Source organism: Protopterus annectens, chromosome 2.part2, assembly GCF_019279795.1.
Source record: "Protopterus annectens isolate FY-2018-M chromosome 2.part2, PAN1.0, whole genome shotgun sequence".
Lineage (NCBI taxonomy): Eukaryota > Metazoa > Chordata > Ceratodontiformes > Protopteridae > Protopterus > Protopterus annectens.
In genome coordinates, this window is record NC_056730.1 from 693,748,488 (window position 1) to 694,325,203 (window position 576,716).

Consider the following 576,716-nt stretch of genomic DNA (forward strand, 5'->3'; position numbering starts at 1 on the left):
TGTATGTCACTAACTACTGCGTAGTATGTGGCGATGTGACCTCTGCACCACCTGTTATTAGGTCTCAGGGCAGACAGGAGTGAGTGAAAGCATAAACTGTGTCGGCATATGTATTCCAGTATTTACATGATATACCCATTTACATGGCTGTTAAAATCCACATTGTCAGGCTTGGTCCACATGTCTTGCACTAACGGGTTCTGTGTATACATTTGGACTGACCAGAGTGTGTCAGACTGTCCACATTTATTGGTCATATCTCTGCTGTATTCCACAGGCCCATTAATGTCATATCAGTGGTACTGTACTATGATGACCTTAGGATGTCTGTCAATAACTGATGGCATACACATCAACAGCAGATGTGACTTCCCACACACAACATTTCTATTAAGACCACCCCTGTTACAGTAACGACAGTCTACATATATACCTGCAATACATACATGACATCCCCTTGCACTAACAGGTTGACACTATTGGTGCTGAGGTTTGACTCCACTCCATGTTCTGTATGTATATATATATATATATATATATATATATATATATATATATATATATATATATATACACATATACATATATATATATATATATATATATATATATATATATATATATATATATATATATATATATATATATATATATTTGAAATCCAGTAGTAGATGCCTACTACATGCAAAGTGCACTTCACACACATATATGAATATATATATATATAGGTTATTGGGTTGGGATATATATATATATATATATATATACTATCCCTTATATCTACTACCAGATTTCACCACATTAGTGACCATCTACCACCATATGCAATATATATATATATATATATATATATATATATATATATATATATATATATATATATATATATATATACAGAGATCTATCTATGGCAATATATGTGATGCAATATACTGATGTATATAAATGCATATATATGAATATATATGTGTATGTACATGCATACATATATCTCCGCACACACACTATATATATATATATATATATATATATATATATATATATATATATATATATATATATATATATATCCTTATTCCTTTTATGTGTAAACATTACTGTTGTGTATACCTTCCCAAATGTATCACATGATATTTATCTGATATGTGTATATTTAGATATAACAACATATGTGATGCAAAAGTAATATCACTAACAAGTACTACACAATTGTAGAAGTCACAACAACTGTTCAATACTATTCAATATGTGTACTGACAGATATATTGGTAAAACAACAGTTGTCTTCACAGCTGTCATGATGTAGTGGCTAACTGCTGTGACTATAGTGTACAGGGTCCTGGATTCAAGACGTGCAAAGGCTGTTTATTTTATTGCTGGGCAGAGCAAGGGCTGTTAGTTACAGAGTGGTTAAGGCAGCTTTGGGCAGCTTCAAGCCTGTTTCCATGGGTTTTATGTGAAGCTAATCGGTGCTAACGTAAGGTTAAATGTACAGGTGCTTACACCCTATAGGTTTCACTTACCAGTGCACAAATGTACTTAACCATAATACTGCAGCAATGCTGACACTTGCTAAGCATTGCTCAGCCCTGGTAACTGGTCTGATAACATAGCAGGGTAATGACATCTGTAATAAGTGTATTTAATGCCATGTACATAACATGCGTCTATGTGCTGTCATTACAGTAGCAAAGGGTGTGAGTCTACTATCTGGGACACTTGAGTATATATGGCTTGTACAACATTCTTATCCATGTGAAAGTGTTACATACATAGGTAGCATCCCAAGTTATATGCAGTCGCACTGGCATGTAGTGCATCATTACGTTTCTAGTGTTGACGGTGCTTTCCCAAGTAAGAGTAGATTGCTAATTGTAGTACTGGAAACAAACAGCCCCACATGCAAAGATGGACTCTGAGTCCTCACTGTTGTATTTCTGGTGTGTGAGCTTTGTCTCATTAAATATTTCCTACTGGATAATGATCTGACATGTGGAAAATAACTGTAGACTACTGTGTGTATAGCACATGTCAGTGAGTGCTGCTGTCATTTAATAATGGCATACCTATTGGTGTCAGACATCTATCCATCAATGCATTCATCCTAATACATAGTTAGTTGTCTAGCTGATGTATGTCAGTCCTCTGTACACATGTGCAGATGTCAGGTATCCATCTTGGATACTTACAGGCAATCTATGCTTGACTGACACTGACATATCTGCCCAGCTGTGTTATAAATGCCACAGATAGGATTCCACAACCTGTATCCACCACATGCCATGGATACCTTAACTACAGTGCCACAGTCAACAGAATATGCTTGGGTACAGGTCTCCAGGACAGACACTGACTATGTTATGTAATATATGTTGCATACATGTCAGCTGTAGCACCTCACTGGCCCTCTGCAAGAGGAACCCATATGATTGGCTGATTCATGTCACTCTCACCCTGATGCTCACCCCAGTGGTGTCTGTAGATGGCCTGCTGGCACATGGCAGGTGGCATGATACCACTGTACACACATCCCCTATACTTTCCATCTCTCCATGGACAATAGCTTGGTACACACCTATGAACATCTGCACCAATGCACCCCTGTACTGACAAATGTGTACATGTGCATTACTGAGAATATCAGTGTCTGTGTGTTTGTAGACCTGTAGCTGGGAATATCCTGAGGCCCTTCACACCCACCGCACCTCCCATTGCCATAGTTAGATATGGCTGCTGCTGTACCAGACATTACATGTACCTTGTTATGCTCTTCTCCCTAAGGGCTACCTGGGCTTTGCAGTACCAGCACAACACTGCTGTACAAATGGGTTGATAGGCATGGGATACCCACTGACTTCTGGCAAGTGTGTGTAAGTGTGCATGTGTGTATATATGTAGGGTACAGCATTCTTAGGCCACATACTCCTATTACAATACACATTGCCACACAGTATTAGAGATAGTGATGTTGTTGACCATAGGAGAAGTATGACAATGCATACCCTACTATGCCTGTGGCATGTGCATTAGATGCATATCCCTGTAGTAGCACTCTTGGGATGGACACGGGGTTGTATTGCAGTCCTGGTCAATGTGTGATGGTGGGTATGTCAGAGTGTTATCATGGGTTCCAGTGCATACAGTATCCACAGTGGGGTGTGGGTGCTGGGTATACTGTCATTACACCATGGTACCCCCGGTGCATATCGTATGTACCACTGTATGATGACCACTGTTGCTATCAATCATACAGGTAACTGATAACACTATCCAGCCCAATTATGCATGCATTGTGTGTAACCTACCTGTAACACAATGGACACATTGACAAGGTAATTAGCACTGATAGGCCTAGGTCTCTCAGATGTGTGTCTGACTGTTATGTGTTTGTCAATGTGTATATGATGGTATGTCGCACTATGTATCATCCATAAACATCCATTACATCCCGCATTACTATACTGTACATGCCTGGAGATGTTCTGCATGTAACATGTAACTGGAACACACCTCATCCTAAAAGGTCTGTGGTGCATGCAATTAAAGCCACACACATCAGTAGCACTACATACCTAGGTAGGGGTCTATCCCCAATCTTACCACGTAAGAGTGTGCGTATATGTGTAGGGATATACTTCAGTTTGCAGAATATAATTGTCCCAGGGAGTCATCTGTCTAAGAACTGCCTGGCATATGCTAACATTTCACAGGTATCATCCTGTGGACATATATTCCATCACAACTAGTGTTATATGTGTAAATGGCCTCTTCTCTATTGTATAGGTGTGCAGCGATACTGGGGTTGGTATATGTAGCTGGGTGTGGCTGTTGTGGACACAGCCAACATCATTGCAGTTACTGTTGAGTGTATCCCCCCTGCCTAGCTGGCTGTAATCCTGTACAGTTCATGTTAACAGGTTAGGTATCTGTCTATCATACTATCTGTGGTTCTACAGCACCTCTAACCCTCCAAAGGGTAGGGGTGTACCACCCACACCAGCACGCATATGTTTACCGAGTTGAGGATTGCACTACAATGGGGAAGGGGATATATACCCTGCCGGTACCATTATCAATTACATTAAACTAGCAGACTGCTTATTCCACAATGTGCTGTTGTGCATAATCTGGCTTGGTGGAATTACATAGGCTACAATGGGTTCCTTGCACAGGTACATACATCCATGTGTACAGTACTCTCTGTGTAGTGCATCAGCACCTAAAACTCTGTGTGTGTTATACACAAACGTGGTGTGCACCACCCAGTACAACTACCATTGTCCACTGTAGAAGGGCTGCTAACAGCAGTCACCATGCACTCACCTGTATACACCACCCACAGACATATCAGCAATGTGGCACAGGCAGTAACTGTTATACAGACCTGTGACATGTGTTCACCTATACCCAGGATATGACACAGCCAAGGTGTCACCACAGTGCCATACCCCTTGTGAGATATGACAGCAGACTATTCTCCTGCTGACACATGGACATCTACAACACAAACGGATAACATTATGGAGACCACAGTCACTCAGTGTTAATAACAGCTATAATGCATCATGGCTGGACAGCTACAGTTCCTGATGTATAAGCATTAAACTTTACTGCTGACAACATGTTACACAGCAATACATTGTTATACTGCAGTACAGTCACCGTGTGCATCAGAACCATATTAGCCTGTCCCTGCATCAATGTTACGAATTACAGGGATGTGGCACAGGTATCATCAAATGCACAAGGTGTGTTGTTGGTTTGCCAGAGACCTAGGCTGAGCCATACATTTGACACCATGTGCATGATTGAGGGGTTTTAATTATTGATATGGCCGTGATTATGTGGTGTGCATAGGTATAGGGTTGTCCAAGCTGTATGTGTATTGAGTGAGCATGCATGCACATTGTTCTGCCATGTGGCTACCCTATACAGGTGTTTGTTGGACAGCTGCAGACCATACCTGGCAGGGTGTGCAGTTCACCGCCTCCAGCCATGGACATGAGAACTGTGCCTGCCAGGGGCTCCATGGGCACATCCAGGTACAAGCCATGATATGGTGCTCTCCCTGGATGATTACATATGTCCGCTGGAGCCAGATTCCTCCTGGGACTGGCCAGGGCCATGTGCATGTGGCCTGCTGTGCTGTGGTGTGGACAGCACCCCCCTGCAGTGCTGGGGCTAGTACTGCCACTACGGGAGCAGCTTGGTGTCCTTGCATGTCCACATTGACCTCCAGCTGTTGGTGTTGCTGGCCTATGTCCACGTGGCCATTGCACCACTCCCACCACATGCTCGAGTACAGACAATCCACGGTCAATGAGTCGCACCATCTCACCCCACCATCTATCCATGACCTCTGTATAATAACGGAAGGCACCTGCAAGATCATGGATGTTGTCAGTTACAGCTGAAAGAGAAGCCCTCTGCAGCCTCAGACCTTGTCTGGTGTACCATTCCATACATGCCTGTGCCTCCATGACAGCCTGAAACATGTGGCACTTCTGCCAGGGGCACAATGACCAGCAGCCTTCCATCGAGCACCCCTGTACATCTGCCTAGTTGGTACCCTGCTGGACATTCAGCTATGGCTGCTGTGTCCAGACATACATGCCAGAGATACCACACTGTCCTGTGCATGCCATCAACCACCAACTGTCCCTCTGCTATGGCCACTGGTAATGGGGTATCTATAGGCACTATGACTGTGTGCAGGAGATGGGGTCGATAACAGGGGGATGTCAAACAATGATGCAGTTTAGGAGTCTGACAACCCTGCCTGTGCTTCAACACAACTATCATCATTTCCAGTGTCTGCACGGACACCAACATCAGATTGCCTGCAGGAGGTACCCTGACCCACCACGCCACTTGTGAGGGGAAAACAAGAAATGCATTTTAAGACCTGCACGTCATTGCTTAACACACACACACACACACACACACACACACACACACACACACACACTGACATTCCACCATAATACTTACCTGTCCTTGAGTTTACAGACTGTCCCAAGTGCATTCTCTTAAGTTCCCCATCCCGCATCAGACTTGAAAACTTACACTCATTAATACCAATCATTAACATATCATTCTTCTAATTGCCTAGACAAGTGATCACAAAAAATGACCTGTTACTCTATTACCTCTATGACTTGATTTGATTCGGATTTTCAAAGACACACTGCTGTCATCCAGTCTTCACCCTGGGTTTGTCCAGACATTGTGAGCATGGTCCCATATGTTAGGAGCTACTACAGTCACTCAATAATGTCACACACTGCAGTCTCATATGTAACTATTGCTCAGTAGGTGCAAGATCTGTTGCTCTATTAACTTATGTGGACTACAGTAATATTTTGGAAACACTCACTGGTGTTGTCTACTAATTCCTCAATGCATCTGTAGTGCTGCATACATGGGTATTCTTTCACCTTTCTGATGATTGCAATTTTAACAGTATACCTGGTGTCTAGTTTCCCTCCCAATGCATGTTCCATGCTACAGACCTTATTATACTATTAGCTGTCCTGAGATTACATGTCCGACATGTATTCCTGGTGTCTCATGCATCTGTCCATGTCCATGTACTGCATGATTTCAAAGGGATGTCGAGAGGTATGAACAACCCCATAATCACACATGTGCATACATGGACACACACACACACACACACACACACACACACACACACACACACACACACACACACACACACTACATACATCACCCCCCCTCCACTCCACCAGATTGCACTTACAGATAAAATAACCCCCCACCTCCCACACATGCACTTACAGGTGATGTTGCATGAAGATATTACACACAGACCTCCATTACCCATCTGTTAACATACATGACATATGGCACCCAACAACATGCAGTACAGCTATAGTCCATCCATGCTAGCAACATTATACATGTGTGTGTGATGCATGGGTTGTATTAGTAGGTGATGCCCCTTCCCCTGGAATGCACCCATGTACACAGTTTTGCTGTGCACATGTTCGGCACCGTGGCATGTACTGTGGGCCATACCTCACAGGTGTACACACCACTGATGAATGTGTATTAATGTGTCAGTTATGTCTGCCCCTTTGTGTTTGTCTGACACATACCTGGGATGATATGTGGACAGATGTCATTTATGAATGCCTGATGTCTGATTTACAGATCTTATCATCAGCAGTGCATGTATGGCCAATATGATACAATTGCACTGACAACCTTCAAACCTTACCATGGCTATGGGGAGTGTACACACCCTTACTAATATGACGCCCTCTTCCTTGATATGCTATGGGATCACATTACTGAATATGTTAACATTACATGAACCTGATATGGGACATATGACCTGTACAATCAAATGCAGTGTCAAACAAATGTGTTAGTTGTGCAGATGCTGATTGAGATGCATACACTTTGTGGGTGCATATGTGTGCACGCCCTTATCATGATAGTGTGCTGCACCTACTGTTATGTGTACTACAGCAGTCACTATTCCTGGCAGTGGTATACTAGCATGGGCCATCTACATTTGCCAATATATGGTCAGTCTGCCCTACACATGTCCCCCAACTCTGCATGATTGCAAGGTCAACTCATGTGCACTTCCCTTGGTGTTCACACACTGCCATCACTATTGCAGTGGAGTCAGGGTTATGTCTGCCAAAGTTGCTGACCCTGACTGTGTGTAGATACAGCCACTCATAGCATCCTTTGGATCCCTGCTGCAGTGCACTGTTGTGTCATGATGATACACCCTCCCCACCCTCAGCCTTTCTGAAGATGCTTGACAACTATGGCCTATACATGTGTGTTATTTTGCAGTGTCCCAAACACTGAACACCATGTGTACCAGCCTAGTCCCAGCTAATGAATGGCAAACATACAGATGTACACTGGCACCGGCAAGGTACAGATGGGGATGGTGGGTCTGAGGTAGGGTGAGGTGTTGGTTGTGCAGCACATGTATCTCACTTGATACTGTCTGTAGGCTTCCAACGTGATCTTGGTACACCAGTACACATTGCAACGCATGTCTTTTGGGGACCTTTTCTGTTATGCATAAGCTACCTGTAGAGAGGCCTGGCTGATGTTGCCTGTGGTACAATCTGTCGCATCTGATTATCCTAACCCATGGACCACATGTATGCAGAGTCCAGGCAATTCCTGACACAAGTACTGCACAGCTAGTACTTGATAGACATTCCTGCAACTCCCTCAGTGTGGTGGCATGTTATTAGGCAGCCTGCATGACCGGTTTGCTACATGTAACATCATCTGTCTTGGATGGCCATCTGTTTATTTTCTACATTAATCCTGCCCCATACATCCTTGCTACATAAATGATTGCGCTGTTTGCCATGGTATATGCAATGGTGAGGTATGGCTACGTGTCCAACTCCTGGGTGCTACCTGTTGGGTATGGGGTCCATGTCATGGCATGCAAGATGTGTGCAAGCCATGGCTGCCTCTGTTGCAGGTAAGTGGGCACATTTGATAGCCAAACATCTTAGACAGCAGACCATTTCTTGGTGTGACATTGGGGATGTGTACTTGCTGGAAGGTGCATTCTCAAGAAGAATGCATGCTGTCAGTACCTCAACAGCTGCTTCCACTATATTTTATCAGGAGTGTGTGCACACATATGTTTCCAGTGTTTGTGATGGTATGTATTCTCCATATTTGCATTCCTAAATTAAGATTCCATATCACACACTCATTGCTCATGTTAGGACCACATTGCAGGTTGTAAGGGTTGTGAACTGCAGTATTGTGATATGCCGTAGTGTAGATCTGTAACAGCTACCATTGTAATACTGGTACATACACTGCTGTAGCACTGTTTAAGGGTGATGTTTCACACATGTTCTGACTGTAGGCCATTTGTTCATCTCTGTGCACACATTTTGCAATGACAGGATGTTAGTTATATTGCAGGAGTCTGACATACCCTTCAGATACACCATCACGGTGAACACTGTGATGAAGTGCAGGTAACAGCAACAATATGTGAACATGTACAGCATGTATTATGGGTAGGTGTGTTAAATGTGTGCATGGAATATATCATGGCCATAACATGACCGGTGTATTGGCAAACCTGAACAAACACCATACTCACGAGCTAAAGGCTGCTACCCTGGAGGTATACCAAAGGGACCTACATAAGTGTGTGAGAGATGTGATGTCAGTAGCCACAGCTGTGGCACTGGTACAGGGTGAGTGAAGCAATACAGTACATCAACAGTACAAGCCCACACTACTACAGATTATGCACATCTGTTTATTACTAATACGCAGCAACAGACTATATATATTTCATCTCACATATGCATGACCTAACTGTACAGATGTGCATGGATACACAACAGTGGTCTACTGATGTGCCCTGTGTCCTTACCTGCATCCTCCTCTTCCATTGTGTGGGTAGCACCTACCTCCACTATGCTCTGCCAGGTGTTGTGTGTGCAGGTGGGCAGGTGCCCTGAGGCTGGCAAGGAACACCTCAACATGTGTGAGGAGGAGCTGGATGGCATGACCCCCCCGCACTGCAAGCTGGTCCTCCCTGATTGCAGCAGCATGCCAACAGGCATGGCAATGTAGATTGGTGCATTGATGCCGGGATTTTCATAACTGAGGTTATGCAGGCTTACATAGTTTACCCTGTGGACAAGATCGTTCCACAGGGTGGTCCGATCCTGCAGATCATGGGTTGTTCGGCCGAACAATATGTGGTAGTACTGCACCAGGTGTGTGATGATAACATCATTCTCCTCTGCTGTATAAATGGGCAACTGCTCCCTGGACATATTACCTGAAAGACATAAAGATGTAAACAGGTCTGAGGACCTCATACTGCAAGGTTATCATAGTTATTAATACACATCTCTGTCCCCCCCCCCCCACCATGTCTGCAACAACAATCTGATCACACAACTCAACAGGTATGTCTAGAGAATACCTGCCATTGGACATATATCATATTGTACAACACTTTGTGCTATGTGTTTGTAGTCATGTTCCCTGTGGGGACACTTTTCTTAGAAATGATCTTTATAAGATGTGGGGGAGGGAGTCATTTTCAACCTTAACTCCAAGGAAAGGAGGCTTATTCAGGAACTAAGAGAAGACAAAAGTGTTTATATTATGACCCCAGACAAAGGTGAGGGGAAGTATAGTTTTTTTATTCTGAAGACTATACCAATATCATGCAGGAAATTTTGTTTAATGTCGAAAATTTCTCTTAAGTTTCTAAAAACCAAATACACATTTCTTATCAACTTATTGATAGCTTTTTATATGAATATGTATTAGATCAAAGAATTTCCAAAGAGGTTTATCATTTTCTTTCTAATTCACATCCCAAAGCACCAGTTATGTTTGGGATACAAAAAGTACACAAAAGTATTGTGGCCCCTCCATTTAGGTCAATAGTGGCAGCTGGAGGTTCTAAAACAATTTAGCTGTCTATATAGACAGAATGGTAAAGCATATTGTGGAGGGGGTACCACATTTGGTTAAAGATTCATGGGACTTTCTGGGGCAATTAAAATCAGAATTATGGTCCCCAGGAGTTACTTTTTTGACCATTGATGTCCAGGATCTTTTTTCCTCTATTTCCAAACAAGAAGGTTTAGCTATATTTGAGGATGTGCGCTTTACCTGTTCTCACCTACAACATAATTAGGTTACCATGCTATGTGAAATCATGACCCTCATTCTTGAAAATAATTAAATTTTTTTTGAGGGACAATACTTTCAGCAGGTAAAAGGTGTAGCTATGGGGTCCACCTGTGTCCCCGTTTATGCTAACCTTGGTTTATTGGGTTAGGAAAGGGAATATGTTTTCAAAAGTAAACATTTCTCAGAGATTCTCTCCTGTAATAGGTTTTTGGATGATATTTTTGTTTTATGGAGAGGTAAAAAAGATTCTATACCTACTTTGATTGAGTATCTGAACAGTATCACCACTTTTTTTTAAATTTAGCTTTGAGTGCCATGATGAGGAAATAAATTATCTGGATACAAAGATAGTAAAAGGAAAAGAAGGTTTTATTTCTCGACTATATCGTAAGAAAACCTTCTGTAATAGTTATTTACATTATAACAGCCATCACTCATTGTTTCAGAAAAAAGGCATCATTAAAGGTCAGGCTATTAGGATAGCCAGGATGACTTCCCAAAAAGAGAATGTAATAAAGGAATTTGAATCTGAAGGAAATGTTTTTAGATAGGGGTTATCCTGGTGAATTTATTGATGCCATTCTGAGAGAAGTTTTGGATGAATGGGGTAAAAAATATATACCGCTTTTAGGAAGGGAGCTAACAACCCCCCCCCAGGTAGGTGTAGATGTAGATGGTGGGACAAATATTGACTTCCAACAAGCCTGTGTGATTCAATACAGTCCCCTATACAATGGGGTTAAGAATATTCTTAACAAAAACTGGAGTATTTTCAAAACCAACAATGAGGCGTATCAAGTTTTGGATGAAAAACCCACTTTTTCTACCAAAATAGGACCTAATTTAAAGTTGGTCTTAGAAAGGAAAGTTAATAATGGTGGAGCTAACAGCAGCCTAAATTGTACCAGACCCTGTGGTAGATGTTCTTATTGCCATTACATTCTACAGGGTACCTCCATTACCTTGGCTAATGAAAATGGTAATACTTTGTTTTTCAGGAAAGGAAACTGTTTTTCCAGCAAACTAGTATATCTTGTGAAATGTAATAATTGCATTTCATCTTATGTTGGAAAGACTGAGAGGCTTCTTACATCTACATGATGTAAAAAATAAACGAGAAACTAATGCCCTGTTTAGACATAGTTTACAGTGTGAAGGTTTTTCTGGGTTTAAGTTTGCCATTTTGGATAGTGTGCAAGTAGATTCAAGAGAGGGGGTTGGCAAAATGTATTGTGTAAAAACGAGCTGTTGTGGCATTTAAGATTGGCTGCAAATGTACATCCATGGTTAAATGATTATTTCACTATCCTGCCAGTATAAAAAGAAAAAGCAGGACAAGTCTAAGGGGGGGGGGGGGTTCAGTAATCCTCCGTATAAGACTAAATAAGTCTTACATGGAAATGGCCGTCTAAGACTATGACATCATTGCACCATGCATATGCATGACGGTGCACTGACTCAACTGGAAGGCTAACATGGAGCATGTAAGACTGCAGGGGGCGTGTCGGACTGCCGAGCAGTCCAAATATCCACGCCCCTGCAACCATATAAATGTGAAAATGACAAGTGCAATGAGCAAGTCCACTGAAATGTACACATAGCAAACACTATACATCGCCACACACTAAACCCCTTTGTAATTGTAAAATGTAAACTTTTTATTTTTTTTATAATTCCCGATATAGCTGCCCGTATTTGCACGTGTTTGCACAGGTGTGCCCATTGCTTAGCTACAGTTAGCAATTTAGACATCAAAGAGCATAACAAGAAATTTTTATGTAAATTAAGCCAAATAGCAATAGTGTAGTGGTAGAGCCTTCACACAAAGAGGAGGAATTCCCGGTCATAGTCCCACCACTCCCCTTTCCATTTTCATTATGAAATCTGTGCATAAAAATAATTCCTGACATTTACCTTTTAAATTCTATTAAAATGCATTTAAATGGCCTATGTAGTAGTGAACGATATGTTAAAAATATATAAGAAGGTAAAACGGTCATGCATACCAATAAATGCATAAGTAACCTATGTTAAGCAATGTGAAGCACTGTGAAGCAACATTTACCAGTATTAAGTATTAATTTAAGAATGATTGCCCATAGCTAAGCACTGCTTTAACTAGCGCAATATAATTGCCCATAGCTAAGCACCGCTTTAACTAGCACAATGGCTTTGATACAAAACATGTTTGCGCGGAGCTGTGCACCGTGCCAACTAGCGCAATGTTGGGCAATGTCGGGCAACATAGAGCAACGCAGAGCAATGTTGGGCAAAGTAGAGCAAAGTCGGCAAAACATAGCCACACCTCCTAGCTGGTCAGGCCAGTAGTAAAATAAAAAGCTATGACAGGCTTTGAACCCGGGATACTGTGCATCATAATCAAAGTACAGAACCACTAAGCCATGACAGCTTTTGCTGTTCATGCACTGTCAACATACATATACATATTAATGAAAGTTTACTCAGTGCTAAGCAGGTCTGCACTCAGCTGAGAATTTTCAAAACCGGCCAATCACAAAATAGTGCAGGAAATGAGCCATATTTAAGCCCCATATGCGGGAATAATCACCATAACTGGTTGTAGCTCCCATCTGCAGACAGAATGGCTGGTGCTGGAGAGGGCTCTCATTTTCAAGTGCAACGGTGGGGCATTGAGGAGTCAAAACTGATGGTTTGGCTCCTTGTCCATCATCATGATGCAAGACTCCTGCAGGGCCAGTTCCAAGGCACGGAGTACAAAGCGGAGGAATGGAACCGTCTAGCACATGATCTCACCAGTGCCACAGGTGTCCCTCGGACTGGTAAGCAGGTCAGACACCACCATGCAGACCTGAAGAGACAAAAGCAGGACCAACTGAACCAGTGGATACAGGAGGCCCATGGAAATGACAATGCCCCACTACTGAGTAGGTATCCATGGAATTGAGTATGTAAGCATAGCTATTGTAGTCTATATAATGGACAGGTATGTCTCAATATCCCTTCATTTACTTCACAGCTGCAGGTGTCTGTGCTGCGAATCAGCAAGCCTATGTAGATAGGCTGCTAAGGCTGCACCACCAGGCAGGTTAGTAATTATTCTGCATGTATCGTTATATAAAATAAGTGAGAGAGCCTGAAAAAAAAGTGTTGTAGCCCAATAATAAAGGCATAAAATGCCTTGAATAATTTCTCTGCATGTACTGTTATATAAAATAAGTGAGAGAGCCAGAAAAAGAGTGTTGTAACCCATTAATAAAGGTAAAATAAGTCCTGAGTAATATCTCTGCATGTACTGTTATATAAAATAAGTGAGCGAGCCTGAACAAGAGTGTTGTAACCCATTAATAAAGGTATAATACATCTTGAATAAGTCTTCTGCATGCACTGTAATATCAAATAAATGAGTGAGCCTCTAGAAAAGTATGTAATGTAATTAATAAAGGTATAATACCTGGAGTGTGTCCGTGTCACTTACTTTGAAATGTTGTTGTACTCTTGCATTATATAAATAGTACTGTTGTATTAAGCGCTGTCAACCCACAGTTGGGCAGTCCCATATAAAGTGGATGAAGGGAGTTCCAGTAGCTGTGAAGCATATATACAGTCCTCAACAGTTGGTTAATGGCTGGCATGCATAGGTAAATCTGGCACATGAGTAGCTTGTTAATGTGTTCCCCAGAAAGGTGAGTGTGCTGCTAGAAATGTAGGGGGCTGTATAAATATAACTGAACATGTCACGTGAACACATCCAGATATGTAGATATATAAATATAAATAAAATATATAAATACGTAGCAGTAACATCTGCATCCTGGACAGTTAGTATGTCAGATATAGGTCAGGTATATAATGAACTAGCCAAACCCATTACACAACCTAATGCATGTCACCTAGTGATTCATGTGCCCTGTTCAAACACCACAATCTTGGTGGTCTGTTGCCACCAATCATTCCTGCATGCTGTTGGAATGTCCACTGTCATTAAATATATGCATGTGTTATGCTTGCTGTTCAACTGTTGGAACCCTGGTGTGTTGGGTTAATGAGAATATTACTGCATGCTGTTACAACTAATTTGAAATGCTGTTGTCTATGTTGTCATTAAATACACCTAAACACAGAACGTATGGGAAGGCCAGTCCCAGCGGACCCACCTGTCCATCCTCAGCTGGCGATTGCACCTGGCACCAGCAGGTCCAGTGCCCAGCCCGGGCCCCCCTCCTCCATTGGTCCTGTGCCACCTTCAGGTGGAAGGGCTGCAGGGGTTGGGGCTCATCCCCCCATGCAAGCGTGGCTGGAGGAGGGCCACCTGTCACTCTCCAAAGGGTCCGGGCTGTGGTGCATAGGGAGACCCAGCGTTCAGTCGCTGATCCCCTACGCCAGCTTGAGGCAAGAGTGGCATGACTCATGGGTGAACCTGCCCATCCTACGCGGCCCCCAGCACAGCCACCCTCTGGGTTGTGAAGGTGCAGTGGTGACTGCCCATGGGTGGGGATCTCAGTTCCACTGTTACCATCTGTGAGCTCATGGGCTTGCAATTTCCAAACATCCTTCCCCGTCAATTGTGTTCACCCACCCCATGTGTCATATTCCACCCCTGTATGCGTCTTGTTTGTCTTGTCTGTTTACCTCCCCAACCGACCTCCCACAACATACCTACTTCCCCTACCTCACATTCCACTCTCACCTGAAAAAAAAAAAAAAAGGGCAAACTGCTCCCGCAAAAATATCATGCCCCATACATAGCTGCCCATTTTATACAAACGTCTGCCGGACACAGACACTGAAATTCAATTGGCAGTACAACATACTTCGTTGTCCTCACCCCTCTCGCAGGGGTGTACGGTTTCACAATTCCCTCCAAATTACAAGTATATGCACAGCTGTTGCTGTTAAAGAAATGGGCAGCTATGGACCTTCCCTACACCCGTCCTGCACATCCCGAGCTGTTTTCCCTACTGTCTTTCCCTCTTTGTGCCCCTTTTTCACCACTTTCCTATCTCCCCATTTTCTTTTTTTCAAAGAAATGAGGGTGGGGTTTAGCAGGAGTAAGCACTTTTAAACAGTAGTTAGCAGGTTTGCGCGAGTGTGCACTTGTGTGCGCTTAGCTAAGTATTGCTAAGCTTCACGCAAACCCACGCAAACCCGCTTACAACTGCTTAAAAGTGTCTTAGTCGCTCTGTATGTGAGGGGCTTTGTTCTGCTCAGCAGCAAAATAAAATACCTCTGTCACTCTCGAACCCCGGACATCGAACACACTAGACTGCATAACGTACCACTGAGCCATGGTAAACATACAACAAATTGGTGCTGCAATCAATATATCATGCATCAGAATGAGTGAATGTAAAGGACAAATATGAATGCCATAACACAAATCCTGTTCTGTTGATCCTTACCAGCAGTTCTTGTGGAATTGCATTACATGACTGTGAAAAGAGAACCAGCCATACTAGCATGAAATAATGTTACAGCAGCACTTAACAACCCCCACACAGTATCATAGTAGGACAAACACTAGCACATCTGATTAGGGTAGAGCCCATTCTTTGCAACTGTGACTACATTTCAGGCATGTCCCTGACTTTGAGACAGGTTTTAGCTGTGTCACTCTGAATTCCTCTGAAAGCTACTGACATTAGTCAGAAAGGTGGTGAATTACACTTAATGAATAATGACAATAAGTAAGAGTTGGACACCGCTTGTACTTCAGGAAATGTGTATTAATCCATATGCTCTGTTTCTCTCAAAGTCCCAATTTAATGTCTCTAATATTGTAAAGGTGTACCTCACTTCTACCTACTTTTATCTGAATCTGTTCAAATATGTACCTGAATGTTTGAGAGGCCTGGCAGAGGCAGAAACACACAGGCATATCAGCTATTCTGCTGTTACACACTGTGCAAATAGCTTTGGAAGGAGTTCCAGAAGCATACCCTTATGTAGGAGTACAACAGTGAAATACCAAGGGATGTAGCCATGTACTGGTAGCAACCAACTGTGACAATGCCATTGTTCCAGTGCTGAAAAGCCCAGTGTGGTGCACAGACAAAGAATAACAGGCTGACCTATGGCTACCATCTGGATATGTCCACAGGTGGGAGCTACGCAGACAGACTACTTGCCTTGATAGACTAACAGGTACACAGCAACCCTGTATGTTCAGCAAGATAAACATCACACAATAATAAATAATGCTCTCTGTACTTCTGCACCCCTACCCAAAAGAACAATATACCTGTGTATTTAGGCTCTACCAAGGATGTAGGTAGGCATACTCAGTACTGAAATGTGTCCAGTTGTCTTGAGCAGCCTGTGCTAATGTCAACACAAAAAAAAACACAAACTGTTCAGAAGTGAGTAAATTAATATTTACAGTATATTAGTTCACAAACAGTTCATGTGCCAGAAGAATACATTGTAATAACTACTTTTGTATGGCAGTTAATTGTCTAATTAGTATAGAAAGTACATACTCCCATGTATCTTGTGTTATCATTTGGAGGGGTGAGTAAAATTTTACACTGACAAGTGTGTACTAGAAGCAGCAACATTCAGGTTTGAGTACAACATGCAAATCACTGGCTACAACCCTAGCTTCAGATATAAGAAGTATACCAACCTTCTGACTGATACAAAGGTGTCCACAGCAAACAAGCATGGGCCCCACTTTGGAAAGCTGAAAAGGCTATGCCTACCTAACTTAGCATTTTATAGCAGTGGGCTGCTATGACAGTGAGTACTGCAATTACCACACAGCAGGCTGCATGCAATTACTAAATGGTGGGCACCAATTGATGCAGAGGCCATCACATGCACATGTGCAGATACCTAGAAAAACAGGCTGTACTTGCTGTCCACACATGCAATAATCTCATTGCAGCAACAGAGAGACAGAGAGTGAGAGAGAGACAGAGACACAGACAAAGAGACATAAACAGTCAGACACAGAAAAAGAAAGAGCAACATCAACAGACAGAGAAAACCCCCCAAAAAAACATTTCCTTTAAAAACAGACGAAACAGAGAAATACAAAGGAAAGGTATGTAACACATATGTATTTGCTGGCATGTAGTAGATGTTTTTGAAGAGTACTCTACATACTGTGAATCATCCATATGTAGCAGCAGTACGTATATATATATATATATATATATATATATATATATATATATATATGTATGTATCTGTACATGTGCATAGGGCAAGGGACATACAGCAACTGTTTGTGAAGGGTGGATATATATATATATATATATATATATATATATATATATATATATATGTTGTTGAAGGTTGTTATGTGCATATTTCTATGCAGGTTGTAGTGTGTGTCAAAGAAAACAGCATGCAGTGCTGGTATATGACATGTGGTGGTTAAACACTGTGGGTATGCTCTGTCAGTTTTGTAGTGTTGCAGCCAGTGAGGCCTGCTAAAGCTACATGGGCTGAGGACACCTTCAATGCATTCTGCACAACACTGTGCAATATTATTACATAACTGTATATCTCACAACTGTAACATAATTGATATTCCCACCATGAAAAGTGGACTGTATATGTGCCTATATGTACATCTATATGTACAGCAATGGATGTTTATATGTATGTGTGTATGTATGTGTATGTATGTGTATGTATGTGTATATATATATATATATATATATATATATATATATATAGAGAGAGAGAGAGAGAGAGAGAGAGACACGGGGTCATACTTACTGCGACAGGTGCCTGGTGACCAAGACATGGACTGAAGCTCAGTGTTGACACTGCAGTGCCATCCCTTCTTGCCAAAACACTGTACCCATTAACTACCGCATAGGTGGTAGTCTACCTAACACCAGAGGTGTGATAAGGGAACATGGGACACATGTGGACAGTAGCGTCCCCTTTGATAATCACAGTGCCACACTAGTCATGTAATCTGTCTATGTGGTACACGTCATCACAAAAGGTGTGTCATCTAGGGAAATATAGGTCAGTGTTCCCCTCTACTGATCACACTTAAAACCCATTGTAGAGTACAATGCCCCATGTGGTATGTACCTCACATGACAACTACAGCAACTGGAAAGGACACAGACATACCTCACAAAGAGTAATACCAGCCTCAAACAGATGCCCTATGCAGACCGACTCACAAAACCACAGCTAGACTGTGTTGCATACCGCCTACCCAGAGGTGACCTTTGCCTAACATACAGAGCTATGTGACACCCATAGCTGTTGGACATCCTCCACGTAAACATATAACAATCCCTCCAAGATACATGCTCTAGGGCCCTAAACCTTGTCAGCTCATTAAACAGCACATGCTGGAGGGATAGATTCCCATCTCAGAGACATGCCATACTCTGGAACAAACCACCTATCAATAGCAAACAAAGCTCCTCATTAGCAGTTGTCATAAATACTCCTGATGATTGGTTGGGAGATAGGAAATACACCCGAGGAATCACCTCTGTGGCTCTGGTTGACAGGGCCAAGTGAAATTAAATTACATGTGTGTCAAAGGCCAGGGTAGCGTATGGCTAGGCTGCTGTAGGCCCTAGGGCCAATAGCGTATTACCTACCTATGACACGATGCACACACACACTTGTACTTAGTGCAATAATTGCTATGTGAGGTTGACTGAGTGTGATGGTGAATGTGTTGCTGAATGTGTGCAAGGTCTGTAAAGGTGTGATAGCTTAGTGTGAAATTGTTTTTGTCATGGTAGTTTGTGTCCTAGCTGTGATCCCAGAAAAAGATGTGTATGCTATTGCTAGGCAGAAAAAGTAGTATGGCATATGGTGTGACGCAGTCCCTTGTTGTAGACTGTGATGTCCCATTGTAGGCTAAAGTAATACATGTATGCTTAGTGAGTCGTACTGCTGGTAAATCCAACTCCCATATGAACTGTAGTACTACCTGAAGCTGTAGACCTAAACAGTACAGTATGGTGTATGTTCACATTGCTTGGAAATACTGTTTTGTGTGTTCCCTGTAGTCCTCACAGATTACATACCTCAAGCATAAGGTTTTGTAAGTAGTGACACACAGTACTGTATGGTACACAGGTAAAGCTCATCTGGGTTGGCATACATTTGTGTGTTGTATGTATGTCTGATGTGTGTGTAATTATGCCTGTACCATGCCCTCAATCATATGTGTGTTACAGGGTATACGTGTGTATCTAGCAACATGTATAGTCTAGTACAGCAGTATGCCACCTATAGTAACAACTTTGCACATATGTTAGGTAGGGGTTTGGCATCAACGACTAGGGTGGTATACTGGTAATACTGTAACTGTACTTTACATTCATTGCAATGGATGACATCTTTCTTTATGCATTAGCTTGATATATACCTCCTGTGGCTAGGTGGTGCATTGTGTCACATACTGTGTGCCATGTACTGGTGTATAGTCTTACATACTGGCTTCTCTTTGCTGCTGTGCAGAACATGGTTTGATATATAGAGCATGCCAGGCACTGTCAGCCAGTTGTGGCCTGAACACTAATATGTGGTGTTGAACGTGTGTATACTCTGACAGCCAACCGGATGCTATACATGGCAGTTAATTGATATCTGTACTTTAGAATGTTAAGTGTGCCACATGACTTGCTCACACATATTGTTTAATTGTCTTCCAGGGACATGGCCCACCAACGCAACACGTGTTATACAGCTGCAGAGGAACAGGAAATACACAGCAGCCTGGTGCATCACTACACACTGCTGTTCTCTAAAACCAGCCAGGACCAGCATGAGTGGACTGCACTGTGGCAAGATCTTGTTCGTCGGGTAAATGACATAGGCATGCATAACTGGACATATGAGCAGGTATGCCATCACTGCAGTGATTTAATTAGACATGTCCGGCGGTGTGCATCTGATATCCGTAGACAACAGCTTGCCACAGGTGGTGGGGTAGCCATTCATCCCCCCCTCACTAGAGTGGAGGAGCTGCTCATAAGCATGATGGCTCCTGGCCAACAACAGGAACAGCAACATACATGTGTCATCATGGAGGCCGGAGCCACCCAGCATGTTGACATGGAGCGTGCAGGTAACATGCCCTATCTGTAGACTACTGTTACCTGTATTGGTAGATTATGCATATGTGAGATGTGTACTGTGTGTTTAGCAGTTGTGCTGCCTAGTGTTGTGCAATACTGATATGTGGAATATAATCTGTACACCTGTGACTGTCAATTGTTGTACTACTGTAGTTTAGCAAACTCACAGTAGCAATGCCACAGTTGTGGCCACTGACAAACTGTCTCATATTCTTGTAGGTCCCTCTGGTGTGACAGCAAGGCAGCCGGTCGATGCTGGTGAGTGTGTTATAAATTTAATATTGCTAATGAAATTTATATGTCATAGGTGAGGTGTAGGCCATGTACACGTAACACACCTACACATAATGCATGCTGTGCATGTTTGCTCTGAGACTATGCACATCTCAGTAATGTCAGTAGCTGCCCCAATCACATGTAATACACAGAGCATGCACACAATTGTGGCAACACCATACTGGACATTGGATAGGCATAGTTGATACACATGTACACAACATACACAACTTTGTCATACGCAGTACACCTTAACATGCTACACATGGCGTATCCAGACACCCGCTGTAAGGTCACACTTCAGTATCCCACATGTCGTCCACACAGCACACATAATATACCTGAGGGGTAGAGGCCTATCATGGGGCTGTGCGACACTCTTCAACACATAACACATTCATGTTAGGCAATGCTCCCTATTGGGCACTTTACCAACCCATGTAACAAGTGGCTGTGTAATTGTGAATGCAGCCATGGCACTGCAGTTCAGGTACAGCATGCTAGGTGGCAGTCTGGCACATATTAGTAGCCTTGAGTGACCACATGATGCATGATGATGATAGCTCATGGTACTACACCCCATCCAGTTACAGTGACCACAGTACTACACATAGCAGTAATTGCTATGCACCTCAATGTTGTGTGTGTGCAAACATATGCACCTATACACAATATGCATAGCAATCACCATTTGTACAAAGTGACACATATATGTCTTGTAATGCTATTGAGTGTATAGGTCACATGACACACATTGGGTATGTGTGATGTTCAATGTTGCAGTCATGTTGTAGCATGCCATGTCATGGCTGGCACTGGCATGTCCACAATATGTCCTACACTCACAAGAACCACTGTACAATGGCCATGTTGAGCAATGGTATTTCATCACGTATTCATGCATCACTCATCATGTGTGTATACATAGCATGCATGTGCTAAACCTGTGTCCACAATTATCTGCTACAGACACAGACACTGTAATCAGACATGGATATCTATGTGGCATACAGATACACATCGAGCCATGGTATGTATACCTGTGAGTGATGGTGCACTGGACATTGCAGACTTTTTAATACTTGCACAGCAATGTTGTGTCCATGTACACATTGCATTCCAGGGTGAGGCCAATCACTGAACAACAACACAAATGCATCAAAACCATGTATACTGTTATTAGCAAGGGCTGTCTACACTCGCACAGCATGGTCTTGAGCAACAAATTTTAAGCATGCTGACATGTGTGATATGACTGTTTGCCTTGTGATACTGTAACCCACCTTCAACCACTATTGAGCATGTTTTGGATTGCTGGTGGTGTGTGTGGGTATCTGCTGTAGTGAGGCTGCTGTAGTGAGGAGTGTATTTGTGTGCATGTGTGTATGTGTTCATGTGTGCATGTGTGCATGTGTGCATGTGTTCATGTGTTCATTTGTGCATGTGTGCATGTGTTCATGTGTTCATGCGTGCATGTGTGCATGTGTTCATGTGTGCATGTGTTCATGTGTGCATGTGTGCCGACATCATGTACAGGTCATAAAGCGTGTTTCCTGTCTTCCTCCCACAGGTGCTGTGCTAGGGCTGGTTCACTGCAGCAGGGAAACTGATGTCACTGAGCCACATAGTGATAATGAAGATAGGTGTGTTGAGGCACAGGCGTGTTTGCCAAGGTCTGTCGTTGGGCCAACAATTGACAGTACACAGCTGTCCACCCCATCCATGCATACAGTCATACTGCCAATACATCCATCACCAATGCCCATAGCTGAGGGAAAGCATACAGTTGGCATTGGCCAGGACAGTGTGGTATCCATGGCACATGCATCCCAACACAGCAGCCATACCCAGATGTCTGGAAGGGTACCACATAGGCAGATGTCCAGGGGTTCTCGAAGAAGCACTGCTGCTCATCATGCCACTGGCAGATGTGCCACAGATCTGACAATGTCACGCATGTTCCAGGCTGTCAAGGAGGCACAGGCATGTATGGAACAGTACACCAGACAGGGACTAAGGGTACAGAGGGCACATAACACTGCCGTCATTGACAGTATCCATGACCTAGCAGGTGCCATCCGTCATTACACTGAGGTCACTGATAGACATTGGGCAGAGACATTAGATATCCTCCGCAATGTCATGTCCATGTGTCAGGACAGTGCGGGACAGTTGAGACATCGATGTGGACGTATGCCAGCAACATCAGCAGCTGGCAGTCGCCGCAGATGTCCCTCAAGCCACAGCCGCTCCCGTAGTGCCAGTACCAGCCTCAGCAATGTTGGGGGTGGGCTGTCTATAGAACGTCCTAGAAGACTAAGTGCACATGGCTCTGGATATTCCCAGCAGGGACCTGTCTCCAGTGTACATCCATCCACCTCTGGGGATAGTACCCAGTCTGGCTTAGTACCTGATAGTGTCAGTAGCACCCCTGCCAGGCACAGGTACCATATCCATGGCCAGAGACTGTGATCTGTAAAGCCTCGCAGGTACAGTCTGTGGCTGTCCCACAAATACCCGTATATGGCAGACACATGGTGGAACTGTGTGCATGCAGACACACACACACATACTCCAGACACCTAGGGCTAACACATACCCACACACATTACAACAACATTGGCCCATTCCAGTATTCTTGCCCCTCCCCCCCCCCCACACACACACACACACACACATACATGTCAATTGGATGGCTCACTGTAGGCCTCTGGCAAACCAACAACACACTCTGTGCATATGATGAAACCTGTGCCGCCTCCTGTCATCTGTAACATCGATGCAGGAACAGGCTGCCATGGTGCTGATGTACAGGGTGTCTATACAGCAGTATAGAAATGTTAGCATGTTGTCAACAGTATAGTGTAATGATATGCTTGAAGGTGTAACTGAGCAGGCATGATGCATTAAAGTTATGATTGTCATTGTAGTGTTGTTTACACCAGTGTTGGTTCCAATTGTGTATTGTCCGGCCACGTGCCACTTGGCTGATGTGTGCAGTATTGGCAGCATGTGTTAGAGAGTGGACAGTATGTGTGGGATGTTTGTAGCACAGATTTGCAGGTGTACCGTTGTGAACATGGTGGAGGTGCACTGTCTGGATGTACATGCATAGTGGACACATGGCCAGGGTGACATGCTCTGTATTACACAGTAACAGTCCATAGTTTCTATTGGTGGCCAGTATGCATTGTACTACACACATTCCGGAACCTGACTACACATGTGTGTATGACATGGTTTGACACTGTGCTGTGAGTGATACTGTTACTATCTGTCATTGCTTTGCATTCTGGTAGTATACATCACTTAAACAGCCTGACCATAACCAATCATTAGATGATGTCTTGACAACCGAAACACAGATGTAGGACACACATCAACATTTGGATCCTTCAGGTACTATACAATGCCAGTAACCACTGGTATTCACCTGCACCCATTACTAAGACCACTCCTGTTTGGCATATAGCTCTCTTAGGTACAAGCAATCACAGTAGGGATATGTCCATCCACGTCTGGTAATGCATACTGTGGCCTAAAATGCATTCTCCAGATGACACACACATCCTCCACAAGGGTATCAGACAGACAGATGCCTGTTGTCAAACCCATGCTGTAAAGCTATAAGCTAAACTAAGCATAGTCATCCACATTTACGGGACATATTATCCCCACAGTACCACATAGGTAGTAGCCACCAACATGATGAACAGGTACCAATGTGTACATGCAACCAAGTGTTATGTCATCTCTCCTTTGTTAATCACATTTCCAAAGGTATTTTGGAATCCCTTGGTGGATCACATAATCAATAAGGGGTCTGCATGCATTTCCACATAGGTTGTTCTACACCTGTTATGAATAGTCATCATTGACAGACTTTGCTGAGTTTGAACAGGTCTGACATATACCTCGGCCATAGACCCTCACTCACACATTCCATTAGGAACCGTAATGACTTTGTGTGACACAGATGACCTAGGCCAGGAATCACTGCAGTGGTTGGGCTTGTCACAAGCATACAGATGTGACATAAGGTCTGGGAAACAGCAGCACAGTCTGGCAAGGATGACAGCTGTGTTCTTGGAGAATGCAGGGTTCCTACACATGCAATCATTGAGGTAACATGTACGGATATGTATTTGCCACACAGCTAGCTCACAGGTGCAATGCATACTTATATGTCATACAGTGGTAAAAGCAACACCCACAACACATTGGCCAACAGTGTTACACGCGTGTAGCACACACAGTCATCAAGTGCAGGATTAAACCCCCCACCTAACTACTTCATGATACTAGAGGAGTACGCATTAATATGACATGCTATGCACATTACTGAGAGCTCTCTTTTCCACAGGTATATTTGTAGGATGGTGACATCACCAGACTTGACAAAGGTTAGCTTACTGCTCTTGAGGTCTCTTACTACTCTCCTAAAATGTTGCTCCTTCCCAAGAAGGCCACACACAAGCACATGCACACAGTTATCCAGTTCAGGATTCAAACCCCTACCTAATTTCGTCATGATACTACAGAAGTATGCATTAACACGACGTGCTATACACATTATTGGGAGATCTCTTTTCCACAGGTATATTTGTAGGATGGTGACATCACCAGACTTGACAAATGTTAGTTTACCGCTCTTGAGGTCCCTTGCTACTCTCCTAAAAGGTTGCTCTTTCTCAAGGGGACAACACACAAACACGCAGTTGTCCAGTGCAAGATTCAAACCCGTACCTAACTATTCCATGATACTAGAAGAGTATACATTTACACAATGCGCTAGACACATTACTTGGAGTTGTGTTTTCATCAGGTATATTTGTAGGATGGTGACATCATCATACTTGACAAAGGTTAGTTTACCGCTCTTGAGGTCTCTTACTACTCTCCTAAAAGGTTGCTCCTACCCAAGGGGACAACACACAAAAACTACTCTCCTAAAAGGTTGCTCTTTCCCAAGGGGACAACACACAAAAGCACAGTTGTCCAGTGCAGGATTCAACCCCCTACTTAACGACACTAGATGAGTATGCATTAACACAACACACTATACACATTACTGGGAGCTTTCTTTTCCACAGGTATATTTGTAGGATGGTGACATCATCAGACTTGACAAAGGTTAGTTTATTGCTCTTGAGGTTTCTTACTACTCTCCTACAAGGTTGCCATTTCCCAAGGGGACAACACACACAATCACACAGTTGTCCAGTGCAGGATTCAAACCCCTACTTAATTACTTCATGATACTACAAGAGTACGTATTAACGCAACACGCTATACACATTACTGGGAATTATCCTTTCCACAGGTATATTTGTAAGATGATGACATCATCAGACTATACAAAGTGGGTTACATTAGGTGGGCTACATTGAAGGAATGTCTAAACACTTTGGGCATGTGATCATCAAAGGTGAGTTTACTATCTACCTGTGTCCCCAGGGCCATAATTACTTTCTCTGTACATGCTGGATTACCACTTATGTGGTAATTTGTGTGCACTTTGTTTTACCCAAAGGGGATGACTATGCATTCTTTGCCATTCAGCTTGAGGGCATTGTTTTGACACCAGGTATCTGTCTCTGTAAGACACTTCTGGAGGATGTCTGTGTCAGCTGTACAGTCGATTATGGACCACAGATACCATTCATCTGCAAACCTGTTCAGTCATACACCTGCTGTGCTTCCCTGTACCTCTGAGCAGTATCTACTGAACAGGTGGGGTCCCAGGACCAAGACCTGTGTGATGCCATTTGTGACTGGCTTAGAGTTGGACATGGCACCCGCAACTATGAACATGTGTGTTTGATCTGTGAGCCACTTGGCCACCCATCCTGTGACATAGCTGTTAATGTTCAAGCTGGTACACTTGTCCATGATGACAGAGTGGGGAATGGTGTAGTAAGCCCTTAGTGAGGTCCAGGTGGGCTGTGTGGACTACTTTTACCTCCATCTATGTTCATAGTAACTGTTTTAAATAACTCAGTTAGGTTTGGGAGCCAGGCTCTGCCTTTAACAAGGTGAAGTTGTGTAGAGTCCAGCGTCTGGAGATCTCCAATGTCTCAGTGTATGGGTTCCATGGCAATTGGCTCAATAGCTCTGTAGACCCGGCTGAGTAGACATATTGGGCAATGGTTTCCAGGTTCTGTTTTGGCACACCCTTTGTGGAGCTGGATGACTGTAAGTGTGTGCCATTCTTTGGATACATAGCCTGTGGTACGGTTGAGTCTGGACAGTGAATGTAGGTGAGTGTGTAGTTCCTTATGGGCATAGTGTGAGACGCAGCCTGGGACAACATACAGTCACATTGATGCTATGTTCTTAGCTTTTGTGAGGGCTGTCTTTACCTGCATGTCCATGACGTCTGGGTCTCTGCATCCTTCTGTGATGGACACAGGCCCTTTTGGGGGCGATGGGGGGAGTTTACACTGAACTTGCCCCCCTGGATGTGGGCAATGAAAGTTGGTTTGGTGTATCTCATTCCTTTTTTCAGTAGCTGACAGCATATTTGGAAGCTGACACCTACATGTCTGGTATAGCTACTGAAGGCTTTGTGCTTGTTATTCTTACATTCCTTGGCTATTTGTCTTTAGAAACCATCCTTGGAATATTTTATGAGCGATCATTGTTTCTTGTTGATAATGATCAGTGATGCCTTTCCTTTAGTGAAATTGGATCTATCATGTGTTCGTTTCCTCCTTCTCTTGTCTAGCTTATTTATGGACAACAGATACCTGCTTGTTGTCCTATTTTTGGAGGAGTGCATCTTGGTTTTATTTGTGATGTCTCATTCCATGCATCCCTGTAGATGCTCATAGGATGCACTTGTAAATGTTTCTGCAGATTGCATACCATTATCCTATAGAAAGAGGTCTTTGGAACTTTCCACTTTGGTCTTGTGAAGTGTACAGTTTGCTTTTGCAAATGTCTTCACAGTGGTTTCATTGACTGGGTGTGGGGGCGGGATGTGGATCTCCAGTGTGATTATTTCATGATCTGATATTCCCAGCGAGGGGTTTATCTCTGTTGTGGAACACTGGTACCCCATGTTGGTGATGATCATGTCCAGTATGTTGTCACCTGTAGTGGACATGCTGACCAGCTGTTCCAGGGTGTTAGAGTTTCTTAACTGTAGGACACATTGGGCAAAGGACATTGTATACGAGTAATTCACACACTCAATGTTTGGGTAGTTGTAAACTCCTCATATAATGATGTTTGATAGGACCTTTATATTTGCCATTGTTCTCTGGAATACTGAGTGAGGTTCCTGAGACAAGGTACGTGATCTGTAGCAGGCTGCAATGTGATGGGCAATGTTAATTGCACTTACATGGTCTCCAAGGCCTCCTGCTGTGCCAGTAACCTGAAGGTGTGGATATGCATAAGGTAAATGGCTACACTCCTTCCTTTTGTATTTCACTCCTGGTTTTGGGTCCAAAGGTCAGAGTGATTGTGAGTGTTTTACGTGGATCATATCCAGCAGCTCTATGCTTGAAATAACTTTGTATGTTAGGCAGTGAACACCTCTGAGTAGATGATATGCAAGGGAGTACGGATGGAGCATTTTGCAATGGTCTGTGTATGGCATGTATTTCAGGCCACTAATGCTCTTTGTGAGGTATTGCTGCTGGCTTTCCAGTTGTTGTAGTTGTCTTGTAAGGTACATAGCAACAGTGGCATTGTACTCTTATATAGTTCTAGTGAGTGGTGAGTAAAGGGGAACAATGTCCTCTTTTATTCTGCATGAGACACATTTTGTGATGAGGTGTGCCACATAAGAGGGTTTCCTGACTGCTGTGGGAATGTGCTTATCACAGTTGTATCCACTGTCCACCTGTGACCCACGGTCACTTGTCACACTTACAGTGTGAGGTATACTACCACCTATGTTGTAGTTTTTGGCTACAGAGATTTTAACAAAGGTGATGATAATGCACCTTTTGGCATTGAGCTACAGCCATTGGCTTGGACAACAGCCATCTGTCTCAGTGAGGCCCTTTTGTAGGATGTCCACATCTTTAGTGTTTACAATGATGGCTTCTAGTTTACAGTCCTCTGGAAACTTCAGTAGCCACAGACGTTCCATGTTAATATTTACTTCAAGGAAGTAGATACTACACAGCCTGGGAAGTTATCTAGTCCCATGGCTGCTGTGATACTGGCTTTGGAGAGTGTTTTTTTACCTGTGCAGCCATGATGACAGCAACTTTGCAGTCTTCCATTATAGACATGTGCTCTTTCATGGGTGAGAGGGGGGTAAAGTTAACACTGATCCTATCTGCCAGGATGTTGCCAATATCAGTTGGCTCTGTACATTTAGTGCCATTGAGATGTAACTCAGAACAGATCTGAGTGTAAACATAACATGGACCTGTCTGTTGGGCAGAGATCTCCTGCGTAGACAGTCTGCAACAGAGTACAGCTTGTGTTACATTCATTCTTGTTGCATGGGGCAACTATTTGAGGCCAGTAATCCTCTTGTTAAGGTACTTCATTGGACTTTCTAGGTGCTGAACATGCCTAGTAAGATTCATTGCAAGTGCGTTGTGGTACTCTCTGACAGGTCAGATGACTGCTGAGTAGTGGCAACCTCCTTTGACCTACATGCACAGACCTTGTCAATTTGTGTGAACACATAGCAAGATTTTCAGAACACTTTGTGAATGTGTTTCTGGAAGTAGAGATGACTATACACATTTGTCCATAGATCCCTTATTATCACATCCCTATTTAACCTAAGTGTGTGAGCATGCCCAGTATGACCTTTCAGTGTGATACTGAATGAAATCCACTACATTTGTTGGAGTGTGTGAGCACGCCCAGTATACACATTTATACTATATGTGTATGGTAAATCAAGGTATATTTTTACAGCAGGGCTCACCTTTGTGTCATAGATCAACATGGATCATGCTGTGCCTGCAGAGCTTCCATGAGACACTTTACATAGACTTATCAACATTTCTACATACAAGGGGGACAGCTATTCTTTGTACATTTCTAACCATGGGCACACTGGATTGTTACTGTGGGTGTACATAGGATGTGCGTTTCGCTTGACACTTATACACATTTGCTGTGCCTGCACTGCTATGTACAGGACACCATTACAGTCTGTACTGTTGCCTATCTTACTGGCTTGTGGCATACTACTGTACTACAGATCTTAGCATCCATTGTCACATATATTAGCTTGAGACTTCATAGCCTACACAACCCACATCACAATGCCTGGCCTGTTGTTCTCTGTCTTCATAGGCGTGTGGGTGAGGTTACCCATTTGCCTCATTAGGGGCATGATACAGCATTGCTTTGTGTTTGCATTAGTGTACAATTGTCCTGCTGTGTCTGTGCTACTGTAATGCTATCATGGGTTAGTGGTTCAGTACTGTGACTATAGTGTACAGTATCCTGGGTTCAAGCCCTGTCACTGCTTTTTATTTTCATGCTGGCCAGACCAGACTGCTTAAGGAACAGTAAAGCAGATATAAGCATGTTTAACTGACTTTGCTCAACTTTTCCCGACCTTGGCCAACATTGCATGAGCAATTTTGTTTACATATACTAGATATTGGTAAAAGCTGCTTAGCACTGCTTTATATTGCTTAAAACATGGCAATCATGCCTCAGGTGGTGCTGCAGGGCTGCCTATGTTGAATGCACATACTACACTCCCTATACATGTTTGGAAACAGGTAGTGTCAAGTTAGGCATCCATTTTATTTTATGTGCGAGTCAGAGAGAGGTATCATTTCTAAGGTTCCTACTGAGCCAGTGTATGTGCTATGCATTGCCTCTTTGCCAAGGCCAAGGCATACTGGGCACACCTCCTTCTGCCTACTTGGGCAGGCTCAGGTTGTTCCTCCTCCGAGTCACGCTGTGCTTGTGCAGGCCTTGGCAATGGTGGGGGGCTGTTTGGCCCTACCCCATGCTGTTCCTGCTGCAGCTGTTTTCACAGGATCATATTGTGTAGCATGGCACATACCATGACAATTTGGGTGCATGTAGTTGGTAAGTACTGCAAGGCTCCACCAGACGTGTCCAGGCACCAGAAACGTGTCTTGAGCATCCCAAACACACGCTCGATTACATTTCGTGTTTGTGCGTGTGCCTCATTATGGAGTTCTTGTTCAGGTGTGTGTGCATTTCTGATGGGTGTCATCAGCCATGGCTCCAGTGCATATCCAGCATCCCCCACTAGGTGACCGTCAGGGATGTCCCCATTGGCAAATGTCTGGTACAGCTGCGACAGATGCCAGATATGGGAATCGTGGTAGCTTCCAGAGCAGACAGCACACACATTCAGTATTATGCCCTGGGCACCGCACACGACGTGGAAGTTGATGGAGTGGAAGCCCTTGCAGTTGATGTAGGCCCTACCCCACTCACCAGCTGGTGCTTTGATGTGTATGTGCGTGCTGTCAAATGCACCCACTACCTCAGGGTATTTCGCTATTTGCTGGAAGAGACGCATATTGCTGGCCAACACCTCACAGGAATTGGGGAAATATATATGATCACTGACATGTGCTGACATGGCATTCAGGAACTGGTGCAGTACCCTTGATGCTGATGCCTGTGAAATCCCCATCATATCACCAGTTGGTCTCTGGAAGGTACCTGTTGCTAGTATTCTTATGCCAACACATAAATTGGTTTCCACTGGGATGGGCTCCCCTCTGTTGGTTCTGTGTGTGAGGCGTGGCCTGCTCAGCTCAACAATTTGATGCAGGAGCTCTCTGTCCACTCTATAGTGCTCTACTATCTCCAGTTCATGTAGCCCCTGGTAGGTTATCCTGGGTCTGTACACTCTTCTCCGTCTCCTCCGTGTCGGTTGCTCAGCAGCATTGGCAATGGCACCACCCTTAGCATGTTGCACATGTTGCCTTATAACAGCAATGGCAGCTCCTAACACTTTTATGTCTCATTTTAAGCTTTTTAAGTTTTCACTTCTCTTTGTTGACTGCAGTGTTGCAGTGTTTCTGAGAAAAACATGGGGGAATGTTGTTTGCAGAGTTTTAAGTGCTGGGCTGGGCTACTGTACTGCCTGTGTAATTGGCTGATTCTGATTGATTTCACCTGGCAGCTCTGCTAGTTCTCCTTGGTTAACTTCCTACTACTTCTTTTCCTTCCTTTTCCCTTTCTGTTTCCACAGGATGCAGCGCCGCATAAACAAGCGCAAACACACGCACACGAGCGCACATGTGCGCACACAGGCTTACACAAGCTTACACAGGCTTAGGCGGGTGCACATTCATATATACAAGCTTAGACGGCCTAACACAGGCTTACACGGGTGCACACCCACACACACAGGCTTAGACGGGTTTACACGTGCGCACACGCACGCACACAGAGTAAGCAGCTTTGCAAGAAACTTCAGTGATAGCCACTGCGTACACCTTCGGTTTCTGGATTTCAGTTTAGACAACTGTAGACACACCTCTTTTAGTCCTGAGTAACTCTCAGCAAACACATGCCACTCTGCTCCAATAAGCTTACAGTCTTTTTGATACATACCCCCTCATGATGTCACCCATGTTCTACTCTGTTACTCCCCTTATCCTACTCTTACACTCTAGGGACATGGTTCACATAGCAGGAAAAATTGGGATTCACTATCCTTATCCTCATTTGCATAGGATTGCCTACTAATGTTCGGTTACATCTCTCATATTGAGCTTCCCCCCTTAGCAACCTCTACTCAGTAGCCATATTGTCTTCAGCCTGCCATTCACTTGCATGGCAGATGAATATTTTGAATAAAATCCCTATTTGTGGCTTTTATTTTTTGTTTTTCTGTTTTTTAGAGCGCAGCACGTTTGTGCGGCGCTGCGCTTAAACATTGGAGATCGAGGAAAAAAATATATATTTTTTATTTTGCAATGGAAAAAAATGCCAATGGCCGTATATTTGGCCATTGGCATGCTTCCTCAACTGGATGCATCCTTTATTTGGAGCTGTCATGGCTCCATTTTGCTATTTGCAGAACGGTACTCAGTTGCCAACCGAGTACATTTCTGCAAATAACACTACTCTTGCTCGGACAGGTTAGTGTTTCCTGGATCGCAAATTTACCTCATTTGCATAGCTTTCAGCAGCAAATGAGGTAATTTGCATAAACTAACCCCATCCGTGCAAGAGTCGTTTTAGGAGCTCTCTTGCACGCCCCTGCCGGCTGTTCCTGGATCGCTCGGCAGACATGTTAGTTGCATGGAGTTTTACTCTAGTCTTAGACTTCGTGCAAGCCTTCGTGAATCCGGCCCTAATTCCCTTCATTTGTTTTATTGTTTTACTAATATGACAGTGAATAATACTGAACTAATAGTTTTTCCTACTCCGATTATTTTAAACATTAATATTCATGATTAATGCTAATTTAATGGCTTTTATTAGTTGTTTTCCTAACCAATTATGGTTGTTTAAACCTATTTGAACTGCTTTTTAAGAAAAGTCCTTTGTTCTGATGAAGTTAACGGTGTTTGATAAAAGCGCTTACTGATTTTTATACAATAAACGGACTGGAGACTGACTACCAGGGTGCTTATTTTTTGGTTTATTTGCTTTTGGTAAGCACTTTTACGCCACTTTATTGGACAAGATCATTCCACAGAGCAGTCCACTTCTGCAGATCATGGGCTGTTTGGCTGAACAACATGTGGTAGTGCTACACCAGGTGTGAGATGATGACATCATTCTCCTCCACTGTATAAATGGGCAATCACTCCCTGGACATATTGCCTGAAAGACATAAAGATGGAAACAGGTCTGAGGACCTCATGCTGCAAGATTATAATAATTGTTAATACACATCTCTGCCCCCCCCCCCCGCACCATGTCTGCAACAACAATCTGATCACAGAACTCAACAGGTATGTCTACAGGATATCTACTGTTGGGACATATATCGTATTGTACAACACTTTGTGCTATGTGTTTGTACTCATGCTCCCTGTGGGGACACTATCATTGGTGGCCTGTTATGGACAATGTCACTGGCATGCCATTGTAGGGCCATTACAGTTCCATATATGCATGTGTTCTGTTTGCTATGTGACTGCTGCACATCTGTTTTGTGTAAATGAGGATATCTATGTATGCTGTTGGACATGATCCGGGAATGTGTGGACTACTACTACCCACATATGTTCTACAACAGTGACACAATACCATGTTTAGGGAATAGTTGCCAGCAGAACCACCTCTCCCACCTCATCTGGCCATGTTACCAGGCCACATCATATGTGGGACCCAAACTGGGGCCTCCCTATCTACTGGTCCTGCACTCCCTTCACATGAAACCACCTCAAGGGATGGTGTCCCCCCCGGGAGCACACAGAGACAAGATCCTGTCACCCAAAGTTAGGTCCAGGGTCTGGTGCATAAGGAGCTCCACAGAGACTTGGGAGATGTGCTACAGCAGCTTGAGGCCCTCAGTACACACTCACAGGGTCCGCATGCTCCTCCTGCTCAGCCCCCAGCCCAGGTACTTTCAGGGCTGTGAAGCTGATGTTGGGACTGCCCGAGGGTGGGGACCTTGGTCCCATTGTTTCCATATGGGGCTCATGGGCTTCCACATCACAGATGACACTCCCCATCCGGGGTGTTTACCTACCACATGTGTCATATACCGCCCCTGAAGGCTGTCTTCTCTGTATCCCATCCCAACCTGCCTCCACAAATATACCTGCCATCCTTCCCCAAATTGCCAATCCCGCCTTCACAAACAAGGGCAATGTGTTCCCAACATGGAGTTCACACCTGACATCACCATCCATTTTGCACATACTGCTGTATAAATATGTATTGATATTTGTGATGTTCCCTCACACATATCATGCAGCACTGTCATTTAAAAGTAGGGGACATGTATTTATATACATATGTGTGTGTGCATTTGTATATATAAAGACATACACATATATATGTATAGCTCTATATATGTGTAGATATATATTATGAGTTGCATTTTATATATATATATATATATATATATATATATGTGTGTGTGTGTGGGTGTGTGTGTGTCTGGTCTGTATATCTGTAGACATACATATATGTATTATATATATATATATATATATATATATATATATATATATATATATATATATATATATATACACACATACACACCAATAGGAAAAAGAGAGTGAGGACAGTGCCAATGATCAAATGGTGGAAGTTGAAAAGGGTGATTGTGAGGTGGAGTTCAGGAAAGAGTTAAGATACACACTGAGTGGCAGTGAGGAGTTACCAAATACCTGGGTAAGTAGAGCAGAGCTAGTAAGGGAGACAGCTAGAAAACTGCTTGGTGTGACATCTGGACAGAGGAAGGAGGACAAGGAGACCTGGTGGTGGAATGAGAAAGTACAGGAGAGTATACAGAGGAAGAGGTTGGTGAAGAAGAAGTGGGATTGTCAAAGAGATGAAGAAAGTAGACAGGAGTATAAAGAGATGAGGCATATGGTGAGGCAAGAGGTGGTGAAGGATAAGGCGTATGAAGAATTGTATGAAATGTTGGACACTAAGGAGAGACAAAATGACCTGTGCCGATCGGCTAGACAGAGGGACCAAGTTGGGAAAGATGTGCAGCAGGTAAAGGTGATAAAGGATAATGGGGGAAATGCACTTAAAAGTGAGGAGTGTGCAGAGCAGATAGAAGGAATACTTTGAAGGACTGATGAATGAAGAGAATGAGAGAGAAAAAAAGGTTAGATGATGTGAGGATAGTGAATCAGGAAGTGCAATGGATTAGCAAGGAAGAAGTAAGGACAGCTATGAAGAGGATAAGAATGGAACAGCTGTTGGTCCAGATGACATACCTGTGGAAGCATGGAGGTGTTTAGGAGAGATGGCAGTGCAGTTTTTAACCAGATTGCTTAATGAAATGTTGGAAAGTGAAAGGATGCTTGAGGAGTGGAGGAGAATTTTTTTGGTACTGATTTTTAAGAATAAGGGTGATGTGCAGAGCTGTAGTAACTACAGAGGGATAACATTTATCAGTCAGCATGAAGTTATGGAATGAGTAGTGGAAGCTAGGTTAAAAATTGAGGTGATGATTAGTGAGCAGCAGTATAGTTTCTTGTTGGGAAAGTGCCCTACAGATGAGATGTTTGCTCTGAGACTGTTGATGGAGAAGTATAGAGAAGGTCAGAAGGAGTTGCATTGTGTCTTTGTGGACATAGAAAAAGCATATGACATTGTGCCTTGAGAGGAGTTGTAGTATTGTATGAGGAAGTCAGGAGTGGCAGAGAAGTATTTAAGAGTGGTATATGATATGTACAAGGGTAATGTGACAGTGGTGAGCTCTGCAGTAGGAGTGACGGATGCATTTAAGTTGGAGGTGGGATTACATCAAGGATCAGCTCTGAGCCCTTTCTTATTTGCAATGGTGATGGACAGTTTGACAGTCGAAATCAGAGAGGAGTCCCTGTGGACTATGATGTTTGCAGACGTTATTGTGATCAGTAGTTAGAGTAGGGAATAGGTTGAGGAGATCCTGGAGAGATGGAGATATGCTCTAGAGAGGAGAGGAATTAAGGTCAGCAGGACTAAGACAGAATATATGTGTGTCAATGAGAGGGAGGATAGAAGAATGGTGAGGATGCAGAGAGTAGAGCTGACGAAGGTGTATGAGTTTAAATACTTGGGATCAACACTTAAGAATAATGGTGAGTGTGGAAGAGAGGTGTAGAAGAGAGTACAGGGAGGGTGGAGTGGGTGGAGAAGGGTTTCATGAGTGATTTGTGACAGACGAGTACCAGTAAGCATGAAAGGGAATGTCTACAAGAGGGTAGTGATACCAGCTATGTTATATGGGTTGGAGACGTTGGCATTGACAAAAAGGCAGGAGTCAGAGCTGGAGATGGCAGAGTTAAAGATGTTAAGATTTGCGTTGGGTGTGACAATGATGGACAAGATTAGGAATCAGTATTTTAGAGGGTCAGCTCAGGTTGAACAGTTTGGAGGTAAAGCCAGAGAGGCAAGATTGCATTGGTGTGGACCTATGCTGTGGAGAGATGCTGGGTATATTGGGGAAAGGATGCTAAGGATGGAGCTGCCAGGTAAGAGAAAAAGAGGAAGGCCTAAGATAAGGTTTATGGATGTGGTGAGAGAGGACATGCAGGTGGTTGGTGTGACAGAGGAAGAAATGGAAATAGATGATCTGCTGTGGTGACCCCTAATGGGAACAGCCTAAAAAAAAGGAAGAATTGATATGTGGTTTTCAAAACAGAGCTCAGTGTCCATGAGTGTAATGAGGTTTTTAATGACAATATTAGTTTTCAGAGTCTGTGTCCAATGTGCTAGTTGCAGGATTGCTCTTGATTGTAAAACAGTATGTTGTGTCTTTCGGCTTTTCCCAGTTAGGGGTCGCCACAGCGGACCTCCGGTCCACTAATGATTGGCAGTAGATTTTTACATGCCAAGTTGCCGGCCCTGATGCACAACCTTCAACAAAGGTATGCCCATTCTTGCATGTCTCCACACAAAAGATGCTCTAGCTGAGAATCGAACAGGACAACGTTTTACTGTGAGGCGACAACGCTACCGCAGCACCACCACTGCAGTGTTGATTGTAAAACTGTATAACAGTACGATTTCTTAGCTCTGACCTTTAGTCCATTTTCCAGACACCATGAATTTATACATCTTGGAGGATATGGATGGCACTGGGACATTAATAACAGCTGTCAGACTGCAGGTGTCAGCATACTTGGTCAGCTAATGACCCTTGATTTTATATCCTTGATGTTAGTGAAGTCTACATTGAAGCATAATGGTTCCAGAAAGGACCCCCCCCCACAGGGTACAAAAGTGTCAATAAGTCTCTTGGAGGAAAACATGCCACCTACTCTAATAGAATAGGTCTTGCCTGTTAACTTTTTCTCTATCCTAGAATAGGTCTTGCCTGTTAACTTTTTCTCTATCCAATAATTTATATTGGGATCAATTTCTAGCTGGGTCAGTTTGTCAATGTTTCAAGAATATGGAACATTGTGAAAACCTTTAGCCAAGTCCACGTAAACAGCGTGTACCATTTTTTTCATGTAATCGCAGTGATATTTTTAAAGAAAAACAGTTTAAGTAGATAGGATCTGCTCTTTACCAAAACCAGATTAGTTACAGTCAAGGAGCTGTAAACTATAAATATTCTTGTTTATAAATTTCATAATGATACATTATGTTACCTTGCATATGAGACTGGTGAGGCTACTGGTCCAGTGTTCCGTTGGTCAGTGGTTACTCCATCCTAGTGGATGGAGACTGCCATGGCTGTTCTCCAGGCTATAGGAACATAGTCAGTGGAAAGGCTGAGGCTAAATAAGTCTACAAGACAGTCAGTGAGACAGTTTGTCATATTAAGAAGTAAAAAGACTAGTCTGTTGTTTGGACATAGTGTTATTTTTGTTTTACAGAAGACATCTAATACATGTTATGTGATGATAATAAAGGTGATGCTGCCTTGATGGTTTAGGAAGAAACACATGAAGGGGACAGAAGGGACACATATCTGCTAAATTTGTTTATAGGTATAATTTGCAATATTTTCTAGATCTGAGTGGGTGGTGACAACAGATACTTACTTGATGCATTGTTGAAATTTATTCCTGAGACATAATTGAAGAAGATATGGTTATATCTGAAGGTGGAAACAATATTAATATTTTTTCCTTACTGGTTTTGCTTTTCTGCCATAGTTGCATGTTTACTTCTTCACTCTAAGAGGTGCGGGATCTGAAGAGCTTTGTCACCATATTGTAAAGTTTGTTTATGCTGGTCCTCCATCAAATTTCTACACTTGGCATTACATTTGTGATGAATGGGGATGGGATCCTTCAGTGTAACAGTTCAGGTTGGTGTAGAAATCAATGAAAAATGCAGCCATTTTAGCTGTAGGGTCATCATGTGGTGAGAAGCTTTTTGAAACTCACAAGATGTGTGCAAAGCTCTTGAAAGTTTGCCTTGGAGCAGTCTCTGAAGATGGTGGGATGCGATGGTACCTTAGATTGGGATCTTATGGAAAATACTATGTCATGATGACCAGATATGACCAATGAGGAGACGACTATGAGTATGATGTCTACTGGTACCATATTTTCAAGAACCATATCTAGAATGTCAGAGCACCAAGGCAATAAACTTTGCATGAGTTAGGCATGACTACATTGTTGAATTAATTCCACAACTTTTGGAGGTCATACAGGGATATCAACAATAGAGGTTGCAGTTGTTAGGGCATGACTAGGTTGATACAGTAGAAGCTAATTTATACTCTAATACATGGATGCTGAGTGGAGTAAGATGATTGGAGAATATCATACAGTTTACCTTTTATAAGTCTAGCATTCCTCAAATAAAACAGACTAGTATCTCAAACAAAACGAATATCAGCATGGTGACCATACCCGAACTGAAATGGGTATCGGCATGGATACGGTACCGGAACAGAAATGGGGACCAGCATGGTTACTGTACCTGAAATTAAATGAGGATCAGCGTGGTTATGGTGACTGAGAAGAAATGGGTATCGGCATGGATACGGTACCTGAACAGAAATGGGGACCAGCATGCGAAAAAATAAAGGAGAATTCAGTGCAAAATGAGAACTATGAACAGACAAGCACTGAAATGAGAAGCCGCCAGTCCACACAGTATAGCACGCCAGTATTTATTAACTATTCAAGGACAAAACAACAACACATCTTCACTAGAGGTCATTCTACTTATTCTTACAAATTGTCCTTTGACAATACTTTTTCTGGTAAAAGGGGTGCCTACTGCTATAATGCAAAAAGAGTTAGAATATGTTTTCTTCCTGTACACTCTTGACTTAAACATACCACCCTCTTTATATAAACTCACATCCAAGTAATTCATCTCATTTACATTGGTCTCATGTGCATATCTTAAAAATTGAGTAGTGTCACAAACACATTACATTTTTCCATAGTATCATGCCAAAATATTACTATGTCATCAAGAATGCATGTATAACACCCAATATTTTCTATATTATCTGTTAAAAAATATTTTCTTTCCTAGCTAGATAAACCAAGTTTGCATATAAAGGTGCACATGTAGTGCCCATTGCTACCCCATTTATCTGATGAAAGAACTCCCCTTGAAAAAAAATATAATTATTCTTCAAAACAATTTCCATTAAAGTCAAATATGTATACAGTTCATCTTCATTCAACAAACCAGAAACCCTCAGGGCATCTTCAAACCATAAATGTCCTATGTTGTGATGTATAGAATCAAACAGGTCTACCACATCTATAGTTATAAATGGAATACCTTCATGGAACATTCCCTGTTTAATGTTTTTCAAAAGGTCCCATGAATCTTTCAAAAAGGCTCACCCACCCATCATTAATCCCTTTAATTTTACATCTACAAATCTAGCCAAAAAGGAAACCACAGACCCTTCAGCTGTCACAATAGGGCATAGATGGGGGTCTAAAACATTTTTGTAAACTTTTGGGATTCCAAAAATAGAAAGAATTTTTGGTTTAACATTATGTAAAAATTCAAACATTTGCTTGTTAAATAAATCCTTCTAAAAACAAGTCATATAAATCTAAATATATCTTTCTATAACTAATGTTTATCTCATTTTTAGAAATCCTGTTACATTTAATTTCATGTTGAAGTAAATCCAGCATTTTTGCTTCATACATAATTTTATTCATCAAAACAATCCCACTGCCTTTATCCGGTTCCGCTACCCTGAGGTTTCTATTGTTCCTCAACTCACTAAGCAACTCGTTTTCCTGTTTAGTTAAATTGGGTGCAAATCTATTTTTCTTAATTGTCTCCATTAGCTCTTTTTTGACCATATTTTCACAATTATTTAATTGTGAGTGCATTGATGGGTACCAGACACTCTTTTTCTTTAATATATCTATGTCCCCAGTAGAATTTCCCTCACTTTCAAATAATAATTCTAAATGTTTTTTTTCCGGTAAACATTTTTAAATCAATAATTAATCTACTTATATCACATTTCATTTTGGGAACAAAATTCAAACCCTTAGAAAATAAATCAAAGTAAATATCATTTACTTCTAAATCTGTATAGTTAAACATATTAAAATTGTTGTGCATTAAAATTATATGATCAGAACTAATATCCAAAAGGTCTTCCCGTACATCTTCATACCTATTTAAACCACCAAAAATCACCTCCTGCCCCTCCCCCTCCATCCATCCTGGGGATAACTCACATATTCCTTCTTTCGTATTAACTCGGACCTCCGGAGGGGGCGGATATTCTAAAGGGTCTTGTGTGTTAGGTGGACCTCCACTATTTCCTTCACCACTAGCATGTCTCATGTCATTGTGTCTAGGACCATCTACCTCTAGGTTGTTTCCAACCCAATGACTACTCATTGTCCTAGATTTAGGGTATAGGGTGTGGTTGTCATAGTCAAACCTATCCCTCTCAATTTTCCTTTTCTTCCTAGTCAAAATTCTGAAACATTTATTGTCTGCTTCCTTAAGTCTAAATACGTATTTTTTTCTTCTTTAATTGTAAACAAAAGATCATTCATTATGTTACCATTTATAGCATCATTTTGTTCCATTAAAACTTTCATCTCACTCTCATTGTCTTTAATACTTGTTCTCATCAGATCAAATCCCCAGTTATCAAACATATTTATTAAATCCTTATGATACTTACAACCCTCCTTAACATTGTTTGGAAATTTCTAAACATGCAAGCCTTTAGGCACAGTAAGCAAATTAATACATTCCTTAAGATATGAATTGTCCATATCTAAAGTTCTATATTTAACCAACAAGTCACTCAATTTTTCAATGTTTTCTGAGTAAGATAAACTGTCTCTGTCCATTTTACTATTTTATTCGTTGAAATTATTTTTTTTAATAAGCCAGTCACCTAAATTAGGTGTACTGGGTAAACAGTCACCTTTATGATTTGAAATTGGAAGAAAACATACTCTAACTCCTTTTTGCATTATAGCGGTGGGCATCCCTTTTACCAGAAGAAAAGTATTGTCAAAGGACAATTTGTAAGAATAAGTAGAATGACCTCTAGTGAAGACGTGTTGTTGTTTTGTCCTTGAAAAGTTAATAAATACTGGTGTGCTATACTGTGTGGACTGGCGGCTTCTCATTTCAGTGCTTATCTGTTCATGGGTATCAGTATGGTTACAGTACCGGAACTGAAATGGGTATCAGCATTGTTACGGTACCCGAACAGAAATGGCTATCAGCATGGTTATGATACCTGAACAGAAATGGCTATCAGCATCGATATGGCACCTGAATTGAAATGGGTATCAGCACGTTTATGGTACCTGAAATGAAATGGGTATCAGCATAGTTAAGGTACCGGAACTGAAAGTGGTATCAGCATGGTTATGGGGGTCTACAAGAACAGAATTTCACTTACATCAGTTTTTTCATCTTGGTGTTTTAAAAGTCAGATATCAAACATTCAGGTTTCTAAAAGGGACCCTGTTATGGTACCTGAACTGAAATGGGTATCAACATGGTTACTGTACCTGAACTGAAAGGGGTATCAGCATGGTTACAGAAACCTGAAATGAAATGGATATCAGCATGCTTATTCCAAATGAACTGAAATGGGGATCAGCATGGTTAGGGTACCAGAACTGAAATGGCTAGCAGCATGGTTACGGTACCTTAACTGAAATCAGCTCGGTTACGTTACCTTAACTGAAATGGGTATCAGCACGGTTACAGTACCTTAACTGAAATGGGTATCAGCATGGTTACGGTACCTGAACTGAAATGGGTAGCAGCATGGTTATGGTACCTGAACTGAAATGGGTATCAGAGCGGTTACGGTACCTTAACTGAAATGGGTATCAGTGCGGTTATGTAAATGGGTATCAGCTAGGTTATGGTACCTGAACTGAAATGGGTAGCAGCATGGTTACAGAAACCTGAAATGAAATGGGTATCAGCATGGTTATTCCAAATGAACTGAAATGGGGATCAGCATGGTTAGGGTACCAGAACTGAAATGGCTAGCAGCATGGTTACGGTACCTTAACTGAAATGGGTATTAGCTAGGTTGCAGTACCTTAACTGAAATGGGTATCAGCATGGTTATGGTACCTGAACTGAAATGGGTATCAGAGCGGTTATGTAAATGGGTATCAGCTAGGTTACGGTACCTGAACTGAAATGGGCATCAGAGCGGTTATGGTACCTGAACTGAAATGGGTAGCAGCTAGGTTACGGTACCTGAACTGAAATGGGTATCAGCTAGGTTACGGTACCTGAACTGAAATGGGTATCAGTGCGGTTATGTAAATGGGTATCAGCTCGGTTACGGTACCCGAATAAGCATGGTTACTAACCTAAAGAAAAATGCAGCCATTATTATCATTCCCGCTAAGTGCCATAACAACAGAAAATCATTTCACCAATAAAAGTCAATACCCACCTTCAAATTATATTAAAAAATGCATAACTATTCTACTTGCCCTTTGTACAAGTACAGCAGATAACTAAGCTCCTCAGCTTAAAAATATGCATCCTTCAAGTGTAGCAGAAATTAATAAATAAATTAAATTAATACTGGATGCAGTGTGGTCATGGGCATGTGAACAGGTGCGTATGTGCACAGAACATTAATAATGAGCTTTAAATGTCTGATAATTCTTAAAACATGTCACAAATATATTTCAGCACTTATAGGATATCATTCATGTCTTATATTTCTAGGTAAGTACTACACTGTCCTTGTGGGTCATTTAAAGTCCAGTCAGTTTCCTTTTTTGTGCTCAAAATACCCATCCCATTTGGTTACAGACTGACCTTACCAATCCCTTGTCCAATAATTATATATTACCCGTGATAAGAATAAGTGGGATCATACCATAGATAATTTGAAGGGATCCATGCATGGTATAAAGCATTTAGGTGTTGCCTCTGTCCATTAGTAGTACAAGAACCAGTGCTGGAGTAAACTTTCTGTTTCGCATTCATAGACCTAAGTTGTGCTTGAATATTGACAGGGCTGAACTTTGTTTTATGTGGAATGGGAGTTCTTTCCAGAGCTGTGGTATCCTCTGTGAGATATACTTGCCCCTCCAAACCATTCTGTTGATGTTGCAGAAGAGGCTTAAATTAAATGTACTGGCCAGTTTTATTTAACTTCCTGTATCTTTTTAAATAGAGCCTTCATCTGATAAAGAAAGTATAATTTAGACCTAAACCATTACTGCTCTGTAGATAGAGTCACATCTCCAGATACCTATATCAACCAAAATGGATGAAAGAATGGAATACCAACATACAAGTACATTATTTTAAAAAAGGTATTTCATTTGTTTGTTAAACAATCCCAAGGATTCAAAGAATGCCAAACTGCCCATGATATTACTCTACATGGGTTTGTCATTTAGTGCAATGGAGAGGAAATCTAGTTCAGAGATATGGCAAAGCCACAGTGAGAAACACTTTATTAATGGCTCATGACCATGTCTCTGAATTGAACACTGTGCTGTCGGACATGACCACACTTGTATTCTCCCGAGTATTCAATGCATCATGTTAGCAAAGGTACCGCAACACACACACACACACACACACACACACACACACACACACACACACACACACACACACACACACACACACACACACACATAACACACATACACACACACACACACACACACACACACACACACACACACACACACACACACACACACACACACACACACACACACACACACACACACACAAACATGGACACACAACACACACTTACACACTCACACACACACACACACACACACACACACACACACACACACACACACACACACACACACACACACACACACACACACACACACACACACACACACACACACACACACACACACACACACACACACACACACACACACACACACACACACACATACACATACACAAATGCACTCGCAAATTCCAAAATATTGCCACACAAACATACTCATCACTAATGCAAAAAACAAGCCCCCTACACAGTTGCTACACACTAAATAAAAACATTCAGTCACAAACCTGCTCATCCCATCAAACACAAACACAGCACACACTCACACACATTCATTTAATCTCATTTCTGTTCCTACAGACATGCACGCACATGCCCATACATATTTACAGACAGACACAGCCCCAACCATGACCCTATAGTACTTGCCTGCCCCACAAGTTATTCAATAGGAGTGAATGGATGAATGCCATCTTTTGATGGTGTTCATTCTTTCCTCCTGTAATAAAATTTTACTTGGACCAAGAAAACTGGAATCCACAAACATTTCTGGATGAGATTGCATGTTGAGTTAGCATTAGCCACTCACACCAGGCTACCCTATTATCATCTGGCTTCTCCCAGTAAGAGCCGCCTCTTCACAGTGGTCCCTAGGAGGGTAAAACCACAGCAGTAGAGTAGTCTGTGAGTCTAAAAGGTTTACTTCAATGTGAAAACCTTCCAAGATAGGGCTTCCAAGGTAAACCTTTCTACATTCCCCTCAATTTCATTGTAAAACAATAGTCTACATATATTTTTAATATAGTTAAAAAAAGGAGTTTACTAAAAGCATGCGTCAGTGTTACCAGATGCTTTATGAAGTTCAATATGGTATACAACTCATCTTTAACAATATGTAGTCATATCAGAGTACAGCCAAAAACTAAACAAACAAAAATACCCAATAACCCCCAAGAGCACAGCCCATAGAGCAAGCATATAGTTTACCCTGTAATGTTGTCATTGGGTACGTCTTTGTGCTACACTCAGATACCTCACTCACCAAGTTAGACAAAGAGAAGATAATGGTTAGCTGCCTATCTGGAGGGAGGATCCACAATATCATGCATGCACTCAAGTCACTGCACCCTAGTTAGCAATATGATTCTGTCATATTCCATGTGGGTGTAAATGACCTGAGATGTACCTCACTTAACTATATAAAAACAGATAGAATAGATCTATCAGAATATGTGCTACAGACAGGTACAAGCCTTGCATGCAGCAACATTCTGCCTTCATTAAAGAAGATGCCACAGTGTGAGTATAAAATAATTTATTTTAACAATTAGCTTAAGTTTTGGTGTCACTCTAGAAGGATCAAATATCTGTCAGCACGGGGGGACATGGTAAACAGACCAAGTTGCTTTGCCAAGGATGGGCTACACCAGTCCCTCCAAGGCTTTCAGATATTGGCTAAAACTTTATCCACCCCCACAGCCTTTTTTAGGGAATGCCAAAAAGACAAATCTACCAACATAGAGGAAAAATTTTCCAAGCACCCTTAAAGTGTTACTGCTCAATGCTATTAGCCTAAACACAAAACACCACACCTTTCAAGCCCTCCTCACTCTGGAGAATGTAAACATCAGTGCTGTGACCAAGACTTGATTTAAAGCAAAATAAAATACTCTGTGCATGGCTTCAGTGCCTTCCACACATTTAGATGTGGATTGCACAGTGGTGCCATGGTAGTTTTGATGCCTCACAGCAAGAGGTACTCCAGTTCGATTCTTGGCTGGAGTGCCTTCTTTGTGGAGTCTGCATGTACTGCCTGCATTCGTGTCAGTTTTTTCTGGGTACTCTGGTTTCCTCCCATGTTACAAAGACATGCATCTGGAGCATTTCTCCCTGGGCCTCCACTGAAAATCAGCTTAGTTCCAAGTCAGACTTTCCCAGTAAACAAATGTTAAACAAATAAATAGATCAACAGCAGCATAGACTGCTTTCAACAGAATCAGGGACAAGTCACGAAAAAATCAGGGACAATCAGGGACACTTTTAAAATATTAGTGCTATTAACTTGAAACATTGACAGAATCAGAGCATATGCATTAATACACATTTTCTGAAGTAAAAGAAGTCTATAACTCTTAATTATTGTCATTATTCATTAAGTGTAATTCACCACATTTCCTCCAAAAGTCACTAGTTTTAGGAGTGATTAAGAGGGACAGAGCTAAAATTTGAGTCAAAATCAGGGACGTCCCTGAAAATCAGACACAGTTGAGAGGTCTATATTAGTAACAAACATGCCTCCATGTTGGTTAAACAGGATGATACCATGCAGCTCATCCATGTGCAAGTCATCATAGATAAGGACCCCACCATATCATGGCAAACTACACATCACCATCTATGTCTCTAGAGTCTCACAACTCTTACCTAAATCTATTAGAGACACTCACCATCCAGCCAAACACCCTACTCATAGGTGAGTTTAACTCCCCCTCTATAGACGAGGAAGCTTGCACTGCCTCAAACTCACAGGTACAATGCTTCTTGGACTTTATTAACAGAAACACCCTGGAACAAATACTGCATGCTCCAAACAGTGGATCAAACATACTGGATCTGGGGCTTACATGGGAGAGTATTACACCCCCTATCACATCCTCACTAATGGGGTTGGATCACAAAACTGTCCCCTCTGAAGTAAAAATCAATCCAGAAAACCCACCTAAACCAGTAACAGCCAGTAACAATTCTAAGGCAAACCTAATCCTATTAAGTGAGTTTGTCAAAATTCAGGGCTACCCCTAAGCCCATTACCACAGCTACCTATGCAGAATTATTTAAAGAGTCACTATACAAACATCTGAATGGCTTCATAGAGGCAGCCATACAATAAAAACAAACCCCAGTGGCAGAGTCCTCACCTGAACAGGTTATATAATAAAAGAAAAAAAAAATCATAGCAAAAATCAGGAAGAGCAAATCCCTTACAGACAAGTGCTCTCTTATACAACTAAACAAGAAATTAAAAGATCTAATTAAGTCCAACAAGGCATTCTATGAGGCTAGGGTAGCCTTGCAGGCTAAGTGCAGTCACAAGACCTTCTTCAGCTATTTCTGGAACTTTAAAGATAACATAGAGTGGTATGCTAAATTGGTGGTGAACTGTACTGCCTTTCTTGATCAGGGTGACATAGCAAATATACTGGCTGATAATTTCATCTCAGACTTCATCCACCCTCCCTCCCTCCGAGAGGTGAAATCACCTACAACATACTTCCCCCAACTATTAACATGGATAAGGTGCTGGCAGCACTCACTAAAGCCAAGAACACCTCCTTTAGGAGTCCTGATAATATCACCAGTTGCCTTCTGAACAGTCTAAAACATTATCTATCAGGTCTCTTTAAGGCATTTTTGAACTGCAGCCTTGAAATAGGCTACATTCCAAGTGAGTGGAAGACCACAACAGTTATTCACCTCCACAAAAGTGGACCATCAGCTGACTCAGGAAACTACAGACCCATCATCCTAACAATCCTAATATGCAAAGCAATGGAACAAATTGTCATGAAAATGATAAACAAGGACATTGGCAACGTACAGTGGATCTATCACAATTTGCTTTTGTTAAGAGAAGATCATATCTATTAACCTTATAAATTTCTTTGACAGGATCACCAAGGCAATGGATAAGGGTAAAACAGTGTATACTGCATAGCATTACCTGACTTGAGGCATTTGATACAATACCTTACTCAAGCATTGTTGACAAGCTCTCTGAGCTGGGCACAAAGCCTTACATAACTCAATGAATTGTCAGCTGGCTCACTGATAGGACCCAAGAAGACAGACTCTTTGTGACCTCTTCCAGCAGGAGACCAGTCACTAGTAGAGTACCCCAGGGCACAGTGCTGGGCCTGATCCTGTTTGACATCTATTTCTTGGAAGTCAAGGCTAACATTCAAATCCTCTGGCTCACCAGATTTGCAGATGACTATAAACTGAGAGCTATTATAGATTTCCGCAAGACACCAACATCTTGTAGGAGAGTTTAACACAGACAGATGACTGGTGCCAGGCCATGGCCTGAAATTCAATGCCAAAAATGTATTATAATGCCCTTTGAGAAACTGTCAACCCAAGTTAATTCCTCCATCAGTAAGACACCCCTAAGAGTCGACCCATTGGGAGGGGATCTGGGAACATATGTAGACAACAATCTGGCTTTGAACAACCCATAAGTAATAAAATCATTCTATATCACCCAGCTTATAGGTAAGGATATGGTATCAAGGACTACAGAAGTTATAGTACCACTCTACTCAGTCCTTATCAGACCTATCATTGAGTACAATGCCCCCTTTTTCATGCATCTATTCAGACACTCGCAACATTTGGAATGCCCATAAAAGTTTCTCACCAGTAGAATTCAGGGTATGAATACCATGTCCTACACTGACTGACAAAAGGCTCTGTTTCTGTATTTAGTTTCTTACAGGCTGCTGAGAGAAGATCTTTGGCTGGCTTACAGGGCTTCCTCAGACCCAAGCCTGATGGATTTATTGCAAATGCAAAAAAAACAGTACCAGAAACACTAGATCCAGAGATATGAACTTCACTTGTGAGACAAACAGATCATGCTGGAGAGACAGGTATGTGTCTCAAAGATTCCCCGCACTATAGAATAGACTCTACATCCATGAAAACCAGAGATCATCCCTGACTCTATTCAAATGGGACTTTGGCAATTGGATTGGAAATCATAAATTTACCCCTGGTCTGGCCCCTATACCCCTTATGGAGAGGCGTCAATAAGAAAGGTATTATTCTAACATCCCCCCACACAAATTTCTTATTTACCTCCCTCCCTTATAGACAGTCATGATAGTCGGGATCCAAATGGATTTGGGGTGTATGGTAGGTTTGTAAGGACACTAGTGATTGTTAGTCACGTAACAACCAATGAACCTATGAGCAAACAGTTCTAAACTTAAAAACACAAATAAACCTGCCAAAAATAAAACCTTAAACTGCAAGCTAGTTCCTTAATAAAATGGAAAAACACACAAAAAAGAAAATAATAGCAATCAGTTTGGAAAGAAAATTAGTGAAAACTAATAAAAAAAACGACGACAATGTAGAATAGCAATAACTCATGTTTGTGTGTGCATAATGCAGGTTCATGGCTTACTGGAATAGTTTAAGTGAACAGTGTACTTCAGCTTTAAGTAAACTTGCATTGCCTGTACTAAAAAAAAAAGGTTTTATTGCTAAAACATAAAATTATACTTCTTTATTATTCTATAACATAAACCAACCATGATGTCTGTAATATCCTGAGAATGACTTACACAAATATGATCAGTAGGTGTTCTGAAATAAAAATATGGAGAGGTACCAAAAGATAAAAAAATGTTCATCAGTTTCTCTTTTCAGCAACTGGCAAACATTGGAAGCATCTCCCCTATAAAACAGACCCTCTCCACCTTAAAAATTACACACAAGCACACACTCACACACACACACACACACACACACACACACACACACACACACACACACACACACACACACATCTACTTCACATGACTGAAAACCCAAAATACTGAAATTCATTGTACTGAGACCACAATAACTAAATTTTAAAATACTGAAAACTCATTTGACTGAGTCTCATTATACTGAAAGCTTACAATGCTGAATTTCAAATATATAAAAGCTATATGTATGTGCAAGATAAACCACAGAATCAGAAGCAAGTATGCACACACTCAACATCATCTGGTAACTCAAACAAGAAACCATGAGCAAGGGAAAGTTTAGCAATAAACAGGTAACGAAGCATGATGGTGTACATCTCATTACTAAAATCATGGAGATGTCGAACATTACTTAGATAAAATCACGGAGATGTCGAACATTACTTAGATAAAATCACGGAGATGTCGAACATTACTTAGATAAAATCACGGAGATGTCGAACATTACTTAGATAAAATCACGGAGATGTCGAACATTACTTAGATAAAATCATGGAGATGTCGAACATTACTTAGATAAAATCATGGAGATGTCGAACATTATTTAGATAAAATCATGGAGATGTCGAACATTACTTAGATAAAATCACGGAGATGTCGAACATTACTTAGATAAAATCACGGAGATGTCGAACATTACTTAGCTAAAATCACGGAGATGTCGAACATTACTTAGATAAAATCACGGAGATGTCGAACATTACTTAGATAAAATCACGGAGATGTCGAACATTACTTAGATAAAATCATGGAGATGTCGAACATTACTTAGATAAAATTATGGAGATGTCGAACATTATTTAGATAAAATCATGGAGATGTCGAACATTACTTAGAATGTGATTCACATAAATAAACAGTCATGGGAATTGTTCATAGGTGTTTACTAGGCTAACAACCACAAGGGCCTTTTTAAGCCTAGCTATGTATCCCAAATCTCTGAAAGTATCTGGTACCCTTGATACGTGTAAGCAGGGGCTTGGGAGATGAAACATTTAGAAGCAGGGGCATGGGAGATGAAACATTTAGAAGCAGGGGCATGGGAGATGAAACATTTAGAAGCAGGGGCATGGGAGATGAAACATTTAGAAGCAGGGGCATGGGAGATGAAACATTTAGAAGCAGGGGCTTGGGAGATGAAACATTTACAGGTTGCCTCTGTCCATTAGAGATATGGGTGCCAAACCAGGGATGAATTGTCCTGTTGCCCATCCAACTGTCCAAAATGCACTTAAATTGGGTTAAGGAGGAGCTCTGCTTCACATGAATGGGGAGTCTGTTCTAGAGATGGGGTAGTCTCTGGGATACATACCTGTCTCTCCAGCGGGTTCTATTTATATCACAGACAAGGTTTGAGTTTTTAGAATGGACAATTCTGGTGCTATTTGTTTTGTGGATATGCAGGAGGTCCATAAGAGTGGGGTCTGACAATGCCCTGTATGCCAGCACTGAAAGCATGTTAGCACTGAAAGTGTTGTAAGACAATACAGCTGTGTAAGACATTTTTAACTATATACATGGGCATATCTCAAACTCTCAGTACTAGAATACTGAACAGACACACACACACACACACACACACACACACACACACACACACACACACACACACACACACATAAAATACGGAAACAAAGGCACAGCATTGGGATAACTTGTAAGTAGTGGCCCTGTACAATGCGAACGTGGGCAGAATAACAGCTGTGGCAGGAGCAAGCATGTTCTGAAGGGTATGATGTCAGACACAGAAAAGGATGTATCATTAGTAAATGCAATCCTCAAGGATATTTCAGACAATCACAAATGTCAGGAGGAGTAGCTTATGACTTTTTATGAAGCATAAAGTGGACAAGATGTGAGAATGAGTACATGGTTGTTGCGGTATATGTCATAAACCTGCACTGTGATACAACAGGACATGTCATAAACCTGTATTGTGATACAACTTCTTGTATATACCTACCAACAATGGAGTGTGAGACTTGCACCCATAATATACCATCAAGGTGGGTTAGAAATGGAAAATGATTTGTCTCAAAGTGGGTCGGTGCCACAATGCTGTCCACTTGCCAGTACATCCTCATTGTAATGTTAATGTGAGACACTGTGCAGCTCATTCAGCAAGTGGTCATAAGAACACAGTCAATGTAATTTATCACATATGCAGGCTAATTGCAATAAAACAAAACAAGTAACAGACCTCAAGGGAAGTGAACCCAGAACTACCACATGATATATTTACCATACATATACGTTAACAAGGGCTGTCAGGGAAGGAGCCACAATGCAAGTTCCCCAGAACACAACACTTATCCTTGCAGTTATACATGGATCACTTACATAGCCATTATTAATACATATCTCTAAAAAGGGCAACACAGTAGTGGCATAAGACACCAGATAAAAGAATTATGTTGAGACAAGACAGGATAGATAGCATTTGTGTGGAATGTAACACATGCAACCATTAAAAGAGATAGTATTAGTGGTGGCTCTTAACTTCTGCTGATGTCACTGACAGGTTTCAGACCATTGGAGTAACAGGGCAGGCAGTATTAGGGATAACTCTGCTCATGTCACTGACAGGTTTCAGACCACTGGTGTAGCAGATTGCAATGTGTTATTCCACTCATCTGTACTACCTATGATTGCTTCAGCAGCATGCCCTGTATACATTACAGGACAACTTCACAGGATTTTGGATAATACACCTATGGCATTAAAGTGTTGATGCCACAGAGGAAGTTATATCACAGTTGTATTGCCATGTCTTCTCAAAGATATCAGGAAAACTGCCATGACATTGGTGCCCAAATGAGATCTCACATGCAAAAGCCTATGTACAATGATGGATACCATAGAGAAATGCATCTGCAGAACACGTCAAGTAGCCTAAAATTGCTGAAATTATTATTTTTCCACTGTCCATTTTAGGTGCAAAACATGACCATATTACTTCACCATGTGTGCTGATCCGTATTTATATGCTCCACAGTGATTCCAGCTCATGCTGGTTACTGGTGATTGCTCAGTTACATTGCAATTGACATTTTCCACCTCTGCATATGCACTCAGGGATTGTTTCTAACATTCATAAGGTTAACTCTGTTGCACAGAAAAATGTAGTTACCTGCATGATATTGTTGTACCTCTGCCTTGTCCTTATGTACATTTTACATCAGAATGTGAAGATGCATTGCTGAGACATTAAAATGTTTTGTGATTGATTACATAGAGCACCTTGGAATTGAACCCATGACAAAAAGAGACATGAACTTTTGATCTGTGTGTATTAAGTATAAATCTCATGGGAGAACTGACATTGCAAGAGTATAAGGTCAGGATGAAAAATATGTAAATAACTGGGAATATGCTTACATTTTTATGTGTACCAGACATTTTACAGTGTATATATTGTACATATGTCATCATATGTATCAAGTCATATTGTTGTTGTCATGTTTGTGATGTGATTTTGTTTTACTGTTCTATACATGTAGAATGACATGATCCTTCAAATGAAGACCTGTTCTCTCTATGACAGCAGTTTTACTGCACTCTGTTCCTTTACTGGAGTAATGATTTGATATACAAATGCCTTTATGTGGAATATGTTTTCCTTGCATTAATTATGTTTATATCAAATGCCGACACATGCTGATGCCAAGCTAAGGAGCATGGCTGATGGCAAAGAATTAGTGCATGCCTAATTACTTTTTGTATTAGTGCTTGCCTAATTACCTTTTGTATTAATGCATGCTTAATTATTTTTAGTATTATTGCACGTCTAATTACTTTTTGTATTAGTGCATGCCTAATTACTTTTAATTTTAGTATTAGTGCATGCCTGATTACTTTTAGTATTAGTGCATGCCTGATTACTTTTTTTATTAGTGCATGCCTGATTACTTTTAGTGTTAGTGCATGCCTGATTACTTTTTGTGTTAGTGCATGCCTGATTACTTTTTGTATTAGTGCATGCCTAATTATTTTTGTATTAGTGCATGCCTAATTACTTTTAGGATTAGTGCATGCCTGATTACTTTTTGTATTAGTGCATGCCTAATTACTTTTGTATTAATTCATGCCCAATTACTTTTTTGTGTTAGCGCATGCCTAATTACTTTTAGTATTAGTGCATGCCTGATTACTTTTTTTATTAGTGCATGCCTGATTACTTTTAGTATTAGTGCATGCCTGATTACTTTTTGTGTTAGTGCATGCCTGATTACTTTTTGTATTAGTGCATGCCTAATTATTTTTGTATTAGTGCATGCCTAATTACTTTTAGGATTAGTGCATGCCTGATTACTTTTTGTATTAGTGCATGCCTAATTACTTTTGTATTAATTCATGCCCAATTACTTTTTTGTGTTAGCGCATGCCTAATTACTTTTGTATTAGTGCACGCCCAATTCCTTTTTCGTATTAGTGCATGCCTAGTTATTTTTTATATTTGTGCATACCTAATTACTTTTTGTATTAGTGCATGCTTAATTAGTTTTGAGTTTTTGCCATAGGACGGCAAGTGCTATTTCTCTGCAGTCATTTCTAAGCAGACATACTGCTCTCTGCTAATTGTCACATAAAGAATGCCCACAAAAATAACAGTTATCGTTTGCAGGATATTTGTTGTACAGGTGTATTATGTGCTTGTGGTTTCGCTGACATCACTATTATTTTACAGGAGGCCAAATATAGAGTAAAGGGCCATACATACTGTACATGAGGGGATGTGCACCCTAGAATGTTCCAGAAAGAATTACACATGATCAGTATCCAGATATGCTACTGAAGCAGTGTAAATGCATGTCATCCAGGCTATGTTGATGTGCTTTCCAGTTTCAGCTACCTGTACACCTTGCAAGTTATGTTTCCTCATTTTTGCACATGTACTTTTTATTCAGCTGCATGCACACAGAAGTGTGCCATTATTCTGAGGGACGTGTCCACTCTGGGAGACACATAGGAAACATTATTAGGGTTATTACCCACAGAGAAAAATTATATTTCAACATTACCATAATAAATTGGATGTCTGTGTGTGTGTAGAAGGTATATGGTTCATTAACCTGTAAAAATGAAATGATCACATGTATTATGCCACATAAAAACAAACAAGTGTGTTATCCCTTATGTGGAGTCATACCCTGCATCTACTGAGCTGTCATTCAGTGCAGACTTCATTAACACGATGGACCATTAAGCTAATTACAGATAAAGTATTTTTCAGAATTCACTAATGTCCAATATGCTAAGTGGGGCACACCACTGGCAGTCTCATCTGTGTGACCGATGGCTAACTCTATGTGCATGCATATGTATTTATTTATTTATTTATTTTTGTCATAGGACAGGAACCTGTAAAGGCAAAAGTCACACAAAGGATGAAGTAAAAAATTAAGTGTAGTGCTAAGGTGTAATTGGATTTGTCAAGTTTGTGGGTTTCAACAAGTAAAATGTGTATACCAGTTATCACAATTTGAGTTACAAGACACCTTCACATGATTTGAACAGTACACCTATGGCATTGCAATGAAACATTGAATCAGGAACATTTTGCAGCACATGAACCATTAAATATAAAGCAAGAAATGAAGTAGAAGTTCAGGTCATTGTCCTTCTGCAGTGTGCAAGTAGGTAACACTATAGTTATGCTGTCAGACATTTGTAAAAATTCACAAAATACAGGTTTGTGACTGGGATTATAAGACACCTGAGAATGATAATGGAAGGTGAGGGCACAAACACTATCTGCACAGTAGACTTACTCTTAACGTTGTGTACTATTAATTGAATCTTCTTTGTTCATGGACTGTTATAAAGTCTGGTATAAATATGTACTCCGTTGGTTTTAATGTGCATGTATGTTTTACATTTATGCCACATTACCTCTGTTGTGGCTATGTTTCAAATTGTCAAGCATCTTCACGTCATGTCTGAGATGTGTGGACAGCCACCTTATATAAAGTTGAGGTGATGTGGCCACTGGCCAATATGTGGATCAAGGTTCAGTCATATGTCAATGTGAGAATAAGTAAACACGTCTATTAAGAGTTATCTGTTTTACGCAGCCTTTCAATGTATAACTGGAATTAGCATGGCTCTTTAACACACCATTGCCCCACTGCTATTGCTAATAAGGCACACATACAAGGCATTAGCTAAGCAAAGTCTTAATCCTAATTCTTGTGTGTCTCAGGTATGTGTATGTCATCTCGTAGAAACTAACATAATTCTTATCTCCATTGCTCATTGTATAAATTGAGTAATTCAGAAAGTGCAATAAACTGAGAGCTAGTTAACATGTTTGATGTTCCCAGTGGGGTGGTTCTGCACCTTATAAGCGTGGCATGGGGTATGGAACTTCCAATGTGCTACAGAAGTTTGTTTTGTCTTTCATGTGCTTATGAACCTCGTAGTCTCAACATTTTTGCTGTAGGACAAGGGAGGACTCATTCATAAAATATTACACTCATTTTTATTTATGCTAATAAACATTTGCATTGTGCTGTCTGCCTCCAGTATTAAATTAAAATCTGTTCATGTCATCTGCAATGTAAGTTATGAGGTTAGGCAACACACATATTCCTCATATGTACAGACTTACGAATTTTTGCAGCAGGAAAAAAGTTTAGACATAGTTTCTGGAGAGGTATATCTCATGACATTTGTCACTGCAATGGTGTTTAAGTATAAACTGTGCAAAACTCTTCTCTTTGAGGGAGTTAAGTAACCTTTTCTTACATTCCCCATATTTTTCCACAGATTATGATGTTTACTTGCTTGTTAGGTGTATATTCCTAAATCTGGTTGTCTTTTGTAGTTGCAGAGGGGGGGGGGGGCATCTGGATATTACAGTGCTGGTTATATTCCTATAGGTCACAGGTATATTTAGTGTTATACTGGGGAAGCTGCATTGTTGTTTAGACTGTTGTTTGCATTTCCATTTTTAGGGTGCAGGTATACTTGTGTTACACTTAAGTATGCTGCATACTAACTGCATTTCAATACATAATTATAAAGTGTGTTTGCTACCCTGTGCATTATGTTGTGTTCTGATATCCATTTTTTATTTCATCTGAACAGATATATGGCTCCTATATCTAGTAAGTGCTTATCCTCACAGAAGCTTCCATTCCCAGATACTGAGAATGAAGTCATATTGTAGGTCCTCAGTCTTCATGGTGGATGACGTCTTGATTTGCATGCCTCTGATAAGCCCTTCCATGACTGTGTCTGGCAGCAGGCGGGTGAGGATTTCATTGCTGTTGGTGGCCAGGGGCATATATTCATAAGTGCCCAACACAGGGTCAGTGAAATGATTCATAAGGCTGAGGTCAGAGCATAGGCTTTGACATGGGAGTGGAAAGCTACATGTGTTGAGCCATCTATCAAACCACCATTTACCAAAATGGAGGAGTTCCTTTCATCAGTCAGGGATCGAGGCATCTCAGCAGAGTTTCACAAAGTGGTGCAGGATGTTGGAGCAGAGGTGGATCAGACCCAGGAGATTTCCACTAGTAATGCTCCAGCTATGACTCTCAAATATTTTTTCCTCTGCCTTTGCAGTTGATAGCCACATGTATGCTTATACTAACTCTATTAACTGTTGTGCCTAGATACATTTGGCATTGCGTTACAGTGACAACCTGCACATGGTATGGGCTTACTTACATGTAATAGTTATGTGTAGCAGTCAGTGAAATGATAACATTTGCATGTGTGGTTGAGGTATTTTGGCATAGGCCTTAGGGTTATTTTATTGTTTTTTTTTTTTTTTTCTGTACTCACAGATGAAGCATTGTATGGCACCAGCAGTGTGGACTTACCTCCATCTGATATTCTGGGCCCATTATCCTCTGCTGAAGATAGTGGGATGAACTGGCATAGCCTGGGGCTGCAGGAGGTATCTCAGATACAGGGACTGTGCCACTCACATCCCCTCCCCACAGTATGGACACAGTCAGTATGTGAATGCAATACCCATAGAACAGAATCATCTGAGAGTGGGCAGGTTGATGGGGACAATGTTGATCGGGGCAGAGTACTAACCTCTGGTGCAGATATGGTGGATTCTCCCCCTCAACATCATGAGTGGAAGTACCATACAGGGATGTGGGCAGGGGTGCTTAGAAAAGTTATGCTTATTGCCACCCCCCCTGAGGTTGGTGTGTCAGTAGCTGACACCTAATGTATGTGCAAGGCCATCATGGAGGAACAGGCAAGTTCCACCACGACCTCAGAGGTGGTCATAATACTATCGGATGTTGTGCATTCTGATGTACAAGCCTGCATGAACCATGTGTGGGACTACTAGGAAAGGACAAATGACATACCAGCCTGTGAAGTGTCTGTTTGGCTACAGTCATCATTCACAGGGTGGTCAGTTGGTATATCATCAGATGTCAGATGATGTTGCCATGGATGTGTCAGATCCCACTCCTATAGGGTTAGTACATCCACTACTACATTGGTGGTGGATGTATCTGCATCTAGGCAAGGTTGTCAGCATGGTCATGGCATTGGGCATGGTAGTGAACTCATCCAGTAGCACTCACATTCAGGTAGCTTCCCAACTTCTTGCCAGGGTCATGGAACTAGAAGTACAGCTCCTGGCAGAGGTAGTTCACATGGTCAGGGTCATCAATGACAAACTTAATCCTCTTCCATACACTGGTCATACTTGTCCAGTATACCAGGTTATAGTGTTGACAGAAGTGCTGTGGCTGCTTCCTTGCAGAAACACACACGCTACACCCCTCACACACACACACACACACACACACACACAAACATGCACACACCTCACCATGGCCTTCCTTACATTGGGACACACTGACCTTGAGAGTGAATATTTGGAATTAATACAGCTCTCACACTTACGCATTTCCCTCTGTTGAAGATGTGCCCTCCTGCAACCCCCCCCCCCGTATTATGCAAATGATGATGAAGACTGTGCCATGCCCTTTGTACAATCTGTCACTTAGGGTTGCCTATGTCTGATGCACAGAGTGGCCAGCCAATGTAGGTGTAGTCAAGGTCATGTTTTCCTGTCTATAACTAATCATTTTTAATCTGTGTTTAGTTTGCTTACATTCTGCAGCTGTAATAGTAGTAGTTGTAGTATTTGTAGTTGTAGTTGTGTCAGATATCTTGCTCACCCACTTGTGCATACGATGCTGTGAATGCCTACCTTCTGAAGGGGTGTTTGATATAGCAAAGACTGCTTATGTCTCATGCATGGAGTAGCAAGGCAATGCATGAGTAGGCAAAGTTTGCTTTGTTTGAATGCGTCATTGTTAGTGTTTGTATTTGCTGGATAAATCAGGTTTTGTTGTGATATTCCTGTGTAGGAACCATTATTTTTACTGTCTGTTTACTCTGTTTATGTATTGTAGTATCTGTTTGTTACTGTCTGTTTACTCTGTTTATGTATTGTAGTATCTGTTTGTTACTGTCTGTTTACTCTATGTATTGTAGTATCTGTTTGTTACTGTCTGTTTACTCTGTTTATGTATTATAGTATCTGTTTGTTACTGTCTGTTTACTCTGTTTATGTATTGTAGTATCTGTTTTTGACAGGTTGACACACAGCTTTACTACTGCTATTGACAGTATTCTAGCCTAGCATTGCCTGTGCCTAATGCTTATACTAGCCAGTCAGTGCATGATTAAGCAAAGTCTGGTTTGTTTGTATGCATCAGTGTTACTGTCTGTATCTGCTGATCTCTTATGTTATGTAAGTGGCAAGTGTATGTTAAATTTGCTGCTGCTTAGGCATCTGACCCCCTTATCTATGTCAGCAATGGCTGCTGCTGTTGTCTATGGTGTTGGGAACTGCAGTCTTTGGATTGGGACACCTTGCTGTAATTGTTTTCCAATTATAATATTATGTAAGATGGTATACACCATCAGTATTTTTGCAGAGGTGGCAGGCTGATATTGCAGGGCACCTGCAGATGTACCCAGACAGCAGAAGCATGACTTGAGTAGGCCAAACACACCCTCTATGATATTTCTAGTCTGTGCATGGATATTGTTATAACCTTGCTCAGTTGGGTTGTGTGAATTTTTCATAGGCATCATGAGTTAAGGTTCTAGGGCATACCCAGCATTCCCCACTAGATGCCCTTGTGGAAAGATACCTCTTGCAAGTCTTTTGTAGAGATTACAAGTGTGCCATATGGGGGAGTTGTGGAAACTGCTTGAGCATCCAGTGCACACACTGTGGATGATCCTTTGTACATTACAGATCACTTGGCAGCTGAGGGACCTTTGTGGTTCATGTACCTCCTTCACAGTTCAATGGGTGGCCTTTATTACATTGTGATGCAAGTGTTTGGGGCCCAGTACCTCAGGAAAATAGGCTATAGCATGCAAATTTTTATGGAACCATCTCTTTTCACTGTATGATGTGAAAGCCACATATCCTCCCCCAAATGTTGTAGATTTGCGTTAAGGAAATGGTGGAATATTCTTGAGACAGAAGCCTCAGAAGCCCTCACTTTGTCCGTTATAGGTGGCTGGAAAGTGCCTGTACCTGAAATACTTAAGGCTACACACACTTTAATATCCTCTGGGATAAGTTCTCAATGATTCCTATGGGGCAGTAGATGGGGCCAGCAGATGTCCATTGTTTCCTGTATGGTGTCGCTATCCATTCTGCAGTGGTCCATTATTTTGATTTCATGGAGTCCTTGGTAGGTTGAACATGGTCTGACAACCCGACACCTTTGGAAATACAACTGGTAACATCAGCAGCAGCACCTTCTACCAGAGTCTCTTGTGTACACAGGTATACAATAGCTGCAGCCATCCCTAATGTATTTTAAAGTTTGCCTGTGGCTGTATGTGTGCCTATGGCTGAATTCAATGCTAAGTCAGATACAATGTGTTTGTGTGTGTTTTATACATTTCTGAATCACTACACCATGTTTTTTTTCACTTTGTCAGCATACATCATGAATTATTATATAGTCATCAGCATAAAATCTTACTATCCCTTCTTTTCCAGCTAGCCATGAAATGTAATGCTTGTTCCTGAGTCATACTCAATGTGCTCATCAGGCAAATTGACTTACAACGATGAGCAGGCATTCCACGGCAGGACTAGCCAGCCGGCAGTGTAAACCTCAGCTCTAGATGATTGTCATCATTTTGAAGTAACACCCTGACCCCATGTGCAGAAATGGGAAACGGGGGATGTGGATGGATGGATGGATGGATGGATGGATGGATGGATGGATGGATGGATGAGTAGGTATTCATGAATACCATGCTGATACAGTGACTTTCTATTAGGAAATGGAAAATATTTATTTTTCTTTTTAAATAATGCTCTGTAAAGGAATAAAATTCCATGCACTTAAATGTCATGTCAACGATATAATTGCTTTGTAAAACATAATTAAAGTATGTAACAGTATAGTGATATGATTGAGAAACTAGATGTGCACCATAAAAATAGCAGCTATTTTCAATTATGAATACTTATAAAACAGGAAACATTAACACTAAAACAGATAAGGTTATGTTAGCATTTACAGTGAAAATAAAAATTGCTACAGTTAAAATATTGGTGTTGCAAACACAGAAAAATATGCATTAAAAAAAAAAAAAAAAAAAAAAAAAATAACGCACACACACAAATATAGGACCTCTAGTCAAATGTTTTTTGTTCTTTTTGCCCCAGCTGCCCAATGATCATCAGCCCCTTTCTGGCCAGTCAACTTGTGTTCCTTCCTTCAGAAGGGCAGGAGTTAGCTGAGAAGGGCGATCTCTAAAACATCCATCAGTCATTGGTTTGAGGATTTTGTTGTTATGTCCAAGAAACAGTTAAGAGTAGAAGAGATGCATGCAATGTGCTGCCCACGTAGGTCATTCCTTACTTTTGCAAGAGACTTAGTCAATAAGAAGGCCACCATCCCTCAAGCATAAGAAGTTGTTCTCCAATCTCCACTAGAGAAATCACACTTCCCAATATGCTCCCCAGGAGCAACCCTCCCCTCATTCCAGGAGAGACAATTGGGCTGTGTTTCTTCATGACTTTCTGTCCCTGCCTGACTCATTCAGTGCTGAGGCTGCTAATTAATCTGTGGTCACCAGTGCTGCGGTTAGGGTTTTATCGCTCTGTGCCATGGAGCCAAATGTCAAAACAATTTTTAATAAAAAACAAAGAACAAAACAGGAAAAAAAGTTGTGGGTAATAGAGGTGGGTCAATTGCTGCCTTTGCTCAGGCAGTATGGCTTTGCCCATGTGACCAAGTTACACCACTCATGAGTAAACCCTGATTACCTCACAGGAGCATGTTTTCTTTCTGAAAAAAATAGAATCTCTGTCTCCTTTACATGAAGCCAATATGAGCTGATATGTTTAGTTATCATGATTACCACTATTTTGGGTTGATGGTGTGTGAAATGTGTTCTGCAGGTCCAGCACAGCATACCCCATTCAATTAAGGACAGAAGAGTATATATATATATATATGGGTCTATATGACTTGGTCGACAGTTCATATGATCGACTGTTTATTTGGTCGACAGTTCATTTGATCGACAAGCATTTGCCCCTTTCCCCAATGTTGTGTGACCCTGGAGTTGATATATATAGTTAGGGGGGGTGTGGGGGGCAAATGAACTGTCGACCAAATCAACAGTCGATCATATGAACTGTCGACCAAGTCATATAGACCCATATATATATATATATATATATATATATATATATATATATATATATATATATATATAATCTATGCTCACCGTAAAATTTCACATAAATAGTAATTTACACTGATGACAAACTTGAAACACAAATCTTAAAAACATGTATATAAGAGACATCAATTATGTAAGAAGTAGTTGAAGATGAATAAGGAATACCTTTACAAATGACGCCGACATCGGTAGTGTGATTACAATCGGTCTTTACCCATGGGTATAATGGGCATTCGTTCACTGATAATTCATTTCCAGTACAGTTAAGATTACTTGACCAGATAGTCCCAGTTCCATTTCCAAAGAAGGAGTTTCCTGTGGTAATCCATGCTTCTCCACACTGCAGTTGCTGGCATATGACATTAGCAACTGCTGTGAGCCCTGTCTCTGCACAGACAGTGCCCCAGGTTGTATCATAATAAACTTCAATTCGCCCAGCACACTGCGTATAACCATTTACCAGTCTTACATTTGTCAGTACTGTTGCTGCTGTAAAGAAAAGATAACCAGTTATTTTCTCTTTTTTTTTTTAGTTCTATTCTCTTATTATAGTTACAGTACGCCATGTAAGGTATACCACGTTAGGAAAGCTACCAAGGTAAGCTACTATAGCTGATACTACCAGGTGTTACAATAATGATAATTCCATTTTTTTTATTGCAGAAGGATGTAACCTGAAACAAAGTGTGCAACATAGATACAGGTAAATATCTTGCAGGTAGTTGTTAAAATGTATGTTCTAGAAACAAGATGTGCAAACAGCTTTAATACATATCTAAGAAATGTCTAGCATTACAAAATAGTCATCTGGATTCTAAATGGCTACTGGGATTAGGGCTAAAATGTTTTGCTTATCGTAACTAAAATGTTAGGGCTAACCAAGCAGTATGCATTGAACAGGAATTATTAAGAGAAAATGGATTTTCCATTATAAACATGACTGCCCCAGAATACTGCTGAGCAAGTGTGCACATAAACGTAGAATTATATAGTCCTCAGGCTATACGAACAGCCAGTCGCTAAAGAAAAAAGTAAATGTATTTAAGCTGAAAATTACTGTACCTGTGATATCACACAGTCTTTTTTTTTCTTTATAACAAAATGAATTTCCTTGCTATACTAAACAATCTAATTTGGCTTCAAGTTGTACACCTAGTAATAGCTAAAAAAAATTGTAAAACTTAATTTTACTTCTTTTAAATACAGAATTCCATGGTTCCTCTTCAACGTGTTAGAGTCAGAGCCATTTCTAAGTCCAAGTCCTGGATCATTCTGCAATTACAATAACTTGCAGCAAATGACATGTAAAAACCCTTCTCCTAGCATGAAAACCATCAATATTTCACCAAACACCAGAACAGCAAATATATATAAAAAAAAGAGTAATGCCAAGCAAACATCTGGAAAAACAAGAACTAAATGGTTTGTTAAGGTTTTTCATCTTTACAGGACGTTTTTTCAGAACCAGTTCATGCTCTGCTGAAAATCCACGGAATCATTCCACTAATATAACTATTATAAGTTCAGTCTGTCAGCATTTTATTGGCTCAACATCCAAAAGTTTGTCTTTTACCCATTCGATTGACTAGTTCAATAGAAAACTCCATATCACCTATGTTAAGTTTGCTCGGAGCACAGTCAGCTGTAGAAACAGGTAATTAAAATCAAAGCTTCTTTTTACCCTACTACTGACAAGCATCCACTGATGTACTGAACAACAGAATACTTACATGGATCACATACCGATGCATTACAGACAATACCGTACATTGGATCACTTACCAATGCATTACAGACAATACCGTACATTGGATCACATACCGATGCATTACAGACAATACCGTACATTGGATCACTTACCAATGCATTACAGACAATACCGTACATTAAGAGTGCAAAACAGCAACTACTCTCATTCATAAGGTAAGTCAGATAAGTAACAAGGACAGATATAGACATTTTAAATCATTCACCTGCCTTGTCAAGATTTATTTATTTGTATTTATTAACTATGGGAGAGCAATGATCGACAATGATCTTTTTTTAGACAGGGGCACTTGTCTGGTTTAGTGATTAGCTCAGAGTTACGCAGCAAACCAACAGTGGCTGAGAAAATCCAATCCTGGACTAAATGAAACAGCTCATTAACACTTAGTTAATCCTGCGGACAAACTGCCAGTTTTGAAGTAGTAATTTTGAAAAACTAGAAAAAAAACATTCCTACTATCTTATCCATCACGAATGATTGTCAGATGTCACATCCGGTTGCTCTTCCTGTCATAGAACTGACATGGCACTGATAAACGTACGAGAGCTACTCATCCAAAAAAAATGGTTTGATGTGAAAATCTTCTTCATAAGTCCTGGACACAGTCAATCTCATATTACTGTTACATAGCTTTCCACCTTAGGTGTTAGTAACTTATCAGATCTACAACTTTTGCAGATACCAAGCAAATAAGACATCAATTAAATGGGACAACTGCATTTCCAAACCAAAAAGATAAAGAAGACAGTCAGGCACTCTTCATATGAGATACCAACAAAAAACTTCTCATCAGTCTACAGGACATCAAAGGGAGATGGATCCAGCACATTCAGCATGAAGAAAACCCCACAGAAGCTGTACAACCTCAGACATAGCCTACAGTGAGAGGAGGAGTCTTCCATAGAAGTAAGAACAGCACTAAGGAAAATTAAGTCAGGGAAAGCAGCAAGCTCAGATGAGGTCACAGCAGATACGATCAAGATATTAGGTGAGATAGGAGACAATTCGCTCTTGAGGGTACTCATAGCAGTGTGGAGAGAAAGGATGACTGTAAAATTAACATACTAGTGCCAGTGTTCAAGAACAAATGGGACATTCACAACTGTGGGCAGTACAGAGGTATCAAACTCCTATCACATTGCATGAAATTTCTGGAGAGGGTGATTGATAAATGAATACACAGTGTAGCAGAAAGCAAGACAGGAAATTAGCAGTTCAGATTCAAATCTGGATGCAGCACAGATCTTTGCATTGAGACAGATACTTGAGAAGAAGTTAGAAATTTGGAAAGAGTCCAACTGGGCATTCCTTGACTTGGAGAAAGTATATGACAAGGTCCCAAGAAAGCTGATTCAGGCAGTCCTGCAGTGGTTTGAAGTCCCAAAAATATTAGTAGAACGAGTCCAATCTATGTACAAGGACCCAATGACTCAATTATGAACAGTGTTAGGTCTTACAAAGGGGTTCCCAGTGGGAGTGGGTGTGTATCAGGGTTCAGCTCTGAGCCCGCTACTGTTCATACTGTTGATGGACTATATTAGCACACAGGTTGGAGGGGGCAAATCAACAAAACTTCTGTGTGAAGACGATATGGCATTACAAGCAGACTCTGAACTAGAACTTCAGAAAAGATAGGGGAATGGAATGCAAAACTGAAGGCATATGGGATGAAAAAGTGCAGATAAGACAGTTGTAATGTCAGAAAATCTGGGAAATCAGAAGAAGCTGAGAACTAAAATAGAAAGGAAAATACTGGAAGAGGTTAATATCTTCAAGTATCTGGATGGGGATGTTGAAAAGAAGAGAAGTCTGAATGAGCAGGTCAAAACTAGAATCAGAAGAGCCGAAGCCAACTGTCACAGTATGTCAGGGGTAGTGTATGGCAGAAGAATGCCAAAGAAGCTGAAAACTAAGGTGTACAAAGCAGTGGTGCAACCAATACTACTGTATGATACAGAAACCTGGGCAGTAAAAGCAGAACAGGTGAGGACGCTAGAAGTGATGGAAATGAAGTGCCTGAGAAAGGTGGTTGGATGCGCACTGTGGGACAGACAAAGAAATGAGGACATAAGAGTAGAAACCAAAGTAGCTCCAATTTTAGGAAAGTCAAAGAGAACAGATTATGAAGATTGGGCCATATGTGCAATAAGGCAGAAGACAATCTGGTGAAGAAGATTTGGGACAGACAAGAAGAAGTCAAGAGGAAATTAAAGCATCCAGCAAAGAGGTGGATGGACTGTGTGAGCGAAGATCTGTGACAGTCAGGCATGTGTGTTGAAGAGAGCAGGAATGTGGCATTGAATCGAGAGAGATAGTAACAGTCATCACGATACCCCAACGCCTTGTAGAAAATGGGAAAAGGGGGTGGTGGTGATGATGATGATGATACATTTCCAAACCCTTGTTCAGTCAGTTATGGAGATGCAGAAGAAGGATATTTCTACAATATTCCAGAACCATCTATATCCCTAGACTGTTTTCTCTCTTCCATCTCTAATATTCAGAATGCACTATTCCCTACTATTGAAAAAAGACAGAGGGCACATTTGCCCTTGACTTAGTCATGACCTCTTAGTGGTGATAAAGGCTCAGGACAATCCTGGAAATCTACGGACAAAAATCAAACCAGCCATCAACTACACCAAACACAGCTCTTTCTTAGAAAGAATGCTGGAATAGCAACCAACTCTATGGATGTGCAAGACAACAACAGTTAGTATCTATAAATAAACCTACATTCTTCTAGAGAGAAATAAAAGAGGTTACACCAACCATGACAAATGTCAACTCTATTACTAAAAACACTATAACTGATACCATGCTAGACTTCACCAATGGATGCAAATAATTCCTTAAGTGCTAAATTTAAAACATCACTGAATCTTTCACAACCACTAAGCCAGCTGCACTAGCAGTAGAAGAAGGCTGTTCAACTCGGAGCTGTCCATTAACTGAATGTGCACACCAGCCTTCTACTTTTCATAAATCTCCTCCAGAGAAACACAAAAACTTAAAAAAAATAAGTTTGCCTGCTGACAAATTCAGTATCCTTCATTGTAGTTTTCTCAGGAAAGCAGCAGATTTCACTGTCAGACCTCCGTCTCATATTTTTAATCTCTCTCTCTGTCTTACCTAAAGGGTTGTCACACCTCTTTTCCAGCATGCTGTTATTCTCCCACTTCCTTCAGTATTCAAGGACTATGGACACATCTTTAATCTCTGTCCTATCACAAAAAAAATATTTGAAAAGCTTCCTTACAAACAGATACTTAAACATATTCACAGCTGTGGATTACTTACAGACAAGAATGTGGATTTTACAATACCTTCAGCACCTCTAAAGCCCTGTAGTCTGACACCACTACTATCTACTGTAGCATGAATGAAGGAATGATTACAGCTGGAGCTTTACTGATATATAAATTATTGTTTCATAAGGTTCAGATTTGTCCCCAATACTATAATTTCATTTAAAAATAACTTTTGTGACAGATCCTTTCAATTTTATGCCAACAACCAATATTCCACATGTGACCTACTCAGTGATGGAACTTGACAAGGATCAATCCTGGGTCCTTTTCTATTTGTCAGTGATATCAGTGATGACCTACTACCTCTTAATCTCACTTTTTCTGCCGAAGACATATTACTCTGGGAAGGCAGTAAATCCCCAACTGACATACAACTGCAAACAAATTTCATTAAACTTTGACATTGAGCATATTCCAACAAACTGCTGCTCAATGCAAGTAAAACCACAGAAATTGCATTTATGACCCCCCCAAAAAAACGTACTTGCCATACTGCTTAAAGATACTGTGAGTAACACCATCCCCAGTGTTACAGAATGCAAATACTTACAGCTAACACCTGATAAATCTGTCTCTTTCACAACCCATACAGACAACATTACAACTGTATGGAGACTAATCACTGTAACCTACACTGATTTCTGAACATCAAAACTGACTTTCACAAAGAAGAAAAAGGTAAAAACTATACTGACACACTTCATATTTTGCCTGAATAGTGGTACTGTTAAGTAAAAGGTTTTGTGATAGATAACGTGAAGGCTGTGGTGAGGTGAAACACAGAGTTATGGTTAGGTTCAGCTTTGCACCCCCATACTACCTTACTCATGTGTGCTAACCCTAACACTACTACTGCCCCTACCCTCAGCCCTGCACATTACCTTAGCAATAACCATTTACATAACAGTACAACTGTACAAGACACAGTCTTACACGGTCTTCACATATAGTTGTGAGGACTACAGAACAGATAAGTGACCGAGCCAGGTACAGAAATAAGGCACATAAGGAAAGCTGAAAGTGGCATGCAGAAGTCTTGGAAGGGAATGCAGAAGTCTTGGAAGTTATCCAAAGAAAGGACTACAGGAAAATATGAGAAACAGAAAAGATGGAGCAGGTTAAGAAGGAATGCTGGTTGGCTAACAAACAGGCTAAGAGAAGAGTCTTAAATAGTAAAGAAAAAGTCATCAGAGGCACTGCACCAGTTTCTGGAAAGTGACTCAGCAGATGGCTCAAAGAAAGTCTATCAGGTTGCAAGGCAGACAGAAAGATAGAGGAGATAGTTATGACACCCTTCATAAGGAATACCAGCAACAATCTGCTCACCACTTCACAGGACATCAAAGGTAGATGGAAGGAGTATTTCCAGCAGCTTCTGAATGAAGGAAGCCCCACAGAAGCTGTACTGCCCCAGACACAGACCACAACTGTAAACATAATTATTATTAATTTTTTCCTCTTCAGCTGCAGCAGTAGTGTAAGGCAGGCTCAGTCAAGGATGCCAGGCAGAACCATACTGCGGGGAGGGGGGGGGGGGGGGTTGGACCCATCACTTTCCAAAGACATTGGCATTGCCCTCAGCTGACACCTGAGCTTCATAAAATAAAAGTGTATTCAACTGAAGCGAAAAAGATGCAGTGAGCTTTTACATGGAATGCTATCTGTCCTAACATGGAACAAATGAACAAAATATGAAACACTTACAGATAACTTACTAATAACTTCATTTAGGAGGTTCTTAGTATGGTCAAAATGTGTTGCTTTATACTTACAAAACGTTCTTTAAAAAATTAATATGATTAAGCAGTACATACCCTATTAGTTAAAAAAGTCTTAATAGTAATTGTGTGACAGACCCTTTTAAGGTGTAACAATGAGGGGCATGGACATTTTAAGACTCAAAATAAGAAATATTCCCTATAATGAGGTACACTTGAGAAGTACTGGTGATTTATTTTTAAGTTTGAAGGTAAAACAAGATACCATATTGATATATTTATTTGGAGATACAGAAGTTTGGTAGTAGCCCCTACTGTTTTTATGAAATGGGGCTTGAGGTACATTTCCTATTAATGACCTGGCTTTTATTACTCTTTGTTGGAGAGCGGTGTTATACATTTGGACTGAACTTTTAAAATTAGAATCTCAAATGATTTTAAAATTTGATACTCTACAGAACAGTTTTAATATGGAATTGACATTTTTTCTTTTAAATGCGTTTACGCTTTTTAAGTATTTTTGCACTTAGAAGTCCATGATTTAATTTTTATTTATTCTGAACTGTTTTCAGGAAATTGGCATATGGCCTCTTAAAGACAGCTAGCAAATTCAATATTTCTGAAGGGTTTTGTTGTCATGGCCTAGCACAACGCAGGGCACAACAGGCTGGGGACAATGAGTTATGAAATCAAATGTCAGTTAAAGGATCACCTCTGAATGATTACTACTACGGTTTGTTGGGGGGTGGTCACAGTATTTGTCAAAAAGCTACTTGTCCATTACACTTGATTTCTTCATGTCAAAGATACTGTACCCCCTCTGAAAGGGCACATTTCCACTGGGGCAGTGTATGTTCTCTACTAAAGTTCACTATTAGAAAAACCTGAATTTTTTTTTACTGTCGAACTGACATATGGCCTCTTATATAGGAAAGCCAAGATTTCTAAGGGCTTTAGATGTCATAATCCGGCACCAACTTTGGTTTCAGTCTGGGTGCTATCTAACCTCTGCACAAATGCCTGGGGAAAGTGATGTATGAAAACTGCTTGAAGATCAGCTTTGATTGATTATTGATATGGGGACACTATTTGCAAAAGAGCTATATGGCCATTATATGTATGTGATCTCTTCACAGTCAATGGTATGATACCCCCTCAAAAGGGCACATTCCATTAGGACAATGTGTGTGTATTTTTGTACCAAAGTACCTCATTAGAAGTCCCCTTTTTAATTACGAAATGTTTTTGGTTGAGCTAACTAACGTGTATGTTTTTACATAAAGCTAGGAAATACAGCATTTTAGAAGGCGCTTGTTATCAATATCTGCTACCGTGTTTTGCTTTCCACCTGAAGTCTGTTTGACCTGAAATCAAAAATGCTGGCAACAGTTAATTCATAAAATCAAATGGCTCTAATGTATGCAGTTTGTTGATAAAGCCTCTAATGAAGAACAATATAAACGTTACATTTATCTGTTGCCTTCACAGTCATAGGTAGTACATCTTCTGAAGAAAGGGCACACTCCTCTGAGACAGTATGTTTATGCCTTGTACCGAAGTACCATATTAGAAATCCCTGAACTTTTATTGTGAACTGACTTTGAGGAGCTGACATAAGGATTCTTATATACAATTGTAAAGCCAGCATTTCAGGGGCTTATGTTGCCAGAGTTGACGTTTTGCCTGGTATCCACCTGGGGAGTATCTGACCTTTGCAAAAAGGCTGGGGTAGGTGATATATGAAAGCGAATGGTAATTTCAGGATCATTTGTCACCACTGAGATGGTTTATTGGAAGGAAAATGGGAGCTATGTAAAAAGAATGTTGCCATTTATAATGATGTAATTCCTTCAGTGGACAGTTTGTGCACCATATTGTGCATGTCTTGTAGCTTGTTATGGCAGCACAGTGGTGCAGCAGATAGTGTTGTCGCCTCACAGGGAAAGGTTCCCTGGTTTGATTCTCTTCTGTGGTGCCTTCTCTGTGCAGTCTACATGTCCTCCCTGTGTTTGTGTAGGCTTTCTCCAGGTTCTTCAGTTTCCTCCCACATTCCAAAGACATGCAGTAGGTGAACTGGATGCTCCAAATAGGCCATAGGTGTGAGTGAGTTTGCCTTGTAAATGAACAGCTGTGGCAAGGCTAGCCACCTGGTGGTGTCAACCTTGGCTCTAGATGATTGTCCCTGTTGAAGTGACACCCTAACCCCAAGTGCAAAACTAGGAAAAAAGGGTTCTGGATGTATGTCTAAATATATATATATATATATATATATATATATATATATATATATATATATATATATATAGATGTATGTTGAATGTAATATGTTATGACTACAGTGCCATGTTTTCAAGTGGCTAATCCTCACTTTTGAGTTCTTTTTTACTTCGGCAGCCTGTTTATTACCTGAAAGTTCCAGAATGAAATTGAATCTAAATGGAAACGGAGATACAAGCTGTATGAAAGACAGGTCCTGATGGCTTTATTTCATGCCTTTACTACCACAGTCTGAGCTTTTGCATTATACTTTTCTCATTTGTGTTATAGTGAACTTCTTAACATGGCCATAAAAGAGAAATGTCATACACATTTAATGCCACGTCTGAGACAGGAAATTTGAATGGAAAAGTAGCTGTGACTGGAATATATAGATGAGCACTTTGTGGATGTACGTCACTTAACATGACTCATTGTGTGAATTTCTCGATCCTTTGCTTCACTTAATACTACCTGAACATGAATCCCAGTATCCTAGCAAATGTGAATTCCTAGATGCGGTTTAAATGTGAGTCACAAGGAAAGGGAGAATGACTGTTTGCTTATGCTAAATCTGTTTGAGGTGTTATTTTTTAGCCAAATAACAGTTAATGTTTTTACTGAAAAACTTTAAATAAAAAGTTTTAAATACAAATATTTGAGATAACTGTAAAAGTAAAGACTTGAGGCTCTCATCATCCTGAAGAAAGTGGACATCTGTGCAGTTACTGTGACATAATTTAGAGACACTGAGGGCACCCCAGCACTACAGAGCCACAATGTCCCCCATACATTTAGAACAGCTACAGCACAGGCAGGGATCCAAGGTGGAGGTGTCTTGGTTTATATCAACAAACTCACCTCAAGACTAAACAGACAGGATGGCATGCTTGACATTCTCTATGCCCAGATTTCCATAGACAAAGTTTCATATCATATTCTTGAAAGCTAAGGGTCACCCTCTGTGACCTAAGAAACCCATAATTTGTACTGGGACTTACTGGAGGCTCTCATCATTCATCTTAATACCATAGTCATATGTGACTTCAACTACATCACTCTAACCTGGGATTATTACATAACCCCAAACGTATAGGCCCAGAGATTCCTGGACTTTGTAAACACAAACACCTTGGACTAGATAGCCCATAGACCCATTATAGTTTCATAGTTTCATAGTATAGTACTAGGCTATCTGCCCTAGGGCATTTATAAGCCTAGGTACAAACATACTCAACCTGGAACTCACAAACATGGGAGAACAGAAACATCTCTCCTTTGTAATAAAATGCATGTCTGGGACCCCAACTAACCCCATTACTATTCTAAGGCAAACTTCCTATTACTAAGTGATAATATAATTTTAAGCCCCCCACCCAAAAAAAAAAAATAAAAACTGAGAATACAGCTGCCTATGTGGAACTGCTCACACAAACCCTGTACAAGCATGTCAAAAAACACACTGAGACAGCTGTGCCTACTAGAAATAAGCCCAGAACTATTTCAAGAAACAAGCCATTCTGGTGGAATCAAAACTTGAATAGGTTGTACAACAAAAGTTAAAAAGTCATAGCCAAGATCTGGAAGGGATACACTTAGTATGATATAAGCACTCCCATCAATCTAAACAAACAACTAAAAGGACAAATTCAGTCTAATAATGCAAATTTGAGGTAAAGATAACCTCCAAGACAAAGGACAACCACAAAGCTTTCTTTATTTATGTTCAAAATCTTAAAGGCAACACACAGCAGTGCGCGTAACTGATTGAAAATAAAGTGACCTACATAGAGTTGGACGATGTAGCAAATCTGCTAACTAACAACTTTAACTCCAATTTTACCCCTCTCACCTCCTTCAGCCACCCCTTCCCCAGAAATTCCTTCAAACAATTCTCCTCCCCATCTATCACAAGGTATCAGGTCCTATATACACTCCCTAAGACCACAAACTCTGCATCAATGGGCCTTAGTAATATTCCAGAATGCCTCCAAAGTAGCCCAAAACATGACTTGAGTCTACTGGAGTCACTATTTATCTATAACCTCCAGACAGGCTTTGTGCAATGTGAATGTAGAACTGCATTGGTCATCCCTCTGCACACGGGCAGGCTATCAGTGAACCCAGAGAACTATAGACCCATAAGTCTAACTAGTGTCATATGCAATGTCATGACAAGATATCATGAAAATGATTAATAAGGATAAAGAAAACCCCTCAAACACAGGATCCAAACCAGTTTGTTTTCATCAAGAGCAGATCATACCTACTCAACTTAGTGGACTCCTTTGAGAAGGTCAGGAAAGCGATGGAGGAGAGCAAAATGATACAAACTGCCTACCTTGACTTGGCCAAGGCATTGTAAATTAACTCATGGATATAGGCATAAACTTCTGTGTTACATGCTGGACAGCCAGCTGACTGTCAGACAGGACCCAGGAAGTTAGGCTAGGGGAGACCCCTTCCACAAACAGACCAGTCAACAGCAGAGTCCCTTAGGCATCTCTGCTGGGTCTGTTATTTTTGGCCTCTGTTTCTCATTCTTAGATATCAAAACCAGTCTCAAGGGCTTCTGGCTGACCAAATTTGCAGATGACTGAAAAGTAGGAGTAGTCATAGAACACCTACAAGACACTAACATCCTAAAGGAAGGACTAACATAGATCAAATAACTGGTACCAAAGTCACAGCTTAAAAAGTAATGTTAAGAAATACGGTATATATATATATATATATATATATATATATATATATATATTGTTCGGTATATATTTCTCGGCGGTACAGGCCAACACGGAAGGACTGTGGCTGACCAGGTTCGCAGATGACTGCAAACTGGGTGCCATAATCAACTCTCCAGCCGACACAAGCATCCTCCAAAAGGGCCTCATAGAAACAGACAACTGGTGCCAGAGCCATGGCCTCAAGCTAAACGCCAAAAAGTGTATAGTCATCCCCTTTGGCAAAAACAAAGTGCCCACAAATTACCACATAGGTGGTAATCCATTAAGTACAGAAGAAGTCATTAGGGACCTGGGGACCCAAGTTGATAGCAATCTCTCATTTGACAACCACGTGGCCAAAGTGGTTAGAAAAACATTTTATATAGCCCACCTAATCATGAAGGGATTCACATCTAGATCAGGGGAGGTCATCGTGCCTCTTTACTCATCCCTCATCAGGCCCATAATTGAGTACAATGCCTCTTTTGGGATGTACCTTACCAGACACCTGCAGCAACTGGAAAGACCCCAAAAGTACCTCACCAAGAGGATCAAAGGGCTCAAACAGATGCCATATGCTGCTCGGTTAAAGAAACTCCAGCTCTACTCAGTGGCATACTGCCTGCTCAGAGGCGATCTGTGCCTGACGTATAAAGCCATGTCCAACCCGGAATTAATGGACATGCTGCACCTCAGAAAATCCAAATCCCATCGAGCTACACGCTCGAGAGACTTGAACCTCAGCACTGAAATAAATAGGACATGCTGGAGGGACAGATTCATAACCCAGAGGTTCCCTTCACTCTGGAATAAAATCCCAGTCCAGGTTAGGCAGAGTCCCACATTGACGCTCTTCAAGAGGAATCTTGACGAGTGGATGGGAGATCATAGGTTTACCCCGGCTATCACTTCTGTGTCACTGTTAGACAGAGGCACAGTATACTAACCTCAAAAAAAGGCATAGCAAAATTAATTTAAAATGGGTGGCGAAAGCCAAACACACTCTGGCTAGGCTTATAAATGCCCTAGGGCAAATAGCCTAGTATGAACCTATGAACCTATAATAGTACCCTTAGGGAAGTCAGCCACCCTAGGAAATTACCTGATTGATACACACCTTGAAAAGTAGAATCAGTAGTCAAGGATTTGGGCACATACATAGATAGCAGTCTGGCTTTCAACCAACATGTGTTTAAGGTAGTAAGGTAATCATTCTGTATTGCTGAAAGTATAATTTAGGACATGGCATCTAGGTCCAGAGAAGTTACCGTTCCAGTGTATTCGATCTTCATCAGGCCCATCGTTGAGTACAGCAGTATCTTCAGTATGTACGTACTAGGCACATGCAACAACTGGAATGTCCAAAGTGGATCCTCACAAAAAGTATACAGGGCATACACAGTATGTCCTATACATATTGCTTCAAAGCCCTGTCTCCATACTCTAGTTTCCTAATGACTGTCAGGAGGCAATCTATGTCTGGCATAAAAAAGTCCTTGGATCTCGCTGTAATGGACCTTTTGCAAAGCAGCAAAATGTTGTTGTTGTCTTTCGGCTTAATTAAATAACATCAAATTTACTCGCTCAAGAGATTTAAACTTTGCTCAGGCTTCACCCTTGTTAGAAAAATCTACATGCTGCTTAGAAAATATATTTACATACTGCTTAGAAAATGTATTTACATGCTGCTTAGAAAATATGTTTACATACATTCTACCTAGAAAAATATATTTACAATGTGTGCTGCTTAGGAAGATGTGCATTTAATCATTCAAACATATATGAATTATGTGATCAAATATATAGAAAAATGTGTGCTTTAGTTAGGAATAAATGTACTTAAATTCATAAAAGTTAGGTAATGCATTTAATTCTGTCTTGCTAGTATAAAATAAGAAATAAACCTGCATGTTATTGCTTGAAGCACAAGCTGCAGTGTAATCAGAAATTTGACCTTGGCAGCTTGCAGATGCAGTCTGGCTCATGTCTTTCAAGTAAAGATTATTTTGGAAAGTTGGAAAATAATAAATCTGTTTGCATGTAAGTCTTCTTTCCTGCCTCCACCAGGGAAGTAGCCTTGTCGCACTATCTCTGATAGTGCGCAGCTGGGACAAGAGAAACAAAAGAAGGCTTTAAGGAAGACTTACATCTATTGTATTTGAACTAATCAGAGAACCTTGAATTGGCTACATCCTCAGGAGGTCATCGTGACTGACCAGCTGTCTGCAAGGCTGCAACTTTCTCATGGGAAAAGGACTTTTGAAAAACACGAAATCAGCAGTTTTATGAATAACTATGATGTAAAGACCCTGTCACTGACCACACCAGTAAGGTGGGCAAAACTGATAATGAAATGTATATAACCAATGTGTTTTGGTCAATAAAACAGTCAAAATTCTATACAAACTTTGTGTATGGTTTTTTGCCTCCTAATGTACATTAGCTTAGAGATGCTCTAGCTTTCCTGCATTATTGTTTGTTATTAATTGACATTGTGTTTGAATAACTCAATGATTTTTACAGTCTGACTCTAACAAATTTATTTAACATCTTGGTCCTAATCGTGGAATTCCCTTGGTAAGCTACAGGTCAGAATATATAGGTGGTATTGAAGTCTGCAGAAGAAGGAAAGACCTCCGACTGAATTGTCGTGTCCAAAGAGGCTGTCCACTTGTCTGATCTGTGGCGGCGGAAAACTGGGTCCTAAAAAGCCTATCAAACATAAGCAGGAGGCTCGGGTAAGCAGAATTCCTCTCTTTGTTTTTGTTTTAGATCGGGGACCAGGTTACACTGTGCTATTGCTAAGGTTTGTGATAGCAGGGAGAGAGGTAGTCGAAGTATTGTATCTTGAGTCATAGATCAGGAAATAAAGCAAAACAAAGTAAACAGTCATTCTAGACACTACTGTGAATACGGGGAATAGAGATACCACGTGGTACAAGAGAAAGGGTTACGTAACAGTTTTGTTGTTGTTTTTTCTCTCTCTCCCTCTCTCTCTCTCTCTCTCTCTCTCTTCTTTTTTCTTTCAGAGACATGGGAAACGAGTGCACTAAAGGGTCACGTGACCCGCCCCTAACAGAAGATGCAAAATATATGCAATTACAGAGAGCAGATAATGTGAGATATTTTGCAACATGGGTTAATAAGTATGACTTTGATGGTAAATTGGATAAAATGGCATTAATAAAACTTTTGAGACAGTTAAAATCTGGAAGGTCAGGCAAAAACAACGACAGTTGGGTGTTCCTCAAGCACACAGGTGGATTGAGGAAGCAAACCGAAGGAACAGAAAAATAAAATGCAAAGGCATTATTTTTAGACAAAGAGGATAATAATGTAGTAGTAGCATCGGTCCCTCCCTACCACGCCCACCGATGCCTTACTCAGAATATGAGCGGGGAGAAGGCTGACCCCCCTCCACGTTACCCAGAGACAACAGGGACATTAAGACAACCGTTTGTAAGAGAACCTATCGGGACTAGATCCCGAACACGCCAAACACTTGTAGATATTCAACCAAGCGGGAATTTATTAGATGAGGGTGAGGAAATCTGTCCATTAATAGAAGTACCAAACCCGCAGGCAGGACAGGAGGGCCAGGCCTCAACTCTCTTAGTGTATAGACCATGGACACCGGAAGACATCCGAAAAGCTACAGAAGGAATTCCCCATCCAAAAATTAACTTTGAGAAATTTTTACAGGATTTACAGGGTATGAGATTAAGTTACCACTTAAATGGGGAAGAGGTAGAAAGAGTAGTTAGACAAATTTTAGGTCCAGACTGGCACATGATTTGTGGCACCTGGAATGCTCGTAACACAGGCCACTCCTACATAGTGACGCAGAACTAGATACTAGATTGAAGGGTCTTACAGACCGCATCACTGAAAAATGGAAACCTAGGGCAGACTGGACTTGCATTAACCAGTGTGTACAACAAGATAATGAAACTGTGGATGCATACTATGGAAGATTGTTAGAATGTTTTAATAACCATAGTGGCATGCCTGTTCCTGAAAATCAAAAATGATAGTTCATATGAACAACAATTGAAGAATGCATTTTGAAAGGTTGTATTGCCCTGTCAATAGCTTCATCACGAAGCACATGATAGATCACCGAACAAGTAGGCTTCAAGCCTTGTTAGAATATGCTAGACACGCTGAAAAACATTTTAACAGTAAAAAGAAAAAGCAGGTCTTCACAGCTGAAGACGGTGCGGAAGTTTTTTAGTACACAAGCAGCCAAAAGGGCAAACAAAATATTCAGGGTAACAAACGCTCTGACAAAAACTCAGAAATTTATGAGAACAGAAAGAAAAAGGTGAATGCTTCAATTGCGGTAAGAAGGGACATTTGGGATTGCAGGAGCAAGGCACCAAAGGATAAGGAAGATGAGGATTGACTATATGACAGTTATGCTGCTCAGCAGTCTTCAGAAGAGACTAATGAGCAGGGGATGATGTAAATACCTTAGAAGAAGCAGATGACATGCAACTGGATGTAGAAGTTGGGGAAAGTGAAGTTTTAGATCTGGCACTACTGAGCTTAGAGCTCTATTTAGCAGGAAGTTACACTTCTGGTAGAAGGAGAGAAATCAAATTTTGTGTGATTCAGGAGCATCACGAACTTTGATACATCCTTCAAAGTTACCGAACACTCTGAGTCACCTGATTTCATATTATTGAAAGCAGCAAACGGACAGTTGTACAGGGAACCACTTTCCCATGATATAGCAATAACTGATCCAGTCTCGGGCATGACCCAGAGAAGTAAAATAGTACTTTCTGCCAAATGCCCCATGAACCTATTAGGAAGAGACCTTATGCAACTTTTGGCATAGCAGTAGTCCCTACCATGAACGGTATGGAGGCACAGAGACAAACTGACACCTTTGTAGGGAGGCTTATTATTGGTACAGCCAGGATCTGGTTACAACCGGACCAGGGGCAGTGACCGAGAGCTGATGAATGTAGCCACCAGCAAGGTGCCTCCCCTCGATACTGACCAGCAACATTTATTACATTGTACCCTATATTACTGTAGCACACCAGGACCTGATAAGAATACGAACAAAAGTTGTTCAGGAATCCTGCAAATAGACTGATATTACGGACCCTATATTGGGACACTGAGGGCAACAGTGTGGTGAGTTGTTCGTTACCTCAGGAGTTTTGGAATTGTACAAATACAATAAACTACCACATGTTAGCCTAACTAAAAGCAAGAACGTTAGGTGGGTAGACTTGGGTGACAAAGTGACAGGATGGGAGAGACTAACTGACTCAGAGTTATCGGACTTGGGAGTACAAAACAGAAACTGAATTGGTTAGCATGAACGCCCAGCTGTACACTTACAACAGAGTGAAGACAGCTGAATGGCGTTCTTGATAGAAGAAGAAGAAAAGCTTTGAGTGAAATACCAAATGTTCTTTGGTCAACAGGAAAATCAGATGTAGGACTTATTCAGCAGGGCCAGTAGTTATTACACCAAAATCAGCCTTTAGACCAAGAAAAGACAATATCCTTTGAGCAAGGATGCAGAACAGGAATCAAACCTATTATAATGGCATTACTCAAGGAAGGGATACTGGTGGAATCTTTAGATTCACCATGTAATACTCCTCTATTTCCTGTAAAAAGCAAACGGGAATGGCGGATGGTACAAGATTTACAAGCTGTAAATGATGCAGTGATACCAAGAGCACCTGCCAGACCCACATACTTTGTTAAATGATTTGAAGCCGCAACAGAAATATTTCACCGTGGTAGATATTAGCAATGCATTTTCTCAATACCTATCCACCCTGACAGCCAGCATTGGTTTGCATTTACATTTCAGGGCAAAAGGTATCGTGCACCGACTACCACAGGGATATAGTGAAAGTCCAACAATATTCGCACAAGAGATGGCTAGCAACCTGGCGGGGTTCTCTCCACCAGGGGGCAGCCAAGTACTACTTTATGTAGATGACATCTTGCTTGCAGCTCCTACCCAGCAACAGTGTAGGGAAGACACAATAGCATTACTGAAATTCTTAGCTGAGCAAGGGCATAAAGTGAATAAACATAAATTGCAACTTTGGAAAGAACAGGTTAAATACCTGGGATATGTGATATCCAAAGAAGGCAGAACATTAGATGAAGAACGAAAAACAGCTATTTTACAAGCACCCAGACCAACTACCAAGAAAGAAATGATGTCTTTCTTGGGAACGACTAATTTTGTCAAGTTGGATACCAATTATGCTTTAGAAACGGCTCCATTGGCTGATTTAATATTTAAAAAACCAATGGCAGCACAAGAAACACTACACTGGACTCCGGAAGCAGAGGCAGCCTTTTGCAGACTAAAAAAACTGATAGTTTCATCATTAGTTTTAGGGCTTCCGAATTACCATAAGAGATTTTTCCAAACTGTAGATTGTAGGCGGGATATATGACGTCAGTACTGCATAGCTTATTATTCATCACAGTTAGACCCGGTGGCACGATCATTACCACCCTGCGTACAAGCAGTAGTCGCAGCAGCTATGGCAGTGCAAGCTTCAGCCTCAGTGGTGTTGTTTCATCCTCTCACGTTGAGAGTACCTCATGCAGTTGCAATAATTTTGCTGCAGGAAAAATAGCATTTTATCCCCTGCCAGACATCTTTCTTGCATGACCATACTATTGAGTCAACCCCATATGACAATTGAACGTTGTACAACATTAAACTGTCCGTCAACGTTACTTTCAATTCCTGTGGATGGCATACCGCACAGCTGCCTACAGGAAATGGAACAAATAACCACACCCAGACAAGATCTTACTGACATACCTTTAGCTGACGCAGAGGTGACATTTTTTGTGGATGGGTCCTGTGTCCTACAGGGAAGAACCTAGTGGGCTATGCAGTAGTGACTGATGACGAAATCATAGAAGCACAACCCCTGCAACATAACCTGTCAGCTCAAGCAGCAGAATTGATAGCGCACTCTAGCGAAGGCAAATGTGTTAACATATATACTGACAGTCAGTATGCTTTCTCTACAGTGCATGTCTTTGCACAACAATGGAAAAACAGGGAATGTTAACATCTACAGCCATACCGACTAATCATGTTCAATTTATTCTGAACCTGTTAGATTCTATTCAGTTACCCTCTATAATATCTATCTGTAAATGTGCAGCCCATACAAAACAACAAGACAGAATTTCAAAGGGAATGCTCGGGCTGATGCAGCTGCGAGCAAGCTGCCTCAGACCAGAAACTGTGCTTTTAAATGAAGAACTACAACCTTCTGAGACTTTAGATTTAGAAATGTTAAAAACAATGCAGACATTAGCTACAAAAGCAGAAAAGCAAAAGTGGATAAAACGAGGAGCAATCCTTAAAGAGGGACTGTACATCTCCAAAGAGAGAAGCCCATATTACCATCTAATTTATTTAGATATGCAGCTTTGTTGAGCCATGGGCAGAGCCATGTCTCAACAGGGGGGATGGTACAGTTAGTTAACAGAACATTCCAAACATATGGATTTACGAATTATACACAAAAATTTTGTGCAACATGTCATATTTGTAGCAAACATCATGCACAGGGAGCATTTAAACCAAAGCGAGGGAGTTTTCCAACACCACCCTATCCGTTCCATACTATTTGTATGGATTTCATAGAACTGAACAAATGTGAAGGGAAAAAGTACTGTTTAGTAATCATAGATATGTTTTCAAAATGGGTAGAAGCTTTTCCAACTAGAAATCCGGATGCAGCAACAGTGGCAAAGGCCCTAGTGAAAGAAATCATTCCTAGATTTGGCATACCGGAAAGAATCTATAGTGACAATGGGACACATTTCGTTAACCAAACGATACAGCAGCTTGGGAGATTTTTTGAGATTTCTTTGAAAAACCATTGTGCTTATCACCCTCAGTCAGCAGGACTGGTGGAAAGATACAATGGAATTTTGAAAAACAAGCTGAGAAAATTGATGAGTGAGACTCAAAAGACCTGGATTTGCTGTCTGCCTTTAGCACTGCTGAGCATGAGAACTGTTCCAAATGTAAAGGGCTTGACCCCTTTTGAAATAGTGTTTGGAAGGGCATATTGTGTGCCACAATGGAAGGCCCTCATGCCTGCAGAGCTGGAGGCCGATGACTCATTAGCTAGTTATATGAAAAGTTTTAACAAATAAGACTGTTTTGCAGTTGAACTCTTTTCCAGATAAACAAGAAACGAAACCAGAAGCCGTGCTGACCCGGGTCCTGGATTTGGCTGAAAATCATAAAGAGAAAGAACTGGGCGAGTCCAAGGTGGGAAGGTCCGTACCAGGTACTGCTGGCAACACCCACCGCAGTGAAAATCGCTGAGAGATCATCTTGGGTTCATTTAACCCATTGCAAACCTGTTAAGAAATTTAGTTTAGACATACCACAGGATCAGAATGGCCAGAGGCAGAATGAGTAAAATGTGAAACAACCCCAGAGACACTGGTTCACTGGCCTACTGATCATACACTTAATAACTATGTTTGTAGTAACCTTTTGTTGTTATGGTTTTCTTGCATATAACTACAGAAGTGAAATTAATAAACGTGATGAAGGACTGGCCACAGACTGGCACCCAAACTTTAACACATACCTGGCTATGAAGCGAGTTTATGTAGAGACTATGAACATTTCAAATTGCTGGGTCTGTACTGCAATACCCACAGCATATGGAGGACTTTTGATGTCTGCTGTCCCCTTGGGAATAAATGCAACTTGGGAAAACCTGTTATTTGACACTGGTACTGTGAGATCACAAGACAAAGTGGCATTACATTTACCTGTTACTCAGAAAGGAATTGTTTGTTTTGTTAAAAATGATACACTCCAGGTTGGTTGGAGTAACTGTAACATAACTGTGTCTTACAAATGTTATATAAAACCTATAGACCAAGGTACTAGTTGCAGCACGAATTATGATTCATATTTAAGCTTGATGAAAACAACATTGAGAAATGTGCAAAAATCTCCTGAAATATATAGACAATTCTCTGTTATAGATAAGAAAATGTTTCATTCAGGGTTAACCGCATCAGTACAAAAGTAGAAAACTGTTATTTTGTTTGTGGGAAAAAGCCTATAAATGGTTACCTGAGAATTGGTCCGCAGTTGTTTTTGGGTTATCTGGTTCCAGCCATAAGACATACTGAATTGCCCCTGGGTAAAATACGTAATGTAAGAGATGTAGCTCACCGAGCTGAAAATACAGTCAGAAAACCTACTAATCCAGTGGGTAAGATCGAAGCAAGCTGGAAGGATCATTCGTCTGTGAAGGACAAAGAAAAATTGACCCATATGGACTTGAGTGACAGTGTTATATCCTGGGCTGGAATATTCCCAACCTATGGAGCAGTCAAATCGATTTGGGAATTGAGAAAATTGTCAAAACTTCTCGAAGTAATGAGCAATGCGACTTTTTCTGCTCTTGAACTTGTGACTGATGAGATGAATGCAATGAGAACAGTTGTATTACAAAACCGAATGGCTCTCGACTTCACGCTTATCAAAGAAGAATGCCAGACAACCAACATGAAATCAATGACCACCTAGAGGTAATTCAGCAAGTGTCAGCAATGACAGAACCAGGCCCAAACCCACTGTTTCCAGAATCTGTTTGGGGGTGGGGGTCGGTCCTTATGAACATTCTGATTGCAATTTGTGTGGTACTGCTCATAATTGGAGCATGTGTCTGCTGCGGGATACCCTGTGTGAAAAAATTAGTTAAGGACTTAGTTGATGTATCAGTGACTGAAACTATGTACCAGGATATAGAATTGAACTTATTGATACCGAGTGAAAGTCTATCTGAAATATAAAACAAATGACTTACTTAGCTGAAAGTCCATGAAAGGAAAAGGCTAAGAAATGAACTAACACTGTTTATGTTTCATATAGTATTAAATGCATTAAAAGGAGGGAGAATGTTAGAAAAATCTACATGCTGCTTAGAAAATATATTTACATACTGCTTAGAAAATGTATTTACATGCTGCTTAGAAAATATGTTTACATACATTCTACCTAGAAAAATATATTTACAATGTGTGCTGCTTAGGAAGATGTGCATTTAATCATTCAAACATATATGAATTATGTGATCAAATATATAGAAAAATGTGTGCTTTAGTTAGGAATAAATGTACTTAAATTCATAAAAGTTAGGTAATGCATTTAATTCTGTCTTGCTAGTATAAAATAAGAAATAAACCTGCATGTTATTGCTTGAAGCACAAGCTGCAGTGTAATCAGAAATTTGACCTTGGCAGCTTGCAGATGCAGTCTGGCTCATGTCTTTCAAGTAAAGATTATTTTGGAAAGTTGGAAAATAATAAATCTGTTTGCATGTAAGTCTTCTTTCCTGCCTCCACCAGGAAGTAACTATCTCTGATAGTGCGCAGCTGGACAAGAGAAACAAAAGAAGGCTTTAAGGAAGACTTACATCTATTGTATTTGAACTAATCAGAGAACCTTGAATTGGCTACATCCTCAGGAGGTCATCGTGACTGACCAGCTGTCTGCAAGGCTGCAACTTTCTCATGGGAAAAGGTCTTTTGAAAACACGAAATCAGCAGTTTTTATGAATAACTATGATGTAAAGACCCTGTCACTGACCACACCAGTAAGGTGGGCAAAACTGATAATGAAATGTATATAACCAATGTGTTTTGGTCAATAAAACAGTCAAAATTCTATACAAACTTTGTGTATGGTTTTTTGCCTCCTAATGTACATTAGCTTAGAGATGCTCTAGCTTTCCTGCATTATTGTTTGTTATTAATTGACATTGTGTTTGAATAACTCAATGATTTTTACAGTCTGACTCTAACAAATTTATTTAACAACCCTCATAATTAAACCACAACAACCATGGGTAAATCTTAATATACCACACTGATGTCATCAGTTATTTCCACAGTATATTTCACTTTTGTTTCACATTAAGATATTACAAATGACTTCACATAATCGAATTAGTCCTACAAAACAAAAAAGTAAATAACAAAAAACAAATAGCAGGAGGCAGCTAATCATTTTTTCCTCCAGAGAAGACAACAGCAGCAATTACACCTACTCTCTCCGTGCGTAACATTTGCCCAGTTAAGTAGTTCAACTTTCTTCCCACAAAGGCACACTAGTCCTGAAAAGCCAGATAGCAACTATTTAAACTGCTTAAACTTTCATTCATCCAACTCCAACTCCAACCCCACCCCCAGAAGACAGATCCACAATGTTTGATGGCTATTTTATGTTATTTCCCCTCCACAGACCACACAAACAAGTTACTGCATATTAAAGTATACCAATCCAAGTCGCTCCGCACAAATCACAAAGCCAGATAAATATTGTTAAAAATATCTGTGTAGTCAGAGCCAGCATTGTTGTAAAAATAATAACAGCACTTCTCACCATGCCAATCCTGTCATCTCAAGGGTCCCCATAAATCACAAAGGCAGGAATATTGCCAAAAATATCAGGGTGATCATTGTCAGTGATATTGTAAAAATAATAACACTTATTGCACCATTGCCCTCACCTCAGCTATCCTCACAAATTACAAAGCCAGAACTATTGGAAAAACATCTGGTTTATGATAGCCAGCATAGAAATAGTAGTACTAAATCACCTTGCAATTCCTTTCCTCTATATCCAACACTATGTAGAGTCACTGATTTTATCTCATTTTATATGTTTAAAAAAAGACCACTTTCAGGTGACTTTGTGCCTAAATTTGAACACTGCAAGGTCTCTGCCCCTGTGGCCTTGTAACATTTAAGATAACAAAAGATTTAAGGTAATAAAAGAAGACTTGAATATTGTCAAGTCAGCTGAAGCACCCACTCTCCACCCCTGGAACACATGTTTTGTTGTGAGCACTTTTTCTTTCATCTGGGGCAGATTCTTTCTTTATTTATTTTTTAGAGTAAAGAAATATTGTGGTGATTAACTAACTAAATAGGGGAAGAGCACCCCTAAAAGTATGGCATTCTAGGCTGTGAGATCACTGTCGGCATTAACCCATGGAATGTACCTCGTTTCAGTATAACTGGAAGCGGGGTTGTAGAAACCCACGGCCTCGGCCCTTATTTTCTTCAAAAGCTAGTCTGTTACATTGAGAGGCTGCGTGGACTGAGCACTGCTGTTCAGTAAACGTAGTAACTAACACTGTAGTGCTTTTTTGTCTGTTCAGAGCCAGCATGGTGCCTGTTTTACGTAAGCAGTCGTGTCACTATTTACTGCTGATTTTCATTTTATTTCTTGTTGATATATAATTGTCCAATAGATGGTGCCATTTGATAATTCTGTATCCGACAGTTGCCATCTTCTATTTTTATTCTTTTATTTATTCTTTTTATGTCCAAGGATTATTTTTAAATATATCACATAACACTACATCAAAAATGCTGTCCGGTAATTATAATAATTCTGTGGATCGCAATGTTTGGCAAAGTTGTCTGATGGAATGCCAATGGCACTTTTTTATTTTATGTGGTCTCTTTTACTATATAAGGGCGATTACTTTGGCATTGATTTCGATCGCACTGAAGATGCTATAGTTTGTACTTGGTAGGACTGATGCTATCCTTCATGAAGTACTGAAGTGTTATTAAAGTGAGTCTCATACATATTTATATTGTGAGTGCTGGATTCATTTCTTTTGCAGATTATACTTATGCTCTGATCTGTGCACATGTTTGGAGGGGGGCCTTCCACAAACGTTTGTATATATATATATATATGTGTGTGTGTGTGTGTGTGCGTGTGTGTAGATATATATATATATATATATATATATATATATATATATATATATGTGTGTGTGTGTGTGTGTGTGTGTGTATATATATATATATATATATACACACACACACACACACACACACACACACACACACACACACACACTACACAGACACACACACACACACGCACATACACACATACATATACACACACACACACATATATTTAGATATAGATATATAGACATAAATATGTATGTATATGTTTCTACATACAGACGTATAGATGCATACACACATACATACACACACACACACACACATATATATATATATATATATATATATATATATATATATAATATAAATTAAAAAAATATATATATATATATATATATATATATATACACACACACACACACACATATATATATATATATATATATATATATATATATATATATATATATATATATATATATATATAGACAGATCTATAGATATATAGACACATCTGTATGTGTGTGTGTGTGTGTGTGTGTGTGTGTGTCTGTGTGTCTGTGTATAATAACATTCTGGATATGTCAGGAGTTAATATAAACGCATTGCACACTAAGATTGGTGTTATTGTTATGGGAAGGCAGATTAGTAGGCGGAAATTGTAGAATGCTTCCCTAGGCAGACAGAGAAGGATCCACAGAAAATAGAGCTGAATTCAGAGTGCAAAATGGTTAGTATTAAAAGACAATCATATATTTTTGATGGAGAGTGTTAAAAGGAGTCTTCAGAGAATAAGAAGGGACTCCCTTCTACTGGATGCTATTTCTACAAACTGTAGTAAAAGCATTATCATATGTCTGAGAAGCTGCTCTCCTATTCCAAGAAAGTGAATCCCGTGTGAGAAATTCTGTTGAAAGCTGGACAGAGACAAGGAAGAATGTTCTTTCTTTATTACTGATCTATTTTTGGAAAAACAATAGAGAATATGTCAGAAAACAATAACTGCCCTGAGCTTTGAAAGTTTATAATTCAATATCTTCATTTGTTTCTTCCTGGGAAAGTTATTCACAAGATGTACGTATCTTGATTTATATTGTTCCCTAATCTGGAAAGAAGCATATTATATTTTTTCAATGTAAAGAAACCTGAGTTTTGAAATCTATAAATATGGTATTTGAACTGGTTTTCTACTGGGTGTTGAACAGTTACTAAAGTCTGTCTTGTCTGTCTATCTATCTATCTATCTATCTATCTATCTATCTATCTATCTATCTATCTATCTGTCTGTCTATGGTTACTTTTTATTTAGCTGATTTTTCTTCATCACATAGTTTTTTCTGCATGCATTATCACTGGTGGATGTGATCAAATTATGCTATAGCTGACTCACAGATTGGTGTCTACGGCATGATATCTATTGACTCACTTTGGTCATAGTTGTGCAGCCATGGAGTTAGTACATATCAGTTACAGGTGAGGTTATACTACCCCACATCTGAGATGTGTGAGAGGTGTCCCCGCAAATATAAGTGAAGGAGAGTTCCCAGTTTAGGGTAATGTTATTGCATTCAGTTTGATCACAAATGTAAACTGTACTATTTACATTTCTAATTGATATAGTTAGACACTTTATGCTTCTATATTCTACATGATTGGATGACGTAGGATAAATGAGAGTATTTCCAATATAGTAAATCAAAACCAAGAAGATCTAAAGGTGTTACTGCTTAATGCTAACGGTCTAAACAACAAACTCCACTCCCTACAGTCTCTTCCAAACCTAGACAATGCTGATGTCTGTGCAGTAACTTTGAGCACACCAGCAGTGCAAGGCTATAAAGACTTCCACACATTTAGACCAGCTGTTACATAGACATGGACTAAACGTGGATTCATCTTTATTTACTTCAGAAATAAATATACTTCCAGACTGGTCAAACTGGACAATGCACTTGAGCTTCTCCACATTCAAATCACCATAGGCAAAATCCCATACCACTTCCTAGCAAGCTATAGGTCCCCCTCTATGACCCTGAAAATGCATAATATGTATTTAAGTGCACTGAAATCACTTGTCAGCCAACACTATACCATATTCATGGATCACACTAATTACCTCACTGTTAACTGCAAATCATATACAACACCACTCGTGCGGGCACAGAGATTTCCTGGGTTTAGTAAACACAAACTCCCTGGATCAGACTGTCAATATGCTGACCAGGTGTGCAAACACACTGGGTCTTGTCCTCACTAATATGTGAGAATGCTACACACCCCGTAGTGTAATGTCTTCTCTGATAAGGTCAGATCACAAAACTGCTCCTTTGATGTAAAAATAAAACCTAGACCTGGAATGCTCAGGAACTTTTCAAACTTCCTGCTATTAAGTGATAACCTGGCAAAATTCCAAGCCCCTGTTAACCCTGGGACACTGCTGCCTATGTGGAATTTTTCACATAAACCGTATATAGGGAGTTAATAGCTGCATGTAGACAGCTTTACTGACCACGGTCAACTATAGAACTAACAAATAAAAGCACTTCCATCAAACTAAACAAATAACTCGGAGGACAAAATAAAGTCTACCAAAGCCAAATTTAAGATAAATTTGGTCTCCCAGGCCAAGGACAACCACAAGACATTCTTTAGCTACGTCTGTGACTTCAAAGGCAATACACAATTATTTGTAGAGGACATTGTTAAAGGAACCCTCTATACTGAGGCAGAAAATATAGCAAAAGTGCTGGCAGATAAATTCAGCTCTAACTTTACCTCTCTCTCTCTCTTTCTCTCTCTCTGTCTCCGTCAACCTCCTCTCAGGAAATACCATCAAGTATAACTCCCACTACTATCACTAAGAACCAGGTCCTCAATGCTAATTCTAAGACCAAGATCACTGCATCAATTGGCCCAGACAGTATCCCAGGATGCCTTTTGAATAACATTAAACATGGCCTGTCAGGCCCGCTGAAATTGCCATTTAACAGTAGCATCTAAACAGACTTTGTAACTCCTCAATGGAGAACAGCAAAAGTCATCCATCTACACAAAGTTGGGCCAACTACCGACTCATAAGTCTCACTAGTCTCATATACAAAGCCATGGAAAGAATTATCATGAAAATGATCAGTAATGATATAGGAAACCTCCAGACACTGGAACAACCCAATCTCATTTCATCAGGGCAGGTCATGCCTACTCAGCCTGATGGACTTCTTTAAGAAGGTCATAAAATCAATGAATGAGGGCAAAATGGTTAACACTGCCTACCTTGACCTGTCCAAGGCATTTGACACAATACCCTCTTGAGCCAGTTGGCTCACAGCATAATCCAGGAAGTTAGAAATGGGGTGTCCACCTCTACAGAAAGGCCAGTCACAAGCAGAGTCACTCAGGGATCAGTCCTAGGACTCCTTTTTAGTGTTTACTTCTCTCATGTCAAGGCCAATGTCAAGGGCCTCTGGCTGACCAAATCTGCAGATGATTGCCAGCTAGGAGCAGTCATAGATTCACCACCGACATTAATGTTCTATAAGAAGGGCTGGCACTAACAAATAACTTGTGTCAGAGCCATGGAAGAAAACTAAATTCCAGGAAATGCATAATAGTATCCTTCATGAAGTCAACCACTCCTGGTAACTACCATATTGAGAACACACCCTTAAGAGTTGACTCAGTAGTCAGGAACTTGGAGGGAACACATAGACAGTAATCTAGCCTTTGAACATCAAGAGTCTTCAGTGGTGAGGAAATCATTCTATGTTGTGCAACTTATAAGCAAAGATAAATCATCTATGTTCAAGAAGGTCATTGTTCCACTGTATTCAGCATTTAACAGATCTATCACTGAGTACAATGCTCCCTTTGGTATGCACCCTACCAGACATATCCAACAATTGGAATGTCCACAGAGGTTCATCACTAAAAGAACACAGAGCATAAGTAACATGACCTATGCAGACTGCCTCTACACCCTATCCTTGTATTCTGTCTTCTGCAGGCAGTTGAAGGGAGACCTACACCTGGCATACAAGGCTTTGTCAAATCCCACCCTCGTGGACCTTGTGCATATTTCCAAAACAAACAGCACCAGAATCACCCATTCTGAAGACTTAAACCTTGCCTGTGATATAAGTAGGACCTGCTAGAGAGACAAGTATGTATCTCAGAGACAGGTATGTATCTCAGAGACTACCCCTTCTCTGAAACAAGCAGAGTTCCTCCCTAACCCAATTCAAGTGTAAATTGGACAATTAGATGAGAAACAGTGAATTCATAGCAGTCTGTAAATGGTTTAACTCCCAAGCCCCTGCTTACACTTATCTAGCATGTAAGAACTTGGATATTTGTGATGCACGGCTATAATTAAAAAGGCCCTTGTGGTTGTTAGCCTAGTACAAACCTATGAACTGATGAATCTACGAACATGTGCTTTGACCAGAGCAGTTTAAGACCAATTATAATATGGTTCCATATTTATTTATTTTTATTTTGCATTTGTTGACCAGGAATAGTCTGACTGAGCTAACAATGGCCCTTTTTCAGCACAGGCCCAGAGATAAAAGCTCAGACAACATTATACAGTAATTAGAAATAAAAATTATAAATGCAAATGTTCCAAAAAACAAAAAAACAGAAGCATAATCAAAAAAGATAATATCAAATGTAAACAACATTAAACAATTATGATATATTTACAAAGTCATCCATTATATGCAGGAAATATGAGAAGAAACATAAACATACAGTCTTAAAGCATTAGTTCAATATAAAACAATGTTTGGTTTCAGGTGACAGTTTAGATCAGGTATTTAGAAAAGAGAAGAGTTTAACTAAACCATTAGACATCTAAGTTATACGAGACTGATAGGCAAAGCCAGGGGAGGTAGAAAAGTAGAAACAGAGGAGAGTAGAAGATAAAAGTTAGGAGTAATGTTTAATTAGTAGGAAGTTTAGGGATGGGGGACAATTTATGTTGGGTGGGAAGAGAGGCAGGACCAGAGAGTTTTTAAGTGTTATTTAGCAGCTGCTTTGAATTATTTTGGTTGATTTAGCAAGTAAGTGTGTTCCATGCAGTAGTAGGATGGTAGCTATAGAAATTGGATCCTGTATTAGTCCTAGGTTTACAGACAAGTAGGACTTCATCAGAGCTTCAAAGTGATATATATATATATATATATATATATATATATATATATATATATATATATATATATATATATATATATATAGCTTTTTTCATTCTTTCTTTTTTTAGTTAAGATGACACTGGAGGCAGGACATATGTGAAAAAAAGGGTTTATTCAAATTACACAATCAAAAATATTAACCAACTTGGCTTTACAGTATCAATAATAAAACAAAGTTTCTTCAGTCCAGTCACTCTTCCTAGGTTCAGACTGCCTTAAAATCAAAAATAAATTCTAGTTTGTAAGCCTTTTTCAGGTGAGATTAATAGATTAGAGATTAAGTTTACATTTACCAACTAGTAGAATAGGGTTTGAAGCCTGACTAGGGCACAGCTGGCAATGATGTAGCTAGAGGTTCTGCTGCCTGCGACTATTTTTGAGTTTGCTGCCTATCCCCTGCTCACAAAATCATGGTCAAATGGGGACCCCAAATACAAACCTCCCCCCTGCAGCCATCCCAGTGTGTGTTCCATTACTTGGATATTTGTCCCCATTTACCATAAACACTGTAATGTACATACTGTTTTATGTTTTACTTCTACAGTTATTATTTGGATTTAATTTAAAACTTTTATTTTAAATTTTATAGCACAAACACTGATAGACATCTGCTAAACAAAGCAACACAGTCTCATAATGAAAACAGGCTTAGCATTAAAACTTCTCTGCCCGTGAAACTCACATTCATTGAAACAGCATTGAAACCCACATTCAAAGGAAAATGCATCTGGCCAGCGGCAGATAAAGTTTACCTTTGAACTGTTTTCAAATCATAGGCCCATTGCACACATATTTAGGACCGTGCAAACATGCATGTGTTCTTGAATTCACCTTCCTGATTGCATTACATTATATTCCTGTATAATACAGCACACTTGTTAGAGCGTATTTTAGATTTATTGTTTTGAACATTTTTCCAGTAAGCAATGAAACAAAATGTATGAACCAATAATGATAAAACTGCCCAATTCCGAACATTTCCATCATAAAAGTCTAATCAAACTTCTGTCATCACAATCCACCATTATCAGTAAATATGCACAATCTCTGCAGAAGTAAAAGTCATCTAAATAATTCCACAGTAAAGAGATCTGTAACAAATGAAGAGGTTGCTGTTAGCAAACAACTTTATATTTCATTGCTTCACCTACAAATAAAGTGCTTGTTGACCTCGAAGAATAAATTGCCTATGTTAGATTAAAAAAGGTACTGTAAGCTGTCAATATTGCAATAGGGAATGGATGGCAAACTGATAACAGGTTCAGAGTTACTAGGTATCTCCTTCAGAGGAGGATATTCACAGGACTGCAGCATTCACTCCTTTCAAAGTACAGTATCAGCAATCTATCTACATACTGTGGGATTTGAACCCACAGCCTTCTGTATCAAAAGCATGTATACTATCCGTTGTGCTATTAACAACACATTTGAATATTTTTAGCACAATAGTGAAATCAATTGCTAACCAGCAGTTGCACTTTGCAAACAGACTTGGCATAAGTAGTACTAAATTCTTCCCCTAGTTCTTAGCTCCTTGTAAAATGCACTTGACACTCAACTATATCTCCAACTTTGCAGCACAAAGCCCAAAACCAGGGACACATTTTAAACATTGCTTGTATAATCTTAGAAAGTTGTTAGACTAAAATGTTTTATTGTACCAGACTTTTCCTGAAAGATAGGAAGACTGAAACTTAAATGGCTGACATTATTTAGGGAATTCAGTCCTCACTGATTTGCCATAAAAACACAAATTTTAAGAGGAACAGACCAAAAGTATGAACCAAGCTATACATTCTAGACAAGTGGTGGTAGGGGTAGAGAATTCAGGCTCTTGTTCCTTGTACCCAAGGAACCGGGTTTGAGCCTGAATAACACTAACCACCAGGTATCCCTAACTGGAGTATTTTACACACACACACACACACACACACACACACAAGCAAATTGAACACTTACAAATCCAGAATTGTGGGCAGAAAGGAAGAACAGGATGAAGCAAGCAAAGCAGAATGAACAATTACAAATCCAAACACAAGTAAAGCAAAACAAATTGGACACTTACAATCCAGAATAACTGGTGGAAAGGAAGAACAGTTCATCTGTATGACAATGCACACACAGATGTGATGTGACAGGTGTTGACTGTTCTTAAAGAAGAGCACCCTTAAAAGCAAAACAGTTTAAATGTGACAGTCCCAAAAGTGCTGCCTGGGGTAGACCCCCACCCCCCCTACACACCCATTCCCAGCTATGCCAGTGACAACTGGGCATTAGTAACATCTGTGTGGAAGAAAAGTCTGGCAACTTGCTTCCATAATATGCTGAGAGAACTCTGTGGGACTTACCCATGAATGAATTTTGACTCAAGGGCATTACTTACTTTTATATAAGCCTCTTTCATGCCCAGCTGTAATTGTAAAACAGGTAATTTCATAATGTATAATTTACAGGTTATACTCCACAGGTTAGCCCTGACTAGGCACCTTCATGATACCATAGTGTTGCATTAATTATATGTATAGTGTCTTCATAATAACTAAGACGTTATACTAGACAACTCGTCCGATCAGTGCTGAGTATAAGGGAACGATTACCCCCTTAGACCTTGATGATATTCCTGTGGCAATTAGCTATGTCAAAAGGAGTTCTTCAGAAACATTTTCACCTGAAGATCAAAAGATGGGCGTTATTAACCCAAGTTCCAAGGACCTTACGTGCATTTTCATTTTGTACTGTTGTGTTTTCTGTATAGGACAGGGAGTGGAGGAGGTGTCTACCAAAATTGATGATAACACCCTTTTTAACATTTAGTATGAGCCCATTTTTAGGAAATAAAGAGTTTAGACAGAGTTATTCTGTTAATTTTAGATGTCACACCATGAATTTATAGCCCCCACAGACATTAATAAACTGTTTGTGCCAATACTTGGACAATGCTCTTACCATTAATAAACTGTGTCTGGCAATAGCCAGTCAATGCTCACCATGCTAATAAACTACCTCTACCAATACTCATACAGTGCACCAAACATTAATAGACCATCTTAGCCGAAACTTATACTCTGCTTAAATTATTAATAATTATCTCTGCTGTTACTCATGCACCGTTACCGTCATTAATAAACTATCTCTGCCGTTACTCATGCATGGCTACAGTCATTAATAAACTATTGCTGTCATTGCTCATACACTACTCCAGTCACTAATAAACTGCCTATGTCATTACTCATAAACTGCACCAGTCATTAATAAGTTATCTCTGTTGTTACTCATACACTGCTCCAGTCATTAATAAATGATATCTGTCATTACTCATACACTGCTCTAGTCATTAATTATCTCTGTCATTACTCACATACTCTTACAATCATTAATAATCTATCTCTGTCAATACTCATACATTACTCTAGTTATTAGTAAACTGTTTCTTTTGTTACTCATCCACTGTTCCAGTCATTAACAAACTATATCTCTATCATTACCCACACACTGCTTAAGTCATTAATAAACTATTTCTGTCATTACTCATACACTGCTCCAGGCATTAATAAACTATCTCTATCATTACATATGCACTGTTCCAGACAGTAATCAGCTATCACTGCTGTTACTTATACACTACACCAGTCATTAATAAATTATATCTGTCGTTACTCATACACGGCAGCAGTCATTAATAAACTCTCTCTGTTGCTACTCATACACTGTTCCATTAATAAACAATCTATACAATTAGTCGAACACTGCTCCAGTCATTTAATAAACTATCTGTGCCGTTAGTTGAACACACTGCTCCAGTCATTTAATAAACTACCTCTGTCATTAGTCATACACTGCTCTAGTCATTAATAAACTATATCTGTCGTTACTCATACACTGCACCAGTCATTAATAAACTATCTGTGTCATTACTCATGCACTGTGCCAGTCATTAATAAACTATCTGTGTTATTACTCATGCACTGCACCAGTCATTAATAAACTATCTGTGTCATTACTCATGCACTGCGCCAGTCATTAATAAACTATCTGTGTCATTACTCATGCACTGCGCCGATCATTAATAAACTATCTGTGTCATTACTCATGCACTGCAATGTTTAATAAACTAGGTGCATTGTTATTCATACACTTCTGCAGCTATTAATAAACGCTCTCTGCCATTACTCATACACTGCTCCAGTCATTAATAAACTATATCATTCATTACTCATACAGTAGTGCAGCCACTAGTACACTGTCTCTGTCATTACTAATACACTGCTAATGTCATAAATAAACTGTCTGTGTCAATACTGATACAGTGCTGCAATCATTAATAAACTATCTGTGTTGTTACTTATACACTGCTCCAGTTGTTAATAAAATGTTACTATTGTTATTCCTGCACTACTCAACTGTTTCTGCCAGTACTCATGCTCTAGTCATTAATCTATTTCTATCTAATTCTAAAGGCATGCTTCTGGAGCATTTCTCCCCGGGCCTCCGCTGAAAACTGGATCTGTGGAACCTAGTCGGACATTCCCGGTCAACAAATGTTAAAATAAAATAAAAAAAATAAATAAAAATAATAACCTATCTCTGTCATTACTCATATACTGCTCCAGTCGTTAACAAACTATTTCTGTCATTACTCATACACTGTTCCAGTCAATAATAAACCATCTCTGTCATTACACATACACCCTACAGTCATTAATAAACTACCTCTGTCAATGCTCATATACTGCTCCAGTAATTAATAAACTATATATGTATTTAGTCAAACACTGCTCCAGCCATTTACTAAACTTTGTCGTTAGTCATACGCTGCTCCAATCATAGGTTCATAGGGTGATACTAAGCTATTGGCCTGGTGACCCTTGTAAGCCTAGCCAAGAATTTCATCCATGTTTCCACAAACTCAGCACCTTTTTCCTTGTCCATCAGGGAGACAGGTGGGATCCCAGGGGTATATTTTCTGTTTCCCATCCAGTCATCCAGGTTTCTCTTTAAGAGGGCTAGTAAGGTACTCTGCTTGACATGAAGAGGCAGTCTATTCCACAGATGGGTGAGTCATTGGGACACAGATCTATCCTGCCAACAAATTCTATTAACATCACAGACCAGGTTGACGTATTGTGTGTGGTTGTGCAAGTAGAGTTTGACTTACAGATATGCAGCAACTCCATCAAGGCTGAGTCTCAGATGGCCTTGTATGCCAGACGCAGGTCACCTCTGAGCAGTCTGTATGAGACTGAGTAGAGGGGACAAGGCTTTTAGCCTATCTGTGTAGGACAGGTGTTTGAGACCCCGGATTCTCCTGATCAGGAACCTCTGTGGTCTCTCCAACTGCTGCATGTACTTGGCAAGGTACAGGCCGAAGGGTGCATTATACTCAATAATGGGTACGATAAGGGAGGAGTACAGGGATGTTATGACTTCCTTGTTTCTGGATGCAATACCCTTAATTATGATGTGGGCCATGTAGAAAGTCTTCCATACAATGGAGGCAATGTGGTGGTCAAAAGTCAGGTTGCTATCAACTGGGGTGCCCAATTCCCTCACGACTGATTGCATGCTTAGTACATTATTATTAATGTAATAATTAGTGGGGATCCCATTTTCCTCAAAGGGGATAATAATGCATTTCTTGTCATTCAGTTTGAAGCCATGCTTCTGGCACCAGTCATTAGTTTGAATAAGGCCCTCTTGGAGGATATTCATATCATTAGGGAATTTATGTCATCTGCAAACTTGGTCAGCCACAGACCACTGGTTTTGGTTTGTACATCAGAAAAGTATATCCCAAACAGTAGAGGCCCCAAGACTGATCCTTGGGGTATGCCACTTGTTACGGGTCTACTACTAGAGGTGGCTTCCCCTATTTTTACTGAGTGGGTTCTATCAGTGAGCCAGTTAGCTTCATATCTGGTAACATTCAGGTTGATGCCTAGCTGGGAGAGTTTATCTATTATGTCTGAGTGGGGAATAGTGTCAAAAGCTTTGGCTAGGTCAAGGTTGGCAGTGTGCACTGTCTTCCCCTCATCCATGGCTTTGGTGACTATTTTGAAGACGGTGACCAAGTTTAACAGGCATTATCTCCCTTTGAGAAAACCAAACTGTGTGGAATCAAGGATTTGTAGGGTGCCAGTGTCCTTATTTATAATGTCCATGATAATGTGGTCCATGGCCTTGCAGATCAGGATAGTTAGGCTGATGGGTTTATATCTGCCTGGGTTGGTGGATGCTCCACCTTTGTGTAGAGAAATGACAGTGGCTGTCCTCCATTCTGCTGGGATGAAGCTGGTGCACAGGCTTTGGTTGAATAAGGTGTCTAGTGGTGTTGAGATCCCTTGCCTGAGTTCATGTAGGGCACAGCCAGGGATGTTGTCGGGTCCTATGAAGGCAGTATATTTTCCTTTGAGAGAGCATTAATGACCTGCTCTCTGGTGATGGGGGGGGGGGGTTCAGATGCTGTGGATGTCCTGGTTTACTGATGGGAAGGACAGGGGGGTGAAGTTTTCACTGAACTTGTCTGCCAGCAGGTTGGCTATATCTGTGGCATTTGTGTATGTGGTATTCCTGGCCACAAATTCAGAGCAGATTTGGGGGTTACCTTTGAGCTTGCAGACATATGCAAAGAAGGACTTGTGATTGTCCTTAGTGGATGTGGCCAATTTGGACTTGATGTTAGCCTTAGAGGATTTCACCACTGGTCTCATTTGCTTGTTCAGACAAAGGAGAGATGGCATCCAACTTGGCACTTGCTCTTTCTTGGTCCTGGGCAGTAATTGTTTTCCTTTTATTACAGAGTTTGTTTATTGCTGCTGTCCACCAGACAGGTTCACTCTTCCTTGAGGAAGATGATTTGGTCCTGTCAGGTATTGCTGAGTCCATGCAGCTATATAGGTGCTCATATAGATTTTTGGTGCAGGCTTAGACATTAGTGCTTGTTCCAACTGAAGAGATGGTGGCTGTGAAGCTGCTTATACCTGCTCTCATGAAGTTGTACTCAGCTTTGGAAAAGTTTTTTTGTTCAACCTGGTCGGGGGGGGGGGGTCTGCATTCAAAGTGATTGCTTTATGGTCAGATCTTACAAAGGAGGATGACACTGTAGGGGTGCTATTTCACCTCTTGTGGGGGAGTTGACTAGCTCATCAAATACATTGGCACTGATGAAGTTTAGAAATCTCTGGGTGTTCATGTTTGAGCTAAAATAGGTCTTTCATTCTATGGTTGGGTAGTTAAAGTCTCCCAGGATCAGGGTAGAGGGTTGAATCTTGATGGATTCAAGTAAGTCCAGATAGGTGGAATGGGCCTCCTTGGTCATGGTTGGGAGGTCTGTAGCTAGCTATGATTTGAATAGGTGTTTTGTCAACAGTTAGCTACACATGGAGTGTCTCCTGTGCGTCATACTGTTTGACCAGCCTGGAGGAGTGTATATGTTTGATAAATATTGAAACTCCATCTCCTTTGGCTTTGTAGCACTCTGTTTGAGGTCTGAAAGTATGGTAGGACAAGTAACCTGGTAAGGCTGGAATCTCTGCAGCTTTAGGTTCATAGGTTCATAGGTGTGTAGTAGGCTAATGGCCCTAGAGTCTTTACAAGCCTAGCACATAGAAGTGCCCTGGCATCGTGCCGTCCGACATTATTTCCCAGTGCCTCTATCAAGTAGTGCCACTGGAGTAATCCCCGGGGTGAACTTTCTATTTCCTATCCACTCATCATGATTTCTCTTGAAGAAAGCCAGTGAGGTGCTCTGTTTGACATATATAGGAAGTTTCTTCCAGAGCATGGGCAGTCTCTGGGTTATGAACCTGTCCCTCCAGCATGTTCTGTTGATTGTAGTAATGAGGTTGAGGTCTCTGGAGCATGTGGTGCAGAGAGATTAGGATTTCTTTAGATGTAGCATTTCTAACAGAGCTGGGTCAGCCATGGCTTTGTAAGTCAAGCAGAGATCGCCTCTTAGTAGATGATATGAGACAGAGAATAGCTGGAGTTTTTTGAGTCTGTCTGTATAGGACAGGTGTTTAAGGTCTAGGATCCTCTACATGAGGTACTTTTGTGGCCTTTCCAGCTGTTGCGTGTGTCTAGTGAGGTACATGCCAAATGGGGCATTATACTCGATGACTGGCCTGATGAGAGAAGAATAGAGAGAGATGATGACCTCTTTCTTCCTGGATGCAAAACCTTTGATAATGAGATGTGCCACATAGAAGGAATTTCTGACCACAGTGGCAATATAATGGTTGAAGGAGAGGTTGCTGTCAATCTGTGTCCCCAGATCTCTTATAAGGCCTTCAGTGTTCCATGGGCTCCCATCGATGTGGTAATTAGTGGGAACTGAGTTTTTCTCAAAGGGGATGATGATGCATTTTTTTGGCATTAAGCTTAAGGTCATGGTTTTGACACCAGTTATTGATCTCAGTGAGGCCTTTCTGTAGGATGTCTACATCACTTGGGGAATTAATAATGGCTCCCAGCTTGTAGTTGTCTGCAAACTTGGTCAGCCAGAATCCCTCCGTGTTGGCCTGGACTTCTGAGAAGTAGATGCCAAACAGGAGAGGACCCAGGACCGATCCCTGTGGGACTCCACTCGTGACTAGTTGGCAGTCTGACTTGGAGTATGCTACTTTCGCACTGTGAGTTCTATCTGTGAGCCAATTTGCAACCTACCTAGTGATATAGGGGATGATGTCTAGTTTGGTGAGTTTATCAATAATTCCTGAGTGGGAAAAGATATCAAAGGCCTTGGCCAGATCGAGGTAGGCTGTATGAACTGCCTTGCCCTCATCCACAGCTCTGGTGACTGACAGAGAAGTCATGAACATGAACCATGTTTCAGTGACTGCACAAATGTCAGCATCTTCCAGGGTGAGGAATGCTTGTAGTGATTGCAGTTTCATGTTAAGACCCCTAGCATTTAACAACATAACCTTTAAATTTCGTTTAGAAGAATTGTTCATGTTGGTAATTTTTTCCTCATGACTTTGTCTAAAAAAGGCACTACAAGGAGACAAGAGCCTTTGCCAGAACCTGAAGCCCCAGGGAGACAGATGAAGGCCATCTCTGGCAAACCATCATGGTCTGTCAGTCATGTTCTCCCAGGCTGTCAGGTACTGGATCCCCTTGGAATGACACCAGAAACTAAGCCAATTGTTAAAGTCAATAATTTTCTGTTTGTATTAAGGCATCATTCTTATTGACAGTAGGATGCTACTTAAGGCTAGGGACATACCTGCTTGGGACCATATTCAGTGAGCTCAATTATGTCTCTCTTCATATAGTCCAGAATGGTATGGCTCAGGTCATTCACACCAACATGGACTATGACAGAGCCATAACCCTACCTGTTGTTGAGAGACTTGAGTGCTTGAGTGATATGGTGGATTCTAGCACCCTACAAGGAACTTACAATGACTTTTCCCTTATCTAGCCTGGTGAGGGGCACATCTGTGTATCTCACTATACAGTCTCCTATAACTAATATGTTGGGTTTGTGGCTGGGCCTTAGAGGCTGTGAGACACAAGCACGTGTACTATGTGTGGTGCTTGGTGTGGTAGGTTGTGATGTGTGTGTGTGCTTTTGCCTCAGAGTTCTCTTTTGTTTAGGTACATTTTTGTTCAGATCCTCCACATATGTAGGAATGTTATGTACAGGTGTGGGTGGTGTTAGAGGTGTGTTGTTTGTGGTGTTTGTGCAGACAACCTTCTCAGTGCCAGATGTACTGGCTTCTAATTGAGACAGCAAAGATTCTAGGTTCTTAATGTAATTGCATCTCTCATAAATTGTATTCCTAGGTGGTAGAAGAAGAGAGTTGTCTGTGTACATGAGGCAGTTGCTACACTGTCTCAGGATGCCCATATCAACTAAACTATCAGTAGAAACCACAGGAAATTGTTCATCCATGGTTGTCAGAATCTGTGGAAAATAGTTCAAGGATGGTAGAGTGGGTACTATCAGAAAAGAGTACCTACAGGTATGAGTAGGGCTGGATAAAATTAACACAGTAGTTGGAAGGGATGGTGTCAGTTACACAGGAGTGCTGGTAGGGGAAAAATGCAACTGAGATACCTCACAATGGGTTTCAACAGTTCAGCAGCAGTGCATAACGACCAAAAAGGCATTACTTTAATAAAGTATATCTGTCATTATGCACTGCTCCATTCATTAATTAACCATCTCTGTAGTTACTCATACACTCTTCATGTCATAATATTCTCTATATCTGTCATTACTCTTTTACTGCTCCAGTCGTTAACGGACTACTTCTGTCATTACTCATACACTGTTCCAGTCATTAATAAATCATCTTGGTCATTACACAAACACTCCTACAGTCATTAATACACTACCTCTGTCAATAAACATACACTGCTGCAGTCATTAATAAACTATCTCTGTCATTACAAATGTACTGCTTCAATCACTAATAAAGTATTTTTGTCACTACTCATATACTAATACAATCATTAATATGCTATCTCTGCCAGTACTTATACATGGATCTAAACATAAAGAGAGTTATCACAATATTACTAAATTTAATTTGCCTGTGTGGTCATGTTTGCTATAATGTTGACGATGATGATGACGTATGTAATGGCATGCTTCTGCTATTGGTAACAAAACTTTTCTGGACACACTTGACTTTATTAATGCTTGGAATCAAGGATGTCATTGTATTAAACTTCTAGTGCACAGCTGTCACTTGTTACACCTTTCCTCCTATCTTTTTTTAAATTATGTTATCATCTTTTTACCTCATATGTAAGTAAGAACCTTGTGGATTATAAAACAGCTTCTTTGTTAAACAGAGTATCGTATTATATTGTATTGTATTGTATCGTATTGTATTGTATCGTATTGTATTGTATCGTATCGTATCGTATCGTATTGTATTGCATTGTATTGTATTGTATCGTATTGTATTGTATTGTATTGTATTGTACAGCATCTTATGCATGTTAATTTTGTGTTTCAGGTTGCTGTTGTAAAACACACCGTCCGATTTCCTTTTCCTAGATTTGCAACATCTTGCTGTTATATCACGATGGGCTGGCCCATAATACCCAAATATCCAAAATTACTTTACTTATGTATTAATGGCAACAACAAAAGACATCTGCATTATGGAAAGGTTTGTTGTGAATGATGTGTTGTAGGCAGTATGCCTGATTTTGAGAATTATTTGATATAATACTCAAACTATAATTTATATACTTGCCCTTCTAAGTACTGTATGTCACTTCATTCTGATTACTCATAAGACTTTACTGCTGCATGAAAATTATATCCTGGAGCCTTTTATTTAATAATTTTGTAGGTCTGTCTATAGGGAGAGACAAATTGTACAAGTGAACCTGAAACATCTCAGAACCTGTTATTTGAATAATTATGTGGTGCATGCAAAATATTAGACTATGGTTTGCAGTCTTTTACATCCCACAGAATGTAGCAACAGTTTTTTATAGCAATAAATGACGCTACAGCATAAGCATAATGGTATATTAGAAAAACAGCATCTACTGAGACAAGTATACCAGCAATTTCTGCATTTTAAATAACACTAGTGGAATTATTTTTGATACAGACGTGGCAGAAGGTAACAAAAGTCACAAATTCTTCAGGCCTCGCAGAAGATATAGAGGCCATTTATTTATTCTTTTATTACAGCTTGTTAACTAGCTAAACATGCTGGCCTTTTGACCTTTTCCAGTCATGACCCAAGTGGATTAGAAACAAACAGATGCAAATGAACCCTTAGGCATGTACTTCACCAATGACCTAAAATGCTCAGGAGACTTCAAAGTTTCCTCACTGAAAAGATGTCTGGTCTGGGTACCCTTAGTTACTCTGATAGACTAAATGCACTGTTACTCTAGTCAGTCATACAGATTCCTGAGGGGACATCTCTGAATTTCTTTCCATGCTATGAATGGCCTGGCACTCTTTGAACTCCTTCATCTAAACAGAACAAGTGTTTAAGCAAACACCAGTTCTAGAGACCTAAACCTACACTATCACAACAAGATCTGATGATATGGCAGATACCTAACTCAGCATATGCCCCATCTCTGGAATAGGATGCCCTTACCTATCAAGCAAAATACTTTGCTAGCAACATTTAAAAGTACTCATAATGACTTGAGAGATTCCAAATTTTCACCAGGAGTAAGAATAGAAAGTCTACTTAATGGGAAGGAATGCTAGTTTCCCACCATGACTGGATAATGTAGCTGAGCTCTTTTGACCACAAGCTTAGCAAGAGCCTATGAACGTATGACATGAAATGATATTACAGTTGGTTAAATTGGAAAACAATTATATAAATGGCAATATAAAAGTTAGAATATCAGGCTTGATTCTACTTATAATAGGGTATAATGAGAATTAGAAACACAAATTTTACATACAGATATATACACACGATGACAGAAATTATATATAAATATATACACAAACATTTATTGGTTCAATTAACTTTTCAGGAATTAGTTCTAAGTCATTTGTAGGAAATGCATTGCTTTAGCTTGTGCCCTTATAGCAAGTGTACTTTTCTTCTTTGAATAAATGATCACTTAGTGGGGTTTTGAAGGTTTGTAGCGTTTGATTATTTTTAGAGTCATTTGGAAGGAAGTTCCAGGTTACAGGAGTTTATCTGGAGAAGACCATCTCCTCAATGACATTTTTGAACTTGGGTGTAATTAGTGTGGGAGTGTTGTCTTGGCTATTTCATAGAGAGCAATTGTTTTCCTGTAATAGGAGTAGTCTTTTAAGTTGTATACAGTAACCCAGTAACCAGGATGAAGAATTTAGTAAATTAGAGTATCAGAAAGAAAAGTTTCCCATAAGTAATTAACAGCCATTTTACCTGCTTTAATACATCACAGTGATGGTTATTTATTTCTGCCAGGAGAACAAATCTGAAATTTTATTTTCATTGGTTTGCAGTTTATTTCTATTTTCGTTAGAGTGCGTGCAGAGTAGGGTAACCCATAAATTACAATTATAATGGTTCTTGGTGAAAACAGTTCTATCTATGTGCCGTAGTAATATAAATGGACTTTGGGAAATATGATAGCAAGCCTTACAATGACTACATTTATAAGTTCCTCATAGGAAGATGAACCCCGGTATCATCTTGTTGTAAAACAGCCTTATAAATAAATTTGGGACAACTAGTAAATAACAGAAGTGCAGAATTGCCTTTTAACACATTTCAAATACTTGTAATACTGTTCTGCATCATTTTGTCAGATGATGGAGGGATCTGGCTGTATGAGGAAGTACAATAAATCTCCCACCAGCCTAGGGCAGGTGACGGAGGGATCTGGCTGTATGAGGAAGTACAATAAATCACCCACCAGCCTAGGACAGATGACGGACGGATCTGGCTGCATGAGGAAGTACAATAAATCACCCACCAGCCTAGGACAGGTGACAGAGGGATCTGGCTGCATGAGGAAGTACAATAAATCTCCCAGCAGCCTAGCTAGAAGTTACTGCTGTAAAGCTTCTTCATTTCCTCAGTGTGGCTCTTCGCCAGTCGTTGTACATTTACCTGTCTGGGAGCAATAAAGCATCGCATTATTGTTTGTGAATCTCTCAGTTTGTGTGAGGCCCAAATGTGGTAACTGTGATGAAGATTCCTTTTGGAATGTACCTCACAAGACATTTGCAGCAGCTGGAAAAGCCACAGAAGTACCTCAAAAATAGGGTTACTGACCAAACAAATGCCCTACACTGACCGCCTCAAAAAACTCCAGCTTTACTCTGTAGCATATCGCCTACTCAGAGGTGATCTCTGCCTAACATACAAAGCTATGTGAAACCCAGAGCTGTTGGACATGCTACACCTAAAGAAATCCCAGTCCCTCCGAGCTACACGCTCTAGGGACCTAAACCTTGTCACCACAATAAACAGGACATGCTGGAGGGATAGATTCCTGTCCCAGAGACTTCCTATACTCTGGAACAAGCTACCCATCTATGTCAAGCAAAGCTCTTCATTAGCACTCTTCAAGAAAAATCTTGATGAGTGGATGGGAAATAGGAAATACACCCCGGGGATCACTTCTGTGTCTCTGCTGGACAGTGGCACAGGAAAATAACTTTCTTGGGTGGCGTAAGCTATGGACCCTTGCTGGCTAGGCTTATGTAGGCCCTTGGGCCAATAGCCTAGTACCTACCTATGAACCTATGAACCTACATGATGGAGTTGCTATCGAGCATATGTTCTCAGCAGCAGAGAGATGGAAAACTGCAATGTTTCACACCTTAATGTATGATCGGGACCATACTAATGCAGCGCCTGTGTTTTAATATATTGGCATCCATTATGCAAATGAGATTTCTTTTGGTACCCATCACTGGGCAAAGGATAGGATATGCGAGAAATGTTTTGGGTGCTGTTTCCCTTCCATTTTTTTCCTGAGTTCTTTGAAGGTGAGACAAGTATGGCTGGAGAAGGTAAAGGTAGTACTTCTTTTAGAGGCCAAAGGTGGTGTGAGGAGTGTGAAGATAGGTGAAGGCTGGCAGCCTATCAGATAGGATTTTGTAGATAATTCTGTCATTTGTAAATATTAATATAAGCCACAGGTTTGTTCTCTCAAATGGAAAAATGGTGTTAAATGTGAAACTGAAAAAATGTAACAACTGTGCACTCTGCTGTAGCAAGGCTGACAAGTCAATTCTTTGATGTCAAAACTCGGAACCAATATATCTGGATGAAGGAATTCTGCCTATTGTTTTGAGGCCAGAGTTAATGGCTAGAATTTGCATGTATAATTTCTTTTATTGCTCTGGTTCCTGACCAGCTGCAAGATCAAAGGGGCTATTAACCTCTGAGAATCTGTTAGCCTGGGAACCAGAAAGAAATTATGTAATCTGAAATGAATCAGTGGTACTGCGTTATCAATTTAAGGACAGAAAGAATGAGAGCATTAGAGCATTTGTCTTGAGAACATCCAACATCACCAGCACTGCCTGTATCTACACGAATGTAGGATCTTAGGCTTTAGTGTTTCTCTTAGAACTAGCTAGGAAATAGGAAGATTAGTCTAAGTGTTTTTCTGTGATGTCATAACTTTTCTACACTATTATTTTAAGTATTTCTCTGTGTTCTCTGAACTTTTGACTAGCACTGTGTAGTAAGAAGTATTGTCTTGTGTTTTTTATTTACTATTGAATATTTTTAAACTTTTCAACTGTGGCTGTTTTGTGTAGAGATAATTTAAGCTCTAAGAGTACATTGCATCTATATAGTCACTGCAATAAGCTTTGCTGTTCAGTGACCATTTGGATAATAATATTGCACAGTAATAATTGGACACCCTTTAATAAGGGCCTTTGAGTAGCTGATCAATATTAGTGGGTGGTGGCAGCTGGTACTACCATATAGTCTAGGAAGAAAGGGGGCACAGCTGGAAAATTTGTGCCAGCCTTTCCCAGGAGTGTCTGTGTGGTTGTATATAACTGTTATCTCAAAGTGTGTCTGTGTGTGTGTGTGTGTGTGTGTGTGTGTGTGTGTGTGTGTGTGTGTGTGTGTGTGTGTGTGTGTGTGTGTCAGCTACTTGGGCAGGGACATGAAGCACTGGTTGGACAAAGAGGGTGCTGGAGGTTTTAGCTTGCCCACTAGACTGAGATCTGGACCCTAATGCTGTGCCAGTGGGGAGTCTTATTGGGGACCTGGCGAGAAAGGGAGCAACCAGCCCCAGACTGACTGTGATATCTGTGTGCTCTTAAGGGAAATTGTACTTTACTGTGCGTGTATTTATTATCCTTTCCCTATATGGATGCCCCTCACTGGTGTTAGTGGTGAGGATTGAAGCTCCTTGATTGCTGGGCCAGTGCATGGACGTCACAAGGAGTCCAAGATTTTTCTGAGTATCCTGCATAAGCATTACAATTACAGGGTCCTGCAGGAAGGCTATACTGGGTTACAGTTTAAGGCCGATGCCTATAATAGTTTGGCTAAGGCTATCCCTCATGCTACTGGAATCCCACTCACTGGGGAACAGTGATGTCACCAGTAAAGTTACTTAAGTTGTCACACACTTGATCTTTTTGGCCAGTTAGAGGATGAAATTACTGCACAATCACTACCTCTGTAGTGTAAGTATAGCATGATTTACCTGTCCAAACACCCTGCAATGCATGATATCATAGACCTTTTTATTCTGCTCTTTCTTTATCTCCAGTCACTGCAGAGATTGAAAGGAATACAGAGATGCATGTTTACTGACTAGAACATCTAAGACTATAGCTGCTATTGCAAAAGATAAATCTGTTTGTATAGTGACAGTTGCAGCAATTAAAATTAATGGCATATAATATTTATACTGTAGGACCAAATGTGACAGTACTACCATATATTACTGGAATTAGTATAATTCTGCAACATTAGACTTTTGCTTTTGCATGTTACCCCTGTATATATGGAGAAGTGGCCATCAGGTTAAGTCTGTGTACAATCCCATAGTTAGGATGCAATGAGTTCAATTCCCTACCCTGCCAAAAATATGCTCTTTGCATGGCATGCTTTTATATGTTTAATCCCCATTGATATCATTGTGGAGAAGGTAAATGTAGCACTTTTCTTTAGAGGTCAAAGGTGCTGTGAGAATATATGTATGTTTGTATGTATGTCTAAGCCATAATTTTTACTTGGCCGGACACTTCGGAATATACTGTACACATATCTGTCCAATGTGTATAACCTGTGCTTCCACTTTTTACTGTGTGGTCACCATGTTACTCATGTATATCTGCAGTTGTATTATTGTCAAAACTGCAATGGACCCAAGCACAGCTATGTTGTATTGATAAATCACAACCTCCAGTTATCATGCTGTTTTGTCAAACTGCACATGCTGATGGCTTTTGGCATAGGCCCCTACACCAACAGATAGTTATACAGACAAAAGCTTTGAAGACATAACTATGTAGGTCCTACTGTTAAAAGCTTATTTTTATTTACTGTGTTATGAGTATGAGCAAAGATCAAAATTTGATTGCATTGTTTCTGCATGTCTCTTTCCTTACTCTCTTTGCTGTGATCCTTACGCTATTATACCTTTATCACTGTTTTTAATGTCTGTACTTTTCTCTTAATTTTATATGCAGTAGCAAAGCTGCATGGTCTGATCACTCTGAGATAGCCAGCTGTCCCCCTGCAGATGGCAGAAACAGCTGAAACAGGAGGAGCCCCACCACCACCAGAGGCACCCAGTGCACCGAGGTACCAACTTACTATATTTGCCACCACACCTCCTGCCCTTCCTGCATTACCTGCATCAGGTTGGCCTCAACTGGAGGATGGTACAGTGCTAATCACTGGCAGTAGTGCAAGTGAAGGTCACACCTTTGTCACCCATCAGTAGCTGATAGAGCTTGTGGGGGAAACACAAGACAGAACATTAGATGCCCTCATCAGCTGTATAGAAACCATGCTTCAACAATTTGTTGACTCACATCCCTGCCCAATGCTACCTCTAATTCCTGATGCAGGACCCAGTGGTGATGGCTCTGAGGGTAAGGAGTATTCTCCCTCTGTGTTGAAGCTGGCATAGATTACATCTCCAAACACCTAATTCTAGTGCTAAAACTGGTATCTCCCTCCCTTGTGTGTCGATAACCACCCCTGTATGTTATAAAGTCCTCCACTACTATTGTCTGCCCTCTTTTAATCTGCTTCCCTTATCGTGTTCCACATCTCTCATTGCATTACTCCTCACATAGTCAGTTATGTCTATCTTCCCCTGCGACCTATCATCCCTCTGTTATCCACCTCTTACTTTACTGTATATCTGCAGTTGTATTATTGTCAAAACTGCAATGGACCCAAGCACAGCTATGTTGCATTGATAAATCACAACCTCCAGTTATCATGCTGTTTTGTCAAACTGCACATGCTGATGGCTTTTGGCATAGGCCCCTACACCAACAGATAGTTATACAGACAAAAGCTTTGAAGACATAACTATGTAGGTCCTACTGTTAAAAGCTTATTTTTATTTACTGTGTTATGAGTATGAGCAAAGATCAAAATTTGATTGCATTGTTTCTGCATGTCTCTTTCCTTACTCTCTTTGCTGTGATCCTTACGCTATTATACCTTTATCACTGTTTTTAATGTCTGTACTTTTCTCTTAATTTTATATGCAGTAGCAAAGCTGCATGGTCTGATCACTCTGAGATAGCCAGCTGTCCCCCTGCAGATGGCAGAAACAGCTGAAACAGGAGGAGCCCCACCACCACCAGAGGCACCCAGTGCACCGAGGTACCAACTTACTATATTTGCCGCCACACCTCCTGCCCTTCCTGCATTACCTGCATCAGGTTGGCCTCAACTGGAGGATGGTACAGTGCTAATCACTGGCAGTAGTGCAAGTGAAGGTCACACCTTTGTCACCCATCAGTAGCTGATAGAGCTTGTGGGGGAAACACAAGACAGAACATTAGATGCCCTCATCAGCTGTATAGAAACCATGCTTCAACAATTTGTTGACTCACATCCCTGCCCAATGCTACCTCTAATTCCTGATGCAGGACCCAGTGGTGATGGCTCTGAGGGTAAGGAGTATTTTCCCTCTGTGTTGAAGCTGGCATAGATTACATCTCCAAACACCTAATTCTAGTGCTAAAACTGGTATCTCCCTCCCTTGTGTGTCGATAACCACCCCTGTATGTTATAAAGTCCTCCCCTACTATTGTCTGCCCTCTTTTAATCTGCTTCCCTTATCGTGTTCCACATCTCTCATTGCATTACTCCTCACATAGACAGTTATGTCTATCTTCCCCTGCGACCTATCATCACTCTGTCATCCACCTCTTACTTCCCTGACTTCTTTCCACAGCCTTCCCTTCACAATAGTAAAATAAAAAGGGGACCCATCTGACAAACAAATGTTAAACTTCAGACCTTTAATGAATGCACACATGATTGACTAAAATTGTTCATCATAAAAAATCTGTAGGCTTCTGAGACATCATTGAGGAATTTTGACAATAAATCAGTATGAATATTGTAATTTACACATGGTCACTGAGATAAAAAAAATGAGAGGTACAACTCTTATTCCACATACGTCATGTTCATTTCTCATTTACTCACCTGGTATTCTAACCTTTGATTGCTTCTACTTTTCATCTCTGTCCTATACTCCAATCTCCAAACTTTTATCTGGTCAAGAAATAGATGAATATGTCACACAAATGCCCAGTAAAGGCGTACAGGTTAAACTCATCTTTCTCTGGTAAGATGTTGCATGACAGTTGGCATAGAGCAGCATTGCCAGTCATCTATAAACAGAGATAAATGAAATTTCCTGTCCAATGGCAAAAAGGACGAAAAAACGTAGAACTTTCTAAGATCTTGTGATTGGCCACGCAAATGAACTTAGCTTTGGTGTGCATTGCGAAGCAATAGTAAATGCAGTAAAGTTAAAAGTTATTAATGAACATACATATGATATCAAGAAAGGGAAATGTACAAATGCACTTTTTAAACATTCCATCAATTGTTCTGAATTTAAATATGTATTCTTTGTCTTGGATCAAATTAAACCTGACATAAGAGGAGGTTTATGGGAGGAAATTTTAGAAAGCAAAGAACTTTGGTGGCAAGTTAATCTCGACGCTAGTACGAGGCCTGGTATGAATGAGTTTTTATCCATTTCTTCACTTTTAAAATTAAGAGCTAACAATATTTGACTAAATAATGTAATTCCCATATATGGACGCTAGAGGGGGTAAGCACAAGCACAAGACAAACAGAGGAGAATTTGACAAGATAAAATAAATATATGAATGTATTTGTCTCATTGTTTTTGAAAACATAACATCAATTCTAAACTTTTAATTGTTAATATAAAAATTGTCTTAGCAAGGAGGTTTTTAAGTTCATTTATTTATTTAAATTGTAATTAAATATTTGGAGGAAAACTTGAATTGTTTGTAGGGTAACATTGATTAAAGCACAAGACACTTTAAAAGGAAGGCAATAACATGTAAGAATAGGGCAACGTGATTTGTTAATTTGAATATTAAAGTCAGAAATTCATTGGTTTACTAATTAAATTAATTGTTATGGGAAGTATTTAAGCTGAATGAATTTTATGCTGTTTGTCTGATGAAGTCCTTTGGTTAGGACGAAAACGCAAGTTTTATGTGTGGTGAATAAAAGCGTTAACTAAATTCCTGGTTCCGTTGTGGATTATCTGGTCTTTTACTTTTTGGAAGGAGTTTGTTCGTGGCTGGTGGCATTTTTTCTGTTTTACTGGTTTTGAGAACTGCCTACCTTTTTGGATTTACTTAAAAGTTAAAAGTTACCCTGTGAAGGCCTTAATGGCTCAACATAGTCATTACATGACAAGTCCATTTTCAGTACACCTTGTGCAGGGTTCTAGTTCCTGTGGGTGAGATGTTGTACAGCATTGTGTTCTCATTGTATAATTGCATTCCTTTCTCCTGCAATATATGCTATTTCTTACATTTTCTTAGTAGTGCTTCAGTGGCATACTTAGCTAATTCTCTAGTGATATGAGTGACACAGCCATGGATTTAAACCCATTCTGGAGTATATATCACTTTTCTAGACACTTATGTTAACAACACTTTCCCTATGTATGCTTATGTAGCATACCTGGCTAATATTCTGTTTTGGATAAGTAAGTGACACAGGGCTTGCTTCAATTCCATGCAGGTATAATATTTTTAGATTGACAGCATGTGTTACTTTCCACTAAAATTACACATTTCTATCAGTTTGTACATTCTGTCATAGAGTTTGGCCCTTTTAACAGAATGCAAATATTAGGTCATCTAGTACTTTTGAGTTAAGAAGTTGTGAGATTTGCTTCTAACCCACCTCCATCCAGCTCTGTTCTTCTTTGCTCACTTGTGGGCTACTTTTTGTCTGCATTGCCTTTTCATCTTGGTCCTATATTCCCATATCCAACCTTCAATCTGGTCAGAAATTAAACAGACACAGTACACACATACCCACAAAGGGCATACATGTTATAGTCACCTTTCTGTGGTCATGTATTGCACAGCAGTTGGCATGAAGCAATGTCTGTGTTCATGTATAACTATGCAGTAATTATATTTTCTTATTCTATGGCAAAAATTAAGGAAAATATTTCAAGCAAGCTATAATCTCGGTATTTATCACACACCTGTTGTGAGTGTAAGTTTCTGTTATTAAGCATTACTCCTATTTCCAAAACTGAAGATGGAAACAACATTGATAGACGCCCACACATGCCCAGAAAAGGCTTATAAAAGTAAAATTCTCTGTGCACTGTTCTGACATTCCCTTGAAATGTGTGGTTTGTGACTTTTTTCACTGTAAGTTTATCCATAGCTTTGCTTATTACAGTAGTGCAATAGTCTGTAAACTGTCAGTTAGACAGGTAGGCGTTCAAATCTAGTGATGTCCACCTTATGTCAGATTGAAGCAGTGTTGACTCAGCTTGAATTTCACAATTTAAAGCTGGATAATACTAGTTATCAACTTGGAAGGAACATTAATTGATAGAAGTGTGTAAAACTAATGTGAGGAAAATGTTACTCAATGATAATTGCGAATAAGTCCTTATATAATTTGTTTTAAAATCTCCAAACTGAATAATTTGTCTATTGGGCTTATAAACTTGTCAGACTACTAAAGTATAACATTGGAGCAGGCATTTTCTATTGCACAAATCTAGTCTGCATAAGTGTATAACAACCAGAGCTAAAGTAGAGTTGTAACTAAAACATGCTGCAAAGGCAACGCTTCATTTTTAAAATAAGTATTCATTAACTGATCATGTCAGTTGCTACTTAGCTGTTATAAATAATATGGTAAGTTACTCACAGTTTTATACTGACAAATTCCACTTTCTGTGAGTTCTCCTCACTTTTACAGAGTGAGTAAAGTGGACATCAAATCAGGAAACAAGTACTTCTCCCTCTATCATGAGAACATTTAATCATCTGGCTAGAAAACTCCTGTCAAGAAACCCTATAAAAAACATAAACAAACTGTAGGTGTATATGCTAGAAATGCTTAAACAGATTCTTTGACTGAGGGAATCAACCTCCACCACCCTCAACTCTTACCTTAGACTTCTTCCATAGTAATTAGTTATACCAATACCCTTTAACAGCTACTCTCTCAGTGCTGTCTAGCTCTAGTAAAAAAAAATCTGTTTAACTTTCTTGCCCTCTTCCAGCTACTTTCTATAATGTTCATAGGTTCATAAGCTAGTTGGGTGGTGCAGTGGTGCAGCGGTTAACATTGTCACCTCACAGCAAGAGGTTCACCGGTTCAATTCTCAGCTGGGGTGCCTTCTGTGTGGAGTCTGCATGTTCTCCTGTGTTGGCTCCCGCGCCACATTCCAAAGACATGCATCTGGAGCATTTCTCCCCGGGCCTCCGCTGAAAACAGGCTGTGTGGAACCTAGTCGGACTTTCCCAGTCAACAAATGATAAATAAAAAAAATAAAAGTTGGTACTAGGCTATCAGCCCTAGGGCCTATACAAGCCAAGCCATAACAATCCCCTGGTTATTTCTTCCCACACTATTTACTATATGTTTGCCTTATCTTCATTTCACATAAATTTCTCTGGTTATGCTAATACTAGTACCACCATGCGTATCTGCTGCACAGATAGCCTTACTGTTAATTGGGCTCGGAAAACAGACAGTCTTTTCTGGCATACCATACTTCTCTCACAGACGGTGTCAGACTGCTTTGTTTGCCCTTGCTATCCCTGGGTTCACTTTGCTTCCCTACCATGCTCTTAATTCCAACCCACCCCACACTTACTGTACATTTATATTTGACTAGGCCACACCCATAGAGCATTCCAAATAATAGGACCAAATAATATCATCCATAATTCCTTCCACCCATTCCCAGAACCAATAGGCATCCTTCCACCCATTCCCAGAACCAATAGGCACCCTTTCCTTCACTTTCTAGCTCTATACTATAAAAACAGAATTGATCCTACCCTAGCTCTTTCACTTCTTCTCTTACTAACATACACCACATCTTACCAGTATTCCCTCTTCAGCCATAATATTCCACATCCAACCAAAACCTCCTATCTAAAACCTCCAAAAACCTATGCTTCACTCTTCACACCCTCTCTTTATAGTCCTAGCCCCTTGCTGTTATTTATTTCAAATGTACTATACTAACTATTAAACAAATATGGCTCTTCTTCTGGTGTCATGCCAGGATAAAATAAAACTAACTGGAGATGTCAGCATTAACCCTGGACTATTCCAAACTACTTCACCCATACTCACTACTATATGAAATCTATGTCCAAGGAGATCATTGTTCCACTGTATTCAGTACTCATCAGACCTGTCATTGAGTACAATGCCCCCTTTTGCTATGTACCTCACAAGGACATCCAATAACTGGAACATCCCCAGAGGTTCCTCACTAAAAGAAAACAGGATATAAATGATATGCCCTATGCAGACTGACTTAAAGTCCTATACCTATATTCTGTCTCCTGCAGGCAGTTGAGGGGAGGTCTATGCCTGGCATACAAGACATCTTCAGACCTCACTCTGGTGGACCTCCTGCATATCCACAAAACAAACAGCGCCAGAATTACCCATTCTAAAGACTTAAACCTTGCCTCTGATATAAATAGGTCCCACTGGAGAGACAGTTATATATTGCAGAAACTACCCCTTCTCTGGAACAGACTCCTCCTCCATGTGAATCAGAGTTCCCTCAACCTGATTCAGGTGTAACTTGGACAACTGAATAGAAATTGGAAATTCAGCTCTGGTTTGGCACCTGTATCCCAAATGGTCATAGACAGATGGTAAATGGTTTATCCCTAGTCTTCCTTGTGAATGTTTCATCTCCCAAGTCCCTGCTTACACTATCAAGGGTACCAGAAATGAGATATGGGATGCATGCCTCTGCTTAACTCTTTCACACCTAGTCTGACAGGAATTTCACACCTGCTGACACCTGAAGTGCTCCTGCCTGGATAGCCTTCATCTGGGTTAAAATCCTGAGAATGCACTTTTCACCCTAGCTATAAACAAATGTATATATCTCAAAATGATGAAAGTTATGGAAAATTTTAAAATATGAAAGTTATTCAGCACAAACTCCTTTCCACAATGGTGATATCACTATGTTATCTGGACATAATAGTATTTTTATATTAAACAAGTAGCTAGACAATATATACATTTATTTATAATTATGCAACCAAGTAGTAATATCTCTGTAATCATAGCAGACAGACCACAACTAGCAGTGGGAATTCTGCTCAGACAGTTGTGATCTTCCTTTGCCCTCAAACAAGATTTGTATATGCTACTTCGTTTTTCAGATATTTGCATAATTATGAATAGTACGCACATCTGCATATTTAATAGACAAATACATGTAAATATCTGACATGCAGTACTGGCCAGAAACCAACTAGCAGTGCAAAGTGTTTTTTGTATATACTATCATTTGATACCAGGGATTAACATGTAAACATCTTCTGATCAAAGTCATTAATATAATTATGGACATATGCCATACAGTCATAATATTTCCAGGAAAATAAATCATAATTTCTGTGTTACCAGATGCCTTGTTGGTGTAGGGGGCCATGCACAACCTCTCTGGTGACTGAACATGTGAAATATTGAATAACTATGCAACCAAATGCAGAATGCCTGTGATATACAGAAATATTATAATAATATGAATATGTATATTTTATTACCAAACAAATAGAAATATATGCTGAATGGTAGAACACAAACTGCTGTTAGTTTCAACTTTTGCAGCATTATGTAAACTTTCATTTGATATAATGAAGTACCATAAAATCACTGTCAGAGAAAAAGCAGGAACTAGGCAAAGGTCCCCTATAAGTAAAACAGCAATATTTTTCAAAAGCCCAAAGATGACCAACAACGACTTAAACTAAGACAGCTTTAATAAAACAAACAAAAAAAGGAGAGTGTTTTGATTTTGTTTTATTAAAGCTGTTTAAGTTTAAGCCGTGGTTGGTCCTCTTTGGAATTTTGAAAAATATTACCATGAAATCACCTTACGGTTCAAGTTATTAATGTAATTATGGACATATGACATACATTTATAGAATTTCTAGGAAATAAAACTTATAATTTTTGTGTTACCAAATACCACATTCATCTGAGGAGTCACTCATGATTTCTCTGGTGACTGGCCATGTGAAATAATGAATCACAATCCGTCAAAGTGCACAATGCCAGATACATGTAAAGAAATACAATTATACTAATATGCACATATTCTATTACTAAACAAGTATAAATATCTGCTGAATGGTAGTTTACAAACATCCAGTATCAGTGAAACTTTTGCAGGATAATGTAAGCTTTCATTTGATACCTTAAAGTACCATATAATCACCTTATGGTTCACGTTATTAATATAATTATTGACATATGCCATACAGCCATAATATTCCCCGAAAAATCATACTTTTTGTGTTACCTAGTACTCCATTCATCTAAGGAGCCACTTATGATGTCTCTAGTAACTAGGCATGTGAAATATTGAATCACATTCCATCCATGTACACAATTCCAGAGATGCAGTATGTATAAAAAATATGAAAACTGTGCTAATACGCATATTTTACATCTAAGCAAGTATAAATATCTGCTGAATGGTAGTACACAAGCAGCAGGGAAAATTTTTGACGGCTTTTGTAAGATTTCCATTAAATACTCTCCTTATAGTTCGAAGTATTAATATTATTGGCAATATGTCATACATTCATAATACTTCCCACTCAAAAACATTATAGCTTTGGTGTTATCAAGTACCCCTATCATCTGAGGAGCCATGCAAATAAGTAAAACAAAGGATATGTTATTTCCCAATTTATCACTGCAGACTTCCCTAACAAGTGCATAGATGACAGCATTTGGCATCTTCCAAGAAGTAACCCATTCAGACCGAAAGAGTGCCATCATGTGTCATACAGCCTACACAGTTTATTCAATTGCATGCAGAATTTTCTGGGTGTTTCCTAGGAGTTTTCCATCAGAGATCAGCAGAGCAAATGCATATGAGAACAAATAATTAATTTCTTGCATTTACCACACCAAGATTACTACCAACAGAATGAGAGGCATGCAGCAAAACAAAATAAAAAGCACCATCTCCCAGTGGCATTAATCCCTTCAGAATCCACAAAATGCTTCTTCCACTTAATAGCTTTTATCTCTTTTCTTCTCACTGGCATATGTATTAAGAAAATAAAGTCTGTGGGAGGGCAAAATAGTTTTCATGCCCTATAGTAAGGAGTACAGGCATTTCATTTTAGGTCAAATCAGAGAATCAGGATGCTGCATGTTAAAGAAAACCAACATAAATTTGTTTTCTGACATAAGATTCATCTGCCATGTGACCCTGAATATGACAACACTACAATACTTTCTAGGAGACAGGGTTTACGTGAAAACAGACCCAAAGGATACTAGGTTGCAGCTGCTGATATTTCCTCCAAAGCATGATATAATCTTAGTTGGTATAGTGCTTATAGTGGCAGCCTCCAAACCACAGGTGAGGGCTTTGTGGCCTTGTAGCTCAGAGTTTAGAAAACTGGTCTTGCAAACCAAGAGTCATGAGTTCAAATTTCATCAAGGCTTCATCTTCTACTTTATTTGTGTTAACCTCTCGGCCTAATAGGTTCTCAGATGGTTACTGGACTATACAGTCAGTCATTTTCTGATACACACATTATCCTATTCAGAGTCACATGGCAGCTGGATGTTATTTCTGCAAGCATCAGGCACAAGGAAAATTATCATTCCTGGGCAAGGCATACACATACACATATTTTGCATGCATATCTGATATGCATTTGTAGGTCAACTAGTTCCTCAATCTCCATATCTCTGAAAAACAGAAAGAAACTGGAGACTCATGAAAAATGGCAACAGTGGAAGAATATACAGACTCCACATAGTAGGCATTCCATTCAGGAACTGAACCAGACATAATCATTTTATATTTGTAAGATAAAGACTCATATAAATATATTTTTGTCAGAATAAATCCTACATAAATACAGTATTCTCTTTGCATAGGCCTTGGAATGCAGCCATATTAAAGCAGGCCTATATCTTCAGTTTGTATTTCACATTTTACAGTTTCAGTAAGTGCATTTTCAACAGTAAGGAATGTTTAATTGAGGGATGCAAATGAGCTCAATGAAATAACCTTCAGGCCAAAGCACTGATAAAGATGAGATGTGCAAACAGAATGTGCAGAACGTTTTGTTACAAAAACAGACAAGGCTTGGGAACCAATGTTACGGAGACATATTAACATGTAGGAAATTTAAAGGGCTTTAGTATTAATAGAAATACTTTGGCTGCATCCTTTCAATCTTCTGTATAACACCCTGTATATCAGCATCACATACCCTGTCTGTACAGGTACCTACTGTCAGTTGCTGTTTCTACTCCTTTCTTTTAATCCTCGAGAACACACATGACCTTCTTCTAGAAGTTTTCCTGTCTCATATCTTCTTCATTGAAGGGTATTCAGAACTGCATACTGTATTCCTAGGTGCACTTTGTTTCTCTTGCCAAGAAGCAATAGTATAACTTCTTTGTCCTTGGGGTCTATGGCAGAAAAAAAGCTCAACACTTGTGTGCAAAATTCATGAACAAAAATAAATTTCTTTGCAAGAACTTTCTGGAAATCAGTATGAGGTAAAGCAAACAATGCAGACCACTGAATTACAGGGACTGAATCAGCTGCACTCTGTTTCTTGTTGTTGTTGTTGTATCTTTTGACTTTTCCCGATTAGGGGTCGCCACAGCGGAACTCCAGTCCGCTAATGATTGGCAGTAGATATTTACATACTGAGTTGCCAGCCCTGATGCACAACCTTCAACGAAGGTACATCCATTCACATATATCTCCACACAGAAGATGCTTTAGCTGAGAATCGAACAGGACAACGTCTTACTGTGAGGTGACAACGCTACCGCAGCACCACCACCGCAGCTGAAATTTCATGAACTATACCAGTGACTGACAATTGTTAACTCTAAAGGTATGTACAGATGTTCCTGTTGTTCTGCAATATTGGCAGCATATTCAATGCGTGATAGATGCCTCTGCAACTGTTGATGACTTCAAAAATGAAATCTATTTGAAGAATATCCTTACATGAAGAACTTCTCCTTTGCCTGGACTGCAGTGACCTCTGAGATGATTGCAACCCCCCACCCCTTTCTTTGTGAATGCAGAGGTCAAAGTTCACTCAATCATAGACATTTTATCACTGTGACTACTAAATACATTAGTTAGAATTCTCCCAAGGTATTACCATGTTCCAATTATGGTTTGCACATTCCACCTTAAATCAGCAAAATAAGGCCAAATTATTCATTCTCTGATCAAATGTTATACGTCATCAATGAAATTTATGATCAAGCAACTAACTTTTCCCCCAAACTCCCCACTGTTATTTTGTATTTCCTTCCTCCATGTGGTAGGTAGCTCTAAATCATGGAATAAGCTATCAATCTCAGTACGCTCAATTAGCTGTAAACACTATTTCATAATCTGTTCAAATAAACTTGTGAAGTATGTAAAACAAATAGTTGACATAACACCCATGATGCAACCACAACTCAAATACATTTGACTGTTTTTTTTAAAAGAATACTTCTAAAAGCATGATCGACAATATAAGTAACCACACCTCATTCAAACAATATTCAGCACAGCATCAGGCTTCAACAGCAGGGGAAGCATGACATTTAGCCAGTGATGAGTTGACCATTGCAGAAATTCCCAATTCCCATTTGCTCCAACACACACTTCTGGATCGTGTTTAAAAGCCAACATTCTTCCCCTTCACAGTGAACTGTTATAGGTAAAATAACAACGACCAACTGAAATTAGACTGAAGATCTGAAGGCACACAGTTTGGTTGTGAAATACGGGTATAATAACATTACTTTTCTGATTACTCAACGCATATGTCTAGCCATGCGTAAATATCAGGCAGAGTGCCATATTACTCCTAGGGTGATTAGCTTTAACAATATTCTTCTGACTCATTAGCTGCTAATATGAAACTAAGTTCCATTTTTTCTTCTTTTACTGCAAAATATTTCCTGCCTATAAGAGTTCCAGAAACAGCAGCAAACAATGCAGAAAAAAGCAGAACTTGATTTTCGCTATTATCATTGCCTGAAGCCCCCCCCCTTTAATTCAGTCTATAGCATAATAACAGATTTCTGCAGGACATGTACCCAAAGGAAAATATTGCAGAGATCCCTGCAAGGAAAGTACTGCTGGAATTGCTGCAAGGAAAGTACTGCTGGAATTGCTGCAAGGAAAGTACTGCTGGAATTGCTGCAAGGAAAGTACTGCTGGAATTGCTGCAAGGAAAGTACTGTCACCATCTGTTCCCCAGACAGAGGCAAGGAAAACTGTGTTAGAATCCACTGGTCCTGAGAAAGAGAATGAAACCCCAGCTGCCCTGCTTTTATTTCCTGGATTGAGCAAAGGCAGTAATACACGGGAAGATATGTCCGACAATGCTAATGGCTGTGATGTCAGATGACTCTCTATACTAAACAACCTCAAGTTTTAGCTTTATTCTTGGTCTTAAAGTTTGTTGAAAGACTTCCTAGCTAAAATCTGTCTCTGCTCTTACTCAAAACCAGGATAAACGATATCCCTGAATGTGAACAAGCACCTTTTTGTTCCTTACACCTCCTTACTTTCCCTTTTTTACTTACTTCCTTACTGCTATCTAATTATCTTCCCTGACTTTCTCTCTAAATATACCATAAGCCTGTTTTCCCCTCACTTTATATTGCAATTCCTGTTTCTATTAGACTAACTTAACTTTAATTTATCTATAAGCTGTCCAAGATTTCTCGAAATATTAATCGATTGAAAGATTTCAAGCCTGCATAAGGTATAGCACTGCTAGTGATTCCCTGCTGGGTCAGAATAGTAAACCTATATGTTTTGTATGTGACTGACAGAACTGCTTTCTGTTTTCCCTGCTCCATTTTCATTTCTGTAAGTAATCTGCTTGGCCTGGTGTTTTTGTTTTATGTGAGAGATAGACACATAAATAATCTAGGCTTCACATTTCACGTTTTTCATTGGTTAAATTGTCTCTTGTGTGATGCTTAAATACACAGTGAAATTGTAGGCCTTTGTCTTTGTCTGAAAGACTTCAAGTCTGCATAAAGTAAAGCACTGATGGGGATCCCCTGCTACGTGTCTCCACCCTCACACCCATTTGTTGATCTGCTTTTTAAACCTGGTGATATTAAGCTTCCTACCAATACTGTAAATTGAGCTTAATAAGTTTCCCCCTTTCTATACTGCTGCTGATATCTGGAATTATTTATTTGCCTTTCCTTATGCTTATATTGAAACAATGTATTTTGCCTCTTATTGTCTGTTTTACTGATTTACTTCAAATGAATTCATTATCTGGCTAGCTGTTGAATAAAGTAGTGTATTATGCACTGTACCAACTACTTCTTTTCACACCAAGAGGTCGGTGGATTTTTCATCTAGTACCCTGGTAGGTAGCCTGGTCTGCTGTGAAACACTTGTTTTCTGTATGTACTTTTATTGGCTGGGGGGCTTATTAATCAGCTTATCTTGTTTTTAGTGCCTTTATAAACTCTGTACAGTTGAGTGACTCTTGGCTCATTTATAGAAGGCAAAGTACTTTTTTTGAAGAATGACACTTCTGTACTATATCTTTAAGTATGTTTGTGTTAGCATTTCACTTAGGACACTCCTTTACCATGCTTTTATATTAGGAGGACAGGGATTACTCATCTATTGGCAGTAGATGTTTACCTGGTCTATCTAAGCTGGGAAATGCACAAAAGGGCTCTAAGTGTTTCTTTTTCTTGCATTTCACTAATATACTGTGACTGTACTTCAAAAAAGAAAACTCTACTGTCTACTGCTGATTTGCACTCTATTACATTGTATCTGTTAGTTGAAGGGCTGTTGTGGTTAATTTGTATGGTCTTGTTACATTTAGGCTCCAGACCAGCTATTCTACATTAAGAAGGTGTTTTTCTGCACCCTTGTGGTGGAAGTGTGTTGATGTATATCGTCTACTAAGAGGCGATCTCTGCTTGACTTGACTTACAAAGCTATGTCTGACCCAGCTCTGTTAGAAATGCTACATCTAAAGAAATCCCTCCACACCACATGCTCCAGAGACCTCAACCTCATTACCACAATCAACAGAACATGCTGGAGGGACAGCTTCACAACCCAGAGACTGCCCATGCTATGGAATAGACATCCCATACATGTCAAGCAGAGCACATCACTGGCCCTCTTCAAGCGAAATCTTGATGAATGGATGGGAAATAGAAAGTTCACCCCGGGGATCACTCCAGTGGCTCTACTTGATAGAGGCACTGGGAACTAACGTCAAGTGGCACCATGCCAGGTTACTTCTATGGGCTAGGCTTGTAAAGGCTCCAAGGCCATCAGCCTAGTACACACCTATGAATCTATGAACCTAACCAGTCTGAGTTGGGGATTGCTGGTGAAAAGCTTATTGTGTACTTTCTGAATTGGTAGTTAGTTTAAAACTTTTCTCTTTGCTCGTGTTTAAGTTTCATGTTTGCACGGTGCTGCTCTTCCCTTAGCAGTGGTTAACAGTGTCCTGCATAGATGCAAAGGCCTAGAACCTTAGTTTTCCCTAAACAGCTGTCAGTGAAAGCCTTCCAAGCTTCTTTGCTTCTCTAGGAGAAACTCATTTGCACACTGAGCAGTGTTGCCTTATTGTTTAACCTTAGCCTATACAAAGTATAGGTCTCTCTTGTAGTCTCAGCACTCCCAGCACAGTCCTGTCAAATTAACCCATTCCCTTCCCTAATAAAACATACAGTAAGAAACTGCTATCATGGACAGGCAGTTTCCAATCGTCTCTCTCTGGCCAGCCTGATAGATAGGGGCATCTTGAGGCAATGTACCAATTGTCTCATGTATACTGGCAACCACTTACTACTAAAAATAAACAAATGCTTTATGCCAGAGATGTAGTTACACTATGAAATTGGAGTCAAGAGTCTCACATAAGAACAAATTGAATGTCAAGTAGATTCCCAACACACACACACACACACACACACACACACACACACACACACACACACACACACACACACACACACACACACACACACTTTCCACTCTAAATAACGCCATGACACATAAACTCACATATGCGGAGGTTCTCACTAGTAACTCATCAAAAGGTCAGTGGCCTCCCAAACAGCAACTTATACACGTAGCAGTACAAAAAACAGCCACAACACATAATAATACACATACCAATGTCTCAACAAATAAGCCTATAAGGCATCACACCACAAAGTTTAATATATTGGTCATAGGTTACTCCATTGTACAACACACACATGTTCTCCTCTCCAGCCTGGATAAGGAGCGGGTTATGATTTGCTGCCTGTCAGGTGCCAGGATCCATTAAGTCATTCAAGCACTCAAGTCACTCAACCACAAGTACCAGTATGACTTCGTCATATTTCATGTGGGGGGTGAATGACTTGAGATGTACCTCACTGGACTATATGAAGAAAAACATGACTGAGCTATGAGATTATGTACCACAGGCAGGTATAATCCTAGCCTTGAGCAGCATTCTACCTTCTCCAAGGATGATGCCACAAGGCAAACAAAAAATGATTGACTTTAACAAGTGGCTTAGTTTCTAGTGTCAGTCCAAGGGGATACAATATCTGTCAGCCTCTGAAGACATGGTCGACAGGCCACTCTTCCTTGAAATGGTCTTCAGCTGTCTCCTGTAGGCTTTTGGATACTGTCAAAGAAGCTTGCCCCCCCAAAGTGCCTTTTTTAGGTAATGTCAAACCAACAAGATTCTCAATGTAAAAAAAAAATCGACTTGAGACAAACTCAGGGTTATGCTGCTTAATACTAGGAGCTTAAGCAGGAATCTGCACTCCCTGGACACACTCCTCACCTTGGAATATGCTGACATCTGCGCAGTCAGTGAGATATGGTTCAAGGCCTCAGAGAACACCCTGGCCGCGCAAGGCTACAATGCCTTCCACACACTCAGACTTTAAAATGGGCATGAAAGAACCAAAGATGGAGGTGTATCCATCTTCATTAAAGCCAAATACACCTCAAGAGTTGTTAAACAGTATGACTCTCTTGAGCTAATCCACGTCCAGCTAACTATAGGTAAAATACCCTACCACATCATTGCTAGCTATAGGTCCCCCACCATGAACCAGGAGAAGCACACCACCTACCTGGACTTGCTAGGGTCATTCATTATACAGCCAAACACCTTGCTCATGGGAGATTTCAACTTTCCCACCAATGATTGGGTGACATACATAAGGACAAACATGCATGCCCTGAGGGTCCTGGACTTTGTCAGTACAAATGCTCTGGGACAGTTAGTCTGCACCCCTAAAACAGGCTAAAACGTCCTAGGCTTAGTACTCACCAACATGGGAGTTCACTGCACTATCCCCTGTGTGTTGTCCTATCTAGTAAAGTTAGACCATAAATCTGTCTCATCTGAAGTAACGATCAAAGCTAACACCCTCAAAGGAACAAAAACAACTAAAAAATGTCTCAAAAGCAAACTACAGCCTATGAAGCAATGATATAAAAAATGTCAAACCCCTTGCTAATGCAGCCAATGATGACTCCTATGCACAGGATTACAGAAATGCTCTGTATAAACACTTAAACAACTGTATAGACTCATTTGTACCTGACTACATAAAAAACATCCCCCCCAAAAAAAAAAAAAAAAAAAAAACAAGCCACCTTGATGGATCTCAAGTATAAATAGATTATATAATACAAAGAAGAAACTGATATCTAAGAACAAAAGACAATTTATTTAACAGAAGAACAATACCCTCCACAGCTTGAACAATCAAATCAGATATCTTGCAAAGTCCGCTAAAGCTAGCTATGAAGATAAATTAGCATCCCTAGCTAAAGATAATCATAAGGCATTCTTTGGCTATGTCCAAAATCTAAAAGGGAATGCCCAGCTATGTGTTGAATTTATAGCGGATGGTACTACTCATACTGAACCTGAAGAATTGACAGTCTTCTAGCTAACAGACTTGGTGTAGACTTCACCACCCCCCCCCCCCCGTCCCCAACAGCCATACTCTGAAGCATACCTGACACCATTCCTCTGCCTATTATCTTCAAAGAGCAGGTCATATCTGCGCTCTCCAAGGCCAAAAACACGGCCTCTATAGGATCAGATAACATCCTAGGCTGCTTACTAAAGAGTCTAAAGCAAGACCTAATGGAACCACTTGGCACTTTCTTTAACCAGAGCCTGACCACTAGCTTTATTTCAGGAGAGTGGAGAACAGTGACAGTAATCCTCTTGCACAAAGTGGGTGGGTCCATCAACTGACCTTGGGAACTATAGTCCCATAAGTCTAACCAGCGTTATTTGCAAGGCCATGGAAAGAATCATCATGAACCTTATCAACAAGGACAAAGGCAATGTTCAAACTCTTGATCCAAACCAGTTTGGCTTTGTTAAGCACAGATCATGCTTATTAAACCTAGTAAACTTCTTCAAGAATGTCAACAAAACCCATGATGAAGGCAAAACAGTACATACTGCCTATCTTAACTTAGCCAAGGCTGTTGACACAATCCCCCACTCAGGCATCATTGAGAAACTCTCCCAGCTGGGGATTAACCCTTACATCACTAGATAGGTAGCCAACCGGCTCACTAACAGAACACATACTGTCAAAGTTAGGGATTCCACCTCTGCCACTAGACCAGTTACCAGTGGCATACCACAAAGATCTGTGCTGGGCCCTGTACTGTTTGGAATCTGTTTTTCTGAAATGCAGGCCAAAGCAGATGGTCTGTGGCTTATCAAGTTTACTGATGATTGCAAACTGGGCACAGTCTTTGAGTCCCCAATGATGTTTGACAATAGGATGGGAGAATGCAAATTCACTCTTGGGGGTGACACCTATGTCCCCCGTGGACAGGGGTAGTCAGTGCTGATTAAAGACTTGCTATGTGACTAATGACCATCTAACCAAGGTCAGTTGTGAAGGCCCTAGGGGCATTAGCCTAGTAACCTCCTATGAACCTTTGAACCTTTGAAACCATGTAAAGATATTAGAAAAGGAGCTAAGACAGACAAATCACTGGTGCCAAAGCCACAGACCCAAACTAAAGACAAAATGTGCATTATTATCCCCTTTGGCAAAGGGGAATTCCCAGCAAATTACAATATTGACAGCACCCCCCCCCCCCCCCCAGTTCAAACCCAGTGGTGCAAGATTTAGTTAACACAGGTCGTTAGCAATCTAAACTTCTATCACCATGTGTCCAGATTGGTAAGGAAAGCCTTCTGTGTTGCATATCTCATAAGTAAGGGCATCACATCAAAGACTAAGGATGTTATAACTCCTCTGTACCTGACCCTCATCAGACCATGAATAGAGTGTAGTGCTCTCTTTTGCATGTACCTCACCAGACACCTGCAGCATTTGGGGAGACCACAGAGGTAGATCACCAAGAAAATTCAAGGCCTTCAAAACATGACATATGTGGAAAGACTGAAAGCCCTTTTACCCTACACTGTATCTTATAGGCTACTGAGAAGCAACTTGTGACTGGCCTACAGAGTAGTCACTGACCCTGCCATAATGGAAATGCTGCATATCCACAAATCAAATGAGACAAGAGTCACTCTAGCCAGGGAACTCCACCTAATCTGTGACATTAACAGAACATGCTGGAGAGAGACAGGTATATCTCCCAAAGATTGCCCCTCCCATGGAATAAACTCCTAATTCATGTGAAGCAGAGCTCCTCAATTACCCTATTCAAGTGCAACCTAGACAATTGGATGGGAGACTATAAATTCAGTCTGGGGAGGCAGCTATGTTCCTTATGGACATGGGTAGTCAGTCCCTCATGGACATGGATAGTCGGTACTGATCATAGACTCACTATGCAAATAACGACCATCTAACAAATGTCAGTATGGGAACACAAGTGTTACAAGGCCCTAGGGCAATTAGCCTAGTAATGTTCTATGAACCTAGTATGAACCTATCCTATGAACCTACATACCTTGTATCAATTCTTTACCAAAGTTTTTATATTAAGTCTAATTTGTTATAATTATTTAAACTGCAGATGTTTTTGTTTTATTTTTTAAGACTGTATAAAGATTTTCTTAAAATGTTTTGTATTAATTTGGAGCTTTTCTCAGTGGGCCTCTGCTGAAAATGGGAGTGTACCCAGTCAGACTTTCCCCATAATCAAATTTCATTAAATAATAAAATAAATAAATAGTTGAGGTCTCGAAAAATCTTGGCTAAAGCTTCTAGTAACATCTGTAGTTTAAGATTAATTTTGTGTCTTTATAATATCACATCCAGGTAGTTGTGAATGCCACTTGCCTACATGCAGTGTGCTGTGCATTTTATGTAGAAATGGACTCATTTGAAGCTCTGGCAGCCATGGTAGTTGGTCTGTTAAAAACCCACTGAAAAATAGTTTTTTTCACAGACTTTTCAAATGGGAAGGTTATATTTCCATTTTAGTTTACAGTAGCTTAATTGTGGAAATAACTTTTTTTGCGTTTAAACTTCTGAAAATTAAACTAAGCAGTTAGCAATGTCTGACAAGTGTAGAGTCACTGTTTTCACATGGCCGTTGTTAGAGTGCATTTTAAAAGTGTCAGATGCTTTGGGTGCCAATAGAGAAACCAGGTACATAGCATTATTGGAATAAGTGGGGTAAAATGACGTCAGTGGTCATTAGCTTAGCGCACATCTAACCTATGAACCTACTATGATTCCTCCCAATACTGAACCATGCACTCTATCTGGTATCAGGATAAACCATACCAACCTAAGAAATATACCCAGAACTCCATGTTTGGCTAGTAACCTACTACTCAGACATGTTACTTGCCACTGAAACCAGGCTGAAGCCAGAAATAAAAAAATGAAGACATACAACCACCAGGTTTTAACCTATTAAGATTTGACAGACCACAAAAAAAAAGCACATGGAGTAGCTATTCTCTACAAAATCTCATGATCTGAGACTACAGTCCACATCTCTATACCACATTTTCATTCAGCAGAACTATTATTAACCTTAACATAAACTCAAAAATCATAATCATAGCTGCTCTCTCTCTCTCTGTCTGCCTCTCTGCAATAGTATCTTCCCTTTAGAAAATATATAAATATTGGATCTCTTCTAACTTCAAGCAAGAAACTGTAATTCGAGGTGATAATAACATTGACTGGACCACCATTAATTCAAATAATCCAGATAATGAAATTTAACTTTATGTTTTTGCCCAACTAATCAATCCCATGGCAAGGTTCCATAAACAATCAAATAAAGAAACTGTGGTAGAATGGATTTTCATATCCCACCCTAGTTACTATATATCTCACAAACGTATCCAAGTTTAACAGTGATAATCTTATTCTTATTCTACAATTTCGCAACTGTTATGTACTTGAACAACCACCCCTAGATGAAGCTGTCACTGAATTTGACAGGACTTCTCTTAATATTCTTAACAAACTAACGGCAACTAGAACAAAAGTATTTAAGCTAAACCACCCCCTTGGCTTTCTAGGAATACTAAAAGACTTGAGTGATAGAAATAAATCATGAAGAATATGGATGCACAAAAAAACTCACACTGACTTACAACAGCTAGGGCAGCTAAAAATTAATTGAAGTGTCAGGTGCACTGTGACAAAAAATCTTATTGTACACAATTTCAAGATATATATAAAACTAGCTCAAAACATTTCTGGAAATAAAAAAAAATATCTTTTAAATTCAATAGACCAAATAAATAAAGTGCTAGAATCTCCACACAGGATGAGAGCCTAGTCCTACAATTTAACTCACGTTTTATCAACATAGTGACTTCTCTCATTTCTAACACCACCTCAAATGAATCTTAATACCATCTCAAACTCCTACAGAACACAAACCTTTCTCCTTCACCCTAGTCCCCATATCCTTCATGAAAAAGCCCTCCTAACCTAACACATACAACCTTATCTCATGGCAACCTTCCTTCAGAATATCTCATTCTTGGTATGGAAGCAGTGGCACTCCCAGTATCTATATTAATTAACTCATTACATCCTCATGACACCTCCAGGGGCATCTGCAGTTAACTCCTACTGATGTCGCTGGGTGTCAATTTTTGTTTGTTCATATTTGTATCAATAATTTTAAAACCATGCTATGCAAAATGTTTTAAAAGATTTCATCTTAAAGCTTACACAATGGCAAACTCAACTGCATTAATACTTGACCTCTGTCTAGTGCAGGTAAGTAGATATTAACTGTTGTTTTGATGATATTAATTGATATAGATATAATGTTTGCATTTTTCTAAATATCTCAACAACCAAGTAACACAGACAGAACTCCTTAGGCTCATATGAAAGCCCTCAACTAGATGAATGAAATGCTGCTGACAGTAGCTGTCCAAATGAGTGGTTGCTGAGATTTTGTAAGTTGTTTACACAATATTACAATGTTTACTGTGTTTACTGCAACATCAAATTCAGTTTAAGACCTGGAACCTAAAGAATACTCCATCCATCCATCCATCCATCCATCCATCCATCCATCCATCCATCCATCCATCCATCCATCTGTCCATCCATCCGTCCATCCATCCATCCATCCACTATAAAAATAGTTTGTGCTGAAGACTTTGCCCTTTAGACTTCTTTCATAATCCCTATGATTCCAGAGGTCTGAGCATTTATTTGAAATGTGAGGACATAATTTGATTCTGTCAAAAGATATAGCCTCCACCCATTGGAAGTTACAGTGCAAACTTCCTGAGCTCCGTTGGAGTCAATCAGTTAACAACTCTATCAAAGAAAGCTATGTCTCTCATGTTTGAAAAAAAAATGTTACATCACACCTGTGCATTCATTAAATATTATATTGACAGACATTGGCAAGATAGATCAAAAGTTACATGGGAAAACTTTAAAAATATGGCAACTAAATGTATTTCTTCACATAAATTGGTCACTAAAAATCAAAATAAAATATCTTATTTTCAGAATTACTGGGGTTATCTCTTGAATACTATTCTTAAAGATTAAAAGATGACCTCTCTTTATACTGTATCTTAATGCACCTATTTTTGTATGCATTTAAATTCTTTATCAAATAGCTTACATTATTTAGATGAAGGCCAAATTTCAAAATTCATATTCTATAAATATAAAAGTCACTTTCAACCATCTGCCTAACTTTTGCTTCTTTTTTTCTTTTTCCTCTTCTAACAGTTGTGGCATCTAGAAGTTAATAGTTGTAAATAGTTTTTGATGCATTGTTACTGTACTTCTGTCATTGGTGTACACCTAGTCACGCATTCTATACATTTACATTTAATGAAAATTCTGTGTAGATAAATCAGATTCCTGCTTAAAGAATATCATAATATGTGTACACAGTTAATATCTTATTCCTATATTTGTAAATGTTCTAAATTGTGTTGTCTTAATGGTTCTTTTTATGTATGTTATTTTTGTTCTTTATATGAAAACCAATAAATATCACATTAAAAAAAACCTCTGACATGCCATTTCATATGTCCAACTACAGGTCACTACTGCAGTCTGTTAGTAATTGATACATAAACTATTAAATGAGCTGCAGAAATACCTTTGTCCAGCAAATCTCATGCTCCCATAATCACCATATAGAACTTTAAGGTCCACTGACTGAAACCAAATTCAAAAACAAGACTGGTGATTCACTACACTCTAACTCAAACTCTGAGAAATGGAACTCTCTTCCCTTCTCCATTAGCAAATTGGAAATTAAAGCACATTCGTTAAAGACAGAACTTAGCCTACACCTAAAGCAGACGTAGGTCTACACCTGTGTTACTGTTCGCTAATCATCTAAACTTTACTATGGCACAGAATTAATAATTCATGTGTTTTAGTTCTGTTTTATTTCTGTAAATATGCAAACTTTTATCGTATTATTATTGTATAGCAAATCGATTGTTTTGTGTTTTGCTTGAAATCTTTACACTTGTTTATCTGATTTCTGGAGCTTTTCTTCCCGGGTCGCCACTAAAAAGGGATTTCATTCTTAGCTGGATTATTTCAGTCAACAAATGGAATAAATAAAAAAATAAAATAAATAAATAAATTCTGGCCAAAACTTATTATTTTGCACTCTGCTAGTAATTGATAGAAAGTTTACTACAAAAAAGTGATTTATCTCCCAGCTTTAAAAACGTTTTAAAACTGACCACTAATTTATGAAAGAAAGAAAAGTAAGTGTTTCTAAGATTACGGACCATCCATAGTAACCCAGACGTTAAGTACTCGATAAAACCAGAAACAGTGTTGGCGAAAAGTTAAGTATGTTTCTGTTACCTTACTATGAACTTATTTACACTTATTATAATTGCACCTATTTGCCTGTTCTTTCTGGCTTGTGTGCATAGATACATGATTTATAATAATTGTAATAAAAACTGTTTTCATAAAAAAAGAATATACTTATTATTGCAGTGACTTTTGCCATTGCTGACAATGGGCTAGGGTTCACCCCTTTTACCTTCTTAAAGTACGGATCCTATACACATTGTTGCAGCAGCAAGTATGAGAAGCACATCAGCCATTCTAGCTTAGTTAAATAAAACACAACCAAAGTAATCTGAAGAAGGCTTAATCCCACCACATGTTCAGTCTCTGCAGGTTCTCCTTGGATCATCATCAGTTGCTTTTTCCCCAATTTCTACGTGGGGTCATGGTTGCATGTTAACTGTCACCATCTCTTGATTCAATGTTGCACTCCTACCTTCTTTGACACTCATGCCTGACTGTCACAGATCTTCTCTCATAACATCCATCTACCTCTTTGTTGGATGTCCTCATTTCCTTTTACCTTCTTCCTGTCTGTCCTAAATCTTCTTCAGCGGATTGCTTTTTGCTTTTCTGCACGTGCCTGAACCAGCATGATCTGTTGTCTTTGATGTTTTCTGCAATTGGAGCTACTTTCACTTCTGCTCTTGTGTCCTCATTTCTTCATCTGTCCCACAGTGTACATCCTACTACCCTACTCAGGCACTGCCTTTACCACCTAAGTTTCTGTACCATACAATATTAATGGTTACGCGACAGTTTTGTACACCTTGCTTTTCAACATTTTTGGCATTCTTCTGTCATACACTACACCTGAGACTCTATGCCTTTTGGCTGCCACCATCCGAGGCTTGCAGCTAAAGATAAGGCCATTATTGCTTGCATTTATGCATTTGCTAACCGCTATCACTGTTTTTGCAGAATATTTGTCCATTTTATTGTCATTTTTGACTGCTTTTCAACCTCTACATTTAACTTGTGTTCATTCTGGGCACTTGCACTGTGTAGCATAGACTAGCCACAGATTCTGCTGTGTCTAGTTCTGCTTGTATTTGAATTGAGCAGAGCACTAATCCGCAACAAACTCTTTCCGGAGAGGGTCCTCTGCACACTTGTGGCAAGAGATATGTGGCTAGAGACCCATCCTTTGAAGCTCGTTTCACTAGGGCTGTGTTCTGAGCTTTTGATTGGCTATTTTGCCCACCAGTAAGATTTTTTTCATTTATTTTAAAAGCCCAGCATTTGAGCGGGTTTGGGCGACATGCACCACCATACACTAGCAAGCAGTTGCAATAATGGCTGATGGCTATAGCAGCATTAAGTTTTCATTAGCTGTGGTCTGTTCTCCAGTGGGACATTTTTAACAGTTATTTTTCTCTATTGGTCAACAGATCAGTACAGCCTTTGAGCTACCCTCTCTAGTTCTTACCATCTATACTAGTGGACTATCCTCTCACAGGATCCTCCACTGGTCATTTATGGTCAATTCCTGTTACCAACCACACCTTTTACCAAGCACTATGGAAGGACAATACCCCACCATTTCTCCTGCCTGCCTGGTTGAATTAGGCATCCTGAGACAATGTAGCAATAGCCTCATGTACACTGACAGCCCACTTCTTTTACAATACTCCAACTCAGCATATGAGAGTTGCATACACATACAAAACATAGAATCAAAGCTCCCTCACTCACCAGTCAGTATACCTGACCCTAAGCAGGGTTCCAGCACTCACATCTTACCATCCTCACCAACCACTCAACCAACACATAACCCCCACATATGCAGGGGCCCTCTCAAAAAAACTACCCAAAGCACAGATACCTCCCAAACACAAGCACATCACACATAGTTCACTTGCAGATAAACACAGCATGCATAAAAAAAAAACATATGACAGTGTCTCATCAAGTAAGCCATTATGGTGTAACATAAAAACCCAAAGTACTAGTCATATGTGATTCTATCATAAGACACACTGATGTGCCACTCACCAGGTTGGTTAAGGAGAAGGTCATGGTTATCTGTCTGTCTAGTGCCAGGATCCAGAACATCACACACACACTCAAGTCTCTTAGCAGCAAGTACTGTTATGACCCTGTCATAGTACAGGTTGGTGTGAATGACTTGAGACATACCTCTCTGGAATATATGAAGAGAGACATGACTAAGCTCTCTGATTATGTGTCCCAGACACGTATGTCCCTACCCTTAAGCAGCATACTACACTCACCTAGGATGATGCTGCAATATAAGCAAAAAATGATTGACTTCAACAATTGGCTTAGTTTCTGGTGTCATCCTATGGGGATTCAATTCCTGTCAGCTTGGGATGATATGGTTGATAGACCTCCATGGTTTTCCAGAGATGGTCTTCACCTGTCACCCCTAGGATTTTGGCTTCTGGCAAAGGCTTTTGCCTTCACTCAAGTGCCTTTTTTAGGGTATGTCACAAGTACAAAATTTCCAATGTAAATTATTCCTCAAAAGCCAACATCGGTGCCATGCTGCTAAACCTAAAACTGCACTCGTTGGAAGCTGCTCTCACCTTGAAGAATGCTGACATCTGTGCTGTCACAGAAACTTGGTTCAAGGCTGCAGAAAGCACCCCAGCCATACTGGGTTACAATGTCTTCCACTCACTCAGACCATCAAATGAGAGTAGGAAATCCAAATGAGGAGGAGTATCAATTTTTATTAAAGACAAATACTCCTCCAGACTGATAAGACTAAATGAGTCCCTCAAACTACTCCAAGTACAACTCTTAGTAGGTAAAACTCATCTCAAAATTATTGCCAGTTATAGGACTCCCTCCATGAACCAGGACACTTACAACTTCCACCTGGACCTCCTGGAGTCCCTCAATATACCACTAAGCACCTTTATTATGGCAGACTTCAACTACCAATCAAAAAATAAGTTTTAATTCACCTCTACCAATGTGCTCGCCCAGAGATTCTTGAACTTCATAAACTGTAATGCCCTGGACCAGTTAATGGACACCTCACTAGGGGTTCAAACATTCTGGATCTAGTAATTATGAACATGAGTGATCATTGCACCACCCTAAGTGTACAGTCATCTCTAGTGAGATCTGACCACAAGTCAGTCACACTAGAAGTTAACAATAGCGCCTGATCCCCCCCAGCTGGAACCAGACTAAAAAAATTTCGCCAAAGCAAACTATAATTTCTTACGAGATGATATTATTAGTTTCATAACTCCTACCCCTACTGATGGCAAGGATACCTATCCCGAAGTTTCTACCAAAGCCTTGTATAAACACCTTCACAGCTGCATCACTCAGCTGTACCCAACAGGATAAAAGCAAGTTCCTCATTTAAGAAGAAACCTGCTTGGTGGCCATCTGCCATAAACAGGCTATATAACAGGAGAAAGAAACTGCTGTCTAAAATCAGTAGGAGACAGTTACCAAACTCAGAGGACTCCCTCCTCAGCCTAAATAAGCAAGTAAGACACCTAGTGATAAAATCCAAAGTTGGCTATGAATTTACATTGGTCACCCTAGTCAATGGTAATCATATGGCATTCTTTGCCTATGTCTGCAACTTCAAAGGAAAATCCCAGATTTGCACAGAAATTGTTGTAAATGGCACAACATATACTGAACCTGGTGATATTGCTAACCTGCTGGCAGATGCTGGTTCTGTGAGAAAACCTCCCCCCATCTCCACCCAATATACTACAAGATATAACTCCTACTTATCCTCCCCCAGAAATCTCTAAAGAATGGGTCTTTAATGCCATTTCCAAGGCTAAAACCATGGCCTCTGTGGGACCAGACAACATCCCTGGCTGTGTCCTGAATTGCTTAAAACAAGAGTTAGCTGTACCCCTGAGTATCCTCTTTAAGCAAAGTCTAAGCACTGGGTATGTTCCTGCAGATTGGAAAACTGCCACTGTCATTCCCTCTCCACAAAGGGGGCTCCTCTGCTTACCCCAGGAATTACAGACTCATAAGTCTGACCAGCCTCATATGCTAGGCCATGGAGAGAATCAACATGGACCTTATCAACAGGGATATAGAAGACCTCCAAACACTAGGCCCATCCCAGCTTGGTGTCGTCAAAGGGAGAGAGTGCCTACTAAACTCGGTGGACTTCTTCAAGACAGTCACCAAAGCCCTGGATGAAGGCAAAACTGTGCATACTGCCTATTTAAACCTAGTGAAGGCCTTCAACACCATTTCCCACACAGTATCATTGGTAAGCTTACTGAATGGAACATAAACCTGTATATATTCAGGTTGATTGCAAACTGTCTCACCAATAGAACACACACAATTAAAGTAGGAGACTCTTCATCCACCTTCAGACCAGTAACCAGTGGAATACCACAGGGCATGGTACTGGGGCCCCTATTGTTTGGAGTTTACTTTTCAGAAGTGTAGGCCAAAACAAAGGGTATGTGGCTAACAAAGTCTGCAGAGGACTGAAAACTGGGTGCAATCATTGAATCCCCTAATGACATTGACACCCTCCAGGAAGGTCTTAGTCATACCAAAGATTGGTGCCAAAAGCATGGGCTCAAGTTAAATGCTAAAAAGTGTACCATCACATCGCTGCAAAGTACCGCATTAACAACAACAACAACTTAAGTACTCAATCTGTCGTAAGAGATCTGGGCACACAGGTTGACAGCAACCTCTCCTTTGACCATCATGTTTCCACAGTGGTAAGGAAAGCCTTCTACATTGCCCAGCTCATCAATAAGGGCATTGCCTCCAGAAAAAAAGGAGGTTATAACTCCCCTGTACTCCTCTCTTATTAGACCTATTAGAGAGTACAATGTACCCTTTGGTATGTACCTCACCAGACACTTCCAACATTTGGAGAGATCTCAGAGGTACCTTACAAAGAAAATTTCAAGGTGTCCAACACCTGTCCTATACTGACAGACTAAAATCCCAGTCACTATGCTCTGTGTCATACAGACTCCTCAGGGATGATCTCTGCCTAGCCAAGAGGGCAACCTCAGATCCTACCCTGATGGAACTGCTACACATTAGCAAGATAAATGGTACTCACTGCACCTGCTCTAGCAACCTCAACATGAGAAACGACGTTAACAGGACATGCTGGAGAGACAGGTTTTTCTCCCAGATGCTCCCCTACTCTGGAATGAGCTTCCAATCCTAGTAATACAGAGCACTTTACTGACCCTTTTCAAGCGTAATCTGGATAATTGGCTGGAGAATCGCAAATTCACCCCGGGGGTTCACCTGCATCCCTTCTGGACAGGAACAGCAGGTGCTGAGTCAGGTTTACTAACAGCATCATTAAAAGAAGGAAAAAAACTTGGCTAGGCTTCTAAGGGCCTCACGACCTTTAGTCTAGTAGCCTCCTATGACCCTCTGATTCTAGCTTTGACCTCTTCATTCAGACTGACTTTCTTCTCAACCACCCCTCTCAGAGTTGAAGCTATTAACATGTTCTACTATCTTCCCTTTTATCTTAATTTTCAGCTTTTTCTAATTTCCCCATTTGCTGCCACTACTATTGTCTTATCTGCACCCAGTTTCATCCCATGTGATTTCCGTTCTGCATTCCATTCCCCTATCCTTTGCTGAAGTTCTTACTCAGAGTGTGCCTGTAGTTTCATATCATCTGCAGACAGCAACTTTGTTGATCTGTTCCCTAAAACCTGTTTGTTAATGTTGTCAGTCATCAGTATGAACAGCTGTGGGCTATGAGCTGAACCCTCCCACTTGGAGGCCCTCTGTGAGACCAAACACTGGTTGTACTTGAGTGACTGGGTCCTTGTACAGAGTCTACACTAATTCTACCATTGTTTCTGGGACTTCAAACCACCACAGTATTGCCCATATCAACTTTCTTGGGATTTTGTCATATGCTTTATCCAACTCTAGGAGTGCCCAGTTGGACTCTTTCCTCATTTCTAGACTCTTCTCAACTATTGTCTCACTGCAAATGTGGCGTTGTGTACTTTTTTGGATACTGTTAAACAAAATGGAATCACTCATTCTATTGGTACATCTGATCATCCAGAAATGATTAATTTAGCTGAAATACTTGTCCAAATGTTGAAGACAGCAATGAAGAACTTATTGAAGACTATGCAGGTGGCCACTGTATACTGAATAGTTTGTCTGTCTGACATTGTTACCCTTTGGTTTACTATAAAAATCAAAATGTCAACATTTTTCAGCTATACACCGTGTTTCTTTCTTCAGTAACAATATTTTAGGTAAATAATAAGCTGTGACTTGTGCTTAAATGAATAATATGGGACTGATCTTTAGTCATATGAGAAACTTCTGGCTACTCCAGATATGCAGCACCACATTCGCAAATACATTATTTATAAATGCTGGAGCAAAATCCATGTGTAATCCTTTTTAACATCTACCTGGACATTGGAAAGGACATGATGCATGCCAGGGCATTTCCTTTTCCATCTCTCAGGACCTACATTCTTTACATGCATTAAAATTATTTCATGTAGATTTGACCACTAGACAAATTTAGTGGTTTGTGCTTTCACTTTAACAATGTGAGCATGATCTGTAGGACATTCTTCTATCACAACCCTTCTCAGTTGTTATGGTAGGATTACTCAAGTTCCCATAAAGAAGGAAGTACCTTTTTAATGAAGATTTGAATTTCTTTGTTTGGAGCATGTTGTGACTCGTATTTCCTTCTACAGGTCAATGCTCCACCATGGAACTCACTAGTCACGTCATTCCACACTATTATTTCTAATACCATATGCTGTCAAATTAGTTGTATTTATTTCTCTATGTTGACCTGCAAATTCTGACTGGGCAAGAATCCATTTTCAGTGGTAGCCTGGGGAGAAAAGTACTACAATAAAACTACATGTAATACATAAGATAACAATTATTTTTCCTATACACGATATGCAAATAAATAAATAAACAGATTTACATATGTTTATTAAAACACAGATATTAAAAATAAGGAGAAAATCTTATAAGCTAAATACACTAAGGATAATAGGGAGATGTAAAAAGGGAAGCATTAGTGGAGTGTTGTATTAGATAGATAGATCACATGGACAGAAATAGTAATAGTGATAATGCTGAAAGTATGAATTGGAAGAGAGTTAATACCTTATGTTTATAGACAGTGGTGTGAATAGTCAGTGCAGAGAGAAGTGAAAGAGTGAAATGTATAAATCTGGTTAGTAAGATATATAAATGGAGGCAGATATACTAAAATGGATAAAAGCTATGTGGAACTTGAAGTTACTGGGAAGAATGACTTGCGTAAGAGACCATCCAGGAGGGGAAGAAGACCAGAGCCAGGTTTGTAAAGGTGCTCGATAAAGTAGAGGTTTGAATGTGTTTAGATTTTCTCTCAGCTTTAAGTAGTGGGGATTAAATTCTGGAATTTTGAGACATAGTGGGAGCAATGTTAATCTGCAGGAGCGTTGTATGACTTACTGATTATGTCAGTCATTTGTTGGTAGAGCAGAGGTGTCTAGTTGGATGACAGTACTATAGTTTTAACAAGAATGCCTCAGAAGTATTTGTTAACTAAAGTACTCATACACTCTACAATTTCTTCTGCAGCTTTATCTGAAATTTTAGGTAGCAACTATGGTGAGTCCCTCAGCATTATCACTTTGGTTTTATGTTCAGAAGTGCCACATTTCTTAGCTCTGTTTGCACTTGAGCTGTACTTTGCTATGTTATCCAACCATATTACAAATCCCTTTTCCATCTGTGATATGACTACATGCTGATCTGGATAACTGGGACTTGTTTTTCATAAAATACTTTGATTTTCTATTGCTTATTTGCCCCTGTTTAGAGGAAGCGGTAGTTTTTCCATCTTTTTTTTGCTGTGGACCATTCTCCACTGGGGTTGCTGATCAGCTGGTTGTTTAAACTTTGTGGCTTGAAACTGGGGAACAGTCCATGGCTTGGTATCTTTTTTGCTCAGATACACTTTTCTACACTACACAACACCTGAGAAAGGAGGATACAGGTAGTTCTATGAAGGCCCCCTTTTCCAAATGTGAAGAATGACCAGCGCTGTTCACACTGACACACTTTTTTTTTTTGTATAATATGATTTTTATTATAATTTTCAGTATACAATACAAATACAGGTAAAAGAAGAACAAACAATGGAAGAAAGAACTTTACATTCACCTACAATATTTGTTTGTTGTCAGGTACATTCAATAATAGACTTCAGGAAATATAATTAACATTTACTAAGTATGATGCTTACAATTAAACATAAGATCATAAAAGGAAGTATTAGCAATTACACAAACTGAATTATCCCGTAAGATAATATGTACCCGTATATCTAAATCTATTCTAATTAACTATATATATATATATATATATATATATATATATATATATATATATATATATATATATATATATATATACACACACACACACACACACACACAGTTGTCATTGATAAAAGATAATTAACATAAAGAAATTGAGTATTACTACTACCATTAGGGGTATAGGGTATGATAATAAGTGCATATTATATCCCTTTATAGAATGACTGGAGGTTAACATCCGCATCTGGTAAGGTTGAAAAACATAAAGTAGAGCATTTTAAGAGGAAGATTATTTAAGTGAGGAAAAGAGTGAGGGAAAAAACAAAGGAAAAGAAAGAAAAGGAATTTAAAATAAATGAGGGTCTAGTTAAGAGCTTTTATACTGTTACTCCAGTATTTCTGGAAGTACTTTATTTTCTTTTTGCTTATTCTACTTAGTTTGCTCGCCATAACATATTTGGTAGCCATTGATTTAAACTCTTTCCAAGAGGTTTTAGATCTATCTAGCCAGTTGAGTGTAATATAGGTTTTGAGTAACGCACAAAGTGTAACAATAATATGTTTTGACTCGGAGTTGTAGGATCTAGGAAATAGGTTCAAAATTGCCACTTCCCACGAAAGGGTGGACTTCATGTATCCCATTTTCTCGAGTTGTGCTCTCAAAGAGCACCAGAGCTTGTAGACATTTTTACAGGACCAAAATATATGTAAAGCATCAGCTACTGAGTTGGGACAGGTAGGGCCATAGAGGTGAGAAGTTTGAATTGATTTTACTCAGAAATAGAGGCGTATGATAGGCATTGTTGTTTATCATAAAATGAGTATAGATTAATTTTTTGAAGGGAGTTAGTTTTAGTGTTATATCAATCGCCTCAAGCTTTTGGTTCAGAGTTATTTCTTTGTTTTGGTTCTCCCAGTACCTGGAAAATAAAATTTTGTCATGGTGTTTTATTTTTGTTATTAGTCTGTAAGTGTTTGAAAGCATTTTAGGTCTTAACAGACGCTGTGTTATTAATTGCTGATAGAGTTGGAATTCTAATGGCGTTACTTCGATCTTGTCTGTAACTAGGGATACTAGGTATATTATTTGTTTGACGATTATATAATATCTTTTATTGACTGCCAAGAATGCTATAATAGATTCAAGTCTTTGATTTTATAAAAGTCCCAGACTATACAATTCTTAATGAGAGAAAATTTGTCTAGATTTAGCATGTTGTTGTTTAGTTTGAAGTTAGGATTTAAGTGTATTGGTTGGGCCATCATTAAGGAATTTTTTAGGTCTAGAGATGTTATAAGCTTTTGGAACCCAATATTTTTTATTAGTGTAGGGTGAATGTTAAAGTCTTTAAGAGTTTTGGTATTTAGGAAAATGGTTGCCCTAGGATTAAGCTTGAATGCCATTAGGTGTGAATGGTAGATATTTAACCATAGGGGATTCCAAGCTTTATTTAAAGGATCGTAGTTAACTACTTGTATAATATGGCTAGCATTTATTATATAATAGTATGTTAGAAAATCCAGGAGGAACATGCCTCCCTTTTCTTTGAGAAGGGTTAGTTTAGAATAGCTGATCCTAGTATTCTTGGGGTACCATATCAATTTCCCTACTATAGTTTCCATTTTCGAGAAAAAGCTGTTTGAGTGCATAGAAATGAAAAAGAATTTTGGGGAGGATATTCATTTTTATAATAGGTGTCTTGAAAAGAAGAGGGAGATTCAATTTTTTCCATCTTGAGAGATCATCCAGGATTTTAGACCACGTTTTATAGAGATTATTTTTAATTAGTTCCTGTTGGGGGTGGGTGAAGGTTATGCCCAGATATTTGAGTGAATAGTTAACTTTGATCTTTGTTTCAGGTATGAAGAATTCTTTGTGTCCAATGGGGTTTAGCAGGTAAATTTTTGATTTATTTGGGTTGATTGCATAATTTGAAATTCTTGAAAACTTGTCGATGGCACTTAAGATTTTTTCTAGATCAGTCGAGGGAAATTCAAAGTAGATATTTAAATCACATGCAAAGGCAGTATACTTCGCTGGAACTTTGGAGATGTAAACGGAGTGATGAAATATTTTTTGACTTAATTTCAACAAAAAAACTTCAAGATAGAGGTTAAATAAGTAAGGTGAGAGTGGGCACCCCTGCCTTATACCATTAATTATTTGAATTGGGTTTGAATTATTTTTGTTTATATTTAGTGTGGTGGATGCTTTGTTATAGAGAGTTGTGACCATGTTGATATATTCATCAGGAAAGGCAAAATGCTTCATAGTCTTGAAAAGAAAGTGTAAGTTTACCCTATCGAATGCTTTTTGAGCATCCACTGAGAGTGCATACTTGGGTGATTTTTCATTCACTGTCATATTGGTTATGGCTTCTATGGTCAAAGTATTGTCCCACACAAGTCTATTATTCATGAATCCTTATTAGTCATGGGATATGATATGTGGTAGTACATCTTTTAATCTATATCCCAGAATTGATGACAGAATTTTCATGTCTAGATTGATTAAAGCAATTGGACGGTAGTCGTTTGGGCTGAATTTAGAGTCATTAGATTTTTGTATAAAAATAGTCTTGGAATTATTTATGTATAAATTGGAGATGCCAAATTGGATTATATAATTGTAAACTTTAAGTAAAAGGGGAGCTAAGAGATGCTTGAAGGCTTTATAAAATTCTGCAACATAGCCATCAGGACCCGGGGCTTTTCCTGGTTTCAGTTTGTTGATGACTAGAAGGATTTCATCAACAGATATAGGAGCCTTGAGAGATTGCCTGAGGGTATCATTTATAATTGGAAATAGTAAGTCATCCAAGAAAAGGTCAGTGAAGACCTCCCCATCAAGTAATTGAGGTCCATACACTTCTTTATACTCCTCCTCAAAAACCTGAATTATTTCATTGGCTGTAAAAAAGGACTTGCCATTATGGTCAATTTGTTTTATTCTAGTAGGTGGGGGTTTAATATTTATTATCCTGTCCAGAAACCTTGAAGGGGTTTGGGCCCATTCAGCGTATCTATGTAGGAGTCTTAGTTCCATGAGAAAGTATTGTTTTAGGTGTACTTCATGAAGTTGTTTTTGCAGGGATATCATCTGCTTTTTTACATCAATAGAGAATTTAGTTTGCAGTTCTGTCTCTAGTCTTATTAGTTTGGCTTCTAATGACAATACATGTGATTTAACCTATTTTTTGATTAAAGATGCTTTTTGAATCAGGATACCTCTGAGCGTGGCTTTAGCTGGAGCCCAATGGGTGTCAAGGGGAATATCTGAATTGTAAAAGGCATTTGTTGTAAGGGGTAAGAATTCCTGGATTTCTTGACAGAGAGTCTTATTATTTAAATGATTTGAGTTAAAGGACCAGTTAGATGGGATTTGTTCGTCCGAGTTTGGTCTGGAATTAATTATGCTAAGATTAATTTTGGCATGATCAGAAAGAGCTCTAGGTTCACAACTGTAAGTTATTTTATAAACTGAGAAAAATGTTAAGATTAGAAAAAAGTTTATCCTAGACCAGGATTTATGATAAGCTGAGAAAATGTATATTTACTAACTGAGGTGTCCTTTCTGAAAGACACAAATGGCTCATACAGGTTAAAATCATCTATTATTTTGCCTAGAAGGTTAGTAAGTGCTGCAGGTTGTTTATTAGCTTTATATGTCCTGTCAAGCTCAGGTCTGTTAATCATGTTCCAATCTCCACCCAGGATCATTACATGGTTATGAACGTTTTCAAGGAGTTAGTAAATTTCATATAAGAAAGAGGACTGGTATAAGCAGGGTCCATAAACATTTAATACAAGGATTTCTTTATTGCAGAAGGGAATAGAGCATGTTATGTAGCACCATCTTCCATTAGGATCCCACCCACTTGATATTAATGAGCCTTTACAAGAGTTTTTAACAATTATGGATACTCCTTTAGAATCCGTATGGTTCCCAGCAGCTATTATTTGTTTAATCCATTTCTTTTTGACATCTTTTTCCCATTGTTCTTTTGTCATGTGGGTTTCTTGAATAAGAGTTATCTCAAAGGTAGATTTGTATATTATATGTAACACTAGGTTCTTTTTCTTATTATTTTGTAACCTCCTGACATTCCATGATTCCAACGATATCACTGGGGAGTACCTTTGGTGATCCAACAGTTTATACTAAAGTTAGACATAGTGAAAGAAAAAGGATGACTGAATTATAAAGGAAAATGTAACCAAGGTAGTAGTAGTTAAAAGCATTTTTAGATAGGTCAAATATAAAGTGATAGTAAGAGACAGTGACAACCCACCCTTTCAGACCTTCCCAGGGCTCATCCACATCCTACTATTATCTGAAAGAGATAAATAAAAACTATTTACAAAACTAACTATTGTACAAAACATTTCAATCATTCCAAGACCCATCTGACTACACCAACTAAAACTTCCTGCTCTATGTTGACTTTAATTAAAGTAGAATGTAAACATTCACATGTACTAGCTCAATAAATGGAGGTAACAAAATCCTCTATAATGACAATTTAAAAATTTTAAAGAAAGTTTTAAAAGCAGTCATATTTCATAGTAGAATTTTACTTTTTCCAGTACCCAGTGGATGACATCTTCCTTTAGAGCATATGGTAAACAAGTGCAGTATTAAGGTTCCTGATTTTATATATATATATATATATATATATATATATATAGATAGATAGATATATATATATATATAAATAGCTAACTTGTATTAGTTGTTAGACACCATTACAAACTGAATAGCCTTAAATATCAGTAGCTATACAGTGAAGGTCGAACTGTAAATTGAACACAGATTAATAGAGTATTAAACAAGTTTTGGAACAGCTTATGGTTTGCAGCAGTCCTATGGCCTATCCATAGAGAGAAATTTTTGTAACATGACCTAGTTATGGATTCTGGGGATGAGGAAGACAAGAGGGGGATCCTAGGATGGTTGTACAACTTCCAGCCACACTTCTTACGCAACACTTTGTGAGCTGCACAGTTTACAATTTGGCATTACTTATGTACTGAGCAACATATAGACAGTATATTATCACATGAAGGAAAAGGATAGCCCATTTTTACTACAGTTTCATGTATCTGCCCTTATGATTTAATTGGAAGTTTAGATAAACAGAGCTATATACAATAATCCCCTTATGGATGTGATTAAGCATGCGTATGTATGAGCATTACCATTTGCGTTTGAGTATAACTATATGAGCGCATTTGTGCGTGTGTGTAAATAAGCGCCTGTATGTATATATGTAATTATGTATATATGTAAACATCTAGTTATAAAACCGCACCTAAAACATACACATCTATACCCACATAATTAAAACAACACAAATGTGTAGGTAAGATGAGATGAAGGGGGACAGCAGACAGGCCACTGCTACATGTGGTATTGGCATAGAATAGCCAAGGATATTACACAATAAGTCTTGGAACTATAACTGTGGCAAACCAAACAATATTGAATGGATAAGGCAGGTAACTTACTGCAGACAAAAACTTGAGCAGTTACAACTAAAGAAAAGGCTATCACATCCCACTGTTTGTATATGTACACTACATGGTTCAAATAGTCTGTCTGATTTAGTGTTAAGCTGGTCAATAGATAATCTTGTTGTTCGGTCAAGTATGAGGGTCAACTAATAAGCAATGTAAACAGTGAGCATAATTGTCTTATTTATATATAAATAAGATGGGCTGAACATGAAAATGGTTCAGGGCTGTAATGTGTTGCAACAATGAGAGAAATGTATTTCTTTAGACAACTTTGTACACATATCAAGAAGAAGTCTGCTGTCATAGGAAGAGTACCTCACATGGTAACTCCAGACCCTTATGGCAGGGTACATGAAATGAGATACCTTAAGCTTATTATAAGGAGCAGTTTTAGGTTAGCGCTACTTGTAATTAATTATTAAATTAAGTGCACCTCTCAGCAAAATCTGTCAACCCCAAAATAAATTACAAGCATAAACCATAGTATAAATACACTGCAACAGCTTAGATACAATAAGAAAAAAATGTGAATATAAGATCTACAGACAAAATGTAAATATAAGAGGTAAAGGCTTTTTCTCTTTTTTTCTTTCATCATTCCTTTCTCCTTTCCCCATTTCATTTTTCTTAACTTCCACTTTCTCCTTTTCTAGTTTCAGATGTTCACATTGCATGTAAAAATTAGGCAAAAAGCAAATAGAGATACAATACTATATATTAGTAGCTTAAAGATCTGCGAAACAATGCAGAACTGGGGAGGGATACCATGCATTACCAAAAATAAAATGCCAAGAACATAAGAATTTTATAAAATCAGTTATTTGCAATATTATTGAGATAGTCAATTCATAGCCAGACAACCTTTTAAAGCTAACCATTAAAGAAATCTTCTGCAAGCTAGAACTCATGAGAATGGAGTACAGGGCAGCCGTTGATTTCTACTTACAGTAGTTCTTTAGGCACTAAAGTTCAGATAAATAGCTGATGCTGCAGATAACTTCCTCTGTCCGTGCTTGTGCTGAGTATGAAGATGATGCAATGTCATCCGGGAATTAAAAGAGAAGCTCCTTTAAGGCATCCATCACTTTTCCTCGTCTTTTCTTCCTCCCACATTTCTTTTTTTTCATCTAGTTGCTTGAAGCTCTCCACAGAACTGCTCAAGACGATCCGGAGATAAGGCGGTTTCAGCCTTGCAGGACGTAACACGCAGAGCGTGCTTTTGCACTCTAACCTCTATAAGCAGAGGTTCTTCCTGTAAGGAAGACCGGAAGATGATTTTTGCAGGTCAGGGGGCACTAAATGGTGGCATAGTTAGGCTTTTGGGCCTGCATATAGAACACTGAGATGGAGAAAAGACAGAAATGGGCCTTACTGAAGCAGAATTTGTGGCTGAAAAAGTTAGAGGTAAAAAAAAGATTCCACCTAAACCGCAAGGCTGCAGGAGAGTCACCATCACTATTTTACATCCATTTGGAATTATATTCATTTCTGGAGCTTAAAAAAAACCATGTGAGCACATCATTATGTTAAGATATTTGTTTTTGTTTAGAATCAGGTCTGATTTTAGTACTGTGTGTATCATTTTGTTTTTTGTTTACCCCGAGGTCGTCGGCACTTCACCAAATGCTTTGTGAAAGAGAGATTTAGCTTCTTGAAGGTTTTTGATTAAATATGTGGCACTTTTGTATTGAAAAGATAGTGTCCCTGGGTATTTCATCTGGAATTTAATGTTTTTGTTTATCAGGAACTTGGAGAAGGGTGAGAGAATTTGTCTGGACTGCTTTATGGGAAATGTTAAATCTTGGGCAATTGTGATTTTATGTCCTTTCCATGTTATAAACTTCTTTTTTTTTTTGCAGACAGAAATATTACTTGAGCGTGGGAAGCATTTAATAATCTTGTGTAGACTTGTCTTGGTGCATCTGGAGACTGTGATTTTCTCAAAGCCTGATGTGTTCTCTCAATTGTAAATGACTGTGCTAGCTCTTTATTTTCTGTGAAAAGTTCAAAGATTTCCTTTGCAATGCTGGAGAGTTATGGCTGTTCAAACTTCTTTGGTATACCTCTGATCAACACATTGTTGCATCTCGCTCTTGCTTCAAGATCTGTTATTTTTTGTTGCATGTCTTTTATGAACGTTTCATTTGTGGAGATGGCTTTTTATAGTGCCTGTATTTTTATCTCATTTCCTATAATTTTTGCTTCATTTTGGTCCAATCTAGAAATAATTTGATCCAAATTGTTTCCAAAAGTGGTTAGTTTTGAAGAGAAGGCTTGGATTTCAGACTGAAGTGAAGTTAATGCTGCTTTGAGTTCCTCCATAAGAAACGGTTGTTCAGATTTATTTTTCAGGGATTGCTTAGAAGCTTCCGATTGTATTTTGGATGTTTTTGTCTTTTCATACATAGTTCTTTCTCTGGAGATGATATTAATGACAACCAAGTCTTTGAGGATTGTGACTCCATTTGTTCCATCTTGACAGGATTTTTTGTTTATTTGCTTATGTAGGATCCTTGCAATGATGTAGGCCTGAGCACATGTGGCTGGATAACCCACTACACCTCTGATGGAGAAAGGGATCAGCTAACCTTTCAGTGCTTTAAATCCAAAAAAAAATCAACGGGTAAGTGTGATTTAGTTAGCTCTGTCTTGTAAGATTTTTTTTGTAGGTTTGGATGCAGCAGTAGCAGGTGATTTAAGCAGATTAATTGATGGTGATATGAGCTTACAGGAGTTAGTGTTTCCTAGTTAGCGGCCATCTTGGAATCCCCCCACACTGACGCACTTAACAAACAAGGCCATGATATAATATAGCTTTCCTACTATTTCTTGGCTGTCTTACGAGGTACGCTTGTACTGTCCATTTCATAAAGGAGAAGGTTAAGTTTACAGGTTCATATGTGTTTATAAGGCTAATGACCATTAGAGCCTTTTTAAGCCTAACCATGTATCCCAAATCTCTGACAAGTTCTGGTACCCTTGATAAGTGTATTCAGGGGCTTGTAAGGGGAAATATTTACAAACAGCATCCTGGAAGATGAACCATTTGCAGGCAGCCTGTGTCCATTAGAGACATATGTGTCAAACCAGGGCCGAATTTCCTGTTCTCCATCCAACTGTCCAAGTTACACTTGAATTGGGTTAGGGAGACACTCTGCTTCACATGGATGGGAAACCTGTTTCAAAGAAGGGGTAGTCTCTGGGATATATACCTGTCTGTCTACTAGGTACTATTTATATGAAAGGCAAGGTTTACATCTTTAGAACAGGTAAATATGCTGCTGTTTGTTTTGCAGATATAAGAGAGATCCATTAGAGTGGGGTCTGACAATGCCTTCTATGCCAGGCATAGATCTCCCCTCATCAGGCTGTAAGAGACAGAATACAGGGATAGAGTCTTGAGGTGGTCTGCGTAGGACATGTTACTTATGTCCTGTATTCTTATAGTGAGGAATTGCTATGGACGTTCCAACTGTTGGATATGCCAGGCTAAGTACATGCTCTATGATAGTTCTGATGAATGATGTATACAGTGGAATGATGACTTCCTTGGACTTAGATGTGATACCTTTGTTTATAGGTTGTACAACAAAGAATGATTTCCTCACTACTGTAGACACATAATGGTCAAAGGCTAGATTACTGTTTATGTGTGTCTCCAAGTCCCTGACTACTGAGTCAACTCTTAGTGGTATGTTGTCGATATGATACTACCTCCTAGCTCCCCTGGTCCTGAAAGTAGCACCCCTAGAAACCTATTCACGTTCAGCTTCCAACCAGTCGCCACTTCACTTATCTGTACCTTGATCAAAAAATTAAAACCCACTACACTTTCTGCTGATCAACTCCCTGCCGAGTACCTACAAAAATCAGCTGATGCTATTGCTTACCCCGTCTCAATACTAATCAATCAAACCATAGTAGAAGCTAAAATTCCCACCATCTGGAAAATATCCTATGTAATCCCACTTCACAAAAAAGGCAGCTCTACTGAATTCTCCAATTATAGGCCAATAGCTATACTCTCTCCACTTGCAAAGATTATGGAAAAATGTATTCATAGACAACTCATGCACCACCTAATCCAAAATTGCCTTATGGCAGACACTCAGCATGGCTTCCGTCCTCATCACAGCACTACTTCAGCCCTCCTAGCCTTTACTAACACCATAAACCATAATTGCAACAATAATTATATATCCTCAGCCCTCTTTTTGGATCTTTCCAAGGCATTCAATATGGTTGATCACCAACTTTTAATCCACACCCTGCAAACATTCTGTCTAGATACTGGAGCCCTCCAATGGTTTCAATCCTACCTGAATGGTCGACAGCAGGCTGTCCTCTGGCAGAACAAACTCTCTAACCTTCTACCTAACTCCCTTGGAGTACCATAAGGCTCTATACTAGGGCCCTTGCTGTTCTCCATCTTCATTAACGACCTTTATACTGTCATCCCAAAAGTCAGCTGTATCCAATATGCTGATGACTCTACTCTGATTTGCTCAGCCACATCTCCAGTAGAATTATGGTCAGCTACTCAGACCACCTTTAATACAATAGAAAACTGGCTTTCTGAGCATCGTCTGATCCTAAATCCCAAAAAAACTAAAATGCTGATATTTTCACCAACACGTAGGTCTACCGCTTTCACCTTTACCATAAAATCAAATGATGGCACAATAATCTCCCCTGACCCATCTACAAAACTATTAGGTGTCATCACAGACAAAAATCTGAAATTTGACCTACATGTTAACCAAACTATCAAAACCATCAATAAAAAAGTAGGGTCACTTTACAGAATAAAAGCCTTCCTAACCCCTCCAGCTAAAATTGCCATAACTCGCTCTCACCTTCTTTCAACCCTTCTGTATGCATCCCCTCTACTCTCGAATTTAAACAAGACTGTCCTTAACAAACTCTCAATTTGCTACAACCACATTGCCAGGTTTGCCACTGGGCTGCCTTTTAGGACACATCATTGCATCAATCTAAATCAGCTTGGGTGGCTTGAACTACCCAGCCTAATCCAGTATAACCAACTGATTATGGCCTATAAAATCCTCTATAATCCGGACAATACTCCTGCACTTAAAAATATTATCACCTCCTATAACAATCCTAGACCGCTTCGATCATCTAACAAACTACTAATTCAGACTAGCAAAATTAATAACACAGCCGGTGATTCTCTCTTTGCAAACTCTGTAAGTAGATCCTGGAACTCTCTTTCAGCTGATATTACCTTACTTTCCACCTTAGGTCAATTTAAAACTAGACTCAAACAACATTTGTCACTTAACCGGCTATGTCAATGTATCAAGCCTGGCTAACTCTCTCTAGAATGTGTAAAAATCTGTTAACCAGTTTACTGTGTAATTTAATTTAATCCTGACTTGTGCTCAGGATGAACTGTAACCTGTGGAACTTGTTTGACTTGCTTACTTATGTAATCTCTGTAAAGTCTGTTTGTAATATGTAATGCTGGTATTATGTAATGCTGTATCTCCTTACCCTTGGAGCTTTTCTCCCCGGGCCTCCACTGAAAATGGACATGCATCCAGTCGTACTATCCCGGTCAACAAATGTAAAATAAAAAATAAGTAAATAAAAATGATAGTTGTCAGGTTTGGATGATTTCCCGAAGGACAATATTATGTATTTTCTGGCATTTAGTTTTAGTCCATGGTTCTGACACCAGTTGTTTGAATGTGTCATCCCTTCCTGGAGAACATTTGTGTTAGTGGATGATTTAATGGCAGATCCTAATTAGCAGTCAGCTGCAAATTTAGTCAATCAGAGGCCGCTGACATTGGCCTTGACTTCAGAGAAGTAAATGCCAAAAAAGAGCGGTCCCTGAAGCAATCCCTGAGGGACTCCAGTTGTGACTGGCCTTTTTTTAGAGGTTGACTTCCCAGTTCTAACTTCCAAGGTCCTGCTTGTGAGCCAGCTGGCTATCCACCAGGTGACATAAGGGTTTGTACCTAACCTCCTGAATTTGTTAACGATGCTTGAGTGGGGGTATTATGTCAAGGTAGGCAGTTTGAACCATTTTGCCCTCATCCATTGCTTTGTTGACTTTCTCAAAGAAGTCCACCAGGTTGAGTAGGCATGCCCTTGATGAAACCATTTGGGTTGGGTCCAGTGTCTGGATGTTTTCTATGTCATTATTGATCATTTCCATGATAATTATATCCATGGATTTGTTGTAGTCTTTACTTCCTTCTGAACTATCAGATGGTACTAGGTCACATTGTGGTTATCCCCGTGTTACTACTTTTTACTGTACATATTTGTGTTTGATTGCACCCTTAAAGCGCTAAACGTTACAGCACTCAGCTTTGACTGTTATTAATGGATATTTCTTTTTTTATTTTATTTATTTATTTATTTATTTATTTTCCTTTTTATTGACTTTTGATCATATCATCACATAACATATCACACGCATGTCTCTACACTAAATTAACTATATACAAAACCCATCTATGCAGAGCATCCAAAAAGAGGTTTAAATGCTGTGAATTTATGCTAGTATAAACTCATATACCATTTTCCATGTATCTCTCTGTGTAGGATTTAGCCTCATGGAATACCACAAATATTTGTGAGCATAAATATGTTTCCCAGCTATCTGTTTGAATCCTTCCCATGAAAGAGCTGATCTATCCTTCCAATTTAAGGTGATATAGTATTTTATCAGCATAAAAGATGTTATTAGAAAATGTATATTCTTAATGTCCTTGCCTACCGGGGGGATATGAAGAAGTGCAAATTGCCAAGAGATAGATTTTTCATAGCATTTTTCCAGTTTGACTCTGAGGGCACACCAAAGTCTATATGAGCATTAGCAACTCCAGAAGATATGGATGATATCTGCTTCCATCTGAGGGCAGAATTGACAAAAAGGTGGGAATTCCTTGTACATCTTGTTTAGTAAAGCTGGGGTGTAGTATGCATTATTTGTTATCATAAGTTGGGTATATCTGAATTTTGATAGGGAATAGCTTTAGAAATTTACAGATGGCTTGGGCAATGGACTTAGAAGAGATCGAGGGTCTTGCTTTATCCAAACATCAGAATGGATAGCTTCTTCGAGCATCTGAGTGTAGAAATTAGTTTATAAGTGTGAGAAACCATTTTCTAGTTAATAGGTTCCATATTACCCTCTATTCAGGATTCAGGAATGTCAATATCCATCCAGAATCTATTACAGATGTCTTTAATTTGTCTAATCATAATGGTGTACTTGGTCGGAAGCTTAAGTTTATTTCTGATGGAAGAAATAGTCTCCATCTTGAGTGAAAAGAAGTCTAAAACAGTTCTACTTTTGATCAGTGGGAATGGAGTCAAATTAATCATGTTTTAATGTTAGGGTTAAGGTGTAAGGGTTGAAGAAGGTGAAAAGCTAAATGTAGATTTAGTGATTTAAATGATGGAAAGAGTTTTGATATAATTGTGATATAGCTTGACCCAAGCTGGGCACCAGGCATTTTACTTCTTTGAAGGTGGCAATATTAATTATTCTACTGCTTCTATTAATTTCATACAAAAGCCTAAAATCAGGAAGACCTAGTCCACCTTTATCTTTAGGGTAAACAAGTTTTTTATAACTTATCCTAATAGGTCTTGGTTTCCATATAAATTTCGAAAGAGATGAGTGTATATTATTAAAAATTTTATTAGGTATCAGGGTGTTGGTGGCATTTAGAACATAAAGTAGTCTCGGTAGAATATTCATTTTGATAATGGCTACTCTTGAGAGAACCGGGAGTTTTAGTTGGGTCCATCTTTCCAAGTCTTTTTGCATCAAGCTCCAACATCTAGAAAAACCCTCTTGTTGGTGTATGTTTCCATCTGTCTTGAAGGATATACCCAGGTATTGGAGGTGATCACTGATTTTTATACTAGGTAAAGGTCTTTCAGTAGGTAATTGTGAGTAAATGTTAATTGGGAAGATCGTTGTCTTATCTAAATTCACCTTATAGTTCGAGAATTTGGAGAAAGTTTGTAAAGCATTATTAATTTTGCTAAAATCAGAGTTGGGAAGGGAGTAGTAAATATTTAAATCGCCGATAGAGGTATTTCAGTATTAAATAACCTTGGAATATAGTGGAATGTTCTCTGTTTAATTAGTAAAAGCAGAGGCTCTATATAGAGGTTAAATAAGAGTGGTGATAAAGGACATCCCTGCCTAATACCATTATTAATCGCTATCCTTTTCGAGTTATGATTGTTTATTTGTAAAGTAGTATATGCATTTTTATAAAGGGTGTCAAGAATGTGGATAAATTGTGTAGGAAATTTAAATCCAAGCAGAACCGAGATCAAGAATTTTTTGTTTATTCTGTCGAATGCTTTGGATGCATCAACAGCAAGGGCGTAAATAGGTATATTTAATCAGTGATAAAGAAGACATATAGCATAGGGGGTGGTCTCTGATGAAAGTTTGTCTCTGATTAATAAATCCTGATTGTTCAGGGGACGTGATATTATTAATCACAGTTTTCTGAATGTTTACTTTGGTGGAATCCTTGCTGTGGTATATTCTAATGTATTAGGTAATGAATGCTAAGATAATTTGTACCCTGAGTTATTGCAGTTTTACTGTGAATTTCTGTGCCAGATTATTTTCTGTGCTTAAATCCTTCTGTGTCAAACTTTCTTGTGGTTTCAGTGCCAGATTATTTTCTGTGCTTAAATCCTTCTGTATCAAACTTTCTTGTGCTTTCTGTGCCAGATTATTTTCTGTGCATAAATCCTTCGGTGTCAAACTTTCCTGTGCTCAGCATTTTTACTGGTGACAAATTAGCACTGCCATCAATACTTGCATCATAAAAAAGGAATAAGTCTAAGTCTGAGGGCCAAAATGACATTGCTACAACAAAACTGTAGCAGGTGAAAGGTATTTTGAATTGTAGAAGTCTAATTCAGCTTTCCTTATAGTTTTACAAATTCTGACTGTCATAATATAACAAGAAAGAATGTCCTACTTTAGTTGGTAAAACCTATCATCTTCTTCCATGCAAGAACTTATAACTAATGTATTTTAGACACTATTCTGGGTTAAAATTGAGCACACATTTAATTATACAGTAGGATTATACCTGTATAACACTTCTAATTGCCCTGCATTTACTAATCCAGCAGGCCACACAGCTTTATACAGCGAACCATGCCAGTTCCGGTAACTACTGTAATTTTCGTCTTCATTGGTCTGTATGATATGGCATCCTGCTCTTGCACCTTTTATGATCTGCTTGCCTGCATTTGTCACCTTCAGACTGTATAACAACTGTTCCATGTGAAGTAATACCTCTTAGCTGTTCAGATTTTCAAAGAATGTCCAGATTTTTGCCTCAAATTTTGGTGTATTCCCCATAAAATTAATGCTGAGACCAGCATTAGTAGTAGGCTGGCAGTTGCCATTCATGTGACTCCCCTCTTTTCATTATTCTTGACAATCTAAGTCTTTATTTTTCAGTAAGTACTGCTTGATTTCTTTCTAACTTTAGAATATCTGCCTAAATACTTCATCCTTAAATTTTCAGGGTTTACATATTAGTTTCACCTCAAGTGTTTGGCAATGCTCTCTACAGACTCAGACACCTTGAGGGACATTTTTCTTATAAAAGGATTATATAAGGAAACAGCTCCAGTACTTAGTAATAATGACCATCCCTCCTGGCATGTCTAAAGATCAGTTCCCTGTGCTTTCTCTTATTAACCTGGTGAACATGTACATTCTGAGGCAGTGTAGCAACTGCCTCATGTACACAGACAACCCTATCCTCTTACCTTCCGACACTCAGACCTGTGAGAGATGCACTTATATATCCAAAGTGGAAGCCATGCACTCTCAAGCCAATACTGGAATAGCTGGTCAAGAGGAGAAGGTCAACACCTGCACCACACCACATGCAACAGATAGCCCACCAGAACACCCACCATCACAGCTCTCACATAAAAACACAAACCATACAACCACCTTTGCAGAGGCTGTCAATAAAAATCTACCCAAACAGCATAGACCTCCAAGGCAGAAAAGCACTCGACCACTACAACACAGCACAAACCACAAGACACGTAGCTCACCTACACAGTGTGCCCCTCAGCCCGAGCTCCTAAGGCAAAACAGCTTACCCAATGCACTAATCATAGGTGACTTCATAGTGAGGCACACTGATGTCCCACTCACTAGGTTGAATAAGGAGAAGGTAACAGTAAGCTGTCTGTCAGGTGCTAGAATCCGACACATAACACACACACTCAGGTCACTCCACAACAAGTACAAGTATGACTCTGTCACTGTCGATGTGGGTGTGAATGACCTGAGATGCACCTCCCTGGACTACATGAAAAGAGACATGGAGGAGCTCTTGGATTATGTGTCCCAGGCAGGTATGACCCTAGCCCAGAGCAGCATCCTACTGTCGCCCAGAATGATACAGCAGTAAAAGCAGAAAATGATTGAATTCAATAATTGGCTAAATTTCTGGTGCCATTCTAAGGGGATCCAGTATCTCTCTGCTTGGGGTGACATGACTGATAGATCTCGATGTTATGCGAGAGCTGGCCTGCAACTGTCACCCCTGGGTTTCCGGATACTGGCTAAGGCTCTTGCCACCCCTATAGTGCCTTTTTAGGCAATGTTCCAAAGACCAAATTACCAGGGTAACGGCTATAAATAAATGCAATCTGAGGGTCATGCTGCTCAGTGCTAGAAATCTAAATCTCAGGATGCACTTGCTCGAAGCACTCCTCAAAATGCAGAACACTGACATTTGTGCTGTAATGGAGACTTAGTTTAAAACAGCAGAAAGCACCCCTGCACTACTAGGCTATAACTCATTCCACACCTTTCGGCCCCAGAACATGGACAGAAGCTCCAAAGGTGGTGGTGTCTCCATATTAAAGGATATGCACACCTCCAGACTAGTAGCCCAGCATAACACATCTGAGATACTTCAGGTGCAGCTAACATTGGGTAAGACAGCAATTCAGGTCGTAGCCTGCTATACGTCCCTAAGCATGTCCCAAGACTTTCACTACACGTTCCTAAGCAACCTGGAAACTATTAGGGCCCAACCCAACACTCTCATACTAGGTGACTTCAACTACCCCTCCATCAAATGGGAAAACTGCTCATGCATCAATACACTGGCCCAACGCTTCCTGGAATTCATCAGTTCCAATGCTCTGGACCAGCTTATTCTTACCCCCACTAGAGGAAGCAACATCCTTGACCCAGTTATTACAAACATGGGCAACCATTGCTCTACACCAATAGTCAGTTCCTCCCTCATTAGATCTGACCACAAACTAATCACCATGGAAGTCCACATCTCACCCACACTCCTCCCCTGCAAAGGTAACCAGCATGCAAAACTTCTCCAAAGCTGACTTTGGGGTCCTAAAAACAGAGGTGGATAACTTCCTGGCACTCATGTCAATGGAAAATAGTTGTATGACTGGCAAAACATACACCAATGCATTGTACGGACACATACATAAATGCATATAACTAGCCATACCCAACAGAACCAAGACTCTCTCCTCCAAAAAAATGAAGCCAATCTGGTGGTTCCTTGCCATTAATAAACTCTACAACAGAAGGAAGAAACTGTTGCAGAAAAAGGTGAAGTCCCAGGACTGGAAAAACTCCCTTATTAGCCTCAACAAAAAGTTGAGATCCCTCAGCAAAATGTCTAAAGCCAGCTATGAAGGCAGAATTGCGGCAGATACTAAAAACAACCACAAAGCCTTCTATAGTTATATCAAGAATCTCCACTGTGCAATAGTATCTCCTATACTGAGCCAACAGATATTGCCAAAACACTGGCCAACAGATTCAGTGCCAACTTTACCCCCCCCCCCAAGGGACCAATTACAATACGAGAGGAATGACAGGACACCCAGCATTTCTGCAGCACAGGTTAAAGCCGCATTGTCCAAGGCCAAGAATACAACTTCCATGGGACTCAACAATATCCTGGATGTGTTCTACATGAACTGCAAAGTGAACTGGCACCACATCTGTGTGCCCTGTTCACTCACAGCCTCACCTTGGGATTTGTCCATACCGAATGGTGCACTGCTACAGTCATCCCTCCTCATAAAGGGGGAGTGACTACAGACCCTGGGAATTATCACCCCATTAGCCTGATGAGTCTGATATGTAAGGCTATGGAATGCATCATCATGGACCTAATTAATAAGCATATAGGCAATCTCCAAACTCTAGACCCCACACAATTTGGTTTTGTGAAAAGTAGATCATGCCTGCTCAACATGGTTAACTTGTTTGAGTCAGTCACCAGAGTTGTGGATCAGGGTAAGGCAGTTCACACAGCCTACCTCAATCTGGCCAAGGCCTTTGATGCCATTCTCTACTCGGGAATTATTGATAAACTAACCAAACTGGGCATCAACCCCTATATCACTAGGTGGGTTGCAAACTGGCTCACAGATAGAACCCACAGTGCGAAAGTAGTGGACTCCAAGTCAGACTGCCGACCAGTCATGAGTGGACTCCCACAGGCATTGGTTCTGTGTCTTCTTCTGTTTGGCATCTACTTCTCAGAAGTCCAGGCCAATACTAAGGGACTCTGGCTGACCATGTTGACAGACGACTGCAAGCTGGGAGCCATTATTAACTCCCCAAGTGATGTAGACATCCTATAGAAAGGCCTCACTGAGACTAATGACTGGTGTCGAAACCATGGCCTTAAGCTTAATGCCAAAAATATGCATTGTCACCCTCTTTGGGAAAAACTCAGTTACCACTAATTACCACATCGATGGGAGCCCACTGAACACTGAAGGCATGATAAGACATCTGGGAACACAGCTTGACAGCAAGCTCTCCTTCGACCACCACATTGCCACTGTGGTCAGAAAGTCCTTCTATGTGGCACATCTCATTACCAAGGGTTTTGTATCCAGGAAGCAAGAGGTCATCATCTCTCTCTACTCTTCCCTTATTAGGCCAATCATCGAGTTTAATGCCCAATTTGGCATGTACCTCACTAGACACATGGAACACCTGGAGAGGCTACAAAGTACTTCACGAAGAGGATCCTAGGCCTTAAACACATGCCCTACATGGACAGACTCAAAAAATCCAGCTATTCTCTGTCTCATATCATCTACTAAGAGGTGATATCTGCTTGACTTACAAAGCCATGTCTGACCCAGGTCTGTTAGAAATGCTACATCTAAAGAAATCCCAATCCCTCTGCACCACATGCTTCAGAGACCTCATCTTCATTATCACAATCAACAGAACATTTTGGAGGGACAGGTTCATAACCCAGAGACTGCCCATGCTGTGGAATAGACTTCCAATACATGGCAGGCAGAGCACCTCACTGGCACTCTTCAAGAGAAATCTTGATGAATGGATGGGAAATAGAAAGTTCACCCCGGGGATCACTCCAGTCGCTCTACTTGATAGAGGCACTGGGAACAAACATCGGGCTGCACAATGCCAGGGCACTTCTAAGGGCTAGGCTTGTAAAGGCTCCAGGGCCATTAGCCTAGTACACACCTATGAAACTATGAACCTATGAATTTCTTCCAAATCAGTGAGAACTGAATTCACTAAATAATGACAGGCTTTGGGTTTCAGACTTCATATCCTTCAGAAAATGCATGGTAATACAAAGCCTTTTATTGAAGCAACTATCTGTCTTTATAAGAGCAATATTTAAAATTTGTCCCTATTCTTGGGCTTTTGCCCCCAGTTATTTTTGGCTTTGTCCATATTTTCTTGTGCTAAGAGGTTGAGATGCACATGCTGGCTAATAGCCATGCCTTTCTATGCTACAAGCAGAAAATCTGTGAGAGACACAAGTCCTTATTCATACTGGATGCAAATCTGTCCTATAGTCAGCATTTGATAAGCAGGACATTGTTCTAGCATACAATGTCATCATTCCCCTAACATACTCTGAGGTAGTCAAGACATATGGACCCATGCCTCAGAATAACCACACTAAGAAACATTAGCCACTAGGCCACATTTCAACACCCCCCCATCCACTACTACATTATATCATACCTTCACCAGGAGCCACCATGGGTTGCAAACCTAAGCCCCTAATTCCAACAAAGTCCCCACTCACTTATAGTAATCTTTTGACAAAGGTAACTTTATATGTAGGCACAGAGACACCACCTTTACCTGACTAGACAAAAATAGAGCAGCTGTAAGATATCTTTCTGAAGCTAGAATCCATTAAGACTGCTTTTAGGTTCCTCCATTTCAGTAAATATGAGAATGGCATAGTGATTGTTCATATGAAGAATATGAATGATTGTAATAGATCCAACCAGAGGGAGATCTAGAGGGACATAATAGAGCTTTCCATGCATGTATCCAAGGCAAGGAAAATACTACTTTTTAGTAATATCCTACCATCACCGAGAATAATACCTCGGTTCAAAGTACCATCACCGAGAATAATACCTCGGTTCAAAGATAAATTAGTTACATTTAACAACTGGCTGATTAGTCTGTGTCATTCGAAGGAGATCCACCATGAATCATTGTGGAAGGATAATCTCAACATGCCTTCCTGCTTCAGCATGGATGGCTTGTATCTCTCTTGGAATAATTTTCATAACTTAACTAAAGCTATTGGTTACTCCCATAGTGACTGTTTTGGGCAATTTCCATCTCCTGGACATTCCAACATAAAAAGAAAATCAGATTATATCACGGTATCTACTCAATACCATAAGTCTTACAAATAAGCCTGAGTGCATGTATAAGTGCGTAATTAGAGAGAATGTTTATCTGTAGTAAGAGCACTCTCTATATGTGAGTGCAGTGCCTATCATGGGTTCAGGTTCACTGGTAATTACGGAAGAGAATCTGTGTTTACCAGGGATGTAGTTATCACATGGAGAATCTCTCATGATTTCAACCTAGAACTTTTAGAGTTCCTAGTTGTACTAAAATCTGACTATCCTATCTTTCCTAGTGACAGGTCTCCCGTCATGCCTTCTGCTGACAATAAAAATTACCTAAATGAATTACTGAACTCACTACTTAGTCTAATGTTATTTTGCTATACTTCTAGGTGACCTCAACTACCCCACCTTCAAAGGACAAGTCTATATAAGCAGTAATAGCTATTTCATCCATTATGTTAGGAAGCTAGAAACAGTAATCAACAGTACTCTGAACTTGTCTACAATAACAACACTTCAACTCATATCCCAAGAAACAGATAGTATTCTAGCAGATAAATTAACTTTAACTTTACACTGCCCACCAATGCATTTGTTCCCTTATCCTCAAGCTCCATGTCCCTAAAATTACTACTGACCAAGTTCTATCACCCTTTTCAAAGCTAGGAACATTACTTTCATGGACCCTGATATCCCGTATTGTCACTTTTTTCTAGTCCAGTCAATTATTTTCCTCTGCTTTATACCAAGAGTAAGTTATTATCCTATCCTGTTTTGTTATAGCCCTCTGTCTGCACTGGCAAATAAGGAATCTCAGTCAGTGTTTGTCCCTTCTGTAGCCAGCCTAATAACACAAGGTATTTGGGTCAGTATAGTAACACCCTCATTCTTACTGAAACTCTTTATTGCTACCTCCCAATACTTTAATATGTGATAGGTGTGAGTATTTAAATAACTTGGAGGCTACTTTCTCACGTCAGAACACATTCAGCAAGCATGGCACACATAAACACACAGCACAGGGCACTTCCACTAAACCAGTTTATACTGAGGTTGTTAAGATGATACTGCCTAAGATTCCCGGGATAAAGACTAGGAAAATCTCACACATTAGTTCACACGGCAACATACACATATTTGTCCTTCACACCTTGGCCTGTATACATACCTCTAAGAGTCACAAAGATGCAGACTCCAACCCCTCAAGGCTGACTGAGACTGTATCTGACCAGGGTAAGATTTTAGTAATAGGTGTCCATATTGTCAGGCATGTGGATCTGACCAGGGTAAGATTTTAGTAATAGGTGTCTATATTGTCAGGCATGTAGATCTGACCAGGGTAAGATTTTAGTAATAGGTGTCCATATTGTCAGGCATGTGTATCTGACCAGGATAAGATTTTAGTAATAGGTGTCCATATTGTCAGGCATGTGGATCTGACCAGGGTAAGATTTTAGTAATAGGTGTCCATATTGTCAGGCATGTGGATCTGACCAGGGTAAGATTTTAGTAATAGGTGTCCATATTGTCAGGCATGTGGATCTGACCAGGGCAAGATTTCAGTAATAGGTGTCCATATTGTCAGGCATGTGGATCTGACCAGGGTAAGATTTTAGTAATAGGTGTCCATATTGTCAGGCATGTGAACATTGCCTTCATCAGGTTGGATAAGAATAACGTGCATGACGTCTTTCTGGATCCAGGATCCAGGATATAACAAGAGATCTTAAATCTCTATCCTGACAAATATGATTATGACCTGATAGTGGTCCACATTGGGGTGAATGACCTTAGGCTCTTTACCCAGAGAAACATACAAAAAATTCAACTTGTTATGAATATGTTTGAGACAGGAAAGACACTGGTCTTCAGTGATATTTTGCCAATACCCAAAATAATGCCAAGATTCAAAGACAAGACAATTGGCTTCATTAATAATTGGCTATCTAGATGGTGTCATTCTAGGAGGATCTAGTGTTTTTCAGCTTAGGATGAGATGGTCTGCACCTCTCTTACCAAGACTTTTAGATTCTAGTAAAGCCTTTGCTATCCCATAATGCCTTTCTTGAGCAGAGTCCACCTACTAGACATTGCAGCCTAGTAGCCTCTAATGTGGAACTCATTAATGTGGCATACTCCATCTCAGGAGCCTTAAAAAGGCCCAAACCTGAGGATCTCATGAAACGTGAACACATTACTTTTTGTGAATTTACTGAAGCATAGCTTCAAAGCAATAAAAGCCCTCCAACTGTTTATGGGTATAGTTCCTATCACGTCTTCAGGCCTACTAGCAATTGTAGGGGAGTAGTAATATTTGTTAACGATATCATCACCTGATGACAGATTTCTCAGGACACCAAATATGAACTCCTAGATGTCCAGAAAAGGTGCAAGAGCACAATGTCATATCATGCAGACCAATGAAGATGGAAATGACAGTAGTTACTGGAAATGGCATGGATCGCTGAATAAAGAGGTGTGGCCTGCTGGATTAGTAAATACAGGGCAACTCCCAGTGGGCATGGCTTGACCGTTTAAAAAAGGATTATTGCCTTGCAGTTGAAATAAATATTTGTATCTCTAGAACCATAAGCATTACAGGAAGACTGTAAATAAACTGTTAGGTACAAAATAACTTTTCAAGTGGTTGCATTCAGTCATTTTTAGTATTTAAACTGTATTTTATAAGCCACAGTAACTACAGTAAATATAAATGTTGTTATGTTGTGACAGCTTACTATAGCTCATGAACCAGTCAAGCAATGTACATACTGCCAGCAGCATTTTTTTAATATGACTGTCAGCTTTCATATGAGTTTATGCAGTTCTGTCACTTGATCATTGAGGTATTTTTAGAAATATGAAAATGATTGCAATACAAGTAAATAGTATATAAATGATATTCAATATCTCTTTATCTGCACTAGACAGAATTCAAATGTTGTTGTGTCTTTCGGCTTTTCCCGGTTAGGGGTCGCCACAGCGGAACTCCGGTCCGCTAATGATTGGCAGTAGATTTTTACATACCGAGTTGCCGGCTCTGATGCACAACCTTCAACGAAGGTACACCCATTCACGCATGTCTCCAAACAGAAGATGCTTTAGCTAGACAGAATTCAAATGTCAACACATTTGTTTTTGCCATTGTGTAAACTTTAAGAGAAAATCTTCTAAAACCTTGTATGTAGCTTGGTTTTGGAATTATTGATTTAAATATGAACAAGTGGTATTTGCCTCCTAGAGAAGTTACTAGGATGTTACTGCAGAAATGCCTGGAGGTGTCACTAGTCTGAAAGCCCCATTAAACACATCAATCTTGTATTGGGTGATGCTATCCATCAATAAACTTGGTGATCTAGATGATGCTAACTGCTGGCATGCCCAACTCTGCCTTAACATTACAAATGATGACTCTCTTTTGCAAATAGTTAACCATCTTACTTGGGTGACCATGTCCTCAAAGGTATAGTGACTTCTTACACAATGTCATATATATTGCCCTCCTTGTTAAATCAAGCCATAAATTAGTCACATCTTCCTTTAAAACTGGTGGTACTTTCCCTGTAAATACATCTGTGTTTAGAGACTTCTCAAAAGCAAATCTTCGTCAATTACATGATGACCTAAGTACATTCTGCTGTTGTCCTCCACCACTGTATCCCATTGCTAAATCTGCTGCCTATGCCTCAGACTTTTATTACAACTTAATAAAGTTGCATTGATAAGGCAGTCATACCTCTCAACCTCTTAGTGCTAGAAATCTGGACAAAGCCTGACAAAATGTGTAGACAAAGGTCCAAAAATAGGGACAGATTTTAAATATTACTTTTATAAACTTAGAATGTTGCTAGAACAACAGAGTTTGTGTTAGCATGCATTTTCTGAAGGATGTGAAGTCTGAAACTCAAATGTGTGTCATTATTAATGACTTCAATCACCAGATCACCACAGTAATTTGCAAGAAAATCACAAATTTTATGATGGACAGAACAAAAGTGTGAGGCAAAAATCTGTGTATTCTGCGAAAATATGGACAGTTGAGAGGTATGAAGGCAGTCCTTAGCTTATTGAAATATAATGCGAAATTTAAAAATCACACCCCTATGACGCAGTACTCATATAAATAAATTATATAACTACAGACATAAATTGCTTAATGCTTGAAAGGGGCCTCATTCTACCAGTTATAAAATTACACTTTAGCAAACAGATAAAGAGCTTAAAAGAATCATTAAGAAATTGAAAGCTGAGTATGAACTTAAAATTGTCACTATACTGAAAATAACTAGTCATTTTCCTTTAACTATGCAAGGAAGTTAAGAACTCACACTCTTAAATGTTCAGTGATAGTCCACAATAATGCTGCACACTCTGAACCACGGGAAATAGCTATTATACCATGAACCCCCCCATTAATATTCCAAAACGTGCACGCTGATTGGTCAGCGTGCACGTTGTAAATCGGCTTATACTAATGGAAAAAGGTCCGGTCGCCCGGACTTTTTCCATTACTATAAGTCTTTTTTAAAACACTGTCTCGCTATGTTAAAGGAGTTTAACATAGCGACACAGGTTTAAAAAAAAGCAACAGAGATCCCCGTTGCTTTTTTTAAAGCTGTCTCGCTATGTTAAACTCCTTTAACATAGCGACACAGTGTGTAAAAAGCAACTGAAATCTTGCTTTCTCTGTTGCTTTTTTTTTAAACCTGTCTCGTTATGTTAAATGGGTTTAACATAGCGAGAAAGCTTTAAAATAAGCAACAGAGATCTCCGTTGCTTTTTTTAAAGCTGTCTCGCTATGTTAAACACATTTAACATAGCGAAACAGTAAAAAGCAACGGTGATCTTGCTTTCTCCATTGCTTTTGCCCACAGCTCTGATGTACTGCGTAAGCATGCGCAGTACATCAGAACTTCCACGGAATACCAGACAGCAGCGGAAGGGCAGCAAGGAGGCATTATACAGTGCCATTATTTAGGAAAAGTATTTTTTTTTCCTTAAATAATGTCATTGTATAATAGCAATAACCCACGCCTGGGTGTGGGTAATGCTGATTACCCACGGTTGGCTTTGTTTGGTCCCTGGCTTGCCTCGGGACCAAACCACGCCAACCGTGGGTAAATCCAGCATTACCCACACCCATGCGTGGGTTATTGCTATAATAATTTAGCTGACAAATTTAGTTCAAATGTTACATCACCCACAGTTATATCTATTCCTCAGACTCCACAGTCTGAGTCACCTTTTCACTACTGTGGGTCACATTATGCCAGGCCTCTTAAAAGCTACTAACACCTTAACTATGGGAACTAACAACATACCAGGTTGCCTGATTATCAGTGCCAAATATGACCTTTCTGAACCCTTAGTTAACCTTTTTGATCTAAGTCTCTTCACTGGTTACATTCCTGAAGCCAAGAAAACAACCACTGCAATGCCATTAGACAAGGGTGGCCTGACCACAGACCCTCTTAATTATTATCAAAGTTTGCTGAACCTCATATATAAAGCTATGGAACATATTATCTCACACAGCTCGTTAATGTGGACATTGAAAATCTCTTACACCTGGACTCTCATCAATCTGGCTTTCTCAAAGGAAAGTTCTCCCTCTTTAACCTCATTATTTTTTTTAAATGAAGGTGTGGATAGCAGTTATGCAGTACATACAGTATATCAGGTAATGGCCAAGGCCTTTGACGCTATTCATCATGCAGGCATTATTGACAGACTTGCAGATTTGAATATAAATCCTTATGTTGTGCAGTAGTAGATAGCTATGTAGGTCTCTAACAGAACACATTCCAACACTCCTAGACTATGGTTATTAAAGTTTGATGGCAACTATTAATAGAGTTTTGTTATCCAATCTTCCATTGACTTACAACTGCTCCAACATAGGTTTTGTTATCTAATCTTCCATTGACTCAGAAATGCTCCAACATAGGTTAGACCATGTTAAAAGTTGATGCAAGGACAATGGTCTCACATTAAATGTGAAAAACATGCAGTTAAGTTCATTTTGGTAAATAATAAAAAAAAAAAAAAATCTCACACCATATAGGTGACATCCCTACAATCAGACATTATCATAAGGGATCTAGGTGCCCTTATTGATAATTCCTTTTTATTTCACCATCATGTCTCCTCAGTAATTCAGAAACCTTTCTATTTAGATCATCTAATTTCCAAAGGCATCCCCACTAGATCTAAACTAGTCTTAATTCATAGGATCATAGGAAGTTACTAGGCTAATGCCCTAGGGCCCTTACAAGCCTAGCCACGTTCTGCCCTTGTTTCCATGATCAGCACCTTTTGCCCCTATCCAAGGGAGAGAGAGACACAGATGGAACCCATGGGGTGAATTTACAGTTACCCATCCAACTTGAAGAGGGCCAAAGAGGTGCTCTGCTTCACATGAATTGGGAGTCTGTTCCACAGGTGGGGTTACCTCTGGGAGACAAATGTGTCCCTCCAGTAAGTTCTATTAATGTCACATACCAGGCTAAGGTCTTTAGCATGAATAATCCATGAGTCATTGGACTTATGGATAAGCAGCATTTCCAATAAAGCAGAGTCAGAGATTGCATTATACGCAAGACAGAAATCATCTCTGAGTAGTCTGTATGAAATGGAGTAAAGTGACAGTGATTTCAGTTGATATGCATAGGACAGATACTGAATACCTTGAATTCTCCTTGTGTGAAACGTTTGCTGACTCTAAAACTGCTGCAAGTGCCTGCAAAGGTATATACCAAAATGGGCGTTGTACTCAAGTATTAGCCTGTTGAGGGAAGAGTACAGGGAGGTTATAACTTCTTTTTTTCCTAGAGGCAATGCCCTTACTTATGAGATGAGCAATACAGAATGCCCTTCTTAACACTTTGGAGAAATGGTGATCAAAGATAAGGTTGTTGTCAACCTGTGTGCCCAGGTATCTCACCACTGAGTGTGTGTTTAGGGTGTTTCTATTGATGTGGTAGTTAGCAGGAACATCGCTCTTACTGCAAGGGATGATAATACATTTTTTTCTATTGAGTTTAAGACTGTGACTTTGGCACCAATCATTTGTTTGTGTAAAACCCTCTTGTAGGATATTGACATTGTTTGGGGATTCTATGACTTCTCTCAGTTTGCAGTCATCAGCAAACTTTGTCATCCCCAGATCTTTAGTTTTTGCTTGTACGTAGGAGAAATGGATTCTGAACAATAAAGGTCCCAGTACTGATCTCTGTGGAACATGGTTACGGGTCTGCTGTTGGAAGTGTATTCCCCTATTTTGACTTTATGAGTTCTATCAGTGAGCCAGTTATGACCCACCAAATGATATAAGGGTTGATACCTAACTGGGTGAGTTTGTCAATAATGCCTGGGTGAGGGATAGTGTCAAAAGCCTTGGCCACATCCAGGTAGGCTGTACACATGGTTTGCCCATCGTCTAGGGCTCTGGTGACTGTCTCGAAGAAGTCCACCAGGTTTAACAGGCATGATCTCCCTTTGATAAATCCAAACTGAGGAGGGTCAAGCGTTTGGAGATTACGTATATCTTTGTTGATAAGGTCCATGGTGATTCACTCCATGGCCTTGCAGATAAGGCTAGTTAGACTAATAGGTCTATAGTTCCCCGGGGTTAATGGAAGCCCCACCCTTGTGCAAGGGGATAACAGTGGTGAGTTTACATTCACCTGGGATGAAGCCAGTGCCCAGACTATGATTGAAAAGAGTAAATAAAGGTTTTGATAATTCTTGTTGGAGCCCATGTAAGATGCAGCCTGGGATGTTATCAGGTCCCATTGATGCTGTGTTTCTGACCTTAGAGACAGCATTTACAATCTGCTATCTAGAGATACAAGGTGGGGACAGGTGGAAGGAATGTCATGGGGTATGTGCGGCGAGGACAGGGGAGTAAAGTTTTCACAGAAGCTGTCAGCTAACAGGTTTGCTATGTCCACAGGCTCAATTTATGTGGTATCATTAACTACCAGTTCAGTGCAAATCTGGGTCTTACCTTTTAGGCTACGGATGTAACTACGGAATGCCTTATGATTGTCCTTAGTTGAGGATGCTAATTTGGATTCGAAGTTTGCTTTGGAGGATTTCACAAGAAGTCCTATTTGCATGTTTAAGCTGGGGAGGGAGTGTTTCCAGTTTAGGCCACACTCACTCTTTCTTTTGGGCAACAATTTCTACCTTTTATTGTAAAGCCTGCTAATTTCAGTTGACCTGCAGGCATGCTTGATCTTCCTTGAAGAGCTTGTTTTGGTTCTTTCAGGTAAGGCCTTGTCAATGCAATTACACAGGTGTTTGTAAAAATAATTGATGTAGGACTCAGCATAGTTGCCAGTTCCATCTGAGTGGAGAGGTTACTGAAGCTATTTATACCATACCTTAGATGCATATAAGCTGTTTTGGGGAATTTTTTTTTTTAGCTGCTGCTGGGGGGGGGGGGGGTCCGGTGTCACAGTTACTTTGAATGAGACTGATTTGTGGTCAGATCTTATAAGGGAAGACCTCACAGTGGAGGTGCTACAGTGGTCCCACATATTGGTAAGCACCAGATCTAATATGTTGGTTCTAGTTGGGGTGGCCACAAGCTGGTGCAGGTGTTTGGGTTATAAACTTGAGGAACCTTTAGGTAAGTGAGTCTGAGCATGAGTAATTTACTCAATTATTGGATTTTTAATTAAAATCATCCAGAACCATGGTGTTCAGATGTATCTTGATAGAGTCCTGTAGATCCGAGTAGACAGAGTGGGTGTCTTGATTCATGGAGGGGGTCCTGTAGCTGGCAATAACTTAAATAGGTGTCCCACCTACAGTTAATTGCACCTGAAGTGTCTTCAGGGAATCATACTGTTTAACCAATCTGCAGGTGTATTTATCTTTAATGAATATTGATACACCACCTCCTTTAGTTTTCACACCTTCCATTCATGGTCTGAGCATATGGTAGGAGGTGTAACCCGGTATGGCAGGGGTGGTCTCCACTGCTTTGAACCAGGTCTATTTGACTGCATAGATGTCAGTGTCTTCCAAGGTGAGGACTGCTTCCAGTGAATGCAGTTTCATGCTAAGACTCGTAGCATTTAGCAACATAACCTTCAGGTTATTTTTTGATTAATTTTTTTATGTTGGGAATTTTGTCCTTGTAATTGCCTAAAAAAGGCACTATGGGGGTGGCAAGAGCTTTCTCCACTAGATGAAATCCCAGGAGTGACAGCTGAAGACCATCTCTGGCAAAGCATCAAGGTTTATCAATCATGTCCTCCCAAGCTGGCAGAAACTGGATGTCTTCACAATGACACCACAAACTAAACCAATTATTGAAGTCAATGATTTTATTTTATATTGTGGTATCATCCTAGGTGAGGATAATATGCTGCTCAAAGGTAGGGACATACCTGCCTATGACACATAATCCAGAGCTCATCGTATCACCCTTCATGTAGTCCAGGGAGGTACATCTTAAGTCGTTCACGCCAACATGTACTATGACCAAACCATAATGGTGCTTGTTGTTGAGATACCTGAGTGCCTGCATGATCTGATGAATCCTGCCACCAGTAAACAGACAACCACTATTTTCTTCTTCAGCCTGGTGAGGGGGGCATCTGTATGTTTCACTTCAGAGTCTCCTATGACTAAGATATTTGGAGTGGATGTGCATTGCCTTATAGGCTTTGATGATGAGACACTTGTGTTTGTGTCATTATGTGTGTTGTGTGGTTTGGGTGTTATGGTTGGTTTAGTATGTATATGTTTTGGAGGTCTCTGGGGTTTACGTAGATTTTTGTTAGTATATTCTAATATGTTGGTCTATGTGTATGCTGTGTGCCATGAGTAGGAGTTGTGGAAGGTGGGATGACAGCCCACTCTGTATTGTTTTCTACTGTGCCAGAGAGCTGTGATTCCAGATTCATAATGTAGGTGCATCTCTCACAAATGGTACAGGAATGATTTAGAAGTAGGGGGTTGTCAGTGTACATGAGGCAGTTGCTACACTGCCTCAGTAGACTCATGTCAACCAGGCTGGTAAGAGAAAAGGAAGGAAACTGACAGGTCATGGTCTCAGAAATAATCTTGGTTCAACTATAACAGTTGAAGGGGGAATACAGCAGGGGCAGGTATTAGTAGTTTTAGGCATGAAGAGCTCTGGATTAGATAATATGTGCAAGGCTAGAGAGCAGGCATCTGTAACTAGCAATCCCTCTGCTCAGTAGTGCACAATGTGCAAACAGGCGCAAACAAGCACAAACTGGTTTAAACACAGACTTTTTAAAGCAGAAAATCAAGAAAGAGCCAATGTTCAAATTATCCAATCAAAATGCCCTAAACAGAGCCCTACAACAGTAACTCTAGCTAGATCAGTCCAAACTGTACCTTTCCCCCATGAAGGCATGGGGGGGTGGAATCTTCAGACAAAAGATTAACTGTTTTACAAGCTCCAAAGGTCACAAATGATACAAGACTCAGCAAAAACCTTAACTTAGTCTATGCTAGTGTTTTTCAAGTGCAGCAAACAATTAAAATGAACAAAACAAGCAGATGAACAGTAATTATGGTTGTAAGAGGAATTCATTTAGCAGACAATCTAAAAAAATGCTGTGAAATACAGTTGCACAGTTTAAACAAACAGATATGCAGAAAATATTGTTTTAGTTAATCAGAAAGTGCAGAAAACAGTTGAAAAAAGTTCCTTGAGTATTCTTATTTATTTATTTATTTTATTTTATTTTACATTTGTTGACGATGGTCCCCTGACTGATATCATTTTTTTTTCAGGAGGCCCGGAAAAAAAAGCCAAAAATAAAAAAAAAAATCAAAACTAGTACAGTTCAAGGACTTTTAAAGTACTTATTTAGATTCCAGTTCATTTGTTTATCTAGCTCTGAGGGTTACAGTTGAGTAGGATTAATAGTCAATAGTCTTATTTCATCAGACTCATTATTGAATATTTTATTTTATTTTATTTTACATTTGTTAACCGGGGGTGTCTGACTGAGCTGAAAAGGCCCTTTTTCAGCAGAGGCCCGGGGAGAAAAGCTCCACAAAGAAAAATTACAGACACATTTAGTTATTTAGACATAATCAGTATACACACAAATTACAAGAGACATGTTTTTACAGTGGTATGCGGCACAAACAGTTACAGTGGAGAGAACAATCAAAAAATATTAATTTTAAAAATAAAGGTAAGTAATAGATTTGTGGTGTACGTCTGAACTTTGGAATGTAGGTAGAATACATACATAGTACACAGGTACAGTACATACATTGTAGATTAGCCAGTGTTTGTGAGTAAGATTGAAAAACTATTATCTATTGCTCTAGATTTTGTATGTATATGTTATCCGCTTTCACTAGCCTGGGGAGCAATCATGGCACTGCCAACTTTGCTTGAGATGTTGCCTGATGAGGTCTTTAAAGGAGGCTTTGGATGATGTGTTTTGAATGCTAGTAGGGAAAGAGTTCCATTTTTTAGCCACCGAACTACTATATAGTGCATCTCCAAAGCTATTGTAGCTGTTGGTGACTTCTAGTAGTAGTTTGCTTGATGATCTAAGAGGCCTTTTGGCTGAGTGATGTTGTACTAGGTGTTTGAGGGCAGGACACTTATTGGGGAGGTAATAGATAGAATGACAGAGGCAGAGCTGATTGTAGGTTAGGAGGTTGGGCAGTTCAAGCCAGTGGAGCTGTCTCAAAGCAGTACAGTGATGAGTTGTATATGAGCAATTTGCAGCAAAGTGGGCAATTCTGTTATAGCAAGCTTCCATTTTGCTTAGTTCAGTTTTGTTGAGATTAGTCAGAATGGGAGATGCATAGAGTAGGGTGGATAGAAGTTGGGAACGAGTAATGGCTGATCTTGTGTTGTTGGTAAGAAATGGTTTGATACGGTAGAGTGACCCCAGTTTGGCATGTACTTTTTTAATAGTTAAGTTCAGATGACTATCAAATTTTAGGTGGGAGTCTATGGTTATTCCCAATAGCTTAGCCTGTGCCACTGGAGCAATTGGAGTAAAATTTGTGGAGTAGATAGTGAATTGACTGTTAGTGTTTTTGTTAGAACTGGTTATAATCATAAGCTGAGTTTTCTTTGGATTGAGGATAAGTTGGGCTTTGGTAAGGTAGTTTTCAACATCAGACAATGCTAGTTGAGCTGTTTGCAGGAGGGTGGGAATGTTTTGTGTAGCACAGATTAAGGTAGTGTCATCTGCATACTGAATTATAGATGCATGCTGTGTGGAGGTGTGGAGGTCATTTGTGAAGACTGTGAATAGTAGTGGTCCTAAGATAGAACCCTGTGGGACTCCTATAGTTATGGGCAGCTGAGGAGAGAGAGAATTTTCCCATTTCACAGCTTGGTACCTGTCAGTTAAGTAGCTTTGGAACCAGGTAAGAGTGGAATTAGATAGATGATATTGGTTTAGTTTGTTTAGCAGGATTTGGTGTGAGACTGTGTCAAATGCTTTGGACATATCCAAAAAAAGAGTTGACACTTGCAGGCCTTCATTTTTGAGACGGTTTACTGTGTCTGTGAAGCAGAGGAGAGCTGTAGTGGTACTATGGGCAGGTCTGAAACCATGCTGAGTAGGTGACAGGATGTTGCTGTCTAGGAGATAGTTTAGCAACTGGGTATGGATGCATTTTTCTAGGATTTTGGCCAGGGGGGAGAGTAAAGCAATGGGTCTGTAGTTATTAAGTTCAGTGGAGGTCCCGCCTTTATGTATGGGTGTAACATAGGATATTTTCCAGAGTTTGAGCACATAGTTTTCAACAATTGATCTGTTTATGAGAGTGGAGACTGGGATAGCAATAGCATCTGCTGTGAGTTTCAAGAAATAGCTGGGGAGTAGGTCGGCTGCTGTTGATGAGGTGTTTAGTTTGGAGAGCATGCTTTTGATTGAAGTGGTGGAAACTGTTTTGAGGGTAAAGCTTGTATTAGTGTTATTTGTGTTGTGGGGGATAGTGAGGAAGGAACTGTCCTGTGATACTAAGGATAGAATTGAGTTCACAAAGTTGGAGTTGAATTGTGTTTCAATGGAACTTTAGTGTCAGGGGTGGTTGGTTTGGGGGTAGCCTTTTGGGTGGATTTTAGTAGCTGGTTTACATTTTTCCAAAATTTTTGCGGGTTGTGTTGGTATTTAGTTTGTAATGTTGTGTAGTAGGATTTTTTGTCCAGCCTAATGCATTTTTTGCACAGTTGCGCAGTTCTTGGTACTTAGTTAAGCTTTGTGCTTCTTTGTTTTTTTGATAGTAAAGCCAGGCAGTGTCTCTGGACTTGAGGATTTGTTGAGCCAGGGGTTTGTAGAAGTTCTAACCTTGATTTTGTGCAATGGAGCGACAGTGTCTAGGTGTTGTAGAAATGTTTTGTTGAAATATGCTACAGCCTGGTCAAGTGGGAGGGTTTTTAGGGGGGGTCCAGTCACAGTTACACAGTAAAGTGTTGAGAACCTCAGGAGAGAATTTTTTTGTGTTTCTAGTGGATATATAGTTAGTGGTTTTGCATATGCTTGTTCTACTATGTATAAAGTATATTATGTTGTGGTCACTTAAGGTGTCTGGGAGACTGCCTGTGTGAGGGTACAATGTGGGGTTGCTAGTTAGGACCCAGTCAAGGATGGATTCCCTTTAGATTTTTATCACACCTAGTTGGAATTTGGACTAGCTGCTGGTAGCCATGGAGATTTATTAGATTACTTGGTGGTTCTGATATACAGGTGAACCAATCTAGGTTGAAGTCCCCCAGCATAAGGGTTTCTTGTGAGTATGTGGAAGAACACCAGGATAAGAAGTCTTCAAGGCTAGCAGGTGTATTACCAGGTGGAATATAGATCACAATTGTAGTGATGACTTTTTAGGGTGAAGTTGAAGTTGTGAGATAAGTATGTCCCAATTATTGGCCGAGGGGTAGGAGTTTGGTAATTGATGGACAGTTAAGTTGGACTTGTAGAGTAAGGCAGTTCCACCCCCTTTACGAAGTGGTCTGTCTTGTCTAATGATATTGTAGCTGGTAGGGAGAACTTCTGAGTTAGCTATGTTTTTATTTAGCCAGGTTTCTGTTAAAGCAACTATGTCTGGGGAGTAGTGTGCTATTGTGGCCTGGAGTTCAGGTATTTTATTTTTGATACTTCTAATATTAATATTTAGCATTAAAAGATGGTTGGTTTTGCTGCTGTTGTTGAGTTGCCCAGGGATGAAGAAAGTGGGGGTGTTATGTTCTGACATTTGTGTTGGAGCAGTTTGTGTTGGACAGGATGGATTTGGGCCTGGGTTGGGGTGGATATCCCCACTTATGGTGAGCCTGGAGTTAAAATGGTTATACAGATGTTGGAGTTTGGTGAGGAGTGTGAGAAAGTATTGTGTTTTTATGGAGTAGGAATGAGAGCATATGTGTTTAGTTCTGAATTGGTCCGTTATGTAGTTCTTGAATAAGTGTGGGCAGATATTATTATAATGTGTGGTGTCTGTGTATGAGAGTGCATAATGCAGTGTTGTGCTACTAAGTTTAGGGATATTGCTAGAGTGATAACTTGTGGTGTTGTAAAGAATTCTGAGAAGACAGACTAGATTTAGTTGTGTGATAGTCGTGGTTATAAAGTTTATGTTGTTTCTAGGTGGGGGGTCTGAACAGGAATTATAGGGTTGCACTATATGTGGATGGGGAAGTAGTGTGGATGATGCAAAAAATGCCTAGTGGGAATGAGAGTGATTGGGAGTATTTTGTGTGGAGCAAGTTGGTGTGGTTTAATGTGATATGACTTGAGGAGCTGTGATTGGTGGAAGTGATGTGAGGGTGAGCTGTGGGTGTGGCTATGATTACTATAAATGTAGAGGTAGTGGGGGCGGGAGGGAATAGGGGGCAGGGCAGGGGAGCGGAGAGAGCCCGAGCATTAGCGAGGGCGAACAGAGCGGGGCAAAGCCAGAGCCAGAGCCAACCAAGGCAAGAGAAAAAAGTAAGTATTACTTTACAAATCTGAACACTTTTAAAACAAATTCCTGAGGTCTAATGGCTTACCGGCTAGCAGAATGTAATTGCTGAAGAGCACTTGTGTCCTGGTGGGAGACTAGAAATTTAAAGATGGCTCCATGCTCAGCAGGATTCTAATATAGACTTTGTATTGGGGAGGGAGATAGCACAAGGGGTGTAAACCAGGTGGAATGCAAAGAAACCAGAGAGGCAATCAGTGGAAATCAGTGAAGGCCTCAGAGAGGGTAAGTAATAATTCAAACTACCTGTAAAGTGAAGGAGAGAAGAGACAGCAAAGTTTATTAAGGTTGGGAGTGTGTCTTCACATTGACTTGCTGATTAGTAACCAGTTTGTGCACAGATTAGAGTAGGGAGATACATTAGCAATAATATCGATGCAAATAAACAGGTGATCCTCCAAGTGATACAAACTAAGGCAGAAAGAACTGAGAGGGCTGCTTGATGGTTAATTTAATTTAGTCACAGGGATGTGAATTAAATCTATACTCTCTATTGGACAGTTAGAATTACTGTACTATCGGGGGGGGGGGCACAAGGCTACAACAGTCAGTTTTATTAGCAAGCTGAGAACTACTAAGAAATACTGCTAATGTAATAGCTTCACTCTCATAAAACATACAAGTAGAATGCACGTTTTGACAAGTATTTATATAAACTTAACATTCAACATAAGAAACCAGAGATTCATAACTAAAAGATCAGGGGCCTCAAAAATCTTAGTTATTAAGACAGACTGCCTGCCTAATCTCTGTACTCAGTCTCTTACAGACCAATCAGCTTAATACTGGGGGATGCCATCTATACATCAATAAACTGGTTGATCTACAGTGTCAACTGTTGGCATGCCTAATGCTGCCTTGACATTAGAAATGCTGACTCTCTTTTCAATAATAGTTACCCATCCTAATTGGAGTTCCAGTATTCTTGATCTACCCCTTACAAATATGGTCACTTCTTGCACAACTTTATATGTATCACCTTCCTTGTTAAATCTAGTCATAAATTAGTCACCTCTTCCTTTAAAACTGGTGGTACTTCCCCTGTAAATAATCTGTGTTTACAAACTTCTCAAAAGCAAAGCTTCATCAATTACATGATGACCTCAATAGATTCTGCTGTCATCCTCCACTAGTGTATCCCATTGTTAAATCAGCTGCCTATGCCTCAGACTTTTACTACCACTTAAAAAAGTTATATTGATAAGGCAGTCCTTATCTTATCGAAATATAATGAGAAATTTAAAATCAGACAACTATGGCAGAATACTCATATAAATAAATTACATAACAAGAAACATGACTTGCATAATGCTTATAAGAGGTCTCATTCTACCTACCTTAAAAGCACACAAGTAAACTGATAAAGAGATTACCAGCAAAAAAGTAAAAATGATGCCTGAAGAAAGTAAACTACTGAAACGCAAACAATAGATATGTGCAAACCAAAATCACTTCCAAGTAGTCCACAGCAGATGAATAAAACATTGAATTTAATATCAAAATAACATACAGATAAGCACTTACGCAATAAGCTTCATCAGATCTAAAATACATTTTCAAACTCATCATTATAAAATACAAAGAACTACTCAGATAGCCAACCAAAGTGCTTCTAATGACATTAATTACCATAGTAACTTCATAAATCAATCTTAAATCTGCAAACAGTATATAAAACAGTATAAAAATATATAACAAAATGTATAGTGTATATGATAACAAATCAATCATTAAATAAAAAATAAAATCAAGATATAAACACTATATGTGTTTTATTTATTTTTCAGAGGTCTAGCTCTTAAGGTAGGTTGTATAGCTATACTGTCATTCAGCAAAGGATAGCAATGTGCTCTTAATAAAAAGATCCACCTAAGCTCTGCTTGGTATGTTCTGTTTGTAAGATCACCCTTATTGATGTTCTCATGAATTAATTCCAGTACCAAACATCTAAAAGTATGTTCCATGTCAGTACTAATCATATGTTTAGCTATTGCACTATAACTCATGCCCCTATGTGCACAATAAAGATGGTCACAAATGCACTCACATAGGAGTCTATTTGTGTTGCCTGCATAAAATGAGCAACATCCATTGCACAGTGCTAGATATACTAAGTCCTTGGAGTTACAGTCTGCTTGTGGTAGATATGAGAACTTCTTACTATCAGTGGGATGTACAAAAAATCCAGATACATCAATGCACGTTTCAAAGGAACAGCTATTACACATCCTTATCCTATAATCAGATGAGATTCTACTTAATTGATTGGTCTTCTTGGGATAACATAACTTTTGTTTCAGTGACTTTTTGTTTTTATAGCCAAAAAATGGTCTGTCACCAACAAGCCTATGTATATCCTGGTCTGTACATAATAATGACCAGCGTTTATAAATGCCGTCTCTCATCTTTCTATTATCACTGGAAAATGTTAACCCAAAAAAGACAGTTTTCCTATTGTCACTATTATTCTTACTTATTCCTATTTGATTGCTCACTACAGATGAGGAAAAATAAGGTTTCCCAATAGTTGTCCTACAAAGTTTAACGCTGTCATGGATGTTATCAATCTCTTTCACATTATAACCCCTAGAAATGAAATCAGTCTTCATTTTCAGAAGTCCATTTTCAAAGTCTTCATTCATACTGTGTAGATGACTGGTCCGCAAACCTTGACCTTTTAATGTATTTCTAAATATATGTTGTGTATGCATACTCCTACAATGTCCATAAGAAGGCCTATAGCAATCTTTCCTATATAAATGGGTATGAAAAGTGTCATCTTTATTCATATGCAATCTAATATCCAAAAAAATCAATAAATGTATTGGGAAATACATAAGAAAGCTTAAGAAATTTGGTACTTGAAGTCAACTCATGAACATATTGTTGTAATTCAGTGGTCGTACCTCTCCAATACAGGAAGAGGTCATTGAAAAAATGGCAATAAAAGGACACATGTCTCATATGTGAATCCAGTTTATACATGACATCCTCTTCCCAAGCCACCATGACCAAACTGGCATGACTATTGGCACATGAAGTGCCCATAGCTATGCCAGAGGTCTGTAGATATTAATGATCATTGAATGTAAAAACATTAAATTCAAGCACCATCTCCAATAATAAACACAAAAAAATCTATGTGCTCAACATCATACATACCTCTCTTAAGAAGTACCTGCTTAACCACATGATCATTACTATCAACCTAGAGACTATTTATCTAGACACATCATTTATAAACACTGGTCATTATCTTTGTGAACTCATACAAGACAAAAAGAGTCACAAAGGCTGACTTCTCTTTAGCACTGGGAGTCAAGGGCACCTGCCAGTAACCCTTGGTAAGATCAATGGTTGTAAGATACCTAGCCCTACCCAGCTGCTCTAAGGCCTCATCTGTCCTAGGCATGGGATAAGCATCTGACTCTGTGTGACTACTTTAATTTCCTGTAGTCCACAAAGAACCTGGTGCTGCCATCCGTCTTTTGCACCAGCACCAATGGGGAGGCCCATGGACTTTTGGACCCTTGAATTACCCCCAGTTCCAACACTTCCTGTGTCTCCTCCCTCAGAGTCTGTTTGATTCTCTCAGGCACCCTATAAAGGGCCTGCCTAATAGGCCTTTGGGGTCCTGTATCCACCTGGTGCTGCACCAGGTGGGTGCACTAAGGTTTCCCAGTGAACATGTCCCCAAACTCCTGTAACACTGCTCACATTTCTCGAACTTGGTTAGGAGATAGCTGCTGGAACATTTCTACCCCTTCCACTGAGGTGTCTGTCTGAGCCTCACTGAGGAGATCATTTAACAGATCTCCTTCAGACTCCTCCTGCAAGCCACTGCAAATACTCAGCACAAGGGCCTCCCTATCATGGTAAGGTTTCATCATGTTAACATGGTACAATTTGGGCACCTGCCTCCTGTCTAGCTGTCCCACCATGTAGTTAACATCACTTACCTTTCTTACCAACTTGAAGGGTCCCTCCAAAGCTCCTTGCAGCTTGTTGTGTCTAGCAGGAATGAGAACCATTATCTGCTGCCCTACAGCTTACTCTCTAGCTCAAGCATTCCTGTCATACCATACCTTTTTCTGTTGTTGGGCTTCTGCCACTGTCTCATGGGCCAAACCCATGAGTTCCCTGAGCCTTCTCCTGAGGTTTAGGACATAGGCCACAACAGACTTCTTGTGAGGTTCACACTCACCTTCCCACTCATCAGCAATTAAGTCTAGAGGTCCCCTCACCCTATGCCCATACAACAACTCAAAGGGTGAAACACCTACGGATTTCTGGGCAACATCTCTGTAAGCAAACAAGAGATGGGGCAAATATTTGTCCCACTCCCTCTTAAACTGGTCTGCAAATGCTCGTAGCATGGAGTGTAGGGTTTAACCTTTCAACAATACCATTAGTCTGGAGATGGTAGTAGGTGGTCTTCGGGTGCTTCGCCCCACTGTACTTCCACAAACAAGCCAGCAGGTCTGACATGAAATTGGCACCCCTGTCAGTCAGTATTTCTTTTTGGAAACCTACCCTGCTAAAAATCTCTAACAAAGAATTTGCCACCTTTTCTGTCTCAATAGAGAACAAAGCCACTGCCTCAGGATATCTTGTAGTATAATGTACTACCACTAGGATATACTTTTTCCCTATGGAACTTGGGGTACTCAGAGGCTCCACAATATCCATAGCTACCCTCTGAAATGGCTGCTCAATCATAGGCAAAGGCATCAAAGTGCTCTCACCTTGTCTCCTGCCTTGCCTACCTTTGGCACTGGTCACAGATTTTCCAGTACTTGGTTACATCTCTGGAAATTCCAGGCCAATAGAAGTTCTGCATAATATGTCTCTTGAACGTTTTATGCCCATATGACCTGCAAAGGGAATATCATGGGCTATGGCTAGAAGTGCCAGATGGTAGGCTCTAGGCACTACCAGCTGCTGTATTCTCTCACTTTCTAGCACTAGTTTAGGGGTCCACTCTCTATACAGTAATCCTTTGTCCCAGTATACAGATTCTTCCTTCCCTTGAGAATCAGGTCCCTCACTATCTACCTCTCACAGACCTTGCAATGTAGGATCTGAGAGCTGAGTCTGTCTCAACTCTCTCTTTGTAACCCTCCCCAGCCCCCCTTCCAAAGGAAGTATGATATCTTCTGACAGTGCCTCACTGTCAGCCTGGGTACTACTACTCACCTCTACCCTCGCAGTCCCTCTGTCTAAGGGAACATCAGTACCCACAAGCAGCTCTGGCTCACCTTCAGTCTCACTTCTACAGGGTAACTCCCTCCCTGAAGTAACCACCTTACCAGTCCTGGCTCCAAGTATGCAGTCTGTCTGAGTCTTCCCCAGGCTATCAGACTCACCTGCTTGTCTCCAAGTCTGACTGCGGGTAACTGTACAAGCAAATGGTACTGCACTATCAAAATCATTCCCTATCAGGACATCTGCAGGGATATCCTCAAACACACCTACTTGCTGGCTTCCTTTTCCACCCTCCCAGTCAAGGTGAACCCTAGCCAAAGGTGTTTGGAATGGGATCCCTCCTAAAGCTCTAACTGGAGTAGATCACCCAGGCAAGTAATGATCCAATGTAACAATTGCAGGCTTCACAATGGTTATGTCAGAGGCTGTGTCTGTCTTAGCAATGGTTTCTTTGCCATTCACTGTGATAGGATATAACCTCTTCTGGTAGTTGGGTACCCTTGTTGTCTCAAGACAACCTACTGTTGGCATTTTGTCTTTCCCAGTTGCTGGCTCCCTCACCTTTTGTTGGCTCCCTCACGTTTTGTTCCCCACCTTGCCTCCCTGGACATCTGTATGCCTCATGGCCCCACTGGTTGTATTCAAAACATTTTACCCTAGGTCCTGGATGTGTACCTGGACTAGTGGCTTCCACTGCTACTGGCAGATTCTGTTGGGGCAGTCTGAGCTGCCCACTATTGGCTCCTTTATATTCATGAGCAGTACTTGGGGTCCATTTCCTGTGTCTCCCTTCTTCCCCAAATCACATTGTCTATCAGCTAACCAGATCCTCATGTCGTCAGCCAAAGTGCTAAGGGCTTGTTCCCTCACCAAAAGGTCTGCAAGCCCTTCACAAGTGGTGACTTGACATCTACTCACCCACCTATGAAAATAAGTGCTCAGTTCAGCAACATATTCACACACATTTTCATCTGCCTTGCGTCTATGCTCATCAAACTATTTCCTATAAGTTTCGGGTGTTAGCTTAAAAACTTCTAACAGACAATTCTTAACAGCATTATAGTTAAAACAGTCAATGTCAGACATTTTGGACAAAATAGTTACAGCTTTAACATGGAGTAAGGGGGTCAGGAACCATACCCTGAGAGCTTTTGATCAACATCATACTGTTTACATACCCTCTCAAACATGTGAATGAAACTATCAAAATTATCCCCCTCTGTAAACTGCGGAAGAAATTGACTGACCTTTTGAGCTGCTGGGGTCAAGTTACTCCCTTCTCCATTACCTCCATGACTCTGGCAAAGATTCAGCATCTTCTTTTCATGCTGCCTCTACTGCCCCTTTTCCACAGCTTCCATTTCCAAATGCCTGGCCTCCAACTCCAGTCTCTTTAGCTCCAGATGGATTTTTAAGTCCTCTGCACAAAGGTTGAGCTGTCCATTCTCTGAGTGCTGTACATCTCCACAGTCAGTCTGATTGTCCTCCTGATTGCTGTTTTCTGATGCAGCTGTGACCAAAGCTGCAATCATGTCTGCCTTAGTCAGGTTTCCCTGCACCAGTTCTTTAGCCTGGCACATCTCAGCCAACTGGCTTCTTGTCAGCTTGCCATACTCCTCTGCTGACATGCTTGCCTGCTCTCCCTGACTAACTAAGCTAACAAAAGAAATAATTGTGATCTCAACTCTGAATATTCACTGCATGGCTGATTTAGAGTACAAAAGCACCTTCAGTAATTACTGTACACAAGCTACAGTAATTGACCATCCACACCACTACAAGCCAATTAGTATGTGCCAACCAATTAATATGTGGATTTTATATCCCATCACTGCCAAACAATTAATAGTGAAACCCGTGTACTGGCCTAGCAATCAAGGAGCCTCAATCCTCACCACTAACACCAGTGACAGAATTATCTATAAAATCATATCTAGCTAGGCTGGCATCCTTCACAGTAAGGCTCTAAAAGGCTAGTGCACTTGAGTGTGCAGCCTGTAACAGTAAATACAGTTGAAAAAATGATGTAATAAAGTGCAGTAGGCAAAATCAGCAGAGAACAGTTAAATTAAATACCAAAGCTTGTAAAACGGCTATAATAAAGTGCAACAAGCAAAATCAAGTTAAAGAAAGCATAAACAGGTACTTATAATCAAGTCTCTCTCTCTCTTCTTTCTGCTGCTGTAGAACCCTACAGGATGGCCAAAAAGGATCCGTTGAGGTAAAACTCATTCTCACCCCTACCAAAGGTAGAACCATTCTCGACTTGGTCATTACAAACATGGGGGACTGCTGCTCTACACCAGTAATCAACACCTCCCTGGTTAGATCTGACCGCAAGTTAATCACAGTCGATATCGAAATACCACCCTCACCCCCCATGAAGGAAAGCACACTGAAAAACTTCTCCAAAGCCAATTTTGAGCTTCTAAAGATAGAAGTGTCAAACTTCACATCATCCATGCAAATGGGGAAAGGATGTATGGCCGCTGAATCATACAACAAGCCACTGTATGAGCATCTATACAAGTGCATGGATCAGGCCATACCAAACAGAACCAAGATCTTGTCTTCCAAAAAAAGGAAGCCAATCTGGTGGTCCCCTGCCATTAACAAACTCTACAAGAGAAGGAAAAAAACTGTTGCAGAAAAGGGCAAAGTCCCAAGACTGGAAAATTCCCTTGTAAGTCTCAGCAAAAAACTGAGATCCTTCATCAAATCCTCCAAAGCTAGTTATGAAAACAAAATTGCAACAGATGCTAAAGATAACCTCAAGGCATTCTTTAGTTATGTCACAAATCTGCATAACAATATGCAGAGGTGCTTTGAGCTACTGCACAATGGCACCACTTATACTGAACCAACAGATATTGCCAATATCTTGGCTAACAAGTTTAATGTAAACTTTACCCCCCTCACCCCCTAAAGAGCCCATCCCAATACCCGAGGAATGCCAAATCCCTAATATCACAGCTGCTCAGGTAGAAGCTGCACTATCCAAAGCCAAAAATACAGCTTCCATGGGACCTGATAATATACCTTACTGTGTTCTATATGAATTACAAAGGGCACTGGCTCCACACCAGAGTGCCCTGTTCAACCACAGCCTCACTTCAACCTTTATTCCCACCGAATAGCACACTGTTACAGTCATTAAACTCCAAAAAGGGGAGTGACTACTGACCCAGTAAACTATCGCCCCATCAGCCTGACGAGCCTGATCTGTAAGGCTATTGAGCACATCATTATGGACCTCATAAATTAAGGATATAGGGAACCTTCAAACCCTGGACCCATCACAGTTTGGGTTTGTGAAGGGCAGATCACGTCTGCTCAACCTGATAGGCTTCTTCAAATCTGTGACCAGAGCAGTCAATGAAGACAAGTTAGTCCATACTGCCTACCTCGATCTGGCCAAGGCCTTTGACACCATCCCCCACTCAGGGATTATTGACAGACTCATTAACCTAGACATTGACCCCTACATCATAAGATGGGTTGCCAACTGGCTCATGGACAGAATCAACATGGTGAAAGTAGTGAACTCCAGGTCCAACTACTGGACAGTTACAACTGCAGTCCCACAGGGATTTGTCCTGAATCCTCTCCTGTTTGGTATCTACTTCTCTGAAGTTCAGGCCAACACCAAAGGACTCTGTTTGACCATGTTTGCAAATGACTGCAAACTGGGAGCTGTTATTGATTCTCAAGCTGACATAGACATCCTACAAAAAGGCCTCACAGACAGCAATGACTGGTGCCAGAACCATGATCTTAAGCTCAATGCTAAAAAGTGCATTGTCATTCCCTTCACGAAAAACATGGTGCCCATTAACTACCACATTGATTGTAGTCCTCTCAACTCCCAAGGTGTGATAAGAGATCTAGGGACACAAGTAGATAGCAGCCTCTCCTTCGACAACCATGTTGCCACTGTAGTTAGAAAGTCCTTCTATGTGGCACACCTCATTACAAAAGATTTCTCATCCAGGAAGTAAGAAGTCATAATCCCACTCTTCTCATCCCTTATTAGACCCATTATAGAGCACAATACCCCATTTGGCATGTACCTCACTAGACACCTGCAACAACTGGAGAGGCCACAAAAATTCCTCACAAAGAGGATCCTAGGACTCAAACACATGGCTGAAACAGACAGACTCAAAAACTCCAGCTATACTCTGTCTCATATTGCCTACTTAGAGGCAAGCTCTGCTTGGCATACAAAGCCATGTCTGACCCAGTGTTGCTAGACATGCTTAATCTGAAAAAGTCTCAATCCCTCTGCACCACATGCTCCAAAGACCTTAACCTTGTCACCACAATAAACAGAACCTGCTGGAGGGACAGGTTCCTAACCCAGAGACTTCCTATACTCTGGAATAACCTCCTCATTCATGTCAAGCAGAGCACTTTACTAGCCCTCTTCAAGAAAAATCTTGACGAGTGGATGGGTAACAGGAAATTTACCCCGGGTATCACTTCAACAGCCTTGCTTGATAGGGGCACAAAGAACTAATGTCCGGCAACAGGATGAGTGGGAATATTCTTGGGCTAGGCTTGTGTTGGCTCCACGGACATTAGCCTAGTACATACCTAAACATCCTATGAACCTATGAGTATACTGGAAGTGAAGAGATTAATCTCAGTCCAGCCAACTTTAAAATATATCTGAAATTAAATTACTTTATGGGTTAAGCCATAAAGATGTTATCCCACAGTTTTGAATGGTATCAGAGATGCAGTGTTGGTAATAGAGAATAGTTTGAAGCTCCTGTAGGAAGAGTTGAATGTTTTATGACCTCTAGATGCTTTAAAACTTAGCTAAAGGTCTAGTATTGTAGCACATAGGTGCTAAACAGTGGCAGCTTATAGTGATGGGGGATAGTGTGGAAAACAGAGTCAGAAGACCAGATGTGTGTATAAGCCAGAAATAATACTTAGATATTAGTAGGAGATTGATAACAGTATTCTGTATTCTGTCTTGGATCTGACAACAAGGACCACTCACCCACTTCATCTTGCCTTGTGCTAGTAAGTGACCAGGGATAGTGAGTCTCTAAATCAATTAGGAAAATATAGTGAGAATAGTTACTGTAAGTATTGTTTTTCTGTAACTATGTAAATCTTTCCAGCTGTGTTATTTTTAATGTTTCCTGTGATTGAAACTCTAGTGTTTAATATACATAGATATTTAATATTTTCTTGTTGTTTTATTATTTATTATTAAATATATTTAAACTTTTCATTGTGGCTGGTCCTTTTAAGAAAATATTTAAGTTTTGAGAGTATTTGCATATATTTATTTGGTGAGAACTATGGCCACTCCTGAAAGCCTTGCTGTTTGGTCAACATTACTATTTGTATTAATATTAATTTCACTCAGTATAGTTGTGTAACCTTGCAAGAGCTTTTGGCAGCTGGCTTTATAGTGTCTGGTACAATGATAATTACCTTATAGTCCGGACAGAAAAAGGCATAGCTAGTAAACCTGTGCCAGCCTTTCCCAGGTGTGTGTGTTTGTGTGTGTGTGTGTGTGTGTGTGTGTGTGTGTGTGTGTGTGTGTGTGTGTGTGTGTGTGTGTGTGTGTGTGTGTGTGAGCTACTTGGAGCAGGGACACAGAGCACTGGTTTCACAGAGAGAGTGGTGAAGGACTTGGCTTGGGCACTTGGCTGAAGACTTAACCAGTAGGCAGTCTTACTGGGGCCCTGGAGAGAGACAGATATAGAGAACTCCGAACCCTGGGCTGACTGTGTTCCCTGTTTGCTCTTAAGGGAAATTGTGCTTGATGCAGAGAGGTCTTCATCTGGAAATACTGAGTGTATGCATTTGTATTCCAAATGATTGTCCCTCTCCAGTGTCAGTGGTGAGGATTCAAGTTCCTTCATTACTGGCCCAGAGTGGGGACGTCACATACTGATGAGCAGTGGTGTGGATATTGAACTTCATAGCCTGTGAGCAGTTGTCACTAAAGGTGTGTATTCTCTCAGCAGCCACAAGGTAGACTTTCAGAGTTTCATTTCACAACAGTTCTATTTTTTTTTAATTTTTTATTAGTTTAGTTTAGTCAGGGAAAGCAGGCAAATATTTCATCAGAGGATTACAGCAAGCTAACAAAGAACCAGGTGGCCAAGGTGCATGAAGCCAAAGGACTGGTGTATGCCAACCTGACTAAAGAGCAAATAATTTCAGCTTCAGTTGCAGCTCAGACCTGCAACCAGGAGGACAACCAGTTTGGTGATGGGGATTTGCAGCCCTCAGAAACAGGAGAGTTCACCTTTTCCTCAGTGGAATTAAACATTCTTCTGGAGTTGAAGAGTCTTGAAATGGAAGCCAAACATTTGGAATTAGAATCAGCAGAGACTGTGGGCTTTGGAGGCTGAAAAAAAGGAGAAAGAGATGGCATTAGAATCAGGAGAGAGATTGAGGCATTTGCAGGCTGAATAAAATGAAAAGCAGTGTCAACATGAGAGAGAGAGATGCTGACTCTTTGCCAGGGTCATAGAGGTAATGGGGAAGGGAATAACTGAACCCCAGAAGTGACGACGGTCGGTAAATTCCTTCCATAATTTACAGAGGGTGATCATTTTGATAGTTTTATTCATATATTTGAAACAGTAAGTAAACAATATAATGCTGACCAAGGGCTCTGAGTATAGTTCCTGCCCCCTCTTACTGCATGGTAAATCTGTAACTGCTGTTTCTAAATTGTCTGATATTTATTGTTTAAACTATGAAAAGGTAAACATACGTTTACTTAAATGTTTTAAGTTAACACCTGAAGCTTACAGAAAAAAAGTTTTGTGAACATAGATTCAAGGCAGATTAAAGTGTGTGTGATTATATTGCTGATCTAAGCACATATTTTCATAGGTGGGTGAGTGGATGTCAGGTCAGCACATTTGAAGGGCTGGTGGACCTTTTGGTGAGGGAACGAGCCCTTAGCACTTTGGCTGAGGACATGAGAATCTGGTTGTCCGACTGAGAATGTAACTCTGCAGATAAGCTGTGGAAGAAAGGGGGTCACTACTCGGCAAGCAGGGCATCACAGCACAGGAAGGGGATACCCAGTGCTGCACATGAATATAAGGGAACCCACAGTGGGAAGATTAAACCATCACAAAAGTGTCCTCCAGTAACAGGGGAAGCCACTAGTATAGGTACATGGCCAGGATCAAGGGTTAAATGTTTTAAATTTAACCAGTGGGGCCATCTATCATATAGATGTGTATGCAGGCAAGGCAGGGAACAAAAGGTGGGGGAACCAGCAAGTGGGAATAACAGTATGCCAGTGATAAGTTGTCTGGAGACAACAGGGGTACCAAACTATCACAAGAGGTTATATCCTATCTTAGTGGATGGAAAACAGGCCACTGGTAAGAGAGACACAGCCCCTGACATAACCACTGTGAAGCCTGCAGTGGTTAAAGAGGACCAGTACTTGCTTGGGCAGTCCAGTACACTCAGAGCTGTAGGAGGGACCCCATTCCATATGCCTTTTAGCCAGGGTTCACCTTGACTGGGAGGGTAGAAAATGAAGCAAGCAAGCAGGTGTTTTTAAGGATATCCCTGTAGATGCCCTGATGGGGAATTATTTTAATAATACAGTGCCTTGTGTGCATGCAGTTATACTCAGTCAGGCCTGGAGATAGGCATGTGGGTCTGGTAGCTTGGGGGAGACCCAGACAGACAACACACCTGAAGCTAGAGCTGGTGGTGTGGCTGTTTCAGGGAGGCAGCTACATTGTATCAGTGAGCATGAAGGTGAGCCACAGTTGCTGGTAAGTACTGATGTTCCCTTGGACAGTGACTGCAAGGGCAGAAGTGAGTGGTAGTACCCAGGCTGACAGTGAGGCACCCCTGTCAGTGGATACCAGACTTTCTGTGGAAGGGGAGCTGGGAGGAATCACAAATGTAGAGCTGAGACAGACTCAGCTCTCAGACCCTGCATTACAAGGCTTGGGGGGAAGGTAGCTAAGGAGGTACCTGATTCTCAAGGAAAGGGCCAATCTGTATACTGGAACAAAGGGTTACTGTATAGACAGTGGACCCCTGAGGGAGGGCTAGATGGTGAGGTAATACAGCAGTTGGTAATTCCTAGGGCCTACCATCTGGTATTTCTAGCCATACCCCATGACATTCCCTTTGCAGATCATATGAGCATAAAGTGTACAAAGAGATGTGTTATGCAGAACTTTCATTGTCTTGGGATTGCAAGGGATGTAACAGGGTACTGCAGGACCTGTGAGCAGTTCCAGAACATAGGCCAGGCTGGAGACAAGATCAAGGCTCCTATGACGGCTTTGCCTATGATTGATGAGCCATTTCAGAGAGCAGCTATGGATATTGTTGGGACTCTGAGTACCCCAAGTTCCACAGTGAAGAAGTAGGTCCTAGTGGTAGTTGAATATGCTACCAGATACCCTAAGGCAGTGGCTCTGTCCTCCATTGAGGCAAAGAAGGTAGCAAATGCTTTTCTAGATAATTTCAGCAGGGTAGGTTTCCCAAGCGAAATACTGACTGAGAGAGTTGTCAATTTCATATCAGACCTGCTGGCATGTCTGTGGGAGCACTGTGAGTTGAAGCACCAAAAGACCACCCCTCATCATCCCCAGACTAATGGTCTTGTGGAGAGATTAAACTCTACACTAAAAAACATGCTATGGGCATTTGCAGACCAGTTTAAGAGAGAGTGGGACAAATGTTTGCCCCATTTGCTGTTTGCATACAGAGAGGTACCCCAGGAATCCACATTTTTTCACCCTTTGAGCTGCTGTATGGACATAGGGTGAGGGGGCATTTAGATTTGATTCATAATGAGTGTGAGGGAAGAGTGTAAAGTCCACATGTAGTCTGTTGCAGCATATGTCATAAACCTCAGGACAAGGCTTAGGGAGCTCATGGGCTTAGCCCAGGAGAACCTCGCAGGAGCCCAACATGAGAAAAATATCTGGTATGACAGGAGTTTGCTATGGGATAGCAGGTTATGAAGCTCAATTCTGTCAGATAAAATAAGATGCATGCAGCTTGGGAGGGACCCTACATAGTGGTAAGGAAGGTCAGTGATGTGAACTATATGGTAGAAATGCTAGGCAGAAGGCAGGGCCACAAATTGTACCATGTTAACATGATGAAACCTTACCATGAAAGGGAGGCTTTTGTGCTGAGTATTTGCATTGGGTGGTAGGAGGAGTCTGAGCGGGATCTGGAGACTGATGTCCAAAGTGAAGCTCGGACTGACACCTGAGTGGACGACGTAGCTATGTCCCAGCTGCTATCCTCTACCCAGATTCAAAAATCCAAGCAGTGTTACAGGAGTTTGAGGACATTTTCACTGGTAAACCTGGGTGCACCCACCTTGTGCAGTAACATGTGGATACAGGACCCCAAAGACCTATCAAGCAGGCCCCTTATAAAATGCCTGATAGAGTCAGACAAACTCTTAGGAAGGAGATACAGGAAATGTTGGAACTGGGGGTTGTCTAGTAGTCCCTTGGCCTCCCCAGTGATGCTGGTACCAAAGAAAGATGGCAGCACCATGTTCTGTGTGGATTACAGGAAACTAAACAGTCACACAGAGTCAAATGCTTACCTCTTCCCTAGGACAGATGAAGCCTTAGAGCAGCTGGGTGGGGCTAAGTATCTGACCATTATTGATCTGATCAAGGTTTACTGGCAGGTGCCCTTGGCTCCTACAGCTAGAGAGAGGTCAGGGTTTGCTACTCCTTTCAGATTATACAGGTTTACAAAGATGCTTTCTGGATGAAAAATATCCCCAGTGACCTTCCAGAGGCTGGTCGATCATGTCCTAGCATGAGCAGGTGATTATGCTCTTGCTTACCTGGACAATATTGCTATCTACAGCCATTCTTGGCAAGAGCATCTTCAACATGTCAAGGAGGTCTTGATTAGACTACAAAGGGCAGGGTTGACCATTAAGCCCAGTAAGTGTCAGGGGGTCTATGTTAGAAGCACTAAAAGGCTTCTGAGAGAATACGGAAACAGTAACACATATTCATCGAATCGCATTTAAGCAATTTGATGAATATGTCATAGGGCAAGGAGATAGTTGGCCAACTTCACGGAGTTGCCCTTTCCTTTCCTATAGTGCAATCTCGGAGTTGGTATATTTAGTTAGGGGGGTGTGGGGGGTAGAGCCCCCCATGTTGGGGGGTGTGGAGGGCAAAGTCCCCCATCTGTTTATGGTGTTAAATAATTTTTTTTTTTAGTGAATGGCCGCATATGTTTTTTCCTTAGGGAAAAATACTATTATGTGGCCGTTCGCTATTTTCAGGTTTCATGCATTATGTGTCGACTTTTATGTAGTCACACATATGCACTTTTGGTGTTTTAATATAGACCCAGTGTGAGGTGGGTATGGCAGAGGTCTAGATTAGGAAGTGGTAAGACTGGGCCAGAACCTGCCAAAGTGGAAGGTATTCAAGCTTGGCCTGCCCCAGTTACCAAAAAATAGGTGAGGTCATTCTTGGTGACAGCAGGGTAGTATAGAAAGTGCATTCCCAATTATAGTACAATAGCTGCTCCCCTCACAGACCTGATGAGGACAAACAGGCCAGACAAGGTAGTGTGGATCCCAGTCTGTGAACAGGCATTCCAAATGCTTAATAGGGCTTTGGAAGAACCCCCTGTGTTAGCCAGTCCAGCTTACATCAAATAATTTGTTTTGCAGGTAGATGCTTTGTACCAGGGGATGGGGACTTTACTCAACCAGGTTTCCTCAGAGGGAGAAGAGCATCCAGTGGTATATCTCAGCCATAGACTCCAACCTAGAGAGGAGTTGAAAAAGAATGTTTAGCCTAGGGTTGAAGCCATATAATCCGACAATGCAGCACCATAGTGGATTAGCAATGCCAGTGCAGATGGACTCTCAAGACAGGATATGGGGTAATGTATTCCCAGATCGACTCATTCCTCTCAAGCAAAGTTTCTCAAGGGGCAATTAAAAAACTAGCTTGAGTCTTCAAAGGGGGAGAGATGTGATGATAGGAGGTAGTATGAGTTATGCCAGAAGACGTGGGGCAATGGATGTGTAACATATGTCAGCGCAACTAGATGGAATTTAGTAAAGAATTATATGTCATTTGTGTATCAAATTGATTTGTACAGATGTGTGTGTTTAAAAATGTATTTGTAAAGTTGCATTTGTTAAAAATGTATCAACAGTGTGCCCTGCTGGAAACAAAAGAAATGTACATGTATTATTGTAACTGTTGAAGTATATATGTTTTAACAGAAAATACTGGAAGAGAATGGGTTAATCTCAGTCCAACCAACTTTAAAATATATATGAAATTAAATTTCTTTATGGGTTAAGCCATAAAGATGTTATCTGTCATTTTTGAATGGAGCCAGAGATACAATGTCTGTGCTAGAGAATGGTTTGTAGCTCCTGTAGGAAGAGTAGAATGGTTGTATTGTTTTATGGCTTCCAGATGCTTTAATAAAATTTAGCTAAAGGTCTAGTGTATAGTGTAGCACGGTTTACTATTATAAAGTTGGCATAGCATTGCACACCTATGAACTATTCGAACTACAGATGTTCGAATAGTTCCTATGTGCACCGGCCACATAATCGAATGGAATATTTGTGAATGGTCTGTACATTCACAAATATAACGTTCGATTATGTACAGGGTTCATGGTACAGTGCGGTAAGGGAAATACATCCCTTTCCTCACTGTAGTGCGATCTCAGAGTTGGAATATATAGTTAGGGTGTGTGGGGGGCACAGTGAGGGCTTGCCCCCCTGCATAAATGGGATGGTAGGTTTCTTAGTTAGGGAGTTACGGGAAGGGTGGGATTGCTGTTAAGTGCTGAAAATGTCATGTTCAACATTTTCGGCATTAACAGCTGTTTTTCGACATTAGGGCTGTTAGGTGATGTGCACTTTCGATGAAACACTTCGCTCATAAGTACCTGTTTTTTTAACTTTTGAGATTTTAATAGTAAACTGTGTAGCATATAAGTGGTAAACACTGGCAGCTTATAGTGATGGGGATAATGCGAGAAACAGAGCTAAATAACCAGATGTATGTGACATCATTCTGTAAGCTAGAAATAATATATAGATATTAGTAGGACATTGCTGTCAATATTCTGCATTCTGTGCTGGATCTGACAACAAGGATCACTCACCCACTTCATCTTGCCTTGCATTAATAAGTGACTAGGAGAGTAATTCTCTAAATCGGTTAGGAAAATATAGTGAGAATAGTTAAGTATTTTTTTTTTGTAACTATGTGAATCTTTTCAGCTGTGTTATTTTTAATATTTCCTGTGATTGAAACTCTGGGGTTTACCGTAAATAGATATTTAGCATTTTCTTGTTATTTTATTATTATTTATTAGTAAGTATATTTAAACTGTTCATTGTGGCTGGTCCTTTTTAGAAACTATTTAAATTTTGAAAGTATTTGCATATATTTATTTGGTGATAAATGTGGCCACTCTTGAAAGCCTTGCTGTTTGGTCAACATTATCATTTGTATGAATATTAATTTCACTTAGTATAATTGGATACCTTTGCAAGAGCTTTGGGTAGCTGGCTTTGTAGTGTCTGGTGGCAGTGATAACTACCTTATAGTCTGGGCAGAAGGGGTTATAGCTAGTAAATCTGTGCCAGCCTTTCCAAGGTGTGTGTGTGTGTGTGTGTGTGTGTGTGTGTGTGTGTGTGTGTGTGTGTGTGTGTGTGTGTGTGTGTGTGTGTGTGTGTGTGTGTGTGTGTGTGTGTGTGTGTGTGTGTGTGTGTGTGTGTGTGTAAATCAAATCTCAAAGTGTATGCCTGTGTGTGTGTGTGTGTGTGTGTGTGTGTGTGTGTGTGCCAGCTACTTAGAGCAGGGATACAAAGCACTGGTTTACAGAGAGGGTGCTTGAGGACTTGGCTTTGGCACTTGGCTGAGGACTTAACTCTGAAGCTGTGCCAGGGGAGTCTTATTGGGGACATGGAGAGAGACAAATATAGAGAAATCCAGACCCCAAGCTGACTGTGTTCCCTCTATGCTCTTAAGAGAAACTGTGCTTGGTGCAGAGAGGCTTGCATCTGAAATACTGAGTGTATCCATTTGTATTCCAAGTGAGCATCCCTATCCAGTGTCAGTGGTGAGGATTGAGGTTCCTTGATTACTGTGCCAGAGTGGGGCTGTCTTAGCATGTGTGATTCGATGTTCCCCTGACTCACAACTGCTACAACATAGGTTAGACCTTGATAAAGATTGGTGCAAGTACAATGGTCTCACATTAAATGTGGAAAACATGTAGCTTAGTTTAGTAAACAAAACATTTTATCATACCATATAGGTGACACACCTCTACAACCAGACACTGTCACAAGGGATCTAGGTTATCTTGTTGATAATTCCTTATTGTTTGACCATCATGCTCCTCAGTAATTCAGAAAACTTTCTATGCGGTTCATGTAAATTCCAAAGGCATCCCTTCTAGATCTAAAGTAATCTAAGTTCCCTATTTATTTATTATTATTTCATCAGACCTATTGCTGAATATAATGCCTCTTTTGACAAGTCTTTGTATAAACCTGTCATTTAGCTTAAGAGACTATCTGTGTTTAGCCTAACAAGCCATGAATGAGCCAACCCTCTTTAACTTCCTATTCCTTCAAAAAACAAATGGATCTTGAAATACCCAGTTAAAGGAACTAAACCTTCATCAACATATAAATAAGGCATGTTGGTATGATAGATTCATATCCCAATGCATCACTCACCTCTGGAACTAACTTTCACTACACGTCAAGCAGAGTAGCAGCCTTGCCACCTTCAAATTAAATGCAGGTAATTGGACTGGCAGACTCAAACTCTTTACCAGTCTATCTTCTCTTGTCTTTTTTGAGGTTGAAGGGAAGTTTTGAACTTTTGAAAATGGGTTTTTAGTAATACTTCTAATGGTCTGCATAGTAATTGCCTAGTATTTATGTATGACACTATGTATTGGGTTGTCTAATTATTAGCACTAAGTAAAACTCAGCTGAATCCCTCCATAACATTTTAATGTTAGACTCTCCCCAGGAAAGTTATCTGATATTTGCAGAGCTATCTTTGTGATGCCATTGCACAAAGACCCCCTTACCACTGAACCAGTCAGTTATAGACCCTAGACCCATTAGTCTTGCTGGTCCTTTATGCAAGGCTGTACAGCATAGCACACATACACTCATTAATATAGGCATAAGAAACCATCTGGCACCTGATGCAAAACAATTTGGCTTTGTCAGTGTTAGATCTAAATGTCTTTAGCCTTACAAACTTCTTTGAAAAGGCTTCTGAAACCATGGTAAGGATCAGTTCATACATAATGGATCTAATCAAAGCCTGTGATACCATTTGCTGTGAAAGTATTGTTGATAGTGTGGAGGAATAAATAAATAATACACTTGCAAAATTTAATATAAATACATATGTTGTCCCTTGGATAGCCAGCTGGCTAACTAATACAACCAGTGCAGAAAAAAAAATTCAGAAGCTTCATCTGACCAAAGAATGTTTCCTGTGGAGGTCACAGGGCTCAGTTTTGGGAACCCCACCTTTTCAGTATCTGTTTCTCTGATATCTGTGCACAAAGCTGTTAGGGGGCATACTTTGCACTGCAGAAGTGATTCCAAACAGTGTCTGCAGTCAGTTTATGCAATTATTTAAGGAGCCATGAATGAGATCACGGCTGCTTAAATGATAGTCAGTGTTTGGCTTGCTGTAAGGGTACATGAGTGTAATAGTTAGAAATCTGTCCTTGAATTGCAAATTCCTTAGCAGTTTAATTTCCAATACTGTTTGCATATGTGAAACTCAAGGACTGACCAGCAATTCTTTCACAGTGCTAATCTCACCCTGGTCATTGTTTCTTGTCCAGGTGTGTGCGTGTGTGTGTGTGTGTGTGTGTGTGTGTGTGTGTGTGTGTGTGTGTGTGTGTGTGTGTGTGTGTGTGTGTAATAGATAGCAAAGCATGAATATGCAGATATGTAGATATTTGATATTTACAGTATTTCTTTTTCTAACAAAAAGCTGAAGATCTTTTTTTTTGGTCCTCGATTCTGGAGGACATTTTTGGGGGGTCTAGATGGGGAGCACCTAATGGGGTACTTTGCTAGACCTTGCAGTTCATCTGACTACAGCTGTGTCCAAGGTTGTGCCCCAGGCTTGTGGTTATCTAAGTTTGCTTAGGCAGACTGTGCACAACTGAAAGCTCACCTTATCATGCACAGCTATTCCAGTGAGGGCTTGACTATTTCAACACTTGTTCTGACAAAAAAGTATAAAAAATGTGCAGCATGCTTTAACATGGAAAAAAAGACCTTCCCATCTTGTGTTATATAAATGAAGTACCTCTCAAAGCAGAGTTTCATCATGGACTTCATATCTCTATAGTAGTTAGGAAATCCATCTATATTTGCTCAATTAATTTCCAAATACATTTTTTTTAAGCTAAAGATATCATAGCCCCATGTACACCTGCTTTATTAGGTAGGTCACTGAATATAATGTCCTGTTTGGCATACTCCCTTTTAAGTGCATGTCTCAAAATGAGAGGACACATAGATTCTTAACTAAAAAAAATCATCCCTTTGAGTCCTTTAATTACCCACATAGACTAATAGTCCTTTCTTTCTACGCAGTCTTCTATTGACTCCTTCATGGTGGCTTTTGTCTTAACTTTTGTGTCAAGAAGTATTTGCCCTATTCAATGTCCTGTACTTCTGTAGAAGGAGCAGCCCATCAAATACCAACTCCAAGGATGTTAATCTGCATGTGTAAGATAATCAGACTCATTGGCCTGATACATAGTAACCTGATGCATTCCTTACCTATGGAATAAACTTCCCATACATGTCAAATAAAGGGTGCTCTAGCAACGTTCAAAGTTAATCTTGATACATGGATGAGCAACTACTCATTGTCTATTGAACTGTCCTCTGTAGCCCATGAGCACTACTGAATTATATAGTAACTCCAAGGGCCTATTTGACTGGGCATTAGTGAGTGGTTTAGATGAACTACAGCAGCAGGGCTAGTTACCGGCAGTGTAACTTTGTCTCAAGATGATTGTCACCCTGACCCCGTGTCCAAAAATGGGAAAAGGGGGTGAGGATGGATGGATGGATTTGACCGGTTATGTAATGGTCTTAATGACTGCTTGTCTATTATTAATTTGCGAAGTTAAGAACAAAAAAATCTTGGCAACTCTCTATGCTATATGATTGTCATTGTAACTAAACTCTTATTCTTGAAAAAAGCAATGTTGGTAATTGTTTAAGGTCAATAATTAAACTGATGCTTCTACTCAAAAATACTGGTTAAATTTCTTTGCTTCTAAAAATCAAAGCAAGAACTTCATCAGTTTGAGAATACTTTCCATAAGCAGAAGAAAAGGTTATTGATGTGTATACAGTTACTCTTTAATCTCCTGTAGGAACAGTATTGATTTGACATCACAAGCAAATAAGGGTCTATATTAGAACACCGAACATTTGAAATGTCGAGCGTTCTAATATCGACCCGTTTTCAGCCAACGCAGAAAATATCGAAGTAACAGAAAACCGAATTCTTTCCTAGGGAAATAATTCGGTTGTCCGTTTCTGTTGCTTCGGTATTTTAAGAACTCTGGTGGAAAGTTACGGGTCAGATTCAGGTAAGTGTGTGGTTGTGTGGATGTGTGGGTTAGGGCGGGTTAGGTGAGTTAGGGTTAGGGTGCGGGTCAGGTAAGTGTACGATTGTGTGGACGTGAAGGTTAGGGCGAGGTAAGTGAGTTAGGGTTAGGGCACGGGTAAGGTGACTGTGCGATAGTGACTGACTTTCGGGTTAGGGTTTGGGTTAAGGTAAGTGGATAGTTAGTGGTGAATGTATAGTTTAGTCTAGGGTTAGGTGTAAGAATTTAGGTGTATGTGTGTGGATTGCTGTTTGTTTGGTGTGCTTGTGTTGTGTGTATGTGTTTTGGAACAGCAAATTTTTTCCCTAGGAAAAAATTCGCTGTTTTGAATGTTCCATGTTTTGTATTTTTGATTGCTAGGGTTCGATATTAGAACACTCAACATTTTGAATGTTCGGTGTTCTAACATAGACCCGCAAATAATGCTGGTGACTGTTGGCCATAGTCAACCAACACATTATTACAAATTTATATATTTTTTATATTTTGTAAGAGTATCTTTTGTAAGTTCCAAAAAACACACTAATAAGAGCAAATATAGAAAACACAAATAGCCAGCACTAAACCAGCACTTTCTTTTATTCACAGCGATCATGAAGGCGAATTGCCGAGGTACCAGATTGCTGTGAATAAGAGAAAGTGCTGGTTTAGTGCGGGCTATTTGTGTTTTCTATATCTTTTGTAAGTTGTTTACACTGCTTTTACATGTTTTGTTTTAGCTTTTTAGAGTACAGTGCTAACACAATACTTTGGTCAGAATGAACTTTCCATAATAATAAAAACAATAAATGAATGTAATAGTTTCACGCACACACACACACACACACACACACACACACACACACACACACATACACACACACGCACACACACACACACACACACACACACACACACACACACACACACACACACACACACATGTCCGCGCATGCACACACACACACACACACACACACACACACACACACACACACACACACACACACACACACACACACACACACACACACACACACACACACACACACACACGCACACACACACACACACACACACACACACACACACACACACACACACACACACACACACACACACACACACACACACACACACACACGTGCACTCGCACCCACACACCCACACACACACACACACACACACACACACACACACACACTCACACACACACACACACGCACACACACGCACACACGCACACACACACACACACACACACACACACACACACACACACACACACACACACACACCCAAGGCTTATCTATGAGTTTTGCTTTCCCTAAAGAAGGATGTATCCCTCTTCTGTCCCTCTTCTGACCAAAACATGCCCCATAGAATCAGTCCCTGATTTACCAAAGTCATATTTTGATCTTTTAACTGTCAGTCCATAATGTTGAAATCTGTGTAGGACTTCATGTAAGTTACTGAGGTGGTCACTTTTTTCGTATATTTGTCAAGTAAGCCAAGCACAGAAGTGCTTTCACATCCTTAAATAAATTTCCTGTTATTGTTTGAGAAATATATGGTGCTGAAATCACACTGAACATTTTTCAGGTTATACATAAGTTGATTTGTTATTTCATACATTCTAAAGTAATCGTAAAGGAATAGTTGCTGATTAGTAGTGGTCAGATTTATTTTAGAATGCATATTTTCTCCACTCATCATGGAAGTCAGCTTCCACTCCTGGTAGAAAATAGTTATCATTAGTTACAGTCTGATTCACTGTTGGTTTATAATCATCACAAATACATTTGACATTCTCACCTTTTCTACAGAGACAATGTCAGCTGTTCATTTACTGTACTTCACTTGTATAACGACATGCTCACTTTCAACCCTTTCAGGTTCTATATCTGCATTCTTTCATTGTAACTGATAGTTGTCCAGTTTTGCAAAACATAGTCTGCTGGACTATGTTGTTGTTGTTTGTCTTTCAGCTTTTCCTTGTAAGAGGTCACCACAGCAGAACTCCAGTCCGCTAATGATTGGCAGTAGATTTTTACGAAACACTGAGGTGCCAGCTCGACGCCTAACCTTCAACTAAGGTGCGCCCATTTATGCATGCATGTCTTTCAAACGCTACCCAACCACGGGGAGGACATGCACACTCCACACTGAAGGCACTCCCAAGCCCAGGAAGAATCGAACGGGAGAACCTCTTGCTGTGAGGTAACAATGCTACCGCCATACTACCGCGGCATCTGCTGGACTTTGATTTGTCTAAATAACATTTAACATCATATAGTGTTCACAGCTCCCCATAAAACAATTCCTTCTGCACTTTAAGCACACATTGCACTAGTTTAATCTTGTGTGACACACTCTTTGACTCATAAACTTAATTTGCTTCCAGTTTCAGGACTAGCTACTTGACAGTGTAAAAAAATTAGCTGTAGGTGATTCGGTCGTGTTGACTGATGTCACCAAATGGGCATAGGTATTTTCCCATGATAAGTTGTTTGAGGACCCAGCCTAGAGATCCATGCTAATGGTGGGAGGGGTGTATGTGTTCCTATTTACCAATGTATGCCCACCATACAGCCAGGTCCTGGATCAGTATATGATAATGCCCAGCTAGTGTCCAGTTGCCCAGCTTGGGTTACCTGAGATAGCTCAGGTGAATGAAAGCTGTACATAAAAAGAATCAAAATGCAACACATGAACTAAGATTTGCTTCAGTCAATATAGGTTCAATGACAGGATGTAGCATGGAAGTGGATGACATGAAGGTAAGGAGGAAGCTGGACATCTTATGTATCCAGGAGACAAGATGGAAGGGCACTGCAAAGACACTTGGCTTGGCATCCAGAGTCTACTACACAGGAAGAGGACAAGCCTGAAATGGTGTGGGAATTGTAGTGAGGTTGAGGCTTCAGAAGATTGTGAGGGATGTCATCAGAATTAGTGATAGACTCATAGAAATTAGACTCCAGTGTAAGGATAGAGCACTATTCATAACCTATGCCCCAGAGCAGAGGTGTAATAGGGGGGTAAACAGTGCCTTTATACAGTATTAGCAGGACTTTCTACATCATGCAGGACAACATGAATTGGTGTCAGCAATGGGTAACCTGAATGCACATATCAGGACTGACACAGCTGAATATGAGGACTGGCTGATGCCACATGAGTGGGACAATAGGAATAAAGAAGGAGAGGCCATTCTAGATTTCTGTCTGGCAAATATCTTGATGGTGGCCAGTACATGGATCAGCAAGAGAAACAGTCACAAGATTGCATATAAGAGTGACCAACATGGAACTCAGGTAGACTTCCTCCTAATAAAAAAGGGGGCACTGGGGTAGAACCAGTAATCACAAAGCCATCCCCAGTGAAATAGTCAGCCCACGGCATAAACTGCTGGTTGCAAAATCAGCTGCAAATGGTGTTCACAAGTCAACAGAGACTATGCTGAAGACCTAGAAGTTGACTGAAGAAAAAGCACAAGAGTTGAAGGAATTACTCAAGGCTCTAACACCTCAGTAGAGGAGAAAATAGCTATAGTTTAAGAAGAATGACAGCACCTCAAAACAGCATGTGTAAGGCTTACAGAACAAATATGTGGCCAAGCCAGGTATGTAAATAAGGTACATATGACATTTTTGCCTTTTCTACAGGGACAATTAAAGCTGCTCATTTCCTGTACTTCACAGGTATGATGGTACCTTGATTACTAATGCATGCAGTGTATGGCATAGAGATGTGCAGGTAAAGAGGCAATGTCTAGTCCAAATCTATGGAATATGACATTCATGCTAGTGTTTTCCTTCTTGGAAAAAATACATAGAATATAATTTATGAATGCAGTCACCACTGTGTGCTATTCTATGTGGTACATGGTCTACTACCACTGTTTATCTGACATTTCCACTCATGTTTAAATCTTTGGACCAAGATGCCATGCCCTTACTTATAAGTTGTGCAACATAAAAAGATTTCCTCACCACTGTGACCATGTAATAGTCGAAGGTAAGGCTACTGTCTATGAGCGTACCCATATTCCTGACCACTGGGTTGGCTCTCAGGAGCGCATTATTAACATGGTAATTAGCCAGGATAGTTGACTTCTCATAGGGTACAGCTATGCATTTCTTAATTAAATATTTCAGCTGACTTAATGTTGTCTCTTAATGTACTGCACATCATACTATTTCATTTTGACATATACAATAAATTTGTAAACTCAAGAGATTAAAAAATAATTATCATTCTGTAGTGGTAAGGGTGAAGTGGCATCATAGGTTCATAGGTAGGTACTAGGCTATCGGCCCAAGGGCCTAAGTAAGCCTAGCCAATAAAGTTCCCTGGCTTACGCCAACCCAAGAAAGTTAATTTCCTGTGCCCCTGTCGAGCAGAGCCAAAGAAGTGATCCCCAGGGTGTATTTCCTATTTCCCATCCACTCATCAAGATTTTTCTTGTAGAGTGTTAATAAGGAACTTTGCTTTACGTAGATGGGTAGCCTGTTCCAGAGTATGGGAAGTCTCTGGGACAGGACTCTATCCCACCAGCATGTCCTGTTTATTGTGGTGACAAGGTTTAGGTCCCTAGTGCGTGTAGCTCAGAGGGATTGGGATTTCTTTAGGTGTAGCATGTCCAACAGCTCTGGCTTTGACATAGCTTTATATGTTAGGCAGAGATCACCTCGGTGTAGGCGATATGCTACAGAGTAAAGCTGGAGTTTTTTGAGATGATCAGTGTAGGTAATCTGTTTGAGGCCAGTCATTTTATTTGTGAGGTACTTCTGTGGCCTTTCCAGCTGCTGCAGATGTCTTGTCAGGTACATTCCAAAAGGGGCGTTGTCCTCTATAATGGGTCTAGTGAGTGTCGAGTAGAGGGGAACAATAACCTCTTTTTTCCTGGATGAGAACCCTTTTGTGATGAGGTGTGCTATGTAGAAGGATTTCCTGACTACTGTGGCAATGTGATTATCAAAGGAGAGATTACTGTCCACCTGGGTCCCAAGGTCTCATCACACATTTGGTGTTAAGAAGACTGCCGCCTATGTGGTAGTTCATGGGTACAGAGTTTTTACCAAAGGGGATAACAATGCTCTTTTTGACATAGAGCTTGAGGCCATGGTTCTGACACCAGGCATCTGTCTCAGTGAGGCCCTTCTGTAGGATGTCCACATCATTTGGGGGCTTGACTATAGCTCCTAGTTTGCAGTCATCTGTGAACTTCATTAGCCAGAGGCCTTCTGTGTTAGCCTGTACTTCAGAGAAGTAGATACCAAACAGGGGAGGACCTAGGACTGAACCCTGTGGTACTCCATTTATCACTGGTTTGAAGTCAGATTTGGAGTCTGCAACTTTTACAGTGTGAGTTCTGTCAGTGAGCCAGTTAGCAACCCATCTTGTGACGTAGGGATTTATACCTAGTTTAGTGAGTTTAGGTATAATTCCAGAATGAGGGATGGTGTTGAAAGCCTTGGTGAGGTCAAGATAGGCTGTGTGAACCACCTTACCCTCATCTACGGCTTTGGTGACTGCTTCAAAGAAGTCAATCAGGTTTAGGAGGCATGATCTGCCTTTTACAAACCTGAACTGGGTGGGGTCCAGAGTTTGGAGGTTACCAATGTCTTTGCTTATGAGTTCCATGATGATATGTTCCATGGCCTTACAGACCAAGCTCATCAGGCTAATAGGGTGATAGTTCCTGGTATCAGTGGTGGCTCCCCCTTTGTGGAGAGGGATAACTGTTGTTGTGCACCATTCAGTGGGCACAAAGCCTGACATGAGGCTATGATTGAACATGGTGCTTACGTGGGGAGCCAGTTCGTTTTGAAGTTCTTATAAAACGCAGCCTGGGATGTTGTCCGGTCCCATGGATGCTGTGTTTTTGGCTTTAGAGAATGCAGCTTTTACCTGCGTAGTTGTGATTACAGAGACTCTGCATTCTTCTTGTATAGATCTGGGCCGTTTAGGGGGTGAGAGGGGGGGTAAAGTTAGCACTGAACCCATCTGCCAGAATGTTGGCAGTATCAGTTGGTTCTGTAATTTTTGTGCCATTGTGCTGTAACTCAGAGCAGATCTGGGTGTTGCCATTGAGATCCCTGACATGCTATAGAATAGGTCTGGGTGCTGCCATTGAAATCCCTGACATGCTATAGAATAGCTCTGGGTGCTGCCATTGAGATCCCTGACATGCTATAGAATAGCTCTGGGTGCTGCCATTGAGATCCCTGACATGCTATAGAATAGCTCTGGGTGCTGCCATTGAGATCCCTGACATGCTATAGAATAGCTCTGGTGCTGCCATTGAGATCCCTGACATGCTATAGAATAGCTCTGGGTGCTGCCATTGAGATCCCTGACATGCTATAGAATAGCTCTGGGTGCTGCCATTGAGATCCCTGACATGCTATAGAATAGGTCTGGGTGCTGCCATTGAGATCCCTGACATGCTATAGAATAGGTCTGGGTGCTGCCATTGAGATTCCTGACATGCTATAGAATAGCTCTGGGTGCTGCCATTGAGATTCCTGACATGCTATAGAATAGCTCTGGGTGCTGCCATTCAGATCCCTGACATGCTATAGAATAGGTCTGGGTGTTGCCATTGAGATCCCTGACATGCTATAGAATAGCTCTGGGTGCTGCCATTGAGATTCCTGACATGCTATAGAACAGCTCTGGGTGCTGCCATTGAGATCCCTGACATGCTATAGAATAGCTCTGGGTGCTGCCATTGAGATTCCTGACATACTATAGAATAGCTCTGGGTGCTGCCATTGAGATTCCTGACATGCTATAGAATAGCTCTGGGTGTTGCCATTGAGATCCCTGACATGCTATAGAATAGCTCTGGGTGCTGCCATTGAGATCCCTGACATGCTATAGAATAGCTCTGGGTGTTGCCATTGAGATCCCTGACATGCTATAGAATAGCTCTGGGTGCTGCCATTGAGATCCCTGACATACTATAGAATAGCTCTGGGTGCTGCCATTGAGATCCCCGACATGCTATAGAATAGCTCTGGGTGCTGCCATTGAGATCCCTGACATGCTATAGAATAGCTCTGGGTGCTGCCATTGAGATCCCTGACATGCTATAGAATAGCTCTGGGTGCTGCCATTGAGATCCCTGACATGCTATAGAATAGCTCTGGGTGTTGCCATTGAGATCCCTGACATGCTATAGAATAGCTCTGGGTGCTGCCATTGAGATCCCTGACATGCTATAGAATAGCTCTGGGTGTTGCCATTGAGATCCCTGACATGCTATAGAATAGCTCTGGGTGCTGCCATTGAGATTCCTGACATGCTATAGAATAGCTCTGGGTGCTGCCATTGAGATCCCTGACATGCTATAGAATAGCTCTGGGTGCTGCCATTGAGATCCCTGACATGCTATAGAATAGCTCTGGGTGCTGCCATTGAGATCCCTGACATGCTATAGAATAGCTCTGGGTGCTGCCATTGAGATTCCTGACATGCTATAGAATAGCTCTGGGTGCTGCCATTGAGATCCCTGACATGCTATAGAATAGCTCTGGGTGCTGCCATTGAGATCCCTGACATGCTATAGAATAGCTCTGGGTGCTGCCATTGAGATCCCTGACATGCTATAGAATAGCTCTGGGTGCTGCCATTGAGATCCCTGACATGCTATAGAATAGCTCTGGGTGCTGCCATTGAGATCCCTGACATGCTATAGAATAGCTCTGGGTGCTGCCATTGAGATCCCTGACATGCTATAGAATAGCTCTGGGTGCTGCCATTGAGATCCCTGACATGCTATAGAATAGCTCTGGGTGCTGCCATTGAGATCCCTGACATGCTATAGAATAGCTCTGGGTGCTGCCATTGAGATCCCTGACATGCTATAGAATAGCTCTGGGTGCTGCCATTGAGATCCCTGACATGCTATAGAATAGCTCTGGGTGCTGCCATTGAGATCCCTGACATGCTATAGAATAGCTCTGGGTGCTGCCATTGAGATCCCTGACATGCTATAGAATAGCTCTGGGTGCTGCCATTGAGATCCCTGACATGCTATAGAATAGCTCTGGGTGCTGCCATTGAGATTCCTGACATACTATAGAATAGCTCTGGGTGCTGCCATTGAGATCCCTGACATGCTATAGAATAGCTCTGGGTGCTGCCATTGAGATTCCTGACATGCTATAGAATAGCTCTGGGTGCTGCCATTGAGATCCCTGACATGCTATAGAATAGCTCTGGGTGCTGCCATTGAGATCCCTGACATGCTATAGAATAGCTCTGGGTGCTGCCATTGAGATCCCTGACATGCTATAGAATAGCTCTGGGTGCTGCCATTGAGATCCCTGACATGCTATAGAATAGCTCTGGGTGCTGCCATTGAGATCCCTGACATGCTATAGAATAGCTCTGGGTGCTGCCATTGAGATCCCTGACATGCTATAGAATAGCTCTGGGTGCTGCCATTGAGATCCCTGACATGCTATAGAATAGCTCTGGGTGCTGCCATTGAGATCCCTGACATGCTATAGAATAGCTCTGGGTGCTGCCATTGAGATCCCTGACATGCTATAGAATAGCTCTGGGTGCTGCCATTGAGATCCCTGACATGCTATAGAATAGCTCTGGGTGCTGCCATTGAGATCCCTGACATGCTATAGAATAGCTCTGGGTGCTGCCATTGAGATCCCTGACATGCTATAGAATAGCTCTGGGTGCTGCCATTGAGATCCCTGACATGCTATAGAATAGCTCTGGGTGCTGCCATTGAGATCCCTGACATGCTATAGAATAGCTCTGGGTGCTGCCATTGAGATCCCTGACATGCTATAGAATAGCTCTGGGTGCTGCCATTGAGATTCCTGACATGCTATAGAATAGCTCTGGGTGCTGCCATTGAGATTCCTGACATGCTATAGAATAGCTCTGGGTGCTGCCATTGAGATCCCTGACATGCTATAGAATAGCTCTGGGTGCTGCCATTGAGATCCCTGACATGCTATAGAATAGCTCTGGGTGCTGCCATTGAGATCCCTGACATGCTATAGAATAGCTCTGGGTGCTGCCATTGAGATCCCTGACATGCTATAGAATAGCTCTGGGTGCTGCCATTGAGATCCCTGACATGCTATAGAATAGCTCTGGGTGCTGCCATTGAGATCCCTGACATGCTATAGAATAGCTCTGGGTGCTGCCATTGAGATCCCTGACATGCTATAGAATAGCTCTGGGTGCTGCCATTGAGATCCCTGACATACTATAGAATAGCTCTGGGTGCTGCCATTGAGATCCCTGACATGCTATAGAATAGCTCTGGGTGCTGCCATTGAGATCCCTGACATACTATAGAATAGCTCTGGGTGCTGCCATTGAGATCCCTGACATGCTATAGAATAGCTCTGGGTGCTGCCATTGAGATCCCTGACATACTATAGAATAGCTCTGGGTGCTGCCATTGAGATCCTGACATGCTATAGAATAGCTCTGGGTGCTGCCATTGAGATCCCTGACATACTATAGAATAGCTCTGGGTGCTGCCATTGAGATTCCTGACATGCTATAGAATAGCTCTGGGTGCTGCCATTGAGATCCCTGACATGCTATAGAATAGCTCTGGGTGCTGCCATTGAGATTCCTGACATGCTATAGAATAGCTCTGGGTGCTGCCATTGAGATTCCTGACATACTATAGAATAGCTCTGGGTGCTGCCATTGAGATTCCTGACATGCTATAGAATAGCTCTGGGTGCTGCCATTGAGATTCCTGACATGCTATAGAATAGCTCTGGGTGCTGCCATTGAGATCCCTGACATGCTATAGAATAGCTCTGGGTGCTGCCATTGAGATCCCTGACATGCTATAGAATAGCTCTGGGTGCTGCCATTGAGATCCCTGACATGCTATAGAATAGCTCTGGGTGCTGCCATTGAGATCCCTGACATGCTATAGAATAGCTCTGGGTGCTGCCATTGAGATCCCTGACATGCTATAGAATAGCTCTGGGTGCTGCCATTGAGATCCCTGACATGCTATAGAATAGGTCTGGGTGCTGCCATTGAGATCCCTGACATGCTATAGAATAGCTCTGGGTGCTGCCATTGAGATTCCTGACATGCTATAGAATAGCTCTGGGTGCTGCCATTGAGATCCCTGACATACTATAGAATAGCTCTGGGTGCTGCCATTGAGATCCCTGACATGCTATAGAATAGTTCTGGGTGCTGCCATTGAGATCCCTGACATGCTATAGAATAGCTCTGGGTGCTGCCATTGAGATTCCTGACATGCTATAGAATAGCTCTGGGTGCTGCCATTGAGATCCCTGACATGCTATAGAATAGCTCTGGGTGCTGCCATTGAGATCCCTGACATGCTATAGAATAGCTCTGGGTGCTGCCATTGAGATCCCTGACATGCTATAGAATAGCTCTGGGTGCTGCCATTGAGATCCTTGACATGCTATAGAATAGCTCTGGGTGCTGCCATTGAGATCCCTGACATGCTATAGAATAGCTCTGGGTGTTGCCATTGTGATCCCTGACATGCTATAGAATAGCTCTGGGTGCTACCATTGAGATCCCTGACATGCTATAGAATAGCTCTGGGTGTTGCTATTGTGATCCCTGACATGCTATAGAATAGCTCTGGGTGCTACCATTGAGATCCCTGACATGCTATAGAATAGCTCTGGGTGCTGCCATTGAGATTCCTGACATGCTATAGAATAGCTCTGGGTGCTGCCATTGAGATCCCTGACATACTATAGAATAGCTCTGGGTGCTGCCATTGAGATCCCTGACATGCTATAGAATAGCTCTGGGTGTTGCCATTGAGATCCCTGACATGCTATAGAATAGCTCTGGGTGTTGCCATTGAGATCCCTGACATGCTATAGAATGCTTTGTGGTTGTCCTTAGAATCAGTGGCGATTTTGTTTTCATAACAAGCTTTGGAGGATATTATAAGGGATCTCAGCTTCTTACTGAGGCTGACCAAGGAGCTCCTCCACTCATGGGATTTTACTCTCTTTTGCAACAATTTCTTCCTTCTGTTGTACAGTTTGTTTATGGCAGGGGACCATCAGACTGGCTTCCTTTTTTGGAGGATAGCGTCTTGGTTCTGTTTGGGATAGCACGATCCATGCACTCGTGTAAGTGCTTATAGAGTGCATTTGTGTAGGATTCAGACTCAATGTTTATTTGCATGGCAGGATACTCATTTTATTCTTTACTTCTTCTGTTGGTGTTTTCTTGAATAGTTGTGTATTACTACTTGTAAGCTTTAGGCACCTACAGTTGTAACAATGATAATGCCCAGAGCATTAATGATGTTAATCACTGCAACCTTATGTTATGACATACAGCTTTCTTTCCACAGTTCCATGAGGTTTTAAGCAGTAGCATTAAAAGAATGAAATGCATTCAGCTGAAAACAGTCAATATTTTCACTTTTCTGTTTTTTTTTGTTTTTTTTTACTTTATTTAATAACTTATTTTACTTCAAGATAAACATTGACGTGTTTGTGAAGGCCAGATTGTAAGTGATGAGTGAATCAAAGTAGGACAAGCTCAAATGTGTCATACACATCTCCTAAGGATAGGCTAGGTGATGGTGCAAGACATTTTGAAGAGGGGCTGCCATGAGAATTTGAGGTGATTTGGTCTGATGTCAATGCCAACATGATGCAGTTAATCCTGCAGACACAGATTTCACCATGATCATGACCTCCAATGAGAGGACTAACTAGGTGTAAATGAACACTGACATGGACTGCAGGAAATCTGGTGTTCTTGTTCTCTCCCTACTAATTACAGTACTTTCTCAAGAAGCACGTGTAGTCTCATGTGATCTGCCCACATGTCTGGATAGTACCCCATACCCTTCCAAGACTGACTCTTACTTGAGTCTAGTAAGTCCTAACTAGTATAAGAATGGAGGCAGTCATAGATACGAGATGTGCCACCATACTATGCATCAGTGTGATTATGGCATTATCCCTACTCACTGCTGTTTCCGAGTAGTGCTGGAAACCCTCAAGTATACCCTGGAGGACTCTGACCATTTTTGGCCAATTCTTTGTTGCAGTGGTCTGACCCTAACAATGGGTTGGTACATTTGCTGCCGTACCAGTGTTTTCTATGTTTTCTGGGGTAGCAGTGAAAAACTCCTGTGGGTCGTAACCCTTTGTAAAGGTGTCACTGTGCACACTGATACCTCTGAAGTTTAGCATTCATCCTGAAAGTATTTGTCTGGGTTTGTAGATACTGGTATAGAGGTGCAGAGGTATTCCTCTGGTGTTGGAGAAACTGGCATAGAGGGGCAGGGGTGGCCCTCTAGGTTTGGAGATGCTAGTGTAGAGGTGCTTTCTTCCTGTACAAGCTTGAGTGTAATGTTAGCATGTGCTTCACTCTGTGATGTAGTGTCACTTCCTGCAGAGTTACTAACATATTGGGTGTGTGATTCTGCAGAGTTACCAACCTGTTGGGTGTGTGATCCTGCCATTTAACTTGGGGGCTACATGCTACACAAATATAACTATGTTATCATCATAATCACATTCAACAGCTGTTCTGTTGCTAATATCTCACACATTTATTGGTATAGTTTAACTGTTTGTTTCCACTGTTATCCTTGTAAAAAAATGAATTGAATATATTAATAAAGAAGGATCATACACTTCTGTATCCCAAGTAAGGACATGTGGAGGACAGTTAGCACACACAATGCCTTCATCTTCATCATATGCAGAAGTGTAGGGTTCACCTGTTAATAGTAATTGTTGTCTGATAAGTCTAAACATTCCATGTTAAAATTGAATTACCTATATAAATATACGTTACTGTTTTAAAACAAACTTTCTGAGCAGATATGCACTGTTCCTTCAGATGTTGGTAATAGCCAGTATCCACCCCACTTCTGACTATTCCTGTCTCATCTCCTTCTGTGTCACAGTCAACTCTATGAATGTAGAGGAAGTATACATCATTTGGTGTAAAAGGGATACGAGTAGGTGGTCTCCCTCTCCCCCATAATGGTATGGAAAATTGCAATCTGCTACACCTTGGCTCTAGCAAGTCCTACCACATCATTTGCCCTTTTCTTCCATTCTGTTAATGTGCGGATCCTTCCACTGACAACATTTATATCCAAGTAAGGTTGTGCTGAGCTAATGTTTGCTCCATCATGAATACATTCAAAACAGTAAGGCACACAGTTTGTTAACAGATCTGTCTTTCACCTCTCATTTTCTTGTATTCATAAAATTGTCATTTTTCATTTATCAGTGAATCTCCCAATAAAGACATGTGCTTTGCACCAACACAGCATCCTTGACACTTCAGTACTTTACAAGTAAATCGCTGCATTTCTACCATGTGTGGACAATTACTAAATGTCAGCAAAATAAACTTATCTTTCTCAGTGATCACTATGAATTTTCACATCTGCAAGTGACAATTTTACAGTAATCACTTGTCATCCTAATCTGTCATCATATCAGTAAAGCAAACATTTATTTAACTAAACTCAGTAATATAACATCATTTTGAACTGTTTCAAGTTGATCTACAATATTTTTATTAGTTATGGCTTACTTTTAAAAAGTCCACAGTTTCTTAAGCCATTTGCTGCCTAACTTAAGCAACTGCAAGTAAATATGTTGGTGTTAAAATTATTTGAAAAAGTTCATGGTCATTTCATGTGTTTTGTATGGTTTACCTTTGAAATGTTGAAAATCAACTTTTCGAACAGCCAGTTGGGTGAACCATAAAGCCGATTCCAGATTGTCAATCATCTCTGAAGTTCGAAACTCAGCAAATTGAACAGCAGATTCACTGAGTTTCGAACTCAGATGTCGAACACACAATGTAATGCAGGGGGGCAAGCCCCCTCTGCACCCCCCATGCCCCCACTGCTTTAATATTCTAACTCCAAGGTTGCATTACAAAGGGGAAGTGGTCCATTTCCCGATCCCCACTATAGTGCACTCCACACCCAAAATGCCGAATCTGCAATGAGCGAATGTCAAAGTGCATTCGCTCATTGTACATTCGATGCATTTTTTTCGGCTATCCAAAAACTTGAAAACTTACTTCCGCACAACTGTCTTATGACAATGTGTGTTCAACGTTTCAAAGGTAAACCGTTCTTCCCTTCTACTCTTATCTCTATGGATCACAGTAATATGTGAATGTGGAAGGCAACTTATCTGTGTAACCAGATCTTGCGTAGTCATGAATGTGGCATTGAGGATAGAAGCAAAGTTAGCAGCAGTTTCCAGCAATTCCCAGAAGGGAACCAGTGGATAACCTCACTTATTCTCTAAGTTGACAATGTTTAGAAAAGGCAAAATGGAGTCATATGCATAAGAGTTTGCACAGCTGTGAAGCATAATCCCTGCTCATCCAACATCATGCAGCTCACCTTATCACCTCAGATTACTCAACAGTTGCTAAAAGTTATGACACACACAGAAAGATTTATTTCTGCAGAAATAAACAAAATCATATATATATATATATATATATATATATATATATATATATATATAATACTGATGCGATACTGTTGAAGGAATGCATAAAGTAATTATTCCTTCCTGACATGCAGGCATACGTCTCAACTGTACTGAATCACTCAGCTGTTTCTGGATTTTGAGGTCCAAATAATGGGAGGGGCCACAATTCCCAAGTAGCACCCTTCATTTCTGAATTTCCCGGCTTTTGTTTTTTTAAATTTTTTTTTTTGTATTTTTAGGGCTGATGTCATCACGCGGAGGCCTGCGCGGTAACATCAGCATTGTGAGCAGCCTGCCAGCTTGTTGGAATTCGGCTGAGAGCTGCTCTGGGCTGAGATGTGATGTGAGTGATTGAGCTTGCTATGAAAACATTCATGGGCAGTTAGGATATATGGGAATGAATGGGTTCAACCTCACAAACTTCATATCCTGACAACATGCTCCCCCCAGTGTCAAATCATGTTCTTGGTTTTGCTGCCAGTTGTTATCTTTGACTTTATTTCGGTGAGTAGTACTACTGCAGTTTAAATTGTGAATGATTTATGAGAAAGTTATTGTGCATTTAAGTTTACCGTCTGGTTAATACATTTACCTGCTTGTATATACATGGCTGAGTTGACAGCAGGGATTTAATGTGCAGCGCATTTCAGGCCTTGCAGAGTTTTTCTCTGTTTTTTCAAGTAGAAAATGAATCCGAGAAATATGTTAACAGACACTCTGGTAGTTTAATTGCTTACATTTTGTCCATTACTTTGGGTTTTCTGTACTCTCTATCCCAGCAATAAAATCCTTTAAAAATCATGGCAGTCAGCCAGAAAAAAAAGAGCACTGTTATTTTTCAGGAATAGAAGGTCTTTGATTATTGGATGCCAAGCTTTTAGTAATAACGAATCTTTAAGCTGGGTTAATCCCTTTATTTAATAAAATATGTACAGTTAAACTATTATAACTGAAAAATAAATTAATTGGGATAAAGGCAGGCTAAATCTAAGGATAAATATCATAGTGCTATGCCTAAGTTATTGAAACAAGCACCTGCGAGGTAAGCGTGCACAATACATTGCAAATAAGCTTCCTCGCTGCAGGGAATGCAAGGGTAGAAGGGGTCATACCTCTCAGATTTTTGCAAAATGCCCAGATTCTTGCCTCATATTTTTGAACTGTTCCTTATAAAATATTGCTTTCCTGACAAATTATTAGCAAATTATTAAGGATTAAAGTCAGAAAGTAATGACAGACATTTGAGTTTCTGCAGAAAATTCATGTAAATGCAAGACCTGTTATTCTATCAACTTTCTCTAAATTTGTAAGGGCACTATTTAAAAATTGCCCCTATTTTTGAGCCTTTGTCCCCAATGATTTTTGACTTTGTCCAGACTTCTTGCTCTAAGGGGTTGAAAGGTAGGCACAGGAGCTCTAGATCATGTGCATAACACTTTTGGTAAGAAGGGCAACGCAGCACTGGGGAGAAGGGCAATACATTCATTACTAACATTAGTTGTAAAAGTGACTAACGGGGTAGAAGGTGTAATGACATTTTTGTACACGGATGTCACTGGACATCAACAAGCTGAAGTGGACAGCAGACAATGGGAAAGGGGCACATGCTATGTCCTTAGCTGCACATATCATTTTATTTTATGTTCTTTAAAGAATGAGCATATCAACTGCCAAACAGGAAATGCACATCCTCCCAATTTATTATACGTTATGGAGAGGAAAACGCTTACTTGATGAATGCGGTGAGTGTTAAGACAGGAGAGGGAAGGCACTGTTCCATGTATGTTATGATGTTTATAATTTATTTATTAAAATCATAGTAATACCTCTCAAATGTACTTCATTATGAGGAACCTTACACATTTTGAGCCTTACAAAGTCAATGTTCCACATTGAAACTGTTGGTCACACATTCATTGTAAAGAATTTTTCAACTGATATTCACGATAAATAATACTGAATCATATTAATTCACCAAAATAACTGTTTATAAGTTGAACATAATGCAATTTAACCATCCTGGGAGCTTCCCAGCTGAATTTGATAGAAATTGTTAAAACATTTTGTGTTTCATGCTTTGGAACAGGGTCTGGGGCCTTATTTTGGTTCTGTTCTTCAGTTTGTGTTTGAAAGTTTGTATCCCACAATTCCATCGGAGTGGGTGGGGTTAAATAATTATGTATGCACATTTTACGTTAATCAGTGTACAGATTTGTACCTATTTCTCATGGGCCTTTGTCCAGATTTTTGATATTTCCAGGTTGAGAGGTATGTATGCAGGTATAATTCTCCAAAAAGGGGGCGATAGCAAGGTACAGCAGTAACAGTAGCAGGTGTACATTAGATCGCAACTGATGATGTTAATGACTTTTATACACCATATAAATAAAATGTGAATGTATTCCTTTAAAAACATGAAGGTGACAAAGCATTTTTGGTGAAACCAAACTTGCCAATAGTAATGGTACTGAGTCTAATGCCCCTGCTTATTAACTGGGTTGTGTTTGGGTGATGTCACTCCCCAGAGGGAGTGGTTCTAAACCCATCAACAACAGCTGTGCTCATACCTTTTTCATTCTAGTTCTGGCACTTCTAATGATGACAGCATGTGTAAAGGCACGAGGTTGCACTCAGATCTGGTCTGACAAAGAAATTAAAATTATGCTCTACCTTCTGAGTGATTCATACCTAGATAAGATCCATTGTGCATACAAGGTTCACACTGGAAAAAGATTGACTTCTGGTAGGAGCTGTGTCAGCAACTGTGAACCCTGATAGGGTCACCCACTCTGGCCCGCAGTGCCAACACAGGTATGATGACCTGAATAAGTGGGTAGATCAGGTGACAGAGAAAAGGCTAGAGTGCTATAGTAAGTATTTATATTAATTATATCAAACATAGGCTTTAAAAACAAAGTATAACACAGTTGCATAAATGACAGTATATGCTACCAGAAATATCTACAAATGCAAATATGGCTATATATGAAATCATAATGCATACAGAATTACAAACATATACATATGCAGAACTGCATCTGCATACAGATATGGAGTATGCATCTGAGGACATACTTTTGTTTATAAATACAAAATAAATATATGTAAGTATGCATTTAAATGGCTGTAAAACACAGATGTGCATCTGCATGAGTACATTTACAGTTATTTTTTATTTATATAAATGTATGTATTTACACAAAAACAATAACAAAAAATGCCACATAATTTCATGTAGAATAAATATTATCTTAGTACTTGAAATACATCCATGCAGTTTTTGCAAGAAAGGATTTTGTTTATGTTGGCTAGAACATATTTATTATTGAGATAATTGTATAAGATGGTCTTTTCTACCACAATATTAACTGGGCATACATGATGGCTGACATCACATCCTAGCCAGAGCGGAGGTTCAGGGACAGGGAGTGGGAGAAGTTTGCAATGTCAAGTGAACAATCAGCATATAGTTTAGTGAGAGGTGACCAGTTATATTGCTTTAGCATACATTTTCAGACATTCCCCATATATGTTTACACTTTTTAAACAGAAAATTGTGAAAGCATGCATTATTGTCAGGAAACATATATACTGCATCCATATGTACCAGTGAAATATGTTTTGTTTAATGAACTTTCAATTTTTATGCATGTACAGCTACTGCCTGTACCTGTAGAAAATCAACAAGGTATTACTTAAAACTGCAACTTAGATATGCAAACCACAGTAGTCGAAAGGAGAACCTACACTAAAAGTGCATGGTACGATACCAGGCAGCACCCCTTCCCCAAACAGACAAACTGTACACATTTAAAACATGTAACAATTTAAAGGAAGATACACTCCTGCCATTTCAAATTGCATTAAAGGAAATATTAGCACAGTATGGCAATCTGTGTTTTATATCTCAGTTATGAATAAATGTCTGAAGTAATAAGCACTGCTGTACAGTAACTGTAATACCTTGCAAAGTAGTGCTAGCAATCATGTCAGAAATATTAAAGAAAAAAGTCAAAGACAGGTAAACTGTTATGCTATTATGTGTTCTGTATGTAGCGGAAGAGGGGATTGAAAATAACTCCAGTCAACAACCTGGGACGGAAGATTAATTTGCTGAAACTCAAATCCTATACCATGTTACAGGTGATAAAAACCTAAATCTTCTACAAGTACTAGGTAACTCAAATTAAAAGTATGAGTTTTGGTGCATTTTCAAGGAATTATGAGTTTCAGTGCATCTTCAAAGAATTGTGAATTTCAGTGCTTTTTTCAAGGAATTGTGAGCTTTGAGGGAAGAAAATTCTGTTTTGTTTTGGAAATAGTCATCACTGTTTATGGTAAAGAAGTCAAAAGTAGTGTTACTAGCACAGCAGGTAACATGCTTTCTTTTGATGCAGAAGGCTGTGTGTTATACATCCACATCATGTAGATAAATTGCTGATATGGTATTGTACTTTAAGGGGGGGGTGGGGTGTTGCAGTCTTGAACGTGTCCCCCTTTGGATGAGATGTTCAGTAACTATGGACCTGTTATTGGTTTGCCACCTATTCCCTATTGCAATATTACCAGCTTACCAATTTTTTTAAATGTAACATAGACAATTTATTCTTCAAGGGCAGCAGGCACTGAATTTGTAGATGAAATAGTGAAATATAAAGTTGTTTGTCAGCAACAACCTCTTCATTAGTTACATATTTCTTTAATGTGGAATTATTCAGATGATTTTTACTTCTGCAGAGATTGTGCATTTTGAGTGATATTTGTGGATTGTAATGACAGAAGTCTGATGGGTCTTTTATGGGTGAAATGTTCTGAAATGGGCAGCTTTGTCATTATCGGTTCATACATTATGTTTCATTGCTCACTGGCAAAATATTCAAAACTATTGATTTAAAGCACACTCTAACGTGGTGTTGTATTATAAAAGGAATATAATTTAATACAATCAGGAAGGTGAATCAAAGAAAACACTCATGTATGCCTTCTAGGTGTTTGCTTCTCTACGGGGCACTACTAACCACTGTTGCATGTTTAGCAGGTCTGTGCAATTGTGCTGAATTTATACGACAACCAAAAAAATAAAAAACTGACTACTGAGCCCTCTGGCCAATAAAACCACTACACTTTGAACCCTTTTGTGTGTTTCTCAATTCAAACAGACCAAGCAAACATCTCCTGCCACAAGATGAATAATCTCAGTCCTCCTACTATAAAAACACAGTAAAAAGAATCCCACAAGTGCAATGTACTACAAACAGGTAGCAAGAAATCCCAAGGCAAACAGTCTAACAGCAGCAGCTGGGATAGCAAAACAATTTTTAATAAAAATATCAGTGAAATGCACACATAAAGAAAGGAAACACCAGCAATTACTTAAAATAAGTTATACAGGTGTGATTTATCATTCCAAAGTACTAAGTTTTGCCTGGATGGGACTGTATGCAAATAAAACACTTCTGTTGGCAATTGTGTATATGCTCCTTCACATGGTGCTGCATAATCTCATTGGACCGGTGTATGATACATGATGTTGCTATATGTAAAATTCATAGAATGTCTCCTGGAAGTCAATGAAAGATTCTTGTAGTTAAGATATTAAGAACTGCACATACCTTAGTGTCCACTGGGATTGACTGTCTACACATCTGCCTTGATTCTGAATATGGACAAAACAATTGGACAGCTCTCTTGTGGTAGCCCTATCCACAAAGAAGTGGTCCATAATTTGGTGCTCATCTTATGTAGGTCAGGCAATGACAGTATGATCTGCATTGGCATGGAGGAATGCAGATTGCAATGCAGCAGGCACTGGATTTGGCACTGGCCACTAACATATGTTGCTTTACTCTAGCCAGTGCTATCACAAACATTGTAGTGCAGTGTACACCAGCAATTCCTGCTGTTCAGAATAAGTAAATGCCATGGCACAGCTCATTTGCTTTGTCTGTTTCTGAACTGCCTTGCCATGTTTCATGCGTCATTTACATAACTGCTGTCCCTCATTTTAATGCAAATAATTTCTATACCATTATGAGGTCATTTGCACATGATAAAAAGAGAAAACCATAGTATCCCTCGAAGTGGCAGGAAAACCCAGTATGCAATTTATACTGGGTCCAAACAAACCAAGAAGAAACTTGAAAGTGTGGAGGGTGTGATGTTCACTTCCGGAATTATGTTATGCACTTAGTTCATGTAATAAAAATCGAACTGTAAAATAAAACTGTAAAACGTGCTACAAAATAATTAAATAGAAAATAGTAAATAGTTGGTAGTCCACAACTGAGTTAAATATGCAATATCCTTTATTGAAATGCATAGACTAGAACCCCGTCTGTAACTCCTCCTTTGCTCCAAACAACCTGATTATATATAAATAATGAATGTTTCTGATGCTTTTCATTACACTCAACTAGGATCGCGTGTTTGCGTGCTTCAATAACAGATATTCCATTTTTAACTCAGCTGCGGACTGCTTACCATTTACTGTTTCCTATTTGATTATTTTGTAGCACGTATTTTGCAGTTATATTTTGCAGTTCTATTTTTAATACGTGAACTAAGTGCATAACCTGATTCAGGAAGTAAACATCACACCCTCCACACTGCAAAGTTTCTTCTTGGTTTGGTTCATTTGCACATGATACATACCACTGCATTTTTACCCTAATGTAACCAAGCTTTATGTGTCTCTGAATCATCTTTGACCAGTGCCGGATGAGTAGCTAAGTTGAGTTGAAGGGGGCAGACACCTTGGGTGCAAGGTTTTAAGGGGCATTGACTGACAGATGCGGATCCACCAGTAGTGCAGTTATGGCATTCAGAAATGAATGCTGATCCTGCTTTAGCCTTAGATGCAAGGTTTTAGGGGGCACGACTGGCAGATTTCGATCCATCAGTAGTGCAGCTATGGCATTACAAAATTAATGCTGATCATGCATTAGCCTTTGGTGCAAGGTATTAGGGGGCATGATTGACAGATTTTGATCCATCAGTAGTGCAGCTAGGGCATTCTGATCCTGCATTTGCAGTCCAGACTAAATCACTTCAGTGCTTCAGTTGAATTATAAACTGTAGCAGATACTTGCTACAGTTTTCAGAGAGGAAAGAACACCTTTTTGCTGTCCACAGGTATAAAACAACCTTCTTTTTGGTCCACAACAGTGCTCCTCATATTAAAGTTTAAGGGGTGCCAGATCAGGGCTCAGCAGAGGGCCTTGGGATAGCTAGGTATGGCTTTGTCCTATGCATCATTACTTTCCTTGTACTTTATGCAAGGCTCTGTACTAAATGTTTATTAATTCTCCTTAGATCCTACAGCCAAATACTAACCTGTTTTCTGACAGAGTTGCGTATCCTACTTAGAATTCTTTGAAATTGCTATTCAGTTAAAATCTTCAGTTCAAACCTGTTCAATACTGCAGTTTAATAATGAAAGGCAAGTGGGTTACACTTTATAACATGGTTTGACTCCAGTGTGTCTAGAGTTAAAATTCAGTTATTACGAAGTAGATTTCTTACCTTCAGTTGGTGCTCTGATGACCAACAAACAAAGTGAGGGAAGGTACAAGTCCATCATTTCACCACTGAGGCAGACAAAAGAATATTCCTGTTTAATTTGGCTGTTTGACCAGGCCTGATTTTATTAGCTTCACCAGTGTAAGGATCTGCAAAGCTAAGAGAACCATGAGATTAAATGGCTGACTGAACGCAGAGAGAAAAAATATCCACAAATAAAAATATTAGCTTAGGTAGCATTCACACTTTCTTATATAATATGTACATGCTTAGAATTAATGCTTAGATGGAAAGATAGAGATATACGGTTACACTGCTTCTTTTACTTTATGCATTTCTTCACGAGGTAAAACCACTGGACAAAAGTGCCCCTTTTTAGTAGAGACTCAGGAGCGCTCCCTGAGTAGGTCTACATTTTAAGTAGAAATTAAGAGAACTGACCAGAGGGCAGAGCTCAATACTTGCTTGCATCTGTAGCGCTCTAAACCACCAGACCAGAATTTGTTGAACACAAAGTGCCACACTGGAAACATGTACAAACATGAAATTCATAAAAGCGTTATGTTGAATCTTAAACTACTACAGATAAATAATTCACTAAACTAAATAAAGCTGAGCACTTATAAGAAAGATATATTAGCAAAAGGGAAAAAAAGATGAAAATGTTGCTCTGCACTGTACAACTTATCTTATTCCTTTGTCAGATTACCTAGGAGTAAGGACAAAAGGGGCCACCTAGGAGAAAGGGCAGAATCACTTAAATATGTAATGCTCCCAGATCACCCCAAAGCTTGTGTCCAGTGAGTTTATTAAATGGTCAACTTTCACCTTTATTGCTTTGTCAAGAGCACCGTTCACAGCCTTCATATCAGAAGTTGTTCCTTATCGCAAGTAGAAGTCCTGCGTTATGTGTAATGTTTCAACGTTTTATTCTTACAGCTTCTCAGTTATGAGTGCACGAGACATCCAATTACTTTTGTGTACATACAATACCCCACAAATGTGTTTGGCCTGCACCTCTACACCAGACTAATTATATATTCTAGTTCAATGTCATACCACATAACATATGTAGTACAGATGAGGTCAAACAATGCCGAAACATGGCATGTCTATAGCTTATGGTGTTTGGCTCGATTGGCCTAAATGCACCAGCAAAGACTTAAAAAGTAAAAAGTGGTGGGCTTTCAGAAGCCATTTAACTGAAACCCTGATATGCTGTTAAGTGGTCATTTGCATATATCACACTGGCTTCCACTACAAGAGGTTTAATTTATTACACAATGAAGGCTTTTGCTTGCTGAGCTTTTCTAGCAGTTGTTAGTGAATGGGCTATCTGTGATATCTTTTTATACTTTGCTTTGGTTGCTAGATAAAAGGATGGGAGATGTACTGTGTTGGTTATATAAAATATTCCCTTGTTCTTGGGCCATGCACACAGAACCATTTTTCAGATCATTATGAAGGTTTGGATTCTTTACAGCCCGATTTCTCCCAGTATATATATCTTCTTCTTCTGGCTTTTCCCGGTTAGGGGTCGCCACAGTGGATCATTTGTCTGCTCATGATTGGCAGTGAAGTTTTACAGTGTCGAGTTGCCAGCCCAGCACCCAACCCTCCACAGAAGGCACACACATGCACACACTCACACCTAGGGCCAATTTAGAGTGTTCAATCCACCCACTGCAAGTCTTTGGGATGTGGGAGGAAACCGGAGCACTCGGAGAAAACCCACGCGACCACAGGGAGGACATGCAGACTCCACACAGAAGGCACCCCAGCTGAGAATTGAACCAAAGAACCTGTTGCTGTGAGGCAGCAAGGCTAACCGCTGCACCACCTTTTACGATGGCACAAGTATGCTTATTGTCCAGTCATCTGGGATACAACTTTCTCTCCATGTTGCTTTGAGTACCCTGAGAAGTCATTTGTCCCCTTTCTCACTCAACATCTGGATTGTGTCTTCTGTGACCTCATCAAATGGTACTGCTTTCCCTGTCTTCATTCTCCTAAGTGCTATTCTTACTTCTTCTAGCATGGTATCCTAATCTTCTTTCTTCAGAGGCTATGCTTGATGCAGTGCAGCTTCTATGGGATTTTCTTCATTCTGAAGGTGCTGAAAGTACTCCTTCCATCTGCATTTGATGTCTTGTGGACCAGTGAGCAGGTTGTTGCTGGGATCCCTTATGAAGGGTGTCTGACTACCTTCTTTAGCTTCCTGTATTTGTCTTGTAACCTGATAGAGTTTTCTTGAGCCATCTTATCGAGTTACTTTCCAGAAGCTGGTAGAGGGCCTCTGATGCCTTGTTCTTTGCTACTGAAACTCTTTCTAGCCTATTTGTTAGCCAGTCAGTATTCATTCCTAGCCTGGTCAGTCTTTTCTGTCTCCCCCTTTTGCCTGAGCTACTTCTTTCCTCTTTTCATTACTTCCCGGATTTCTGCATTTCACCACCAGCTTTTAGGTTCATAGGTTCATAGGTTCATACTAGGCTATCTGCCCTAGAGCATTTAAAAGCCTAGCCAGAGTGTATTTGGCTTTCGCCACCCATTTTAAATTAATTTTGCTATGCCCTTTTTCGAGGTTAGTATACTGTGCCTCTGTCTAACAGTGACACAGAAGTGATACCCGGGGTAAACCTACGATCTCCCATCCACTCTTCAAGATTCCTCTTGAAGAGAGTCAATGAGGGACTCTGCCTAACCTGGACTGGGATTTTATTCCAGAGTGAAGGGAGCCTCTGGGTTATGAATCTGTCCCTCCAGCATGTCCTATTTATTTCAGTGCTGAGGTTCAAGTCTCGAGTGCGTAGCTCCATGGGATTTGGATTTTCTGAGGTGCAGCATGTCCATTAATTCCAGGTTGGACATGGCTTTATACGTCAGGCACAGATCGCCTCCGAGCAGGCGGTATGCCACTGAGTAGAGCTGGAGTTTCTTTAACCGGGCAGCATATGGCATCTGTTTGAGCCCTTTGATCCTCTTGGTGAGGTACTTTTGGGGTCTTTCCAGATGCTGCAGATGTCTGGTAAGGTACATCCCAAAAGGGGCATTGTACTCACTTATGGGCCTGATGAGGGATGAGTAAAGAGGCACGATGACCTCCCCTGATCTAGATGTGAATCCCTTCATGATTAGGTGGGCTATATAAAATGTTTTTCTAACCACTTTGGCCATGTGGTTGTCAAATGAGAGATTGCTATCAACTTGGGTCCCCAGGTCCCTAATTACTTCTTCTGTACTTAATGAATTACCACCTATGTGGTAATATGTGGGCACTTTGTTTTTGCCTAAGGGGATGACTATACACTTTTTGGCATTTGGCTTGAGGCCATGGCTCTGGCACCAGTTGTCTGTTTCTATGAGGCCCTTTTTGAGGATGCTTGTGTCGGCTGGAGAGTCAATTATGGTGCCCAGTTTGCAGTCATCTGCGAACTTGGTCAGCCACAGTCCTTCCATGTTGGCCTGTACCTCCGAGAAATATATACCGAACAAGAGAGGTCCCAGGACTGAGCCTTGTGGGATGCCACTTGTAACTGGTTTGGAGTCTGACATGGCTCCAGCAATTCTAACCATGTTGGTTCTGCCTTGACCCAGTTTGCAGCCCATCTAGTGACATAGGGGTTTATATTTAAGCTGGTGAACTTATCTATAATGCCCGAGTGGGGTATTGTATCGAAGGCTTTTGCAAGGTCCAGGTAGGCTGTGTGGGCCACCTTCCCCTCCTCAATGGCCTTGGTGACTGTTTCAAAGAAATCGACCAGGTTTAAAATGCAGGATCTGCCCTTAACAAAGCCAGACTGGTAGGATCCAGTGTCTGTAGGTCCCCAATATCTTTATTTATGAGGTCCATGATGATCCTTTCCATAGCTTTGCAGACCAAGATAGTCAGGCTTATGGGGTGATAGTTTCCAGGATCCGTTGAGGCACCACCTTTGTGGAGAGGGACCACTGCTGCTGTACGCCACTCTTTGGGTACATATCCTGTAGTCAGGCTGAGACTGAACAGTAGTTTTATGTTTGGGTTTAGTTCTTCTTGGAGTTCATGTAGGACGCAGCCCGGGACACCGTCTGGTCCCATTGATGCTGTGTTTTTTACTTTGGAGAGAGCGGCTCTTACCTGAGCATCTGAGATGTCAGGGGGGCAGCACTCTGCTGGGATAGATATTTGCCCTTTTGGTGGGGAGGGGGGGGAGAAGTTTGCGCTGAACCTGTCAGCTAGGATGTTGGCAATGTCTGTGGGTTAGGTGTATTTTTTTGTCATTTTGGACTAATTCTGAGCATATCTGGGAATTACCACCCAGGTTCCTAACATAACTAAAGAAAGCCTTGTGATTATCCTTAGTGTCCTGTGCAATTTTTCTCTCGAAGCTGGCCTTAGACGATTTTATGAGTGCCCGTAGTTTTTTGCTAATACTGATCAGAAATGCCTTCCCTTTTTGGGATTTTGCTCTATCATGTAGTAGCTTCCTCCTTCTATTGTATAGTTTGTTTATGGCTGGGGTCCACCAGACAGGACATCTGCCTTTGGAGGATTGGGTCTTGGTTTTATTTGGGATTGCATGATCCATGCATTCCTGAAGGTGTTCATAGAATGTGTTTATAAAGGATTCTGCGGTCTGGGCCATATTTTCCACAGGCCCGGGGCTTTGTAGGATTCCACCTCGGTTTTGAGGAGTGTGAAATTTGCTTTAGAGAAGTTTTTCACTGTGGTTTTCTGGGCAGGGGGTGGGGTCGGGATGTGAATATCCAGTGAGATTAGTTTATGGTCTGATCTTACCAGTGAGGGATACACTTCTGGTCTGGAGCATAGAGTCCCCATGTTGGTGATGATCAGGTCCAGTATGTTTTCCCCTCTTGTGGGAGTGGTAACAAGTTGTTCCATAGCATTTGAGTTTATAAATTCTAGGAACCTGTGGGCTAGGGTGTTGGAGCTAGAGTAATGCTCCCAGTCTATGTTTGGGTAGTTGAAGTCGCCCAATATAATGGTGTTTGGAGAGACCTTCATATTTTCCATTGTTCTCAGGAAGGCCGAGTGGGGTTCCTGGGTTTGGGAGGGTGGTCTGTAGCAGAATATAAACTGTAAGGCAGTTTTACCCACTGTTAGTTGCACATGGATAGTCCCTGATGCTTCGTGCTGTACCACCAACCTGGAGGTGTGGGTATCTTTGACGAATATTGATACTCCCCCTCCTTTTGTGGTTCGGTCCAAGTTTTGGAGCAGAAAAGCATGGTATGAGGTATAACCTGGTAGTGCTGGGGTGCTCTTGGGAGCCTTGAACCAGGTTTCTGTTACTGCACAGATATCGATGTTCTCCATGCTAAGGAGAGTTTTGAGTGCATGCATCTTGAGGTTTAGACTTCTGGCGTTGAGTAGCATTACTCTTAGTTTCTTATCCCTTGTAATACCTATGGAGGTGGGTTTGTCTTTTGAGCCTTGCCTAAAAAAGGCACTATGGGGGTAGCAAGAGCCTTTGCCAATATCCGAAAGCCCAGGGGTGACAGGTGCAAGCCGTCCCTAATGAAGCATCGTGGCTTGTCGAGCATGTCATCCCAGGCTGACAGGCATTGGATCCCCTTTGAATGACACCAATACTTAAGCCAATTGTTGAAATTGATCATCTTGTCTTCATATTGTGGCATCATTCTTGGTGAGGGTAAGATGCTACTCAAGGTCAGGGTCATACCGGCCTGGGCTACATGCTGAGAGTGCTCCTCTATGTCTCTTTTCATGTTCATAGGTTCATAGGTTCATACTAGGCTATCTGCCCTGGGGCATTTACAAGCCTAGCCCGAGTGTGTTTGGCTTTCGCCACCCTTACTTAGAATTGAGTTTGCTATGCCCTTTTTAAGGTTAGTTTACTGAGCCTCTGTCTAGCAGAGACACATAAGTAATCCCCGGGGTGAATCTACGATCTCCCATCCACTCATCAAGATTCCTGTTGAAGAGAGTCAGTGAGGTGCTCTGCCTAACATGGATCGGTATTCTGTTCCAAAGTGAAGATAGCCTCTGTGTTATGAATCTGTCCCTCTAGCACGTTCTATTTAGCTCTGTGCTGAGGTTCAAATCCCTCGAGCGCGTGGTTCTAAGGGATTTGGATTTTCTGAGGTGGAGCATGTCCATTAATTATGGGTTAGACATAGCTTTGTATGTCAGGCATAGATCGCCTCGAAGTAGGCGGTATGCGACTGAGTAAAGTTAGAGTTTCTTTAACCTGGCAGCATATGGCATCTTCTTGAGACCCTTGATCCTCTTTGTGAGGTACTTTTGGGGTCTTTCCAGCTGCTGCAGGTGGCGGGTAAGGTACATCCCAAAAGGGGCATTGTATTCTATGATGGGTCTGATGAGGGATGAATAGAGGGGCACTATTACCTCCCCTGATCTGGATGTGAATCCTTTCGTGATAAGGTGGGCTATGTAGAAGGTCTTTCTAACCACTTTGGCAACGTGGTTGTCAAAAGAGAGATTGCTATCAACTTGTGTCCCCAGATCCCTAATTACATATTCTGTATTTAATGGGTTTCCACCTATATGGTAGTTTGTGGGCACTTTATTTTTGCCAAAGGGTATGACTATACACTTCTTGGCATTCGGCTTTAGGCCATGGCTCTGGCATCAGTTATCCGTCTCTGTGAGACCTTTTTGAAGGATGTTCGTGTCAGCTGGAGAGTCAATAATGGCTCCCAGCTTGCAGTCATCTGCAAATTTAGTCAGCCATAGTCCTCCCGTGCTGGCCTGTACCTCATTTCCTTACCTGGCTCAGCCACATATCTTCTATAGTCCTCACACATGCTGTTTTGAGGAGCTGCCATTCTTCTTGAACTGTACCCATTTCCTCTTCTTCCTCAGGTGCTTGTGTGTAAAGCGGGGTTGGGCATATACCACAGCTGGAATCAATAATCCTAACTTAAGTCTTATCACATTCCATAAGAATTTCCATTTGCAACATGCAAGTGAGATTTTACGCTGCGTACATGGGTATTCTTCCCAGCATTATTCTTATGATTGTAGCTAGCTGACCTTTCCCTCTACATTTCAAGCAAGTTAAGTTATTACTAGGCACATTATGTTTCGCAGAAGGCTTTTGTTTTTTTACTGTAAATGTAAATCTTTAAGTGGCTAATTCAATGTTAAACAATATGGCATTAACTAGTAAGTGATTTACCTAACAAATAAATTGTCAGCATTCATGGGATTACTTTGCAACAGCCTTTTTTCTCATGCTACTAGTAAATGCTCTTTAAATCTGTCCATTGCCAACTTTTATACCATCTTCATTTTATTAGCATTACACTCTAACCATAGTTTTATAGTGTATTTTAAGCTGAACATCTGAGCTCTTACTAGTTTTTCAGCATGAACGTCCATCCGTGACATTTATCAAGTTGTACTTCAGAAGTTATTCCAGCCATTGCTAGATCTTCCTTTTTAAGTTTTCATAGTCCATGTAGTCAGTCTGCTGCACATCCATACAGGTTTTAAATGTTTCCTGTGTCATTTGGAAATAAATAATTTGGTTCCATTTTGGCTTGCCCCAGGTCTCTTGGTTGACATGTATTCTCAAGATTAAGACAAAGGACTCTAATATTATTATTAAGTGTCTTAAGGGCAAGTATAGTTCCAGTGGTAGAAATTTCATTAGCTAGGCCTACAAATTACTGTTTCAGCTGTACAATCTTCTGATTAGAATCCACTTTAGAATTAATTAAAGCCTTCACTATTGTCTCCATAGTTGCAAGGATAATCAGGAAAACAGCCGGGAAATAAACATCAGTTACGTCCAAATTAAGGCACAACAGTAAACCTGTCTCTGGCTTCACATTGTAAACAGGAAAATTAGCTGAAACAGTCTAATTACTTGGCAGTAGAAGAAAGATGAGGAATAAATTACTTTTAGGCCACATTCATAAAAGGCATCAACTGGACTGTCTAAATTCAGAATCCACAAATCTTCAGGAAGAGCCCTTGCTTTACTCCATGATAATCTTCCTGAATGAAGAACTAACCTCCTGTTTTGTCAGCTTTCCTTATACACAAAAGGCTGCCCCCATATTTTATTTCACTAATACAGTTAGTTGCCTTATTAAATTGCTATGAAAATTTACATACAAAAGCTATGATCTGCACACATTTAAATGCATAATCTGCATTTCAACAACAAATATGTCACAATAAGTATATCTATGTTTTAAATGACTTGTCAACAGATGCACATTTTGGTGAAGTAAGGGACACTACCTTCAACGTACCTTTCTCCATGGTCATCACCATGCTCTGGTGGTAATTGTTCTGTTTGCTTCATGTTAAGCAGATTGTGTGTATTGCAACCATGTTACACATAAATAAGGAGCTGGATTTCTTTTATTTTTTTTAATTTATTTTTTAACTGAGTAGATAAACTTTCTCATTGTGGGCTTTTTGTAGTCTTGAATCAAGCTGGGAGGGTAAGGATGAATTCACTACCTATATCTATATATGTGTCTGTATCTCTCTATAGATAAACATAAAATGAAGAAGCAAAGGAATCGGTCTAGTTCCAACCTCAACACCACGAGTATTGAGAAAAAAAGTAAAAAGTAAAAAAACAATAAAAAAAAACAAACTAGTGGTCTTAAAACTTTGTCGATAATAATTTTCAAAAATCTTTGTTGATAATAATGTTTCAAAAATCATGCAACCCAGGTAGTGTTCCAATGCAACAAGCCTTTATTCATCACAGACAAGCGTGTACATATTGTTTAATTTTAAACCAGCCTATTCAAGGCAAACAGTATAAACAGGGCCGCAAAATTGCATTTTAGAACAAAAAGTACCCACCCCACACATACCAAACTGATTAGATCAAACTAAATCCTAGTTAAGGAAAACACTACCTATCTATTTGCAACCCACATTCCAAAATCAGGTATTAAGAAAAGCATAAAATACACATAAAAAACTTTTAACTAAAATCGCTTTCAGCTACTTAATGCAGTAAAGCCATCATCAGGTCTGTGACAGAACAAAATTCAAGAAAAAACATATACAGTAGGAGTCATTAAACTCGGTGTAGGCTCCATGTATATGGCCACAATGTGCTCTCAGTAATGTGCAATACAGTGGATATAAAAAGTGTACACACCCCTGTTAAAATGCCAGGTTATTGTGATATAAAAAATGAGACCACAATAAATCATTTAAAAACTTTTCCCACCTTTATTGTGACCAATAACCTGTACAATTCAATTGAAAAACAAACAACTCTGTTGGGGGGGGGGGTGTAAAAAATAAAAACTTTACAATACGCTAGTTGCATAAGTCTGCAAACCCTTAAACTAATAATTTGTTGTGTATGCACACCCTTAAACTAATACTTTGTTGTGTGTGCACACCCTTAAACTAATACTTTGTTGTGTATGCACACCCTTAAACTAATACTTTGTTGTGTATGCACACCCTTAAACTAATACTTTGTTGAAGCACCTTTTGCTTTAATTACAGTATTCAGTCTTCTTGGGTTGAAGTCTATCAGCATGGCACATCTTAACTTGGCAATATTTGCCTACTCTTCCTAGCAAAAGTGCTCCAAATCTGTCAGATTGGGAGGGCATCTCTTGTGCACAGTCCTGTTCAAGTCACCCCACAGATTTTCTGTTGGATTTAGGTCTAGGCTCTGGCTGGGTCATTCCAAAAGTTTAATTTTCTTTTGGTGAAGCCATTCTATTGTTGATTTGGATGTGTGCTTGGGGTCATTGTCATGTTGAAAGATGAAATTCCTCTTCATGTTCGGCTTTCTAGCAGAAGCCTGAAGGTTTTGGGCCAAAAGTGACTGGTATTTGGAACTGTTCATAATTCCCTCCACCTTGACTAAAGCCCCAGTTCCAGCTGAAGAAAAGCAACCCCAAAGCATGATACTGCCACCACCATGCTTCACTGTGGGGATGGTGTTCTTTTGGTGATGCAAAGTGTTGTTTTTGGGCTAAACGTACCTTTTGTAATTGTGGTAAAAAAGTTCAACCTTGGTCTCATCAGACCATAACACATTTTCCTATATGCTTTTGAGAGACTTGATGTATTGTTTTGTAAATTTTAGCTGGGCCTGGATGTTTTTCTGTGTAAGAAAAGGCTTCTGTTTTGCAACATTACCCCATAGTCCAGACATATGGAGAATACGGGAGATTGTTTTCACATGTAGTACACAACCAGTACTTGCCAGAAATTCCTGCAGCTCCTTCAGTGTTGCTGTAGGTCTCTTGGCAGCCTCCCTCACCAGTTTTCATCTTGTCTTTTCATCAATTTTGGAGGGATATCCAGTTCTTTGCAACATCACTGTTGTTCCATATTTTCTCCACTTTTTGATGACGGTCTTCACTGTGTTCCATGATATATCCAATGCTGTGGAAATTTTTTTGTACCCTTCCTCTGACTGATACCTTTCAACAATGAGATCCCTTTGATGATTTGTAAGCTCTCTGTGAACCATGGCTTTTGCTGTAGCAGGCAACTGAGTAAATGTCAGGAAAATCCTACTAGGACAATTGAACTTTATCTGGGGTTAATCAGAGTCTCTTTAACTGATGGCAGGTCTGTACCCAAGAATACTGGATGCTGTAATTGAATGAAAAGGTGCTTCAACAAAGAATTAGTTTAAGGGTGTGCACACTTATGAAACCAGTGTATTGTATGGTTTTTATTTTTTATATTTGTTCCCTCTAACAGATTTGTTTGTTTTTCAATTGAATTGTACAAGTTATAAGTCACATTAAAGGTGGGAAAAGTTTTGAAATGATTTATTGTGGTCTTATTTTTTTATGTCACAAACTCCTGGCATTTTAATAGGCATGTGTACACTTTTATATCCACTGCACATATTAATGTTGTGCAACCCACATAAGTAGGGTTTCTCAGTGCGCCCTGTAGTTTTGGCCATGAAATCTTGTAGAACAACACGGATAATGAGTCCGTGTACAAGAGATCACCAACGTCCCACCTCCATACCTTCAACCTCTTAGGCCTAAACAACAACATATGTTAATATTTAATGCCGTCCATCCCGAATGATTCTTACAAAACCACAGATTTTATGAGGAATACTGCTAAAATACAAACCAAACCCCATAGCTAAATTATTTGATTTTTTTCCTAATTTTTTTTTTATGTATGCCATATTTGCACAGTGCACCACAGCATTTGACAATGCTTACCTCACTTGTGCAGTGGAACCACCCATGTATCAGACTTGACCCACAAATCCAAAAGTAGAAGCCATCAAATTAGCAGTACATAGTAAAATGCAAATTACAGGTCACAAATCCTGTGGTGATATGTGAAGACTGTTGAAGTACAATGCAGATGATCCTGGATTCCATTCCAGGGTATGTAAACTTTATTTATACTGTTGTGACATTAAAACTTACACAAATAAAGTGTTAGTGTAGCGAAATAACCATGGAATAGCAATGGCTGTGAGTTATTTTTGTATACAGTTGCAAAAGGTGAGTGCTGCTTAGCATTGCATAAAGCAATACACTTTGTTTGCTGTGTTTGCTCAATGGCGCAGCCTCTTTAAATGTTTCAAAATGTAAACAGTGCATACTCTCAGTGAGTGCAATTTGTGGGAAAACATACTATTTAAAGGTGAACAGGGAGAATTGTACCATAAACATTTTGAGCTCGACCTTGTGCAGCAATGGAAGGCGTTGATGAGGGAGTGAATTTCAGAGTATAGTTCTGAGGTGTCCAGGAGTCCATGTTTTTTATTGGGCTACTTGTTAAGGACCATGGGCCCTGGCTGTTGCAGGAAAACTATACCAGCTCCCAATATAAATCAGAAGACTGGGATAGTTTGGCCAGGGACCTTACCATTCTGACTGGCATTGTTCCCCACACTGGGGAACAATGCCATCACCACTATGATGACCTGCACCACAGAAAAGGAATACCCTTGATCGCTAGATCAGGAAGTGTTGGGCAGACCACACCCCAGAGATGTGTATGTATGCTTTACATGTAGTATTTGTAAATATTCAAGCTTCAATCCTTTCTCTTTTTCCCTTTTTCCACAGTTGCAGAAGAAAGGGCCAAAATTGTGAGGTCCCATGTGAGGCGATTGGCCAGGATGCAACAAGCACATAGTAAGTAGGCATAACTCTATAAAACACTATTACTGCTGCATTAGCAGTGATAGATGGATTAATTGTTAAATTATACAGTTGTATGAACTTGGGAATGCATGTCTGAACTGTAAAATCAGGTATGCATGTTTTACTCTGTAGCATAACTTTCAACCGTACTTATTTCTGCTGAATACCCACATTTAGGATTCACTGTTGTGGTCTGTTCACTGTAGGATTCATGGTTTTCTGATAAGTAATTCATAAAGAATGGGTATCAAAATGTATTTTAACACAAATCCTGTACAACTATTCATATGTGTAAGAGTAGTAACTGAACATGTTCCTAGTTATGGGTCATTGTACACCCATTATTTTATGATATGTCAGGATATCCTGCTCAAAAAGGTGGAGAGGTATGGCCTGTAATACAAAGCAACAGTTGCACATTCTCAGATAACAGTAAATATGAGTCTATAAATTGTAAAAGGAAAGAGTGCTTGCATTATGTTGTATTCCAAAGAAAAAGGACAGTATTACAGTAGTCACTGCTTGTGGGTTCTAATATCGCGCTCACCAAATGTAAAGCTCAGCTGACTATAATATTGTTTTAGCCTGTCTTAATAAAACATGCATAGTACTGTTAAGTGATCATCATTATAGAATTTGAATGGCATACATTTAGAGCTGTGTCTTGACTTGAATGGCCTGCTGTCAAGTGTAATCACTGTACGTGTATTCCAAGTAATAAAGAAAATGTATGCTAACATAAATCCTGTGCAACTATCTCTATGTGTAAAAGCAATATTTGAAATATGTTCCTAGTTATGGATAATTGCATACCCATTAATTTATGATATGTAAAGATATTCTGCTCTCAAAGGTGAAGAGGTATGGTCTGTGGAACAAAGCAACCATTGCACATTCTCAGATAATAGTAAACATAAGTATATAAAGTGTAACAGGAAAGAGTGCTTGCATTATGTTGTATTCCAAAGGAAAAGTACAGTAGTACAGTAGTTACTGCTTGTGGGTTCTAATACCACACTCCCCAAATGTAAAGCTCAGCTGATTACAATACTGTTTTAGCCTGTCATCAATAAAAAAAAATACAGTACTGTTAACTCATTCACTCCAATGGAGCTCAGGAAGTTTGCACTGTAACTTTCAATGGGTGGAGCCTAAGCCTTTTGTCTTGGTGGTGCAGCGGTTAGCATTGCTGCCTCACTCCCTGTGGTAGCGTGGGTTTCCTCCAGGTGCTCTGGTTTCCTTCCACATCCCAAAGACATGCTGTAGGTAGATTGGACACTATAAATTGGCCGTAGGCCTGAGTGCATACATGTGTGTGCCTTCTGTGGAAGGTTGGGCACTGGGCTGACAACTCAACATCATAAAACTCCACTGCCAATCATGAGGGGACAGGTGGTCCTCTGTAGCAACCCCTAACCGGGAAAAGCCGAAAGAAAAAGAAGGAGTCTAAGCCTTTTGAAAGAATCAAATTATGTCCTCACATTTCAAACAAATGTTCATATTCCAGGAACCATAGGTGTTATGAAAGAAGTATAAATGGCAAACTCTTGAGAACAAACTATTTTTATAGTGGTCATATTCTTTAGGTTCTAGGTCCTAAACTGAATTTTATAAGTCACAGTAAACACAGTAACTATTACGTTTGTAATATTTTTAAACAACTTACAATATCTCAGCAACCACTCAAGTTACACACATACTGTCAGTAGCATTTTATCCATCTAGCTGAGAGATTTCATATGAGGCTAGGGAGTTCTGTCTGACTTATTTGGTTGTTGAGATGTTTAGAAAAATGTGAACATCATATCTATATAAATTAATATCATAAAAACAACAGTTAATATTGCTTTACCTGGACTAGACAGTGGTCAAATATTAATACAGCTGAGTTTGCCAATGTGTAAGCTTTAAGATGATTTTTTTTAAAATGATGCACATAGCATGGTTTTGGAATTATTGATGAAAATATGAACAAGCAATATTTGACATCTAGAGACGAAAGTAGGAGTTAACTGCAGATGCATCTGGAAGAGTCACTCGGATGTAATGAGTTAAGTAATCATCATTATAGAATTTGAAGGGCATATCGCTAGAGCTGTGCCTTGAATGGGCTGCTTCAAGTGTAATCATTGCACATGCATTCCAAGTGATAAGGAAAGTTCTTAGCAGTTGGTATTGTTAACAGTAGAATGCAACAGAAGGAAATACCTTAATTACAAAAACATTCCCCCGGATTCACTAATCTTCTGTGCAGGACTAGCTTAGTCCTGCACGGAAGAGCCCATTTAGGAGCAGGACAGCAGTGCACCATGCATATTAATGAAGGCGCGCTGCCCGAGCTGCCAGGCTTACACGGAGCGTGTACAAGTGCAGGGGGCATGTCTGAGAGCAGAGCTCTCAGAATAAACATGCCCCTGCAATGTAGAAAAGCAGAAAGTGTTAAGAGATGAGCGAGATCTCTCATAGATGTCCGCATATCCTCACCAACAGTTCCCCATGTGTACAACAGCAACAGTACTGGAAAAGTAAATAAAGAAACCCTTTTATTTTTTTTTTAAACTCTGATTAAAGCTAACTGTTGGTGCTCAGGTGTGCCCATCACTTAGCCATGGTTAAAGCAGCTTAAAAGGCTTGAAAAGAATAACAAGGAAGATATATGCAAATGAGGCAGCACAGCATTAGTGAAGTGGGCAGAGCATCCGCCTAACAAACAGGCATTCCCAGTTCGAGTCCCACTACAGCATATTCCATTTTCCATGTGAAATCTGTATATGAACTGTTTTTTGCTGTATAACCTACTAAATAACATTTAAATGTGAACTGGAGTACTGCAGTAAATGCATATGTGAAGTGTCAGGGTCATAATGAATAAGACACTAGTAAACAGGTCTAAGCACAATTAAGCAGTAGTAAGCATATATAAGCACCAGTAAGCATGTACGTAGTAATTGTAAGTAAGTAAGTACGTTTACAGGGTGGGGTAAGCATTGCCTACACAGATTAAGCAAAGTAAAAGCTACCTGAGTGTAAGAAACTGTAACCGGAGGTTAGCATTGCTTAGCTCCATGCAAACCCGCGCACACCTGCTTACAAATGCTTTAAAGTGCCTTAAGCACTCTGTACCCAGTGGGTTGTGTTTTGCCCAGCAACAAAATAAACAGCTTCTGCAGGGCTCAGACTCAGGACTCTGTACACTGCAGTCATAGTAGTTAACCACTAGGCCATCATAGCAATACATAAGAGTGAGGTTTCAACAAACAAATCCTCACCATAGGAAAATCAAACTGAACATTTGAACTGAATCTATGTACAGTGTGATGCATAACCTGCTACACAACATAAATATGTGAACTGAATATCTGCAGTAAGGCCAGATTTGAGGCATTATGTTAATAAAGTGTTGAAGTCCCCAGGACCCCATACAGTGTACGTACACATAAATCACAGATACCAGACACATATATAACATGTAACAAATTATAAATCAATGTCAAAAGGACAATATAATGCTAATTAGATAATAAGCAATGCTAAGTATTGCACAGGTCAGCTTATGTGGTTTAAGCAATGTGTAGGCCGGCTAATTCAATCTGCCCAGTGGTATGCCCCTTTAAGCAATGCCAACATTAGGCAAGCAGGTGTGCCCATAGCTTAGCCTTTTCAAAACCATCCAATCATGAGAAAGTGTGGGAAATCGAGTCTATTTAAACCCCACAGGTGGCAATAATCCCCATAACTAGTTACAGCTCCCTACTGTAGACAGAATGGCTGGAGTAGGGGAAGGCACTTGATTCAGAGAGCAGTGCAGGGGCATTAATGAGTCAAAATACATGGTGTGGCTCCTGGTCAAACACCATGAGCAGAGATTCCTGCTGGGCCATTACCAGGGCTCCCAGTATAAAGCGGAGGCCTGGGACAGTCTCACCCATGACCTCACTAGTGCCACAGGTATACCCCGGACTGGTGAGCAGGTCAGGCATCACCATGCTGACCTGAAGCAGTGTAGGGGGGAATCTACTGGATCAGTGGATCCAGGAGTCCAGATGGCTGATGCCCCAGTACTGAATACGTACCCATTCTACTAGGTTTATAATCACTGACTAGCTTGTGTATACTGTGGATAGGTATGGCTAAATGTCACTGTATTTCTCTGACAGCTGCAGATGAGTGGGCTGTGAACCAGCAAGCCCATGCCGCTAGGCTGCAAAGGCTGCGTCATGAGGCAGGTTAGTAATAATCTTGCATGAACTGTCATATCCTGTGAATAAAGGTATAACCCCTGAAGTGCTTGTGTATACTCTGAATTAATATGTTGTGGTTTTGCATGCTATAAATAGTACTGTAGTATTAAGCAGTGTTACCCACACTTTGGTATGCAGATAAAATGTGAAGGAAGTTCTGTATAACAAGAGGTTAGTCATATTGTACAACTGAGGGAGACTTAGAGAGAAAACATGGGAAAGCTTTGCATCAATTCTCTGAAAGGACAGTGTACTGTGATGTTAACTGTTAAATTTTTACCACACACAGCAGGGGTTTGAATCCCAGGAGAGATAGTAAGATGTATGCATAATCATAACCCACAGATGTACAGAATTTGTGAGAATGTTCAGATAGAAAGCTGTATGCATAATTAGACCCAGCAACCGTACAGAGTTTGCTAGAATGTTCAGATAGTAAGCTGTATGCATAATCATAACCATCAACTGTACAGACTGCATCAGAATGGTCAGATAATAAGCTGTATGCACAGTCATACCCTTCAACTGTTCCTATCTGCCCAGCATGTCCAGATAAATGGCCCAAATCTGCTGCCTGATACTCTGTTCCCTGAAGAAATCAGTGGGAGGATCCAAGAAGTGTAGGCAGCCTGTGATGACATATAACCGATAGTCAAACCTGTACATAGTCAAAGAATGTATATGAAAACAAACCTGTCATTGTAGCATCACACCCAAAGTTTCCTTCTTGTGTCTTTCGGCTTTTCCCGGTTATGGGTCGCCACAGCAGAACTCCGGTCCGCTAATGATTGGCAGTAGATTTTTATGTGCTGGCTTGCCAGGCCTAACACACAACCTTCAACAAAGGAACGCCCATTCATGCATGTCTCCACACAGAAGATGCTCTAACTGAGAATTGAACGGGCAACATCTAACTGTGAGGCGATAATGCTACCGCAGCACCACCACCGCAGAGAAATTCTCATAAAATGCTGCATTAACACCTGCATCCAGTCAAGCCTCAACCAGAGTGTGTACAATAATGGATTGAGGGGTACATCAACATGGAATCTAGGAGTATGTGTAGAAATTGTCAGGTAGTGTTAACAAAGATCTTCTCAACAGCTATAACAGGTAAAACGTGTAGGCTATATGCTAGACACAAGTCCACGTATATATTAATCTACAAAAATACCATTGTACAAAGTAAGGCCAATGGGTAGTGTAATAATACATGTAAGGAACAGATCACTGCAGTGCCTAAGAAAGTTGTGAAAACTACAGGGATATATCAGTTGTTAACTGAACTCTCTCTCTTGCTCCCATCATATGTGCAACAATAACCCAAATATACACCTCAATGGGTATGTTTACTCTCCAAACTTATGTTGGGACATATGTCCTATTGGTTCATAAATATCCACATTTGGTTCTATGCATGTGCCATGTTAAAATACACCCATATTGGTGGCCTGTTGCCATCAATAAAACCTGCATGCTATAGTAATGGCCACTGCTGTTCCCTATATGCATGTGTTATGCTCACTATGCAATTGGTTTAAATATGGTGTCTTGGGTTAATGGGTATATCTATGCATGCTGTTATAACTAATCCTGGATGCTGTTGACTATTACTAACCCATATCTGTCTGTAAACTGCAACACCATAGCTTGTATGGGAAGGCCGGTCCCAGCGGACCCACCTCTTCCACCTCAGCAGGCCATAGCACCAGGCATCAGCACATCTGGGGCCCAGCCTGGGAACTCCTCCTCCATAGGTGCTGCACCACCTTCGGGTGGAGCCACCACAGGGGATGGGGCTCGGACCCCCCCCAGAAGCAGGGGCGGAGATGAATCTGTCACCTATCGTCAGGTCAGGGCCACGGTGTGTAGGGAGATTGATAGGGCATTTTGAGATCAGCTACACGAGCTTGAGGGCTGAGTGGTACAATTAGAGGGTGAGCCTGCCCCTCCTACCCAGCCCCCAGCACGGCCACCTTTGGGGCCGTGAAGGTGCAGTGGTGACTGGCCATGGATAGGGACCTCAGTCCCACTATTTTCATTTGGGAGCTCATGGGCTTGCGACTTTCAAACACCCTTCCCCATCCAAGGTGTTAACCCCCCACATGTGTCATATACCACCTCTGTATGCATCTTGTTTGTCTTGTCTGTTAACCTACCGAGCCTACCTCCCCAAATATACTTACTACTCCTCCCCAGCATCCCACTCTCACCTGAATAAAAAAGGGCAATCTGTTCCCACAAAAAAATCTCGCCCCATACATAGCTGTCCATTTCACACACATGTCCACTGGACACATGTAATCTGGTCTAATTGGCATCACAACAAATTATTGTTGTCCTCACCCCTTTCTCAGGGGTTTCACTGCCCAAATCTATATCCAAATTCAAAGCATATGCACAGCTGTTGCTATAGAAGAAATGGGCAGCTATGGACCTTCCCTACACCCTTCCTGTACATCCCAGCCTAGTTTACCTACTGTATTTCCCTCTTTGTGCCCCTTTTTTCACCACTTTCCTATTAACCCCATTTTCTTTTCTTTTAAAGAAATTAGCATGGGGGAAAGTGGGAGTAAGCACTTTTAAGCAGCAGTAAGAAGATTTAAGCCTGTTTGCGTGGGGGTAAGCAATGCCTACACAGGTTAAGCAATGCAGGAGCTGAGTATAAGAAACAGTAACCGGAACTTAGCAGTGCTTACCATCTCGCAAACCCACTTATAACTGCCTAAAAGTGCCTTAACCACTCTGTATCCAATGGCCCTAGTTCTGCTTAGCAACAAAATAAACAGCATCTTCTCATCTCGAACCCAGGACCATGCACACCATAGCCGAAGTGACTTAGCACTAAGCCATGTCAGATATACATAACCCTGATGTATTCAAAACATATCAACCAGCCCAGTTATTCAACAGTACAGAGAATGTATACCAGCATGTAGATGTATGTGTGTGAGTAAATATATTAATGTCTAAACAGATACAACATATTGATATGAATATATACATATATAAATATGTATGAACGGGTCCACTACAGAATCCTGAAAGCTCATAATACCGAAGCCCATAATCCTGAGCCCAAAATCCCGAAAGTTCAAAATCCCGAAAGCCCAAAATCCTGAAACTCAAAATCCTGAAAACACAAATAATGCTAATATGTCAATATAAAGACACTAAGATCTACCAACTGACCCTGACCCTAACCCTAACCCTAAGGTCCATCACTATCGCACACTCACCTGACCCACCTAACCCTAACTCACTTAAACCGCCCCCAACCCCAATATTTGTCACTATTGCATACATGCCTAACCTGCGCCCTAACCCTAACTCACTTAAACCGCCCCTAACCCTAACATAAAACCAACCGCACACTTACCTGAACCCAACGCATGACCTAACACCACAGGGCTAACAATAGCAAAGCCACAATGACGTCCGTATGTCCATTTTGTGTTTTCAAGATTTTGAGTTTCAGGATTTTGGGCTTTCGGGATTTTGAACTTTCGGGATTTTGGGCTCAGGATTATGGGCTTCGGTATTATGAGCTTTCAAGATTCTGTAGTGGACCCGTATGAACAGATATACATGCAAATGCCTACATCTATAGATATATATGTCTACATCTACATGTCTAAATATATACGGCAGGTTATATATATGTAAGACGATATGTTTATATATATATATATATATATATATATATACATACATATATATATATATATATATATATATATATATATATATATATATGTAGGTATATACGGACATACATCTGTAGATAATGGGGAAATAACAAAAACATATATGTCTACATGCAACGTTAATAGGGTTGAGAGGCTCCAACAATATACATCTTGTACGAATAGGTATACCCCCCCACAGCCAAACACGTCCCTTCTGCAATACACTACCAAGTGTTGCAGATCCCATAACCAGGACCAGACATGACATGGCCATCTCTAGGATACATATACACAGACACATATATGCAGATACAGATATATATATATATATATATATATATATATATATATATATATATATATATATATATATATACATATATATATATATATATATATATATATAGATATATATATACATACATATATATACATGTAACTACACATACACACACAGAGATATGTACAGTAATATACATATGTATCACGTGTACATAATATGGAGCAACCAGTATTCCTGCAGTTACCACCTTACCAACTGGAGACTGTATGAGCCACCCATACGAATGACATTCATTGCCTGTAACATATACCCACAGACATATCAAAGGATATAACACCACACACAGGTGTGCATAAATGGGAAAGTTTTATTTGTGTACTATGACAGTTGTATATGCCATGTCAAATAGCTGTTTAGACACTGACATCCATATGAACAGAGTAATGCAACTGTGAAACAGTTATACTAATACAGTAGTCTGGAAAGGTTGACATATGTTGCTGTCCAGACCGAGGCCTTCAAGTATTAAAATAGTAAAGATAGACTGGGCCACAGCATACCAAACAATCAACAGTACGTAATGCAGATGTATAGTTCAGCAGCCTCTATCTATACTCTATACACAATCCTTAGGGGATAAAGACCCCAACTGACACAATGGGATGTATCTGTTACATAACAAGGCATAACTGACGCCATCACAATCACACTGACAAACAGAACATTCTGTATGGCAGGAGGCAGTAGGCCTGCATTTACCCAAGGTGGATTGTATGGCAATGTACATCCAGATACCTTAAGGCAGCTCACCCCTGATACCCACACATGTTGTAACACCCTATGTTAGTCATGGTGCACCCTCCCTAGACTCAATAATACTGGTCCATATACCACTGTTAAATACACTGGCCTCTGGAGTGCATTAGGGCACACATGTATTGTGTAGGTGAAGCCCACACAAAAATGGCCCCAACCCCCCAGTATGTGTGGGGGACACAACAGCAGTTGAGTGATGGCAGGAATGACAGCATGACATACACACAGGACACTACATAACAACCCCTGACAGCATGCCATATGTGCAAAGCCTGGTATGTAGGTGGAGGACAGAGGCTGAAACACAGGCACATATGTGTGAAACTGTTATCATACACTAAGCAAGATATGTATATGTGTATATATCTGTATGGATATATGTATAATTATATATACATATATGTCCACCATATGTCCTGAACATGGAGTGGAGCCCTACCTCATCCCCAATAGTCCCACCTCTCAGTGCAAGGGGATGCCAGGTATGTATTGCAGGTATATTTGTAGACTATTGCCACTGTAATAGGGATCATTTCCTCAGAAATGGTGTGTATGGGAAGCCACATCTGCTGTTAACATGTGCATTATTGGCTACTGACAGACATCCTAAGGCCATCATAGTACAGTACCACTGCTAGCACAGTAATGCCCCTGTGGACTACAGCTGAGATATGGCTAATATATGTGGACAGTCTGACACACTCTGGTCAGTCCAGGGGTATACACAGAACCCCTTCATGCAAGGCATGTGGTCCAAGCCTGAGAATGTGGATGATAACAGCCATGTAGATGGGTATATCACATAAATACTGGTATACATTTGCCCCCCTAGGTTATGCATTCATACACCCCTGTCTGTCCTGACACATAATAACCACTGTACAGAGGTGTCATGGCCACATACTACCCACTAGTTAGTGACTACATCTGTACAGCATCCCACTGCTTTGCCTGACATGCATGACTGTTATGGTGGCCCAGCAGCAGTACAACAGGCAAGTATCTGGACATGACATCTCACTGGGTAAGTACAGTAAGCTGCTAGGCATGTAACAAAGCACAGTGCAGCCTGCAGGCAGAGTGACTCAACACTGGCATACATCTCCTATGTGGGAATACACATGTATCTGCATAGATAGCAGGGTCTACAGGCATGTCACATCACAGAGTAACAGACACCTGTGTGAAAGTGCATAACCACAACCAATGTGAACACAGCCACAGCCGCATATGGTAAGCTAGCATAATATTACAGTATATGGACTATCAGATCAACATCATCCCCATATGTGCCACTCACACAACAACCCTACATATACTGGGCCACTACACAGTGTGGTCCGATGCCTGTCTGTGGTATGGGACATGTGTGTGTTTGCCCCTACAAACATGTAAGCTGATAAGGTGACATACAGTGGAGCAGCATGTAACATCAGATAAAACAGGACCATGGACAATGACATCTACCACAGTCTCTACACAGGCCAAGGTACATATTCACTATACACACACTGTTGACAATTAGCAGAATTACACATCCCTTAATACTGTACACACAACCACCGAATGCTTAGGCTGTGTCCTCAAATATAACACCTACTATACATAACATGTGTAGCAGTCTGATATCTCACTGGCTTGTTATCAGATATGCTGTCAATGAATATGGTGTACAGAACATATGCACCCCCTACTGCATGACATCTGTACAAAGACTGACAGAGTTGTTGCTGGAGGCACAAACACAGGGTCAATGTTGACATGTTGCTGTGATAACCTCATACATTTACTGTCATAACAGGGTTTGTTGCAACATATGTCCTATGAGGGATATGAAGTCAGTAACTCTCCCGGCTGTCACCATCTACTGACTGCATTCCTCACACTACCTTCTGCAGTTGACAGATAAGTGCTCTGTGGGTAACACATGGAACACAAGGCACCACACACTGCCCAGTCTGCAGATGACCCTACAGATGGGATTCCCTTATAAACATAGCACTGACATGACAAGTATTAAAACATGTAGGACAGCCATATCCACACACGGAAATAGTGAAATTTCAAAACGGTGACTAGTAAAACCAAGAAGCGATATCCTGGGTAATCCAGTAGCGTTTATTGCACACACTTGGTGAAAAAATAATAAAAGATAAAAGACCAACAATAAAAAGTAATCAATACGTTTCGTGTACTGAGCGCTTTCACCCACAATTAAGGTAGGGTTTCTTCAGAGTACAAATGTATAGTCTCAGCTGTAGCAATTTATAGGTTACATAATTGATTAATAAAAGCAACGCCTACTAATTAACTTTTGGTAGTCAGTTTGCTCCATAATGTTAAAATAATAGTGTTAATACTGATGCCTGTAATAATAATGATGTTAATGGACTTTCACTGTAATTCAATGCAAATAAGTATACTGCTATGTTGTTTGTTGTGTATTTAAAAAAAGCAACATGTATTAAATGTTGTAGAATAACAGTGCACATGAGACCAATGTAGCAATATACGCTGAATAGTGCATTTAAAAGGACATGTGTTTTAGACTTTTTATGATATTTTGGACAAAAAAAGTGATTGTACTTGCAATGTTACTACAAAAATGCATAAAGCGTTTTCTTATTTTATTTTTTTCTCTCTAAAAAATTTTTATAAATATGTATACATAAATAAATAAATAAATATATATTTATGTTTGTTATATTAGTGTAAGAATAGATATATAAATATATGAATATAAATATAAATGTAAATATAAATGTGATTGTGAATATAAATATAAATGTGAATATAACTATGAGTATAAAAATTATTCTACCTGTTAAAATATCGTAGTTGACTATTAAAATTCTTTAAAAATTCTGTAAAAACTGCATGCCATATAGATTGTAGTAAAAATACTTAAAATACATTTTTATATATACAGACATGATTAAATGCAGATAGATTTGTATTTCAAAACACTGGCAATACTAATGTGTCCGTTTAGCCCTGGTGTTACACTGGCATTAAGTCTCAGTTGCCACAAACACTCCTTTGTTAATAATAAATTGTCAAGATCACCTTCCTTTTCCCAAGGGTTGTAAATTCTGTCTATAATGAAAAATATGAATCTTTTGAAATTGGTACATGAAGTGCTGTGAACATAAAGAGCATTTGTTTCTTTTTTGTGTTTGATGTCCCTAATATGTTCCATAATCCGTTCTCTTAATTTTCTCTTAGTTTTGCCAACATAAAATCCGGGACATGATGTACAATTGGCTAAGTAAATAACCATTTTTGTGTTACAGTTACAATGCCCCGGACATTGTAATGTTCTCCCATATCCATGTACCATAGTGTATGGTCCATCATTGATGAATTTACAACTTTTGCATAACCCACATTTTGTCATTTTTGATGTATTGTATCTATGAATATTACTGCTGCTTTCAAAAATTTCTTTTAAATTAGTCCCCCTACTATATGTAATCATAGGGTATGGACCTAGTATGTCTTTGAATTCTTTTTTGTTGTTGAAAACACAGTTCCATGTGTCATTTAGAATTCTGACTATTGCCCTTGAATTTTCATTGTAAGGTATAATAAATGCTTCTCTGTTGGTTGTGGAATTCATTTCAATTGATTGTTTATTCAAACCATGGTGAATGATTGGTTTGAATTTAGTGTCCCTTTTATTCACCACCTCTTTGTGTACATTGTCTAGTTCTTTCTGTGGGTAACCCCTTTCTAAAAACATTTCTTTAATAATTCTTATCTCTTCCAAAAAGTTGTTGTCATCACTAATGATTCGTGAAAGTCTAACCATCTGTCCTTTAACAAGGTTTTTCTTTTGAAAATGTGGATGGGTACTTTCGTAGTGCAAGTATGTGTTGGAATATGTTTTTTACGAAATATATTAGACTCTATTTTGCCATTCTTGATGTACATCCTTATGTCCAGGTAGTCACAGTGGTTGTTGTGTGTTTGGAATGTGAATTTTAAAAAAGAAGTACTAGTGTCTAGGTAATGTACAAAATCAATAATGTCTTTTTCTTCACCTTTCCAAAAAAATTAGGATATCATCTAAAAATCTTACATAGAAGGATATTTTGTTCCAGAAACTAGATGTAAATACTTTTTCTGTTTCCCATTGTGCTAGGACTAAGTTAAACCAGCATTAGCCCAACTGCAATATAGCAGCAAATACAGTCTGTAGTCAAGACAGGCACACCCCCTCCTGTGTGGTGGCTTGCTTCCACAGTGTATGTTGTCAGAAGTAAGTCCCCAAACCATCTGTGATGCTGACTGACAAACAACAGATCTAGTTCCTGCTCACAGTGAATAAAAAGGCCCAACACCAACATGATGTTCCTAGATATTGGAGTGTGTTTCCATGCAATTGGCTATGGGAATGTTACCACAGCTATTTCACATGCAATCAGCTAGAGGAGGGCTGCAATTCATGCAGAGACCATCAGCTGATCATGAGCATCACTTACAATACACATGCTGCTACCTAAGCAAAGCAGGTGTAAGTCTTCACTTCAACTGGAGAGGGAGTGAGAGAGGCAGACAGAGGCAAAGATGAGTCAGGGAGAGTTGGGAGAATAAAACTTAAGCATGTTTGTGTCACACACCTGTCAATCCAGGGTATCAAAACTCTGACTGACTATGTACTGACTGACTATGTACTGCTATCGCATCTGTTATCCCTGTATGGTGGATATTGTGATATATACTAGGGGCACCATATAAGAATTTTGCAAAACCCACCCAACATTGAGTCCAGTTGTTACACAGTCACCACCACCTCCATACAGGAGACGCATGACAAACCTGGATACACGCACACAACTGTCATGTCTAGGATTAGAATTCTTACCTAACTAGTTGTTACACTACAGCACTACGTAATTAAAGGACACACCACAGAGATTACTGGAGTACTCCTTCCCCAAATGTGTATTTCACAGTGAGAGACATCAGCAGGATTGCCAAAGTAGGGGAATTGAATTGTATTGAGTGCAACTAGCCAAACATGCATTGCTCCCTACACAGACACAAAAGCAGCCACAACTTCCACGTGTGGGAATAGAACCACTACCAGAATTCTATATCACACTACAGCATTACGCTGTTATAGAGTGCACAACAGAGATTCCTGGAAGACTTATTCCCCAAAGATGTACTTCACAGTGAATGACATCAGCAGGATTGCCAAAGTAGGGCATTTGAATTGTATTGGGTGTGACTAACCTAGAATGCCCTAATTAGTCTGTATGTGTCAACTGCTGTTCTGGCTGGAACAAAAATAACCTGCCTTTGCAGGTCATGAACCCACGACCCTGTACACTACAGTCACTGTAGTTAACCACTAAGCCATCACAACAGTACATAAGAGGGAGGTTACACTAAAGTAATCCCAGCATAGGGAAATCAAACTGAATATGTGACAGGAATGTATATACAGCTGTCTGTAAAAGACCTCTCCAAAGCCAACTTCATGCTACTCAAGACAGATGTAAGAATGTTTGTGACACCCATGGAGACAGGAGCTGAAAGTTCAACTGATGAATCCTACACTAAGGCACTGTATGAGCACATCTGCTTGTGCATGATTCCTGACATCGCACATAGAACCAAGACACTCTCCTCCAAAAATGCAAGCCAGTCTGGTAGTCCCTTGCCATAAACAGACTATACAAGAGAAGGTAGAAACTGTTGAAGAAAAAAGGATAATCCAAGGATGCAAACAACTCCCTTACCAGCCTCAGTGAGAAGCTGAGATCCCTCATGGAATCCTCCAAAGATGGTTACGTAACTAAAATTGCCACAGATTCCAAAGACAACCACAAGGCATTCTATTGTTATGTCCAGAATCTAAATGGCAATGCTCAGAAGTCCTCTGAGCTACAACAGAATGGCATTAAAAAGACTGCTCCCAAGGATTTTGCCAATATCCTGGCAGATTGATTTAGTGCCACATTCACCCCCTATCACACCCAAAAGGGTCCATGTCAATACGAAATGATTCCCAATTTCCAGTAATCATGACCACACAGGAAGAAATCGCACTATCCACAGCTAAGATTACCACATCCATGGGACCAGATAACATCCTGTGCTGTGTACTACATGAACTACAAAGAGAAATGGCAACTTGCCAAACTGTCCTGTGTAATCATAGCCTCACATCAGGCCTGGTGCTCACTGAGTGGCGCACAGCTGCAGTTATCCCACTCCACAAGGGGGAATCCACCTTGGATCCCGGGAACTACTGTCACATCAGTCTGACGAGCCTGATCTGCAAGGCCATGGAATGCATTATCATGGAATTTCAGAACATAGACATTGGCAACCCTCAAACACTGGACCCACACAGATTGGGCTCATGGAGGGCCAATCTTGTCACCTGAAACTGATTGACAGCTTTGAATCAGTCTGCAGAGCTGTTGAAGAGGGTAAGGCAGTCCACACAGTCTATGTAGACCTTGCCAAGCCCTTCAACACCATCCCCCAGTCTGGAAACATAGATTAACGTACTAAGCTGGACATACAGCCCTATGCCACTCGATGGTCTGCCACATGGCTTACTGACAGAACCCAAACTGTAGACGTAGGTGACTCCAAATCCAGCTCCAGAAAAGTGACAAGTGGAGTACCTCAGGGTTCAGTCCTGTGTCCACTGTTGTTGCCATCTACATCTCTAAAGTAAAGACCAACAGTATGGGACTCTGGCCAACAAAGTTAACAGATGACAGCAAACTGGGGAGTCATTATGAGTCTGACTGTACTGCATGATATGTTACTGATACCAGCCTGACATCATACAGGTGGGATGGAGTACTGTTAACATCTCATGCCATTGTCGTGTAAGGTCCTGGTTATGGGATCTGCAACAGCTGGTACTGCTTAGACTAAGCACCTCATTGGTTCTTTTGAGATTTCTTTCTTAAAAGCTGTCTCAGGTTTCAACTTTCTGTTACCTAAGAAACTCAGTTGTGAGTGTTCTGCCATTTCACACTCAGCTAATCGAAGGAAGGGCACTCAGCAAACTTGGAGCTATAATATATAACATTAAGTATCCTGTTTTTTGTTTATTTTGTTCTTTATTTCTTTGTTATTTATAGCAATTTGTGTACTGTGCATTTTTCTAGCTAGTTTCACTGTGTGTGAGGTATTAACTGGAAATTGTCCACTTTTATTAAGCATCTGTTGGGTTGTTTGTTTCTGATAACTTGTTGCAGTTAAACTCTTTTTTTCTAGAGGCTCCTTTAGCTGTTTAAAACTTTAATTTAAAGGCTCACTGCTGCTTTTCAGCTGTGAGAAACATTTCTGCAGTTGTTTCCCACCCTCCCTCTCTGTTGGTATAGTGCTTTTATAGTTGATGGCTTTGCAGTTGCCCTCCCCTAGTGTAAATTTGATCTGGGACCCTCCTCCCAGTCTAGTGTCATTACCTCATTCTACCCAGTACAGGGAGAACATTTGAGAAGGACAATCAGCTTAGTTTCTGCTACTCCTTTCTCTCTTTCCACGAGAAAAAAAAAATCTGCTTTTACTGTATTTGTGTTTTTTCCTACTTTATTTTGCTTTTACGTCATCTTAAAAGTACTTAATCGTATTTATTACTGCTTGGTATAACTCATTCTAAGCCTTTTAGTTTAAGCACTTGGGGTTCTGACCAGTTGTTTTACATTAAGAAGGTTTGAAGTCTGCACTGTAGTGGCAGAACAGGTAGCTTACATCCTTCTAAGTTGGGAACTGCTGATTGAGGGCTCAATGTCTGTTATTCTAAAAGTGTATTAATTCTGGTTTAAGCACTTGGGCTTCAGGCCAGTTATTTTACATTCAGAGGGTTCATGGTTTGCACTCTTATGGGAGGAGAGTCTGGATGCTGCCCTTCTGAGCTGGGAATTTCTGGTTAAAGTCTTATAGTGCCTGCACATTTGAACTGCTTCTTACTAAAATCGGTACACCTTGTTTGCTGTAACATAGACTAGATCCAGGCCTGCTGAATCTAGCTTTGTTTGGATAACTTGAGCACTAATCAGGCATTCTTTAAAGTATTCAATTGTATTTATTACTGCTTGATAGTAACTTGATGAAAGTGTAGCTATCATTCTAAGTCTTTCGGATTAAGCACTTGGGCTTCAGATGAGTTGTTTTACATAAAGAAGGTTTGTGGCCTGCACTGTGGTGGCAGGACAGGTAGCTTACATCCTTCTAAGTTGGGAACTGCTGATTGAGGGCTCAGTGTCTGTTATTCTAAAGGTGTATTAGTTCTGGTTTAAGCACTTGGGCTTCAGGCCAGTTATTTTACATTAAGAAGGTTCGTGGTCTGCACTCTTGTGTGAGGAGAGGCTGGACTCAGCCCTTCTGAGCTGGAAATTTCTGGTTAGAGGCTTATAGTGCCTGCATATTTGAACTGTTTCTTACTGAAATTGGTACACCTTGTTTGCTGTAGCATAGACTAGATCCAGGCCTGCTGAATCTAGCTGTGTTTGTATGCTTGTTATTTCCCTGAAACACTAATTCCAACTAAAACACAGCTTTTCAGCGCTTCTGTGGATCCCTAGTGATATCTGCATTGCTTACTGTACTTATTTCCTTGTTTCACTTGAAAGAAAGTTACTGTTTGTCGTTTTTGCATTTAAGTTACTTGTAACATATTGCATTTAAGTTACCTGGCACTTGCTCACTAAAGCAATTATATAAGTCAACACTAAAAAATTAAAAGCACTGCACCCTCACAAACTCCCCTTGAGTACCTTGTTCCCCATTGGCCCTTTTTTTCAATTATAAAGGAATTCCCAATACTATTCTAGCATGTACAAAGGTCAGTTGTCGATCTCCTCTCTGGTCCAGCTGGTGAATCTGGGAATCTTGAGGCAATCCTCTCCTCCTCCCAACAAATTCCAACACATGTGAAAGATGCAACCATATAGCCAAACTGGAGGCTAAGCTCTCTCAACTCAGTACTGGCTTAACCAGTCAGGAGGAGAAGGAAACCACACTCACTACAATTCCAGTCTAACATAGACATACCACGACAGCAAACCAAACACATAAACACACAAAAACATACTCAGAGTCTCTAAATAAAAATCTGCCTAAGCAGCAGAGACCTCAAAAGCAGTCACCCAAGCAACCGTTACCCCAAAACAAAACACGTGCAAAACATAGCTCACAAAGCCAGTGTGCCAAACAGTCACAGCCCTTAAGGCTAAACAACACACATGATACACTTGTAATAGGTGACTCTATCGTCAGGCACACTGACGTCCCGCTCACCAGGCTGAACAAGGAGAAGGTCACGGTGAGCTGTCTGTCGGGTGCTAGGATCCGCCACATAACACAAGAACTCAGGTCACTCCAAGGCAAGTACAAATATGACTCAGTCATTGTCCATGCTGGTGTGAATGACCTGAGATGTACCTCCCTGGACTACAAGAAAAGAGACATAGAGGAGCTCTCTGAGCATATAGCCCAGGCCGGTATGACCCTGACCTTGAGTAGCATCTTACCCTCACCAAGAATGATGCCACAATATGAAGACAAGATGATCAATTTCAACAATTGGCTTAAGTATTGGTGTCATTCAAAGGGGATCCAATGTCTGTCAGCCTGGGATGACATGCTCGACAAGCCATGATGCTTCACTAGGGACGGCTTGCACCTGTCACCCCTGGGCTTTCAGATATTGGCAAAGGCTCTTGCTACCCCCAAAGTGCCTTTTTGGGCAAGGCTCAAAAGACAAACCCACCTCCATAGGTATCACAAGGGATAAGAAACTAAGAGTAATGCTATTCAATGCCAGAAGTCTAAACCTCAAGATGCACGCACTCGAAACTCTCCTTAGCATGGAGAACATCGATATATGTGCAGTAACTGAAACCTGGTTCAAGGCTCCCGAGAGCACCCCAGCACTACCAGGTTATACCTCAAACCATGCTTTTCGGCCCCACAACTTGGACAGAACCACAAAAGAAGGGGGGGTATCAATATTCGCCAAAGATACCCACACCTCCAGGTTGGTGGCACAGCACGAAGCTTCAGAGACTATCCATATGCAACTAACAGTGGGTAAAACTGCCTTCCAGTTTATTGCCTGCTACAGACCACCCTGCCAAACCCAGGAACCCCCCTCAGCCCTCCTGAGAACACTGGAAAATATGAAGGTCTCTCCAAACACCATTATATTGGGAGACTTCAACTACCCAAACATAGACTGGGAGCATTACTCTAGCTCCAGCACCCTAGCCCACAGGTTCCTAGAATTTATAAACTCAAATGCTATGGAACAACTTGTTACCACTCCCACAAGAGGGGAAAACATACTGGACCTGATCATCACCAGCATGGGGACTCTATGCTCCAGAACAGAAGTGTATCCCTCACTGGTAAGATCAGATCATAAACTAATCTCACTGGATATTCACATCCTGACCCCACCTCCTGCCCAGAAAACCACAGTGGAAAACTTCTCTAAAGCAAATTTCACACTCCTCAAAACCGCCCAGACCACAGAATCCTTTATAAACGCATTCTATGAACACCTTCAAGAATGCATGGATCATGCAATCCCAAATAAAACCAAGACCCAATCCTCCAAAGGCAGATGTCCTGTCTGGTGGACTGCATGGATCATGCAATCCCAAATAAAACCAAGACCCAATCCTCCAAAGGCAGATGCCCTGTCTGGTGGACCCCAGCCATAAACAAACTATACAATAGAAGGAGGAAGCTACTACATGATAGAGCAAATTCCCAAAAAGGGAAGGCATCTCTGATCAGTATTAGCAAAAAACTACGGGCACTCATAAAATCGTCTAAGGCCAGCTTCGAGAAAAAAATTGAACAGGACACTAAGGATAATCACAAGGCTTTCTTTAGTTATATTAGGAACCTGGGTGGGAATTCCCAGATATGCTCAGAATTAGTCCAAAATGACAAAAATACACGAACCCACAGACATTGCCAACATCCTAGCTGACAGGTTCAGCAAACTCCCCTCCCACCAAAAGGGCAAATATCTATTCCAGCAGAGTGCTGCCCCCCTGATATCTCAGATGTTCAGGTTAGAGCCGCCCTCTCCAAAGCAAAAAACACAGCATCAGTGGGACCAGACGGTCTCCCGGGCTGCATCCTACATGAACTCCAAGAAGAGCTAAACCCAAACATAAAACTACTGACAAGGGGAAGGTGGTCCACACAGCTGACCTGGACCTCGCAAAAGCCTTCGATACAATACACCACTTGGGGATTATAGATAAGTTCACCAGCTTAAATATAAACCCCTATGTCACTAGATGGGTTGCAAACTGGCTCAAGGACAGAACCCACATGGTTAGAATTGCTGGAGCCATGTCAGACTCCAAACCAGTTACAAGTGGCGTCCCACAAGGCTCAGTCCTGGGACCTCTCTTGTTTGGTATATATTTCTCGGAGGTACAGGCCAACATGGAAGGACTGTGGCTGACCAAGTTCGCAGATGACTGCAAACTGGGTGCCATAATCAACTCTCCAGCCGATACAAGCATCCTCCAAAAGGGCCTCATAGAAACAGGCAACTGGTGCCAGAGCCATGGCCTCAAGCTAAATGCCAAAAAGTGTATAGTCATCCCCTTTGACAAAAACAAAGTGCCCACAAGTTACCACATAGGTGGTAATCCATTAAGTATGGAAGAAGTAATTAGGGACCTGGGGACCCAAGTTGATAGCAATCTCTCATTTGACAACCACATGGCCAAAGTGGTTAGAAAAACATTTTATATAGCCCACCTAATCATGAAGGGATTCACATCTAGATCAGGGGAGGTCATCGTGCCTCTTTACTCATCCCTCATCAGGCCCATAATTGAGTACAATGCCCCTTTTGGGATGTACCTTACCAGACACCTGCAGCAACTGGAAAGACCCCAAAAGTACCTCACCAAGAGGATCAAAGGGCTCAAACAGATGCCATATGCTGCCCGGTTAAAGAAACTCCAGCTCTATTTAGTGGCATACCGCCTGCTCAAAGACAATCTGTGCCTGACGTATAAAGCCATGTCCAACCCGGAATTAATGGACATGCTGCACCTCAGAAAATCCAAATCCCATCGAGCTACGTGCTCAAGAGACTTGAACGTCAGCACTGAAATAAATAGGACATGCTGGAGGGACAGATTCATAACCCAGAGGCTCCCTTCACTCTGGAATAAAATCCCAGTCCAGGTTAGGCAGAGTCCCTCACTGACTCTCTTCAAGAGGAATCTTTATGAGTGGATGGGAGATCATAGGTTTACCCCGGGTATCACTTCTGTGTCACTGTTAGACAGAGGCACAGTATACTAACCTCAAAAAAGGCATAGCAAAATTAATTTAAAATGGGTGGCGAAAGCCAAATACACTCTGGCTAGGCTTATAAATGCCCTAGGGCAGATAGCCTACTATGAACCTATGCACCTATGTATAGCAGGGCAGACATGTGTAGCTGTGGGGGGTGGGAATACCTATTCATGCCAGACGTATTTTGTTTGTGCCTGTCAACCCCATTGATATTGCATGTGGACATATGTTTTTGCTATGTTTCCAAGTTATCTACAGATGTAAGTCCGTATATGCCTATATATATATATATATATATATATATATATATATATATATATATATATATATATTGTTGTCTTTCGGCTTTTCCCGGTTAGGGGTCGCCACAGCAGAACTCCGGTCCGCTAATGATTGGCAGTGGATTTTCATGGTGCCGAGTTGCCAGCTCGATGCCCAACCTTCACGCCCATTCATGTATGTCTTTCAGAATGCCACTTGACCCACGGGGAGGACATGCAGACTCCACACAGAAGGCACTCTCCGCACACTAGCTGAGAATCGAATGGGAGAACTTTTTGCTGTGATGCAACAATGCTACTGCTGCACCACCGCGTATATTGCTGTATAAATGTACACATATGGATGTAGACATATATATCTATAGATGTATGCATATGTATGTATATATATGTTTATTTATATATATATATATATATATATATATATATATATATACATATATAGATATGTTATATCCATTTAGATATTAAGATATATATATATATATATATATATATATATATATATATATATATATATATATATATATATATATATATATATACACACACACACACACACACACACACACACACACACACACACACACACACACACACACACACACATCTACATGTTGGAATACATTCCCTGTACTGTTGAATGACTGTGCTCGATGATATGTTTGTGAAAATGGCATGGTTAGGTGTATCTGACATGGCTTAGTGGTAAATCACATTGGCCATGGTGTACAGGGTCCTGGGTTTGAGCCTAGCAAAGGCTGTTTATGTTGTTGCTCTGCAGAATTAGGGCCATTGGATACAGAGTGATTAAGGTACTTTAAAACAGTTGTAAGCGAGTTTGTGCGATGGTAAGCACTGCTAAGTTCCAGTTACTCTTTCTTATACTCAGTTAGCTCCTGCATTGCTTAACCTGTGTAGGCATTGCTTACCCACATACAAACAGGCTTAAACCCATTAAACTTCAACTTAAACATAGTGAAGGTGCACTGTCTTCAGTTATGTGCCTATTGTACTGATGGACAGGGTGCCATGCCCTCTGTAGCCCACTGCAATCAAACCATGCTTGCTATCTGTGAACAGTATGCAGGGTACTACCAACGTAGTGGCAGTTGTCTTGGCAAGTGTGTTTGTGTATGAGACACAGGTTCATAGTGTACTCTATGTTATACTAGAGTTGATTAGTTTGTTCACTAGGCCTTGTATCACATGTTGGGGTGTGGATTGGCACACCAGAATCTCTGCTGATTGACATCTGTCATCCTTGTAAGGTGCACATTGTGACATATAATATGGCCACCATATTGGAAAACTACAAAACCAGTGGGTCCAGGTGTTACACAGTCAAAGCCACCTCCACACAGGTTATGAATTGCAAACACACACACACACACACACACACACACACACACACACACACACACACACACACACACACACACACACACACATCATGGATGCGATTAGAACTCCTACCTAACTAGTTTATCACACTACAGCATTACGCAGTTATAGCATGCGCCACAGAGATTACTGGGATATATTTCATCAAAGGTGTCTTTAACAGTTGATGATGTCGGCAGACTTGCCAAAGTAGGGCATTGGAGGTTGTAGTGCCTGTGACTGGCCTCTAAAACATTGCTCCTTACACTGACAAAGGAACACAAATCCCAAACCCAGGACCTGACACAACATGGGCACAGGATGTTAACAGTACTCCATCCCACCTGTATGATGTCAGGCTGATATCGGTAACATATCATGCAGTACAGTGTGGCTACCATGGAGGATGTACAATGAGGACCCACTCAACATTCCTAGGATTACTATACACAGACAAATATATGCAGATACATATATATATATATATATATATATATATATATATATATATATATATATATATATATATATATGTTTGTGTGTGTGTGTGTGTGTGTGTGTGTGTCTATATATAGATATATATGTAACTACACATACACACACAGACATATGTATAAGGAGGTACATATGTAGAGGGTGCACACAATACGGTACAGCCACTATGTCTACAGTCACCAGCATACCACAGGGACACTGTATGAGCCAAACATACAAGTGACACCTGTTGCCTGCAACATATACCAACAGACAGGTCATGGGATATAACACCACACACAGGTTTGCAGATATGGGGAAGCTTTATATGTGTACTACTACAGTACTGTATGCCATGTCATATAGCTGTGTAGACTCTGAAATATGTTTAGACAGAGTAATGCAACTGTCTAACAGATAAAAGTATACAGTATTCTGGAAAGCAGTACATATGTTGCTGTCCAGGCCAAGGCCTTCAAGTAGTACAACAGTAGACACAGACTGGGCCACAGGATGACAAGCAATCAACTGTAATTAATGCAGATATATAGTCTGGCAGCCTCCATCTACAGTCTGTACACAATCCCTAGGGGGTACATACTGAAGTAGACACAATGGGATGTATCTGTAATATAAAAAGGCATGAATGAAACCATCACAATCGCATTGACAAGCAGAGCAGTATGTATGGCAGGAAGTAGTAGGCCTGCATTTACCCAAGGTGAATTGAATGTTAATGTACACCCAGATAGCTTAATGCAGCTTAGCCCTGTTACCCCCACAGTATTCGCTGGTATCAGTGGCATCTGCTCATACAGGGCATGTGTATACAGCATGGCCTTTGTTGGTGACATGTGCTGGCTTGCCAGTTGTAGCAGGTGTCCATTGTGAAACATAGCGATGGAGCACTGTATGCAATGCATTGCCTATTGTAGGGATGGGAGAGGGTGCATGTCCTCTGTAGTCCATTGCAATCACACCATGGTTACCGTCTAAGGGCAATATACAGGGAGCTACCAACTTCATGGTTGTTGCCTGGCCAAGTGTGTTTGTGTCTGAGACATGGGTGGAGAGTGCTCTCTGGGTAATACAGGTGTTGCCTATATTGTTCTCCATGCCATGATGTCACATGTGGGGGTATAGATTGTGTACCCCAGCGACTGTGATGATTGACATCTGTTATGCTTGTAAGGTGGACATTATGACATTTAATAGGCCCAACATATCGGAAAAGTGCAACACCCACTTCACATTGCTTTGTGCTTCACACAGGATACTTATGACAAATGCACACATGCGTACACACATCAAAAGTCTCACAGTTGCCATGCCTGGGATTAGAACACCTACCTAGCTACTACAGCACTACACAGTTACAGCATGCACCATGGAGGTTAATGGGAGTTTTCTTTGCCAGAGGTGTATTTCACACGGAATGACATCAGCAGGCTTGTCAATGAAAGGCAATTAAAGGTGTACTGACTGTCCTCAAAAGCATTGGGCCCTACACATAAACTCACAGTTGCCATAAATGGGATTAGAACACCTACAACACACTAGAGCATTATGCAGTTACAAAATGCGCCATGATGACTACTGGAATCTTCATTCACCAAAGATGTTTTTTTCACAGGGAATGACATCAGTAGTCTTGTCAAAGAAAGGGAATGAAAAGTGTACTGACTGTCCTGAAAAGCTTGGGCCATACCCATAAACACAGACTCACAGTTTCCATGAATGGGACTAGACCACCTACCAAACTATTACAGCACATTAGGGCATTATGCAGCTGCAGAAAGCGCCACAGAGATTACTGGGATACTCCTTCACCAAAGCTGTATTTCACAGGGAATGACATCAGCAAGCTTGTCAAAGAAAGGCAATGAAAGGTGTACTCATTGGCTGGATACCAGGGGCAGTTGTGTACAGTGATGGACATTTGCACATCATATGTTTTTGCAAACTGGGAGTGTGCTATGTGGGACAGGCCTCATGAGAGGGGAGCTGTCTGTCACTGTCTTCCCACATCTATTATGTGTACATCTAAGCTGTTATAGTGTGCTGTTCTTGGATATATGTGCATATTCTCATCCGTTGTGTGGGCAGAACATGACTGGTGTGTAGTGTGAAGTGTTTGAACAGACATCTGTGCCTGACTGCTTTGTATAGTCTACAGTTTTTTTCAGATATGGCCTTCATTTCTCAAAGTGTGTGAGCATGCCCAGTATGACCCTTCTGTAATTTGTTTTGTGACATGGCCTTCGCTTCTCTAAGTGTGTGAACATGCCCGGTATGAATGTCTGTATTGCATGCATGACTCCATTCCAGGTAGGTTGTACTCCATTGCAGGTATTTGTGCTCTACACCTACAGCTAGTAACCTACTTCTGCAGAATATCTGTAGATTGCTTGACAATGTGGGTCGACATTGGACAAAGGCTAGTGAGATTTTTGCTAATTGTGTCTGTGGTGCTTCTGCTACATGGTTTTGGTGTTGGCAGGAATAGTCACTGATATGTGGTGGTTTATCTTCTGATGTTTTATGTCATCAATTACTGACAGGTATACATCTTTGCTGGCAGTCGGTTCCTGGGGATTACAAGTTGAATGCAACTTTGTCCAGTATTGTGGTGTGCAACCTATATATTCTTGCACACTCATGTCATTCTGGCATGGAAACTGCAGACACTTGCTGATGGGTCTGTGTATATGGTCCAGCACCTTGGTGGTGTTGTGGCTGTGGGTCCCATGCCTGTACAATTATCACCATGATAGGATGGCCATATCGTGCTGTGGCCATACCTCGCAGGTATTCAGACTCATTGAGATTATCCAGAGGTGCAGGGCTCATTATTTTGTTCATTAGCCCTTCACAATTTGGTTTGTTACCACCCATCCCAGTGTTTGCAGCCATGATAAGTATGTGCACATATCAGGGTTTCACCCTTCACACACTCCATGGTGGCAATGCTACCCTCCCCCTGTTAATCTGTCCTCTTCCTACCATTATGCACACGATATCTGATAGGTATGCCTATAGTTGCTACTCCATCCCAGCAGTATGTACAGGTTGGTCCACAGTTCATGCATTGGAACATGATGGACATACTACTGGGATTTGTCAACATGTCCATGCATTTGTGTTCTGTGGACTGTGATTTGTCATTATGTGGGAGTCCATGGGTAACATATAGTGGCAGTAAAGGTGTGCCACAGACCTGTGACAGAGGACAGAGGGGCATTGGGTGCTGATGCAGGATATCTGTAGCAGGCCAGTGCATTCTGTCAGTTGTACAGACCCAGGATGCTTGGCAATGCATTTCCCTGGAGTGACAGGATAGATGTGCAAGGTGTTGATGGCAATTTTTTCTGTCCTTATCAATCTATTGGTGTGGATGCTGGCAGGGTGCATCGTATAGCTATGGACACACCTGCATGGGACACCTCTTCAGCATGCTGCATTCTGTGAGTATTCACATAGTGATGTGGGGATCATAGTGTATTCATTCACAGCAGCAGGGAGGTGGCCTGTGTGGTACCTGAGGTTGATGTTCGGCCAGACTGGCAGCATGTGTGCTAGGGTAGCTACTTGCAACTGCCTCACAGGTATACATGGCCCTTTCCCCTGCTGGTGGCTAGTGGGTGGACACCAACAGCTTCTACATATATCATAACTCTGTCTTTTGTGGTCTGCCAGTGTTTGCCCACAGTACATTTTAGTTTCCCATACTACACAACAAACTGATGTGTTGTGAACCTGTATGTACAAACAGAAGGTGTCTCCATTTCACTGTGAAATTTTAAACCATCTCTCTCTACAGTACTTCCACTTGTGTACTGTGTGTATGTCTGGGCCAACATACTGTGTCCATCTTCCAGATGGTGACAGTTATGAAATCTGTACAACTCATATGGACTACTGCTGCAACATGTCTTGCTGGGATACCAGTCTGTTTGGCACTGCAGTTGTGTGGACTTGGCCCGATCATCAGCAGTACTGACCATTGGACATCAGGACACACCATCTAGGGCTATTTGCTGAACATTTTCACACAGCATACCACTCAGAAAATACCTAACACAGAGAGCTCTGCCTATTGTAGACATGCAACTATCCATCTTGCTAATTTGCCCAGGGCAGGTACTCGGTGCTCACTGTTATTACCTCCACACATGGCTGGTAATACATTTCTACATAGGGTTGGTGGGGGCACACATCACAACTGTGGACATTTCCTACAACAACCTGATATGTCAGGTACTCTGCTGGCTTCCACACAACAACCTGTCACTCAGAGCTCTGCATATTGTACACATGCAACATTCCTTCATTATAATTGGGGCAGCTCAGGTACTCTGTGCTCTGCTGCTGTGATACCCACACATAGATGCTACTGCTATACTACATAGGGTTGGAGGGGGCACACTTGATGACTGTAGACCCCACACATCAACCTGACACTCAGAGCTTTCTATACATGGTAAATCACAGGTAGTGTCATTTTTGGCATGTCTTTTACTGTATGTACGAGTCGGAGAGAGTTTCCATTTCCTGGGTTCCTACTGTGTCAGTGTATGTGCTATGCATTGCCTCTTTGCCAAAGCCATGGCATACTGTGCATGTCTCCTTCTGCCTACAGGTACAGGCTCAGGTATTTCCTCCTCCAAGTCACTCTGTGCCTGTGCTGGCCTTGGCAATGATGGGGGGCTGTGTGGCCCTGCCCTATGCTGTTCCTGCTGCAGCTGCTTCTCTGGATCATGTTGTGTAGCAAGGCACATACCATGACAATTTGGGTACATGTAGCTGGAGAGTATTGCAAGGCTCCACCAGATGTGTCCAGGCACTGGAACCATGACTTGAACATCCCAAACACATGCTCTATTTTGATTCTTGTTTGTGTGTATGCCTCATTATGGAGCTCTTGTTCGAGTGTGTGTGCATTTCTGATGGGTGTCATCAGCCACGGCTCCAGTACATAACCAGCATCCCCCACTAGGTTGCTGTATGGGATGTCTCCACTAGCAAATCTCTGGAACAGCTGCATCAGATGTCAGGTTTGGGAATCGTGATAGCTCCCAGGGCTTCCAGCACACACATTCATTATAATGCCCTGGGCATTGCACATGACCTGGCAGTTGATGGAGAGGAATCCCTTGCTGTTTATGTAGACCCTGCCCTGCTCATGGGGTGGTACTTTTATGTGTATGCGCGTGCAGTCTATAGCACCCACTACTTCAGGGTATTCTGCTATTTGGTGGAAGAGACGCATATTGCTGGCCAATACCTCACAGGTATTGGGGAAATATATGTGCTCACCGGCATGTGCTCACATGGCATCCAGGAACTGGTGGAGTATCCTGGATGCTGATGCCTGTGAGATCCCCATGATACCCCAGTTGGCCTTTGGAAGGTACCTGTGGATAGTATTCTTAAGCCTACACATACCTTGGTTTCCACTGAGATGGGTTCCCCTCTGTTGGTTCTGTGTCTGAGGTGTGGCCGGCACAGCTCAATGATATATGAGGTCCCTGTCCACCCTATAGTGCTCCACTATCTCCAGCTCATGTAGCCCCTGGTTGGTTTCCCTGGGTCTGTACACTCTTCTCCTCCTCCTCACTGTGGGTTGGTCATCAGCATTCACATCCTCACCACCCTCAGCCTCTTGCACATGCTGGTTTATGATAGCAAAACCAGCCCCTAACATTTTTTTTCTTGCTTTCATTTTGTAACATTTCCCCATTCGTATACACTGATGGTGCAGAGTGTTTGGGAAAAAACAAGAGGGAAGGGTCTTTGCATAATTTACAGTGGTGTGCTGGGCTGCAGCCTATATAATTGGCTGGTTCTGATACATTTCACCTGCCAGCTATGCTAGTTCACCTTGATTACCTTCCTACTGCTCTTTCCCTTCTTATTGCCTTCCTGTTTAAGTCCCGAGGTGTGCCGCGCAAACAGAGTGCTCAGATGTCACCAAAGCTGCTATTTCCTGGTTTAACCTTTTTTTCTCTTATTTAAAATCCGGTGTGCACTGTGCACACCTGTTTAGGCAGAGGAAAGACTGCTTGGCAGTTTTGACACACCCCATTCCTTAGCTGTGCCAACCTGCGGGCAAACCCAGGCCAAGGAGCTCCAATAAGCTTACAGCATGCCTGACACACCCGCTTATGATGTCAGTTGACTCTAAGGCTTACACCATGGATTTCATATTCCTACACGGTTGGGTACTGCCTAGCATTAAGGGGATAGCTGTGATTCAATATCATTACCCTCATTTGCATAGGATTGCCTGCTAATGGGTAGTTACATGTCTGACACTGAGCCTTCCCTCTTAGTAACCACTGTTTACTGGCCATGTTGTCTTCTGTCTGCCATTGACTATGATGGCAATATTGTGATTTTGCCCAGAAAGCTTATTTCAGGTTTTTTTTTTTTATTTTCATGATGACCCCATTTGCGCGCCGCTGCCCTGCGCTTAAACACTAAACTTAGTAAGCTGGGCATTAATCCCTATGTCACCCAATGGGTTGCTAACTGGCTTACTGATAGAACCCACACTGTAAAAGTAGCCAACTCCAAATCCAGCTCCAGACAAGTGACAAGTGGAGTACCTCAGGGTTCAGTCCTGGGATCGCTCTTGTTTGGCATCTACTTCTCTGAAGTACAGGCCAACACTAAGGGACTCTGGCTGACAAAGTTCACAGATGACTGCAAACTGGGAGCCATTATAGAATCTCCAAATGATGTGGATACTCTACAAAAGGGCCTTACAGAAACAGATGCTTGGTGCCAGAGCCATGGGCTCAAGCTCAATGCCAAGAAATGTATAGTTATCCCCTTTGGGAAAAAACATGTATCCGTGAATTACCATATAGGTGGCAGTACACTAAACACCAAAAGTGTGATAAGAGACTTAGGGACACAGGTGGACAGTGGTCTTACCTTCGATAACCACATTGCAACAACAGTCAGGAAATCCTTCTATGTGGCACACTTCATCACTAAGGGCTTTTCACCCAGAAAAAAGGAGGTCATTGTCCCACTGTACTCATCCCTCATTAGATCCATTATAGAATACAATGCTCCATTTGGTATGTACCTCTCAAGACATCTGCAACAACTGGAAAGGCCGCAGAAATACCTCACTAAAAGAATCACAGGCCTAAAGCAGATGCCCTATGCTGACAGCCTTAAATAACTCCAGCTATACTCTGTCGCTTATCGTCTACTCAGAGGCGATCTCTGCTTAACATACAAGGCCATGTCAAACCCAGAGCTGTTGGACATGCTACACTTAAAGAAATCCCAATCCCTCAGAGCCACACGCTCCAGGGATCTAAACCTTGTCATCGCAATAAACAAAACATGCTGAAGGGATAGGTTACTGACCCAGATACTCCCCAGACTCTGGAACAGATTGCCCATACATGTCAAGCAGAGTGCCTCTTTGGCCCTTTTCAAAAGGAACCTTGACGACTGGATGGGAGAAAGGAAATTCACCCCGGGGATCATATCAGTCGCCCTGTTACACAGGGGTCCAGGGAAGTAAATAGTGTGGGAAGAAATAGCCAGGGAATTGTTATGGCTAGGCTTGTATAGGCCCTAGGGCTGATAGCCTAGTACCAACCTATGAACCTATGAACCTATAAACGTCCGAAATCGGCCAAAAAAAAAAAAGTTTATTTTTATTATTTTTACATTTCTTCATGCCTATGGCCATATATTTGGCCTTTGGCATGTCTAACCTTTTAATACATGCATTTCTATGAGCTGACATGCCTCTGTTTTGCAGTTTGCAGAAATGTACCCGGTTACTAACTGAGTACATTTCTGCACACTACACTAGTCCTGCACGGACTCATGCCTGCCTCCTGGATCACTAAATCACCTCATTTGCATGTTTTTTACCAGAAAAGGAGGTGATTTGCATACATGGGCTCTGTCTGTGCAGGAACAGTGCAGGAGCACTCGTGCACGTCCCATGAGCTTGTTCCTGGATCACTCGGCAGACATATTGCATGCTGGTGCTCCTGCACTACTGCTGCATGCTGTGCAGGGCTTCCTGAATCCAGGGGGATTGTATATTATCTGCAAGGCTACTAATGTTCCTCTTTTTTCACTCACCCCACCCCTTCTCTTCTTTTACTTGTTAATGGATTTCATTTTTTTGTTTTATTATTATTGTATTATTTAAATAATAAATATATTATTTGTTTTTAATCCCTTATTTTTGGTTTGTTATGTATAATTTCATAATTCTTTGTTGTAAAATACATTTTCATTTTTTTTATTTTTCATTTTGTTTGCAATTATATTATTTGAAACTTATTATAATGCTTTATAATTTTTTTATAAATTTCAGTAATTTGTTTTATGTTTTATTTACTTTTTGGGTTGAATTTTATGTATGGTATTACTACAGCACAGCAGTGTAGGCAATTTCTCTGTAATCTGCCTACACTCACTCCACTGGCTGAAGCACCAAGGCCCAACATTTCTGGTCTGCAGTCTGGTGGCACCCCTCCTGCTGCCCCTGCCCTACCTGGACCCTAAAGTAGTTCTGCCCCAGGGGCTAGGCCTGTGATCCCATCTGTGAACAGAGGCAAAGGGGGTGCATACAGCACCCATGTGGAGTTGCCAGCCATGGAGCCTTCTTTCCATCCTGGTATGGCAGACCAGTCATAAGCACAGATGTCAGCCATTGCAGCCAGCGGTTTAGTGATGGTACAGTGCTAACAGTCCAATGGTTGAGGACTTCAGTCACACTGTCACAGTGCTGACATCCATGGGACCTCGAACCCCCTACTCCCACCTCAACCAAGGTGTTCACTCTCCGCTTATGTCCTTTACTGACCCTGTCCCTTGTATTGTCTAACTTGTCTGTCTATAAATGCTTCCTCAGCTTCCCAACTTGCCTTCCCCAGACTTGCCTATGTCCCTTCCCCAACATTCCACTCTCTCTCTTTAAAAAAGGGGGGGGACTTTATTTATTTTTATTTATTTACATTTGTTAACCGGGTTAGTCCAGTAGCCCATTATCAGTTTAGACCTGAGGAGAAAAGCTCCAGTTACAAAAACAATTTACAGTATAATACAAATTCACACTCCAAGATAATACAATTACCAATACAGGTAAACAAAGATAAAAGAGAGAAACATGCAGAATAAAAACAAATAAGTAGCATTGCACATAAATAGCAAAGTCAGCAGGAAAATTTGAAAATTGTCCCGAAAAAAAATTTTTTCGTCCCATACATAGCTCTCCATTGTGCACATGTGTCTACTTGACACACTTAATTTGGTCCAATTGGCTTCACAACACATTTATGTTGTTGTCACATCTCTCTGTGGAGGTGGCAATCCAAATTCAACTAATAAACTGTAGCTGCGCCCATACGTTGTTGTTGAAGATGCACACCTCCTGGACATTCCTGCCTTCCTTTCACTGTGTTTTTTTCCTCTGCTTGCTCCCCATTGCACTACTTCCTTTCTTTTATATTCTTCCCCATTTCTTTTCTTTAAAGATTCATTGGGCAATGGTGTGCTATGCGCAGCATTACTAAGCAATGCTAAGTGGAAGTAGGAGCATTAAAATTTATGCCAACTCTCTATTTTGAACCCAGTACCATCTGACTTTATCAGCAATGCATTAACATGTCCAGCCACAGAGTCAGACAATTAGCAGGTGTATTTTAAACTATCAATACTAATTGTCACATATTCTCAATAAAGCATGTTTTCACTATGCTGTGCATCACTCAGACACGCTGATAAAATATTAAATGATTATGAGGAACATATCTGTCTGCTTGGTAGAGCAAAAAAAATATCTGGACAAAGCCATACACAATGGGGGGCAATGGGTCATCACTAAAGGGACATGTTGTAAATATTGCTCTTACAAACTTAGCAACCTAATAGAATAAGAGGTCTTTCATTACTTTTCATTGGTTTACTTCAATAGCAGGTCTATGCAGCAGCATTTATTGTGCAATTATCAATACACTCTGTAAAATACACCAACTACTCAACTGACTATATAGCACTATCTGTTAAATGCATTGTGGGTGTATTCTTTTTGGTTCAGATGGTACTGGGTTCTATCATTTCAAATACTTGTATGTGTACCTCAGGATTATAAAATGTGATATTTATGAATCTGAGTCATCAGCTGTGTATGCACTCAATGCAGTAATGATGAAATGTCTGTTGCTAGATGGTACTGGTATCCAATATAAGTTAATAAAATCATTTTCCCATTGTTGAGTGATGCTGTGCATTGTGTACCATCACACAAATGATTCTTTAAAGAAAATAAATGGGGAAGATAGGAAAGTTGTGAAGTGGGGAGCAAGCAGGAGGAAAACCAAAGTGAAAGGAAGGAATGTGCAGGAAGGGTGAAGGAAAGAACCATAGCAATCCTTTTCTTCAATAGTAACAAATGGACACGTACAGCTTATTAGGTCAATTTGGACTGTCACCTCCATAGAAAGTGGTGACAACATAATTGCTTTGTGAAGCCAGTTGGTCCAAATTAAGCGTGTCAAGTAGACATGTGTGCAAAATGGGGAGTTATGTATGGTACAATTTTTTTTTCTTTTTTTTTTGGGGGGGGGGGACATGTGCTCCCCCTTTTTTTTTAAGAGAGAGTGGAATGTCGGGGAAGGTACATAGACAAGTCTGGGGAAGGCAAGTTGGGAAGTGAGGAAGCATTTGCAGATAGACAAGATAGACAAGACAAGAGGCAGGGTTGTTGAAGGACACAAGAGGGGGTGAACACCTTGGTTGTGGTGGGAGTGGGGGCATCATGGACCTAGGATCGTTATGTTTAGTGACAGTGAGAATCAAGTCCTCACCCACTTGACTGTCATCACTGACACCTCATTGTGCCGATGACCACAGTGTTTGATGTCTGTGTGTCTTTGTATTATTCAGGACAATGATGGAAAGCAGTGTCTCCATTCAGTGTAGCCATACACCAATTATGTGGCACACAATCCTATGCACCAGACCTGGCAGTTCAGCTCAGGTGACAAAATTACCCCCTCTGCCTCTGATCCCAGAGGGAACCAGAGGCCTATTATCTAGGGCAGAACTACCCAAGGGTCCAAGTAAGACAGAGGCAGTGGGGTGGGGGGGGTTCCACCAGGCTGCAGCCCAGAAGTTCTAGACCTCGATGCTGTAGCCAGTGGAAGGAGTGTAGGTGGAGCACAGGGAACTGGCCTACTCCTGTCCTACCCTGCCATGCTGTAGTAATAACATACATAAAATTAAAATTCCATAATGAAATAAAACATAACACAAAATAAGGGACAGAATAACATTAAATAAAATGTAAGCATTTATTAATAAAGTAATATGAACATAATATATAATAGAATTACAAACACAATGAAAAATAATGAAAAGGTATGTATCAAAAAAGCAATAGAAAATTGTACATAATAAAAAAAACATAGGTAATAAAAAAGAATTATGATAATGAAAAATAAGATTATATACATAATATAATAATAATAATAATAATAACACAAATAAAAAATATGAATAACATAAAAAAACAAATGAAGAGTAGGGGTGGGGAGAGAGAAAAATAGCATTAGTAACCACATAGATAATATACAAAAATATCTACAAATAATGTACAATATTCGGATATATTTTATTTACAATAATATAAAATGCTAATAAATACCTTTACTACATTGATTACTACCCTGTTGCTAACACATACACGCTATGGTGCAGATTATATTGCATCCAACAATCATTCTTGGGGCAAATATTGCCCAAATGCATGTTCCATGCACACTGATTGCATCTGACAGCAGGCCATATGAGCCACAATTATAGAGGTCTGCACTTCTAATGCTATCATTATTAATGCATAACACTACTGCACTTTTATTGATGATAACCTAAAACAGTATTCTAAAGAGCTGGTTTTAAATATGGGGAGCATGATATTCAAACTCACATACAGTGTTTATTGTAACATTGTACCTTTCCTTTGTAATACAGCATAATGCAAGCACGCTTTCCTTTTACACTTTATAGATACAGATTCAATGTTATAATGATAATCTGCAAGCATGATCTTGGTGTCCCTGGTATATAGGTCATACTTTACATTGCAATATTTATGTCCACTTAAACAAGTACTGTATACTTTGGATGTGTGGTTTAGTAAGTTACCACCCCAGTCTACTCTGTGATATTGGACTGTTGTTCTCAGTAACATACTAATGAATGCATGTTTTTGCTTTACAATTGAAATATGCATACTCAATGCCATATAAGTTTTTACTACAATAAGTGTATTTACTCCTAATGCTAAAATAACAGTATTGTTAGTAAGCATACATACTACTTGCATCTCTCATGCCTCTTATTCTTTCTTCATAGGGCCACACATTTCTTCATAGGTCCACAACAGAATACCATTAAGATCACCAATAACAAACATATGCAGCTGCTACTTCCTGCAAGCAGTGCCTGTAAGTGATACTTACACATCTGCGGAGTGCCATCATTCCTGCATTCCTTGAGCCAACCATTGACAGTATCCCTCTTCCTCATCCTGAGGTCTCGATAGTGATTTTACAATGTTCGCTAGTGTGGGAGATACCAGTAACAATGGACAGACACTTGGACAAACTATTCCATGCATCCGATTTGTAATCTGATCCATAGTGGTGCTCCTGCAACAGCCAAGGACCATAATCATTCACTAGGACTCCAGAAAACACTTTGGACTCCTTCACACCCCACCTTGGAGACCAATATCTCAGAACCTCTCCCTGAATGCCAGCCATGTCCAATGCAGATGAACACCAATGTATAATGACTTTTTCTGCCAATTCTAGTTATGACAGATACTGAGAAAGCACACTGCTGGACTTCGCAACATTTGAAAATGGTGAGTACTGCTTAGCATCGCACAAACATGTTGCCCCCATTTTTGAAATGGGAAACAATAAAATGAAGTTCCTTAATATAGATATTATCATATCATTACACAACTGATAACATTAATGTGTCATGCGTCAAGAAACCATTTAGGATATGAGAAATACTAGACAACTGCTATAACTCAGGGTGACTATAATGTGAGGTGGGACACCACTGAAAAATAGAGATGTCTGCTGTAGTAGAACCATGGGCCTTATATATGGTAGTCCTACACTCACAGATTTTGCCAGTAGAAGGACTAAAGAATGCATGTGTATGTTTAATTACATTGCTCTGCAATGCAAGGAAAACTTGGTTGCAATCCTTGTATTAGAGTTCAGGACCATGTGAACTTCAGGCCAACACTTAAAACTGCAGCCTCAGGGGAGTTTACATGAAAAGCTAGTACATTAATATTGATCCTGAGGTTTGCACTGTTACATGCAGCACAACAGCACTTAGCAGGTTTGTGCTATGCAGACTGACATTACGAAAATACATCTGAGGTCTGTTTTAGAGGTCTGGGCCCCATCTGCTACCTGGGTGGTCCACTTCTCCAGTTTTCGCACTGCTTCTGTGCATGCAAACTAGATACGCATAGCATTTATGCTAAGTGTGGCAATGTGCAAACAGTGGGTGGCTTCAAATATTAAGATAAAAACAAGTGATAATAGGCAGCATATGAAATCAGTGTATCACACACACTATTTGACTATGTACTGTAACTATGCAAGAAATGTCCCTACCTACTTCTAAAATCCAACTCCCCATCCGATGCACATACCAAAGACAGCATGGGTGCCTTAAGCCTGTACTTCAAACATACAACTTTGCAGCAAGCAGCAACAGGAATTCAGCGCCATACTTCTCAACGTCTTAGAGCAAGAAATCTGGACAAAGGCACAAATAATGGGTAGACAAAGGCATAAAGATAGAGACACTCTTTAAATATTGCTCATATATACTTAAGAAGTGGCTAGAATAACAGGTTATGCATTAACATGACTTTTCTGAAGGATATGAAGTCTGAAGTTCAAATGTGTGCCATTATTTCCTGATTTCAGTTCTAAATGATTTGCAAGTGATGTTACAGAAAACAAAAATTGTGTCAGAAACAGACCAGATATATGAGTCTAACATCAGGACATTCTGCAAAAATCTGTACAGTTGGGAGGGATGTTCAGCACACAATCAAAATGAAAATAATGTACAGTTATAATAAAATATTACGTTACCTGTACATCTAGTGAAATGTTTCACTTTTAAAATACTGCACTTAATGTTTACACACCTCATTATGATGTTTTCTTGCACATATACATCAATAATTTACATGTCTGTGTTTCTTGGCCATTCATCAGTTATCTGTCCAGTTGTCTGGGACCTACAGTGTGCACACCATTCTATATAATTGCATTTACAATGTCAAAGGATATTAACTGGAAATAATATGATGTGCAGCTGCCATCTAAGGAAAGGGAGGTTGGAAGTCACAAACAAGCATTGACTGTCCTTTTGGGGGCGGGGGAGCAAAGATATGTGTCTGCTATGACACTAACAAGACTGTGTTGGGCTGGTTACCCTACATGTCTGGTATCCTGCCTGTTGTATGATTTAGTTATGGTTGAGAACTGTTATTATCTCTAATGCATCCCTAGTATAGACGTATAGTGATGTTGGAGGATGGTTTTATCCTCCTAGGTGTTGAGTCAATGTGCTATGGTTTGTCTCATAGCCAATGCAAGGAGTTACAGAGCATGGCTATGTCTGCCTACAACCACACCTGCTGCTGGTTTATCCTCTGAATCATCATCGACCTGCGGCTGTGGTGACTTTGGCATCGTCAGTAGGATGTGTTCCCCATCCCTTTGATGATCCTGCTGCAGCTGTTTCCACTATGATAACTTGGGTAGCATATCACATACTATGAGCATTGAGGGACATGTTGGTAGATTGTAATGGTGCCCTCAGCCAGAGGTATGTAGGCACTGGCACAATGAGTGCAGTTGCTGAAAAACATGCTCTATGAGAATACTGTTTGGACTGTGGTCCTCATTACATTGTTTCTGTGTGTGTGTGTGTGTGTGTGTGTGTGTGTGTGTGTGTGTGTGTGTGTGTGTGTGTGTGTGCATTTCCAATGGGTTTCCTCAGACATGACTCCAGTGCATAGCATGCATCCATACCTAAGTTAGCCTTGGAGATGTGTCCCATTGCACACATCTGGTGCAGTTGGGGAATGTGGCACATGTGCAAGATGTGCTAACTGCAAGGGTTGCCAGCACAGATGTTCCACATGATTCCCATTACATTACACATGACTTGGCAGTTGTTCAAATGGTAGACCTTACTGTTAATGTAGACCCAGCTGTGTGTTTCTCTTGTGCACTTGACTGCAATATATGGCACACATTACTGGAGAGTAGTGCAATATATGTTACAATTGTAGCAGACATATGATCCTCTCCTCAGAACGTATGTTAAAATATATGTGCTCTTTGCCATGTCGTAGCATAGCATGCAAGAATGTTCAGAAGATACTGGATGCTGATGCCTAGGAAACACTGAGCATGTCCGCCGATAGTCTGTTAAGAGTACCTGTGGTTAACATACTAACTGCAACACATGCCTTATATACCAATGGGATGGGTTCCCTGTGTTTGGCTCTGTATGTGACTCAAGGTTCCCAGAGTTTCCACATTTCCTCTACTGTGTTCTTGGCCTGAAAAGTCCACATCCTGTCTGTCTATGGCTATTGGCAGCAGCAGAAGCATTGCCTTTAGCCTGTAGCACACACAAATGTATGTAAATTGTAGCTGCTACTAACAATCTGTCAGTGCTTACATTGTATCTGTACTCCACTATTCCCTCACTGCACATATAAGAAAGGGCATGGTGTCTATACACTGATACCTCATATCTTGTTGAGTAGCTGGGCATGGTGTCTACATTAAAGCTTCATATTTTGTTGAGTAGCGGAATTGGTTAATTAGCATGCAATGCAGCAGTGCATGCTGCAGTTAGCATCTCAAGCATGACTAGGTCAGATGAAATCAATTAGTAATGTACACTATTATAAAAAGGCAAATGTGTATCTAGGCACACCAGTGTGGAAGAGAGTTGTAGCATATTTCAATCTTAGTGCACATTTATATTGGAACAGTATATTTCAACAGAGGAGTATTGCACTCTGTCAGGTATGTATCCAGCTTGTTACCTAAATAATGCATATTTTGGAATGTTTAAAGTAAATCAGTATGCATTTGTTAAAACTGCACTCATGACATGGCCTTGTTTACCAGCCATCCGAGATGTATAGAGGATATAGAGTAGGCTGATGGTCTAATGCCATGTGACAACTGCACACATGTTTCATGGATAGGTCCTTTGAGAGCTCTTTGGAGGTTGTACTGCTCTTTGTTTAGCACATTTTTTCCTAAGCCTGTTATATTTTTTTTGGTGGGGGTGAGTCCCTGATAAGGCACAAACTAGAATGGACTGCTGTTTTGGGTGTGTGAGCATAAGTGACTATCTTTTATGGCACATACAAGGCTATGTTCATCATGCTACTCTCCTTGTTTTGTAGCCCCCCCCATGTTATTTGCTGACCACTGTGGAATCTTTAAATTGTAATCAAGTGGCGAATACTGAGGGCTTTCCTGTACTGCCTTATCTGTACACAGTTTATTTCTACTTATGTCATCCTTATATGTGTTATCGTTATTTTGTCTTTCAGTAAACAATACGCCCGCTCGGCATAGGCCACCTTTTTCAGAGGCAGAGAAAAACCTCATAATTGAAGCTTTCAGGCAACATCATGCGGTCTTTATGTACAAGGGGTGGGTCAATATGTCACAGTGTGTGGCCCTTTGAGATGAATTGGTCCAAAATGTAAACGCAGCTGGTCAGCAAAACTGCAGCTATGAGCAGGTGCGACACAGAGCCATGGTCATAATTCATACTACAAGGAGGTGTGCTGCTGAAGTGACACATGATCATCAGGCCACAGGTGCTGGGCCTGCAGCAGAACAACCACTCACTGCCACCATGGAATTCCTGGCAAATACTGCCACTCAGGAAAGATTTCAGCAGTCCATCAGCCAGTGTGTTCTGGAACTGGGTGCCACTCCTGCATCTCAGAAGGAGCTTCCAGGTAGGCTTTGTTAGACAATGAGTAGAATACTGTTTCATTCATTGTGTAATAGTGTGTATAGTTTTAATGTGTGGCAGATTGCTGTTTTGGTGGGTGTATTTAAGGTAGCTGCAGTTTTCAGGTAATTTAGAGATTGTCGACATGTTCTTGTTAACATTGCAGTTACTGTAGATATAGATTATTGAAAGTATTACCCCCTGTTATACTGTCAAATGTGGTGATATTGCCATCCCTTTTCCCTTTACTTTTTCTAGGGCCATCAGGAATCCAGAGATCTAGGCCTCCTGCAGTTGGTAAGCAGATTACATTTATGTCAGTAATGCAGAAATATTCCAACATATCTGATAAAATGTCATCTCAGGCCTGCTATATGGATTGCTGTACTATCTGCATACTTGTCAACTGCACATATATTTTCAGAATGTCCAGATGTGTGATTCATATCTCTAGTCCATACTTAAGATCATAGTGATTGAGTTGCAAACTATTGACAGGTCATTATAAAGCACGGACATAAAATAATGACAGATCTCACATTAAAAATACATACCACTCATTAATGTCATGGTGATGCAATACCTGTTATTCTATCACCTTTCTAGGTTTGTAAGAGAAATATGTCACAATGATGCCAATTCATGGGCTTTTGTACACCCGTTATTCATGGCTTTTTCTACATTCCTTGCCCTAAGAAGTTGAGACCTATGAATGTCAATAATAATGACAGCAGTCTAAATTGCTTAACATATATTACAGTATAATAGTGCAGGCATTAGTGTATTCCTGTTTTCCTTCCTTTTATCACAGGTGAACATGGAAGTGGTTCTGTGCCCCCTACACCTCCTGATGTCAGTGTCTCATCAGACTCTAATGATGATGATGGTGGCTAAAGTGAAGCACAGCCAGGGGTTGCAGAGGCTGAGTCTGACACAGCAACCCCCCCTCATTATCACCAGACACAGCTAGTATGTCTATATATGGATTCACTTTATAATCCCGAAATCCTGAAATACCAAATTTCAGAATCCCGAGATTATAAAGCTGAAAGTTTACAATACCGAATCCCCAGAAGCGCGAATTTTGAAATCCCGAATATTACGTACACAATTGCACATACACACAACTCCCCCCACACACAAACACATGAAACTACACTACAGACTCCCTGCGCCCCCACACCCCCCTACTTAAATATTCTAACTCCAATGTCACACTACACAGACACGCACAAAAACACCACCATGCAAGCTACATTCCCCTTGCACACACACACATCATTGTAACAAAACACACTGACACACTCTAAATCCCCTAAACAAAACCCTTAAACATAAATACTTACCTGAATCTCCACCTATCCATTCATACAGCGCAACACCAGAAGCAATAATTCAAAATCTCCGAACTTCGGGATTTTTGTATTTCGTGCTTCTGGTGTTTCGGTATTGTCAGCCTTCGGCTTTATGATTTCGAGATTCTGAAATTCAGTATTTCAGAATTTTGGGATTATAAAGTGTTCCCCTACACATACCCAGTCCACCAAGGCCATAAATATTGGGCAGTTGGAGGATTAGGACATTGACCAGGGAAGTGTGGCTACTACTGCAGCTTCAGTTACTGTTGACACTGGCCATAACCAAACTGTTGGCAGGATGCCACACAGGCGGATTGATAGGGATGTTTAGAGGAGGCCTGCTGTCCCTCCCCAACCTGTTGCAGTTGTCTTGCCACATGTCACTCAATGTATGTTTAGGTCCGTCATGGAGGCACGGGCTCATTCAGAAAGGAACTCTGGAGAATGCTCAGGGTTATAGATGCAGCACAGTCTGACATCTGTGACTGCCTCCACCATGCTGTTGATTCCCTGGAAAATTTGAATGTCACATTGGAATAGGATGTGTCTGTGAGGGAGGGCAGTGAATCTGTCATGGAACGCACATTGTCTCTGATGGAATGTCTGCTGGGAGGGGAGCATCAGCTTAATGGGTGTAGGTCAGCAACTACATCTGCTGAGAGCCAACATGGCCATGCCCGATCACACTCCTAGAGTGTGAGTACATCCACTGCTCCAGCAGGGCGTGTGCTGTCCACACCCAGATGTAGCAGGTCATGGGGTCATGGTCCTGGGTGTACCCATGAAGGCAGCACATCCAGCAGACATTGGTTTCCTTCAGGCAGTAACACAGCATCTGTCTCTTGGCGGGTAGGTGCCATTGCAACTCCTGGAAGAGTCAGTTCTCTTGTTTGGTGGTGGAGAAGATGAACTGTCAGCTCTACCATGCATGGCTCACAGCTGTCCAACATACAGATACATAGGGTTAGCACTGAGCTTGGCTGTGTTCATGCAGACACTCATACACTAATGTCACATTGAAGGCACCTACAGGCACACATGCAACATTTACATGGTCCATCTTGCCTGCTTTCCTTGCTTATTCATGCAAACAATTGCCAACCTTTTGTGTCAGCCTAGGCCTCCTGCCCCCCCCCCCCACAACACCCTGTGTAAGTGATGATAACTGTGCCACAGCCCTGTCATCTATCTTTTGGATACAGGGATATTAAAGCTATATGTCTGATGCACAGGGTGACAATCTATATTAATATGATGTTATTACCTTCATTTGTGCTGTTGAACTGATAATTGTACATGTCATTTAGATTATACATAGCCATTTAAACAGTTGCTAGCATAATAATTTATCTACTTTATAGTCGATGCTTTTGTAAGGATGGTGAAATCAGACAATTAAATGTGTGTCATTAATACATCTAACTTTCTCTTGAAGGATTGTTTAGTGCACACGTTTGGGTGCACATCCAAAGTAAACCCATGAGATTCATATATCCGGATTGTTTGTCAGCACTGAAGAAAAATTTGATCAGAATGGTAATACAGTATAATGCTCCTGTTTGCATGTACATCACCGTATGTTCTGAGGTTCATAGGATGTGACTAGGGTATTGACTTGATGGTGTTCAGAAGCATAGCTGTTACATCACAATATAATATTAACAGTTAGATATAATGCATGGCCAATTTTTGTCTAGCAAGGACCACCCATGTCCAGGAGAGAAGCAGCAGTGATCCTTGACAGATAACATTTTCACAGTTAGGAACCTAAACAGTTTACACCTTCACTAAAAAGTGCAGCACTTGTTCCAAATAGCTTTTTCCTCTCAAAAAGCTCAGCACTTGTCTTATAAGCATATCCCTTGTCTTATAAGCATTCTCTTTGCAGGTCAAGCACTCCTATATTATACAAATCTCTCACTAGCAAAACCCCCCAGGAGTGCCCACTTCCCTGCTAAGCCCACTACTTTTCTGTCTCATACCAACTCATAATTCTTTCTAGCATGTCGAAGGGTCAGATGCTGGCATCCTCTCCTGCCCAGTTGGTGAATCTGGGAATTCTGAGACAATGTTACAATTGCCTCATGTACACGGACAACCCTCTCCTCCTCCCATGTAACACTAACACTTGTGAGAGATGCAGCTATTTAGCCAGACTGGAGGCTGAGCTCTCTCAACTCAGGACTGGCAAGACCAAGCAGGAGGAGAAGGCAACTACACACACCACAATACCAGTCTCACATAACTCAACCACACCACTGAATCAAACACATAAACACACTAAGACATACTCGAGGCTCTGAGTAAAATTTACCTAAACAGCAGAGGCCTCCAAAGCAGACACCCAAGCAACTGCAAACTCAATACACCACACAAACAACACATAAACAACAAAATCAGTGTGCAAAGCAGTCACTGCCCTTAAGGCCAAATACAACACCAAACATACTTGTCATAGGTGACTCCATAGTCAGACACACTGGCGTCCTGCTCACCAGACTGAGTAAGGAGAAGGTCACAGTAAGCTGCCTGTCGGGCTAGAAACCGCAACATAATGCAAGCACTCAGGACTCACAACAGCAGGTACAAGTATGACGCAGTCATTGTCCACGCTGGTGTCAGCGACCTGAGACGTACCTCCTTGGACTACATGAAAAGAGACATTGAGGAGCTCTCTGATTATGTAGCCCAGGCAGGTATGACCCTGACCTTGAGCAGTATCCTACCTTCACCTAGAATGATGCCACAATACAGTGATAAGATGATCAGCTTTAATAATTGGCTTAAATTCTGGTGTCATTCAAAGCGGATCCAATGTCTGTCTGCCTGGGATGACATGCTGGACAAGCCACGCTGCCATGAGGGACAGCTTGCACCTGTCACCCCTAGGCTTCCGGATATTGGCAAAGGATCTTGCCACCCCCATAGTGCCTTTTTTAGGCAAGGCTCAAATTCTAAACCTACCACCCTAGAACACAAAAAAGGAAAAAAACTAAGGGTAATGCTGCTCAATGCCAGAAGTCTCAATCTCAAGATGCACTTTTCGAGGCCCTTCTCAGTATGGAGAACATCGATGTCTGTGCTGTGACAGAAACCTGGTTCAAGGCTCCTGAGAGCACCCCAGCACTATCAAGTTTCACCTCATATCATGCATTCCGGCCCCAAAATCCGGACAACACCAAGAAAGGAGGGGGGTGTCCATATTCATAAAGGACACCCACACCTCAAGGTTGGTGGCAAAGCATGATGCATCGGAGACCATCCAGGTGCAATTAACCATAGGCAAGACTGCTCTGCAATTTGTAGCATGTTACAGGCCACCCTCTCAAACTCAGGAACCTCACATGGCCTTCCTGAAAACATTGGAGGGGATAAATGTATCTCCAAACACCATCATACTAGGTGACTTCAACTACCCTAATATAGACTGGGAACACTACTCAAGCCCAAACACTCTAGCCCAAAGGTTCCTGGAGTTCATAAACTCAAATGCCATGGAACAACTAGTCACCATCCCCACAAGAGGAGAAAACATACTTGATCTCATCATCACGAACATGGGATCACAATGTTCAACACCGAAGTATACCCTCACTGGTGAGATCAGATCATAAACTAATCTCGCTGGAGGTCCTCATCCCGCCCCCACCTGAAATAAAAAAGACCACAGTGAAAAACTTCTCAAAAGCCGACTTCACACTTCTAAAAACTAGTGTGGTCTCCTTTAAGGCCCCTGAGCCAGTGGTAAACATTACTCAAACTGCTGAATCACTTACAAATGCCTTCTACCAGCACCTACAGGACTGCATGGATCAGGCAATCCCAAACAAAACTAAGACTCTTTGTACCAAAGGCAAGCACCCCAGCCATAAACAAGCTCTACAACAAAAGGAGGAAGCTACTACAAGATAGAGCAAAATCCTTGAAAGGTAAGACACCTTTGATCATTATAAGTAAAAAACTAAGAGCTCTCATAAAATCATCCAAGGCAAATTTTGAGAGAAAAATCGCTAAGGACTCAAAAGACAATTATAAGGCCTTCTTTAGCTATGTTAGAAACCTAGGAGGAAACTCCCAGATATGCTCAGAATTAGTTCAAAATGATGTGAAGATTACTGAACCTACACACATTGCCAACATACTGGCTGACAGGTTCAGTGCAAACTCCCCCCTCCCCAAAGGAGAGATATCTATACCAGAGGATTGTAGCCCCCAAACATCTCCAATGCCCAGGTGAGAACTGCTCTCTCAAGGCAAAAACACAGCATCCATGGGACCGGATGGTGTCCCCGGCTGTGTGCTCCACGAACTCAATGAAGAATTAAACCCGCAGTTAGGACAGCTGTTTAATCTTAGCCTCACCTCAGAATACATACCCAAGGAGTGGCGCACGGTGACTGTGGTCCCACTTCACAAGGGCGGTGCCTCCACCGACCCTGGAAATTACCGTCCCATTAGCTTGACAAGCCTTATCTGCAAAGCCATGGAGAGGATCATAATGGAACTCATAAATAAAGACATAGGGAACTTACAGACTTTGGATCCAACCCAGTTTGGCTTTGTCAAAGGCAGATCATGCCTTTTAAACTTGGTTGACTTTTGAGACAGTCACCAAGGCCATTGATGAGAGAAAGGCAGTCCATACAGCCTACCTCGACCTGGCAAAGGCCTTCAACACAATACCCCACTCAGGTATCATCGAAAAACTCATCAGCTTGAATGTAAACCCATACATCACAAGATGGGTTGCAAACTGGCTAAGTGACAGAACCCACAGGGTCAGAGTTGCTGGAGCCATGTCAGACTCAAAGCCTGTCACAAGTGGTGTCCCACAGGGCTCAGTCCTGGGTCCACTCTTGTTCGGCATCTACTTTTCTGAAGTATAAGCAAACACAGGAGGGTTATGGCTGACAAAGTTTGCAGATGACTGCAAACTGGGCGCCATAGTCGAAAACACATCTGACACAGATATCCTTCAGAAGGGCCTCACAGAAATGGATAACTGGTGCCAGAGCCATGGCCTAAAGTTAAACTCCAAGAAATGCATAGTCATACCCTTCGGAAAAACAAGGTTACCCCTAGCTACCATATAGGTGGCAATCCACTGAGCACAGAAGAAGTCATCAGGGATCTGGGGACCCAGTTTGACAGTAGCCTTTCGTTTGACACTCATGTTGCTAAAGTAGTTAGGAAAACCTTCTACATTGCCCACCTGATCATGAAGGGATTCACATATAGATCAAGGGAGGTCATCGTCCCCCTGTACTCATCACTCATTAGACCTATGATTGAGTACAATGCCCCATTCGGAATGTATCTGACCCGACACCTGCAGCAGCTGGAAAGGCCCCAAAAATTCCTCACCAAAAGGATAAAGGGTCTCAAAAATATGTCTTATGCTGCCAGACTGAAAGAACTCCAGCTCTATTCAGTCTCATACCGCTTGCTCAGAGGTGACCTGTGCCTGACATATAAGGCCATGTCAAACCCAGATTTGATGAATATGCTTCACCTCAAAAAATCTAGATCCCTCAGAACCACAAGGGCGGGAGACTTAAACCTTGACACGGTTATTAATAGAACGTGCTGGAGGGACAGATTCATCACCCAGAGACTCCCTGTGCTGTGGAACAAAATCCCGGTACATGTGAGGCAGAGCACCTTGCTGGCCTTGTTCAAGAGGAATCTTGACCAATGGATGGGAGATCGCAGATATACCCAGGGATTACTTCAGTGTCACTGCTTGACAGAGGCACAGCAAAATAATAGGCATAGTTTTATTCAAACTAAAGGGGTGGCGAAAGCCACATAACTATGGGCTAGGCTTATAAATGCCCTTGGGCAGATAGCCTAGTATGAACCTATGAACCTATGAACCTATGAAGTCATCCAGCCTGTGCTTAAACAGGGCAATGGAGGTGCTCTCCTTGACATAGATTTAAAGCCTACGGCCTATGTGTGCCACTGTGTTCATTGAGGTCCCTGAAATGGGTAACTTGAATCCCACATTACTTATACACAAGGTAGCTCAGGAACTTGATTTAGCTGAAGTGGTTCTTTTTGTAAATGTAGTTTAGTACTATTACATACTGAATAAGAAGTAAGTACTTTATCAATGTTGTTTTCTAGAGAAGGCCAAAATACTAGTCCTTTCACCCTTTTTTTGGTAGATGCAGAGCCTGGGTGACCATGATGCAATATCTGGATATATTCAACAACAATTTTAGGACCTTTGAAAATAATGCCGTCTTCCATCAACATCTCATCTCTGTTAGTAAAGTAGGTTTGCACTTCATGTGGTGCAATAGATTGATCTGATGGCCATCCAACATTGATGTAGTATTTGATCTTTTGCAAAATTGGATCTCTCAGCTCATCAAGACTTGTGGTAGAAAAATTGTGGACTTCCATGATGTCAAAGTCAAAGTCAAAATTCTCTGCATGAAGCTGTTCCGTTGTATTTCTGGGCAATCTGGATAAGGCATCAGCCAGATAAAGAAGTTTGCCTTTTGTAAAGACCATTTTGAAGTTGTACTTTTGCAATTTGAGCATCATTCTTTGCAATCTCACTGAAGCTGAATGCATAGGCTTCTTTAGAATAGTAACTAGAGGTTGGTGATCAGTTTCAATCACAATAGCTCAACCATAGATATAATAATGAAACTTTGAACATGCAAATACTTTTGCCAAAAGATCTTTCTCAGTTTGAGCATATGCATTTCAGTTTGGGTATGAGTTTTTGATGTATAGGCTACTGGCCTGCCTTCTTGGAGAATAACTGCACCAAGACCAAATCTTGAAGCATCACAGGAAAGGATTACTGGTTGGTTAACATCATAGTATCTTAATGTAGGTGGGGTGGCAATGTTCTGCTTAAGGTCTTCCAATGCTTTCTTGTGCTGTTCCAACCAAGACAGTGTAACATTTTTTCCATGTCAGCTCTCTCAAAGGTGCTTTCAACTCACTGAAGCCTGGTATAAACTTTCCTAAATATTTGACCATACCAAGAAAATGTAGAGCTTGAACATTATCTGGTGCTGGTATCTCAAGAATGGCTGCTTGTTTGGAGGGGTCTATTTGCAAGCCAGTGCTAGTAAGTAAAGGACCTACATATGTATCTTCTGGTAGTCTGAATTTGCACTTCAGAGGATTGAGCTTTAAGTTCACTTCACATGGTCTGACTAGAACTCAGTTAAGGTTTTTGTCATGCTTTGCTTCACTATTGCCTCCAACTAATAAATCATCTACTATTATGGCACAAGGATAACCAGAAACATTTTGCTCCATTGCATGCTGAAAGACATCAGTTACAGAATTTATTCCAAACAGCATCCTTAGGAATCTATATCTGCCAAATGGTGTGCTAAAAGTAGTCAGTAATGAGGATTTGTGATCAAGCATCACTTGCCAAAATGAACTTTTTGCATCTAAGACAGAAAAAAACAGTGGCTTTTTGTATTAGGGCTGTGACTTCTTTGACTGTATGCATTGGATGATGCAGCCTCTTTAATGCTTTGTTTATCTCTTGGGTCAATACACATCAATTTTTTCTGAGCCTTTTTTGTGGACTGCTGCCATGGACGACACCCATTCAATTGGTTCTGTAACTGGACAAATTACACCTTGCTGCACCATTTTATCCAACTGAGCTTTGACTCCATCCTGCATGGATATCAGAAATTTTCTTGCTGGTCTGATCAGTGGACTAACCTCTGGGTCTAATTTCATAGAATGCACAACTGGAGGTTTGCCCAACTTGTCATCAAAAACTTCAGCATACTCTGAAAAAATGGCTTCAGTAAAATTGGAACTAGGAGATATGCTTATATGATGAACGTCTTTGGCAAAAGAAAGCAGATTCATTCTCAAACTGTCTCTGAAACCCAATAATGACTGCACAGATCTTCAGACTACACAGAACAACAAGCTGTAGCAGTTCTCAGCCAAATAACATGAAAGTACTACTCAGCCTTTGTTTGAATTTCTTCACCTCCATAAAGAACACGTTTCGCACAACTAACCACGTTGAGTTGTTTGTTAGCTCTCACTTTAGCAAAAGTGTCTGCTGACATAACATTACACTTTGAACCAGTGTCTACTTTGAGTTTGGTGGATTTACCATTGGGGGGACAGTACAAAACACTTCATTTTTTGTCAACACCTACTGATACACCATCTACATAGAAAGTAGACTGCCGCAATTCTACTTGATCAATTTGTTTTTTTGAGTGACCTTTCTTTATAACTACATGAGGATTACTTGATTTGCAAAACTTTTGAAAATTATTCCATTTTTTACACTTGTGGTGTTGCTGACCATACAATGAGTATTTCTCTCTTTTAGACTCATGATTGGCACCACAGTTGTGACAGTTAACAATAAAGGTGGATTTGGGTTTTGCTGACTCACGTTTGTACTGCACTGAGCAAGTTCCTTTCTTAGCAAGTGCTGGAATACTACATAGTTCCCTGGTGAACCAGCAGGGGCTGTGGCTGTCATGTGCTTAGGCCTGCTTCTGTTTGCCACGTGTTGCATACTATCTACATTTGCTCTGGAGCCTGCTAAAACCATACTCTTATCACTTACAAGCATACTTGTGTGCCTTTCTGTAACTTCTTGGATTTGGCAAATCTGTATATTTGCTCAGCATTAAATCACTGTCACAAAGCAAAGGGCAGGATTCCCGAAGCCTCCGTGTAAGAGTAACAAGTCTTACATGGAGGCTGCAGTTAAACGGAGTGATGTCAGCATGTCATGCATATTCATGAGAGCATGCTGACTCACACCTAAGGCGAACACGGTCCGTGTAAGAAAGAAGGGGGCGTGTCCACAGGGCGAGACATGCAAACAAACACGCACCCAGAAGAGTCACAGTCCCAAAAGTAAACACCCACGAGCGAGTCCATGTAAATGTCAACAAACACAACACAACACATGCCCCCACAGACTATGAACATAAAATATATAAATGAACATGTTATATATTTTTTTAAATTGTAAAGATGTTTGCTCGTGAGTGCACTCGTTTGCGCGGGCATGCCCATAGCTTAGCCACAGTTAGCAGTCAGTGGAAAAGCATATAATAACTACATATGCAAAGCAAGACAAAAAGCAATAGCGTAGCGGTAGAGATGTCGGCTGAAGAGCAGGCAGTCATGGTTCGAGTCCCCACAACATCAATTTTTATTTTCAGTGAAATAAGCACGAAACAAGTCCCTGACATATATGTACACATATAAAATTATATTTTATGTAAAATGTAATGCAATGGGCCAGTTATTTTGAAGAAATGTGAGATAACAAAAGAATAAAAAATGCCAGCTGTGCCTATATCTGAGCTACAGTTTAACAAGTTGAGTGCATCTGCCCATAGGTGAGCAGTGGTTTAACAGGTGTAAAATGAGTGCCCGAAGGTGTGCAGCAGTTTAACATGCTGAAACTGTGTACCCCTAGCTGAGCTGAGTGTAATATGCGTGCTGATAGCCAAATGAGGCGTAAACCAGCGTACCCCGTTTGCGCGGAGCTGTGCACTGCGCCAAAATCTAACCAACGGGCAACGTTGAGCAAGCCGTATCAAAACTGCTTTTACACAGACACACCCCTCAGCCTGTCTAGACAGTCATAAAAAAAGCAGTGGCCAGGTTCAAACCCAGGATACTATGCACCATAGTCAAGGTACTGAACCACTAAGCCATGTTAGCAATACCTATAAATGCAGTAATAGCAAATATATAGGAATGAATACAAAGTGGAGCATGACAAAACAGGTTTTGTGAAGTTGATACAATTCCAAAATGGCCAATCACAGATATGTGTGGGAAAAATGGCATATATAAGCCCCATAGGTGGGAATACACAGCATAAACAATTGTAGAACTGACTTGCAGCCAGAATGACAGGAGTAGGTGAGGGTAGTTGCTTTCGAGCACAGAGGTGGGGCATTGAGGAGTCCAGATACATGGTCTGGCTCCTAGTCCACAATCATGAGGCCCAACTCATGCAGGGCCAGGTCCTGTGGGAAGCATATAGGGCTGAGGCATGGGACTGGTTGGTTCATGATCTCACCAGTGCCACAGGGATTCCAAGGACTGGTGAGCAGGTCCATCACCACCATGCGGACCTGAAGAGACGCAAGCAGGACCAATTGAACCTTTGGATCCAGGAGGCCCGGCAAATGCCCAGCGCCCCACTACTGAGTAAGTTACATGTAATTATGTATGTAAGAAATTAAACTAGCTGATATTATGGAGATGTGTATTCCAATATTACTTCATTTATATTACAGCTGCAGGTGTCCATTCTGTGAACCACAGAGCCTATGGCGATAGGCTGGTGCAGTTGTTTTACCAGGCAGGTCAGTAATCCTCTCCCAGTAACTGTAAAGAAATATAAAAGTATGACAGCAAAAGAGTGCAGTGTAGTCACTAAGTAATAGAATGTGCAAGTAACAGTGTAAGAGTGTTTGCAAGTATTGCTTGATTACAAAAGTGTGTTGCAGTCTGTAATCCAAACAGAAAAATGAAAATGTCTGAAATAAAGATGCCCCACCTGTAATATAATAGTACACAACCTGCAGCAGGCTGAAAAGTACAGCTGCAGAAGATGAGCAAATCACATGTGTGAAATATACCCCTGTTGAAATACTGAAACATGACAGAAGTGAGACTGCTGGAAAGGATTGTAATAACTACAGATAAAACATGTCAATAAAGCCTAGAAGTAAGTACCATCCTGAATAGTAAAATGAAAACAAGTGAGAGAGTGTGAGAAAGTGTTATGAATCCACCAATAAAGTAGTAATAACCCGTGAATAAAGTATACTGCAGTCAGTACAGAATGAAATGCATGTGAGAAGCAAAACCAAACAGCAAAATCTGTTCAAAGTGTTGCTGCAGCTGGAATGTGTATCCCAAAATCTGAATATGTTGCTCTCAGTCTGCAATATGCAGATAGTAGGATTGTCTGACATACCAAACATCCACAGTTGTCTATAGCTATATAAAGCAAATGTAGCAGGATGATGTAGCTGAACAAAGCCAGATATGAATGTGTATGAAGAACAATAAAATGTATATTGATGTAGCAGTAACAGTCCTATCACCAAATTGAAGTAGTTATCATATAGGAAACTGTAGGTAGAACAGTAGTGTGTATATATGTGCAGCTATTGGAAATGTACAGCATATGTATTGGTATTCAAAGGTGTTAATATTATTTTCTTCACCCCACCCTATAACCACATATAACCCATTCCACGTGAAAATGGTATGTGCAATCACAATTAACACTCCTGGACATTTGTCCTGTTGGGTCATAAATATTTGCATGTCCGTTGATGCATCTGCCCTGTTCATACATCCAAACCTGATGGCCTGTTGCCATCAATCAACCCTGCATGTTGTTGGACTGTGTATATTGCTTTTCAAATTATGCATGTGTTATGCTCGCTGTTCAATGGTGTGAATATCTGGGTGTTTGATTAATGGGAATACTAATGCATGCTGTTACAACTAATTGCGAATGGTATTATATGTTACTAACCCAAACTGTCAAGACATAATGCAAAACATAGGACGACAGGGAAGGCGGGTTCCAGCGGACCCACCTCTCTCACCTCAGCTGGCGAGTGCACCTGTCACTAGTGTCCAGTCTGGACCCTCCTCCGGTGGCCCTGTGCCAACTGCGGGTGGAAGCGCTTGCAGAGGATGGGGCTTGTCCCCCCTCTGCAAGTGTGGCCGTAAGAGAACCACCACTCACCCTCTGTAGCGTCCGGACTGTGGTGCGTAGGGAGATCCAGGACTCTGTTCTTGGGCCCCTATGCCAGCTTGAGGCACAGGTGGCACAACTTACGGGCATGCCTGTTGCCCGGCCTACACAGCCCCCAGCACAGCCCCATCCTGGGCAGTGAAGGAACAGTGGCAACTGCCCATGGATGGGGATATCAGTTCCACTGTTGCCATCTGTGGGCTCATGGGCTCTGGATATCCAAACATCCGTCCCCGTCAATTGTGTAACCCCCCACACATGTCATACACTGCCCCTGTATGCGTCTTGTTTGTCTTGTCTGTTGACCTACCCAACCTACCTCCCCAGCTATACCGACTTCCTTCACCTGACATACCACTCTCACCTGAAATAAAAAAAAAAAAAAAACGGGCACTCTGTACCCACAAAAAAATTATGCCCCATACATAGCTTCCCATTCCACACACATGTCTGCTGGACATGGAAACTATCAATTACAATTGGCTGTACAACAAGTATTATTGTTGTCTTGACACCTCTATCAGGGGTGGAAGGTTTCAAATGTCACACCAAATTACATACATATGCACAGCTGTTGCTGATGAAGAAATGGGCAGCTATGGGCCTTACCTACATCCCTCCTGCAAATCCCAAGCTTGTTTCCCTACTGTCTTACTCTCTTTGTGACCCCTTTTTCACCACTTTTCTGTCTCCCCATTTTCATTTCTTTCAAAGAAAATAGTGCAGGTGTGCGCCAGAGTAAGCACTGTTAACCGGTTGTAAGCAGGTGTGCGCGTGTGTGTGCAGAGCTAAACGCCAGTGCACATGCGTGAGCTCCACGCAAACCAGCACTAACCCAGTTACAACTGCTTAAAAGTGCCTTAGTCACTGTGATTGACAGGTCCTGTAGTCAGTTCAAAAGCAAAATAAAATCCCCCTGTCAGTCCCGAACCCAGGACCTTGGAAACAGTAGTCTACATGACCAACCACTAAGCCATGACTCTTATACAAGAATATTGTGCTAAAATAAATATATCATGTAATAGTAGGAATGAATGTAAAGGGAATATAGGATGTGTAGTACACAAAGCATGTCATTTAGAATTACTGTCAAAACTAGTGGGTTTCCATAATAATAGTGTGTGAACAGAAACAGCCATGCTAGTTGGTAGCTAGTAGGTAATAATGTCAGTTAATGTACATACATAAATGTATGTATATTTACATGTGTGTATATATATATATATATATATATATATATATATATATATATATATAGTTGTAGGTGTCATTTTGCATACACACTTTCTACAGGGAACAGGAGAGAGGAATGGAGAAATGTGAAACTACAACACAGCCTGAATCATGAGAGAGATACTAACCTTTACACTCACAGAACAGTGTCCACAGCACAGCATACCAGCATGGTCCCCGCCCTTACAATCTGAAAGGGCAACGCCTATCTCACATACCCTTTTATAGCACTGTCCTGAAATCACAGTGAGAACTGCAATCAGTATACAACTGGCTGCATGCAATTAGCAAAATGCTAGCTTACAATTGGTGCAGAGGCCATCACATGGACTTATGCAGATACCTACAAAAGCATCCTGTACTAACACTCCACACATGCAATACGTTCATTGCACTGTCTGGAGGCAGACAGAGGGAGAGAGACAGACAGAGACAGAGAGTGAGAGAAAAACAAAACAAAACAAAAAAAACACGGTACACACACTGAGTCTAAGCTGTCAGCAATGACAGTAGCAAGCCGTGCCAGCAGCAGCAGGAAGCAGAAGTAGTGGTAACGCAACCAGCTGCGACAAACACAGGTAATGTAAAGTAGCAGGTTAATAGTCTGCATACTGTGAACCCTCCAAATGTGTCATAGGTCTGTAACTATAGGTATGTCCATGTGATATGTTGTGTGCACGTAGTTCCACCAAAAGGGGATGACTATACATTACATGTCAGTCAGTGTTAGGCCATGATCCTGGCAGCAGTTTTCTGTTGCAGTCAGGCCCGTCTGTAGGATGTGTGTGTCAGCTGGTGTAACGACTATGGCGCTTAGTTAGCAGTCATCTGGGAACTTTGTCACCCACAAGCCGCACATGTTCGCATCTACATCTGAGAAATAAATGCCAAACAAGAGGGGTCCTAGGACAGAGGCCTGTGGGATACCACATGTGACTGGCATTGAGTCTGACATGGCTCCTACAATATCAATATTATGGATCCTGTCTGTCAACCAGTGTGCAACCCATCATGTGACATATGTAGTAACATGTAAGCTAATGAGCTTGTCTATGATGCCTGAGTGGAGTACTGTGTTGAAGGCCTTAGGCAAGTCCAGGTAGGCTGTAGGGATTGCGTTGCCCTCCTCAATGGCTGTAGTGACTGTTTTGAAAGGTCAGCCAGGTTCAAAAGGCAGGATCAGCCCATCACAAAGGCAAACTGGCCGGGAACAAATGTCTGCAGGTACCCAATATCGCTGTATATGTGTCCCATACTGAATAATTCCATAGCTTAGCAGACCAGGCCAGTTATGCTTATGGTGCAGTAGTTCCCAGGGTCAGTAGAGGTGCCTCCTTAGTGGTGTGGGACCACTGTTGCTGTATGCCAGTGTTCAGGTACATATCCTGTAGCACGGCCAAGGTTAAATATCAGTCTTATATGCGGTTGTATGTCCTCTTGGAGTGCACGTAGCACACATCCAGGGATACCATCAGGTCACAGTGATGCTGTGTGTTCTGCTTTGCTGAGGGTGGCCCTCACCTGGACATGTGAGATGATAGGGAGGTTACCTTCAGCTGTGATAAGTATTTCTACTTGTGGGGGAGAAGGAGGGGGGAATACGTGCACCGAACCTGTCTGCAAGAATGTTGCCAATATCTGTGTGTTCGGTGAATGTTAAGTAGGTGTGTATTAACTCAGAGCATATCTGAGGCATTTGGTCCATATGTGTAACATAACTGAAAAAGGCCTTGTAGTTATCTATAGTGTTTGTGGCCATTTCCCTCCCAGAGTAGGCCGTGGCTGTTGTTATGAGAGACCATAGCATATTACCAGTGCTGACCACAGATGCCTTCCCTTAATGTGAATCTGCTCTGTCCTGCAGTAGCCTCCTGCTATTGTTATACAATCTGCCTCTGGCTGGGGTCCACCGGACAGGATACCTAACCTTTGTGCATAGGGTCTGGGTTAGAAATGTGTGTGCAAGTTCCATGCAATCTGTGGGATGTCCATGGTAAGCATTCGCAAAGGGGTCAGCAGTGTGGGTTGTGGCTTCCACTGGCCCAGTGGGCTGCATGGATACCATCTCAGTCCTAACAAGTGAATAACTGTCTAATCACATACATATCAAAGTAGTCTACTGTGCTGGTGGTGGTGGTGGGATATGTATATCCAGGCCGAGTAACTTGTGTCCAGATCACACTACTGGATGGCGTTCCACATACAGTACCATGGTATGAACCCCCAGAGTGAGGTTGTGCATTGGACCTGTCGCAGTGTGCTGACCGATGGGGCATGCTACTATGTTGTATGGAATGTGGCAGGTATTGTTGCACAGGTGTTGGCTGAGCACTGATATCTGGCCATGTACTTGTGTATCCACCACGAGACACACACATGCAACATATGGGAGTAGTATTATACCACTACAGTTGAGTATCATGTATAGTATGTGTGCCATATATTGCTGACATAGTCTGCTGATATCCTGTTTGTGTTCTCTTCCAGGGAGATGGCGCATCAGCGTAATCCCGCCTACTTTGCAGCGGAAGATGAGGAGATCCACCAGTGCCTGGTGCGGGATTATGACATACTGTTTTCCCGCACCAGCCAGAATCAGCAGGAGAGGGCTGCACTGTGGCAAGACCTTGTCCGTAGGGTAAATGACATTGGCACGCATAATAGGGCATATGAGCAGGTACGACATCACTGCAGTGATTTAATCAGAAATGTCCATCAGCGTGCGTTGTATATCCACAGGCAACTGGTTGCCACAGGAGGTGGGGTGGCCACACATCCCCCCCTCACCAGACTGGAGGGGCTACTCCTACGTGTTGTGGCTCCAGCCCCGGAACAGCAACAGCAATACACCTGCATCATGATGGAGGCTGGATCCACACAGCAGCACGACATGGAGCATGCAGGTAATATGCCATGTGTACACTTGACTGTTCTGTACACTGTTAGTTTATGCATGTGTAAGGTGTGTCCATGGTATGTAGCTGTCAACATAGTATGTAATTGTGCAGGTGTGATATTGACAATATCAGCAGCTGACGTGTGAAAGGCAACTGGTGTACTACTGCACTGTATCATATGCAGTATCAATAGCACAGTTGTGCCCACTGACATTAATCTCCTCATTTCTGCAGGTCCCTCCGGTGTTACAGCAAGGCAGGCCATCCATGCTGGTGAGTGTGTTTAACAATACCTATAATAGTCCTGATAGTGCTAGTAATACTAGTGTAACTCAGTAGTGCTCTGTGTGTATACTGCGGGGTGTGCATGTGTGCATGTGTGCAGGTGTGCCTGTGTCCATGTGTGCATGTGTGCATGTGTACCTGTGTCCACGTGTGCATGTGTGCATGTGTGCATGTGTGCCTGTGCCCACGTGTGTATGTGTGCATGTGTCCACGTGCATGTGTGCATGTGAACACGTGTCCACGTGTGCATGTGTGCATGTGTCCACGTGTCCACATGTGCATGTGTGCATGTGTGCATGTGTGCCTGTGTGCATGTGTGCATGTGTCCACATGTGCATGTGTGCATGTGTGCATAAGTGCATCACTGGTAACATTGTGTGGACACTGTAAACTGTGTTTCCTGTCTTCCTCCCACAGGTTCTAGTGCTGCTCTGGTGTCCTGCAGCAGGGAACCTGAATCTGGTGCCACAGGTACTGGTAATGATGATATCTGTGTAATGGCACAGGAAGGTGTGTCAGGGTCCACCATTGGTCAGCCAATTGACAGTACACAGCTGTCAACCCCATCATTGCACACAGTCATCCTGCCAGTACATCCTTTGTCACGATTGTCCCTAGGTGATGGACAGAATACAGTGGGCATTGACCAGGGTAATGTGGTATCTGTGGCACATGCTTCCCCACACAGCAGCCATGGGCAGGGTCCTGCGATGGTACCACACAGACAGTTGCCCATGGGTTCTTGTGGGAGCATCCATGGGCATACTGCCTCTGGCAGACGTGCCCAAAGAGGTCTGTCAACCTCAGCTATGTTTCGGGCTGTCATGCAGGCACAGTCGCGTATGGAAAGGTACACCAGACAGGGTCTGAGGGAGCTGAAAGCATGTCGCACAGCCATGACTGACAGTATGCGTGACATCGCGGATGCTATCCGTAATTTCACCGATGTCATAGACAGATGTTGTGGGGACATATTACAGCAGTTCCACAACCAAATGTCCATGAGCCAGGGCAATGGTGTGCGGCTGCAGCGTCGACATGGCTGTATGCCAGCAACTATAATAGAATTTACAATGAATAAATGTGATGAAAATACACCTAGGATGAAATAATACAAAAATATAAACGTATACAAATGAGTATAGCAGCATTCATAAAAATGTATGACAGAACATCAATTTACGCTATACACGTATATTATATGACACTTCATGCGGAAAAAGGGGGAACTGATGTATCACCATGATGTGAAAAATATATGTAAATTAAGACCCTGTGTCATTGTAAATTCTATTATAGTTGTCTGTGGGTTCAGATTGAAATTTGTCATGCATTTTGCATTCATGAAGGTTATAATATGAACATGGGTTCATGATTTTGTTTAGCGCTATATGGTCTAGATGCGATTTCAATGCAGTCTTGCACTTTAACTGCATGAACATTTATAAGTTGATTGTATTATTACACTAAGCAATTTTAATTAGTTATTTGGTTTTAATTGTTTGATTGGATTAATTATGCTAATTGAGCTCTGTATATAAGGACATCAGTTATTCACAATGTTAGATCTGAAGAAGCGTGCAGGTGGCACGTGAAAGCGCTCATCATTTATTTTTTCATGGTTTTATGGTTCAATAAAAGTTTGGTTATCTCAGCATTGACTCCTGTCTGCTTCGTGGAGGTATCAGCAGTTTACATTTCTACTTGGTATTCCTTCGTTTTGGCTGTTGATTCCTTGGGAGGTTCAAGATACTTTTTTTTCACTAGCAATTAGAGATACGCAATGATGGACATGTACAGTAATGGTGGCAAGTTGCCCACAACGACTATGCAATGTGGATGTTTGCGCATGTTGATATGTATGCAGTACCAATGTAATCCAAGTCACAATTAACTATGACATAATATCAGTTCTACCATGGGCATCTGCACTGTGCATTCCTGGGTACATGTTGATAGTGCCCACATATTTGCACTGCAACCTACTGTTAGTGTTACCCCTTCTTTGTTGTACAATGGACTACTTCCAGCCTTTCTTACTGTAGCTTTGTTTGCATGCATGTTCGCTTGGGGTTCCCTGCAACACTGCTTCCACCTGCAATGCAGAGTTACAGTGCTTCTGTGGACTGCTAGTGACATCTGCATAGCATACGATACGTATGTCAAGTTTACACATGACAGAATGTCACTGTCTGTCCTGTTCACATGTACGTTGCCTGTGACACATTGCACATGTCTTACCTGGCATTTACCCATGTGTGCAGTCATATATGCCAGTGCTATGAAACAGTAGCAGTACACCCACACATACACACCTTCAGTGTGTTGTTCCCCATTGGCCCTATGAGTTGGTAATCACCATGGCAATCACACTACTAGGGTAGCATGTGCAAAGGTAACCTGTGAATCACCTCTATGGTCCAGTTGTGGCTGATGTGAGTCATGTGGCAATGTCACAGCTGCCACATGTATGCAGTCAACCGTCACCCTTGGCCAGGAACATACAACACATGTGTGGGATGCCACCACACAGCCAATCTGGGGACTGAGCACTCTGAACCCAGTAATGCCATACCCTGTCAGGTGGCATGTCATACTACAGTGACTACAATACCAGTCAGACATAGGAACGCACTGACAGCAATCTGAACACACTGGGGCATACTTGGAGACTCAGAATAACATCCTGCCTGAGCATTACACACCTCCACAGCTGGCACACAGGCATACATTACGTCGGGACAGAGCACATGCCACGCATGGCACACACATCCCATGTGCCACACACTCACAGCCTGTAGGGCTACAAAACACACCTGCTACAGATGTGTCAGGTACCTCTCGTGGCCGCTGCAGAGGGGTCCCGCTCAACAGGCTGTACATGGTGAAGGTCACAGTGATATGCCACTGGGGCACTATGGTCCACCACAAAACACATGCATACAGGTCATTCAGAGGCATGGACACATAAGACTCAGTCATTGACCATGCCACTATGGATGACCTGAGACATACCTCCCTGGACTACATGATAGGGAACATAGAAGGGATCTCTCAGCATGTGGCACGGGCCAGTATGAGCCTGATCCTGGTTGCCATCATACCCTCACCAGGTATGCTACCACTATATGCCGGAAGGGTGTTCTATGTCTACATTCTGCTCAATCTCCAATGTAATTCATAGGGTATCCACTGGCTGGCAATGTGTGCTTACATGCTAGGGAAGCCACAATGAATTGCGAGGGGCAGCTTGCATGTGACACCCATGGCCCAATGTATATTGGCGAAGCCCCTTGATACCCACATACTGCCTTATGCTGCAGGACATGGATTACATAGCCACCTCCACGGGTATCACACAGGATAGGACACTAACAGTGATGCTACACAACACCAGCAGTGTACACCACAAGATGCATGCACTGGACACTGTCCTCAGCATGGTGAACTGCAATGTCTGTGCAGTACCAGAGTCCTGATTCATGGCTCACAGGTGCAACCCATCACTGCCAGGTTATACCTCATACCATGCCTGTCGTCCCCTACACAGGTAGCACACATGGACAGGGGGTGGTATCCCAAGGCACCACAGATACACACACCTCCAGGTTGTTGGCACAGCACAAAGCATCAGGGCCTATTCATGTGCAGCTAGCAGTGTGTCAGACTGCCGTCTGGTTCATAACCTGGCACACACAACCCTCCCATACACAGGAAACCCACCTATCCTCCATAACAACACTGGCAATATGACAGTTTCAAGAACTGTCTTTATATGGCTGGACTGCATCCAGCCAAACATTGTGCGTGAGCATTACTGTAGCTACAACACACTAGTTGAAGGGTTCCCAGCATGTGGTCACTGAATTGCAGTGGAATGACATGTTACCACTCCCACAACAGGTGGGAACATGCAGCACCTGTACATCAACTACATGTAGACTATATGGCCCAGACCAGATGTGTATCCCCTGCTGTAGGTATTTTACCATATACACCCACACTGTATAGACACATACCGCGTGCGGCCTGCACAGTAAGACACAGTCATATTGTTATGCATTGCAAATACCATTTATCCACTCAAGGCACGTGTCAGACATGGTAACTACTGCAGGTCACAGGTATTTATGTGTATGTGTCACACACATACATCATGTGTGCATTGCCATTGCTGGTTTAGGCAATGGCATGCATTGTTATGCACAAAGACCCACACAAGGTCATAATGTGTGACACAACCACACGTGGCAGTTGTGGGTTACCAAAACATACCTATCTGTACTCTGACAATGGTAATAGAACCAGTAGCAGAGCGCACTATTGGCATTACTGGCCAACTAGCCCTGTTTGGCTGTGCTGATAGTGTGGTGACATCCCCTGTGTTTACTGGGGGAATATGCAGCATCTGGTGTATTGTAGTATTTGCCATAAGGATCTGTTCTCTCACACTTGCATTTACACACACCCTACTACCCCCCCACACACACTTGCTGGATTCATACCCCTACCTAACTATGTCACGACACGTGAGAGAGACACATTAGCGAAGCACACTATTCGGATTACTAGGAGGTTCCTCTTCTCTGGCTGTACTTATAGGGTGCTGACATCATCAGTGTTTGGAAAGGGTAATGTGCATCAGGTAGTGTGATCTCCTGATTGCCAAAACTAACATGTTTTTCATACAGAATTGCACACACACAAACTCCCCACATCCAAACACACACACACTTGCAGGTTTCAAACCCCTACTTAACTATGTTATGACACTTATAAGCGACGCTGTAGCAGACGGCGCTATTCGGATTACTGGGAGGTGTCTCTTCTCCAGCTGTACTTATAGGGTGCTGACATCATCAGTGTTTGGATAGGGTAATGTGCATCATGTAGTGTGATCTCCTGATTGCAAAAAAGCACATGTGTTTCATACAGAATTGCACACACACAAACTCCCCACATCCAAACACACACACTTGCCATTTGAAGGTTTCAAACTCCTACCTAACTATGTTATGACACTCGTGACAGACGCATTAGCAGAGCGCGCTATTCGAATTACTGGGAGGTTTTCCTTCTCCTGCTGTACTTATAGGGTGCTGACATCATCCGTGCAGAATGTGCATCCTTTAGAGTGCTTTCACAGTTGCCAAAAGGGACATCTTCCTCACACAGACTTGCACACACACTAACCTCCCGCCACGCACACTGGGCAGTTACAGGATTCAAATCCCTACCTAGCTACGTTATGACACTCATGACAGATGCATTAGCAGAGCATGCTATTTGAATTACTGGGAGGTTTCCCTTCTCCTGCTGTACTTATAGGGTGCTGACATCATCCGTGCTTAGATAGTGGAATGTGCATCCTGTAGAGTGCTTTCACAGTTGCCAAAAGGGACATCTCCATCACACAGACTTGCACAAACACTAACCCCTCTCCACACACACTGGGCAGTTGCAGGATTCAAACCCCTACCTAACTATGTTATGACACTCATGACAGACGCATTAGCAGAGCGCGCTATTCGAATTACTGGGAGGTTTTCCTTCTCCTGCTGTACTTATAGGGTGCTGACATCATCCATGCTTAGATAGGGGAATGTGCATCCTGTAGAGTGCTTTCACAGTTGCCAAAAGGGACATCTTCCTCACACAGACTTGCACACACATCGACCCCGCTCACCCCCACACACACACACACACACACACTGAGCAATTGCATGGTTCGAACTCCTACCTACCTATATTATGACGCTTGAGGGAGATGCATTAGCAGAGCATGCTAACCAAATTAGTGGGCATCTGGTCTGCACCTGCAGTATTTATAGGGTGCTGACATCTTTATTTCTACAGAGGTATGTACATCTAGTACTACCTGTCAGGTGGGGGATAGCATATATATGCATTTGCACCCACCTACGTCAGGGTCAGATATGCACATCGCACTGGCAGGTAATGTTCTATACCATGCTTCATGACCACAGGACCTGTAACACACAACACAACCAGTCCAGAACACCACACCCACATCCAGGACACACACTTAGCTTCCCTGGGAACAGTGCCGGGATATACAGGTGTTCACATACACCATTCCAGTTGTTAACATCAGGTACAGGCATATTGTGTGTGAGAACTACTCAGGCCTCTACCACTTTACCCTACAGCCACTACAATTTGTGGGTCCATGTGCTATGGCAGAACCACACACCACAGCCATATGGGGGAATAAATATTGCACCTGTCCATCTGCAACATGGGTACTCACTGTTCCACACCAGAGGTAGACCACAATTGTTGATATCTGACCATACCCACCTTTCCCTGGACATCGATATCCCATCCCCACCCCCAGGCAAGGTTGTCACTACACACAAACTATTTAGCACAAGCAGACTCTACACTTGTGAAGACTGGGGTGGATGACTTCAAAGGACCCATGCTCGGGGTCTATACTGGCCACTCAGCATAATCCTTGACAATTGCATTCTATGAGCATGTGTATGGTTTGCATTGATCATGCTATCCCACATATACCCATGACTGCTCCACAACAAGACACCTGTCAGGTATACACCAGCCATATATGAGCCATCCAACACACAGAGTGAGCTAATACATTGCAGAGCTGTAGCCCACAGAGGAGGACATCTGTGAACAGTTCCGGCATGACACTTCATTTCCACATAATCATCACAACACAGTGTTGACAGTGGAATTGTCCAGACAATGCAGATAGGGCTCCCCTCAGTCTGTTATTGACGGCCACTTACTGTTAGAGATCCTCAGTAACCCTCTTCCAGCACACACCAGCCACAAGGCTGTGGCTTAGCACATTCAAACCCTGGGATCTTCACTGTGCCCCTGCTTGACAGAGGCACAGCTCACTAGCCTCACACGTTGCCTTATGTGACCTACTTTACAGTGGAACAGTAGCCTACTGTACTGGGGATGCAGATGCCAAGCACAATCTGGCTGAGCTGTCATTCCCTAGCCTAGTATTGACCTCTACACCCATATGTTCAATTGTCAGATGCACAAAATTTGTTGTGCTGTTCTACTGTTTGCAGGTCTTTATTGCCATAGCATTCCCTGTTCCTATGACCAACTTGTGTATCTGTGGAAGATGTTTGCATATGATGGCGATCCATGATATCACTTATGTCTCTGTAGTCATTTACTGTGTGCACTGGGCAGATTGCTGTGTTGTGGTTGGTTCCTGGAATGACACATACAAATACCAGATATGTGTGGCCAACTGCTAAATGGAGATATGGCCTAAGTGTGTGAGTATGCCCAGTTCAGCCTTTCCATGGCATGTTGTCTGACATATGCCTCATTTATCAAAGTGTGTGAGCATGCCCAGTGTGAGCTTTCCATATGTTGCACTCTGAAGTCCACCACATATTTGTGTGTGTGTGAGCTTCAGCAATATCTCAAGTTTATGGTTGTGTGGTGGGTGTCATGTTGTGTACTAACTGGCCAACTGCTTCATGTCTGCCACAACAGGGATTATACTGTGCCTGCAGGGATTGCATGGGATACTTTGCAGACAGTTGTCAACATACTTTCATAATGACCTAACACTGTAGTACCGTATAGTGTACTGGTTCAGTACTTTCACTGTGGTTGACAGTATCCTGGGCTTTAGTCCTATCACTGCTTGACATCTTCATAGTGAGCACAACAGACTGTGTAGGGGCCAGTTGTGCACATATGACCATGTTGCATTATGTTCAGATATGGACTACCTACACCAGGCTCGTCCAACATTGATAGTGTATTCAACAACATAGGTGGACATTGGCAAACACTAGCGATGTTCCCTAGCCCATTTCTGATGCCAGTCACAGGGTGTGTTTGTCCTTCGACACACATTGTAACTGGAGTTTGCCATGACATATGTCATGGTTAGCATACTGTGCCTCCGTCTACCTCTGACATAACAGTGATACCCAGGGTTAAACTACCATCTCCCATCCACTCATCGGGATTCCTCTTGAGGGGTGTTGATAGGTGACTCTCTGGCTAACCTGTACTGGGAGTTTACTCAAGAGTGGGGGTGCCTTCTGTGTTATGGATCATTCTGTACAGCTTGTCCTATGTATGTCAGTGCTGGGGTTCAGGTATCTCATATGCATAGCTCACTGCCATTCAGATTGTACAAGGTGCAGCATGTTCATTGATTCTAGCTTGGACATGGCTTCATACATCAGGCACAGCTTTCCCGTAGCTGGGCAGTATGGCAGTGTGTGGAGCTGCAGTTTGTTTACTCAGGCAACACATGGCATCTGTTCATGCTCTTTGCTACTCCTGGTGGGGTACTGTTGTGGACTTTACAGTTGATGGAGGTGTCTACTGAGGTATATCCCACAGGGGCTATTGTAGTCAATTGTGATGCTGATGAAGTATGGCTGCAGAGCCACAGTGACCTCCCGTTATCTACATCTGACAACCTTCATGATTGGGTGGGTATATGGTATGTTTCTGCGAACACTACAGCCACATGTTTGTCCAGTGCAGGATATCTATCACCTTGTGTCCCCAGGTCTCTCATTACATGTTAGGTACGTAATGGGTTAACACCTGTGTGGTAATTTGTGGGCACTTACTGTATATCCACGGTGGTTGTCTATACACAGTTCTGCAATTAGCTTGCTGACATGGCTATGGCTCCAGTTGTCTGTTTGTAGGTGGCCCTTTTGTGAGTTGCTTGTGTTGGCTGGGGGTCAGATATGGTGGGCTGTTTGTACTCCTCTGCATACATGTTCAGTCACAGTCCTTCCATGTTGGTCTATACCTATGAAACATATATACAGAACGGGGGGGGGGTCCCAGGACCAAGCCTTGTGGGATGCCACTCATATCTGCTAGTAGTCTGACATGGATGCAGAATGTCTGACCATGTCAGTTCTGTCCTTGGTCTGGTTTGCAACCCCTCTACTAACATAGGGGTATATATTTAAGCTGGTGAACATATCCATACTGAACTCGTAGGGTATTGTCTAGAAGCATATGCACAGTCCAGCTACGCTGTGTGGACCACATTGCCCTCATCAATGACCTTAATGGATGTTTCAAATGGGTCAAACATGTTTAGGGGCAGGATCTGCAGTTACGACAGCCCCACTGTGTAGGGTCTGGTATCAGTAGGTCCACAATAGCTTTATGTCTGCGGTACATACTGATCCTTTCCATAGCTGTGCAGACCAACCTTGTCAGGATCCTGGGGTGGTAGTTTGCAGTATCCATTCAGGCAACACCTTTGTTGTGAAGGACCACTGTTGTTGTGCACTGCTCTTTGGGTACATATCCTGTGGTAAGGCTGACATTGGGCAGTAGTGTGACTTGGCATTCCATTATTCTTGGAGTCCATGTTGGCCTCAGCCCAGGACACCATCACATACCTTTGCTGCTGTGTGTTTTGCTTTGCAGATGATGGCTGTTACCTCAGCATCTGCAATGTCAGGGGACCAGCGGTCTGCTGGGATAGATATTTTGCATTCTGGGGGGGGGGGGGTTTGCACTGCACCTGTCAGGTTGTATGTTAGCAATATGTGTGTGTGTTTGGTATGTTGTTTGTAATATCTGTGTGATTCGGAGCATATCTGTGGATTCCCAACATGGTTCCTACCATCAGTTAAGTAAGCCTTGTGATTATCCTTAGTGTCCTGTACAATTTGTATCTTCATAGGTTCATGGGTTCATACTAGACTATCCACCCTAGGGCATTAGTAAGCCAAGCCAGAGTGTGTGTGTCTTTCACCGCCCTTTGCTATGTGACTATTATGGCCATTTATGATTTTCTTTACTGTGCCTCTGTCTGGTCGTGACACAGTGAAGACCCCCAGTATACATGTACGATCATCCATCCACTTGGCAATATTCCTGTTGAGGGGTGTCAGTGAGGGGCTCTGCCTAACATGGATTGGGATCCTGTTTCTGGGTGTGGGGAGCCTCTGGGTTATGTATCTGTCCCTCTAGCACATCCTATTTCATTATGTGTTGAGGCTGACATCTGTCACTCTCACAGCTCCAATGGCTTTGATTTCCTGTGGTGGAGCATGTCCATTACTCCTGTGTTGGACATGGCCTTGTACAACAGACATACAATGCCTCTGTGTAGGCAATATCTGACTGCATTCAGCTGGGGTGTCTACAGCCAGGCAGCATATGACATATATTTGACACCCTTTATCCTCTTGGTGGGGTACCTTTGAGGTCTTCCGAACCGCTGCAGGTGTCACGTACGGTACATCCCATATGAGTCATTGCACTAGATTATGGGTCTGATAAGGGAACAGTACAGGGGCACAGTGACCTCTGTTGATGTAGATGTGAATCCTTTCATGATACGGTGTCCAATATCGACAATCTTCCTAGCCACATTGGCATTGTGAGTGTCACATGACAGATTACTGTCGACTTGTGTCCCTAGGTCCCTGATTACTCCTTGCATACATAATGGTTTACCACCTATGTGGTAATTTGTGAGTACCTTGTCTGGTATTTGGTGGGACATTCATACTGTCCAGTGTCTTCAGGATGCCTGGGTGAAGTTCTTGTGTGTGAGAGTGTGGTCTGTCGCATGCTACGGACTGTACAGCAGTTTTGACTACACTTAGGTGCACATGGGTGGTCTCTGCTGCTTTGTGCTTTGTCAGTTACCTGGCCGTATGGGTGTCTGTGCTGCATATGGATACTCCCCCTCCTTTGATGTTTTGGTCCAGGTGTTGGGGCCATAATGCATGATATGTGGTATAACCTGTTTGTGCTGGTGTGCTATCACTAGGCTTGCAGCAGGCTTCTGTCACTGCACAGACATCGATGTTCTCCATACTGGGAAGTGCCTCAGGAGCATGCATATTGCAGTTTACACATCTGGCATTGGTCAGCATTACCCTTATGTTTCTTACCACTTATGTTTTCTAGGGTGGTGGGTAGTCTTTTTGGCCTTGCCTACATACGGTTCTACTGAGGTGGCAAAGGCCTTATCCAGTATCCAGACTCCCAGGGGTAACAGGTGCAAGCCATCCCTGGAACAACAGCATGGCTTGTCATGCATGACATCTCAAGCAGACAGACATTAGACCCTCTTGGACTGACAGCTGTAACTGTGCCACCTGTTAAAGATGATCATTCTATGTTTGTACTGTGGCATCATTCTTGGTGAGGGTTGGATGCTGCACACGGCAAGTGTCATATCGGCCTGGGGTACATACTCAGAGAGCTCATCCATGTCTCTTTTCATGTAGTCCAGGGAGGTACATCTCAGGTCATTCACACCAGCATGGACATTGCGTGCATCATATTTCTGCTTGCTTTGGGGAGACCTGCGTACTTGTGTTATGTGCCATATTGTGGTAGCCTACAGGCAGCTTACTGTACCCTTTCCCTTGTTCAGTCTGGTGAGTGGGACAGCAGTGTGTCTGCCTATACAGACACCTATTACAACTGTATCAGGCATGTTATTTCTCCTTCTGGCCTGTGACTGTTTGGCACACCAGCTTTGTGTACTATGTGTTGCATGTGCTATGTTTGGAGGTTGTGGTTGCTTGGGATCTGCTTTGGAGGCTTCTGTTGGTGTGGTGTGTTTGTAATTAGGGCCTCTGGGAATGTTTTTCTGTGTTTATGTGTTTGGTTTACAGTTGTGGTAGGTCTATGTGGGACTGGGTTTGTGGTGTATATGGTTACCTACTCCTCCTGACTAGTTTGGACAGTACTGAGTTGGGGGAGCTCAGCCTCCGGTTTGGATACATGGTTGCATCTATCGCATATATTTGTATTTATTGGGGTGTGTTGTGGGTTGTCTGTGTACTTGGGCCAGGTGTCACATTGCCTCTGGATTCACAGATTCTACTTGTTGTGGCTGGCCTTAGTGGATTGTATGTGTGGACATATGTTATTGCCATACTACTGATCAGTGATTACTTCCCTTTTTATGTTTTCTCTATCATGTAGTAGCTTCCTCATTCTCTTGCATGGTTTGATAATGGCTGGAGTCCAGCATGCCAGATGCCTGCGTGTATGGCATTTTGTCTTGTTGTTATTTGTGATTGCATACTCCAAGCATTCCTGGCTGTGTTCATGGAATGCCTGTATAACATGTTCTGCGGTGTATCCCATATTCTGCACTTGCACAGGGCCTTTCGTGGATTCCACATCAGTTTGGAGGGGTGCAACCTATGCTTTACACATGTTTTTCACTGTGGTATTCTGGCCAGGGACTGGGGTCGGGATGTGTATATCCAGTGTGATTACTCTATGGTCTGGTCTTACCAGTGAGGGATACACTTCTCATCTTGCCATCCAGTACCCATGTTGCTGATTATCACATCCAGTATGCTTACCCCTCTTGTGGGAGTGGTACGTTGTTCCTGGGCATTTTGGTTTATGAATTCTGGGAACTTTTCTCCGACCGTGTTGGTGCTAGTATAATGCTCCCTGTGTATGTCTGGGTATTTTCAGTCAAGCAATATAATGTAGTTTGGGGGGCTTGATATATTCATGTATTCCAACATAGGCCAGGTGCAGTTCCTGGTATTAGGGCAGTAGTCTGCAGCAGGCTATATACTGGGAGGCGGTTTTAGCCATTGGGATTTGACCATGGCTAATCCATGCTGCTTCTTGTTGTGGTACCAACATGGGGGTGTGGTTATCCTTGACATTTATTGCTAGTCACCCTCCTTTTGTAGCTTGTTCCATGTTTTGCAGCTGTACAGCACAGTATGAGGTGTGACCTGGTAGTGTTAGGGTGCTGATGTGAGCCTTGACCCAGTTTTCTATTACAGGACTGATATCTACATTCTCCATACTGTGTGCGTTTACACTGCACACATCTTGCTGTTTAGACATCTGGCATTGGGTAGCATTACATCTAGGTTCCTATCCCTTGTGGTACCTATGAAGGTGGGTTTGTGTTTTGAGACTTACCTATTCAGGGCATGCTGTGGGTACTGACAGCCTTTGCCAGTATCCATGGGGCATGGACTGATAGGTGCACACCACCCCTAGCAGGTGGTGCATCATGTAATGCTCCGCATGTCTTCCCAGCCTGAAACACATTGGCTCCCCTTTGACTAACTACATTACTTCAGCCAGTTATTCCACTTGATCATCCCATCGTCATTTTGTGGCTTCATGCTTGGTGAGGGTGGATGTTAGTCAGGGTCCTCAGGTGTGCATATAGTACATGGTGTTACATTACTTAACACATGGCATTCATGCCTCAGGTGGTGCTGCAGGGCTGCCTCTGTTGGATGCGCATATTACACTCCCTGTACATGTTTGTGAGCAGGTCATGTCATTTTAGGCATCCCTGTTATTATTTGAGTGAGTCAGAGGGGTATCATTCCCAGGGTTCCTACTGAGCCAGTGTATGTGCTATGCGTTGCCTCTTTGCCAAGGCCAGGGCATACTGGGCACGCCTCCTTCTGCCTACTGGGGCAGGCTCAGGTTGTTCCTCCTCCGAGTCACGCTCTGCCTGTGATGGCCTTGGCAATGGTGGGGGGCTGTTTGGCCCAGCCCTATGCTGGTCCTGCTGCAGCTGTTTTCAAGATCATATTATGTAGCATAGCACATACCATGACAATTTGGGTACATATAGTTGGTGAGTACTGCAAGGCTCCACCAGATGTGTCCAGACACCGGAACCGTGACTTGAGCAGCCCAAACACACGCTCTATTACATTACGTGTTTGTGCATGTGCCTCATTATGGCATTCCTGTTCAGGTGTGTGTGCGTTTCTGATGGGTGTCATCAGCCATGGCTCCAGCCAAGATAACCTGCATCCCACATTAGGTGTCTGTGTGGGATGTCTGGCAAATGTCTGGTACAGCTGCATCAAATGCCAGATGTGAGAATCATGGTAGCTCCCAGGGCAGCCAGCACACACATTCATTATTATGCCCTGGGCATCACACATGACCTGGTAGTTGATGGAGGGGAAGCCCTTGCGGTTAATGTAGGCTCTACCCCGCTGACCGGCTGGTGCTTTGATGCGTATGTGCGTACAGTCTATTGCACCCACTACCTTAGGGTATTCCGCTATTTGATGGAAGAGACGCATATTGCTGGCCAATACCTCACAGGCATTGGGGAAATATATATGATCACCGACATGTGCTGACATGGCATCCAGGAACTGGTGCAGTACCCTGGAGGCTGATGCCTGTGATATCCCCATCATATCACCAGTTGGTCTTTGGAAGGTACCTGTTGCTAGTATTCTTAGGCCAACACATACCTTGGTTTCCACTGGGATGGGTTCCCCTCTGTTGGTTCTGTGTGTGAGGCGTTTCCTGCACAGCTCTACTATTTGCTGCAGGAGCTCTCTGTCCACTCTATAGCACTCTACTATCTCCAGCTCATGTGACCCATGGTAGGTGACCCTGGGCCTGTACACTCTTCTCCGTCTCCTCACTGTGGGTTGTCTGGCACCATCTGCATTGACACCACTCTCAGCAAGTCACCTATTTCTCATTATGACAGCTATGGCAGCCCCTAACATTTCTGCTCTGAGTTCAGCTTTTTCAGTTTTCACTTCTAATAGCTTACTCCTGTCTTGCAGTGTCTCTTGAGAGAAACATCCTGCACTGCTGTTTGCAGAGTTTTAAGTGCTGGGCTGGGCTACTATTCTGCCTGTGTAATTGCCTGCTTCTAATTGTTTTCACCTGCTAGCTCCAGCAGTATTCCCTGCTAGCTTCCTACTAATTCTGTTGCTTCCTTTTTCCTTTCTGTTTCCTCAGGGGGGAGCAGCATGCATACCAGCAGAAACACGCTCACAGTGGCTTACACGCATGCACACATGCTTACTGCAATCGTCTTATCCGGGTTAAAATGCGCGCACACCAGCACAAACAGTGTTAAACATCTACCAACACGCTCCCACATGCTCAGTCTGCCTTACACACGCGCACACTGCCCTAGTCGCGCTTCATGGCACGCACACGTGCGCATGCATGCCCAGCAAGAAACTTTAGTGTAAGTAACAGTGTACACCTTCCATTTCTTGACTTTCCCATGTTTATCTTGGGGCACTCCTCTTTCCCTGATCTGTGTCTGTCATCTGTCATGTTACACTGACCTCCAATGAACTGCATTTCTTTCTACCATTCCCCCCTGTGATGTCACCTATCTCCTACTCTATTCCTCCCCCTTATGTATCTCTTACACTACTCAGACTGTGCTCATTTGCTGTGTGACTGTGGGATTCAGTATCCTAACCCTCATTTACATGAGATTGCCTACTAATGCTTAGTTACATGTCTTAGACTCAGCTTCCCCCCTTAGCAACCACTACACGGTGGCCTTGTTGTTTTTGGTCTGCTGGTCCCTGCATTGTCATTCCATGTATTGCATAAAACCAACATTTGTGGGTTTATAACCTTTATTTTTATGTTTTATACAGCGCAGCCCGTTTGCACGGGGCTGCGCTGCGTTTAAACATCGGCGATTGCCGAAAAAAAAAATTATATTTTTGCATCGGGTTACCTTGCCAATGGCCACATATTTGGCCATTGGCATGCTGCCTGACACATATGCACCCTTTATTTGGAGCTGATATGGCTCCATTTGATTTTTGCAGAAACGTACTCAGTTGTCAACTGAGTACATTTTTGCAGCTAAAACGTCTCTTACATGGGCTGGTTTCTGCTTCGTGGATCACTAATATACCTCATTTGCATACCTTTCGGCTGCAAGTGAGGTATTTAGCATGTCCACGCCCAGTCCTTGTAAGAGACGTTTTAGCTGGTCTCTTACATGGAGTTTAGGGCTGTTCCTGGATTGCGAGGCTTGCATGGAGTGTTACACGTCTCTTACACTCTGTTCAAGCATTCGTGAATCCTGCCCATAGTCTTTCTCACAGCAGCACTATTAATACCACACACAAGCCTGTCCTTTATTAACTCATATTTTAAGTCACCAAATTGACATATTTTAGCTTTGTTCAAGACAGTTATGAAAGCTGCAAACATTTTCCCTGGCTTCTGATTTCTTGTGTAAAGCAAATATCTCTTTAATGTAATATTTGTCTAGGGGTTACACATTTCCCTGAATTTGTACATCAAACACTCGGGGTCTTCCCTTGATTCAGCCTGTACAACAATATGACAGTTTTCACCTTATCCTTCATATACAGATGGTGCATGCACAAATGAACACTGTCTTTCAATGGCCACTAACCCAGTTAGGTTTAGCAAAATGAATGCCCTAGTGCATGCATCTTTGTCAGAATAAGCTGCTTGTATAAAAATATCATATTCTTGCCGAAATATTCTCCAGTTCTCTGTAATATTCTTATCAAATACAAGTGGTGAAGGCTTTCGAAATCCATCTGCCATATTAACACATACCAGTGAAGGTTTTTGCAAATATGCACAAACATACATACATATGCATATGCCACAAATTTATGCCAGTACATGTAACTATGCCTAATAGCACAACAAGCCTCTGAATAACTGAACTTAGTGAAATAAATCTCCCAGGCACTGTAATACTCTTGAAATCACTGCACTGTAAGAAGTCACCTCTTATCAGTGAAAGAAACATCTCAAAATAACTGCACTGTGCGAATGAACTGGGCAGAAAAATCTCGGAGTAAGAAACATTTTAAACAACTGGACTTTGTGAATAAACAGTATACAGCACAATGAAACTTCCCAAAAATGGCAATGCTTTGCTAAATAACTCTTTATAGTGCAAGAAAGAGTCTATAATGGCAGAACTTTGCAAATAGACACCCAGCACAAGAAACTTTTGAAAATGGCTGTATTTCGACTGCACTTTGCAAAATAGTTGCACTTAGGTTCATAGATGTGTACTAGGCTAATGGCCCTGGAGCCTTTACAAGGCTAGCCCATAGGATTACCTTGGCATCATGCCACACAACCTTAGTTCCCAGTGCCTTAAAACAACAGTCCCAAGTGTCAAACCCATGATCTTGAACACGATAGTAAGAGGAATGCACCACTACACCATCAGAGCTCTATAATAAACAGCCCTTGAACCCAGGAACCTGTACACAATAGTCACAGCACTTAACCACTAAGCCATCTTTGCACACAAACAAACTCTTTGGAATAAATGCACAGCAATAAGCACATACAGTAAGCACTTTTACACACTTTGAATAACTCTAGTTATGCCCTGAATACAATACAAAATAGTAGCTATGCCAGAACACAGCATTTTGACGAAAACATGCAGTCATCTAGCTTTATTTATGCTTAATGTGTCCTTTTTGGCCTTATTATATTTGTTTTGCTCGTTTAATCTCTTTTCATGCCAGTTGTACTTTTCTTGTGCTTGTTTTTCTGAAAACATGCCCGTTGTGCTTTAAACACACTCGTTTTGCTTTTCCAAGGTAATTTCTGACCCTTTATGTGCTTTTCTGACAATTGTTTTATCAAATATCTTAATCTTAAACATTTAGTTTAATCAGTAAACCTTTTGTACCCCTCACTTGTTTAATAATGTGGTTTGTGCCCTTGTTATGCTCAGGTGTATTTTTTTTTATAAAACAAACTGTTTGTGCAAGTTTTCACTAACTTTGGTTCTTTTCTGTCTCTTTTTGTGCTCATTTCTCTTAGCTTACCTTCACTATCATCTCTGGACCCCGTAGCTCTGGATATCAGTCTCGGGAATCCCATTTTTGACACCATGTCACTCGTCTAGTCAGGATACAATAAACAAGACTGTGGGTTCTGTTCAAGCAGCTATTATGTGCAAACACATCAGGATTGAGGCTTAATAACTTTAACTTCGTTAAACTTATAAACAAACTAGCTATTACACTCACACAAACTCACTCTGTGGCTGCGTTTTCAAAATAGAAGCTAGCATGTGCTGACTATTTATATGCATGTTCAGTCTTTGACATGCTTCTTAAAGATACAGCAAACATACTCTATTCTACAGTCACTGATCTCACTTGAAAACCAACTGATAACATAGGATTTCATACTCAGCTTGGTTATTTTCTCAATGACAACAAATGTTGGATTGTGTTGAATGCTGTTACAATTGGATATGTGCACATCTTTGTCCTTGTGTATGTCTCTGGGCACAGCATTGACTCACACAAGTTTTGAAGCCACAAGATACCCTTGAGCTCACCTAACTGGAACACATCTAGTGTTTGGCGGTCACCTATTTCCTTGTGTAGGAGATGCATGCAAACTCTATCCATTGCCTTACGTCAGAGGTTGCATAAATTTATATTTCTTAATTACACTTGTATTTTGCCAGTCATCTCTTATGTGGTTGGAGAATGGTGACTGTATTCCATTCAATGTGGACAATAGCAATATTCAGACTGTAGTTGAATATGGTGCATAGGGGAGTAGCTCACTGTTGAAGCACATGAAGAACATAGACTGGAATTCCATTCGGTCCCATGGAGACTGTGCTTATAGTCTTTGAGAGGGCAGTGATACCTTCCTCACTGAAGATATTACAGCTCAGAGGTGATGTGTCACACATGGTTGGTACTAAGTGTGGTGGTGGCAGGAGGCATTCTTTTCAGCAAAACGTGTCTGCTAGTAGTTTTGGAAGTTGCACTGGGTCAATGTGTGCTTTGTCATACACAATTTGATTCAACTACAGTTATATCAGTTTGCAGATGTACATGAAGAAAGCCCTCTAGTTATCCCTGAATATGTTGCTGTGTAAATGCTTTGCATTGTTGCTCTGTTTAGGTTTTTGAAGGTGTCTTATTTGCATGTTTATGTTGGTGAGAATGGCCTTCCACCCCTGGTTTCTCAGTGTTGTATTTTTAAACAGCAGCTTCTTTCCACTTACTATATAATGTAGTTATGACAGACATACACCAGCATGGTTTGCAGTTTCCAGAGCATCTTTATTTGAGCCTATCAGGCATGCACTGTGTCTTGGAAGTATATTAGACCACCCCTTAGGAGTGTGTAGTTACCTTGGATGATGATTGTGAACCTGACTCCCCCTTTAAGGAGTTCAGTAGCTATATCTACTTCAAAATGTAGCACATTATGGTTGGATTAACAGTGCAAGCACTAGATGTGTGCCATTACATTGTACACTCATATTGTTGAGGTACAAGATTGGAATATGAGATAACCTTATAGAGTATTGCACTCTTTTTTCCATGGCATTTCAGTTCACAAACTGCAGGTAATATTGTGCAGGTGAGTTTGTTGTCCTATAATCACCCTGATCAGTGGACATATCACTCCTGCCTGGGTTGTTTTTCCTCTACTTTAATTGTACCATGTAGTAATATATAGGCTATGTGGCCTTCTGTATTTTGGACATAGAATAACTCCATCTAGTTATCAGTTATCTTCTCTAAATAGTCTTGAAGTGTACTAATCTTCAATCTAAATACATACGACGATATCTGTGGCATGCACAACTTCCATTTGCTGTGTGGATGTTTAGGAGGCATTGTAGCTGTGCATGGGCAAAGTGCATACAGTTGCCTTGAACTCGGCTTCTGTGATTGCACAGAAATCAACATCACTGCAAAGAATGCTTACAGAGTGTGAGGTTTCAGATGTGAACTCCTAGGGTTTAACAGCATTGCTCTCACTTTGTTGGAGGCGTACATTTTCACTTTGGTTATTCTGTGTTTGTGACCTTGCCTAACAAAGAAATTATGGTGCACTCAAGAGACTTATGTCTGGCAAAGTAGCATGCTCTATCCACCATGTTATTCCACCCTGACAGGTTCTGTATCTCCATACTATGACACCAGAAACCTAGGTAGGTTCAGTGAATCTGTTGTTCTTTATATAGTGGTATCATCCTAGGTATGGTGCTAAGCAAAGAAATGCAGAAGGTCAGATGGTAGTGGATTTTGTGAAAAGAATGGACATGACTGTGGTGAATATGTATTTTAACAAGAGGGAGGAACATAGGGTGACATACAAGAGTGGAGGAAGATGCACACAGGTGGATTATATCTTATGTAGGAGGGCCAGTTTGAATGCGACTGGAGACTGTAAAGTGGTGACCGGAGAAAGTGTAGTTAGGTAGCAAAGGATGGTAGTTTGTAGGATGACGTTGGTGATCAAGAAGAGGAGGAGGAGTGTGAGGGCAGCACCAAGGATCAAATGGTGGAAATTGAAAAAGGGTAATTGTGAGGAGGAGTTCAGGGAATAGTTAAGACAGGCACTGGGTGGCAGTGAAGAGTTACCAAATAGCTGGATAACTACAGCATAGCTAGTAAGGGAGATGGCTAGAAAGGTGCTTGGTATGATATCTGGACAGAGAAAGGATGACAAGGAGACATGGTGGTGGAATGAGGAAGTACAGGAGAGTATACAGAGAATGAGGGTGGCAAAGAAGAAGTGAGATTGTCAGAGAGATGAAGAAAGTAGACAGCAGTATAAGGAGATGAGGTGTATGGCAAAGAGAGAGGTGGCGAAGGCTAAGGATAAGGCATATGAAGACTTGTATGAAAGGTTGGACACTAAGGAGGGAGAAAATGACCTGTACCAATTGGCTAGACAGAGGGACCGAGCAGGTAAAGGTGATAAAGGATAATGAGGAAAACATACTTACAAGAGGAAAGTGTGTTGAACAGATGGAAAGAGTACTTTGAGGGGTTGATGAATGAAGAGCATGAGAGGGAGAGAAGGTTGGATGATGTGGGGATAGTGAATCATGAAGTGCAATGGATTAGTAAGGCGGAAGTAAGGATATCTATGAAGAGGATGAAGAATGGAAAGGCTGTTTGTCTAGATGACATACCTGTGGAAGCATGGAGGTGTTTAGGTGAAATGGCAGTGGAGTTTCTAACCAGATTGTTTAATGAAATCTTGGAAAGTGAGAGCATGCCTGAGAAAAAGTGTTTTGGTACCAATTTATAAGAATAAGGGTGATGTGCAGAGCTGTAGTAACTACAGAGGGGATTAAATTGATCAGTCACAGCATGAAGTTATGGGAAAAAGTAGTGGAAGCTAGGTTAAGTAGGGACATGATGATTAGTGATCAGCAGTATGGTTTCATGCCGGGAAAGAGCACTACAGATGTGATATTTGCTCTGAGAGTGTTGATGGAGAAGTACAGAGAACGTCAGAAGGAGTTGCATTGTGTTTTTGTAGACTTAGAGAAAGCATATGACAGGGTTCCTAGAGAGGAGTTGTGATATTGTATGAGGAAGTCGGGAGTGTCAGAGAAGTATGCAAGAGTGGTACAGGATATGTACAAGGGTAGTGTGACAACGGTGAGGTCTGCGGTGGGAGTGATGGATGCGTTTAAGATGGAGGTGGGATTACATCAAGGATCAGCTCTGAGCCCTTTCTTATTTGCAATGGTGATGGACAGGTTGACAGATGAGATCAGACAAGAGTTCCCATGGACTATGATGTTTGCAGATGACATTGTGATCTGTAGTAAGAGTAGGGTCCAGGTGGAGGAGACCATGGAGAGATGGAGATATGCTCTAGAGAGAAGAGGAATGAAGGTCAGCAGGACTAAGACAGAATATATGTGTGTGAATGAGAGGGAGGATAGAGGAATGGTGAGGATGCAAGGAGTAGAGGTGGTGAAGGTGGATGAGTTTAAATACTTGGGATCAATAGTTCAGAGTAATGGCGAGTGTGGAAGAGAGATGAAGAAGAGAGTACAGGTGGGATGGAGTGGGTGGAGAAAAGTGTCAGGAGTGATTTGTGACAGACGAGTATAAGTAAGAGTGGAAGGGAAGGTCTACATGAGGGTAGTGAGACCAGCTATGTTATATGGGTTGGAGACAGTGGTATTGACAAGAAATCAGGAATCAGAACTGGATGGGGCAGAGTTAAAGATGTTAAGATTTGCACTGAGTGTTAAGAGGGTGGACAGGATTAGGAGTAAGTATATTAGAGGGTCAGCCCAGGTTGGAAGGTTTGGAGACAAAGACAGAGAGGCAAGATTATGTTGATTTGAACATGTGCTGAGGAGGGATGCTGAGTATGTTGGGAAAAAGATGCTAAGGATGAAGCTACCAGGTAACAGGAAAAGAGGAAAGCCTAAAATAAGGTTTATGGATGTGGTGAGAGAGGACATGCAGGTGGTTCATGTGACAGAGCAAGATGCACAGGACAGAAAGAAATGGAAACAGATGATCCACTGTGGCGACTCCTAATGGGAACAGCTGAAAGAAGATGATGATGATGATCCTGGACGAGGGTATAATGCTGCTCAAACATATAGATATAGAGAGCGTAATCATGTCTGTGTTCATATATTTCATATAGTCACATCTCAAGTTGTGCATATCAAGATGAAGTATGCTGGGATAAGAGTGGGAACTTGTTGTTGAGAGACTTAATTGCATATGTGCTTTGATGACTGTGTCTGCCACACAGCTGACACTAAACATATGCTTGTGTACACTGTTGAGTGGGGTATCTGTACATCTCAATATACAGACAACTATTATGAAAACCCTTGGGATACATGCCCATTGTCTTGAACACTTATATGATGAGACAGTGGTGATGATATGTCTGTTGTGTATTTTCTGATTGTAGCCTGAATGTGTTTAGGATGTGTCTGATGTTTAGTTCGGTTTGTGAGGAGTACCTCTGCACATGATGGTTTGTGTTGGGTGCATATTATCAGTAGGAGTCAAGGTGTGTGAGCAGACAACCTTTCTAATGTTACTCATCTGCAAGCTAGAGAGCACTGATTCCATATCCCTACTATATGTGGATCTCTTGAAATTTGTAATTCAGTGTAGGGGATGCAGGCTATTCAGTGCATATGAGGCATTATCTGCACTGAGTCAGGAATTCATGTTAACTATGCTATCAGGGGAAACAGAGGGGAAATTATAGTTGCTAATGGGAGGTTTGAACCTGGTATCTGCATAGAGAATGCAAACAGTAGGGGTATATGTGAATTGACTATCATTATCTGGTCACTAATCTATGGAATGTACATTATGACGTCCTAGGTGGATCAATACCTCTGTTATTGGTAGGTAAATGGGTAAATTGCTGCTTGTTATGCACCAGTGGTTCTGACAGCTAGATCTGTTTTTCTACATAGCAGCAGCCAATTGTATTTAAAAGCAAGTTTATTGACATTTCTGCACATATGGGGGCAATGTGTTACAACATCTGCACACAATCCAGAGCAGGTAATGCAAAGACACACTATTAAAGCCCAAACTGAGTCCAGATACAGTAACCATTAGTTAGATGCTATTACAGTACATTTATGCCACAAGTGTACAGATGAGGTTTCTTCAAATAGTGATGTCATCTTCTTCTACCTATTCTTTTGGACAGTACCACTAGGACTTGCCACAGCATATGTTCTGCTTCCATTTTTAACTGTCCCCTGCATCTTGCTCTGTCACACCAACCACCTGCATGTCCTCTGCCACCACATCCATACACCTTATCTTAGGACTTACTATATTTTTCTTACCTTGCAGCTCCACCCTTAGCATCCTCCCCCCAATATATGCAGCATAACTCCTCAGCACATATCCAAACCAACACAATCCTACCACTCTGTCCTCATCTCCAAACTGTACAACCTGAGCTGACACTGTAATATATGGATACTGCTCCTATCCATCCTTGTCCCACACAATGCATAGCATCTGGTACTCTGCAAACACTTGTTATGACTCCTGCCTTTTTTGTCTGTGGCACAGTCTGTGAACCATGACATAGCTGATCTCACTACCATCTTGTAGATCCTACATGTCAGCGTTATTGGCACCCATTTATCAAAAATCACTCCTGACACTCTTCTCCACACACTCCAAAATGCATACTTTCTCTTCTACATCTGTCTTCCAGGCTCACCATTACTCTGAACTGTTGGTCCACAGCATTTAGCATCATATGCCTTCACCAACTGTACTTCCTGGATTCTTACATTGCATTGGCCGGGAATCACACCCAGATCAACTGCTTGGAAGGCAGCTATGCTCAACACTGTACCACCAATGGTAAACATTCCTCTATCCTCCCTCTTATTCACATACATATATTCTGTCTTAGTCCTGCTAACCTTCATTCCTCACCTCTGTAAAGCATATTTCCACCTCCCCATGGTCTCTACATCTATACCCTAATTTCAATGCAGACCACAATATCATCTACAAAAATACATAATCCATGTGGACTCTTATGTGATCTAATTTGTCAACTTGTCCATCACCATTGCAAATAGATGATGTCTGTACATACAATAACAGGAATGTCAATGTTGTCTATCTTATATAGGATGAGGTGACATCTCTCCATCTGTCAGGCCAGAGTGTGACCATGGCCTGTCATGACGTATACATATCCAATAATCTGATATAGTTGATGACATCAGCAGTATCTGTTAAACACAAAAGGACAGTGTCCCTTAGGCTGCTGTAAAATGTTCTATGTAACATCCACCAACATCTGACACACATACAAACACAGTTGACTGCAATAAGAATAGAACCCCTCCCAATGTACATTTATAAAGTACAGATCAAAATCCTTACCACCACAGCATAAGTCTGAGTTAAATAGGACTGCAGGTGATCTTATGGTAGATGGCATCAGCAGACCATGGATTGGCAATTTATATACATATACTTACACTGTGCCCTCAGTTTGCACTGTTTCCACATGTAATCTTAGAGGAGACATGATTTGTGAGGATGATAGGGCACCATACCTCTCAACTGTCCAGATTTTCACATAATGTCCAAATGTCTGACTCATATTTGTAGTCTGTTTCACACAAAATTGTGGTTTTCTGGAAAATCAATGACAAATAATTGAGAAATGAGGTCAGTAAATAATAGCAGACATCTGAATTTCACACGTCATATTCTTCAGTAAATTTGCCAGTGGAATATTTAAAAAGTGTCTTTATTTTTGGACCTTTGTCCTCCCATTATTTGTTGCTTTTATGTAGGGCACTATGGACATTTTATACATATATATGCATACAGATATAGCTATATATATATATATATATATATATATATATATATATATATATATATATATATATATATATATATATTTATAGACAGAGTGAATGAGTGGGAGAGAGAGTGCTATAGCATGGGAAGCATCGGATTTGTGCTATGGATATGCACAGATGTGCCTTTGCCTTTTTTATACTGTTTGCACATCGGTAAGCTGTGCACAAACACAAGGCGCATTGCTCACACCTGAGTTTTACTAGTATGTAATATATACCTGCTATGACAGCCCACTTCTATACTTAATCCAGGCTAGGATTTCACAATTACTAATGGCATTGATTGAATGTATCTGTGTCTGTGGTTGGTGGTCAGACATGAATCTTATTTTCTCTTTCACTGTTTCTGCACTGCCATGCTCTGCACAAACAGGCTAAGCCTTATCAAAAAGGTTTTAACCATGTGGCGCAGCATGAAAATATGTTATTAAAACAAGACAAACTTGATAGCAGTATGGGACACAGGGTCACAGTCTGTAAAACACAACCTATTACTAGTACACATCCAAAACCTCTACTTATATCAGGATTCAAACCATCAACAGCATTACAGCTTGATCAGAAAGGATGGCTGCTTTCATCCTTTTAGTCAAAGAAGCAGCATGTCAGAACAGGGATCATTCATCATGCAACCAACTGCATAACAATATACACTGCTATATATGAGTTTCCTAACACATACCATGTATGATCAAATCTACAGTATTCTCCTGGAAATCTGGGGAATAATAATACTGAAAAAACCCATTTACTATGTGTTTTGGGGGAAGCATAGATGAGTTACTATTATGGCAGTTGCAAGAGGATACCCCTGTTTTGTGGGGTGGGGAACAAACCACTTCTGCTGTTAGAAAATAGACAAGTCTGAAGTCAGAATCTGCAATTTGTAGTCTAACTTTCTAGCTTCTCTCTTGAATGATGTACCAGTAATCTGCTGCAGTAGGACTCGATGAAGATTTCATGCATGAGGACTACAATTACAAGTGTACACGTACTAGTAATATAGTGTCAATAGTCACATGTTACTTAATTTTCTGTATGGATTCTCCACAGTTTACTTGCATACTGTACCAAGTTCATAGATACAAACGATATGTCACAATACCACACAAGACTACAGTGTAGGTTAAGAGCCTACCTTGCAAATGCAGTCATTGACACAATTGTAGTCAGGGCTGACTCTGTCTGATACAAGCAGCACACAGCCAATACATGAACAGGTACAGGTTATGTGAGTTGTCTGGCATAATTTTTAATGTATGTATGTATGTGAGTAGGAGAAAGGTATTAGTCCCTAGGTCCCTAAGTGGTCAGTGAATATGCTATGCATTGTCTCCTAGGTAAAGCAAGGACATACTGAGCATGCCTACATCTGCCTACAGAGACGGCAGCTGGGGGTATCCCCTCTGAGTCCTCCTGTGACTGTGATTCTGGTGACCTTGGCAATGGTGGGGGGATGTGTGCCTCTTCCCTGGCTGATCCTGCTGCAGCTGTTTCTGCAGGATCACACTGTGAAGCATAGCACATACTGTAAATATTTGTATACATGTGCGTGGAGTATACTGCAAGGCTCCACTGAATATATCTAGGCAATGGAACCATGACTTCAGAAGCCCAATCACATGCTTTATATGTTCCTACTTTGTGCGTGTGCCTCTTTATGGGCATTCTTCTGTGGGTGTGTGTGCATTTCTCATGGGTGTCATCATCCACGTTTCCAGGGCATAGCCAGCATTCCCTAGTAACTGGCCCTGTGAGATGCCCCCCCACCAGCACACATCTGGAACAGCTGTGATGTGTGCCAGATATGGTAGTCATAATAACTGTCAGGGTTGCCAGCACACACATTCAAGATAATCCCTTGGGCATTGCACATGACTTGGCAGTTGATGGAGTGGTATCCCTTGAGGTTAATGTAGATTCTACCCTGCTCACCAGGTGGCATCTTAATGTGTATATAAGTCCAATCTATGGCAACCAGTACTTCAGGGTAGTGTTCTACATGGTAGAACCATTGCATATTGCTGGTCCTCTCCTCAGAGGTAAGGGGAAATGAAATGTGCTCACTGACATGTAGGAGCATAGCATTCAGGAACTGGCAGAGTATCTTGGATGCTGGTGCCTGTGAGACCCTCATCATGTCCACAGTTGGTCTTTGAAAAGCACCTGTAGCTAATATCCTAAGGGCTACACATACCTTAGTTTCCACTAGGATGGGTTATTCTTGGTTGGCTCTGGCTCTGAGTAAAAATGAAATGTGCTCACTGGCATGTAGGAGCATATCATTCAGGAAATGGCAGAGTATCTTGGATGCTGGTGCCTGTGAGACCCTCATCATGTCCCCAGTTAGTCTTTGAAAATCACCTGTAGCTAGTATCCTAAGGGCTACACATTCCTTTGTTTCTACTGGGATGGGTTCCCCTCTGTTGGCCCTGGCGCTGAGTTGAGGGTGGCAGAGCTCAGTGAGTTCTTGTAGTATGTCCTTGTCCATCTTGTAGCGCTGCACAATCTCCAGCTCATGTAGCTCCTGGAAGGCTACTCTGGGCCTGAACACTCTTCTCCTTCTCAGTCTAGACCTATTGTCAGCAGCACCAGCAGCACTGACTTCAGCCTCTAACACATGCAGATGTAGAATAGCTGCAGCAGCCAATGGCATTATGTCAGTTAAAATTTCCAAGTTTCTACTGCAATGGTGTTGAAGTATCGAGGGAAAATCAGAATGTAGGCTGTATGCATACTTTATACATTTCTTGAGTAGGTCCACCATGTGGGATTGGCTAATTAAGATGGAATTCACCTGTTTAGGATATAATTAACATGATTTAAAGGTTCTGCTTCAGTGCACAGTAGTGTGCTTTGGGCATCAGCGAGCACCATAGTGCAGCTGTGCATAATTAAATTAAGCCATGTAAAAATGTTATATTTTCATCCCTCTTGTCATGAAACGTGCAAAAAATGCTAATTACACTTCATTTTTATAATGTGCAATGTCAGAACAGTATGAGAAAAGTTGCCGTATCCTGTACTTGAACCCAGGACAATCTGCGCTCCAGTCTAATATCTAACACCTGTCACCATAGGAATAGTTATGCAAAGTCCTGTAACTGAAGGAAATGAGCAGATCATAGCCCCACTTACCAAGTTTGCATAATTCCTAGCAGTGGTCAGCAATATTCATTGATCCAGTCTCTATTTTTTGGATGTCTAGTTCAAGTCTGATATGTGGGTGGTCTGCTTGTTCAAACAAGGAATGCATCGCCATAACTGTTTGTGCAAAACAGTGCACTGTGTAAACACACACAAAACACAAAATAAACAACAAAGTTGCCTGACAAACCCCCCTTGATATCATCAACACCCATGGAAAACATAAACACCATGTAGAAGCTTACACAAAGTGAACAGCCATACACAGCTCCTGCTTTTTGTTATTCAACAAATCCACTGCTTTTTCACCCATTTGCATAATAACAGTGCTGACAGCCTGGAATTTACATGATTAGTAGCCACGTAAGCTGAGCAACAGCATGAGAGCATGAATTTAAAGACACAAGACAGGGTATTAATGTACTTGTGACACTACGTTATACTCCTCTTTTCAATGAAGTTTCTGTTATTCATATTTAAACCCTTTTATCGCAAGCAGCACACTGCACAAAAATGTGGAAAAAATATTTTAAGTATATACAAATCTGACACCCCCCGATGCCTTTGGACATCCACAGTGTATAAATCGTCCATTATATGTGTTTTGTATCTTTTCATGGGCATCCATATTTCTCAACTTTTACATGCACTTATGTGAAGATATCAGGTATTGTTATCTGTGCTAGCATGTCTGGCTGCAGTTTTTTAAATACTTGTAAATAATTACACTGCCACTCTGCTATTCTCTGTCTCTTCAATTATCCCTCACTCTTCACTCCACTCCACTTACTATTCTTCTGTTTTGTTCCACCAACTCTACCTCTATCATTTTGTTGTTGTACATGCACAAAATGCATACTTTTAATGATTTCTACAAGGCATTAATGTTGTGACACATATCTCTTTATCGTGCCCTTTTTAATGTTCTTAAACTTGAAATGCAATTTGGTTTTGTTATGATATATGTGAATTATTTTTGGCATAATTTTTTTATTATGTGTTTGTGGAGCTTTTCTCCCCAGGTCTCCACTGAAAATGGGCTCCCATCCCAGTGGACTAACCTGGTTAACAAACGGCAAATAAATAAAATAAATAATAAATAATTATAAATTACCCTGTGTTATATATGCTAGAATGACTAGCTATAGTTTTGTAAGTACGTTTATGTTTTTTGATTACTACTTTGGTTTAAGGTCGAGTGGCGTTCGAAAGACATGCGTGAATGAGCGTGCCTTTGTTGAAGGTTGGGCATCGGGCTGGCAACTTGGCACCATAAACAAAATCTACTGCCAGTCATTAGCAGACCGGAGTTCCGCTGTGGCGACCCCTAACCGGGAACAGCCGAAAAGTCAAACAACAACTAATGCTGCTAGACTATAATTTATACTTTTATATCTTTATATCCTGCTTGGTGTGTTTGCATTTGTTTAGTATGTTCAACATGCTATGTGATCTACAATGTTTGTGCTACACTTAAATATTTTGGCTGGCTTTTTCACTATTCTTGTTTGTGATTGTTTTTCTTGGGGGTAGTGTTATTTAAAACTTTTTAATGAGTCACATTAGTGAGTCTCTGTTTCTTTAATTCATTCATGATTCTGAAGATGTCTTTTACAGATGGAAGTGCTTAACTGTGGTCTGTCTTAATAAAAAAGAGTTTCCGAGTCTTAACTCCCTAGGAGGGTTTGGTTCTGTGTATATATTATACACATATACATACACATATGTTTGTGGGGGGCATGCTAGAACAGCAAGGCTAACCACAGTGATTTTTTTCTCCCTCCCAACACAGCATCTTTCTAGCTAGGAGATGAGAACAAACTAAGTACCAGGAAAAAATAAAAGACACAGAGAATATAGTGGAAGTTTTCAGCCTTTATTCTCAAGTTTGTAAAACAAGCCAACAATCTTCTGGCCTTCCAAAAGCTTAACAGTTGCTCTCCCATATTAGAATTTAGAGGTTCACTTTTAAACATTAATTTTGTTTCTAAATGTAAAGTGAGGCCTGTTCTGTGTTATGGTCAGGGAAAGATTATAGGTTCATGGATTAGTACTAGGTTAACTGCTGTCATGGATCCATTTTAAGCCTAGCCAATTACCCCATGTGAGAATCAAACCCTGCATGTTGTGCTTCTAAGGCAAACACCTTAACCATTATACCAACTTCCCACCCTCCTTCCTACATTATTACAGAAATGAAGGAATTCCTGGGTGGCGAAACTGACAAACTACTACTGTTAATAATCATTTTAATACTGAAATGAGTTGTGTAGGTATACCTCAGCATTCATGCATTCTGCACATACAGTTCTGAAATAGCAAAAGGTTATTCAAAGTCCAGAATGGAGGCACATTTCACCACTGAAGAGGTGGTAAGATACTGAGAAGAAGAAGTTGGTATTTTTAAATAACTAACTCTGTATCTGAGGCCATACATCTTCTTGGTAAGGAAACCTTGAGCATTTTTCTAGTTGGACAAGGTGCTTGTTTAGGGAGACTGCAGAATGGAGACTATGTTCTGTAACTGGGTGGATTGGAGAAGAATATATATTATATCTATCTATCTATCTATATATATATATATATATATATATATATATATATACACATATATATATTTTATATATATATATATATATATATATATATATATATATATATATTTATATATATATATATATATATATATATATATATATGTGTGTGTCGGGTAATAGCACCCTCCTTTCAGTGGCATTCTATCTCGCTGAGTAGCAGGTGCTAAATGTGTTACCCATAGGCTGTGGGGATTACTGTGGTAAAGTTGACTGAAGCTAATGTTGTTATCAGACATTCTTCATGGTCTTTAAAAACTTGATATATTTTAGTCCTCAACCCTCATTGTTAACTGGGAACACATTCTTAAAAAAGAACACAGTGATACACTTTGTAATATTAAATTGTCTAGACAAGCGAGATCGTTGTTCAAATACTTCTGTAGGGAAGAGTTGTTTTTCTTTCTTTGTTTTTTTTTTGTTTTATTTTTTCAGCTCCACACAGATGGATGCCAGAGGTCAGGAATGAAACTTGTAGCAATGAGGAAATACCTTAGCCAGAAAAAAAATGTAGTGTCAAATCCATAATATCTTAGTGCATAGAGGCATTGACTGTAGCTCAGAAATCTGAGCCAATAGCAATACTTAACTTGTTTGAAAGGACTAAATTGTCTAACCACAATTAATCCTGAAAAAAACTTGGGTTGTTATTGAGACAGCATTGTTTGTTACTGAAAGAGATCCCTGAGGCAGAGAAAAATATGTCCTCAAAAAGAATGTTTTCCAGAAGTGGAAGGTTTTATTCTTCTGGTGTTTCCTGGCAGGATTGCATATTTTTACACCCTCTAACAATCTATACAGATAACAATGGTGTATATTTTTCTTTTCAATACCAAAGAACAATGCTTAGCCTAATATATCAAGAATGGCCATAATTATAAAAGTAAAACATAAAGGAAAAAATGAACACAGAAAATTCATAAAAGAAAGTTGTTGTGTCTTTCGGCTTTTCCCAGTTAGGGGTCGCCACAGCGGAACTCCGATCCGCTAATGATTGACAGTAGATTTTTATGTGCCGAGTTGCCAGCCCTGATGCACAACCATCAACGAAGGTACGCCCATTCACGCATGTCTCCACACAGAAGAAAATTCATAAAAGAAAGTCTAAGTTAAAATTCTTGCATCTATACGTATGTCCATGACCACCACAGAGTTTCACATATACATTCTGGGCAGTGCTCTACAAACTCAAAGAAATTCACCCATGACAAAAGGAAGAGATGCAGGTCTGCTTCCCAAAATCCATTCCATCTCTCATTTCCCTAGTGTGTAACAGAATTTTAGGATATATATGTCATATGTCTCATAGACTATAGTCACTCCTGCTATGTGACTATAAAATACATCAATAGATGCCAAAGTGACCAAATGTTTTTTCATCTATTTTTCAAAAAACCAAAGTGTATCCAGTACCACAGACATGCTTATTCCTTTCAACTCACATAGCAATTGCCATGAACATATGCTAGGTGAGATAACAACTGCTGCTGTAATCTCTACTGTCAAAATTTACTGCTCTGAGTTAATGACAGTTGGGGTCATATAACTTTTGTGGCCAGGGTAATAAATATTAAGCTGTAGTGAATTTTGCAGCATCATTGTGTTCCCTGGGGAAAGCGTTGTCACCTCACAGTAAGAGGTCACCCAGTTTGATTCTAGGCCGGGGCTCCTTTGTGAAGTCCGACTGTCCTCCATGGGTTTGTGTGGGTTTCCTCCAGGTGCTCTGATTTTTTTCCACATTCCAGGGACATGCAGTAGTTGGATTGAACACTCCAGACTGGCCATAGGTGTGGGTGTGCATGCTAGTGTATGGTATGGAACAGTTATCACAGCAGGGCTGATGATTCAACAGTGTAAACCTTAGTTCTAGATAATTGTCACTCTTGTGCAAAACAGGAAAAAAGGAGTTGTGGATAGATGGATGGATAGATTGTATTCCCTGTAGATAACGTAATCTTATCTCAGCATTCTGAACTTTGTTATACTGAATTGTTGATTATCTCTATAGATAGTTTATCACAAAAGGTATGTAAGAGCATCTGAAAGGCTTATTGCATGTAATTGGTATACTAATCATGGACTGGATTGTAATTATAGTTAGGTGTTAGATACACTCCATATTTACGGTAACTGCAATACAATAATTAATGTTAATTTATGTTGCAATCCTAAATAAAACCAAGACCCAATCCTCCAAAGGCAGACATCATGTCTGGTGGACCCCAGCCATAAACAAACTATACAATAGAAGGAGGAAGCTACTACATGATAGAGCAAAATCCCAAAAAAGGAAGGCATCTCTGATCAGTATTAGCAAAAAACTACGGGCACTCATAAAATCGTCTAAGGCCAGCTTTGAGAGAAAGATTGCACAGGACACTAAGGATAATCACAAGGCTTTCTTTAGTTATGTTAGGAACCTGGGTGGGAATTCCCAGATATGCTCAGAATTAGTCCAAAATGACAAAAAATACACCGAACCCACAGACATTGCCAACATCCTAGCTGACAGGTTCAGCGCAAACTTCTCCCCTCCCCACCAAAGGGCTAATATCTATCCCAGCAGAGTGCTGCCCCCCTGACATCTCAGATGCTCAGGTAAGAGCTGCCCTCTCCAAAGCAAGAAACACAGCATCAATGGGACCAGACGGTATCCCGGGCTGCGTCCTACATGAACTCCAAGAAGAGCTAAACCCAAACCTAAAACTACTGTTCAATCTCAGCCTTACTACAGGATATGGACCCAAAGAGTGGCGTACAGCAACAGTGGTCCCTTTCCACAAAGGTGGTGCCTCAATGGATCCTGGAAACTATCGCCTCATAAGTCTCACTAGCTTGGTCTGCAAAGCTATGGAAAGGATCATCATGGACCTTATAAATAAAGATATTGAGGACCTACAGACACTGGATCCTACCCAGTTCGGCTTTGTTAAGGGCAGATCCTGCCTCTTAAACCTGGTCGATTTCTTTGAAACAGTCACCAAGGCCATTGACAAGGGGAAGGTGGTCCACACAGCCTACCTGGACCTCGCAAAAGCCTTCGATACAATACCCCACTCAGGCATTATAGATAAGCTCACCAGCTTAAATATAAACCCCTATGTCACTAGATGGGTTGCAAACTGGCTCAAGGACAGAACCCACATGGTTAGAATAGCTGGAGCCATGTCAGACTACAAACCAGTTACAAGTGGCATCCCACAAGGCTCAGTCCTGGGACCTCTCTTGTTCGGTATATATTTCTCGGAGGTACAGGCCAACATGGAAGGACTGTGGCTGACCAAGTAAGCAGATGACTGCAAACTGGGCGCCATAACAGACTCTCCAGCCAACACAAGCATCCTCCAAAAGGGCCTCATAGAAACAGACAACTGGTGCCAGAGCCATGGCCTCAAGCTAAACGCCAAAAAGTGTATAGTCATCCCCTTTGGCAAAAACAAAGTGCCCACAAATTACCACATAGGTGGTAATCCTTTAAGTACAGAAGAAGTAATTAGGGACCTGGGGACCCAAGTTGATAGCAATCTCTCATTTGACAACCACGTGGCCAAAGTGGTTAGAAAAACATTTTATATAGCCCACCTAATCATGAAGGGATTCACATCTAGATCAGGGGAGGTCATCGTGCCTCTTTACTCATCCCTCATCAGGCCCATAATTGAGTACAATGCCCCTTTTGGGATGTACCTTACCAGACACCTGCAGCAACTGGAAAGACCCCAAAAGTACCTCACCAAGAGGATCAAGGGGCACAAACAGATGCCATATGCTGCCCGGTTAAAGAAACTCCAGCTCTACTCAGTGGCATACCGCCTGCTCAGAGGCGATCTGTGCCTGACGTATAAAGCCATGTCCAACTCGGAATTAATGGACATGCTGCACCTCAGAAAATCCAAATCCCATCGAGCTACGCTCGAGGGACTTGAACCTCAGCACTGAAATAAATAGGACATGCTGGAGGGACAGATTCATAACCCAGAGGCTCCCTTCACTCTGGAATAAAATCCCAGTCCAGGTTAGGCAGAGTCCCTCATTGACTGTCTTCAAGAGGAATCTTGATGAGTGGATGGGAGATCGTAGGTTTACCCCGGGTATCACTTCTGTGTCACTGTTAGACAGAGGCACAGTATACTAACCTTGAAAAAGGGCATAGCAAAATTAATTTAAAATGGGTGGTGAAAGCCATACACACTCTGGCTAGGCTTATAAATGCCCTAGGGCAGATAGCCTAGTATGAACCTATGAACCTATGTCTACATAGCAAAACGTATAGAAACTCCCCATCAAGTTAGGTGTCAGCGTAACCTCCACAAGTTTTAGAAGTGTGCAAACATTTGCTGGATTATTTAATTGCAGACCAGGTAAGGTAAGGTATGGTGAAACTCCTTGTAAATTATAGTGAATCCAAATAACATATCATTTTGAGTGAAAGTTTGTGTATGAAGATAACGCAATCTACTTTGTTAAGAGAAACTTGCAAACTTGTGGAGAGACTCTATTTGCTATATTCAGTTGTGAAAGTAGAAGGCTAAGAAATAATGGAAATAAATTCATATAGTAATTTTCATATTGCTTTTTTTATTGCATTATATTTAACTTCAGATAAATTTAGATGAAAATGCATCACAGGGTGATGTGTAAAAAAAGTGCAGCCTGACATAACTCAAAGAACTGAATGCTACATGCGTAAAATGGTTAACACTGTAATTATTCTGTCATGCGCAACCATAACTAAAATCTGTGGATAAACATTGTCAGTGATGATTTTGTCAATCAAACTGAGAAAAGCAAAGACCTATTATGACAATAAGTCTCATGTACATAGATTCCTCTTACTTTAGGAAAAGAAAAAGCCATTATAACACAGATATATTCTTAAGGCTGGACCTTCCATCAAGAAACTCACAAACTAGCTTACAGAGCTCTTCACTGGTACTATGTCTGCTTCAGAACTCTTAGTACCAAGTTGTTATCAGTACCACTTCTCAGAACACTTGATGAGGAGGGTGTTAAAGATGATGTCTATTATCCTGACAAAAGCCTAAACAACATACTTAAGAATAACAAGACTGGGACTTCAGTGAGACTTTGAATATGGTTTTGACTTTTGGATTGCATCGTTGAGAAAAACATGGCAGAAAAGATAAGCTCTAATGGCATTCATCCCATAAACAGATGTGCGGAGCACATCTTGCTTATATTAAAGATAATATTCCAACTGTACTGTAATCATGAGATTACTTTGATACAACTTTAACAGAAGCACTAGTAGGTAATTCAGTGATTATGTAATTGTCAAAGCCTGCAGGAACATAGGATCAAATGTACATGTTCTGACCCAGGCTGAACAATCCAACTCAATTACCTAGCAACCTAACTAAACCTAACTCAACTTACCCAGCTACTCTTAGTGGGTTCTGTCAGCACTGTCTTCCATCAGCTAATTCGTATTAGTCTTACTTTATATATATTTACTAATGCTACTTTTATTTAGTGTCAACCCACTACCAGTACTCGTAACTTATGTAGTTTACTCTTACCCCCCTCTAATACCTCACTGTCTCTGCCAACATATTTTTTTTTCATTATTATTTCTTATAATATTTCTTGTATTATTTTTTTGTTATATTGCTTGTAATGTTTTTATTATTTCGGAGCTTTTCTCCCTGGGCCTCCGCTGAAAATGGGCTACTGGTTCAGTAGGGCTTTCCTGGTAAACAAATGTAAAATAAATAAATGACTAATCTACCATAATTGCTTTACTTCCATGGAATTTCACATGTATGTAGATATATATGATAATTATCTTTGAAAAATGTAATCATGTCAGTTTTGTTTACTATTCTTTATATATATATATATATATATATATATATATATATATATATATATATATATATATTCATGTGTATTCTGGGTTCCTACTCTGCTATTTATTATAGAAAAGTTATTTTCTGCTCTCTCATTATTGTTTTGTATGCTATTATTCATTATGTAAAAGTGATTTTTTGTTTCTCCTTGTATTGGAGATTTTCTCCCTGGGCCTCCACTGAAAATGGATTTCTTACCCAGTCGGACTTTCCCAATAACCAAATGTCAAATAAATAAATAAATATGAACATACTGCACAAAAATATCATGGGGAACAGCAGATGCCTATGTACGCCATTAAGATGCCTAGTCATGTACACCTTTATGCAGACAAACTTAAAAGTTCTTGCCACCCTTTTCTAACACTTAATACTGCTTGCATCTCATACATGATAACAGTGGTGTAAATTTGTTTCGATCCATCTATTAATCAATACTAGACTTAAAGATAGCCAAAGTAGTGCTTTGTTTGACCTGTAGTGGTAATGTATTCCACAGATGAGGGATACATTGAGTTGGGAACCTGTTTCTCTAGTAAGTCTTGTTTATTTATTGGTGCAAATTTAAGACAGCATGGGTGTTTGCAGAGTGACTGATTGTGTGATGAAATAGAAGGTCAGATATGAATGGGTCTTTAATGGCTCAAAAAGTGAGACTAAAGGTTACGTTGCCACAATCTGTAGGATACCAAGTAAAAGGAGAGTCATGATAATCTATTGGGGTAGCTGTAGTATTTAAGACCTTTAATTTTTTTGGTTAGAAATCTTTAGGGTTTCTCTAGTCAAGTGACATGCTTGGATTTGTACATCCCAAAGGACTCATTGTATTCACTGATGGGTCTGATAAGGGACGAGTACAGCGGTAAGATGACTTCTTTGGATCTTGTAGATATTCCCTTGTAAATTAACTGGGCCATGACTGTAGCTGAAATGTGATGATCAAATGAGAGAAAGCTGTCCTCATATGTGCCTAAGTTTCTTATGGCTGTATCTGTCTGAAGAGGAGTATCATTTATAACATATGAGGTGGGAACAACTTTTCTGCCAAACGCTACTATGCTGCACTTTTTTCATTTAGTTTGACACTAGTTTTGCTACACAAATATATGTAAATATTCTAGTCCTTGCTTGAACTGTTTTGTATCAGTGGTTGAGCGGATAACAGTATCCAGTTTGCAGTGATTAGAAAATTTGGTGAACCACACATCTGGGATATAGGACTGAATGTCTACAAAATAAATGCTAATCAGGAAAGGACACAGAACTGTTTCATGTGACACCCACTAGGTACACATTTATATTCAGAGTGGGATTCAGCAAGTTTCTCAACTTGGGATCTGTTGGATAGCTAATTTGTAATCCAGTCAACAATGCAGAGGGTTCACATTAAGTATATCTAACTTTTCAATAATACCAGTATTGGGGATAGTGTCATGGGTCTTGACCAGGTCAAGATAAGTGGTGGGCACAGAATGACCACTGTCCTCAGCCCCTGGAACCTTTTCAGAGAAGCTTGCTAGATTCAGGAGACAGGATCTGCACTTCACAAAATTGAACTGATAAGGAACCAGATCACTTAAGTTGTCTATGTCTGCATTCATGAGTTCTGCTATGGTAAGTTCCCTGGCTTTGCACATAAGGCTGGTGAAGCTGATTGGTCTGTAATTACCTGGGTCTGTAGAGAGGCCATCCATGTACAGGGGAGTCACAGTGGCTGTTCTCTAGGCATCAGGAGCAATCTCTGTAAATAGGTTGAGGTCGAACAGCTTCAACAGAGGCTCAGATAGTACATTCTTGGCACCGATAATAATTGCATCTTGTTATGTTGTCTAGTCTTGGGAAATATTATTTTTAAATTCACAGGGATAGTGAAGCAGCAATGTGGGTAAAAAGGGTATAATTCACACTTAATCTGCCTATTGATATATTAGCTATATCCTGAGGGTCAAAAATGGGTGATATTATTATGATTAAGCTCAATGTATTGTTGGGATATTTTCCTGACATAACTGAAGAAAGATATGCAGTTTGCTTTAGATTCTTTAGCAGTATTAAGTCCATACTCTGATTTAAATGTTCTAATAATGGTTTTATGTTCTTTGCTGGCAATTTTCAATGTCATTTTGAGATAGGAAGATGGGGATTTCTTTCAAATTTTCATTACCGTGTTTCTTTTTTATACAGTTATAATACAGGTGTGTCACCAGAGAATGTTTTCCTGAAATTACAATTACATTTAGAGCAGATGGAAACTGACTTTTCTAACTAACTGTTCAGGTGCTGTTAAAAGTCAGAGGTGAATGCAGCAGTCCTCTCAGGTTAATTTGTGAGGGATTATTGGTAATTTTGCACAGGTCTTCTACAATCTGTTGTAGGTTTACATTGGAGAAGTCCTTAATGATAGTCTCATTAGTGGTGGGGTGATGCCACTAGACCTGCCATAGAAGATGTTTATTTGTGGTCAGACTTAACCAGGGATGAGAAGATGCAGGATGGGGTGCATGGAGGCAGGGGCTAGGCTAGTAACAAACAGGTCAAGGATATTAGATTTTCTAGTGGGTAGCTTTAAAATTTACTCCAGTGCATTGGTATTAATGAAGTCTAGGAAATGTTGAGCATAACTATTTTAAAGGTTTTAGCTGCCAGTCAGTGATTGGAGCAATTGAAATCCCTTAGTATAAGGTTCTTGTTTGATATTTAATGTCTCAATGGTGTTGAGGTAATCTCTGTGATCTTTGTGCGACACTGATGGGAATATATAGATAACAATGATGTAATAGTGGGATTTGATAAGAGTGATTTGGATCTCCATGAGCTCTAGGTTAGGGCTCTGGGTAATTTGATGTGAAGTGATGGTGTTTCTAACAAATAAAGATACTCCCCCACAGTTTCTCAAGGTTCTGAAGGCATGATAGGTGTTGAACCCTGGTATAGACGGAGTGCTGTCATTGCATTGAAACCATGTCTCAGTAACTATACAAATATGAATGTTTTCAAATGGCAGAAGGGCCTCAATTTCTGGCAACTTTCTGTTTAGACCCTTAGTATTGATCAGTGCCACACTGATGTCCAAATTTGAGTTTGAAATTTCTGTGTTAGAATATTCAGTAGGAGGACCCTGCCTAAAAAATGGCACTCTGGGGACAGCAAAGGTTTTAGTCATTCTGAGGAAACCCTGGTATGACAGGTATAAGCCATCCTTGGTGAAAAAATAAGTTTTATTTACCATGTCATCCCAGGCTGGCAAATACTTGAGCCTGACATAACAACACCAACTGTCTAGCCAATTGTTAAAGCCAATGTTCTTGTCTTTATATCTGTCCATCATTCTTGGTGAAGGTAAGATACTACTCAAGGCCAGCATCTTTTCTGCCACTAACACATGCATAATAAGTTCCATCATGTCTCTGTGCATGGCCCTCTGGGTGGAGTGTCTCAGGTCATTCACTACCACTAGATCGCAGTCTCAGTTGTCTGGCTTAAAGATCCTTATGGCCTTTGTAACTTAAAAAATCCAAGCAGTAAACAAGCATCTTACAGTCACCCTGTTCTTATCCAGTCTGGTGATTGTGAAGTCTGTATGCCTAACTATAGAGTCACCAATGACTAAAACACTTCCATGTGTGAAAGCAGACTTAGTAGGCCTTATGGATGTAGGCCTGCTTTCCCGATGACTCCTGGGTGAGTTTTGTGGATTTGCAATATGTGTGGGCAGAAGGAGGTGGTGTTGCCTTGTGTGTTTACAGTGGGTTCTAGGAGACTTTGGTATTGTTTTCCCTACAGTCTCAGCATATTTTATAGGTCTAGTAATGTGTTGTGACCAATATGTTTCTATGGTGGTATAATGCTTACCGATAGTGGTCTGATGCCAGAGGACTGCATTCATGTTTCTTAATATTTGCATCTCTTGCAGGTTGTAACATTAACTGGTAGAAGAAGTGAACAGTTAGTAAGCATAATAACATTGTTAAACGTCTGTCATTTTATAGCATTTTTGCAAGGGCAAGCCCACCAGTATGCATTGACTTTGGGGGTTTACAGCACCGCACTCCTGTAACATATATGCTATCATCAAGATCACTGTACTCCCTAGAAGGGATAATACTCTGAGATATTCCAAATCCAGACTTAAATATTTCTCTTGATTTGGTAGAATATCCTAAAAGGGTCATTTGCATATACTCCATGGGTCCCCACTGCAGGAGGTTTAAGGTATTACACAGTGAAGTCTAGTTTGGCAGGGTCTTTCTTGCAGTTCTTACTGAATGGTTTGTCTGTGTGACCTTTCTCCCCTTTATTTTGGATGTAATTTGGGATAATTTTGTAAAGTATAGCCAAACAATCCATTTATATGTTGTAATGAAACCAGAAAAAGACCAAAGCGTGGCGTGTCAAAAATTAGTGGGGTGTGGATTTATTTGCTTGAATGTACCCATAAAGACTTAGAGACATAAAACATTATGGACATTCAGAAGCCATGCCGATGAAGCACTGATATGTTCATAAAGGGTAATTTGCATATATCATATAGGTATACACTACAGGAGGTTTAAGATAATGCAAAAAGAAGACTCTAGCAGTGTTTTTTGTAGGTTTACTAAATCGTTTGGTTGTATGACCTTTTTACTTATGGGTTTTCATGCTATATTATGCCATATAATATGTGTTACATTTTCTGTCTCAAGGTTGGCTTCACTTTAAGAAAGGGGAGATCATTTTATAGTTGTGGAATGATGTCATCTGATTGGGTTATCTAAAACTTTTACCTTTTATAAGGTTAGGTATATAATGGGAAATTGATGGTTTTGAGAAAGGGGAGTTAGAGATTGAAAACACTGGGCTGTTTTCTTTATACTTATTCTGTTTAATGTAGATACTGCTAGAAAGCAATAAACAATACATTTATAAAAGTGGCTGCACTTGTTATCACTTTTAATTACCAGAAAAATACCACAGGCAGCCAAAGGTCAATCTTGCACAAATAAAACCAATGAAATAAAAATCAAGGTGACCGCCACAGCTAAAATCATGTACTTTAATCCAATAAATAAATAAATAAAGACATGCAATGTGGTCTAAAATAAAAGAATAGTACTTTCAAACAGTAAGTGCTTCTTCAGAGCTACCTTCAAGAAGATCAACCTAATTTAAAGACACCAGCAGCCAACAGGGCAGTGAAATTAACTAACTCTGATAAGAAAGCCTGTGAGCTTTTAAAGCAGGCATTAAAAGCACAACCCCATTTAAACTGGGGTCTTTATCAGCCTGGAATTTGGCAATCCACTTCATTTCCGCCACTTCAGTACCTTTTAATCGTTCTTCTGCTACTTTCAATACCATGAAGGTGAAATAATGCCGTGGTTATTAAACATATGTTTATATAAGGCATTAGGAATCTTCCCGTTCCTAGTGACTTTCATATGTGGCAAAATGTGTTCTTTCAAAAGCCTATTGTTTTTTCCTATCTAGCACCCATTGCATACCTTGCAATTAGTCAGACCAAATCTTAGTTTTGCAATCAGCATAAGTTTTTAAGCTATATATAGTGTGTGTTAAAGGATGTACGAATGAATGAGGTGGAGCTCATACCCCATTTAAACCACTTTTCCTTGTAGAGCTTTATAGGCTGTACAAGGAAAAGTACCTACCCTACTGAATAAACATTTCTTCCTTATCCTAGGTCCATAGCAAATCTGTCATTTCAAAGATGGATAGTTCTTAAAGCCAAAAAAGGGTCTATCACTAACAATGTTTTTGATATTATCATCTGACAGCAAGATAGGCCTAGTTCTCCTAACAATATCACAGACCTTCCCACAATCACTGCTATACAGTATGTCAGCATTAATCTAATGGCAGAAGTGCCATTATAGACAGTATCAAATGTTAAAATAAAAGTATTATTCAAACAGAAATAAGTGATATAAAAAACAAAATGAGCAAATGAAGACTCACCAAAGAAACATTTCAGATATTCTAAGCCAGATCTGTGAGAAATATTACTATACAAATTGTCAGCTTCAGCACTATTCAAAGCATATCATGTAACATATTATACTTTGGCTTAAAACTTTATGACTGAGTCATTCAAAAACATGTTATAGTAAAAAATCCCTCTATACAAGCCAATAAAAATATTGTGATCACTAAAAGAGTTATCTAAGAGTCAGTTAGTATGAAATTAACAAATAAGGAAAGAACAATCACTGATAAAGTCAAAACTGAAAAAAATTAATTCTAAGCCTAAACTCATATACTGCCGGAGACTCAAACTGCATAAATGAGATATAGAGAAACATACAAAAAAATTCTTGACCAAAAGAGTTTGAACTGTAGCAGTCAGCTCATTTGCCTTCAAACTGTACAACAATAAAAAAAAAATCAGAAAGGCCATATTCTTTGTATAGCACACATTTCTAAAACAATTGAAAGGATGAAAGGAAATAACAACATTTATAACAAATGGATGGAAAGTATGCCAATACACAATTAAAGGAAGGACCATGATATTTCGTGGCATCCCTACACATGCTTGAGATGAAACTGTTTGAGCAACATTCACTTGGAGAGAGAAATAAAAAAACAGTATAACAATGAACACTTTTTTCTGTAGGAAATTTTTGCCAGTGTGATTGCTAATTCTTCACCAGTAATGATTCACTTTTAAGAGAAATGTCTCCCTTATTCACGTTAGTGTGATTGTGGAGTTGGTATACATAATTTTGGGTGTGTGGGGGGAACATGGGGCGTGTCCCCCTGAAAATAAAAGAAAAAGAAGTTTTTAACTCTTTTTTTTTTTTATATTTATTTTTTATTCTTTTGGAACATCATCTTTTCATGAAATTAGTGTTTCATAGTAAAACCATATTTCATTGATAAAAAGTGTGTGCATGCTCCGTGAGGGTGGGTAGAGTCAGACAAAGCTGACGGAGAATGTCAGACTGCTCAGTTTGATGATAATATAGTGTTGGGGAAGCTTAAGTCTTGCGTGATGTCAGCATTTCTCCTGGTGGTAAATGTTGCTAGGGTAAATAAGTGGAATATTATTTACACCATCCTGTGTAAGCTGTTTACTTCATAGATTAGGCTATATTTACGTTTTAACTTCCAGAAACCAACCTTGTTTAATGACATCTCATCTACTTTTTGTGGATGATTTAAAATTGCAATGCTCATCAGATGAAGATCTTAAAACATCTACAAATGGTTAAAACCTTCTTAGGTGATATATGAATGACAACTGGTCCTGATAAAGGAGCAAAAGCAACATTATAAAAGAAAAGCTGTAGCAGCAAAAAAATATCAACCTGAGACAGGAATAAAGGGAACTCGGGTGAGGGGGGGTGTATAAACATTTGTGAATAGATGAAGGTTGGCAGTAAATCATAAAATAACGAGAACAAAGCTTAGTAAGGATTATTTCAGAAAGCTAAAATTAATATGAAAAACTAAATAAACTATAAGCGATAAAGCAATTCACTCTTCCTATTCTAAGTTAATGCTTTGGTGAGACTGACTGGCCCCAAATATCATTGAATCAGCTGGACACGAAAAAAAGAAAAATGCTTCCAACTATCAAATAATATACAAAAAACAGTGCATACCAAGATTGTATATTCCTTGCTCTGAGGAAGACACTGGGCCTCCTCAAAACTGACTACATGTATAGGTCTGCAGTTGTTGTGCTGTATACATATTTGCTGATCCCATGATATCCCAACATAGTGATAGTTCTAAGGCAAGAAGAGAAGAAGTTTAAGATAAATTCTTTGCTTAGTTTAGCCAAAGCATTTCAGAAAGGATTGGGAATGGAATTTAAAGCAGAAGCAGACATGAATAAGACAGCACCTGAAAGTGCCAAACAACAAAAGAAAGAATATAAAGAAAAGAACCAGAAAAAAAGGAAGAGAAAAACAGAAAGTCCACAGGTATGATGGGAAATGTAGACAACTTTTAGAACAAGCACTTTGACTATAATTTGATGCAGGAATGGTTAAAGAGAGATGGAATGAAACCAAGAGATAAAAAGCTAATAATGGCAACCCAAAATAGTGGGCTGCATACACATTGATTTGCAAAGTCTAGAAAGCAAGTGGGAGGAATAGACAAATGCAGGTTCTGTAAAACAGAACATGAAACATTTGTATATTTGTTGCTGGGTGTGATATATTCATGGCTGAGTATATGTATATTGAAAGGAACAATAATATGGCAAGACTTTAACCTAGGGATTGTGCATAGACTAAAACAGAGACGTAGCTGTTAACCACAAAGCACTATCAACAGTGATGATGTTTATATAACACGGGATTGCCCAATATAAGGAGTTCAAAAAATAGATGCAAAAAACCCCAAATTGTAGTACTCAAAGAAAAAGACAAACATAGCATTTACCATTGTCATCAATACACCCACTGATTATAGTTTTTATGTACAGAGAGACACAATGTCATAAAAAGCAGGATTTACAAGCAGAAATGAGAGCAACGAGGAAGAATGATTCCTAAAGAACTCCAATCATAGCAATGACGAGAGTATTAAAAATAATTTACTATCGTACTTAAATATGCTACCAGTACATGTAACCCCATATCTTAAATATGCTACCAGTACATGTAACCCCATATAAACTACAAAAGGTGGCAGTTATATTGCAGATACTGACAATAAGACTGTTAGCTAACATCAACGATTGAAACAATACAAATTTCATGAACTTTAATCGTACACTTAGTAATGTGGTCCTTTCCCATCGCAGTTTACAAATGGAAAACATTTGGAGAAATTAAAAAAAAATGACACAACTTTTTGTTTTATAGTGTTTCCTTTGAATTACTTAATATGGATTAATAGAATGTGATTTTGGTGATGTTTCTCTATGTTACTCTGTGTGTCGGCTTACTTTTAGTCGTACTACTCTGTGCATAGCAGTTGTAGCTGCAATGACTGGTCACATGTTTCTGTGCATATCCCTTGCTTGCCACCCTACCAAAAGTTTATTTTAACTATGATACAATGTGATTAGTGCTGGTTATGGGATTCATGGAGTCCTGAGATGAAACATGTAACATCCTCACAGTCCATAAACCAAGAATTCAGTGAAAACCCTGAAACTTGTACTTAAAAAAAAGAACAAATGACCAGGAAGCCACAATTCAACTACCACACTGTTTAATATGCTAAAACAATACAGTTAAGTACTTTTGTCTTCATGGCTTCTTCAGACTAATGCTTAATTGTTCAAAAGTATGAATAGTGTGGGGATGATACAGTTTGCTTTAGTGGTTACCCAATAATATGCATTTTTTCATATAAGAAATTACAAAGTACTCCATTAGTTTAGTCATACAGGTAACGTATTCCCCATGGAACTGAAAACAAAAATACCACCAAAACCAGACTGATGAACAACTTCCTTTGTCAGCATGTGGATTACAGGGTTTACTTTTAAAACCATGAATCACAGTGGTTCGAGTGCTCATATGAGTGACTCAAAACCATGAAAGTGAAAATGTCGACAAACTTTCATGTTCGAACAACAGCAAATCAAACAGCAGATTCACTGGTTTTCGAACATGAATATCGAAGAAAAAAACAAAGTGTAAAGCAGGGGGCAAGCCCCCCTGCACCCTCGATGTGGGGGGCTGCACCCCCCACACCACCCTACTTTATTATTCTAACTCCGAGATTGCACTACAGTGGGAAAAGGAACCATTTCCTGATCCCCACTATAGTGCAATCCCTGAATGTCAAATGTTCAATGAAGGAATCTCACTGTCCATTCCATTCGGCGTTTGCAAACCTTGCAGACTGCCTTTCGGAAATGTTCTTTTCGCCCTTCTGCAATACGCGGTTTTAAAGGTAAAGCGATTATAGTCTGCATTCCTTTAGTGAGAGACCTACAGCAAGTCTCACACAACATTGCCAGTCTTCTTTTTTTTTTCACTCCTCAAAACATGCCTGCACGCTACGGTTGCCAGCCTTTAAAATGCCCAGAGTGGGACATTTTTCGTAAAAATGTGAAATTTTGCAGGACAAAACATACCCAACGCCAGTGCAAAGGACAGAATTTTACTTTTTTGCCAAAATAAAAGCTTATTTTTGTAGCATTTGAGTGCTTATGCTATTTCATATAATATTTATGTGTTTCAGACATAAAATAACTGTTTTATGCAACTATTAAAGAAAACTTAAGAAATAAATTTTGTCTTAAAATCTCACATTTGACATTTTTTCGTTTTTTTCGCAGGACACAACTGTCCAAAGTGGGACTGTCCCTTGCAAAGAGGGACAGGTGGTAACCCAATTGCACGCGCGCGCACACACACACACACACACACACACACACACACACACACACACACACATTAATAAACAATAACAGTGCCCCATTCCTTCAGTACAAACTGTTTTCTAATGAATGGCCACTTAGCCACTGTATCTTTCCTAACTTAAGGAAGACAACTTCTTTGTGAGAAACCAAAAATGCAACATCATTTTATCTTTTTATTGCATTGCAATAAGCTTGTTATGTATTGAGCCACCAAGAACACATTTATACTAGAGTTGTTCAGTCCACAGTCTATTCAATGTCATCTTCTTCATTTGAATCACATCGGGTTGCCTCATCTGATGCTCTCCTCTACCTCAGGAAAAAGAAAACAATCTTCTCAGAAAAGCAATGACAGCATGCACCATTTACTTTTTCCCTACCCCATTCTCATGGGTATCAAATTGAACTCCATTTTTTGTATCCTCATCTTGTCTTGGCAGTTGCAATATATCACCTCAAAACTATGAACAGCAATTTCATTCCGGGCAGCAGTCCTAAGTCATTGTTGTTGTTGTGTCTTTCGGCTTTTCCTGGTTAGGGGTCGCCACAGCGGAACTCCGGCCCGCTAATAATTGGCAGTAGATTTTTACGTACCGAGTTGCCAGCCCTGACACACAACCTTCAACGAAAGTATGCCCATTCAAGCATGTCTCCACACAGAAGATGCTCTAGCTGAGAATCGAACAGGACAACATCTTACTGTGAGGTGACAATGCTACTGCAGCACCACCATCGCAGTCCTAAATCATTAACTTTCCATTTTCAGCACCCAGGCAATACCTATTTGCCAGTGTGTAATATTGAAAAGAAGCCATCTGTTTTTTTCTGAAATAAAGAAGTTTTTTTCTGAAATACATGAAAAGAGACATAAAGGAGCTCTCTGAGCATGTAGCCCAGGCTGGTATGACCCTGACCTTGAGTAGCATCTTACCCTCACCAAGAATGATGCCACAATATGAAGACAAGATGATAAATTTCAACAATTGGCTTAAGTACTGGTGTCATTCAAAGGGGATCCAATGCCTGTCAGCTTGGGATGATATGCTCGACAAGTCACGATGCTTCGCTAGGGACGGCTTGCACCTGCCACCCCTGGGCTTTCAGATATTGGCAAAGGCTCTTGCTACCCCCATAGTGCCTTTTTTAGGCAAGGCTCAAAAGACAAACTCACCTCCACAGGTATCACAAGGGATAAGAAACTAAGAGTAATGCTACTCAACGCCAGAAGTCTAAACCTCAAGATGCACGCACTCGAAACTCTCCTTAGCATGGAGAACATCGATATCTGTGCAGTAACAGAAACCTGGTTCAGGGCTCCCGAGAGCACCCCAGCACTGCCAGGTTATACCTCATACCATGCTTTTCGGCCCGAAAACTTGGACCGAACCACAAACGGAGGGGGAGTATCGATATTCATCAAAGATACCCACACCTCCAGGTTGGTGGCAAAGCACGAAGCATCAGAGACTATCCATGTGCAACTAACAGTGGGTAAAACTGCCTTCCAGTTTATAGCCTGCTACAGACCACCCTCCCAAACCCAGGAACCCCACTCGGCCTTTCTGAGAACACTGGAAAATATGAAGGTCTCTCCAAACACCATTATATTGGGCGACTTCAACTACCCAAACATAGACTGGGAGCATTACTCTAGCTCCAACACCCTAGCCCAAAGGTTCCTAGAATTTATAAACTCAAATGCTATGGAACAACTTGTTACCACTCCCACAAGAGGAGAAAACATACTGGACCTGATCATCACCAAAATGGGGACTCTATGCTCCAGACCAGAAGAGTATCCCTCACTGGTAAGATCAGACCATAAACTAATCTCACTGGATATTCACATCCCGACCCCACCCCCTTCCCAGAAAACCACAGTGAAAAACTTCTCTAAAGCAAATTTCACACTCCTCAAAACCGAGGTGGAATCCTTCAAAGCCCCGGCCTGTGGAAAATACGGCCCAGACCGCAGAATCCTTTATAAAGCATTCTATGAACACCTTCAGGAATGCATGGATCATCGATCCCAAATAAAACCAAGACCCAATCCTCCAAAGGCAGATGTCCTGTCTGGTGGACCCCAGCCATAAACAAACTATACAATAGAAGGAGGAAGCTACTAAATGATAGAGCAAAATCCCAAAAGGGGAAGGCATCACTGATCAGTATTAGCAAAACTACGGGCACTCATAAAATTGTCTAAGGCCAGCTTTGAGAGAAAAATTGCACAGGACACTAAGGATAATCACAAGGCTTTCTTTAGTTATGTTAGGAACCTGGGTGGTAATTCCCAGATATGCTCAGAATTAGTCCAAAATGACAAAAAATACACTGAACCCACAGACATTGCCAACATCCTAGCTGACAGGTTCAGCGCAAACTTCTCCCCCCCCCAACCAAAAGGGCAAATATCTATCCCAGCAGAGTGCTGCCCCCCTGACATCTCAGATGCTCAGGTAAGAGCCGCCCTCTCCAAAGCAAAAAACACAGCATCAATGGGACCAGACGGTGTCCCGGGCTGCATCCTACATGAACTCTAAGAAGAGCTAAACCCAAACATAAAACTACTGTTCAATCTCAGCTTTACTACAGGATGTGTGCCCAAAGAGTGGCGTACAGCAGTAGTGGTCCCTCTCCATAAAGGTGGTGCCTCAATGGATCCTGGAAACTATCGCCCCATAAGCCTGACTAGCTTGGTCTGCAAAGCTATGGAAAGGATCATCATGGACCTCATAAATAAAGATATTGGGGACCTACAGACACTGGATCCTACCCAGTTCGGCTTTGTTAAGGGCAGATCCTGCCTCTTAAACCTGGTTGATTTCTTTGAAACAGTCACCAAGGCCATTGATGAGGGGAAGGTGGTCCACACAGCCTACCTGGACCTCGCAAAAGCCTTCGATACAATACCCCACTCGGGCATTATAGATAAGCTCACCAGCTTAAATATAAACCCCTATGTCATTAGATGGATTGCAAATTGGCTCAAGGACAGAACCCACATGGTTAGAATTACTGGAGCCATGTCCGACTCCAAACCAGTTACAAGTGGTGTCCCACAAGGCTCAGTCCTGGGACCTCTCTTGTTCGGTATATATTTCTCGGAGGTACAGGCCAACACGGAAGGACTGTGGCTGACCAAGTTCGCAGGTGACTGCAAACTGGGCGCCATATTAGACTCTCCAGCCGACACAAGCATCCTCCAAAAGGGCCTCATAGAAACAGACAACTGGTGCCAGAGCCATGGCCTCAAGCTAAATGCCAAAAGTGTATAGTCATCCCCTTTGGCAAAACAAAGTGCCACAAATTACCACATAGGTGGTAATCCATTAAGTACAGAAGAAGTAATTAGGGACCTGGGGACCCAAGTTGATAGCAATCTCTCATTTGAAAACCACGTGGCCAAAGTGGTTAGAAAAACATTTTATATAGCCCACCTAATCATGAAGGGATTCACATCTGGATCAGGGGAGGTCATCGTGCCTCTTTACTCATCCCTCATCAGGCCCATAATTGAGTACAATGCCCCTTTTGGGATGTACCTTACCAGACACCTGCAGCAACTGGAAAGACCCCAAAAGTACCTCACCAAGAGGATCAAAGGGCTCAAACAGATGCCATATGCTGCCCGGTTAAAGAAACTCCAGCTCTACTCAGTGGCATACCGCCTGTTCAGAGGCGATCTGTGCCTGACGTATAAAGCCATGTCCAACCCGGAATTAATGGACATGCTGCACCTCAGAAAATCGATATCCCATCGTGCTACGCGCTCGAGAGACTTGAACCTCAGCACTGAAATAAATAAGACATGCTGGAGGGACAGATTCATAACCCAGAGGCTCCCTTCACTCTGGAATAAAATCCCAGCCCAGGTTAGGCAGAGTCCCTCATTGACTCTCTTCAAGAGGAATCTTGATGAGTGGATGGGAGATCGTAGGTTTACCCCGGGTATCACTTCTGTGTCACTGTTAGACAGAGGCACAGTATACTAATCTCGAAAAAGGGCATAGCAAAATAAATTTAAAATGGGTGGCGAAAGCCAAACACATTCTGGCTAGGCTTATAAATGCCCTAGGGCAGATAGCCTAGTATGAACCTATGAACCTATGAACCTATCACAGTCCTTGTTTCTTGCAGCCTCCAACCAATCATCCCACTTCAAAATCACTGCAACCTCACCAGTCACTCATGGTAATACAAGTATTAATTGATATAAACTATTTTTCTGCAATATTACACATTTTCACTTGTGTCGCTATAATCATTAACCGATGGAAACAATTATACTGTATAGCATGAACATTTCGTATAAACTCTAGGTCATGCTTCAGCATTCTAGACAGGAATCCCTACTGTATGAAGTACATCACTAGTGATACATGGTTCTATTCTGAGATATGAAGCTCTTCTTCAGGAGACACTTGTCCAATGGTAATGTTGTAATGTATTAGATAATGATCTAAAATATACCACGTGTACATTATTGTGAAGGATTGCTCTGATAGTATTTATAACTGCCTTTTTAAGCAATGTTACCTCACTCACATGTTCAAATCCTACCTGAAGTTTCAAAGTAGAAGATAATGTGATGGAGCCTATATCCATATCTGTATTAGTTTCCTAGAATGAGTACCGCATGTGTACCAGCAATATACTCAGATGACAGACAGCCGTTCTAATAAGTGCTAACCTCTGTGTAGGTAGCAGAGATGAGAGTATCATTCTATGTATGAATAGTCATACACACAAAACACTGGCTCCGCAGCTGACTTTGCATATATTCATAGACAAGCCAGAGGCAAAGTCAGCTCGACATTCATAACTTTAATGATTATTAAAAATAGCTTATACTCTTCAGAAAGGTTGTGTAATGATTGCCCCACAGCCATGTTTGCCTTCAAAGAAAAACATTGCAATGTTTCCCTATGTGACTGTTCATGTTTTTCTTAGGCTCACATTTTTGTGACAAGCTGTCCATTACAATCAAGAGCAAATAGTCACTTTTCTTAAAGATTTTATGACAGTGAGGGAGATTAGACAGTTTTCTAAATGTGTAAATTAATAGTTGCTCTAAGAACACAAATCAGAGTAATTCAAGCAAAAAAAATGTATATATAAATGAAATTAGGTTCTAGAAACTATTCTATTTACATGGAATGAAAAAGATGGTTTCCTTATGTTAAGCATGACTGATATAAAAAACAGCTTGAAGTTTATTCTGGGGAAAATATCTCCGAGATCACCTTACAGCAGCAGGTCCACTTGAAATAATAGTAATAACTATAACCACTTCTTGGTTCTGATGCATTAAAATAGTCATAGTGCAAAGACATGATCAAATAAATGAGATACAGTTGCAAGCATAAATAAAATATGTTCAGTTTCAAATCTCATCCAAGGAAAACAGCACTGAGAAAACCAAAACTGTACCAAGTGAATGCAGTAACATGAACTTCCTAGGACTCTGTTTCTGGTTTGGAGTAATAACAATAACTGAGATGAATTTAGATTTGAATATATGGGGCTAGCATCAAACCTCTCAACTTATTTGGTCAAGAAGTCTGGGCAAACCCAAAACTAATGGGTGATAAAACCAGGGACAATTTTAAATATTACTCTAATTAATTAAAAAACAACAACTTTTGCATCAATATGCATTTTTTGATGAATATGAAGTACAAAACTCTAATGACTGGCATTACTGACCGACTGCAATCACTAGTGATTTACCAGAAAATCAAAACTGTTATGAGGGACAGGGCAAATATCAGAAGCAAAATTAGGCACATTCTGCAAAAATAAGGACAGCTGAGAGGTATGGGTAATAAATCAATATGGAATGTCTGGTCACAAAAAGCCATTCCAGGATTTGAATGCATATTTGGATATGTGAGAGTTTAAATAATGCAGTTATAATTTTTTGAATGTTATAACTGTTTATGAACAATTCTCAGCAGATTACTTTAAGAGTTTGTAGTTTTAATGACTGAGATAATTAAAACTACATTTCTTTAAACTCTTTAGATGAGTCTTCTTCATTTTCAGACAGTTTAGTATGGTTTGACATTAACATAATATCCACAACACCAGTAAGCAGAAGAATGAAAGAAACCAGAGCCATAGTCAATTTAGCTTGAAAATATGTAACACAATACTACCTGTCGTAAAGTGGAACAAATGGGTAAAAGGTGGACTATTTACTAACTACTGGGGAAGGAGTCACAGCAAGGTTACAACGTTACTTTTTCACCACATACCCAGTTCTTCAACTATTAGAGACTCTGGGGAAAAACAAATCAAGCTGCAAAATTTAATAGTCCCATATGGGTAAGCCAAACAGCACCCTCCCCTGCCCATCCAAAGGAAAAAAAAACAATCAGCTAAAGTCAGCATCAAGCAATCAAGTAACACAGGTAAGAGCAGGTGTGCAACATCATGAAAACCATACCATCCATAACATAAACAAACAAAAGAATTGGAAGTTTCTAGAAGGCCAGTGCTTGCTTGGGCTAAAGGGAAGTCTCTGTGTTCACCAGTGGGAGTGGTTAACACTGAACAGCCTGCCTGTCCCTGGAGGAGTGGTTACTACCTAGAAGCTGTAGTTTATTGGCCATTTTGGGTCAATTCTAAACTCCTTGATCTCTCTCTCTTAAAACCCTATAACTCTTTGCGTGGTTTTGCGCACTGAGCAGCATCGGGCAGCGCCATCTAAACAGGTTTAAACTATTCCAGGCTCCACAAAGTCTGCTCTTCACTTTTTCCCTTAGAACTGTTCAAACTCTCAAAGTAATCACTCTGTTCTCTTTCTAAAGCCCTGCACTTGCTCAGCTCTTATAAGGAAACACTAACTAACTAAAGCACTACACCCTCCTTGACTTCTCATAAGTATTAGGCTCCCAATTGGTCCTTCCTGATCAAGTGAAAAATCAGTTCCTTCCCTAATCTGATCAGTAAAAAACAGTTCCCTATACTAATCTGGTATGTCCAAGGGTCAGTTTCAAGGTTACTCTCCAGTCCAGCTGGTGAATCTGGGAATTTTGAGGCAATGTTACAATTGCCTTATGTACACAGACAACCCTCTCCACCTTCCAACAAACTCTAATACATGTGAGAGATGCAGTTACACAGCCAAACTGGAGGCAGAGCTCTCTCAACCCAAGACTGGCACAGTCAGTCAGGAGGAAAAGGTAACCACCCACACCACAAATCCAGTCTCATACAGACCTATTGCATCTGCATACCCAACACATAAACACACAAAAACATACTCAGAGGCTCTAAATAAAAATCTGCCTAAACAGCAAAGACCTCCTAAGCAGATATCCAAGCAACAGCCACCCCTCAACAATACCCATGAATCACATATCTCACAAAATCACTGTGCCTCACAGTCACAGCCCTTAAGGCCAAACAACACACCAAATACACTTGTTATAGGGGACTCTATTGTCCGACACACTGACGTCCCGCTCACCAGACTGAACAAGGAGAAGGTCACTGTAAGCTGCCTGTTGGGTGCCATGATCCGCCACATAATGCAATCACTCAGGTCATGCCAAACAAGTACAAGTATGACTCCGTCATTGTCCATGCTGGTGTGAATGACCTGAAATCTACCTCCCTGGACTACATGAAAAGAGACATAGAGGAGCTCTCTGACCATGTAGCCCAGGCTGGTATGACCCTGACCTTGAGTAGCATCTTGCCCTCACCAAGAATGATGCCACAGTATAAAGACAAAATGATCAGTTTCAACAATTGGCTAAAGTATTGGTGTCATTCAAAGGGGATCCAGTGTCTGTCAGCCTGGGATGACATGCTCGACAAGCCATGTTGCTTTGCTAGGGACGGCTTGCACCTGTCACCCTTAGGCTTTCGTTTACTGGCCAAGGCTCTTGCCACCCCCATAGTACCTTTTTTAGGCAAGGCTCAAAGGACAAACCCACCTCCATAGACAACCCAAGGATAAAAAAACTAAAGGTAATGCTACTCAATGCCAGAAGTCTAAACCTTAAGATGCACGCACTCGAGGCTCTCCTCAGTATGGAGAAAATCGATGTCTGTGCAGTAACAGAAATCTGGTTCAAGGCTCCTGAGAGCACCCCAGCACTACCAGGTTATAACTCATACCATGCGTTTCAGCACCAAAACTCGGACGGAAGCACAAAAGGAGGGGGAGTATCTATATTCATCAAAGATACCTGCACCTCCAGGTTAGTGGCACTGCACGAAGCATCGGAAACCATCCATGTGCAACTAACAGCTGGCAAAACTGCCTTTCAGTTTGTAGCATGCTACAGAACACCCTCCCTATTACAGGAACTCCCCTTGGCATTCCTGAGAACAGGGGAGAATATGAAGGTCTCTCCAAACACTATGTTATTGGGTGACTTCAACTACCCAAGCGTTGACTGGGAAAACTACTCAAGCCCAAACACCCTCACACAATGGTTCCTTGAATTTATAAACTCTAACGCAATGGAACAACTGGTCACCACTCCCACAAGAGGGAACAACATATTGGACCTGGTCATCACCAACATGGGGACTCTATGTTCCACACCAGAGGTAAACCCCTCATTGGTAAGATCAGACCATAAACAAATTTCCCTGGACATCCATATCCGTCCCACCCTAGCCAAGGAAATCACTGTAAAGAATTTCTCAAAAGCCAACTTTGCACTTCTCAAGACTGAGGTGCAATCCTTCAAAGCCCCTGGGCCAGAGGATAATACAGCCCAATCCGCAGAATCCTTTACAAATGCATTCTATGAGCACCTGCAGGAATGCATGGATCGTGCTATCCCAAATAAAACCAAGACTCACTCCTCCAAAAACAGGAGACCGGTCTGTTGGACCCCGGCCATAAATAAGCTATACAACAGAAGGAGGAAGCTACTACATGACAGAGCAAAATCCCAAAAAGGGAAGGCATCGCTGATCAGTATTAGCAAGAAACTTTGATCCCTCATAAAATCATCAAAGGCCAGCTTCGAAAGAAAAATTGCCCTAAACACTAAAGATAATCACAAGGCCTTCTTTAGTTATTTCAGGAACATGGGTGGAAACTCCCAGATATGCTCTGAATTGTTGCATAACGGTACAAAATATACCAAACCTACAGACATAGCCAACATCCTGGCAGACAGATTCAGTGCAAACCCCCCCCTTCCCCCCAAAAGGAGCAAATGCCTATCCCAACTGAATGTAACCTCCCTGACATCACAGATGCACAGGTGAAACCTGCCCTCTCCAAAGCAAAAAACACAGCATCTATGGGACCGGACGGTGTCCCAGGTTGTGTCTTACATGAGCTCCAAGAAGAACTGAACCCTCACATTAAGTCACTGTTCAAACTTAGCCTTACTACAGGATATGTACCCAAAGAATGGCGTACAGATACAGTGGTCCCACTCCACAAAGGTGGTGCCACAACGGACCCCGGAAACTATCACCCCATAAGCCTGACTAGTCTGGTCTGTAAAGCTATGGAGCGTATTATCATGGAACTCATAAAAAAAGACATTGGGAGCCTCCAGACACTGGACCCTACCCAATTCAGCTTTGTTAAGGGCAGATCTTGCCTCTTAAACCTAGTTGATATCTTTGAAACAATTACCAAAGCCATAGATGAGGGCAAGGTAGTCCACACAGCCTACCTGGACCTCACAAAAGCCTTTGACACAATACCCCACTCAGGCATCATAAATAAGCTTACCAGCTTAAATATCAACCCCTATATCACAAGATGGGTTGCAAACTGGCTCAGAGATAGAACCCACATGGTCAGAATCGCAGGTGCCATGTCCGAATCCAAACCAGTTACAAGTGGCATCCCACAGGGCTCAGTTCTGGGACCTCTCTTGTTCGGTATATACTTCTCTGAGGTTCAGGCTAACACGGGGGGATTATGGCTGACAAAGTTCGCAGATGACTGCAAACTGGGGGCCATAATCGAATCTCCAGCTGACACAAGCATCCTCCAAAAGGGTCTCACAGAGACAGATGCTTGGTGCCAGAGCCACGGCCTCAAGCTAAATGCTAAAAAGTGCATAGTCATCCCCTTTGGGAAAAACAAGGTGCCCACAAATTACCACATAGGTGGTAATCCATTAAGTACGGAAGAAGTAATTAGAGATTTGGGGACCAACGTAGATAGTAATCTCTCCTTTGATAATTACGTTGCCAAAGTGGTTAGAAAGACCTTCTATATAGCCCACCTTATCATGAAAGGGTTCACATCTAGATCAAGACAGGTCATTGTGCCCGTCTACTCGTCACTCATCAGGCCCATAATTGAATACAATGCCCCTTTTGGGATGTACCTTACCCGATACCTGCAGCAACTGGAGAGACCCCAAAAGTACCTCACCAAGAGGATCATGGGCTACAAACAGATGTCCTATGCAGCTCGACTAAAGAAACTCCAGCTCTACTCAGTTGCTTACCGCCTACTCAGAGGCGATCTATGCCTGACATGCAAAGCCATGTCAAACCCAGAATTAATGGACATGCTCCACCTCAAAAAATCCAAGTCCCTTAGAGCTAAACGCTCCAGGGACCTAAACCTCAGCACAAAAATAAATAGGACATGCTGGAGGGACAGATTCATTTCCCAGAGGCTCCCCTCACTCTGGAATAGAATCCCAATTCATGTTAGACATAGCCCCTCGCTGACCCTCTTCAAGCGAAATCTGGACGCGTGGATGGGAAATCGCAAATTCACCCCTGAGATTTCTTCTGTGTCCCTGCTAGACAGAGGCACAGAAAACTAATCTTAAAAGGGTACCTTCTGTGACCTACTTTACAGAGGCACAGTAGGTTAATCTAATAGGGAGGCAGAAGCCAAATACACTCTGGCTAGGCTTATAAATGCCCTAGGGCAGATAGCCTAGTATCTACCTATGAACCTATGAACCTATGAAGAAGCTATATCCATAGTCAGCCTTCCATCTTCAAAATGCAGGATACAGCACTATCTTGTACATGTGGAAAAGATGGATGACATGTGACACATCTACATTCCAACTATGAAGGAAGCTCACAGCGTGGTTACAATGCTACTTTATACTTCTTAGGCACCTTCAGTCTGTCTTTGGTTGCCTGAACAATCACTTGGATACAATATAAAATTTTCCTTTCACACTATTTATAAGACAAAAAGTTGTACAGCAGTTGTTATATATTGCATTCTACCACACTCCCATTTCTTCAAACATTAGAGACTTGAGAATTAGTTGCAAAAGTACGGCACCCCCAACACACAAAACTAAGCAAAATATTTTCTTACTCTCTCTTGGCAACTGTAGTTGGAAATTCTCCACGGCAAACAAACAAACCTTGACTTTCTCCCCATCTCAGTTATTATTACTTCATTATATTTACTATTTTGCTAATACTTTGTTCTTTGATGTGGATGATTTTCTACCAACATCTCATCTCTCATTGGCTATGCCCTTGCACCATCCTCAATTCCTCAGTCACCTGATTACTAACCTGACTCATCGCTCAGATACCCACACTCTTCTTCACTCTCCCTATTGTGCACTCACCCTTAATCACAGCACAGTGTGCCTCACCCTGCCAAACATGGTATGTAAAAATTGTGTAAGTGCAGATTATCATTATCAGTCTGATCTATTGAATACCTGCCAAGCACCCGAGTCTTCCACAAAATGTTGCTATACGTTGCTTATGTTACTTTGTCACTTCTGACTCCTATATTATTCTATTGTGTATTGTTAAATGCTGTTATTACTCTTGTATATTGTTAAACACTGTTATTAACTTTCTAAATAATCTCTTAATTATGTACATTGTTTTTTTTTTTTTGTTTTTTTTTTTGGAGCTTTTCTCCCAGGGTCACTGAAAATGTGCTTATTTCAGCCCAGTGGACTTTCCTGGTTAACAAAAACAAATAAATAAATAAATGCTTGATGTACATTTGTACACTCATAGACACACACACACACACACACACACACACACACACACACACACACACACACACCCACGCACGCACGCACACACACACACACACACACACACACACACACACGCACACACAGACACACAGACACACACACACATTATGTATGCACACACACCAATTACAGACAGTTGTATGACAGCACCCTTAGATATTTTCTTGATATCATGTGAATGAATAAACACATAAATAATGGCCCAGAAATGTATCTCAGCTCTATGATATCAGAACTATAAAGTGCAACTTCCCTCTGCCCTTTCAACTCCCTAGCTCAAGAATCAGAAAACAAAAGATTCAAAATCAGGAACAGCTTTTAAGTATTTTCTTATATCCTGAGAAAATTGATAGAACAGCCAACTTTGCATTATCAAGTATTTTCTCTAAGTGGCAAAAGCTGAAACTTATATCTGTCATTATTTAGTGACCATGTTCCACAACAATTTGCCAAAAGCAGCAAATTTTACAAGGAAAGAACCATACTACATTTCAATTTCTTTCACTAAGAATTCTGGACAAAGCCATATATGATGGGGAACAAAAATGGGTAAAATTTTAAATATTAATTTAAGTATTTGTTAACCATGTAAATCCAATGGGCAAAATGTCCTTTTAAGGGGTGACTCATGCACTGTCTGGTTAAGTGACTTGCTCAAAGTGATAAAGTAGGCAAACTGATGTGAAAATATTCAAAGCATTTACCTTTAGATGAAGCAGGTCATTATCATAAGTGGTAAATAACTCCAAATCACTTAAAATGTTAACAGAACAGTAAGTGCTGCATGGACATTCATTCTCTGAACATTAAAATCTGTGAAACTGTAATGACTGGCATTACTGACTGGCAGTAATCCTCGGTGATTTACTAGAAGAAAGACATTAATGAGGGGCAGGGATAAATATGAGACAAAATCACGTCTGTAAAATTGGAGACAAATAATAAGCAGACTACTCTAATTCACTTACAAAGTTACCAGAACAAATGGTTTTACATCAATAAGTATTTTATAAACATGCGAAAAACCAAGTCTGTGAAACTCCAAATACTGGTATTACTGACTGACTATAAACCTTACTGATTTTAACCATCAGTGCTTTATCAGAAATGAAGACATGAGAAGGGCTGGCAATTAGCAAAGAGTATTAAGGGTCTAAGTTCTTAGTGAGTGTCTTGTCTTCCTATAAATATCTTATATGGTTTAATTGTTTCTTATTACCTTTATTTTCTTACTGTATGACTTTGAGCAAGTCTTTTAACCAGACAGTACTCCCATTTTGCCCATTTCCTATTATAAAAATTAGAAAAACAATAGGGCATATGTATGAGACTAAATACCCATTGCAGTTTCTGAAGAAGAACAGCAGAGCAGGATCTTGGTCAAATGGGGCGTAGGCAGACTAATTGACCAGACCTACCCCCCAGCCATACCAATATCCCATGACTTGGCTGTCTCCCCAAACCTGTTATTGTATGTATTGTTTTCTTCTTTACTTTTACAATGAACACAGAGGTTTCAATTTAATTTAAAACCTTTCTTTCACATTTGACAACAAAAACAATAGCACAATTTAATGAATAAAACAAAATAAAACACCCTCACATTGAAACCTGACAGCATGAGTAACAGTAGACTTCTGTTCCCTTTAAATCTGTCTATTGAAAATGCATCTGGCAATCTATTATACTACAACAGATGTGCAAGGATTCAAAGTAAAATATCATATACTGTAACACTAATTAGGGCCTAGCTGAAGGGTGCAAAAATTCAAAAGACAAATGTGTAATGAATTTGATAACAGCTTGGGACAGCCTACTGGACACAAATTACTTTTTTTCAGGGACAGTCCAGGAGCAGTGTCTGTTAAAATGACTAGTTTGGACTCACAGTAGACAAACAAAACCTGAGAGAATCAAATGCTGCATTACATGAAGCTGCTGATTAACAGCTCATAGCCTTAACTTACTTGCGCTAAGTATCAGACAAACTGTTGGAGCCCAGTACAATGCATTTCACATCCATGTGTCTACAAAAAGAAAAGTTAAAAATGCATTCACAGTTAATATTTTAAATTTAAATGTTAATTTCATGCTGTACAGTTTGTTCACAGCCAAAAAAATGCACTGTCAACAATCAACGATACAAGGGAACCAATGATCATACCCAAAGATACATGGCTAAAATGATGAAGCTCCTGTTTACTATAAATTATTCTTTCCTTTACACCATAACTACTCACAGATGCAAGAAACACACACACACACACACACACACACACACACACACACACACACTGATGATACCATCAATGCCCCTTTTATGACTGCGTCCATTCAGATGTTTGCTTGTGAGAAAATTAATGTATATATGCATAAAAATTGACAGGGAAGTGTATTTCAGCTCCTTACTCTGAATCCTGTTGCATCCCTATGCCCTCTCAATCTCTTAGCTGAAAAATCAGTGACAAAGACCCAACAATTAGGAACATATTTTATATCTTTCTCTTACATGCCTAGTGATTTACATTAGCAAGCATCTACTGAAGAACACAAAGTCTGCAACTCAAATGCCCGCCATTATTTAGTCACTGTATTTCACAACAATTTGACAAAAAGCCACAAAGGTCATAGGGAACAGACCAAAACAATTTTCAATGCCTTTGCTCAAGAATTCTAGACAAAGACAAAAATAATGGTGGGGATGGGGAGGGCAAATTTTGCATACTATTTTTATACTATTTTTATTAATTTGATAATCCAGAAAACCCACTGGAGAAAGTGCCCCTGTTCTGGAGTGACACAGGAATACTGTCTGAGTGAGTTGCTCATTGTCACACATTAGGGAGATGGAGGTGAGGAGATTCAAACACTTCATTTTTGTCTACAGGAAGCAATTTGTTAACAGCTCAGAGCCTTATGTGCCATACAACTCTAATTCACTTCAAAGGTTAACAGAGCAATAACAAATATTGCACAGTCATTCATTTACTGAACAAAGAGAACTAAGAAACTCAGACATTGATTGACTGTAGTCCTCAGTAATTTACCTAAAAAAAGAAGTTAATGGAGGTTTGACAGTTGGTGTGGGGTAATAAGGCTCCAAGCTCTTAAAAATCTGCCTCTTGTAATTAAGGGTTGAGGGCCTGATTCTTTCTACCTCCATTTGTCTACTGTCAACATATGTACTCTTCTAGGTAAAAAAAATAACTGTAACTGGGACATTTCAGACATATGCAGACACACATACACGCACACATGCATGCGTGCACGCACAGACAGACAGACAGACACACACACACACACACACACACACACACACACATATTCTTACTGATGTCTCAAAAATGATGTCTGTGATCTGCTTCTCCATTTGATCATCTGCATGCTCTCCAATGTGTTTCAAAAAAGGTGAATTTCCAATAAGCCATCAGTTGGTCCAAGTTGCACTTAAATAGTGATAGGGAGAAACTCTGCTTTACATGGATGGTAAGCCTGTTCCAGTGAATGGGAATTCCCTGAGAAATATATCTGTCTTTCCAACATGTCCTGTTTATGTTCCAAGCAAAATCTGGGTCTTTTAATCTAGTAGTTCTGATGCTCTTTGTTTTGTAGATGTGCAAAAGATTCATCAAACCAGGGTGTGATGATGTGAGGTATTGTCAGCTATACCTCCAAAAAAGCTAGCAAGTATTACTGGTGCACGGCATAACCAAACTATTAAATTAATCAAAAAAGAAAAAGCCAGCACTCAGAGGCAATTAAAGTTTTATTCCTTTCCTTTCAGACCGGTTTCGGTAACAAACCTTCTTCAGTGATAAAACATACATAATGCAGGGACAGTTTTTATACACAATGTGCATCCCCAATTGTGACATCACTTCCCCCATTAATCCATTCCAGCCTCAAAACACATATTGTCAGTTATGTCAGGAGAAGTAGAGCAGTGGATGTGTAACATATGCCAGCATAGTTAGCTAGAGTTTTGTAAGGAATTATTAATGTCATTTGTATATCAAACCAATTTGTACAGGTACTTGTGTTGAAAATGCATTTGTAAAGTTGCTTGTGTTAAAAAATGTACCAACCGTGGGTCTTTCTGGACAGAAAAAGAAATACACCTGTATATCAGACTGTATTGTAACTGTTGAAATTAATATTGTAACAGAGGATACCAGAAGAGAAGAGTTTAATCTCAGTTCAGTTAAGTTTGAAAAATAGTCTGAAATTAAATTATCTGGTAGGCCATAAAGATTGCATCTTACAGTTCTTATTGCAGCCAGAGATGAAGTGTATGTGAAGACCAGGACTAGGAATCCTACTGAATTCTATTTAGCAGTGAATTAATTGTTACTCTGGAAGGGTAGAAGTGTTAAATTGGTTTTATGGCTTCTAGATGCTGTAATACATCTTAGCAAAGCCCAGTCTATGTGAATGGTAACATATATGTGCAGGATTCTTAGTTTCTAGTAAAGGTGGCTAGTATGGGAACCAGAAGTCAGATGACCAGGTGTATGTGATACCATTCTGTAATCCAGCACTGAAATGATGTTTTTCATACTAGATGAGACATAAGTCTCAGAGCAGTCTGTCTTTGAAACCTGACATAAAAGGATCACTCACCTGATTCATCTTGCTTTGCTTTAGTAAGTAACCAGGGAATAATAATTCTTTATATCAGTCAGGAAAATATAGTGGAATTAGTTAAGTACTGTTCCTCTTTATCTGTGTTAATCTATTCATCTGTATTATTTTTAATATTTCCTGTGAGTGAAACTCTGGTGTTTATTATAAATAGGTATTTAGTATTTTCATGTTCTTTTATTATTTATTATTTAATATATTTAAACTTCTCATTGTGGCTGGTCCTTTAGAGAATACTTTAACCTCTGAGAGTGCTTGTATTTATTTGGTGACAGTGGGTTCACTCCTTCAAGCCTTAATGTATTGGTCAAACACTACCATTTGTATTAGTATTAATTTTACTCAGTATAATTGGGTGCCCTTGTAAGAGCCGTAAAGTAGCTAGCTTTGGAGTGTCCTAGTGGCAGTATCTACCTTATAGTCTGGGCAGAGGGGAATAGCTAGTAAGTCAGTGTTAGCCTTTCCCAGATGTGTGTTTGTGTGTGTGTGTGTGTGTGTGTGTGTGTGTGTGTGTGTGTGTGTGTGTGTGAAAATCAAATCTCAAAGAGTGTGTGTGGCAACTACTTGGAAAAGAGACACAGAGCAATGGTTTCAAAGATAGGGTCATGAAGGAATTGGCCTGGGACACTTGGCTGAGGACTCAACTCTATATATGTACCAGTGGGGAGTCTTAGTGGGGGCCTGGACAGAGAGAGATGGAAACCCAGACCCTGAACTGAGTGCATTCCCTCTGTGCTCTTAATGGAAATTGTGCTTGGTGCAGCCAGCTATATCTGGAAACAAATAGCGTGCACCTATCTTTATTCCAAGTGAATGTCCCTCAGTGGTGTCAGTGGTGAAGATTCAGGCTCCTTGATTTTTGGCCCAGAGGAAGGGACACCATACAGAGTCCTGAGAAACCTTGTATTGTTCTGGGTTTATTCTGGTAGGTACAGCAGCCTATATGCAGCCACTAATATGGTTGTGCAGAGTTTCTGAGAGCAATTCACCACAGGCTATCGTGTTCTTGGGTTTTGGAGGGGAATTCAATTTTGACAAGCCATCATATTTCCTAACTGTTGCTGGTTTAATGGGATTATGGAGTTAATTTTGATTTCTAAGGAGAGACCTTTATGGTCGGACTTTACCAGGGAGGATGAGACATTGGAGGGGGGTGCAACATTCTCCAATATATATGAGCACAAAGTCCAGTTTCTTGGAGCTTCTAGTGGTTGTATTCACTATTTAGTCAATGGTGTTTATATTTAATAAGACCAGAAATCTCTCTGCCTATAGATGTGAGGATGTGTAGGATTCCCATTCTACAGAGGAATAATTAAAGTCTCCCATGAGTTGGATATTAAGTTGGATGGTGTCTCCAGTAGGTCCATGAATGTACTGTGAGCTCTCTGGGATATGGATGGTGAATTATAACTGGCTAGGATATGATACAGATTTTGTCTGTGATGACCTGCATTTGGAGGAACTTCATTCATCCTGTATGACCACCCTAGAGGTATGCTTGTTATTGATGCATATTGAGACACCTTCAGCTTTAGTCTTCATCTGTGTAGCTATTAGGCTAAAAGTGTGGAAGGTACTGAAATCTTGCAGCACTCGGGTACTCTTAGCTGCTTTAAACCATGTCTCGGTAACTGCACAGATTTAGGGGAATGCCCACGCTTAAGTGAGCTATTTTTATGGTGTGACATTTTGTGAACTGCTCCCATGATTTGACATTGAGGGAAAGCTTAAAGAGTCACAGGTAAGCAACTGTGCTTGATTGATTGTATAAGGATTCTTTAAAATGCTTAGTATTCTTGGGGACTGGGGTACTCAGGCAGACATGCAAGTTCTAAAGCAGAGGCACATGCCCTTCTATGTCCTCATGTAGCATTGTCCATAGATGGGCAGTAAAAACCCATTTGTCTCCTTACTAGACCAAGAGCAAGAACATCTGCTGCCCTGAGCAGTTCCTTAAACTCACAATCCAAACTTGAGGTGAGTTAAAGTGTCTTTCTGAGGGTGATGGTGTCATAAATGAATGCCATTACTGCAGTTACAGCCCCAGCACGTCCCTGAAAAGCATGCACCCATGAAAGCCACCCCCTTTTTCCTGCTCTATTTATGGATCTGCTTTGGGGTACGAGCATTTGGCTCATGACTTTTGTGGTGCTATTCAACATGAAACTCATTTGTAGAATTACACAAATTATATGCATATAAGAACAGCAAATTGCACCTGAAGGAGTAAACTCCACACACCAAGCACAAAATAAAATCGTAACGACAACAGCAAACAGTTCCTTGATGTGTGCTACCATGCAAATGGATTCAAAGCTAGTTCCTTTTGTTATAAAACAGATTTAATATCTGCACAGGTTAGCGCTTTCACAACAGCTTCTTCAGACCATCAAGCACATCACTAAAACACTCACATTTAAATACTCAATGCAATTATGACATAACTTAATTGTTAAAGGCATATCTTAACCTTAATTCTCTATAAAATACTTAGTATTTCACCTTTGTCTATTTCCATCTCTCTATATCCACGATTAGAAAGTCTATCTCTAGAATTGAAAAATTTCATATCAGAAATGAATAATATGACAAGCTACTTGAAATTTACATATAATTATTCCAATGTATATATAGAATATCTAGATTTATATTTACAAAGAGTAATGGAAAGATATATTAACACAGGAGTATATAGGAAACAATGCCAAAGAAATAATTTATTGCATAGACGAAGCATGTACCCTCAATACATATTTAGAAATATCATAAGAGGACAAGCTGCGCGTATATCACGCTTAAATGCCACAGATACAGATTTTCATGATGCTATAGATGTTTTTAGAGATAGACTTTCTAATCATGGTTATAGAGAGATGGAAATAGACAAAGGTCTTTCTGATAGTATAGGTTTAAGTGAAGCTTTTTCATTGAGACCATGATTTCTATCCGCTCTAAGTTTCAAAATCCATTATATTTCTCTTTTTTTCTGTATTATTTCTTATATTACCTTGTCTAATAATAGGTTTAATAATGTCTATAGCTGCAAATGTGAATGTGTGACTACTGTTGTGCATATCTACATGTTTAGCTAAGGCATTATTATAGCAATAACCCATGCCTGGGTGTGGGTAATGCTGGATTTACCCACGGTTGGCGTGGTTTGGTCCCGAGGGACCAAACAAAGACAACCGTGGGTAAATCCAGCATTACCCACACCCAGAAGTGGGTTATTGCTATTATACAATGCCATTATTTAAGAAAATAAATAATTACTTTTCTTAAATAATGGCATTGTATAATGCCTCTTTGCTGCCCTTCCGCACCTGTCTGGTGTTCCGCGGCAGTTCTGATGTACTGCGCATGCCTACGCAGTACATCAGAGTTGTGGGCAAAAGCAACGGAGAACGCAAGTTCTCCGTTGCTTTTTACTGTCTCGCTATGTTAAATGGGTTTAACATAGCGAGACAGCTTTAAAATAAGCAACGGAGATCTCCGTTGCTTATTTTAAAGCTGTCTCGCCATGTTAAACTCATTTAACATAGCGAGACAGGTTTAAAAACAACGGAGATCGCAAGATCTCCGTTGCTTTACTATTAAGCTATGTTAAAGGAGTTTAACATAGCGAGACAGCTTTAAAAAAAGCAACGGAGATGTCCGTTGCTTTTTAAATCTGTGTCGCTATGTTAAACTCTTTTAACATAGCGACAGTTTTATACTAATGGAAAAAGTCCGGGCGACGGACCTTTTCCGTTAGTATATTGAAGGATTTACCGGCACGCGCTGGTTGGGCTGGCCAATCAGCGTGCACGTTTTTAGGGTAGGCATTGTATAATTAAATATTGGGTTCTGATGGCATATAAATGTTCTCTAATTCTAATTCTAAAAGCTCTGTTATTCTTTCCTATGTAGAATGAACTACAGGCTTCACATTGAGCTAAATAGACAATATTTTCTGTATCACATGTAGCATTTATTCTAAAGCTGTAACTTTGTCCTGTGTCTGGATGAATAAATTCACTATTTGTGTTGATATATCTGCAAAAATTGCAGTGCCCACAAGGTTTAGTGTTACTGAATCTACTTAATACATCTTTATCTGAATGATAACATAATAATCCCTTTAAATTTGGTTTATTTTTAAATCTGAAGTGTGGTTTATCACCAACTATATTTCTAATTTCATTATCACTCATGAGTATTTTCCAATTATCATTAATAATATTATATATAGCATTATTATCATTAGTGTAGAACATAGGTATTTTAATGTTCTTATTTAAAAGTCTTTCAGATTTAGGTAAAACTGTTCTAGTGGAAAAATATGGTGCTGCTCTATCTTGTGTACATTCATTTATATCAGAAAGACCTTTGTCTATTCCATCTCTCTATAGCCATGATTAGAAAGTCTATCTCTAAAAACATCTATAGTTTCATGAAAATCTGTATCTGTGGCATTTAAGCGTGATATATGCATAGCTTGTCCTCTTATGATATTTCTAAATATGTATTGAGGGTGCATGCTTCGTCTATGCAATAAATTATTTCTTTGGCATTGTTTCCTATATACTCCTGTGTTAATATATCTTTCCATTACTCTTTCTAAATATAAATCTAGATATTCTATATATACATTGGAATAATTATATGTAAATTTCAAGTAGCTTGTCATATTATTAATTTCTGATATGGAATTTTTCAGTTCTAGAGATAGACTTTCTAATCGTGGATATAGAGAGATGGAAATAGACAAAGGTGAAATACTAAGTATTTTATAGAGAGTTAAGGTTAAGATATGCCTTTAACAATTAAGTTACATCATAATTGCATTGAGTATTTGAATGTGAGTGTTTTAGTGATGTGCTTGATGGTCTGAAGAAGCTATTGTGAAAGCGCTAACCTGTGCACATATTAAATCTGTTTTATAACAAAAGGAACTATCTAGTGCTTTGAATCCGTTTGCATGGTCGCACACATCAAGGAACTGTTTGCTGTTGTCATTACGATATATATATATATATATATATATATATATATATATATATATATATATATATATATATATATATGTGTGTGTGTGTGTGTGTGTGTGTATGGATCTTTTTTGAAAGGTCAAAATTCCAAAACTTTGAAATTCAGTCTGCAGAGACCAGAATATAGAAGTCCTGGAAATTTGAAAGTTCTTAACGGAGATCGCCATTTTTTACCATTTTCCTCACTGAAGTGTGATCTCGGAGTTGGAATATTTATTAAGCAGGGTGTGTGGAGGTGTGGGGGTGTCCCCCTGCAGAAATGATAATTTTCTTTTTTCTTTTTTCTTTTATTAAAGTTTCAAGGTTTCAAAACTTCAATATTTTGGTCTCTGCAGACTGAATTTCAAAATTGTGAAATTTCGACCTGTCAAAGTAGGTCTATATATATATATATATATATATATATATATATATATATATGAAATTAAACTAGGAGTTATTGAGAAATCCAATCCTACAGTGAATGGAAATATGACTGTCTTTGTCCCTAACCTAGATGATTCCATAACATTTTACAATGATTTCTAGCGAATGAATAAGGTATTTAAGTTATACACCTATTCAGTGCCCAGAGTGGATGAGCTTATAATGATTATAGTAAATCAGGGTTTTTATTAGATTTAACCAAATAGTACTAGCAGATAATCAGTTCCTCCTGAAGCCAAAGAAAAGTTATCATTCTAGTTCCACACAAGTCATTTACATTATTTTCTGTCCTCTGGGCTTCACAAGAGTTCCTCAAACGTTTCAAAGGTCTGTGGGTGAAGTTCTGAAACCTCATGCCAGATACCCAGTGTTCTGAAGCCTCATGCCAGATACCCAGCTACCTATCTTGATGGCATGATAATCTATTCAGGGCACTGAGAGTCACTTTTAGCCCCAGTACAGCTGTCATAGAATCCTTAAGACAATGTAGGACTTGCTTATATTTCCTAGGAGCTTACAAACAATTGGCTTCCACGTCTGAGATTTCTTAGAGTTCTGCTGCAATCCTGTTCCAACCTTGGCAGATAAGTACATTTACTTGTTTAAATTTTACTTTTTGACAATTCCTAACTGAGCCAGTGTTACATTTTTATATTATCTGCTGTGTCCTTACACTTGAAATTGACATAAAGTGCCTTTAATTCGCAGTATGTGTTTGTTGGTTTCTATAATTTGTGAGCACTCCCTGTGATTGGATTAGCTGGCTAATACTGCTTACTTTTGCTCTTTCTGTCTCTCATGGTGATTTCACATTAAGATGGTTTTAGACTTAGCTTTTGTCACAGTAGAGAACAGCCTGATCTCATTCTGAGTTGGAAATCCCTTCAGATGGCACTAACTCTAATTTCCTGATTGGACAGGAGGCCATTTTGTTTGCTTGGTCATTTTTTCTGTTTGCATACAGTCTTGGCATTTGCACAATGCTTCTCATCACAGAGTGGCAGATAATGCTACATTGTATAGGTACAAGCATTTAGAATTGACATTTTTCCCTATAAAACTACTTCTCAGAATTCCTTAAGTCTTAGTTGCACACAGAGCAACTATTCTGCATGTTGAGAAGCACTGCCCCATGCATTTATTCTTAGATAGTCTTGATAGAATTCAATGCTTATACAGCACCCAAGATAGCCAACTGTAATCCCCCCATGTACCATTCCCTAGTGATCATGAAATAGGAATGTAGAGCTATTGATATGCACTTTTATACTATCTCTGCAGCCAGGTTGGAGGATATGGGCATCCTAAGGCAATGTAACAATTGTCTCTGTTTACTGACAACTATCTAATTGTTAAACAAATTGATATAGTATGTATGAGATGTAGTTACATGCTGCCATTTAAGACAAAGCTGTCACATGCAAGCACTTATATTATGAAACAGGATGCCAAAAACACACATACTACACCTGTGACATATACATTGTGCCTGACACATAGACCCACATATGCCGAGACTCTTAAATGTAATCTTCCTTAACCCCAAAGGCCTCTGAGATATTGCACCCAATATAAATATCCAATGCAACCTCAGAAGTACTCTACCAAAACAACACCCACCAATACACATACAGCCACATCTCATAGCATCTCAACCTCTAAGTCCATAAGGAAAAACAACCATCCACACATTTAGATTACTTACTGCACATGAAGGGACAAAAGATGGAGGTGTCTCATTTTACATCAAAAGCATAAATACCTAAATGTCAGTCAATCAGTACAATATTCTTGAACTTCTACACTTCCAAATTACAGTACAGAAATTTCCATATCATATCCTTGCAGGAAAAAGGTCCTACTCCGTGACTCAGGAGATCCATAACATATACTTAAATTTATTGGAGACACTCCCCATTCAACCAAAAAATCATTTTCTTGGGCAACATTATCTATCCTCCATAGCATGGGAATCATACTCAACCTATAATATGCATGCCAAGAGATTACTGGGCTTTGCAGACACCAATACCTTGGTCCAGCTAATCTGAACACCCACTGGAGTGTAAACATCCTTGACCTGGTCCTCAGAAACATGAGAGAACATTGCACTATCCATTGTGTATTGTCGTCACTGGACAGGCCAGACCATGAATATCTCTTCTTTGAAATAAAAATAAAATATGGAACTCCAAATAACCCTAAAACTTTCAGGATTTATGCTTTGGCAAACTTCCTACTTTTAAGTGATGCCCTGATAAAATTCCAAGCCCCCAAAGCCTGAGAACACCCACTGCCTTTAAGGAATTGTTCATGGAAACCCTGCATAATTATAATAAACAGCTGAATAAAGACAGTAATATCCACCTATAACAAGTGCAGGACTAACACAAAAATCAAGTCACCTGGTGAAATTGAAATATCAATACATTGTACAATAAAAGGAAGAAAAATCATGGTAAAATTAGAAAGTGCAATGCCCAGCAAGGTACAGTTTCTGGGGTCTATATTAGAAGTTCAAACGCATAGGTGTCCGAACGCCATAACATCAAACTGGGAAGTCTGAAATGTCGAAATAGTGAAGTCGCAGAACACCAAATTTTTTCCCAGGGAAAAAATTCAGTGGGCTGTTTCCGTGGCTTTGCTATTTCCTCCACTGTAGTGTGATCTTGGAGTTGGTATATTTAAGTAGGGGGTGTGTGGGGTGAAGTCCCCCATATTAGGAACATTTTATAGTGTATGTGTGTCTTTTTGTTTTGTACCGGAACAGCAATTTTTTTCCCTGAGAAAAAAAATCGCTGTTCTGTGTGTTCGAAGTTATTGCATTTCAAACTTATTGCAGTTCGACTGTGTGATCTAGACCCCAAATTCTGTCATCTGTCTAAACAAGCAACCTAGTGGGGTGCTTGTCAAGTGTACCAGAGCCATGTCTGATGTAAAACATAGTCTCACAGGCCAAGGACAGTAACAAAGCTTTCTTCAGCTATATCCACTACCTCAAAGGCACTACTCAACAGTGTAATTAATTAGTTGTAAATGGAGCCACCTGTACTGAACTGGAAGATGTAGCAAATCTAGTGGCAACAAATTTATCTCCAAATTAAACCCCTCTCCCCTGAAGACATCCCTCAGAAAATATCCACAAGCATAACTCCCCAAACTACCTCTAGTGAACAGGTCCTCAAGACGCTCCTGAAGGCCAAGAATGCTGCATCAATGGGCCCCGATAATATCTTGGGATGCCTTCTTAATAGCATGACCCATGAGCTATTTGGCCCACGAGTATTAATATTTAACCACACCTTCCAAACAAGTTTCATGCCAAATGAATGTAGGGCTGCAATGGTCATCCCACTACACAAGGGTGGGTCATCCATAAACCCACGGAAATATCGATTCATAGGTTGGAGTAGTTAAATATGTAAATTCATGGAAAGAATAATCATTGGTATGTTAATTGTCAACATAGGAAACCTATAAACACTACATCCAATTTAGTTTGGTTTCATCAAGGGCAGTCCATGCCTACTCAACTGGTTGTCTTTCTTTGAGAAGGCAAGATAGTGCACCTTGCCTTCCTTGACCTGGCCAACATATTTGAAACAATGCCTCACTTGGTCATTGTAAATAAGCTCATAGAATTAGGTAGTAACTCCTACTTCACCTGCTGGCAAGCCAAGTGGTTCATAGACAGGTTCCAGAAAGTTAGGATAGAGGAGTCTACCTCCACAAAAAGGCTGGTCGCTAGTGAAGTGCCTCAGGGCTCAGTGACTGTACTGCTTCTGTTTAGCATCTACTTCTCTGAAGTCAAGGCTAATATCAAAGACGTCTTGCTGACTAACTTTTCAGACAATCACAAATTACGTGCAGTCATTGAATTCCACAAGACAAAAGTACCCTCCAACAGGTCCTCACATAGACTAATAACTGATGCCAGAGTCACAGTCTTAAACTCAGTGCCAAAAAGTGCATAACAGTTTCTTTGGTAAGACAGTCATACCCACAAGTTACTACATTAATAATGCACCCCTAAGAGTAGACCCAGTAGTCAGGGATTCAGGAATGCATGTAGACAGTGACTTGGCCTTTAACCATGATATATCTACAGTAGTAAGAAAATATTTCCATGTTGCATAACTTATAGCAAGGGCATGACATCCAGGTCCATAGATGTCATCATCCTGTAATACTCTACCCTAATGACCTCAGTCACTGAGTGCAATGCTCAACTCAGCATTTACTTGACGAGACATATGCAGCAACAGGCCAAGCAACTACAGGAGCATCCATATAAGTTCTTCACAAAAAGAATACATGGCTTAGAAAACAATTCCTATGCAGATTGCCTCAAAGCCTTGTCCTTATGCTCTGTTTCCTGCAGGCTGCTGAGAGGTTACCTCTACCTGGCTTATAAATCATCATCTGATTCAGGTTTAGTGCACCTGTTACACATCTGCAAAACAAATAGTATCAGAAACACCCAATCCAGGTACCTAAACCTTGCATGCAACATAAATAGGACATGCTTCACTTTCCAAATATTGACAGTTACAGAGGCCCCTGTAGAAATACAGGCTAAACACACAGCCTCACAGATGTATCTGAAATGTACACCATCTCTCAAGTGTACATATGCATCATAGAGGGTGATGAGGCACTGCCATGACTTTAGGGTTTTCCTTGATATGGCTATAAGACTTGGCATTAACCAGCAGATATGTAAGTCAGTGCACAAGGTAATAATTAGTAGATATGCTGAGCGTGTTCAGTAGCTTACAGGTCAATACGCACCTATGACACAAAGTGTATAGTGATAGGGATCACACAATGCTACTGAGGTCACTGATGTCACATGTTGCCTCAGTAGATGTCGCCTTTATATGCACTGCAACCACAATTCAGTCTTCTTCTATACTTTCTATAGTCATGGGAGGTTCAGATGTGGGGAGCTCTACAACAGATTGTCCCAGCTCAGACTACACAGTTCATTGGTGAAATTACATCACTATTACCTGTTGGTAAAAAGCCAGCCATGCCCTATTATCAGTATTGTACAGGTCTTGAGCAATGGCACTCTTCTGAAATGACATCTGGGAAATCTAATAAGATTGCACTCACATATTCTGTTTACTCTACCATTCTCTGTCATGTCTGAGCACACTGACTGCCACTTTTTCCTGGGCATTGATCAAATCATTTTCAACAGCACTTATCAGGATCAACACATGGTATGCTCCATCATGGTAGGTTCTCATGTTATTTACTTCTAAACTTTTCCTGACGCAGACCGGATTGAGCCCTGGCACTGCAAGCCAACACAGTGGACACCAACAATCATGTCATGGTAGCTTTGCTCCACCACTGGATAATGTGAGCTGTAACTCTACACAAAATAATAAAGTATGTGATGGAAATGTAAGAAAAATATATGCACTGCACAGCTGAAAGATAAGTAAAACGTTTAATAAATAGATAAGCGCTTTTGCATAACTTCTAGCATCTATGACTAGATGCTTCCTCAGATCATAACAAACACAGGAAAGCTAAAAACATTTAACATTAACCGTGGTACAGCAGTTAACATTGTCACATCACAGCACAAGGATCTCCAGTAGAATTCTTGGCTGGGGTGCCTTCTGTGTGGAGTCTGCATGTCCTCCCTGCATTCACATGGGTTTCCTCTGGGTACTCCAGTTTCCTATCACATTCCAAAGATGTGCATCTGGAGCATTTCTCCTTGGGCCTCCATTGAAAATAGGCTCTGTCCTAGTCAGACTTTCCTGGTCAACAAATGTTAGATGAATAAATAATTACCCTTGATATAAAGTATCCAATGCTCTCAATTAACAAAACCACATGATCTTAGATACGGTTTCAGAGGAACTGCTTCATTTTGCCCATCCCCTTTGTGAGATTGTAACATAATTATCCACCTGAGTTCTAACCCTATTAGGTTCATAGGTTCATAGGTTTGTACTAGGCTATCTGCCCTAGGGCATTTATAAGCCTAGCCAGAGTGTGTGTGGCTTTCACCACCCCTTAGGATGAGAATACTGCACCCTTTTAGGGTTTAGTTTACTGTGCCTCTGTCTAGTAGTGACACAGAGATGACCCCCGGGATAAACCTACGATCTCCCATCCACTCGTCAAGATTTCTCTTGAATAGAGTTAGTGAGGGGCTCTGCCTAACATGGATAGGGATTCTGTTCCAGAGTGTAGGGAGCCTCTGGGTTATGAATCTGTCCCTCCAGCACGTCCTATTTATTTCTCTGTTGAGGTTTAAGTCTCTTGCTCTCGTGGCTCTGATGGATTTGGATTTTCTGAGGTGGAGCATGTCCATTAATTCCGGATTGGACATGGCCTTGTACATCAGGCACAGATCATCTCTGAGTAGGTGGTATGCGACTGAATAGAGCTGGAGTTTTTTCAGTCGGGCAGCATATGACATATGTTTAAGACCCTTTATCCTCTTGGTGAGGAACTTTTGGGGTCTTTCCAACTGCTGCAGGTGTCGGGTGAGATACATCCCAAATGGGGCATTGTACTCAATCATTGGCCTGATAAGAGAAGAGTACAGGGGCACAATGACCTCTCTTGATCTAGATGTGAAACCCTTCATGATAAGGTGGGCAATATAGAAGGTCTTCCTAACCACTTTGGCAATGTGAGTGTCAAATGAGAGGTTACTGTCAACCTGGGTCCCTAGGTCCCTGATTATCTCTTCTGTACTTAATGGATTACCACCTATGTTTTAATTTGTGGGTACCTTGTTTTTCCCAAATGGTATGACTATACATTTTTTGGCGTTCAGCTTAAGGCCATGGCTCTGGCACCAATTATCCGTTTCCATGAGGCCTCTCTGAAGGATGTTTGTGTCCGCTGGAGTATCAATTATGGCGCCCAGTTTGCAGTCATCTGCAAACTTTGTCAGCCACAATCCTCCTATGTTTGCCTGTACCTCGGAAAAATAAATGCCGAACAAGAGAGGTCCCAGGACTGAGCCCTGTGGGACACCGCTTGTGACTGGCTTAGAGTCTGACATAGCTCCAGCAACTCTGACCCTGTGGGTTCTGTCCTTGAGCCAGTTTGCAACCCATCTTGTGACATATGGGTTTACATTTAAGCTGGTGAGTTTGTCTATGATGCCCGAGTGGGGTATTGTGTCAATGGCTTTTGCAAGGTCAAGGTAGGCTGTGTGAACTGCCTTACCCTCATCAATGGCCTTAGTGACTGTTTCAAAAAAGTCGACCAAGTTCAAAAGGCAGGATCTGCCCTTGACAAAGCCAAATTGGGTAGGATCCAATGTCTGTAGGTCCCCAATGTCTTTGTTTGTGAGTTCCATAATGATCATTTAGTTACTGATATCTCCCACCCTGAGGTCATCATTCACAACCTGTATCACCATGAATGTAAAATAAGTGTCATACTGATTATCATGTCTCGCTAAAGCATTCCTCTTGTCAGATCTCCTAATAGGTTCATAGGTGTGTACTGGGCTAATGGCCCGGGAGCCTATATAAGCCTAGCCCAAGAAGATTCCCTGGCATCATGCCACCCAAAGTTAGTTCCCAGTACCCCTGTCAAGCAAGGCCACTGAAGTGATATTATAGATGTGTTCTCACACCCACTCTCTAAATGAATGATTAGTCTTGACTGAATAAAATGAATTGCATGCTCTACACTTAGCTAGATAAACTAATTGTCAGGTGTTACAATCAGCATAAACATTAAACCTAAATTCTTTCCTGGTGGTGGGGTTGTTAGAAAAATATGTATTAATGTATATGTTTAGTGCTTATTAGAAGCTAAAAGGGTTAACACATTTCATTCTATTTTATGTACTGCTTAGTTTTGTATGAAACTACAAGATGCTTTTCAGACTGCAATATGCTTTCTGAAACTGCAAGATGCTCTCTGACCTAGTATTTGCTAGCACAGCAAAATTCATGTTTATGCCTTTTGGAAATTTACTGAGAAGCAGGTGATTATCTGCTAGGTCAGGAAAATAATGAATAGAACAATACTGTTTTCTATAATGTTATTGAACTTGAACAATCAGCTCTGTTCGTGTTATGAGAACATGCACAGCTGCAGAAAAGATAGATATAGTTGCACAAAGACTGCTTGAAGAAATGAACTATAATCTGTACTTGCTTTGTGCTCGAATTAGCCATAGTACCTTGAATGGTAACATTGCATAGTGAGAAGTTGTATCTGACCGGTGGTCTCCAAGGCCACGTTGTTTTTCTTAGGAAATTTTTTTGTAAACTTGATGTGCCAGCAGAAAATCATGGATAAACAGCTGCTATGAAATAATATTGAAAGAACTTGTGATTTATTATGCCAGCTTAGTAGGCAATGTCTTGTAAGAAATGTATAAGAATGGCTTCACTTCCTGATTCTAGTTAGACAAACTCTGTATTAGCACGTTTTTGTCTCCTTGCTGCAAGATTAAAGTGCCTTAACCTGAACCTGCTGTGTGTTGATCTTTTTGAAGTTGTTTTTCCTTTGACAGATTGGTCCTTCGGACCAGAAACTCTCACTTTGCCTCAGGTCAGATGGGCCAGGTGGCATGAAACCGTACGAGGAAGAGACCACATTGGTTCTTCTGCTCTGAAAGACCTCCAACTGAATTGTCGTTCAAAAGAGGCCAGCCACTTTTCTGATCTGCGACTGGAGGATGAGTTAACGGTTTTCCATCGAACCAGACGATCAATCACTGAGGCTCAGGTAAGGTGAGCTTTACCTTTATTCTGTTTTAGATCAGGGACTTCATTTGTATCTCTGTCAGGAGATTTGTCTTGTACAAGTCAGGTACAGGAAGATTGCAGTCTTGTCATAGATCAGGGAGACAGAATAGGTAAGGCAGTTATTCTAGATAAACTGTGAAAAAGAGAAATTGTGGTACCACGTGAAAATAAGAAGGGTTATGTAACATTTTAACAGTCAGAACAAAATGGGAAATAAGTGCACAAAAAGTTCCCAAGATCCACCGTTAACTGAAGATGCAAAATATATGCAATTACAGCATGCCGACAATGTTAGGTACTATACAAAATGGGTTAATAAATATGAATTTGATGGAAAATTATAAAAATCCTCACTTATTAAACTCATCAAACAGCTTAAAACCAACGCAAAAGGTCAGGTAAAAAAGCAACGTCAATTAGGCATTCCTCAGGCACACAGGTGAATTGAGGAAGCAAACCGTAGGGAACAAAAAAGTAATAATTCAAAAGCTATGTTTCTAGAAAAGAGGACAATAATTTGGCAATAGCATCAGCCCCTCTGCCTCCTCTGCTTCCCTTACCAGAATATGTAGCGAGTGGACAAGCTGGTCCACCTCCGCTATACCCGGCTGTCTCCGCGAAGCCAAGACCGTTTGTCAGAGATCCCATGGAGACTAGGTCTCGAACATGTAACTTAAGAGGGGATATTGAGTTATATCAAATGAACAAAAATTCACAAGCTATGAGTGAAGAAGAGATATGTCCGCTCATAGAAGTACCAAATCCTCAGGCAGGACAGGAAGGGCAGGACCCAACTCTCCCGGTATATAGACCGTGGACACCGGAAGACATCCGGAAAGCCACAGAGGGAATTCCCCATCAAAAAGTTAATTTTAGAAAATTCTTAGAAGACTTGCAGGGTATGAGATTAAGCTATCATTTAAATGGAGAAGAAGTAGAGAAAGTAGTCAGACAAATCGTAGGTCCAGACTGGCACATGATCAGTGGCAACTGGAATCCCTGTGACGCAGAACACAGGCCACTCCCACATTGCAACGCAGAACTGGATAACAGAGTGAAAGGTCTAACAGACCGAATCTCTGAGAAATGGAAGCCTAGAGCAGACTGGACTTGCATTAATCAATGCATCCAACAAGAAGGTGAAACTGTTGACAGATATTATGCTAGATTATTAGAGTGTTTTAATAACCATTGTGGAATGCAGGTACCTGAAGACCAAACACATGATTCCCCGTATGAGCAGCAACTAAAGAATGCATTTTTAAAAGGCAGTATTTTGCCTATAAGCAGCTTTATTACAAAGCACGTGGTAGATCATCATACAAGTAGATTACAGTCACTACTTGAATATGCTAGACATGCTGAAAGGCATTTTAACAGTAAAAAGAAAAAGAAAGCCCAAGTATTTTCTGTAGAAGATGGAGCAGAGGTTTATGTAGTACAGTCCGGGAAAAAGGGCAAGAAAAATACCCAAGGAAACAAACAATCTGATAAGCAATCAGAGGAGTTTGAAGAGAGAAAAAAAAGGGGTGAATGTTTTAAGTGCGGAAAAAAGGGACATTTAGCAAGGGATTGCAAGAAAAACAAGAAGGTAGCCATGGAAGATAAGGAGGGTGAGGACTGACTATATGATAGTCAGGAATCACTAGAAAGGAATAACCAAGAAAAGACAAATGCGAATGTGATAGAGGGAGTAGAGAATGTGATAGAAGAACTAGAGGAAGTGCAAGAAATAACGGATAGTGAAGAAAGTGAAATTTTGGACTTAGCATTATTGAGCCTAGAGCTCTATTTAGCAGACACGAAACCGGAAGTTACACTTCTGGTAGAGGGGAGGGAAGTTACATTTTTGTGTGACTCAGGGGCATCACGGACCCTGATACATCCTTCCAAACTACCAGAAAATTCAGAATCATTTGATTACATATTAGTGAAAGCAGCTAATGGACAGCTGTATCGGGAGCCACTCTCCCATGACATAGCAATAACTGACCCTGTTTCAGGGATGACCCAGAAAAGCAAAATTGTTGTTTCTGCGAAATGCCCGGTAAACCTTTTTGGCAGAGATTGTATGCAGATATTTGGCATAGCAGTAGTTCCAAATATGCAGGGTATGTTAGCACAGCGACAAATGGATACATTTGTGGTGTGACCGGAGGGCGAAACATTTTATTGGTACAGCTAGGACTTGGTACGACTGGTCCAGGGGCAGTAACCGAAGAACTGATGAATGTAGCCATCAGTAAGTCCCCCTCCCTTGACACTGATAAACAGCATTTGTTGCACTGTACTCTGTATTATTGTAGCACACCAGGACCTGATAAGGAATATGAGCAAGAATTGTTTAGAAACCATGCAAACAGATTAGTATTACGTAATCTGTACTGGGACACAGAAGGGAACAGTGTAGTTAGTTGTTCATTGCCCAGGAATTCTTTGCACTCTATAAATCTAATCGATTACCACATGTTAGTTTGACTAAGGACAAGAATGTGAAATGGGCAGACCTAGGAGAAAAAGTCACAAAGTGGGAAAAACAGACGGAGTTAGAATTGTCAGAACAGGGAGTAGAGAAGCAGAAGTTAAATTGGATAACACAGACACACCCAGCTGTACACTTGCAGTCTAGCAAGGACAGCTGATTAGCACTCTTACTAGAAGAGGAAGAAAATGCCTTACGGAGCATACCAGAAACTATCTGGTCAACAGGGAAATCAGATGTAGGACTAATTCGTACAGCAGGACCAGTTACTATCACACCAAAATCAGCATTTAGACCACAAAAGAGACAGTGTCCCTTAAGGAAAGATGCAGAAGTAGGAATCAAACCTATAATAGCAGCTTTACTTAAGGAAGGAGTACTGGTAGAATCTCCCGAGTCACCATATAACACACCCTTATTTCCTGTCAGGAAAGCAAATGGAGAATGGCGTATGGTCCAAGATTTACAAGCTGTAAATGATTCAGTAATACATAGAGCACCTACGGTGCCAGACCCACACACCCTATTGACTGATTTGAAGCCTCAACAGAAGTATTTTTCTGTGGTAGATATTAGCAATGCGTTCTTTTTGATACCGATACACCCTGACAGCCAACATTGGTTTGCATTTACATTTCAGGGGAAAAGGTATACATACACGCGACTACCACAGGGATATTGTGAAAGTCCAACAATATTCTCCCAAGAGATGGCGAGAAACTTGGCGGGAATTAGCCCACCAAGAGGCAGTCAGATTTTACTTTATGTAGATGACATCCTGCTGGCAGCCCCCACCCAGCAAGAATGCAGAGAAGATACCATAGCATTATTACATTTTTTATCCACTCAAGGACATAAAGTAAACAAAAACAAGTTACAGCTTTGGAGAAAGCAGATTAAATACCTGGGATATGTAATATCCAAAGAAGGCAGAACATTAGATGAAGATAGGAAAATAGCAATTTTACAAGCACCCAAACTGACTACCAAGAAGGAAATGATGTCCTTCCTGGGTACGACTAATTTCTGTCTGAGTTGGATTCCAAACTATGCCTTGGAGTCTGCTCCACTGACCAACTTGATATACAAGAAGCCTATGGCAGCACAAGATTTATTACAATGGACACCAGAAGCAGAATCAGCTTTCAGCAAACTAAAACAATTGATAGCATCATCATTAGTTTTAGGATTACCAAACTATCATAAACGATTTTTCCAAACTGTAGATTGTAAGCAAGGTTATATGACATCAGTGTTAACACAGCAACATGGGGACAAACAACGCCCCATAGCTTACTATTCATCACAGCTGGACCCAGTGGCGTGATCCCTGCCCCACTGTGTACAAGCAGTAGTCGCAGCTGCAATGGCAGTGCAGGCTTCAGCCTCAGTAGTGTTATTCCACCCTCTCACATTGAGAGTGCCTCATGCAGTCGCGATTATTTTACTGCAAGAAAAAGTAGCATATCTTTCTCCTGCTAGACATCTTTCCTGTATGACTATACTGTTGAGCCAACCTCATATGACAATTGAACGATGTACAACTTTGAATCCGTCTACCTTGCTCCCGACCCCTGCGGATGGCACACCACACAGCTGCCTGCAGGAGATTGAGCAAAAGACACTGCCTAGAAAAGATCTAATGGATGTTCCCTTGGATGATGCCGAGGTGACATATTACGTGGACGGCTCATGCAGAAGGGGTCCTACAGTGCAGAACCTAGTGGGGAATGCAGTAGTTTCTGATACTGAGATTTTAGAAGCAAAGTCTTTACCACACAACTTATCTGCACAAGCAACAGAATTGATTGCCTTGACAAGGGCATGTACCTTGGTAAAGGGTAAAGGTGTGAACATTTTTACTGACAGCCAGTATGCTTTTTCTACTGTACATGTTTTTGCGCAACAGTGGAAGAATAGAGGAATGATAACATCTACTGGTAAACCGATTAATCATGCACAGTTTATTTTAGATTTGTTAGAATCTATTCAGTTACCTCAGAAAGTAGCTATTTGTAAATGTGTAGCTCATACCAAGCAACAAGATAGGATTTCAAAAGGTAATGCGACAGCTGATACAGCTGCAAAGCAGGCAGCTTCAGCTTCAGAATTTCTTTTGAGTGAGGAATTACAACCTTCTGAAATTTTAGATTTAGAAATGTTGAAAACAATGCAGACACTTACTACGAAAGTAGAAAAACAAAAATGGATAAGACGAGGAGCAATTCTTGAGAAAGGGCTGTACATCTCCGAAGAAGGAAAACCGATTTTGCCGTCTAACTTGTTTAGATATGCAGCTTTGTTGAGCCATGGGCAGTGCCATGTCTCAACAGCGGGATGGTACAGTTAGTGAATCGAGTGTTCACAGCATATGGATTTACAAACTACACAAAAAATGTTTGTGTAGCATGCCATGTTTGTAATAAACATCATGCACAAGGGGCATTGAAGCCTAAGCAAGGGAGTTTCCCTGTACCACCGTACCCATTCCATACTATCTGTATGGATTTCATAGAACTGAACAAATGCGAAAATAAGAAGTATTGTCTTGTCATTGTCGATATGTTTTCCAAATGGGTGGAAGCTTTTCCGACCAAAAATTCAGATGCAGCTACTGTTGCAAAAGTCCTTGTTAAAGAAATTATTCCTAGATTTGGCATAGTGGAAAAGATCTACAGTGACAACGGCACACACTTTGTAAATCAAACTATACAACAGTTGAGCCGATATTTCGGAATTTCCTTAAAGAACCATTGTGCATATCATCCACAATCCACAGGACTAGTACAGAGGCATAACGAGGTTTTGAAAAATAGACTTAGGAAGTTAATTAGTGAGACACAAAAGAATTGGGTGTACTGCCTGCCTCTGGCACTGTTGAGCATGAGAAATGTTCCGAATGCAAAGGGGTTGACTTCTTTTGAAAAATTATTTGGGAGGGCATACTATATACCTCAGTGGAAACCTCTCATGCCTGCAGACCAGGAGGCCGACAGTTCACTCACAGAATATATGAGATGACTTTTAAGTAATAAACAACTTTTGCAGTTAAATTCTGTTTCAGATAAAGAACAAACCAGACCATCGGAAGCAGCAGTAATCCCAGGCACGTGGGTCTGGGTGAAAGTCATCAAGAGAAAAAATTGGACATCACCGAAGTGGGAAGGGCCATACCAAGTGCTACTGTCAACACCCACTGCAGTCAAGATCGCAGAGCGAGCGTCCTGGATTCATCTGACACACTGTAAATTGGTTAAAAACTTTGAACTGTACAAAAAACTTGTTACTGTTACACAAGAACAAAATGACCAGATATGGAGAAAATAGGAATACAGAACAACCTCAGAAGTAATGCATGATTATTCTGATAACTATACTGATAACATTAATCTTTTTGTTGTGGCCTTTTCTCTTTCCAGCCACACAAGCTGAACTGAATAAATGAAATGTGTTACTCATAGAGTGGCATCCGAACTTTAACACTTGCCAAGCAATTAAATATGTGTATGCTGAGACTTTTAATGTTTCAAATTGTTGGGTTTGTACAGCTATACTAACAGCATACAGGGGACTGTTAATGACTGCTGTCCCCCAGGGGTCAATGAGACCTGGGAAAATTTCATTTTTGATACTATGACTGTGAAATCACAAGACAAAATAGCATTGTACCTGCCTGTTACACAAAAGGGAATTGTATGTTTTTACAAAAATTATACTGTTCAGGTGGGTTGGAGCGATTGTAATGTGACTGTTCCTTACAAGTGTTATACCAAAGCTAATAATGCAGGTTATATTTGTGATACAAACTATGACTCATATTTCGAATCAATGCACAAAACCGTTGATGAAGTACAACATAATCCTGTTCTTTTTAAACAACTATCTATCATTGATAAGAAAATGTTTCATGCAGGGCAAGTATATATTAATCCTAAAGTAGAGAATTGTTATTTTGTGTGTGGGAAAAAGGCATACAAATGGTTACCTGAGAATTGGTCTGGCAGTTGTTTTTTGGGTTAACTGGTTCCGGCCATACGACACACTGCAGTTTTGCCTCAGGGAGGAATTCAAAATGTCAGAGAGGTCACCAAGAAACCTGGAAATTCGATCAAGAGACCTGAGAGTCCAGTGGGATGAATTGAAGCAGGCTGGAGAAACCATAACTCCATAAAAAACAAAGATAAACTGACACACATGGACTTGAGTGACACTATTATATCGTGGGCAGGTATAGCCCCTGCATATGGCACAGTAAAATCGATTTGGGAGCTGAGAAAACTGTCCAAACTTCTCGAAGTAATGAGCAATGCAACTTTTTCTGCTCTCAAATTAGTAACTGATGAACTGAACGCTATGAGAACTGAGGTGCTTCAAAAACGCATGGCTCTTGACTTCATCCTAGCGGCAAAAGGTGGTACGTGCACTTTAATAAAAGAGGAGTGCTGTTCATATATTCCTGACAACCAGCATAAGATAAATGACCATCTTGAGGTGATTTAGCAAGTGTCGGCTATGACCAAACCAGGCCCAAACCCACTGATGGATTTTTTCCAGAATTTGTTTGGGGGGTGGGGTAGCATCCTAATGCACATCTTGATTGCCATTTGTGTGGGATTACTCCTATTAGGAGTGTGTGTTTGTTGTGGTATTCCCTGCATGAAAAGATTAATTAAAGATTTTATAGACATGTCAGTTTCTGAGACTTTGTATCAAAGTACTGAATTTGAAGAACTGTTGAAAGATGAAACACTTTCATAAGTTTAAACTGAATGGCTCTCTTAACTGCAAATTCTGAACGAAAGGGGTTAGGAGAAGAAGCAAACTGTTTATGCTTTTGAAAATAGAATAAAAAGTATTAACAGGGGGGAAATGTTAGAAAAATATGTATTAATGTGTATGTTTAGTGCTTATTAGAAGCTAAAAGGGTTAACATATTTCATTCTATTTTATGTACTGCTTAGTTTTGTATGAAACTACAAGATGCTTTTCAAACTGCAATATGCTTTCTGAAACTGCAAGATGCTTTCTGACCTAGTATTTGCTAGCACAGCAAAATTCATGTTTATGCCTTTTGGAAATTTACTGAGAAGCAGATGATTATCTTCTAGGTCAGGAAAATAATGAATAGAACAATACTGTTTTCTATAATGTTATTGAACTTGAACAATCAGCTCTGTTCGTGCTATGAGAACATGCACAGCTGCAGAAAAGATAGATACAGTTGAACAAAGACTGCTTGAAGAAATTAACTATAATCTGTACTTGCTTTGTGCTCGAATTATCCATAGTACCTTGAATGGTAACATTGCATAGTGAGAAGTTGTATCTGACCGGTGGTCTCCAAGGCCACGTTGTTTTTCTTAGGAAGTTTTTTTGTAAACTTGATATGCCAGCAGAAAATCATGGACAAACAGCTGCTATGAAATAATATTGAAAGAACTTGTGATTTATTACGTCAGCTTAGTAGGCAATGTCTTGTAAGAAATGTATAAGAATGGCTTCACTTCCTGATTCTAGTTAGACAAACTCTGTATTAGCATGTTTTTGTCTCCTTGCTGCAAGATTAAAGTGCCTTAACCTGAACCTGCCGTGTGTTGATCTTTTTGAAGTTGTTTTTCCTTTGACAGAGGTGAATGAAGATTACTTCATAACTTATAACAAGGGCATGACATCCAGGTCCATAGATGCCATCATCTTGTAATTATCTACCCTAATGAACCCAGTCACTGAGTACAATGCTCCACTCAGCATTTACTTGACCAGGCATATGCAGCAACAGGCCAAGCAACTAATGGAACATCCATATAGGTTCTTCACAAAAAGAATAAATGGCTTAGAAAACAAGTCCTATGCAGACTGCCTCAAAGCCTTGTCCTTATGCTCTATTTCCTACAGGCTGCTGAGAGGTAACTTATACCTGGCTTACAAAACATCATCTGATTCAGCTTTAGTGGACCTGTAACACATCTGCAAAACAAACAGAGCCAGAAACACCCAATCAATATTGGGACAATATTGGAACAAATGACACCTTTACCACAACTATATATATACCTGGTTGTTGTGTGTAACTGATCTTACTAGTCCCATGTTTATTCCACTTATAGTATAACATGCACATCAGGGATTTTTTATTCCTAAACAGAAATCTTGGATGATGGCCAACAATCTAATTTCTTTATCTGTAGTTAGAATGGATGAATTCTTACTGAACACATCACATATCAGACTAACATCAGATGAATAAGGTATGGTTACACCAAACTACTATGTGGTGGCTCTATCATTGGTGCCTGCATGAGTGAGCAACCTATTAGAAAAGTAGGGCTTTCCTCTGCCCAATCAATCCACCTTATCAGGCTGCAAACACAGATTCACTTCCTGGTCAGAGTAACTGTGGGCTAATCGCTTCTGAATTCATCTAGGCCAAACAATGTCTTTTGGCTTCTCCCGTTAGGGGTCACCACAGAGGATCACCAGTCCACAGATTGATTGGCAGTGGGGGTTTTATGCTGTTGAGTTGCCAGCCCAATGCCCGACCTTCACAGAAGGCACACACACATGTGCACCTACTGCATGGCTTTAAAACTCAATTGACCGCAGGGAGGACATGCAGACTCTCCACAGAAGGCACTCTGGCTAAAAATCAAACTGAAGAACCTCTTGCTGTAAGGCCACATCACTAACCACTGCACTACCATGGCCAACATTTTAAACTCATCTACAGATTCACCACAATCATCACTATAATTCAACATAGAAAGTCCCATTCCTTGCCTTTAATAATATTGCAATATATGTGGTTGAGGTGCATACTCTTTCTGTGTAGGAAGTTATTCTTGTTGCACAATTTCTTAAATAACTTAGATCTAAACTGCTTGTCCTGCTTCCTAATGATGGTCACATCGAAAAAAATCGATACTGTTTTTAGAGCAATGTATAGTGAAATGCAGGAGATCATTACAAGTATTCAAAAACTCAACAAACTCCAAAATTTCAAAGTGTTGCCCACACCATAAGACAAACACATCATCAACAAATTGCTTGTAGTATATGATGGTCTCAGAGAAGTGATTCCCTTCCAAATAATAGGCAGTTTCCCAAAAAGCTAAAACCATATTGACGTAGTTATGGGCACATGGAGTGCCCATAGCTATGCCAGATCTCTGCCAATAATAACATTCATCAAACAAAAATATATTATTGTCCAAGATCAGTTCCACAAACATGCAAATCAAAGGAATACTACCTTCAGAAACATCACTGTACATATGTAAAAAACTCTTCACATGTTCCAAGCTCTCATTGTTCGGTATTACCACAAAAAGTGATGTAACATCTAAGGTTATCATCCACCCAACCTGTTCAGTGGACAAACATTGAGTAACCTCAAAAAGAGATGGTAAAAAATGTTTAGTATCCTTAAGGACAGTGGGCACTGCCTCCAAGAATGGTTTGACAGTCATTTTAAAATAAATAAACATAGACTCTGTCAGCCACCCTCTACCTGAAGCAATCAGTCTCATTCGTAGTTCAACAAAATCCTTGTGGACTTTGGGCAGTTCATATATAACTGGGACAAATGGGGGCTCAATATAGAGATAGTCATACAAATCACATGCATCACTTTTCACAGTTATATATATTGGGGATTGTGTCAAAGACCTTGGCCAGGTCAAGGTAAGCTGTATGTACTGACTTCCCTCATCCAGGGCCCTGGTGACAGCCTCAAAGAAGTCAGTCGGGTTCAACAGGCAAATTCTGCCCTTGACGAATCTGAACTGGGTGGGGTCAAATGCTTGGAGATTGCCTATGTCTTTGTTTATGAGATCTATAATAATGCGCTCCATGGCTTTATAAATCAGACTTGTCAAGCTAATGGAGCGATAGTTTCCATGGTCAGTAGTGGCACCACCTTTGTGCAAGGGGATGACATTGGTAGTTCTCCGCTCCGCTAGAATGAAGTCTGCACTTAGGCTGTGGTTGAATAGGGTGCTCAGTGGAGAAGCTAGTTCTTGCTAGAGATGGTGCAGAATACAGCCTGGGATACAATCACATCCCACGAAAGTTGTGTTCTTTGCCTTGTATAGGGCCTTTAACACTTGTTCTATGGAGATGTGAGGTGCGAGACAAGTATCAGGGATGTCAAAAGGTTGGCTAAATCAACAAGATCAGTGTAAGTGATACTGTTAAGTATTAATTTGCAACATACCCGGGCTTCAAAGTTTGATGGTGCCTTTCAAAAGATCAGCATAGGTAATTTATGACAGTATATAAATAGGGAGAGTGGAGATTAATGGGATTAGTTCTCATGAAGTCCAAGATAATATTTGTTTGGACAATGCTTTTAACTTTTATTTTCTGCATTAATTTTATATTAAACAGTGTTTTCTACATACTTCTGAGTTTGCTTCTTCCATAATGCACCACATTTTTGGTTATCAGTTATTTGCATGGTATATGACACTTATGTTTGTTTTATTTGCAAAAAGACAGAATAGCTTATCCTGCCCTTTATGTTTTTGTTAAACTAAAGTGTTTACACTATTTGAGATTACTGCTAGTTATTTGAGATTTATTTTACTCTACAGCTAACCATGTCAAAATAGAAAGTAATGAAGTGTAAATGGTGTGTACATGATAAAGTAATGAAGTGTAAATGGTGTGTACATGATGATAGTGACATGCAAACTTATTTATTTATTTACTGACATTTGATTATCGGGAAAGTCTGACTGGGTAAGTGCCCATTTACAGCCAAGGCATGGGGAGAAAAGCTCCAAAAAATTGCAAAAACATTTTAAGAACAATAATTTTACAGTCTTCAAAAATAATACAAAAACATCTACATTTTAATAATTATACCAAATTCAACATAATGTGAAAACATTGGTTGAGAATCGATACAACTTTATGACAATGATTTAATATTTAACCAGTTTAGAAAAATTCATGTTAAATTAGTTTAATGCAAACAGGAATTGCAATATGAAGTCAGAGAGAGAAAAACAGGGTTAAGGCATATTTAAAAAGAGAGTAATGGGAGAAAAAATGATTGAAGTATGGAAGTGAGTGAAGAGGGCAGAGTAAGGAGGTGTAAGATATGAACAGGTACTCGTTCGGGTTAGAGCATCGAACAATCAAAATATCTAGTGTTCTAATATCGAACCCTAGCAATCAAAAAAAAAAAACATCAAGCATTCAGAACAGCAAATTTTTTCCTAGGGAAAAAATTTGCTGTTCCAAAACACATACACACAACACAAGCACACCAAACAAACAGCAATCCACACACCTAAACTCTAATACCTAATCCTACACTAAACTATACAAACACCACTAACTATCCACTTACCTTAACCCAAATCCTAACCCTAAGGTCCGTCACTATTGCACAGTCACCTCACCCATGCCCTAACCCTAACTCATCCAACCCACCCTAACCCACACATCCACACAGTCGCACACTTACCTGACCCGCACCCTAACCCTAACTGACCTAACCCGCCCTAACCCACACGTCCACACAATCACACACTTACCTGAACCCGACCCATAACTTTCCACCAGAGCGCTGAAAATACGGAAGCAACAGAAATGGACAACCAAATTCTTTCCCTAGGAAAGAATTTGGTTTCCTGTTACTTCGATATTTTCAGCGTTAGCTGAAAATGGGTCAATATTAGAACACCCAACATTTCAAATGTTCGGTGTTCTAATATAGACCCACTCATTCATATTAAGGGATATATGTTACAATGGGGTTGAGTAAGAACAGAGACACATTTTGGCTAGGAAGTCTTTCAGGATGGTTTTAAAGGACTGGAGAAAAGTTATTGACCTGATGGATACAGGTAAGGAGTTCCAGGCCTTAGCAACATGGTATGAGTATAGACCATGCTGGTTTGTGGACACAGACTATTTTTTCGTACTTTGATCTTAATGGCAGAGTGGGAACATAGCTGTGTAGAATGGTATTTAGTGCTACATAAGCAGATGGAAGCTGGATCATTTTATAGATGGTAAGAAGGTCTGTTAGTTGATTGGGTAGTTCTAACCAGTTTTGGATTTTTAGTGCTATGCAGTGGTGGTTTTCCCAAAGGGTATTTGCTGTAAATTTACCCATTTTATTATGGTGTTTTTCATATTTTGCATTTTGCGATTCCTGGAGGTTAGTAAGGATGACAGTGCCATAAATCAGCTAGAGTAGGTGGCAAATAGTACCAAGTTTAGTTTTAGTTGTATTGATAAGAACGTTTTTGACTCTGTAAAGCATATGTGATTTTTGCTGATTTTGTGTATGCAATTTTGTACATGCAAATCAAATTTAACGTTATCATCTACTGTTATCCCTAATAATTTGCTATGGGAAGTGACTTCAATGATTGTAATATTAAGTGGCACATCTCAAAAAAAAATCCAAAGAAGGATTAAATGTTGTTTTCTCACTAGAGAATGGTTTGTGGAAAAAAGTAGTTTGCTTTTTTGGGGTGGGGGGGCAGCTTGAGCATGACTTGTGAGTTACAAAGCTATGTTTCAGTGGCTGATTACTTTTTTTAGATGTGCCTTGTTTGCTGTGTATATGATGTATGTGCATATTTACTCATCCCTCATCAGGCCCATAAATGAGTACAATGCCCCTTTTGGGATGTACCTTACCAGACACCTGCAGCAATTGGAAAGACCCCAAAAGTACCTCACCAAGAGGATCAAAGGGCTCAAACAGATGCCATATGCTGCCCGGTTAAAGAAACTCCAGCTCTACTCAGTGGCATACCGCCTGCTCAGAGGCGATCTGTGCCTGATGTATAAAGCCATGTCGAACCCGGAATTAATGGACATGCTGCACCTCAGAAAATCCAAATCCCATCGAGCTACTCTCGAGAGAGACTTGAACCTCAGCACTGAAATAAATAGGACATGCTGGAGGGACAGATTCATAACCCAGAGGCTCCCTTCACTCTGGAATAAAATCCCAGCCCAGGTTAGGCAGAGTCCCTCATTGACTCTCTTCAAGAGGAATCTTGATGAGTGGATGGGAGATTGTAGGTTTACCCCGGGTATCACTTCTGTGTCACTGTTAGACAGAGGCAGAGTATACTAACCTCGAAAAAGGGCATAGCAAAATTAATTTAAAATGGGTGGTGAAAGCCAAACACAGTCTGTCTGGGCTTATAAATGCCCTAGGGCAGATAGCCTAGTATGAACCTATGAACCTATGAACCTATGAGTGTGGAGTCATCTGCTATCTAACAGGAAAACTATGGGTGCATATATGGAGTGTGTACTTAAGAAACTTTGATGAAAGCATGTCCAGATAAGTTATCTGCACTATCTATACATAAATGAGGTGAATTACATTCAGGCACTCATGGTTAAATCAGATGGACTCTCTGATCCATAAATGGCTTTGGGTATTTCAAGGTAGAAGGAGAAAATGTGGAATGTCCTTTACTGGTCAAAAATGTCAAAGCAGTCAGAAAGGGTTGCTCGATGCTTAGAAGACTGCAGTGTATGTCATAGTCAGAACTCTTGGGAAGAATAGATTTCTCATGAAATATTAAAACTTCTGTTAAGCAAAGCAAAAGTGATTAGCTTTAGTTTACAGATGACCATGTATGTGAGCTATTTCCCTAAATTTCCTTTAGACTACAGATAAAATGAGCAAAAGTGAAAGTATTGTACTAAATAATATATATATATATATATATATATATATATATATATATATATATATATATATATATATATATCATCATCCCCCTTTTTCCCATTTACATGGGGTCAGGGTATCGTATTAACTGTTGCCAACTCTCTCGGTTCAGTGCCACTCTCCTGCCTTCTTCAACACTCATGCCTGACTGTCGCAGATCTTCTTTCACACAATCCATCCACCTCTTTGCTGGATGCCCTCGCTTCCTCTTACATTCTTCCTGTCTGTCCCAAATCTCCCTCACCAGATTATCTTCTGCTTTTCTACACATGTGCCCATACCATCGTAATCTGTTCTCTTTGATCTTTTCTGCAATTGGAGCTACTTTGGCTTCTGCTCTTATGTCCTCATTTCTTCGCCTGTCCCGCAGTGTGCATCCTACCACCTTTCTCAGGCACTTCATTTCCATCACCTCTAGCTTCTTCAACTGTTCTGCCTTTACTGCCCAGGTTTCTGTACCATATAGTAGTACTGGTCGCACCACTGTCTTGTACACCTTACTTTTCAGCTTCTTTGGCATTCTTCTGTCATAGACTACACCTGATACTCTATGCCAGTTGGCTGCAGCCCCTCTGATTCTAGCTTTGACCTCTTCATTCAGACTACCCTTTTCCTCAACCACCCCTCCAAGATACTTGAAGCTGTTTACCTGTTCCACTATCTTCCCATCTATCTCTATTCTCAGATTCTTCTGATTTCCCCAATCTGCTGCCATTACCACTGTCTTATCTGTGATTAGTTTCATCCCATGTGCCTTCAGATTTGCATTCCATTCTCCTATCCTTTGCTGAAGTTCTAGCTCAGAGTCTGCTTGTACTGCCACATCGTCTGCATACAGCAGCTTTGTTGCTCTGACCCCTCCAACCTGTTTGCTGATGTAGTCCATTAGCAGTATGAACAGCAGTGGGCTCAGAGCTGAACCCTATATATATATATATATATATATATATATATATATATATATATATATATATATATATATGTTTATTAGATATGGAATACAAGAAAGTTTGATCTCTGAGAGAGCACCTCAGTTAAGCAGTCAATAATTCTATAATTCCAAAGGTCTGAAAGCCAATAAGAGTCTAAGCTTGTTACAACCAATCTAAGGTATACGGTTCATCCCCAGAGCAATGGACAAGTAAAGAGGGTGAGTAAAACAATGAAGAGCTTCATGTTGAAATGCAGATGCACTGAAAAGCTGATTGCTGTCTAGATGTCTGTCTGTACTAGACCACTGTAATATGCTTCCACAAGGAACAGGACAAGCACTTGCCCCAGCTCATTTGCTAGTGAGTAGAAGGCTCACTTCTTTACTGCTAATACCTGAAGGTAAAAGCACTGGCATACAGTCTTTGAAAAGGTATCAAAGTAAAACAGACAGCATTACTGTGATTTCTGTGACAGAAATGTCATATTGGTTTCTAATCTTTAGACATAGGATAATGAGCAAGTATGGAACAAGCAGTAGTGAATTAATAAGTACAATACGTCTTAGGGAAGGCACAGTGACCAAGGGGACAGGATTACCCCATGTACAGACACAACAAGCGATATCGGTATATGAAACAGCTAGCACTGAATGCAGTAAAATTAATTGGATAGAAAGAATCTGCTAAGCATACCACACTCTCAAAGAGAAATGAATCTTGAGGTTGCTAATGACTCCAATGAGTCTACAAATGCAGACAAGTCTAAAATCATTTCTGAATAAGGAGTGTCATGTTCTGCAAGTCTAGAGAAAAATCTTCCTGACTGATGAGTTATAAAATTGCTGAGTATTCGAGAAGTACAAAAGCCTGATGAAAAAAAAAGGAACTATACAAATATTCATATTTGGAAGAATAATATGTAAAACAATATGTTGCAGTGATTGCATTTACTTGTTTAAGGATGAGAATAACAAAATAAAAAGGATGTTTTGCAGTCATGATTTTGCAAAAAGTATACGTATCACCCTGTAACATGCTAATATATACTTGAGCACTTCTTTCAGGATATGTATACATTAAAACTTCATTATGATTTATTTAGTGCAATGTTGCTTGTAGCTTTGCAAAAATAGGACTGTAATATGTAGAAGTGTATAATGCTATAAAAGGGATATCTATGCCTTGTACACAGACTCATCTTGCAAGGTTCAGAAAAATACTGAAGAGTTAAAATCTAAATTACCTCTGCATAATTACTTTGCCATTTCTACTATAAGTTTAGAAGTGTCTCAGACCATGCTTACCTATGGTCTCAGGTTTGGGTTGATACTGAATGGATGAAGATGACAGACACAAGTGACAGAAATTATATTCCTTCTCAAGGTGGCAAGGATAAATCTGATGGAGTGAGGAACTTGGTAGCCTGGGAGAATCCTGGAGTTGAATGACTGCTCCTGCAGGCTGAGGGAAGTCATTTCAGGTGGTTTCATTTCTAGCGATTTTGTCTTTGGGTGTCTCCCATATAAATGATTGAGGTGTGACCTCTAGTGAAAAGGCCTTGCAAAATGCCCAGGACATACTGGAAAGATTATGTATCTTAGCCTTTCTTAAAATGTAATGATCCCAAAAAAATAAGGTGTCTGCATTTGGTGAAGATAGGTAAATCTGATCTATCCTCCCTATCATACTGCCATTGAAACCCTTACTAGGCTGTTTAGAAAATGGATGGGTCGGATTGTTAGTAATGTATCCAGCCCCACTATGGCGGGAATTGAAGCACTGTAAAATAAATGTAAAAAAATTAAAAGAATTTTAAATTAAAATATATTTTTAATATAATCATGAGTTCCCCCTGCACTCCATATTGTAGGGACTCTGCCCCCCCCCCATCTGTAATCATACCACTCCTGACTTCCCAGTATACTACTTCTAAGCTCACACTAGGGCATACAAATGAAAGAAATCTTAAGCAAGCACATAATTCCCTTCAGCACAATAAGCTGACCTCACTGAGGCACAAATTACTTCAAAGACTGATTTTTTTCCACAGCCAATGCAATGCAATGCAATTCTGGCATTTCAAAAGATTTGTTTAAACCTGCAAACCTATATGACATTTTAACTGATAAAAAAAGACACCACAGGACTCAATAAAATCTGTGCAGGTTCTGCATATCCATGTACACAGCCATGGTACCCCCTCAGCACCGTGCCATGCATATTAATCATGGCCCACTGCCAATGGAGATCATAGTAACACAGATATTGAATCTTTGTAGGCAGTAGTGTAGAGGCTGTCCTGTGGTTGTGGATTGTCCAGAGAATTCCTGGAGAGGTGCTATGTACAGGATAAGAATCCCTGTAATGTATCCTGCTAGTGTAGAAATATCTGTGAGTTATAATAGTTTTTTTAAGCTCGTTTGCATGGCACAGTGCAGAGTGCACTTACATATGGACAGCTGCCACCCGCCATACATCTAAAAATAGAAACTGGACATAATTAATTATAGTTGTCTACATTTTTTTATTTTATTTTATTTTTTTTGGAATGGCCGTTTGTGAGGTGTGGTGTGGTGCTTAGCAATGCTATTGGGTAGCTTAGCAGTATATATGAAGGCATGCTAGCTTTCACACTATCCAAGTAGCTAAATAGGTAGAAGCATGACCTAAAGTGTAGTAGGTCCTGGGTTCGAGTCCCCAGCAATCACACCTTTTTATATTTAGTGCTGTGGCAATGTGTGAGGTGACCTAAAGGGTAGTTTAATTTAAAAACAAAATTTTTAATATTTGGAAAAGCTGCATGGTGCTATGCACTGCTTAAACATGGTCAGTGGCTACTACTGTTAGTGCATTGCTAAGCTTTGCTAAAACACAGTTGTGTGTTTTTTGCGATGCTAAGCAACACAGTGCCTTTTTGATTGTTACAGTAGGAGGTGTAAGGGCAGCAAAACAGCCTATACTAAGGCCAGTAGGTGAGAGTCCTGCGGTATTTGTTGGAGTCTTACTAACTTATTGCTGTGCCTGGCTGTATTGGTGAAGGAGCATGATTTAGGGTGAAAAGGTGGGGGTGTTCAGAAGTCCAGAGTGTTTTTTGCCTCCTGGTCTGGAACTATGAACTCTGGCTGTTGCAGGGCATTTAAAAGGGCTCAGAATATAAAGCAGAAGCTTGGGATTGGTTGGCCAGGGACCTTACAAGTGCTACTGGTATCTCCTGCACTGGTGAGCAGTGTCATCACCACTATGATGACCTGAAGTGAAGGAAGAAGGGAACCTTGGTCACCTGGGTCAAACAAGCTAGGGCTGGGCATGCCCCACAGATATGTAAGTATGTCTGTTAATACTTTACTAAAATACAAGCTGAATCCATGCAAACCTGGTATGCATAATGGTGTACTTCTCTTCCAACAGCTGCAGCTAAATGGGCTTGCAATGTCCAGTCTCATGATGGGTGCCTAGCCAGGATGCACCATGAGTGTGGTAAGTACGGACATTTTCTGATAACTTTAGTGCAATAAACAATAAACAATTCCAATAAAAATAACAATAAGGTTTAAAGGATTGTGGTTTGATAACTAATGTGTGCAAATAACTGTAGTAGGGTTGTATTCACTGCATGTGTGTTTCAATGCCACTGCAGTCAACTGAAAAAAATTAAATAAATAAAGAATGCAAAAGTAATTGCCTGATAAATGTATTGCACAACCCACAGTATGGTTCAGGGCTGTCTTCAGGCACTTTCAGTCAAATAATGCTCTCTATTCCTCCCACTCCAGGTGCAAAGTATATAGTTAAGGTAGCCCACATTCTGGGCAGATATAATGTGTAAACGTCACAGATTTTAAAGGGTAATAACAAAGTGTAAGGCAGGATTGTGGTTTGATAAGTAATGTGCTCAAATAAGTGCAGTAGAGCTATCTTCATTGCATGTGTGCTCTAATGTCACTGCAGTCAATTGTTAAATTATGTACACATGTCCCCTGGAGTCACAGCTTTTCGGTTGTACTCCTATGCCTACCAACTAAGACTCTACTTCATGTACACAAACATACCTCTCAACTGTCACTATTTTCTATAATGTAATGACAACTGTCCCATCTGTCTGGTCCATGATTAGCAGGTAAATGATTACCTGGAATGCAATGTATTTGCAAATTTGTTTACAGAACATCTTGGTAATTATGTACATGCACGTTATATGAAACAGTTCCGTGTAGCTGTGTACCTGCATTTGTTAGTGCTTGGCTCATACTGTCCCATGCCAACAGTTTGAGAGGTTTGTACATGCTACATCATCTATAGAGGAATTTGAGTCACTGTACTCACAACTGACACTGCACACCTGTAGAAGTATGTATTTGTCTGTGTATTAATATCATCTGCAAATTCACTAATGATATGTGTTTCTCTCTCTCTCTCTCTCCACCCCTTATCTTCTTTAATTTATTAATGTTATTTATTATTATGATTTAATATTAATATATTCTGTTAAACTAAATGTTATGTTGGTCTTATGGCTTATTTAATACTGATTTGCTGTTAACATACTTACTGTTATTTATTATTGTGTTCCACATCATATACCTTAATATGTATTTGGATTAATCAATATTATGTTCTATTATGTTAATACTAACATTCGGTTGGTTATTACTAACCTAAACGTATTGTTATACTTAATTTACTACAGCACGACAAGGTAGGCCAGTTCCAGGTGATCCACCTAACTTGGCTCCTCAAGCTGTGACACCGGAGCCCAGCATGTCTGGGTTGCATCCTGGTTGTGCCCCTTCTGCTGCCCCTCTACTACCTGTGGCATTAGGTAGTTCTGCCCCACAGGCCGGGGCTGGGCCCCCCTCTGGGAGTGGTGGTGGAGGGGGTGGTGTCACCCATGACAACCTACCAGAATTGGTGCACAGAATAGTGTTCTGAGGTTTTGGATGCCACCTGCACAGGATACAGGACATGTTCACCAACCTGGTGCAGCAGCTTCGTCCTGGAGTCCCACCTCCACCACTCCCATCCCAGGGGCAGTGAAGGAGCAGTACCGAAAGTCCCATAGGTGGGGACTTGAGTCATCCTACTACCTTGAGGAGGCACGTGAGACTGAGATTCCACAACACCCTCCCCATCCGAGGTGTTCATCCCCCTCTTGTGTTATGCACCACCCCTGTCAACTGTCTTGTCTGTTGTCTGTCTGCAAAAGCTTCCTCACCTTTCCAACTTACCTCCCCCACACATACCTATGTCCCTTCCCCAACATTCCACTCTCACTTTAAAGAAAAAAAATAGGTACCTGTCCCAAAAAACATATCATCCCATACATAGCTCTCCATTTCACACACGTCCATCAAACACACATAATTTGGTCCAATTGGCTTGATAATGCAGTTATGTTGTCACCACCAGTCTCTCTGGGGTGACAGTCCAAATTAATCTACAGAGTCTGTCATAGTACACAGTTGTTGCTGATGAAGAAATGAATAGCTGTGATTCTTACCTACACCCTTCCTGCACATCCCTACCTGCCTTTTACTTTGTTTCCCCCCTGCTTGCATCCTTTTTCACCACTGTCCTATCTCCCCGTTTTTCTTTCCTTTAAAGATTTTTTTGTGGGACACGGCACATTACACAGTGTCACTAAGCTCAGCCTAATGGAGCTGTATTGATATATGTGTTTTAAATATTAGTAAACTCATGCAAAATAAACATCTGCTCCCTATCTCAAACCCAAGACCATTGCACCTGAAGAATACTGTATTAACCTACCATGCCACACAGCTGGTTTAGGCAAAACATAGTAATTGCAAGTTACTGTCATTAAGAGTGTTTAAGCACAGCTGCGCATTGCACTGTGTCAAGCAAACTTCCTGAAAGAGTAATGGAAAAACTGGGAGTGTAACTTGGAGGATGTTACAGGACTAAACCACTAGAAAGCCAGGCACAGAATAATGGCTGCAAGTGACATGTCTAATGGCAGGTAAATGTGCACTTTTATTAGCAACATGTAGAAGTACACCTGGTAAAATATTAATGACAAAATACATGTTCAGCTGGGACTCTGGTGGAAAAATGCATCCCTATAAAGCCAGGCATATAATAATGGATACAGTGGGGTATGTCACAGCCTGTATATGTGCACTTATATCTTTATAAATACATATGCTGTAACAGTGACCTAGTAGCTCAGTCTGTTAAATGCTTTGCAAACAGTAACTTTTGGCACACATGTTCCTGGGTTAAAATCCAGTGGTGTGTAGCATTTAAATTACATTATTGTGAAGCCATCAATGAATGACTGAGCCATGCACTCTTTATCCACACAGTAAATTCCAAATGCAATGTCTACTTTCAGTGATGGAAAGGCCTGCAGATAGGAACACACATGACATATCCCTATAGCAACACTTCAAAGTGCATAAAGTGTCAGGTCATGCATTAATATGCATTCATAGATGTGTTTAACTAGGTAAAACAGATGAGGACAACTAATATCAGAGTGCAGCATACAATCATTTCATAATGATATTACAGATTAGCACAGCTGCGCAACAACATACACATATGGAGGTACTGTAACTGACAAGGACTGCCAGTACACACATTCTGAATGACCACCATTATGTAGCACATGGCTTGGCAGTTGGACAAATGGTTGACATAATGGTATATTTACCCCTTATGTTGCTCAAGGACAGAACAAACATGTTGCCTAGTACTTTGTTAGTGATATAGTTGCCTAACATACTTACCTTATACACATACCTTAATTTTCAGTGGAATGGGTACCCTCAATCTGGCTCTGCCTGTAAAACAAGGCTGCACCATTCCCATAGTTACACTTACAGCTTGTTGTCCTCCAAAGTGTTCATGCTTTCTGCCTATGCCTATTGCCTGCAGCATCAGCTGCAGCCTGTAGCACACACATATCTGTATGTAAAAGTAGCTGCTACACATGTACACTCTGTGATGACATAATATCTTGACCCCAGTAATGTCCAACACCACATATCTGAAAGGGCTGCTAATCTACATGAAGGCCTTATATCTTATTCAGTGGTTGCGTGTCATTGGCTGATTATACTGCAAATCAGCTATGTTGGCTGCAATTTGCAATTCAGAACCACAAATTGGTTAAGAACCAATCACATGGTAATGAGAACCATGTTAACTCATTAGATCCGAGTGATGCCTCCAGGTGCATCTGCAGTTAACTCCTACTGACTCCTCTAGGCATCAAATATTGCTTGTTCATATTTGCATCAATAAATTCAAACACATGCTATGTACAAGGTTTTAAAAAATTCATCTTAAAGCTTACACAATGGCAAACTCAACTGCATTAATATTTGACCTCTGTCTACTGCAGGTAAATAGATATTAACTGTTGTTTTTATGATATTAATTTATATAGATATCATTTTCACATTTTTCTAAATATCTTGGCAACCAAGTAACACAGACAGAACTTCTTAGCCTCCTATAAAAGCTCTCAGATAGACAAATAAAATTCTGCTGACAGTATGTGAGTGACTTGAGTGGTTCTTGAGATACTGAAAGTCGCTTACAAAATATTACAAACGTAATAGTTACAGTACTTACTTTGACTTATAAAATTCAGTTTAAGACCTAGAACATAAAGAATATTACCACTATAAAAATAGCATGTGCTGAAGGGGTTGCCATTTATACTTCTTTCATAACCCCTATTGTTTCAGAGATATGAACGTCTGTTTGAATGTGAGGACATAATTTGATTCTGTCAAAAGGCTTAGGCTCCGCCCATTGGAAGTTACAGTGCAAACTTCCTGAGCTGCATTAGAGTGAATGAGTTAAAAAGGCAAACATCTGGCTAGGGGAACCAGTCTGTATGGGATTTTCTTCACACAGTAAACGCGCTGACAAAAACTTTATATATCTGCACATATCAATAGAGGAGTATTGTACTCCATCAGATACATAACCTTTTTGTTTACAATATGATGCATATGTGTGAATATACTTAGGGGAAATGGGGATTACAGCATTAAGTCTTTCTGAGACCTGTAATGATGAAATATCATTGATCTCCAGATTTGATGCACCTACAGAGGAAGTACAATACGTTAAGGGTGGAATGTTTTTAGTCAATGTGGCACACTGGTCTCATGGAAATGTCCCTTTATAGTGGTTGTCATAGCACACTGCTATTTGGCACTTTTGTTTTGACATATTATCAGGAGGGTTGCCCCTAGTGGACACACTATAATGGACTCCTGTGTTGGGTGTGTTGGGTGTGTGATCATACAGCAGTATCTGTCATGGCACAAACAGGAATAGCTGACTATTGCAGGTATCTTAGTTGTATCTGCATGCTTAGTATGTTTGCACACTGTGGAATATGGCATGTGTGATCAAGCAGTGGATACTGCCAGCCATTTTGTTCTTGCTGTATCTCTATATAGTATACTCCCACGTATGTGATCCTGACATATGTTCCCATTTTGTTGTCTTTCAGGAAACATGTATGCAAGATGTCGTGCCCCTTTTATGGATGCTGAGAATGATATAATCCTGGAAGGCCTCTGTCAATACCATGAACTCCAAATGTCCGGGGGAGGCAAAACAGGGAACAGCAGGCAGCACTGTGGAATGACCTTGTCTGTGATGTTAATGCCATAGATCACCAGAGCAGAACATATGAACAGGTTTGACATGGTGTGACAGATATGATAAATACTGCATGCAAAAGAGAAGCAGATGTGACCAGGGATCATGGTGCCACTGGTGTAGGGCCTGCAGTGGAATAACCACTCTAAGCTACTGAGGAATTCCTGGTGAACCTAGGAACACATGACAGCTCCCAGGCATCCATCACACTGTATATCATGGATGTGGATGCCACAGTTTCTACACCAGATGAGCATCCAGGTAGGCTTAGTTTGATCAGCACTGGAATACTGTAGCATTCATGTGTCAGGTTGTACATACTTTTATGTGGGTGTCAGGTGTTTGCTTTTTTGGGGGGTTAACTGCAGTTTGAATCTCATGCTCAGATTTTGACCAACATAACAAGTGCAAAGTATCTACTGTGAATGTGAGATACATGGGCATATTAACCTGCTGTGGTGCAACATGTGGTGGTGTTTACATTATCTCTCTCTCAACTTTTCTCAAGTCCATCAGGAATCAGACAAGGCTGCGGTCCTGCTCCTGGTAAGCACAGCACTGTTTTGTTACAGATGTAGATTTACTGCAATGTTTATGGTTCTGTTTCAGGCATCTGTAGGGGACACCTATGGCTACACAGTGGCAATATACCCGTAGATGTCACAGCACAGGATAGAATATCAGCACAGAAGAAATATGTCTTCAGCAAGGTACAACTCTATAGGTGTGTGACACCCCGGCACTGGCCCAGTAATCAAGGAGCCTCAATTGCCACATTAATTCTAAACATTCTAACTTCAAATTAAAAGGACCACCCCTTAAATCAAATGTAATTTGATCTATGACCCTGAACTTAAAAGTGAACATATTAGTAATCAACATTCTAAGAACGCAGTGTGGAATGAGTAATCTTCCACTTAACCCCCCCTTTTTACTTTCCTACTCCCAGGGAAATATCTCTGTATTTTGATCTTTGTATACTCATTCGGCAATTAGCAAAACTCTACCATCTGTATACAGACTAACTATCTTTTTACTATGAGTATAACATTCTGTTTTAAATGCATATACACAAACTCTCTTGTGCATTAAGTTATACTTTAAGACTATACCTGAATTCACTTTTTAAATCTGTGCCTTCATTCCTAACATAGAGTATGTTGAATATCATACCCTTTACCATGTAAATAGTACTATATTGCTGTATTAAACTCTGTACTCACTAATGTCATACCCTTTACTATGTAAATAGGACTGTATTTCTGTGTTAGACTTTGTATCGATAGTACTGTACTGCTGTGCTAATACTCTGTACTCTCTTTCTCTATAGTACTGTACTCCTGTCATAAACTGTACTCACTTCTCTCAATATTAAATGCACAAATCCAAAACTCAGAGCTGCTGTTAGTTGAGGTAGGATACTCACGCTAAAACACTAGTAAAACTCAGTCCAAAAAGATGCGTGACTTTCCAATGAGCAATAAAATGAAAGTAGAAATTCAAACAAATAAATCCATGTAAGTTAGCAAATTGTTTATTCCAAACGAGTAAGCGCTTTCGCCAAAGGCTTCTTCAGACTCTTTACACAAACTAAAACTTTGAACATCACTTTTAAAACCAACAAAAGCTTGTGATAGGATCTCTATAATCACATGTTTCCTTCATTTAAAAATACAGTAACCCATTAAAGTCAGTTCCATGAATGTTACCTTGTTCAGCTAAGAAAAATACTGGTATATTAAAAGTAAGAACTGAATAGTTCAAAATAAACATACATAAAAACATACATAAAAACATACATAAAAATGCATCGGTGCCCAAACATACATTATATTATATTAAACAATTGAGTATATCTCAGAGCCTTGTCATATTTACTTATCATCTCATGGTGCTTTAGGAAAATCTCGTACTGAACTTTCAGGCAGTATATATCAAAAAGCCATTTCAGACTTGGTTAGCATAACCCAAACTGCTTGTAATGCACATATTTACAAAGTGTGACTTTAGATATTTCCGTGTTTTACTGGAAGTTCATACTATCCAGAGTAGACTCGTAAAACAGTCAACAATTACAGGTGGTTAAAACTTGTATCACATTAGTTAGGCTATTCTCGTATAAATCAAAAGTTAAAAACATTTTTCAAAATTACTTATTTTCTGCAGACTCTGAAACGCTTTTAAAAATCACAGCACAACAAAGTATTCCTTGGCGTATGTGCCTGGTTAATTCTTGAATGCAAAACAAAGAACGCTATTGTGCGTACTTACCATAGCGTTCATAAAATAAACATTGTGTCTATTTAAAAAGCCGATTAGGCTTACGACAGGCATAAGTACATGACGAGCTTTTCAATAGCTGTCCATTAGTTCATGCCTTAGTCTCTTCAATCTCCGTTAATAAACAGGGACATTTGACATTTCAGGATGTGAACGTAACTTACAAAAATGTGGGTGGAAGAATGCTTCAACAATAAACGAAGCAACAAAACGTCTATATGGAAACAGAGCAATATCTTAATAATTAACTTGACTCTCGTACAGATCCACAATGGTGGGAATAAGCACACTGACTTAAGCAACCATTAATTGCACTTTATAACTGTTACATCCTTGATACCCAAATTTAAATATAGACATTGTGAAATGTTAAAACTCTTATGTGGTGAAGCGGAAAATATAGGGAAGGAATACATGAGGGGGAAAGGGGAAAATGGGAAGTATTTTGGCACATATATTCTGTTAATCCCGAATGGCATCCTGAGGTGTCTTACATTAGTTTTTATAAACAGTACTTTTCAATACTAAATATATGTGTTCAAAGATTCATTTCTTATGACAAATGTTGAAAGTATATGAAATGCCTACAATATGTCTGAGTATATAGATAGGTCATCTACACCAAGGTCATAATGTTGTGAGGAAAATGTACCTAACTAATGTGGAATTTAGAACAGTTAGTGGGAGATCTCTTTACCTGCGTAATCTTCTACTTTTCAAAAATGGCTTTATTTGGATTTTATCGTTAAGGCCTGGTGGTTTATCGGACCTTAATCTTATGATCCATCTTGTTTCTTGTTCTAAAGTTCTGTTAATTAGATCACCACCTCTGAATCCTTCATACACACATTGAATGGCACAGAACTTAAAGGAATGACTGGTACCAGTTGAACTTTTATGTCTAGCCAATGCATTGGTTTCTGTACCTACTCTAAGGTGGTGCGTGTGTTCCCTAATCCTCTCCTTAAATGATCTATTTGTTTTCCTATGTAGTAACTATTACATCCTAAACATTTAGCCATATATATGACATTTTACTTTCACAGTTGGTGTTAGTGTTAAAATTGTAAATCGTCCTGTAGTAGGGTGCTCAAAACTAGTTTCTTTATTAATATAAATACATTGATTGCAATGACCACAGGGTACTGTGTTTCTATTCACTGTCAACCTGTTAACTAGTGGATGTCTTGGTCTATATAGGATACTCTTCAGATTGGGAAGGTTTTATAAGCTATACGAGGTGTGGGGCCAGCAATCTCACTAACTTCTATATCTGAATTCAAAATACCCCAGTGTTTCTTCATAATGCTTTTCACTTGCAGGCTCATTTTACTAAAAGTAAGGTTAGCTCTAACTTCATTCCTAGGGGAACCTGAGCTAGTGGTCATTGCTTCATGTGCCATAAAATATGGTTTAGCAGTACTTGTTCTTAAGGTCTCCACTATGTTAATAGTGTCTAATATTTCTTTTCTTTGTAACCTCTCTCCAGAAATCTCTCCTTCATGTCCTCTATTCCTGAAACATAAGTTTCTTGTTGTGGATTCAATCTAGATACCCTCATAAATTGTCCTTTAAGGACGTTTTGAAATACATGGCGGGGATGCATACTTTGTCTATGTAATATATTGTTTCTTTGGCAATCTTTCCTATAAATAGTTGTGTTGATCATACCATTGGTCATTCTAAATACTTCCACATCCAAAAATGGAAGATTGCTAACTGAGAAGTTTGCAGTAAATTTTAAGAAGTCCGTGGTATTGTCCAAGTAAGAAACAAAATTTAATAGGGAGGGTTCATCTCCAAGCCATATAAAAAAGAGGTCGTCCACAAAACGACAGTACATTGCAGCATGTTCTATAAATGATAGATTATTGAAGAGAAAAATATCTTCCCATCTGGCCATGACTAGGTTGGCGTAGCTATTTGCACATGATGTGCCCATAGCCACGCCATCCTTCTGTAAGTAAATGACTTCTTCAAATGCAAAGACATTATTAGTTAATACAGTCTCTAATAGCAGGGTCACAAGGTCAATCTTTCTATCAGTGAAGTCTGAATGTGCTTTCAAATATTCAGTGATCAGTCTTATTCCTACGTCATTGGGAATCACTGTGAATAAGCTAACCACATCAAGTGTCACAAAGAAAAAATGTTGGTTCGTATCCAATGAGTGAGTTTGAGAATATAGGTCTAAAAGAAATTGCTTACTATCTTTCAGGATCTTCTTATTACCATTAACTAACGGTCTAAGTACACTCTCTAGATAAATAGATAGGGTTCTGTTACCCACCCTTGACCTGCAACAATAGGTCTAAATGGTGGGTCTCTGCTGTTCTTATGGACTTTAGGAAGTCCCTGTATGATCGGTATAGTGGGATTGTTCACCTTTAGGTATCCATACAGCTCTTGTGTTATGTCATGCGATAGTACCAGGTCATCTAGGGTATTGTAAACACTAAAGACCATGTTATTTAAATTAGCCTTAGTTACTTTTGTATATGTAGTTGTATCTTCAAGCATCTGAAACATTTTATTTGCATAGTAAGTATAGTCCATAACGACAACCGGTCCTCCTTTATCTGCTGGTCTTATTACAATAGACCTGTCATTTCTCAATGAATTCAAAGCTTGCCTTTGTTTATAGTTTAAATTACGTCCATGTTTGGATGGTTTATTCTCTTGATGACTTCTATATATTTCATCTTCCACTACATTCCCAAATACCTCTATAGTCGGGTTCAGTTGTGGAACATATGTACTATTTGGACGATGCTTACTCATAACTTGGCTACTATCTGAGTTGCCAAAATCCAACCTTAATTGTAAATTCCGAACATACATTTTGTTTCTATAATAGTATCTACTAGATCGTTAGGTTTTGTAGGAATAAAACCTAGGCCTTTACTTAAGACCTGTATTTCATATTCATTCAGTGCCCTACCAGATAAATTCATGATTAACGATTTTGTCTCCCCACATTTTCTTGATTGTGGGGCCTAGTTGTTCCTGTTCGTCTATTGAGCCTTTCCTTTTCTGTCTCCCCTGCTTGTGGACCTTCTTTTGTCCAAAAATGGTTCTGGGCTATGGGGAGGGGCGGACATCTGTTTGAATTGAAAATGGCACTGTTTGCTTTTGGTCTAACTACTGCTGCACCTGATCTCTGTCGTCTGTGATGCAACCTGTCAAACTCTCACCTAACTCACCTTGGTTCTCTCTCCCATTACTTAGTATCTGTGAGGGCTGTGAGTCTCTGTCTCTATATGATTAGATTCTGTCAACTGTGGATCAGGTCCTGTGCTGTTTCCAATAATTGGAACTTCAGGACCATCACTCTGTTTATTACGTGGGGTGAGTTTGTTGGACAATCTATTTTCTGTGTTAATATTTTGTTGATAACTATCTGGTTTGTTAACAGGTGTGGTTAAGGTAGTATTCCTGAAACTTTTACCTGTTACACCTGATGGTCTCTGAGATCCATTTAAATCAGAATTGAAGTGTGAGTTCGGTGTCATTTCCCTGGGCCAAGTGAAAACATTATTATTTCTAAAATCTCGTAAATCCCTGGTAATTTTACTTTTTCTGGTCTAACATCCGTTTCTCTAAAAATAACACATCTTCTATAACTTTTCTTAGTTTACTCATACATATTTCATTATTACTATATTTGCATTCAAAATCTTTAAACAAATTGTTAACAACCAATCTCAATCTCTCCTCTTCAGGTAGGTGAAATTCAATCAAAAGTTTCATATAGCTAAAACTCAACTCAAGGTTGAGTTGCTGCCAACGATATAGAAGATCTGGCAGTGAAGTACCAGAGGTGGGCATTTTAGTACTCTTAGCCCACGAGGTATGATTTGCTTATTTAAACATACTTCAAAATAATGTCTCTGAACTTGTAGTTTGATTAATTTAGTAAACACAGTCTCTAATTCATGTAAGTCTTTGGAAACATCCAAGTTAGTCATACCTAACTGAGTATCAGTTCCTCCATCTACGACTGGATTAAAGTCCATGAGTAGGTTTGTACTCCCAGAGACACAAGTCTTAAATCTGTCCAGGACACTTGAAGTAGGTTCTAACACTCTCGGTACATAAGGCAGTTCAATATTCACATTACTTTCATTCGCCATCCTCACTTTCTGCAGCTCTGACAAAAGTAAAAAGTAAATGCACAAATCCAAAACTCAGAGCTGCTGTTAGTTGAGGTAGGATACTCACGCTAAAACACTAGTAAAACTCAGTCCAAAAGATGTGACTTTCCAATGAGCAATAAAATGAAAGTAGAAATTCAAACAAATAAATCCATGTAAGTTAGCAAATTGTTTATTCCAAGCGAGTAGCTTTGCCAAAGGCTTCTTCAGACTCTTTACACAAACTAAAACTTTGAACATCACTTTTAAAACCAACAAAAGCTTGTGATAGGATCTCTATAATCACATGTTTCCTTCATTTAAAAATACAGTAACCCATTAAAGTCAGTTCCATGAATGTTACCTTGTTCAGCTAAGAAAATACTGGTATATTAAAAGTAAGAACTGAATAGTTCAAAATAAACATACATAAAAAACATACATAAAAACATACATAAAAATGCATCGTGCCCAAACATACATTATATTATATTAAACAATTGAGTATATCTCAGAGCCTTGTCATATTTACTTATCATCTCATGGTGCTTTAGGAAAATCTCGTACTGAACTTTCAGGCAGTATATATCAAAAAAGCCATTTCAGACTTGGTTAGCATAACCCAAACTGCTTGTAATGCACATATTTACAAAGTGTGACTTTAGATATTTCCGTGTTTTACTGGAAGTTCATACTATCCAGAGTAGACTCGTAAAACAGTCAACAATTACAGGTGGTTAAAAACTTGTATCACATTAGTTAGGCTATTCTCGTATAAATCAAAAGTTAAAAACAGTTTTTCAAAATTACTTATTTTCTGCAGACTCTGAAAGCGCTTTTAAAATCACAGCACAACAAAGTATTCCTTGCGTATGTGCCTGGTTAATTCTTGAATGCAAAACAAAGAACGCTATTGTGCGTACTTACGTACCATAGCATTCATAAAAATAAACATTGTGTCTATTTAAAAAAGCCGATTAGGCTTACGACAGGCATAAGTACATGACGAGCTTTTCAATAGCTGTCCATTAGTTCATGCCTTAGTCTCTTCAATCTCCGTTAATAAACAGGGACATTTGACATTTCAGGATGTGAACGTAACTTACAAAAATGTGGGTGGAAGAATGCTTCAACAATAAACGAAGCAACAAAACGTCTATATGGAAACAGAGCAATATCTTAATAATTAACTTGACTCTCGTACAGATCCACAATGGTGGGAATAAGCACACTGACTTAAGCAACCAGAAACTTATGTTTCAGGAATAGAGGACATGAAGGAGAGATTTCTGGAGAGAGGTTACAAAGAAAAAGAAATATTAGACACTATTAACATAGTGGAGACCTTAAGAACAAGTACTGCGAAACCATATTAAATGGCACATGAAGCAATGACCACTAGCTCAGGTTCCCCTAGGAATGAAGTTAGAGCTAACCTTACTTTTAGTAAAATGAGCCTGCAAGTGAAAAGCATTATGAAGATACACTGGGGTATTTTGAATTCAGATATAGAAGTTAGTGAGATTGCTGGCCCCACACCTCGTATAGCTTATAAAAACCTTCCCAATCTGAAGAGTATCCTATGTAGACCAAGACATCCACTAGTTAACAGGTTGACAGTGAATAGAAACACAGTACCCTGTGGTCATTGCAATCAATGTATTTATATTAATAAAGAAACTAGTTTTGAGCACCCTACTACAGGACGCATTTACAATTTTAACACTAACACCAACTGTGAAAGTAAAAATGTCATATATATGGCTAAATGTTTAGGATGTAATAGTTACTACATAGGGAAAACAAATAGATCATTTAAGGAGAGGATTAGGGAACACGTACCACCTTAGAGTAGGTACAGAAACCAATGCATTGGCTAGACATAAAAGTTCAACTGGTACCAGTCATTCCTTTAAGTTCTGTGCCATTCAATGTGTGTATGAAGGATTCAGAGGTGGTGATCTAATTAACAGAACTTTAGAACAAGAAACAAGATGGATCATAAGATTAAGGTCCGATAAACCACCAGGCCTTAACGATAAAATCCAAATAAAGCCATTTTGAAAAGTAGAAGATTACGCAGGTAAAGAGATCTCCCACTAACTGTTCTAAATTCCACATTAGTTAGGTACATTTTCCTCACAACATTATGACCTTGGTGTAGATGACCTATCTATATACTCAGACATATTGTAGGCATTTCATATACTTTCAACATTTGTCATAAGAAATGAATCTTTGAACACATATATTTAGTATTGAAAAGTACTGTTTATAAAAACTAATGTAAGACACCTCAGGATGCCATTCGGGATTAACAGAATATATGTGCCAAAATACTTCCCATTTTTCCCTTTCCCCCTCATGTATTCCTTCCCTATATTTTCCGCTTCACCACATAAGAGTTTTAACATTTCACAATGTCTATATTTAAATTTGGGTATCAAGGATGTAACAGTTATAAAGTGCAATTAATGGTTGCTTAAGTCAGTGTGCTTATTCCCACCATTGTGGATCTGTACGAGAGTCAAGTTAATTATTAAGATATTGCTCTGTTTCCATATAGATGTTGAAGCATTCTTCCACCCACATTTTTGTAAGTTACGTTCACATCCTGAAATGTCAAATGTCCCTGTTTATTAACGGAGATTGAAGAGACTAAGGCATGAACTAATGGACAGCTATTGAAAAGCTCGTCATGTACTTATGCCTGTCGTAAGCCTAATCGGCTTTTTTTTTAAATAGACACAATGTTTATTTTTATGAACGCTATGGTACGTAAGTACGCACAATAGCGTTCTTTGTTTTGCATTCAAGAATTAACCAGGCACATACGCAAGGAATACTTTGTTGTGCTGTGATTTTTAAAAGCGTTTCAGAGTCTGCAGAAAATAAGTAATTTTGAAAAACTGTTTTTAACTTTTGATTTATACGAGAATAGCCTAACTAATGTGATACAAGTTTTAACCACCTGTAATTGTTGACTGTTTTACGAGTCTACTCTGGATAGTATGAACTTCCAGTAAAACACGGAAATATCTAAAGTCACACTTTGTAAATATGTGCATTACAAGCAGTTTGGGTTATGCTAACCAAGTCTGAAATGGCTTTTTTGATATATACTGCCTGAAAGTTCAGTACGAGATTTTCCTAAAGCACCATGAGATGATAAGTAAATATGACAAGGCTCTGAGATATACTCAATTGTTTAATATAATATAATGTATGTTTGGGCACCGATGCATTTTTATGTATGTTTTTATGTATGTTTTTTATGTATGTTTATTTTGAACTATTCAGTTCTTACTTTTAATATACCAGTATTTTTCTTAGCTGAACAAGGTAACATTCATGGAACTGACTTTAATGGGTTACTGTATTTTTAAATGAAGGAAACATGTGATTATAGAGATCCTATCACAAGCTTTTGTTGGTTTTAAAAGTGATGTTCAAAGTTTTAGTTTGTGTAAAGAGTCTGAAGAAGCCTTTGGCGAAAGCGCTTACTCGTTTGGAATAAACAATTTGCTAACTTACATGGATTTATTTGTTTGAATTTCTACTTTCATTTTATTGCTCATTGGAAAGTCACATCTTTTTGGACTGAGTTTTACTAGTGTTTTAGCGTGAGTATCCTACCTCAACTAACAGCAGCTCTGAGTTTTGGATTTGTGCATTTACTTTTACTTTTGTCAGAGCTGCAGAAAGTGAGGATGGCGAATGAAAGTAATGTGAATATTGAACTGCCTTATGTACCGAGAGTGTTAGAACCTACTTCAAGTGTCCTGGACAGATTTAAGACTTGTGTCTCTGGGAGTACAAACCTACTCATGGACTTTAATCCAGTCGTAGATGGAGGAACTGATACTCAGTTAGGTATGACTAACTTGGATGTTTCCAAAGACTTACATGAATTAGAGACTGTGTTTACTAAATTAATCAAACTACAAGTTCAGAGACATTATTTTGAAGTATGTTTAAATAAGCAAATCATACCTCGTGGGCTAAGAGTACTAAAATGCCCACCTCTGGTACTTCACTGCCAGATCTTCTATATCGTTGGCAGCAACTCAACCTTGAGTTGAGTTTTAGCTATATGAAACTTTTGATTGAATTTCACCTACCTGAAGAGGAGAGATTGAGATTGGTTGTTAACAATTTGTTTAAAGATTTTGAATGCAAATATAGTAATAATGAAATATGTATGAGTAAACTAAGAAAAGTTATAGAAGATGTGTTATTTTTAGAGAAACGGATGTTAGACCAGAAAAAGTAAAATTACCAGGGATTTACGAGATTTTAGAAATAATAATGTTTTCACTTGGCCCAGGGAAATGACACCGAACTCACACTTCAATTCTGATTTAAATGGATCTCAGAGACCATCAGGTGTAACAGGTAAAAGTTTCAGGAATACTACCTTAACCACACCTGTTAACAAACCAGATAGTTATCAACAAAATATTAACACAGAAAATAGATTGTCCAACAAACTCACCCCACGTAATAAACAGAGTGATGGTCCTGAAGTTCCAATTATTGGAAACAGCACAGGACCTGATCCACAGTTGACAGAATCTAATCATATAGAGACAGAGACTCACAGCCCCTCACAGATACTAAGTAATGGGAGAGAGAACCAAGGTGAGTTAGGTGAGAGTTTGACAGGTTGCATCACAGACGGACAGAGATCAGGTGAAGCAGTAGTTAGACCAAAAGCAAACAGTGCCATTTTCAATTCAAACAGATGTCCGCCCCTCCCCATAGCGCAGAACAATTTTTTGGACAAAAGAAGGTCCACAAGCAGGGGGAGACAGAAAAGGAAAGGCTCAATAGACGAACAGGAACAACTAGGCCCCACAATCAAGAAAATGTGGGGGAGACAAAATCGTTAATCATGAATTTATCTGGTAGGGCACTGAATGAATATGAAATACAGGTCTTAAGTAAAGGCCTAGGTTTTATTCCTACAAAACCTAACGATCTAGTAGATACTATTATAGAAACAAAATGTATGTTCGAATTTACAATTAAGGTTGGATTTTGGCAACTCAGATAGTAGCCAAGTTATGAGTAAGCATCGTCCAAATAGTACATATGTTCCACAACTGAACCCGACTATAGAGGTATTTGGGAATGTAGTGGAAGATGAAATATATAGAAGTCATCAAGAGAATAAACCATCCAAACATGGACGTAATTTAAACTATAAACAAAGGCAAGCTTTGAATTCATTGAGAAATGACAGGTCTATTGTAATAAGACCAGCAGATAAAGGAGGACCGGTTGTCGTTATGGACTATACTTACTATGCAAATAAAATGTTTCAGATGCTTGAAGATACAACTACATATACAAAAGTAACTAAGGCTAATTTAAATAACATGGTCTTTAGTGTTTACAATACCCTAGATGACCTGGTACTATCGCATGACATAACACAAGAGCTGTATGGATACCTAAAGGTGAACAATCCCACTATACCGATCATACAGGGACTTCCTAAAGTCCATAAGAACAGCAGAGACCCACCATTTAGACCTATTGTTGCAAGTCAAGGGTGGGTAACAGAACCCCTATCTATTTATCTAGAGAGTGTACTTAGACCGTTAGTTAATGGTAATAAGAAGATCCTGAAAGATAGTAAGCAATTTCTTTTAGACCTATATTCTCAAACTCACTCATTGGATACGAACCAACATTTTTTCTTTGTGACACTTGATGTGGTTAGCTTATTCACAGTGATTCCCAATGACGTAGGAATAAGACTGATCACTGAATATTTGAAAGCACATTCAGACTTCACTGATAGAAAGATTGACCTTGTGACCCTGCTATTAGAGACTGTATTAACTAATAATGTCTTTGCATTTGAAGAAGTCATTTACTTACAGAAGGATGGCGTGGCTATGGGCACATCATGTGCAAATAGCTACGCCAACCTAGTCATGGCCAGATGGGAAGATATTTTTCTCTTCAATAATCTATCATTTATAGAACATGCTGCAATGTACTGTCGTTTTGTGGACGACCTCTTTTTATATGGCTTGGAGATGAACCCTCCCTATTAAATTTTGTTTCTTACTTGGACAATACCACGGACTTCTTAAAATTTACTGCAAACTTCTCAGTTAGCAATCTTCCATTTTTGGATGTGGAAGTATTTAGAATGACCAATGGTATGATCAACACAACTATTTATAGGAAAGATTGCCAAAGAAACAATATATTACATAGACAAAGTATGCATCCCGCCATGTATTTCAAAACGTCCTTAAAGGACAATTTATGAGGGTATCTAGATTGAATCCACAACAAGAAACTTATGTTTCAGGAATAGAGGACATGAAGGAGAGATTTCTGGAGAGAGGTTACAAAGAAAAGAAATATTAGACACTATTAACATAGTGGAGACCTTAAGAACAAGTACTGCGAAACCATATTTTATGGCACATGAAGCAATGACCACTAGCTCAGGTTCCCCTAGGAATGAAGTTAGAGCTAACCTTACTTTTAGTAAAATGAGCCTGCAAGTGAAAAGCATTATGAAGAAACACTGGGGTATTTTGAATTCAGATATAGAAGTTAGTGAGATTGCTGGCCCCACACCTCGTATAGCTTATAAAACCTTCCCAATCTGAAGAGTATCCTATGTAGACCAAGACATCCACTAGTTAACAGGTTGACAGTGAATAGAAACACAGTACCCTGTGGTCATTGCAATCAATGTATTTATATTAATAAAGAAACTAGTTTTGAGCACCCTACTACAGGACGCATTTACAATTTTAACACTAACACCAACTGTGAAAGTAAAATGTCATATATATGGCTAAATGTTTAGGATGTAATAGTTACTACATAGGGAAAACAAATAGATCATTTAAGGAGAGGATTATGGAACACACGTACCACCTTAGAGTAGGTACAGAAACCAATGCATTGGCTAGACATAAAAGTTCAACTGGTACCAGTCATTCCTTTAAGTTCTGTGCCATTCAATGTGTGTATGAAGGATTCAGAGGTGGTGATCTAATTAACAGAACTTTAGAACAAGAAACAAGATGGATCATAAGATTAAGGTCCGATAAACCACCAGGCCTTAACGATAAAATCCAAATAAAGCCATTTTTGAAAAGTAGAAGATTACGAGGTAAAGAGATCTCCCACTAACTGTTCTAAATTCCACATTAGTTAGGTACATTTTCCTCACAACATTATGACCTTGGTGTAGATGACCTATCTATATACTCAGACATATTGTAGGCATTTCATATACTTTCAACATTTGTCATAAGAAATGAATCTTTGAACACATATATTTAGTATTGAAAAGTACTGTTTATAAAAACTAATGTAAGACACCTCAGGATGCCATTCGGGATTAACAGAATATATGTGCCAAAATACTTCCCATTTTCCCCTTTCCCCCTCATGTATTCCTTCCTATATTTTCCGCTTCACCACATAAGAGTTTTAACATTTCACAATGTCTATATTTAAATTTGGGTATCAAGGATGTAACAGTTATAAAGTGCAATTAATGGTTGCTTAAGTCAGTGTGCTTATTCCCACCATTGTGGATCTGTACGAGAGTCAAGTTAATTATTAAGATATTGCTCTGTTTCCATATAGACGTTTTGTTGCTTCGTTTATTGTTGAAGCATTCTTCCACCCACATTTTTGTAAGTTACGTTCACATCCTGAAATGTCAAATGTCCCTGTTTATTAACGGAGATTGAAGAGACTAAGGCATGAACTAATGGACAGCTATTGAAAAGCTCGTCATGTACTTATGCCTGTCGTAAGCCTAATCGGCTTTTTTAAATAGACACAATGTTTATTTTTATGAATGCTATGGTACATAAGTACGCAATAGCGTTCTTTGTTTTGCATTCAAGAATTAACCAGGCACATACGCAAGGAATACTTTGTTGTGCTGTGATTTTTAAAAGCGTTTCAGAGTCTGCAGAAAATAAGTAATTTTGAAAAACTGTTTTAACTTTTGATTTATACGAGAATAGCCTAACTAATGTGATACAAGTTTTTAACCACCTGTAATTGTTGACTGTTTTACGAGTCTACTCTGGATAGTATGAACTTCCAGTAAAACACGGAAATATCTAAAGTCACACTTTGTAAATATGTGCATTACAAGCAGTTTGGGTTATGCTAACCAAGTCTGAAATGGCTTTGTGATATATACTGCCTGAAAGTTCAGTACGAGATTTTCCTAAAGCACCATGAGATGATAAGTAAATATGACAAGGCTCTGAGATATACTCAATTGTTTAATATAATATAATGTATGTTTGGGCACCGATGCATTTTTATGTATGTTTTTTATGTATGTTTTTATGTATGTTTATTTTGAACTATTCAGTTCTTACTTTTAATATACCAGTATTTTTCTTAGCTGAACAAGGTAACATTCATGGAACTGACTTTAATGGGTTACTGTATTTTTAAATGAAGGAAACATGTGATTATAGAGATCCTATCACAAGCTTTTGTTGGTTTTAAAAGTGATGTTCAAAGTTTTAGTTTGTGTAAAGAGTCTGAAGAAGCCTTTGGCGAAAGCGCTTACTCGTTTGGAATAAACAATTTGCTAACTTACATGGATTTATTTGTTTGAATTTCTACTTTCATTTTATTGCTCATTGGAAAGTCACGCATCTTTTTGGACTGAGTTTCTCTCAATATTAAGTTCTTATTTGAAAATTCTTCTTTTTTTCTTTTATGCTGATCTGTATTATTTACTTAATGTGGAGCTTATCTCCCCGGGCCTCTACTAAAAATGGACATGTATCCAGTTGGACTAGCCCGGTTAACAAATGTAAAATAAAAATAAATAAATAATGAAAACAATTCCAATAACACAAGTAACAATGGAAATTTTCAAGTTTATCGACCGAACCAAGCCAAACACAATGCCCGGAATCAAACGCATCAGAAACAAAGCCGGAGAAACAAGAGGAGGAGGTAAATGTACATATAGACTATTGTAGTGTGATTAATAACAATGAAGGGGACTTTAATATTTTTAATTTTAGTTCCATTGATATTGAGCCTGTGTTGGTTAGTCGTTTTGCTTGTGGTCTCACTTTTGTCCCTACAAGAATGCTTAATTTAGCCATACTTTGGTTGATTTAAAACTTTTTACCAGAAAACTTAATTTAGCTGTAATGTTCCATAACGACTGGGAGGAGGTGCCTGAATTCAGAGTACCTAGTACATATAACCCTCCCTTACAGCCGGCAGTTTCCTTATTTGAACAAGCTTGTGAGAATGAACTACGGACATGGTATAAGAATAAACCGTTTGTTGAATATAATTTTTCTGTTGAACAGATACAAGCTTTGGAACTGTTAAGAAAAAGCAATATTAGGGTTATGAAGCCCGATAAGGGAGGTGGCCTGGTCTTTATGGGTAAATGTATGTATGATGATAAAATGTATAAAATTTTAAATACAGATACTTACATTAGATGTTCTTTGAGTGAGGTCAATACAGCTCAACACCACATTCAGAGTTATATAAATGATCTTTTTATTGAATCTAGGATAGACAGTAATATTTTCAATTATCACAGTATGCTATGTCCCATTACACCCAAGATCTTTGGAATACCAAAGATTCATAAGGACCTAAGTAATCCACATTTTAGGCCTATAGTAGATGGGACCAATTCTGCAAAATATGAATGTGCTAAGTTTGTGGATAGTCATCTTAAGAAAGTTTTGAGCAATGAAAAACAAATTGGCAAGGATTCCTGGTCCTTTGTAGCCAGCATAAATGCTATCCCCTTTCAGGGGGATAAGAATTTTTTAACAGTAGACTTGAAGGATCTTTATACAAGTACCCCTCATGACACTGGTATAAAATGGGTGTCCTTATTCTTGGAACATAAAGGTGTTCCAAGAGCAAATATTAGTTTGATTTCAGAATTGTTGGATATTATTTTCTCTAACAACTACTTGATGTTCAACAAAGAATTTTTTTCTGCATAAAGTCGGTGTAGCAATGGGATCCCCCTGTGGGGCGAGCTTTGCAAAAGTAGTTATGGCCTATTGGGAACATGAATTTATTTTCACTAAAACTTCAGTTAGTGAGCATATAGTGTTTTACACATGTTGTTTAGATGACATCTTTATGATATTAGAAGGTGATGAATCAAGTGCTAACCAATTATTGGCATATTTAAATAATACTACTGATTTCCTTAAATTTCCGTCTTGTTTCCATACTAAAGCCATAACTTATTTGGATATTGAATTGAGTAAGGATTTTTAAAACAGTAGATGTACTTATAAAATCTACAGAAAGAAAACTTACTCAGATTCATTCCTTCATTTTTCTAAGCTCGCACCCATACCATCAAACACGCTTTGTAGTAAAAGGGCAATTAGTGCATGCTACTAGGATCATTACTGTCAATGAAGAATTTGAATTAGAATGTGAGAATTTAAGACAAATGTTTTTGAGGAGGGGTTACCCTAACTCTTTACTGCAATCCCTAATACAGGAGGTCAAAAACAAAAGGTATGCGGGTACCTATTTGCCCATTTTGGGAGGTAACAACGCAACACAAGTTGTTGTTGTCTTTCGGCTTTTCCCGGTTAGGGGTCGCCACAGCGAAACTCTGGTCCGCTAATGATTGGCAGTAGATTTTCATGGTGCTGAGTTGCCAGCTCGACACCAAACCTTCAACGAAGGCATGCCCATTCACGCATGTCTTTCGGAACGCCACTCGACCTGCAACACTAGAAAAGATGGGAAGTAATTTTGGCTTCAGGAAAGGATACGCCCTTCGTTTTCTTACACCCTTCTCAGTGGACACTAGTGATTTAAGGAGAATTGTCATAAAAAACGGGCATTGGTTAGAGGATGATAGTAGAGTTTGTAGAATTTGACTTGTCCCTAGCTTTGTTTTCAAAAAAGGAATAACACTTAAATCTTTAGTGGAGAAAATGAACATTGAAGTAAAAAACCCTGGAATGGTTAGATGTGAATCCTGTTCTTAATGTAAACATATAGAAATTGGTAAAAAATATTTTGTCAGCAATCTGACTTTTTACACCAGGGGGTAAATTCTCATGTAATTCTAAAATGCTTATTTATTTAGCTAAATGCCAAGTTTGTCCTTCCTTCTATATAGGTAAAACTGAGCGTAGGTTACGCAAAAGAATATACGAACATTTATATTGTATTAACAGAAGGAAGGAAGAAAATGCCTTGGCTAAACATATAGATTTGAATAGTAGGCACTTGTTTAAGTTCAGGGTCATAGATCAAATTACATTTGACTTAAGGGGTGGTCCTTTTAATTTGAAGTTGGAATGTTTGGAATTAATGTGGCAATTTAAGCTAGATGCTTTTAAGCCTCTGGGGTTAAATGATATGTGTTCTATTACACCTTTTTTGAAAATGTTTAGTTTGAATAGATAATTTTATTACCCAGAGGCATTTTTGTATAGGTATACATATTTTATATATGTTAAATAATTTTCTCATATATTTGTTATATGTGTACAAAAATATTTTATGCAGATTTATATTTGCATTTGTACTTGTATTTTATGTTTTGTTTATATTTCAACATTGATTTTAGTGGATGACACAGGTAATGACATCGTTAATTGTGTAATTAATGAGTCATTAAGCTAAGTATTTAAATTGCTTTATGAGGTTTGATGGTTTTATCTGAAAAAGTTTGTATACTATCACTGACGAAAAGCACTTAATAAATTGTTTGGACCTGTACTACCATTGACATCTTTTTTATTTGTTTCTTTGTGCTTTGTGCATTTTGGGGACATATGTCACCAGACTGTAGGCAGACACATGACTGAGCTTCGACACTCTGTGTCTGTCATTGGTATGCCCATAGTTTTCAGCTGCATTTAACCCTCACCCAGGATGATGGCTCAGTACACAAGCAAATGATGGATGTCAATAATTGCCTTAATGTGTGGTGTCATTGTAAGGGGATCCACTACATGTCCACCTTGGATGACTTGCTCAACAGACATCAAAGTTTTGCCAGAGATGGTCTTCATCTCTCACCCTTGGCATGTTGAGTACAGGCCCAAGGCTGCTGACACCCCAACAGTGCATCATATAGGCACCACCAGGAGGAAAAACTTTCCAATGAGAATGCCATCTTCATACATCATCACAGTTATGCTGCTACATGCTGGGAATGGCAACACTAAACTCTACTCTGTGGAAGGTGTCCCCACTTTGGAATATGCAGACATTTGTGCAGTCAAAGGCACCTGGTTCAAGGCAGTGGATGGCACCACAGCCATACCAGACGATACATCCTTTCACATGTTCAGACCTCAAAGTGACAGTGTGCGAGGTAATGCAGGTGGTGTATACATATTCATTAAGGATAGCTACACATCCAGATTTGGTAAAACATTGTACTTTCCCAGAGACACTGCAGGTGCTATTCACTGCTGTAAGGGCACCTAATCAAGCCATTGCCAGCTACAGGAGCAGCTACATGGATCCAGACACCCACTGTGCTTATTTGAATATGCTTGTGTCTGTCAAGATATATCAGTACACCATGGTTTGGGGTAACATTAAGTAACCACCAACTGTGTTGCTTAGTCATGCTGAAGCTCACTTTCCCAATGGTTAGTCCACATCCTTAACTACAATGCCCTGGACCAGTGGTGTGACATCTCCACAAGAGGAGTCAACATACTGCATCATGTGTTTACCAATATGGGTGACCACTGCAGCCCCCCACTGTGAGGTCCTCCCTGGTGAGATCTGACCACAGATCAGTCTCATTAAAACTATCAGACCTAACCCCCCTGGCAGAAAATACAGAAATATACTTCAATAAAGCAATGTATTACCTCCTATGGGATGGCTTAAATAGACTGACTGCACCTCTCCCCTCAGATGGGACAGGCAACTATGCAGAGCTCTATACCCATGCTTTATGTAAGCAGCAGTACAACTGGATAGACTTGACTGTACCTAACAGGAGGAAAATGACCACCTCATGACACAGCAAACCTGCCTGGTGGACAACTGCCATTAGCGGGCTGTACAATAAGAGGTGGACATTTCTGTGTGACAGTTGGAGTGAAGGTGCCCCCCCCTAAAGTAGAGGCACAACCTCCTAAGCTAAAACAAGCACATAGTGTTCTTGTGACATTGTTCAGACGCATTATGTGATAAAATTAGACTTCCTCACAAATCTGATCCACAATGCACAGTGTAGTTCATATGTAACCTCAGAAGAAAGGCCCAGATTGTCAGTGAACCTTTACTTAATGATACCACATGTGAAGATATGTGAAGGCTGCCAGCCTAGCCAGATAGAATTTTGTAGATAATTCTGTCATTTGTAAATATTAATATAAGCCACAGGCTTGATCTCTTAAATGGAAGAAAATGGTGTTAAATGTTGAACTTCAAAAATGTAACCACATTGTACTCTGCTGGAAGAAAGCTGATAAGTCAAGCATTGTATAATTGTTTGATCTCATAACTTGGAGCCGAGATATCTGAAATAAGAAATTATTTCTATTACTTTGAGACAAGAGTTAATTGCTAGCTTTTACATATATAATGTCTTTAATTGTTGTAGCTTACTGACCAGGTGCAAGCTTACTAAGAAATGTTAATGTAGATTTCTGTTAGTTTGGGAAACCAGAGAATTGTTAAGAGTGATGTAATCTAAAATGAGTCAGCAGGATGTATTATCAATTTAAAAGACTTTCTCAGAGACAGAGAGAGAGATTTTTGGTTTTGTTTTGAGAATATCCGTCTCACCAGCACTTTGCCTGTGTCTGTTTGTAAGTAGGATCTTAGACTTTAGTGTCTCTCTTAGCAATAGCTAGGAAACAGGAAGATTAGACTAGTTGTTTTCTTCACTGATGTCAGAACTATTCTACTGATTATTTTAAGCATTTCTCTGTAGTCTCTGAACTCTTGACTAGGACTGTGTAGTAAGAAGCATTGTCTTGTATTCTTATTATTTATTATTAAATAGTATTAAACCTTTCAATGGTGCCTGTTTTATGTAGAGATAATTTAAGCTCTAGAGTACATTGCATGTATATTGTGATACTGTCCAAGCCACCCCAATTAAGCCTTGCTGTTCATCACACTTACCATTTGGATAATAATATTGCACAGTAATAATTGGACACCCTTTGATAAGGGCCTTATTTGTAGTGGATATTAGTGGTTGGTGGCAAGTGGTACTACATTACAGTCTGGGCAGAAGGGGCATAGTTGGAGAACCTGTGCCAGCCTTCCCCACAAGTGTCTGTGTGTTTGTATATAACTCATATCTCAAAGTGTGTGTGTGTGTGTGTGTGTGTGTGTGTCAGCTACTTGAGTATGGACATGAAGCACTGGTTGGACAGAAAGGGTGCTGCAGGTTTTAGCTTGACCACTAGGCTGAGATCTGGACCCTATAGCTGTGCCAGTGGGGTGTCTTATTGGGGATCTGGAGAGAAAGGGAGAAACCAGCCCCAGACTGGCTGTGATCTCTGTGTGGTCTTAAGGGAATTTGTACTTTACTGTGTGTGTATTTGTTATCCTTCCCAATGTAGGTGGCCCTCACTGGTGTTAGTGGTGAGGACTGAGGCTCCTTGATTGCTGGGCAAGTGCACAGGCATCACACCACATATAATGGGTCTGTACTCATAGCTAACCTGTTGCTTCACAAGCTCTGCATCAACTTCTCTCACCTGTCCCCACCACATGCCACATGGCATTCCTACAGCCTGTCTCACACCGTCTATATCTACAAAGCAGGTCATAACTGGCCTGTCTATGGGGGATACACAGCATACAATGGGCATGCTAACATCCCAGACTGCATCCTAAATGGGATACAACAAGGATTACTAACACCATTGGAAACTCCTTGCAGTCATACTGTAACCACTGGCTACATCCCAGCTGACTGGACAATGGTAACTGTTATCCCCTTGCAAGAAGTGGCACATCCACCAACCACCAGAACTATGGATCTATTTGCCTGAGTAGCCATATATGTACACCCAAGGGGCAAATCATCATGGACCTGATCAACAAACTTATATGTAATCTACAAACAGTTGACTGTACACAGTTTGGATTTCTGACAGGGAGATCATGGCTGTTAAACCTGGTGGACATGTCTGAGGCAGTCACCGGCGACCTGGGTGAGGGTACATCAGGGCATACAACCCCTGGGACTTAGCCAAGCTGTGTGACTCTATCCCCCATTCAGGCATGATTGACAAAAGCACCCACTTAGGCATCCATGGTAATATTACTATAGGGGGTCACTAAGTGGCTCACTGATGGCACACATACTCAAAATAGGGAAATACTCCTCCAATAGCCAATCTGTAAGCAGCAGTGTTCAACAGGGCTCAGTCCTGAGTCCTCTACTGCTTGGAATCTATTTAACCATGATACAAGTGAAAACTGAATGTCTGTGGCTGACAACAATGGCTGATGCCTACAAACTGTGAGTGGTCATAGAATTTGTGAGTTGTATTAATATCCTACAAGAGGGTAGTGATGAACAAATGCATGTTGACATATTAATGGCCATAAACTGCATGCAAATATATATGTAGTATCATTTCCATCAGTAACACCTATGTACCTGGTAAGTAGCACATCAGTAGCAACACCTGATGTACATACTCAGGGGTGATAGACCTGGGAACACAGGCCTGGCCACACAGGTTTACACCTACTTTAACATAGATCACCATGTCTCCCTAGTGGTAAGATGGGAATCATATGTCATAACTGAGGGCACAGTCACCCAAAACTGACATACCCATAGCCTCAATGTACTCTTCCCTCACCACACCAATATTTGAATGCAATGACCATTTGGTAATGTACCGTTCTAAGCACTACTGGAAATTGCAGTTTTTGATTGGTTTTAGAGTTTGTACTGTTACTTGTTGCTTAGATCTCTGTTGAAACTGTTTTGTCCTACCCACCCTCTCTATTTCTGGGTTGTAGTTTAAATTTGGTGGCTTTTGCAGTTGCCCGCCCCACTGTAGATTTGATCAGGGACACCCCCCCCCAGTCCCATCTCTTTACTACATTCTACCTAATAAACTCTTTCTGTACTTGCTTTTAGTCCTTTTTAATTTAATTGCATTTTTTAAACTGTGTTTGGTCTAATATTGTTACATGCTCAAGCGTGCTAGCTTGCACTGCATGTGAATTGTTTTTACTACTATTTTTGCTACTTTTCTGTAAAAAAAAAAAAAAAAAAATCTGTAAGCCTGTTTCCTACCTTTCCTGTAACTAGTGTTCCAGATACAGATTTGCTGTATCCAGGACTGTATGTAAGATTCTGAGCCCCCCAAGCCTTTCTGTGTTGGAGGGAAGCCTTCTAGCTTATCAGTGGGAGTGGTAGGCACCAGGTAAGCTGTCTATCACATAAGGAGTGGTTCTGGCCCAGAAATTGTAGTTATTGGCCATTTGGGCAATCTCTTCCATCTATTTCAACTTTCGGATTTGAAAGCCTGCATTTGCACTTCTTTCTGTCCTGTAACTCATCTAGTGCAGATACAGATTCTTAGTTTTAGCACTTACATTTTCTTATTCGTGCTCAGCACTTGTTCAGAACTTGTAAGCACTAAATAAGCTACTAATTACTATAGCACTCAACCTTCCTCATTACCTAGAGGAAAACAATTTTTTGTACTTTCTTTTCTCACTTGCTTAGAGAAAAACAGCTCTTGTACTCACTTTCCTAACTTATCTAGAGGAAAATAGTTTTTTATTCAGGCATGTCCAAAGGTCAGCTCCCAGTGTTCTCTCCTGTCTGTCTGATGAATCTGGGCATCTTGGGACAATGTAGAAATTGCTTCATGTACACAAACAAACCTCTCCTCCTACCACCCAAAATTACAACGTGTGAGAGATGCACTTATCTAACCAAACTGGAGGTAAAGCTCTCTCCAACCAAGACTGAACTTGACAGTCATGAGGAGAAGATAAACATTTGCATCACACCACACTCATCACATAGTCTCACTAAATCTACACCACCAAAATCCACACATAGTAACACAAAAACATTCGCAGAAGCTCTCAATAATAATCTGTCTAAGCAACAGAGACCTCCAAAGCAGAAAAGCAAGCAACCTCCATCCCCCAACACAACCCAAATGACACATAGCCCACAGACTCAGTCTATCACTCAACCACAGCCAATAAGGCAAAACAATGTACCCAACACACTAGTCATAGGTGACTCTATAGTCAGGCACACTGATGTCCCACTCACCAGGCTAAACAAGGAGAAGGTTACTGTCAGCTGCCTGTCGGGTGCCAGGATCCACCACATAACCCACGCACTCAGGTCACTCCATAACAAGTACAAATATGACTCTGTCATTGTCCATGTTGGTGTGAATGACCTGAGATGTACCTCCCTGGACTACATGAAAAGAGACATGGAAGAGCTCTCCGATCTTGTAGCCCAGGCAGGTATGACCATAGCCCTGATTAGCATTCTGCCATCGCCCAGAATGATACCGCAGTACAAGGACAAAATGATTGACTTCAACAATTGGCTAAACTTCTAGTGTCATTCTAAGGGGATCCAGTATCTGTCTGCTTGGGAAGACATGGTCGACAGACCATGATGCTTTGCCACAGATGGCCCGCACCTGTCGCCCCTGGGATTCCGGATACTGGCTAAGGCTCTTGCTGCCCCTGTAGTGTATTTTTTAGGCAAGGTTCAAATGACAAATTCACCACCATAGCAGGAACAGGTAAGCAAAAACTGAGGGTAATGCTACTCAGTGCTAGAAGTCTAAATTTCAAAATGCACTCACTCGAGGCACTCCTTAAAATGGAGAACATCGATATCTGTGCAGTGACTGAGACTTGGTTCAGGGCTCCAGAGAGCACCCCTGCACTACCAGGCTATAACTTATACCACACTTTTCGGCCCTGTAACCCAGACTGAAACAGCAAAGGCGGAGGTGTGTCCATATTCATTAAGGATATCCACACCTCCAGGCTAGATGCTCAGCATAATGCATCTGAGGTTATCCAAGTGCAACTAACTCTGGCAAAACTGCAATCCAAATTGTAGCTTGCTAGAGATCCTCCACCATGCCCCAGGATTCCCACTCCTCTTTTCTTGATGTACTAGAAAATATTAGGGTTCAACAAAACACCCTAATAATGGACGACTTCAACTACCCCACTATTAACTGGGAAAACTACTCGTGTACCAACTCCTTAGCTCAACACTTTCTGGAATTCATAAACTCCAATGCCCTGGATCAACTTATCCACCCCTCCACCAGGGGCAACAATATCCTAGACCTAGTCATTACCAACATGAGTGACCGGTATTCCACACCTGAAGTCAGCTCCTCGTTGGTCCGATCTGACCATAAGCTAATCACCCTTGATATCCACATCCTGCCCCCAACCCCCATTAAGGAAACCATGGTAAAAAATTTCTCCAAAGCCAACTTCACGCTTCTTAAGACAGAAGTGGTGAACTTCATGACACCCATGCAGATGGACAATGCAGTTATGAATGGTGAATCCTACACAAATGCACTCTATAAGCACTTACACTAGTGCATGGATCATGCTATCCCAAACAGAACCAAGATGCTATCCTCCAAAAAAAGGAAGCCAATCTGGTGGTACCCTGCTATAAACAAACTGTACAACAGAAGGAAGAAACTGTTGAAAAAAAGAGAGTAAAATCCCATGAGTGGAGGAGCTCCCTGGTCAGCCTCAGTAAGAAGCTGAGATCCCTTATAAGATCCTCCAAAGCTAGCTAGGAAAACAAAATTGCCACTAATTCTAAGGACAACCACAAAGCATTCTATAGCTATGTCAAGAATCTCAATGGCAACACCCAGATCCACTCTGAGTTACAGTACAACTGCACGAAAATTACAGAACCAACTGATATTGCCAACATCCTGGCAGATAGGTTCAGTGCTAACTTTACCCCCCCTCACCTCATAAAGGGCCCATATCTGTACAGGAAGAATGCAGAGTCCCTGTAATTACAACTACGCAGGTAAAAGCTGCAGTCTCTAAAGCCAAAAACACAGCATCCATGGGACCGGACAACATCCCAGGCTGCATTTTACACAAACTTCAGAACGAACTGGCTCCCCACTTAAGCACCATGTTCAATGATAGCCTTGCATCAGGCTCTTTGCCCACTGAATGGCGCACAGCAACAGTTATCCCACTCCACAAAGGGGGAGCCACCACTGATCCTGGGAACTATCAACCTATTAGCCTGATGAGCCTGGTCTGCAAGGCTATGGAACGTGTCATCATGGAACTCATTAACAAAGACATTGGTAACCTATAAACTCTGGATCCCACCCAGTTCGGGTTTGTAAAAGGCAGATCATGCCTCCTGAACCTGACTGACTTCTTTGAGGCAGTCACCAAAGCCGTAGATGAGGGAAAGATGGTTCACACAGCCTATCTTGACCCCGCCAAGGCTTTCGGCACCATCCCCCATTCTTGAATTATAGCTAAACTCACTAAACTAGGTATAAATGCCTATATCACAAGATGGGTTGCCAACTGGCTCATTGACAGAACCCACACTGTAAAAGTTGCAGACTTCAAATCTGACCTCAAAGCAGTGACAAGTGGAGTACCACAGGGTTCCATCCTGGGACCTCTCCTGTTTGGTATCTACTTCTCTGAAGTATAGGCTAACATAGAAGACCTCTGGCTAATGAAGTTTGCAGATGACTGCAAACTAGGAGCCATAGTCAAGTCCCCAAATGATGTGGACATCCTACAGAAGGGCCTCGCTGAGAGAGATGCCTGGTGTCAGAGCCATGGCCTCAAGCTCAATGCCAAAAAGTGCAATGTCATCCCCTTTAGTAAAAACTCTGTACCCATGAACTACCACATAGGCAGCAATCTACTTAACACCGAATGTGTGATAAGAGACCTTGGGACCCAGGTGGACAGTAGTCTCTCCTTTGATAGTCACATCGCCACACTAGTCAGAAAGTCCTTCTACGTGGCACACCTCATCATGAAAGGGTTCACATCCAAGGAAAAAAAAGGTCATTGTTTCACTCTACTTGACACTCATTAGACCCATTATACAGTACAATGCCCCTTTTGGAATGTACTAAGGGTAATGCTGCTCAATACCAGAAGTCTCAATCTCAAGATGCACGCACTTGAGGCCCTTCTCAGTATGGAGAACATCGATGTCTGTGCTGTGACAGAAACCTGGTTCAAGGCTCCTGAGAGCACCCCAGCACTATCAGGTTTCACCTCATATCATGCGTTCCGGCCCCAAAATCCGGACAACACCAAAAAAGGAGGGGGGGTGTCCATATTCATAAGGGACACCCACACCTCAAGGTTGGTGGCAACGCACGATGCATTGGAGACCATCCAGGTGCAATTAACCATAGGCAAGACTGCTCTGCAATTTGTAGCATGTTACAGGCCACCCTCTCAAACTCAGGAACCTCACATGGCCTTCCTGAAAACACTGGAGGGGATAAATGTATCTCCAAACACCATAATACTAGGTGACTTCAACTACCCTAATATAGACTGGGAACACAACTCAAGCCCAAACACCCTTGCCCAAAGGTTCCTGGAGTTCATAAACTCAAATGCCATGGAACAACTAGTCACCATCCCCACAAGAGGAGAAAACATACTTGACCTCAACATCACGAACATGGGATCACAATGTTCAACACCGGAAGTATACCCCTCACTGGTGAGATCAGATCATAAACTAATCTCGCTGGAGGTCCTCATCCCGCCCCCACCTGAAATAAAAAAGACCACAGTGAAAAACTTCTCAAAAGCTGACTTCACACTCCTAAAAACTAGTGTGGTCTCCTTTAAGGCCCCTGAGCCAGTGGTAAACATTACTCAAACCGCTGAATCACTTACAAATGCCTTCTACCAGCACCTACAGGACTGCATGGATCAGGCAATCCCAAACAAAACTAAAACTCTTTGTACCAAAGGCAAGCGTCCAGTCTGGTGGACCCCAGCCATAAACAAGCTCTACAACAAAAGGAGGAAGCTACTACAAGATAGAGCAAAATCCTTGAAAGGTAAGACACCTTTGATCATTATAAGTAAAAAGCTAAGAGCTCTCATAAAATCATCCAAGGCAAATTTTGAGAGAAAAATCGCCAAGGACACAAAAGACAATCATAAGGCCTTCTTTAGCTATGTTAGAAACCTAGGAGGAAACTCCCAGATATGCTCAGAAATAGTTAAAAATGAGGTGAAGATTACTGAACCTACACACATTGCCAACATACTGGCTGACAGGTCCAGTGCAAACTTCTCCCCCCCTTCCCCCCCAAAAGGAGAGATATCTATACCAGAGGATTGTAGCCCCCCAAACATCTCCAACGCCCAGGTGAGAACTGCTCTCTCCAAGGCAAAAAACACAGCATCCATGGGACCGGATGGTGTTCCCGGCTGTGTGCTCCACGAACTCAATGATGAATTAAACCCGCAGTTAGGACAGCTGTTTAATCTTAGCATCACCTCAGGATACGTACCAAAGGAGTGGTGCACGGCGACTGTGGTACCACTTCACAAGGGCGGTGCCTCCACCGACCCTGGAAATTACCGTCCCATTAGCTTGACAAGCCTTATCTGCAAAGCCATGGAGAGGATCATAATGGAACTCATAAATAAAGACATAGGGAACTTGCAGACTTTGGATCCAACCTAGTTTGGCTTTGTCAAAGGCAGATCATGCCTTTTGAACTTGGTTGACTTTTTCGAAACAGTCACCAAGGCCATTGATGAGGGAAAGGCAGTCCATACAGCCTACCTTGACCTGGCAAAGGCCTTCGACACAATACCCCATTCAGGTATCATCAAAAAACTCATCAGCTTGAATGTAAACCCATACATCACAAGATGGGTTGCAAACTGGCTAAGTGACAGAACCCACAGGGTCAGAGTTGCTGGAGCCATGTCAGACTCAAAGCCTGTCACAAGTGGTGTCCCACAGGGCTCAGTCCTGGGTCCACTCTTGTTCAGCATCTACTTTTCTGAAGTACAAGCAAACACAGGAGGGTTATGGCTGACAAAGTTTGCAGATGACTGCAAACTGGGCACCATAGTCGAAAACACTTCTGACACAGATATCCTTCAGAAGGGCCTCACAGAAATGGATAACTGGTGCCAGAGCCACGGCCTAAAGTTAAACACCAAGAAATGCATAGTCATACCCTTCGGGAAAAATAAGGTTACCCCAAGCTACCATATAGGTGGCAATCCACTGAGCACAGAAGAAGTCATCAGGGACCTGGGGACCCAGGTTGACACTAGCCTTTTGTTTGACACTCATGTTGCTAAAGTAGTCAGGAAAACCTTCTACATTGCCCACCTGATCATGAAGGGATTCACATCTAGATCAAGGGAGGTCATCGTCTCCCTGTACTCATCACTCATTAGACCTATGATTGAGTACAATGCCCCCTTCGGAATGTATCTGACCCGACACCTGCAGAAGCTGGAAAGGCCCCAAAAGTTCCTCACCAAAAGGATAAAGGGTCTCAAAAATATGTCTTATGCTGCCCGACTGAAAGAACTCCAGCTCTATTCAGTCTCATACCACTTGCTCAGAGGTGACCTGTGCCTGACATATAAGGCCATGTCAAACCCAGATTTGATGAATATGCTTCACCTCAAAAAATCTAGATCCCTCAGAACAACAAGGGCGGGAGACTTAAACCTTGACACGGTTATTAATAGAACGTGCTGGAGAGACAGATTCATCACCCAGAGACTCCCTATGCTGTGGAACAAAATCCCGGTACATGTGAGGCAGAGCACTTCGCTGGCCTTGTTCAAGAGGAATCTTGACCAATGGATGGGAGATCGCAGATATACCCCAGGGATTACTTCAGTGTCACTGCTTGACAGAGGCATAGCAAAATAATAGGCATAGTTTTATTCAAACTAAAGGGGTGGCGAAAGCCACATAACTATGGGCTAGGCTTATAAATGCCCTTGGGCAGATAGCCTAGTATGAACCTATGAACCTATGAACCTTACAAGACATCTGCAGTCACAAAGAGGATTACTGGCCTCAAACCAATGCACTACACTGACCATCTCAAAAAACTCCAGCTTTACTCCATAGCACATCATCTACTCCGAGGTAATCTCTACCTAGCATATAAAGCTATGTCAAACCCAGAGCTGTTGGACATGTTACACCTAAAGATATCCCAATCCCTCCTAGCTACACGCTCTAGGGACCTAAACCTTGCCACCACAATAAACAGGACATGCTGGAGGGATAGATTCCTGTCCTAGAGACTTCCCATACTCTGGAACAGGCTACCCATCTATGTCAAGTAAAGTTCTTCATTAGCACTCTTCAAGAAAAATATTGATGAGTGGATTGGAAATAGGAAATACACCCCGGGGCAAGCCCCCCTGCACCCCCCACAACCCCCATACTTAAATATACCAACTCCAAGACCGCACTTCAGTGCAGAAAAGGGAAATTCTCCCATTCTGCACCATACGGCGCCGTTGAAGTCAACCTTTAAACTCCAAATAAATCTCCTCAGTTCTAATTGTAAATGTAATAAATTCAATATGCAGCTCAAATGACAATAAAACACTCAATATTTATTAAAGCAAAAAACAACCGGTAAGCACTTTCATTCACAAAGAACTTCTTCAGACCTGGTTGTCACACATACAAAATTCACATTTATAGTTTGCTCAAGTCACATGACCCAAAATATTAGCAGTGTTTTAACCTTTCTTACATAACACTGCTTTAAAGTTTTCCATATCATTCATACCTGGATCTGCACCTGTGTTTAGCCTCACTTGCCAAGCATATTCTTTCCAGTTTAAATCCACTTCTGCATCCCATCTCTTGTCTGCATTTAAAACTTGGTCAATAACAATAAAACTAAAACCCACTTTAACTCAGTTATGACAGTTAACAACGTCTTGCTAGGGTATTAGTTACATCCAGGTTTTCAACTGCCCTCAGGTGCTCATTAATTCTGCGATGGAAGCTACGTATAGTTCTTCCTACGTAAAATCCATCGCAAGAATTACATAATACTAGATACACAATGAATTTAGACTTACAATTGTAATTCCCCTTGATATTAATAGTAGAGTCCCGAGCCTTTACTACTATTTTGTTCCCCAGTACCAAAAACTTACAATAATTGCAGTCTTCACATCTTGGCATCCCATTATAAGCAACAGGAGTATTACATTTTTTGGTTTCTAAAAAATCCTTAAGACTTTTCCCTCTTTTTGTGACAAAAGTAGGACTCTCATATAAAAAAGCACCTAACTCTTGGAAAGTCTTCAAAAATTTCCAATAATATTGTGATTGGTCCGCTTGATAGAATAAATAGACTCAATGACGAAGATGACTATTTTTTGGAAGAATGTGAGCTATTAAGAAAAAAACTTTTAATCAGGGGTTACCCTATTGGGGTAATAGATGAAGCAATAGATAACATTAAAGTAGTACTGTAGTGCGATCTTGGTATATTTAAGTTGCGGGAGTGGGGGGATACATTCCCCCAGAATACACATGTTTTAGTGCGCTGGGTGGTGTTTTGGGAAGTCATAATTTTGAGAGTCCAAGATTATATATATATATATACATATATATATTTAACTCAGCCACTGGGGATGCACAAGCCAGTGCATTTCTTTGTCCCGGTTCCAAGCCCGGATAAATGGGGAGGGTTGCATCAGGAAGGACATCAAGCGTAAAACATTTGCCAAATGAGATATACGGAAAACAATACAGATTTACATACCGTATTGGTAGAGGCCCGGGTTAACAATGACCACCACCAGTACTGTTAGCCGACTTGGTGCTGGTGGAAATTGGGCTACTGTTGGCCAAAGGAGGAGAAGGAGAAAAAGAGGGGGTAGGCATGCCCGAAGGCAGGAAGAGAGGACAAAGGTTAGGAGTGCGGTAGTGAGGGTAGGAAATTTAAATGTTGGCAGCATGACTGGTATAGGGAGAGAGCTAGCTGATATGATGGACAGAAGGAAGGTTGATATATTGTGTGTGCAAGAGACCAGATGGAAGGGGAGTAAGGCCAGTTGTATTGGAGGTGGGTTCAAATGTTTCTATCATGGTGTGGATGGGAGGAGAAATGGGTAGGGGTTATCCTATAGGAACAGTATGCCAAGAGTGTTTTGGAGGTGAAAAGAGTGTCAGATAGAGTGATGTTTATGAAGCTAGAAATTGATGGTGTAATGATGAATGCTGTTAGTGCATATACTCCGCAAGTTGGGTGTGCGATGGATGAGAAAGAAAAAATTTGGAGTCAGTTGAATGAAGTGGTGATGACTGTACCCATGGGTGAGAAAGTGATGATTGGAGCAGATTTCAAATGGCATGTCGGTGAAGGGAACAGAGAGGATGAGGAAGTGATGGGTAGGTATGGTGTTAAAGAAAGGAATGCAGAAGGTCAGATGGTAGTGGATTTTGCAAAATGGATGGGCATGGCTTTGGTGAATACATATTTTAACAAGAGGGAGGAACATATGGTGAAATACAAGAGTGGAGGGAGATGCACACAGGTAGACTATGTCCTATGCAGGATGGCCAGTTTGAAGGAGACTGGCAACTGTAAAGTGGTGACGGGGGAAAGTGTAGTTAAGCAGCATAGAATGGTGGCCTGTAGAATGATGTTGGTGGGCAAGAATAGGAGGAGGAGTGGGAGAGCAGCACCAAGGATCAAATGGTGGAAATTGAAAAAGGGTGATTGTGAGGTGGAGGTCAGAGACGAGTTAAGACAGACACTGGGTGACAGTGAAGAGTTACCGAACAGCTGGGAAACTACAGCAGAGCAATAAGGGAGACTGCTAGAAAGGTGCTTGTTGTGACATCTGGACAGAGGAAGGAGGACAAGGAGACCTGGTGGTGGGATAAGGAAGTGCAGGTGAGTATACAGAGAAAGAAGTTAGCAAAGAAGAAGTGGGATTGTCAGAGAGATGAAGAAAGTAGACAGGAGTATAAGGAGATGAGGTGCATGGCAAAGAGACAGGTGGCAAAGGCTAAGGATAAGGCGTATGGAGAGTTGTATGAAAGGCTGGACACTAAGGAGGGAGTAATGGACATCTTCCGATTGGCTAAACAGAGGGACCGAGATAGGAAAGATGTGCAGCAGGTAAGGGTGATAAAGGATAATGAGGGAAACATACTCAAAAGCGAGGAGAGTGTGTTGAACAGATGGAAAGAGTACTTTGAAGGGCTGATGAATGAAGAGAATGAGAGAGAGAGAAAGTTGAATGATGTGGGGATAGTGAATCAGGAAGTGCTACGGATTAGCAAGGAGGAAGTAAGGATAGCTATGAAGAGGATGAAGAATGGAAAGCCTGTTGGTCCAGATGGCATACCTGTGGAAGCTTGGTAGTGTTTAGGAGAAATGGCAGTAGAATTTTTAACCAGATTGTTTAATGAAATCTTGGAAAGTGAGAGCATGCCTGAGGAGTGGAGAAAAAATGTTTTGATACCGATTTTTAAGAATAAGGGTGATTTGTAGAACTGTATTAACTACAGAGGAATAAAATTGATCAGTCACAGCATGAAGTTATGGGAAAGAGTAGTAGAAGCTAGGTTAAGAAGGGAGGTGATGATTAGTGATCAGCAGTGTGGTTTCATGCCGGGAAAGAGCACTACAGATGTGATGTTTTCTCTGAGAGTGTTGATGGAGAAGTACAGAGAAGGTCAGAAGGAGTTGCATTGTGTCTTTGTGGACTTAGAGAAAGCATGTGACAGGGTGCCTAGAGAGGAGTTGTATTTTATGAGGAAGTCGGGAGTGGTAGAGAAGTATGTAAGAGTGGTACAGGATGTGTACAAGGGTAGTATGACAGTGGTGAGATCTGCAGTGGGAGTGACAGATGCACTTAAGGTAGAGGTGGGATTACATCAAGGATCAGCTCTGAGCCCTTTCCTATTTGCAGTGGTGATGGAAAGGTTGACAGATGAGAAAAGACAGGTGTCCCCGTGGACTATGATGTTTGCAGATGACATTATGATCTGTAGTGAGATTAGGGAACAGGTGGAGGAGACCCTGGAAAGATGGAGATATGCTCTAGAGAGGAGAGGAATGAAGGTCAGCAGGACTAAGATAGAATATATGTGTGTGAATGAGGGGGAGGATAGAGGAATGGTGAGGATGTAGAGAGTAGAGCAGGCGAAGGTGGATGAGTTTAAATCATTCGGATCAACATCTCAGAGTAATGGCGAGTGTGGAAGAGAGATGAAGAAGAGAGTACAGGCAGGGTGGAGTGGGTGGAGGAGAGTGTCAGGAGTGATTTATGACAGACGAGTACCAGTAAGAGTGAAAGGGAAGGTCCACAAGAGGGTAGTGAGACCAGCTATGTTATATGGGTTGAAGACAGTGGCATTGACAAAAAGGTAGGAGTCAGAGCTGGATGTGGCAGAGTTAAAGATGTTAAGATTTGCACTGGGTGTGACGATGGTAGACAGGATTAGGAATAAGTATATTAGAGGGTCAGCCTAGGTTTGGCAGTTTGGAGACGAAGCCAGTGAGATTGCATTGGTTTGGACATGTGCTGAGGAGGGATGCTGGGTATATTGGGAAAAGGATGCTAATGATGAAGCTGCCAGGGAAGAGGAAAAGAGGAAGGCCTAAGATAAGTTTTATGGATGTGAGGAGAGAGGACATGGAGGTGGCTGGTGTGACACAGCAAGATGCAGAGGACTGGAAGAAATGGAAACAGATGATCCACTGTGGCAAACCCTAATGGGAACAACCAAAAGAAGAATATATATATATATATATATATATATATATATATATATATATATATATATATATATATATATATATATATATATATATATATATATATATATATATATATATATATATATATATATATATATATATATATATATATATATATTATACACATATCTATACATAACAGGTCATTTTGAGCAAGGAGCAACATAATTGCATTCTGTTTAACTAAAGTTTAGGAGCATGCCCAGTGGGATTGTCAGTACTTATAAACTGACTCCAGCCCACTCCTACCTGTACTCCAGTCCAGGATTTATTGTGTTACAGACAATGACATTTGTCCCTGTTCCTGCAGTACTGCACTTCACTCAAATTGTCCACAACATTCTTCAGCTGTCTGATGTAATTAATATGTGATATACATTAATAATGTTACACCACACAGACTGACAGTCTGTAAAAGAAGAACATAATAATACCTCACATCTAAAAGATGTGGACACTTCCAGATTAGAACCATCAATGCTATCACGCATTCTAATTTCCCTAGTCCACTGAGCCACACAAACTGCCTGACAGAGAGTAGTCATTCATCACGCAATCAACAGCATATATATGAATGTTATTATTGCTGCATTAAGTGAGACATACAGTGTATGATCAATTTTTATGTTTCTGCCCTGAGATTGCCTGGACTGCTGATGTACCATTGATGACTTACTGTAAAAGCAGTTATATGGGAACACTGCTGTGTAGGGGTGGGGGACAACACCACATGTTCTGCTGGGATACACAGTAGTTCGAATATCATGTAAACCCACTGTGTAACATCTCTCTCGACTTATGTAGTGAATATTCCATGCATGAGGCCTAGTGAATATTAAAGGACAATTGATATTGGATGGGTATCTATAGTCCCATGTGGATGTTACTTCTGTCCAAATAGTCCACTATATTTACTTACATAAATGTAGCAGATTCATACATGCAATGCCATATCATAATAATCGTTACTAGTACTGTGTAGGTTACAGACTTACCTTATGAATGAAGCAGTTGACAGGACTGTAGTTCAGGGCTGACTCTGTCCGAGGCAAGCAGTACACAACCCGTACATGGATAGGTATAGGTTGTGTGGGTTGCCTGGCATCAATTTTAATATATGTGTGTTAGTAGGAGTAAGATGTCAGTCCCAAGGTCCCTAGGTTGTCAGTGAATGTGCTATGCATTGTCTCTTAGCCAAAGCCAGGGTGTACTGAGTATGCCTACGTCTGCCTACAGGGAAATTATCAGGGGGGTTCATCCTCTGAGTCCTTTTGTGACTGTGGTGACCTAGGCACTGGTGGGGGGCTATTTATCCCTTCCCTTTGCTGATCCTGCTGCAGCTGTTTCCACAAGATCAGATTGTGCAACATAGCACATACTGTGAACATATGTGCACATATGGCTGGAGTGCACTGCAAGGCTCCACCAGATATATCTAGGCACTGGAACCAGAACATCAGAAGCCCAAATACAAACTCTGTGATATTCCTAGTTTGTGTGAGTGCCTCATTGCCTCATTATGGCATTCTTCCATGGGTGTATGTGCATTTTTGATGGGTGTCATCATCCACTGTTCCAGGGCGTAGCCAGCATCTCCCAGTAAATGGCCATGTGGGATGTCCCCCCCAGCAAACATCTGGTACAGCTGTGATGCATGCCAGATATAGGAGTTTTGATAACTGCCAGGGCTGCCAGCAGACACATTCAGGATAATCCCCTGGGCATTGAACATGACCTGGCAGTTGATGGAATGGTACCCCTTATGGTTGACATAGATTCTACCCTCTTCATCAGGTGGTGCCTTGATGTTTACATGAGTGCAATCTATGGCACCCAGTACTTCAGGGTAGTGTTCTACATGACAGAAGTGTTGCATATTGCTGGCCCTCACCTCACGAGTGAGGGAAAAAAATATGTCCCCACTGGCATGTGGCAGCATGGAATCCAGGAATTGGTGGAGTATCCTGTATGCAGATGCCTGTGAAACCCCCATCATGTCCCTGATTGGTCTTTGGAAAATACCTGTAGCTAGTATCCTAAGGGCTGCACATACCTTTGTTTCCATTGGGATGGGTTCCCCTTTGTTGACTCTGGGTCTGCGATGAGGGTGGCAGAGCTCAGTGAGTTCTTGTAATATGTCCATGTCCACCCTGTAGCTCTCTACAATCTCCAGCTCATGTAGCTCCTAGAAGGTTACCTTGGGACTGAACACTCTTCTCCTTCTCTGCCTAGGCCTATTGTCAGCAGAACCAGCAGCACTGACTTCAGCATCTGGCACATACATATGTAGCAGACCTGCAGCAGACCCTAGCATTATTTCAGTTAAAATTCCAAAGTCTGTATTCCAGTGGTCCAAAGTACTGGAGAAAATCAGAATGTAGGGTGTATGTATACTTTATACAGCTCTGCTGTAGGTCCAGAATGTGTAACTGGCTAACTATGATGCATTCCACCTGCCTACAATATAATTAACATAATTTAATGGCCCTATTTCAGTGTGTGATGCCACGCACAGAATACAAAGATGTTGTTTGTCTTTTCGGCTTTTTCCCGGTAAGGGGACGCTACAGCAGAACTCCGGTCTGCTAATCATTGGCAGTAGATTTTTATGAAACACCGAGGTGCCAGCTCAATGTCCAACCTTCAATAAAGGCACGCCCATTTATGCATGCATGTCTTTCGAACGCTACCCTACCATGGGGAGGACATGCAGACTCCACACAGAAGGCACTCCCAAGCCATGTCGAGAAGCGAACGAGAGAACCTCTTGCTGTGAGGTAACAATGCTACCGCCGTACCACCGTGGCATTATACAGCATACAAAGATCAAAATGAATAATTGAATACATCCAGTTTTAAGCACACGTTCAGCTAGGCAGCGCACTTAGCAAACACGTGCAACTAAGCTTAAAAGAGCTTAGAATTGACAGGACAGACCCCCTCCCTATGTCAGCCACATCCTGTGTAAACATCATCATGGTCTAAGAGCCTACACAAAGGGGATATGTGGGCACGATTACTCCTTTCTGCAGTTCAGTAAATCCACCTCATTTGCATACATATCCATGCTGACAGCCTGGAAGCTACACACTTCATATCCCTATCACCTTAGCAACAGCAGCAATGTACCATTGTGGGGGGTCCTATGTAAGCCCTGTAATGTATTTCTGTCACATATTATTAAATTATTTTTTTTTCATATTTTTTTTTTCAATTATGCATGTTTGTCCCCTATGGCGCATAGTGCAAACATGCCTAGATTATTAAAAAAATATATTAATTTAACATATTCCTGTAATCTTTCTGAGATCCAGAATAATAGTTTTGCTAATATGGGTATGTGGTATAACATTTTCAGGGGGTTATGTCCACATTTCTACAGTTTTACACCCACTTTTTTCTGTCTAGACTCCTGTATGTGGAATTTTTCCACATACATTATGGATACTTAAACGGGGTCTGCACAGATGCCTTTCTGCATGTTGGATTGCTCTACCTGCCTCATTTGCATAAGATTCACCTGCTTATGAGGTGATTTGCATGTTAAGGAATTTTCCATGTTTGTACATGTGTGCGAGCTGCTCAACAGCACTTACTGAATCTTAATATGTTCATGTCCATGTAAGCATTGTGGCACAATACCTACATGAAAAAAGTGTAGGCTTTCTTGAATTCCTCCCATATTCAACTGCACTGTTCTTGGATGAATGGCTACTTACTAATTATCATTTAAAATATAGGATTTATATGCATTATTAGAAAAGGAAATAAATCTTATAAATATTTTCTTAATTTATGCCATCAACTGCTGTGGTGGTGCTGCGGTAGTGTTGTCACCTCACAGTAAGAAGTCCTGTTCGATTCTCAGCTAGAGCGTCTTCTGTGTGGAGACATGCATGAATGGGCGTACCTTCGTTGAAGGTTGTGCATCAGAGCCGGCAACTCGGCACGTAAAAATCTACTGCCAATCATTAGCAGACCGGAGTTCTGCTGTGGTGACCCCTAACCGGGAAAAGCCGAAAGACACAACAACAACATACAGCATACATTAAGTATTTGTTTTCTTTCTCTATAGCAACTCTTATTTAGTCCAACATTATGTAAATTGCTAAATTACTGCCTCCTCTTCAACCTCACTTATCCTGAACATTGTTTTGCACATATTGTTCTCACAAATTTAATTTATTTGTATATAATCTGCTCTTTCTCTTTCCTGAAGATCTCGTTCACAGCTCTGTTATCTATTTTACAATATTCAATACTTCAAATACAGTTGGTTTAGATTTTAACTTCTCTTTCCTTCTGTGACATCTCTCCTCTGGACCAGTGATCAAAGACCTCAATCCTCACCACTGGTGGTGAATGTTTGCTGAGAAAAAAATATACAGGCACAGTATTCTCAGATCCAGCTTTCTGCATAAAGTGCAACAACTCTTAAGAGCACACAGGGAATGCACACTCCAGTCCTGGGGCCAGACTTTCTATTCAAACCCCAAATAAAAACTCCATACTGACTACCTTGGAGTTGAGGCCTCAGCCAGGTGTTCCAAGCCAAGTCTTCCAACAACCTCTGTGTGAAATCAGTGCTCTGTGTCCCTGTTCAAAATAGCTTACACACACTCTTTGAGATTTGATTTTCACACACACACACACACACACACACACACACACACACACACACACACACACACACACACACACACACACACACACACACACACACACACGAAAGGCTAGCACACACACATGAAAGGCTAGCACAGATTTACTTGCTATGCCACTTCCACCCAGACTATAAGGTAGATACTGCCATGAGAACACCCCAAGGCTAGCTGCTGTAAGGCTCCTACAAGGGTACCCAATTACTTTTAGTGAAATTCACACTTAAACAAATGGGGATGTTCAACCAAGCAGCAAGACTTTCAGGAGTGTGCAGCCACAGTGCCACTGAATAAAAGCAAGTATTCTCAAAGGTTAAAATATTTTCTAAAAGACCAGCCACAATGAAAGGTTTAGCTATATTTAATAATAAATATAAAACAAACATGAAAATACTGAAGATCTATTTACAATAAACAGCAGCGTTTCAAGCACAGGAAATATAAAACCAGCACAGACAGAAAAATTCAGACAGAAAAACAGCATTTAACTAATCTCACTATATTTTCCTAACTGACTGAAGAATTACTGTTCCCTAGTTAAGTTACTTACTAAAGCAAGGCAAGATGAAGTGGGTGAGTGGTCTTGTCAGTTACAAAACAAAGTGCTGAGTGCCTCTATGACATCTCTTACAAGTATCTAAAAACAATTTCATTGCTGGCTAAAGAATGACATCATATCTGGTCACCTGACTCTGTGGTTCCCATACTAAACCCTCACCAGCATCTGAGCCAGGATTTGCCACAGGTGTGTCACAATACACACATAGAAATTTGCTAATGCTTAATACAGCATCTGGAAGCTATAAAACAATTCCATCACTTCTACCTTCCCTGCAGAAAGGCTTTTCATAGACATTGTATCTCTGACTGCATTTAGACCTGTGAGATAGAATCCTTATGACCTAAACCAAGTCATTTTATTTCATGGTATTTTTCTTAAGGTTAGCTGGGCTGAGCTTAACACCTTTCCTTCCAGTATCCTCTGTTAAAATATATACATTTCAGCAGTTACAACAATACAGCCTGACATACATGTATATTTATTTTCTGTCCAGCATGACTCACTGTTGATACATTTTTAATACAAGCAGCTTTACAAATAAATGTTTAATCAAGCATCTGTACAAATCAGTTTGATATTCAAATGACATGCAATTCTTTACAAAAGTACAGCTAAATATACTGGCATATGTTACACATGCACTGCCTACTCCCCCTAACACAGCTGGCACTACCTCACACCATGCCATCTCTCCCACCTTTGAAGACTCAAACTAGTTTTTCAACTGACCCTGGAGAAATGTTGTTTGAGAGAAAGGAGCCTGTCTGGGAGTACATTAGCCCATACTCTGTCTTGAGAGCACATCTGCATTAGTATTACTAACTTCTTCCACTGAGGTATTATTCTGATGATCACTGAGGAGATCAGTCACCAGACCCCCCTCAGACTTCTCCTGCTGCCTACTGCAAATTTTCAGTAAAATGGCCTCCCTATCATGGTAAGGCTTCATCATGTTAACATGGTACAGTGTGTGCTCCTGCCTCCTGCTTAACAGTTTTACCATGTAGTTAACATCACTGACCTTCCTTACCACTTTAAAGGGTCCTTCCCAAGCTGCCTGCAGCTTATTGTGTCTGACAGGAATAAACACCATAACCTGCTGTCTCACAGCATGCTGTCGGGCTCACCCGCCAAATCATCACAAATCAAATCCAAGGGACCCCTTACCCTATGCCCATACAGCAACTCAAAGGGTGACAAACCTGTGGATTCCTATTGTACCTCTTTGTAAGAAAATAGCAGATGGGGCAAATATTTGTCCCAGTCTCTCTTAAACTGGTCTTCAAATGCCATTATCATGGACTTTAGTGTAGAGCTTAACCCCTCCAAAAGACCATTAGTCTGGAGGTGGTAGGGGGGAGTCTTTTTAGGTGCTTCACCCCACAGCACTCCCACAGACAAGCCAGCAGGCCTGACATGAAATTGGCACCTCTGTCAGTCAGTATTTCTCATGGGAAACCTATCCTGCTAAAAATATCTAACAAAGCATTTCCCATCTTCTCTGCCTTGATGGAGGACAGAACCACCATGTCAGGGTATTTAGTAGCATGATCTGTTACCACTAGGATATATTTTTCCCTGTGGAACTTGGGATTCTCAGAGGACCCACATTATCAATAGCTACCCCCTGAAAAGTCTCCTCAATCATAGGCAAAGGTGTCAAAGGACCTTTGACCTTATCCCCTGCCTTGCCTACTTTTTGACACTGCTCACAGGTTCTGCAGTACCTTGTATCCATTGCAAACCCAGACCAATAAATGTTCTGCATAATATGTCTCTCGGAATGCTTTATGCCCATATGACCTGCAAAAGGAATGCCATAGGCTATGGCTAAAAGTGCCAGATGGTAGTCTCAGGTCACTATCAACTGCTGTATTACCTCACCCTCTAGCCCTCCCACAGGGGTTCACTCTCTTTACAGTAATCCTTTGTTCCAGTATACAGATTCCCCTTTTCCTTGAGAATCAGCTGCCTCCTTAGCTACCTCCCTCAGTCCTCATAATGTAGGGTCTGAGAGATGAGTCTGTCTCAGCTCTACCTTTGTGACCCTTCCCAGATCCCCTTCCACAGGAAATCTGATATCTTCTGACAGCTGTGCCTCATTGTCAGCCTGGGTAATACCACTCCACCTCTGCTCTTGCAGTAACCTTGTGCAAGGGAACATCAGTACCTATCAGCAGCTGTGGCTCACATTCAGGCTCACTGCTACAGGGTAGCTCCCTCCCTGAAATTGACACATCACCAGCACCGGCTTCAGGTGTGGAATGTGTTTGGGTCTCTCCAGGCTGTCAGACCCACATACCTGTCTCCAAGTCTGACTGCATGTAACTGCATGCACACAAGGTACTGCATTATCAGAATCATTCCTTGTGAAGGCATCTGCAGAGATATCCTCAAACACACCTACCTGCTTGCTTCCTTTTCAACCCTCCCAGTCAGGGTGAACCTTCACCAAAGGTATTTAAAATGCGGGCTCTTCAAAAGCTTAGATTGGAGTAGACTGCCTAAGCAAGTACTGCTCCTCTTTAACCATTGAGGCTTCAAAATGATTATGTCAGAAGCTGTCTTTCTTAACAGTGGCCTGTTTTTCATCCACTAAGATAGGATATAAACTTCAGGGATAGTTTGGTGCCCCTGTTGTCTCCAGACAACTTACCACTGGCATACTGTTAATCCCACTTGCTGGCTCCCTCACCTTTTGTTCCTCACCTTACTTCAGTGGACATCTGTATGCTGCATGGCCCCTCTGGTTACATTTAAAACATATAAGCATTGATCTTGGCTGTGTACCTGAACTACTGACTTCCCCTGTTAATGATGGACTCTGTTGGCGTGGTTTAGGCTGCCCACCATGGGTTCCTTTATATCCATGTGCAGCAAAGGGTATTCCCTTCTTTTGCAGTTGTGCCCTGCTTGATAAGTATAGATACCCTTTTTTCCCAGCTCATCTACAGAGTTACGCTCTTGGTCTGCCAACCAGATTATCATGTTATCAGGCAAAGTGCTAAGGACTTGTTCCCTCACCAAAATGTCTGTCAGCCTTTCAGAAGTGGTGACATGACACCCACTCACCCACCTATGAAAATAAGTGCTTAGCTCAGCAGTATAATCGCATACACTTTAATCTGCCTTATGTCTATGCTCACAAATTTTTTTTCTGAAAATTTCTGGTGTTAAAACATTTCATAAACATTGGTTCAAATCCCACAGCAGCTGTTTGTCTCCCCTGGCATGTAATCCTCCTCATGTGAGTTCTTGCAATCAAGGTATGCTGTACATTGTGGCTTAATACCTAATTCTTTAATACAACGGCTTATACTATCTGTTTATGTTGTTTTTAACACTGCAGGATGCCTTTAAATATTATAGCAATAACCCACGCCTGGGTGTGGGTAATGCTAACCCACTGTTGGTATGGTTTGTTTGGTGAGGGCGAGCAAAAACAACAAAAAACCGTAAATTAGCATTACCAACGTACCAGAAAAGATTACAGTTATTGCTATTAATTATTATTAATAAAAAAAGAAACTTTGCTAAAAAATGGCATATAATAATATGCCTGTTTACTGGCTTCCGCGGCCTGTTGTTTATCCGGCCGCGTTCTGATGTACTGCGGTCTGCGCGATACATCAGACGCGCAGGCAAAAGCAGCGAGACTTAGCGGATCTCCGTTTTTAGTGTGTGTTTAAAGTTTTTATAATTAATTTAACATTGACATTAACAAACAAATAAGCAAGTTTACGATGCCTCCGCTGTTTGTAATGTTTAAATTATCTTTAAACTCATTTTTATGTATATTCTTTTTTAAAAATAAACAACTGGCTTAGCAACGGAGATCTTTATGACCTTTTTAAAATTTAACATTACCATTTATACAAATGGGTTTTGAGCGCTCCGTTTGCGTATTTAAAATTATATCTCCGCTGTGTATTGCTTAAACTCGCTCCATTTAACCAGAAGTACATAGACAATCAAAAATTAAAATATACTAATGGAAAAGGTCAAAGTCCATTCCATGACATAGTAATCAGAGTATATGAGCTATTCTGCTTAATGAACTGCTGTCACATATGCACCTCGATACATTATGTTTCTTTGTTTACTTTTATAGAGCCAGAAGGGTAATTTCACGTATTGCATTGAAGTGCTCTAACTGCATTGACTAGCATTTAAAACATGTTGAAAGTTATCTTGCTTTAATGTAGTAGAGAACTGCTTTATGTATTATTTACACTTTATTTTTGTATGTTGTCAAAAGAAAAAGTTTATCAGGTGCTGAAACAATCTTTACCATTACCTGATGATTTTGTTATTGATTACTGTTAAACCAAGACCAATCTTTAACAGCTTAATTTTTCCCAATTGTCACAATTGCACACGAGTTTCATTTCTGTAGCTCTCGCCTTATGTATTATGTAATTTAAAGAAGTGACCACTGTAGCCAAAAATATGTTAAGCCCTTTCATTTGTTTATTAACACGAACTTCCTCAGAGCTCAGGACATTGAACAACAGTACTGCACTTATATACAGAACATATATTAATTACCTAATCAATAAATGACCAATGCCAATTAAATATTTAAATGAAGTCATAAAGTTAAATAAATCAATAAAATATTTCAATAAAAAAGCAAATAAAGGCGCAAACAAATTTTCCAATAAATAAGCATATTTTTCAACAAAAACATAGTGTTTATAGTCCCACTTAATCCTGGGGCACAACCTGCATTAAGAAACACTTGCCATTTTAGTTTTTTGATCTCTAAGGCAGTGTTAAAATCAGTTACATAAGGCCCTGGGTCTATAAAATTCAAAATAAAAAAAATTAATTTTCTAAAATTAATGCAATCATTAGCATGTTTGGCCAAAGTGTTAGCAAAATCCCTTCTCTTAATTGCCAATCAATGTCCATAACTCCTCTTACACAAAGCTCTAGTAGTTTTTCCCTATATAAAACCTTTCACAGTTTGTGCAGGAAGCTAAATAGACCATGCCAGTGCTTTTGCAACAAATCTCTTACTATATCTAGTTTTATTTAAGTGTTTAAAATAAACTCCCTGGGAAGAATTAATGAATCTGCACTGCTTACAATTATGGCAGGGATATGTTCACACAGGGTCCCTAACCATTGCATATTGTGAAGGTTCACCAAACTTTAACATGGATTTAATGTTAGTTACATTTTTGTAAATAAATAATGGGTGATCTCCTAAAACTCTCACCAAATTGCTGTTCCCTAAAATTACCTTCCAGTTATTGACCAAGATATTTTAACATCTTCTGAGTCAATACAAATGGGATAAGGGAATGCACTAACCATGGATGTAGAGCCTAAAATATGTTGTTCTTCTTTAAGTGTAAATACACTTAATACAATCAGAGAAAACTTATTCAACCTAGCTTTCATAATTTAGTTTTTGATGTGTAATAGTTTTAAAAGTGGGTAACCCCTTTTCACAAACATAGATATCATTTTTTGTTTCACTGCTAAAAACCTCATTGTCAGAGATCAATCTGGTCAAACAAATAATTTGTCCTTGTACCAAATTTATTTTCATAAACATGGGGTGCATACTCTGAAAATGTAAAAAAAATATTGGTGTAAGTCTCTTTGCAAAAAATGGTGCTTGAAAAAACTTTTTAGCAATATCCATAGAAATACTAACATTGAAAAAGTTAACTCTGACATAAGCAATATTCAACACAAATTTCAACCCTGCACTGTTGGAGTTAATGGGCAGGATTCATGAAGGCTTGCACGGAGACTAAGAGTAGTGTAAGACTCCATGCAGCCTTCGTGATCCAGGAACAGCCCTAAATTCCGTGTAAGAGACCAGCTAAAACGTCTCTTACACGGAGTGGGCGTGGATATGCTAACACCTCACTTGCAGCCCAAAGGCATGCAAATGAGGTAGATTAGCAATCCAGGAAGCCCAAAGCAGCCCATGTAAGAGCCGTTTTAGCTGCAGAAATATACTCAGTTGACAACTGAGTACGTTTCTGCAAAAAACACAATGGAGCCATGTCAGCTACAAATAAAGGGTGCATATGTGTCAGGCAGCATGCCAATGGCGAAATATGTGGCCATTGGCAAGGTACCCTGATGCAAATATGAAAAATAAATATGTTTAAACGCAGTACAGCCCCGCACAAACGGGCTGCACTATATAAAACATAAAAATGAAGGTTATAAACCCACAAATGTGGGTTTTATGCAATACATGGATTTACAATGCAGGGACCAGCAGACCAAAAACAACATGGCCACCGTTTAGTGGTTGCTAAGGGGGGAAGCTGAGTCTAAGACATGTAACTAAGCATTAGTAGGCAATCTGATGTAAATGAGTGTTAGGATACTGAATTCCACTGTCACATAGCAAATGATCACATTCTGAGTAGTGTAAGAGATACATAAGGGGGAGGAATAGAGTAGGAGAAAGGTGACATCACAGGGGAATGGTAGAAAGAAATGCAGTTCATTGGAGGTCACTGTTACATGACAGATGTCAGACACATATCATGGAAAGAGGAGTGCCACAACATAAGCATGGGAAAGTCAAGAAATGGAAGGTGTACACTGTTGCTTACACCAAAGTTTCTTGCTGGGCGTGCATGCGCACGTGTGCGCGCCATGAAGCGCGAGTAGGGCAGTGTGCGCGCGTGTATGGCAGACTGACCTTGTGGGAGCCTGTTGGCAGACTTGTAACACTGTTTGCACTGGTGTGCATGCATTTTAACCCGAATAAGCAGATTTTGAACCGTGTAAGCCTGTGTGCACGCGTGTAAGCCACTGTGAGCGTGTTTCTGTTGGTATGCAGGTTGCTCCCCCCTGAGGAAACAGAAAGGAAAAAGGAAGCAACAGAATTAGTAGGAAGCTAGCAGGGAATACTGCTGGATCTAGCAGGTGAAAACAATTAGAAGCAGGCAATTACACAGGCAGAATAGTAGCTCAGCCAAGCACTTAAAACTCTGCAAACAGCAGTGCAGGATGTTTCTCTCAAGAGACACTGCAAGACAGGAGTAAGCTATTAGAAGTGAAAACTGAAAAAGCTGAACTCAGAGCAGAAATGCTAGGGGCTGCCATAGCTGTCATAAGGAGACATAGGCTACTTGCTGAGGATGATGACAATGCAGATGGTGCCAGACAACCCACAGTGAGGAGACGGAGAAGAGTGTACAGGCTCAGGGTCACCTACCACGGGTTATATGAGCTGGAGATAGTAGAGCGCTATAGAGTGGACAGAGACCTCCTGCAGCAAATTGTCAAGCTGTGCAGGCCACGCCTCACACACAGAACCAACAGAGGGGAACCCATCCCAGTGGAAACCAAGGTATGTGTTGGCATAAGAATACTAGCAACAGGTACCTTCCAGAGACCAACTGGTGATATGATGGTGATATCACAGGCATCAGCCTCCAGGGTACTGCACAAGTTCCTGGATGCCATGTCAGCACATGTCGGTGATCATGTATATTTCCCCAATGCCCGTGAGGTATTGGCCAGCAATATGCGTCTCTTCCAGCAAATAGCAGAATATCCTGAGGTAGTGGGTGCAATAGACTGCACGCACATACGCATCAAAGCACCAGCCGGTGAGCGGGGTAGGGCCTACATTAACCGCAAGGGCTTCCCCTCCATCAACTGCCAGGTCGTGTGTGATGCCCAGGGCATAATAATGAATGTGTGTGCTGGCTGCCCTGGGAGCTACCATGATTCCCATATCTGGTATTTGACGCAGCTGTACCAGACATTTGCCAATGGGGACATCCCACATGGACACCTAGTGGGGGATGCAGGTTATGCACTGGAGCCATGGCTGATGACACCCATCAGAAATGCACACACACCTGAACAGGAACGCCATAATGAGGCACACGCACAAACACGTAATGTAATAGAGCGTGTGTTTGGGCTGCTCAAGTCACAGTTCCGGTGTCTGGACACATCTGGTGGAGCCTTGCAGTACTCACCAACTACATGTACCCAAATTGTCATGGTATGTGCTATGCAACATAATATGATCTTGCGAAAACAGCTGCAGAAGGACCAGCATAGGGCCAAGCCAAACAGGCCCCCACCATTGCCAAGGCCATCACAGGCAGAGCGTGACTCGGAGGAGGAACAACCTGAGCCTGCCTCAGTAGGCAGAAGGAGGCATGTCCAGTATGCCCTGGCCTTGGCAAAGAGGCAACGCATAGCACATACACTGGCTCAGTAGAAACCCTGGGAATGATACCCCTCTCTGACTCACTCATATAATAACTGGGATGCCTAAAATGACATAACCTGCTCTCAAACATGTACAGGGAGTGTAGTATGTGCATCTGACAGAGGCAGCCCTGCAGCACCACCTGAGACATGATTGCCATGTGTTAAGCAATATAACACCATGTAGTATATGCACACTTGATGACCCTGACTAACATCCTACCCTCACCAAGCATGATGCCACAATATGACAATGAGATGATCAAGTGCAATAATTGGCTGAACTATTGCAGTTAGTCAAAGGGGATCCAATGTGTGCCAGCCTGGGATGACATGCTGGGCATGACGTGATTCTCCACCTGCTAGGGGTGGCGTGCACCTATCAGTCCAGTCCTTATGGATACTGGCAAAGGCTGCTGTTACCCACAGCATGCCCTGAATAGGTAAGGCTCAAAACACAAACCCACCTCCATAGGTATCACAAGGGATAAGAACCTAGATGTAATGCTACACAATGCCAGAAGTCTAAACAGCAAGATGCATGCAGGCTAAACTCCCCCAGTATGGAGAATGTTGATATCTGTCCTGGAATAGAAAACTAGGTCAAGGCTCACAACAGCACCCTAACACTACCAGGTTACACTTCATACTGTGCTGTACAGCCTCAAAACATGCAACAAGCTACAAAAGGAGGGTGACTAGCAATAATTGTCAAGGATAACCACACCCCCATATTGGTACCACAACAAGAAGCAGCATGGACTAGCCATGGTCAAGTAACAGTGGCTAAAACTGCCTCCCAGTTTATAGCCTGCTACAGACTACCATCCTAACACCAGGAACTGTACCTGGCCTATGTTGGAATACATGAATATATCAAGCCCTCCAAACCACATTATATTGTGTGACTGAAAATACCCAGACATAGACTGGGAGAATTATACTAGCTCCAACACTGTAGGACAAAAGTTCCTAGAATCCATATACCAAAATGCCCAGGAACAACATACCACTCCCACAAGTGGGGTATAGCATACTGGATGTGATAATCAGCAACATGGGTACTGGATGGCAAGATGAGAAGTGTATCCCTCATTGGTAAGACCAGACCATAGAGTAATCACACTGGATATACACATCCTGACCACAGTCCCTGGCCAGAAAACCACAGTGAAAAACATGTGTAAAGCAAAAGTTGCACTCCTCCAAACTGATGTGGAATCCATTAAAGGCCCTGTGCAGGTGCAAAATATGGGCCACACCTCAAAACCTGTTATACAGGCATTCCATGAACACTGCCAGGAATGCTTGGATTATGCAATCCCAAATAAAACCAAGACACAATGCCATACACGCAGGCATCTGGCATGGTGGACTCCAGCCATTACCAAACCATGCAAGAGAATGAGGAAGCTACTACATGATACAGCAAACATAAAAAGGGAAGTAATCACTGATCAGTAGTATGGCAATAAAATATGTCCACACATACAATTCACTAAGGCCAGCTACAACAAGTTGAATGTGTGAATCTTGAGGCAATGTTACACCTGCCCCAAGTACACAGACAACCCTGAACTCACCTCAAGAAATACAAATATATGTGAGAGATGCAACCATTTATCCAAACCAGAGGCTGAGCTCCCTCAACTCAGTACTGTCAAAACTAGTCAGGAGGAGAAGGTAACCACACACAACAGAAACCCAGTCCCACATAGACCTATCAAAACTGCAAACCAAAGACAAACACAGAAAAAACATTCCCAGAGGCCCTAATTACAAACACACCACACCAACAGAGGCCTCCAAAGCAGACACCCAAGCAATCACAACCTCCAAACATAGCACATGCAACACATAGTACACAAAGCTGGTGTGCCAAACAGTCACAGGCCAGAAGGAGAAACAACATGCCTGATACAGTTGTAATAGGTGACTCCATAGACAGACACACTGCTGTCCCGCTCACCAGACTGAACAAGGGAAAGGGTACAGTAAGCTGCCTGTAGGCTGCTACAATACGCCACATAACACAAGTACGCAGGTCACCCCAAAGCAAGTAGAAATATGGTGCAGTCATTGTTCATGCTGGCGTGAATGACCTGAGATGTACCTCCCTGGACTACATGAAAAGAGACATAGATGAGCTCTCTGATCATGTGGTCCAGGCCAGTATGACACTGACCGTTTGCAGCATCCTACCCTCACCAAGAATGATGCCACAGTACAAACACAGAATGATCAGCTTTAACAAGTGGCACAAGTACTGGTGTCATTCCAAGGGGATCCAATGTCTGTCTGCTTGGGATGTCATGCTTGACAAGCCACACTGCTGTTCCAGGGATGGCTTGCACCTGTTACCCCTGGGCATCTGGATATTGGATAAGGATTTTGCCACCTCCATAGAGCCTTTCATAGGCAAGGCTGAAAAGACTAACCCACCACCCTAGAAAACATAAGTGGAAAGAAACAGAAGGGTAATGCTGACCAATGCCAGACTTGTAAACCTCAATATGCATGCTCCTGAGGCCCTCCCCAGTATGGAGAACATTGATGTCCGTGCAGTGACAGAAACCTGCAGCAAGCCTCCTGACAGCACACCAGCACTACCAGGTTATACCTCATATCATGCGTTATGGCCCCAAAACCTGGACCAAAACATTAAAGGAGGGGGAGTATCCATATTCAGCACAGACACCCATACATCCAGGTAACTGACAATGCATGAAGCATCGGAGACCACCCATGTGCAACTAACCATAGGCAAAACTACTGTACAGTCTGTAGCATGCTACAGACCACACTCTCACACACATGAACCCCACCCAGCCGCCCTGAAGACACTGGACAGTATGAATGTCCCACCAAATACCAAACAAGGTACTCACAAATTACCACATAAGTTGTAAACCATTATATATGGAAGGAGTAATCAGGGACCTAGGGACACATGTGGACAGTAAACTGTTATGTGACATCACTGTTATGTCATGGGAACACGGAGGCACAGTATACTAACCATGACATATGTCATGGCAAACTCCACTTACAATGTGTGACAAAGGACAAACACACTCTCCGACTAGCATTACAAATGGCCTAGGGCACATCGCTAGTGTTTGCAATGTACACCTATGTTGTGGAATACACTACCAATGTTGGACAAGCCTGGTTTAAGTAGTTCATATCTGAATATAATGCAACATGGTCAGATGTGCACAACTGGCCCCTAACCAGGCTGTTGTGCTCACTATGAAAATGTAAAGCAGTGATAGGACTAAAGCCCAGGATACTGTCCACCACAGTGAAAGTACTGAACCAGTACACTATACGGTACTACAGTGTTAGGTCAGTATGAAAGGATGTTGACAACTGTATGCAAAGTATCCCATGCAAACTCTGCAGGCACAGTATAATCCCTGTTGTGTTCAGACACAAAGCAGTTGGACAGTAACTACACAACATGACACACAACACACAACCATAAGATATTGTTGAAGTTCACACTCATCCACAAATGTGGTGGTCTGCAGAGTTCAACATATGGAAAGCTCACACTGGGCATGCTCGCACACTTTGATAAATGAGACATATGTCAGACAACATGCCATGGAAAGCCTGAACTAGGCATGCTCACACACTTAGGCCAAATCTCAGTTTAGCAGTTGGCCACACATATCTGGTATTTGTACGTGTTATGCCAGGAACCAACCACATTACAGCAATCTGCCCAGTGTACACAGTTAAATGACTACAGAGACATACGTGATATAGTGGATCCCTCTCATATTCAAACATCTTCCACAGATACACAAGTTGTTCATAGACACAGGGAATGCTATGGCAATAAAGACCTGCAAACAGTCTATCAGCAACAAATATTGTGCATCTGACAATTAAACATATGGGTGTAGAGGCCAACACTAGGCTGTTTTCCCTAGGGAATTACAGCTTAGCCAGAGTGTGCTTGGCGTCTGCCTCCCCAGTACAGTAGGCTACTGTGCCACTGTAAAGTAGGTCACATAAGGCACCGTGTGACGCTAGTGTGCTGTGCCTCTGTCAAGCAGGGACACAGTGGAGATCCCAGGGTTTGAATGTGCTAAGCCACATCCATGTTGTTGGTGTGTCTGGAAGAGGGTTGCTGAGGACCTCTAACAGTAAGTGGGCATCAATAACAGACTGAGGGGAGCCTTATCTGCATTGTCTGGACAATTTCACTGTCAACACTTTGTCGTGATGATTATGAGGGATTGAAGTGTCGTGCCAGTACTGTTCAGAGATGTCATCCCTCTGCGGGCTACTGCTCTGCAATGTATTAGCTCACTCTGTCTGTTGGTCAGCCCATATATGGCTGGTGTACACCTGACAGGTGCCCTGTTGTGGAGCAGTCATGGGTATATTTGGGATAGCATGATCAATGCAAACCTTCCACATGCTCATAGAATGCAATTGTCAAGGATTATGCAGAGTGTCCTGTGTACTCCCCCAGCATGGGTCCTTTGAAGTCTTCCACCCCAGTCTTCACAAGGGTAAAGTCTGCTTTTGATAAATACACTTTGTTTGCAGTGACAACCTTGCCTGGGGGTTGAGATGGGATATGGATGTCCAGGGAAAGGTGGGTATGGTCAGATATCAACAATGGTGGTCTACCTCTGGTGTGGAACAGTGAGTACCCATGTTGCAGATGGTCAGGTGCACTATGTATTCCCCCTTGTGGCTGTGGTGAGTGGTTGTGCCATAGTACATGGACTCACAAATGGTAGTGGCTGTAGGGTAATGTAGTAGAGGCCTGAGTAGTTCCCACACACAATATACCTGTATCTGACGTTAACAACTGGAATGGTGTATGTGAACACCTGCATACCTTGGCACTGTTCCCAGGGAAGTAAAGTGTGTGTCCTGGATGTGGGAGGGGTGGTCCGAACTGGTTGTGTTGTGTGTTACAGGTCCTGTGGTCACGAAGCATGGTATAGAACATAACCTGCCAGTGCGATGTGCATATCTGACCCTGAAGTAGGTGGCTGCAAATGCATATATATGCTATCCCCCACCTGACAGGTAGTACTAGATGTACATACCTCTGTAGAAATAATGATGTCAGCACCCTATAAATACTGCGGGTGCAGAACAGATGCCCAGTAATTCGGAGAGTGCGCTCTGCTAATGTGTCTTCCTCAAGTGTCATAATATAGTTAGGTAGGGGTTTGAATCCTGCAAATGCTCAGTGTGTGTGTGTGTGTGTGTGTGGGTGAGTGGGGTTGGTGTGTGTGCAAGTCTGTGTGAAGAAATGTCCCTTTTGGCAACTGGGAGAACACACTACAGGATGCACATTCCCCTTTCTAAACACTGATGATGTCAGCACCCTATAAGTACAACAGGAGAAAAGAAACTTCTCAGTAATGCGAATAGCGTTCTCCGCTAATGCGTCCATCTTGAGTGTCATAACATAGTTAGGTAGGGGTTTGAATCCTGCAAGTTTGGGTGAGGGGGCTTAGGGTCTGTGTGAGGGAAATGTCCCTTTTGGCAACTAGGAGAACACACTACAGGATGCACATTCCTCTTTCTAAACACTGATGATGTCAGCACCCTATAAGTACAGCAGGAGAAGAGAAACCTCCCAGTAATGCGAATAGCGCGCTCCGCTAATGCGTCCATCTTGAGTGTCATAACATAGTTAGGTAGGTGTTTGAATCCTGCAAATGGCAAGTGTGTGTGTTTGGGTGAGGGGGCTTAGTGTGTGTGCAAGTCTGTGTGAGGGAAATGTCCCTTTTGGCAACTAAGAGAACACACTACAGGATGCACATTCCCTTTTCTAAACACTGATGATGTAAGCACCCTATAAGTAAAGCAGGAGAAGAGAAACCTTCCAGTAATGCGAATAGCGCACTCCGCAAATGCGTCCGTCTTGAGTATCATAACCTAGTTAGGTGGGGGTTTGAATCCTGCAAGTGTGTGTGTTTGGGTGAGGGGGTTTAGTGTGTGTGCAAGTCTGTGTGAGGGAAATGTCCCTTTGACAACTCGGAGAACACACTACAGGGTGCACATTCCCCTTTCTAAACACTGATGATGGCAGCACCCTATAAGTACAGCAGGAGAAGAGAAACCTCCCAGTAATGCGAATAGCACGCTCTGCTAATGTGTCAGTATTGAGTGTCATAACATAGTTAGGTAGGGGTTTGAATCCTGTCTGGGGAGGTGGAAGTAGGATCTGTAAAAGAACTGACCCTTTTGCCAACCAGTACAACATACCAGCTGCTGCATATTCCAATCTCTACACAGAGATGATGTCAGCACCCTACAAGTACAGCGGAAGAGGGCAAATCCCCCAGTAATGCAAATAGCACACTTTGCTACTGTGTCTCTCACTACTGTCATAGCACAGTTAGTTATGGCTTTGAATTCCACACATGCCACTTGTGTTTTTGTCACACAGAATGCCCATGTGTGTGGGTTGTTGTTCACAATAATGCATGACTGAGTCATATGTGTCCATGCCTCTGACTGACCTGTATGCTTGTGTTATGTGGTAGACCATAGTGCCCCACAGGCATATCACTGTGACTTTCACCTTGTCCAGCCTGGTGAGCGGGACCTCACTGTACCGGACAATAAAGGTACCTAACGCAACTGTAGCAGGTGTGTTGTCTAGCCATACAGGCTGTGACTGTTTGGCACACAGGATTTGTGTGCTATGTGTTGCACGTGCTGTGTTCCGGCTTAACGTATGCCTGTGTGCCAGCTGCAGAGGTGTCTGCTGATCAGGCAAGATGCTATTCTGAGGCTCCACAAATGGCCCAGTGTGTTCACATGTTTGTTTTGCTGTCAGTGTAGGTCTACATCAGACTGGTATTGTAGTCACTGTAGTATGTCATGCCACCTGACAGGTTATGCCAGTACTGGGTTCAGAGTGCTTAGTCCCCAGTTTGGCTATGTGGTAGCATCTCATACATGCGTTGTACTTCCATGTGTAGGGGAGAGGGTTGACTGTGTGCATGTGGCAGCTGTGACATAGCCACATGACCCACATATTCAACAACTGTACCATAGAGGTGACTGACAAGTGACATTTGTACATGCTACCATAGTATTGTGATTGCCATGGTGATTAACAGCACATAGGGCCAATGGAGAACAAGGTACATAGGTTCATAGGTTTATAGGTTCATACTAGGCTATCTGGCCTAGGGCATTTATAAGCCTAGCCAGAATGTGTTTGGCTTTCGCCACCCATTTTACATTTATTTTGCTATGCCCTTTTTCGAGGATAGTATACTGTGCCTCTGTCAAACAGTGACACAGAAGTGATACCTGGGGTAAACCTACAATCTCCCATCCACTCATCAAGATTCCTCTTGAAGAGAGTCAATGAGGGACTCTGCCTAACCTGGACTGGGATTTTATTCCAGAGTGAAGGGAGCCTCTGGGTTATGAATCTGTCCCTCCAGCATGTCCTATTTATTTCAGTGCTGAGGTTCAAGTCTCTTGAGCACTTAGCTCAATGGGATTTGGATTTTCTGAGGTGCAGCATGTCCATTAATTCTGGGTTGGACCTGGCTTTATACGTCAGGCACACATCGCCTCTGAACAGGTGGTATGCCACTGAGTAGAGCTGGAGTGTCTTTAACCGGGCAGCATATGGCATCTGTTTGAGCCCTTTGATCCTCTTGGTGAGGTACTTTTGGGGTCTTTCCAGTTGCTGCAGGTGTCTGGTAAGGTACATCCCAAAAGGGGCATTGTACTCAATTATGGGCCTGATGAGGGATGAGTAAAGAGGCACGATGACCTCCCCTGATCTAGATGTGAATCCCTTCATGATTAGGTGGGCTATATAAAATGTTTTTCTAACCACTTTGGCCACGTGGTTGTCAAATGAGAGATTGCTATCAACTTGGGTCCCCAGGTCCCTAATTACTTCTTCTGTACTTAATGGAGTACCACCTATGTGGTAATTTGTGGGCACTTTGTTTTTGCCAAAAAGGATGACTATACACTTTTTGGCATTTAGCTTGAGGCCATGGCTCTGGCACCAGTTGTCTGTTTCTATGAGGCCCTTTTGGAGGATGCTTTTGTCGGCTGGAGAGTCGAATATGGCACCCAATTTTCAGTCATCTGCAAACTTGGTCAGCCACAGTCCTTCCATGTTGGCCTGTACCTCCGAGAAATATATACCAAACAAGAGAGGTCCCAGGACTGAGCCTTGTGGGACACCACGTGTAACTGGTTTGGAGTCTGACATGGCTCCAGCAATTCTAACCATGTGGGTTCTGTCCTTGAGCCAGTTTGCAATCCATCTAGTGACATAGGGGTTTATATTTAAGCTGGTGAGCTTATCTATAATGCCCGAGTGGGGTATTGTATCGAAGGCTTTTGCAAGGTCCAGGTAGGCTGTGTGGACCACCTTTCCCTCGTCAATGGCCTTGGTGACTGTTTCAATGAAATCAACCAGGTTTAAGAGGCAGGATCTGCCCTTAACAAAGCCGAACTGGGTAGGATCCAGTGTCTGTAGGTCCCCAATATCATTATTTATGAGGTCCATGATGATCCTTTCCATAGCTTTGCAGACCAAGCTAGTCAGGCTTATGTGGCGATAGTTTCCAGGATCCGTTGAGGCACCACCTTTATGGACAGGGACCACTGTTGCTATACGCCACTCTTTGGGCACATATCCTGTAGTAAGGCTGAGATTGAACAGTAGTGTTATGTGTGGGTTTAGCTCTTCTTGGAGTTCATGTAGGACACAGCCCGGGACACCGTCTGGTCCCATTGATGCTGTGTCTTCTGCTTTGGAGAAGGCGGCTCTTACCTGAGCATCTGAGATGTCAGGGGGGCAGCACTCTGCTGGGATAGATATTTGCCCTTTTGGTGTGGAGTGGGGGGGAGAAGTTTGCACTGAACCTGTCAGCTAGGATGTTGGCAATGTCTGTGGGTTCGGTGTATTTTTTGTCATTTTGGACTAATTCTGAGCATATCTAGGAATTGCCACCCAGGTTCCTAACATAACTAAAGAAAGCATTGTGATTATCCTTAGTGTCCTGTGCAATATTTCTCTCGAAGCTGGCCTTAGACAATTTTATGAGTGCCCGTAGTTTTCTGCTAATACTGATCAGTGATGCCTTCCCTTTTTGGGATTTTTCTCTGTCATTTAGTAACTTCCTCCTTCTATTGTATAGTTTGTTTATGGCTGGGGTCCACCAGACAGGACATCTGCCTTTGGAGGATTGGGTCCTGGTTTTATTTGGGATCGCATGATCCATGCATTCCTGAAGGTGTTCATAGAATGCGTTTATAAAGGATTCTATGGTCTGGGCCGTATTTTCCACAGGCCCAGGGGCTTTGAAGGATTCCACCTCAGTTTTGAGGAGTGTGAAATTTGCTTTAGAGAAGTTTTTCACTGTGGTTTTCTGGGCAGGGGGTGGGGTCAGGATGTGAATATCCAGTGAGATTAGTTTATGGTCTGATCTTACCAGTGAGGGATACACTTCTGGTCTGGAGCATAAAGTCCCCTTGTTGGTGATGATCAGGTCCAGTATGTATTCCCCTCTTGTGGGAGTGGTAACAAGTTGTTCCATAACATTTGAGTTTATAAATTCTAGGAACCTTTGGGCTAGGGTGTTGGAGTTAGAGTAATGCTCCCGGTCTATGTTTGTGTAGTTGAAGTCGCCCAATATAATGGTGTTTGGAAAGACCTTCATATTTTCCAGTGTTCTCAGGAAGGCCGTGTGGGGTTCCTGGGTTTGGGAGGGTGGTCTGTAGCAGGCTATAAACTGGAAGGCAGTTTTACCCACTGTTAGTTGCACATGGATAGTCTCTGATGCTTCATGCTTTGCCACCAACCTGGAGGTGTGGGTGTCTTTGATGAATATCGATGCTCACCCTCCTTTTGTGGTTCGGTCCACGTTTTGGGGCCAAAAAGCATGGTTGAGGTATAACCTGGTAGTGCTGGTGTGCTCTCGGGAGCCTTGAACCGGGTCTCTGTTACTGCACAGATATCGATGTTCTCCATGCTAAGGAGAGTTTAGAGTGCGTGCATCTTGAGGTTTAGACTTCTGGCGTTGAGTAGCATTACTCTTAGTTTCTTATCCCTTGTGATACCTATGGAGGTGGGTTTGTCTTTTGAGCCTTGCCTAAAAAAGGCACTATGGGGGTAGCAAGAGCCTTTGCCAATATCCGAAAGCCCAGAGGTGACAGGTGCAAGCCGTCTCTAGCGAAGCAGGTGGTTCATCAGAAGGTGAGTATGTGAGGGTGTAGTGCCTGTGATTAGTTTGCACTGACATATATGACTGCTCACGTGGACAAATGCCAGGTAAGTCATATGCAATGTGTCACAGACAACGTACATGTGAACAGGACAAACTGTGACATTCTGTCAAGTGAGACATGGACATACATATAGTAAGCTATGCAGATGTCACTAGGAGTCCACAGAAGCTCTGTAACTCTGCATTGCAGGTGGGATCAGTGTTCCAGGGTAACTGCAAGCAAACATGCATGCAGACAAAGCTACAGTAAGCAGGGCTGCATGTAGTCCATTGTACAACAAACAAGCTGTACCACTTCCAGTAGGTAACAGTGCAAATATGCAGGCACTATACACATGTACATGGAAATACACAAGTCAGATGGCTAGGGTCCAGTCTCACCGCACACAAGTGTACAGACCATGTACCGTCAGGATGTACAATAACTGGATGGAAACCCAGGTGCTCATACCTGCAGTAATACACATGTCAAATAACAGACACTGAGCCTTCACTCAGTGGTTCCATACTTAGTAGGATGTATGCTACCTGGCCTGCCACCACAGTATCCCTGACATGTATGGGGACTCTCCCTCCTGTGACAGTTAGTTTTGTGTGTTGGGGCTGTCTAGCATGGTGTGAGATGTGAGCTTGCAGTGCTAGGGTGCTCCTGTGTGTCCTCTACCAGTCGTGTAGTACTGCACACATATCAACATCCTCAAACATCCGCATTGCAGAGTCCAATGTGGGCAACATGCCACTTTCAGTTTACATGTCCATCATTGCGTATCAATACTTTCATAACCTTATCCCCTGTGCTACCTATGTATGTAGCCTTCTGTTGACATCCTTACCACCAGTATGCCAACATGTGCAGATGATACACTATGGTACTTACCATGGGTGTAGACAACAGTACAAGACAATCATACCCTTACTGCATCAGGCATGCTGGGATATACCCACAATTATATCAGCACACAGTACTGTTAACAACATGATACTATTACTACACATCTATGTACTCACCCTGTGCATCAGCAACATGTTAACCTGTACCTGCACTGATGTTACAGATTGCAGGAGGTGGCACAGTTTCATCATATGCACAGGGTGTGAACTTGGTATGCCTGAGTCAGCCACCGATACCACCAATTGACATGTATGTGTATGTGTGTTGGTGAGGGACAGCAGTACAAGGTGGGGCAATGTTGATGCAGTGTGTGCGTGTATGCGGTAGCCCTAGGTGTTGTCAATTCACATGTGTGTATGGATGCACACAGTTCCACCTCATGGCTGTCATATACTGGTGTTTGTGGCCAGCCACAGACTGTACCTGCCAGGTCATACAGATCAGTGTCTGTGGCCACAGACACGGTACCTGTTCCTTGCAGGGGTGCTATGGACCATATCCGGTACCAATCCAGACTGGGTACTGTCATCAGAAGCAGGTGTTCATTGACTGGACACAGATCCCTGTCGGGCCTGTCCAGAGCCACATGCATGTGGTCTCCTGGGGCGGTCTGATGACAGCACAGACCCAGCATTGCTGGGGCTGCTGCTGGCACTATGGGGGTGGCCACGGCCCTGTTGTCATCCGCGATGACTGCCAGCTGCTGCTGTTGCTGGCATACGCCCACGTCGACGCCTCAGCCATCCACCATTGCCCTGGCTCATGGACATGTAGTTGTGGAAATGGTCTAATATGTCCTCACAATGTCTGTCTATGACATCAGTGAAATTACGGATGGCAGCCGCAATGTCACGCATACTGTCAGTCATGGCTGTGCGACATGCTGTCAGCTCCCTCAGACCCTGTCTGGTGTACCGTTCCATACGTGACTGTGCCTGCATGACAGCCCAAAACATAGCTGAGGTTGTAAGACCTCTGTGGGCACGTCTGACAGAGGCAGTATGCCCATGGATGCTCCCACGAGAAGCCCTGGACATCTGTCTGTGTGGTACCATCTCAGGGCCATGCCCATGGCTGCTGTGTGGGGAAGCATGTGCCACAGATACCACATTACCCTGGTCAATGCCCACTGTATCCTGTCCATCACCTAGGGACATTGGTGACAAAGGGTGTATTGGCAGGATAACTGTGCACATTGATGGGGTTGACAGCTGTGTACTGTCAATTGGCTGACCAATGATGGACTCTGGCATACCTTCATGTGCCATTACACAGATGTCATCATTATCAGTATCCATGGCACCTGATTCAGGTTCTCTGCTGCATGACACCAGAGCAGCACCAGAACCTGTGGGGGGGAAACAGGAAACACATTTTACAATGTCTACACAATGTTACCAGTGATGCACACATGCACACATGCACAGGTGCACACATCCACACATGCACACATGCACACATGCACAGGTGCACACATGCACACAGTTGCACACAGTTGCACACAGTTGCACACTTGCACACTACTCAGTATGCGAGATATCAACATACAGACACAGACACACCTGCATGCATACACAGAGCATTACTCAGTGAGCCTAATATTACTATTACTATCAAGACTATTAAAGGTATTGTTAATACACACTCACCAGCATGGATAGGCTGCATTGCTGTTACACCGGAGGGGCCTGCAGAAGTGAGGAAATTAATGTCAGTGGACACAACTGTGCCATTGTTACTGAGTATGATACAGGTCAGTAGTGCAACAGTCACCTTTCACAGGTCAGCTGCTGATATTGAGAATATCACACTTGCACATTAAATACTATGATGACAGCTACAAACCAAGGACACACCTCACACATGCATTAACTACCAGTGTACACAACAGTCAACTATACATATGGCATATTACCTGCACACTCGTAGTCTTGCTGCTGCGTGGCTCCAGCCTCCATCATAATGCAGGTCTGCTGCTGTTGTTGTTGGCGGGCTGGAGCCACAACACTTATGAGTAGTCCCTCTAGTCTGGTGAGTGGGGGATGTGTAGCCACCCCACCACCTGTGGCAACCTGTTGCCTGTGGATATCCGACGCACGCTGATGGACATTTCTGATTAAATCACTGCAGTGATGTTGTACCTGCTCATGTGTCCTATTATGTGTGCCTATATCATTTACCCGATGGACCAGGTCTTTCCACAGTGCAGCCCTCTCCTGCTGATTCTGGCTGGTGCGGGAAAAGAGTATTGCATAATCCCGCACCAGGCTCTGGTGTATCTCCTCATCCTCAGCTGCAGAGTAAGCTGGATTGCGCTGGTGAGCCATGGTCCTGAAAAAGGAAATAACATGATATCAGCAAAATATGTCAGCAGAATTTGGCACACATACTACACATTCTACTCGACTGTTGTGATACAACATATCTCACATATATAGCATCTGTCTGTCTATTGGTGGATACACATGTAAATGGCCAGGTATCAGTGCTCAGCCAACAACTGTGCAACAGTACCTGGCACACTCCATATGACATACTACCAAACCCCAGCAGTCAGAACATTGATTCAGGTCCAAAGCACCTCCTCATGCTGGGGGTTTGTATCGAGGTACTGTATGGGGTACATCATCAACTACTGTGAGCTGACCACAAACGAATTGCCCTGGATATACATATCCCACCTCCACCACCAGCACAAACGACTACAGTGAATAACATTTCAAATACAAACTTTACACTTTGTAACAGTGACATGTTATCCTTTCAGCCCACTGGGCCAGTGGAAGACACAACCCACAATGCTGACCCTTCACAAATTATTTCTAGGACATCTCAGAGAATGCATGGATCATACAATCCCATATAAGACCAAGACACTCTCCACAAAGGGACAGCATCCTGTCTGGTGGACCCTAGCCATAGACAGATTGTATAACAAAAGATGGAAGCTACTGCAAGACAGAGCATAATTCCATAAAGGGAAGGCATGTCTGATCAGCACTAGTAAGGAGCTATTTTCTCTCATACAAACATCCATGGGCAACTTTGAGAGGGAAATCAACAGGGACACTACAGATAACCACAAGGCCTTCTTCAGTTATGTTAGCAACCTGGTCAGAAACCCTCCACTATGCTCATAGTTAGTACACAACAACAAATAATTCACTGAACCCACAGATATTGGCAACATTGTGGCAGACAGGTTCAGTGCAGGTTTCCCCCCTCCCTCTCCCCCAAAATAAGACATACTTATCCCAGCTGTCTGTAACCTCCCTGTCATCACAGATGTCAAGGTGAGAGCCGCCCTCAGAAAAGCAGAATACACAACATGAATGGGACCTGATGGTTTCCCCGGTTGCATGCTACATGAACTCCAAGAGGAGCTAAACACACATATAGAAGTGCTATGTAACACTAGCCTGACTACAGGATATGTACCTGTACACTGGCGCACAACAGCAGTGGTTCCACTCCACGAAGGGGGCACCTCTACATACCAATACAATACAACACATTACAATACATTAAAATACAATACAATACAATATGCTATTGCCCCTGGGACTACAGCAGCATACTGTTCTGCTACCCTGACCATTTTGACACATGTGATGTGATGGTACCTGCTCCTGTCAAACAGTTACACAGGGTGACTCATATGGCATATTACCTATCTGATTAACATTCAGCAGGGGTATGTGTGACATGTACTCATGGGGAGTCTTGCTTCTTAACGCTGTATGGTTTATTGCAGGGTATGTCTTATCTGTGGGTAGGAACCTGTACCTCCACCATGTGCTCTCTATTGCAGTGTCACGGATGACACCCAGCAGTCATTTAGGTTGTGGATGGTGTGAGGTGTTACTATGGTTGTTGGACATCTGTCATGGGTGTGACTTAAGTATGTAAATCCAGGAGTGGTAACCTCTATGTGGGTAGTATGTGTGTACTCTGTGGTGCTGTCAGTCACTGTGCATTGGTAATGTGTTTGAGTGCATTGTCACAGTGTTGTACATGTCACTGTGTCCTTCTCCATATCTGTAGCTCTCATGTGAGGTACATACCATGGCAGCCATTGTGTGGTGTGAAGGGGTACACTGACCTACATGTCCATAGCTGACACACCATGTCTGCTGACACATACCATGTGCAGGTATTCCAGGAATAGTGTGCCACTGTGAATATATTGTACACATTTATGACCCTGTTCACCCCTGACACATGCAGTGGTGGGCAGCCAATCACATGACTGGTTGTTACTGGTGTAGGTGATTTGAAATGTGGTATGGTACTCCAGTTTTGACACTGGTGTTCACTCCATGCCTTTGTCACCAGGCACCTGTTGCAATACATCTGTACACATGTGCCTCACTCAGAATATATATACATCTCTCTCTCTATATATATATATAGATATATATGTATACATATATATATATATATATATATATATATATATATATATATATATATGTGTGTGTGTATAGATATATCTATATGTATGTATATATATATATATATATATATATATATATATATATATATATGTCTGTATACATATACACATATAGATATTGATGTACATATATTGCTATAGCTATGGAGAGAGGAGGGTGTGACAGAGAGGGGGTGAGAGTGACAGAGGGGGTGGGACAGGGGGAGTGTGAGATTGTCATATACAGTCATACCTGTAGATAGTCAGATCTGTCTGTCTATGTATATGTATCTACATATATCTATATCTGTATGTGTGTATTACATATATATGTTTGTACATATTCTATCTATCTACATCTGTCTATGTATTCCTACATCCCTCTCTATGTATGTATACATATATGCATATTATATATATATATATATATATATATATATATATATATATATATATACATACATACATACATATATTAACATACATACGTATCCATATGATAGATAGGTATATCAACATGTTTGTTTACAAAACTGTATACACACACTAACATACTGCTAAACATACATAACTGTGAAACCTACTTTGTACATTGCACTACAACCTACATTCAACCTACATTGATATGTGCACATAGCTGCCCTCACATACATATGTATGTACAGCCTTTACTGATAGTTGCTGTATGTCCCCTGCCCTTTGCACATCTTCATATACATATGGATACAGACCAATGACACATATGGAGGGTTCACAGTATGTAGACTTTTATAGTATTACTTTACATTACCTGTGTTTGTCTCAGCTGCTTGTGTTGCCGTCTGATTTCGTGTCCTGCTGCTCCACTTGCCAGTTTTCAACTTTCAAGTGGTTGTTGCTGACCGGTTTTGTTTGTGTATGTTTATTTATTTATTTTTTTCTCTCTCTCTCTCTCTCTCTCTCTCTCTGTCTCTCCCTACCTCCACAGGGTGCAATGAAAGTATTGCATGTGTGGACTGGGAGCACCGCATGCTTTTGTATGTATCTGCATATGTCCATGTGATGGCCTCTGCACCAGTTGTTAGCCAGCATTTGCTGATTGCATGCAGCCAGTTGTGTACTGATTGCAGTTCTCACTGTGATTTCAGGACAGTGCTATAAAAAGGTATGTGAGATAGGCTTAGCCCTTTCAGATTTTAAGGGCAGGGACCATGCTGGTATGCTGTGGACACTGTTCTGTGAGTGTAAAGGTTAGTATCTCTCTCATATTTCCGGCTATGTTGTAGATTAACATTTCTCCATTAATTTCTCCAGTTTCCTGTACTAAGTGTGTATGTACACTGACACCTAAGACTACTACTACTGTTAATATGGGTGTGTGTGCTTTCCTGTGGGACATGTGGTGTAACTGGTGTATAGCAGTGGCTCTTGCACTTTGTTGCTATGGCTTCAATATTTACCCTTTACATTCACTACTTGAATGCCTGCTAGGTGTCTTGACTGTAGTGTGTTGCTGGGGCTTTCCTATTTTCCATGTACATTCACACCTTGGAATGCTTGCTATATCTGCTAGGGTGTCACTGCATGCAGTGTGGTCTGGCCATGGTGTGGGCCTTGACATCTATTAGGGTATTTGAGTATGCTGCTGAGCAGGCCCCAGAGACTCTCAGGTGCATCTTTTATCTGCCTCATGGAATGGTACATATCAGTGGGGTACACCCATTAAATTGCCTGGTATTCTGCAGTTGTGACTGTGGGATAGCATGAGCATATGTATTACTACACTATTTCTGCCGTGCAAGTGGTGCATACTTTCAGGACTTCATAGTTACCATTGCATGTGTTGTAAGACCTTTCTGCCTACTGTGTGTACATTTCACAGGGAGTCTGTGGGGCATCCCTGTAACTCAGTCACTGCTGCTATGTCTAGGCTCTTAACTATTCAAATATGGCAGTGTCAGACCTCTCAAGTGTACAGATATTTGCAGGTTGTCCACATTTTTGCGTCATATTTTGGTCAATATCTCATGAACAGCTCTTTCTGGCAAATCACTCTGGGTTCAAGTCAGACTATAGTGACAAACATTTAAGTTTCAGACTTCATACCCTTCCAAACATCCAATAAAATGCAGAAACTGTTACTCTCTGAACTGTCTAAGTTTGTTGTAGCATTATTTGGAATGTGTCCCTGTTTTTGGCCCTTTGCTCCGCATTTTTTATCACTTGGTCCGGATGTTTTCCTGTAAGAGGTTGTGGGGTATGGGCACTGATTATCCTGCTGTGAGTATGTGTGTGGCTTGCAAGGTGCTACAGTGACATTATTTCCTACTAGCTACCAACTAGCATGGCTGTTTCTGTTCACACACTACGATTATAGAAATCCACTAGATTTGACAGTAAATATACATGACATGCTTTGTGTACTACACATCCTATATGCCCTTTACATTCATTCCTACTATTACATGATATATTTATTGTAGCACAAGATTCTTATATAACAGTCATGGCATAGTGGTAAGTCATGCAGACTACTGTTTCCAAGGTCCTGGGTTCGGGACTGACAGTGGGATTTTATTTTGCTTTTGAGCAGACTATAGGACTTGTCATTCAGAGTGACTAAGGCACTTTAAGCAGTTGTAACCGGGTTAGCACTGGTTACCGTGGAGCTCCCACATGCGCACTGGCATTCAGCTCCACGCACACCCGCTTACAACCGCTTAAAAGTGCTTACTCTTGCGCACACCTGCGCATTTTTCTTTGAAAGAAATGAAAATGGGTGGACAGGAAAGTGGTGAAAAAGGGGTCACAAAGAGGGTAAGACAGTAGGGAAACAAGCTGGGGTTTTGCAGGAGGGATGTAGGTAAGGCCCATAGCTGCCCATTTCTTCATCAGCAACAGCTGTGAATATGTTTGTAATTTGGTGTGACATTTGAAACCTTCCACCCCTGAGAGAGGTGTGAGGACAACAATAATACTTGTTGTACAGCCAATTGTAATTGACAGTTTCCATGTCCAGCAGACATGTGTGCAAAATGGGCAGCTATGTACGGGGCGTAATTTTTTTGTGGGTACAGAGTTCCCTTTTTTTTTTTTTTTTTCAGGTGAGAGTGGTATGTCAGGTAAAGGAAGTCGGTGTAGCTGGGGAGGTAGGTTGGGTAGATCAACAAACAAGACAAACAAGACACATACAGGGGCGGTGTATGACACATGTGGGGGGTTACACAATTAATGGGGACAGATGTTTGGAAATCTAGAGCCCATGAGCCCACAGATGGCAACAGTGGAACTGATATCCCCACGCATGGGCAGTTGCCACTGTGCCTTCACTGCCCAGGACAGGGCTGTGCTGGGGGCTGTGTAGGCCAGGCAGCAGGCATGCCTGTTAGTTGTGCCACCTGTGCCTTAAGCTGGCGTAGGGGCCCAAGAACAGCTTCCTGGATCTCCCTACGCACCACAGTCCGGACGCTACGGAGGGTGAGTGGTTGTTCTCCTCCAGCCACACTTGCAGAGGGGGGGACGAGCCCCATCCCCTGCAGCGCTTCCACCCGCAGTCGGCACAGGGCCACTGGAGGAGGGTCCAGACTGGGCACTATTGCCAGGTGCACTCGCCAGCTGAGGTGGGAGAGGTGGGTCCGCTGGAACCTGCCTTCTCTGTCGTCCTATGTTTTGCATTATGTCATGACAGTTTGGGTTAGTAACATACAATACCATTCACAATTAGTTGTAACAGCATGCATTAGTATTCCCATTTACCAAACACCCAGATATTCAAACCATTGAACAGCAAGCATAACACATGCATAATATGAACAGCAATACACAGTCCAACAACATGCAGGATTGATTGATGGCAACAGGCCATCAGGTTTGGATGTATGAACAGGGCAGATGCATCAATGTACATGCAAATATGTATGACCCAACAGGACAAATGTCCAGGGGTGTTAATTGTGATTGCACATACCAATTTTACGTGGAATGGATTATATGTGGTTATAGGGTAGGGTGAAGAAAATTTAATTAACACCTTCAAATACCAATACATATGCTGTACATTTCTAATAGCTGCAGATATATACACACTACAGTTCTACCTACAGTTTCCTATATGATAACTACTTCAAGTTGGTGATAGGAATGTTACTGCTACATCAATATAAATTTTCATTTTTATTCATACACATTCATATCTGGCTCTGTTTGGCTACATCATCCTGCTACATTTGCTTTATATAGCTATAGACAACTGTGGATGTTTGGTATTTCACACAACCATACTATCTGCATATTGCAGACTGAGAGCAACATATCCAGATTTTGGGATACACATTCCAGCTGCAGGAACATTTTGAACACATTTCACAGTTTGGTTCTGCTTGTCACATTCATTTCATTCTGTACTGACTGCAGTATACTTTATTCAGGAGTTATTACTACTTTATTGGTGGATTCATAACTCTTTCTCACACTCTCTCACTTGTTTTATTTTTACAATTCAGGATGGTACTTAATTCTAGGCTTTATTGACATGTTTTACCTGTAATTATTACAATCCTTTCCAACAGTCTCACTTCTGTCATGTTTCTGTATTTCAACAGGGATATATTTCACACATGTTTTACTCAGCTTCTGCAGCTGTACTTTTCAGCCTGCTGCAGGTTTTGTACTATTATATTACAGGTGGGACATCTTTATTTCAGACTTTATTTCAGACTTTTTCATTTCTTTGTTTGGATTACAGACTGCATCACACTTTTGCAATCAAGCAATACTTGCAAACCCTCTTACACTGTTACTTGCATATTTTATTACTTAGTGACTACACTGCACTCTTTTGCTAACTGTCATACTTTTATATTTATTTACAGTTACAGGGAGAGGATTACTGACCTGCCTGGTGGCGCAACCGCACCAGCCTAATGCCATAGGCTCTACGGTTCGCAGAACGGACACCTGCAGCTGTAATATAAATAAAGTAATATTGGAATACACATCTCCATAATATCAGCTAGGTTAATTTCTTACATAAATAATTAGATGTAACTTACTCAGTAGTGGGGCGTTGGGCATTTGCCGGGCCTCCTGGAGCCAACGGTTCAGTTGGTCCTGCTTCTGTCTCTTCAGGTCCGCATGGTGGTGACGGACCTGCTCACCAGTCCTTGGTATCCCTGTGGCACTGGTAAGATCATGAGCCAACCGGTCCCATGCCTCAGCCCTATATGCTCCCCACAGGACCTGGCCCTGCATGAGTTGGGCCTCATGATTGTGGACAAGGAGCCAAACCATATATTTGGACTCCTCAATGCCCCACCTCTGTGCTCGAAATCAACTACCCTCACCTACACCTGACATTCTGGCTGCAAGTTGGTTCTACAATCGGTTATGCTGTGTATTCTCGCCTATGGGGCTTATATATACCGTTTTTCCTGCACTTATCTGTGACTGGCCATTTTGGAATTGTATCAGCTTCACAAAACCTGCTTTGTCATGCTCCTCTTTCTATTCATTCCTATATATTGGCTATTACTGCATTTCTAAGTACAGCTGTCATGGCTTAGTGGTTCAGTACCTTGACTATGGTGCATGGTATCCTGGGTTCGAACCTGGCCATTGCTTTTTATGACTGTCTACACAGGCTAGGAGGTGTGTTTGTGTAAAGGCAGTTTTGTTACAGCTTGCTCAACATTGCCCGTCGGTTAGCTTGTTGGCACGGTGCGCAGCTCTGCGCAAATGGGTTACGCTGGTTTACACTTCATTTGGCTGTCAGCATGCATATTATGCTCAGCTCAGCTAGGGGCACACAGTTTCAGCGTGTTAAACCACTGCTCTCCTTCGGGAACTCATTTTGCACCTGTTTAACCACTGCTCTCCTTCGGGAACTCATTTTACACCTGTTAAACCACTGCTCACCTACGAGCAGATGCACTCAACTTGTTAAACTGTAGCTCAGCTATAGGCACAGCTGGCATTTTTTATTATTTTGTTATCTCACATTTCTTCAAAATAAATGGCCCATTTCATTACATTTTACATAAAATATAATTTTATATGTGTACATATATGTCAGGGACTTGTTTGGTGCTTATTTCACTAAAAATAAAAAATGATGTTGTGGGGGCTCGAACCATGACTGCCTGCTCTTCAACCGACATCTCTACTGCTACGCTATTGCTTTTTGGCTTACTTTGCATATTTAGTTCTTATATGCTTTTCCACTTACTGCTAACTGTGGCTAAGCACCGGGCACGCCCGCGCAAACATCTTTATAATTTAAGAAAAAAATATAACATGTTCATTTATATATTTTATGTTCATAGTCTGTGGGGGCATGTGTTGTGTTGTGTTTATTCACATTTCCATGGACTCTGTTGTGGGGGTTTACTTTCGGGACTTTTACTCTTCTGGGGGCGTGTCCATTTGCAGGGCTCGGCCTACGGACACGCCCCCTACTGTCTTCCACGGACCGTGTAAGCCTTAAGTGTGTTTCAGCATGCCCTCATGCATATGCATGACATGCTGACGTCACACCGTTTTACTGCAGCCTCCGTATAAGCCTTGTAACTCTTACATGGAGGCTTCATGAATCCTGCCCAACATCTCTGCAAAATGACTTCAAATGTTCCTTAGAATCATTCCAAATAAAAAGAAAATCATCAATGTATCTCCCATAAAAGGAGACATATTTGAAACCTTCCACTTTAGTCAAAACTGATGATTCCCATAAATCCTATAAATTTTGTTTGTTGAAAAATAGGCTTATTTACTGAGCTAATATTTTTATGCCTTTAATTGCTTTTTTCTTGAAAATTGTATTTGTTTATTTAACTTTATGACTTCATTTAAATATTTAATTGATATTGGTTAGGCAATTAATAGATGTTCTGTATATAAGTGCAATACTGTTGTTCAATGGCATGTGTTCTAAGGAAGTTTGTGTTAATAAATGAATTAAAGTGCTTAACATAATTTTTGGCTGTAGTAGTCTTTGTAGTCCTTCCAGCACTTCTTTATTTTATTTAGTCAGTTACAGTGTTTCGGTTTGTTGTAGGGTTGCCAACTTTTTAAAATCCCAAAGTGGGACATTTTTGATACAAACATCAGATTTTTCAGTGTGAAACATACCCACAGCCACTACAATGGACAGAACTTCACTTTTTTTGCCTAAATAAAAGTGTATTCCTGTAGCATTTTAGTTGCTTATTCTGTTTCTTATAACATTTAGGTGTTTCGGTACAGAATAACTGTTTTATGTAACTATTACATGAAATATAGGAAATAATTTTGTCCTAAAACCTCAGGACATTTGCCATTTTTTCAATTTTTTTGCAGGACACAGCTGCCCAAGGAGGGACTGTCCCTCACAAAGTGGGACAGGTAGTAAACTTAGTTTGGTGGTTTCATTTTTTCATTTGTGTTTTGTATTTTTGCCACCAGTTGGACTTTTAATAGCTGCTATAGCCTCATTTAGTGGATTTACTGGTTATCCAGATTACAACTTAAATTTGAGCATTCACAGTGTTCCCAGTGACCTGGCTTCTATTTTGCAAAGCCTTACATCGGCTATTGATAAGGCACAAGCCTTACTAAACAAGATTTATGGGTCTTCAGGGGTTAGTGGAATTTCTGTTGTGCAAGAAGGATTGACTTGGCAGACACTGGAGCATTCTTCCTATAGTTCCACATTCGACAGTCATTGTGGATGCTGGATTTAGGAATGGCGAGAATTTTGTGCACGTTCATCCAGCAAATCCTTTCACTTCAGTTACAACTTACAGAGACAACTTTTCTTTAATGGGACACAACAGATCATGGTGTCTCATTCTAATTGTATGTCTAGGATTTTTGAACTAGAAAAGAAATTATGTAAGCTGCATTTGTTAGAATATGACATTTTTTATTTACAGACTTGTGATAAATGCCAGCAAGTTCCATTGGGACTTAGATGTTTTTGTTTTCCCAATGGTATTACAACTTTAGATTGAATTTTCTTAGAACTGACTAAATTATATAATAATAAGAGGATTGAAGTTCTAAAACTGTTAATTAAACACAATGAATGAAACGTGGAACTTTTAAAGAGTGAGCTTGCTGAAATTAATAACTCAATATAAAATGATGATGAATTTGGTTCCTATAAGGCACTGTGCGATAATATTGGTCCGAAGTTGCAGAGACACGTATCTACTTTGATTCAAATAGTGAGGCTGCAGCATATGGTCACAATGTAGCTTTATTTTTTTAAGGATAATAACAATTCTGAGTTGCAGCCAGTACGGAACAATTATAGTAATCATAGTGACAACAACAGTGCATCCAGTGAAGTTACTGTTATTCAGAATGGCAATGCTGATGCGGTTTGTAAAGCTACAAACACTTTTGTTGGTGAGGCTAGTGCTGCTAGAGGAATTTCATCTTCTTCTCAGTTGAGACCACCAGCGGAGAACAAGGCTGGGGGGGAAAGGCAAAGTGAGATGGAATCCAGGACCAAAGAAATGGAAGAGTCACAAGAGGTAGTCACTATAAGTAGGGTCTGCAGTCTTAGTGACTTATATCTTACTATTGAACAAATTAAAGTTTTGGAGAAAGGATTTTGTTTTGGGCCTTCGATCAGAGCACCTATTACTGATACAGTGATTAATTTGAAATTATATGTTAGAGATTTGAACCTTAAATATGCTTTTGATGGCATTGAAAAAACTTTAGGTACAACTTGTAGAAAACCTAACTGTATCAATTGTAGATTAATTTCTACATTAGATGTATTTTGTTAATTGTGTGAAAAAGATATAAGACAACTATGGAACACAAAAAAGAAAAAGAAAGTTTATAACTTAAGTCCTAGTGAGATTACAGCTCTGAATTCCCTTAGAAATGTAAAAATTATTGGTTTAAGAAGGACAATAAGGGAATGGAATGGTTGTTATGAGTATTTCTGATTATAATAGATCTATAAGCAAATTGTTGAATGACAAAAACAAATACCATGCAGTTAGTAAGGATGTTGTTAAAAAATGTTTTGCCAAAATAGATAATTTGATGAATTTATTAAATCAAAGCTGTATTGATTTATCCACTGTTGAATTTATTTTTACGGAGGAGCCATTATTAGGTATTTTGTTTGGAATACCTAAAATCCATAAAGATTTGCAAAATCCACATTTTAGGCCAATAGTTTTGGCCAAAAAAGGCAAGACGGTGACACTGTAACATTATTTAGATAGTCTGTTGAACTATCTCACTTGAAATGCAGAATATTTTTTGAAAGATTTGTGGCAATTTTTAGACTTATTAAAAAGTTACATGTTCACAGGAACTGAAACTATGTTATTTACTGTTGGCATTGTTTCATTAGGTATGTCTATTGATCAGAAAGTGGGCATCCAGGTTCTCAAAAATTTTTTGACTCATAACACCAGATTTGTGCATGTTAAGATTAATACCAGTTGTTTACTATTAGACCTTGCACTAAAAAATATTATATTTGATCATAAAATCTATCAATAGAAGTGTGATGTGGCAATGGGTGCCTAGATGGTACCAGCTTTTGCCATTTTAGTGCTAAGCTTGTGGGAATCGTCAGTTTTTACTAAATTGGAAGGTTTCAAATATGTTTCTTTTTATAGGAGATACATCAATGATATCTTTTTATTTGGAATGCTTCTAAGGCACATGGGTTCATTTTTGAGAGACATTAACTCCAACAGTGCAGGGTTGAAATTTGTGTTGAATAGTGTTGATGTCAGAGTTAACTTTTTCAGTGTTAGTATTTCTATGGATATTGCTTAAAAAAAGTTTTTTTCAGGCACTATTTTTTTGCAAAGAGACTTACACCAATATTTTGTTTTACATTTTCAGCGCATGCACCCTATGTTTATGAAAATAAATTTGGTATGAAGACAAATTATCCATTTCAGCAGATTGATCGCTGACAATGAGGTTTTTAGCAGTCAAACAAAAAAATTGATATCTATGTTTGTGCAAAGGGGTTATGCACTGTCAAAAGTATTACACATCAAAAATGAAATTATGAAAGGTAGGTTGAATATGTTTTCTCTGATTTTATTAAGCGGATTTGCATTTACAGAAGAACAACACAGTTTAGGCTCTACATCCATGGGTAGTGCATTCCCTGTTCCCATTTGTATTGACTCACAAGATGTTAAAAATATCTTGGTCAATAACTGGAAGGTAATTTTAGGGAACAGCAATTTGGTGATAATTTTAGGAGATCACCCATTATTTATTTACAAAAAAGTAACTAACATTAAAACCATGTTAGAATTTGATGAACCTTCTCATTATGCAGGGTTAGGGGCCCTATGGGGACATACCACTTTCATAATCATAAGCAGTGCAGATTCATTAATTCTTCACAAGGTGTTTCTTTTAAACACTTAAATAAAAGTAAATATAGTAAAAGGAGATTTAGTGTAAAAGCACTGGAGTGATCTGTTTTGCTTCCTGCACAGACTGGAAATGTTTTTATATAGGGAAAACTACTAGAGCTTTGTATAAGAGGACTTATGAACATCAATTGCCTATTAACAGAAGGATTTTTCTAAAACTTTGGTCAAACATGCTAATGATTGTATTCATTTTATAAAATTCACTTTTTCATTATGGATTTTATAGACCCAGAGCCTTATGTAGCCAATTTTAACACTGCTTCAGAGATCAAAGAACTAAAGTGGCAAGTTTCTCTTAATGCAGATTGTGCCACAGATTAAATTGGGCTATAAGCATGAAGTGTTTGTTGAAAAATAGGCGTATTTATTGAAAAATATTTGTATGCCTTTATTTGCTTTTTTATTGAAATATTTTATTGATTTATTTAACTTTATGACTTCATTTAAACATTTAATTGGCATTTGTGATTCATTGGTTAGGTAATTAATAGATGTTCTGCATATAAGTGCAGTACTGTTGTTTAATGTCATGTGTTCTGAGGAAGTTCATGTTAATAAATGAATGAAAGTGCTTAACATATTTTTGGCTTCAGTGGTATTTGTATTCCTTCCAGCACTTCTTTATTTTTTTAGCTTAGTTGCACTGTTTTGGTTTAGTGGTATACTTTTCTCATATTATGTAACTTATTTTACTATGCTATAACCTGTCTTGATACTGTGTGCTCTTCACCTGACTCTTGCAGCTTTACCAGAGCTATTACTTACTATTCATAGCACTACCATTGCTGGCGACTGGTCACATAGCACTTACTGACTTAACCTAATGCTCTCTAACATGTTTTTCTTTTTCTTTCAGTAAACCAAGCCACTCCTCAGGTCAAGCAGGTCTCTGCCCCCATAACAAGAAGTAGAAACCTCAGAAATACCTCACTTGCACACTAGGTACCTACGGACACTGTCCTGTAACTAAAGATACTTAAAACTAATGTAGGTTCCTAACTTCCATGTGTCTAGACAGCAAAACGCCTTAACTGCACTAAATTAAACAAGTGTTAGCGAGTGTGTTAGTACATTCTGCTGTATAGTTTCTTACACAAACCACTATACTGATAAGCTCATTGCCAGGAAGTAACAGCTGCATAACCCTCTCCAGGATGTGTCTCCTCCAAACAATAGTATATTTTCTTTTGAGGAAAACTTAAATCTATAAAATAGCATAGCATTAGCTATCCTTTTCATTTGTACCCAACCCCAGCTTTAATATTATATCCTTTTAAGAAATTCAGGGTAAAATTAGATAATGTCCACACTTGAATTAATTTAACAGTATAAAGTAGAGTGACTGTGCAAGGTTACATACCTTTTCTTAAGGTTCACTGACTGGTTTCTAATCCTCTTGCACTTCAAAAACAGTGTCACAAACATTTTAAATGTGTATTAAACTTAAAACTAACCAATTAATTTTAGCAAGTGCTTTCAGCCGATAACATTGCTCTGCATCTACAGATAATCTGATTCAAGTCACCAGCAGTATTTTTCTTATTGCACAGTTGACTATCCATGGTCACCAAACAGCCATGCAGTAAGCACTGCTGTTTTTGTGCTCACTCCATATAAGTTATTTTCACTGTTAAAGACAGTCCACTCAGTTATAAAACCCTTCTTTTAAGTACCGTATCCTCTTGCATTTTCCCTGGTTTTAATACCTTACTGATTGTTTTTTAAGATGGCTGCAAAGAGGGTCCAGGTTGGACCCGCTCCATTCGCCCTTGCTACACTTGGGCTCACTCCGCTCCCCTACCCTATCCCCATTCCCACTTACCCCACATATACTTACAATTATACTGTAGCTATACAGGCCCCACCCACATTCATCTTTCAACAAAATACACCACTTACCACCAAGCTAACAACATATCTGTAATCTATCCACTAACCAAACACCTCAGTTACACTCATCCTATACTCTACCACCAACCAACACCAGCTATGTCCAACACCCCACATAAGATACTACTAATATTCTCCATTTTATTTATAATATTAATACTACTTAGCTTAGCCACATTACTGATAAATAAAGCAGTTATACCAACCTACATCACTACAACATCCTTCACCAACATATCCCAACAACTAAAGGATTACTCAAATATGTGTCCACAACTATTCTACTATCCTTCCCCCCTGCAACCCCAGCAGCAAAGTAAAAGCCCACAATATCACCAAACCCCTTCTTCCTATACTAAATCCATACCTTAAAATTCAATGCAACCCACTGCAAATGTACCTAATACTGAAATTAATACAAAGTGGTGATGTACACACAAACCCTGGGCCAAATGTATAACTTAACTCAAAGTCCCTAAATCTATTTACTATAAACCTAAGAAATGTATGCAATAAAATAACTACCCTGCATGCTTGGATAGAAGAATACAACCCAGACATCTTAGCCTTAACAGAAACCTGGTTATACCCTACAATAAAAGATACTGAAATTATACCCCCTAACTACACCATCATTAGACTAAATAAGAAGGTTGCAGGGATAGCACTCCTGTATCTATCCAGACTCAATATAACTACTTACCTACACAAACCACCCAAATTCCTTACTGTCAAAGTACTAACAAATACCTTAAATCTTAACAACTGTAAAAAAAATCTGTCTCATAACTGTCTATATTCCTCCAGGAAACAATGTACCAACCTTAGAAGACATACTGTCATGGACAACTGAAAACATCAAGCTAGAAACTGTAATCTTAGGAGATATGAATATTAACTGGCAAGCTATCACTGTAAACTCCTCAAACACAAATATAAACCTCTGCAGGTTTAAACAACTAATCACTGAACCTAGAAGGTACAACAAAGACTTCACTAATCACTCTACCCTTGATTTGATCCTTGTATCCCACCCAACCAATTTCTCCTCCTCAGGTACACTACCACATTCTTTAAGTGGCCATCCTCCAGCCTTTGCCATCAGAGCAACCTCCCACCTCCCAAAAGATCATACAGTAAAACAGTTAGAAATATCACTAGACTCAATCAAGAAACACTAAACAACCAACTAAATGGAATAAACTGGTCATTCTAAAATAACTACCAGTAAATTATACTGTTCAATACTTCAGTACTACTTTCTTAAAAATAATTAATAGTCTGGCCCCCGTACAAATAAAGAGAGTAAAAAAAATAAAAAACTCTATGGTTACCAGCCAACTATATTGACCTCAAGTATCAAAGAGACATAGCATGGAACAATTGGAAACTTAACAGAACCTAACAAAATCTCCAAGCTTATAAAGCATTATGCAATAAAGTAATCAAAATAGTCAACAAATGTAAACAATCATACTACTCCAATTTCCAGCTTCAACACAAATACAACCCCCAAACATTTTGGCACTCTATAACTACCCTCCTCAATCCAGCCTCAAATGAAGACCACTCCCCCTCACATAATGCCCCTCCAGCACAAATTCCTGAAGAATTTAACAAACATTTCATAAAACCCATAGTAGACCTACTCATCTCTGCAAACTCAAGTAACTTGCAACTAAACCTACACACCAACAATAATTCCTTAACACCCCCCACAAAAGATCAATCCCATGACCATACCACTAACAAAACAGTTCCAACAATACTTTCACTTTCCATCCCATAACCATCTTTCAAATAACTACTATTCAAGCTCAAACCTTACTTCACATCAGCAGACAATCTCCCGCCCCAATACCTAAACTCACCACCTACTCAATTGTATATCCAGTCAGCATCCTAATACATAGGTCATTATCTGAAGCCACAGTCCCTACAATATGGAAACTATATTATATAACACCTATTCATAAAGGAGGACAATCTACAGAAATCTCTAATTTCCGCCCAATATCAATACTATCCTGCCTGTCCAACGTCATGGAAAGGTGTATTCACCAACAAATCATGAAATATTTACTCCAAAACAACCTGCTCTCTCAAACTCAACATGGCTTTAGGCCAAATCAAAGCATATCCACAGCACTACTGTCCTTTACAAATGCCATTAACAAAGCCAGAGACAAAAGTCACCTAGTAACAGCAATATTCCTACACCCCTCAAAAGCATTCAGTACTGTTCACACACTTTACTACTTAACAGAGTATCCGACCTAGGTTGTTCCTCCTCCACACTCCAGTGGTTCCAAAGTTACCTCCATGATAAGAAATAAGCAGTTAAATGGTCAAACCAATTCTCCCTCTTCCTACCAAACCCCAAAGGAGTACCCCAAGGCTCTATCTTAGGACCCTTACTATTTAACATATTCACCAATAACCTATACACCTCTTCTTCCACAGGAACATTAATACAGTATGCCTGAGCATCCAACTGCTCCAGATTATGTGGAACAATCTGCATTTAATGATGAGCAAAGCCACTGTTCTACTGTTCTGCATAGATCAGCTGTGGCTGCGCTACATAGATTCTGATTGGTTTGTATACTGCAGTTACTGCCAATTGGCATTGCGGCATAAAACCAATGCATAGCACTGCTGTCCTTCCACATTAGGCAGTGTTGGCTGTGTTCCGCAGTTTTTGCTTGGCTTGTAGACCCATTTACAGCCAATCGGGAATGCAGTCTATGAGCCAATCAAGTAAAGCTTCTCAGGAGGATAGGAGCCAATTAGAGCTCCCCAATACAGGTCAATCAAATTCTGGGAAGCCTTTTGGGACCAAAATAATGGCTTGAAAAAGGCTTCCAGGAATCAGGGATTGTACTTTCTGTGAAAACAACTTGTTTAGAAAAAGACCCGGGAAGGAAGGAGCGAGCAGCTGTGGTTTGGGGACAACTCAGGACTTAGAAGCCAGCCTTCCAGGAGAGGAGTCAATGAGCTGAAGGGCTTTGGTGGATCATTGGTCAGAAGGCTGAGCTGGACAACTGGGATCATCAGTTTCATCTGCTTATCATAGATTTTTGCTACTGCTGTGCTGTGGAATCTGAGTTTTTGGATTGCATTGAGGTGAGCTGCTGGTGCTGTTTACATAGGCAGAGCTAAGTGTTTTAGCTGCAATGGTTACCTCTGCTTGAGAACTGGTATGCTAGCACAGATCCTGTTATTGTAGCAACTTTCTACATTTATAAGAACAATATTTAGTGTCTCTGTTTGGGCTGCTTGTCCCACTAGTACATCTCAGAAAGATTCTGTTATTGTAGCAACTTTCTAAGTTTATAAGAGCAATACTTAAAGTGTCTCTGTGTTTGTGCTGCTTGTCCCCCTAGTATGTCTCTAAATGTAATTGCCATTTTTCAGCAAAACTGTATGCCAAGTCAGGTCCTGTTATTCTAGCAACTTTCTAAGAACAATATCTAAAGTACGTCTGTTTGTGCTGCTTGTCCCCCTAGTATGTTTCTGAAAGTAATTGCCATTTTTTAGAGAAACTGTATGCCAAGTCAGGTACTGTTATTCTAGCAACTTTCTAAGATTATAACAGCAATATTTAGTGTCTCTGTGTTTCGGCTACTTGTCCCCCTTGTACTTCTCTGAAAGTAATTGCTCTTTTTTTGCAGAAACTGCATGCCAAGACAGGTCTTGTTGTTCTAGCAATAGCAACTTTCTAAGTTTATTTATTTTATTTATTTTATTATTTTATTTTACATTTGTTAACCGGGCTGGTCTATCTGGATACATATCCGTTTTCAGTAGAGGCCCGAGGAGAAAAGCTCCAATACAGAATAGAAGTACATATTTAAATTGCAAGATTCAAAGTATTGTTACAACAAGATAATACAGCTTACATATGCAGGAATGAAAATTTACATAGATGTTATATAAGACTAAAGGACAGACAGGAAATTATACACAAAACATTGATTTTGTTAAAGATACTGAGAAATAAACTGAAATCAGAGATTTTCCTTATTACTAAAAGGAAAGAGAAATTTTAGAGATCTGCAATTAGGGAAATGGGCTAGGGAAGTGGAGTTAGAAGTAATGAGATATGTAGTTAGTCAGGTTCTCGACATGGGCATGTCCATTGTGTGGAGAGATATTCTTTAAGGTTAGCTTTGAAATGATTGAGCGAAGAAGTAAGTCTAAGGTTGTTTGGCAGGAGTTCCACTGCTTGCCAATGGAATTTGCATAAAGGGCATCCCCACCTGAGTTTTTTGCTTTGATGGTTAGGATCTGGATGCTGTTTGATGATCGGAGACTGTTGAGGTTAGTATATGGAGTTAGAATTTTGCACAGTGAGGGAGTTCTATCAGGATGGTTGATTATTTTATAAGCTTCAGTTGGCTAAGTTTGAGGAGATTTGGCAGTTCCAACCAGCCAAGTCTTCGTGAGATTAAGGCAATGATGGGTTCGATAAGGGGAACCTGTAATAAATCTGACAATGTGGTTATAGGCAAGAGAGAGCATGTTAAGTTCACGTTTATTAAGAAAAGAGAGGATCGGGAAGCATAGAGGAGGGAAGAGAGGAGATGGGTGCGAGCAATAGTTAATTTGGTAGTGGGAGTTAGGAAGTTTTAATTCTGTACATAGATCCTAGTTTTTTGTTAACAGACTTTACTGTTTGGGTAATGTGTATGTCAAATTTGAGCTTATGATCAATAGTGACACCTAGCAGTTTGGTACTGGTGACAGGGGTTATGAGGGTCCCATTATTGGATTTAATATGAAAGGTTGTGTTGTTAGTGTTTGGGAGTTCTTTACCTAGAGGTGAGAAGACGTTGGGGAAGAAAAGTAATAGTTTGGTTTTAGCTGGGTTAAGTAGAAGTTTTAAGTCAGTGAACCATTTTTCAACTAGTGAAAACAACGTTGTGTGGTCATTTGGAGATTCGAGAGGGAGACGCCGAGCAGATTAAGGTGGAGTCGTCGGCGTATTGTATGCAGGTGGATTTAGGGATGACTGATTGAAGGTCATTTATGAAGATGGAAAACAGAAGTGGGCCCATTATCGAGCCCTGAGGAACGCCTATGGTATTCGGGAGCAATCCTGATATCCTGTTTTGCCATAGGACAGCTTGTTGCCTACCAGTGAGGTAGGCGTTGAACCAGTTTAGTGCTGGAGTGTCCAGACGTAGGGTTTCAAGGATGTTGAGAAGGAATTGATGATTGACCATATCAAATGCTTTTGATAGGTCCAGAAAGAGGGCAGATGATATGAGTTTGTTATTACATTGTTGTTGATTGAGTCAATAAAGGAAAGGAGGGCAGTAGTTGTACTATGGTGCGAAAACCATGCTGGGCATTGGACAAGAGATTATTAGAGGTCAGATAGTGAAGAAGTTGTTTGTGGATGCATCTTTCCATGATTTTCGCTATGGGGGACAGGATGGCTATTGGTCTATAATTTGACATTTCCAGGGAGGTACCTCCTTTGTGAAGTGGAATGATATAGGAAGTCTTCCAGATTGAGGGAATGTTCATCTCAGTTATAGATCTGTTTATTAGGATTGATATGGTGTAGGCTATTTCATCAGATGCAATTTGTAAGAATTCCGCAGGAAGGTGGTCAGCCGCTAGGGTAGTTGGTTTGAGTTTTTTACATAAGTTTATAAGAGCAATACTTAAAGTGTCTCTGTGTTTATGCTACTTGTCCCCCTAGTACATCTCTGAAAGTAATTGCCAATTTTTTTGCAGAAACTATATGCCAAGAGTTTATAAGAGCATTATTTCTAAGTTTATCAGAGAAATATTTAAAGTGTCTCTGTTTTTGTGCTGCTTGTCCCACTAGAACCCTGGGCAGGGCTTTGATCAGATTTCTTGCACTAAGAGGTTGAGAGGTATGTCAGGATGGATGTCAAAAGTGAGTTATTTATAGTAATGAGATGCTTTAAAGTATCCGGTTTTGTTTTCTGGTAGAACTTTTAGACTGTAACTTGATTTTGCATTCTTGCATTCTTTGGTCATGACTGTTCCAAGGCATGAGGTCTTAAATAGCACATTCTTGTAAAAGTACAGAGGGCCCTGGTTTTAAGTACCCTTTTTAGGCAACTTTGCCAGGCCCAGAACTGGCTGTAGGACAGGAGTAGAACAGATCTAACGTGATGAATGTAAAATGCAAGACGTATTGTCATGTGTGTGTGTGTGTGTGTGTGTGTGTGTGTGTGTGTGGTGTTGCAAGTGCATTTCTTAAGCTGGATGTGATTATCCTTAGCATGGATTTTGAGATATAATCAAGGATGCTTTGAGAGTACTGAAAGTCATGAAAGTCACTCCTCCCTTTTGCAACACTGGTCAGGTGGGCAAGTGAGCACCAGAGGAGTGAGTTTCATTGTCAAAGCGAGGAAGTAAACAATCTGATCATGCAGGCCTTCAAAGTAAACAATAAGAGCAGAGATGAGCAAGAGAAGAGGGTGCAAAGTCAGGAAACTTCCAGTAATATGGGTAGGTTATGGCCCTATTGTCTCATATTTGCTTTTGAGGAGATTTTCTAATTTTCCTTTCTGCACTATAGCCCCATTTGTTTGTCATTGTTTAACACCACTGTTTTACAAACCTGCTAGGTACAGACTGTCCAGATTACAATGAGGACAGGGATGTAGATACAGATCGCACCCCAAAGAAGAGAAGATGCACAGTTTTTCAGCCAAGTTGGGCAAGTGCCTTTGACTGGCTTTCTATGAGTAGGTGTGGAGTGAAACATGCCTTCTGCAAGACTTGTAACACGGATCTCACAATCCATCACAGGGGCAGACATGATCTGCAATGGCATGCCAACAGTGAGAAACACAGGCAGAATTGCAAGCATGCAGCTGGAAGATCTATAGTGGATTTCTTTGGACCTCAGAGTTTAGCAAGTGCAAAGGTGGTCGAGGCAAAGGCTGGTTTTCTGTCTCTCCTTGCTAAATGCAACTTATCATTTGCAGCAGGAGAACACATCCTAAAATGTATGAAATGTGGAGACAATCAAGATGTTCTCTGGAACATGACATGTGGAGCAACAAAGGCAGCATGCATTACACATGATGTTCTGGGGCCTCATCACCAGAATGATGCTGCAGCAGCCTGCCAGAAATCACCATTCTGTGTGTATATGGACCAAAGCACAGACATGGGAGTTGACAAACTGTTAGTGATCCTTGTTGGTTAGCTTGATGAAAAGGTAAGCAAAAATGTGATAAGGTTCCTTTATATGCCAGAATGTGTGTCAGGAACTGGACAGGCAATGTTTGATGCTTTAATGTCCACTCTGACAAAATTTAACATTCCAGTTTCCAGCATTGTAGGCTTTCTTCAGACAATGCTGCCTCAATGATTTGAAAACACAATTCTGTGCTGTCTTGTTTGAAGGAGGTGAAGCCCACAATTATAAATATGGGGTGTCTCTACCACTTGGCAGATCTCTGCAGTAAGGCTGCTGTAAAAGCATTACATTCACCAGTTGAAGAACTTAAATCAGATGTGTACTGCCATTTCAGTTCCAGTTCACAAAGACAACAAAAACTGCAAGAATTTGCTTTGTTCACAGATACTGACCCCCTCAAGATCACAAGACATGCACCTACTAGATGGCTCACTCTTGATAAGGTAATTAACAAAACCCTGGACATGTGGCCAACTCTAAATTCGTATTTTCTGTCTGCAGAGCCAAGGTTTGCTAAAATTGACTTAATTTCTAAAAACCTGCGGAGTCACAAAGTGCATATGATTTTTCTGTTTCTTAAGTATGCACTGGAACCCTTATTGGAGTTCAACATCCGGCTTCAGAGCAGAGAAAGCCAGCTGCTGACACTGCATGCCATTATGCATAAACTCCTGCAGCAGTATGTTGGCATACTCCTCAGACCTGCAGCTGCTGTCAGACTAATTAAACACAGTGATGTGTCAGTGTTGGCTGACAGTAGCTCTGTTCTACCAAACAGTGAACTGTGTATTGGCTATGAAGTCAAGCAGTACATGAACAGCCATGAGGAAGATATTGCCGGCAAAGTCATTGAATTCAACTTTTATAAAAAAAAAAGTTACAGCTTTTTATGGTGCAGTGTTACAGAAAATGCTGAAAAAGTTTCCCATGCAGGATCACTTACTGAAAGCTGCTGCATTAGTTATTAATCGGGCCAAAAAATGGACATTTTTCAGGACTTGTCAGGGATGTTGGTCTGTCTGGGTGTGTGTGAAAATGACATTGAGGCTGAAAAATTAATCAATGAGTTTACCCAATATCAGATCGAGGACACAGGGAATTTGACAGGCCTAGTAAATGGGCCACACTCATGTGTGTCAAAGTACTGGGCACACCTTCTGAGGGACCTTTGCACTGAAGGGAAACTGACACTTTAAGTTGCTAATGATGAGTCTGCTTTGCTTGCTACACTCAAATGCACAAGCTGAAAGAACATTTAGCATGGTGCGGAAAGTGAAAAATGAACGACTTCAGTCTCTGAGTGTAAAAGCATTGAACTCTTTGTTGGCAGTTAAAGTGAACAAAGAACTGGACTGCTGTGATGTTAAGCTGGCAAAACATGTATTAGAGGCTGCCAAGAAAGCCACAGCAGCATACAATGTCGACATTTGACATATGACAGGATGCTAATTAACTTGGTCTAACTAAAATCATGTGTGTGACTTGTAATGTCTGTTTAGGAAATGAAGTAAATGTGATTTTTAGTTTTCTAAAGTGCTGGTTCACTTACTTATGGTGTGGTTATGGTATTGCAGATTATAAAAATAAAGGTTTTGGATCTGAGAAGTGTATCTTATTAAATTTTACAGATTTTCTACCATGTTCCATGGTGATGGCATGTTTCATGCAATGCGAAAATAGGGTGTTCCATATTTTGACCATTTGTCACACATTGTTAGGGTCTGTGTTCCACATTGGCCTCTTAAGAGGTTGAGACCTATGGAGTATGCAGATGACTCATCCTTAATCTGCACCTCCAGTACCCTCTCTGAACTGCTAATCAAAACCCAACAATCTTTCTCAGGTATTGAATGATGGCGTACAGTGTCCCAACTCTTTCTAAATCGCAAAAAAAAAAAGAAAACATGATATTCCACCCCACAAATACCACCATCAACCCAGGCCAACTAAATATTTATGCAGCTGATAATAACATATTTGACATCATTCAAGAAACAAAACTACATGGTGTTATAATTGATGATAAACTCAACTTTGACCCTAATATTCAACAAAATATAAAAAAAAAAACAAAAAAACCCCCCAAAAAACTAGGAATCATCATCTTCTTTCGGCTGTTCCCATTAGGGGTCACCAAAGCGGATCACCTGTTTTCATTTCTTCCTGTCCTCTGCATCTTGTTCTGTCACACCAACCACCTGCATGTCCTCTCTCACCACATCCATAAACCTTAACTTAGGTCTTCCTCTTTTCCTGTTACCTGGTAGCTTCATCCTTAGCATCTTTTTCCCAATATACTCCACATCCCTTCTCAGCACATGTCCAAACCAATGTAATCTTGCCTCTCTGGCTTTGTCTCCAAACCTTCCAACCTGGGCTGACCCTCTAATATACTTATTCCTAATCCTGTCCACCCTCGCCACACCCAGTGCAAATCTTAACATCTTTAACTCTGCCACATCCAGCTCAAACTCCTGCCTTTTTGTCAGTGCCACTGTCTCCAACCCGTATAACATAGTTGGTCTCACTACCCTCTTGTAGACCTTCCCTTTCACTCTTACAGGTACTCGTCTTTCACAAATCACTCCTGACACTCTTCTCCACCCACTCCATCCTGCCTGTACTCTCTTCTTCACCTCTCTTCCACACTCACCGTTACTCTGAACTATTGACCCCAAGTATTTAAACTCATCCACCTTCGCCACCTCTACTCCTTGCATCCTCACCATTCCTCTATCCTCCCTCTCATTCACCCACATATATTCTGTCTTAGTCCTGCTGACCTTCATTCCTCTTCTCTCTAGAGCATATCTCCATCTCTCCAGGGTCTACTCCACCTGTTCCCTACTCTCACTACATATCACAATGTCATCTGCAAGCATCATAGTCCATGGGGACTCCTGTCTGATCTCGTCTGCCAACCTGTCCATCACCATTGCAAATAAGAAAGGGCTCAGAGCTGATCCTTGATGTAACCCCACCTCCACCTTAAATGCATCTGTCACTCACACCGCAGACCTCACCGCTGTCACACTTCCCTCATACATATCATGTACCACTCTTACATACTTCTCTGACGTAATTCCTTACCACTACAACCAAAACTCCCCTGACTAAAACCTTCCTGCTCCCATCACTTCTCTACAGTTCCTGTATACTAACCAATCTGCAGAACACTGCCAGAACTAAATTAGAGCAATGATACAACAAAGTTGCAACATTTGCACCCAACTCCAACTACCATACACATCACTGTACATCACTCAAAGAATTAAACTGGTTAGAATTTATACAACAGCTTTCATATACACCTAATTACAACACACAACCTATTTTATACGCCCACTGCCTGTCCAGCTGTAGAAGACCTAATACAACATTACAAACCAAACAGAACCCTCAGATCTGAAGATAAAAACCTTGAAATCTGCAAACCTTCTAGAGACCCAGGAAAATCTCTATACTCTATACTTTTGCTAAATCTTGGAACACCTTCATTCCCAACATTAGGCTAATTCCTAGCCTACCTCTCTTTAAAGCCTTCCTAAAAGAACACCTAAATATATCATGGGGCTAATACACAATCTGCCCTCCCACACCTCATTCAATTATGTTAACATGTCCACTGTTATTAAGCACTGTCAAGACTGGACAAATGTACCATACTACTCCACTCTTTCTATCTCCTTATGAACTAATCTAAACAGCACGAGTATTCTTCAATTCACACATGAGGAATGGTATTGTGCAGTGACACTGTACCATGTTAAAATCTTGTCAAATTTATAATTTTGTGTAAAGTGTTATCAAATGTGTAATGTATTCATAGGATTATAAGAGGTTACTAGGCTAATGGCCCTGGGTCCTGTCTATTTCACTGTAATAATTGTATGTATATATTTATGTCTTACTAATTTTGCTAAGTCTTTGTGTGTAAAGTATTATCACAGTACACTAGCAATGTCACTGTATACTTACATATTATAGTTTTGCTTGTAAGTTTGTTTTTTTTTTGGAGCTAGACTTCTCCTGGAAGCCTCCATCCATGGGTGTTGTTGTTGAGCCAGATCCAGATCAGTCAAAATTCAAAAGAATAAATAAGTAATAATTGTTTAAATAATTGTTTATTTAAGTAATCATTTAAGTAATCATTATCAAGAGCAGCTTTAGCTTTTAATATGAAGAGTAAGAGTTCAGTAAAGGTTCAGGAAGCATACCCAGAGGTTTTATATACTGTTTACACACTTTCAAAAACTATAATATAAACTGAAAAAAAATAATAACCTTCTTTGTACTGAAGAAAATCTCCTGACTTTTTTGCTTCCCGGTTATTACCTTCCTTCGATTTCCTGCTTCCCCTGTTCTGTGAGGCATGGTCTTGTCATGTTTGTTGACACATCCTCTTTTCCCTTTCTTCAGCCTCCAAATGCTGTGCTGCAGGCACTCTGCGTTTTTATCACCATCATTTCAATTCCTTTCACCTTTTTCCACTCCTGGTCCCTGGTGAAAGGTGCACTGTATCCTGTTTCTTGAGGACTGCTGTCCTGCTCACCCCAGGTCTGTGTCTCTCTGGTTTGCTGGTCTGTGCTAAGGCTGCTATTAAGGTAAGGTTGAAATAATTTGAGTTTAGGCACCACCAAATAGGGTTCAGTGGCACCTTTACCAACTGGTTCACTGTCATCATGCTGCCTTCCTGATTATTACCTATGCCTGCTTGCCTGCTTGAAACCAAACCAACAAAACTAAACTTAAAAAAACAAACTTTGTGAAAAAACCTTGTGAAAAATGAGTGACACACACACTAGTGCACACTTAGTACATTAATACACACACTAGAGCTCATTACTAATACTCTCACTCACTCAATCAAGTGAGTGACTCAACTCTGGTCAGTCCTCACAGAGTCCCTCTCCTCACACACCTGTGGTGATGGTGAACGTTCACTAAGAAAAAAACACACAGACACCTAGCCTGAGAAGCAGCTTGTACACTTCCCTTAAGAGCATAGTCCTACATGTATACCAAGTCTCCAAGCCCCAATAGACGAGTCTCAAAGCCAACCCCAAGTAGACCACACCCCCCAGTTCTCAGAGTTGAATCCTGAACCCAAGTGTTCTTCTAACAACCTCTGTGTGAAAACAGGCACTTGCGGCACCTTCAAAAATAGCTAACACACACACTCACTGAGACACACACACACACACACACACACACAACACACACACACACACACACACACACACACACACACACACACACACACACACACACACACACACACACACACACTGAGAAGGCACACACACATCCACAAGCACCTCACTATAAGTTCCTTACTATAACTGCTATACCCCCACAATCAAATATCCTAAATACACTCTATAGCTCTCAAACTAAGAGAACCTTCACTTATAGTGCAATACCATGTGCCACAAATACAACAAACCAGCAAGAAGGAAACAGTTTGCACAAAGTGCACACAAAATAGAAGTAGTACTCAAAGTATGCAAAATAAGGTTAAAAGAACATTCACAATGAAAGGTATAGTAGATATGCTTATATAAAAAAAAATTAATAATAAATATTATGACAACATGTTACAATATTAAATTGTTTATTTGTGTTTACCGAAATGTGGTTAAATCCCAATATTAATGATAGCACAGTAAATGTAGAGGCAATGACTTTATTTAGAGCTAATAGAATTCAATAACTCTGTGACAAATCTCATGGAGGTCGAGTATGTATGTATGTGAATAACCGTGTAGCAAATGTAAAGTGATTACGTAATTTTGCATGGAGAATATTGAATTCCTGTCTGTAAAACGCAGGCCATACTCCTTATCTAAAGAGTTTAATGCAGTATGCATTACAGCAGTCTACATTCCGCCCAGTGCAAACACCACTGAAGCACTGTCTACTCTTTATCAGTGCATAAGTGATCTCCAAAACAGGAACCCAGAGTCTGCGCAAATAATTGCAGGTGACTTTAACCAGACCAACCTAAGGTTGGCACTACCCCACTACCATCAACATGTGAATTTTGCCACGAGGGGAGTGAATACACTGGATAAAGTATACACTAACATAAAGCAGGTGTATAAGCAGCACCTTATCAACATCTTGAAAGCTCTGATCATCCTGTCATCATGCTGGTTCCTGCATATAAGCCACTGATAAAATCTGGCAAACCACAAAGGAAACAAATAAGGCTATGGCCTCAGGAAGCTGTCTCAGCACTGCAGAAATGCTTTGAGTGCACCGACTGGTCAGTGTTTAAGGAGGCAGCCTTGTCAAGCAATCAAACTGACCTGGAAGCATATACAGAGTTGGTTATAGTTTACATCTCAAAAATGTGTAGATGATGCAACTATAACCAAGTGCATCACCTTATGGGCAAACCAAAAGGCTTGCTTAACCAGTGAGGTTTATGAGCTCATAAAAGCATGAACTGCAGCATTCATATCCAAGGACAAGGAAGACATAAAAGTAACCAGAGGTAAACTGAGCAAAGGTATAAAATAAGCAAAGAGAACTTATGGCAGAAAGATCCAGGGTCACTTTAATGTTCAAAACGATACCAGATGTCTATGGAAGGGCATACAAACCATAACGAACTCCAAACCTGCATCAGCCTCTTGTGATGACCGCACTGAATTCTTGAATGAGCTGAATAACTTCTTCAGCAGGTTTGAATGGATAACAAAATGGTGGCAAACAAACTCCCTCTCAGTAAGGTTGAAGCAGTGTTGTGCCTAAACACAATAGATGTCCTAAGAACCTTGAGACATGTCAACCCAAGAAAAGTAGCTGGCCCTGATAATATTATGGGCAGGGTACTGAAAGACTGTGCATTAGAATTAGAATCAGTGCTCATGAACATTTTCAACACTTTGCTGCAACTAGCCAGTGTATCGAGGTGCTTTAAGAAGATGACCATCATTCTGTTACCCAAGAAACCACAGCCAAAATGTCTAAATGACTACTGACCAGTTGCTCTGACTTCAACAGTGATGAAGTGTTTCAAAAGGCTGACTAAAAACTACATAACATCAAGCATGCTAACAACTTTGGACACACTGCAGTTGTATATGGGCTGAACCACTGCACAACAGATTCCATCTCTCTAGCACTTCATGAAACCTTAACCCACTTGGAAGGTAAGTACTGCTATGGGAGAATGCTATCCCATCAACATCCATTCTGCCTTCAACACTTTTATCCCCAGAATCTAATAAACAATTTAGTACAGCCGGGCATCAACATGTCGTATTGCAATTGGATACTAAGTTTCCTCATGGACAAGCCTGAAAAGGTTTGTGTGGGCGACAACAGTTCTGGAAGCATATTTCTGAACACAGGGGTAGTGTATGGATGTGTCTTGAGTCCCTTATTATTCACCATGCTGACACACGATTGTGTGGCCAGACAGGAGTGGAACAGAATCATCAAATTTGCAGATGACACCACAGTCATAGGTATGGTCAAGAATGGAGAGGAAACAGTCTAAAGAAGCAAGATGGAGCATCTGATAGGCTGGTGTGATAGTAACAACTTAGCATTGAAAGTCAGCAACTAATTGTGGACTTCAGAAGGGCTGAAGAATCACATAAACCTCTAATGATAAAACGGGTGTCAGTGGAGAGGGTCAAGGGCATGACATTTCTGGGAATACACATTTCAGAGGACTTGCCCTGGACAGAGCACACAAATTACACTGTCAAAAAAGCACAGCAACAATTGTACTTTTTAAGGAAACTGAGAAAAGCAAACTTGTCGCAGTCCATCTTCCAAGCATTATAGGGTCTATATTATGTGATTGAAAGACATGTTTATTGAGCACTTTTTCACCAACATATAAACAGCGAAAACACTAATCACAGAGTGGCCACTTCAGTGAATTTTTTTTTGAGGGGAAAAATTGCTTGGCCAAAGAAAAACAAAACAAACTTTCAAACCCTACCTCCCTAACTAAATATACCAACTCAGAGACTGCACTACAATGGGGAAAAAGGCAAATCACTGACAATGGCCAAGCAATTTTTTATGTATTGATGAAAATATGTTCAATGAACATGTCTTTCGATCACATAATATAGACTCGCATTATACGGGAGCACATTGAAAGTATCCTAACCAACATCATAGTCTGGTATGGGAATTGCAATGCCTCCAACCATAAGGCTCTCAGGCGAGTAGTAAGGGCAGTGGAAAAAATCATTGGTTCTTCACTTACACCCTTGGAAGACTTGCCCAAAACTCGCTGCATAAGAAGAGCCAGAAAGATAACCAATGACCTTACCCATCCTGCAAATGGCATGTTTTTCTTCCTCCACACAGACAGAAAATACAGAAGCATGCACTGCAAGACTTCCAGGCTGAACAACAGATTTTCCCCTTATCCATTAGACTGTTGAACTATGTTGACAGGTGAACCAGAAGAAAGTCAGCTCCTTCATTCCTTCCAGTCACCTAAGCTTGTATATATTTGATCAGGAATAGTACACATTACAATCTCATCACATTCTACTAATTTTACTAATTTTACTCAGTGCATATGAATGCGATATAGATAGTCAATGTCCATATTTGAATGTGCAATTCTAACTGTCCATGTGAAGTAGAGTTCCTCCCTAACCAAATTCAAGTGTAACTTGGACAATTGGATTGGAAACAGGAAAGTCATCCCTGGTTTGGCACCTATGTCTCCAATGGACACAGGTAACCTGTAAATGCTTCATCTCTCAGGCCCATGTTTACACTTATCACGGGTAGCAGAACTTGTCAGAGAATTGGGATGCATGGCTAGACTTAAAATGGCCCTTGTGGTCATTAGCCTAGTAAACACCTATGAACCTATGTTCTTCAGCTGTACCCTTATACGTGAAACTCAAAAGAGTGCAATATACACTGTGCAACATTTATATGTTTTTCTGTCTATTTCTAGTTATATGTTATATTTTTGTGATTTCAAAGTACTTTTAATTATAATATTTTTCTGTATGTATGTCATTGCACTGGGAATGAAGCAATGCTATTTTGTTCAGCTTCACTGTGGTGAAGACATGAATGACAATAAAGCTTACTTGGACTTTGACTTTGACAATAAACACCAGAGTTTCAGGTTTCAGTCACAGGAAATATAAAAAGCAATACAGATAGAAAGATTCAGACAAATATAGAAAAACAGTATTTAACTAACATATTTTCCTAACTGACTGAAGAATTAATGTTCCCTAATTAGGTTACTTACTAAAGCAAGGCAAGTCAAAGTGAGTGGGCAGTCTCGTCAGTTCCAAAACAGAGTGCTGAGTGCCTCTATCACATCTCTCACTGGTATCTGAAAACAATTACAGTGCTGGCTACAGAATGACATTGCATCTGGTCATGACTCTATGTTTCCTACATTACCCTCTCACTAGCAGCTGAGCCAGGATTTGGCACAAATGTGTCACAAAATACACACATAGAACTTTGCTAAAGCTTAACACAGCATCTGGAAGCTATATAACAATTTCAACACTTCCACCCTTCCAGCAGAAAGGCTTTTCATAGGCATTGCATCTCTGGCTGCAATGTGAGATAGAATCTATATGACTTAAACCAAGCTATTGAATTTCAGGCTATATTTGTAAGGTTAGTTGGGCTGAGCTTAACTCCTTCCTTTTTTAGTATCCTCTGTTAAATAAATATACATTTCGGCAGTTGCAACGATACAGCCTGTCATACATGTATATTTCTTTTCTGTCTAGCAGAACCCACTTTTGATATATTTTTAGCACAAGCATCTGTACAGATCAGTTTGATATTCAAATGACATATAATTCTTTACAAAATTCCAGCTAGTTGTGCTGGCATACATTATACATGCACTGCCCTGCTCCATCTGCCATACCTGCCACTACCTAACATCATCACACCCACTAATTACTTTTTTGGCAGCCAATACAATTAAACTTAATAAGGACTTTATATGTCTGGGCAATTCAGATCCTGTATCCTAGATCAAAAGAAAAATGTTTATATTTACAATTCGATAGAAGTCCATTTTTGGGGGGAGAACAGAGAATCACCATCAGGTTATGCCTTTCTGTGATTTTTACAATTTACAAGTACAGATTAAATTAATGAAGCTTGAGAATATAGTATGAAGTATTTTCATACATTAATTGCCTTAAACCTTTGCATTAACATAACAAAAGAGCAGTGTGGAATAATAAATTAAACTTTCATATAATAATAAAAGACAGAACATTTTTGTTAAAAACTTCCACGGAGAAAACAAAAAAAATGTATTCACTTACCTGCTCAGGATACAGAACAGCTCTAACCAGTTATGCTAAGGAAAACAAAATTACTGGGCTGCACTTTGAAAACAAACATGCGGTAGTAATTTTCTAGATTTATTCCTGATAACTGAAGACCATGGAAACCAAAGGAGTTTTCACAATGTGAGTTGCAGCGAAGTAATTTTTCTATATATTACAGACATGAGGGCATGTTTCATCTAAATAAATTAAGGTGACAAGCAGTACAGATCTTCAGAATCATGCAGTTTTCTGAGACTCCATAGAGCATACAAATAAAACACAAATAATTCATAACAGCAAGTAAGCCAAATGAAAGCAGAATTATAAGCACCTGTGATGATTAAAATAAATATTAAAATTACCAACATATAGGGTTTACAGTGACATGACAACATTATAAACCACAGTGGCCTCAGGTTATGTAAATGTATGTTATGGATGCTGAGACTTTTACATAGTTTAGCTTATTTGAACTACAGGACCTTAATTGATTTACATGTACATTTGTGTATAAGCCATTTTAAGTATGTTGTTGTTGCTACTTTTTACATATTGGCTACAGCTGCATTCAGTGGTTAGATTTTCATAGCTACCTTATTGTTGGGCCTAATATTTTGATCCCTTATGACTCTGATGGTTAAATTAATTTGCCTAGATTTTCAAGATTTCAACATTGTGAAGTCTACTATGTCAAATTTGTATGCTGACTAGTATCAAATAACAACTTTTTTTTGAATGAATCAATTTATGATGATTTATCAGTGTATCCCTTAATTCCAAGCTACTTATTGCATATGTAGATATATCTATAGATTCATAGATTCATAGACTGTTACTAGGCTAATGACCCAGTGGGGGGGGCTTTCTAAGCCAAGCCAAGTTTTTCCAAAAAAATAATGATGCCCTGTGTACAAATAGGACATTGAGGGCCAGCCATTTATAAGCTACCTCTGTACATAAGGGACATAGGTGCCGGTCTGGTGTAAATTTCCTATTCCCAATCCACTGATCTACGTTACACTTAAACTGGATAATAGACAAACTCAGCTTCACATGAATGGAAAGCCTGTTCCATAGGAGGGGCCATCTCTGGGACACATATTTGTCTCTGCAGCATGTTCTATTTATATCACAGGCAAAATTCAGGTCTCTAGACTTTGTATTTCTGGTACTCTTTTACTTATGAATATGTAAGAGATTCATAAGTGTGGGGTTGACAGATGCCTTGTAAGCCATGCATACGGCACCCTTTAGCAATCTATAGTAGACTGAATAGAGGGAAAGGGCTTTAAGACACTCTGCATAAGGCAGGTGTGTTATGCCTTGTATTCTTAAGGAACCTCTGAGATTGCCTGATTAGATACATACCAAAGGGAAAATTGCACTCTATGACTGGTCTGATAAGAGCAGAGTGCAGTGGGATAATGACTTCTTTGGATCTAGATGCCATCCCTTTACTTATAAGGTGTGCAACACAAGAAAAGACTTCCTCCCACATGCATCTGGAGTGTTTCTACCTTGGCCTCCACTGAAAATGGGCTCTGTTCCAGTCAGACTTTCCCTGTAAACAAATGGTAAATAAAAAAAATAAAAATAAAAGCCTTGGCTAGGTCAAGGTAAGCTGTGTTCACAGTCATACCTTCATCCAATGTTTTGGTGACGTTCTCAAAAAGTCCACCAATTTTATAGGCATGACCTTCGTTTAACAAAGTCGACCTATGATAGGTCCAGCATTTGTAGGTTACCTATGTCCTCATTTATCACATGTATAATTCTTTCCATGGCCTTACGTAGGAGGCTGGTAAGACTTATGGACCTGTAGTTACCCAGATCAATAGTTAGACCTCCTCTGTGCAGGGGAATGACTTTAGCCATCTTCCATTCCTTGGGCAGAAAGCCTGACTGAAAGGTGAAATGTGATTCAAATGGACCAGAGAGGTTGTGTTCCTTGCTGTTTATTAAACATCCCAGGATGTTATTGTGCCCAATCAATGCAGTGTCTTTGCCCTTGGAAAGTGCATTGATGACCTGTTCCATAGTAATTGTTGGAGGGTTGTGTTATGTGGTATTTCCTTTGGAATATCAGGAAGAAACATGTAGATATATATATACAGATAGATAGATATAGATTGATAGATATAGATATAGAGACATATCTATATCTCTCTATATATTTATATCAATATCTATCTATCTATCTCTCTATATATAGATATATGATTACATTTTACTACATTGCTAACCCACTAAATTGGCGTACATTATATCAACTGCAAATGGTTGAATCCCAATATATTGACACTCTAATATGCATGTGTCAAGCATGAACCTGTATGCATGTAAACCTAAAATAAAATAAAAAAATATAAGCAGGTGTACTAGATATATATTTCTTTATGTTTGCTTTATGAAAATTATAGCTTAAAACTTCTGCAGTGTTTTTACATATTCCTTTCTCATACAAAGATCAGCTTGACTTTTGTTAAAGAGTTCATTAGAGCTTAGCAAGCAAGTGGTAAATGTTTTATTTAATTATACCACCTTGAAAGAAATGTATGTATCCTGTACAGTATGGAACATGTACTTGCAAAGCTGGAAATAAGCTTGTTGAAAGTGAACACAAACCATGTCAAGATAATAACATTAGAAGCTGTCCTCCCATCTGCATCTGTTTACTCTTTTTAGCTTGAAAATGTGTGTATGACTTTTATCACATTTATGAAAGCTTTGAGCCTTGTATAGTTGTTTTCTATTTTAGAAAATATAAAAGGGCTTGTATCTGTATATATAGCTGAATCTCTGTCTATATATTGATATATTCTATATAGCATTCTAATAAAAAAATGTTTGCATCCAGAATATTTGACATTCTGTGTATTGAACTTAATAGTTGTATGATTGTTACAAAATCTTCCATTTTAGTTGGTGCCATAACTCTCAGTCATATTCAAGGTTTATTTGCTTGGATAATATCAGTGAAGCCTCTGGCAGAGACCTGTTTGACAAACAACGAGTGCCATTCTCAGTAAGAGCTTTTAACTTACATTTTTGTCTTGGAGTTCCTGTGAGTTTCAATTATGCTAATGTAGCTTTAGCTTGTGTGCACATTATTTGTTGCACTAGTTGATGCATTCTATGTTTAGGTTTATTTTCAGAATTGCAGTGCTTCTTTATAGCATATACTAAATGCCTTGACTGGGAGGGGTCTGGTACTTAGACTGAATTGGATTTCAGGCATCAATGAATAGCAGGGAGGGTCCCTGCAAGTAATGGTTGTCTGACAATTGGTATAAATGTGTATGTATGACTAAGTGCATTCTGTAGTACTAGACACAAAAGTTAAAATATAAAACAGTGTAGTGTGTTATACTATGGGTAAATCAAGTAGTAAAATCAACAAACCATTTGTAGGTTCTCTAGACCATTATATGAACTGCAAATATGGGGCAACATCTTGCCATAGTACATAGCATACAAGAGTAAACTAAACCAAACTTAGATTTATGCTTTCCTGACAGTGGATTTTTTGATAAAGCTAAAATACTGCATTTATGAACAAAATTTGAACACAACAGTAATACAGTAAAAACTGATCAGTGAAATAATTATAATGATTGGTATACTGACACTTTTAAAAGACACAAGGAATTCACTGTCAGTGGGTTAAAATATACAAATAAATTCTTACAACATATTAAGGACCTCAAAAGTGCAGTAAAAGCATGTAATTCCATACCATCAGGTTGGACAAAGTGAAAGTCATAATCAGCTGCCTGTCCAGTGCCAGGATTCATCAGATCATGTATGCACTCAGGTCTCTCGGTTGTGACTCTGTCATAGTTCATGGTGTAAATGACCTGGGATGTACTTCACTGGACTATATGAAGAGCGACATGGTTGAACTCCCTGAGTATGTGTCCCAAGCAGGCATGTCTCTAGCCTTGAACAGCATATTACCCTCACCTACAATGCTGCCACAGTAAACAAACAAAAAAAGATTGATTTCAATAATTGGCTTAGTTTTTGGTATCATTCAAAGGGGATCCAGTGCCATGGTTGACATACCTTGCTGATTTGAAAGAGACGGTTTGCACCTGGTACCTCTAGGCTTTCAGCTGCTGGCAAAGGCTCTTGCCTCCCCCATGGTGTCTTTTTAGGCAGGGTCTTGAAAACATTACTGATGTGAAATTAGCCAATCAGAACAAAATAAGGGTCATGCTGGCAAATGCTAGGAGCTTAAACCAAGAACTGCATTCCCTGGAAGCACTTCTGTCACTAGAAGATGTAGATGTCTGCAGAGTAACTGAAACCTAGTTCAAGGCCTCAGAGAGTGCCCCAGTTCTGTGAGGCTACAATGCCTTCCACACCTTTAGACTGCAAAATGAAAGCAAGAAAAACAAAGGAGGTGGTGTTTCAATCCATATTACAGATAAATTCACCTCCCATCTAGTTAGACTGGACAACTCCATGGAGTTACTCCACGTCTGGGTTACAGTGGGTAAGACCCCCATTCAAATCAAAGCCAGGTATAGATCCTGCTCCATGGGTCACGATGCTCATGAAGCCTACTTGACCAAACTGGAGACAATATATATTTTACTGAACACATTGGTTATGGAGGATTTCAATTATCCAACCATCAAGTGGGAAACCTACACTAGCCCTAACTCACTAGTGCAAAGGTTCCTTGACTTTGTGAATTCAAATGCCCTGGAACAAATTATTTATATCCTGACAAGAGGAACAAACATTCCAGATCTGGCCCTCACCAACATGTCAAACAGAAGCAGTGCTTCAACTGTCAGACTCTCATTAATTAAAACTGAGTCAGTCACCTTCAAGCTGGCACTAAGGCCAGAACTCACAAAGGATGAAATCAGACTAAAAAAACATTACCACGGCAAACTATATCCTCCTAGGTGAAAGTATAAATGAATTTCAAGTCCCACACCAAGATGGAAATGGTAACTACCCCAAAGCTTACACTAAAGCCCTGTTGTATCACTTGCATAAGTGTATAAACTTGGATGTACCGGAAAGAATCAAAGCCAGAGCCCCAAGTAAAAACAAGCTGCCATGGTAGATATCCAGCTTCAACAAACTTTACAATAAACCCAAAAAGTTGCTGTCCCAGAAAACAAAGGCAAGCCCCAACAATGGAAGAGCACCCTCTTCAGCCTCAACAGGCAAATAAAACAACTTGTCAAATCCTCTAAAGGCTCCTTTGAGAGAAACTAAACATAAGGCCTTTTACAGCTATGTACATAGCCTAAAAGAAAGGACCCAGAAATGTGACCAATGGTATCACACACACTGACCCCAAAGAGATAGCAAACCTGCTATCCCTTATCCCCCTCCTAACTTATCACAAATCTTCCCCCAAACATATTCTAGGAGCAGGTCATCAAAGCCTTATCCAGGGCAAAGACACAGTATCTATGGGACCAGACAACATCCCAGACAGTCCTCTAAACAGGCTAAAACATGAACTAACATCACCATTAAGTACCCTTTTCAATCATAGCTTAACCACAGGCTTTGTTCTTGCAGAATGGAGAAGAGCAACAGTTATTCACTTCCACAAAGGTGGCCTAGTAACAGACCCAGGGAATTACAGACCAGTAAGACTGACCAGCCTCATCTGTACGGCCATGGAATGTATCATTTTAAACCTTATAAATAAAGCTATAGGTGACCTCCAAACCCTGGATCCTATCCAATTCAGCCTGTTAAATCTGGCGGATTTCTTTGAAAATGTAACCAAAGCCATTGATGAGGGCAAATCTGTGCACACAGCACACCTCGACTTGGCAAAGGTTTCTGACACAATCCCACATTCAGCCGTTACTGATAAACTTAACAAACTGAATGCAAACCCCTTCTTTGTAAGATGGGTTGCGAACTGGCTCACAAACCAGATACACACTATCAAAGTGGGTGACTCCACACCAACCAGCAGACCTGTTACCAGTGGGTTACCACAGGGATCAGTGCTGGGCCCCCTACTGTTTGGTATATACTTCACAGACATTCAGGTCAAAAATAAGGAGTTGCGGCTGACCAAGTTTGCAGATGACTGCAAACTAGGTACAATCATTGAATCCACAAATGATATCAGTATACTCCAGGAGGCTCTCAAGCAGACTAACGACTGGTGTATTTGTCACAGTCTCAATATGAATGCAAAGAAATGCATCAACATTCCTTCTGGCAGAAATAATGTCCCTTCACAATTAAATCAACAACAATACCCTAAGTACCCAAGACGTGGTAAAAGGACCTGGGATCACAAGATGACTGCAACCTTAACTTCGACCACCATGTGTCTACTGAAGTAAGGAAAGTTTTCTACATAATACACCTGATTAGTAAAGGCATCACCTTGACAGAAAAAGGGGTTATAACCCCTTTATACTCGGCACTTATCTGGCCCATAATTGAATATAACAACCCATTCAGCATGCACCGTGTAAAGCACCTGCAGCAATTGAAGAGACCTCAGAGGTTTCTAACAGAGAAGTTGAAGGGGCTCCAGTATGTTCCTTACACAGACCAACTAAAGTCCCTGTCACTATACACCGTATCATATAGACTTCTTAGGGGAGAATTATGCCTGGTCTACAGAGAAATCCAAGACAAAAACCTAATGAATGTGCTGCATATCTGTAAATCAAACGGGACTAGGGCTACCCATTCCAGGGATCCAAATATGGCCCGTGACTTAAACAGGACATGCTAGAGAGAGATACTTATCTCTCAGTGATTGCAATGTCTTAGGAACAGGCTACCAATTCATGTGAAACAGAAAACCTCTATGACACTGTTCAAGAGGAACCTAGGTGAATGATGGGACACTGTAAATTCTTACCAGGGATAATGCCCACAACCCTTCTGGACATGGGCAGTCATCATTAAATGCAATCTTGGGTACTGACTGGCATTTTTATGGTATTATATTGGGATGAAACTGCTAGGCTTAAAATTACCTCTGGGTCGATAGCCTAGTAATCTCCTATGATTCTATGATACTATGATACCAAGTCATCTTTTGTATCCATCTATTCCAAGTAACTATACTGCAGTTTGGGGGGAATCTACCAGGGAAGATGATCAGCTTCATGTCTTCCCTCATCACAGAAATGAACAGATCCCACACTTATCCCAGCAAGACAGAGGTCAGTCTACAACCCCAAGGGAAAGTGTATCTGTAAATGTCACTCCTTTTACACCTATACCCTTAGTATCAACCCACCCCAACCCAAATAAAGGTCAGGCTACAACCACAAGGAAAAGTGTAGCTATATATGTCACTCCTTCTGCACCAACACCATTAGCATCATCCTCACCCACACCTGAACATTCTAGTACTGTCCACTCCAAAACCTTGTCCTGGGACTCAGAAGGTGATGGCAGCATTGCACAACAAGATGACATAGAATATATATATATATATATATATATATATATATATATATATATATATATATATATATATATATATTTATATATATATGTAAAAAGTGCATTTTACTCACCAAAATGCAAGGCAAGCTACAAAGCAGGAAGAACAGCTTGATAATTCTCTATATCTCTGAGAGACATACCATATCCAAATGGTACTATGGCATTTGTCCACAGACCTTGGACACTTATTAATTTACATACTATACGTAAAACTTTTCCTAACATCAGGAAAGACCTACAAAATATTTAAGGCTGAATTAAGCATTGTTATTCAAATATATGAACCCACCTTGACAAATTTAAGGCATTTGTTAAAGTTGTAGTCCTGCCTGATATATATGACAAATTAAAAGACAAAGTTGGATTGACCCCAGAGGGGACTCAAGTTACTCAACTGCTGAAGAGAACATGGCATTAATGGAAGTCAGAGGTAAGGTCTTACAAGAAACTCTTGCAGTCTGTCCTGTTAAACGAAATTGGGATAAAATTACTGCATGTAAGCAAAGTAAGGTAGAAACACCACCTGATTACTTTAGAAGATTTAGGGCCATACCTCTCAACTGTACAGATTTTCACGTAATGTCTAGATTTTTGACTAATATTTGTGTTCCATTTTTCATAAAATTGTGGTTTTCTGGCAAATTAGTGGCAAATCATTAAAGATTGAAGATAGAAAATAAAGACAGACATTTGAGTTTCATACTTCATACCCTTCAGAAAATTCATGCTAATGCAAAACCTGTCGTTCTATCAACTTTATAAGATTGTAAGAACAATATTTAAGGATTGTCCCTATTTCTGGGCCTTTGCCTCACTTTTATTTATGGCTTTGTCAAGATTTCTTGCTCTAAGAGGTTGAGAGGTATGTAGGAAAGTATTTTCAGCACATTCTGGTATTGCAGATACGCTGGCAAATGCTAAAGCAGCTTTTAATTCTGCTTTTGTGCATGGACTCTTACCTAATGTGCAGACACTAGTAAAACAAAACCAGCTAACTTGGCATGAGGAGGAATTAGATAAGTTCATAAAATTTGCAGAGCACTACATGGACCAAGTAGGTGAACAGAGAAGTGATACAGGAGATAAACTCATCCAATTACAAATACAGCGTTTTGAAAGAAGAGGTAGAGGCAAGGGCAGAGACGGGTAAAGGCAGGGGCAGAGGTAGGGCTAGAGGCAGAAGCAGAGGTAGGTAAGGGGGTAGCGGCAGCAGAGGTAGACAAGGTAGACAGGGTAGGGTAAGAGCAATGAATCTTCAGCAAAAATCAAGCTAGGAGTGGGACATGTCACAACTGAGGAGAATGCCCTATTCCACAACAACATCAGCAAATGCAAAAATGGCAAAAGGAATATACTGACTCACTTGGGGAAAGAATGAGGTAAACATAAGAGCATTAATGCAAGTAGATCAAGAAGAAACTTTTGGTTAGTTAAACGTAGAACAAAAGGATGTTCCATTTTTGAGTGATACTGGTGCAACTCAATCTGTGTTGAAAATAAGTGGTCAAGACAAAATTCCATTATCATCTGAAAAAGTGTCAGTAGTAGGTGTCATTAACACTCAAACTGTATTTCCTGTATCTAAACCTATCCTGAACTCTTTAAGATCAAGTGAAAATAAACATGACTTTCTATTAAGTAATCCAGCTCCTGCCAACTAAGGATCTGTTTTGTCAGACTGGATGTTCTACCTTTTTTACAGCAGGTGGTGTTTACTTAGATATACTGGCTGAATCTGAAAAAGAAGAAGACGTGATTGTCATACTTAGTGTTACAGAATCAGGAACAGAAGAGCCATGTTCAAGTGCAGAAAACAGACTGTTATAGCAGCTTCCTGACCTTTTGTGGGCAAGATGTTATAATGATGTAGGTCTGCTAAAATCTGCCATATCTGTAAAAGATTGTGTGTGAATACAACAAAGCCACTTCCTTCCATAGCACAGTATTGTTTAAAGCCAGAGGCAGAATAGGGAACCAGACCTGTAATTGAATCTCTGCTTCAGCAGGGAATTATACCAAAAACACATAGTTGCTGTAATCCTCCCATTTTCACAGTTAAAAAGCCAGGCAGAGGTACATATAGGTTTATACAGGACTTAGAACAGTCAGTCAAGTTGTCATCCCTTTATACCCTGTAGTGCCAAATCCAGCATCCACACTGAGTTGCATGCCACCGGGGGCAACTTCATTTTATGTAACAGATTTATGTTCAGCTTTCTTTTCCATCTCTATTCATCCAGATGCCCAGTATTCATTTGCTTTCACATATGAGGGAATTCAACATACGTGACTATGACTGCCACATGGTTTTCTTGATAGTCCCTCAATGTTTTCACAGATTTTAAATCAGGGTCTTGAAGAAATCCAGTTTCCATGCAAATCTGTATTGGCACAAAATGTAGATGATTTACTTATAGCCTCAGATACACTAACTCATTGTCAGCAGGTCACCATACTGTACATTTACTGACTGAATTAGCAAAAAAAGGACAGAAAGTATCAAAGGAAAAACATCAGTTGTGGTGAATTCAGAAGCAGCTGTGAGCTTTCCTAGGTTGGGCTGGATACTGTAATGGGTACAAATTATGTATAAATTGCTAGACCTTTGATATGCTCAAGCTAGATACACCAGAGCCATTGGCCTGGAAAGAAAATGAGAACAGTGCTTCTACTTTCTTAAAACAAACCCTTGCTACATCCCCTGCCTTAGGACTCTCAAATTATAAAAATCTTTCACTTGTTCTGTCATTAAAAGTGGGGATATGAAAGATGGGTGCTAGTTCATAAACATGGTGAACATTGAGCCTTATTGCATATTACAGTCCATTGTTAGACCTGGTGTCTATAGGCTTATTGGGTTGGCTGCAGGCAGTAGCGGCAGCTGCACTGATGGTAGAATGATCCACAGTATTAGTCCTAAGACACAAGCTTACAGTTGCAGTTTCCCATGTAGTTATAGTACTATTGCTAAAATCTTAGCTGTAGCATCTTTCTCCTGACAGATTAACTAAACATGAATTTTTGCTTATTTCTAACCCTTAAATCACCATTGGGCAATGCCAGGAATTGAACCTGGCATCCGTCCTGCCTATGACAAGAGATGATGAACCACATGATTGTATAATTGTGACTAACCATGTGCTTTCTCCTAGACCCAGTTTGAGAGATACTCCAATGGACAATACCAAGATGGAATTGTTCATGGATGGATCATGTGGATGAAACAGAAATAGAACCTTACTGCAGGCATTGATGGTTTACCTTTATAACGCCAATCTCAATATGGTCGACCTCGCTTCCACGAACACTGAAGTGCGAATGTCCCAGATGACGAAAACCACATATGCGAATGGCTGAATCTCGCCCCCTTTTTGACCCATGGTAGAACTGTGGAGGTGTGGTGCGGCCGGGAATGTCGTAAGTCGACATTATTCGACCTTTTAAAAGTTTTGTGGTTCTGAGTTCACGGAAACTGTACGACGATGTGGTCAGTCGATCATATGTAATCGATGATATAAAGGTAAACTGGCATTGATATATGGACAGAAAATACAGTACTCTGTCAAGAAAGACTGAAAGAGTTTACTTCTGCACAACTTGCTGAATTTATTGCATTCATCAAAGCCTGTAAAATAGCTAAAGATAAAGTTGTGACTATTTATACTGCTAGTAGTTATGGGTTTGAGGTAGCCTATGACTTTGGAGAATTGTGGAGACAGAGAGGATTTTTAACATCAGCAGGTATGGAAATAAAAAATGTAAAGTTCATAAAAGACTTGTTAGATGCTTTGTTGTTACAAAGGCTTTAGCTGTAGTTAAAGTACAAGTCATATAAAAGGAACTACTGTCACTGCGAGATGTAACTGGCTAGCAGCCAAGCAAGCTGGTTTAGATATCAGTGTCATGAAAAATTTTGTTTTGCAGGAAGCATCTACAAAAACTGACAATCCTTGTAATTTTAATGATTTGATTACTTTACAGAATGAAGCTTCAGAGACTGAGAAAAAGACTTGGATAAATGTGGGTTGTAAAAAAGTATGCAGATTTATTATGTAGATACCCTGATGGCAAGATAGCAGCACCTTTGGCCTTATTACCCTGTTTGTTAAGGGCATGCCTCTTACCGACTCATGTTGGTAAGCTTGGACTTCGTAATCTTGTTCACTGGTATTGGTTTCACCTCTTTCTCATTTTCTAGTTAGTCATTATGTAAATAATTGTGAGATCTGTTTGTTGCATAATATTGTACCTCCTTTACACACTACACCTTCTGCTTTGTCCCAACACTGGGGGCTTTTTTAAATGTACCGATTGATTTTATCCAGATGAGGAACTGTGCTGTTTTCATATATTTTGGTTGTTGTCTGTTTTTTTCCTGCATAGGTGAAAGTTTAGCCATGTGCTTAGTATGATGCTGAAACAGTAGTGAATAAATTATTAAAAGAATTTATTTCTAGGTCTGGTGAACCTCATACTATTAATTCAGGTAGAGGTGCTCATTTTACTGCTGAAATTGTTAAGAAATTGTGTTCTGTGTTAAAAATTCCACCATTACAGTTACATAGTCCCCATCATGTACAGTCATCAGGTATTGTCGAAGGTCTAAACAGACTCTTAAAATTAGAATTAGCAAAGTTTACAGTGAAACTGGACTAAAATGGCAAGATGCATCGCCTCTGGCTCTGATGAGTACGCGAGGAACTGCAAACACTACTCGTAAATTAAGTTTTCACAAATTCTTATGGGTCATCCCATAAAAATGACACTTTCCCCACCAGTGAGAAACTGTGAACTGGTATTTACTGATAAAACTTTGCTGAACTATTGTTCAAAACTTGTTTCTATCTTACAGACTTTTCACAAACACAACATGGATGTCCTTCCATCACCAGCAACAGTACCCTGTCCTGACTTTTGGCCAGGTGATCGGGTCTCTGTGAATCTGTTCTAACGTAAATCTTCATTGGAGCTGCATTGGAAGGGACCTCATCTTATTTTCCTAGCTACTCATACTGCAGTAAAGTATGCCAAAATACTAAAATCTGTCCATCTTTGCATTGCAAGAAAACCTGCTCTCGACGACTCTTGAGTTGACTGAAACATTGCACCACACCTCCTTTACTGCTTCTGATTGACAATTGAGAAAACTTGTTTCTTTGAATGCTACATCAATTTGCCTTGGATGCAAATATGTCCAGCTGCTGGGTGTGTGGCTTTCCTCCCCATAATGCCAAAGGGGTGTTCAATTCTATCTGTCCCTGTTCAACAGACTCATTTAGAAATGCAAATTGCAGTAGAAAATCAAACTTGGCATAGCATTATGGACAGGAATAAGAAAATATATTGCCATTTGGCTGCATTGACACAGGGTGTTACTTTTTATGCCAGAGAAGGAACTGTGTGAGTAGATTACAGCAGTTGCAATAACACCCATGATTTGACTATATTGGTAGAGCTTGGATTGAAGATATATGATTGAGGAAAGGACATGAGAATATTGGACAATCATTACAACATCTGTGGAAACTGTGCCTAACCCTGGTTACCCAGAAACTAGTCTGATTGTTGCGATGTGGGACAGATGATCCCAGCTATTTTTCATTCTTTCTCTACACCTTCAAGAAGGCTGGTCAATAAGGCATTTATATCACGTTATCGAAAGATGAAAATAGCGAATGTTATTTCATCCGCCCCAAAATATTTAAACATGAAAATATCGAACATTCAGAACAGCAACTTTTTTCCCATGGAAAAAATTTGCTGCTCTGAAACACATACACACAACACAAGCACATCAAACAAACAGCAACCACACACATACACTTAACTAAACATACACTACTATCTACCCACTTACCTTAACCCAAACCCTAACCCTAAAGTCCGTCACTATCGCACACTCACCTAACCCATGTCCTAACCCTAACACACTTAAACCGCGCCTAACCCTAAAGTCTGTCACTATCGCACACATGCCTAACCCGCGCACTAACCCACTTAACCTGCCCCTAACCCTAACGTACAAACAATCGCACACTTACCTGAACCCAACCCGTAACTTTCCACCACAGTGCTAAGAATATCAAAGCCACAGAAACGGCCAACCGAATTCTTTCCCGAGGAAATAATTCACTGTTCTGCAGATTCGCTATTCTTAGCATTCGCTGAATAGTGTTCTATATCAGAACATTCAAAGTTTTAATACTTCGATGTTCTGATATAGATCCTCAATAAGAGGGTCATACACCCTGCTGAGTAAGCAAGCAGAGGCTTTCTTTTCTCCATAGTACAGCATATTGCTAACTGCATGAAGTAAATCAGTTCTCCCTTATATTAGTTGAAATGGCCAATAAGACATCAGAACATATTCACACGGCAAATAGAGAGCTGAGAGAAGTCTGAACCACGCCTTACAAAACCAAATAGCTCTTAGGTTCATAAGGGTTTACTAGGCTAACAACCACAAGGGCCTTTTTAAGCCTAGTTATGCAACCCATTTCTCATACCATTGATACGTTTAACCAGAAGCTTGGGAGGTAAAACATTTGTAAGCAGGGGCCTGGGAGATGAACCATTTACCGGCTGTCTGTAACCATTAGAGACAAAGATTCCAAACCAGGGATGAATTTCCTGCTCCCCATCCAACTGTCCAAGTTGCACTTGAATTGGGCTAGGGAGGAACTCTGCTTCACATGAATGGGGAGCATGTTCCAGAGAAGGGGTAGTTTCTGGGATGGATACCTGTCTCTCCAAAAGGCCATATTTATATCAGAGGTAAAGTGTAAGTTTTTAGAATGGGGGAATTCTGATGTTCCTTTTTTGTGTATATGCAGGAGGTCCATCAGAGTTGGGTCTGACAATACCTTGTATGCCATGGATAGATATCCCCTCAACAGTCTGCAGGTGACGGAATACAGGGATAGGGCCTTGAGGTGGTCTGCACAGGACATATTACACCCTGTATTCTTTAAGTGAGGAACATCTGTGGACATTCCAGTTGTTGGATATGTCTGGTTAGGTATATACCAAAGGGGCATTGTACTCAATGATAGGTCTGATGAATGACAGACACAGTGGAACTATGTCCTTGGACCTAGATGCCATACCTTTGTTTAAAAGTTGCATAACATGGAATGATTTTCTCAGTACTGTAGACAAGTGATGGTCAAAGGCTAGATTACTGGCTATATTTGCCCCCAAATCCCTGAATACTGGGTCAACTCTTAGGAGTGTGTTATCAATATGATAGTTACCAGGGGTGAATTACTTCCTGAAGGATACTATTATGCATGTCTTTACATTTAACTTTAGTCCATGTTTTGATTATGTACTGGCCTCAAAGGGTGGAGTTTGCCATCTGATCAGAAAATGGTGCTGTACTTATGTTTCAGACTTTCATGATGAACAAGAAAAGGTGGCTGATTTTATGGAACAGTTGGCCATTAATATGAATAAAACGGAGTATGGCTGAACCTTTATTGGGTAGTTGGGTAATATATTTGGAAATTTTTGTACCAGTATAATGCAGAGTTGAATTACTTTTGTTCTAATCATACTTTTATAGCTCTTGTATATTCTGTTATTAAAAATTTGCCAATATGCTGTCTTGTGAGAAAAAGTACACATGCAATGACTGCGATACTTGAACAAAAATAACCTAGAGCTTACACATTTGACAATGATGCAATTTAAAATAATCTTGGATTGTGATGCTTTATAGCATCAAAGGGGGGGGGGGGTATTTGTCTTAGGATCATAGCAGGTTACTAGGCTAATGGCCCCAGGAGCCTTACAAGCCAAGCCAAGTTCAACCTGCATTCCCAATGGTGTCTGGTTCAAGCAGACACTAAAATCAGCACCTATTGCCCCTGTCCAAGAGGGGCATAGGTGGAACCCCTGGGGTGAATTTCTGGTTACCCATCCAATTGTCCAAATTATGCTTAAATAGGGCTGATAACAAGTTTGTTTAACATGAATAAGAAGCTTGTTCTAAAGGTGGGGCAATGTCTGTGAGACAAATCTGTCTCTCCAGCATGTTCTGTTGATGTCACATACCAGGTTAAGGTAAATTGAGTGAGTGACCCATGTGCCATTTGACTTGCGAATGTGCAGCATTTCCATTTGCTCTATATGCAAGGCACAGGTCACCTCTGAGTAGTCTGTATGACACAGAGTAAAGTGACAATGATTTCAGTCTGTCCACATAAGATAGATCTTGAAGACCCTGAATTTTTTTTTGTAAGGAACCTTTGTGGTCTCTCCAATTGCTGAAAGTGTTTGGAAAGGAACATACCAAAGGGAGCATCATACTATGATGAGCGATGAGTACAGGAGGATTATAACCTCTTTTTTCTGGAGGCAATGTCCTTACTTATGAGTTGAGTTAGATAAAATGCCCTTCTTACCACTGTGAAGACATGGTGATTGAAGTTAAGGTTGCTGTTGACCTGTGTGCCCAGATCTCTCACAACTGACTGTGTGCTTAGGGTACTGATATTGATGTGGTAGTTTGCAGGAACATCACCCTTGCTGAAGGGCATGATAATGCATTTTTTTGCATTAAGTTTAAGACCGTGACTTTGGCAGCAGTCATTAGTCTGAGTAAGACATTCTTACAGGATGTTTACATCCCTAGTGGTTTCAATGATCACCCCAGTTTGCAGTAATCAGCAAACTTTGTCAACCACAGTCCTTTAGTTTTAGCCTGTACTTTGGAGAAGTAGATTCCGAACAGTAATGGTCCCAGAACCTTTCACTGTGGAACACCACTGGTTATGGGTCTGCTGGAGGAGGTGGAGTCCCATAATTTGACTGCATGAGTTCTATCGGTGAGTGGATATATATTTCTTTAATGCTTGTATTATGAACCTTCTAACTTAAAACTGCTGCAGTGTTTTTACATATTCCTTTCTCATACAAAGAACAGCTTGACTTTTGTTAGAGTTCATTAGACCTTAACAATGAGTCGGCAAATGCTTCTTTTAATCATGCAACCTTGAAAGAAATGCATGTATCTTGAACTTTATGGAACATGTGCTTACATGGAACATAGTTGGAGGTAAGCTTGTTGAATGTGAACATGTAAACCATGTCATGATACATTAGCATGAGAAATGTTTTAAGTTATCCTCCCATCTGCATCTATTTACTACTGTTTCTTTGAAAATATGTGTAGGGCTTTTATCACAGTTATGAAAGCTTTGAACGTTGTATAATTTTTCTATTTTAGAAAATATAAGACAGTTTGTATCTGTGCATATAGTTGAATCTCTCTCTATATATTGAGATATTCCATATCATAATACTGTTATAATAAATAATCCCTATGATTTAATAAAGTCCATGTAGGCACAGTGTACAGCCTACACAAAATGTATCTGTGTACACAGCCATGGCTCCCCCTCAGCAGCATGCCATGCATATTAATGATGGCATGCTGCTGAGGGAGAGCCAAGGAACATGGATATTGAATCAGTGTAGGTACAGGGGTAGTGGCTACCCATGGCTGCAGATGAGTGTGAGGCTTCCTGTAATGCTCTCCACCACTGTTGTAATGTTGTGAAGTGCATCAGCTGTATAGTATGTCATTTTTATTATGTGTTATGATTTTTGTAATTATTTTTTTACTGCATGTTTGTGCAGCACAAAGTGCAGCAATGCCAAACTGTGCTCACATATTGACAGCTGACACCTGGCAGACATCTAAAATAGAAACCGGATGTAATTAATTTAATTATAGTTATGTTTAAGCATGTTTGAGTGGCACAGCGAGGTGCTCAGCAACACTAATGGGTAGCCTAGTAGTATATGTAAAGATATACTAGTTTTCAAAACATCGAACTAATTACATGGGTAGAGTTACAGTCTTATGGGTAGTAGTTCCTAGGTTTGAGTCCATAACATGCAGAATATGTCTGTAAATGAATGTACTAGTTTCTTTAATTTCATTAAACTATTGTGAATTTTGGTATTGCTGTGCTTTGCTAAGCACTGCTCATTCATCCTAAGCAGTGCATAAACATTCTAACGACTACCAATGTTTGCACGGTGCTAAGCCTTGCTAAAACCATGGTTCTGCTAGTTTTCATGCTGCTTTGCTTCTCTTAGCTGGTTTGCGCTTTGCTAAGTGATGCAGCACTTTTTTGAATGTTTTTCAAGGATGTGTAAGGGCAGGAAACAGCCTATATTAAGCCCAATAGGCAGGAATTCTGCAACAATCATTGGAGTGCAATCAACTGTTGGTATGGCTGGCGGAGCTGGCGAAGGTGTGCACTTTCTGGCACAGAGGTGGGGCATTCAGGAGTCCAGGGTCATTATCAGGCTTCTTGTTAAAAACCATGAACCCTGACTGATGCAGGGTAGATTCCAGGGCTCAAAGTGTAAGGCGAAGGCCTTGGACCGTTTGGCCAGGGAACTCACCAGTGTTACTGGTATCCCCAGCACAGGTGAACTGTGTTGTCACCATTTTGATGACTTGAAAAGGAGAAAGAGGGGAATCCTGGATACCTGGGGCCAAGAAGCTCAAGATGGGAATGCCCTACAAGTATGTAAGTATGTCTTCCTCTTTCTAACCAAAATGCAAGCTGAATGTCTGCAAAACTGGTATGCATAATGGTGAGCTTCTCTCCCAACAGCTGCAGCTGAGAGCGCTTACACTGCTGAGTCCCATGCTGGTCACCTGGTCAAGTTAAACCATGAGTGTCAGAAGTACGGATTTAGTATGCATTTATTATGCTATTATGTAATAAGCAAGAGAGAGTAAAGCATTTACTGCAAAATATTATACACAAGAAAAACTGTAGTGCAATAAACGGGCATGTAGAACTGTTGCACAATACATTGGCACGTAAAGTTGTAGAGCTGTAGTGCAATAAATGAACAAGAACTTTATTTCAATAAAATAATAACAATACCAATAACAGTAAGCAAAATGTTGTTCAGCAGGATTGTGTTGTCAAAACCATTGCAGTAGAGCTGAATGCACTGATTTTCTGTGGTAAGGTTGCTGCAGTCAAGTGTAACACTGTAATAGCTGCAGCCAGCAAATCTAATTGCCTGCAAACTCTATTGCTTAACTCATAGTACTGTCCAAGGCTGTCTCCAGGCCAGTATCAGTCATTAAATGCTCTGTCTGGCTTCGTCAGACATCAGGTAATAAAGGTATATAAATGAGGTAGCCCAGTCCATGGGCAGATATTGTGTGTGGACTTTACAGATATTTCAAACCAATAGCAATAAAATGTTTTCACTAGCATTGTTGATTCTAAACTACAGCATTTTTCATATATGCAGTATGGTTGTATTCTATGCATGTGTGTTCTACTGACACTGCAGTCTATAATAACACTGTAATAGCACTAGAATGCCAGATATGAATGTCCTGTAACTTGCATTGCTCAATTTATAGTATAATTCCAGGTGATCTCCAGACAAGTATCAGTCGCTCAATAGTCAGCAGTGACTTTTGCCGCACACAGTCCTGGGTTAGAATCCAGTGGTATGCAGCACTAAATGTTCAGTATCGATCATGTAATGCTCAAATTTTCTCTCTCTCTCCAGGAACACAACCAATATATGGGTGAGGTAGACCATATTATGAGCAGATACTGTGTTTAGATTTCACAGAATGTTAACATCAATACCATGAATGTGTTTATCAGCATTGTTGATTCAGAAATAAAGCTGTATAATCATAGTATGACTGTATCCCTTGCATGTCAGTACTAAGTTTCTGCAGTCAATTATTAGATTATTTGCAGATGTCCCCTGCAGTCACAGCTATTGGGTTCTACTCCCATGCCTGCCAACTAAGGCATGACAGCTGTCTAGTTTACTTACTGTGGATAAACATGCATCTCAAGTGCCACAGTTTTGAGTAATGTAATTAAAACTGCTTAATCTGTCTGCCACATGATTAGCAGATAAATTATGTGGAATGCAATGGATTACCAAATCCATTTACAGAACACATATAAGTCCACATTATGTGAAACTGTTCTGTGTAGTGGTGTACCTGCATTTGTTACTGCTTGGCCCATACTGACCCATGCTAATGGCTTGAGAAGTATGTATGTGCTACATCAGTTATAGGTGAATTGTAGTCACTGTACTCAAAATCTGACACAACACACCTCTGGAGTATGTATATTTCAGTGTTTTCAAGAATATAATCTGCAATGTCAGTAATGGAATGTTTTTCTCTCTCTATCCCCACCCCTTATATTCATTTATTTATTACTATTATTTATTATTATGATTTAATATTAACATATTTTGTTAAACTAACAATATTTTGGAAAAATGTGTTTCATTATTGTTATGTTTTATTATGATTTAATAATAACATAATTTGTTACTCGAACCAAAAAACAAACAGAATCGGACAAAAGTACTTAGAACAGTAAATCCACAGAAGGAGGAACATAATTTGTTAACCTAACTTTTGTTTGAAAATGTGGTTGATTATAGTTATATTTTATTATTATGCAATAATAACATATTTGTTACACTAATTGTTTTGTCGGCTCTATGATTTACTTTGTACTGGCACGCTGTTACCTTGACTGTCATTTACTTAATGTTGTGTTGCACATAATATACATTAATATGTATTTGGATGAATACATATGTTTGTTTCTGTTAATGCTAACATTGGTTTGGTTATTACTAACCATAACTTATTGCTATACCTCATTTATCACATCACATCAAGGTAGGATGATACTAGCTGATCCCCCTGCTTTGCCTCAACTGACCATGGCAGCTGGTCCCAGCACATCTGGAACCAGACCGGTGGTGCCCCTTCTGCTGCCCCTGCACTACCTGTGGCATTGGGTAGTACCCCTCAGGGAATGGCACCCAGCCTCCCTCTGGGAGCAGTGGCAGAAGGGGTCTTGTCACCCATGTGGAGATGATGGCCATAGTGCGCAGGATAGTCCACCATGGCTATGACTGCTACCCTGGTGGGGCAGCTCACCCCGGTGCCCATCTTCCAGCACAGCCACCCTCTGGGCAGTGATGAAACAGTGTCAACAGTCCCATGGGTGGGGACATGAGTCACACTGCTGCCATCTGGAGGCACATGGGACTCAGATTCCACAACACCCTGTCTATCCAAGGTGTCGATCTCCCTCATGTGTCACACAACACCCCTGTCTGCTGTCTTGTCTGTCTTATCTGTTTGCAAATGCATCCTCACCTGCCCAACTTACCTCCCCCAAACGTACCTAGGGCCCTTCCACTCTCATGTTAAAAAAAATGGGCTCCTTTCCCAAAAAAACATATTGTCCCATACATAGCTCTTCAATTCACACATTTGTCCACTGGACACACATAATTTGGTCCAATTGTCTTGACAATGCAGTTATGTTGTCCTCACCCCTCTCTCTGGGGGTTGAGAATCCAAATTCATCTACAAATCTGTCAAAGTGCACAGTTGTTGCAGTACAAAAAATGGATAGCTATGCTTCTTTCCTCCACCCTTCCTGTACATCCCTCCTTGCCTTTCACTATGTTTTTCCCCCTATTTGCCCCCATTTCACCACTTTCCTATCTCCCTTTTTTTCTTTCTTTATATTTTTTTAGCTTGGTGCTGTGCACCGCACCTCGTCACATAGCTTTGCTAAGCTCAGCTAAATAGAGATATAATGACTATACGTGTTTCTAACATTGTAAGACACATGTACAAAATAAACACCTCTGCCATGTGTCAAACCGAAGCCTATCACACCTGCAGCACACGGCATTAAGCCACCACACCACACAGCTCTTAATTAGAACAGGTGGTTTGAACAAAACATAGTAATTGCCAATTAAAGTCATTAAGCATGTTTCAGTAGAGCTGCATGCCAAACAGCACCATGCAAACTAGAATAAAAAGTAATGGAATACATGGGAGTGTACCTTTGAGTCTGGTGCAATAGTGCACCACTAGACATCCAAAGACATGCCAATGGATGTAACTGAGGCCTGTGCGAGGAGGTAAATGTGCCCTTTTGTCAGCAACATGTAGAAAGTCACCTACTAAGGCATTCATGGCAAAATACATATTCAACTGGGACTCTGGTGCAGAAATATATACATATAAAGTAATGCACATACTGATGCATGTAGACAATGTATGCCACAGCTTGTATGTGTGCACATATATCTTGCAAATACACCCATTGCAACAGTAGCTCAGCCTTGCATACAGTACATTTTGCCACACTCAGTCCTGGGTTCAAATCCAGTGTTGTGTTGCATTTCAGTTGCATTATTGTGAAGACAGCGATTAATGAATGACTCATGCGCTCATTATCCACACAAAGCATTACAAATTAAATAACTGCTTTTCACTGCCGGAAGTCACATGCTTGCAGGTAGGAACACACATCTATCCACATAGCATTACTATATGTCACCTAGTACTCTGTTAGTGACACAGTTGCCTACATACGTACCTTAAACACATGCCATAATTGGAGTGTAAAGGGTACTCTCACCCTGGCTCTGCCTCTACAACAAAGCTGGCACAGCTGACACAGACACGCCTACAGCTTGTTGCCCTCCAAATTGTCCACACTCATGGTCTAAGCCTATTACCTGAGCAGCAGCTGCAGCCTTTGGTAAATAGACTTCTATGTAAAGGTTTCTGAAACACACCTACCCTCTACAAGGATGTGGTCTCCTCACCCCAGTAATGTCCATCTCAACAGCTAAGAAAGGGGCCCTGTTCTACATAAAGGCCTTACATATTGCACAGTGGTTGCATGTCATGGGCTAATGATAGTGCAGCTCAGCTATTATGGTTGCAATTAGCATATCAGAGTCACAGATTGGTTTAGAGGCAATTAGCTGCTAATGAGAAGCATGTTAAAATTCAAGCAGCTGGCTATGGGCCAACATTCTGTATGAGATTTTTCTGACACAGAACACACATTTGCAAAACAGTACTAATAGCACATTTCAACAGAGGAGTACTGCACTCCACCAGGTATGTAATTGTCTTTTTGTGTATAGCAGGATGCAGATGGGAGCATAGAGGTATGGGGAATAGGGAATACAGCATTAAACCTGTCTTAGACCTGTGGTAATGACATGTCATTGATACCCTGCTGTCTTACACATACAGGGGACTACAACACATCAAGGTTGCAGTGTCTCTTTTCATTTTGGCACACTGGTGTTGTTGGATTTTCCCACTATAGTGGCTGTAATAGCACATTGCTATTTGTCTGGCACTGGTCTTATGACATATTATTGGGTGGCTGGCCTTAGGGGACACACCACAGTGGTGTGTGCAAGTGTTGGGTGTATGATCATACAGTAGAATCTGTCATGGCACATTAGTGATATAATTATACTATCTCGGTTGTATCCACACATGTATTATGTTGTCACACTGTGGGGTATGACATGTGTGAGCAAGCAGCAGATAGTGCCAGCCATTTTTTTCTTGCTGTATCTGTACATAGTGGACATCTATGCATTTGATCCTGTAATGTGTTTCCCTTTTGGTGTGATTAAGGACTAATGTATCACAGGCAACATGCCCCCTTCTCAGATGTGGAGAATGAACTTGATAAACTAATACTTCAAGGACTACTGCAGCATCATCACATACTCCTATCCAGGGGAAGCATAACAGGGAACACTGTACTACATTGTGGGCAGACTTTGTCTGGGATGTAAATGACGCTGAACACCAGGACAGGACATATGTGTAGGTTCAACACCATGCTACAGACATAGTGAATGCTGCACAACAATGGGCAGCTGATGTAGTCAGGGATCATGCCATCACTGGTGGTGGAGGGCGTGCAATAGAACAACCACTCACAGTCACTGAGGAATTCCTGGTGAACCTAGAGACACACCACAGCTCCCAGGCATCCATCATACCATACATTGTGAAGGTGGGTGCCATAGTATCCACAGCAGAAGAGTGCACAGGTAAGCTTACTGTGATCACCATTGTAATACCGTAGCAGCCATTTTGTCAGGCTGTACATACCTTTATGTGAGTGTCAGGTCTATGTGCTGTGGGGGGGTTAGCTCAGTTGTACATTCATACTCAGAATGTCAGCAATACATCAAGTAACACAGTAGCTACTGTACATGTGAGATATATGCTGGTGTTAACTTGTTGTGCTGCAATAGTTATTTATTTATTTATTTTATTTAACATTTGTTTACTGGGAAATTTCGACTTGGAACAAAGCCAATTTTCAATGGAGGCCTGCAGAGAAACCTTCCAGATGCATGTCTTTGTGATGTGGGAGGAGTGTAGTTAAATGAGCAGAAACACTTTTGCAGTTATAGTTCAGAACAAATAAGCCTGCTGGTGGACATTAGGCAATTAACCCAACATGCCTTGTACATACCAAAAGGTCGATGGTACATACCTTAGGCACTGAAATTTGTATTGTTATATATTTGTTAAGATAGGTGTACTAGGTTTTACGTGTTGTTTTATCAGGTATAGTGTCATATTGCACACCTAAAAGGTACATTGTACTGGCCAAGTGTCATGTGATTTACCTGATGTGCTTGTTATAAAGGCCTTGATTCGAATGTGTATTTTGCTGTAAGGAAGTCTGTTGTGCCTGAAAGAAGTGCAGATGAGAAGATGTGAAAGTGGTAATGTAGTTGTGGATCTTCATTATTATGACTGTTTGTGGATTTTCCATGCATAATAGTGCTGGTAGTAATGTACTGCTTTTGTCTTAGTTTCCACAGGTGACCATGGGGGGTTGGATCTCTTCCTCACACAACCTGATGTCAGTGTCTCTTCAGACTCTGATGGTGATGATGATGGCCACAGTGAGGCACAGGTAGGGTTGTCAGGGGCTGAATCTGTCCCAGAGGTTGACATCCCTCTTCTGCCCCCATTGTTGCTGCACACAGTCAGTATACCCACACATACCTAGTCCCCACAGGCCTCAAATATGTTACAGTTATAGGGTGGAGACATTGAACAAGCCAGTGTGGCAACTATGGCTTCAGTGAGTGTAGACACTGACCATAGCCAGAGAACTGGTGAGGTCCCATACAGGCGGATTGACAGGGGTGCTCATAGGAGTACTGCTGTCTATCCACCACCTGTTGCAGGCGTCACATCACAGGTCACTCGGCACAAGTTTCAGGCCATCATGGAGGCACAGGCACATTCTGAGTGGGACACCAGATGTATGATTAGGGTTATGGATGTAGCATAGCCTGACATCTGTGACTACCTCCACTGCACTGGGGACACCCTGGATCAGTTCACTGATGCAGTGGACAGACAGTGGGCTGGGACAGTGCCTGTCTTAGACAGCACATTGTGCTTGAACTTGTGGTTGGAGTTGGGCTTTGGACCCATGGACATAGGTCAGTAACACCATCTGCTGACAGTCCACACGGCTGTGCATAATTACACTCCCATAGAGCAGTACATTCAGCACTACACAGGGGAGTGTGCTGTCCATGCCACAATGTGGCAGACCATGGGCACATGGTTCTGGGCAGTTCAGTGTGGGACACAGATAGGAGTCACCATCAGGTACTCTCACTGTGTCTGACTTTAGGCATGATGATGCCAGTGCAATTTCTGGCAGAGACAGTTGCTGTGTTCAGGGCCAGAGACAGTGAACTGTCAACTCTACCATGTACAGTCTACAGCTGTGCAACATACACACATGTAGGGCTAGCACTGACATTGACTATGTACATGGACAAACTCACACACCACTGTCATATGCAGGTCACCTATAGACACACATGGCACATCTATCCCGGTCCCCTTCCTGACTCACACACATGCTGTCAACCGTTTGGGCCAGCCTAGGCCTCCAGCACCCCCACATATCACCCTTTACAAGTGATAATACCTGTGCCACCTCCCTGTCATCTTTCTCATCAATGCAGGGAAATTAAACTATGTGTCTGATGTACAGGGTGACTATATTACTTGACATGTACTTATGTAATGCAGTATTATTTTGACATGCCACTTGTAGTGGTCGCCTACATACGCTCTATGCTGGCATGTGTCATGAGTATGCAACATATTTTTGTGGACCTTATGTTGTATGATGTACTGGTGGTATTGTTACACAGTGACATGTATGTCACAGACATGTGTATGTTTCTGTTCTAGGAGTCTAAGGAGATAACCTATGGACACACGGCAGCAGTGAAGCAGCATGGCATGGCAGCACAGCAGAAATATGACTTCAGCAAGGTACAGCAGTATAAGTGAATGGCTCCATAGGTTAACATCTGTATGACAGTCTATCAAGGACAATGGCAGTAGTCAGAGTACTCATGCATTCATAACTCGTGATAAGGTCTGCTACAGGGCAAGGTGTGACCTTGCTGGAGTGCATATGCTGCCTATCTGTAGGGACCATAGTAGATGGATGACTCACTGTAAGGACATTAGCCTACTATGTGACATTAGTACTAAATGCCTTTGGGACATTTGTCTAACAGACATAAACACACCCTTGAAACAGACCCTGGCTAATGGTACACAGAGCACCTCAGTGCACCTCAACACATGCTATCTGTTTGATTACCTGGGCGGCCATCATCTCAACATATTGCATCTGCCTGTGTCCCTCTTGGACTGGCGCAATATATGCTGGCCCTGTACCAGATGTCTCTGATTGTGAGGGTTGTATGGCCATTATGCTAGTTAAGTTCACACATCCTATGGCTCCATAACTAGATGTATATTGCTGTTAAAGCCTCACACACAAACATAGCCACCTTAAGGGTAGCACCACTTTCACTCACTGCATACAGGACATACCAAGGCACACATGTACTGCCAGTTGGCTGTATGTAGATTTGAACACTTACCTATGTACTGGTACACACTACAGATCACAGTACCAGATTCAAACAACACAACTCATGTCTGCTAGTACTATCAGTTTAGAACATATAATGCTTGTTGATATCAGCAAGCCTTGTTGTGGTCAGTCATTTGGGAGGCCACACCTGCTACAAATACAATTATGCAAAGCCCTAACTATGTCTATTTTACAAAGGTCATCATGCATAAGCCATATGGATATACACATGCACCATGTTGGGTAGAGTGAGATTAAAGCCCCATACCTATCTAAGTTTATGCACTATAGATCACAGTACTTATTGCACCCGCCATGGCTTAAGTCTTGCTACTACACTTTCAGCTGGTAGTCTTAAGGTGGCTGACATAACCAGGCCCAAAACAGGGCACTGTGGAAGCCAGCAGCAAGTTACAGGGCCAAAAAGTGCATAAGCATTGCAGGTGGCAAGAGGATAGCCCATGAGTGGATGACAATTTTACTGGGGTACATACACACACACACACACACACACACACACACACACACACACACACACACACACACACATATGCACGCACCAAGTAGCCTGGAGTAAGATTAGAACACTTTCCTGTCTTATTACACACTATAGATCACAGCATTTATTGCACACACCACGGCTTATGTATTGCTACAACACTTTCAGCTGGTAGTCTTAAGTTGGCTGACATTTTCAGGCCATGTAGAATAGGGCAGTGTGGAAGCCAATAGCAAGTTACACGGCCAGAAAGTGCATAACCATTGTATTGGTGGAATGAGAGTGAGGGAGAATAGAGCAATATAGAATGGAGGTGCGTGGGAGACTGGAGGGGTGAATTATGATTGAGAGACAGAGATACAAGTTGAGAAGCTATGTTAAAAACTAGTGCACATACATTCACTGGTAGAGGACAGGCTGCAGGCAAAGGGGTCCAATCTTCAACTGAAAGGCTAGGGTTTCAGGGACCAGACTCTCCTTGGGGTTCACAGTATTCACTAGTGTGTGGGAAGAGCAAAAATTATGGGAGTAACACAATAGCATTTGAAGGTCTCTAAGTCCAGAACAGTAAACGTACATTACCCTGGGGCATTCAAGATGGCTAGAGGATGGGAACAGTGGAAAAGGGATAATGGTGTCAATGCACATATGGATAGGGCACATTGCTCATGACCACAGTGTTGACTATCTTACTACAAGCAGCCACATATGGCCATACTGGTAACTGCAAACACATAGTTAGGATAACATCTGTTATTTCACGCTAGAATACTAGATACAGATAACAGTATGAACCAATATCACACTGCAAGCCACAAATGCTGTTCAACAAAAACCTAGTTTATGTAATGCACAAGTACTGTGTCTGCAATCACATATACAACAGACTTAACCCCATAGATCTCCAGCTATTCAAACATCTCTGCAATCAAGTAAAGTGCCTAGCTATTAAAGACAAAAAACAATGCTATCTCCATCTCCAAAATGACTGCAACCACAACCCAAAAAAGATTCTGGAATTAGGTGTCTACTCTACTAAACCCTGGCCCGGCACCAAAAGCAACCACTGCCCAAACCCTGACAAAACCCCAGCTGAATTAGCTTCCCTCTTCAATTCCTACTTTATAGAAACTATACCCAAACTTGCTTCTACCTTTCCTCAAACTACTTATAACAGCAACCCTATAACAACACACCACTCCTCAGCAAACCTTTCTCTCCAGACTTGCCCTTTCTCTACTATTCCTGCTTTCACTATTAGTAAACCCCTGCTAAAACTTAAACCTGGTAGCACTGCCCCAGACAGTTTACCCCTGAATACCCACAGATTTAAGCCAAATCCATCAGCTACCCCATAAGCATTCTCATAAATAGATATATCCTAGAATTCTATGTACCATCCATCTGGAAGAAAGCGTACATCATACCCTTATAGAAAGGTGGCAATAATTCAGAAACTTCAAGTTTCCGCCCCATAGCCATACTATCCCCTATCTTTAAAATAATAGAAAAATGTATTCAAATTCAATTTATGAATTATCTATTCCAAAACCAGCTATTCTTCTCAACTCAGCATGGCTATTGTCCTGGCCACAGCACAATAACTGCTCTCCTATCCTTTCTAGACACTGTTAACCATAATCACAATGATGTTAAACTTGTTTCTTCACTTTTCCTTGATCCCTCTAAGGCTTTTGACGCTATATCTCATTCTCTCCTTCTTTCCATGCTCTCACACCTATGCTTGTCTACTCCCATCCTTAACTGGTTTACCAGTTACCTCACAAACAGACAGCAATCTACCAAATGGTTACACTCCTTCTCACCATTTCTCATCCCTTCCACCGGAGTTCCCCAAGGATCCCCTTTAAGACCCCCTTCTCTTCAGTGTTTTCATTAACAACTTTCACTCTGCTCTCACTCACAGATCTGTAGTTCAATATGCTGATGACTCGACTATTATCTTGCCCGGTACCTCTGAAACTGAACATCTGGCCACCACCCAAAACACTTAATCTATTACCAAAACCTGGATGCCAAATAACCACCTTGCCCTTAACCTAAATAAAACCAAACTCTTGCTCTTTATGCCTAAAAAAACTACCATTATTAATAAATCAGAATTAATCATTTATTCCTGTAACAAGACTGCCTTAGAGGTAATTTTCTATACCAAGTTACTTGGTGTTACCATAGATGACAGCTTAACATTTGACCAACACATCCACAACAACATAAAAAACTCACCAAAAACTTGGTACCCTTTACCGACATAAACACTTTCTAAACTACTTTACTAGAAAAAAACACTTGCCCTAATATTTGTCCTATCTTCTTTCCTCTATGGTGTCCCCATTCTAACAAACATACACTCCTCATTACAAACTAAAATGGATAGCTGCTATAACAAAATTACTAAATTTGTGACTAGTGCAAAATATTCTTCCCATCACTGCCACTCATTACTATCCCTGAACTGGCTAGAACTTCCACAGCACCTCACATACATACAGCTATCTACAGCACACAAACTTATCTGTAAACCCCTCAATGCCCAGCCCTTGGCTCACGTCTGACTCATTATCAACCAAACTGACCACTAAGATATGAAAATGAATCTCTTCTCCAAGTAAAGAGACCAAAACTCCCTGCAGGCCATTACTTCTACTCTTTCACTGAAGCTAAACTCTGGAATGCCCTTCCACTTCTTCTCTGGACCATTAATAGTGCCCCCTTATTCAAAAAAATCACTTCACCAATATTTCTCTTCTCAATGGCTCTGCCCATGCACCATCCCCAATTCCTCCATAACCTGATTTCCTGGCTCAACCCTCCAATACCCATACTCTTCCTCACTCTTCCTAATTATGAGTCACCCTTGAAAAGCACAGTGCTCCTCTTCTTGCTTCACATGGTATAAGAAAATTGTATGTAGTTATCCCCTCCTAGCTTATGAATATTCTATAGTTAATTACATTGACTACTATGTACAACAAAACTGTGCATGTGTAAATTATTTCCCGTCTGTTAAACTCTGTATATACTGAATACCTTGCTATGTATCAAAGTTTGCTTTTCTAACTTAAACAATTGTTCAGTGTTACTTCTGATTCTTATGTTGTTATTCCTGTAAATTGTTACATGCTGTAAATAACTTTCCAAACAAATTCTATTATCATGCATATTGTTTTGGAACTTTTATCCCCAGACCACTGAAAATGGGCTCACACCAGCCCAGTGGACTTTCCTGGTTAACAAAAGCAAATAAATAAAGAAATAATATACATTACACCACCTGCTCACCTGTATCTGTCTACATGGTGACATCCAGCAGGCATGGGGGTCTGTAGATAAGTGGATTGTATACTGTTGCATCCTTAGTTTGGATACTTTGAGCAACATTATGACTGTGTGATAGTGCAGTTTATTCACCATTATTAGGACATGTCAGACAATGCAGACATCCACACACATATTTCTGTATATAACAGGAATGTATATATAAATGTAGCTGTGTGTGTGTGTGTGATATGTATATGTGTTCTGTAGATATATGCTGGAGTCTATGTATCATTTTAATATATATTGCTATATATATATGTATATATATATATATATATATATATATATATATATATATATATATATTTGACACTACATATCGATGGGTATACTATGCACATGAGAGAGAGATACTGACAGATGGATATGTATATATTTATTTATTTATTTAACATTTGTTAACCAAGAAAGTCCAACTTGGAATGAAGTCAATTTTCAGTGGAGGTCCTGGGAGAAATGCTCCAGGCGCATGTCTTTGTAATGTGGGAGGTAACCAGAGCACCCGGAGGAAACGCACATGAATGCAAGAAGGACATGCAGACTCCACACAGAAGGCACTCTAGCCAAGAATCTAACAGGAGAACCTCTTGCTGTGAGTTGACAATGCTACCGCTGCACCACTGTGCCATCCAAATGTCTATATATCATGTTATATCTATATATATATATATATATATATATATATATATATATATATATATATATATATATATATATATATATATATATATATATATATATATATATATATATATATCAGATGTATATGTCTGTATGTATAGACATTTATACATAATAGGTAATTTCAATGAAGGGCCAACAGAATTGTGCTCATTTTTATGAAGTGTATGAGCATGACCAGTGGGACTGTCAGTACTTATAATGTGACTCCAGGCCACACCTATCTTATGGCTGTAACATAGATAATGCTCACACATTGCCTCTCTTCACGGAGAATAACAATGTACATATGTATGCTGTTGATTGTGTGATGGATTACCCCTCTCTATCTAGCAACTTGTGTGGCTCAGTGGATTAGGGAAGCTAGCATGGGTAATGTTATTGATGGTTCTAATCTGGAATTATTCATTTTTGCATGTGAGGTAGTAGCATGTGAGCTTTTGTATGTTACAGACCTTAACATCCACCCCCGTTTCTGCAGTACTGCACTTCACTCAAAATGTCCACAGCATTCCCCAGCTGTGTGCTATACATAATATGTGACTGAGGTTGGTAATGTTACATCACCAATAGACTGACAGTCTGCATACCTCTCAACTATCCTGATTTCCACAGAATGTCCAGAGTTTTGCCTCATATGTTTGGTCCGTTGCTCACACATTTGTGGTCTTCTGGTGCTTTATTGAAAGTTAACATCAACGCATTCTAGTAACTACAGACAGCATGTGTGTGTCAGACTTTATATCCATCAGACAATATGTACTTCTGCAACATCTTTACTTCTAGCAATTGTCCAGGTTTATGTGACCAATATTGAAACTCTGTTCCTGTGTTTGGGCATTTACCCCCCCCCCAGTCCCCCCCCCCAGTCTTTCTGGCTTTGTCCAGATTTCATGCACTAAGAGGTTGGGAGGTATGACATTCTATGAAAACACTAACATACTACTACTTCACATGCAAAAGTAACTCCAGATTAGAACCATCAATAACATCACCCATGTTAGCTTCCCTAATCCACTGAGCCACACAGTTCGCTAGAACAGAGAGGGGTCATCCATCACACAATCAACAGCACACATATGTACATTGTTATCCTGCATGAAGAGAGGCATACAATGTGTGAGCGCTATGTTACAGCCCTGAGATTGCCTGGTCCACTGATATACTATAGCTGATTCTCTGTTAACGTGGTTATATGGGTACACTGCTGTGTTGGGGGTGGGGGAACAACAGCACACGTTCAGCTTTGGTAGAGAGTAGTCCAAATATCATCTGCGCCCACTGTTTAACATCTCCCTTGCCTGATGTCATGAATATTCCAACCATGAGGCATAGTGAAAATTGAGTAACACATACTATTGGACTGGGAATCAGTTATCCCATGTGGATGTTAACTCTGACCAAAGAGCCCACTATATTTTCTTGCATAACAGCAACAGATCCATACATAGGATAAACAATAAAACACAAACAAATGCAAAAAAAACTTAGTAAGGAATACTTCAGAAGACTTAAATTAATCCTGAAAACAGTACTGACATCAAGGAACAAAATCCAAACTATAAACCAATTTGCTCTTCCTGTCCTAACTTACAGTTTTGGAGTAATTGACTGGCCCCAAAATATGTTGGATAGATTAGATAGGAAAATAAGAAGGATGCTTCGAGCTCAACAAATGATTTATAAAAATCATTGCATACTAAGATTATATATTCACCGTTCCGAAGGAGGGATGGACCTCCTTGAAATTGATTATATGTATAGATCTGCAATCATGGGAATCCACACATATCTGCTTACCTCACAAGACCCAAATTTAGTAAAAGTTTTGAAACATGAGGAGAATAAATCTAAGATGACTTCTCTGCTTAATCAAGCAGGAATGGAAATCAAACCAGAAGTGGATAAAAATCAGTCATCAACTGAATGTGCCAAAAAACAAAAGAAAGAATATAAGGTGAAGAATCAGATGAGTAGGCAAGAAATGTGGAAGAAGCCTAAATATAGTTGCAAGTATAGAAAACTTGTGGAAGAACCTCATGTTGATCAAGAATGGCTAATGGGAGGTGAATTCAAACCAAGAGATGAAAGATTAATATTGGCGGCCCAAGATATTGGGCTAAGTACACGTTGGTTTATAAAATCCATTGAACATGTGTGAGAAACAGACAAATGTGGGTTTTGTAAAACTAAATTGGAAACAGTTGCATACCTCATTGCTGGTTGCTACATACTAACGGCAGAAGGACTGTATACTGAAAGGCATAATAATGTGGCAAGACTGTTGCACTGGGGATTGTGCAAACATTATGGTATTGAAGTGGCTGAAAAACACTGGGAACATGAGCCACAGAGCATCATAGAAAATGAAGAAGTCTACATCACATGGGATCATCCATTACCAACAGTTCAAAAGATAGTTGCTAGAAAACTGGATATAGTGGTCCAAGAAAAGAAGATAAGAGTAGCATTAATTATTGAAATTGCCACACCTAATGACTGCAGTGTCTTTTGTACAGAGAGACAAAAGTCATAAAATATCAGGATCTGCAGGCAGAAATGAGAGCAATGTGGAAGAAAGATACCCAGACAGTTCCAGTACTAGTAGGAGCAATGAGTCTTATAAAAAAAGAATTTACAATCTTATTTAGATATGTGACCAATACATGTAACTCCACATGAACTGCAGGAGTCATTACTGGGCACATTGCGGGTGCTGCAAAGGGCACTATTGGCTGACATCAAAGATTGAAACAATGCTAATTTCATGAACTTTAATCACATTTTGACTTAGGAATGGGGTCCATTCCTGTCATGGTATTAGAAACCCAAAAGACTTGGAGAAATTAAAATAAACTGATACCTTATTATAGTAATCCTTACGATTAGTGTGTAGGTTAGAGACTTACCTTGAGAATGCAGCAGTTGACAGAACTGTAGTTCAGGGCTGACTCAGTGTGATGCAAGTGTTACGCAGTCAATACATGGATAGGTACACATTGTGTGGATTGCCTGGCATTAGCTCTTTTAATATATGTATATGAGTAGGAGTAAGGTGCCAGTCCCTGGGGCCCTAGATTGTCAGTGAATGTGCTATGCGTCTGCCTACAGGGACATCATCAGGAGGCTCCTCCTCTGAGTCCTCCTGTGAGTGTGGCTGTGGTGACCCAGGCACTGGTGGGGGGAGCTGTGTATCCCTTCCCTATGCTGATCCTACTGCAGCTGCTTCCACAGGATCATACTGTGCAGCATGGCACATACTGTGAACATATGTGTACATGTGGCTGGACAGTACTACAGGGCTCCACCAGGTATATCGAGGCATGAGAACCGAGACTTCAGCAACCCAAACACATGCTGTATGATGCTCCTAGTTTGTGCATGTGCCTCATTATGGCATTCTTTCATGGGTGTGTGTGCATTTATGATTGGTTTCATTATCCACAGTTCTAATGTGTAGCCAGCATCCCCCACTAAATGGCCATGTGGGATGTCCCCCCTAGCAAACATCTGGGACAGCTGTGATGTATGCCAGATATGGGAGTCGCGATAGCTGCCAGAGCTGCCAGCACCTGCATTCATGCTAATGCCCTGGGCATTGCACATGACCTGACAGTTGATGGAGTGGTACCCCTTGCAGTTGACGTAGATTCAACCCTTCCCACCATGTGGTGCTTTGATGTGTACATGAGTGCAATCTATGGCACCCAGTAACTCAGAGTAGTGTGCTCCATGGTAGAAGTGTTGTATATTGCTGGCTCTCACCTCAGGGGTGAGGGGAAAATATATGTGCTCACTGGCATGTGGTAGCATGGCATCCAGGAACTTGTAGATTACCCTGGATGTTGATGCCTGTGAAACCCCCATCATGTCCGCAGTTGGTCTTTGGAAGGTACCTGCAGCTATTATCCTAACGACTATACATACCTTTGTTTCCACTGGGATGGGTTCCCCTCTGTTGGCTCTGGGTCTGAGTTGAAGGCAGCAGAACTCAGTGAGTTCTTATAGTATGTCCATGTCCACCCTGTAGTGCTCTACAGTCTCCAGCTCATGCAATTCCTGGAAGGTTATCCTGGGCCTGAACACTCTTCTCCTCTACCTAGGCCTATTGTCAGCAGAAGCAGCACTGACTTCAGCATCTAACACATTAAAATGTAGAAGACCTGTAGCATCCCCTAGCATTCTTTCAGTTAAAATTCCCAAGTCTGTACTCCAATAGTGCAAAGAATTGGTGGAAAAATCAGATTGTAGGGTGTATGCATACTTTATGGTGCTTTACTGTAGGTGCTGCCTGCATGATTGGCTACCTATGATGCATTGCACCTGCCTAGTTTATCATTAACATCATTTAATGGCCCTAGTTTAATTTAAGCAAGGATCAACACTAATTAACGCATCATTGGCCTTTTAGCTACTGTGAGCACTGTGGCGTACCATGAAAACGTGTGCCCTATAGATAAACAATGCTTAGCGGTCAGTGCACACTCCTGTTAGACTTGCACATTCAGCATAGCAGTGCACTGCACAAACAGGAACAGCTATGCTCCAATCAGCTGAGAAGTTAGTAGATACACCCTCTGCTGATGTCAGCTACCTCCTTTGTTGACACCAACATGGTTCTCTGCCTACACGAAGGAGATCTGCAGACTATTCCCGTATTATGCTAATCAGTAACTTCACCTCATTTGCATACGGATCCGTGCTCAAAACCTGTATCCTAGATACTACACTCTTCCAAATATCACCAATGCACCATTGCAGATACTGCACACAGAGTCCTGTAATACATTTCTGTCTCATGATATTAATATTTGATTTTTCCACTTTTTCTTTTTTTTAATAAGGCATGTTTGTCCACTTTGGCATGCCGTTCAAACATAGCTTCATAGGTAGGTACTAAGCTATCAGCCCTGGGGCCTATATAAGCCTAGCCAAAAAGGTTCCCAGGCTTTCGCCACCCAAGAAAATGATTTTCCTGTGCCCCTGTCAAGCAGTGCCGCAGAAATGATCCCCAGGTTGAATTTTCTATTTCCATCCAGTCGTCACGATTTTTCTTAAAGAGGGCCAATCAGGAGCTTTGCTTGACATGAATGGGTAGTTTGTTCCAGAGTATGGGAAGTCTCTGGGACAGGACTCTATCCCTCTATCATGTTATGTTTATTGTGGTGACAAGGTTTATGTCCCTGGAGCATGTGGTTCAGAGAGATTGTGATTTCTTTAAGTGTAACATGCCCAACAGCTCTGAGTTTGACATAGCTTTGTATGTTAGGCAGAGACTGCCTCTGAGTAGGCGATATGTGATGGAGTAGAGCTGACGTTTTTTGAGACGGTCTGCATATAGCATCTGTTTGAGGCTGGTAAAATCCTCATAGTGAGGTATTTCTGTGGCCTGTCCAATTGTTGTAGGTGTCTTGTGAGATACATGCCAAATGGGGCATTGTATTCTATAATGGATCTGAAGAGGGATGAGTAGAGAGGAACAATGACCTCCTTTTTTCCAGAGGACAACCCTTTTGTGTTGAGGTGTGCCATGTAGAAGGATTTCCTGACTACTTTGGTGATGTGGTTATCAAAGGAGAGACTACTGTCCATCTGTGTCCCAAGGTTTCTTACCACACTTTTGGTGTATAGTGAGCTACCGCCTATATGGTAGTTCATGGGTACTGTGTTTTTCACAAAGGAGATGACAATGCACTTCTTGACATTGAGCTTGAGGCCATGATTTTGACACCAATCATCTGTCTCTGTGAGGCCCTTTTGTAAAATGTCTACGTCATTAGGTGATTTTATTATGGCTCCCAGTTTGCAGTCTTCTGCAAACTTTGTTAGCCAAAGACCTTCTGTGTTGGCCTGCACTTCAGAGAAATAGATGCCGAACAGGAGAAGACCCAGGACCGAACCCTGTGGTACTCCACTCATCACTGGTCTGAAGTCGGACTTGGAATCAGCTACTTTTACTGTGTGGGTTCTGTCAGTGAGCTAGTTCGCCACCCATCTTGTGACATCAGAATTTATGCTCAGTTTAGTGAGTTTATCTATAATTCCAGAGTTGGGGATGGTATTGAAAGCCTTAGCAAGGTCATAATAGGCTGTGAGCACACCCTTGCCCTCATCTATGGCTCTGGTGACTGCTTCAAATAAATCAATCAGGTTTAGTAGACATAATCTACCTTTTACAAACCCAAACTGGGGTCCACGGTTTGGAGGTTACCTATGTCTTTGTTTATAAGCTCCAAGATGATACATTCTATGGCCTTGCAGACCAGGCTCATCAGGCTAATGGGGCAGTAGTTTCCACGGTCCATGGCGGAACCCCCTTTGTGGAGTGGGATGCCGTGCAATGCCAGCACAGATGGGGGTCTCAAGACAGGGAATGGGGTAAGGTATTCTCAGATAGGCTCATCCCTCTCAAGCAAGGGTCACTTGAAAAACTAGCTTGAGTCTTCAAGGGGTAAGAAGTATCATGAAGGAGATACTGCCAGCCTGGCTATCTGGACATTTGTAAACAATCATATGTCATTTGTGAATATCAACATGATTCATATAAGATACTTATGTTACAACTCTATTAGAACTGTATGTCATGTGTATATCAAGCTGGTTTATACAGACGTGTGTTGAAAAAGGTTTTTGCAAAGTCCTTGAAATGTAACTACAGCATGCCCTATTGGCAAAGAACAGAAATGTACATGCACTGTTGTAACTGCTTAAATATATATTTTAAAAGTGGAAACTGGAATACAGGATGTTAACTTTAGAAAAATAGTTGAAATTAAATTGCTTAATGGCAGCAAGGAGACACAGTGTCTGTGCTGAGAAGTTTTCTGTATTGCCTTGGAAGTGTTTTATTATTTTATAACTTCCACCGTTTGCCAAAGATCTGAGGAAAACTCTTGTGTATGTGTTTTTACAGGTAGATGCTAAATTCTACCAGCTGCCATCAATGGTTGCTTTGGGGCCTAGGAACTAGGAGTCAGATGACAAGCAGTGATGTCACTCTGCAAGTTATCCCAGCAATAATATTTGAGATATTAATTTAAGAAGTCTCTGGGAGAGAGAGCATTCTGTATTCTGTCTTGGAATTGCCAACAACAAGATCCATTCATCATACCTCTGCCTTGCTCTGCAGTAAGTAAGTTTAGGGAACATTATAATTCTCTTACACATAATCAGGAATATAGCAACACTTAGTTTAGATATTTGTCTTTATTAATTTGAGACTGTCTTCAATGTTGTTTTAAATATATCCTGTGATTTTGAACTCTGATGTCACTGTTCTTTTATTATTTATTATTAAATATATTTAAACATTTCATTGTGGCTGATCTGTCTAGAGATATCTAAGTTCTGAGAGTACTTGCATATTTATTTTGTGACACTGTGGGCCACTCCTAATAACCCTGCTCTTGGACAAACTACCACTTGTATTAATAGTAACATTAACCAGTAAGGTTGGACACTCTTTGTTAAGGGCCTTAAAGTATCAGATAAGGAGCGACTGGTGACAGTGGAAACTATCTTATAGTCTGGGCAGAAGGGGCATAGCTAGTAAACCTGTGCCAGCCTTTCTCATGTGTGTGTGTGTGTGTGTGTGTGTGTGTGTGTGTGTGTGTGTGTGTGTGTGTGTGTGCGTGCACGTGTGTGTGTATATCAAACCTGAAAGATGGTATGTGTCTGCTACGTGGGCAGGGACATGAAGCACTGGTTGGACAGGGAAGGTGCTGGAGGTTTTGGCTTGGTCACTCAGCTGAGATCTCAACTCTATAGCTGTGCCAGTGAGGAGTCTTATTGGGGATATGGAGAAAGAGGGAGAACCCCGCTCCGGACTGGCTGTGGTCTGTGTGCTGTTAAGGGAAATTGCACTTGATGCAGAGAGCTGCATCTGGAAATACTGTGTGTGTACCTGTAATCCTCTTAATGTACATCCCCACTGCTGCTAGTGGTAAGCACTTAGACTCCTTGATTACTGTTGCCAGTTGTGGAGCGTCACACTTACGACAAAGATTTATTTGGAAACTCCTCCTATTCTCATTGAATCTGCATGCAGTAGTAAGTAACAGAAGATCGGACTAGGAAAGCCCTTGGTATCTCTGACTGCTAAAGCTTGAATGATCCTTTTTTCCCATTTTCCTACCTACATAGTGCTGATATTTCTCGAAGTGTTGACCATTTTTTTCAATTTTCCTTTTAAACTCTGCAACATCTGAGATAAGGCTGTCAATTACTAGCGAGATTGCAATCTGATTCACATCAATTATCTTGAGATTAGTGCTTCTGATTTGTTCTTGGTGAGACAAAGACCAAAGGGAAATTAATTCTTAAAATTCCTAGATGTCGGCAATGATTGGAAAGCCTGATAACGACTTCCTAGGACCCAGTTTAGGATTAGTGTTACTCGTATTCTCCTGGTGGGAGAACGTGTAGAGGGTTATTGATTCCTGACTGTCTCTGAGTGAGCAGTGTTAGTGACACTTCTGTTTTAAACCTAAATGGTTGTGCAACTTGTCTGGCTTATGTGCTGAGCTGCTGAACATGTTAGCTGGATTATCTACCCGGATAAGGCTACAACAAGGCTACAGACCCCCTGAGACATCAGGGACAAGACGATTGATCATTAAGTACCCTGCGACCCACATCTCAGGAACAGACTTGAGCATAGTGCCACCTCTGTGCATCTGGTGAGAGAAGTTGCAGAAATATATTGATTCCTAACTGTTTGAACCTGTTGTGAGACTAGGGTTGCCAGCTGTCCGTTTTTTGACCGAACTGTCCGGTTTTCAGACAAATTGTCCAGTTAAAAAATTTAAACTCATGAAGTCCGTTTTTTTTTTGTGCCGCCAGAGGAGAGGAGAAAGTAAATGTATCCAGCTCGAACGGGAGCGGTACGATACACTACTAGCTACCACACAACAATGAAATGCTTTTAACTTCAGTATTCCTGGTAGCTACATAGTTTAGACAGTACATACATTAACTTAAGTGGCAGTGATGCAATACAAATGGACAAATTTTATTTTCTGCTATACGGATTGTAGAGATATCACTGGAAGGCAGTACTCCACGGTGGGAAAACGGTATTTTTTTAGCTATCATTATCCTACCAACTACCAAGCAGTGACAAAAGAAATCTTATAGCAAGATTTAAAATGCTTAAGCACTCTGCCAACATTGCCCAGTGTTGCATTGTAGTACACGCAGACTGATTTTAGAACTTCACCATGCAGTGTAATACTGCTAGCAATTAACACGCCCTGATTTGTATTATCCTCATCTACTATGTTGAACCGAATTCCATGAAACAAATTGTGCATCTTGCTTTTTGGGCACTTGCAGTTACCCAACATTATTTGCTTTTACTTGATTCTGTCGCAAGGGACCACATTGAAAAATAAAACTATCTCTTTGCCATGTTCAGAAAATGGCAAGTGTGCTAGCTGCATGTGATTTCTTTTCCTACGTGCATCTTTCTTAGATCTAGAGGCTTGAGTCATCTTTCATTCAGTCTTATTGCCATTTTACAACTGCATAGCGGCGGTCCAGTCTGCATCTTCGTAAACTTGTATTAGAGCGCATTGTTGTAGGAAGTTACCTGTTTTAACCCACACCTTTGGCGTGATATAGAAAAACATTAATGAAACTCTTTAAAGTATGTGTGCTTTTCTGAGATTATGACGTATACTTTGAAAGTTACATAAAACATGTCACCTGTTAGAAATCCATTCATCCACAACCCCTTTATCCCATTTTTTGCATATGTGACATGTAAAAAAAAAGAGTGGGAGGTCAGTCGGACCCAGTACAAGATCTTAAGTACTAGCATCTGAAATATCACACTAGGGGCAGTAACACTTAGCTCAATTGACCCCCACCCAATACAGGCGCAGCCAAGGACTGAAACTTCCTAATCCGAAGTACGAAACGGAAAATATGTTACATCTTAACAACTGAGTACCTGTCCCACGCCCCAGTACAAACAGTATTTGACAGAACTTTCAAAATGCAAGGGAATGTTAAGATCATCATTTCTGAATGAGCAGTAAAGTGATGTTATTGACTTAAACGATCTTATGGGGTAAATCAAAACTTACAATTTTTTAATAGCAAAGATAACTGCTTACATTTTTTTTGGATTTTTTTAATCAGATTTACCACCATGCTGCTAGCTGCTAGCTCTTGACCTTTTATCTCCATGGATCATTCATAATTAGGTTTAGGAACATAGAAAATAAATAACTGGAGAAAAATGCACTATATTGACACTTTTCATTAATACTGGTACTTACATCTGCAGCAGCCTAGCAGTGCAATTAGTGCCGCCTGTGTTCTTTTCTCCCCTTTAAGTACAGCTTAAGTCATCAAAGTGGGTGGTCCCATCAGCTGATGTCACTGTGGTGTCACAAAATAGGTGGGGCATGGGCGGGAGAGGGGGTGGGAATGGGTGGAGTTATGTGTGATGCGAGGGGCGTGACTTTAGTCCAGTTTTAGCCACAAAGAAACCTGGCAACCCTATGTGAGACCAGAACTAGTAATAAAGAAAAATACCAATAGGTAAGTTCAGTTGTTTCACTAAGGAATAATTGATTATCTGCACTGTAAAATTCACTTTAGAGTATTACCCTAAATAATTCATCCATAATTCTTTAAGGTCTACACAAGCAGATTCTATCTCTAGCCCCCAAGTGCTTTTTAAATCCTGTACCTTTAACCTCTGGCAACATAACTCAACACGTTGCTCTCATCCCATCTGTGGCCAGTCTGATTGCATTAGGTATGCTATCAGACTCACTGAATCTGCACATAACTGCTTTATGTCTATCCAATGTTGTCTGTTGCTACTGATTGACAGTATAACCTGTAAGTGATGCAAATATTTAAAAAACATAGCTTTAAATGTCTTGCATCAAATTACTATTGCTAAGCTTATCTTTATGACATCACCTCAATCACAGCACACTACTAGACCCACAACTATGCAACTCCTGTACTAGTTCAGCTGTGGCATAGTCCAGTTCCAGGTTTGTTGTTTCCGGGTCTGTTTTGTAACTTCCAAGCATCAAATTCATGCCATCTGTTTTTGGAGAAGGTCCTTCTACACCCTTGTGTGAGGAGAGTGCTGTCTGGGTCCCATCTAATTTAGAGTGATTGGACCAGAGCTCAGTGATAGTATTCTTATTGACTAGTTTGAGTTAAAATGGTTATTTTTTGTTTTACTTAAGCCCCACATTTGTGTTACTTTGTGCATAGTGCACCATCATGCACTGCAACATAGAGATGGTTACCACTGATGATTATAGATGCAAATATTTTGCTTGTTAAATTTTCCCTTAGCTCTTTACCTAAGGTTTTCCAGAGGTTTTTCTTGGCCCTGCTATACTGTCAGGTTGAACAATGAGTCTAGCCTGGAGGTACCAACACAACTCTCACCCACTAGCCATTCCTAAGTGCGACCTCTTTCCTGACCTTACCTAACACTATGGACGTTCAATTTCACACAGTTTCTCCAGCTAGCTTGGTTGACATTGCCATCCTGAGACTGTGTAGCAACTGCTTCATGTTCACCAACAACAATCTACTCATAGTCCACACAAACTCAACATATGAGAGATGCAACTATATTAAGAACCTTGAATCCATGCACTCTCACACACCAGTCACCATGTAACAATGAGTGAGTTGTCAGCATGCACACTTCACCTCCTACTCCACCCAAACCCAAATCACACATACCTACATATGCAGAGGTCCTCACCAGAAACATACCTAAACACTAGAGACCTCTTATGCACAAACACAAGCACACTACAGATAATGCTTCCTCTGCAGAACATAATATACATAATAGCTCATGCACCAGTGTCTCTCCTGTGAAGCCCTTAAGGCAAAACACAATACCAAACACATTACTCATAGGTGATTTAATTGCAAGACACACAGATGTTCCTCTCACCAGGCTATATAAGTAAAAAGGTCATGGTCAGCTGTCTGTCAGGTGCCCGGATCTGCCATATCACACATGCATTCAAGTCTCTCAACAACAGGAACTGCTATGACTCTGTCATATTCCACCTATAGTTCACTCTGAGGATCACTTCAGTGGCCTTGCTTGACAGGGGCACTGGGAACTAACTTTGGGCGGCATGATGCCAGAGAATCTTCTTGGGCTAGGCTTATAGAGGCTCCAGGGCTGTTAGCCTAGTACACACCTATGAACCTATGAACCTATGAATGACTTGAGACATAACTCTATGGACTATATGAAGACAGACATGACTGAGCTCTCAGACTATATATCTCAGGCCGGTATGTCCCTAGACATAAGTAGCATTTTACCTTTACATAGGATGATACCTCAATACAAACAGCACCTCCAAAACCAAACCCGAACTACTCACACACACTCAGTAAGCATTCTCTTTCATTGAAAACTGGATGACTAATAACCATCTTGCACTCAACCCAAATAAAACCAAACTTCTTTGCTTCACTCCTAAAAAAAACATCACTATAAACAAACCTGACTTTAACATTTACTCACGTAACAAAACTGACTTAGAAGTCATCTCACATACAAAACTGTTAGGAGGTGTCACCATTGATGAAAGTTGATCCTTCGACCAGCATATTCACAGCAACATTAAAAAATAACACCGAAATATAGGAACTCTATACAGACATAAACACTCCCTCAGCTCCACCAGCAAACAAACGCTGGACTCTACTTTCCTACTACCAACCTAACTATATGGTGCCCCCTTACTCACAAATATTCGCACATGTCTAAAAACCAAAATGGAAACCTGTTATAACAAAATTGCAAGATTTGCAACTAATGCCACCTACTCCTCCCACCACTGTTCCTCACTTCACACAATAAAGTGGCTTGAATTACCACAATACTTCATCTATAAACAGCTTACCATAGCCCACAAAATAATCTATAAACCTCTCAATTGTCCAGACCTTTCCTCAACTCTCACTCAATACCACCCAGCAGACCCCTCAGATCAAACAATGGGACCTTGCTACTCATTCAAAAACCTATACTCACCGCTAGTCAGGCTCTCTATTCTTTCTGCGTTGCCAAACTCTGGAACTCACTCCCATCAGCACTCAGCGCTACCAATGATGTTATCTCCTTCAAAAACTCCTTACATCTTTATCTAACTACCCATTGGCAATGCTCCTGTTCCGCACCACATATAACCTGATCCTCCACTACTGTCACTCTCTCACTCATTTCACAATCCATCCATCTATCATCCTCCACTGCTGTTACTCTCTCACTCAGTTCACAATCCAGCTCTCATACCATCGACACAATAATCCTCCTCTAGTCTTTTCTACACTCTAACTTATCTCTCAAACACCATCTTGCCACCACTTGTTAACACTATTCTACTATACATTGCCCTCTGAAATACCCATAGTCATCAATCACTTCTCCCTTCCTTATAGTTCATACAACGTTATGATATATTTAAGATTGCTAAATGTCTTCATCATATAGATAAGTAATATTAACTTTCTGTAGCTAATAGTAGTTTTACTCCAATTTGTAACTTAGTTGTATGTTGTATTAATGTCAATTTTACTGTATGTTGTACTTATGTCTCCTTGGAGCTTTTCTCTGCAGGTCTCCACTGAAAACAGGCTCATTCTGGCCCAGTGGACACTCCTGGTAAACAAATGTAAAAATAAAAAAAAAATAATAAATAAATAAAATGATTGACTTCAATAATTGGCTTAGTTTCTTTTGTCATTCTAAGGGGATCCAGTGTCTGTCAGCTTGAGATGACATGATCAACAGACCTCAATGCTTTGCCAAAGATGGTCTTCATCTGTCACCCCCAGGATTTTGGCTACTGACAAATGATCTTGCCACCCTATAATGCCTTTTTTAGGGTCTATATTAGATCAGCGAATGCTTAAAAAAGTGAATGCTGATTAATCGACCTTATGTAAGTGAAAGCTTACAATCTCGAACTGTCAGATCAGTGATTTTTTTCCTAGGGACAAAAATCGCTGATCCAAAACACATACACACAACACAAGCACACCAAACAAACAGAAATCCACAAACATACACCTAAAATCTGACACCTAACCCTACACTAAACTATGCATACACCACTAACTATCCACTTACCTTAACCTAAACCCTAACCCTAAGGTCTGTCACTATCGCACACTGACCTTACCCGCTCCCTAACCCTAACTCACTTAAATCTGCCCTAACCCTCATGTCCACACAATCGCACACATACCTAACCCGAGCCCTAACCCTAACTCACCTAACCCACCCTAACACTCACATCCACACAATCGCACACTTACCTGAATCTGACCCGTAACTTTCCACCATAGCACTGAAAATACCGAAGAAACAGAAACGCACAACAAAATTCTTTCCCCTAGGAAAAAATTAGAGTTTCTGTTGCTTCAATATTTCTAACTTTCTCTAAATTAAGGTCGATCAATCAGCGTTCACTTGTTTAAGCGTTCGCTGATCTAATATAGACCCCTTTTTTAGACAGTGTCTCAAGGACAAAATTCCCGATGTCAAAACTCCATTCTAGCTTATACTGCTAAATAAATGGTAAATGAGTCTTATTTATTTATTTCACATTTGTTAACCGGGTTGGTCCAGCTGGGTAAGAATTTACCCTTTTTCAGTGGAGACCCGAGGGGAAAAGCCCAAAACAGACATACATATACATACAAATAGAGACAAATTAACAATATTAAAGAGCAAAACTATCTTATGGATACAATGGATAAGAAGAACACAATGTACTCAATGGAATAATACATTGCTATATATACAAAAAGTGCAGTAATAGGTTGTAACAGGAGAAACAACAATAATAAATCCAGCAGGTAAGCAGGAAGGAAGTTAAGGTTGTAGGTAATATAATGAAAAGAAACAAGGTACAATTAGATTAGTGGCTAGAAGAAGAAACTTGTAAATGCAGGGGCTTCAGAATTGAGGGTAAGTAGAGTGAGAGTAAAAAGTAGAGAGGGGTGACTGCACAAGGGGCCATAGGTCAGAAGAGTGAATGGTGCAAAAGAAGATAGTAGTAGAGGAGGGATGTAGTGAACTAGAGGGGGCTACAGAAAGAAGAGCAGTTGGATAAAGTAAGTTATAGAAACAGGAAAAAGGTCTTATAGATCAGACTTAGTGGTGAAGTGGGTATGTGGAGAGGGAGGGGTTAAGTAGGATGATAACAGGTACATAAGGGGTGGTTATGGAGGTACAATATCAGGTCATGTTTGAAGTTAGGAAGGGAGGTATGACTTCTAATATGGAGTGGAAGATTGTTCCAGGTAAAGGAGATGGAATGTTTATAGAGTATTTTACCCATGTTCTTGTTGGATTTATAGACTTGTAGTAAGAGTTTAACAGAGCTGCACAGGGATCGGGGAGGGATGTACCAGGAGATCAGGTTGGACAGAGATGGACAGTCAGAGTTTGAATTAAGAATTCTGAAAGCTTGGATCAGCTAACATTTGGTTAGAATGTGTGGGAATTCGAGCCAGTGTAATTTTATGAGAGCGGAGCAGTGATGGGATTTATAGGGGCTGCTAGTGACAAATCTAGCAATTTTGTTATAGGTTTGGTCTAGTTTTGTCAGCAGGTTATTTTGTAGATTGGAAAATAGAGGGGAGCCATAGAGGAGGGTGGGGAGGAGATAGGACTGGGCTAGCAGTAGTTTTGAGTTGGGGGTCAGGAATTTGCTGTTTCTGTATAGCATGCCCAGTTTTTGGTGTGTTTTCTTTACAGAATGAAGTATGTGGAGGTCTAGTTTGAACTGGGCATCTATGATGACACCTAGGAGTTTAGTGTGTAAGTCTGGTGTTATGATGGTGCCATTTAGAAAGGATATGCGAAAGGTAGATTTGTGGTGGGCTAGAGTTTTAGGTAGGAATAGTAAGAGCTTAGTTTTAGAGGGGTACAGGATAAGTTGATTATTGGAGAGCCACTTCTCAATAGAGTGAAATGAAGATTGGGTGATATGGTGGAGGTTATTGATAGAGTCAGAAATGGAGATCAGAGTTGAATCATCTGCATACTGTATGATAGAGGAGAGGTTGCTGAAAGTGTGTAGGTCATTGGTGAAGAGGTTTAAAAGGAGGGGACCAAGAATTGAACCTTGAGGAACACCGGTCTGAACTGGCAGAAAGGGTGAGAAGGAATTTTGCCATTTAACTGCTTGTAGGTAACTGGACAGGTAACTTGAGAACCAATTTAGAGTGGGGATGGAAATGTCCAGCTGGGAAAGTTTATGAAGTAGAAAGTTGTGAGAGACAGTATCAAAAGCCTTTGAGAGATCTAAGAAGAGGCAGGACACAAGTTTATTATTGTCTCTGGCCTTGGCTGCAGTATGAGAGAAGTATAAGAGTGCAGTGTTAGTACTGTGTTTGGGCCTGAAACCGTGCTGGGTGTTGGTTAAAAGATTGTTTTGAGTAAGGTGGGAAAGCAGTTGAGAATGGATGCACTTTTCAAGAATTTTGGAGAGGGGAGAACAAATAGCAATGGGACGGAAGTTAAATGTTTCTATGGAGTTACCTCCTTTATGTAGTGGGATAGTGAAGTATTCCTTTCAAATAGAGGGGGCAGTGCATTCCTGGATTGAGCAGTTGATTAGAGTGGTGATAGGAAGGGCAATAGAGTTAGCAGCAAGTTTAAGGAATTGGGGAGGTAGGTTATCAGGGTAGGGGAACAAGGTTTTAGTTTACTGAGGAGAGTTTTAATATAACTAACAGAGACAGGTTTGAGCATGAAGGGGTCTGAGAGATTAGTGGAGTCAGATTGGAAATGTGAAAAAGGTGTGGGTCAGGTAACTGAAGTGACAGAACTAGAAGTGGAATTAGAGGTGGGGTTGGGATTATTAGAGGTGTTGGGTACTAGTTTAGAAATGGTATCAGTGAAGTAGTGATTTAAATGGATGGCGGTATCTGAGGGAGATTGATTGGGAAAAGGGTTGGGGGTTGTGGGTGAGCCAGGGTTAAGAAGAGTTTTTATGGTTGACCAGAACTTCTGGGGGTTAGTAGTTTGCAGAGATTGGTCAGACAGGTAAAACTTTCTTTTGTCCTGGTTGACTATTTTTTTTTTTGTAAGGTTTCTAAGTTCCCTATAAGATTGTAGGAGGGCAGGAGATTTGCTTTTCTGATATTGTTTCCAAGTGGCATCTCTTTTGTGCATAAGGTGGAAGGTTTCTTTGGATAGCCAGGGGGCATGTTTAGCTTTGATGTTTATTTTCCTGATGGGGGCAAGAGAGCTGAGTATGTTTAAGAATGTCTGGTTGAAGTAGCAAACTGCATCATTTAAAGGTAGAGAGTATAGGGAGGACCAGTTAATATTTGAGAGAATTTTGTTGAAGGAAGTGGTATTAAATTTTCTTTGGTTGCGGATGTAGTTTAAGAAGTAAGTACTAGTGAGGTTGGGTGAGTACCTAGTAATGTGGATAGGTAGGTGGTCACTGATGTTGTCAGATAGTGTACCTGGCTGGTGGTACAAATTAGGAGAGTTTACAAGAATCCAGTCTAGGATAGAATTGGAGTGTTTTTTGCCAAGGTGGGTAGGGGAGGAGACAAGCTGAGTAAAACCATGTAGGTTGAGACTATGAGATGGTGTAGTAGAGTTAACTGAGTTCCAGTCTATATTTACATACCCAAGTATGATAGTTTCAAAGGGGATGTGAAGAAAACACCAAGATAAGATGTCTTCAAGGATGGTGATATTATTCCCTGATGGGATATAGATTGAGGCTATGACCATTTTTTTGTAGTTGTTAAGATGACAGGTTACTATGAGTAGCTCTGCAGGGTGGAAGGTGGGAGTGGTAATTATAAGTGGTAAGATACTGAGAGAGTCAAAAAAGAGAATGGAGACACCACCTCCCTTTTTGCTAGGTCTATCCAGTCTGTAGATATTGAAACCAGGGGGGCAGATCTCAGATTTGAGGAAGTGGGGTTTTAGCCAAGTTTCAGAGAGAGTTAAGATGTGGGGGATATAGTGTTGTATGAGTGCGTGGAGCTCAGGCACTTTGTTGCAGATGCTCTGGATGTTAAGGGAGAAGAATTTTAGTCTTTTGGTTCTGTGTGTAGAAGAGAGAGTGGACGAGGAGGTACTAGCGAGAGTGTGATTGCTAGAGGTGTGGGGGGAAGAAGTAGTAGTGATAGTAGATGGAGTGGAGGAGTTGGAAGATAAGAGTTGGTTATTAGGACCAGGGTTGGGGTGTATATCGCCTGAAAGGAGGAGTGTTATCAGGATAGAGAGTAAAGAGTTAGGTTGAGGGAGAGTATACAGGAATTTGAATTTAAGCTTGGGGTTTGTTTTGATGAGGGGAGTGATTTAGTTTTAAAGAAAAAATAGTGTGGTAGAGTGCAGTGAGTGTGGGCATAAAGGAGCGTGGTAGGACCTGGATAGATTTTGGGAGGGATGTAAGTTCCGGGTAGGGAGTAAGGAGAGAATTGCAGGGGGGTGATAAGATGTGACGTATGTCAGTGTAAATAGCAAAGGGGAGAGGAAAAGAAGTGGCAACATCTTTAGTGTTAGGTGTAGGCAATGGTTACAACAATGTGGTATGTAAAGCAGTTTGAAATGTGACAGGCAATCTCTTGAAAAAATAAAGAGATAATAAAATACACCAAAAAATATATATTCTTTATAAACAAAATATACTTGAAAATTTAGCAACCACAAAAGGTCCCAGCAGTAAGACTACAAACAAAGTTTGTCTTAATTGTAATACAAAGCACAGTCTCCTTAATTAGCAGACTGCAATCATCTGACCACTGAAAAACAAACTGAGACATATAAGTAAATGCAGACAGATTAATAGAATGCAGATAATCTGCTAAACTGGATATAGCAGTGCATAGAGGGGCTACTTTTTCTTACAGTTTGTGATGACATGAGAGTACACTCCCTCCAAATCTGAGAGTCTTAAACAGCAGAACTGACGTCTCTGACTCCAAAAATGGCAAGGGCACCATCTAAGGATGGAGGCAATAAGAGAAAAAATGCTGACAGGATGCATCCGAGGTTATCACCCCTATAAATTACATTTAGAATATACACATTGTACAGCACTGGACTGCACACTGCTGTAGCCATTCTAAAGGCTTAGAGGGTCCATCCATTGTAAACAGTCATGTAAAAAAAATAGTCACCACACATAGACTGACAGCAGTAAGCAGAAGTATGGATTCCCAAAAAGGACAGTGGATCCAGTTTTGACTATAATAAGCTTTATAGCCACCGGTATCTATAGCCTCAACTCCTCATCCAGTTGCTAGGACATGTTCCGGGTACCACAGTACACACCAAGAGCCAAAAAAGAAGCCCTTGGCCACAGCGAGTCAAACACACCCCGAGAATCCAAATGCCTTAAAGATACAGCCTGGCCACGTACAAGGCAGGCCAAGCTAAAAGTGCTTCCACTGTGATCGACAGAAGACTAAAATTCAGACATCACATTAACCAGTAAGCTCTGCATGACTAACGGTTCCTCAGCAGCAGCCATGTGCATAGACAGGTACAGTATCCTCCTCCAGAATAAGAGACTGTTCTCTGCAGTGACCTCCTGAGCGATTGTGTAGAAAAACAGCCGACTGTACTCACTGGAAGCAGTCCTCACCTTGGAAGACATTGACATTTCTGCAGTCACAGAGACCTGGTTCAAGGCTGTGGAAAGCACTCCAGCCATACTGGGTTATATCTCCTTCCTCACGTTCAGACCACAAATTGAAGGTGTGAAAACTAAAGGAGATTGTGTATCAATATTCATTAAAGATAAATACTCAAATGCCCAGGTGAGAGCTGCTCTCTCTAAAGCTAAAAACACAACATCAATGGGACCGGATGGTGTCTCCGGCTGTGTGCTACACAAACTCAATGAGGAACTAAACCCACACATAAGGCTGCTGTTTAATCTTAGCCTTACCACAGGATACATACCCAAAGAGTGGCGTATGACAACTGTGGTCCCACTCCACAAAGGCGGTGCTTCTATGGACCCTGGTAATTACCGCCCCATAAGCTTAACAATCCTGGTCTGCAAAGCTATGGAGAGGATCATAATGGAACTCATAAATAAAGACATAGGGGACCTACAGACATTGGATCCTACCCAATTCGGCTTTGTCAAGGGCAGATCATGCCTCTTGAACTTGGTCGACTTTTTTGAAACAGTCACCAAGGCCATTGATGAGGGTAAGGCAGTTCACACAGCCTACCTTAACCTTGCAAAAGCTTTCGACACAATACCCCAATCGGGTATCATAGAAAAGCTTACCAGCTTAAATGTAAACCCATATGTCACAAGATGGTTTGCAAACTGGCTCAAGGACAGAACCCACAGGGTTAGAGTTGCTGGTGCCATGTCAGACTCCAAGCCGGTCACAAGCGGTGTTCCACAGGGCTCAGTCCTGGGCCCCCTCTTGTTCGGCATCTACTTTTCAGAAGTGCAGGCAAACATAGGAGGATTGTGGCTGACAAAGTTTGCAGATGACTGCAAACTGGGCGCCATAGTTGAAAATCCATCAGACACAGATATCCTTCAGAGAGGTCTCATAGAAACGGATAACTGGTGCCAGAGCCATGGCCTTAAGCTAAACGCCAAAAAATGTATAGTCATACCCTTTGGTAAAAACAAGGTAACCCCAAGTTACCACATAGGTGGCAATCCATTAAGCACAGAAGAGGTTATCAGGGACCTGGGGACCCAAGTTGACAGTAACCTTTCTTTTGACACTCGCATTGCAAAAGTGGTTAGGAGGACCTTCTACATTGCCCACCTGATTATGAAGGGATTCACATCCAGATCAAGGGAGGTCATTGTTCCCCTGTACTCTTCACTTATCAGACCAATGATTGAGTACAATGCCCCATTCGGAATGTATCTTACCCGACACCTGCAGCAATTGGAAAGACCCCAAAAGTTCCTCACCAAAAGGATAAAGGGGCTCAAAAATATGCCATATGCTGCCCGACCGAAGAAACTCCAGCTCTATTCAGTTGCATACCGTCTGCTCAGAGGTGACCTGTGCCTGACATACAAGGCCATGTCCAACCCGGAATTAATGGACATGCTCCACCTCAAAAAATCCAAATCCACCAGAGCCACAAGAGCAAGAGCCTTAAACCTCAACACGGATATAAATAGGACATGCTGGAGGGACAGATTCATCAGCCAGAGACTCCCTATGCTGTGGAACAGAATCCCGGTCCATGTGAGACAGAGCACCTTGCTGGCTCTGTTCAAGAGGAATCTTGACCAGTGGATGGGAGATCGTAGGTTTACCCCGGGGATCACCTCTGTATCACTGCTAGACAGAGGCACGGCAAACTAATGGGTATAGTATTCTTCAACCTAAGGGGTGGTGAAAGCCACACAACTCTGGCTAGGCTTATAAATGCCCTAGGGCAGATAGCCTAGTATGAACCTATGAACCTATACACCTCCAGATTGGTTAAAAAGTATGATTCCCTGGAGATACTGCAGTTGCAAATAACTCTCGGTAGGATACCTTTTCAAGTCATTGCCAGCTCCAAGACCCCGCCCATGAATCAGGACACCCACTCTGCCAATTTGGATCAAGAAGCATCTGATCCCCATGGTTTTGGGTGACTTTAACTACCCATCCATTGAATGGGTAAATTACTCATGCTCAAACTCACTTGCTCAAAGTTTCTTCGACTTCATTAACTCCAATGCCCTGGACTAGCTGGTTGACACCCATACAAGGGGTGTCAACATTCTGGATCTGGTGATTACCAATATGGGAGTCCACTGTTGTACCCCCCACTGTGAGGTCTTCCTTGGTGAGATCTGACCACAAATTAAAGTGTCTGTCACACCTGACCCCCCCCCCCCCCCCCCAGCAGCAACTAAACTTCAAAACTTCTCCAAAGCAGATTAAATCGTCTTATGGGATGGGATGGTATAAATAGCTTTGCTGCACCTCCCCCTTCAGATGGAACTGGCAGCTATGCAAAGTTCTTCACCAGTTCTTTATACAAATACCTGCATAAACTGCATTGGCTCAGCCATACCTGATAGGACCAAAACAAGCTCATTAAGGAAGAGCAAACCTGCCTTGTGAACAGCGGCCATTAACAAGCTTTACAATAAGAGGAAGACATTGCTGTCTAAGAGTAAGAGTGAGTAAGCACTAAACTGGAAACACTCACTCCTCAGCTTAAACAAGCAAATAAGACTTCTAGTGAAGTCTTCCAAAACAAACTACAAATCCGAATTAGCTTCCTCAACTAAGGGCAACCATAAGACATTCTTTAGTTACATCTGTAACCTAAAAAGAATGGCTCAGATTTGTGCCAAACTGGTAGTTAATGATACCACATATACTGAGACTGTGGACATAGCTAACCTGTTATCTGACAGGTTCTGTGAAAACTTCACTTCCCTGTCCCCACCACACATACCCCATGACATCCCTACCATCTATCCCCTACCTTGTATCTTTAAAGAGCAGGCCATAAATGTATTCTCTAAGGTCAAACGCACAGCATCTATGGGACTTGATAACATCCCAGGCTGTGTCCTACATGGGCTCCAACAGGAATTAGCAACACCACTGGGTACTCTTTTCAGTCATAGTGTAAGCACTGACTTCATCTCAGTTGAATGGAAAACAGCCACCATTATCCCCTTGCACAAAAACAGAAATAATATTTGCCTTATTTTCCTTCAATGAGTTAGCCATTCCTAATTCCTGGTCTGAAAACCCTGTTGCCAACTCTGGGACCTCTCTTGATTTGACCCCCCCCCCTCTCGGGGTGCGGGCCTGTACTGGCAATCAATTAACTTTGTAAGTCACATGATTTTATTTCATGTATTTATTTGTTGCTATGGACTGTTGTAGTTGTTCTGATGAAGTCACATTTTTAGGGATGAAAGCGTTTAACCTTTGTGTAATTAAAATATTTTTTTTCATACAAAATTGGTTTTCTGCATTTTTGGCCTGTATCATTCAGCTTTCCACATTCCAAGTTACTTCTCTTTACTGGAGTTTAGTTTACTTGGTTTGCACTTCTTTTACTTTATATGTCTCCACAGTGGTTAGAAGGGAATTCTATATTGCTCACCTCATAAGTAAGGGCATTGCCTCCAGAAAAGAATAAGGTATAACCTCCCTGTACTCTTCCACCATCAGGTGAATAATTGAGTAGAATGCCCCTTTTGGTATGTACCTTTCCAAGCACCTGCAGCAATTGGAGAGACAACAAAGGTTCTTCACAAGGAAAATTCAAGGTCTTCAGCATCTGTCCTATGTGGATCATTTGAAATCACTGTCACTTTATTTTTCTTCATGCAGACTACTCATAGGCAAGCTCTGCCTTGCATATAAGACAATCTCTGACCCTTCTTTATTGGAAATGCTGCATATCCACAAGTAAAATGGTACATGGGTTACTCACTCTAAAGACCTTAACCTGGTATGTGACATTAATAGAACTTGCTGGAGGGACAAATATATCTCCCAGAGGTTACCACACCTTTGGATCAGACTCCCACTTCCTGTCAAACAGAATACCTTATTGGACCTCTTCAAACACAGTCTGGAAGATTGGATGGGTAATCATAAAGCCACCCTAGGGGTTCCACCTGTGTCCCTCTTGGACAGGGGCAATATGTGTTGATCATGGACATAAGGGTAGAATTTGCTAGGCTTGTAAGGGTCCTAAGGCCATTAGCATAGTAACTTCCCATGATCTTTATGCTGAGGCTGTAAAGACAAATTTGCCAAAATCTCTAGAAACGCACTCTAAGATATCGCTGCCTCCAGCACACAAGACACCTATGACTTCTCTTCTCACATATACTGTAACTCCACAGAGCTTATCCAAGACTCATCAGGTAAGCAGGTTTAAGCCCATAAGGCCCATTAAGTCTGCTTCTACACAAGGAAATGTTTTAGTCATAGATGATTCTACAGTTAGGCAACAGACTCCACACTCACTAGGCTAGAATATAGCATATAAACTGCTTACCTGGTTCCAGGATCTGTGATGTTACAAGGTTGACAAATATAATTATGACCTAGTGGTGGCCCATGTGGAACTGAATATCATGTGGTCCTCCACTGAGCAGAAAATGCAGAAAGACATGATACAACTTACTATGCACATGTTAGAGGCAGGAATGACAATAGCATCTTGCTTTCACCAAGAATTATACCTAGATACTAAGACAAAATAACTGGATTTAACAATTGATTATGCTAATGGTGTCATTCTAAGGGAGATCCAGTATGTGTCAGTCTGGAATGAGATGGCAGATATCTCACATGCCAGGGCTTTTGTATTCATGCTAAACCCTTTGCTGCCCTCATAGTACTTTTTTATTTTATTTTTATTTTGTTTTTAGGCAGCATTTGCCTACTGGACATTCCTTCATAACAGACTCAAACTCAAATTCAGACAAAATTATGATGGAACTTCTCAGTGCTAGGAGACTAAATAGAATGATGCCAGAACTTGAATCTCTCCTGCAACTCAAGGGCATTCATGTCTGTCTAGTTACTGAAACATGGTTCAGTGCAATGACAGTACTTCTGTATATCAGAATTTAGCACTTATTGCACCCTCAGACCCTTAAGTAATGGATGGGGAGTATCTGTATTTGTTATAAATAGTGTTTCCTCATATCTAATTACCCATGACTCTAACTTGGAGGTCCTTGATACCCAGATCATCCTAAGAAATCCAGCTCTTACTTCACTGCAATCTATAGATCCCCATCAATATCCACCAAAGATCACTGGAATTACCTTAACATCACTGAGGCATCAAATATTAAACCAAATGTCTTCTTGTTATGGGACTTCAATTACCAAAGCATTGACTGGCACACTTACACCTCAAATAAATCATTATGCTCAGCCTTTCCTAGACTTTATTATTACCAATACATGAGCAAATTATAGAACTACCTATTAAAAGTTCTAACATCCTTGACCTGGCCCTTATCAGCCTAACATCTATCCCTACCTCATCCCTCATTTCCTCATCCCTGGTTAAATTTGACTACAAATTGATCATATCTCTGTCGGACCTAGCTATACTAACCAACAAATGAGATAATTATTATGTATATCAAATACCCATACCTGTGAATAGATATAGCCCCAGGATGTAATAACATCCATGCTGGCACAGTATAGAGCCTACATGGAATGTTACCCTGTCCGTCTACACAGTTTCCTCTCAGCAGCTCGCCATGCATATTAATCATGGTGCTTTGCCAAGGGAGAGCTGAGGAACATGGTTATTGGATCAGCATAAGGAGTGTAGTGCTCCTGTGTCCACAGATGAGTAAGACACTCCCTGCACTGTCTATTTGTATTATTCCAATGTAATATTCTTTTAAAAAAAAAGCTATGTTTGGGTGGTAAGCGGCATGGTGCTCAGCACTGCTTATACGTAGCTCATACGTATATGTAAAGGTATGGAAGGTTTCAACATAACCATGTAGCTAAATGGGTAGAGTTATGACCTCCTGTGCAGTAGGTCTAGGGTATGAATATACTTTAGGGAAAGTGAGCATTAATTTTTAAAATATAAATTATAGCAATTAATTTAAATTATGGTTCTGCTGCACTCAGCTAAGCTCTGCTAAGCTCTGCTAAGACCTGCTAAGCACCGCATAAACATGATAAGGGCTGGGCAGGTTTATGCACTGTTCAGCTTTGCATAGGTGGTTTTCACACAGCTCAGCTGCACTGGTTTGCGCGGTATTAGGAGATGCACCACATTTTTAAATGTTGCTTAATGGGATTTAAGGGTGGCAAAACAGGCTATATCAAGTGGAATAGGCTGGAATTTAGCATAATATGTTGGAGTTCTGATTCTGAAGGACACAATGGCAGGCACTAGAGGGCGTTCGCACTTTTGTTCACAGAGTTGGGGCATTCAGGAGTCCAGGGTCATGGTTGGAAGCACATATAAATACATAAAAATACTTCTATCCTTTTCCCTTATATTCTTAAATAAAGTCTCATACAGATGATATTCCCCATACAAACACTATAATCTACATACATCCCAACACATTACCTATCATTACGATGGCCTATCTATCTGTATGATAGGTTAAATAAAATTTCTACATTTTATGAAGCAATTCCAAAATTCCTAAATCAATGTGTAACAAATTACAATAAATATCTTAGAAAAACTTCAAAAAGGAACAATGATGTCTAAGTTCATACCCCTAGGATGTAATGTATGATAATTGAGTATCATTATGTATTCCAGGTTGTCCAATTCCTTTTTAAAGTTGCCTAAAGAACTTCTTGGTTGTGCCAACACACTAAATATAAACCTCTCTATTCTGCCATTGTGCACGAACATAAAATGAGAAGCCAATGGGCTATCTATGTTATTCCTCCTAATATCCCCTAGATGCTCTAGGATACGGACTTTCACTTTTCTCGTGGTCTGACCTATGTACCATAGTGGCCTAACACAGTCACAACCGATAACATAGATCACCCCTTGTGAATGACAAACCTTTCAAAAGCAAAATAACTTTTGCCATTGATCTTAACCCCATGCAAATTTCTAACTCTATTACACACAAAATAGTGCCCACATCTGTGCATGCCAACATTCCCTCCTTCCTTAGGGCAATCTAATTTCTTAATGAGAAGCTTCTTTAAAATTACTGTACCTGCTGTATGAAAAAGTGATGTGCCTGGGAAATAATTTATCAACCAGAACATCATCAACCACTATATGCCAGAACTGCCACACAATTTCTTTCTAACAACCCTGAAACATTAGAAAACTTGGTTACAAAAAATAACCTGTCAGTCTCATCTTGATTCTGACATGCCCTATTAAATCTATTCCAGCTAACATGGCCTTTCCCACATAACTTACGCTTAATCCTACAGAATATCCCTCTAGAAGATAACCTTTCCTGCACTTCATTCAAAAATGTTTCACAAAACTTGGGTTCAGAGTATTTCTAAGAATTCTTCTGAATTCACCCTCTGGCAATGCCCTAATTAAATGAGGAGGCTGCATACTAGTGGCATGCAAAAAATTATTCACAGAGGTAGGATTTCTGAAAGGTCTATGTTGCACTTCACCCTGCTCTCCAGTGTAGAACTCTACATCCAAAAATGGTATCTTCTTAGATTGACATTCCCAAGTAAATTTTAGCCCATGTGCATTCCCATTGAGATCCTGCATAAACTTCAAAAATAATGATTGACTGCCCCTACAGATGAAAATGAGATCAAGATATCATTTATAAAAAACGTCATTATTGATGCAAAATGGGTTATGGAACATGAATTCCTTTTTGAATTCTCCCATATAGATGATGGCATAAGAAGAAGCAAAAGCTGCCCCCATTGCAGTCCCCTTAACTTGCAAATAAAAATCTCTCTTCCATCTAAAATAGTTATGTGTTAAACTAAATTCAAGAAGATATAGCAAAAAGGTAGTGCAGGGGCCTTCTCCCATCATCTTTTTCATAGCTTCCAAACCCCAACATTTATCAATGTTGGTGTACAAAGATGTTACATCAACTGAGGCCCAGAAAAATTCTATGTCCCACTTCATACCATGCAATGCCTTGCAAACATCATTGGTGTTCTTAATATGAGATGACACCTTAACCAAGTATTTCTTAAAGTGAAAATCTAAGAATTTGTTAACTCTTTCTATATATGATCCCACACCAGAAATGATGGGTCTCCATGTGGATTATTTAAACATTTGTGAATTTTGGGGATTGCATATATATAAGGATGCTTAGGTTCATTCGCCATGAGTTTTTAACATCACTGGCTTTCAAAAATCTAAGCCTCTCCCCTTTCTTCAATAATTCACAAAGTTCATCACAAAAACACTTCAACTGGTTATTTGACAGCTTCTTATAAACATCTTTCTGTAACAAATCCTGAACAATGCTATCATATTGTTCCATATCCATGATAACCCAATTCCCACCTTTGTCCACTGGTCTCACAGTTATTTTATCCAAGAGGGTTAACTCCTTCAGAGCTAACCGCTCATTTTTCTTAAGATTGTAATTCATCTTATCTTTATAAAATCTAAGAAATTCCTGCTCAACTCTAACGCAAACTGTATGTTCAAACACATTAATAGCTGTGGAATGTTTAGGTGGCATAAAGGTACTATTAGCAGGAAAATGTGGTACAGTCATATATCAATAACCCGCCCCAAACCCTTCACCATTTATTGCATTCTCTTCGCTGATGTGGTTTTCAAAATTAAACTCATGAAAATCATCAAAAACATCATAAATACTCAAATTTAACAAATCATCACTATCAGAAATACTTGATGTTTCTAAGTTCAAATATCTTTCATGTTCAGAAAAATTCACTTTCAAATTTAACTTACGAACAAACTTTTTAACATCAACAATGCTGTCTGCTATCATAGGAAGCGTAGTGGGTATCAATTTAGTTCCTTTGAACAACACATTGCGCATGTCCTCAGACAATGATATACTAGATAAATTAATCACATTTAAATAATTTTCGCATGAGGAACAACATGCTATAACATTACCTTACCTCTCATTTTCAACATGCGATGCATTGTCCAAAATCGTATAATCATTGTCCAACACATTGTCCAGCACATTGACAGACCTGAAAGGGGCAAAACAAATTGCTGTCCTTACTTCTGTTTCTTGTCGCTGTAAAATTTCCCTTGATTCTTCCGAGATCGAGTCTGCACCTACGAGCTCACCTTGCTGAACCCTTGGGCATTTTTTGTTGATTCCACCCTCTCCCGTGAACTCTCCACACCAATTTCTTGAAAGGACACACTCTTTCTGCTTCTGCTAGTTTCCATTGATGAACAAGAAGATTCATCTTCATTCCTGGACATGCACACCCTGGATTTTTGCCAATAACGACACCCCTTACATTGCCAAGTATACACATCATCTTTGTCAAAAATCCCTGACATCCCTATTTAATTTACACTTTTTTCGACCAAGAACTTTCACTTCCACCTTATAGATCTTCCCATTGATATTCTTAAAAGCACTTTGAAAAACAGTATGGGGTGTTTTCTCCATTAAGTTCTTTTGCAATTCAAAAATTTCCCCCCACAGTTTTTCAAAATTCTAAGCCAGTTCAAAGTGCATTCCAGTGCAACTTGCCTCCACTCAAGAAGCAAATCATTTTCATCATCTGCAAAACCCCCAGCAGACAGCCTATCAATATGTAAGCCCCTAGGAGTAATGCCCAAAAAGACATACTTCTCCTAAAGTTTTAAATCATAGAAAACCATTACCTCCTTGGACATAATTTAAGAATATAAGTGAAAAGGATAGAAGTATTTTTATGTATTTATATGTGTTTCTTCTCACAGTCAGCTATATTTATACAGACTATTTCACTAATATAATGTAATGGCACTTTAAGAAAGTGTTTTTTTTACCATATTGATTGATTAATTGAGTAATGATATGGTATATTGGATATATAAGGAGATGGTATTCTGTTTTTGAATGGTTCCACTGAAGGCGAATTGCCAAGGTACCAGAACATGTCTAATACATGGATTTATTATCTTATCATCTTGATTTTGTCAGTGTTGACTCTCAGATTTTGGCTGTGTTTTGTTTTTCTACTGCCATACCTGCCTGGCCCACATAATCTGATAGCTCCACCATGTCTCATTTCATATAGACCATGGATGTGCATCTCAGGTCATACACACACACATGGACAATGACAGAGTGATACTTGTAGTTGCTCTGGTGTGACCTGACTGGGTGTGTTATGTGCTGGAGTCTGGCATCTGATAAAAAGCTGACTGTTACCTCCTCCATGTTCAAATCAGTGAATGTCACATCTGGTTGCCTCACAACTGAGTCACCTATGATGACTGTATGAGGCAAGGTGTTTAGCCATTGGGGCTTAGGTTGAGGGGCACACTGTGTATGTGAGATGTGTGTCCTGTGGTTTGTGCTGTGTTGTGGTGGTCTAGTGTGTGTCTGTCTTGCTGGTCCCCACTGTTTGAGTAAATATCTATTGAGTGCCACTGTGAAGGTGAGTCTGTGTTTTTTGTTTGTATGTCAGAGCTGTGATACAGTGTGTCCTGGATGGGGTATGTGTTCCATGTGGTGTGTTGCAGGTGTTGACTCTTCTCCTCTTGACCAGCTAGTGCAGTCTTCACTGGAGATTGCATATCTTCCAATATAGTGATATAGGGGTATCTCTCACAGGTCTGATTGTTTCGAGGTTAAAGGAGAGGGTTGTCTGTGTACAAATGGCAGTTTCAACAGTACTTCAGAATGCCCAAGTGCACCAGATTAATTGGCAAAAGCCCAGGGAACTGCACTGTAATCATGCCAGGAGGGGTGATAACTACTAAGTACTGAAGCTAATTCTGTGAGGAACGGCGGCTGCTGATGGTTCTCATGTGCGCTAGAATACCTGATAAATCAACCTGTTGAAGTGCAAAGCTATTAGGCTATTTGAAGCACAGGAAAGAAACAATTAGCAGGGTCTAAGGGAAAGACTGAAAGCAGTTATCAGCACCTTTGGTCAGTTGTCAACCTAGTAAGCTCAGTAGTGCATGCGATAACTGCGTAACACTATAGTATGAGTAACTGCATAGGTAGGAGTTCTAATCTCAGTACTGGCAACTGTGTGTGTGTGTGTGTGTGTGTGTGTGTGTGTGTGTGTGTGTGTGTGTGTGTGTGTGTGTGTGTGTGTGTGTGTGTGTGTGTGTGTGTGTGTGTGTGTGTGTGCGTGTGACAGTTGTGTGTGCAAGACTGAGGGAGTTGTTTTTTGTAGGTGAAACAGTTTTATGCCATTCCCACACACACTTTCCACTCCCCCACCATTATCAGTTGAGATGATGTCATTCCCTTTATCAGCAACATTGGCCAGGTCTCAGCCCAGTAAGCTCAATAGTGCATGTGATAAATGTGTAACACTATAGTACAAAGAACTAGTTAGACTAGGGTTCTACTCTGCTATCCAGCAAATATGGGTGTAAATGTGTATGCTTGTAGGCTGATGAGTGTTCCAAACACTGCCCTACTTTATCAGTCCTGCTGATGTCATACCCCATATCAGTACCTCTGGCCAACTGTCAGTTCAGTAAGCTCTGAAGCGAGTGTGATAACTGCATACCAATATAGTACAAATGACAAGTTAGGTAGGGGTGCACTCTCATGCCTGGCAATTGTGTGTGTGTGTGTGTGTGTGTGTGTAATTGTGTCTGTTTGTAGGACAAAGTATTTTGATAAGTTAATACCCACTGTCCTACTTTAGCAGTCCTGCTTATGTTACTCCCCTTATCAGTACCTTTGGCCAACTGTCAGCCCAGTAAGACTTGTAGCATGTGTGAGAACTGTGTAACACTATCGTATAAAAAACAACTTTGACAGGGATTGAACTCTTCTATCTGTCGAATGTGTGTGTATCACACAAAATCGCATAAGCTTCTGGTTCCTGCGTGGCAGTGTAGTCCAGATAACAACAGTTATTTCAAAGTCACTAGGAAAAGCAAAAACTCTTTCCAGAGGTATAAAAATACAAGTCCTTTTATTCCTTTAACCACAACAAGTAAGCGCTTTCGCCCAGAGGCTTCTTCAGACTAATACAAGCATCAATACTCTCTCAACATTTAAATAGTCAAGCTTGTAATTTCATTGGTTCATTGCACAATTCATACTGTGTCACAGTGCAACTAAATTAGTACATTCAAAGACTCTCCTTAGACTACTCGCTAAAATACATAAATTTAAATCTTATTAAAACATATAATAAAAATATATATACATAGTTTAAAATATAAAAATATATATATATATATATATATATATATAAATTCATTGGTTTAATATAGAATATATAAAAAATATATAAAATATATAGAAGATATATAAACAATACATTAAAAATTCCATCTTATATGTCTAGATAATGTTGGGTGAACTATAAGAAAATATCATGTTATAAAATCTCTGTTTACCTTTTTAATTTCCTATTTCTTAAAATGGGCCTAATTTGTGTTTTATCATTCAATCCAGGTGCTTGATCAGCTTTGCACCTGATAATCCATTTTAATTCACATTCTAAGGTGAAATTGATGACATCTCCTCCTCTTGGATTGACATAAATCTTTTGGATAACACAGAACCTAAAATTGTGTGTGGGACCTAAACCTTTAAAATGTTTCGCTAGTGCATTAAAATCTGACCCTATTCTGATGTGGTAAATGTGTTCTCTAACACGTTCCCTCAGTGACCTGTTAGTTTTTCCGATATAAAATGCAGGACATGCTTCACAGCTAGCTAAATAAACCACATCTTTACTACTACAATTTGTATTGGTGTTAAATTCAAATACTTGTTGCGTTATAGGGTGCAAAAAAGTTGTACTTTCATTGATGTACATGCATTGATTGCATTTTCCACATTGTATTGTATTTAAATTACCCCTATTCATATCTTCCATTCTCTTAGCATTCTTCGGATTACATAATAGTCGCTTAAGGTTGGATTTATTTTTATGATATATCCTAGGTTTAGGACCTACAACCTGCTTAATATTTTCATCTAACATTGAAATTTCCCAATTTCTAGCCATAAGATCTCTTAACTGTGCTGCATCTTTAGTATAGAACATAGGAGCCCTAAGTTCTCGAGTGGTCGATACTTGACTAGTGTCTGATGTTACATATGCTTCAGAGTAGTACGGTTTAGCTATATTACTTCTGAGACCATTGACTTCTATAATCCTCTCTTCCACTATCTCCCTGTTATACCCCCTCTTAGTAAATTTATCTCGGAGACCATCTAGCTCATTCAGATATCCATCATTAGAAGGGTTGAGTCTAGATGCTCTCACAATCTGTCCTTTTACCACGTTATCAAATATATAACAGGGGTGCATGCTACTCCTATGTAGGAGTGTGTTCCTATAACACAATTTTCTATGGACATATGTGTTGAGCATCCCATTACTCAGTCTGTTGATGCCTACATCTAGGTAGGATATATTGTCTCTCGAGAAATTTAAAGTAAATTTGAGGAATGTCGTAGAATTATTCATATGTTCAACTAGTTCTAACAGGGAATCTGTATCACCTAGCCACACCAGAAAAAGGTCGTCTACAAACCTTCTATATAAGCCTGCATATCTTAGAAACAAATCAAACTTATAAAGGAAGCTTTCTTCCCACCAGGCCATGACCAGGTTGGCGTAGCTATTGGCACAGGAGGTGCCCATAGCCACGCCATCCTTCTGTATGTAAACTTCGTTATCAAACATGAAAATGTTATTCATAAGGATAGTTTCAAGGAAGAGAGATATCAAGTCAATTTTCTCATCCGAGAACTCTGAATGGTTTCTCAGATATTTTTGTACATATTGAATGCCCAGGTCATTTGGGATTACAGTAAACAAACTGACCACATCCAGGGTAACTAACAGGAAGGGGAGGGTGTCATCCTGACTGCTCATGTATGAATAAAGGTCAATCAGAAATTGTTTACTATCTCTCAATATATGACTATTAGCATCTACCAACGGTCTTAGATGGTGCTCTGTGAAGATAGACAGTGGTTCAGTGATCCAACCTTGGCCTGCCACAATCGGTCTCATTGGTGGCCTAACTTGCGACTTATGAACCTTTGGCAGGCCTTGGATCAAAGGTATTAAAGGATTCTTAACCTTTAAATATTCATACAGTTCCTTCGTAATCAATAGGGACATATGTAAGTCATCCAACATAAACATTGTTTGAAACACCTTTTCTGAAACTATAGTAAAATCTATTCTATCATAATAATTAGTATCACTTAACAATTCTAACATAATAGAGGTATATTCATCTGTGTCCATAAGGACAATAGGGCCACCCTTATCTGCTGGTCTAATAGTTAAAGTCTGGTCATCCCTAAGGTCTCTTAGGGCTTGCCCCTGTGCATATGTTAGATTATTCTTATATCTAGTACTTTTACTCTGTTGAAAGTAGTTATGAATATCACTTTCTAATTTTCTAGAGAAAACATCCAACGTAGGATGTAGTTGGGGGATGTAGGTGCTATTTGGACGAAAACTAGGTCCATTTACAATATCATTTGAACTTCCAAAATCTAATTTTAATTGCACATTCCTTGCAAAAATTCTAGCATCTATAACTGAGTCAACAACATTGCTTCTTTTCGTAGGGATAAGGCTAAGTCCCTTATTCAGGACCTGCATCTCATGAATAGTAAGACATCTACTAGATAAATTGACTACTAATGATTCGTTTTCCCCCACATTTTCTTCAGTGTGGGGCCCTGATATTCCTCGTATGATCCTTTTCTCATGTGCGCTAGAATACCTGATAAATCAACCTGTTGAAGTGCAAAGCTATTAGGCTATTTGAAGCACAGGAAAGAAACAATTAGCAGGGTCTAAGGGAAAGACTGAAAGCAGTTATCAGCACCTTTGGTCAGTTGTCAACCTAGTAAGCTCAGTAGTGCATGCGATAACTGCGTAACACTATAGTATGAGTAACTGCATAGGTAGGAGTTCTAATCTCAGTACTGGCAACTGTGTGTGTGTGTGTGTGTGTGTGTGTGTGTGTGTGTGTGTGTGTGCATGTGACAGTTGTGTGTGCAAGACTGAGGGAGTTGTTTTTTGTAGGTGAAACAGTTTTATGCCATTCCCACACACACTTTCCACTCCCCCACCATTATCAGTTGAGATGATGTCATTCCCTTTATCAGCAACATTGGCCAGGTCTCAGCCCAGTAAGCTCAATAGTGCATGTGATAAATGTGTAACACTATAGTACAAAGAACTAGTTAGACTAGGGTTCTACTCTGCTATCCAGCAAATATGGGTGTAAATGTGTATGCTTGTAGGCTGATGAGTGTTCCAAACACTGCCCTACTTTATCAGTCCTGCTGATGTCATACCCCATATCAGTACCTCTGGCCAACTGTCAGTTCAGTAAGCTCTGAAGCGAGTGTGATAACTGCATACCAATATAGTACAAATAACAAGTTAGGTAGGGGTGCACTCTCATGCCTGGCAATTGTGTGTGTGTGTGTGTGTGTGTAATTGTGTCTGTTTGTAGGACAAAGTATTTTGATAAGTTAATACCCACTGTCCTACTTTAGCAGTCCTGCTTATGTCACTCCCCTTATCAGTACCTTTGGCCAACTGTCAGCCCAGTAAGACTTGTAGCATGTGTGAGAACTGTGTAACACTATCGTATAAAAAAACAACTTTGACAGGGATTGAACTCTTCTATCTGTCGAATGTGTGTGTATGTTTTTAGACAGAAGTATTTTGATACGTTTACCACCCACTGCCCCATGTTATCAGTCCTGATGTCAACTACAAACTGTGTAGTAGGCTAATAGCACAGGAGCCTTAACAAGCCTAGCCCATAGAAGGGCCCTGCCATTGTGCCACCCAATGTTACTTCCAAGTGCTTGTATCAGGTAGACAACTGCAGTGATCCTTGGGGTGAACTGTCTATTACTCATCCACTCATCCAGATGTCCGTGAAACATAGTCAGCTAGGTGCTCTGTATGACATGTATGGGAAGTCTTTTCTGGGGCATGTGCAGTCTCTTGTTGAGGGTCCTGTTCCACCAGCATGTTGTGTCAATTGTAGTAATAAGGTAGAAGTCTCTGTAGTGTGTGGTGAGGAGGGAGTGGGATGTCCTCATATGTAGCATGTCTAACAGAGCTGGGTCAGGCATGGCTTTGTAAGTCAAGCACAGATAACCTCCAATTTGGTGGTATGACACAAAGAATAGTTGGAGTCTTCTAAGTCTGTCTGTGTAGGACATGAGTTTAATGCCTAGGAAACTCTTTATGAGGTACGTCTCTGGCCACCCAGCTGTTGCAAGTGTCTACTGAGGAACAAGTGAAATGGGCCATAATACTTGATGAGTGGTCTAATGAGAGAAGGTAGACAGAGATGATTACCTCTGTCTTCCTTGATGCAAAACACTTGGTGATGTGATGTGCCATGTAGAAGGACGCCCTGACCACACTAGCAATGTGGTGGATGAAGTGGAAGTTGCTGTCAACATCTGTCCCCACATCTCTTATAACACCTACAATGGTAATTGGACTTCCATCATTCTGGTATGTAGTGGAAACTGTGCATATTAACAAAGAGGATGATGATGCATTTTGTGCTGTTAAGCTTCTGGCCATGGTTTCCACACCACTCATTGGTCTCAGTGAGGCTTCCCTGTAGGATGTCTGTATCACTTGTGGAGTTGATGATGTCTCCCACCTTGCAGTCCTGTGTGAACTTGATCAGCCAGCATTCCTCTGTGTTGGGGTGGACCCCTGAGAAGTAGATGCTGGACAGGAGACTACCCAGTACTGATACCTGTGGGACTCCACTCATGACTGCTACTCAATCTGACCTGGGGTTTGCCATGTCACACTGTGTATTCTGTGAACCAATTTACAAACCACCTACTGATATATGGTGTGATGCCTACTGTTGTCAGTTTATCAATACTTCACGACTGAGGAATGGTATTGAAAAACTTGGCAAGATCAAGGTAGGCTGTATGAACCACTTTGCTGTCGTCTACAGCTCTAGTGACTGACTCAAAGAAGTCAACCAGGTTGAGCAGGCATGATCTACCCTTCAAAAAAACAAACTCTGTGGGATCCAGAGTTTGGAGAGTCCCCATATCCTCATTTATTTGGTCCATGATGATGCGTAATAATTCAATCATAATAAATAATAATAAAAAGTATTATAATACTATAGTAGTGACTCACTCATGATTACTGTATTGGGCAAGGTGGTTAGCCTTAGGGACTTAGGTTGAGGGGCACACTGTGTAGGTGACATATGTCTCCTGTGTTGTGGTGGGTGAGGGGGTGTCTGTCTTGCTGGTCTGTGTTGTTTGGGTAAGTGTCCATTGAGTGCCTCTGTGAAGGTGTGTGTATAGTTTGTGAGTGTATGTCAGGGCTGTCATAGTCGGTGTTGTGACTAGCTATGTGTTCCATATGGTGTGGTGCAGGTGTTGACCTTATCCTCCTGACCTGCTAGGCCAGTCTTCATTGGAGAGTGCATATTTTCAAATATGTTCATATAGAGATACCTATCACATGTCTGAGTGTATGGAGGTTACAGCAGAGGGTTGTCTGTGTACATTAGACAGTAGCAATAGTGCCTCAGAATAGCCAAGTACACCAGGTTAATGGTCAACAACACAGAAAACTGCACTTCAATCATGCCAGGAGGGGTGGTCATTATTACTATCTACTGTGGCTAATTTTGTGAGGAATGACTACTGTTGATGGCTCCCATGTGTGCTACACATATTGATACAATAACCTCTTGAAGTCCAAAGCTAGTATACTATTTGAAGTGCAAGAGGGAAAGAACTAGCAAGATCTAGGGGAACACTGAAGACAGACTTCCTGCCACCTGAAATAGTTTACCTTAGCTGTGCAGTTAGCAGCATCTTTGGCCAATTGTTAGTCCAGTAAGATCTGTGGCATGTCTGATAACTGCGTAACACAATAGTAGAAATAACTAGATAATCTCAGTAATGACAAATGTGTGTGAATCATGTACTGTCTGGGTTATACCATTTTGATTTGTGTACCACCCTGCAATTGGACCATCACCCTACTTTACTAGGCCTGCTGATGTCATTCACCTTAGAAGTTAATTGGGACTAGGAGAATTCATGTAAGCTCTGTGGTGCATCTGATAACTGCATAAGACTGTAGTAGAAAAAATATATAGGCAGGAGTTCTAATCTCAGTACTGGCAACTGTGTGTGAGTGAGTGAATAATGTGCTGCATGGGTTATACCATTTTGATTTGTGTACCAGCCTGTAATAGTCCTATCACCCTACTTCACTAGGCCTGCTATCGTCATTCACCTTAGAAGTTACCTGGGACTAAGAAAACTCATAAGCTGTGTGGCACATCTAATAACTGTGTAACACTGTAGTAAAAATAACCTAGATAGTTAAGAGTTTGAATCTCAGTACTGGCAACTGTTTGTGCTTATGAGTGTGAGAATCATGTACTGTCTGGATTATACAATTTTGATTTGTGTACCACCCTGTAATTATCCCATAAATCTACTTTACTAGACCTGCTGATGGCATTCAACTTAGAAGTTACTTGGGATGAGGAGAATTCATGTAACCTCTGTGGTGCATCTGATAACTGTGTTACATTGTAGTAAAAATAACTAGATAGGCAGGAGTACTAATCTTAGTACCTGCAACTGTATGTGTGAGTGTGAGAATCATGGTCTGTCTGGGTTATACCTTTTTGATTTGTGCACCAACCTGCAATTTCCCATCACCATACTTTAATAGGCCTGCCGATGTCATTCAACTTAGATGTTACTTGGAAAGAGGAGAAGTCATGTAAGCTCTGTGGGGTGAATGATAACTGTGTAACACTGTAGTAAAAATAACTAGTTAGGTAGGGGTTCTAATCTCAGCACTGACAATGAATGTGTGAGAGTGAGAATGATATACTGTGTTAGTTATATCATTATGATTTGTGCATTACCCTGTAAATGTCCCATCAGCCTTTTGGACCAAAGCTCTAAAGGTAGTGATGTTCCCATTTACATAAAGGATGTGCACACCTACAGACTGGTAGCCCAACATAACACATTTGAGATACTTCAGGTGCAGCTAATAGTGGGTAAGACAGGGATTCAGGTTGAAGCCTGCTATAGGTCCCAAACCATGTCCCAAGACTCAGACTCCACATTCCTAAGCACTCTGGAGAATGTCAGGGTCCAAACTAACTGTCTCATACTGGGCGACTTCAACTACCCCTCCATTAACTGGGAAAGCTACTCATGTACCAATACACTTGCCCAACGGTACCTGCAATTCATGAATTCCAATGACCTGGACCAGCTCATTCTTACCCCCACTACAGGTAGCAATATCCTTGACCTGGTCATTACTAACATGGGTGACTGTTGTTCTACAGCAATAGTCAACTCCTCCATGGTTAGCTCCAACCACAAGATAATCACCTTCGAAAACCACATCCCTCCCACCCCCCTTGCAAAGCAGACCACCATGACAAACTTCTCCAAGGCTAACTTTGGCCTACTAAAAACAGACGAGGCTAATGTCACAGCACCCATGCAAATGGAGAATAGTTGCATGACCACCAAATTAAACACCAATGCACTGTACGAATGTATGCACAAATGCATGGATATCGCCATACCCAATAGAACCAAGATGCAATCCTCCAAAAAAAGGAAGCCAAACTAGTGGTCTCCTGCCATAAACAAGCTGTATAACAGAGGGAGGAAACTAATGCAGAATAAGGTGTAGCCCTAAGACTGGGAATATTCCCTTTACAGCCTCAACAGAAGGGTGAGATTCCTCATCAAATCCTCAAAAATAGCTATGAAAACAGTATTGCAGCTGATAAAAAAGAAGATCACAAGGCCTTCCATAGCAATGTAAGGAATCTCCATGGCAATACCCAGATGTGCTTCAAGCTACTGCACAACGGTACCTCCTATACCAAGCCAACAGATATTGCCAATATACTGGCAAACAGATTCAGTGCCACCTTCAGCTCTCTGTCCACCCAAAGGACCAATCACAATACCAATAGATTGCCAGGCATCCAGTATTACCACTGGATATGTTAATACAGCACTGTCCAAGGCCAAGAATACAGCATCTATGGGACTTGACAATATCCCTGGCTGTGCTCCACATGAACTACAGAGTGAACTGGTGCCTCACCTTATTGCCCTATTCAGTCACAGCCTCACCTCAGGCTTTGTCCCTACCAGATGGTGTACTGATATGGTCATCCCTCTCCACAAAGGAGGAGCAACTACAGACCCTAGGAACTATTGCCCCTTTAGCCTGATGAGTCTAAAATGCAAAGCTATGTAACGCATCATCATGGACCTCAAAAACAAGGATATAGGTAATCTCCAAACTCTGGATCCCAGACAGTTTGTTTTCATAAGGGGTAGATCATGCCTGCTTAACGTGGTCAACGTCTTTGAGGCAGTTGCCAGAGCTGGTGATGAAGGAAAGTTGGTTCATACAGCCTACCTTGATCTGGCCAAGGCCCTTGATACCATTCCCCACTCAGGAATCATAGACAAACTCAACCCCTAGATCACTCAGTGGGATGCAAACTGACTCACAGATAGAACCCACAGTGTGAATGTAGCTGACTCCAAATCAGACTGCCAACCAGTCAAGAGTGGAAACCCACAGGATTCAGTCCTGTGTCCACTACTGTTTGGTATCTACTTATCTGAAGCCCAGGCCAACACAAAGCGACTCTGGCTGACAAAGTTCCCAGACAATTGCAGTTTGGGAGCTATTATTAACTCCACAAGTGCTGTTGACATCATACAGAAAGGTCTCACTGACACCGACTGGTGTCAGAACCATGGCCTTAACCTCAATGCAAAAAATGTGTCATCATCCCCTTTGGGAAAAACCCAGTTCCCATGAATTATCACAGCGATGGTAGTCCACTGAACACAGAACGTGTTATAACAGATCTGGGAACATAGGTTGATAGCAACCTCTCTTTTGACCACCACATTGCCACTGTGGTCAGAAATCTTCTATGTGCCACATCTCATTACTAAGGGTTTTGCATCCAGGGAGAAATAGGTCATTGTTCCCCTCTACTCTTCTCTCATTAGGCCAGTCATCGAGTACAATGCCCTATTTGGCATATATCTCACTAGACACCTGCAAAAACTGGAGAGGATGCAAAAGTACCTCACAAAGAGGATCCTAGGGCTTAAACACTTGTCCTATATGGACAGACTAAAAAAACTCCAACTATTCTCTTTCTCATATTGCCTACTTAGAGGCACTCTCTGCCTGACTTACAAAGCCATGTCTGACCCAGCTCTGTTAGAAATGCTACATCTAAAGGAATCCAAATCCCTCTGCACCACACGCTCCAGAGACCTCAACCTCATTACCACAATCAACAGAACATGCTGGAGAGACAGGTTCATAACCCAGAGACTGGCCATGCTATGGAATAGACTTCTCATGCATGTCAAGCAAAGCACCTCACTGGCCCTCTTCAAGAGAAATCTTGATGTGAGGACGAGAAATAGAGAATTCACCCCGGGGATTACTCCAGTGGCTCTACTCAACAAAGGCACTGGGAAATGAGGTCAGGTGGCACGATGCCATGGTAAACCTATGGTCTAGGTTTGTAAGGGCTCCAGAGCCATTAGCCTAGTACACAGCAATGCACCTATGAACCCTACTTTACTAGGCCTGCTGATGTCATTCACCTTAGAAGTACATTGGGACTAAATTACATCATATATGCTCTGTGGTGCATCTGATAAGTGTGTAACACTGTAGTAGAAATAACTATATAGGTAGGGGTTCTTATCGCAGTACTGGCAAAAGTGTGTGAGCGTAAGAGTCATATACTGTATGGGCTATACCATTTTGATTTGTGTACCACCCTGTAAATGTCCCATCACCCTACTTTACTAGGCCTGCTGATGTCAGTCACATAAGAATGATTTTGAGATGAAGGGAACTCATGTAAGCTCTGTGGTGCATCTGATAACTCCGTAACACTATAGAAGATATAGCTAGATAGGTAGAGGATCTATACTCAATAGTGGTGTGTATGTGTCTCTTTGGGCAAATATCATATCCTGTTTGGTGATAGGATTTCGATTGATGTGCCATCCATGGCTGTTTACCACTTCCTGATGGCATTATCTTATATAGCATGGTAATGGCATCTGCCTCACATGCAGCATGTTAAACCATTGTGTAGGACATTCCAGTCCTCTATACATATGTCTATGGGATATCCAGATGTTTAGGTCCATAGGTTCATAGGTGTGTACTAGGCTAATGGCCCTGGAGCCTTTACAAGCCTAGCCAGAGGATTACCCTGGCATTGTGCCACCTGAAATTATTTCCCATTGCCTCTGTGGAGTAGCAGCACTGCAGTGATCCTCAGGGTGAATTCTATATTTACTATCCATTCATCAATATTCTCTTGAAGAGGGCCAGTAAGATGTTCCATTTGACATGTATGTGACATCTAGTCCATAGCATGGGCAGTCTCTGGGTTATGCACCCCTCCCACTGACATATTCTGGTGATTGTGGTAATGAGATTGAGATCTCTGGAGCATGTATTGTGGAGGGATTGGGATATCTTTCGATATAGCATTTGTAACAGAACTGGGTCAGACATGGTTTTGTAAGTCAAGCAGAGATCATCTCTAAGTAAGCGAGATGAGACACACAATAGGACAACTGTTTAAGGTCTAGAATCATCTTTGTGAGGTATGTTTGTGGCCCCTCCAGTTGTTGCAGGTGACCAGTTAGGTACATGCCAAATGACGCATTGTACTCGATGATTGGCCTAATGAGGGGAGAGTACAGGGTGACAATGACCCCCTACTTCCTGGATGAAAAACCATTAATAATCATATGTGCCACATGGAAGGATTGTCTTCCCACAGTAGCAATGTGGCAGTCAAAAGACAGGTTGCTGTCAATCTGTGTTCACAGATCTTTTATAATGCCTTCTGTGTTCAGTGGACTACCATCGGTGTGGTACTTTATGGGAATTGGGTTTTTCCCAAAGGTGATGCTGACACATATTTGGCTATTGAGATTCAGGCCTTGCTTCTGACAGCATAAGTTGGTCTCAGTGAGGCCTTTCTGCTGGATGTCAATGTCACCTGGGTAGTTAATAATAGCTCCCAACATGCAATCATCTGCGAACTTTGTCAACCTGAGTACCTTTGTGATGACCTGGACTTCAGATCCGTAGATACCAAAGAGGAGAAGACCCAGGACTGAACACTGTGGGACCCCTCTTGTGACTGGTTGGCAGTCAGACTTGGAGTCAGCTACTTTCACACCATGGGTTCTTTCTGTGAGCCAGTTTGCAAACTACCTAGTGATATAGGTATTGATGCCTACCTTAGTGTGTTTTTTGTGATTCCAGAGTGTGGAATGGTATATATATATATATATATATATAGGTATATAGGTTCATACTAGGCTAACTGCCCTTGCGAGCCATTTTAAGCCTAGCCAATTATTCCCTGTGAGATTCAAACCCTGTACCTTGTGTTTGTAAGGTAAACACCTTAACCATTAGGCCACTCTCCCAACCCCTGAGTCTTGACCAGATCACAGTAGGCTGTATGACCACCTTGATATCATCCACAGCTCTGGTGACTGACTCAAAGAAGTTGACCAGGTTGAGCAGGCATGATCTACCCAACACAAAACCAAACTTTGTGAGAGCCACAGTTTGGAGATTCCCTATATCCTTGTTTATTAGGTCCGTGATGATGTGTCCCATAGCTTTGCATATCAGACTCATCGGAATAATGGAGTGATAGTTCCCAGGGTCTGTAGTTACTCCTCCTTTGTGAAGAGGGATGATTGTAGCAGTGTGCCATTTGGTAGGGACAATGCCAGAGGTGAGGCTGTGATTGAACAGGGCACACAGGTGTGGTGCCAGGTCACTCAGTAGTTCATGTAGAACACAGCCAGGGATATTGTCAGGTCCCATAGCAGATGTATTCCTGGCCTTGGACAGTGCTATTTTAACCTTTGAAACAGTATTACTAGGTGTCTGGCAATCTACTGGTATTGTGATTGTTCCTATGGGGGTGAGGGGGTAAGGTTGGCACTGATAGTTCCTTTGGGGGGGTGAGGGGGTAAGGTTGGCACTGAATCTGTCAGACAGTATATTGGCAATATCTGTTGGCTCGGTATAGGACGTACCATCGTGCAGTAGCTCAGAGCACATCTGGGTATTGGCGTGGAGATTATTTACATAACTACTGAAGGCCTTGTGTTTTCTTTACTATCAGCTGAAATTCGGTTGTCATAGCTAGCTTTAGGGGATTTGATGAGTTATCTCAACCTTCTGTTGAGGCCGATAAGGGGGTTGTTCCAGGCTTGGGACTTCACCTAATTCCAGATCAGTTTATTTGTTCTGTTGTTGAGTTTGTGTATGGCAGGGAACCACCACAGTGACTTCCTGTTTTGGAGGACAGTGTCTTGTTTCTATTGGGTATAGCGAGATCCATGCATATGTGTATGTGTTTGTACAGTGCATTGGTGTATGATCTGGTGATCATGCAACCATTCTATATTTGCATGGATGCCTTGAACATCTCCACCTCTGTTTTAAGGAGCCCAAGGTTAGCTTTGGAGAAGTTTGTCATGGTGGTTACCTTTGCGGGGGGTGGGGTGAGAGTGATGTGGATTCCCAAGATGATTAGTTTGTGGTTGTATCTCACTGGGGAAGATTTGACTATTGGTGTAGAGCAACAGTTGACCATGTTAGCAATGACTGGGTCAAGGATGTTGCCGCCTGTAGTTGGAGTATGAATGAGATGGTCCAGGGCATTTTAATTAATGAATTCCAGGAAACATTGGCCAAGTGTATTGGCACATGAGTACTTTTTTCAGTTAATGGAGGAGTAGTTGTAGTCACCCAGTATGAGAATGTTAGGTTGGACCCTAATATTCTCCTGGGTGCTTAGGAATGAGTAATGTGAGTCTTGGGACATGGTCAGGGACCTATAGCAGGCTATGACCTGAATCACTGTATTACCCAATGTTAGCTGCACCTGAAGTATCACTGATGCATTATATTGGGCTACCAGTGTGGGGTTGTGCATATCCTTTATGAGTATGGAAACACCACTGCCTTGGGAGCTTCTGTCCAAGTTCTGGGGCTGAAGGGTGTGGAATGAGGTATAGCCTGGTAGTGCAGGGCTGCTTTCCGCTGCTTTGAACCAAGTTTTTGTTAAAGCACTAACGTTGATGTTTGCCATTTTAAGGAGTGCTTTGAGTGAGTTCATTTTGAGAGTTACACTTATAGCATTGAGCAGCGTGACCCTCAGATTGCAGTTGATTGTAGCTGTTATGGTGGTAATGTGGTGTTTGGTACACAGTCAAAACAGGGCACTATAGAGGTGGCAAGAGTGTTGGCCAGTATCCAGAAGGCCAGGGTTGACAGATGCAGGCCATCTCTGGAAAGCATCAAGGTCTGTCAATCATGTCATCCCAGGCAGATGGACACTGGACTCCCTTGGAATGACACCAGAAATATAGCCAATTGTTGAAACCAAGTATCTTCTCCTTGTACTGTGGTATCATTCTGGGTGATGGTAGGATGCTGCTCAGGGCTTGGGTCATACTTGGCTGGGCTACATAATCCAGAAGCACCTCCATGTTTCACTTCCTGTAGTCCAGGGAGAGACATCTCAGATCATTCACACCCACATGTATAATGACAGAGTTATATTTGTACCTGTTGTTGAGAGACCTGAGTGCGTGCGTTATGTGGTGGATCCTGGCACCTGACAGGCAGCTGACTGTTACTTTCCCCTTATTCATCCTAATGAGTGGGACATCAGTGTGGCTCACTATCAAGTCACCTATGAGTACTGTGTTGTGTATGCTGTTTTTCCTTAGGGGCTTTGGTTGAGTAGCACACTTTTTAGGGGAGTTATGTGCATCGTGGTTGGTGTTGTGTTGTGGTGGTTGACTGTGTTTCTCCTTTGGAGGCTTCTGCTTTTTAGGTAGATTTGTAATGAGAACCTCCATGAAGGTGGGTGTGTGTGTTGTTATGTCCAGGAAGTGCTGGTGTGTGTTTTGGAGGACTATGTGTTCCATGTGGTGTGATGCATGTGTTGACCTTCTCCTCTTGACCAGCTATTCTGGTCTTGGCTGGACAGTGTGTCGCTTCCAATTTGCGTATTTGAGTGCATCTCTTGCAAGTCTGAGTGTTGGGTGGTAAGAGGAGAAGGTTGTCAGTGTAAATGAGGCAGTTGCTACATTGCCTCATGATGCCCAAGTGCACCAGGTTAATAGGAGACAGCACAGGGAAATGATCTTTACACATGCCCAGAGGGGTGGGCATTAATAATAAGTACTTGAGCTGTTTCCTTGTAGAATGCTTAGTGCTGGTAGCACGTATGTGTGCTACAATAATTGCTACAAGACATTTGGTAAAGTGCTAGAGTAATAAACTATTGAAGGTGCAGAAGAGGAGAGAACTAGCAGATGTAAGGGAACAATTGAAGAGCAGACCTGTTGGCACCACTCAGAGGCTTACAAACAGGCCCAGTTACAGCAAAGCTGTATGAGGACTAGACTAGTTAAAGGAAAGGCAGGAAACAAGTGTAGACCTTTCATGGTTGTCAAAGGAAAAAACTTCAAAGACCAATTCACGTAAGGTTCAGATATGGCATTTAATTACTTGTTGCAAGGAGACAAAAACATGCAAGTACAGGATTTTGCCTGACTACTAACAGGAAGTATGCTCTTTTTATACTGTTCTACAAAACGTTGCTTTCTATAGTTGACGTAATTAAACACAACTTTCTGTATTGTTCTACAGCAGATGTTACTCAGATTTTCTGCTGACATGACTGGATTTATGAAAAACATTTGAGAAAAACAACCTGACCTTGGGGGCTTTAGCCTGCTACAAGCTTCTATTATGTAGTTCTAATACATGTGTTACATTTCAAGGTACTTTTCTAGCTTAGACATAAATAAACGCTGATTGCAGTTCATATTTTCAAGTAGTCTTTGTTCTTATTATCAATAGCTTCTGCAACTGTGTATTTTCTCACAGCATAAGCGGAACTCCTCGTCTAAATCTCATAACATTAATACTAGTGATACATCTATTTATTATTTTACTGACACAAGCAGACATTATCTGCTTCCCTGTAAATTTCCAGAGCATAAGCAAATATTATAACTGCGCATATTTCATGACAATACAAGATTGGAAAGCTTCTGCAGTTTATACAGATTTGTGCAGTGTGAAATAGAATAAATGTGTTAACCCTTTTCAAACCTTAAATGCACTAAGCATATTACTGATACATACACTAATACATATTTTTCTAACATTTCCCCCCTTTTAATACTTTATTCTACTTTCAAAATAAGCATAAACAATTTTTCTTCCCCTAATCTCTTCCTACTCAGGATTTGTAGTTAAGAGAGTAATTCAGTTTAAACTTATGAAAGCATTTTCAATTTTTTAACAGTTCTTCAAACTCAGCACCTTGATATAAGGTTTCTGAAACTGACATGTCTATAAGGTCTTTGATCAGTCTTTTCATGCAGGGGATGCCACAGCAAGCACATACTCCCAGTAGGATCATTCTTACACAAATGGCAATCAGGATGTTCATTAGGATAGTACTCCACCCCTCAAACCATTTCTGGAAAAAGTCCATCAGTGGGTTTGGTCTTGGTTTGGTCATGTCCGACACTTGCTGAATTACCTCAAGGTGATTGTCTATCTCGTGTTTATGGTCAGGAATATACGAACAGCACTCCTCCTGGATTAAAGTGCAAGTACCACCTCTCGCCGCTAGGGTGAAGTCAAGAGCCATGCGGTTTTGAAGCACTACAGTTCTCATGGCATTCAGTTCATCAGTCACCAATTCTAGAGTGGAAAAAATTGCATTGCTCATTACTTCGAGAAGTTTAGACAGTTTTCTCAGCTCCCAGGTCGATTTCACTGCTCCATATGCTGGTAATATGCCTGCCCACGATATAACAGAATCAAGTCCATGTGTGTCAGTCCCCATCACCTATAAAATGATGGTTTTTCCAGCACGCATCGATTTGCCCCACTGGATTTACAGGTTTCTTGATGGGTTTCTTGACGACTTTTCGGACATTCTGAATTTTTCCTCGAGGTAAGACTGCCGTGTGTCATATGGCTGGAACCAGGTAGCCCAAAAAACAACTGCCGGACCAATTCTCAGGTAACCACTTGTATGCTTTCCTACCACATACAAAATAACAATCCTTTACTTTAGTAGTAACTTTACTATGAATATACACTTGCCCTGCATGAAATATTTTTCTATCGATTGTAGACAGTTGTTTATAAAGAACAGAATCATGTTTTACTTCATCAACTGTTTTGTGCATCAATTCAAAAAATGAATCATAGTTTGTATTACAAAAAGAACCTGTGTTATTAGCTTTAGTGTAGCATCTATAAGGAACAGTCACATTGCAATTGCTCCAACCCACCTGAACAGTATCATTTTTATAAAAACACACAGTCCCTTTTTGTGGAACAGACAAGTCCAATGCTATTTTATCTTGTGATATAACAGTTGATGTATCATAAATCAAGTTTTCCCAGGTCTCGTTGACTCCTAGGGGGACTGAAGTCATTAATAACGCCCCCCGTATGCTGTCGGCAAAGCTGTGCAAATCAAGCAATTCGAAACATTGAAAGTCTCAGCATACACATATTTGATGGCCTGGTAAGTGTTGAAGTTTGGGGGCCAGTCTATGAGCAATGCTTCACATTTATTCAGTTCAGTTTGTGTGGCTGGAAAAAGGAATAGCCATAACAAAAAGATTATTGTCATTAGTACAGTTAACAGGATGATTATGCAATACTTCTGAGGAAATGGTTGTTCTGCATTCCTGTTTTCTCCAACTCTTCCGAGTAGTTTTATTTGGATTTTTCTGGATTCTATCATTTTTGCTCTTGACATGTGACAAGATTTTTGTCCAGTTCAAAGTTCTTAACTAGTTTGCAGTGTGTCAGGTAGATCCACGAGGCCGGCTCTGCGATTTTGACTGCAGTAGGTGTCGACAGGAGCACCTGATATGGACCTTCCCACTTTGGTATCATCCAGTTTCTCTTTTTGATTGTTTTCACCCAGATCCACTCCCCAGGGGCCACTGCCACTTCCGATGTCTCGGTTTATTCTTTATCTGAAACAGAATTTGACTGCAACAGATGTTTTAAATTCAACAAATTTTTCATATACTCTGCTAGTGTACAGTCGGCTTCCTGGTCTGCGGGCATGAAAGGTTTCCACTGAGGTATATAATAAGCTCTTCCAAATAGTTTTTCAAAAGGAGTCAATCCTTTTGCATTCAGAACAGTTCTCATGTACAACAGTGCCAGGGGCAGACAGTACACCCAATTCTTTTCTGTTTCTGCTATTAATTTTCTTAGTTTATTCTTTAAAATCCCATTATGCCTCTCAACTAGCCCTGCAGATTGCGGATGGTATGCACAATGATTCTTTAAAGAAATACCAAAATGTTTACTTAACTGTTGTATGGTTTGGTTTACAAAGAGTGTACCGTTGTCACTGTAGATCCTTTCCGGAATGCCGAATCTAGGGATGATTTCTTTAACAAGGATTTTCGCTACTGTAGCCGGGTCTGGATTTTTTGTCGGAAAGGCTTCCACCCATTTGGAAAACATATCTACAATGACAAGACAATACTTTTTATTTTCACATTTGTTCAATTCTATAAAATCCATACAGATAGTTTGAAATGGATACGGTGGTGTAGGGAAACTCCCTTGCTTGGGCTTTAACGCCCCTTGTGCATGATGTTTGTTACAAATGTGGCACATCAAACAAGATTTTTTAGAATACTTGGTGAATCCATATGCCATGAACACTCGGTTCACCAGCTGTACCATCCCCCCTGTTGAGACATGGCATTGCCCATGGCTCAACAAAGCTGCATATCTAAGCAAATTAGATGGTAATATCGGTTTCCCTTCTTCAGAGATGTACAGCCCCTTTTGGAGAATTGCTCCTCATTTTACCCATCTTTGTTTCTCAATGTGCATAGTGAGTGACTGCATTGTCTTTAACATTTCCAAGTCTAAAATCTCAGAGGGTTGTAGTTCCTCATTCAAAAGAAATACTTCTGAAGCTGCCTGCTTTGCAGCTGTACCAGCTCTCGCATTACCCTTTGAAATCCTATCCTGTTGCTTGGTATGAGCTGTGCATTTACAAATAGCTACTTTCTGAGGTAACTGAATAGATTCTAAGAGATTTAGAATAGGTTTGCCAGTAGATGTTATCATTCCTTGCTTTTTCCACTGTTGCACAAAAACATGTACAGTAGAAAAAGCATACTGGCTGTCAGTAAAAATGTTCACACATTTACCCTTTGCTAAGTTACATGCCCGTGTCAAGGCAATCAATTCTGAGGCCTGTGCAGATAAGTTGTGTGGTAAAGGTTTTGCTTCTATAATCTCAGTATCAGAAACTACTGCATATCCTACTAGGTTCTGTCCTGCAGGACCCCTTTTGCACGTGCCATCCATGTAGTATGTCACCGTGGCATCATCCAAGGGGACATCCGTGAGCTCTTTTCTAGTCAGTGTCTTTTGCTCAATCACCTGCAGGCAGCAGTGTGGTGTGCCATCTGCAGGGGTTGGGAGCAAGGTAGAAGGGTTCAAAGTCGTGCATCGTTCAATTGTCATATGAGGTTGGCTCAACAATATAGTCATACAGGAAAGATGCCTAGCAGGGGAAAGATATGCCACCTTCTCTTGCAGTAAAATAATTGCGACTGCATGAGGCAATCTCAATGTGAGAGGGTGGAACAAAACTACCGAGGCTGAAGCCTGTACTGCCATTGCAGCTGCAACTACTGCTTGTACATAGTGAGGTAAAGACTGTGCCACTGGGTCTAGTTGTGATGAATAATAAGCAATGGGGCATTGCTTGTCCCCGTGCTGTTGTGTTAGCACTGATGTCATATAACCTTGCTTACAATCTACAGTTTGGAAAAAATGTTTATGATAGTTTGGTAATCCCAGAACTAATGAGGACGCTATTAACTGTTTCAGTTTGCAGAAAGCAGATTCTACTTCTGGTGTCCATTGTAACAAGTCTTGTGTTGCCATAGGTTTTTATATATCAGGTCAGTCAGTGGTGCAGATTCCAAGGCATAGTTTGGAATTCAGCTCCGGCAAAAATTAGTCGTACCCAGGAAGGACATCATTTCCTTCTTGGTAGTGGGTTTTGGTGCTTGTAAAATTGCTACTTTTCTGTCCTCATCTTATGTTCTACCCTCTTTGGATATTACATATCCTAGGTATTTAACTTGTTTTTTCCAAAGCTGCAATTTATTTTTGTTTACCTTATGTCCTTCAGTGGCTAAAAATTGTAATAGCGCTATGGTATCTTCTTTGCAATCTTGCTGGGTGGGGGCCGCCAGCAGGATATCATCAACATAAAGTAAAATCTGACTGCCTCTCTGTGGGGTAAATCCCACCAAGTTGCTTGCCACTTCTTGTGATAATATTGTCGGACTTTCACAATATCCCTGTGGTAGTCACGTATATGTATACCTTTTCCCCTGAAATGTGAATGCAAACCAATACTGGCTGTGAGGGTGTATCGGTATCAAAAAGAACACATTGCTGATATCTACCACAGAAAAATATTTCTGTTGAGGTTTTAAATCATTCACCAGGGTGTGTGGGTCTGGCACTGTAGGTGCCCTTGGTATCATTGCGTCATTTACAGCTTGTAAATCTTGGACCATACACCATTCTCCAGTTGCTTTCTTAACAGGAAATAAGGGTGTGTTGCATGGTGAATTGGGAGATTCCACCAGTACCCTTTCCTTAAGTAAAGCTGCTATAATAGGTTTGATTCCTACCTCTGCATCTTTTCTTAAGGGATACTGTCTTTTCTGTGGTCTAAATGCTGACTTTGGCATGATAGTAACTGGTCCCGCTGTACGAATACGTCCTACATCTGACTTTCCTGTTGACCAGAGAGTTTCTGGTATATTCTGTAAGGCATTCTCTTCCTCCTTTAATAGGAGTGCTAATCAGCTGTCCTTGCTAGACTGCAAGTGCATGGCTGGGTGGGTCTGAGTTATCCAATTCAGCCTCTGTATTTGTATTCCTTGTTCTGACAGTTCTAATTCTGTCCACCTTTCCCATCTCGTAACTTTTTCTCCTAAGTCTGCCCATTCTATGTTTCTGTCCTTGGTTAAGCTAACATGTGGTAATCGATTATATTTATAAAGTGCAAAGAACTCCTGGGGCAATGAACAGCTGGCTACACTGTTCCCTTCCATGTCCCAGTACAGATTACGTAATATCAATCTGTTTGCATGATTTTTAAACAATTCTTGCTCATATTCTTTATCAGGTCCTGGTGTGTTACAGTAATACAGAGTACAGTGCAACAGGTGCTGTTTGTCAATGTCAAGGGAGGAATGTCAAGGGAGGGGAACTTACTGATGGCTATATTCATTAATTCTTCGGTCACAGTCCCTGGACCAGTCGTAACCAAGTCCTGACTGTACCAGTAAAACTCTTCACCCTCCGAATGCACTGCAAAGGTATCAATTTGTCGCTGTGCTTCCATACCCTGCATGGTCGGAACTACTGCTATACCAAATAGCTGCATAAGGTCTCTGCTCAAGAGGTTTACTGGGTATTTTGCAGAAACAACAATTTTGCTTTGCTGGGTCAGTCCTGAAACAGGATCATTATTGCGATGCCACGGGAGAGAGGCTCCCGGTACAGCTGTCCATTAGCTGCTTTTACTAGTATATAGTCAGGTGACTCTGAATTTTTTGGCAGTTTGGAGGGATGTATCAGGGTTCATGATGCCCCTGAGTCACACAAGAATTTGACTTCCCTTCCTTCTACCAAGAGTGTAACTTCTGGTTTTGTGTCTGCTAAATAGAGCTCTAAGCTCAATAAAGCTAGGTTTAATATTTCATTTTCTTCACTGTCCATAACTTCCTGCACTTCCTCTATCTCTTCTGTCACGTCCTCTACTCCTTCTATCACATTCACATTTGTCCTTTCTCTGCTATTCCCTTCTAGTGATTCCTGACTATCATATAGTCAGTCCTCACCCTCCCTGTCTTCCGTGGTTGCCTTCTTGTTTTTCTTGCAATCCCTTGCCAAGTGTCCCTTTTTACTGCATTTAAAACATTCACCCCTTTTCTTTCACCCTTCAAAGTCTTCTGATCGCTGATCAGATTGCTGGTTTCCCTGGGCATTTCTCTTGCCCTTTTTCCCAGACTGTACTACATATACTTCTGCTCCATCTTCTACAGAAAATACTTGGGATTTCTTTTTCTTTTTCTATTAAAATGCCTTTCGGCATGCCTAGCATATTCAAGTAATGACTGTAACCTGCTTGTACAATGATCTACCATGTGTTTTGTAATAAAACTGCTTATGGTTGCAATACTGCCTTTCAAAAATGCATTCTTTAACTGCTGTTCATATGGGGAATTTTGTGTCTGATCTTCAGGAACCTGCATTCCACAGTGGTTATTAAAACATTCTAATAGTCTGGCATAATATCTGTCAACAGTTTCACCTTCTTGTTGGATGCATTGATTAATGCAAGTCCAGTCTGCCCTAGGCTTCCATTTCTCAGAGATGTGGTCTGTAAGACCTTTTACTCTGTTGTCTAGCTCTGCGCTGCTATGTGGGAGGGGTCTGTGTGCAGCATCACGGGGATTCCGTTTGCCAATAATCATGTGTCAATTTGGTCCCACAATTTGTCTAACTACTTTTTCTACCTCTTCTCCATTTAAATTATAACTTAGCTTCATTCCTTGTAAATCTTCTGAGAACTTTCTAAAATTAACTTTTGGATGGGGAATTCCCTCAGTGGCTTTCCGGATATCTTCCGGAGTCCAGGATCTATACACTAGAATAGCTGGATCCTGACCTTCTTGCCCTGCCTGAGGATTAGGTACTTCTATAAGTGGGCATATTTCTTCTTCATTCATAGATCGTGAATTCCTAACCATTTGATATAACTCAATATCTCCTTTTGAGTTACTTGCCCGTGTTCGAGACCTGGTCTCGATGGGATCTCTAATAAACGGTTTTGCTCTTGTAATGTCTCTATTTTCAGTGACAACAGGAGATCGTGGGGGTGGACTAACCTGTTCACTTGTTTCGTATTCTGGTAAGGGAGGCGGATGGGCCAACGCTATTACTAAGTTATTGTCCTCCTTATCTAAAAACATCGCTTTTGAATTATTATTTTTTTGTTCCCTATGGTTTACCTCCTCAATCCACCTGTGTGCCAGAGGAATTCCTAATTGGCGTTGCTTTTTTACCCGACCTTTGAAATCAGTTTTGAGCTGTTTGACAAGTTTGACAAGCGAGGATTTTTCTAATTTACCATTGAATTCATACTTATTAACCCATTTTGAATAGTATTTAATATTATCAGCGCGCTGCGACTGCATGTATTTTGCGTCTTCTGTTAACGGCGGAATTTGGGGTCTTTTTGTGCAATTATTACCCATTTTGTTCTACCCTCTTTAATCTATACGTAACCTCTCTTATTTTTAACATGGTACCACAGATTTTGTTATAGTCTCTTCAGAATGATTGCTTACCTACTCTGTTTTCCCTGAGCTATGACAAGACAGTAATCTTTTCTGTCCCTGACTTGTAAAAATACAGTCTTGACAAAAACAATGCAAATCTAGTCCCTGATCTAAAACAGAAAAAAGTAGATTCACCTTACCTGAGCCTTCGTGGTTGATCACCTGGTTCGTGAAAACCCGTCCTTCAGTCACAGATCAGAAAGTGTCTGGCCTCTTTTGTACGACAATTCAGTCGGAGGGATTTTCAAATAAGAATAACCAATGTGGTTTCTTCCCTGTATGGTTTCAAGCCACCTGGCCCACCTGATCCGAGGCGAAGTGAGGGTTTCTGGCCCGAAGGACCAATCTGTCAAAGGAAAAAACTTCAAAGACTAATTCATGTAAGGTTCAGATATGGCATTTAATTACTTGCTGCAAGTAGACAAAAACATGCAAATACAGGATTTTGCCTGACTACTAATAGGAAGTATGCTCTTCTTATACTGTTCTACAAAATGTTGCTTTCTATAGTTGACGTAATTAAACACAACTTTCTGTATTGTTCTACAGCAGATGTTACTCAGATTTTTTGCTGACATGACTGGATTTATGAAAAACATTTGAGAAAAACAACCTGACCTTCGGGGCTTTAGCCCGCTACAAGCTTCTATTGTGTAGTTCTAATACATGTGTTACATTTCAAGGTACTTTTCTAGCTTAGACACAAGTAAACGCTGATTGCAGTTCATATTTTCAAGCAGTCTTTGTTTTTATTATCAATAGCTTCTGCAGCTGTGTATTTTCTCACAGCATAAGCGGAACTCCTCATCTAAATCTCATAACATTAATACAAGTGATACATCTATTTATTATTTTTCTGACACAAGCAGAAATTATCTGCTTCCCTGTAAATTTCCAGGGCATAAGCAAAGATTATAACTGAGCATATTTCATGACAATACAAGATTGGAAAGCTTCTGCAGTTTATACAGATTTATGCAGTGTGAAATAGAATAAACATGTTAACCCTTTTCAAACCTTAATTGTACTAAGCATATTACTAATATATACACTAATACATATTTTTCTAACAATGGTATTCTATTAGTTAAGCAAACTATATGTGGTCTGTGCCCTTAACAATGCCCATGTATGTGATATTGTTAGTGACACATATGTCAGCATCATGCATCATACCTGCCTGAAACATCATGCTGATACAATATCTGATACACTATTTCTTGTCCAGGCCTGTAGGAACAATACATGACTCCACATCCTATGTGTGGTAGGTCATCTCACCCTCCACGTAGGCATTCAGAACATTACACATTGTAAGAGGTAGTGTGTTATGTCCCATGCATACAATCTATGTAGGGCATGTAATGTGTATGTAGTAGTACAGTACATAATGGTGGAAATGTAGGTTTACTAATCTGTGTATTGTCAACTGTGTTGATGATACTGTGTGCACATCCCATGTGTCAGTCCTTACTGTGTGTATGCTAAGGATATACCATTTTATCTCACTGTTTCACCTGGTGGATTCAGGTATACATACCACAGACCTGTCATACACAGTATCATGCATGCCCTCATCAGCTGCACCATGGTTGAGTGTATGTTAAAGACATGGCTGGGAAACAGGTGTTGACAGGTGAATCTGTTGCAGTCAATGTAATGGCTATGCATGTGAGGGACCTGCTGACAGTACTGCAGTAACCTGTTTTGTATGTATGAGCCTGGAGTAGTACACAACACTCAGCTGACATGTCTGAGGGCTACCTGTCTGTGACAAGTGGTATGTATGCAAGGTGACACTGTCTGACAACAGTGTCCGTCACACACTGTGGCATGCATACCCACATGGTACATGTACATATGAAGCTATATCTTGCATATGACATAGTGCATTACAAGTCTGACATACTGTATCACGGAAATGTCTGCAAGGCCATAGCCTGTAGACACACAGAAACCTGGGACACAAAAAGAATGCATTATGTCAGACTACATTCAGTCAGTGGTACTAACAGCAATAATGCATCCTGGCTAATAAGGTACATACACCAGTATGTGTACTCATAATAAATGCAAGCAGACAGCAATTTACATGGGATTACATACCTACACTGTACTATATTCACCCTGTGCATCCGACCAATATTAGTATGTCCCTGCATCGATGGTATGGATGACAGGGATGTGGCACAGGTACCATCATGTGCTCAGGGTATTGTGTGGGTTTGCCAGAGACCTAGGCTGGGTCATGCAGTTGACATCATGTGTGTGTGTTTGGAGAGGTCTCCAGTAAATGGACTGTGCAGAGAAGCTGTGTGTACCTGGAGGTGACCTGCCTGTGCTACAGATATGTGTGTGCATGTATGCACACAGTCACACCATGTGGCAGGCCTACACAGGAGTATGTTGAACAGCTGTGGACTGTACATGGCAGTGTGTTCTGTTCACCGTCTCTAGACACAGACATGGCGACTAGTCCTGCCAGGGGCATCACTGGCACTATGAGGCCCAAGGCTAGATGCAATACTCCTTCCTGATGGTGACTGCTGTACACTGGATCTGAGCCCCTGACAGGACTGGACAGGACCATGTGGACATGGCCTGCTCTGGTGTGATGTGGAGGGCGACCCCCCCTTTGGTAGTGCTGGTGTCACTGCCACTAAGGAAGTGGGAAGGTGCACAGCCCCATGCACTCTTGGCTGTTGTTGGTGATGACCTACATCCACATGGCTGATGCCCATCTTCCACCACATGATCTAGCACAGACATGCCACAGTCAGGGATTGCCAAGGTCTCACTCCACCATCTGTTAATGACTACAGTATTTTGATGTGTGGAGCCAACAAGGTCATGTATGTCACCACGTACATCAGGGTGAGCTGCATCCACCACCCTGAGTGCTTGTCTGTTGTGGCATTCACTATGTGCCTGTGCATTCATGACAGCCTGGAACATGCATCTGATGACTCCTTCTGTGGCACTTGCAACAGTGGCCCAAATGAGCAGCATTCCTCCTGCTAGCACTCCTATCCATCTGCCTGTGTGGGACTTTGCCTGGACTCTGGCTATGGCCTGTGTCTACACGCACACCTGCCATAGTCACCACACTAGGCTGTTCAATGCCACCACCTGCCAACCGTCCATCAACTGTGACCACTGGTGATGGGGTATGTGTGGGCATTGTCACTGCGTGCACTGGTGGTGTGCACAAGAGTGGGATGCCAACTAATGGCACAGAGTCAGCCCCTGACAACCCCACCAGTACCTCAGTATTCCTATCATCATTGTCAGAGTCTGCAGAGATAATGACATTGTTTTCCAAAAGGGGGGGGGCAACCAAACCACATTGCCACCTGCGAGAGGATGACAACATATGTACATTATTACCTGCAGTTTGATGTTGGCTGGTACACACACACACACACACACACACACACACACACACACACACACACACACACACACACACACACACACACACACTTACAGGTGAGGCAGCATAGATCTGTTACACAGACCATACATTACGCACATGGTGACATGCATGACATATGGTCCTCAACATCATGCATTGCAGCTAGTTTTACAACATGTAACTGACAATATCAAGCTCTGGGATATGTGACTAGTGTTAATATGTGATGGCCATTCCCCAACACAGACTGCAGCCATGTACACATCATTGCTGTTCACCTGTATAGCACAGTGGCAAGTACTACAGAACATACCTCACAACTGTACATATCCTCACAGGATGTGTAGAGGTCTGGCTCATATGTTTTCTCTATTTCTCATAACCCCTGTGTTTCTCTGTGACATACATGAGGTGATCTGAGGAGTGACATCACTGATTAATGACATACATGTGAGTGCCAGATCTCCAAACAAGCAGGAATGTACGGTCACACAATTCCTGTTACACCACCAGACTTGTAATCTTACAGTGGATATGATAAGTGTACACAACCCTGTTAACATGCCATGTTCTTGTAGTATACAAGATGAGACTGCAATAATGCATTCAAATATGTCACCCACCTTCCATGAGACATGAGACCTGTGCAGTCCAATCGATAAACAAACACATGTGTTACTTGTAAAATATGATGACTGCAATATGTGCAATATGATTATGGGTTCATAGGTAGGTACTAAGCTATTGACCCAAGGGCCTAAGTAAGCCTAGCCAACAAGGTTCCCTGGCTTACACCACCCAAGAAAGTTATTTTCCTATGCCCCTGTCAAGCAGAGCCACAGAGGTGTATTTCCTATTTCCCATCCACTCATCAAAATTTTTCTTGAAGAGTGCTAATGAGGAACTTTGCTTGACATAGATGGGTAGCTTGTTCCAGAGTGTGGGAAGTCTCTGGGACAGGAATCTATCCCTCCACCATGTCCTGTTTATTGTGGTGACAACGTTTTGGTTCCTAGAGCATGTAGCTAGGAGGAATTGGGATTTCTTTAGGTGCAGCATATCCAGCAGCTCTGGGTTTGACATAGGCTTTATATGTTAGGCAGAGATCATCTCAGAGTAGGTGATATGCTATGTAGTAAAGCTGAGTATTTTGAGATGGTCAGTGTAGGGCATTTATTTGAGGCCAATAATCCTCTTTGTGAGGTACTTCTGTGGCCTTTCCAGCTACTGCAGATATCTTGTGAGGTACACTCCAAAAGGGTCTAATGAGTGTTGAGTAGAGGGGAACAATTACCTCTTTTTTCCTGGATGAGAACCCTTTTGTGATGAGGTGTGCCACATAGAAATATTTCCTGACTACTGTGGTGATATGATTATCAAAGGAGAGACTACTGTCCACTTGGGTCCCAAGTTCTCTTATCACACATTTGGCCTTAAGTAGACTGCTGCCTATGTGATAGTTTATGGGTATAGAGTTTTTACCAAAGGGGATGACAATGCACTTTTTGACATTGAGCTTGAGGCCATGGCTCTGACACCAGGCATCTGTCACAGTGAGGCCCTTCTGTAGGATGTCCACATCATTTAGGGACTCAACTATGGCTCCTAGTTTGCAGTCATCTGTGAACTTCATTAGCCAAAGGCCTTCTGTGTTAACCTGCACTTCAGAGAAGTAGATACCAAACAGGAGAGGTCCCAGGACTGAACACTGTGGTACTCCACTTGGCACTGGTTTGAAATCAGATTTGGAGTCTGCAACTTTTACAGTGTGAGTTCTGTCAGTGAGCCAGTTGGCAACCCATCTTGTGACAAAGGGATTTATACCTAGTTTAGTGAGTTTATCTATAATTACAGAGTGGGGGATGGTGTCAGAAGCCATGGTGAGGTCAAGATAGGCTGTGAGAACCACCTTACCCTCATCTACAGCTTTGGTGACTGCCTCAAAGAAGTCGATCAGGTTCAGGAGGCATGATCTGCCTTTCACAAACCTGAACTGAGTGGCGTCCAGAGTTTGGAGGTTACCATTGTCTTTGTTTATGAGTTCCTTGATGATACATTCCATGGCCTTACAGACCAGGCTCGTCAGGTTAATAGGGCAATAGTTCCCAGGATCAGAGATGGCTCCCCCTTTGTGGAGTGGGAAAACTGTGCTGTGTGCCATTCAGTGGGCACAAAGCATGATGTGAGGCTATGATTGAACATGGTGCCAGTTCATTCTGAAGTTCATGTAAAATTCAGCCTGGGATGTTGTCCGGTCCCATGGATGCTGTGATTTTGGCTTTAGAGAGTGCAGCTTTTACCTGCCTAGTTGTAATTACATGGACTCTGCATTCTTCCTGTAAAGATATGGGCCCTTTAGGGGGTGAGGGGGGGGGTAAAATTAGCACTGAACCTGCCAGGATGTTGGCAGTATCAGTTGGTTCTGCAATTGTCATGCTGTTGTGCTGTAACTCAGAGCAGATCTGGGTATTACCATTGAGATTCCTGACATAGCTATAGAATGCTTTGTGGTTCTTCTTAGAATCAGTGGCGATTTTGTTTTTGTAGCTAGCTTTGGAGGATCTTATAAGAGGTCATAGCTTCTTACTGCGGCTGATCAGAGAGCTCCTCTACTCATGGGATTTTACTCTCTTTTGCAACAGTTTCTTACTTCTGATCTAGAGTTTGTTTATGGCAGGGGACCACTAGATTGGCTTCCTTTTTTTGGAGGATAGCATCTTGGTTCTGTTCGGGATAGCATGATCCA